The sequence below is a fragment of the Myxocyprinus asiaticus genome, chromosome 32, assembly GCF_019703515.2.
Source record: "Myxocyprinus asiaticus isolate MX2 ecotype Aquarium Trade chromosome 32, UBuf_Myxa_2, whole genome shotgun sequence".
In the NCBI taxonomy this organism is placed as follows: Eukaryota; Metazoa; Chordata; class Actinopteri; order Cypriniformes; family Catostomidae; genus Myxocyprinus; species Myxocyprinus asiaticus.
Genome location: NC_059375.1, coordinates 10,495,781 through 11,072,496, shown reverse-complemented (window position 1 = coordinate 11,072,496; position 576,716 = coordinate 10,495,781). Strand labels below are relative to the sequence as shown.

At 39.7% G+C, this 576,716-nt stretch overlaps 6 protein-coding genes and 1 pseudogene across 20 annotated transcripts in view; 5 read left to right on the top strand and 2 right to left on the bottom strand.

Moving 5' to 3' along the window:
* The window catches only part of LOC127422885 (phosphatidylcholine:ceramide cholinephosphotransferase 1-like), a 51,132-nt gene extending 11,780 nt beyond the window's left edge, over positions 1–39,352 (top strand). The window contains exons 1-8 of one of the 10 annotated variants that reach the window (XM_051666698.1): positions 14,194–14,227; positions 22,502–22,557; positions 22,886–23,050; positions 23,276–24,077; positions 25,560–25,677; positions 36,516–36,669; positions 36,863–37,029; positions 38,237–39,352. In XM_051666698.1, the coding sequence (XP_051522658.1) occupies positions 23,470–24,077; positions 25,560–25,677; positions 36,516–36,669; positions 36,863–37,029; positions 38,237–38,410 (1,221 nt within the window). In that variant the 5' untranslated portion in view covers positions 14,194–14,227; positions 22,502–22,557; positions 22,886–23,050; positions 23,276–23,469 and the 3' untranslated portion in view covers positions 38,411–39,352. Of the gene's footprint in view, positions 1–14,193; positions 14,228–18,386; positions 23,051–23,275; positions 24,078–25,559; positions 25,678–36,515; positions 36,670–36,862; positions 37,030–38,236 lie in introns of those variants that run through there. The other 9 variants (XM_051666701.1, XM_051666697.1, XM_051666704.1 and 6 more) reach the window with 9 other exon arrangements.
* Positions 39,353–40,822: 1,470 nt separating this feature from the next.
* On the top strand, positions 40,823–66,013 carry LOC127422881 (neutral ceramidase-like). The gene is made up of 21 exons (XM_051666685.1): positions 40,823–40,840; positions 41,350–41,488; positions 43,569–43,672; positions 43,933–44,076; positions 45,183–45,359; positions 45,454–45,581; positions 46,376–46,453; positions 46,812–46,932; positions 47,282–47,407; positions 49,401–49,487; positions 49,581–49,685; positions 50,468–50,549; positions 50,705–50,820; positions 52,482–52,576; positions 54,659–54,698; positions 56,367–56,465; positions 56,560–56,655; positions 56,778–56,930; positions 57,227–57,290; positions 57,378–57,462; positions 65,491–66,013. Exons 2-21 carry the CDS (start codon positions 41,359–41,361, stop codon positions 65,675–65,677), a joined length of 2,217 nt encoding a protein of 738 aa, XP_051522645.1. The 5' UTR covers positions 40,823–40,840; positions 41,350–41,358; the 3' UTR covers positions 65,678–66,013.
* A 6,422-nt stretch (positions 66,014–72,435) lies between these two features.
* On the bottom strand, positions 72,436–93,099 carry LOC127422884 (APOBEC1 complementation factor-like). Of its 4 annotated transcripts, none has more exons than XM_051666692.1 (12): positions 92,965–93,099; positions 88,265–88,408; positions 85,471–85,605; positions 85,220–85,350; positions 84,333–84,571; positions 83,180–83,344; positions 81,993–82,090; positions 81,620–81,899; positions 80,474–80,691; positions 80,203–80,339; positions 76,788–76,930; positions 72,436–73,770 (listed from the first exon to the last, which is right to left on the bottom strand). In XM_051666692.1, exons 2-12 carry the CDS (start codon positions 88,361–88,363, stop codon positions 73,619–73,621), a joined length of 1,797 nt encoding a protein of 598 aa, XP_051522652.1. In that variant the 5' UTR covers positions 88,364–88,408; positions 92,965–93,099; the 3' UTR covers positions 72,436–73,618. The 4 variants fall into 4 exon arrangements, with proteins under 4 accessions (XP_051522652.1, XP_051522651.1, XP_051522653.1 ...); XM_051666691.1 differs by lacking the exon at positions 92,965–93,099 and adding an exon at positions 92,777–92,870; XM_051666693.1 differs by lacking the exon at positions 92,965–93,099 and adding an exon at positions 92,777–92,869 and having other exon boundaries at positions 80,474–80,667.
* Positions 93,100–109,316: 16,217 nt separating this feature from the next.
* On the top strand, positions 109,317–490,617 carry LOC127422882 (cGMP-dependent protein kinase 1-like). 2 transcript variants are annotated; one of them, XM_051666688.1, is made up of 18 exons: positions 109,317–109,648; positions 152,292–152,458; positions 213,664–213,777; positions 344,021–344,126; positions 349,302–349,365; positions 386,109–386,186; positions 388,843–388,937; positions 434,636–434,701; positions 450,119–450,193; positions 475,578–475,674; positions 476,794–476,933; positions 477,040–477,129; positions 479,377–479,518; positions 479,639–479,802; positions 479,894–480,016; positions 486,490–486,552; positions 486,649–486,715; positions 488,886–490,617. In XM_051666688.1, exons 1-18 carry the CDS (start codon positions 109,389–109,391, stop codon positions 488,982–488,984), a joined length of 2,010 nt encoding a protein of 669 aa, XP_051522648.1. In that variant the 5' UTR covers positions 109,317–109,388; the 3' UTR covers positions 488,985–490,617. The 2 variants fall into 2 exon arrangements, with proteins under 2 accessions (XP_051522648.1, XP_051522646.1); XM_051666686.1 differs by lacking the exon at positions 109,317–109,648 and adding an exon at positions 127,663–128,339.
* Positions 490,618–494,402: 3,785 nt separating this feature from the next.
* Positions 494,403–496,004, top strand: LOC127422892 (dickkopf-related protein 1-like). Of its 2 annotated transcripts, none has more exons than XM_051666712.1 (4): positions 494,403–494,734; positions 494,823–494,964; positions 495,080–495,220; positions 495,404–496,004. In XM_051666712.1, the coding sequence occupies exons 1-4, from the start codon at positions 494,531–494,533 to the stop codon at positions 495,652–495,654; spliced, it is 738 nt and encodes a 245-aa protein (XP_051522672.1). In that variant the 5' UTR covers positions 494,403–494,530; the 3' UTR covers positions 495,655–496,004. The 2 variants fall into 2 exon arrangements, with proteins under 2 accessions (XP_051522672.1, XP_051522671.1); XM_051666711.1 differs by having other exon boundaries at positions 494,820–494,964.
* Positions 496,005–538,861: 42,857 nt separating this feature from the next.
* LOC127423344 (mitochondrial import receptor subunit TOM5 homolog) lies at positions 538,862–539,016 on the top strand (annotated as a pseudogene).
* A 31,610-nt stretch (positions 539,017–570,626) lies between these two features.
* Positions 570,627–576,716, bottom strand: part of LOC127422864 (protocadherin-15-like) — a 427,222-nt gene continuing 421,132 nt past the window's right edge. Inside the window, exon 38 of the mRNA XM_051666673.1 lies at positions 570,627–572,288. Coding sequence (XP_051522633.1) covers positions 571,716–572,288 — 573 coding nt within the window. The 3' untranslated portion in view covers positions 570,627–571,715. The remainder of the gene's footprint in view (positions 572,289–576,716) is intronic.

Sequence of the window (576,716 nt, the reverse complement as noted above, 5' to 3'; positions counted from 1 at the left end):
TAAAGTATTCAATTCACTGACTGGATTCAAAAATAGGTATTACACTGATACAGTTGAAATCAGAAGTTTAAATACACCCTAGCCAAATACATTTAAACTCCATTTTTCACAATTCCTGACATTTAACCGTAGAAAACTTTCCCTGTTTTAGGTCAGTTGGGATCACTACTTCAAGAATGTGAAATGTCAGAATAATAGTAGAGAGAATGATTTATTTCAGCTTTTATTTCTTTCATCACATTCCCAGTGGGTCAGAAGTTTACATACACTTTTTTTAGTATTTGGTAGCATTGCCTTTTAAATAGTTTAACTTGGGTAAAACAGTTTGGGCAGCCTTCCACAAGCTTATCACAATAAGTTGCTTGAATTTTGGCTCATTCCACCAGACAGAACTGGTGTAACTGAGTCCGGTTTGTATGCCTCCTTGCTCGCACACACTTCTTCAGTTCTGCCCAAAAAATTTTTCTATCGGATTGAGGCCTTGACTTTGTTGTCCTTAAGCCATTTTCTACCTCAACTTTGGAGGTATGCTTGGGGTCATTGTCCATTTGGAAGACCCATTTGCGACCGAGCTTTAACTTCCTGGCTGCTGTCTTGAGATGTTGCTTCAATATATCCAAATAATTTTCCTTCCTCATGATGCCATCTATTTTGTGAAATGCACCAGTCCCTCCTGCAGCAAAGCACCCTCATATATATATATATATATATATATATATATATATATATATATATATATATATATATATATATACATACACACAGAGTTGAAGACAGAAGTTTACATATACTTAGGTTGAAGTCATTAAAAATTAAAATACATATTTTTTTAACCACTCCACACAAACTATAGTTTTGGCAAGTCTTTTGGGACATCTACTTATCTACGAGTAATTTGTCCAACAATTGTTGACAGACAGATTGTGTATATATATCAGAATCAGAATGAGCTTTATTGCCAAGTATGCTTACACATACAAGGAATTTGTCTTTGTGCATTGGAAGATTCTGTCACCATCAATACAACAAAAATATATCATATAAAAAAAACAAAAATAGAATAAAAATAAAAAGTGAATTGAAAATATAAGTATATATAGAAATGCACAATAAGACAAATATGTGTGTGTGTGTGTGTGTGTGTGTGTGTGTGTGTGTGTATGTATGTATGTATATATATATATATATATATACAGTACAAATTCAAATCTGTTATATACAGATGTAAGGGAATGTATGGCAGAAGAGGTAGGGTATGTTGGATAGACATAAATAGACTAAGCTGTGTATTGCACATAATTATTGCACAATGGGGCAGTTTTAACTGTTCATGAGATGGATAGCCTGAGGGAAAAAACTGTTCCTGTGCCTGACGGTTCTGGTGGTCAGTGCTCTGTAGTGCCGTCCAGAAGGCAACTGTTCAAAAAGGTATTGGGCTCAGTGAGTGGGGTCCAGAGTGATTTTTCCAGCCTTTTTCCTCACTCTGGAAGTGTATAGTTTTGAAGGGAAGGCAAGGGCAACCAATAATCCTCTCAGCAGTTCAAACTGTCCTTTGTAGTTTTCTGATGTCTGATTTCGTAGCTGAACCAAACCAGACAGTTATTGAAGTGCAGAGGACAGACTCAATGACTGCTGAGTAGAACTGTATCAGCAGCGCCTGTGGCAGGTTGAACTTCCTCAACTGGTGAAGGAAGTACAACCTCTGCTGGGCCTTTTTCACAATGGAATCAATGTGGGTCTCCCACTTCAGGTCCTGTGAGATGGTAGTGCCCAGGAACCTGAATGACTCCACTGCTGCCACAGTGCTGTTTAGAATGGTGAGCGGGGTCAATGTTGGGGTGTTCCTCCTAAAGTCCACTATCATCTCCACTGTTTTGAGCATGTTCAGCTCAAGGTTGTTTTGACTGCACCAGTGAGCCAGCCGTTCAACCTCCCTTCTGTATACAGACTCATCGTCATCTTGGATAAGGCCGATGACAGTAGTGTCGCCTGCAAACTTCAGGAGCTTGACAGAGGGGACCTTGGAGGTGCAGTCACTGGTATACAGGGAGAAGAGTAGTGAGGAGAGCACACATCCCTGGGGGGCACCAGTGCTGACTGTACATGTGCTGGAAGTGAATATTTTATATATACTATATAATAAATGGGAAAATGCTGCCTTCTTGGGCTGAGGTAGGATGAAATAAGGTGCTTTTTAAACTGTTTAGAGACCAGTTTTCTTTAGAGTTCCATTCATCCAAAAACTGATTAGGCAGCTGCCTGTGTTTTCAAATGCAGCCAAAGCTCATGTAAAACAGCCCTAACAAAAGTTTAATTCTTATCCCGGAGTCCTCCTTCAGTGTTGTTGATTTCGTTGTTTTGGTTTATACTGAGTAGCGCATTCCAACCTTGTCAGAAAAAACATGGTAGATATTAGATTACGTCACTACGGTAGTAACTTTTGGCAGTGCAAATGCAACGGGGAAACAGTCTCCTTGGGTGTTCTGTTCCTCGTAAGAGATCTCCTCTAGAAAGTAACAAAAGGAAAAGTACAGGACTGAAGGTGGGAAAGGGCCTAATAAAGGATTGGACAATGGAAAATCCCTCTTGTGTACAATAAGATTAGAAAACGGAGTAATCGAACCAGATAGACATTGTAGGTTCCTTAGTAATTCTCAGTTTAATTGAATTTTTGTCTCGCTATAGCTGAGGGCAAGTAGAAGAACTAACACGGAGAAGAACCATAAACTTAAACACAAAATCCAAACATCCTTGAATTTGCTTTTGGAAGGACTCTGTTGATTTTATGAAAACTAACAGATTTCATTTTTTTTTTTTTTTTTTTTTAAATGAAGGTCACATTAAGACCGTATTGGAATATGTGACCTCCATGCGCTCCAAACTGATTTGTTGGTCTGTGTTATTAATGGGTCGTTCATGAACGATTAGTTCATTTTGAACGAATCTTTTATGTGACTCAAAAGAACGAGTAGTCTCCGAGAGTGATTTGTTCATTTTGTGTTGGCCGTGCATGTGCATTGAGCAACCTCCGTTCGTTTGTTAGGTGAAAACCGTATAGGCGCTGTACAGGAAGCAGAAATGATTAGTTCACCTCTCGAGTCTTTTGGTCTGAGTCATATGTTCTTTTGTCACGTGACAGCCATATATGCTATGCATTGCTTACACAGGAAACAGAAATGATTAGTTCACCTCTCGAGTCTTCTGGTCCGAGTCGTTTGTTCTTTTGTCACGTGACAGCCCTATATGCTATGCAGTGACACAAGAAGATTTCTGTTTCTCATAATTTGTCCTTGGCTGCATTATACATTTTTCCTTATTGGGACTATAATCAAAGTTTGGGGGGGATTTGGCTATTGAAAATTTAACATTTTAAATTAATTCTGCTAAAATGAACTAAATGACTTGAATAAAGATTCGTTCATTTTGCTGAACGAGACTCAAAGATTCAAGTCAGTAAAATGATCCTATCTTCCCATCACTAGTCTGTGTTTCATCTTCCTGTAAAGCCAATCATAGCTCGACTAAGGCATTTTTATTTTGCACTTGTGTTTATCAGTGGGAACTCGGGTCCTGTCGGTTATGCTAATTAAGTTGGAGCTTATTGAATGTGTGTGTTGAGGAGTTTGAGGAGGACAGAGAGTGATTCAGACACTCAATGGACCTATTGTGGCTTGTCTTTTACCCCATCAGCTGTGCTGTTGGCAGTCTTGTTCTGACCTGTAGCTTCTTAATAGAACATTTAACTTGACATTTCTCATCCCAGTGTTTGGTAAATTTTGAAATCCATGGGGTTAAGGGATTTAATCTACCAATGTGTCTTTCAAGCAAGTGACTCGAATTTTTTTGTTAATCATTACAGGATCTAGTGCACTGAAAAAAAGGGAAAGCAGCTCTACTGAAATCAACTTAATTCATTTATGTTTGAGATGACAACATAATTATATTGTGTAAAGTCCAAGTGACATTCAGCACAGTTGTCAATTTGATCACATTGCTATGAAATGTTAAATGGATTCAGAATTAATGGATGGTGTTTACTGAACGTGATTTTACCTCTTGCTTAGTTAACTTATTTAAAATGAGCTAATGCAACAGCATTTGGTCTAACTTAATTTCATTACTAATCTATGCTCACTTTTGTAGTTGTGTGTCAGAAATTAACAATATTTGCCCCTGAATTTGATTTACAGGGGCATATTTTATCTTGATTTTTTTTTCAGTCATTTAAAACAAACTGTCTCATCCTTTCATGTCAAATACATACATTTATTTAATTCAATATTGAGAATTTATTACCTCTTACCCTAAGAATTAAATCAACATCAACTCATATTTTATGCCATAATGTGTATAACTAGAATGTTAATATTATTAGAATATTAAGAACTATAGCAAATGATAAGAAGAAGAAAAAACAAAACAACAACAACAACAAATAATTCAATAAAAGGGCATTTTCTACCCCCACATTTAAAATTTTGGGGGCATTTTTAGTGGCATTATTGCCCTGAACCCCCATTTAATTTCTGACCCTGTGAGGTGCTCGCTTACACTGTAAAGTAAGTGATACTGGATAGGGCTGGGTATTGATACAGATTTCCCGATTCACAAGCTTTCGATTCCAATTTCAAATTCATTCAGATGGATACATTTCAGATACAATGTCCATTTTGCTTACATATGAAATAAACTATTTCCCAGCTAATGCTGTTAATTATACAGGGGATCTTCAAACTAGGTACATTACAAAAATATTAATTTTACAAATTATATTTTAGTAGTTTTTCATCATTTTGGTCACAGTTAAGCTTTTGAAAAAAAATAAAAAAATAATTACAAATCCATGTATTTTATAAATAAATATATTGCATACATTGTTTTATGTTTAATGCATAATTTATGCTTTTTACAAGTATTTACACTGATCTGAAGAACACATGCTAAAATTAGGTACTGTCTCTTTAAGAAAACTGGCAGTTCTGTAAAGAGCATCTGTAAATGAGCACATATTAACGAGAGGACTTGATTCGGCACTGCATCATACACTGGTTTTTCAGTCGGCTATGTAGAATAAGAAGTAGTGATGCCCGATTTACAAATAAATCATTCTATTGAGTCGATTCTTTTCAGCAAATTGGCCAAGTGGGTTAGCAAAAGATTTGAATAAGTTTGATATTAAGTCGGATTCAATCAGACTGCTATTTCACTGAATAATTTGCAACAGTATCTCACTCAGTAAAGCAGCATCAGGATATTTCAGAAAACGAAGAACAAACCAATCGTTGGATGAAGTGGATAGTTACCTAGTTACCTGGTCTCGACTCTGACCTGGCCCCCTCTGGTCTCAGTCTTGATTCGAACTCGACCTGTTCTGGTCTCGGACTGGATTTGGACTCGGATGAGCTGGTCTCGACTACAACACTGGTATAATCATTTTAAAACTTTAATGTGTGGATAAAACACTTAATCATATTTAAAGATATACAGAAAAGCGTTCATGATAAAGCAAGTAACAATGCACTTAAATGTATTAGATACCAATCGAATAAAAATTTTTTTGGTAGGGATGCTCTGATCAGGATTTTAACAGCCGATACCGATCACCGAACTTCTTGTCACCTGATCGACCGATCATTTCACATTTTATCAGGATCTCTTGTCATAACTGGCTACACTGTAAAGAAATGTCCGTGATTTTAACAGTAAAAGACTAAAAATACAACAGTAAAAAAAAATAATAATTGGTTAACGAGTAGTTACCGTAAAAATACATAAAATATTGTCATATATTTAAAAAGACAATACATAGTTTTATGGTAAAATGTTGTAAAAATTAAATTTTTTAGATGTAAATGTATGATTTTCCCATATAATTAATGGTTAAAATTTATATAATGTTTAACAAGAGAGAACATGTACTTTTTATGTTAAATTATTGTTAAAATTACGGTAAAAAAAAACAGTAATCAGGCGTTCCCACAATTCCCTGCGTGACCCATTACATTTCATTATATTTCATGGGAATAGTTATGTTTCTTCTTATTTTTAATATCAGTTACAATTGAAGTCAGAAGTTTACATACACTTAGGTTGAAGTCATTAAAACTCATTTTTTAACCACTCCACAGATTTAATATTAGCAAACTATTGTTTTGTCAAGTCATTTCAGGGATGTGCACAGACATTTTGGGGGGCAGGGGCTCAAGTGGAAAAAAAGGACACTTCTCATAATTATTTATTTAAATGTTTTTTTTTTTTTTTTTTTTAAACAAAACCTTAAATATATTAACACAACTCTGACTTCCTTACCAATAGTTTTTTTTTTGTTGTTTTTTTTTATTTTTTATTCCTTCACACTCATGCAGTTGTTTCATACTCAAAAGATTTCTACAAAATAATCAGTTCACACAGAGACCATGGTCTGATACATTAATGTATTGATCAAATACATTATTATTAAAAGTGCTATTATAATTACACTTACCACACACGCGCACGCACATGCACACACACACACACACACACACACACACACACACACACACACACACACACACACAATAACTGATGGTGACAAGGACTTAATTTCACATTTGAGGTATGGCTGTCTGTATCATGTAAAGATCTATCAGCACACAACAAACTAATAGAATGGATAGTTATTAGATGAGGAGCCTATAATCAAAATTATGAAGTTACTGTTTAAGGCAGGACACTTTTTTCATGTAGTGGTCAATTTTGAGATTTTGGTCTATTTTGCTTCCATGTCTTCTTTTACTCTAATGGAAAGGAAACTTCCAAAATACACATTTAGATGGTGTTTGTTTTAAGCCTAATACCCTCCGTCTGTTTGCATCTGTAGATTTCTTCTAAATTAACCAAAACAAGCTAATCTGCATATTTAAACATAACATTTCAGGGGAAAAGACTCTTGATGTAAGTCATTAACTGGGGAAGTTCTGTGGTGATATACTTTAGTTATTTTGTTTATCCTATTCACCTACAGTGCCTTGTCAAATGTATGCAAATTAGCACATTTTAATTAGTTAACGCCTAAGTTGCATATCAATGTGGCGATTGTGATGACGTTATTAGACACAAATTTTACTGTATTCACCTGTAGTGTCTCCATTAAGTACAGTACATTAGCCTGTATGGCCATGATATATTTCCTTAGCTAAACTTTAGCTAACTTATTACATTAGCTAGTAGCTCATGAGTCATGCATGTTAGCAAGACACAAGCTAACTATATTTGTCTTTTGGCTTTTGGCTAATTAGCTGTAAAGTCGAGGCACTGGTAGCTTAGTCTTTTGTTCATCACCACTCACCTACACACAAGCCAAGAAAAACACAACTGGGATAGGAGCTGGGAGGGGCTGCTGCCTACCTGTCTGTGTGTCTGATGTGCCTGATATGCTGATGCGTGCTGCACTGCTGCGCAGAGAGGGAGGGAGGGAGGGAGGGCGGGCATCGGAACTGGACAAAGTCTCATCTCCCGACCTGATATTTTGATTTTTTTATTCAATAAATATATTTGTTTGACAGGGAAGCTGTGCGCAAACAGGAATATATGTTAAAAAAAAAGCACCCCAGAAAAAAAGGGCACTTTCTCTCGAGGAAGAAAAAGGGCAGGAGCTCAAGCCCCCTTTGATGTCTATGTGTGCACGTGTCTGAGTCATTTAGTACATCTACTTTGTGCATGACACGAGTAATTTTTCCAACAATTGTTTACAGACAGATTGTTTCACTTTTAATTGACTATATCACAATTCCAGTGAGTCAGAAGTTTACATAAAATTAACTGTGCCTTTAAGCAAATTGGAAAATTACAGAAAATTATGTCAAGCCTTTAGACAATTAGCTTCTGATAGGAGGTGTACTGAATTAGAGGTGTACCTGTGGATGTATTTTAAGGCCTACATTCAAACTCTGTGCCTCTTTGCTTGACATCATAGGAAAATCAAAATAAATCAGCAAAGACCACAAAAAGTGCAAATCAATCCCAGAACAACAGCAAAAGACCTTGTGAAGATGCTGGAGGGAACAGGTAGACAAGTATCTATATCCACAGTAAAACGAGTACTATATCAGCATAACCTGAAAGGCTGCTCAGCAAGGAAGAAGCCACTTCTCCGAAGCCACCATAAAAAAGCCAGACTACAGTTTGCAAGTGCACATGGGGACAAAGATCTTACTGTCTGGAGAAATGTCCTCTGGTCTAATGAAACAAAGATTTAACTGTTTGGCCATAATGACCATTGTTATGTTTGGAGGAAAAAGGTTCAAAGAACACCATCCCAACCGTGAAGCATGGGGGTGGCAGCATCATGTTATGGGGGTGCTTTGCTGCAGGAGCGACTGGTGCACTTCACAAAATAGATGGCATCATGAGGAAGGAAAATTATGTGGATATATTGAAGCAACATCTCAAGAAATCATCCAGGAAGTTAAAGCTCGGTTGCAAATGGGTTTTCCAAATGGACAGTGACCCCAAGCATACCTCCAAAAGTTGTGGCAAAATGGCTTAAGGACAATAAAGTCAAGGTATTGGAGTGGCCATCACAAAGCCCTGACCTCAATCTGATAGACAATTTGTGGGCAGAACTGAGAAAGCATGTGCGAGCAAGGAGGCTTACAAACCTGACTCAGTTACACCAATTTTGTCTGGAGGAATGGGCCAAAATTCCAGCAACTTATTGTGAGAAGCTTGTGGAAGGCTACCCAAAACATTTGACCCAAGTCAAAAAAATGTAAAGGCAATGCTATCAAATGCTAACAAAGTGCATGTAAACTTCTGACCTACTGGGAATGTGATGAAAGAAATAAAAGCTGAAATAAATCATTATCTCTACTTTTATTCTGACATTTCACATTCTTAAAATAAAGTAGTGATCCCAACTGACCTAAGACGGGGAATGTTTTCTACGATTAAATGTTAGGAGTTGTGATAAACTGAGTTTAATTGTATTTGGCTAAGGTGTATGTAAACTTCTGACTTCAACTGTATGTAACTGTGTTATATTTAATGTAGTTTAGTTAATCTTTATTGCATAATAAATGTGTTACCCTGATGGTGTTTAGTGTTTGTGTGAGTGACACTGAGCACTGTCTCTGTGTTTATTGGGCATTGCTCCTGGAAGGGCCACTTTTGATGAACTTCGTGTCATCATGTGCCCTTCTGTAATTACTACGGTAATTAACAATACATTATAAAGTGAAAAGCAGATTTTTACAGTTTCAGAAGGTTAATATATTAAGTTTGTCATTTAATGTGACTCCAGTCAGGCTTCTTAAGCAACCAATTGGCCCAGTTGCTAGGGTGGGTAGAGTCACGTTGGGTTAACCTCCTCGTGGTTGCTATAATGTGGTTCTTGCTCTCGGTGGGGCGCATGGTGAGTTGTGCGTGGATGCCGCGGAGAATAGCGTGAGCCTCCACACGCGCTAGGTCTCCGCGGTAACGTGCTCAACAAGCCATGTAATAAGATGTGCAGATTGACTGTCTCAGATGCAGAGGCAACTGAGATTTGTCCTCCACCACCCGGATTGAGGCGAGTCACTACGCCACCACGAGGACCTAGAGCGCATTGGGAATTGGGCATGCCAATTGGGGAGAAAAGGGGAGAAAATCTAAAAAAAAATAAAATAAAAAAAAGTTTGTCATTTAATAATATAAACTATGGTACTGCACTGTAAAATATACCATAAAAACAACAGTTTTAAACTGTAAAATTTACAGGTTCTGTGAAGTTGATTTCAATTTTACTTTATTTTTTTACATAATTATTCTGGCAACCACATCTGCCAGTTTTTTTTTGTTTTTGTTTAAAACAACTGGATTTTTTTTACAGTGTATATGTGAGCTTTCTGCACTTATTAATTGAAATTTCCTTTTCCTAGTAATATCAGTTTGTCTAGTTTTAGCTGACCAAAACAGATAAAAAAAAACTGTTTTTGATTCACTTCAACAACATATCCTAACAAAAGCAGGGTTTTTTCCAACAGTCTCTCCATCTACCATTGGTTGGATAAACAGATTGTCCCACCCCAGACTCATGCCATTGGTTGAGCTATTTTTTTTTTTATAAAGAAAGAAAGCTATTGTTGCTATATTTTGGTCGCTCAAACAGACAGAAATGTTTTGATAGTACCACAGAACCAAAGTATTTAGACTTATAGGGGGAATCAGCTTATGAATGGCTGACAATGACCAGGTTTACATCCACTTAAGAAAATGGTTTATTCCAGTGTTTTTGCAGTAAGCGGCATTCTGAAGTGTCATGTAAACAAGAACGCCGATTTCCTTATACCATATAAGGGATTAAGAGAAAGCGGTTTAACAAACCCAGGTTTCTCCTGAAGAACGCTGCTTATCTGGCCATGTAAATGCATAAGCAGCGCTCTAACAGGTTTTTGAAGAGAGCACATGTGAGTGAACAAACCAGATAACAAACATTATGGGTCGGAGCCCAACAAAAAGTCAAAACAGCAGAAAGAATTCAACATTTCTGGGAGTACAGTGGGAAAAACACATACACTATAAACTATACCCATTTATACACACCAATATAAAATTTCGACGGTCCCTCACTTTCACGTATATGTGCTCATACATTGGGGGAATCCCAGAATTTTAAGTAAGAGGGAAACCCCACTATTGCAGTGCAGTTCCGCTGCAGGCTGCAATAGAAAGTTAAGGTTACAAACACAGCCACAACTCTGGAATACCTGGAAATAAAGTGAAGCATCGAGGAATACAATAGTGAAGTCTTCCTTGGATACCATGTTTGTTATTTACCCAAGTGTCAAGGGGAAAGCTGCTTACTGATATGGGAGCAAAGAGTACATCGCTTATACAGTGCATGTAAACTGGAACGCTACTTTCTTGCACTACCCCGCTTTATCGCAATAAGCCACTTTCCGATGTCCATGTAAACATAGTCTGTGTCTCTGCACATTAAGTTAGGATGGGAGAAAGACAATTACATCACTTTTAAAATCATCCTATGGGACAGAAATGTTCCCCTAATTGAAGAATATCCCATAAATTAAATCAGATGATCCTGAAAGCACAGTGCACACTTTTTAAAAATCCCTCTTGGCTAATTGTATGGAAATCTGATCCAAAGAACCATGTGGTGTTACTGCAATGTTTTCCCAGAGTTTATATCTGAACTGTATCTATTGGCATGGCAGCAGCTGTTGAAAGCCACCCTTGGCCCACTAAAGTAAATAATGGTAATATCATTGAAGGAACATGCTAAATATACATTGGTGACTCATTGAAATGTCAAAGCACAAAATGCTGGATGTAAATCGGTGGAAAATATGAAATTTAATGGATTGTTACATGTTTGTATGAGTACGCTGTTGTCATGCTCCTGAGGACAACTACAGTGGTTTGGCCTTTGGAACCTTCCAAGAATCAATTCAGTCTAATGGCTTGAAACATAAAAGCATTCTTGAAAATTAATGGACAGCCTCGTTAAAGTCTTTCAGTAGAACCCATTCGAACAATTTACAGGAATAGTTCACCTATAAATGAAAATTCTGCCATTATTTACTCACCCTAATGACATTTCAAATCTGTATCCTATTATTTGTATGCAAAAATACAGTTTTGAATAATCTTTTTGCAGCTTTTGCCATACAATGGCTGTGTATGTCTGTCAAGCTCCAAAAAAAGACAAAACGCACACTCCCAAAGCACCAGCAGTCCATGTGACTTGTGTACTTCATTCCAAGTTGTTCTACAGTATAGCTGGTCTATTCCTCACACAAACCTATAGTATGGCTTCAGAATACAATTATGATGACATTTGTGGTCACTTTGAAATAAATATTATATTTGCATAAATATTTGTGAAAATGTTCTGCTTTTTTGTTCCATAGACAAAAATAACAGCATACGGAATTAGAACGTCATAAGGGTGAATAATTGAGGACAGAATTGTAATTTTTGGATTAATTGTTTCTTTCAAAACCATAGCCGAAACATACTCTACACAAGTACGTGAACACAGATGCGAGCGCTTGGCCACAGCATTGCTGACGCGTGGTGCAGTTGAACATGTTTAATGTGTGTTACCGTGGCGGGAACAAACCTCAGACCTCAAGGAGGTGATAGAGTTGCCTTCAAACGTCTGTGCCATTAAACTGGATGTGGTGTTATTCAGGTAAGTTGTAGAAAATATATTGACTTAAAATTTCTTGCTCAGCAATATTCTCTCATACTGTTGCTCCGCCATGACAGTAGTTGAGTTCAAAGAGAAAACTCACCGTAAAAGTTGGCAGTTCACACTAATCTTGCTAAATCGCCTCTTGCAGCAAAGTTTAGAATGCAACGTGTAGTTGTGTTAAGTTATGAATTGCAGGCTGACACATTGCAGAATGCAATGATGCGTGAAATTGAGCTTGAGTTGCATAATGCGTCTCCACTTTCATACTTTTCGTAGAGTATGTTTTGACCCTTAATCCTTTAAATATCATAGACCGTTAAGTTTGGAATGGAGAACTGAAACTTGCTTGACTATTTAATGTTGAAAAACAGCATATCATTTTACATGTCATAATCTGCCATTTTTGTAGTAGCAATTGCAGTTATCATAACAATAAATCTCCTTTTTATCTTATTGACCTTGTGATCTAGAAAGGGCAAAACATTTCTGATCCAATATTCTTGTGTAAACTTAAAGCAGGTGAAATTGACACATACCGGTGGGAGAATGAGAGATGGCTGTTGTTCATTATAGCACCTTCTGTTTGTATTGCATAAGAGGCTGTTCAGTAAATTAAAACCACTTCTGTAAACAAAGGCTGTTAATTTGACTGATGGGTTAAATAATAATCTGACCTATATGTTTTTTGGTAGGTTCCTTTTTACAGCCAAAAAAAAAAAAAAAAAAAACAAATATATCACACTTTTTTTTTTTTTTTTTTTTTATGTTATCTGCTTAGAAAAGAAAAGAATGTACTCATAAGTACCAAGCGGGCTTACTAAGATAAAATTCAGCAGTAGTCATAGCAACTGCTTTGCAAACACGGTATGAGTAAGTCATATTTAAACACTTTACTTATTCATTCCTGCTGATTTTTTTTTTTTTTTTTAAATGTGTAACCAAGCAACTAGCTAACAGAGTCAAACAACTTCCCTAAACATATACTTACTAGTCAAAAATGTGGACGTACTTGACTGATTTTATGTTTCTCTTAAAAGCCTTTTGATCTTAAATGCTTGAATTAGGCTCAATTTATCTACAAAATGTGAATTTCTTTACTAAAATAACAGTTTAATGAATTTTTATTATTATTATTTGTGCATGAGTTGGAGCAGATATTGAAGGAAAAACAGCCAAAAGTGTCCAGCATACATGGGATCTCCTTCAACACTGATTAAAAAGCATCTCAGGATGAACCTCATAAAGTTGGTTGAGAGAATAGCAGAGTGTGCAGAGCTATAATCTAAACAAAGAGTAGTTTACTTTAAAGAAGCTAACATATAAGGTTGTTTTGATTTGTTTAAATTTTTTGTGGAAAATGTTCATTAAAAAATATGTTGATGTATCCTGCCTTTTGACTGCTAGTGTACATGTGGACACTGTTACAAAAAAAAAAAAAAAAAACAGAAATCAACCAAACAAAACGAACAAAAAACTATTTTTAAAATCGGCTGAAACAAAGCTGTTTTGTGCTAAAACAAAACAAAACCAAACTAAAATAAAAACCCTAACCCTAACATAAAACAAACAAAAAACAATTGTTAAAGTCAACGAAAAAAAAAAACGTTTTGTGCTTATATTTGAAATGTATTGTTAGATAATGTACATACTAAAGCTGAAGCTAAAATAAAAGGGAGTTAGTTTAGACTCAAAACCTTTATCAGTTACTACATTCCCACTCCCAAGACTTCCATTTGTGTTGTCATAGTTTTCTTTCTTTTATTATTATTCTAAAATATGAAGAATAGTAATCAAAAATAATGAGTTGGTGCGTCCAAACTTTTGACTGGTAGTTTAATAAACAATAAACACTGGGGCAATGGCAATCCATTGTTTGACGTGAGAGGAAATAGGTTTTTTTTTCTTTTTCTTTTTTTCTTTTATGTGACCACAGAGTGTGCGCTAGTGGGTAGGGAGGAGCTGGACTGAAAGTTTTTAGGTGTTGAAAAGAAGCAAACATTTAGTGTTTGGAGATACAGCAAGGTGACAGTGAATAGGACAAAGTTAAAGGTAAAAATGAAATGCAAATAATGACGACCTGTGGTTGTGTAGGTGAATGTATATATTTGTGATTCTCACAGTATTTGAATAATGACAGATAGATTATAAGGTCAACAGTCTTCTTTTTAATATGAATAGATTTTATTGGTTGAGATCATATATTGCTATGTACACAAATTGTGTGTTCATGTTAAAATTTTTTTTTTTTTTTTTTTGTAGTTTGGACACTGTGTATGATTACACAGATTATTGTTTGAGTTATTATAGTCACTGAACAGCTGAGCAGTTATCCTCTGGAAAATCTAATGCCTGAAGTCAATGTACAGTTGAAGTCAGAAGTTTATATACACTTAGGCTGAAGTCATTAAAACTCATTTTTTAACCACTCCACAGATTTAAAATTAGCAAACTACAGTTTTGGCAAGTCGTTTAGGACATCTACTTTGTGCATGACATGAGTATTTTTTCCAATAATTGTTTACAGACAGATTGTTTCACTTTTAATTGACTATCACAATTCCAGTGGGTCAGAAGTTTACATTCAAGTTAACTGTGCTTTTTATTCAGCTTGGAAAATTCCAGTAAATTATGTCAAGCCTTTAGACAATTAGCCAATTAGCTGTACCTGTGGATGTATTTTAAGGCCTACCTTCAAACTCAGTGCCTCTTTGCTTGCCACATGGGAAAATCAAAAGAAATCAGCCAAAAAAAAATTGTGGACCTCTACAAGTCTGGTTCATCCTTGGGAGAAATTTCCAAATGCCTAAAGTTACCACATTCATCTGTACAAACAATAGTGCGCAAGTATAAACACAATGGGACCACGCAGCCATCATACCGCTCAGGAAGGAAATGCATTCTGTCTCCTAGAGATAAACGTAGTTTGGTGCGAAAAGTGCAAATAAATCCTTGAACAACAGCAAAGGACATTGTGAAGATGCTGGAGGAAACAGGTAGACAAGTATCTATATCCACAGTAAAACAAGTCCTATATCGAAAAAGCCAGAGTACAGTTTGCAAATGCACATGGGGACAAAGATCTTACTTTCTGGAGAAATGTCCTCTGGTCTAATGAAACAAAAATTGAACTGTTTGGCCATAATGACCATTGTTATGTTTGGAGGAAAAAGGGTGAGGCTTGCAAGCCAAAGAATACCATCCCAACCATGAAGCATGGGGGTGGCAGCATCATGTTGTGGGGGTGCTTTGCTGCAGGAGGGACTGGTGCACTTCACAAAATAGATGGCATCATGAGGAATGAAAATTATGTGGAAATATTGAAGCAACATCTCAAGACATCAGCCATGAAGTTAAAGCTCAGTCACAAATGGGTCTTCCAAATGGACAATGACCCCAAGCATACCTCCAATGTTGTGGCAAAATGGCTTAAGGACAACAAAGTCAAGGTATTGGAGTGGCCATCACAAAGCCCTGACCTCAATCCGATAGAAAATTTGTGGACAGAACTGAAAAAGCATGTGCGAGCAAGGAGGCCTACAAACCTGACTCAGTTACACCACTTATGTCTGGAGGAAAATTCCAACAACTTATTGTGAGAAGCTTGTGGAAGGCTACCCAAAACATTTGACCCAAGTCAAAAAAATGTAAAGGCAATGCTATCAAATGCTAACAAAGTGCATGTAAACTTCTGACCTACTGGGAATGTGATGAAAGAAATAAAAGATGAAATAAACAATTCTCTCTATTTTAAGAATGTGAAATTTCAGAATAATAGTAAAATAGTGATCCTAACTAACCTAAGAGAGGAAATGTTCTCTATGATTAAATGTCAGGAATTGTGAAAAAGGTGTATGTAAACTTCTGACTTCAACTGTATAGCTTTACTCATATTAGTTAATGTTCCATAGTAGGACATGGGGTAGTATGACTGAGCAGGTGACCCGCTATAATGGGGATGAATGTTTTGGGAATTATATGTGATGAGATTTTCCATTCGTTAACAGAGTTTCACATTTGTATTTTGTTGCTGTAGGACGTTAGGTCAGTGTGATCACACGGGAAGCTAGAATGTTGATTCTGAATGTTCCATTACCCTGACATCAGCCCCATTATGTCAAGTTACTGACAAGTGCTATCTCTTTCTGCTCCTCCATTGGACCACATTTATAAAAAAAAAAAAAAAAAAAGTCTTCACAGGGTTTTGGCCTATTATATTGCAAGTGAATAGTGACTCTGGTCTGTCAAGCTAAAATAAAAACAACTTCAACATAAAGCCAGTAAAATGAATCGATACGACTCATACAATATTTTCCAAGTCTTCGGAATTAATACAATCACTTTGTGAGATGAACCGGACAAAATTGAAGTTATTCACTCTCAAATCAAACTGTATAAATAATAAAGCACGTAAATCTAATTTGGTGGCTATGACGATAAAATCAAACCTCATTGGTGCTCATCACGTCTCGGAACCAAACGTGTGACGTCATGACATTTTTTCACGAGACCTGTGCAGATACATCTCATGGTCAAGCATCCTAGCCTTTCAGCATATACTTATACTTATTTGACCTCAAGACCATACGGATGCATTTGACGCACTACGACTTCTTTGTGATGTGTACAGGTATACGCAAGGCTACAAAAATGGGGCTGCACCAAAAATATTGACAAAAGATTTACATTTATGCATTTGGCAGATGCTTATTCAAAGCAACATGCAGTGCATACCATTTTATCAGTATGTGTGTTCCCTAGGAATGGAACCCATGACTTTGGCATTGAACACGTTTACTGTTTATTCCAAGGTTTTTGCCGAAAGCAGCATTCTGAAACATCACGTAAACGAGAATTCCATTTAAGGGATTAAGAGAAAGCGGTTTAACACACCTGGGTTTCTCCTGGAGAACGCTGATTAAGTGGCCATATAAACGCGAATGTTCTGATGGGTGTTTGAAGAGTGAACGTGCGTGGTGGAACAGACGGGATTACTTGCGATATAGGATGAAGCCCTACATCATAACAAGTCAAGACAGCGGAAATAATTTACATTTCTGGGAAAAGCGCATACACCATACCTGTTTCTATACACCAATTTGAAATATTGACTACTGTCCCTCACATCAGCGTGAATGCGCTCAAGTACACTGGGGGAATCCCGGAATTCGATGTAAGAGGGAAACTTCACTATTGCAGTGCAATTCCGCTGCAGTTCGCGATGGAATGTTAAGGAAAACACGGCAACAACTCTGGAATATCTGGAAATAAAGCAAAGTAACGTAATAAAATAGCAAAGTCTTCCTTGTATGCCATGTTTTTTATTTACACAAGTGTCGCGGGGAAATCACGTTGCTTTGGAGAAAGCTGCTTTCCAACCGAGCGGCATGTATACAGGAGTAAAGAGAAGGCCAATATCAGCATTGTGTAACCACATACACCGATTTAGAGTCTTAAGCAGCTTTCTCACAATAAACTTTTATTTTAGTCTTATTTTAAGGGCAATAAGGAACTGAAATGCTCTCAACAGCTTGCATTCCAAAAAACTACTCGATCCAGTCTCAAACCATAAAAAAAACCATAAATTTCAACCCTAAAAATCTTTTTTGCTGTTCTTTTTTGCAACGATAACTGAAATTGCTATGGTTTGCTTCGTATTTTTAGATTATGATCATCCTTGGGTTTTGACCACATTGACCACATCTACTTTTTTATGCCTCTGTGTGGAGCAATGGCTTCTGTACACATGCCGTTCAAAACACCCTCTGAATACAAAGTGATGTGTTTTATTAGGGCTGTCGATCAATTAAATTACTTAATCACGATTAATCACATATTTTTTGTAGTAACACAAAAGTGAATGATGTTGTTTTGCTTGCGAAGTCACTTGCATTCCCATTCTGATTTCGATCAGATTTAGAAATCACACAAAACAAAACGAAACAGTTAAAATGTCAAATTGAATAATTTTTTTAATGCATTTAAAAAAAAAATAAATCAAAACATAAATCACATGCATTAATTATTTTACTTCAACCACTCTAGTCATTGATCTACTAGTAAATATACATCCGTTGAGTGTGTAAAAGAAGAATATGATTATGATTAGAATTATAAAGTGTGTACTGTGTTAGTCACACTAACCAACACATTGCACATTGTATTGTTCCTGTGTTCCTTTTGATATTTAAATGTTTTCAATGTTAAAATACTTTTCTCTATCCCAGGTTAATGTGGATAGACAATTATAAGTCAGTCATTTTTAGGTTGATTTCTCTTAAAAGTGTAAACACTGTGGTTCTGTTGCACTTTCAAAACATTGTTCTGTTCATTTGAGCATCCTGACCAGCCCAACATAACAACACTGGATTAACCAATGGCATGAGTTTGGGGCAGGACTATCTGTTTTGATGACCAATAGAAGACTGGAGTGTTTGGCAAACCTATTTGAAAACAAATATTATTTTTGCATTTCCAGTTGTTGCCACTAGTGGCACAGAAAATATACACTTCACCTTGGTCGTGTCTAGAAGGGATCCCTCTCTTGTCAGTCTCGTGAGATTCTTACATGGCATTAATTTGAAGTCGCACCGCAACGAGGAGCACTCGTAAAAGATTATTTTAAATTGTCTGTTGATGAGCAATTCAAGCTCTAAAATAAATATTTCACATAAAAAAATTGAAAACTTTAGCTCTATGTCTGCTACTTTCGGTCTTGAGATATTGTTGGTCACTGGAGAAGTACATCAGTCAGCTCAGATGTTGAGAGTCTGACTGGGTTGTCAAATAGTAACATATTTGCCCCTTGTATAAGAAGTCTTGGGTTCTAATCCACTCAGATGCAGCTTTATATTTTAATAAACAAAGATTGCATCCGCACTTCAGTGGACGTATATTTTGAGTGGGGTCACGTTTGTTTGCATTTTTCTTTGCGTTTGTCTTTAATTTCTTTGTTTCCACCAGACTATTTCATTGCAAGTAGCTGCATTATGTGGCAGGTATTTATACTTAATGCAAATAGTCACTCTATGATGATGATAATAATAATAATAAATAATAATAATAATGTTATATTATTGATATTATTGAAGTTTCTAATGCTTTCCACCATTAATACATAGAGATGCGAGCAAAAAAGCGCAGGCAAAAGCATCTTAACAGAATGCGCATGCGTGAGAAGTTGGTGAGAGAGGCATACCTTCAAGACACGACCCTTCACCTTGGATATGTAGGTTATCAGAGTCAACTGACTGGTTTAAAGAATCTCACCCATATTCCAGCCATCGGTTAGTGCTGATTTTGTATTGGTAGCTAAGCCTAGTGAAGTGAGCTCACATTTAAAGTTGCTCACTTGAGTGAGAAAACTGTAGGAAACCACAGTTAAACTCTCATTTAATTTCCGTGCATGCGTACTAGTTTGGTTTATTTTGGTTTGCTCTGCTTTGCATAAAAATGGTTTTATATATCTGGGAAAGTATTCAACTTTGCCTAATCCCTAAATTTCTCTTATATTTACTGTTAAAGCAAATTGAAGGAGCATTTCCCAAGGCTAAAATAACCTTTGTGCAGTGTAGCTTGCAGTCACTGAAGAAGTTGTGACAGGAAGGAAGGTTCTTGCAAATGTACACCATTGTAGCCCATGAAATAAGGCCCCCTCCCACTACTGCTTGTGCAGATATTTAAACAGATTTATGACACTCCTGGAAACATCTCCGAATTCTTCATGAAATGCGTGTGATTGTGGGAAGGAGGTTCAATCTCTAATGGGAGACAATTGTTTGATGTTTTGTGTGTGTGTGTGTGTGTGTGTGTGTGTGTGTGTGTCATTACTGCATAATATAGTGTTTATAACCTCTATTTCGGTTTCAAAGTCTGAATCTACTCATGTGGTTTGGTGTGCATTAATGTGCTGCGGTGCTCTCCCTTGGTCAGTGGCAGCTTTCTCTTGCTGTTGTGGGTGGAAAAAGACAACTTGAGGCTTCCAACAGCTACAAAACGATTGAAATCCATCTTCTAAGTAGTGCAATCAGCCAAAGACACTGATGTGCATAACATGCAACATGCACTGAATTTATATACATATTTTTGTATATAATGAATTTATACATAACACTCATATGAATTAGGTTTGTGCAAAACTACCAGTTTTCATTATCAAATTGTTGCTTGGTTGTTTTAACGAATAGTCGACTAGTCTGTGTTAAGGATAATGATGTACAGTAGACAGTATATAGGCTCCAATATGTTCACATGACTCCAATTAGAAGCCTTTTTAGAGGGATATACAAAGGTGCAGCACTTTAACATGTTGGCTAAAACATATTCAACAAATCAATAGGCTAAATAACTAATAGCATCTTTTTGCACAAAACTATCAAAGCAAAAAAATAAAATAAGAAAAGTTCCAATACAGAGCGGCACAAAACCGCTTCATCGTAACCAGAGCGCTTCAGGACGATCATCACTGCGCATTGAAAAGTGCACATCTAGTTCACGACATCAAGCAGTTTAAACCTTTTTTTACTGCAACTATAAGATATATCGGTCAACCATTAAATAAAAGGGACTTTATTCCATGACAAATGGATTGTGTGGATCTCATCTTTGGACACATTACACGGATTGTGTCTAATGAAACTTTTACTTTCATGCAGTGAAAGGATCTCGGTCCTGAAGTTCTTCACCACTATACTGCTCAATCACAAGTGTGTGAAATTTAAACATTTAGCAGCCAGTGGCTAATAACAGAAATTTGGTCGCTTATGCGAGTGATTTCCTTGCATTGTAGAGGGTTGCAAATGGAGTAAAAGATCGATCTCAGAGAAACAATATTGAGATCGTTTAAATCCAAGGTGCATCTCCACAGGGGGCTGCCAAAGCTTGTCAGGGGAAGCATGGAGAATGATGATAAATTCACCAAGTAAAATCAAAAGATACATAAATACAATAAAAATGTATTGTCAAGATAAATTAAAATGAATTTATAGCTTAATGGACCATAGTTCATCTTAATAGACCGTAGCTTTATGGCGTTATAATACTATTAAATGTCGTGAACGAATGCAAACCATGCGAGAGCGCATCCATGTACTGGTTGCGCGAGCGATAATTTCCTTCGTTCTCGCACAAAACTGAACGCACGCACTCAAATATATGCTGCTCTATGAAATCTCCCTGCTCTGGCTCATAGAGTGCGTGTGCACACTCAAATGTCCTGGGCACTCGCAAATCTATTATAAAGCCACATAGCCCTTTCACTGTTCATCCGTCACAACGTGTCCATTGTTACGAGTTCAACGTGATATCGGGTCGATGTGTCTTCATGTGTTTGTGACAAGGGCAGTTTCACATAGAAATGAACATTGGATCATGTGATGCGAGTTCATCACAAATATAGGCTAAAAAACAGTTAAGTAATTCTATTGTCATAAGGGCAAACATGTATTTTTAATAAAAGTAATGCAGAATACGGTTTCATATTATTGATAGAAATATTTATAGCCATTAATCACACACTAGTGTATGACGTATGATGAAGGCTTGAGTCATAAATACTACATAGATTAAAGTATATGTCTGGACACTCCAACCTACAAGGGCGCCAAGCAACACAAACATTTGAAAAAGATTGAAATAAGATTCAGATCCTAACCTTAAGTATTAAATTTTGGTATGCAACTCATCCCAAAATGTTGTGATTTATGATTTTGCCTAGCAGATGATAAAAAACTTGAAAATATTCTAAAGACTTGCATTGAAGGAGGGACTCGAGCTATATCTAGTTACCAGAATATTATAGTGATTTGGGTCAGTAAGAAACCTTACCAAGCCCTGGCAACATCGTGCAAGTTTTGGAATATTTAATCTAGAGAAATATATAATTTATTCAAAAATTGATCTTATAATTTTTCAAATTAGTTTTAGTGAAAATAGCTTTGATAAAGTTTTTCACGGGGTCAAGATGATCTTACTACAGGGCAACCAATAAGATCATGGCAGACATCTTCACTAATGCAAGCCAGATGTTGTCCATGATAGATAGTTCCCTTCCCCCTACTGCTGTAGAAATGTAAACAGTCCTGCCACACCCTTAGAAACACATTGGAGAGCTCATGGAATTCTTGCAGTTTGGCAACGCATGTGGTCCTGATCAGTGTTTCTCTGCTATAGCTCTCTAGCCTTTCAAAGAACTAAATGTGCATCTTTCTGTAAATAAAAAAGAATTAAATATAGCAGGCTGTCATAACAGTTCATGGTTGCTGTGTGGACTGTCTCACTCCGATCTCAAGCAGTTTGGATTTTTTTCCCCCTTAAAATCTTTTAAAGAGTTTCTGCTGAACTTATGCTGACATTATGCTGAACTCTGGAGCAAAGTGAAACACGTGAGTACAGTTACATGTGGTTTTAAAACGGCTGTCTTGTTTTTCTGTATGGCATAGCAAGTTTTTTTTTTTTTCTGGGTGTTGCATCTTTGTAAGAATTATCTTTGCACATTGAAATTTTTCACAAATTTGTTAACATTATTTAGATGTGTATGAAATCTATGTACACTACCATTTGACCGCAGTTATGTTTCTCATTATCTAACATTTTGATCTAAAGTTTTATGCTATTATGCTTGAAAGTAGTTTTATTGACAATTGTACAGTACATTTTACAATTAATCTCTTTCACAAAACTGCGTTTTTTTTTTTGTTTTTTTTTATCAAGTTGGATGGTGAAGGAAAAGTGGCCAACAAGTCTTCAGCATACTGTACATGGGAACTCCTTCAATACTGTTTAAAAAGCATCTCAGGTGGATTCCTTATGAAGTCGGTAAAGAAAATTACCAAATGTTCCACAGACAAAGATTGGCTACTTTGAACAACCCAAATTGTAAGATCTTCCATTTCATAGTTTTGATGACCTTACCATTATTACAGTATAAAATGTGAAAAATAGTAATAATAAAGTGTAGGTAATGTCCAAACTTGTTACTGTCAATACAAGTTGCAGCATACTTGAAAATGTGGCACCAAAAAACATGGGCCAAAGTCCAACAAGCCCAGAGCAGATTGCTCTTAAAGTAGGCTAATTCTGTTTTTGTCCTTTCTGTTACAGAACAGAAGTTTATGCGACTGATCATAGGCAAGATCATACGTCATATTTGGATTGCACATCTGGAACTTGTGAGCAAGCACTGGCCAGCTTTTTACATGTAATGAGCACCATGGTTGAAGAAGAACTTTGTGTTATATAGCAGCATATGCCTATGTCTGATTCTCCATTACGGTTCTACAATCACAACAGTTGACATGAATAAAGTAGTGTCGTGGTCGGGGGAGGAAGTTTCTCTTTGGCTTAAGGATCAGGGGTTGCAGGAGTACTCGGAACCTTTGCAGAACTGCGATGGACCGGCTTTGTTAAATCTTACTACTGATGATTTCAAGAGACCACCACTTTCCAGGGTCACATCGGATGGTGGGAGGCAGCTCCTGGACAAAGTTGAGACTCTTAAAATCGTGCATCACATTGACGTGCACAAGAACGGACATGCCAATGGGATCTTGAATCATGACGGGAATGCTGGGAGTGCTGGCAAGGCTCATCGGAATGGCATGGTGAATGGCTTCCATAAGGAACTGGTGCAGATTCCCATACCAGAACCAGCTTCTCCACAGTTCCCAACAGAATGGGGAAAGACTGCCATGGCCTTCGTTTATGCCTTATGCTGCTTCATCTTTACCACCATCATCATTTCTGTTGTCCATGAACGTGTGCCTCCTAAGGAGGCAACTCCACCACTCCCAGACAAGTTCTTTGACTTTTTTGACCGAGTGGAGTGGGCTTTCTCTATATGTGAGGTTAATGGAATGATTCTCATGGTCTTGTGGATTATACAGTGGAGTCTCTTAAAACATAAGTAAGTGGCTACTGAATATCATATACTGTACATAAGTGTATTACTGGATTTCAAAATACCTGTCAAAAAATATTTGGACATTTAAGCAACATTTAAAAATTTAAGAATGCCTTTCCACTAAGACACCTGTGTAAACTTCATACAGATTTCATACAGCCACTAAAAATCACTGAGATCAGTTGGTTAAAAGTAATTTTAAAATGGCTCAGAAAAGTGAAATTGGTTTCAAGACGAGGTCTAACATCACGTGTTGGGATTTAGCATAAAAGCATTTATATTTTATTATATGCAGAGACAACTATTGGTAAGAAATTTGTCGTTAATTTTCTCAAAAACTGTAAATGCTGTGTGTCTGTGGCCTTTACGGGTCGCCTCTTTTGGGCGACCCATTCAGCTGAGAAAGGTCTGTCTGCATCCTGCAAGACTACTAAAAGACACACCGACAACAACGCACTCCTTCTACAATTAAGTCCCCTTGCTAAAGAGTCCCACAGCAACCCTACACATACATCTACACCTATCCCTACCCCTAAACCTAACCCTAACCACAAACATTATGATATATGACATATAAAAGACATATCAATGTTATTCTTTGTCAAATGTACATAGTTAAGGCAACATGAATCATACAGCGATTACATAGGATTTTAAAAGTTATTTTAGTCAATAGAATTGGTTTCATGATCCAAGGAGGGCATAACTTGGAGTGGCCATGTCATGTAGTGGGTGTTCCTTGTCGTCTTGTGGGATGCAGACAGAAATGTGTTCAGCTCGACAAAACACCACTGATGTGAGTTGGGGACTTTTTCACTTTCTTCAGCCATCTGGGTTTTGGAATTATTTTTCCTATTCATTTTTTGCATAGGCTTTTCATAAAATCCTCCATAGTTGTAAACGATGAACCAAACCAAAACAACTCTGAGGTGAATATATTCTGATATGTACAAATATATAAGTAATTTAAGGATGAAGGGAGACCGAAGCCAATTACGTCATTGGAGTGGGCTCGTTTCGTGGGTTTTGTTGGCCATGGTTCTCTGATTGGTGAAGCTTTCTGTGCTGGACCACGGGTAATGTACTTGTTTAACAGGAATTCTGCTATCAAACATGACTTTTAAACAATGAAGTTGAAATGACGCAGTCTGATGGTTTCAGCTGAGGCATATACCATCGATTAACAACTTTGGAGCTCATGGTAGGTCTGTCTTTAATGGTTTGGAAGTTATCGTTGAAAATCAATTCGTCTATGGAAATCATTAGGATTTTCACTTCTGGAACCAGACTGTTGCGTTCAATTCCATTCGGCAGTGCAGAAATACACACTTAAAGCTTAAGTGTCAAAGTGTCCAAAAACTTTTTTTTGGCCATTGTATGTCATACAGCATATGTAAGATAGCTGGAGATTCTTTTGTGAATATTTCATTGTGTCAGGACTGTGGTTTGCGATTTACATTAAACCACAATATATTCCTTTCACAGATCTATTATTATTCGACGGTTCTTTTTCATAGTCGGGACACTCTACCTCTACAGATGCATCACAATGTACATCACTACTCTGCCAGTGCCTGGTATGCACTTCAAATGCTCTCCCAAGGTAAAAGACACAATCTAAACACTTAACACCTTTTTTTTTCGACTTACCACTCTTATTCTCATACCAATGACAAAGTATAGTCAGTTAATGTTGATTGCAGGCAGTTTTGTTGGCCAGAACTTATTAACAGTTCAGTCATAAGACATGCTGTTGCTGCACAATTAGACATAAACTCAAAAAAGAAACGTCCCTTTTTCAGGACACTGTATTTTAAAGATAATTTTGTAAAAATCCAAATAACTTTACAGATCTTTATTGTAAAGGGTTTAAACAATGTTTTCCATGCTTGTCCAATGAAACATAAACAATTAATGAACATGCATCTGTGGAACGGTCGTTAAGACACTAACAGCTTACAGACGGTAGGCAATTAAGGTCACAGTTATAAAAACTTAGGACACTAAAGAGACCTTTCTACTGACTCTGAAAAACACCAAAAGAAAGATGCCCAGGGTCCCTGCTCATCTGTGTGAACTTGCCTTAGGCATGAGGACTGCAGATGTGGCCAGGGCAATAAATTGCAATGTCTGTACAGTGAGACGCCTAAGACAGCGCTACAGGGAGACAGGAAGGACATCTGATCATATTCACAGTGGCAGACCACGTGTAACAACACCTGCACAGGATCGGTCCGAATATTACACCTGCGGGACAGGTACAGGATGGCAACAACAACTGCCCGAGTTACACCAGGAACGCACAATCCCTCCATCAGTGCTCAGACTGTCCACAATAGGCTGAGAGAGGCTGGACTGAGGGCTTGTAGGCCTGTTGTAAGGCAGGTCCTTACCAAACATCACCGGCAACAACGTCACCTATGGGCACAAACCCTCCTTCGCTGGACCAGACAGTACTGGCAAAAAGTGCTCTTCACTGATGAGTCGCGGTTTTGTCTCACCAGGGGCGACGGTCTGACTCGCGTTTATCGTTGAAGGAATGAGCGTTACACCGAGGCCTATACTCTGGAGCGGGATCGATTTGAAGGTGGAGGGTCCATCATGGTCTGGGGCGGTGTGTCACAGCATCACCGGACTGAGCTTGTTGTCATTGCAGGCAGTCTCAGCGCTGTGGAAGACATCCTCCTCCCTCATGTGGTACCCTTCCTGCAGGCTCATCCTGACATGATCCTCCAGCATGACAACGCCACCAGCCATACTGCTTGTTCTGTGCGTGATTTCCTTCAAGGAATGTCAGTGTGTCAGAATGCCATGGCCAGTGAAGAGCCCGGATCTCAATCCACTTGAGCACGTATGGGACCTGTTGGATCAGAGGGTGAGGGTTAGGGCCATTCCCCCCAGAAATGTCTGGGAACTTGCAAGTGCTTGGTGGAAGAGTGGGGTAACATCTCACAGCAAGAACTGGCAAATCTCGTGCAGTCCATGATGCAGCTGATGGCCACACCAGATACTGACTGTTACTTTTGATTTTGAACCCCCCCCCCCCCCCCACCCCTTGTTCAGGGCCACATTATTCCATTTCTGTTAGTCGCATGTCTGTGAAACCTGTTCAGTTTACTTCTTAGTTGTTGAATCTTTTTATGTTCATACAGATATTTACACATGTTAAGTTTGCTGAAAATAAAAGAAGTTGAAAGTGAGAGGACGTTTCTTTTTTTGCTGAGTTTACATAAGATGCCCTGAATCAGAAATAGACAAGTGCTGCTGAGGAGGCGGGTTTCATTGAGACCGGCTTACCCCCAAATTCTACACAAAGAAAGAATTGACACTATATATACACCGATCAGCCACAACATTATAACCACCTGTCTAATATTGTGTAGGCCCCCCCTCGTGCTGCCAAAACAGCGCCATCCCGCATCACAGAATAGTATTCTGGGATGCTATTGTTCTCACCACAATTGTACAGATTGGTTATCTGAGTTACCATAGACTTTCAGTTCAAACCAGTTGGCCATTCTCTCTTTCATCAACAAGGTGTTTCCTTCCACAAAACTGCCGCTCTCTGGATGTTTTTTGTTTTTGGCACCATTCTGAGTAAATTCTAGAGACTGCTGTGTGTGAAAATCCCAGGAGTTTAGCAGTTGCAGAACTACTCAAACCAGCCCATTTGGCACCAACTAATGGGGAGTTTGACTAATTGAAAGATCTAGTCCCCACATAGGTTCCATTTGCATCGTAATGGGCATTAAATCTCTTAAACCCTCCTCTGTGCTATCCGCTTTCATACATCATGAATCTTGAAGCTGGGTTCATGATTCGCATCAGGGCGCCAGCGTCGAGCATCACTTTGAAATCCACATGAAAAGCGCTTGCAGACAAATGTGTCTGTTTTGGTGATAGTTAAGTCATGACGTGCTTCTGTGATAATTAAAATGCTCCTTACATAGGCTGAAAAATACATCAAATAGCATTAAGAGGTCCTTTCTCCATTTTATCATTGACACAGAAGCGCTGTTGTGTTTGTGTGTTGTGATGTGCATCAATGTAATGACTCCGGGCAGACACATTACAGAGTTTCTGCCCTGTGTTTATGCTGTATTAACATAAATGCATTAATCACGATTAATAAAATGAACGCGTTAAACTTTTAAAGTAATCGCATGCATTGACACGTTAATTCTGACAGCTCTAATAACCAAAAGTCATGTGTTGTTCAGGTTCTGACAGAGTGAATGTCACAATGAAATGTCTGGGTCATATTCTACACCAAAATCAAGTGGAAAAGAAAGTAAGGCCTATTTTAAGGTTGTTAAGATTTGTTGCATTGTGACATAACTTTCATGACAGTTTACCAACTTTTCCCCAAAAATACTCATTAACGAAATGCGTAAAATTTACAAACATCCTGCCTGGACACATTTTAAAAATAAATAAAATCAGCATAAATGAAAAGAATCAAATACTGCCATGATATATATATATATAATTTTTTAATTTTTTTTTTTTTTTTACAATTTCAATAGTATATAATTATTTGTTCTCGCATTACATTAAGTAGAATGAGACTTAATTGCCATGAAAATCTCAATGCAAAAATTCTCTCTCTCTCTCTCTCTGTCTCTCTCTCTCTCTCTCTCTCTCTGTCTCTCTCTCTCTCTCTCTCTCTCTCTCTCTATATATATATATTTAAAAAAAATTATAACACAGAGTAGTTCTTTAAAGCCTTGTCCATTTAAATTATTTTACAGACAAGACATTGTCTTGTCATACCATGAATGACATTGTTAGAATTTCCATTTAAGTTTCTATGAACTTTCATCCCCAAACCTTTCCAGTTTGTGACAAGATATCTGAGGTGACCCATCCATGTTTTGAACAGTTAATGTAAAGTATTTGTGATTGACTATAAATGTTCTTGGATCAGAGTTCACAAAGAAACATTTCATATTGAATGGAAAGCCGTTCATGGAAAATATGAAGTGTGCTATTTTCATTTAGCTTTCCTTCAATATACAATTTATAGAAGGAAAAAAAACTATTTATATTGAGGAATATGGTGCTTAATTATAATTCTCAGAACTTTTTATGGCATTTTTCTTATTGTTCCTTGAATACATCCTGTGAATTTGTTGATAGCAGTTCCTTATGGATGCAGTCATTAACAAATCATATACTGGAGGTGTGGTTTAGCATGGGGGAAAAAAACTAATATCATACAAATGCCATAGTTACCTTTATCTAGGGGTAAAATAAAGATTAATATTAAGTAGATCTGCTATGTTTAGAAGAAAACACTACAAAATGGACGTGTTTTTGAAAAGCAAAAAAATCCAGATCAATTATTTATTTATTTATTTATTTAATTGTATTTATTTATTTATTTATTTTTCACTAAGACCAGCACATAAGCTTAGTCTGGTTTCAGATTTATTTATTTTTTTCTTGACAGGAACATGTCATTCCACATATTTTTGCTAAATTGCTTATTTGTTTGTTTGTTTTTTTAGCTTATTTTATTTAATTGGCTTTTTTTTTCATATCCACAGTTCCCTATCTGTCACTCACTCGACATTGTGTCGATGTAGTGACACTAGGGGTCACTCTTGGGAGCCAGAAACACCTCTGGTCTTTGATAAAAGGCCAATGAAAATTGGTGAGTCGTATTTGCATACCACTCCCCCAGACATACAGGTATAAAAGGAGCTGGTATGCAACCACTCATTCAGATTTTCTCTTCGGAGCCGAACGGTCGATGTTCATTGAGCTGACTGTTCATTCACTTCTGTTGGATCTGATGACGCATTTCAGCGGCTTCTCCCTCCTCTGCACCGGTGCACTGCAGAGAACGCCCCTGGGTGCTTCGGCAGAAATAAGAGTATATTTCTCTAAAAGAGCGGCACACACGGAACGTCTTTTTAAAGATGCCTTCCATTTGTGTGTTATTCCTGGTTGCGGTCATTATCTCTCAACTTCTGATGGTGGTCAGAAGTTCAGCTCCCCCGCCCTCACTACCCTCGATGGTGGGGCGGCCAGGGGCTATTCGGCGATTTCCCCGGTGGATAAGGCGCTCGCGGTGCACCTATGCCCGCAGAGCGCCGCCACCTGGCATAGGCACCCAAAGCTCCCGTCCAAGGCCTGTAGGTTTATGTCGTCCCTGACGGCCAAAGCCTACAGTGCCGCTGGACAAGCCGTCTCTGCTCTGCACGCCATGGCTCTCCTGCAAGTCAACCAAGCCAAGGCGCTAAAGGAACTGCACAAGGGTAGTTCTGGCCCGGAATTGATGCAGGAGCTGCGCGTCATGGTCACGGGCGGTCTCTCGGGCGGGCGATGTCCACCTTGGTGGTCCAGGAGCACCACCTTTGGCTCAACCTGGTCGAGATGGGAGAGGCCGACAAGGCATGGTTCCTTGGTACCCCCATTTCCCAGGTTGGCCTATTCGGCGATACCATCGAGGACTTTGCCCAGCAGTTCTCAGTGGTGAAGCAGCAGACGGAGGCTATCTGGCATATCCTGCCCGGGCGCGGCTCAAGATCCCGCACCCCGCCTGCTCGTTGCCAAGGGCGTCCCCCTGCGGTGACTGCACCGGCTCTGCCGCAGCCCGCCCCTGCAGCCCGGCCCTGGCGTGGAGCCCACCGCAGGAAGCAGACGCCACCCATCTCATGGCCAGCCGCCAAGAACCCGTGAAAGGCTTCGAAGCGCCCCGAGACGGGTGACCCAGGGACGACGAAACCCACTGCTTTGGCGCTGGTAAGCAGACCACTCCATCCCCCGGTGGAGGGCCGGGAGGAGAATCTTTTGTTGCCTTTTCATTTTGGCTGGTCTGGACCGTCCGACTCGGCTACGCGATTCAGTTCGCCAGGTGTCCGTCCAGGTTCAGCGGCATCCACTTCACCTCGGTGAAGGGTGAGAACACTGCTACCTTGCACGCGGAGATTGCTACCCTCCTTCGGAAGGATGCGATTGAGCCTGTCCTTCCGGCCGAGATGAAGAAGGGGTTTTACAGCCCCTACTTCATTGTACCGAAGAAAGCCGATGGGTTGCGGCCAATCTGACACAAAAACACATTCTAGCGAGCATCTGGCATCAAGATTGGTATGCGGTGGTAGACCTGAAGGACGCATACTTCCACGTCTCGATTCTACCTCGACACAGACCCTTCCTGCGGTTTGCATTCGAGGGTTGGGCGTATCAGTACAAGGTCCTCCCTTTCGGCCTGACCTTGTCCCCTCGCATCTTCATGAAGGTCGCAGAGGCAGCCCTTGCCTCGTTAAGGGAAGTGGGCATACGCATCCTCAACTATCTCGATGATTGTCTAATCCTAGCTCACTCTCGTGATGTGTTGTGTGCACACAGGGACCTGGTGCTCTCGCATCTCAGCCGACTAGGGCTTCGGGTCAACTGGGAAAAGAGCAAGCTCCTCCAGGTTCAGAGCATCTCTTTTCTCGGCTTGGAGTTGGACTCAGTCTCATTGACGTTGCACCTCACGAACGAGCGCGCACAGTCGGTGCTGACCTGTTTGAAGGCATTTAGACAGAAGACAGCGGTTCCACTGAAACTGTTTTAGAGGCTCCTGGGGCATAGGGCATCCTTAGCGGTGGCCACTCCGCTCTGGTTGATGCATATGAGACTGCTTCAGCACTGACTACAGAGTCGAGTCCCGAGATGGGCATGGCGCCAGGGGGCACATCACGTGGCCATCACGCCGATCTGTCACCATCTCTTCAGCCCTTGGACCGACCTCACGTTTCTACAGGTCTCCAGGCACGTTGTGGTTACGACAGACGCCTCCAAAATGGGCTGGGGCGCTGTATGCAATGGTCACGCAGCCGCTGGCTCATGGATGGGCCCGTGGCTACGTTGGCACATCAACTGCCTCGAGATGCTGGCAATTCTGCTCGCCCTGTGGAGGTTTCACTCACATCCCGGGCGACCTCAACACTGCAGTGGACGTGCTGTCACAGGGAAGCACGACCTGATCATCAGGTTTCTGAGAGGCGCCAGGAGGCTGAATCCCTTCAGACCGCACCTCGTTCCCTCATGGGACCTCTCTGTAGTTCTTCAGGGTCTACGAAGAGCCCCCTTTGAGCCCCTGCAGTCAGCTGAGCTTAAGGCACTCTCTTTGAAGACTGCCCTCCTGACTGCGCTCACTTCCATCAAGAGGGTAGGAGACCTGCAAGCGTTCTCTTGGACCGGGCTATGTGCCCAAGGTTCCCATGACCCGTTTTAGGAACCAGGTGGTGAACCTGCAAGTGCTGCCCCAGGAGAAGGCAGACCCAGCCCTGACGTTGCTGTGTCTGGTGCATGTTTTACGCATCTATTTGGATCACACACAGAGCTTTAGAGTCTCTGAGCAGCTCTTTGTCTGCTTTGGTGGACAGCGGAAAGGAAGTGCTGTCTCCAAGCAGAGGATCACCCACTGGCTCATTGACACCATAAAAATGGCATATAACGCCCAGGATGTGCTGCCCCCAGCAGGGCTACAAGCCCATTCAACCAGGGGTGTAGCGGCCTCCTGGGCCTTGACGAGTGCTGCCTCTCTAACAGACATTTGCAGAGCAGCGGGCTGGGCAACACCCAACACCTTTGTGAGGTTCTACAATTTCCAGGTGGAACCGGTTTCGTCCCGTATAGTGGCAGGCACAAGCAGGTAAGTCTGAGACAGCTGGCTGGGTGTATCGCTTGCGCATAGTGCCTTTCACCTCCCCTGAGCTGAAGACGTGTGCTGTTGACTCCCAGGAGTGTTCACAAACTGTGTTCCCTGGATGATTTCCTCCGAGCCCTGTGGCAGACGAGTTTGCGGAGAAACTCTCTGCCGGCTCAGTACATGTGCTAACTAAGCCCTGTACTGGGGTAGGTGCTCCGCATGTGGTGGTTCCCCATAGGTAACCCCATGTGACGTATATCTTCCGTTAATTCGTTTCCCTGTTGGTAAACTGCATCTTCCTTGGGCTTCCTTGCCCCAGTCACCATACTTGTAGAAACTACTCCCCCCGTAGGGTAGGACCTACCATGGGACTTCTCCACATAATATACTTCCGACAAAGCTCGGCAAGACCATGTGTGGTCTCCATGGTATCTTCCCCTCCTGCCACAATGCTGAACTACCCGCTGAAATGGCCGGGACCTTGTCTCGGCTTCTCAGCACAAATCCTGAATGAGTGGTTGCATACCAGCTCCTTTTATACCCGTATGTCCGGGGGAGTGGTATGCAAATACCACTCGCCAATTTTCATTGGCATTTTATCAAAGACCAGAGGTGTTTTTCGGGCTCCCAAGAGTGACCCCTAGTATCACTACATCGACACAACGTCTCGTTCCCTCCATCAAGGAACAGAGGTTACGCAAGTAACCAGGATGTTTTCCTGAACAACCACTGGCTAGCTCAACTTGTGCCTTTGTTGGCTGTCATAACTCAGAATAATTAATGATATCTACATAACTTATCTCTGACCATCTCTTCATGTCATACACACTCATGTGAGGCACTGTCTATAAAAAAAAAAGTCATCTCGTCTCTGTGTAGATCATCATGTTTTTTTGACACATTTTTACAAATATAATACCTTAAACATTACATTACCTGCTAAGAATATACGCCGATGCAAATGAAAACACAAAAGACCGGAAGTTGAAAACGGTCAAATCGTAGAACCCTTCGTGTTCAGGAAAAATGGTGGATAGAATGAATGGGTAACTATGGAAAGATTTATTTTGGGGCTTCCATGTTGACAGTATCTTTTGCTATGGCAAACACTGCACCCACCAGAAGAATGAGCAATTTTATTATGAAATCAAAGTATTGTTTATTGTGTCTGCTCTCTGTTGTCATGTTGCTAGAACACTAGTGGTCCTTTCAGTGTGTGACTCAAAGGGGCGGATGTGAGGCGATGAGTACACTCTAGCTACACAAGGCAGGAAATCCGCACATCAGGACCTGTGGGAAACATTTATTGTCAAGCCCAGCATATGTTTCGCTCTTGGCAGTACTGCTTTCCTGTTAAATGCAGTTGCTGACAGAAAGTGCAGACATAAACTGCGAGAACTTTATTTTCTAGGAGCCAGACAAAGTTTTTGTGATGTGCCTTAAATGGATTATTTGTTATTTTGTTCTCAGCCGCCACATGAAAGGGATTAAAGAGATCGTTCACCTAAAAATGAAAATTCTGTAATTATTTACTCACCATTTTGTTGTTCCAAACCTGTTTTTTTCTGTGGAACACACAGGATATATGTGTGTATATATATATATATATATATACAGGTGCTGGTCATATAATTAGAATATCATCAAAAAGTTGATTTATTTCACTAATTCCACTCAAAAAGTGAAACTTGTATATTATATTCATTCATTACACACAGACTGATATATTTCAAATGTTTATTTCTTTTAATTTTGATGATGATAACTGACAACTAAGGAAAATCCCAAATTCAGTATCTCAGAAAATTAGAATATTGTGAAAAGGTTCAATATTGAAGACACCTGGTGCCACACTCTAATCAGCTAATTCACTCAAAACACCTGCAAAGGCCTTTAAATGGTCTCTCAGTCTAGTTCTGTACGCTACACAATCATGGGGAAGACTGCTGACTTGACAGTTGTCCAAAAGACAACCATTGACACGTTGCACAAGGAGGGCAAGACACAAAAGGTCATTGCAAAAGAGGCTGGCTGTTCACAGAGCTCTGTGTCCAAGCACATTAATAGAGAGGCGAAGAGAAGGAAAAGTATACCAGCCGTATACCAGGAAGTTTTAGAGCACTTCATGCTTCCTGCTGCTGACCAACTTTATGGAGATGCAGATTTCATTTTCCAACAGGACTTGGCACCTGCAGACAGTGCCAAAGCAACCAGTATCTGGTTTAAGGACCATGGTATCCCTGTTCTTAATTGGCCAGCAAACTCGCCTGACCTTAACCCCATAGAAAATCTATGGGGTATTGTGAAGAGGAAGATGCGATATGCCAGACCCAACAATGCAGAAGAGCTGAAGGCCACTATCAGAGCAACCTGGGCTCTCATAACACCTGAGCACTGCCACAGACTGATCGACTCCATGCCACGCCGCATTGCTGCAGTAATTCAGGCAAAAGGAGCCCCAACTAAGTATTGAGTGCTGTACATGCTCATACTTTTCATGTTCATACTTTTCAGTTGGCCAAGATTTCTAAAAATCCTTTCTTTGTATTGGTCTTAAGTAATATTCTAATTTTCTGAGATACTGAATTTGGGATTTTCCTTAGTTGTCAGTTATAATCATCAAAATTAAAAGAAATAAACATTTGAAATATATCAGTCTGTGTGTAATGAATGAATATAATATACAAGTTTCACTTTTTGAATGGAATTAGTGAAATAAATCAACTTTTTGATGATATTCTAATTATATGACCAGCACCTGTATATATATATATATATATATATATATATATATATATATATATATATATATATATATATATATACGTGTGTACACTCTAACGGTCAAAAGTTTTGAAACCCTTACTCATTCTTTATTATATTATTTTTATTTTTTATTTTTTATTTTTTTCACATTTTAGAATAATAGTAAAGTCATCAAAACTATGGAATAACATAAATAGAACTATGGGAATTATGTTGTGACTAAACAAAATCCAAAATAAATCAAAACTGTTATATTTTAGCATCGTCAAGTTAGTCACCCTTTGCCTAGAATTTGCAGACATGTACTCTTGGCATTTTCTCAACCAACTTCTTGAGGTATCACCCTGGGATGCTTTTTAAACAGTATTGAAGGAGTTCCCATATATGTTGGGCACTTATTGTCTGCTTTTCTTTATTATTTGGTCCAAGACATCAATTTCAAAAACGTTTTTTTTTTTTTACATTAAATTTTTGTTTTATAATGAAATAAATTAATGTGGTGGTACAATTATATTTTTGTCTACACAACTAATTTCAAACATTTAAGCATACACCTTCAGATCAAAAGATTTTTAAGATCATGAGAAACATTTAAGTCAAGTGTTTCAAAACTTTTGACAGGTAGTGTATATCTATTAGCTATTTATTTTTTTGGAAAAATATTCACACAGCCCTTTCAACAGTTTATAGTGACCATATCTTTCAAGCTTTCAAAAGGACAAAAACACCATAAAGCCTAAAAAAAATAGTTATTAACAACTTAAATATTTTATCTTTTTCTTCACACATAAAGCTACCGAGCAGCTTTAGAATACTTGGAATAAAGCATGGACTGCTTTTGGGTGTTTTATGGAGCTTGAAATCTGTGGGCACTATGTAAACATTCTTCAAAATTGTATCCTTTTGTGTTCCATGATAAAAGTACTGTGAGAAAACAGTGACAAGTTTTTATTTTTGGGTGAACTGTTCCTTTAAGGATTCAAGGGAGAATGTCATGGCACTAATGCTTGCCTTGGTTGTCTTGGCAGCTGTATGGCGACTGGGAATCTCAGATGCGGCGGGTGATGAAAATGATCGCAGGAGGCGGTTTGACCATCACTGGCTCTCATAACATGTGCGGAGACTACCTATACAGTGGCCATACTGTCATGCTCACCATCATGTATCTCTTCACGAAAGAGTGTGAGTGAACTCTGCTGTGAGCAACACAGCCCCCTAGTGGACTGTAAAGGCACATGCTCTGATTATCCAGTCACCCTGAAAAGTATTCAAACACTTAAACCCCACTGAAAATGGTGAATGTCATTGAAATTAATAATATTATTATTAAAAAAATAATAATTGTTTTAAAGAAATAATTTTTTGTATCTTACAGATTCTCCTAGAAGGTTCTGGTGGTACCATTGGGGCTGCTGGGTTCTCTGTGCAATAGGAGTCTTTTGCATTCTACTTGCTCATGACCACTACACCATTGATGTTGTTGTGGCCTACTTCATTACCACACGCCTCTTTTGGTGGTATCACACTATGGCCAACCAACAAGTGCGTCTGTTTGTATGGCACACTACATTTTGTATCCATTTAGAGCCCTGTCAACAAATACTCAACAATGGATTCTTGCTGCTTGTTAAAAGGACACTACAGAGGATCTCATTTAATTTTTCATGCAAAATGGACATACCATTATTGAGCCAATAAATAAAAATCATAAAATCACTACAGGAAGCCTACAATAATGATTATACTCAGCAAGTAAAGACGCTGACTACCACACCTGGAGTCGCAAGTTCGAATCCAGGGTGTGATGAGTGACTCCAGTCAGGCTTCCTAAGCAACCAATTAGCCTAGTTGCTTGGGTGGGTAGAGTCACGTTGGGGTAACCTCCTCGTGGTCGCTATAATGTGGTTCGCTCTCGGTGGGGCTTGTGGCGAGTTGTACATGGATGCCGCGGAGAATAGCGTGAAGCCTCCACATGCGTTATGTCTCCGTGGTAACATGCTCAACAAGCCACGTGATAAGATGCATGGATTGACGTCTCAGACGCGGACGCAACTGAGATTCGTCCTAAACCACCCGGATTGAGGTGAGCCACTATGCCACCATGAGGACTTTTGAATGCATTGGGAATTGGGCATGCCAAATTGTGGAGAAAAGGGGAGAAAAATCCCCCCCAAAAAAGATACGTCTTTTAGCACTTACTATCATTGACTCTTGGTGTAGCTAGTCAGATCTCCTCTGAAATGGTGCAGGCAACCACGAGTGTACCTCAAACCATCAGATTCATCTGCGCGGAACTGACATAAAAGTTACTTGCGGGGGAACTTTTGTTTTGTTTTTTAAGTAACTGTTTTATATTTTAACCACAGAGGTCAATGGAGAGTCTAGAATTCTGTAGTGTACCTTTTAAATTGACTTTATTAATATGAGCTTGAAACACAATGCTCGAACATTTTGTCACAACTTAATTTGTAATAACGTTTAATTGATTTGGGAACAATCCCAAATTTCAGGTACACATAACTGAATTTGTTTGTACAGCAAGACCTTAACAAATCTGTTTAAACATATGTATGTATATGTGTGTGAGTGTGTGTGTGCTGTGTATATATAGTGTGTTAAAAAGGCTTTATTTAATTGCGTGGAAAAGTTTTCCTTGCATTAATAAAATTCATTTTTAAGTTCACTGAATGTTTCAATTTTAGTAAATATGTTCAGTGCATTTCTAACCCCCTTCATCTTCATTTTGTAGGCACTCAAAGTAACATCCCAGACCAATTATTTCACCCACGTGTGGTGGTACAGATTTTTCCAGTACCTGGAAAAGAATGTTCCTGCCTTCGTACCTCGTAGCTATCAGAAGCCCTTCTCATGGCGATTGCTGAAGTGGGGTCACGTGAAGTACACGCGGATAGACTCAGACTGACCAGGAACATGCAATCCCTCCAAGTCCATGTGGACGTTGGTCTCCAAAACGTGCGCCTGAAGTGCCAGAACACAAAAATCTGAAGTTGGCCTGAAATTGGAACTAAACCCTTTAACACTCTGCTATGAGTCTCCGTCTAACAGACTAGTCATCCAAAGCATCTCATTCCTCACTGGATTTATTTTTGGACCTTGGATGTAAAGCTTATCATATACAGTTTGTATAGGGCTAAGTTTAAAGGAATGGTTCTTACTAAACTAATATTGTTTTGCAGTTTACTCATATTGTTCCAGACCTGTATGAATTATTTTCAGTACATATGCATTGAGTGGGAACTGAAGCTTTCAAGTTTCAAAAAGGACACAAAGCACCATTAAAGTAGCCTATCTTTAGCTATAATATGTATTCAGAATACCTGGAATATAGCACAATTTTATAATATGATATTTTATGCTGCTTTTTTGCCATTCTGGAGCTTGATGGCTTAAGTCCTCATTCATTTTCATTATGTGAAAAAGAGCTGTCTGGATATTCTCTTAAAAATTCACCATTTGTGTTCCATGGAAAAAGTAACATGGTTTGAAACGACATGACGATGAGTAAATAATGACAGAATTTAAACTTTTGGGTGAACTATTCCATTTGCTTTAGGATAATGGTTTACATGAAACCAAGCCAAACACAGCTAGTGATGATAGGCAAGTTATGTTGTTCTCTCTGGTTGTGCAGTTGGGCTCACATTTGTCCAGATCATCATCCTGCATCGCACAACAGGCCCCAAAGAAGTGAATCGCACCAACAAATGCACATTCATATTCAAGACTGCAAGAGCCAGCTAGCTAAATGCCAAGTTATTGACTTGACTATGTGTAACCTAATTATGTTTGCCCCTGTTTACAGGCAGAAAGCCATCTTTTCAAAATGTTTTTTTTTTTTTTTTTTCACACATTTTGAAATGTCATTTTTCTTGTCATTTGGTCAGAGAATGTTTCTATGGATCTGATTTTTATTTTCCAAATTACTGCTTTATTTTTTTGTACTTAAAAAAAGCAACAGAAGGTGAATATATGTTCAGATAATCTAATGATCCTCAGTGCCTTAATTTTTCAGATTTAACAGTATTCTGGCAGTCATGTGTAACAATGTATTTGTTTGTTTAAAGACAATGTCAGTGTTTTGGACTTGGATCAGTTATATTCATGGTGGTCGTAACTACCATCTGCTGAACTGTAGTACTACATATGCTTGAAATAGAACCATCAAATTATCATTGTCACCCGAATGTAACAGTCCTGTTAGTGGCTTTCCATGACTGTGTCTTCAATGCTATTTCAGATGTCCTTAACCATTTTTCCATTATTGTAAATGTATTTATTTATGTTTTGCCATTGTATTTAGTACTTCACTCTGTTGAATATGGAATCATGTTTTGTCATGTTGTTTCAGTCAGACAGCTTTTTGGCTGTGCTGGATTTACTGTTTGCACAGAGATTCGTTCGGAGGGGCCTTATAACTGTATGTGTCTTGACTGAGAAGAACGATGTGACCAAACTCAAACTCTTCATGAGTCAGTGCAAATAATCTGTCGTATTGACCACCCAGTACAACAAGCTGCTAATTGTAATGTGATGGTGGGAGGTGTATGTCCATTAACAAACAAATAAATTACAAATAGTAGCACAAAACGGCTTTGTGTTAGTTGATTTTAACCATTTTTATTTGTTTTTTGTTTTTGTTTTCTGTTTCGTTTTTATTTTTGTTTTGTTTTTTGTTTCGTTTGGTTGTTTTTGTCGTTTTTTTTATTTGGTTTGGATTTTTTTGTTTTGTTTAGCGTTTTTTGTTTGCCTTTGTTTTGTTTCGTTTGGTTGTTCTCCACAAAAAAGTTAAACAAATCAAAACTATATGTTATCTTCTTTAAAGGAACCACTCTTTGAGTTTCCATGTATGCTGGACACTTGTTGGCTATGTTTCCTACACTGTACAATCCAATTCAGTTTATTTTCTTTGTTTTGTAAAGAAATTTAAATGAAGGCACAATTTATATTTGTCTATAAAGCTAACTTTAATCAGTGAAGAGCCTTAAGATTTTTAGATCACGAGAAACATAGATTTTAGAATTTATCTATATGTTTGGCTGGTATGTGTAATTGATTTTTAATAATGTTCTATACTAATTGAACAAATGTTTATTCTATTCTATTAACTGAATATTATCTCTATGGTCAAAATTAACATCTTGATAAGGTCTTTGGTATCTCAATAGTTATGCAACTAATCTAATCTGAGAGTTTGGTTAAACACCGTCAATATTCAATACAGGTTGTAAAACTGGGCATAGCATATTACCTTTGTCCTTGCACAGTATACTATAAGTGTGCACTCACTCCACACGTGTTGAAATTTACTCCAGGAGTTTGTTCCCAAAGACATGTAAGTACTTTACACAAATTAGGGCCGAAGAGACTCTGTATGTGTATATTGTGTTTGTACATTACATCTTTTTTTTAAATTTGTTGTATATTCTCTAGACCTGTTCAGTAGATCTGGATGCAAATTATTGCTAAAGTTTAACATTTGTAGAATAATGTGATGTTTTTTTTTTTTGTTTGTTTTGTTTTTTTGTTGTTTTTTTACATTTCAATATGATTTTAATTTAAGATAAAATCATATTATAGAGAACGTATTGGCCAGTACAATTTTACATGTAATGTTAAGCAGGTTTCATAAAGCAACAGTCTAATTTTGTGTTTCAATTGTTGCACTTTATTTATTTTTTTGGCCTTTGGTTATCTGGTAAGATGAAGTAGCAATGTTTTCACATATCTGGTTTCCAGGACAGGAAATGTCAGAAAACCTCAGCATGCTTGGTTTTATTGTTTTTAATTTTGTGTACTGCTTGGCAAGTTTGCTCACGGTGTCTGTACATGTGTGTCGCTCAGTGAAAGACGATGGCTCGTAAGACTGTGTGCTGTCGTCTCAGTGCTCTGGAGTTCTCGCTCATGGTTCTGTTTCTCTTGATGACAGCGGTGTCAGTGGGGCTGATAACTGTCTTAGCCCTCAAGGCAGATTCAGAAAAACGTAATTACAGGTTTTTTAGTGATTCTTTCAAAACATACAAGTGCACGTAATCATTTTCTATTCTTCCCAATATGCATTCTGAAAATCTACACTCTCAGAAAAAAGGTACCGTTTATGGTGCAAGGGCTGTCTTTGCATGGTACCCCCAAGGGGACTTTTTTTTTTTTTTTGTACCTTTAGTTAAAATCTAATATTGTTTTGGGTGCATAATTGTACTCTTAAGTATCTACTGTGTACTTTTAAAGGTACATTTATGTTTTGCTCCTCTGGGAAGAAAAACAAAACATACCTTTTTGTCTCCTGATTGGTACCACCTCAGTGATGGCCTTTTGCCTTAAATGATACCTTTTTTTCTGAGAGTGTAGAAAAAGTAGGCAATAAAATATACTATATGGGTATACAGTGGAATACAGAAATCTGAATCTTAATCTGGGATTAAACCTGGGAAGAAAAAAAAAATGTTCACGATAAAAGGAAAACATGAAATGCCTGTTAATTATTTAAATAAACTTTTCTCAAATTGTTATAACTGCTGATACCATCATTTGCAATAAAAAAATAAAATAAAAAAAACCCTTGTGCGACCTAAGGGACATTTTTGTCTTTTTCATTTTATTTATTTTTTTTTTTTTTCCGATCATTTTGGTTGTTCTGTTTGGCATACATTTTGCCAAAAGTGTGTATTTTGGGGGGAATTTTGATATTTCAATCTCAGTTCCCTATGTACACAAAATAGTTACACTCAGGACCTTAAGGACAAAAATGTCTTCACTGAAACCCATTAAAACAATAATATTTGATACCAGTGCCATAAAGCATTCTATGATATTATGCTTTCATTCCGGAGCCCTGGCTTCAAAAAATTTTCTATTTTCCACCAGATGGTGTCATTTTTCTCATGTTTAGCCTATGGAGCAAATACATGCTTTTTTACTATTTTCTGTTTGCTTTATTATAGAGCACTGCAGGCCAATTGAATAAATGACACAGCTAAAATTGTGTGGGTAGGTTGGTATGGATGTCAGAACGTGTTTTTTATGTGTATTGAGAAATGTGTGTGTGTGTGGGCAGGTTTCAGTGGTTTACGAGGAAATGTTTTTAGGTTACAAACCGGTAATTACAAGGGTATTATGCTATAAATGTGGTTTATGAGGACATTTCTAGTGTTCCCATAATTGAAATTGCTTAAAAAAACATACTAAATTATGTTTTTTGTTTTTTTTGGAAAATGTAAAAATGCAGAAAGTTTTTGTGAGGGTTAGGTTTAGGGGTAGGGTTAGGGTTAGGGCAAGGGGATAGAATCTATAGTTCGTACAGTATAAAAATCATTATGTCTATGGAGAGTCCTCGTAATGATAGCTGCACCAACGTGTGTGTGTGGGCAGGTTTAAGTGGTTTACGAGGACTTTTTTTTTAGGTTACCATCTGGTAATTACAAGGGTATTATGCTATAAATGTGGTTTATGAGGACATTTCTAGTGTCCCCATAACTCAAATCGCTTAAAAAACATACTGAACAATGTTTTATTGAAAATGTAAAAATGCAGAAGGTTTTTTGTGAGGGTTAGGTTTAGGGGTAGGGTTAGGGGACAGAATCTATAGTTCGTACAGTATAAAAATCATTATGTCTATGGAGAGTCCTCATAATGATAGCTGCACCATGTGTGTGTGTGTGTGTGTGTGTGTGTGTGTGTGTGTGTAAAAAACAACAGTGGCATTATGGAAACAAACTGGCATTTAAAAAATAATGCATCAAAATCAATGTTGATGATAATCATTGACATATCCCAGACTGTGATAACCCCCCCCCCCCCCCAATTGAAAGTGGAAAATAATATTAATATATAATATTATTATGGCAGTTTTTTTACATGGACATTTTTTCCTCTAAGGACCTCTGAGTAACTTTTTTTTTCTTGACGCACAAGGGTTAAATAAGAAAAGTACAGAAGCAAGCTCTAGTGGTCTTAGACTTTGGACCTGATTGCATGTTCTTAATTCATAAGTTTATTAAATAATCATATAGTTTGAACTGCTGTTCGTTTGAATTATACAGTATGTGCACAATTTTGCTATATAGAACCAGAGGAGCCGGCCCCGACCACAGTAAATCCTCCAGAGAACTCCTATGTGATTGGTGTAGGCCGAGCAGACTGCACCGGGCCTGTAGCTGACATACCTCTGGTCAGTTAATTTAATTTATCTGAATTCTCTCTGTTCAAGTGATTTCTTGCGTTATCTTTTAATTTTGCACTGTAGCAAAATTATTGCAAGTTGTTTGTTATATGAGGCCTTATAAAGTAGATGTTATCAATGAATTATTTGTTCCAGACTGATAATGTTTATTATGAGTATCATATGTGATGATAAAGGACAGATAAGGCAGGTGCATTTTATGTCAAAGGCCTTTTGCTGATTTATTCATTTTTATGTTTTTGGGAAAGATGGGCTACGCTAATACTGAGCAGACAGCGAGGGGGCTCCACACACGTCTGTTCAGTAGAGCCTTTATTGTGGATGACGGCAGTAAGAGAGTGGTGTTTGTGACTGCAGACATCGGCATGGTCTCTCAAAGACTGAGGCTAGAGGTAGTACACACTAACAGTGCCACGAACAGTGCTCACATCTAAAGCACTACCCTCATGTAAAATTTTATTTGATAATGCAAATGGGACAATGACATGGTGTTCATTTCTTTCTCTCTTTTTTTTCTGGACCTCTTAGGTTGTTCATAAATACACAAAAAATGCAATGCATACAGATAATGAGTTGAATACACCCCTTCTATAATGAGTAATGAACTAATGTTTTTAGTTTTAAAATGAATTAGTTCATTAATTAGTAAAATCTGTTAATTGATTCTGAGGCTTAAAAGTTAAAAATGTCTAGGTGTTGTAACTGTCAATAAGGTAACAACAGAGATATTTACTGGTTTAGCATAATATTTTTTATTTATTTTTTTATACCCCCCCCCCCCCCCCCCAAAAAAGAAAAACTTAAAGGGATAGTTCACCCAAAAATGAAAATTCTCTCATTGCAACCTCATGCCATCCCAGATTTGTGTGAAGATTTTTAGAAGAATATCTCAGCTCTGTTGGTCCTCACAATGCAAGTGAATGGTGACCAGAACTTTGAATCTCCAAAAATCACATAAAGGAAACATAAAAGTAATCCATATGACTCCAGTGGTTATATCAGTATCTTCAGAAGTGAAATGATAGGTGTGGGTGAGAAACAGATCAGTATTTAAGTCCTTCACTTTCACTTTCACAGTCTTTTGTTTTTTGGCAATTTGCCTTTATTGTGCAAATCGCCACCTAATGGTCAGGGCTGTTCAAAGGTGGAGATTTATAGAAAAATAGGACTTAAAAATGTATCTGCTTCTCACCCACGCATCATATCACTTCAGAACTATCTATTTAATGATATTCATGATTCAGAAATGAATAAATATTTAGGTTATACACTTTTAACCTTGAAAATATGTTTGAAAACTCAAAATAATGATTAAGACGTAAAAAGAAAAAAAAAATATTTATATACTATATATATATATATATAAATGTATAAAACCAACATAAATACAAAGATTGCATCTCTAAGAAATCGGCATATATTTTAAAGTAGATTTTTAGGATTTCTCAGTTTCATCATCTTAGGTATCCTTATTTGTCATTGACCCTAATCATTGCAGGTTTTGCAAGAGCTGAAAGGGAAATACGGAGACCTCTACAGACAAGACAATGTGATTATGAGTGGCACACACACACATTCAGGCATGGGTGGCTATTTTCAGTACACCCTCTTTATGATCACCAGTAGCGGCTACATTAAACCATCTATACAAGCCATTGTCAGTGGAATAGTGAAGGTATGTTGCTACAATGTTACTCTCACTTGAAATATGGTTCTTATATGGGAAAATGCTAGGTCATGTGTATTGTGTTTTCAATCTTCTTTATCAGAGCATTGATATTGCTCATAGGAATATGAGACCTGGCCGAATTTTCATAAATAAAGGACAACTAGCTGATAGCAACTTAAACAGAAGCCCTCACTCTTATATGAACAACCCAGAGGAGGAGAGAAAAAGGTTTGTTTGTTTATTGTTGTGGTTTGATATAATTCTAAGATGAAGGAACTAAATCAGTGTCCGAAATTTCCTTTTTTTAATTAATTTCCTTTATAAATTTATTATTTTTTATTAAGGTGCAATATTTGACCGCTGAAACTAATTTTGAAGGGCATTTTTACCTGTATGCCCTGATTTTTTTTTTTTTTTTTTTTTTTAGCTATATAAAAACACACAACTCTCACTCCATTTATGTCAAATACCTTAACTGAATTAATTAATTAAAAAATATGAATTTATTTTTTAATTGTAAAAATATATAATATACAGTATACAATATATATATATATATATATATATATATATATATATATATATATATATATATATATATATATATATATAATTTTTTTATTATAAAATATAATTAACAAATCAATCAATCAAATACATCACACATTAACACAATAAATACTACTATAATACATTTTAAATAATTGGTAGATTTAGTTTCAGTTATTGGAAGTGTTTTCACTTTCAGTGATTTCTTTATGTTCAGTTTATTTTTATTTATTTTTTATTTTATTTATTTATTTTTGTGAAAAAAACTTCAGTTCACCCTGTGTCTGTATACTAAACCCATGCTAAACTCATAACTAGAAAGGCCAAGAAGAGAATATATGAAATGTTGGATTACATAAAAAACTGAGTACTTCAGTATGGGCAGTTTTTGTCCCCACTATTTAAATATCTGTGTCATTTTTGTCACTTTCAATGGCATTTTTGGTTCATTTTCGGCCTTGTATCCCAACCAGGTATGAATTCAACACAGACAAGCAGATAGTCATCCTGAAATTCACAGATATGGATGGGGATGGCATGGGCATGCTCAGGTACCTACAGTAGTACATAACAGACAATTATTATATATTAATTTAAAGGAATATTTCACTAAAAATGACAGTATGCTGTTATTTTTTTCTGTGGAACACAAAAGGAGAATTTTGAAGAATCAAAAAGGTGCTTTATGGTACTTTTTTCCTTACATTTCTTGAGCTTGACAGACGTGGCCACTATGTACTGTCATAGTATGAAAATAAAGCTTCAGAATTCTCCTTTTATTTTCCACATTAAAAAAAATAATAATAATAATAAAAGTTCAAACAACGTAGAATAACTAAATGAATTTTTTTTAATAAATTAAATGCATTAATTAATTAGGTGATTTATTCGCTATACCTCTGCCCTCAGCTGGTTTGCTGTTCACCCCGTCAGTATGAATTACACCAATCGAATGGTGAGCTCAGACAACCTCGGCTATGCCTCCTACGCCTTTGAGCAGGATAAAAACCGAGGCTTTCTACCCGGTGAGGTAAAAGGTCAACTTTTTAATTAGATCTCCCTCTGAGCCTCAAGTAGATTAGTTCTAATCTACTTGAAGAATACACAAGGACATTTAGCCATTCAATTAAGTCAGTAGTTCCCTTGGTGCCTTGAGAATCCTCTGGAGGAAGTTTACTAAAGATCATTAATTAATGCTGTTATGCAAGATAATAAACATTTTGTTTGCCTTGGAAATGAAACAGATGTTAAAAATGTTCTTTATGTTGGCAGTATTCTTTTATAAAGCTATTTGACTTTGGGATTGTGTGTTTGTGAGTGAATATCCTATTTAATTTGAAAAGCGCTGTGTTAATGCCTCACGTTATGTTTCCCTCCAGGGTCCATTTGTAGCTGGCTTTTCTTCCAGTAACCTTGGAGATTCATCCCCCAACATTCGCGGCCCCGTCTGTGTGAACACAGGCGAGAAGTGTGACTACCTTAACAGCTCCTGCCCCATTGGTGGAGTGAGTTATTATTTTATATACAGTATATAACTGTAACAAAATTATAAGTACAATACCAGTCAAACGTTTAGACACACGAGGCAATTTATGATTTTCCTGATCTTAAAAACTTTTTGATTTAAAGGCTCATGTTTTGAAATTAGTTTTATAGACAAATATTTATTGTGCCTACATAGGAATTGGCAGAATCTGCAGATCTAGAAACATTCATTAACCCTTTAAGCTCTGAGGGTGTTTTTAAAGCTTTTCTGTTTCAGTGGCATGCCTAAAATTAAAGGCCTAAAAAAACAAAACAAAACAAAAAGCAAAGAGGGTCAAGTGTTTGGTATCATTTTAAAGAAAACTTTTCAAATTGTTTAATGATATAGATTGTTATTAATTATGAGACTCTCTGCCTAAGAAACGGCTGAAAAATCACACACACACACACACACACACACACACACACACACACACACACACACACACACACACACACACACACATATGTTGGTGCAGCTATCATTATGAGGACTCTCCATAGACATAATTAATTTTATACTTTACGAACTATAGATTCTATCCCCTAAACCTAACCCTCACAAAAAACGTTTTGCATTTTTGCATTTTCAATAAAACATCGTTTAGTATGTTTTTTTAAGCAATATGAATTATGGGGCCATTAGAAATGTCCTCATAAACCACATTTATAGCATAATACCCTTGTAATTACTAGTTTTTAACCTAAAAAAAAGTCCTCGTAAACCACTTAAACCTGCCCAAACACACACACACACACACACAAAAACATGAGCCAAAGGTTAACTTTCTTCTTATTTTTCTGATTTGACATTATATATCTCTGGGTAAAAATAAGATAGCTCTGAAAAACTGCTTATGTTTTCTTCCCAATCATGTCAACTGTAACTGAGTAAAATTTTATGTTGATACAACAATGCAATCAAAAGTTATAGCATTACAAAAATAATTTAGTCTCTGTCTCCAAGTGTCCAAAAGCCTCTCCAAACAAATAAAACACAATAATTCTCATAAGAACTAATTACATATGCAAATACAACAATTACTAAAGGTATGCTTTCTCTCCAAAGCATGCAGGCATGAGTAACAAAATCTCATTCAGTTCCATTCTATGTTATTTGAGCTATCATTGAGTCTGTGTCACATACTTGGCGCCATCTCCTGGTGTTCATATGTAATTAGAGTGAACAATCCTCTCTGCCCATATTTGGATGACTTCCACCTCTGCTTGCAGCGATCTGAATCCTAATACGTCTGGTTTAGCATTCCATGACCCTTGAAAATGTACTACATAATTTCTGATGAAGTCATCTGATCAGGAAAAGCTAACGTGTTTTTAGCCAGATAGCACATTATGTGCTCTGTGTACATTGTGCTTTGTGTGGATTATCTAATGATCTATGCATCCGATTATGTTGTGTGGGCTCGTTTTAATAGGAATCCCCACCTATAAGTAATGGTATGATATTTTATGTTCTGTTTATTTTTCGTTAAGTTATAAGGGAAAACGCGGCTTATAAGCAACACCTGTTTACATGTAACATGTAGACATATACTTAGCTATTACTCGCTATATTTTTGTCTGTAAGTAAAACAAATAGGCTAGTTGTACTTTACTCTTTGAGCGCTTTCCAATGACTTATGACACATGGCTATTTGATCGGTTTAATGTTTTTTTTTTTTTTTTACAGATTACAAAAATATGTACAGAATAAAATTATTAATAAATTATCAAAATAGAACACTTCTGATTTGTCAGAAAATGTCAAATGCACTTGTTCAGTTTTGGTCGAAATGCCTACATGCATTGTAAAGTACAGCTTCTAAGCTTTAAAACGATACCTATTTTGTGTTGGTCAAGACTGTAGTTATTAATATTTTGATCATTGTTTTTCACCGGTGGGCCCGCCAGGGGGCTAATCCGAATTTAAAGGATACCAGCCTCCAGTTCTAATTTGCATGTGCCCCTTAACAGAAAAAGGCATGCATTGCTTTTGGACCGGGCGAAGACATGTTTGAGAGCACCAGGATTGTAGGAGAGAATATGTTTAAAAAGGCAAAGGTATGTCTAATTTGTCACATTGTTTGATCTTGATTAAAACCTATGATTGTGGTACTGAGTGTGTTACTGTAACCTATTGGGTTTGTTGTGCAGGAGCTGTACAGCGGTGCAAAACAGGAGTTGCACGGTCCCATTCACGGCGCACATCAGTGGGTCAACATGACAGATGAAACAGTCCAGTTCAACTCCACTCATACAGTGAGTAGTTTAAAGTCCCTCTGAATTGGCTTGACGTGCGCAGCTTTCTTTCCTGTGTTGACGTATTTCCTATTGAAACAGGATGTTGTGGCAGGACATTTCAAAGGGCTTGTCTGTTTTTATCATTGCCAAATGGCATGAACATGATTTGATACTTGCAATAGCTTGTCAGAGGCAGGGGAAGGGACATTCTTATTCTAGAGAGCTTTTGATTGGACAAAACGAGTAAGTGTCATCAATAGTTTTGGTTTGTTTTCCCCGAAGAGAAAGACTGTAAAATATCATATAGATATATTTCTTATTATATTTATTATATAATATAATAAATTTTTATTTTGATTTCAATGAGACTTTGTGGGTTTTAAGGATGTTTGTCCAGTCAAACATGTGCAATTGTACAGCACAGCAATAAACATGAAAAATATACAGTTATCACACTGTTTAGGCATAACACTTAAAGGGGTCAAAAGGAAGATTTAGCCTACTGTACAGCCTAAATGACACACAATTTTTACTGAACAATGCCTGTAAGGGCTTTAACAAAGCAATGAGCTGCACATTTCTGCTTTTAGATCCTCTTGCCCCATGGAATTCCTTTGTAACACGTTTTCCATTGTTTTTTTGTTTTTTTGTTTTTTTATTAACCAAAGGAAAATGTCAAAATTATTTTCAATGGGTAACGATAGATTGTAAATGTAGTTTAACTTGTACCGAACATGGAATACTCCTTTAATTTGTTGTCTGCAGTGGTGCTGTAGCGCTGACACAGTTTCTCTTGCCAGGGACGGACATGTAAACCTGCTCTGGGTCACAGTTTTGCTGCTGGTACAACCGATGGAGGTGGAGAGTTCAACTTCGTACAAGGTAAGGTGACGAGTTTACAATTGAAATGAAGCTTCATCTTTGTTTTTGTTGCCAAGATTTTCTAGTCCACTTTATATTTGCCAGGTCATATACTTGGTTAGATCTTTGACTGGAGGATAATTACTGTATGGTTCTGTATTATCTATTGTAACCAGGGGATACAGATGGAGACCCCTTCTGGGATGGCATAAGAGATGAGCTTGTTGGACCTCCGTCCACTGAGACCCAGGATTGTCATCGGCCCAAACCCATCCTTTTTAGCACTGGAGAGGTACAAGGAAGAACAGAATTATACAGAAATCATAAGAAACTTAACAACAAAGTTTGATTTATATATATATATATATATAAACTCAACAAAAAAAGAAACGTCCTCTCACTTTCAACTGCTTTTATTTTCAGAAAACTTAACATGTGTAAATATTTGTATGAACATAAAAAGATTCAACAACTAAGACATAAACTGAACAGGTTTCACAGACATGTGACTAACAGAAATGGAATAATGTGTCCCTGAACAAAAGTGGGGTCAAAAGTAACAGTCAGTATCTGGTGTGGCCACCAGCTGCATTTAGTACTGCAGTGCATCTCCTTCTCATGTACTGCACCAGATTTGCCAGTTCTTGCTGTGAGATGTTACCCCACTCTTCCACCAAGGCACTTGCAAGTTCCCGGACATTTCTGGGGGGAATGGCCCTAGCCCTCACCCTCTGATCCAACAGGTCCCAGACATTCTCAATGGGATTGAGATCCGGGCTCTTCGCTGGCCATGGCAGAACACTGACATTCCTGCCTTGCAGGAAATCACGCACAGAACGAGCTGTATGGCTGGTGGCATTGTCATGCTGGAGGGTCATGTCAGGATGAGCCTGCAGGAAGGGTACCACATGAGGTAGGAGGATGTCTTCCCTGTAACGCACTGTCTTGAGATTGCCTGCAATGACAACAAGCTCAGTCCGGTGATGCTGTGACACAGCGCCCCAGACCATGACGGACCCTCCACTTCCAAATCAATCCCGCTCCAGAGAACAGGCCTTGGTGTAACGCTCATTCCTTCGACGATAAACGCGACTCCGACCATCACACCTGGTGAGACAAAACCGCGACTTGTCAGTGAAGAGCACTTTTTGCCAGTCCTGTCTGGTCACGCGGAGGTGGGTTTTTGCCCATAGGCGAAGTTGTTGCCGGTGATGTCTGGTAAGGACCTGCCTTACAACAGGCCTACAACCCCTCTGTCCATCCTCTCTCAGCCTATTGAGGACAGTCTGAGCACTGATGGAGGGATTGTACATTCCAGGTGTAACTCGAGCAGTTGTTGTTGCCATCCTGTACCTGTCCCGCAGGTGTAATATTCAGACCGATCCTGTGCAGGTGTTGTTACACGTGGTCTGCCACTGCGAGGATGATCAGCTGTCCTTCCTGTCTCCCTGTCGTGCTGTCTTAGGTGTCTCACAGTACAGACATTGCAATTTATTGCCCTGGCCACATCTGCAGTCCTCCATGCAGCATGCCTAAGGCACATTCACGCAGATGAGCAGGGACCCTGGGCATCTTTCTTTTGGTGTTTTTCAGAGTCAGTAGAAAGGTCTCTTTAGTGTCCTAAGTTTTTATAACTGTGACCTTAATTGCCTACCGTCTGTAAGCTGTTAGTGTCTTAACGACCGTTCCACAGGTGCATGTTCATCAATTGTTTATGGTTCATTGAACAAGCATGGAAAACATTGTTTAAACCATTTACAATAAAGATCTGTAAAGTTATTTGGATTTTTACAAAATTATCTTTAAAATGCAGTGTCCTGAAAAAGGGACATTTCTTTTTTTGCTGAGTTTATATATTGGCATAAGATAACAATGTGGCAAAAAGGAAAATGTTGGTCTTGTATTTTAGAGTACAGGAAAAGCAAAAACAACAGTAGTTATGTTTTTATGCAGATGTTTTCGCCCCTCCCATGGCATCCAGCCATTGTGGATGTTCAGATCATCACTATTGGCCCTTTAGCCATAGTTGCAGTCCCAGGTGAATTTACGTGAGTATACATAAAGCCACAGTACCAGTATCTTTCAATCTTACTCATTCAGCAAAGATGTATTGTGGTGGTACCAAGGTACAGTGATAGTACTAGATGGTAATACTTTGATATACACTCACCGGACACTTTATTAGGTACGCCTGTACATCTACTTATTCATGTGATTATCTAATCACACAATGTGGCAGCAGTGTAATGTATAAATTCATGCATATATGAGTCAGGAGCTTCAGTTAATGTTCACATCAACCATCAGAATGGGAAAAAATGTGATCTCAGTAATTTAGACAGTGGCATGATTGTTGGTGCCAGATGGGCTGGTTTGAGTATTTTTGTAACTGCTGATCTCCTGGGATTTTCACACACAACAGTCACTAGAGTGTAAACAGAATGGTGCCAAAAAAAACATCCAGCGACCAGAAGTTCTGTTGGCGAAAAAGGCAGTGTTCAGAGGAGAATGGCCAGACTTGTCCAAGCTGACAGGAAGGTGTCAGTAACCCAAATAAACACGCATTACAACAGTGCTATGCAGAAAAGCATTTCTGAACGTACAACACTCTCTACAGCAGAAGAGGACCCCTCCGGGAACCATTACTGTCAGCTTAGAACAGGAAACTGAGGCTGCACAGACTCACCAAAACTGGAGAGTAGACGATTGGAAAAACATCACCTGGTCTGACAAATCTGGATTTCTGCTGAGGTACACAAATGGTAGGCGCCCACTGTAGCCTCAGTTTTCTGTTCTTGCCCAACAGGAGTGGAACCCAGTGTGGTCTTCTGTTGTTGTAGCCCATCCGCCTCAAGGTTCAACATGTTGTGCATTCTGAGATGCTATTCTGCTCACTACAATTGTACAGAGTGGGTTATCTGAGTTAGCTCGAACCAGTCTGGCCATTCTCCGTTGACCTCTCTCATCAACAAGGCATTTTCGTCCACAGAACTGCTGCTCACTGGTTGTTTTTTTGTTTTATGCACCATTCTGAGTAAATTCTAGAGACTGTTGTGTGTGAAAATCCCAGGAGATCAGCAGTTACAAAAATACTCAAACCAGCCAGTCTTGCACCAACAATCATGTCACGGTCCAAATCACTGAGATCACATTTTTTCCCCATTCTGATGTTTGATTTGAATATTAAATTAAGCTCCTGACCCATATCTGCATGATTTTATATATTACACTGCTGCTACACAATTGTCTGATTAGAAAATCTCATGAATAAATAGATGTACAGGTGTACCTAATAAAGTGGCCGGTGAGTGTGTGTATATACTGTACAAAAACATTAGGTCATAGGTTCAGCTATATATATATATACACTACCGGTCAAAAGTTTTGAAAACCAAAATGTTTCCCATGATCTTTTGATTTGAAGGTGTATGCTTAAATGTTTGAAATTAGTTTTGTAGACAAAAATATAATTGTGCCACCATATTAATTTATTTCATTATAAATCTAAAATGTAATAAAAAAATAAATAAAAAAAAGTTTTTGAAATTGATGACTTGGACCAAATAATAAAGAAAAGCAGACAATAAGTGCCCAGCATAGATGGGAACTCCTTCAATACTGTTTAAAAAGCATCCCAGGGTGATACCTCAAGAAGTTGCTTGAGAAAATGCCAAGAGTACATTTCTGAAAATTCTAGGCAAATGGTGACTACTTTGACGCTAATATATAACACAGTTTTGATTTATTTTGGATTTTATTTAGTCACAACATAATTCCCATAGTTCCATTTATGTTATTCCATAGTTTTAATATTATTCTAAAATGTGATGTGAAAATAAATAAATAAATAAATAAATATAAATATTATAAAGAATGAGTGTTTCAAAACTTTTGACCGGTAGTGTGTGTGTGTATATATATATATATATATATATATATATATATATATATATAACAGCTGTGTTGAACCTATGACCGAATGTTTTTGTTCTAACTCAGAATTGTGTCACTTGACCTCTGTATGGATTGAATCAATTGTATTAGAACCAAAAATCATATAAGTAAGGTTCTATGGTAGGTATAGTAATATCAGTATGTGTTTGATACTGACATTACCTTCTATGTTCTAGTACCATGTCAGGGAGAAGAATGCGGGAGGCTGTCAAGCAGGTGAGAGCTGCTCATATTCAAAGTTCATCCACATGAATCTTTTCATGATTTTACAAACCTTCATGTTGTTTCAAAGCCATATGCTGGTATTTATTTTTGTAGAATCTTCAAGCAGTTAAAAAAAAAAAAAAAAAAAAAAACAGTTCATAGTGACTACATCTGTCAAGCTCCAAAAAGGAGGAAAAAACACCATAAAAGTATCAGAAAATTATTTTATGTAACTATATTCCAAGTCATTTGAAGTCATACAATCCTCCATACTTTATCAGGGTATGGTCTTAAATGGTTAAAGCATAAACCAATCAGCACACATATATTTTTGCCCAGTTCCCTGTTTTCACGTTGCATTTAAATACCTTTACCAGCATTCTTTCCGGCTTATCCAATGTGTGCTAGTGTTTAGCGTATAACTGTTTAAGTTTTGACATCAAAAGCAGAGAATAACCCAAGGATTTCAAATCACATGCAAATTAAGTTAAGTCATGACAGCCTTTAAAAAAAAAAAAAAATAGCATGTTAATGTGGGCATGACATATTGATTGGATTTTGGTCCTGCTGGACTAGATCTGCTGTGGTGCTACAAAGTAAGTACAAAGACTTGCTGTGCATAGCCATGCTGAGTTAAGCATGTGGACATGCTGCTGCACGACTAGACAAAATGCAAGGCATGCTGCATCGAGCATGTAGGACACACTTTTGCACAATTAGACATACATACAATACTCATGTAGCTGATCAGACATGGGGAGCTGGGGAGGAGAAGGGTTTCAGAGAAAAACTCTTGCAGCGCGCTGTAGTTAAACCAGCTTATCTGCAAAACTGAGCAATTTTAATGTTAGACAAAGAGAAAGACACAAGTTGATTGACTTGTGTCATGGTCAAAAGCAGACCTTACCATACAGGCTAATAGAAGAAAACCCCAGCAACCACCTGAGCAAATAAAATTTTCAGAGAAAATAAACTTTCGCAGCACTGCAGTGAAACCGGATTATCTGCAAAACGGAGCAATTTAAATGTTAGACAAACAGAGAGACAAAAGCTGAATGACTATCCAAATACACCTCAAAGGACCTATCAGCTTACACCATGCAAGCTGATTGACTTAACATATCACATGTGAGGGACCCAAATAAGTTCAAAGGACCAATCAGTTTACGCCATGTAGAGTTTCATGCCTGAACTTCAGTCATTTGTCTGGCATTGTGTGATTTTTACTTATTTTTTACGGGTTTTTTTTAATAAGTTGCTTTTTTTAAAAAGTTATCAACGAATAGATGTGCATGTAAACACGCTCATTGATGTCAAACCAGGTGCAATGAATTGATGCGCCATATTTAATCTCTACGTGAAGATTATTCTAAATGTATACTTTTGTGTTTCATGGAAGAAAGAAAGCTACAGAGGTTTGGAATGACATAAAGAGAGTAAAAAGAGAGAGTTTTTTTGGTGAACTGTCCCTTTAAAACCATTGCACAATCTGCAAATAATTGAGCAAATAAAATCTTTGCTACGTATTCAGTTAGATAATTAGAAACCAATATATTTTTTTGTTTTGTTTTTTGACACCTTGAATACTACATATGTGTTCTGGTATTTGTAGTGTACTATATTCTGTAGACATGCCATTGTGAACGAGCTTCACATCTATACACAAAATAATTTTCAAAGGAATTGGAGATGCATGGGGCTTTCACTAATGCAGAGGTGGTCGTCGCTGGTCTGTGCAACATCTACACCCATTACATTACTACATATGAAGAGTATCAGGTATATATGCCTCCATATTAGCTGACCCCTATTTGCTGTAAAAGTACTGTTTTATCTGCTATTTATGTCAAATGGTTTTCTTCTACCCTCATAGATCCAGCGTTATGAGGGTGCATCCACAATCTTTGGCCCTCACACTCTCTCTGCTTACATCCAGCGCTACAGAGGTCTGGCCAAAGCCATTGCTCAGGTGAATCCCCTATCATCTTTCAGACATTTTTTACTTTAAAAAAAAAAAAAAGAATATCTTTAAGCCTAACTGAAATCGACTGTCTTGGTGGCTAATCTCATAAGTAAAAAATTCTACCACAGGGATCCACTGGAGAGTTGCCCAAAGGTCCAGAACCTCCTTTCTTTCCTGAGGACAAACTCTTTAATCTAGTGAAGGACCCAGTAGATGATAAAGCTCCCATCAACACCACCTTTGGTGAAGTCTTAGAGCAGGTTGACCCTATCTATAAAGTGGTAGGTTAACCATAATGCTGGTTAGATATGAACAATGACTACTGAAATTATTGAACTACTAGTATTGTAATTGAGTTCATTCATTTAACAACAATGTAGATGCGCATTGTTAAAATACTTTCTTCTGTTGGATGATTTCCCCTAAAAGTATAAACACTGGCTCTGTGATGCTTTTTAAACATTGCCCAACCAGCTATCAATAGCATGAGTTTGGGGCGGAACTATCTGTTTGTTCAAGCAATGGAAGCTATGAAACAGTTATTGACTAGATTTATGTGTGTTTTTAATTTTTAAAGGGAGAAATCGCATCTGTCACATTTGTTTCTGGAAACCCGAGGCACTCAGGAGATATTGTGAGTAGTTCGTTCAGTTACAGGTATCACTTGTTTAACATGCTCTTTTATGAGTGAGATATAACTAAACTGTGTTGATTGTTATATCAGAGAGATAAGACGCTTGTCACGGTGGAGAGGTTTCATAACGACACTGGCACGTGGGAAGTAGTTCACTCAGATGCATCATGGGAAACGAGGTAATGTGTTTTCTGTATATACATGCTTTTTTTATGTTCTCCATAAAAATGTTTATGCCACATGCATTTGTGGAAAATACTTTTACTTTGTTTGATGAAGAGTTAATTAAGCTGTCTTTAGAGCTGGCAGTATCTCTCAAGGTCTGTTCCCTTGATAAAACAAACGCTGAGTCAAGTTCTTATCACTTGTTATTGTATAGCATATTAAATACTGAAGGCCGAAAACCATGAAAAGACATTTGCTAGATAAGATAGTCTATATACAGTTGCCCCAATAAGTATTTGTACAATTAAGACACACTTAAAAATGTATGCATTATTATTTGCATTAGAAAACAAAATATCAAACCAAGGCATCTGCAATAAAATGATGCTGGAACTAGACTTTTCTCAGCCATCCTTGCAATGACTTTAACTAGTCTCAATGTATACATTATAGTGGATGTATGTAGTCAGATCTCAAGTTCACATGGGTGTCCTAGCAGAGTAACCACAGGTGTAGTTCACCACATTAACTATGCACATGTTCCACTAACTTTTGACAACCTGAAAGTGTCCAAATACAGTACTCTTTTTCTTAATTTAACATTTAAAACCTAACAAACATTTTTTTTCTTTCCTTTTTTTGGCTTAAAAAGTGTGATTGTGTTATCTTTTAACATAAATGCCACTTGGTTGGTTTTTTTAGTTATCTTATGCAATGATATTGAATTTTAAAGTATGGCTCAATTGTTACGTTGGGCCCACTGTGTGTACTGTATATATTATATGTATTTTTATACCCCACTGTATATACAGTGGCAAGGATAGTATGTGAACCCTTTGGAATTAGCTGGTTTTCTGCATTAATTGGTTATAAAATGTGATCTCATCTTCATCAAAGTCACAAGGATAGACAAACACAATGTGCTTAAGCTAACAACACACAAACAATTATAATATTTAATGTCTTTATTGAACACATCCCATTAAACATTCACAGTGCTGTGGAAAAAGTAAGCGAACCCTTGGATTTAATAACTGGTCGATCCTCCTTTGGCACCAATAACCTCAACCAAGCATTTCCGGTAACTGCGGATTAGACCTGTACAATGTTCAGAAGGAATTTTGGACCATTCTTCCTTACAGAAATGTTTCAGCTCAGCCATATTCTTAGGATGTCTGGTGTGATCGGCTCTCTTGAGGTCAATTCACAGCATCTTTATTGGGTTATGGCATGGGCTCTGACTGGGCCACTCCAAAAGGTAGATTTTTTTTCTTTTTCAGCCATTTTGAAGTGGATTTACTTTGATGTTTCAGCTGGTGCACAGCCACCCTGACATTATCCTGTAGGATATCTTGATAAACTTGGGAATTCATTTTTTCATTCGAGGATGGCAAGCGGTCCAGGCCCCGAAGCAGCAAAACAGCCCCAAATCATGATGCTCCCTCCACGGTACTTCACCATTGGGATGATGTTTTCATCTTGGTATGCGTGTCCTTTTTATGCCATACGTAGTGCTGCATGTTCTTCTCAAACAGTTCCACCTTAGTTTCATCAGTCCACAAAAATAAATTCCCAGTAGCACTGTGGAGTGTCAAGGTGGTCTTTGGAAAAAAATCAGGAGTAAAGCAATGATTTGGAGGAAAGCAGCGACTTCCTTCATGGTGTCCTGTCATGGACACCATGCCTATTTAATGTTTTCCGTATAGTAGACTCGTGAACAGAGATGTTACCAAGCTCCAGTGATTCTTTCAAGTCTTTAGCTATCACTCTAGGGATTTTTTTATTTTTTACCTCATTGAGCATTCTGCAGTGTGTCCTTTGAGTCATCTTGGCTGGACGGCCACTTCCAGGGAGAGTAGACACAGTGATAAATTGTCTCCATTTTTAGACAATTTGTCTAACTGGACAGATGAATATCTAAGCTCTTCGAGATGACTTTGTAACCCTTTCCAGCTTTATGCAAAGCAACAATTCTTGATCAAAGGTCTTCTGAGATCTCTTTTTTGCAAGGCATGGTCCACATCAGCAGATGCTTCTTATTACCTTTTGTTGATATCATTAGCCTAGGGGTTCACATAATTTTTCCAACCTACACTGTGAATGTTTGAATGATGTATTCAGAATGTACAAGAACAATACAATAACTAGATAAAAAAGTTCGTCAAACAAACTTTGATTTTGGCTTGAGAAAGCTTAGCCTGAAAGTTTGAAGTAGTTGTAAAAGCTTGAAGTTTGAAGGTTTTAAGTTTGAAGTAGTAACAAGTTTAAGGAGTAGTTTTAAAAGTTCAAAGTTTAAAGATTATAAGACCATTCAGTCTATCAGATAGATCCTGAGTGAAATAAGTCAACCCGGAAGTCTCTACAATGTTCTGTGCAGAGATATGTGATTTGTTACTTGGTTGCTAGGGTAACCCCATCTGGTTGCTAGGCAGTTACCAGGGTGATACTTAACAAGGCTACTTGCCATCCTGTGTGAAATAAGTCAACCCGGATATCTCTATGATTTTCTGGTGCAGAGATATGTGATTTGTTACTTGGTTGCTATGGTAACCCCATCTGGTTGCTATGCAGTTACCAGGGTGATACTTAATAAGGCTCCTTGCTATCCTGAGTGAAATAAGTCATCCAGAAATGTCTCTATGATGTTCTGTTGCAGAGATATGTGATTTGTTACTTGGTTGCTAGGGTAACCCTATCTGGTTGCTAGGCAGTTACCGGGGTGATACTTAATGAGGCTATCCTGAGTGAAATAAGTCAACCCAGAAGTCTCTATGACATTCTGATCCTAAGATACCCATATTAGTGATTTTGAATGGAAGTCAGTGGTGTTTGGTTGCTAGGGTGCTCTAAATGGTTGCTAGGGTGTGGATAAGTAGTTACCATGATGATAGTTGTAGACTGATTGCTCACCCAATTAAAACAAGCCAACTGTCATGTCTCTAGGACATTCTGATCCGAAGGTATCACACTCTAAGTGAAAGCAATAGTGTTAGTTGCTAGGGTGCTCTAAATGGTTGCCAGGGCATGGCTAGCCAGTGAACAGAGAGATTCTTATTGGCTGCTTACTAACCTGACTCATAAGAGCCAATCCCTAAGTGTTTAAGACATTCTGTTCTGAAGATATCCTTCTGAGACATTTTGAATGGAAGTTAATGGGGGGTGGTTGCTAGGGTCCCATAAATGTTTTTTAGGGCATGGCTATGCCATTTCCAAGGTGATACTTAAAGAGTGATTGGTATCCCGATTGAAATGAGCCTGCCCCCATGTATCGATGTCATTCTGATTGGGAGATAAGATCTTGCATTTACTGTCATAGTAGGAAAACAAATATCTTCCCATAGTACCCTATGGGACTTTTTGGTACATTTTGTTGCCCCCCTTTTTACCCCGTGGGGTATATCTTACCACCAAACACAGGGTATGTTCGAACACGGCTTGCTAGCCCGAATCAAATGAGAGCACCCACATGTGTCTAGGACATTCTGATCAGAAGATATCACACTCAGCCATTTTGAATGGAAGTCAGTGGGGATGGTTGCTAGGGTGCTCTAAATGGTTGTTAGGGTGTGGCTAAGTAGTTTTTCAAGTGGATACATGAAGACTGATTGCTCACCCATATGAAAGTAGTATGTTCTGATCCAAAGATATCCCTCTCAGCCATTTTTAATGGAAGTCAATAGGGCCGGTTGCTAGGGTGCTCTAAATTGTTGCTAGGGTGTGGCTAGCCAGTGACCAGAGAGATTCTTATAATCGGACTGAAAAGAGCCAATCCCCAAGTGTCTACGACATTCTGTTCTGAAGATATCCTTCTGAGCCATTTTGAATGGAAGTCTATGGGGGCGGTTGCTAGGGTGCCGTAAATGGTTGCTAGGGCGTGGCTACACCTTTTCCAAGATGATCCTTAAAGACTGATTGGTAGCCCGATTGAAATGAGCTCGCCCCCATGTTTCTATGTCATTCTGATTGGGACATATGATTTGACAACTTTCTTGCATTGACTGCCATAGTAGGGAAAAAAAAAAATTTCATGGGTGAGATGAAATCTCCATAGTATGCCTATGGGACATTTTTGGGACGTTTTTTGCCCCCCAGGGGTGCACCGTACCCCCAATTCCTTAGAAAAGTCATAGCACAGGTGTCGTCAATAGGCCGGTCGATTTGACACCTAATTCATGGGTCTACTACAAACGGTGCGGGACAAGTTAGGTGCCGAAGCTTCGCAAGCACCACTAATAATAAGTATGTGAGATTACAATAGTGATGCTTTGCTTCACAAGCACCACTAATAATAAGTAGTGAGATTACAATAGTGATGCTTTGCTCCGCAAGCACAACTAATAATAATAATAATAATAATAATAATAATAAGCTTAAATAGTAGATCAGTATGTTGGCTTTGTCAAGCCAACATAATTAGTGTGTTATTAGTTAAAAAAGGATTGTGTTTTATGAAGATCAAATCAAGTTTAAACATAAAAGCAGTTAATTCCAAAGGATTCACATACTTTTTTTTGACACTGTATATATAGGCTCACATGATGTTTTGGAACATTCTGATATTACATGATTATAGATATTGTGAAATTCATGTAAAGGTTTCAATTCAGCTTTCACTCAAATTGTTATTATGCTCAAAAGATGCATTTTCAGTAGTGGTCTCAGACTTTTGGAGACCACACACACACACACACACACACACACACACACACACACTGTGTATATGTATATACAGTATACAGTATACATATTATACTGTGCAGTACTGTGCAAAAGTCTTGATGTTTCACAAAAACATTTGTCTTTAGATGGTTACTTCTGATTTAGTGTGTCAATAGGAAATATACATTTTAGATTTCCAAACATTTCTTTTTGCAAATAGAATAGAATAAATATAGAACAAGGAGTCCTGCAACAGAAGGTATAGCGGATCTCAACATCATTCAGTCAGTCTGGGATTACATGAAGAGACAGAAGCAATTGAGACAGCCCATAGATCTCCAATATGCTTGGAACAACCTTTGTGCCAAGAACCTTAAAAAAAAAAAAAAAAAAAGTGTACTAAGGAGTCTTTATGCTGTTTTATATACACCTATCAGCCACAACATTAAAACCACCTGCCTAATATTCTGTAGATATTAGGTATATTGTGTGGCCATTCTCTGTTGCAGTGGAAATTACTGAAAATCACACCGTCAGTAATGTGGGACTGAATGTAATTGTTAAATAGCCATTTGACAGGTGATATAACCATTTATCATAACTGCTTAGCTAAAAAATGGAAAATTCAACTGTTAAAGCATGTAATAAGGTACCACTTATCAGTTAATTTGAGTTTAATGTGGGTTTATTATCGGTAATAAAGTGTGAACACCACCAAACACACTCAAAGCAATATTTAACCCATTTTAAAGCACCAACAATATATGAAACCTTAGAAAATAATTACATTAAAATAACTGAATTAAATGTAAATCAATCAATCAAATTATCAGTTGGAATGTATATTTTGAAAACTCAAAGGAAAATACTTAATGCCAGTGCAGTGCATCAAATTTATGACTTTTTAATGCCAAAACCTTAATTTTTGCTAAATCAATGTAATGTCTTTTAAAACATTTTAATGGCCTGTTATAACAAACCAAACAAACCAAAAAACAAAATAATACACTGTAATATTGCCTAAACACTGGCCAGTAGCACTACTTGAATGTAGCGCAGCACAAGCACAAGTTGGCACTGTGTGGCAATATCCATCGTCTCATCTGCCTGGATTGAGAGAAAATCGCTGCTCTGTGCTTCTTTGATTATGTGTTCCATCACAACAGTCAACATACAGTCCAATAGCTCGTTCTGCACAGTTTTCGAAGTTCCCTTAAACACAGTGGCATTCTCAAGGTGCTCTTTCAACACTCCATCAAGGGAAGCAACAAAATCCACCAACCCAGGGCTTATCCGAGCTCTCACTCTCATCATGGCTACGCAAAGCCAGCTCAAAGGCGCCACACAGTCTATTATTCTAGACAAAATGTGTCGATTTTGTGTCACCTCTTCATTGTGCCTTCAAATGCTAATCCTGTAGCCTTCATCTAGCTGTTCAGCAATGCAAAGCTTCCCAAAAAATTGTAGCCTCAAAGCATTGTCTAGATGGCTGCAGCTGCTTTCATGCTGTTTGCATTTTTCAGAAAGATTTTTAAGTCTCGTACCCCCGTCGCTGTCCACAACACTTCAGTGCCAGGACTTTGAAATAGCAAACAGGGATAACAATAAAAGGCATTACTTACACCACATCCAGCTAGCCAACTCCGTTTGCCATAACAAGAGCTGGAGAAACCCCGGGTGTAAGCTCGTCCTTGATCACTTGACTGCTGCTGAATTTGTAAATCAGGTAAATCCTGTCCAAGCTCCTTTATCTTTTTTTTTTTCTTCAGGTGAACGCCTTGTGAAAGTGTTTTTTTTTTTTTTTTTTTTTTTTGTAAAGATAAAACAGAATTTTCTTTCATTTGGAAGAAATGCTGCGCCAACCTGAAACTTGGCGGTTCAACTTCAACGGGGTTAACAATCTCTTGCAGTACCTGTCAGTTAACGAGCTGCTGAGCGGGAGAGAGTGTCATTGAAAACGGTCAAGAATCGTCCAATCACATGTGGTCAAAAAAATAAAAACAATATTGATATGCTTCCAACAAAAGTGGGGGTGTCCGGGATGCAGAGAGCTGTGTCCTGTGGACAATCTGAAGCAACCAATTAGAGAGCAGCTTCAGGTCACCTGCTTGCCAAAAGTTTAAGGACCTACATACACACTCATTTGGCTGGCGCTCTGCACACAGGAAGTATAGCCTATGTATTCACACAGAAATTAACCAAATAAAAATTTTTATAACATTTTTTAATAAATGCTAACATGACTTCCAGGCGCATAGTACGACTAAATAATTTTATTTTATAATTATTTTTCAATATATAATTAACTTATGTTTAACATGTTTAAGTAGCCTTCGTCTCTGGATAACTTGAAGGGGGCGGTGCCCCAGCACCCCCTATTGACCAACTGCCATTGCTCTGTTGACCTCACTCATCAACAAGGCGTTTCCAATCACAGAACTCTGATGTTTTTTGTTTTTGTGGCACCATTCAGAGTAAATTCTAGAGACTGTTGTGTGTGAAAATCCCAGGAGATCAGCAGTTACATAAATACTCCCAGTTACAGCCTATCTGGCACCAACAATCATGCCATGGTCCAAATCACTGAGATCAAATTTTTCCCCATTCTGATGGTTGATGTGAACATTAACTGAAGCTCCTGACCCATATCTGAATTTTATGCACTGCACTGCTGCCACACGATTGGGTGATTATATAATCGCATGGATGATTGTTGGTGCCAGACAGGCTGGTTTGAGTATTTCTGTAACTGCTGATTTCCTGGGATTTTCACACACAACAGTCTCTAGTATTTACCCCAAATGGTGCCAAAAAAAAAAAAAACATCCAGTGTGCGGCAGTTCTGTGGACGGAAATGCCTTGTTGATGAGAGAGGTCAACAGAGAATGGCCAGACTGGTTCGAACTGACAGAAAGTCTACGGTAACTCAGATAACTGCTCTGTACAATTGTAGTGAGAGGAATAGCATCTCAGAATGCTGTTCTGAGATACGGGTCGGCGCTGTTTTGGCGACACGAGGGGGACCTATACAGTATTAGGCATGTGATTTTTATGTTGTGGCTGATCGGTATATGTGTATATATTCTTTAATGCAGAGTATTGATGATAAAACTAGATAAAACTTGTTATACTACTTATAAGTCATCTGTGAAAAACTTAATTAACTGTTAGTATAATTGTCTTTTAGTCATTATCATTTAGATGGTAATGATAGCTCCATGGTGCTGAGCTAGTAGCACAAAGATTGTAGGTTCAGAGCTAAGTAGCGAATTTAACAGCATGACATGAGGAAATTTGTGCTGGCTCATTAAGTCAGCTTCAAAAGACACAAGCAATAGAAGCAGAGATTTTGACTAATTTTGTGTGTATGTGTGTGTAACCAGATTTCACTGGATAAAAGGAACTCGTGGCCTGAGTAATGCTACAGTGGAGTGGCACATCCCTTCCTCAGCACAGACAGGAACATACCGCATTCGATACTTTGGACACTACAAACAATCAAATGTTGTCACAGCATATGTGGGCACTTCAGATGCCTTTAAAGTCACCAAAAGTTTTTACTACTTTTGATTAGTGTATCACTGAAGGAGAATGTTAGATGCTGATATAAGGTGCTGTTTAAAGTGAAAATTAACAGCACCAATCTGTATCTGTACCTTTCTGCATGTTTTTGTTTATATATATTTTATTTGTAAGGTTAATGATTGTTTGGTAAATTATAAAGTAGCCTATATTTATTAAATGGATAGTTCTGGTCATTGATGCTGATTGGTCAATACAGCGTTCAAGCTGTGCCAAAAAGCACTTTTGGCTGAACTATGCTCAGATTCAGAGAAAATGGATTGAGACTACTTGATAATCTACATATGGCTGGACAATCAAAACAAGAATGTGTTGGTGTAGATGTTGGTGTAGTTACTACATTTGGACATTGTGGGGCAGCATAGAGGCCAAACAATTAAATTAAGCATCAGTTATCATATCTGCTGTGGCATTTAATGAATTTGCTTAATAAAATAAAGTTTTAATGACAGTTTGTGTCCTTGATATGTAGTACCTGTTTTATAAGAGCAATGAGGCTCTCAAAGCCATGCTACATTGTGAATATAGTCACGGCAAAGGGGTTGCAGGCAATCCACTGTGTGTTGTGTATTACACAGCCTGATCTCATTACGTAACTATAGCAACATTTTTGCAAAACAATATTATGTGGTTCATTACACGTATTGCGGCAGTTCCAAGGTGAAATGTCTACCGAGTGGCGCTGAAAGCGCATTAAATGTCCTTCCATACAGATGATTAAACCAACAAAAGCTACCTCCCTAACCTGAACTTTGAAGCTAAACCTTACCAATAGTTTAATGAAAGCAAATATGAGATAAAAAACACAACTGCTGAAACAACAAAATCATTTTTTGATGCTTCAAGTTCTATGACACTTTTGGCTCACGTGTCAACTTGCGTGCTGTTCAGGACTTGTAGCATGGTACTTTGCATCCAAAGTGCAAAGCTCTATAAGCTGAGCTACGATCCAATTTGATTGTGTCAGAACAAGCTTGTAAATGCAGTTGGCTAAAACAAACGTTAAAAGTTATCGCCTTACAAGTCACGCACTACAGTAAAAGTGTTTAGATGTCATAAGATAGCACTGTGTGAGGAACAGAGTGAAAAAAAGTAAGGGTTTATAAACTGAAAATCTGCTGTTTACTAGTGATTTGGGAATAAAAGTGGGAATAGAAGTTTTTTTTTAATTGCTGTTTTAGTGCCTCTAGTGTTTATTTCACCAGGAAACTGCCATGATACGAACAATGAGCGACATAAAAATGATTTTGCAAAAATGTAGATAGCATAATAACGCTTTTTTGCCAATTATCACTTTATTCACAGTATTGCAAAGCCTCTTGTACCTTATTACACTGAAAAATCTAATTAGTTGACCTTAATTAGTTGAATTTGTAAGGCAATCAATTTGCATGCTTTTTTTTTAAGAAAACATACTTATTTGGTTTAACTAATGTTAACTAGATACATGTAAACTTAACTCATCTGTGATTAAAGTATCATTTTTTTATTTCATTATTTAAATTGAATTATAGCACTTCTTATTCACTTTATGCGCCAGCCATCTTGAAAATTTTGTCTTTGAACTTCCGGTCTAGCGTTTTCTATATAGATATCTATGGTTTTGATATCAAAATATAATTAGGTAGCGAAGCAGATTTACAGATTGTAGAGTTGTCAGAAGTTATTATGAGTATTTTAAAGTGTTCAAGGGATGTCATAGCAACTGGAAGCAGAGGGGGGAGATTTTAAAACAAGAGTACTTCATTCATAAAATACCCATCCTACATTCATGCTATGGGTGTACTGTTATGCCTCTGTGCTGATGAAATGTAAAGAGACAACACAAAGTCATTAAAATATATGAAACACCTGACCATCTTCTCATGTCATTTACCCATCTTTTATGTTTTATTTTATATTGTATTTTATATAATAAAATTTTAATCTAATTTAAGACTTTTAAAAATGTGGGGTGACAAATTAATTTTAAAACGTACAAATGTAATTAACTTTAATGTCATGAACTTGCATGTGATAAGGAGTTGTCACTGCTTGAAATTTCATGTCAACCACACATTTAAACACAAGATGAAACCTAAAAAATAAAGCAGAATTACACATATAACAATAATATGCTAGTAAAAATCCCATTCATATATCCCATAGACTAACTGATTTTCAACGATAACTTTTAAACCTTTAAATCAGAATCAGAATGAGCTTTATTGCCAAGTATGCTTACACACACAAGGAATTTGTCATTTAAAAATATATACATATAGTGACATAAAAAAATGAATAAATAAATAAACAAATACGATATAACAGATAAAAAAGAAAAATATACAATAGTGCAATAATGCTGTTAGAATATTTTATATACAGATATACAGTTATGTGCAGGTGATAACTGTATTGAAGAAGAGGTAGGATATGTTAAAGAATATAAATGAAATATGGATATAAGTAGGAATGGATGGATTGAATATTGCACATGGTTGTATTGACCAAAGGAAAGTATTTGTGGGCAGTTTTAACTGTTCATGAGGTGGATGGCCTGAGGGAAAAAACTGTTCCTGTGCCTGACTGTTCTGGTGCTCAGTGCTCTGTAGCTCCGGCCAGAGGGCAACAGTTCGAAGAGGAAGTGTGCTGGGTGAATGGAGTCAAAAGTGATTTTTCCAGCCCTTTTCGTCACTCTGGGTGTATACAGTTCTAGCAGGGTGGATAGGGGAGCGCCAATAATCCTCTCAGCAGTCTGAACTTTCCTTTGAAGTCTTCTGATGTCTGACTTGGTAGCTGAACCAAACCAGACAGTTATAGAAGTGCAGAGGACAGACTCAATGACTGCTGAGTAGAACTGTATCAGCAGCGCATGTGGCAGGTTGAACTTCCTCAACTGGCGAAAGAAGTACAACCTCTGCTGGGCCTTTTTCAAAATGGAGTCAGTGTGGGTCTCCCACTTCAGGTCCTGTGAGATGGTAGTGCCCAGGAACCTGAATGACTCCACTGCTGCCACAGTGCTGTTCAGAATGGTGAGCGGAGTTAATGTTGGGGTGTTCCACTTCCACTAAAGTCCACTTTCATCTCTACTCTTTTAACATGTTCAGCTCAAGGTTGTTTTGACTGCACCAGACGGCCAGCTGTTCAACCTCCCTTCTGTATGCAGACACATTGTCATCTTGGATGAGGCCGATGACTGTAGTGTTTTCTGTAAACTTCAGGAACTTAACATAGGGGTCCTTGGTAGTGCAGTCATTTGTGTAGAGTGAGAAGAGTAATGGGGAAAGCACACATCCCTGGGGAGCAGTGCTGATTGTGCATGTGCTAGAGGTGAATTTCTCCATTCTCACTAGCTGCTGCCTGTCTGTCAGAAAGCTGGTGATCCACTAACAGATAGAGCCGGGAACAGAGAGCTGGGTTAATTTAGTCCATAGGAGAGTGGGGTTGATGGTGTTAAAAGCCGAACTGAAGTCAACAAATAGTATCCTTGCATAAATCCCTGGTCTGTCTAGATGTTAAAGTATGTAATGCAGAAAGGGTTCATTGATGTCCTTCAGGTGGGCCAGCACCAGTCTCTCAAATGACTTCATGACCACAGACATCAGAGCGACGGGTCTGTAGTCAATAAGTCCTTTGATCTAGGGTTTCTTTGAGACAGGGATAATTGTGGAGCGTTTGAAGCAGCAGGGAACTTCACACTGCTCCAGTGATCTGTTGAAGATCTGTGTGAAGATGGGGGCCAGCTGGTCAGCACATGATTTTAGACAAGTGGGTGAAACACCATCTGGGCCCTGTGCTTTTCTTGTCTTCTGTTTCCGGAAGACCTGACACATCACCTTCACAGATCTTAAGTGCATGTTGAGTAGCAGGAGAGGGGAGGAGGGTGGATGCAGGGGCATGACCACAAACATGTCGACACTCAGGGAGATATACAAAGTAAGTGATAAACATTCACTTTATTAAGTAATATCGATAAATGAGTTCATTTCCACATTACATGATATTGAGGCTTGTTTAACAAATGCCTGCAGAAACAGGTGTATAAAACATTATAATCTCTTTTGATAATCGTACACCTGTAGCACAAATGCTAGTGCTACAGCATTGTTTATCAGTTGGGTTGCTAGGAGACATCTCTAATGAGAGTCAAACCCCTGCTAAGCTAACGGAGCGTTGCAGTTTTGTCATCTTCCGAATATCGGGGAATGGAATGAATTTATGGTCGGAGATATCAAGCAGGAATATCCCACATCCAACTTTAATGGAATGCAGCATAACCGTGTACCCTGACGAAACAAAATTTATTGCAAGCAACATTTAAATCGCAAATATTATTAGATTTTTCCATGTATTATATACCTCCTTGGTAGATTCATATGAAAAATTATGATTTTTGAATGTCTGTTCAGGAGACATTCATTTCACAAAACAGTCATGTAGTTAAAATTTGGCTTGCTTGAGCATTAAGTGTCGTTTCAAGTTCTGGCTTTCGTGCGTGGATGTGTATTAAAATGTCAATTGGTATTACTAGTTAGCTGCGACATAATGTATAATGCCCAAAGGCATAGGGTGTCTTATTCATTGTGAAACTGTGTTTTCTTTATGGTATGAATCACACTGAAGGCCTAGACTTTTAATGCATGGCCCGCCACTGGTTTAGAGAGTAATGGTAACTTAATTTACACTAGTAAGAATAGTAAAAGATTAAGCTTAACCCTCTGGGGTTGACGGACGCGCCGGCGCGTCCTGCTGGATTTTTTCCGCATAACAGCGGAAACAACTTAAAATACTCCGTCATTTTTGGGCATACAGATAAGTGTAAGACATTATTAGAAACCATAAAGGGTCTACTTTTATTTGTGTACACTCACAATAACAACAAAACCTTGTGCTTTTATAAAATAAAGAAAATAAACAGGGTGCGCTTTCAGCTGTCTCTGTCTCCGCGAGCATCTTTCTGAAACACGTCACGAAAATGAACTGAAACACCGCGAATATTTACAGTATCACATAAACATGAAACATATGTCTAAAGAAAGCTTAAAATGTCTACTTTTAAATAAAACAATTAAAATTTAAAACAAATATTCTCCTGCAATGTAATCTGTATGAAACAAAGCGATGTACAGTTTCTTCTGGCTCAGCTCATTATCTCTAATGAGATCACACCCACCAGCAGAGCGCGCTATTCATATGGTAATGTGCTGAGGTGATCAATGCAAATGGTAAACTCCCCCAACAATGCCTTAAAAAACATCAAGTTCATCATTAGATTAATTCACTTTCCTGCGTGTTTGGAAGATGGCACGCTACACAGGTGAGGAAGCTCTACAAATGGTCCTGGATAGTGATGAAGAGTTCACATTTTCCTCAGAAGAAGAGCAGGACTCTGACGATGAATGTTTACATTTTGAAGAGCGATTTGATCCAGCCGAGGATACAATTACAGATAAGTCATTATCTGAGTTGACATGCTATTTTATATAAACATGAACATATTTTACTAGTTGGACTATTTCCAGACTTGCCAGCCAGTATTCAAAGTATTGAAATTTGAAATATGTCCTAATAGGCAAGTTTTAGTTACATTTAAATGTTGTTTTCGGCTAAAACAGGTATTTAAATTGTATGCTGTATGATATAAATATGATATGTAATATGATATAAAAATAATATGAATGTTTAGATTATATTTTAACTAGTGTTTATGCTGCCTCATTATCATCAACGAAGCTTGTGCTTGCAAAAATCTGTTCGGATGTAAATGTGTAAAATGTGCTGTAAATATGCCCAAATTAGAAAATCAGCATATTAGAATGATTTCTGAAGGATCATGTGACACTGAAGACTGCAGTAATGATGCTGAAAATTCAGCTTTGATCACAGGAATAAATTGCATTTGACAATATATTCAAATAGAAAATTTATTGTAAATATATTTTTACAATATCACTGTTTTTGTTGTATTTTGGATCAAATAAATGCAGCCTTGGTGAGCAGAAGAGACTTCTTTTAAAAACATTAACAAATCTTACAGATCTATAAACTTTAAAATGGTAGTGTAGGTCTAAAGTTTTTAAGTAAAGTCTTTATGTAAAGAAAATGTATAGTCAGATTACTTCTTATAACTTAAACTTGATTTTGTGAATAAGCTACAAACAATACATTCAATCATTAAGTCTCCTCACATTCATTCTCTCTCAGGGGAGGGGTCTTTGTCTCCTCAGGTGTGAATCACATCAATATTCATGATCATCCACACCTCCTCGCATATGGCCTTTCTAACACTAAAAGTGTCTTACAAAAGTTAAATGACTATATTGTTTTGTATGAATGAGTGATCAGGATGGTTTTCACATCATTTTATAGCAAAAACTCTAGGCTACAAGATCCAGTTCTCAAAAGTCTTGTGAACAAATGTTTAGTATGTGTTATATGGCCTTATTTCAGTAACTTAAAATTCAAAAACCACGCATAAACGTTATTTTCTCAAAAATACAAACATGTACATACATGTTGCTCACATATTATTGTAGCCCAGTTTATGCTGAATACAGTGTTATCATACTTTAGCCATTAATATGTTTTTAAGCAACTGAAAAAAGCACAAATGTCAAGGCATGTCAAAACTTCTCCAGGGCCCAAAACACCCTCAGACCCCAGGTGTTTGAGTAAACATTTTTTTTTTTTTTTACTATATTTACAGTGTACTTAATGTATAATGTTGAGAAGTCTTGAAAATACGTCACAATTACAAATAAACATTTCTTCTGTAGTGAATTTGATTTATTGATGGTTAGTTAATACACTGGAATTATATTTTCATAACTCTCACACTCTGTAGCACTATAAAGCTCTCAGCTTATTTTTTGTCCTGACAATGTCTGTATACGATTGTCCCTCCAATTCTGATGCCAATCACTGAGACAAATAATTATTTCAAACAGTCAATGATCAAAAACAAACTTAATACAAACAGAATTGGAATGCAGGTATAAAAATAAGTTCTAAGTGCTACACAAACTATAATACTGTCACCATTTAGGCATCTTTATATTTAACAAAAATGTGTCTCTGTGTTAAAACAATGCTCTCATATTCACCATGCATGTGATAGGAACATATTATAGCAAGCCTGTGAATATCTTATAAAATATAGAAAAGGTTAGGACTTATAAACGAACCACCTACAAAGTGTCAACCATATCTATAAATGATCCTAAAACAGGTAAATGCATATATAAGCATAGTAATGCATTTCTTTTGTTAAAACACTCTACACTCGGGTGTTAATCTAAATACTGATAGAAAACCAACACAAAAACAAACCACTTTAAATACAACTTAATACCAAAGCTTTCTCAAACTAATGTCTGCATAAAAGGCTGTTTCATGTAGCACAATGGAATGTTACGTTGTGTTTGATAATTTGATTGTAAAGATTCAGTGTTCAATGTAAAGGCAATCAATGAATGAAGGTCCAGCCTAAATTCTGTAATTTAGACATTCTCATAGGTAGTAAAAATCAAAGTTAAAATCTAATGGGGAATCATACTGGATGACCAAAATTTATGACACAAGTAATGTTTCAATCATATTGAGTTTTTTTTCAACCTTGTACAATATTCAGTCTGATGTAGGTTTATGAAAACTAAGCAGATAAAAGTATAAAAAGTGACATCTAGAAATGTTTGGGATTGAGTTGTAGACAGCATTCAGGCTGTCCCCTTCCTGAGTAAAGTCAAAAGATGACTGATATTCTTCAGTATTGCAAAAATGCCAAAGAAACATCTGAGCTTATGGGAAGGAATAAGGAAGTTACAATTACTACTCTACCAAAACGACACAAAACCTATAAACATTACAGGATACATAGAACAGAAATGAACATTACAGAAATAATTGGTGAGTGACTTATTGCAGCAGGGTTTTTTTTTTTGTTTTTTTTTAAAACACTCCATATCCATCTCCATGTGTCGCAACAGCAAAGGCAGGGTAACCCTCATAGGTTGCATAGGCAGTCAGGTCTTGACCCAAAGAAACAGCCTGTTTCAGCTGGGATGCAGCCACAGTAGCAGTGGTGCTGGCGATTGTATAACCTGTGAAACCAAAGAAAAAATTTTGTGAGGCATAATGTGTTTTTGTTTATTTAATAAAAAAAAAACAGTGTTTGCAGTTGTATAAATATATACACTGGCAGCCAAAAGTTTGGAATAATGTACAGATTTTGCTCTTATGAAAAGAAATTGGTACTTTTATTCACCAAAGTGGCATTCAACTGATCACAATGTATAGTCAGGACATTAATGCCGTGAAAAATTACTATTACAATTTGAAAATTGTTTTCAGAACTTCTTAAACTACTTCAAAGTGTTCTCATCAAAAAATCCTCCACGTGCACCAATGGCAGCTTTGCAGATCCTTCGCATTCTAGCTGTCAGTTTGTCCAGATACTCAGGTGATTTTTCACCCAACGCTTCCTGTAGCACTTGCCATAGATGTGGCTGTCTTGTCGGGCACTGCTCACGCACCTTACAGTCTAGCTTATCCCACAAAAGCTCAATGGGGTTAAGATCCAGAACACTCTTTTCCAATTATCTGTTGTCCACTGTCTGTGTTTCTTTGCCCACTCTAACCTTTACTTTTTGTTTTTCTGTTTCAAAAGTGGCTTTTTCTTTGCAATTCTTCCCATAAGGCCTGCACCCCTGAGTCTTTTCTTTACTGTTGTACATTAAACTGGTGTTGAGCGGGTAGAATTCAATGAAGCTGTCAGCTGAGGACATGTGAGGCATCTATTTCTCAAACTAGAGACTCTGATGTACATATCCTCTTATTTATTTGTACATCTGGCCTTCCACATCTCTTTCTGTCCTTGTTAGAGCCAGTTGTCATTTGTCTTTGAAGAATGTAGTGTACACCTTTGTATGAAATCTTCAGTTTTTTGGCAATTCCAAGCATTGTATATTCATTCATTCCTCAAAACAATGATTGACTGACGAGTTTCTAGAGAAAGCAGTTTCTTTTTTGCCATTTTTGACCTATGTGGCAAGGAGGAGGGCAGGGCTGGGTCATGATGACGCACACCCAGCCCCTAATCAGGCTAATCAAGCCCGCGAGAGGGATAAAGGCGGCCGGAAGCAGCAGTTCGGCAGAGAGAGATCTACAGGCAGCTGCCCTGTATGTGTGTGTGTGTGTTATATGTCTTTTGCTTTAAGTTAATCATTAAATGATTATTTATAATGTCAAGCTGGTTCTCACCTCCTTCTTTCCCTTTTACCCCGTTACATTGGTGCCAAAACCTGGAAAGGAGGAGGGATGCACTGGAGTAGAGTCCTCTCCACTACCATCCACCCCAAAGGAGCAGCCACAGCCATCCGCCAGGGGACTGAGGAGACTGGCCGCCTGAAAGCGGAGGAACGACCGTGGACCGTGAAGGGAGGAGGGGCTCCCTACCGACCACCTGCAGGCGGCCTGCAGGCAGCCGGGCTCCTCAGTCCCCCGGCGGATGGCCACGGCTGCTCCTTTGGGGTGGATGGTAGTGGCGAGGACTCTACTACAGCACATCCCTCCTCCTTCCCGAGAACCGGCTTGACCATGTGATGACACCGTGATGATGCACGCCCGGCCCCTCCCTTCTCCTTGCCACAACCTAATATTGACCTTAAGACATGCCAGTCTATTGCATACTGTGGAAACTCGAAAACAAACACAAAGACAATGTTAAGCTTCATTTAACGAACCAAATGTGTTTGATATAATGGCAAGTGATTTTCTAGTACCAAATTAGCAATTTAGCATGATTACTCGAGGATAAGGTGTTGGAGTGATGAATGCTGGAAATGGGACCTGTCTAGATTTGATCAAAAATGACTTTTTTCAAATAGTGATGGTGCTGTTTTTTACATCAGTAATGTCCTGACCATACTTTGTGATCAGTTGAATGCCACTTTGGTGAATTAAAGTACCAATTTCCTTCCGAAACAGCAAAATCTGTAAATTATTCCAAATTTTTCCCCAGTGTGTGTGTGTGTGTGTGTGTATATATATATATATATATATATATATACTGATCAGCCATCATTAAAACCACCTGCCTAATATTGTGTAGGTCCCCCACATACCACCAAAACAGCGCCAACCCGCATTCTAAAATGATATTCTTCTTACCACAATTGTACATAGCGGTCATCTGAGTTACTGTAGACTTTGTCAGTTTGAACCAGTCTGGCCATTCTCTGGTGACCTCTAACATCAACAAGGCATTTCCGTCCACAGAACTGCCACTCACTGGATGTTTTTTTTTGTTTTTGGCACCATTCGGAATAAATTCTAGAGACTGTTGTGTGTGAAAATCCCAGGTGATCAGCAATTACAGAAATACTCAAACCAGCCCATCTGGCACCAACAATCATCCATGCGATTATCTCATCAGCCAATCATGTGGCAGCAGTGCAGTGCCTAAAATCACGCAGATACGGATCAGGAGCTTCAGTTAATGTTTACATCAACCATCAGAATGGGGAAAAAAATTTGATCTCAATGGAGATTTGGACCGTGGCATGATTGTTGGTGCCAGATGGGCTGGTTTGAGTATTTCTGTAACTGCTGATCTCCTGGGATTTTCACACACAACATCCAGTGAGCGGCAATTCTGTGGATGGGAACGCCTTGTTGATGAGAGAGGTCAACAGAGAATGGTCTGACAAACTGACAAAGTCTACAGTAACTCAGATGACCGCTATGTACAATTGTGGTAAGAAGAATAGCATCTCAGAATGGTGCTGTATATAATATTAATATATAGTTATTAATATTATATATATATATAATATTATAAAATAATATAATATGATAAAAAATATATAATATATTAGATATAAGATATGCATTAATAACAATTGTATTTTTTTTATTTTAAATGTGTAACAATAATAATAATAATAATAATAATAATAATAATAATAATAATAATAATAATTATATTCCCACAGTCATACATTATAGTGCATAAAATATAGTGTTAGTGTATTATGAGTTGATATACTCCACAGTATTAGAATTAGGATCACAGTAATGTTAAAAAGTTAAAAATATCAGTCTTACAGACCTCACTTACCTGGAAATGCAGCAGCGACAGTCGCAGCAGTGGATGCATCAGCGCCCTCTGTCTGTAGACCGAGGATCTGCAGCGTGTGTTCGGCCGCATGGAGCTTTGCCTCATCCATTGATGTACAGAGCTTGGCGGGGGTGAAGGGGTGTCTGATAGGACACACAGAGAGGAATGCTGGTAAAATAACTGTTCATACTGTGCATGCTAATATTCATAAAGCCTCACTGAGTTTATGCTTTATTGAGATGTGTGAGGTTTTGCATTTTTAAACGTGGTGCCTAACTAGAGAATGGGGATTCAGCTGTATCTCAAAACCTCGTGAGCTGCTTGCAATGTAATGGACCCTTTTCACACTCCCGTGTTCGCAAAGCGCAAGTCGTCATAGTTGAGTGAACTATGGCGGTGATCGGGAATAGCAGTAATAACCAGTTTCACTAATGTGTATTTCTATTTGCACAGATTCGTCCGGATGTGTCTTTCCGTGAATTTCCAAAAGATGTTGAACATTGTATAAGCTCGGTGGGTTCAGGCAATTAAATGCGAAGGCGATAACTTTGTTATTAAATGAGGAAGCACTTTTGTTTGTGGACAGTATTTTCAAGATGAGGGCTTACAACAGTCTCTCACATGTGGAATGGTGAAAATCTGAACTGTTTCAATGGAATGAATGATTACACATCACAACCAACACGAGAGTGTGTGTTTGACAAGGTTGGAGCAGGAAATGGGTCTCTCCACTCCTTTACATCCTGTTTCGCCCCATCAGGTATTAGTTTCACCAAGTATACAAGTATACAGATTTGGTAACTGTACCCTCTTTTTTTTTTTTTTTTTTTTTTTGTGTGGCAAATATGGCAACATATTTGTAAATCATTCCTTTAATAAATAAATCTGTGCCTTCTGATTTAATGCACAACCTCTCAACAGTTATTCATTAATATCAACTTACCTTTGTATTCGTGCAGATTACCCTGGAAAAACAACTTTGAGTTTTGATTTAACAGTTGATCAATTCATTTGGACAGTGCAGTCAGTGTCTCCAAATGTAAATGCTAGCAAAAACTTTTAAGGACTGTGAAAACACATACAAACTGGCATTGGCCATAGTTTCGTTTACCCAACTATGACAACCTCTGCTTCACAAACACTGAAGTGTGAAAAGGGTCCATGTACACACAGGTACCTGCTTACTCAGTCACCTTAAAGAAATCACCAGTGAACCTCACAAGGAAGAGATTTGAGAAGCTCTTAACCTCTTCGTACATATGATCAAACTGGTGTGATTACACTAGGCTGGGTTCAGACGCGTACGATCAAACTGGTGTTCGAATCTTAATTCGTGCTGCTGTTTACCAGCAAAAGAGGTATTGAAGCGGTTGTCATAATGAACCAGCTGCTCAAATAGCATTTTCAACTTTTTTTATAAAAATGTAGCGATTTATCAGTCAGCCGATATTACCGGCCGATATTAGCCTTTCACAGATATATCGTATCGTACAAATATTGTGTCTGTTGAGTGTTGATTTCATGCTACGTTGTTACCTAGTTGGTGAGACACAATGCTGGAAAATAAATAAAGTCCATCTTTTACTCTCCATGACAATGAGCTTATAGCTAACTAGCTAATCACGTAGCTACTTTCATTGCTTTTCAGCTGACTGTAAGCTAATGTGTAAACATGTATTCACCAAACTGTTTTGTTCAGGATTTGCAGTTTGGTACCCCCTTCAACTGAACAATTCTAGTTGTTGCATTTACAAAATGTAATATTTAAAAGTCTGGTTTTCCACCATTGAAAGTTTCCCCTGAACTTGTATAGCAGAATATGGTGTAACACTGCTGCCGCTGTTTATCTCTTGACTTGGCAGGTGTAAATGCTTCTTGTTTTACAACCTGCCCCTAATTGACTGGCAGTATTAAAATAGTCAGCATTTGACTGATAATAAACAGTACTGATGTTTATTTAGCTATTTATTTTATTTGTATTTATTCTTTATAATAGTCAGCAATTGACTGATACTAAACAGTACTTATGTTTATTTAGCTATTTATTTTAATAGAATTTATGTAATGTAGCAAACTTTTTTTATATTTCCAATTTTTAAAATATTTAGTGTACATTTATAACATTGTACTTTGTATTATATTACCCTGGAATAAGTAAAAAAAAAAAAAAAAAGCAGCTACCATACCTGCAATGAGGCTTCTAACACAGCTGCTGAGGGAGCGACAGAAAGTTTGGCCTGTTTCTCTCTTCTTACTGCTGTTATCCAGTGCTGTATATTTTTATCTTCTTTTGCAAAGCTGTGAAAGCGTAATTGTTCATTTTTTTTTTTTATTATTTTACTGTTGGAGCAAATGGGCCAGCAAAAATGTTATTTGCTGTGGTCTTACATTCACTGCCATTCAAGTTTACCCTGCTATGATGACTTCCACTTCACGAATGCGGACGTGTGAAAAAGGTCCATCCCGTCTGTCACTCATTCTAACCACTTTCAGAGCTGGGAAAGTGGAAGGGCTTGGTTTTTAGCACCTTCTATGCTTCTGTCTCGAACTCAGAGTCCCATGCTGCATTGCATGTAAATAATATGGTGGCGCGCATAGCCGGCAAGTGCAATTGCATCTTATCTATCATAATCAATCATTACATACATCTAAAAACCACATTATATGTTTGATAAAATAACCTGACCTTCAGTGCACCTGCTGTGATGTAATCTGTCCTCCAGTGCATCTGCTGTGAAGTGTAAGGTAAGATTTTTTTTAATTACAGCGTGCATTAAAGAACTCACGCTGGGGGTCCATCAGTACAGGAGAAACTCACGTGCAGAAAGGTTATTTATGCTAGTGTACTTCTAAAAGTTGACAAAATTCACTTTTAGCATGTATATGCATTTGAAGTTTACAGTCTTTTGCAAAAACGCACCAAAATATTGAAGATTAAAGGCAGAAACATACTTCACGCAAGTACGCAAACACAGACGCAAGTGCTTGGCCAACACATGGCCAACGCATGGTCTCGTTGTACATATATTACGTGCACTCTTGCATTGCTCTGGCCGTTACAAACCTCAGACCACAAGGGGGCAATAGATTTTTAGGCATGACCACGAAACCGGTGCTGCATCCAAAACCAGGAAAATGCTGCCTTTGGAGGCTCTATATGGCGGCAGGTTGAAATTAAGGTGCTTTTCAAACTGTTTGGATATCAGTTTCCATAAGATTTCCATTCATTCAAAACAGCTGTCAGGTTAGCCATTTACTGATTAGGCAGCAAGTCAGCTCCATGTCTTGAGCATGCCTATAATGCCCAAAAGAGCTAGTTTGGTAGCTCACGAGGTTTTGCTACATAGTCATAGCTAATGTGTGTAATAAGTGCTCTTGCTTTGTGAATATGGCTGGAATAGAGTCTGTGGCGTACATATTTGGATACTGTGTAGCCAGAGCAGGGATGGTGACTTTGTAAAGGAAAAGTTGCCTCTGATCTGGTCCAATAGCAGAGTGAAGCTGGTAAACAGGTTGCCCCCAGTTATTCTTTTGGCAAATGTCTTCCAGGATCTGAAATATACAAAAGGCATTCCTCTTTTTAACAAATGGGCCCCTAAAGTAAGTGCAATTATGGAGAAATGTCCCTCGAAAATTTTGTCCTTTAAAATCCATAAGTGGGCTCCTCAGAAAGTGTACGAGTGTACCTGTGGGGCGTGTTTGATGCCTTGGGGCTTGAGGGTGACAGGGTTCATGGGTGTTAGCTCCATGCCGGGAAGAAGGTCATAGAGTTTGTCGTCGGGGCGTTTGTCTGTCTTGAGTTGGTACGTGGCGCAGCCACGACCCACACCTGCATAGGCGAGGTATCCTCGCCCACCCAAACCACGTACGCCTGCTGCCCCTACAGGTACATTCATGTAAATTTCTAGGAATGCAAGAAGGCATTAAGGCGAATCAAATCACCAGAAATCACCCGGGTTTCAATCAAGACTCAGAAAGACTGATCATATAGACACATTCCAAGCCGGCACATTACAGAAGTTCTCAGTATCTCAGATTTTGTCATCATTACTTTTATAGATTTTATAGATTAGATTTTTTTTTCACCCCATCCATTGATAATATTATGAATATCACTGAACTGTAATATGCAGGCATAGACAACAAATTCAAATGATAGATAGTACAAGCAAACCATTAAGGATAATATAACAGAATGCATTTTGGTTTTGTCATGGCCACATGCAAATGTAGATGCAAATATCAAGTTGGCATTATGCAAATATCTTGCATTACCAAGTCATTTGCCATCTGTCTCTTTTAAAGGTGAGGTGTGTAATTTCTGCACCACATGTCACTGGTAAGACAAACAGATATTCCCACCCCGAACTCGCACCATTGGTGGAGCTAGTGTTGCTGTGTTGGGATGCAGAACCTACAAATGGCTTACTTTATAGTTGTCTGCATATTAAACTGGAATAAAAAACATAACTTAACTTTAAGAAGAAATACACACATCACCTTTAATAATTGTTGACTGGACTTGCCTGTATTCATTTTTGTTTTTGTTTGATGATCTGTTTAGACAAGTGAATCTTTTGGTTGTATGAAAGCAGATCAGAATTATTGGCCAGAGTGAATAATTTATTTTTTACTTTTTATTTTTTAAGTAATCTAATCCCTTGTTAATAGTTATAATCCATTGTTCACAAGATAATTTACAAGCATGATTTAAACAGTTTCAGATTAGAATTCCTTTGGAGATGATGTTTTGATTTTTACTACCACACCTTTGATCAGGTCAAGAGATTTGATCATCTGTATTGGAAGACAGGTTGATAAGAATTACCCACCTCTAACAGAGGGTGAGCACACCAGCCCCCTGGCACTTATGTGCCCTTTGGTAGTAGGGAAGCGGAATTGATTTGGGATAGTGGCATATGCATGGGGAGCGTAGAATATGGGTGCACCAAGGTATGCAGCTGAAGGGTCATACATCTGCCCCACTGTGTAAGCATAGTCTCCTTGGAGCAGAGTACCTCCGCGGCCCCCTGTGCCTCGGGTATACCGAACATAACTGTCCTTATCCACAGGTTTGGCTAGCGTGACCTCAATGGGAGAACCATCAATGACCTGGAGGGAAGTCAATGTTGTTAATTCAGTATTATTTCATAACATTTTTGGAATGGGTAAATTAACCTCAGATCAGGTAGTGTACTGCCTTACTTTTCCATTCAATATGTTCATGGCGTTGACGGCATCCTCTCTCAGAGAGAAATGAACAAAAGCGTAATCTCTGATCTTCTTAACCCTTTCAACAGAACCTGTGGATATGCATACATCTCTAAGTATTGAGATCAAATCCCACAAAATCCTAAATGGATTCATGCAGACTCAGAAATAGGACATTAGTCATGTTTGCTAAGGCAAGAATCACTTTTACTATTGTTCACACTTAGGGGTTTCAACAAACCTCTCCTTAACACTGTGAAAATTGGTGGGGATGGTGCATCACAAGGGTTTAGAGTAAAAACGGAAGGTTTTACCAAAGTGGCACTCCGTCATGCATCCAAAAGTTTAGAAAACATTTGCGGCTATTAAGGCATCCATTGACAAATTATGATTTCAGAGAGGTGGGTCCAGTTGTGCATACAGAAATCCAATTTGCAGTATTCTCGATTGATTTCAAACTGACCCGCTCTTTCCACATGTTTTTAATGCATATTACAGAAGACTATCCATCAAACGCTTCTTTAAAACTTGTCCTGCCCCATTTTTGCTATGGACATGAATTATGCCTCAAATCCTGTGGCTTGTTGAGGTATGGTGTTATTTTCCCAAGTGATTAGACTTAACATTTTTGCCTGGTAAATGATAAAACGGCTGAAGAAATAGTATAGAATTATACTGAAGGAAGAACCCAAGCAGTATCTAGGGATGAGAATATCATACACTCTCAGGAAAAATATCCTGATTAAGGTACAAGGCCGTCACTGGGGTGGTACCCTTGCTTTGGGTACATATTTGTACCCTTAAGGAGGGTACCCTTTTCCCAAAGGAACAAAACATATACATTTAACTTTCAAGGTATGCAGTTGGTTCTTAGGGTACAACTATTTGGCTAAAATGAGTTATACATTTTAACTAGAGGTAAAGAAAAGGTCACCTTGAGGGTACCACCTCTTTTTTTTTTTGAGAGTATAGAGACTTGGGTTTAGGCTCTTTTCAATTGTGACACCACCTAGCCACAATGCCCTGGCAACCATGTAGCTGGGTGCTAAAAACTCTCAGAGCATCTTAGCAACCACATAGCAACTACCAAAGACACCCTAGCATCGTGACAGTGAGTTTTGCATGAGCAAGCAGCACTCACATTTTCTTCTGAAAAATAAAGTCTATTTTTGCAAGCTCACCAGGTTTGATGCTGTTGAACTCTTTCTCAATGTTCTCCTCTGTGGTGGCCAACATCAGATTACGAACATAGAGAATTTTTACTGTGGCCATTGTGTCTTCATCTACCTCTACTTCAGGTTCAGCCCAGTCAACTGCAATAGCATGACCCCAGAGCTGAATTCTCCCTAAGAAAAGAAAAAGAGAAAGCAGTGTCAGTGAAAAGTCTTTAATCTTGGACCTTTGAACTCAAGTTCAGCCTGAGGGCAATCAATGAAACCTTTAGTTACTATATCATGTCTGATCTGGGAACTGATTATTATCTTGAAAAACCTGCTATATTGAGCAGAGGTGAGGATGGTATTTGAAAACGGTTTGAATCTGCTCCTGTGGACACATGGGAAATCGACATGTTGCTTCCGAAAGTTCATGTATCGTGATATCAACCCCATTCTGACAATTTTTTGACAAGTGCCATCCCCCATCAGACATTTTTGCATCAGTTAAAATTGCTTCAACCTGCTGATATCGTGTTGCACTAGCAATCTCCAAGAAACGGATTCTGGACCCGTGAGAACCAGGAAGTAACTGCATTCACATAAACAATGGTGAGTGCGATTCTGAGGTTGCAGTGTCTCTCTAAAATAAAGTTTTTACACAACTGACAATAAGGTTTAGGGCTGGGGTTTAGGTTAGAGTTCATAAAATATCCATTCCTGTTGGCTGTAATCATTCTTGGCACCACGCTGTGGACATTTCATCCAGAAACTGGAGCTCACATGTGCCCATATGTTTAACAACACCTCCAGCTTCGGCCACTGAGGGGAAAATATTCAAATTTCGGTAAGCAAAGACCGATTTCAGTAGCAAAACTTTCAACTTACTGTTGCCTAATTCACAGAAAACCTGCTGATAAAAGCTGTTTTGCTGGTCTTAGCTGGTTTAAGTTCTCCCAGCCTGACAAAGCTGGCATTATTCTGGTCTCCCAACCTTACCAGCTGATAAGGGCCCAAAACCCCTCTAAAACCATGAAAATAGACTATCCAGCTTGACCAGGCTAAAGACCAGCTAAACACCTGGTTTTGGCTGGTTTAAGCTGTTTTTTATTTATTTTTTTTGTGTTTTTTTTTTCAGCAGGGAACTTAACTCACGATTCTATTTTTTACTGGTTTTTACCTGGCAGTAGTTTCCTCCTGGCCATGGCAGCAGCTCGGTGGCTTTCATACTCCACGAATGCAAAGCCTCGGTTCTTGGTCTTATCAGCAGCACTTGGATAAACGATTACATCCACCACACCATCCGTCACCTTTTTCATCTCTGCCAGGATCTCTTCCCTCTTTTTGGTTTTAGGGATGCCACCAACAAACAGACGGCAGTTGTCAACACTTGCACACACACCCAGAAGTCTCCCATTCCTGTTGTGTGGAGTAAGAATTGTTGTAGAATCACTGGAGTAGCCAGGGGTGGGCCTGGGTGGGCAGGTTGTTGTCCCCAATCATTGTCTTATGCCCCTATTCTACCAACAGCCAAAAGCTTGCTGTCCTATAACTACGAACCGCTAATGTCAGAGGCTGTTGGGCTGGATAATGTCAGCATTAAAACTTTCAAAACAACAGCTCATAAAACAAAACTATATCACTTTCAATATAACAAAGCTTTTATAATATTTTTACATTTTCCAAAAATTTTAGGAATCCCTATATAATAATAAATACCTGTTCTTAGCCACAATGTTCCATATGTTATCCACTAACGTTCCATATGTTACGCATGTAAAATAATACAAAACAAATGTCTGAATGTACTCAAATACAAATATGGTTAGTTGATCTTTTAATATTCTTAAAGTAGACAACCATTAGTAGCTAAATGTTCTAAATACTCCCATGGAAATATTTAGCTAAACATTAAAAACATAAATAAAAAGTTTACAGATCTCATGCAATTGATAATTTATCTTGGCCCACCAACCCAAAAGTTTCTGGCTATGCTTCTGGTGAGAATTTTCAAATTATGCTTTGTTGTAAAACAATTTGTCCTCTAGAGGTCCAGTGTCCACTCACCTGATTTCATAGTTGTTGAGCTGTTTCATGGCATTCTTAGCCTCTTGTTTTGTGGTAAAGGTCACAAATGCGTAGCCTCGATTATTGCCATTAAAATCCATCATCATCCGTACCTCGTAAATTTTGCCAAACTACAAAACAGGTAGGCATTGCATTTTTAAAGCTACAGCTACACTAAAATAGCTTGATCATAACTATAATAAAGGAATATAATTCATTTATTTATTTTGTAGACCAGTTTATTCCCTTACTTTTTCACAGAGTGGCACCAGTTCATCCTCAAAGAGGTCTCGAGGAAGCTTTCCCACAAAAATCTCACTGCCTCTCTCTGGAGGAGGGCCTTCCCAGCCAGGAGGTGGTCCACCATATCTCCTCTGTCCATTTTCCTGTGGAGAAAACAACAACTGTATGAGGACAAATCAAAGTTCTCTAATACATTACATTATGTAATATAATGTACACTCACTGAGCACTTTATTAGGAACACTGTGGTCCTAATAAAGTGCCCGATGTGGTCTTCTGCTGTTGTAGACAATCCGCCTCAAGGTTCAACGTGTTGTGCATTCTAAGATGCTATTCTGCTTAATACAATTGTACAGAGTGGTTATCTGAGTTACCATAGCCTTTCTGTCAGTTCGAACCAGTCTGGCCTTTCTCCATTGACCTCTTTCATCAACAAGGCATTTCCATCTGCAGAGCTGCTGCTCACTGGATGTTTTTTTGTTTTGGGCACCAATCTGAGTAAACTCTAGAGACTGTTGTGTGTGAAAATTCCAGGAGATCAGCAGTTACAGAAATACTCAAACCAGCCCTTCTGGCACCAACAATCATGCCACACTCTAAATCACTGAGATCACATTTTTTCCCCACTATGATGATTAATGTAAAAATTAACTGAAGCTCATGGCCCATATCAGAATGATTTTATGTATTGCACTGCTGCCACACTATTGGCTGATTAGATAATTGCATAAATAAGTAGGTGTACAGGTGTTCCTAATAGCTCAGTGAGTGTATAACCATAAAGTGTACAGTATGATTAACCATTATGGACCTCAAGGATGTGAGGACAGATCATATCCTTCTTTTTATAGTTTTACAGGCAGAAAGTTTTGTTTTTCCATTTTCACCACAGGATGGTGCCACAATACTACACACTAAAAGCTGCTGCAAACAAACAACCAAATATAGAAGATCCCCAGTAGTGAAAACATTGAAGAAATCAATTTTACGGACCAATGACACAGAGTTCCAGTCTCAGATTCCTCAAGTCCAAGTCAAATTAAAGAAACAGTTCATACATTTTTTAAAATTCTTCTGTATACTCAAACCTGGTGTGTGAAGACAAGTCAAGGAAAGTTTAAAAATAATGACACGAAACAGCGTTGTTTCTCACATATCACGGGACAGATCGCATCACGTCAAGTTTGATTATAAAGAAGTTTGAATGAGATTTGAGAGCTGTAAATAACATTATAAATTTCAGTCCTCACACATCTCCAAAGCTCCCCAAAGTTCCCCAAAGCTATTGATGTCTTCAGAAAACTTGGAATATAGCGCACAAGTCGTATAGACACATTTTATTTTGTTTTTTTAGCTTGACAGCCCCAGTCCCTTTCCACTTTCATTGTATGGAAAAAAGTAACTTGAACATTTTGCTAAACATGTCCTTTTGTGTCCCACACAAGAAGTAAGTCATACAAGTTTGGAGTAGGGATGTAAATGGTTAACTGGTTAACTGATTGACCGGCATAAACAATTTGTTCGACTAATACTATCGGTTAAAAATTAATTTAACTAATTAATTAATTAATTAATTAAAGAAACAACAGAGTGATAATTTGATGGGATTATCATGTTGGGCATGTTCTGTACACATGAGGGTGCTATTAACACGTAAACCACTGTCTTCCTCTCAGTCTGAAAGACAAGGAATCATGAAGCGTGCCTGTGGAACCATTTCGTCCGTGAAGACGACATGTTCTAATGCAACTAGAACAATGCGGTACTATATAAAAAACAAACATCTGCAAGCCTCGACATCTAAGAGCATACGTCTACAGTCCCACTTGCTCGGGAGGCGGAAGAAGCAATATGTGGCAGGAGCAAGTTTAAGTCGCTGGGCTTGCCGTCATCCGGCTGCTTACCATACTGACTTCTGCTCATGTAGATATGTTGCTTTTTCTAAACAAAAACAATTAGGATTGACCAGCAACATAATTTGTGGGTAGGCTAAGACTGTTTTTATTCTTCCTTTGTTGAACTGTTAAAGGTATCGCCATGTAGGTTCATTTGGCGTGCAAGCGATCCATTCAAAATGATTTACAAAATATACGATGGAAATATACGGTTGTTCATTCAAATATTTATGTGATAGTCAGCTATTTCTAAATATGCACATCTGTCAACTGATCTGGTTTTGTTTCAGCCAGGATAGACCTTTGTCATGCATGGTCACTTGTTTGATTCATGGCTTATCTGATAACCGGTTAATATTGACGGTTAGTCGGTTAAAATAATTTGTGAAAATTTGCATCCCTAGTTTGGAGTGTCATAAAAGGTGAGTAAATGATGACAGAATTTTAATTTTTTAATGAACTATTCCTTTGCCACCAGTAAAATGCTGAAATAAAAAGTAATTTAGGTTATTGATCTTAAATTGTTCCTAACCCTACAGTAGCACCTCTCCATGAGGCTGTGCTGTTGTGCAAAGGCAAAACACAGTAACTACACATTTTGTCAAAATGTATTAATGAAATTGTGCCTCTGAGACTGTAATCTGTTCTGTGATAGATGGGCTTGGCTCAGCTATGCTCAGATTCAAAGAAAATGAGTGTGAAATTTCAGTAACTACAAAATCCACACCAAAACCACAGTTCCACAGTTCTTTCAGATGTTTGAGGTAATACTCACATTTTAGTACTTAATGCACTAATCTGTTAGTGCACAAAACACAATTGGCTGGACAATCAAAAGACTTCAAAGCAAGTTTCAGTATAGTTACTGTTTTTTTTTTGTTTTTTTTTTCAGTATGGCAACTCGTACCTGGTGTATGTGATATCCTGTGCGTTGGATCAGAGCACGCAGCGCAGTCTCTTTCTGCGTGCCAGCCAGTCCATCCCCGCATTTTTGATTGGTTTCCATTGTGAGTGATTATCAGCAATAAATCAGCAAAATTAGGGGTGCTCACTGAAATTAAATCAAAGTTCAAACACGCATCAATGACAGGGTAAGGTAGCATACTCTTGCTTTAACACACGATAAGAGGCTGTAAAATGTATATGCACGAACTTGGACGGGTTCAAAGGTCCATAAGTCCTCACCATGCCCTTTTGAGAACAACACAGATTCAAGAATTTTTTTTTTCTGAATTCAGAGCACCAGTTCACCTGGCAGTGACTCTCTGTCACAAAGTACACAAACCTTCATGAACATTACACAACATTAATGCTATAGTGCACATTGCAAAAAATCCTATCTTTGTCTCTTTTTTTTTTCCCAATAAAAATATCTAAACATTCTTTAAACACGATATATTTATCTGAGAGGTAACATTGCATAAGAATTTAAGACTTAATATAATGTGAATACAAGTGTAATTGTTTTTTTTTTTTGTTGTTTTTTTTTTTTTTTGTTCCATTGGTCGATTTGTGTCACTTGTTTTAACCCTTCTGTTTTTCAGAAAATTTTAAATGACCATTTTGTTCTTGTCAAAAAAGACCCAGAAGAGAAAAAATCCAGTAGACTTCCATTGAAAAGATCCCCACACATACTAAGGATCAGGGTGTCATAGAGACTTGGGTATGGTCTCTTTGATTTGAGCCAGTAGGGAACCATCCTGCAACCTTTTAGTGATGCCCTAGCAACCACCTAGCAACACCCTACTAATGCTCTAGGAATCACCCAAATCACCCTTACATTGCATAAACATAAACAAGTATAATACAAATGTGATATAAGTTTTGTACATAACCATATATTCATTGTTGTGGAGAATCATGTGGTATTTTGATTAAATACAAGATTAAAATTATTATTTTTTTTTTTTTTTTTTACTGTTTTTAAAGGTGCACTCAGTAAGTTTTTGTTCACATTGTCTTGGACTTACACTGACACCTAGGGGTGTGGATGCAGCATCATTCAAACTCAGTAGTTTACAGTTACAGATGCCATTGTAGAAATTCACTATACACAGCCAGCCAGGATTAATTAAATTTTTGAGTGAAAGTGTCCAATAACAGGGTGGTTACTTATATTAAGCGAGTATTACTTGGCTGGCCATGTGATCCTAACATGGCAGCCCCCATGTGCGGACCCTCTCCATGTTGAATAAAACAGCTTTTATAAGGTTACTGATATGACTGAAGTCTTAATCTCATGTGAGTGCTCATGATTTTAGACATATGTTTCAAAATTACTATTCATTTCTTTAGAAGTAAAACTTTTTAAATGAGGCCAAAATTACTGAGTGCACCTTTAACTCTAAAAAGGGAACAAAATGAACCGAACATAATAGAAGGGTGAAACTTAAGCTCACTACATTCAGACAAATCTGCCAATGAAACAGGACAAAATGCACTTACATTCAACATACATTTTTTTGACATTTTAATATCTTTAATGTCTTGAATTTAAAATGTTGTTTTAATGATGTTTAGGTATTTTTACTGGAAAACAATACAAAGACACTGATAAGAAAGAAATATTTCTGTAGTACATGGTAAATTGTTTGTTATTTGGAAATATAGGGATGTAAAATCTTAATTTAATCACTGTTTCTGATCAAAGTCTGTTTGAAATTCATGTAGAAATCTTGACATATTTGCTTTTTTATCTGGTGAACAGGGTTGGCAAGAAAAGTGGAGAAAGAAACATTTTCCTCACCTCCAGGTCAAGGACCGTGGTGTAATTATTAACTAAACTGAGCGAATCTGAACAACAGACAATCATTAAGTTACATATGTTTCAGTAGGTTTCCCCTCTCCATTTCACACCTTGTTTCCGCTACAGGAAGAAAGAAATCAGAACTAAAAAAAAAAAAAATGACCCACAGAAAAGCACAGTCTGCAAGCGTAATTCTACTGTCACACCAGATGATGAGTGTTGTTTAATAAGTGTGATTGAATCACAGAGCCACAGGTCTTTAAAATCATCAGCGGAGTGTCTTAGACTAATTCAGCTTCACTTGATCAAAGGGAGATGCTGAAGACAACAAAGGAGCGCTACTGCAGAATAGGGGACAAAGGTGACAAGACTGCCAGACAATTTCAAAAGCTCTTAAGCATCTGCATGTCCTGCAATCATGACATAAGTGATGATACTGTGATCATTGTCTCTCTCTGTAAGCGTGACCTAATATGGTCAGAGCATTTGTATATACAGTATATATAAAATGGTAGTCTTTCTTCTCTCAGCTAAAGCAAGACAAAGGCAAACTAGCTTAATCAGTATCTTGGTTTTGTTTTCAAGTTAAAATATCTAATTGTCCTATAGATACATTTATCTGAAAAGCAAAATTGCAGAAGATTTTACAGACCCCATAAAAACAAAATTTTAGTTTTATGGTCTTTGAGTCCTTATCTATTATCTTTGAAGCTACATACATGCATGTGCCTGTGTATTCTTAAAAGTACAAAATACATTTTAGTAGATATTTACATATACATTTTACAGTCTTTTTTTCTGGTTAAATGGACCAAAAATATTGATGACTTATATTCTACTACAGAAATCTTTGTCCAATTAAATGCTCTCTAGAATGAGAATAACCCTCCCCAAATTCCACTTGTAACCGACTAGCAATCACAAGTAGCAAATCATGGGTCATGGCTGTGAACACCTATTGGCTATTAAAATAAAGGGACACGCCCTCCTATATGTCCCACCCAAACTTCCTGTTTCAATAGGAAATGCATCGATACAGGAAAGAAAACTGTGCTCGTCATGCCATTACAAATGTTTTTTTTTAAATCAAATGTAGTTTTCTTGCCCCATTGGCAATTTATTTTCTAGTTTAAAGCATAAATCTTGCAAAATGTAATTAGGTTTATGCTTCAAACAAGAAAAAGAAATTGCCAGTGGGGTAAAACAAACAAATAAAAAAAAAACTCTTTTTTTTTCTGCACAATTTTGCAAGTACATTTACATTGATTTAAGGATGTTTATATTTTGTTTTACTGTAGAACAAACTGTGTATTGATTAAGAAATTATTTTTTCCAGTGATCTTGTTGAATCCTCTACAGTACCTTAAACTCCCTCTTGCCGCCTAATGCTAGGCTAATACCATAAGAAATAAAGACCAGAAAGCTGACTTTTCTTTGGGTCTAACAAGGTCTGTGTACGCTTATTAAACTACGTATTTTACTTTATTCTCCCCATTAATTTAAGAATGCATTGCATCCCTTAAGCAATAACTCTGTTAATGCATTTGCACATTCAATAGCTTGCAGAAAGCACCAATTAATCCAGACTTGAAAAGACTCATCACAGATGACTCTGGGTGAGAAACTATAAGCGCACACTCTCGCAATTGGCAAATGTGGCCTTTTATTCAATGCATACAGTACAGAAGAAGGCTCAAATGTTGGCAAACATCTGATATAAAGGCAAGATACCCTTTTGTTATGGCTGAGCATTAGGAAACCATTAAAGAGAGCATTTTAAGACAGTTCGGCAAAGGCTCCATTAATCTGCTGTCTGTCCACCAAGCTCTTGTGAGCAGCCTGGTTACCGTTTGCATAAACAAGATAACTAGACGTGCGCTTATCATGCTTGGATCTGTGTCTGCTTTTTTAGCCTATGTTGACTGAAGCTAAATACACACACCTCTGAAGGCCATTGAACTGGCCTGGGTAGAAACCGCAACACTGGTGCTGAGAATAGTAATATTTGTTATAGTATATATTGTTCCAAAGCATCTTTACGAAATGCCTTACAAGTCCCACAGTGAGCAAGCTGAATGCAGAGTGTCATGGAAAAACTCCACAAGAAGTACATAAAGAAGAAACCTAGACTCAGCTGGGAAAGCCCTCTTCCTCAAAATGGCACACATTTAAACAAATTAATACAAATTTATAATAAATGATAATATGTGCCATACAACCCCCATCCCAGCCACACGCAGACACACCGTACACAGTTACTACTGTTAAAAACCACAGTGCAGTTGCATTTAGTTGGTATGGCTGTGTTTAGTAAATACCATATGTTGCAGTAGTACCATATGTGGATTGCAGTAACAGAAGTTATTAGCTCTGGGTTTACATCATGCCAAAGCTGACCTCTTTATAATTATACTAAAAATCTCATGTGCACTAATATGTATATACATGTATACATTTAAATCTCACATCAATGTGAAAGTGAATACATGTGATGAACCGCAGTTTCTATATTATGAACACTGATGAAGCAAATTCACAATAGAGTTTGCACAGTAGAATCTTAGAATTGTACAATATTTCTTAGAAATTCCTGGAAAAAAAATATAGTATTTACATATTTAGTCTAATTCATTTGTATATTTTATTGATGATCCCCTTTGTCTTTGATCTTACCTTGAACGTGTCCACAGAATCATATTACATAGTTAACTTACAAATGTCCACAAATGATCAATTAATAGCATTAAATAGAGGTGACAGAGCCATGCAACTAAGCAGCGTTTGAACAGATGCCAGCCCTTACTACCTTGTAAGTTTCCTTATGTATTATCACACAAAATGGTGTTAAAGAAGCAACTTACCTGAGCAATTTCAGAGATCACCTCCCAGAAGACTCAGACCCTCATTATGCTGTATTTGGCAACGTGTCACTGGGGTGATTCTGTAATCACATCATATCAGACTCCAAAGGTTCGCTGTTCTGGGGCTGCTTTACAAGCCAGCATGGTTAAACGTTAACCAGCGCTATCTCTGCCTCTTGCTGTAGGCCAGCCCTTTGACCAGGAACAGTGCTATCATAGTTTGCCTCCAGCAGGCAGACTCCTAGCAGAGATCAATCAGAAATTCTGGAAAATACCCTTATTGCTTTTTATTTTTTTAACCCAAGTATTAATAGCTCATGATACATGCTACTCAGCAACATCAAACTTGGGTGGGGGTTGGGGATCTTTTGCTCATTTTTGACCTGTTACACATAGAATAATAGGTGCTTTTCTATATACTAAACAATTAGACAATATTCCAAGGCCGCCGCTTGAATTCACAAGGTCTGGGACAAATTTATAAAGGTGGGCCCCAGCCACCATAAACTCAGCAGTGTAAAGATATTTGTTTGGCTATCACAGGGCCATACGTTCCTGGTTTTACCCCTCTAATGATGGCACTATTCTATTTTTAAGAATGCATTTAAAGATTATATACAGTATAAACCATGGCTTGCGATCACCTCTTTATCAGAGACACATATTTATCACACTCTGGGTTCCATAAAAAAAAAAAAAAATGGGTCCCGTCCCTCACACAAGAATTGTTGCATCTCTGCTGTCTCAAAACTTTGACCAAATATCACGTATTTATGTTTTAGCTAAGGCTGCCAATTTAAAATGTTAATTTAGTGTTATTAAACTAGTGTTAACCAAAATTAACACAATTAATCATGACCCATGACCATATGAATATTCCGTTATAAGGCATTTTCCTATCAACTGAACAATTCAAGCTTGAAGTACCGCCTCCATGTTTTTGACAGTCCCAGTCAGCAGGGGGTAGTCAGGGCAACTCCAGCTGTATAGGCAAGAAAAAAACGCACTGTCTCTACTGAGAGCAAGAGCACAAAATGAGCCTCAGTACAGCAGAACACTCTCTTACGTTTAGACAAGGTGCGTTTTTTCAGTTTCAAACTACTTCCGAAAATGCAGCATTTATGGCACAAGATGCAAAAAATCTATAAAACGCGATGCAACTACATTGATATGGTCCAAACATGTCCATCTGATGCATGTGTACATGGGGGTAAGCAAAAACATGTCCTTTGAGAACAACCCTTAAGTCTACCTCGGACAGATTGACTCAACTGGAAAATGTATTCCTGTGAACTGTTTGCCAGTGATAGGCTTATGGACAATGATATGGAAATAAAACAAACAATATTTGACTTCAAAAGCCACTTTTTGTATTGTCTAATCAATGCTGTACTCGTCTGCCAAAATTATATTATGTATTTGAATTATCTGAATTTATTTAATATATAATTGTGTGTATATATATATGTATATATATATATATGTATATATATATATATATATATATATATATATATATATATATATATATATATATATATATAAAATGGTTTCTCATCAAATATTAATCTATGCAATTAATTGTGATTCATTCGATTAGTTGATCTGAACATCATGTAATTAATTTGATGAATTTTTTTTTATAATTTGAAAACTCAAGTTTTATGTTTTTAGTTATTCCCCTCTTTCCACTTAAAACCAGGTATTAACAAAGTAAACATGCTTCTGCGGATGTCTTGTTGTTGCAGCCCAGTGTTTGCTGTCTCCTGGCTTGTTTGAGTTTGATACGGACAAGTGTTCCTCTGTCCCATGGTCCTCTGCTCTGAACATGTTCCAAACATTTTGACAACCAAAAAGTGACCATTTTGAATGTCTTTCAAAAGTGTGACATAAGTGTCTAAATACTTCTTGGGGCCACTGTATAATGAATAAAATTATCTATTTTTTTTTAAACTTGTGTCAGCGTTGTCCTTTTTTAGTAATATCATATCAGTGAGTTACTGTTATACAGTTTTTCTCAATCGATTTGGAACATTTACTGAAACAAATGTACAATTGTCAAAACTCTTAAGTACAATCCTCACATCACGTGCTACATTCAGAACACCACTCTATGTGACCTGCAAAAGGTGATTACTCAATCAAAAGAATTAACTCATGTTTCAAATGTAAATAAATCCATCAATGAATAAATCATTGTCATCAAAACAAAAGGTTCCTTTATCATTGCTTAGACCAAGACAGTCAAAATGCAAAGACATCTTGTCAAATGTCAGTGTACTCTGAAAGTGTGATAGTTGCCCACTGTGTAATATTGTCCAATTGCTAACATTGTATATGTAGGCAGCTGAATAGTATTGATGTCAAAAAGTCATGGCACACGCTATACCTTCAACAAAACATTTATTCAAATATTTCTCATCATTGTATGTACACACTTTACAGCCAACCGAAAATACATAAAGAAAGCTTGTACAGAAAAAAATTATACAACAGCAAAATTCAGGAACTACAATATGTGCAAGAAAAAAGAAAATATGCTGCAAGTTCATCAACCTCATGGGTCTTCCAATCTCTCCTCTCTGTCTGGCCACAACATTTCATCTACATCACACCTGATATCCTCCCTTGCAATGCAACGAGGGAAAAATCTTTTGTCATGACGCAGCCACCCCCTACAACAATCTGCTGTTGATATCCTCACAACCAGCTTCTATTGCACCCAGTAAGGACAACTGGTCATGAGGACGGTGATCATATACCTTCCATCTCCATGCAGAAAAGAACTCCTCAATTGGATTTAGGAATGGGGAGTATGGTGGGAGAAACTCCATCAAAAAACATGGGTGGGCAACAAACCATTCCCTGACTGTATTTGAACGATGGAAACTTACGTTGTCCCTAACTATAACATACGTTGGCAAGTCATTTCTTACCAACCCCCTCTCATTCTCAGGAATGAGATCCTTGTAAAGAGTTTCCGGGACATTGAGGAGACGTTGTATGTTATAGGGACCAATGATGGGAATGTGGCTGAGTACACCATTCCCACATATGGCAGCACACATTGTAATGTTCCCTCCACGCTGGACTGGCACAACAACAGTGGCTCGGTGACCAATAATATTATGGCCACGTCTCCTGACTTTGGTCAAGTTGAATCCTGCCTCATCAACATACACAAAAATGTGTGGGGATTCAACAGCCTCCAGCTCCATCACTCTCTATAAAAGATAGTAAAGCAATTTAGCAATTTAGGAAATAATTTACTGTAGATATTGTAAATCATACAGTTACACATATCTCACATTGTGTAACATATTCTGCATATGCAGGTTGTACTTGTCAATTCTGAAAGACAAGGAGATTACAGCACTGTGTAGTGTTCAATAATGTATTCTTACCTGTACATACATTCCTCTAAATTGTGAGGAAATTGAATTGTTCCCCATCTAGACTATCCATCTGACAACTATTACAACAATACCACATAACTATTATGTATCTAATATATGTGTGACAGGTTATTGTGATTGTTGGTTGTTCTATTTAGCATGTAGGGATTTACACAATGAACATGTGTATAATTGTAGTAGTAATATAATTCAATAGCAAATGAATGCAAACTATTTTGATCTGCAAGGCTTACTCAATGCATTTTGTGCCAAAGCAATTATAAATTACTATAGTCATGTGAACAAATGACCTAATGTTCATATAGTTAGTCATATAGTTTGACGAATTTAATAGTTATTCAACGATTGTGCCAAAGCGATTGAGAAAACTGTAATGAATGCAGATTCTGGGCAAAATGGCGCCCTCGTGTGAAGAAAAGCACACACTGTCAGAAGAAACTGGTGTGAATGAACATTTTTGATTATATCAGAGCCAGTCAATCAGCAAGATGATTGGTGATTCATTTAGTGATTCACACAGCTCTTTGCCTTTTCAAATGCAAATATTGCTATGAATAGACAGCATGAGAATCTCAACAACCTAATGACGCATTGACAACAATTCCACAGATAGTAACAAAGAGCATATATGCCGCACTAAGATAAAGTATGTGAGATATTGAGTCTTAAGAATGTTCTTTTAGATATGTGATATTGATTTCAATTTGGTCCATGTGCAAATTGAGCTTGCTTTTTTTTTACTCAAGCTTTATCAGCAATCATACGCATGCATGCACGCACGCACACACACACACACGCACACACACACACACACATTCTCACATTCTCACACTCTCTCTCGATAACAGATAGACTTTATAGACATATATTTCCTCCAGACATATAGAAATATATTGCTCTCCTGTTAGTAACTGAGCTAATTCCAAATCATCTCATCCTCCCAGACCTGTCTGCTGCCTTTGATACAGTGAACCACAAGATTCTCATGTTTGCCATGTCAGACCTGGGCATCACAGGAAATGTGCTTGGCTGGTTCGAGTCGTACCTTAGAGGCAGATCCTTCAAGGTCTCCTGGAGAGGAGAAGTGTCCAAGTCGCACCAGCTAACCATTGGTGTTCCTCAGGGATCAGTGCTTGGACCCCTCCTCTTCTTGATCTACATAACATCACTTGGACTGTTCATAGACCCCATTTCCACCTGATATTACGATGCGTCTCTGGTGATCCGATCACATGTGGTCAGGTGAGACACATCGCTGTTTACACCTGGTCGTCTAAATGCGTCTCCTGTAACCACTTGTGATCGGATTTGGAGGGGAGGGTCTCTGTTTCATGACGACATACATCAATTACTATGTCAGCGCATTACTGCATGACAATAAAGTGCAAAAAAGTCAGAAAAGACAAAGAAAACGTGCAAAAAACGGCACGCTGTTTCTCTCAGATGCGGTTGAAATGTAATCTTTGCACAAATGCAAAAGTCAAGCAGAATTATCCATTATTTTAGTGGATTACCTGTATTAAAGCTATCATGATTGTGTATGTGTCCGCTTTTTTATTTTCCAATCAGACAGTTATTTCCTTAAGCAACTCATAACCGGCAAACTTTAAACTCTTATTTTAGCGCAGTGGTTGATTGACAGGTAAGGGGTGGCGCTTCGCTGCTGCTAGGACACATACAGGATGGATTAGCGTTTACACCTCAAATGCGATCTGGCCACATATGTTTTTGACCACATTTGTATGTGATTTTTGCGATACTATCACAAAACATTTTAGACCCCGTTTAGACCTGTATTTAAGGCTGACCACATGTGATCTCCTATCACTGCTATGAAGATGATACGCAGCTCAACCTGTTGTTCCAGTTCGATGACCCCACCGTCTCAACTCTTATCTCATCCTGCCTTTCAGTTATCTCGGCCTGGATGAAGGAAGACCTTCTTCAGCTTAACCTTGCCAAGACAGAACTTCTGGTAATCCCTGCCAACCAATCTGTTGACCAAAATCTTACAATTCATCTTGGTTCAACAATACTAACACCAACCAGGAAAGCCAGGAACCTGGAAATAGTGTTTGAAGACCAGCTAAACTTCACTGGCCACATCTCCTCAATAACCCAGTCTTGCAGGTATGCAGTTTACAGTTTACAACAACAGGAAAATGTCCAAGCTCTTGTAATATCAAGATTTGACTACTGCAATGCTCTGTTGTCCAGCCTCCACACTAGCACAGTTAAGCCACTGCAGTTGGTCTAAAATGCTGCAGGACATCTGGTATTCAACCAACCAAAGAAGGCTCAAGTCAACCTCCTTTTGATCTCACACCACTGGCAACCTACAGCTGTCTGTATCAAATTCAAGGCTTTGACTTTGGCCTTCAGGACAGCCGATGGAACAGCACCCTTTTACTTAAACTATGTCCACCCTCGCTCCCTGCGATCAAAGAATGAGATACACCTGGTGGTTCGATTGCAGCAAGGCACAAAGTTGCTCTCCAGATCATTTACGTTCTCTGTACTTTAGTGGTGGAATGCGCTTCCAACCCCCACCCAATCTGTTGAGACCTTCTAAACATTCACAAAACAGCTGAACAATCACATCTCTTCCATGAGCACTGAATCAGTCCACAAACATAAGCATTTGCTTTCTCTTTGCCTCTGTTTCTTTCTTCTGTGTCCAACTTCTGCACTAATTTCTGTACAGAGCGATACTGCTTTTGCATGACAAAGTGCTTATGTTCCTCATTTAGTAAATCACTTTGGATAAAAGAAGTTTATTATTCTCTGCATTGTGTCATATAAATCTTTTTTTTAATTAATCAGGCAGCTCTCATGAATTTCAGTGTATCTGGCTGAGAGTGTTCAATGTTTCTTGCAATATTAGTAGCCAGTGCTCTCTTTCTCTCTGGCATATATTCCTTTGGATGACCTCCTCTGACACTATACTGTTGGAAGGAGAAAATTAATTAGTCCAGAATGCATATATTCCTTATCAACAAAAGCATTCAATGCATATCTAAATGTTTTGATATGAACTACAAGAAATGTGAATGTTTATTACTCTTGTTTGCCTAAAGTTCATTGGGACATGTCATCCCTTGCTCTAAGCCCCTCCATTATTAACATAACACCAAATTGGACTATATGAACCAGTGAACTTATTGTATGCATGCATTATATGCATTTGCGACTTAAGGGGTTATTAACAGCTGTCATAGAGCATTGCCCTAAAAGAGTGAGATTGGAACAGAGAACAGAGAATCTGCTCTTTAAACATTTTTTCGATAGTTTTCTTGTACAATCTACATTTAAAACTTTATAGACTGATTTCTGTTTAGAACTCTATTTGGATCACCCACACAATAGATTCTGGGATTTTGTTAATTTCACATCTGATGTCATAGCTCATAGATCACTATCATCACAATCATAGCAAACTATCAGATCCAAGACACAACCACATGTCCGGCTCATAAGAGTCATTCGTTCATAAAAGTCACCCATTAACAAATCGGACTACACTGATCGTGCTATGTGTTTCATGCAGTAAATTCTAAATCTGTGAGACAGTAAGAGTATTTTACACTGACGGAAGAATGCACGTCCGAGATGGAATCTATCGTGTGGTTGATCTAAATAGAATGCATTTTTTTCCTGTCACGTGTATTTTGTTAATTCATGTTTTTCATGTCTTTTATTTTGAAAAGTTTATTTCTAGTTCCTGTTTCATGTCATGTGGTTCCCTTGTCATGTGATTTCATGTTTTCCCTCCATGCTCACGTGTCTGGTTTTCATTGGTTTATTGTCTCGTTATCTTGTTTAGAGTTCTCAGTGTTTATTGGTTTTCTTTGTCATGTGTTCTCCCATGTTCATGTATTTAAGCCTCATGTTTTCCTTTGTCCATTGTCAGGTATTGTTGAATGTAACTTTGGTTGAGTTTGGTAACGAGTCATGCCAAGTCAAGTCCATGTTTATGTTTGTTTTGTTTATGTTTGGATTTACATTTTTGGGATTTCAGTTTGTAATAAATTGCACTTGGGTTCTTCAATTCATTGTCATCGTCTTCGTCATTGCCAGCGCCAGCCATGCATTACAGAAATACCTGACCAAACAACGAACCCAGCAATTCAACTCATCCGCCTACATCAGGGGAATCGTCCCCTGGAGTATTATGTAGAGGACTTCTGCGATCTGGCCTGCCAGGTGGACTTTAATGAGGTCGCCCTCAAAGACATTTTCCGTTTTGGATTGAGTGAGAAAATCTCCACTTCGATGCCTGGCAGTCGCAGTTCCCTCAGCCTCGCTCAGTATATCGACATTGCCCTGCAGATCACTGGTTCTGCGTTCACTGTGGGGGAGGCGGATGCCGAGCCGGAGTCCCACATCATGGACGACGAGCCAGCGTCCCACGTCGTGATCGATGAGCCAGCGTCCCACTTCGTGGTTGACGAGCCAGCGTCCCACGACATGCTAAAATTCCAGCAATTTATTGTGAGAAGCTTGTGGAAGTCTACCAAAAACGTTTGACCCAAGTTAAACAATTTAAAGGCAAAGCTACAAAGTACTAACAAAGTGTATGTACATTTCTGACCCACTGGGAATGTGATGAAAGAAATATAAGCTGAAATAAATCATTCTCTCTATTATTCTGACACATTCACATTCTTAAAATAGTGTTCCTAACTGACCTAAGACAGGGGATGTTTTCTACGATTAAATGTCAGGAATTGTGAAAAACTGAGTTTAAATGTATTTGGCTAAGGTGTATGTAAACTTCTGATTTCAATTGTATATCAGCATTATGTTGTAATATACTGACAGTATTTTGCAGTTTGTGCTATAAAAACTAAGCACTCTTTTAGTTGTTTAAAGGGTGGTGTCCTTAAATGTACACTCATTGATTTTTCAGTCATTAAGAAAGAAAAAGTTTTACACAAAAATGTAAAAATGTTTTTTGACATTTCAAAAATATGTTTAAAGTCATGTACACTCAATTTGATAAAGACTCTGAAGACCTATTAAGATCACATGAACATTCAAATGCTGCTCACTTTATCTCTGTAACTCCCCGTTATTGAAACTTTTGTTTGCTGAATAAACAAATCATGGCTGACTGTGAATAGCATGGTGCTATTTTTGAGTGATGCTGCATTCACGCCAGTAGGTGTTAATGTAAGCCCAAGACAAATGCCACATCCCTGCATCTGAAATTGCGTACTGTCAGAGTATGTACTGTGTTTGATGAAGGACGTACTTCTTGGCCAGTAAAACATTATACTCTTTAGGTATGCATGCGAGAAGTATGAATAGATTATAGACATTCGGGATGTTGGTATTGACCCGTGACCCGAATAAATTATGTAGTAACAACAACCGTGAAAATAATCAATCGGTTTTGTTAAACAAGCACCATTTAAGCACAAGGAACAACGTTCTTGGTGTATATACAGTATTGCTTACAGTTGAAAAGAGCCGTCCGACTCGCCATTCACCACCGTTCTTGTAAATCCAGCATTTTGAACATGACGTCTCCTTGGCTTCCAAAGGATTATGGGATTGTAAAGTGTCCAGTTATCCGCACTTCAGAATCTTGCAAGAAATAGTAGGTCATCCGGGTATTTCTCACTTAACTGTTTTATGAATACTGAGGATTTGGACATATTACTCCACTGGCATACTGTTTTTGGCATACAATATAGTACAGAAGTATGGATATTTGGGCGCAGCCCATGTCTCTGCGGAACAAAAATTGATTTCTTATCTTGTCTAGTGGACAAAATTAGTAGGATATCTTTTGTATGTCAATAACAGTTCAATTAACTTGCTGATCATTTTAATTTGCTGTCAACGGAAATTGATGAATTTTGGCACAAGTCCTAAGAGTGTCCTGTTATCCATGTATACCAAGATTTGTGAAATTTGGACATTGCATTCACAAGATACAGTCCAATTAGTCACTATTGACCACAATTAATTTTTTGATAACTTTTTGTTATGAGTGTCTGTGGATGATCAGATAAACAGATTTGATTCGCTGCTGGCAGCCATTTGGTTAATTTGTCTAATCAATATTTTAATAAGCCTAATATGTTAGCACTTGACCCAAAGAAGATGCATGCCAAATTCCAACTTCCTCGATCAACCTGTTGCGAGCTATAACTGTTTTTTAATTGTAATGCCCCCCCTATGGGCAGAATTGGATGACATTTGGCATACATCCTCAAAATGTATTCATTTCGAAGTTTCCCAAGTTTTATAAAGTTCAGACTTTGCGTTCAGAAGATATAGGGTTGATTTCAGTGAATTTTGGCCATGGTCAAATTTTTTGCATTTTTTAAATTGAAAAAGTTGCATTTTTATTAGAGGATTGTGTCTGATTAAGACGTAATGAAATAAACAGACAATCATTTACATTTGGGTAGTTGATGTAAAATATTTTTGGGAAGTTCAAATGTCCTGCAGTGTGACATTCTATACTTCATCAAAACCTATTATATATAGCATAACATAGCTGTCGCACCTCAATAACTTTTTATATGAACTAGTGAATGCAAAAAGTTGATTAAAACTTGTTCTAAAGTGATTTTGATAGGACGTGACAAAGAACATCACCCCAGGCCCCTGATTGTTCATATCTGTAATAATATTCACTTTGTCATGACCTGTCATCCAAAATTGTTCCAGCTCTGATTCGTTTATTATTAATTTTATTATTATTATTATTATTATTTATCCCCTTTTCTCCCAATTTGGAATGCCCAATTCCCACTACTTTAGTAGGTCCTCGGTCACTCACATCAATCCGGGTGGAGGAGGACAAGTCTCAGTTGCCTCCGCTTCTGAGATCGTTAATCTGCACATCTTATCATGTGGCTCGTTGTGCATGACACCGTGGAGACTCCGCATGTGGAGGCTCATGCTACCCTCTGTGATCCACGCACAACTTTCCACATGCCCCATTGAGAGTGAGAACCAATAATCGCGACCACGAGGATGTTACCCCATGTGACTCAACCCTCCCTAGCAACCGGGCCAATTTGGTTGCTTAGGAGACCTGGCTGGAGTCACTCAGCACACCCTAGATTCGAACTCACGACTCCAGGGGTGGTAGTCAGCATCAATACTCGCTGAGATACCCAGGCCCCTCCAGCTCTGATTCATGATATTTCATTAGGTAAGAAATGTGTGCTTAAAAATGTGCACCCCATTTCTCCAGTGGAATACACTGGAGCTCATCTCTCCTGACAGTTTTTATTGCTTTGTCGAAACTAGTATAATACAAGCACCCTGTGTTGAATCTGAATAGCTAGAAAACTCTACAGCTTGAGGCCTTTTTAACAGTATGATATTGCAAGTACACATATACTCGATTAGGGTTAGACTGACCATATGGCATGCAACCATTTGTTGTTTCACAGCTCTATTTGGCGAAACAATTCAGTTTCAGTTTCTAAGTAGTTTATTGGCATGGTTGCTTTGCATACAATATTGCAAAGCTTCAATACACACACAGATTCGTATTTCTATTATTGTGATGCATTTCCATTGACTTCTGTTGTTTTTATACTGAGCTAATGATATTTTCTATCCCCTCAACCTACCCCTTACACATTTTAACATTTTTATAAAGACAATTTTGAAGTAGATGCCCACCCACCCAGCCACACATAACAGTGTCGGAAAAGGAAAAGGAGGTTGCCAGTAATAAAATAAAATAATAAAATAAAATATCAACAGAACAGTATTTGCAGCTTTAAGACAGAAAGTGGCATCATCGTCTGCATGTTCAGTGTCAGCTGGGTCCAGTCTCCGGGAATTTGTATAAGGGCACTTGAGAATCACATCCTGGCAGGAGTGAGAGCTGAACACTGCACTGCTTCAGCACATGGGAGTGTTGTTGAAAAGAGGAATTTCAAGCTCTGGAAATTATACCAGCCACGGAAGTAAATTTTCCACTACAGGAGATCGGAGTGAGTGTGTTCACCTAATAATAAATCACACCCTGTCACCCAAAACCCATTGACAAGCTCCAAAATAACAAACAATGCTGACATCATTATGATTTCCAGCAGTATCTCCTCCTTTAACTCTCACTCTTACTGTATGTCTTTCTCACTGGGGCACACATCTCTTCAGACTCTCACTCTATTCTAAGACTAATAGTTAAAAGTTAACCCCAAAATAAAAATGTTGTCCCAAATCTGTACGACTTTCTGTCTGCTGTGCAACACAAAAAATAGATTTTTATGAAGAATATTCTGGCTGTTCTTTTCTATATAATGAAAGTGAATGGTGACTGGGGCCGTCATGTTATACAAAATGACAAAAAGCATGGTAAAAGTGTCATAAAACATTGTATAGAGTTGCATGGACCACTTTTATGATACTTTTTGTAGCTTGACAGCCCCAGTCCCCATTCACTTTCATTATATGGAAAAGAGCGACCAGGATATTCTTCAAAAGTTCACCTTTTTTTTTTTTTTTTTTGTTCCACAGAAGAGAGAAAGTCATATCGATTTGAAATAATATAAGGAACTAAAAGAGTAAATAATGACTAAATTTTCATTTTGAACAAAGTAATCCTTTTAAGTGCGCCTCTTCATTCATGCTATGAACAAACAGCACCTAATCTGTACTTAAGACTCCCAGCCCCCTACTTTCCCTGCACAGTCTCTCAGCAACATCAGCTCTGTGCCTCCTCCTCCCTGTCCATTTAGATGAATCCTGCTGTGGAGGCACATGGCATAAACATGATTGATTTTGCAACATCCTGTCTTCACTTAGGGATGCTCTACAGTTTCGATGAGAGAATCTGTATGCATTACAGGAAGACCATTGACTGTCAGACCATCGAATGTCTGTCCGAAAACTGATACTCCCCCCCCCCCCCCCGGAGAGGTGTGGATAGCATTGTCTCATTGGGATGAAATAACCAACCATGCTCAAATTTTGTGAATCACAGCAGGTTTTCCCTTTTGTGACATAAGCAAAGCAGAGAGAACAGGAGTCAAGGTGACCTGATCAGTCAGACAGAAGAAAAATAACTAAACAAACAAACAGGGCTACTGTATATTATCTTTGCAATAATGTGAAAATGAACTGATAAAAAAAAAAAAAAAAAAGTAAATGACAACAGAATTTTCAGTTTTTGAGTTAACTACCCCTTCAGCTTTCACTATTCTTGGAATACTTTCCACTATGTTGGAACATGGCTGCTGAGATTTGCACCCATTCAGACACAAGACCATCAGGCCAGTCAAGTTCTTTCACACCAGACTCAGTAAATCATTTCTTTATGAACCTCGCTTTGTGCAGTGGGCCATTGTCATGTTGAAACAGAGAGTGTTGCTACAAAGTTGGAAATTAACACACAATTCTCTAGATTCTCATTGTATGCTGTAGCATTAAGACTTATCTTCACTGGAATTAAGGGACATGGTCAGACCCGTTAGAAGTGGGTGCCCACGCACTATTGGCCATGAAGTCTAATTGCTGTGGGTGATTTCATTAAAGCCATAGTATTTATTTTCAATAGAGACAAAGGGTTAAATCTTTTTCCATATTCCAGACCAGTGGGTTTGTAAATATTAACTTTAGCCTTTCATGGTTGACCTCTGAGTACTGAGCCAAGACCACAATATCAATAATATGATATTTGAAATGTTTCAGAAGCTGAAAATAACATATTTTATTCAATGACAAAAAATAGAATGTTTTATAGGCCACCGGATAAAGTAAAATAAGAACAGGACATAAATCAGAGCAGCATTTTCCTGTTCTTTACCAAGAGTATCAGGAATTCAGTGTTAGTGGTCACTGTAAACCCTAAAGGGAAAAATTAAACATTACAAAATAGTTCAAAGAAATGAATCTTTATGAGTTTTTAGAACTTTCTCTTTCTTTTGAGTTCATGAAACTGAAACCATTTAAGTAACCTGTAATTAAGTAATTGTTTTATTGTTTTGAGTTTAATTAACTTGTCACTAAATTTACAGGAAGTAAAATTTTTACTGAAAATGGGCATGGGATTTCCCAGCATGCTTTGCATGGCACTTGACAGGCAGAAAAAATATTAATAATAAAACTTTACTTGTTACACAATTGTTAAATTAATCAAAGCATAGTGTTTCCAATTAGCATGCATTCAGCATGCTAGCATTCACTGTACTAGCAAGTTCTAGCTAGGTAGGTTTCCTCTACTATAAGTATTTAAGTTGAGCTTACATGGTAATTTTAAGTTCAGCCAAAAAGTTATATTTAAGATTAAGTGCCATCAAAATGTATGAATTAGCTCACTGAGTATTTCAAGTTAAGAGCAATTAACATGCATGTGTAGCACAAAATCAAAATCTGAAAGTTCTATTAACTTAATTTTGTGAGTTTATTAACTTAAAAAAACGGATGTAACTGATTGCCTCAATTTTTGAGTTCTGCTAACTTAGGGTTTACATTTGGGGATACAAAACTATTTGGGTAGACCTGAAGATGCCAGAACTAATACACAAATAACTCTATGGCAAGCCAAATTTACTTTTAATCATGTGCAGGAAATGAATGTTATGTATCACTACCGCCATTCTGTATACACATTTTACGCAGTCTGCGTAGGATAACAACACCCTATGGGGGCACCAGAAACTCCACCGGCTGCCCTTACTCGCATGTTATACGTTATTCAAGGACCCGATAGCAGTCGCGGAACACAAACGTTTGTCTCACGCCTGCAATTTTGCACCACGTAACCCTCCCATCCCATCCCACCTCCCATTCCGACGATCACAGAGCTCTGCGTAGGGCATCAATTTGGCCAGTGGCAGCCCTGATAGGTATCAACGATTCAATTTTCACTAGTTAAAATGCTACTTCTTGATTATAGGAATGGAATTACTAGTGAATGTGCTCATTTTTTTATTTCAGTAATTAGGTTTGCAATTAACGCTTTTACTAGTGAAAATCTAATTACTGATATCAAAAACTCAAACATTCAAAAATGGTTGATATTTATAATTCATATCCTGCACATGATTAAACGCTGAAGCAGCTTGCTATAGTATGACAGATCATTGTGAAATTCTACTAGAGAAAATGCAATTATAGATATAAATTGCTTTTTTTTTTTTTTTTTTTTTTACTTATGTTGAAATTCCTATTTTGATATCATTAATGTGTATTTCTGTGAGTAATGATGTCATTTTTTAATTAGAGAATTAAAGTTAATTTACTAGTGAAAATGAAATTATTGATATAAAAATGAGCACCTTCATTAGTAGTAACTACATTCCTGATATTAAGAATGAACATTTTAACTAGTGACATTTTATTGTTGATATCTATAATTCATATCCTGCATGATTAAAAAGTTAATTTGGCTTGCCATAATTGCAGTAACTGAAGTCAGAATGTGATCCTCAAAACTAAATAACTAATTAATTAACTAACTAACTAACTAACTAACTAACTAACTAACTAACATAATTAATCAACCAACTAACTAAATAACAAACTAGACAGACAGACAGACAGTCAGACAGACATACTGATAGATAGATAGATAGATAGATAGATAGATAGATAGATAGATAGATAGAAACAGACAGGCAGACAGCCAGACAGACAGATAGATAGATAGATAGATAAAAACAGACAGACAGACAGACAGACAGACAGATAGATAGATAGATAGATAGATAGATAGATAGATAGATAGATAGATAGATAGATAGATAGATAAAAACAGACAGGCAGACAGCCAGACAGACAGATAGATAGATAGATAAAAACAGACAGACAGACAGACAGACAGACAGATAGATAGATAGATAGATAGATAGATAGATAGATAGATAGATAGATAGATAGATAGATAGATAAAAGCAGACAGACAGACAGACAGACAGACATATAGATAGACAGACAGACAGACAGACAGATAGAAAAAACAGACAGACAGGCAGACAGACAGACAGATAGACAGATAGATAGATAGATAGATAGATAGACAGACAGACAGACAGACAGATAGATAAAAACAGACAGACAGACAGATAGATAGATAGATAGATAGATAGATAGATAGATAGATAGATAGATAGATAGATAGATAGATAGATAGACAGACAGACAGATAGATAAAAACAGACAGACGGGCAGGCAGACAGACAGACAGACAGGCAGACAGACAGACAGACAGACAGACAGACAGATAGATAGATAGATAGATAGATAGATAGATAGATAGATAGATAGATAAAAACAGACAGGCAGACAGCCAGACAGACAGATAGATAGATAGATAAAAACAGACAGACAGACAGACAGACAGATAGATAGATAGATAGATAGATAGATAGATAGACAGACAGACAGACAGACAGACAGACAGACAGACAGACAGACAGACAGATAGATAGATAGATAGATAGATAGATAGATAGATAGATAGATAGATAGACAGACAGACAGACAGACAGATAGATCGATCGATCTAAACCAATGAATAAATTAAAGTGCATTCATTGACTATAGATACTTGTTATTTAAAACTTAATCATTCAGATCCAAAATGCAGATATTCAAGTGTTCATTTTCCACAGGGCGACATGAAGAACCTGTCTTTCAAAGATCGGACGTTCGTTGGTTATTCCGAAATCTTCCGAAATGTTCGATTCTACATTTATACGTTATTGTGTTTGAGTGCTGTGTATACATAATGCTAAACACTTCACCAATCGTATCATATGATAATTGATGCTATTTGAGGCTCTGTGTTGAGAAAGCACTGGAGCAGAGTGGCCTGTTCTCTCTGGGGAAGAAGTGAGAGAATGACATAAACCTCTTAGTGTACAGAAGGGAGAGCGCGGAGCGTTGGTCTTCCTTCGTTTAGTAGGCTAAAGTCAATTTTTACTTTTAAAGTTGGACAGGAATCAGAGGGAAAGGAGCAATCCGTTCACCGCGAGTTGCGCGGTGTTAGGTGCGTTCGGTGCTTCTGTTCACGCGCAAAGTTCCAACATGAGTAATTTAGACGAAGATCTAGCCAAGATGTTGCTCATAAAAGAGGAGAGGATAAAGGAAATGGAGAGACTGCTTTCCGCGAAGGAACGGGAGGTAAATGAACTGAAAAGGAAGCTGCACAAATGTCAGTCAGTGCTGCCGAGCGCTATTGGACCCCGAACGCGACGGGCGCAGGGCATCTCAGCGGAACCGCAGACCACCAGGTCTTTCCAGGACTTGAAGAGCGAAACTCTGCGCAAACACCCCAAGTCTGACAGGTACGAGCGTATGATTTCCATCTATACATTTGCATTCTTTGCAGCGGAGTCTCACCAAGCTGCGGATGCTATTCGTCCGAGATAAGCATATTATTCTCTGTTGTATGACTGTAGCTATACTATTATAACCCACTGTGCTAGACTATACAGCATTCTTTTGTTAAGTGAATGTATTACTAATCTATACGAGTCTAATCTATACTTTATCACGCTGCGTGTCTATACTGCAAGTATAGTAATTTTATGTGACTATACGGTACTATACTAAAATATAGTATTATCTACTATACTGTACTGTAAGCTACTATGCTACACTATTGTATACAACAATTTATCACGTTGAGTCACTATAGGCCTATTGTGCTATACTGTAAAGCAGTTGTATACACAACATTATCACATTATGTGACTATACTAAAACACTATACAATATTTTACACATTTTCAATATAGCATAGTATATACTACACAATACTATAGGCTGGTTTACTGCACTTTTTTATACAGAACTTTATAACGTTGTGTGACTATACAGTATACAGTACAAGTATAGCAACTGGATACATGCCATTATCACATTATGTGACTATACGTTTATACTATACAATATTTTATACTACATTATAGACTAATATACTACACTATAGTATACAAGACTATCACATTGCATGAGCACACTATACTATACTAAACTAAACTATACAAGTATAGGAACAGTATACCAGCAATTATCACATTATGTGATTATACTATTTTACTATTCAATATTTTATACTGTACTACACTATAGGCTACTATACTTAACTATAGTATGCAAGACATTAACATAGTATGAGCACAATACACTAAAATAAACTATACTATAAAAGTAGAGTAACAGTATACAAGACATTTTCACATTATGTGACTATACTTTACTACACTATATGCTACTATACTACTGTATAGTATTCAAGACTTTATCACGCTGCATGACAATATTATACCATATAAGTATAGTAATTGTATACACGCCATCACAATACAATATTTTATGCTATACTGCACTATAGGCTACTATACTATACTATACTATAGTTTACAAGACTATCACATTGCATGAGCACACTATACTATACAAAACTAAACTATACTATACAAATATAGTAACAGTATACCAGACAGTATCACATGTTGTGACTATACTATACTATACTATACTATGGGCTACTATTGTACACTATAGTATTCAAGACTTTATCATGCTGCATATCTATACTAAAACTACACTATACTATTCTGTATAAGTATAATAATTGTTTACATGCAATTTTTACATTATGTAACTATACTTATATACTATACAATATTTTTACTGTACTACAATATAGGCTACTATACTAAACTATAGCATACACGACTATCACATTGCATGATCATACTATACTATACTAAACTAAACTATACTATACAAATATAGTAACAGTATACCAGACATTATCACATTATGTGACTATACTATACTATAGGCTACTATTCTACACTATAGTATTCAAGACTTTATCATGCTGCATAACTATACTAAAACTACACTATACTATTCTGTATAAGTAGAGTAATTGTTTACATGCAATTTTTACATTATGTAACTATACTTCTATACTATACAATATTTTTACTGTACTACAATATAGGCTGCTATACTAAACTATAGCATACAAGACTATCACATTGCATTATCATACTATACTATACTAAACTAAACTATACAAGTATAGTAACAGTATACCAGACATTATCCCATTATGTCAACATACTAATCTAATATATGATATTTTATACCATACTATACTATAGGCTACACTATTTATACAAGACTATCACATTGCATGAGAACACTATACTAAACTAAACTATACTATACGAGTATAGTAACAGTAAACCAGACATTATCACATTATGTGACAATACTATTTTACTATACAATATTTTATACTAGACTACACTATAGGCTACTATACTGCACTATAGTATTCAGGATTGTATCACACTGCATGATATTGACTTGCTTTATGACTTTGTATTTACTATATTTTGTAAATTGTATTTTCTGACAAGTTTCTACAGTTCTAAAGAAGTTGTAGTTAATTCCGTTTACAGCACCTTTCTTTTCTTTTGTCTGGGAATTACTCACGGGTCATTAAGTAATATAAATGTGTAGCTCATAGTTTCTTAAATATATTTTATTGTTCCTTAGAACATGGTTGATTAAATCATTTATGCAAGTGCTTTAAAAGGTTTCTATTTTTATGTATTGAATAGAATGGGATACAGGCTATCACCAATCACAAACACATTAAGAAAGGCTTTTCACTCTTGGTTTTACTGAAGTGTCTATATAGTCATGCATCATGCTATATACATGCATCATATGTGACTGAGACCATCACTATATGTTGGTCTATAATGGCAATTATAATGCCTTGACATTTAAACTGATCAGCCACAACATTAAAACCACCTGCCTAATAATGTGTAGGTCCCCCTCGTGCGCCAAAACAGCGCCAACCAGCATCTCAGAATAGCATTCTGAGATTATGTTCTTCTCACCACAGTTGTACAGAGCGGTTATCTGAGTTACCATAGACTCTGACAGTTCGAACCAGTCTGGCCTTTCTCTGTTGACCTTTCTCATCAACAAGGCATTTCTGTCCACAGAACTGCCGCTCACTGGATGTTTTTTGTTTTTGGCACCATTCAGAGTAAATTCTAGAGACTGTTGTGTGTGAAAATCCCAGGAGATCAGCAGTTACAGAAATACTCAAACCAGCCCGTCTGGCACCAACGATCATGCCACGCTCCAAATCACTGAGATCTCATTTTTTCCCCATTCTGATGGTTGGTGTGAACATTAACATGATTTTATGCACTGCACTGCTGCCACATGATTGGCTGATTAGATAATCGCATGGATGATTGTTGGTGCCAGATGGGCTGGTTTGAGTATTTCTGTCACTGCTGATCTAATGGGATTTTCACACACAACAGTCTCTAGAATTTACTCAGAATGGTGCCAAAAAAAAGAAAAGAAAAAAAAAAAACATCCAGTGAGGGGCAGTTCTGTGGATGGAAATGCCTTGTTGATGAGAGAGGTCAACAGAGAATGGCCAGACTGGTTCGAACTGACAAAGTCTACGGTAACTCAGATAACCACTTTGTACAATTGTAGTGAGAAGAATAGTATCTCTGAATGCTATTCTGAGATGCGGGTTGGCGCTGTTTTGGTGGCACGAGGGGGACCTACACAATATTAAGTTGGTGGTTTTAATGTTGTGGCTGATTGGTGTATATACACACACTATGATCTCAGACATAAAAGCTTACTTTCACACTCTTGTTCAATGTCCAGTAGCCGTTTCTCGACAACTCTAACCTTGTTGAATATTTAATGCAGGTTGTTAAATCTTTAATGTCATAGGTATTCATGGCTATATTTAGGAGCAAGTGGAATTTCCAACTTTTAGAGGGAATAAGTAAACCAAATTTCTGTAAATGAATGGCTTTATTAACTTCTGCAAGGGCCACTTTCTATCCATGGAGCTATAATTCACAGAATATGATCGTGATCTATAATATGTGTTCATGTTGGTTTTGAAAGTAGTGATAAGAGGCTAAGTTTACTTTTGGACTGTAATAAGTGTTGACAGTTGTGTCCAACTATATCTTTCAAAGTAGCTCAGAAGGAAAATAAGCTGTCAGTAGCCACTAGATGTCAGTAAAATATCATCACCCCATGAAAGTTAGTATGACACAGTAAGGGATCTGTAACAGCCACTTAAAGGAATAGTTCACCCAAAAATAAAAACAGTTCTGTCTTTTTATTTACCCAGCTTCATTTTGTTCCAAACCCATACAACTTTTTCCTATGCAGAAAACAAAACAAACATTTTTAATGAATGTCCCTGTCTTTCTATTCACTACAATGGCAGCTGATAGTGACTCATTTCAAAGCTTAAAAAAACACCCAAAAGTATCATAGAGAAAAGAGAAAAGCATAGAAATAAAAGCATAAAGAGCTAAGAGAGAAGAGTGGCTTGCATGTTCACGTGAGAACTTGTGTTGTTTTTAGGTGGACTCAGTGCTGCTGTGTCTGGCTGGTTGGGATTTTTAAAAAACAGAGCAATGTTTGAAAATGCCTCAGAGCCACTGTGTTTAGACAAATCGTAGTTACAGTAAAATAATTATTGTGGCTCTCATGGGCATGAGCTCTCATGAAAAAAAGAGAAAGCTTTGCTTTTCAAATCTTAAAGCGTTAGTTCAACCCAAAATTAAGAGATTGCTAGGGAATGACAGCCTCAGTCCTTATTTACTTTCATTGTATGAGAAAAAAAAAAAAACCTGCAATGAAAATGAATGGTGGCTGAACCTGTCAGTCCCTATAATTCAGCCTACAGTCTCAATTTGTGTTTCACGCAAGAGGAAAAAATTCACAGATTTTCAAAAACAAGAGGTGGGACGACAGAATTGTTATTTTTGGGCAAACTATCTAGTTAATGAAAATTTTTGAGGGCATGTGTTGAATTTTTTCTCAAAGGCATAGTTCACCCATAAATGAAAATTATCTCATCATTTACTCACCCTCATGCCATCCCAGATGTATATGACTTTCTTTCTTCTGCAGAGCACAAACAAAGATTTTTAGAAGAATATTTCAGCTCTGTAGGTCCATACAATTCAAGTGAATGGTGACCAGACCTTTCAAGTTCCATAAATCATATAAAGGCAGCATAAAAGTATTCCATATGACTCCAGTGGTTAAATCCATATCTTCAGAAGCGATATGATAGGTGTGGGTAAGAATCTGATCAATTATTTTGGGTGAGAATCAGATAAATATTTCAATCCCTTTTTACTATAAATCTCCACTTTCACATTCTTGAAGTGAAAGTGAATATGGAGATTTATAGTAAAAAAGGATTGAAATATTTATCTGATTCTCACCCAAAATTATTGCATCACTTCAGAAGACATATTAACCAGAAAGGTCTGGTTAACATTCACTTGCATTGTATGGACCTAAAGAGCTGAGATATTCTAATAAAATCTTTGTTTGTGTTCAGCAGAAAAAAGAAAGTCATTCACATTTGGCATGGCATGAAAGTAAGTATATAATGAGAAAATTTTCAGTTATGGGTGAACTACACCTTTAACAGTTATAGTGACAGTACATTGTAATTTAAATGCAGGTCTTTATTTGTCCTCATCTTTGTATATTAGCATCATGTTCACTGTAAATTCAGTAGTCAGGTTCTTGCTACCCTCAAAAACGATCTCTTTGACAAATAGTGCCCACCCTCTTCTCTGATCCTGTGTGTTCTAATGTAGAACTCTTTATATAATCAACAAGCTCCTTGAAAAGCACTTGAAAATGGAAAGTATGTTATCTTTCCTGAGCTGATAAAGTGCTCCAAGGCTAATGGTTGCCTGCTCTCGCACCGCAAATACGGGCTCAGGCCTTCCACATTAGCATCACATCTCTCACGTCCACGTTGGCACAGACACTTTGATGTGTGCCTGTTTTACAGTTCTTGTAAATGATTTGCGTTAACGATAGATCCTTATCAATTGTCCTTAATTGGTCTTTTTTCCTATGCATTCACATTCATTTTGGGGAGTACTCATGGAAATCAGTTAAAATAAAGGCATGGACTAGATATTGGATAAAGTGTCCTAGTACGGGTTGTCCCTAATATGGGATGTGTGCTGCATATTGATTAGCAAGTTTCAAGATTTTGGGGTATTTATGTACCACAAGTGTGTTAGAACCCTTATTTATTTTACATTTTCATTTACAAGGAGATAGAACATGAAACAAAGAAATATTGACAAAGCAGGTGTGTATGGCACATAAGAGATATGATATGGCCAGATTGGTTTTCTCCCCTTTTCTCTCCAATTTGGCATGCCCAATTCCCAATGCACTCTAAGTCCTCGTGGTGGCGTAGTAACTCACCTCTATCCGGATCACGCATCTTATCACGTGGCTTGTTGAGCACGTTACCGCGGAGACCTAGTGCGTGTGGAGGCTTCACGCTATTCTCCACGGCATCCACGCACAACTCACCACGCGCCCCACCGAGAGCGAGAACCACATTATAGAGACCATGAGGAGGTTAACCCAATGTGACTCTACCCACCCCAGCAACCGGGCCAATTTGTTGCTTAGGAAGCCTGACTGGATTCACTCAGCACGCCCTGGATTCGAACTTGCGACTCCAGGTGTGGTAGTCAGCGTCTTTACTTGCCATTTTTGCTTTTTAAAGAAAAGGAGGGGCCCTTTAAGCTCGGATGGGCCCACTGGCCCATGAGAAAAAAATATAATTGTCAAAATATTTATAGCTACAGTCTTGACCAACACAAAATAGGTAGCATTTGAAAGCTTAGAAGCTCTACTTTCCAGTGCATGCAGGCATTATTACCAAAACTAAACAAGTGCTTTGAAATTTGCAGACAAATCAGAAGTGTTCCGTTTTGATAATCTATATAAAAAAAATACACAATTGAACTGTACATATTACTGTAATCAGTAAAAACGTCAAACTCATCAAATAGCCATGTATCATATGTTTTTAGAAAGCTCTCAAAGAGTAAAATACATCCTATTTTTTTTACTCACAGACAAAAATATAGCAAGTAATAGCTAAGTATGCTAATAGCTTTGATAATTATGTTGGTGTTGCTTTTATGCTGCGTTTTCACTTATAACTTCACGAAAAATAAACAGAACATAAAATATCACATACCATTACTTAGAGGAGACAATTATCTTTCAAACAAGCCCACAGATAGATATATGGATGCATAGATAATCCACACAAAGCACAATGTTACATACGACCACCAGGAGATAACACCATGTAAATGAAACAGACTCAATGATGCAGACTCATTGAGTCAAAATATATTCATTCTGTGAAATATCATTACTAAAATATTGTCTGCATGCTATGCAAACCTTTAGTCATTGTTGTGTTTGTATGCATTATTAGTTCTTATGTACAATTATTATGTTTTATTTGTTTGGAGAGGCTTTTGGACACATGGAGTCATGTTTATACACTATGATACATTATTTTTGAATTGCTATAACTTTTGACTGCTTTGTTGTATCAGCACAACATTTTTTCAGATACAGTTGACATTATTGGAGTTTTTCGGAGCCACCTTATTTACACCCAGAGATATATAATGTCAAATAAGAAAAAATGAGAAAAAAGTTATTTTTTCAGCAGTTTCTTAGGCTGAGAGTCTCATGTATCATAACCTTTCTCATTAAAAAATTGAAAAGTTTTCTTTACAATGATACCAAACACTTGACCCTACTTGTTTTTTTGTTTTTTGTTTTTGTCAAGTTATAAGCCTTTAATTTTGGGTATGCCACACTGAAACAAGAAATCTTTAAAAATGCCTTCAGAGCTTAAAGGGTTAAAATAAACTTTAGTGGTAACACTGTTTAACACATTTTTTTTATTTATTTATTTTTTGGTTCCTGGGTAGTAAGTGTTATTTCCTAATTGCTTATGCCTCAAAAGTATAGAAAATGGCTATTATTCCCCACAAACTTTGTTTCTGTGACCATGACAGTGGTATTTTGAAATTGACCTATTTCCAATGAGAAAACTTGCGAATTTGTGTCTTCGTTCACATAAAGTCAGAAAAAAAAAAACCCATATGAATCCAAATTAACATGTATTTATACTAAAGTAATACAAAAATGACTACAAAAGATTTTGAAGTGAGTAGTCTTTCAAGATTTATGATTATACTGTAAATCACTTTCACAAATCAGCCCCCAAATGTAGTCTCCCATCATGCTCGCCTTGCTCCTCCGAGTACGCTCCCATGTTCTCCTTGAATTTATCAAGATGTACTCGGAGGAGCAAGGCGTAAATCTTAATCTTAAATCTTAAGTTAATTTGGATTCATATGTTGTTTTTTTCTGACTTTATGTGAACGAAAAGACACAAATATCGGCTGTTTTCTCATTGGAAATTTCAAAATATCACTGTCCTTTTTACAAAAGCAAAGTTTGTGGCGAATAATAGCCATTTTCTATACTTTTGAGGAATAAGCAATTAGGAAATAACACTTACTACCCAGGAACAAAAATTGTGTTACATAGTGTAATCAATATTATGCCACAAATGGCTATAACAATAGTTAAAAACAGTGGAAAAAACAGGCCTGCAACCCTACGCATACTAGCAACAATGCCTTCTTCAGGGTGCAGCCTACAACACACAAAAGTGACTTAAGAAAAGACTCTCACTTCATTATTGCTAAATTGGGCACACCTGCTCAGAAAAAATCACTAACACACATAATTTAGTGTCAGAAATCCAGTAGGTGGAGTATATCTAGGTACTTATAGTAAATTATGTCACAATAAAGAGAGAGAGAGAGAGAAACAAAACGTACATACGCTACATACTGTGTGTTGCAGTTAATGAGGGACTTAACCTCATAGGCTTTTTTAGTCTTAAAGACATTGTATTGTTTACCCTCCTTTATATTACAGCAATGATTACAAGAGCCACATTTATATAAGCCCTTTAAGGACTGATGAAGCCAAGTAGTTTTCTTTTTGCTAGAAAAGTGACTTTTTACTAATTTGTCTTTTAGGGACGGTGCTCTTCTGAAACTGATTTTGGGAGGGACAGGAAAACCTTCCTGGGATCATTCTGGATCAAATTCAAATTGGACATGACAACTTGTTTTATATGATTGGACAAATGAACATATTCGGTAACAAAACAGACTTGATTGTCTGTTCTTTTTTCTTTTCTCTGTGCAGTTTTAAAAAAGTCTGTTCTAGAGGTTAGAAGGGCTCTATCACGTGCACTGTGGACCACCTTTTTTCCGATATGCACTACATGTAATGCGCTCTACTAATGAATTTGCCTGTGTTTGAAACTCATTATCCATGTCACAAATACGTCTAAGACATTGAAATTGTCCAAAAGGTCAGTCATCTCGGATGGAAACTGTCAGCTCTTAATAAAGAGTTTCTAACTGTTGGCTTCCTATATACCGTAGTATGCAGACAGTTTCCTATCCCCTCTATATCTTGCAGCTTGTTTCAAGCTAGCATCAAACACATTAGCAAGCAATATTAAATGAATATAGTTTTTTATACTGTATAACAAGTATGGCATTGCTGATAGTTTACAGACTATCCTGTCAGTTGTTAAACTGATGATACCTCACTATTAGCTTCACGAGGAAAGCAATACACACTGTTTTACAGTAGTAATGTATCCAACATTGACCTAACCATTAGCTCCACTCTTTCCCACAATGATAACTTCCAAAAAAAAAATGCAATGACAGAAACTCCTCTAAATCCCAACATAACAGAATACTAAACACAACAAGTCTCCTACTTGTTTCATTTTGCATAGAAATTCATTAAAATAACACTTAATTTTAGAATTTGCTCTCCTAATCCAGTCCCATGCAAAGCATGCTGGGAACTGGAAATTCCCTGACCAGTTTCAGAAGCACAACGATGCAACAAATATTATTTACATAGACACAACTGGATGAAGTGAACATAGATTGATTGTACACAATGGAATTAAGTTGAGAACAAATGCTTAAGAATTGTGTTGCAGTAGCTCGTTTTAAATAAGTTAATTGAGCAAGCAGTAAAAATCACATTTAGTGAACACCATCTGATAGAAGTCTGAATCCATTCGAACATTTCATAGTAATGTGATCATATCACTTTTTGATGACTGTATTGAATATCACTTGGAATTTACTCAATATAATTATGTTCTCATCTCAAACATAAATGTATTAAAGGTGCACTCAGTAACTTTTGTCTTTGTGTCATCTTGGATTTACACTGACACCTAGCGGCTTGGATGTAGCATAATTTAAAATCAATAGTTTTCAGTTTTAGATGACATTGTAGAAATGTAGTATTCACAGTCAGCCATGATTACTTTAATGAATGAGTGATTCTAACATGGCAGCCCCATGTGTGGACCCTCTCCATGTGGAATAAAACAGCTTTATAAGGTTACTAATATGTCTGGAGTCTTCATTTTAATGTGAGTGGTCATGATTTCCTACATATATTGCAAAATTACAATTCATGTCTTTAGGAGTGCACCTTTAAGTTGATTTTAAGTGTACTGGTTTAGTATTTTCAATAGAGCTGCTGTCCCTTTTTTCAGTTAATCTTGATGGAAATATCTTGTAATACTTAGTTGAAATAACATGTCCATGATAGGCTAAAATTTTACTTAAATAGGCCTATAGGGTAAAAAAGGGAAATTGGGACACTTAATGCAATTTTTTAGGCTATTCAATAAAAAGTGTCCCACTTTGCCTGTATTCACCCTATTAGGGAAAGTAAATATTTAATGTGCTGTAACTGGTCACCATCTCTGTTAAGCTTTTCACTATTTTCAATCACCTTGTACCTTTACTAATTTATTTTAAATGGTCGTGTGGTGTGGCAAATACACATTTAGTAGTGAACATTTTCTGTGTAGTCTCTCAATTAATGTAATGTCATAAAATTAGTAAATATAATAATTCTAAAAGAAAAGGAAACATTTAGTTTTATATGAGAATAGCGTGTCACATGCTTGAAAATTAATGTAAGCTACCCTAATATTGCTTTACAGTGATTGATTTAAAGGGCGCTCTCATGTATGTAAGAACAGACATACAGTATGTTTGGAAGGTCTCTGTTTTGGAAGGATGTTACAGGTCTTCTCCACTAGAGGACGCCTTTGATCCTCCTTCACAGTTTCTGTGCTCATACCATTGTCTCCTACATAGCAACTTTTGACATGGCTCTGTTTATAACAAGAAAGACTTACATTTTGGTGTGGTGATCTCCTTCTATAGCTAAATTAAACGATTTAGTCCTTTTGAGGCTATAATGATCTTTGCTTATAGGATTGCATGAATTTTTACATCTGACATGCCTTTTGATGTTGTAGAATAATGCATAATGCAGTCATTGTACAGACAGTGCGGAGATTTCATTATCAGAGTGGCATTTTTAGCTTTTTCCACCAGACGTGATGAGGTGAAATGGAACACCAGCTGGTCTGTTGTTAATGGGAAAGACCCAGATGATGTTAGAGGCTGTATGGAAGAAACACTTGCAGTAGAACTCCTAGAGACAGTCAAACCCCTTAAGTTAAGAAACTCCTTACTTATAACACTCTTACATTTATTAATAAGAGTTATCTTAACTTAACCTCTTAACATCTGGCCTCTTTTTGTGCATGAGCATGAAAATGACATATCCAAAGTAAAACTCTTCCAGTTCTTGAACCGTTTGGTCTACAAACACAATCTTGGGCTTGTTTGCAAGTAGACACTTAGACATTTGTTATTCAAGAGTAAAAATGTATCATTGTAGTATTAAAAAAATTAGTTAGAGCTATTCAAATATTTTGAATAGTGACTGCAAATATTATTGTAACGTTCTGTAACATCTGTAACGTAGGCTGGCGCTGGCAATGACAAAGACGATGACCATGAAGTAAAGAACCCAAGTGAAAATTTATTCCAACAGTGTAATCCATAAACCCTAAATACAAACGTAAATAAAACATAAACATGAACTTGGCTTGACATAAACTTGACATAAACTTGAACAAACAACCAAAGTTACAACAACAATACCTGACAATGGACAATGGAAAACATGAGAGTTAAATACATGAACATGGGAGAACACATGACAAGGACAACCAATAAACACAAAGAACTCTAAACAAGATAACAAACAATCAACCAATGAGAACAAGACACATGAACATGGAGGGAAACATGAAATCACAGGACCAGGGGACCACAAGACATGAAAAACATGAACAAACAGAATAAACATGACATATCCCCCCACTAGGGGCAGCTCCCAATGCCCCAACACATGAAAAAACACATTAAACATGGCATAATCCCAAAGTTCTCTAGGGAGCTAGGGGGAGTCTTGAGGCGTGGAGGATGGGGTCAGGGCAACGTCTGTGGAAGGTGGACTCAAGAGAGACTCGAGGGGCGGAGCCTTGAGAGACTTGAGGGGCGGAGCCATGGAAGGTGGGGCAGTGAGAGACTTGAAGGGCGACACCAGGGAACTTGGTACCCAGAGAGTAGCTGAAGACTCGAAGGGCCAGGGTGGAGCCAGAAGCAGGGAGGACCAAGGCGGCGCTGGAGGCTCAGAGGCTCAGAGGAGCTAGGCGGAGCTGGGGGATTAGAAGACTGAGGCGGAGCTGGTGGGGCTGAGGACCAAGGCGGAGCCGTAGGGATGGAGGTCCCTGGTGGAGCTGAAGGATCGGAGAGACGAGGCATAGCCAGGGGATCGGAGAGCCAAGGCGGAGCCAGGTGACTGACAGACCAAGGAGGAGCTAGAGGGATGAGGGACCCCGGTAAAGCCGACAGGCTGAAGGACCACAGTGGAGCTTAGGGAACGTAGAGCTGAGGTGATATAGAGGGATCGACAGGCCAAGGCAGAGTCTAGGGCTTGGAGAGTCTAGGCGGGGTCGGAGGGATGAAAGTTCCCCTTGCCTGCTCAGGAGAACTAAGGGTGGGCACAAGGGCAGGAACCAATTCCAGCTCAAATAGCCCAGTGAAAGATGGCTCTGGAACGAATGAGGCCTACAATGCTGGTTTGTTGACCAGAGATGAGCCTGAGACCTTGCATGGATCAGACTGAATCTTGGCTGTGACGTGGCATGGAGCACACTGAGGGGTGGCTGTGACGTGGCATGGAGCAGTCTCAGGCATGGCTTTGATGTGGCATGGAGTAGGCTCAGGCGTGGCTGTGACATGGCATGGAGCAGACTTAGGCATGGCTGTGACATGGCATGGAGCAGGCTCAGGCGTGGCTGTGACATGGCATGGAGCAGGCTCAGGTGTGGCTGTGACATGGCATGGAGCAGGCTCAGGCGTTGCTGTGACATGGCATGGAGCAGGCTGAGGCGTTGCTGTGACAGGGCATGGAGCAAGCTGAGGTGTTGCTGTGACATCGAATGTGGCAGACTCAGGATCCGGGGCAAAAGATGGTGCTAGCTCAGCGACCATGATGAGGAACTCTGGCTCGGCGGCCATGACGTGGAACTCTGGCTCGGCATCCGCCTCCCCCACAGTGAACGTAGAACCAATAATCTGTACGGCAAGGTCGATATACTGAGCAAGGCTGTTGGCACACCGACCAAAAGGCATCAGATAGGAAATCGGCTCATTCAGCCCAAAATGGAAACAGTCTTTGAGGGCCACCTCATTAAAATCCACCCTGCAGGCCAGAGTGCAGAATTCCTCCACATAATCCTCCAGGGAACGACTCCCCTGGCGTAGACGGAGGAGTTGGATTGCTGGGTTCATATTTGTCGGTTAGGTATTCTGTAACGTTCTGTAATGTCTGTAATGTAGGCTGGCGCTGGCGATGACAAAGATGATGACCATGAAGTAAAGAACCCAAGTGAAAATTTATTTCAACAGTGTAATCCATTAACCCTAACTACAAACGTAAATAAAACATAAACATGAACTTGGCTTGACATAAACTTGACTTGACATAAACTTGAACTAACAACCAAAGTTACAACAACAATACCTGACAATGAACAATGGAAAACATGAGGGTTCAATACATGAAAATGGGAGAACACATGACAAGGATTGCCAATAAACACAAAGAACTCTAAACAATATAACAAGACAATCAACCAATGAAAACAAGACACATGAACATGGAGGGAAACATGAAATCACATGACCAGGGACCACATGAAACGGAACTAGATTTTCAAAATAAAAGACATGAAAAACATGAACCAACAGAATAAACATGACAATTATTGATAAAATACTTTTTTTTTTAAAAAACTTTTATGCAAGACTATGCGCAGTGCCCCAAAAACACATCTGATACAAAGCCACATGTTTAATGAAGGTTTGACACAATTTTGAAGTGGATATGACCAAAAATCTTTGTTCCATAAAGACTTATTTAAGTGTACTTCCAAAAAAAGGTCACTTGGAGGCGCCAATAGAGCACTTGTAGTAACTCCGTAAACCAATGATCAGAGTGGTTCAAAACACACAATTTGTTTATATTTCAATGTAAAAAATACCACACAAACCAAAATATACATGAAGATATAATTTTTTTATTATTATTTGAGAATATATTATTATGCATTCCATATATATTTATGCATTTTATAAACAATGTGAAAAGAACATTACAATTTGAAATGTTGCAATGGAAATAAACTTTTACTTACAATAAGATGCTTCTGTTAATTTTTTCCCCAAACAAATGTAAATTTTTCAGAGGTTTTGCTGTGCCGTTCACCCAGGGTCTTTAGCCACTGCCTCAAGCTGGCGAGCCTCGCTCTCCCCAGCTTCGATCACCGTCAGTGAAGCCTGGAGCACACCTGCTCCCAATGTACACTGAATGAAAAGCAGTGGAAGAAAATGACTAAGTCAATGCATTGGAAGCGCGTGTGCTTCGGAGTCTAACTCAAGGTGAGCGAAGCCGGGGAGGGTGGCTCATCTCGGCTTGAATGACATGTCCGAGCCCCCTGGATGTGCAGTTGAATAGGGGGTTTGAGTGAAAATGCAGTCGGGAGGAGCAGTTCTTCCAGGCCCTCGTGATGGTGACCGAAGCCGAGGAGGGTGGCTCATCTTGGCTTGAATGACATGTCCGAGCCCCCTGGAAGTGCAGTTGAACAGGGAGTTTGAGTGAAAATGCAGTCGGGAGGAGCGGTTCCTCCAGGCCCTCGGTGATGGTGACTGAAGCCGAGGAGGGTGGCGCCTCTCGGCTTGAGGCAGATGCTAAAGGCCCTGGGTGAACGGCAAAGAAAAGCAGTGAAAATGGGTGGCTCATCTTGGCTTGAATGACATCTCCGAGGCCCCTGGATGTGCAGTCGAACAAGGGGTTTGAGTGAAAATGCAGTCGGGTGCATGTGTTCTCCATACCCTCAGTGATGGTGACTAAAGCCGAGGAGAGTGGATCAGATCGCAGGTCCAAAAGTTCTTTGTCGACAGTACGGCAGTAACACGCTATAACTGCACACCGTGCCTAAAAGCACAAACACAAACAAACACAGTCCACAGTTTTCCACTCTGAACCTTCACAAATCTGCATCAGGGATATATACAACCCTAATATCATTGTTTTCATCTTTTCATTAGCTACACGACCCATCAGTCAAAAATGATCTAGCTTTTCATTGGCCGGCTTTATCCAGAGACAAACATGGATGACACAAATCTTTACATCACTCGTGTCGACTGTCCTGTTTGGCTATTTTGAATGACGACCCAATCACAACTGCACAGAAAAGTTTGAGGGAGGGCTAATTTTTTTCATAAGACCCTCCCAAATATCATGTTTGCAAGATTTCACAGAGAATGGACATGTATGATAACTTGTGTTAAACCTGAACAAAGACAGATTGATCAATATTTCTTCATATTTGTACATTTTTGGACTAAAATCTCTAATGGATTTTATTTATTGGACTCTTGCAATGAAAAGCATACTGAAGTTTGGAGGATTGTGCTCATCTATGTTTGGCTGGAAGACAATAAATGTCAGAACTTCTGGTTATATATTCTGTGTTTTGATTTTCACTCTTGACACGTTTAATAAAATCTTATTTTTGTAACTTTGTGATCGTCTATACAATCTTGAGACCCAGATCTTTCAAATGATATATTGGATGTTAATATTAGTTTACAATTTCACAGTTTAAACATGCATTAAACATAAATTAAATGTAAATAAATATGCAAGCATTTTTGACATACCCATCGTTTAGAGGTTAAAGGGTTTGTTGCAACTGGACACAGAGCATGATATGGACATGCAGTGACCCAGGGACTCATATGGTTCTCCTTAGAGTTGTTTTTTTAAAGGAATAGTTCACACAAAAAAATAAATAAAAACATTCATAATTTACTCACCCTCATGTTGTTCCAAACCCATCCGACTTTGTATCTTCCATTAAACACAAAATAATAATTTAGATAAAATGTTAACCTCCGTTTTCATTCACTTTCATTGCATATTCATAATATGAAAGTGAGTGGTGGCTGAGAATGTGCAACTCCTATAACATCTCCTTTTGTGTTCCATGGAAGAAAGTCATACAGGTTTAGAACAAAATGAGGGTAAGTAAATGACAACAGAAACTTCATTTTTTGGGTCAACTGTCCCTTTAAGTGTCATTGTACTATTAGGGATGCAGGAAAAGGACATCATTGAGATGTTGCAGATATGATGTTATAAAAAGCAAAGTGTTAAAAAGTGTTAAGGCCTCTTTTTCAACTCATGGCGAGTGTCAAAATGTAAAAGATCCAATTCAGATTTAGGCAGAATAATTGCAACATTGATGAAAGAGGATAAATTTCTCTCTGTCTGGAGATAAGTGATGTTTGAAGAAAGCTATTTGAAATCGCCAAAGCAAAGTATGACCAGAATGTAAAATACACCAAAGTTAACCTAGATTTTATTTTGAACAAACATGGCTTCAGTTTATTTATTCACTATATGGTTTACTGACATAGAAAAGTTAATGTAACACTTTACATTTTTGTCCATGTGTAAATATAATAAATTAGTAGTAATAATAATACTAACAAAATGTATGTGCAAGTGGCTCCACAAATAATTAGATTAAACATGGTGTTTTTGTGTTGCTCTATAATTACCAATGTAATTACACAGTAACATGAACACTGTCGTAAAATATGTTCAAGTAAGCTTTTATAAAAAAAAGCCAAAAAATAAATAAATAAAATAAAATAAAAATAGAAAATACATGAACTGAGAGTGTACTTTTAATGTAGGTATACCGTACATCTGTCCACATTATTGCATTTTTCTCATGAGCATTAGAACATCTTTATAAGAAAGAATTGAATACGTGTAATAGGCTTAAAAGTTTATTTTTGAAGGATTTAAAGGGATAGTTCACCCGTAAATGAAAATTCTCTCATTTACTCACTCTCATGCCATCCCATATGTGTATGACTTTCTTTCTTCTGCAGAACACAAACAAAGATTTTTAGAAGAATATTTCAGCTCTGTAGGTCCTCACAATGCAAGTGAATGGTGACCAGCACTTTAAAGCTCCATAAACACACAAAGGCAGCATAAAAGTAATCCATATGACTCCAGTGGTTTAAAATATGTCTTCTGAAGTGATGTAGTCACTTTGGGTGCGAAACAGATTAATATTTCAATCCTTTTTTACTATAAATATCCACTTTCACTTTCAGGTGTGAAAGTGAAAGTGGAGATTTTCTCACCCACACCCATCATATCACTTCTAAAGACATGGATTTAACCACTGGAGTCATATGGATTACTTTTATGCTGCCTTTATGTGATTTATGGAGCTTCAAAGTGCTGGTCACCATTCACTTGCATTGTATGGACCTACAGAGCTGAATAATTCTTCTAAACATCTTTGTTTGTGTTCTGCAGAAGAAAGAAAGTCATACACATCTGGGATGGCCTGAGGGTGAGTAAATGATGAAAGAATTTTCCTTTTTGGGTGAACTTTCCCCTTAACAATATTGATGATGTAATTTTCAAGAAACATCCAACATTTCATTATAATTTTATATCACTTTTGCCAGTTAGGCTACATTAAAATTGTTTAGCATTTTTCAAAGATAATTTTATGAAAGTAACATATGCCAATATGCAATATGCCAAGTTATAAGAGACCCTTTATTTTAGATTTAACATATGAAATTGCAAGTAATTGTCTTTTTAGTTTTAAATTTTTTTTTATTTATTTATTTTATTTTTTATTTTTTTAACTGGATTTCCTTGTCACAAAAAAGATCACTTGTTTTTATGTAGCCCACATTTGATAGAAGTTTCACTTTGATTAAAGGAAAGGAAACTGTTATCCAACTGTAGTGCCTCCCTTTAAAGCTTCTCATGCGCTCTTGTAAGGTAGGGCACTTAAACGCTCTTGACGGCTGGTACAGGTGCGCGCTTCAGTCTTTCCTCATTGGCTCTTCAGGGAAGCCGCTCTTACAGCGTGTACACTGCGCGCTCGTGGCGTTCTTCTAGCGCTCGACGCGCTCCACAGCTGCGACTGACGCATTTGGACAAGAAATGAATGCCGTGTGAAACTTCGTCTCCCGAATGCGTTGTATGCAGGCGCCGTGGGTGTTTCTCCGCTCATTCCTCTGATATAAGTGATCCGAAAGCTCATCGGTGGATCGCTGAGGTGTATTTGGCGACATTATCACGGGAATTCGGTCAATAGCAGATTGTTTTTTATTTCATGACCGAAAACGGATTATTCGCTAAGTTGGTGACGGCTGTGGCTCATTAACTCTGGAGAGACATGGGCACTTTACGCGATCTCCAGTACGCGTTACAGGAGAAGATTGAGGAATTGAGACAGAGAGACGCGCTTATTGATGAACTCGAGTTAGAGCTGGACCAGAAAGATGAACTGATTCAAAAGCTCCAAAATGAGTTAGACAAATACCGATCCGTTATCAGACCGGCCACTCAAGTCCACAAGCAGAGCGTCCTTCAAGAACAGCAGAGGACCAAGAGACAAGCGATCTCAGCCGAACCAACAGCCTTTGATATTCAGGATCTCAATCATGTCACCCTTCCTTTCTACCCAAAGAGCCCACAGTAGGTGTCACTTAATTATAATGAATGTTGATGCAGTTGTTTTGATTAAAGTGACCATTCATTTAAACTATTAAGAATTTGCATAAATGAGGTCATTATGCATGCAATATTTTTGATAGAGTGACATGAATTTCTTTCCAATGTGCTGCACATAATTAAAAACTTATGCAAGTGCTTTTGGTGGTACACCAACCCATCTCCGTTCTTCCCTTCATTACTTCACTGATATGATGTATAATGAATATAGGCAGGCATTAATACATAACAGCCAGCATGTCTGCTGTACCCACCTGTTGATTCTGTTCATCAACTTTGAAACAGAATCAAAATGCATATTCGAATGCAGACAACAATTAATTTACAGTTCATACATACTGTTGTTTAGAACACAACAAATGCAATGAAAACTGTATTTTATTATGCATCGTAAATATTTTATTAGCTTAGATTCAACTTTATTGTCATTGCACAGAGTACAAGTGAATGTCAATGAATGTCAATTTCAGCCAGTGAAATACAGTTAGCATCCAACCAGAAGTGCAAATAGTAATATAGCATATACTGTACTGTGCACACTGGCAAATAAGGCATGGATGGCTTTATATTGCCAGTGATCATAAGACATTGTATATACAGAATGTGGTTGAGAAGAGAAAAATGTTTTCTAAATGTAATTTGTTTTAGGAAAAGTATATATTTTCAGGATAACAATATGAGCAAAGAGCTGAATAGAATGTTCAAAGATCATCTTGTGTTCTTCAACTGACCTTTTGAACACAGGAGTTAACATGACCAATGTCACAATTTGCTTATTTGATTAGTGAGTCAAAAAGTAGTGTCACTATGAATTCATATGTGCATACTGTATGCATAACTGCTTGCATTGACAGCTGAAGGGTGTGCGACAATGAACAAGGAGCAAACGAGTAATTATTTTGATTTCGTTGAGCAGAAAAACAACTTTTTTTATGTGAAAAGTGTTTTAGAAAGTAACTTAAATGTAAAATAATTAGTAATGTGATTACTTTTTGATGAAGTATTCAGTAAAGTAATCTGACCACAATTTTAGAGAAGTAAGTAGTAATTTGTTGTGGATTACTTTCCCAACATTGAGTACAAATAAATAATATATAAATATACACAGTATACAGCAATTCTTATTAAAGGGATATTTCACCCCAAAATAAAAAATCTCCTATCATTTATTCACCCTCATGCCATCCCAGATGTGTATGAATTTTTCTGCTGAACACCAATGAAGATTTTTAGAAGAATATCTCAGCTCTGTAGGTCCTCACATTACTAGTGAATTGGCTCCAAAACTTTGAAGCTCAAAAAAGCATATACATTTAGCATAAAAATAAACCATACGACTCCAGTGGTTTAATATATGTCTTCTTAAGCGAAGCAAACACTTTGTGTGAGAATCAGATCAATATTTCAATACTTTTTTTACTTAAAATCTCCACTTTCACTTTCAGACTGTGAAATTGAAAGTGGAAATTTATAGTAAAAAAGGACTTAAATATGAATCTGTTTCTCACCCAAACCTATTATATCGCTTCTAAAGACATGGATTAAACCACTGAAGTAGTATGGATTACATTTATGCTGCCTTTATGCAATTTTTGGAGCTTGAAAGTTCTGGTCACCATTCACTTGCAATGTATGGACCTACAGAACAGAAAAAAATTCTAATAAAAATTGTTGTTTGTTTTCAGCAGAAGAAATAAAGTCATACACATCTGGGATGAGGGTGAGTAATGATGAGAGAATTTTCATTTTTGGGTGAACTATCCCTTGAACAGATATTGGACTAAAAGCGCCCTTTCAAGATAGGTTTGGGATCATTATTTGGTCCTTAGATACCAATAGTAAAACTGTAATATTGTAAATATTGTAAGTCTGTAAAGCAGCTTTTAAGCCTTTAAAACTATATATAATTCATAGCCAGTTAGACGATGCTCAGACAACTGTAATGAAATGCACACAACTGGAAAGCAGAGTCGATTTTCTGCACTGTTGAGAATCTTTTTATCTTCTCCTCTGCTGGATCTCTAGAGCAGAATTATCTGAAGCCTCCCTTATCCACTGGCAATGCCATCATTTTCCTCTACTCTTCATCTCCTCCCACTCTCTCAGTCTGTTTTTCACAGTTTGTGAGCATTTCAATACTCCTTGTGTATGTCTGGTGGATACTTACTTTTGTTGCTGAGTGGATTTTGGTCATAAACCAGAAGCCTACCGTCTATGTGAACACATCACATTCTTTTGTGCTGGAATTCATGAATACTGACAGTTCATGCAATAGTGGAATAGTCTCACTAAAACAATGACAATTGATTATTTATGCTCACGTCATACACAAAAATATTTTTTTATTAACATTCATTACTTTATTAATGGAAGGCTGGACATACAGAGGGGTATCAAACAATGTAGATTAAGTTGATTCCCAGCTTTCATTTGTGCAGGACACCAGTTTTTAATCAAAATTGAATGGCTTTTTGTGGCATTTAGTTAATGCCTGTTAGCTTTGAAGCCATCTACATGTTAGTCTGTCCTGCAAAGGCAAAATGCAGTAACTACATAATTTGTCAAAATTATTGTTAGAGTTAATGACCGAAATCAGGTCTCTTGGACTACGATCTGTCCTGTGACAAAAATTTTGAGGCCATTTTTCTCAGTTTCACTTTTGGTGTAGTTACAGTGTTTTGCTTTTGTAAGCAGTAGTGTGCTCCTTAAAGTTGACAAAAACGAACTTTTAGTTGTTTAAGTCATGCACTTAAATAAGGAGGCCCTTAGAGGACAGGAGGATTTTCTTTTTTTTTTCTATAATAGTTTTGAGTTCTCTTGCAATACGTTTTGAATTTTCTTGCAATAGCTTTATCCATCCCTTATGGAAATTAACCATGGTTTTACTACAGTAAATATAGTTGAACTATGGTATTCTTTCTGTAGTAAAACCATAGTAACCAAAACATTTACCATGTTTTTACTACAGTAATTATAGTTCAACTTGTAATAGTTGCGTTAGCCTACATGTACCATGGTTTTTAAAACCATGATTCTTATCACAAAAATGATTACTACAATCATCGTCAGAATGATTATGATTTTTATTACCATTGTTTTTCCTGTATTATTACTATGGGTTTACTATGAATATCATGGTTAAAATAAGGTTATTTTAGTAAAAACCAAGGTTAATTTTCATAAGAGATGTATAAAGCTATTGTGCGGGAACGCAACATTTTGTTAGAGGGAACACAAACTATTGCGAGGGAAAGAAAAACCTTTTGTAATAGAACACAAAACTATTTCAAAAAATAAATTCCATCCCTGTCCTCTAAGGGGCTCTCATTGTAAAAAATGATTTTGCCTTAAAAGAGTTAGAGTTAGAATAACTGGCCTGGATCCACATGTCAGAAGTTTACACACACTTAGGTTGAAGTCATTAAAAGTAATTTTTTTAACCACTCCACAGATTTCATATTTGCAAACTATAGTTTTGGCAAGTTGTTTAGGACATCTACTTTGTGCATGACATGAGTACTTTTTCCAACAATTGTTTACAGACAGATTGTTTCACTTTTAATTGACTGTATCACAATTCCAGTGGGTCAGAAGTTTACATACACTAAGTTAACTGTGCCTTTAAGTAGCTTGGAAAATTCCCAAAAAATGATGTCAAACCTTTAGGCAATTAGCTTCTGATAGGCTAATTGGCTAACTGGAGTCAATTGGAGGTGTACCTGTGGATGTATTTTAAGACCTACTTTCAAACTCAGTTCCTGTTTGCTTGACATCATGGGAAAATCAAAAGAAATCAGCCAAGACCTCAGAAAAAAAAATTGTGTACCTCCACAAGTCTAGTTCATCTTTTGAGTCTGGCAGTTTCCAAATACCTGAAGGTACCACGTTCATCTGTACAAACAATAGCACGCAAGTATAAACACCATGGGACCATGCAGCCTTCATACCTCTCAGGAAGGAGACGCATTCTGTCTCCCAGAGATTAACGTAGTTTGGTGTGAAAAGTGTGAATCAATCCCTGAACAACAGCAAAGGACCTTCTGATGATGCTGGAGGAAACAGGTAGACAAGTATCTATATCCACAGTTAAAGGATTCCTATATCGACATAACCTGAAAGGCTGCTCAGCAAGGAAGAAGCCACTGCTCCAAAACTGCCATGAAAAAGCCAGACTACAGTTTGCAAGTGCACATGGAGACAAAGATCTTACTTTTTGGAGAAATGTCCTATGCTCTGATGAAACAAAAATGGAGCTGTTTGGCCAAAATGCCCATTGTTATGTTTGGAGGAAAAAGGGTGAGGCTTGCAAGCTGAAGAACACCATCCCAACTGTGAAGCATGGGGGTGGCAGCATCATGTTGTGGGGTGCTTCGCTGCAGGAGGGACAGGTGCACTTCACAAAATAGATGGCATCATGAGGAAGGAAAATGATGTGGACATATTGAAGCAACATCTCAAGACATCAGCCAGGAAGTTAAAGCTCAGTCGCAAATGAGTCTTCCAAATGGACAATGACCCCAATCATACCTCCAAGGTTTTGGCAAAATGGCTTAAAGACAACAAAGTCAAGGTATTGGAGTGGCCATCACAAAGCCCTGACCTCAATCCGATAGAAAATTTGTGGGCAGAATTGAAAAAGCGTGTGCGAGCAAGGAGGCCTACAAACCTGACTAAGTTACACCAGTTCTGTCTGGAGGAATGGGACAAAATTCCAGCAACTTAATGTGAGAAGCTTGTGGAAGGCTACCCAAAAAGTTTGACCCAAGTTAAACAATTTAAAGGTAATGCTACCAAGTACTAACAAAGTGTATGTAAACTTCTGACCCACTGGAAATGTGATGAATGAAATAAAAGCTGAAATAAATCATTCTCTCTACTATTATTCCGACACTTCACATTCTTAAAATAAGTAGAGATCCTAACTGACTTAAGAAGGTTTCCTACAATTAAATGTCAGGAACTGTGAAAAACTATATATATATATTTGGCTAAGTTGTATGAAAACTTCTGAATTCAACTGTAACTCAATTATCCAAGTTTTTTTTTTTTTTTTTTTTTTTTTGGCAAAAAACAAAAAAACAAATTCAGCTGAAATAAAATATATATATATATATATATATATAAGTCAAGAGATTACTACACACATCATGCTCACATATTTAGATTCCCAGTATGCACCTCGGAATGAATCAATTATGCAAATTGAGGTGTTACTGCCTTTTAAATTTTGTACTGTTTGCTGCTTTTATTTATGCTGTTGGTTGTTGTGTTTGTCACGTTCAGTTATTTGTCATGTAGCAATAATTCAAAGCTCATCTTTTTACTCACTGATGTGCTTGATGATTGTCACCATTATTGTGATTTGTGTGTAAAGTGTTGAGGGCCATGCATTTCACAGTGATAATATTAAATATGAATATTATAGAGGCACTGGTCACTGATCTTCAACTGACCATTAACCATTAAATGGTTCAATGGGATAGCCTTAACTACTTCAATGGTCATCAATAATATTAAATGATAATATAAGTAATTGTATTTCATATCTAATTTGAATTGAATTAGAATAAAGTTGATCAAGCCAAGAAAGTAAAGAAAGATAATAAGCTAATTTAACAAGTTAAAAATGCATTTCTTGGAAGTCAAATTTATGTTGTTTAAACAAGTTGACAGTGACACAACTTAAAATTTTAACCCTCCAATGGTATTCAAAAATGGCACTTTCCTTTGGTACTTGCAGTCATTTTTGACCGGAAGGTTTAGATGTGTAATCCTTTTTTTATTTTTATTTTTTTATGAAAATGATACCATTTTTTATTCCCTGAAGTAAGAATAATAAAATTATGCATTCCTTTTGAGATTTTATTCTATTTTGATCTTATTTTCATGTTAATTTCTAGATTTGACCATAAATATGCATTTACAAATAAGCACATAAAAAAATAAATAAATAAATAAATAAATCAGAAGCAACAGTTCTGTAAGTTGAAACATGAAGAAAATATGAGAATGTGACATGAATTGGAGGCAGATTGCTGCCATCAGGTGAACAAAATAAAAATAACATTAATTGAAAAACATGTCATGCCAGTAACAGCCGAGTAGATGGCTGTAGCCACCTACTGTGTAGTCTGATGGCTTGTTGTAACCTAATTTTATATTTTATCACAAGATATTCATTTGTATATATATATATATATGAGAGAGATAGAGAGAGAGAGAGAGAGAGAGAGAGAGAGACATCATCAAACTATTATTTGTCAAAGTTAAGCATTTTAACATTTATTTTAAGTGTCAGTTTTTGCAGTTTATGTCATTATGCTTGCAATCAAACCTGACCATGGTGTAACAAAGAGAGGAGACAGAATAAGCATTTTCTGCCTATAAATTATTTCAAACATAAAAATGTAAATGCATAATAATGTCAAGAAAATGAACATCAAGAAACAGCAAAATTCTGAAAATTCAATTAGAGTATAAAACAGAGTATCAAAGTAAACATTTTGCAATTTTAAACTTTCTGTAGAAAACATTTATTTTGCAAAAGTGTGTGTGTGTGTGTGAGTGTGTCAGATTGCTGTCATCAGCTGGAAAACAACAGATGACTTGTAGCACCAACCATGACCAAAAGATGCCCTGGTTCTCTCTGTGTGTGCTCTGCATTGTGAGTGTGTTATCGTCTCATCCCTTCATTTCTGAGTGTGTATGTTTAGCATTGTGGATGATTTATTTGACAAATGTAAAAAAAAAAAAAAGGTTCTGTGTTATTGTCTCACCAGTTCATGTTTGTGTGTGTGTGTGTGTGTGTAGGTATGTATGTTCTGCACTGAGAATGTTTTAGAGTCTTACCCTGTAATTTCTATCTGGTTTTTTATGCATTGTGGCTGATTTATTGATTGTATTTGACAGATAAAAAATCTGTTTTTTCCCATTCATTTTTAACTGTTGGTCAATTTTGACCACGAATACCAAAGGTGTAGCTTATTTTTTACGACCACTTAGAATCCGAATCAAGCCCAATTTTTTTTTATGTTCAGATGGCAAATGGAGGAAAAGTCACCAAGTCTTGTACTGCTCAGATAATGGAAACAATTTTTATTACATTTTTCAAATGTATTTTGGTCAGAAAAGACTGAATACCATAGGAGGGTTAAGGAAGCATGAACATTTAATTTTAACCCTAACCCTAAGTTGAAATAATAATAATAATAATAATATTAATTTTATATATATATATATATCTTATTTGTTTTACTTAAAAGCTCCAAATCAGCCAACAAATCAGGGCTAATGGCTGTGACATACACTTAAGACTGTTGACTATAAAAAAATTAATAAAAAAAAAATAAAAATAAAACTTTGAGATGTCCTGCCCAAACCTCCTGTTTTCATAAATATGCCATTAAGAAAACTGTGTTTTTCAAGCCATTTCATGTCTGCTTTAAATGTGATTAGAAACACCATGCATAGACTGAGTTACATCATTTTTTATTAAAATAATTTATTTTTTAATCTCTGTGTGTGAAACTGGAGAGGTGGTTGCAATTTATTTTAATTCATTGTTTGGCTGTTGTCGCAAGTTATAATGGTGTTAGCAATCATACATCTATTGCATCAGTAATTGTATTGCAGCCACAGACTTAATGCTCCCCACTGAATATTTTCAAGCACAAATATTTTAGAAAGGCTACAGTTATATGTCTTTTGTCCTTTAATGGGCTAGTGCATAACACTGACCTTTAAAAACAAATGCTACAACACCTGACATTTCTTTTAACATGCATGTTACAGACATAGGGAAAACAACCATCAGCCCTGTCTTCACATTGTTCTCCCTACTCTGAGGCCCCTGTGAAGTTTTGCGGAATGTATCCGTCTTGCTTCCCACCAAAAGAGCATATTTTCTCCTTTTAAGGCAAACGCTTAGTGTTGTACTCCATGTCTGGGCAAACATAAATCTTTGTTAAACAAAAGAGCAGAGAGTGGGTTAAGAAGAACTGTAAAAAGTGTGCTGGGAGAGAAGGACTGTTAGGTAGATGGCAACACATACCGCAAGTGTGCCAACCTGCACTATCTGCCAGCCCCTCAGAAGTTATTCAGCGTGGCTCAACAAAGCCATGCTCCATCTGGCTCAAAATCATGTCTGAATTTCACAGAGTGGCCTGCCAGGACACCATAATGATGCCTCAAATATCAAAGACTCTGATTAAATTGAGGATCCTGATGCGAGGTGGCATTTTCTGCCCCTTCAGAGCGTTGCTGTTGCTGGCCTCTGAAGACTTTGAAATCTGTCCACCACCTGCGGCCATGTACTCAAAAAGAAAGTTTGGCACTAGGCTGTGATGGCCTCTTAGATGAATGATCTTTTAATGAATGAGAGGAAACAGGGTTTGACAATGATCATGGGCTAATGATCTACGAGTGTGCCATCTAAGTGTGAAGGTAGCTTTGAGAGGAGCTTGTTTTTAGCATTTTACGATAGTTGCTTGTCAGATTGTACAATATGACCCTGGTGAGATCTTGCATAAAAGCGATGGCAGACTGTGTGACATCTTTTTTGTCAGACTGTACAATATACATCTTTGGACTTTGATCACGCTTGTCATTGTTGACTGGGCAATCAATCGTGTATCATTCTGACATTCTCATTGACACACAAAATTGAAATGGTATCAAAACAAAAATAGAAGTCAGAGTTCTGAAGTCACAGTTGAGCTAAATTGGGAATTTGTGAACTGCTGTTTTTTCCACCATAAACATATATAAAATAAAGTGCTGTACTCTTTTTGGTTCTTTATTGGATGGCCGTCATAATAGCAGTCATACCCAAAATTTGTGGACAATGTCCGAACATTGTCGGAGGCTAAAGGCCTATTTAAACCAAATCCAAAACGAATTTGCAAGACGAATTGCCGAAAGGTGTATTCACACCAAGAGCCTGAATTACAAAAGGTTTGCATGTATAAAAACATATGCAAACTTGATAGGATGAGCAAAAAAGGTCAGAGCTGATCTTTGCAATTTTAACGTATGTTTCCCTAAATGAATATGCAATTTAGAGGAGTGCCTCCAACTTACGCAAAATAAAAGAGCGCCGTTGATGCAAATGGATTGAATTGTACCCGCAAAGTGATTTATCAATGTGTTGAATTCCTCCATTCCGTAATCGTTCTGAAACATTCAAGAGAAGAGTGTCATACACAGGGTGTCTCATCAACCGCTCTTAAAACGTATTACTCAATAACAGGGATTATAGTATATGATGATTTCATATAATTGTATAAATAAATATAAACCTAGTATAAAAATGTGTAATGAATTCCCTATCCTACAATATATCAAGTAACACAAATAAAATGGTATTAAGTAAGACATGTAAGAGAGCGTGGGTACATTTGGTACCATTACCCCTCTCAAAATCCTCCTTTTGGAGATTATGTAAAAATATTTGCACGTGTAGTTATTTGCATGAGCAAATAGTACCCATTATTTTGGATCTAAGTAAATCAAGGCCTAACAACGAGATGATTTTTTCTCGTTCTGTATGAAAGGCAAATTCCCTCCCAAACAATAGGTGACACTTGACGAAAGCTATTTTATTCCAGTATGCTTTATGAATCTCATAAGTTTCTCCATTTTAACTCCACGTGTCACGTCCTCCACTGCACAACACACAAATCAGTGTACTAAAATGGTCGCAAATGCGACTAAAAATAATTAATTGTGACAGTGATTAAAAGTCTAGTCGCCATTGTCGAGAGTCGGGAACACTTGTGTGCATTCATATAAAAGTCCCTGTTCATATGTGGTTTTGTCAGATATCATCTTGTGAGTTACTGAAACAGACCGGGGTGTGGTCTGCCCACTCATTTGTTTAAAGTTAGAGCCCTGGCAGACATTCTCAATCTCTTGTGAAGTGTTGATCCATTATGTCCTCAAGCCAGTTAACAGAGCATCACCAGACAAAACATTCCTTTCTATTTAATCTGCTAACGACAGCAGCATTTTTTTTTAATTGTTCCACTTCTACTGACATATTCACTTGTTGTAGTCAGAATGTAAGCATTTGAACTCAAATCTCACGCAACTCGTCTGCAGTCATACCAGAGTAATCCATCTGAAAAGATTCGTCAAGTACCTCCCTCTGTCTTATAATTGAAGTCTTCCATTATTATGAAAAAATCTTTTTGAGGAAATCGGTCTTCGAAAAGACATAATTCGTCAAATAGGTGTCATTTAGAAATTCAGCCTATTATTATGAAAAACAACTTTGGGGGAAAAGTATTTTTTTTTTATTTTATTTCTTTTAATGAAAAAAACAAAAACAAAAGGTTTAGGGCACTTTCAGACCTGTAGACCACTTACTTTGTTCCGAAAAGGAGACTAAATTGTTGCATTTTCTTCTTGGTTCGGTTCGTGTCAATAAAAATCACTTGTGAGCAAGCTGTCCCCTTATTGGTCCCCATGTTTGTTTGCTGTTCCAGGATTAAGCTCATCCATTGATATACCGGTTAAAATTATATGACTGTAAAAAATGTCAACCATTACAAATTTGAGAGAATTTTCAAGCGTCGCCAGTTGGAGGTTGTGCTCCAAATACAAATGATCAGTCACTGGATGGATCACAGATGGATATGAGTTGTAAAGTTTCCGTCATGGTTATTTTTATCTGTCATTAGTTGCTTTTGCATTATTTCTCCATTAAAACGTGCCTGTCCTCACAGATCTCTCTCTCTCCCTCTCTCACACGTACACGCACACACACAAACAGCAGAGTAAAGCTGCGTAAAAATGATTTTCATTTGTCAAAAAGTTGCTAACGCCATCCTACCTGTGTTCTGCCGCTATCCAAAGGAGAGAAACGATCATAATAAAATTACCTTAGGACTTATAAAACAGCTCCTATTTTAAACTTGCAATTATACACCGTTCAGCCACAACATTAAAACCACCTGCCTAATATTGTGTAGGTCCCCATCGTGTACATCAACAACAGTGTTCTCGCCTAGGGTGCCAAAATGGTCAGAAACGGCGCTGTTGTTACACTTACTGTGTTACGGCGCAAGACCCATACTACCTCATGTGCTGGATCCCCTGCACTACCCCTGCCGTTTAATCTAGCGATGTTACGACTCGATTCCTCTGCCATGCATTCTGTCTGAAGTGTACAGTATATGTTATAGTGGTCTTGTAGCCTCTGTGTATGGGCCGTCCCATCACAGTAAGGAAAGTCTAAGAACATTTTTAACACTTTATACATATAGATTTTTTAATATGTCAGATTAATCGTTTATCAGTTTTATTTCTTTTTTATTTCTAAATGTTTCATTTCAGGAGCCAATGGCACCGTAGTCATTTTTTTAAGCTGGAGCCCTGCAAATGTGAATGAAACATTAATAAAAATGTTAGTTTTTGTGGAATTTACCAAATAATTCCTTGTGATCAGATAACCAAGGCAAGAGCAGCTCAACATCCATCTTCGTTGGCAGTTTCTAGTTGTTCTTCTTTAGGGGTTTAATGTTAGTTTGCTAACTAACTGTTAGTTTGCTAACTAACATGTGGGATTTTGTGGCTGCAGTTGCTCAGGACTTTGGATTGACAAAGGACCATTTGTCGGACCTAGTGTGAAAATTAACTTTCACTGTTGTCAATTTTACTCAATCCTCCCATGTTTATATATATATATATATATATATATATATATATATATATATATATATATATATATATATATATAAAAAACATATAACCAAGGGACCTTAAATTAACGAGTTTATTCAACTAAAATCCAACCATGTGTGTTGGGACAACATATATATATATATATATATATATATAATTATTAATTTTTTTTTGGTTAACTGTAACTGGGCAGAGGATTTCTAGTTCCCCGTACACTTTGCTGAATATTTTGAGTATTCAACATATTGCTTTATCGATTGAGCAATTGCTGTGCCTACCATAGCATAGTGACCAAGTTGCACTTAGTAATGCTTCCCACCAACATGTGTTTAGCATGCTAACATTTCCTGTCACTAGCTAGCAAATCACTAAATAATTTTCATTTAAGTTATTTTGACATGTTAAATTTTGTTGGGTCTACTTTATTACTTAAAGCTCCCTCTACTTGAAGTATTTTATGTTGCATGGTCATTTTAATTTAAGAAAATTAATTTTAAACAAGTATAACCACTGTCCATGACTGAATCAAGTTCTGCCAAAGAGTTATTTTTTTAATATGAATCCACTGTTCCTATTCAAATGCTTGTTCGTAATGAACATTTACACAGAAAATTCAGGTTTTCTGTGGAAAAATATGCAATATTTGGCCTTAAAATATGCTAAGGCAATTAATCAGTCGTCTGTGTCACACTAAGAGATCAAAGACTGCTTTTTCCTATGATAACAAAACATCTTTTACAAATCCTGAAATTAAATTAAAAATTGTAGTACCATGCTTGTTGAGCTACAGGAACACAAAAGCATTATTTGGATTTAGTTACATTTATTTGGTAATATCTTGCTGTAAATCAAATTTTGTCTGAAACAGTATGTTGGCTTTAGGCCACATGGACCATTTCTGGTAAATTAGCCTTTGGGAACAGAGGAGCTAAATTTAGGCATACAAGTTGCAATCTTGCATGAGAACATAGTCACCCTAAAAGTTACCCACAGTCTTTATTCATGTTAGTCTGATTGTGAATGTGGGCCTGGGCTCTGATTGTGATCTGCTACGTGGGCTGCGTGTAAATGATTTACGGATTAGCGATTTGCCATTCAAATATGTCATGATACGAATCATCTGACATAGTACTGTGTGGGACATGGAGAACAGGGTATGATAGAGTGAAACATACTTTTAAGTCAGCATTTAATCAAAATTGACCCCATTTACCTTCTTAATACACATTCCCGGTTTTGTTGTAAACAGTTCATTGGGAGACATTATTTCAATGTTAACTTTAAAAGTAGAATAGAGTAGGTAATTTAAGGCACAGTTATGCTACTTTAGCAATCGTATTGTAATTGAATACCAAAATAATATCTCTGTGTCTCAGTAAACATAAGGACTGTAAGCTTATGATACAGCGAGATGCTGAATTCATACCCCCGTCCTCTGTCTTTTTTCTACTGCTCATTATTGTTGGTCAGTGGCTGACCGTGTGTGCTTAGAAATAATAGATTGTGTGTATGCAATCTCTTCATCAAGTGTGACAAGTGGAATTATTTGTCTTTAATCCCCCATTCAGCGTCAGTCAGAAGGAACAACTGAGGCCATATTTCTCTAGGCAATTGTACGATCAGGGTGTTAGAAAACACTACATGAAATTAGTTTATAATCCTATAAATGTTCTATTAGTCTCAATCTCTTGTTCCCATTGGAATTAATATGCATGCAAATGATTGCTTTGACGACATCGGCTGCTGCAGTTATGAGCATGAATTGAACGGTTATCAGTAGTGACCACTCAAGAATCTTATCAGCCATTTGAAATGATGAACAGTCACAGGGTTGGGAGGGTGACTTTTAAAATGTATTCAACTACAGATTACAGAATACATGCTGTAAAATGTAATTTGTAACATAATCCGTTAGATTACTCGAGGTCAGTAATGTAATCGAAATACTTTTGAATACTTCTTTAGCACTGTTAGATTTTTTTACTTGTTTTGACTATAAAAACTCTGTCAGTACAGTAAGACAAAATATACATGTTAAAATACATTCTCTGAAAAAAGCCTAAATATTTTATTAATTATGGCTTCTAAAACAATGTAAAAAAAAAATTATATCAATTAAAACAATTGATCTTGTTTTATGGATTTTTAGATATTTTTTCAGGAAAAATACAATAAAAAAACAAATACTCATAAAAATGTTTAAAATTATATATATGTTCACATCAACCATCAGAATGGGGGAAAACATTTTATCTCAGTGGTTTAGACCGTGGCATGATTGTTGGTGCCAGACAGGCTGGTTTGAGTATTTCTGTAACTGCTGTTCTTCTGGGATTTTCATGCACAACAGTCTCTGTGTAAAGAGAATGCTGTGAAAAACAAAAAACATCCAGCAACCGACAGTTCTGTGGGCGAAAACAGCTTGATAATGACAGAGGTCAGAGGAGAATGGCCAAACTGGTCCAAGCTGACAGGATGGTGACAGTAACCCAAATAAACACGCGTTACAACAGTACTATGCAGAAAAGCATTTCTGAACGTACAACACGTCGAACATTAAGGCAGATGAGCTACAGCTGCAGAAGACCCCTCCAGGTACCACTACTGTCAGCATAGATTAGATTGCACTGCTGCCACACGATTGGCTGATTAGATAATCGCATGGATGATTGTTGGTGCCAGATGGGCTGGTTTGAGTATTTCTGTAATTGTAACTGTAACTCACACACAACAGTCTCTAGGATTTACTCAGAATGGTGCCAAAAACAAAACAAAAAAACATCCTGTGAGGGGCAGTTCTGCGGATGGAAAAGCCTTGTTGATGAGAGAGGTCAACGGAGAATGGCCAGACTGGTTTGAGCTGACAGAAAGGCTACAGTAACTCAGATAACCCCTTTATACAATTGTAGTGAGCAGAATAGCATCTCAGAATGCACAACATGTCAAAACTTGAGGCGAATGGGCTACAACAGTAGAAGACCATGTCGGGTACAATTTGATTTTATTGTAGATAAAGTTGTCTCAAGATTCAGTGTGTTACATTTACTGGAAAGTCCGATTTATGTACAAAAAACTGCCATTGATTATCGCTCTGGTGCCCACATGAATGATGAATCAGAAGACACTGTGGTGATTGTTAATGTCATCAGTCCAGGCAGATCCACAGATCTTGAGGTCTTATCACTGGCCCATGGGATATTAGTACCCAGCAGGAGTGCGTGAGTGCTAGTAACGCAGTGTTGGAACCCAACGTGGTCTTCTGCTTTTGTAGCCCATCCGCCTCAAGTTTCGAACACGTTGTGCATTCTGAGATGCTATTCTGCTCACTACAATTGTACAGAGGGGTTGTCTGAGTTACCGTAGCCTTTCTGCTAGCTCGAACCAGTCTGGTCATTCTCTGTTGACCTCTCTCATCAACAAGGCATTTTCGTCCACAGAACGTCCGCTCACTGGTTGAATTTTGTTTTTCGCACCATTCTCTATACACTCTAGAGACTGTTGTGCAGAGATCAGCAGTTACAGAAATCCTCAAACCAGCCCGTCTGGCACCAACAATCATACCATGGTCGAAATCACTGATATCACATTTTTCCCCATTCTGATGGTTGATGTGAACATTAACTGAAGCTCTTGACCCGTATCTGCATGATTTTATATACTGCACTGCTGCCACATGATTGGCTGATTAGATAATCGCATGGATGATTGTTGGTGCCAGATGGGCTGGTTTGAGTATTTCTGTAACTGCTACTCTCCTGGGATTTTCACACACAACAGTCTCTAGAATTTACTCAGAATGATGCCAAAAACAAAAACAAAGTTCTGCGGATGGAAACGCCTTGTTGATGAGAGAGGTCAATGGAAAATAGCCAGACTGGTTCGAACTGACAAAGTCTATGGTAACTCAGATAACCATTCTGTACAATTGTGGTGAGAAGAATAGCATCTCAGAATGCGGGTTGGCGCTGTTTTGCCGGCACAAGGGGGATCTATACAATATTAGGCAGGTGGTTTTATTGTTGTGGCTGATCGGTGTATATATACAAATATACACTCACCGACCACTTTATTAGGTACACCTACATATTCATGCGATTATCTAATCAGCCAATCATGTGGCAGCAGTGCAATCCATAAAATCATGCAGATAAGGCTCAGGACCTTTAGTTAATGTTCACATCAACCGTAAGAATGGGGAAAAAATTGTATCTCAGTGATTTCGACTGCGGCATGATTTTTGGCGCCAGACAGGCTGGTTTGAGTATTTCTGTAACTGCTGATCTCCTGGGATTTTCATGCACAATAGTCTCTAGAGTTTACTCAGAATGGTGCAAAAAACATACAGTTAGTGGCAGTTCTGCAGATGGAAAAGCCTTGTTGATGAGAGAGGTCAACGGAGAATGGCCAGACTGGTTCGAGCTGACAGAAAGGCTACAGTAACTCAGATAACCCCATTATACAATTGTAGTGAGCAGAATAGCATCTCAGGATTCACAACATGTCAAACCTTGAGGCAAATGGGCTACAACAGTAGAAGACCACGTTGGGTACAATTTGTTTTATTGTAGATAAAGCTGTCTCAAGATTCAATGTGTTACATTTATTGGGAGGTCAAATTTATGTACAAAAAACTGCCATTGTTTATCGCTCTGGTGCCCACATGAATGATGAATCAGAAGAAACTGTAGTGATTGTTAATGTCATCAGTCCAGGCAGATCCTCAGATCTTGAGGTCTTATCAGTGGCCCATGGGATATTAGTACCCAGCAGGAGTGTGTGAGTGCTAGTAACGCAGTGTATCTGAGCAGTCATCTACCACTCCATGTCTCCTTGGGGCTCCAGTACTCGCGAGCACAGATGGTCCATTTGTAGCCATCATATCTGCCATGCTGCCATTTCTAATTGAAGGAGAAAAGTGGTCCAATTTTCCCTAAGCAGACCCTTTGAGCCATCGGTGCCATAAAAATTAATGAAACATTATACAACAGTTAGTTACGGTCCTTTAATCTGATTGGCCATGTGAATGATATTTAGTATAACAGCACTGGAGCATTTCACTGTTTGTATCACTCAGCTTGTCTGTGTGTTTTTTATTTTTTATTTTTTATTTTTTTATTTTAGATGCAATATTGCCATCCCCACAGCAGGCTTCTCACATTGCTAACTGATTAGCCTCCTAGCATATTATATTCTACACCAGTGGTTCCCAACCCTGTTCCTGGAGGCCCCCCAACATTGTGCATTTTGTATATCTTTCTTTTCTGACACACCGAATCCAGGTCTTGGAGTCTCTACTAACGAGCTGATGAGTTGAATCAGGTGTGTTTGATTAGGGAGATATCCAAAATGTGTAGTGTTGGGGGGCCTCCAGAAACAGGGTTGGGAAACACTGTTCTAAACAATCTGTTACGTTTAAATAACAGCAAACCTTTCTAGAAGGTTTTTTGATCATGGTTAACGGCTACCCCTTGGGGTGCAAGGGGGTAGATTTGACATAAGTTTGACAATGCTGTATAATTAAATTTAACAGTTGCATTAAAAAAAAAAAAAAAAGATTTCTGAAAGGGAACTTGTAATGCAGTAGCAATAGCAAGGCCATCTGAAATGCATTGTCAAATGGATTGTGGCATTTTCAATGAATGTGAGTCATCATGTAGAGCTACAGTCCACTCCATTAGAAGGTGGTCATCCATTGACAGAGATATTGATTGCATTCAGAAAAACCAAGGTATGGGGGATTCTCTCAGATTATAAAAAATGCTTATTTCTAAGATTTACACTTTTCTGTGAGTAATCTCACATGCTGTGGTGTTGAATGGAGGTGTCTGGAATCTAGAGAAAAAAAACCAAAAAACAAATATTTATGACTCAAGTCACTAGCACCATTTTGGCAGTTCTGTGAAATTGAAGTTCCAGATCTGTCAGAGGAACCCCACAGTTCATTCTCAATCTCATGTTCCCCTTGAAATAATAAAGTGTGCATGCAAATGATTACTTGGACGACAAGCATATCCATTGCTGACAGTTATGAGTAACAATTAAACAGCAGTGTTGGGCGATAGAGCCAAAAATATTATCACGATATTTAATTTAATATCGTTCGATATTGATATTTATCACAATATACATTTCATACTATTAATGGGGAAGGAAATGCCTACCACATGTTTGTTAGACCTCAAGAATAAATGTAAGCATACGGATGCTTGACTCCAATGAAAGACTTTCTTCTGATGCTCCACACTCCAGCTCAGTGGGTGGCGGTAATGCACCATAAGCTGGATTGCCAACCGCCAATAAACGTCACAAGAAGAAATACTTTCTTGCCTGTGTCAAAACATTTGTGGAAGTGATGGATCATTAAAAAAAAATAAAAAAATAATAATAATTTTTTTAACTAAATACAACCCCAATTCTGACAGTATGAAAAATGCTAATAAAAACAAAAAGGAGTGATTTGTAAATTATATTCACCCTTTGTTTATTGGAGAAAAATAACCTTTGGAGTTGGGAGTACCCTTCTGGCTAAACAACATGAATATATTGCCAATATTAGTTATTTATGTGCAGTGCAAGTCATGGTTTTAAATTTGTAAATTAAGTAAGTGTTAGGGGCCAATGTTTAAACAAAAATATTTTGTATTAACTGTAAGATTAATGACTAATGTCTTTGAAGTTCATCCTGGATTAACTGCAGAAGTTCATATAGAAGCATTGTCATTTCGGTGAGGTTTGGTGGGGTCCATCCTAAGTCCAAGGTTCAGGCAGCGGCATATGAAGTATCCCATGTCTTACAGTTGGAGTTGGCATCAGTTCATCCTCTGAAGTCAAAAAAAAATTAAGTGACGTCTGGCTGGCACCGGTTGTAATTTGTCATCATCTTTCAGCGACACGTAGCAGTGGAGTCCGACACCAAGCAGGAACGGAGCTGGATCTGGTTGGCTCTGGTAACCTCGGGATACGAATCCCAAGGTTGAGACATGGAAACAAAAACAAAAAATAATAATAATATTAGCGTAGATGCCATTCAATTTTATGCAGAGTTATAGATCATGATGGATTTTTCTGGTTCCGGCAGACCTAACTAAAGCAGCCTAATAGTTGAAGGATAAATTAGGTGTATGCCTGGCTAAATAGATGAGTCTTTAGTCTAAACTTAAACTGAGTGTGTCTGTATCCCAAACAGTGTTAGGGAGACTATTCCATAGTGTAGGAGCCAAATATGAAAAGGATCTTCCTCCTCTTGTGGAATTTGATATTCTTGGAATTATTAACAAGCCAGAATTTTGTGATCGTAATGAACCTGACGGAATATAGCATGTCAGAAGGTCACTTAAGTACTGTGGAGCTAGACCATTCAAAGCTTTGTATGTAGTTAACAGAATTTTAAAATTAATACGAAATTTAACAGGTAGCCAATGTAATGACGATAGAATGGGGCTAATATGATCATATTTCTTGGTTGTAGTCAGCACTCTGGCAGCTGCATTTTGAACCAATTGAGGTTTATTTATTTAACTTGCTGGACATCCTCCCAGTAATGCATTACAGTAATCTAGTCTTGAGGTCATGAACGCATGAATTCATCGGCATCGGCAACAGAGAGCACGTGCCGTAATTTAGCAATATTTCTCAGGTGGAAGAATGCTGTTCTACAAACACTGGAAATTTGATTTTCAAAGGACAGATTGGTATAAAATATAACACCTAAGTTCTTTGCTGTAGAAGATGACGTAACAGTACATTCATTGAGAGTCAAATTATATTTTAGCTGCTTATTTTTAGAGGTTTTTGGTCCAATCATTAGTACCTCTATTTTTTCAGAATTCAGTAGAAGGACATTTCTGGCCATCCAATCTTTGATTTCATTGATACACTCTGCTAATTTGGAGAATTGTGAATTTTCGTTGGGTTTAGAAGAAATATAAAGTTGGGTATCATCGGCATAACAGTAGAAACTTATTCCATGATTCCTGATAATATCTCCTATTATTATATCCCTGTGGCACTCCATACTTAACTTTTGTTTGAATTGACAATTCCTTGTTTACACATACAAAGTGGCAGTGGTCTGATAAATAGGACCTAAACCATGCTAAATGCAAGTCCACTAATGCCAACATAATTCTCCAGCCTATTCAAGAGAATGTTGTGTTCCGTCGTGTCGAAGGCAATTTAAGACTAATAGCAATTTGACGAGTTGAAATAACAAGGCAATGTGAAACAGGAGGTGTTAAACAGGTGAGGCAATCGTGTCATAGCATATAGGGAGTCTCCAAAAACAGCCTAGTCCTTCAAGAGCAAGGATCATTCGAGACTTGTCAATTTGCCAACAGATGCTTCAGCAAATAATCCAGCATTTTGAGAACAATGTTCCCCAAAGACAAATTGGAAGGATTTTGGGCATTTCACCCTCTACAGTGAACAATATAGTTAAAAGATTCAAGGAATCTGGTCAAATCTCAGTGCATAAAGGGCAAGACGAAAACCATTTCTGAATGTGCGTGATCTCTGATCCCTCAGATGTCACTGTCTTAAAAAACGGCATTCATCTGTAATGGATATCATAAACATGGGCTTGGGATAACATTAGTAAACCTTTGTTAGTCAACACCATTCGCCGCTGCATCCACAGATGCAAGTTAAGACTTTACTATGCAAAGCAGAAGCCATACATCAACACTGTCCAGAAGCGCTGCCGACTTCTCTGGGCTTGGTCTCATCTTAGATGGAAAGTAGAACAGTGGAACTGTGTTTTTTGGTCTGAATAGTCCACATTTCAAAAAGTTTTTGAAAAACAAAGATGTCGTGTTATCCGGGCCAAAGAGGAAAAGGGCCATCCAAGCTGTTATTAGCTTCAGGTCCAAAATCCAGTGTCTGTATGAGCCAGGGGTGTCAGTGCCCATGTCATAGGTAACTCGCACATCTGTGAGAACACCATGAATGCAGACAGATATGTAAAAATTTTGGAGCAACATATACTGCCATTCAACGCTGTCTTTTCCGGGGATGTCCCTGCATTTTCCAGCAGGACAACTTCAAACCACATATTGCCCAGATTTCAAGTACATGGCTGTGTAAGCAGAGAGTGCAGGTGACAGATTGGCCTGCCTGCAGTCCTGACGTGCCTCCAATTGAGAATGTGTGGTGCATTATGAAGCACACCTTACGGCAACAAAGACCCTGTACAATTGTGCAGCTAAAAACCTACATAATGGATGACTGGGGAAAAATTCCACTTTCTAAACTTAACAAACTTTTGTCTTCAGTGCCCATATGCTTAATAAGTGTTATTAGAAGAAATGGTGATGTTTCACAGTGGTAAACACTCGACTGTCCCAGCTTTTTTGGAGCGTGTTGCATCATCTGATTTGAAATTACTGTAAATTTAAAAACAAACAAACAATGAAATTCACAAGGAAAAACATCATATAATGTGTAGTTGTAGTGCTTTCAATATAGCAAAGGGTGAATATAATTTACAGATCACTCCTTTTTGTTTTTATTAGCATTTTTCATACTGTCCCAACTTTGGGGTTGGGGTTGTAGTACATATGGTGTTGATGTCGGAGTTGCTGTTGTTTTCAGTTGATTGCATTGTCAGTGCTGTCTTGTTCGGTACACAATGGCTAAGTTCAAAATGGCATACTGCACATACTACTCTTACTACTTCTGCCATGTCTGTCTATGGCAGAAATACTAAAAATAGTATGGTAGTATGCCATTCCAAACTCGGACAACAATATCATATTAGCCAGATAGCTAAGTGCTGGCTACCTTGCCTCATTACTGGTTTATATGACAACAGTGTTAGTAGCCGCTTGCCATCTAATACTTCTTAACTTGCTGATTTGATGACTGCTTTCAGTTTGTTTCAGTTAGTTGTGTGTATAACTTTGCCGGATGTTTTATGCGATGCACACCTGATCCGATCGTCTATGTCAGGGTATTCATTTAAAGTTCCAAGAGGTCCAGTCTCTAGATTTCCTTCCCAGCAAAGGTCCAGACAATAACTTACATGGTGTTAGTTGTCAGTATAGCTATGAAATGACATAAGGAATGCTCATTTTTTGAAATAGTAAATCTATTTTTTGTAAATTTCCAAGTTGGCAGTAATAGTACTTTGTAATGGGCAAGAATTAGGACATTGGGGCTTCAGAGACAAAGCCAAGTAGTTGGGTTTGGGGGATCTTGTACCAAAAAGATTTTTAAGCTGAATGACAACAGTCCAGTATTTGTGTTTTAATATTTTTAGATACTCAAGGGGCATAGGAGGCCTTGTGACTATTAAGGAAATATATTGTTTGGGGGTTCCGGGGTATTTCCTGAGCGATAATTTTGAAAATGTAAAAGTCTGAAAGGACCTTTTTTATATGTTCCTTAAACGAAAATCTACCAACAACAAACAATGTACAGCACAATAGTGACGCTTAAAAATACTGTTAGCTAAAGTTATGTAGGCATATAAATGGTCAGACTATCAAATAATGAGAACGTTCTCATGAGAACTCCACTATGCTACTATTTCTTTTTTCTCCCAATTTGGAATGCCCAATTCCCACTACTTAGAAGGTCCTCGTGGTGGCTCGGTTACTCACCTCAATCTGGGTGGCGGAGGACAAGACTCAGTTGCCTCCACTTCTGAGACCGTCAATCCGTGCATCTTATAACGTGGCTCGTTGTGCATGACACCGCGGAGACTCACAGCACGTGGAGGCTCATGCTAATCTCCGCAATCCACACACAACTCACCACGCGCCCCATTGAGAGCGAGAACCCCTAATCGTGACCACGAGAAGGTTACCCCATGTGACTCTACCCTCCCTAGCAACCCGGTCAATTTGGTTGCTTAGGAGACCTGGCTGGAGTCACACAGCATGCCCTGGATTCGAACTTGCAACTTGGGAAGGTTGTTTTTCCTTTCCATTTATGCGAGAGATGATCTTTGATTAATTTTCACAAAAATAATCTGTTTGTGAAAGGCTCAAAACATGCTGATTAATAAAGCTAATTTTAGACAGAAAAACACTTTATAGTTTAAAGGCGCCCTGGAAGCACATTGTTCTGTCACAAACCTGGTTTAGCTGAATGGTTGGATTCATTTCAGACACACTAAGTTGAATTCACTTCGCATCATTCTCGTTTTCTACAGTGTGTTTTACGAAAGACGCAAGTATCCATCTATATTGCTGCTCACTGTATTTCTCTGTTAAGGTCTACTGTCGTTAAAATAACTGCGTCTGCAACTCTGCACGTAGTGTGCAATAGGGAATAAATAAAGTGTGTTCTGTAAAAGAGAAAAGTATTCGAGGATACAGCGCTAAAAGGTCAGTACTATCGGCGCCTGAGCACTTGCGCTGTTTTGTTGCGCTGCAACGTTCTTTTGTCGCGCTGATCACTTGAAGTATAGAAACGGTGAGATGGGGCAGCAAATGTCAAGATGTCTCGTGGTCCGGATGGAACCAAGCCGAGGTCCGGACCTGGACCACGGTCCGCTATTTGGTGATCGCTGGCCTATTTAGAATATAAACTAGTTTTGAAAATGACTTTGGAATTTTTTCTCTCAATAAATATTGATTTTGTTTTATCGCTCAGCCCTATTTAACAGTTACCAGTAGTGATCTCTCAAGAATCCTATCAGCAATTTGAATAATCACACACACCATAAGGTGTATAGGTGTATATGTCAGATATTTTTAGATCAGTAGGTCACCCATCTTTGTAATTAGATCACACCCAACACTAGATATTTATGGTTATAAATACTGACAAATCAAGTCAAAAATGATGAATGAATGAATGAATTGAATATAGAATGTTTTAAATTGATTTTCAGCTCCATCTATTGAAGACATTATGATAAGAATAGCTTTCTTTTGTGTTAACAAAATGTTTTGTATATCCAAAATGTACTGTTTTAAATTCAGTAGCCATTTGTTTCTAGCTACTAATACCTACTTAAAACAAGGGAAATTAATGAAAAATAAATTTCTATCAAATTATCTGTAAGTAAATTCACATGCTGTTTTGTGGAATGGAGGTGTCTGGAGATCAAGAACAAGAGTGATTTGTAACTTGGGTGACTCAGTTCTGTGAAATTTAAGTTTTATCAGAGGAACCCCATAGTTCAATTAGTTTGATAAAGCATTCTCAGAAAAGGACTTCACTATCTCTTTTTGATTTTATCAAGGAATAATATCAGCAGTTCTTTAATTTAGTACATGTCATTCGCAGGTCTAAAGAACTCATCAAGGAGGCCATTCTTGACAATGACTTCATGAAGAACCTTGAGCTGTCTCAGATTCAGGAGATTGTAGACTGCATGTACCCTGTGGAGTATGATAAAGAAAGCTGCATAATCAAAGAAGGTGATGTGGGCTCTCTGGTCTATGTCATGGAAGGTATGTCATGTCTTTGTGTTTGGTGTTTTTGAAAAGAGGATGATTAGTTGAATTTTGTTTAATAGTCACACACTGTTACAAAGTAACCTTGCCATGTGCTTTACTTTACTACATTTTAATACCAGTTGATTTACAGGCAGTGTCCAACGTTTTGAAGCATCTGCCAATAATGGGTTAATTTAGAAAATTTACTGGCCCTAGATATTTCTTACCAGTCATGAAACTAGTTGCATTATAATATACTCTCTCTCACTCTCTCTCTCTCTCTCATATATATATAAAATGAACTGTTTTTTCCATGTTGCAATACTGTCTCTTCTCCCAGCCTAACATGCGACAACCATATGTAAGCCATTCGTAGATTGATTTAGTAAAAAATTGTAAATACTTTGGCTCTGATTGTAACTAATGGCGTAATTTTGGGTGAGACTATCACCAAATAGTTTACCCAAATATGAAGACTCTGTCATAATTTACGTATGACTTTCTTATGTATGTTGGGCCTCATGTATTCAGACAGAAGACAAAGGCAGGCCTAACACAGTCGTAAAAACATAACTCAAGCCCTCACCTTCTAAGTCGTAAATTTTACTGATAAAAATCGTGCCAAAATCAAACAAAGGGAGTCCAAAACAAACTACAAATCCATGAAGCCTTGCTCACTAAAGGATCGAACTCTCAACTCCTATTGGATGAGGCACACAACAGAATGTCCCTCAAACATGACATCATCAGGAGTTGAAATAATTCTGAAATGCTTCCAGAATTCACTTCCAGCGACTTTGTTCACCGAATATAAACGTAGCTTTTTTTGCTGCTCTCCGGTGCAACCTCGTGGCACAAGGAAGTAATGTCCGACTTGAAACTGTAGCCATACAATCTCCATCTCACTGGACGAGTTGAGATTACTCTGTGTTCAACCAAACACTCTAATGGATCCGAAGAAGACCGCCGAGCAATTCGCATCTTCATCCGTTTGCCTTCAGAAGTGAAGAGATTAAAGATTTCTCTTCCATCTTCAATCAAGTTGACATTTTTGAGTTCTCCGCCAGCCCGCCGAGAATCAACAGCCGTACTGCCCGCTGACAGAGCAAGGAAACGGCCTCCCGTCATCACCCGAGCCTCAAGGAACCGGGTCAAAGTTAAAGGATGGATGAAAACACATTCTACCTGTGTCCTCATGCGATACAAGTAAGAGGTTTACGTCTGGGCAGAGACAGAATATTATAGTGTGTTATTCTTGTGTTTCAAGGTTTTTGCTTGTACAGTTTAGGGACCGCCATGTCCGCTCATTATTAATACTCAGGGTATTAATTATCACAAATTTGTTTTGCTGTATTGTGGTCCAACCAAATTGGACTGTTGTGCAATTTCGCCATCGCGGGTGAGACAGCAACTGAGTTCATCCCTTAAAGAGTCAAATAACGCGGGACTGTTTACGAGCCGTCCACCGCGTCTCTGAGTGATAAACTGACAGCTGTTTTCTCTCCCACGATCGCGAAATCGGCTTTAGGGCTGTCACTTAATCATCTCTCTCTCTCTCTCTCTCTCTCTCTCTCTCTTACTAATCACACACACACACACACACACTGTCACACACACACACTTTATGTGTTATAGGATTATTTTGATTTCCATATCTAATCATATCGCTGTTTAGTTTGTAGTTGTAAGTCAGAAGTTTATTGACTGCATTGTATTAATTATTAATTGATATTACTGCATAAATAAACTTTGTTTATATTACAAATAGAAGTGTTTTGGTTTGTTTTGCATACGCCTGTGTCATGCTGACGGGATGTCAGTGCTCAGATTCAAACCTTCATTCATTGTTTTTTTTTTCCCGAAAATCGATATTCTTCGGATGTTGATTTTCCTAAGAAAACAATCTAATATTGAGACTGTTTTACTATTCGGTTATTAGTCCCTGATTTCAGGGTGGTGTCTCGTCAATGTTAATACTTATTAATATTCTATTGATTTTTGATAATTGATAATTATCTTTGATGATTGAATTTGAATGATCATTAAGCTTTATTAATTTTAATTAATGTTTCATCGATGTTAACAATTACGATTATCTTTGATAACTGTTGATTTAAAGGATTTAAAAAGCTAACATTGATTCTCATCAAAGTTCTATTGATTTTAATAATTAATAACTATCTTTGATAATTATTAATTATTGCTAATAACCAAACTTGCTCCTAAACGTAGCGCAATACATTTACTGGAGCCCCATATGAGGTTTTAATGAGTTAGATCCAATTAATTGATTTAAATGTTGATTAATAACTACAGAAATAATTATTAATTATTTCTGATAGTAACACTGATCTAAACAACCAGTAAAGCTCTACATGTAAAGCACAAAAACAGATGTTTTAATGAATATTCTGGTCTGTCGACTAAATACAGTGGCAGTTGATAGCGGCTCACTTTAAGGCTTAAAAAAGGACCCAAAAGTATCATAAAAGTGGTCCATGTGACTCCTGCGTCACATTCCAAGTCTTCATAAGGCATATGATTTTAGATTTTGGTGAGAAAACCCGAAATGTAAGTCATTTCTCAATGAAAATCTTTACATCAGGTTACAGGTTTTCATGGAAATTTTATTATATTATTTTTCTCACCAAAGCCATAAATCATATGTAGTGGTTGACTGATATTCAAGACACCATCCCCCAACTCTGAAGGGATTCAGCAACTGGCTGATGATTTGAATGTGTTTTACTGTAGATTTGAAAAGCCTAGTCCCACACCCACTCTGATCTTCACTTCACACAAATATCAACACCTCCTGCAACCACCCTCCTCCCCCCTCCTGCTACTCAACCTGCACTTAGGATCTGTGAAGAGAATGTGTGCTGGTCTTCCAGAAACAGGAGACAAGGAAAGCATATGGCCCAGACAGTGTTTCACCCACTTGTCTAAAATCATGTGCTGACCAGCTGGCTCCCATCTTCACACAGATCTTCAACAGATCACTGGAGCAGTGTGAAGTTCCCTGCTGCTTCAAATGCTCCAATATCATCCCTGTCCCAAAGAAGCCCAAGATCAAAAGACTTAATGACTACAGACCCATCGCTCTGGCATCTGTGGTCATTAAGTCATTTGAGAGACTGGTGTTGGCCCACCTGAAGGACATCACTGGACCCTTTCTGGATCCCCTTCAAGTTGCTTATAGAGCAAACAGGTCTGTGGATGATGCAGTCAACATGGGATTGCATCATATCCTGCAACGTGTGGACAGACCAGGGACATATGCAAGGATCCTTTTTGTGGACTTCAGTTCAGCTTTCAACACCATCATCCCAGCTGTCCTATGGAATAAATGAACCCAGCTCTCTGTTCCCATGTCTATCTGCCAGTGGATCACCAGCTTTCTGATGGACAGGCAGCAGCTAGTGAGACTGGGGAAATTCACTTCCAGCGCATGTACGATCAGCACTGGTGCCCCCCAGGGATGTGTACTCTCCCCACTTTTCTTCTCCCTGTATACCAACGACTGCACCGCCAAGGACAGTCGTTGGTATTCAGACGACACTACTGTCATCGGCCTCATCCAAGATGACGATGAGTCTGCATTCAGAATGGAGGTTGAACGGCTGGATCACTGGTGCAGTTATAACAACCTGGAGCTCAACACGCTCAAAACAGTGGAGATGATTGTTGACTTTAGGAGGAACACCCCAACATTGACCCCGTTCACCATTCTAAACAGCACTGTGGCAGCAGTGGAGTCATTGGGAGACCCACATTGACTCCACTGTGAAAAAGGCCAAGCAAAGGTTGTACTTCCTTCGCCAGTTGAGGAAGTTCAACCTGCCACAGGTGCTGCTAATCCAGTTCTTCTCAGCAGTCATTGAGTCTGTCCTCTGCACTTCAATAACTGTCTGGTTTGGTTCAGCTACGAAATAGGACATCAGAAGACTACAAAGGACAGTTCGGACTGCTGATTACTGGTTGCCCCCTGCACTCCCTTCAAGAACTGTACACTTCCAGAGTGAGGAAAAGGGCTGGAAAAAAAATCACTCTGGATGCCACTCACCCTGCCCACTACCTTTTTGCACTGTTGCCTTCTGGCCGGCGTACAGAGCACTGAGCACCAGAACCATCAGGCACAAGAACAGTTTTTCTTGTGGAAAACACAAGAAAAAGGCTATCCAGGCTATCCATCTCATGAACAGTTAAAACTGCCCCATTGAGCAATAATTACGTTCAATACACAGCTTAGTCAATTATGTTTTTTTAACATATCCTATCTCTTCTACGTTACATTCCCTTGCACTATCTGTATATAACAGATTTGTATTTGTACATGCGTATATATATTTTTCTGTCTTACTGTGTATTTCTATATATACTTTCTATATATTTCTATATATAATTTTCTATTAGCTTTTTATAGCTTTTTATTTTTATTCTATTTATTATTATTATTAACAGATAAAGGTTGGGCAAGGAGGAAACGGCTGAACAGTCAACATAAACTTTAATGATATAAATGATCTTAAAACAAACATAAACAAACAAACACAGACACACATGCAACGCAGCCGCGTGCGTCTCCCTCGAACCGGCATCTCCGGCTGCCCCTTATCTAGCTCTCCCACTGATCAGCTGATTCAGTGCCGGCTGTGCTCCATCACAGCCCAGCCATGCCCTCCTCCTCGTCACACTGTTGTTGTTGTATTGTTTGTGGAAGCTTCTGTCACCAAGAAAAATTGCTTGTATGTGTAAGCATATTTGGCAATAAAGCTCATTCTGATTCTGTTTCATTCTCCCTCTCTCTCCTCAACAGTTCCCTGTAACTTTTAACTGTCTTGTCTAATGATAAAAAGGCAAATATCAATAAAACTAATATCATATACCATCTGCATTTATGTGCATATGTTGTTTAAACAGATGTAATTAACCAACCTCACACAACTTCAGCAGATCCAGCATCCCGTGGAGTGCTCATTTATTTACCTCTAGATCACATATTCTAACAGTCTCTCCTCAACAGTTCCCTGTAACTTTTCTAATGATAAAAGGCAAATATCAATAAAACTTGTATTATATACAGTCAGCAAATATGCAGATATCTCATTTAAAAAGATGTAATTCACAAACCTCATGAAAATCCAGCGTTTTCTTCCCATCGAGCGCTCATCTAATATCTTCCTCTGAAGCGCGTATTCTATCAGCCAGAATCAAAAACTTTAGGATCAGGATAACAAGTTCCTCTCATTTACAAATCATGATGGTCACTCCAGGCTGTTTAAAATGTCAGGAGATTGAGGCTCAACTTCAGCTTCAAGGCTGCATCCGAAACCAGGAAAATGCTGCCTCCGGAGGCTGTATACAGAGGTACGATGAAAATAAGGTGCTTTTCAAACTGTTCAGAGACCAGTTTCCTTAAGAGTTCCATTCATTCAAAACAGCTATCAGTTCAGCCATTAACTGATTAAGCAGCAAGGTAGCAAGTCAGCTGCCTGCATTTTCTTATGCAGTCCAGGGTAAAAGCGCTTCACGTGTGCTATAAGTAAATGTCTTATTCACTATGCACTGTGTGTTCAATAGGTTTGATTAGGTATTTTTTGAGAAAATGCGATTGCTAACGTGGACATGCCATCCATTGTTGCTGGACTACTGTGTGTACTGTTATGTCCTTCTTTCTAATAAGTTAACAATTTTTTCATGTGCAAATAAATGACTAAAATTTGATAACTAAACAGAAATCTGAAGAAAGTGCTATCGACCATTTAAAATACAATATTATTTTTTAGTTTTGTTTGAAATTGAGTAAATATAGTGCTAAATAAGAGTTTATTTATGTATTTATTTTTAGCAATTTTATGTTTGTTATTTACTATATTAAATTGTGATATATCGGCAATGTATCGGCCTATTGGCCACCCTGCTCTCTAGATATCAGCATCAGCCATTAAAAACCCCATATCAATCGACCACTAATTGTATGCCTTCAGATGACTTGGAATATGATGCACAAGCTGCATGGACTATTTTTATGATGCTTTAGGGAACTTTTTTAGCTATTGTAGTAAAAAAAAAAAAAAAAAAAAGACAGACTAAAATATTAATTACAATTTGTTATTTTGTGTTTCATGTCAGAAAGTAATGGGTTGGAATGACATGAGGGGGAGTAAACTATGACAGAATCATTTTAATTTTTATGTAAACTATTCCTTTAAGGGGTATCATAGATTATTGTCATTCTGTATCACAGCATACTTTTGATAATGTTTAGACTCAACTGAACCTGGAGAGTAATAAACCAGTAGAAATAATAATATCCCGATTTAATGCACAACAATTGAGCTTTTCAGCTCTAGGCAGCTGGATTGAATGGCAGAGTTTGATGGTGACCTTGGATCGTTTCACAGAGATTACTTACATTTATGTTCTCCTTTATTACACTATATATGGTTTGTAGCAAGTTCTGCTATAGTGCTGTACTGTGTAATGTTGTCTATGTTAATTTCTAAAGCCTTTTTTGACCATGATGCCTTCAAAACTACTTATAAAATGCTTCTGTTTTGCTGACCATGAACAAAAGTGTCTTTAGATGGATTTAAGCCATCAGCAGTCCAAATAGGTGGTTTTGGGCACCACAGGGTTCGTCTTAATGCAAGGCCCCCTTCTGTGCTGCTGCACACTCTGGAAGCTTTTAAAAATTTACTTATGGCCAGTCTGACGTATAGTCTGATGTTGATTGTGAAGTGCACCAAGACATTTTTGGTATTGCTCACTGAATTGGTCTGTCTCCAGGTGCACTGTGAAAATGTAAACTCTTATTGAGAGCTTTAAAGAAGACACTTGAGTTGATTTTAGAGTGTCTGTTTGGATATTAGCAACAGACATGTGCTTTGCAAATGATTGCATATAATAAGAAAAAATATACTCATTTTGGGAAATGGTGCCAACTAGGTAGGAACAAGGAGTTTGCTTTAATATTTTCAAGGTTAATTGGACATGTACTGTAACTAAAGAAAGATTGCTTATAAATGCAGTGTTCCAATTGCATTTCAAATTCACCATTAAAGGAATTGTTCACCCCAAAATGTCATCATTTACTCACCCTTATCATAGTTCCAAACCTGTACAATTTTCTTTATTCAGTGAAACACAAAAGGAGATCTTAGGCTGTATGTTTGCCATACAAGGAGAGTGGATATTGATTTATACTATCAAGCTCCAAAAATAAAATAAAAAAGCACCATAAAATTATAGTCCAACTTGTGCACTATTTTTTTTATTCTTTTGAAGCTTTATGATAGATTTGTATGTTTCACACAAGAATGAAAATAGTATGGTGTTGGAATGACATGAAGATGATTAAATGATGACAAAATTTCCATTTTTGGGTGAACTATGTCTTTAACCCTTTAATGCATACCTCGGGTCTTTAGCAACCCGGAACCTCATTCCACCCCCTGTACCTCATCCATGTTTTGGCGTTATGTCCACACCTCTTTAGTATTCCTCCACCTTTCTCTCCTGAAAATTGTAAGAAGGCAAAAATGTTACAAATATATATATATATATATATATATATATATATATATATATATATATATATTTGACAACTTTTTAATTACCAAAAGTGCATAGGGTCATTAAAGCCCCTACATATGTAATTGTGTCTGTTTTTTTGTTTTGTTTTGTTTTTGTTTTTTTTTAGCGATTCAATAAATCATAGTTTTATGATTATTGCATATCTATATAAGTTTACTATCACTGGATATATATTCCTTTTTTTAATTACAAGACAAATTAGTACTATATTCATACAAATTACTACTATATCACATTGATTTTCTGTGTGACAGTGGTGAATTATCAGTATCCCATATGTGTGTACACATACATACTGTATTATACATGCTATTTTTTACTCAAGGTGGCACTGGTGCATCAATAACTGACTTTATTTACATTTGACATTGTTATTTGACAAAGAAGCAACATGAAAGTTATCTATAGCAAGTGGAACACATGAACAGTTTGATTTGGTTCTTGTCATTTGGGTGTACGACTGAAATTATTTAAGCTGTGCATCTATTTAGACTCAAAATTGCCTGAGATAACACATATGTGTAGCTTATTGCTTAGCTTATGTGTAGTTTATTTGTTATGTGTAGCTCAATATGTGTTTGACAGACAGTTGCGTCTCATGAAATTTCAGTGTGGAAGTAATGAATCCTGTTCTATATTTGTTGCATCATCTCTTTGAAATATGAAAAATGAAACATCAAAGCATATCTGAATATATCCTATTGTATTATTTTCAAATTTTCTTGATTATTATTATTTTTTATTTTTATTATTATTATTATTATTAATGCACTATCTGGGCATTTTGTAGATTAATTTGTGATAGATATGCGTGCCAGGTCTCAAAAGACACGAAACATCCATGCATTTAAGGGTAAATGTGCCATAGGGTTTTGGTATATACAGTAACAGCAGTGCTGGAGACCCAAATGAGATACACCATAAACAGTTTTAAACAGGTATGCAAGTGGGACAGAATTGCTGTTCTGCTATGTAAGCTGATTGCTTTGGTGTTTTTCTTAGCTCTATGCCATGAACTGCCATGCTTGCCTTTCTAAAGTAACCCCTGCCAGTCACCACAGCAGGCATGCTATTTATCTCCAAACCTTTCATTCTGCTCTTAGTAAAGTGCACTCGACAGGTCGCTTTTTTCCTCTTGGTATATTGTCCCCATAGAATATGTCTCAGTAGTCTCCACTAGCGCCAGAAATGCTAATTTCATCTAATTTATTGACTTACCCTTGTGTCCGCCCTCTCATTTATTGCACACCCCCATAAGACTGGCTGTGGCCCACCTAACAAACGTATTTACTAAGCGTTTTTACCATTAAAGTACTGGTGAAGTGAATAGACTGCTGCCCTGCTGTTTGTCCTATTGCTGAGCGTTGGCTTTGCCACAGACAAGCTGAAAGGTGCCTGCTGTTAAAGCAATAGTTCACCCAATAATGAAAATACTGTCATTGTTTACTTACCCTGAGGTAGTTACCCAAACCTGTATGTCTTTCTTTCTTTCGAGGAACACAAAAGGATACATTTTTACTAATGTACTGGTCACTCTTTTCCACGCAATTACAATAAACATGGACTGAAGCTTTAAAATAAGGATGCAAAAGCACCATTAAATTATCATAAAAGTCCATGCCACCTGTGCACACTTTTCCAAGACTTCTAAAGCCATATGATAGTTTGCATGAGAAAATGACTGAAATTTAAGTCATTGTCTGATAATTCTCCCCTCCAGTGAGCTTTCTACTTAAGAATTGCTGTGACCGGATCATCGAGTTATATGGACTGCTTTTATGATTCTTTTGTGGTGCTTTTGGGTAATTTTTTAAGATGGAAAGCTTGAGTCCCAATTAATTGTAATTGCATTGAAAAGAGCAACCATTGAAGAAAATGACAAATGACATGAGAGTAAATTATGAAAACATTTTAATTTATGGGTGAACTCATCCTTTAACTGGCCAATAAGCTTCAACAGGTCAACAAAACTACAAATGGATTTCAATTTGCTGAAATAACTTGGCTCAAACAGATGCCTTCGCTGTCTGGAATTTGAAGCAATTAACTGCTCAAAGCAATGGGTCACCAGACTTTCTGGGAGGCAAGTAAAGGAATTAACGGTTAGGAACATTTTAATCTGACAGCTGTTAATGAAAAATGCTAATAGATTTCTTGTGCTCAGCTTTATACATAATAGTATTTCTGTCCCCTACAATGATTTTAAAGAGCCATTTTTTTTAACAGATTATAATAGCTTTAAACGGCTTAAGCCCTAGGTATACATCCATTTTGACGTGAATGCTCAGCATCTGCGTACACTCGAGCGCGAGCCTGTTAAAGTATACTTCATATCACTGTGCGCATATTCACAGGTGGTTGGCGCATGTGCGCTGCGACTGTTATGAAACACTGGATTTTCTCTTCAGGAGTTTAGACCTATAAAGATTTCTTTATATTCCTTCAGATTCAAGTTTGAAAATGCAGGTATCTCCAGACCTCCTCACACACGCGCTCTTGACCTGCACGTCCGCTGTTGTTGTTTTTACCTTCATCTCCTGATGTTTACCTGCAATTACATCTTCTTCTAGCGCTTCTTCGTGACAGCAACGGCTCAAAATGGAAGTGTTACCACCTTGTGGACCCACTATTTATTTATTTATTTATTTGTGATTATTATTTATTTTTTTATTTATTTTTTTCAAAAAAAGTTTCTATTTGGTTCTGATGAAAAAGAGAAGTAACATCTGTGAAAGACATCTGAGATTAATTTAGAGATTTTTACAGCATGATCTGAGAGCAGGTTTAGGAGTCATTACAGGTCAGTATTTGAGAAATGTAATTCAGATATAATCAATTCATGTTCAACTTTTCCTACAAAAATTTTAAAATGTCATAATCTTCACACGTCATTACCATCACATGCATAATCAAATATCCACACCATCACACATTACAGTATACTGTATAAACATCCACTTAAAGGTTGATCAAGGCCATGATCAGATCTTTTATCCAGGGCATAAATCTGAATATGAATATTCATATATCATATGAATATGATCTGAAACATAGTTTGAAGAAGTTTCAGTTTCATTTTCTTTAAGGCTTCAAGTAGTCAAAAGTGCCCCCAAATGAAGAATCACCCATATACACGTACCATGGTAGTCTACATTTGAGAATAGTAACATAGTTTTAAATGCTTATCCTTTTAGAAGATACTTTTTGACTTGCAGTACACCATTTGGAAATGGAGGAATCTATCAAGCAGATTGCTGGGGTTAAGTGCATTGTGCAAGGGCCATAAGGTTATGATCTCAGTAAATCTCCAGGTCACCTCAATGGGGTTGTAACCTTTGTGCATGCATTCAGTTTTAATCAGTGTCTTCTGAAGCGATCCAGTTGATTTTGGGTGAGAACAGATCAAAATGTAACTCCTTTTACTGTACATCTTGACAACAGTCTCCTTGGCGATCATAATTTCAAGCTCGATTAAGCTTCCTATAGCACTATCTATGGCTCTGCACATGCATCAAGCTCTAGGAAGTGTAATCAAGCTTGAAATCATGATCGTACCTAAACATTGCAATGACAAGATGTGCAGTGAAAAAGGAGATACATTTTGGTCTGTTCTCACCTAAAACCAACTGGATCACTTCAGAAGACATTGATTAAACCACTGGAGTCTTATGGTTTATCTTTATGCTGACTTCTGCTTAATTTTTGGGTGAACTATCCCTTTAACTAAATTTTTCAGTAGTGTGATGTAGTTATTATGTAGCTATTTTTAAAATATTGTAGCTTTTCCAGTAACAAGCTACATTTTCCAACGAGCAGTGCTGTAGCATCACAAAATGCTACATTTGTCACATTTTATTGTGATTGCAGCAATGGAGCCGAGGAAGTAATCAAACTTGCTCACCTAAACCACCCTCTCTTTCTTATGTAGCGCTGGGAAAACTAAATCATTTAAGTAAATTGGTTCGTTCGGACAGCTCTTGTAAATGAACCAGTTAAAATAAATGATTCCCTTCTATTTAGCATTTGGAACTTTGATTTATTTCAGTTCTTTTGGATGCTTCACATAAATGATTCACAGTCCCTGCACAGTCTTAGGCTACGTCCACATTAATTTTCATTTTTGAAACTTTCTCCATCCACATTGTTCCTTAGTTCCTCGTCCACGCTGAAATGTAAAAGTCTCTTAAATCCCCTTTCTCCACATGCGAAAAATCATCCTTTTTTCCATGTTCCTTTGTTGGACAGCAATTCCAAGTTAACTTCCCGTCGCCTTTGCAGGAATGCCATGTGAAGGTTGTACAAAGTAACATTTACAGTATCTTTAATAATGCTATCAAAGTGAATAGCAGGCACAACAACGCCTCTAAATCATGGGCCACCATCTTGATTATTTTGGGTTGAATGGATCACATGACAACAAATGTTTTCCCTGTCCACACTACAACACAAAGACGGCATTTTCAAATGTATCCACTTGGAAGCACATTTTCGAAAATCATTTTCGCTGTCAAAAATGCACGCTCGGTGTGGACGGAAAGCCAAAACGTAGAGAAAAAGAAGCATTTTCAAATGTAAACGTATTAGTTTGGACAAGGGCATAGCAGTAAAAGTGGGAGGACACAGCTGTCAGTAGGTGGCTCACTCAGACCCAACACTTACAGTGCAGTATTAATATATTACAGTATATATTAATATACAAGTATGACGCTGACTACCACCCCTGGAGTCGCGAGTTTGAATCCAGGGCGTGCTGAGTGACTTCAGCCAGGTCTCCTAAGCAACCAAATTGGCCCGGTTGCTAGGGAGGGTAGAGTCACATGGGGTAAGCTCCTCGTGGTCGCTATAATGTGGTTCTCACTCTCTGTGGGGCACGTGGTGAGTTGTGCATGGATGCCACGGAGAATAGCGTGAAGCCTCCACACGTGCTATGTCTCTGCGGTAATGAGCTCAACAAGTCACATGATAAGATGCGCGGATTGACAGTCTCAGATGCGGAGGCAACTGAGATTCGTCCTCCGCCACCCGGATTGAGGCGAGTCACTATGCCACCATGAGGACTTAGAGCACATTGGGAATTGGGCATTCCAAATATATCTATAAATATATATATATATATATATATATAGTATGATATAAGTATTATATTAATATATACATATTATATACTTTTAATATTTGTTGTATTTTAAAGATTCAAGTATTGCAAATTAATTGCAACATTTTGCAAAATTAGATGCAAAAATAAAGGACATCTTGTGGAAATGTAAGTGCAGCGTAGTTCTAGCGGGAAGACTCACAGCTGTACATTATCGTACCATTAGCTAGGTTACTGCTAGCCAATCATGCATCAGCCATCGCTTTATAAGCCTGCTCACAATCTATCACATTGCTGTTTCAGTGTGCTAACACGGCAACTTCCACCACGCCACCGCCACCAGTTGACCGTCCTAAACGGGGGAAGGCTCCTCGCCCCCTGCTTCCTATCTCTGGCAGGATATAATGGTTCCGAGTACAACTTCTTCGGACCGCCAGATGGGGCTTACACCGAAATTCTGTTTATTATATTCATCAAATAAATGTCATTTAAATTTTACTCAAGTCTGCGAGTCTTCCTGATAGAACACTTGCTTCTGTTTCAAACATGACAATAAAAGACTGAGCACAAGCTGGTCCTGAATAAATTATTTAATCAATTACAATAATGACAATTGTGCATGTGCACTGAATCAATGATCAAAAATAAATTTTAATCCTTTACAATTTGTATGTCTACAGATCTACAAAGAGAACTTAGCAGAGGTTTTATGCATTGTAAGAACAAAGGAAATCTATCATTTTCCAACAGTTTGTGAGCTGCTGAGCATGACTTTTATCAAAAGACAACAGTAATAGCCTTATAATAATTATGAGTTTCAATAATGTCTGTACATTTTCATGTATAAAAAAGCATGTCTACTTATTAATTCACTTCAATAAAATGCATGTGTTCTAAGAACACAACAGATCTATCTTTTTTCCTACAATTTGTCGACTGCACACCAACATAGAGGTAAAAAAACAGGTGCTGATTTAAAAATAGCTTTACATATTTAACACAGATCTAGTAATTTGCTTAAATTGGCAAAAACAACCAATCAAACTATTACCTCGCAAACAATGTAAAAAGCTTAACTTAATGAAGACTCAGGCGCTGATATAAACTCCACTTACTATGTGTGCTTAAAAGAAGGATTGTCTTGTTTTTTGTTTTTCTGCAGTGCATTTCACGCAATGCTGCCAATCAAGAACAATATGCTGATAAATAACTCTCATTTGTGTGTTCCTCATCTGTAGATTATTTATTTAGATCAACATCAGTGCCAAATTATCTTTTTAAAGAGTACGGGGAATGTGTCCCCCACGTCCCCCGCGTCTGCTACGCCCTTGAGTTTGGACATTGCTTTAAAGGAACTTTGCCTTCTTTTTTTAAGCTAAATATTTAGTGTATTGCTGTGGTTTATCAATATATTTTGATGCAGTTGTATAAAATAGGGTATTCTGTAGTTTATTAGTGTATATGTATAGATGTATGTTCAATTTAATGTTCTCATCCTATTTTTTTAACCCTTACAACAAATTTACCATGGGTTTACTAATAGTAATATTGTAGTAACCATGACTTTATTAACAATGGTTAATTTTGTGGTTTGTATGGTTTTACTAGAAAAGCCATGGTTAAACTATGGTTACTGTAGTAAAACCATGGATAATTTGTTGTAAAGGAATGTCAGCCTAATTAAATATCAGGTGATATAATTCATTTCTGATTGCAGAATTAAATAATATCATGCAAAGTTTATATATCTAAAAATATGTTCTCCTTTAAAATGCTGTAATGTAGTTAGCAACTTTTTGTTAGCTTGAGAAGCTACAGTTTCAAAGTAACTTCCCCAACACTCTGCAACACATCCAGTAAATTGAATATTCCTTGCATCAAGTTACCAAATCGAATATATTCAGAATAAAGTCATGTTGTGTCTTTTTGATGTTTTTGTGAGCAGTGCAGTTTCACAGAGTGACGAAGTTTAGAACGTCTCACATACTGTATGATGCTGCGAGTGACATAATAATCTGTGCTGTTTGTCACAAATATGCAAAGATAAAATAATCTCACAAAACAAAAAAATTGATTATAAAAATACAGTTTCTTGACCAATAACAATTTAAGGCGGGTCACTCACCAGGCAGAAGTGTCAATACATTATTTTTGGACTCATGTTACAGTGCACAATGAATGAAAAGCTTTTCATCTATGGTTAAAGCAACCAATTTGCAGCTGAGCATGCACTGTTTGTAGAATGCCAAACAGCAGATCCAGGAGTATCTAATTTTTTTTTTTATTAGAACCATTTTTTTCCTCGAAACTAAAGTATTAATAGAATACAGGTCGAGCCAATGCTGAGTAATGCTGACGTGTAAAACAGGAGGTTTTGTAATGACTATTGGTGACGTAATGGATTGACAACATTTTCGTAAAACGTCCATGGCAAGAAACAAACTACATTTTCAACACGCAAGTGAGTGCAATCCAAACAGGAAAAGCAAACCACCCCCCCCCCAATGCCCTCGCAAGATGCCAGATGAGATGATGATACAGCGCTATTCTTATCCATGTCAGATTTGTACACTGAGAGCAAGAGTTGTCACATTTACTATAGTTAAGACGCAGATGCGGCGGATCTCTGCTCTAGAAAGCAGCAAGTAACAGTTTTCAACAGTCATCCACCAAACTGACACAAACTGACCCCGCATGCCGATGGTTGCATAGCAACCCCATGAATGCTCATTCTGGGTGGTTTATTTACATCTGCATTAATATACAGTGCTCCACAAACACAGCATGGTGTACTGCGTAAGATTTTGTAAAGATTAAATTATGTAGAGCACAATACTGTATGTGTGAACTAGCGTGAGAAAACAGTTTAGTTGTCACTTGATTTCACTGTTTAAATGACGGTTACATAGTGTTTGCAGGTAATGAGTTTTGACTGTGAAAACACACAAAGGGCGTCATTCATGAAATGAGCAGAATGAATTGCGTAAGCATGCTTTTACAAATGATTAACACAGAAAGTGTGTTTCTGCTCGAGTTTCATGAATAAGGCCCAACAATTGAAAATGTATTTGTTTAGTTGAGAGAATTCTAGGGTAAAGGCTTTCACGTAATTATAGATGTGGTCTGATACAGATTTTAAAGTGTTTCTCTTTTCATGCTATCTTTAAAAGTGAATTATGTAATTACTGCTCTACTAACGTCACCATAGAGGGCAACAGTAGATTTCGGGAAGTAAAAATCCCATTTATTTTCTCCATATAGAAATTAATATCTACTGATACTGAAGAAACCTTTGACAGCTGTACTGTGAGCTCTGAGGTTGTTAATTCATGGCATATGCTTCTGTAGAAGCTATCAGTCAGCAATATTTCAACTTCAGTTTTAAGTGTAGTCGAAATTCCTGGCGAAGAACTACACTACTACACTAATCCTTAAGAGAGCTCCACCAATCAGAGAATCTTGACAAACACATCCTGCCAAAAGAGCTCAGCGGTGACTGGCGTCTTCCACAAAGCATTGTGAATTATGTAATAGACTTGGTGTCCCTAAACTCTCAAACTTCTTATATATTTGTTTACAGTGTATATGGATATTTTGCAATGAAGTGAAAATATATTGTTGTTATAAGTATAAGAGAAAATGAATGGGAAGATACTTACGTAACCAAGGGCGTAAACATTTGGCAGTCCCTGTTCTGCTATTTTGCAAAAATAATCTCTATTTTCAAACAGGTTTCCTTAAAACTATTGCAGTTTTCCATTAGTTGGAAAACAGATTGACCCACCCCAAACTTACGGCATTGGTTGAGCCAGTGTTGCTGTGTCAGGCTGGGAGGCGTTTCCCAAAATCATCGTTAGACAACTATGGTCGCAAGTTCCATCGTTACTAACATAATTCAACAATTTGGTGTTTCCTGAAACCGTAGTTCCAATGAACATTCGCAAACAGCATCGCAAAGTTGTGTGGTATCAACTACAGCTCTTTACCTGTTGTTAGAAGAAAAATTCCTTGTTAGTTTGCTGTGTGGACACTTACATTTACATTTATTCATTTAGCAGATGCTTTTATCCAAAGCGACTTACAAAAGAGGAATACATTATAAGCGAATCATCTTAAGGAGACAGTGGTACGAAAAGTGCCGTATTACAAAGTTATCAGAATAGTAGTATTCAAGACAGATTAAAGTGCAACAAGATTTTTTTTTTTTAGTTACTGGTTAAGTGCTCATAGACATCATTTGACATCGCTGAGGCTTTTATATCTTTCATTCCATATATATCTTTCATTCTGTTAAGACTTTGACCACGTTTACATGCATTTAAGAAAACGATTTAGGGTGTGTTCACACTTGTAGTTCGGTTTTCTTGGTCCTCTTGGTCCAGACCAAAAAAGAAAATTATACATTTAGTCCTGGTTCATTTAGCATTCACACTGGCATTTTTAACACCGAACCTAACGACACAAAACCAAAGGCATCAGGAAAAAGTCACAACCTGATTGGACAGCTTTTATGATGTATATTTTTAGACGGAACTTGCCGAACATCCAAAACAATGCTGGCTGCTGGGCGAAATGCGCTTGTTATATTTATATGTATATACAGTATGGTGGTATTTTTACCAGCTGAGAACAAATGAAGAGCTAATAAAATGTGTAGAGGAGTCAAAACAGCACCAGGAATTCCTCCGTTGCACACACAAATGAAGATATGCTGCGAGGACAGCTTACGGCGGTTCCGACACCTGTTCTGAACTGTAATGGGCAACATAGCTCCTATGATGAGAAGAACCAGGTATACTTGAGGTAAGTATTAGGCAAATTACTTCCTGTTTTTGGTCCGTTTAGACGTCTTTGGTCCATGTTGTGTACATATATCAATCGAACTGCACCAGAGCTCGTTTGGAAGCGGACCAAGACCCACTATTCAGGTGGTCTCGGTCCACTTGTTTGGTGCGCACCAAGGTTCGTGTGACAGCATTCACACTTGTTCAAATGAACCGCACTAACAGAGCAATCGCACCAGAGTTCGTTTTAATCTAACCAAACCTGCCAAGTGTGAACACACCCTTATTCTGGGATTTTGCAGAAAGCGGCGTTCTAAGGGATTAAAGCCTGTTAAGAGAAAGCGCTTTATCACACATGGCTTTTATTTGTTTATGTTAAAGCATAAGTGCCGTTAATATGTTTATGAAGAGTGTGCGTGTGTGTATGCTCAAGTGCAGCGTGGAACAACAAAGTCTAATATACTGTAGAGGGAAACCCATCTATTGCAACGCAAATCTGTCACATTACAAAGCACATGCCGCTTTTGTGTCTTCAGCAACTTTCTCGCATTAAACGACTTTTTGGTGTACATTTAAATGAGCTTTTTTAATTTAATATTTGCGTAAGTTAATACTTCACCCCCTGAGTAATGTCATTAACGACACCTCAACTAACGTGGTTCGAACGATGGGTGTGTGACATAGTTACTATGGTTTCGGGAAACAGTCGTGACTAGCTAGATAATTTCTACAATGATGCATCGCACTATGCTGGAGTTACGTCGTTGTAGGTGAAACGCTCCCCTGTTTGGGACGCTCACGCAAAAAGCCATGTTTTGAAAGTGCTACAGAGCCACACTGTATACAGTTTTCAGGGGAATCAATCTGCAAATGGCTTACTTGTGCAATAGTTGTCTCTGCATACCAATCTGGGGTAGGAGAACGTATTTTAACATCGAAAACATTACACACTTCACCTTTAAATCGTGTAATACAATTTTTTTATATTTCAAACTGCAGTGGGTGGTGTTCGGCATTTGGTGTGAGTTGTGTGTGGGAGTTGGAGATTGCAAACTGGATTTCAGATTGCGGTACTGGATTAGGCCGCTGCATTTCATGCCCCTGTTCACTCTTTAATTGTTCAGGTATAATGTGTGAGATCTTCCACTAGATCAATTAAATAGACTTTGTCAACAGCAGGTACCACTAATGCGATGGTTAAATCCAAAGGCATGAACGTTTGGTGGAATCCAATAAAGAGTGAATCTAGCCTTAAGCTCTGCTATGGCTCATATGCTCGAGGGGTCAGTAAGGCCGCACAGACTAAACCGAAGGAATATTGCTTGTTTTAGTGTTTACAAAGATCTTTCCCTTTTCTTGTGGATTATGTTCATTGTGCATGGAGAACGAGATCATGCCAGTTTATTTCAGCTGTGAAAATGGTTTCTTTGAAACCCTGAAATCACATTGGTACCCTGCTGAAAAGACCAGCATTGCTGGTTACCAGCTTATGTTGTGTTTTGGGTGCTGGTTCCCCACCAGGCTTTATAACTAGCTTAACCAGTTTCATCAGAAAGACTGTGCTGGTCAACAAGCTTCACCAGCAAGGTTTAGCTGATGAAAAGCATGGCTATGCTGGTCCACCAGCTAGACCAGCACCAAACCAGCACTAACCACCATAAACCAGCCTAGACCAGCATGGGAATTGCATGCTGGTTAAGCTGGTCTTTTCAGCAGGGTAGGCTATTGTTGAACTCTACTTCTGGGCAGTTATGAACTTTAAAATATGTGTCACAAACCATTATACAAGCTTTTATTCAGATAATGTCCAACCTTTTCCAACTATGAGACTGAATGAGACCATGAGACTGAATTGTTAAAGCAAAAGTGAAGTGTTTTATAAAAGAAGCAATTTTTTAACTAAAGGGAGGCATTTTACTGCCACATTTTTATTGACCTTTTAAATGCAACTATTTATAGTTTTCAACTTATTGTATAGCTTTTAATACAATTTAGTAGGGCTGTTATGCATAATCTAAATGATAAAGATAGATAAATGGATGACCAAATTATGTTATAGTATTGTTTTGTTTTTTTAATTACTACCAAATTTTTTATATTGTCATAATTTACTCACCCTCATGTTGTTCCAAACCTGTATGACTTTAAGTGCATCTAAAAATGTGATTATTAAATTGAACACAAGCGCAAATGAGATATCAGAGCTGTGGCATATAGCTTACATTTTTGTGTGTTCCTCACACAAAGTTAATGTATGGCTTTAGAAGACTTGGAATATACTGCACGAGATGTATAACTCTTTTTATTATACGTTTATGGTGCTTCTTTATCCTTTTTCAAGCTTGGCAGTATAAATCATCACCATTCACTTTTGTTGTACGGAAAAGAACAACTCGGACATTTTCCTTTTATGTTTTACGGAAGAAAGAAAATGTGGGTTTGGAATGAAATGAGGGTGAGTAAATTGTGATTTTTAAAAATGTTTTGGATGAAGTGTCCCTTTAAAAAGTATATCTAGAAAAACAATGGATGAAATGCTTTGCTGAAGGGCAGGAAGCAAGGGTTTAGAACAAGGGCATTAACAATAATTCTTGGCTGCCCAGATCAGGAGGCACGTCAGCAACCAGGTTATTTTTCCTGATAAGATAGGGCCAAAGAACAAATATTCATTATTAAATCATTGATTTGGATCTCAATATCCTGAACGTTTGTCTTTGCATGCATATTACTTTTAAACCTATAACATTGGCCTGTGTGTGTTTTGCATGTTCAGGGAATATACTCTTAAATGAGGGAAGACTGTAATTTGCTTTAAATACTTAAGTAGCTGTAATCATAATAATTGACTTTATTTGTAAAATTGGATTCCATAACATGTCATTCACTGCTTTCTGTAATCTTAGTGTTGCTGAGGCAACAACCTGTAATCTTACTGCAAATGCAGGGCTTTAGGCTGCTCTTTTTTGTGCTTTAAATAGGGCTGTCAGTTGATTAAAAATGTAAATGTAATTAATTACATGATATGCTGATTGGACGTCTGAATTAATAGTATTATATATTGCTATTATTAGCAATTTATTGCATATATAATATCAATATTTGCTGAGAAAAGCCCCCAAATGACAATTGTTGTGTTTTTAAGATGCTGCTTTAACTTAGAAAAATGTGTCTCGAGACTTTTGCGTTCTGTTCCAATATGTATTCCATTCTATAGTTTGCATACTGGTCAGGGGGCATGATTAATTGCATTTTTTTTTTAAGCATTTTTTTTTAATTAATTTTTTTATAATTAATCACACTAAGTTAACCTGCCAGATTGACAGCTCTACTTTTAGTAGTTACAATGAATTGATTATATGAATGTATAACACTGTAGACACCACTAACTTTTGAACTGCATTTAAAGGCAGAAATGTGCTTAGTGGATTTATTAATGTTAAGCACGTTCACACATCAACCCAGAGAAAGGACATATATGAAATCGAGAATGTTTGACACTTAAACATCTGGGTAATAAATAAGTTGCTTCCTGTGAAATGTCATGCTATAACAAGGGTAGACTGCTGTATTGTTTCCAGACGTTTTGTTTACTTGTTAATGACAAGCATCAGTGAGCCAGTGTCGACTCCCCTCTCTTCGTGAATCAGATAATGTGCAAATGGACCTGTCGGAATTTGCATTACTGGCTTTACTTCAGCTCCCACTGTTAAGGAGGAAGTGAAGTCAACTTTCTGGAATTTAAAGTACAGGACATAATCAGTTATGTAACATTAAAGGAGTAAAACAAAATTGTGAGCAGTTCGGAAAAAAAAAAAACTGTGCATGTTTTGGCACATCTTATTACAGTGCTTGCAAAACAGCACTGTACTTATATTCTGTATGCATCTGGTTAGGGTTTAAAGCTAAAGTCAGGGCTGTATTAACTATATGGACAGTTGGACACTTGCCATGTCCAGGGGGCCACCAAACGATGACATTTTAAAAATGGTCTTAGGTCATTTTTATTTCAATGGTTAAAGTTTTTTATTATCATTAATCAGATGTAAATTATTGTTCAGACTGCTACCAAAGCAGCGTGTAGACGCCACTGTCACGTGGCACCTATTACTTTTCTCAGCGCTGGCAAGGATGGGCCAGTCACAGTCGTTTATTATTACTGGAATGATTTTGAAAAAGCTTTTATAGACACTGCTGAGGCGGATGTCCATTCACAGTTACACAGTCAGTTTTATAAAAAATACTATCCAGTGTAAAAATGTCTCTGAGATATAAAACGTTCTGAGAATTATGAATCAATGTGCATAAATAATTTGCATATTCGACTAAAAATGTGATTTGGAACTGGCTGGTAATATTCAGATTTCACTAATCGGTGTTTGAGAAGTGTAGTGACGAAGAACTTTAGCACTGAGATCTATTTGCTGCATGCTGGGCAGTAAAAGTTTGGTTTAACTCATTCTGTGTGTCCAAAGACGAGATCCACGCAATTAATTTGTCATTGAATAATGTCTCTTCTAATACGCTTTGTTTTTTACAGTCAGTTATTGATCAAAAACAAAATAAATATTTCATTCTACTCACACATAGCATGGATACAGCAAAGAAGCCATTCGACAAAAAACACTTCTGTCAAAGTCCCTGTCTTAAGGAGACAGTACCTTTTTAGCACTTGTTCTACATATCAGTGTAAATACTTGTACATAGTACAAATTAAGTATGTAAACAACAAACATGTAACAATATACAAGCATGACAATATACATGTAATGAACTCAGGCTTGGTGGTGGGTTTGAATTAATTTGCAGAAGTTTAATTTCAATCAACAAGCAAAGGGATGGTCAAAAAATACAGGCAAAAGTCGAAGATCAAAAATACACAGTCCAAATGGGCAATCAAGACAAAAACAACAATCCAATAAACGTGAAGTCCAGTAAACAGGCAAAAGGTCATAACATGAAGCAATCACAATGGCAATGGAGAAAACGATCAGTAAGGCAGGTAAGACTGGCAATACTTTGCAGAGTAACAATGGACAGGCATGGCTATTTATACATAGCAAACAGGAAATAAATGTAGAAGAAAATGGAGTGTGATCAGTATTCGGGTGAGGACTCCCTCTGGTGGTTGGAGGAAGCAGATGTTACATCCCCCTCCCCCCCCTACGAACACCTCTCTGTGTTCTTTGACTGGGGCGTCCCCTTGGTCTGGGTGCTGGGCGGTCAGGGTGTGTTCGGTGGAAATCGTGGGTAATGGAAGGATCCAGAATGTCCCTGGCAGTTACCCAGGATCTCTCCTCTGGTCCATAACCCTCCCCGTCCACCAAATATTGCATCTGGCCCCCTCTTCTTCTTGAATCCATGATTTCATTTATCAAATATGCTGGGGCTCCATCAATCTCCAAGGGTGGTGGAGGTTCAGGTTCCGTGGTTTCGGGGCCAGATGCAGGGTGGACCGGTTTCAGCAATGATACATCCAGTAATTAGCAGGAAGCTCAAGTCTATAGGTCACAGGATTTATTTGTCTGATGATACGAAATGGACCTATATACCTGGGACTGAGCTTCCTGCTGGGTAGTCATAGATGCAGGTCTCTTGTGGAAAGCAAGATTCTCTGGCCTGTCTGGTAGTTGGGGTGGGGATGCCTCCAGCAGGCCGCCTGGATCCTTTGAGCACAAATGGCACATTGGAGCCTCACATGAGCACTGTCCCACACCCGTTCACTCCTCCTAATCCAGTCATCCACTGCCGGTATCGCAGATGATTCACCAGACCAAGGGAACATGGGAGGTTGATAGCCCAGCACACATTGAAAGGGGGTAAGTCCTGTGTATGAATGAGTTAACGAATTTTGGGCATGTTCTGCCCATGGAAGGAATTCACTCCACCTCTGTTGTTCATGACTACAGTATGACCTGAGGTAACGTCCGATCTCCTGGTTCAATCTCTCCACTTGCCCATTTGCCTGTGGGTGGTAGCCTGAGGTTAAACTGACAGTAATGTCCAACCATTTACAAAATGCCTGCCATACCCTTGACGTGAACTGAGGGCCCCGGTCCATGACAATGTCCTCTGGTAATCCATACACCCGGAACACATGATGGAACAGTGCAGTGGCTGTTTCCATGGCTGTGGGAAGACCTTTCAGTGGAACAAGACGACAAGCCTTAGAGAAACGGTCAATGATTACAAGAATTGAGGTGAAATTGTTGGAGTTGGGTAGCAAAGTAACAAAGTCTACTGATAGATGGGACCAGGGTCTCTGAGGAATGGGTAGGGGTTCCAGGAGTTTGGTCAGTAGTTCTCTGGGTGTTTTCGACTGAGCGCATACTGGACAAGAGTTGACATATGAGGTAACATCTTTAATTATGTCTGACCACCAGAATGAGTTGCGTATTAAGACCTGAAGGATGCGTACTTCCACGTCTCGATTCTACCTCGACACAGACCCTTTTGCGGTTTGCATTCGAGGGTCGGGCGTATCAGTACAAGGTCCTCCCTTTCGGCCTGTTCTTGTCCCCTCACGTCTTCACGAAGGTCGCAGAGGCAGCCCTTGCCCCGTTAAGGGAAGTGGGCATTCACATCCTCAACTATCTTGACGATTGGCTAATCCTAGCTCACGCTCTGGATGTGTTGTGTGCACACAGGGACCTGGTGCTCTCGCACCACAGCCGACTAAGGTTTCGGGTCAACTGGGGAAAGAGCAAGCTCCTCCCGGTTCAGAGCATCTCTTTTCTCGGCTTGGAGTTGGACTCAGTCTCATTGACGGTGCGCCTCACGAATGAGTGTGCACAGTCAGTGCTGACCTGTTTGAAGGCGTTCAAACAGAAGACAGTGGTTCCACTGAAACTGTTTCAGAGGCTCCTGGGGCATATGGCATCCTCAGCGGTGGCCACTCCGCTCGGGTTGATGCATATGAGACCGCTTCAGCACTGGCTCCAGACAGGCGTTCTCCTAGAGCAGGTCTCCAGGTGCGTCGTGGTTACGACAGATGCCTCCAAAATGGGCTAGGGTGTTGTATGCAACGGGTACGCAGCCGCCGGCTCCTGGACAGGCCTGTGGCTACATTGGCACATCAACTGCCTCGAGTTGCTGGCAGTTCTGCTCACCCTGCGGAGGTTTCGGCCATTGATCCAGGGCAAGCATGTGTTAGCACGCACGGCAACGGTAGCATATTTCAACCGTCAAGGCGGTCTACACTCCCGTTGTATGTGCCTCTGGAGTCAGCAGCACCTCAAGTCGCTGCGAGCCACTCACATCCTGGGCAACCTCAACATTGGAGCGGACGTGCTGTCACAGCAGGTTACCCTCAGATGAGAGTGGAGACTCCACCCTCAGGTGGTCCAGCTGATTTGGAGTCAATTTGGGCAGGCACAGGTAGACATGTTCGCTTCCCAAGAATCCTCCCACTGCCCGCTCTGGTAAGCCCTGACCGAGGCACCTCTCAGTATAGACATGCTGGCACACAGCTGGTCCCCTTGACTTCGCAAATATGCATTTCCCCCAGTGAGCCTACTTGCACAGACCCTGTGCAAGGTCAGGGAGGATGAGGAGCAAGTCGTCCTGGTAGTACCCTACTGGCTCACCCAGACATGGTTCTCGGACCTCACACTCCTCACAACAGCCCCCCCACCCGACGAATTCCCCTGAGGAAGGACCTTCTTTCTCAGGGATGGGGCACCATCTGGCACCTGCAACCAGACCTCTGGAATCTCCATGTCTGGCCCCTGGACGGGATGTGGAAGACTTAAGTGGCCTACCACCTGCGGTGGTAGACATGATCACTCAGGCTAGGGCCCCCTCTACGAGGTGCCTGTATGCCTTAAAGTGGCGTCTGTTCGCCAAGTGGTGTTCTTCCCGACGTGAAGACCCCCAGAGATGCGCAGTTGGATCGGTGCTTTCCTTCCTGCAGGAGAGGTTGGAAAGGCGGCGGTCCCCCTCCACCTTGAAGGTGTATGTAGCCGCTATAGCGGCACACCACGACACAGTGGACGGTAAGTCCTTAGGGAAGCATGACCTGATCATCAGGTTCCCGAGAGGCGCCAGGAGGTTGAATCCCTTCAGACCGTGCCTCATTCCCTCATGGAACCTCTCTGTAGTTCTTCAGGGTCTACAGAGAGCCCCTTTTGAGCCCCTGCAGTCAGCTGAGCTTAAGGCACTCTCTTTGAAGTCTGCCCTCCTGACTGCGCTCACTTTCTTCAAGAGGGTAGGAGACCTGCAAGCGTTCTCTGCCAGTGAAACGTGCCTGGAGTTCGGTCCAGGCTACTCTCATGTGATCCTGAGACCCTGACCGGGCTATGTGCCCAAGGATCCCACGACCCCTTTTAGGGATCAGGTGGTTAACCTGCAAGCGCTGCCCCAGGAGGAGGCAGACCCAGCCCTGACGTTGCTGTGTCCAGTGCGCGCTTTACGCATCTATTTGGATCGCACGCAGAGCTTTAGAGTCTCTGAGCAGCTCTTTGTCTGCTTTGGTGGACAGCGGAAAGGAAGCGCTGTCTCCAAGCAGAGGATCGCCCACTGGCTCATTGACACCATAACAATGGCATACCATGCCCAGGACGTGCCACCCCCGGCAGGGCTATGAGCCCATTCTACCAGGAGTTTGGTGGCCTCCTGGGCCTTGACCAGTGGTGCCTCTCTAACAGACATTTGCAGAGCAGCGGGCTGGGCAACACCCAACACCTTTGCGAGGTTCTACAATCTCTGGGTGGAACCGGTTTCGTCCCATGTAGTGGCAGGCACAAGCAGGTAAGTCCAGAACAGCTGGCTGGGTGTATCGCTTGCGCATAGCGCCTTACACCTTCCCTGAGCTGAAGATGTCTGCTGTTGACCTCCAGTAGTGTTCACAAACTGTGTTCCCTGGATGATTTCCTCTGAGCCCTGTGGCAGACGAGTTCGCGGAGAAACTCGCTGCCGGCTCAGTACATGTGCTAACTAAGCCCTGTACTGGGGTAGGTGCTCCGCATGTGTTGGTTCCCCATAGGTAACCCCATAACAGTGTTGGGGGAGGTTATGTGTCAGCCTGGTGCGCTGCCTACGAGGCACACAGTGGTCTGCCCGTCACACACCTCCAGTTCACGTAACAATTCAGCCAGTTGTGGCGTTTCGTATAGGGACCCCTAGTGTCACTACACTGACACAACGTCGAGTGAGTGACAGATAGGGAACGTCTCCATTCCCCATCTCCATTCCCTGATGGAGGGAACGAGACATTGTGTCCCTCCTGCCACAATGCTGGACTACCCACTGAAATGGCTGGGACCTTGTCTCGGCTCCTCAGCACAAAACCTGAATGAGTGGTTGCATACCAGCTCCTTTTATACTTGTATGTTCGGGGGAGTGGTATGCAAATACCAATCGCCAATTTTCATTGGCCTTTTATCAAAGACCAGAGGTGTTTCGGGCTCCCAAGTGTGACCCCTTGTGTCACTACATCGACACAACATCTTGTTCCCTCCATCAGGACGTTTTGGATACATGGATACATTCGGCCTGGCGTACCATGTCTTTGAGAGAGAACAGCCCCAATTCCGGAGTCGGAAGCATCTACTTCAATTATGAAAGGTATGCTTGGGTCCGGATGCTTAAGGATGGGTGCAGTAGTGAAGCTGGTTTTAAGGCTGTTTAAGGCAATGTTAGCTGATTCGTTCCATTGAAGTTTCTTGGGTTTGTCCTTGAGTAGTGATGTTAGTGGAGCTGTAATGATGCTGTAATTCCTGATAAATCTTCGGTAGAAGTTTGCGAAACCAAGAAATATTTGAAGTTCTTTGATGGTGGTAGGCTGTGGCCATTCGGTGACTGCTTTGACTTTGGATAGGTCCATCTCCACACCTTGATGTCTGATGATATATCCTAAGAACGTGGTACTGGTCATATGGAACATTTTTCAGCTTTAATGTAGAGTTGGTTCTGTTGGAGCCGGGTAAGGACTGTTTTGACATGTTGGATGTGCTCTTGTTTTATTTGGGAATAGATTAAGATATCATCAGTGTATGCAATGATGAACTGGTTCAAGAGGTCTCTGAAGATTTCATTCATGAACGACTGGAAGACAGAAGGCGCATTAGCAAGGCCTTATGGCGTGACCTGATACTCATAGTGCCCCCTAGTGGTGAGGAAGGCAGTCTTCCATTCATCCCCTTCTCTGATTCAAATGAGGTTATAAGCACTTCAGAGATCTAGTTTGGTGAAGATACGTGCCTCACTGAGTTGTTCTAGTGCTGAAGGGACGAGAGGAAGTGGATATCTTTTCTTTATTGTGATTGTATTAAGACCTCTGTAATCAATGCATGGTCTTAGTCTACCATCTTTTTTCTCCACAAAGAAAAACCCTGCCGCTGCTGGAGATGTAGAGGGATGGATAAAGCCTGAGGCTAGGTCTTCTTCAATGTAGCATGGGTTCTGTGGGCTGAGGCATAGAGAAATCAGCATCTTGTGTGGAAAACGGAAGCCATTTTGGGTTGTTTGGAGAGGGGGTTATTACGAATTAGGTTATCCAATTTAATAGCCATGGTGATAAACTGTGATAAGTTCGTGGTCTCATTCTTGCATGCTAACTCTGCCTGTAGTTCATGGTTAAGTCCCTCTCGAAACACTGTTTTTAGTGCCACATCATTCCACCCACTCTGAGCTGCTAGCGTTCTGAATTGGATTGCATACTCTGCTGCTGATCGATTGCCTTGGCGTATGTGCAACAGCTGTACTGAAATATCCTGCCCTCTCGCAGGATACTGAAAGACATCTTGAATTTGCTGAGCAAAATAGTCAAAAGAGGTTTATGTCTGATTATCATTGTCCCACACAGCCAATGCCCAATCCAGCGCTTTATCAGTGAGCAGAGTCATCATAAATGAAAATTTAGTAGTGTCTTGATGAAACGCTTCTGGTTGATTAGAAAATTTAATTATATATTGACGTAGAAAGCCTCTGCATTTATCAGCAGTACCATCAAATTTATCGGGTAGCGCAAATCTTACCGACTCAGCTCTGGTTGACGGGAGTGACTGAATGTACTGGGTTAGATGTTCATTGGCTGCTCGTAGGTTGGCGAGTTGGCCTTGAAACCCTTGTAGCATCTCACTCTAGTATGCGTAGGCCGCCTGGAGCTGTGATACTTCTGCTGGATTCATTTCAGGCAAAGTATTCTGTAATGAACTCGGGCTTGGTGGTGGGTTTGAATCCATTTGCAGAAGTTTAATATCCGAATCAACAAGCAAAGGGATGGTCAAAAAATACAGGCAAAAGTCGAAGATCAAAAATAGAAAGCCCAAATGGTTAATCAAGACAAAAACAACAATCCAATAAACGTGAAGTCCAGTAAACAAGCAAAAGGTCATGACATGAAGCAATCACAATGGCAATGGAGAAAACACTCAGTAAGACTGGCAATACTTCACAAAGTAACAATGGATAGGCATGGCTATTTATACATAGCAAACAGGAAATGACTGTAGAAGAAAATGGAGTGTGATCAGTATTCGGGTGAGGGCACCCTCTGGTGGTTGGAGGAAGAAGATTTTACAATACAATATATATATATATATATATCATGCAAAGATCGCCAGCAGCCTTGCAATTGGTAGTTTTCATTTAATGCATGTTATTGCCATTAATTTCTTGTTTAATTTTGACATCCTATATTTCATTAGAAAGGTGCACTACAGCTTTGATATTTCGCCACATTTTTATGTAAATGTTATGGTTACAGGGACTTCTGCATACCATGCCATATTATCCTTGTAACTTCCACTTAAAAGCATAAAAATATTGCATTGACTGATGGAAAATGTGGGAAATAAATAACTGATTATGGCTAGAAATGGTTTGTCTAAATTTTTTAAGCAGTCTCTTGTATAATTGTATGTTTATGATAGAGAAAAGACAAAGATGTCACTGCAGCTGTCATTTGGTCAATGCTGCATAAAAAGAAAATGCTTTCTGCCTCGTTCTATGAATAGAATCTACATGAGATGAGTAAAATTAACTTTTGTAACCACTTGATGATGACTGAAAGTTTATATACTGTATGCAGTAGATTATGTGTAATTTGTAATGTTTTCTTTCTGCATCAATGGCAGAGATTCATGGCGCCAATGCTTATGAGTCATTGACAAATAATGTTGTCTAAGGTGTTAAAAATCAGAAATCTTTTAATAATCTAGTTTAAAACACTTGTGTTAAGTTCTTAGAAATGTAATATTTGTATCCAATTTGGCTGTGTTATTATTATAAATTAGGGTTTTTGTCAACGTAAACAACAGGATGGTTACCTACATACTGGTTACACCACATGATTTTGGTCGACAAAAGTGTTTTTTAAATATTAATCATATTTTGAAACACAATTATTTCACTGCTTATTTTTTATTTTTATTGTTTTTTTTTTAAGAAATAATAATAAAAGCTTATTCTGCACTACTCATGCCAACATTTACTTTTAATGAGACTGCCTTTTTTTTTTACTGTCTCTGGATGGTTACACCTCATGACATTTTTCAGAAAAAAATATAAGTATGACTCAGAAATTGAAAATATGCCCATGAAGAGGTGTATTCAAGTAATTGTTTTGTGTGATTTGCATTTTTTTTAAATGTATTTTTGAATAATTTAACAGATGATCATCACATCATTGAACCTTACATGTAGCCATAATATGCACCTGCTACCTCTGAATCCACGTTACGATCATAAAATAGGGTTTCTCTCTGAAACACACACTGTCATGCACACGCATGTTTCTCCTCCACTACGAACTATTAATGGAAGTTTGGGTTAAGGATACTTAAACAGTGGTGTAAGAAAGTTGTTCTACATACAAAAGTGTTTTATGGGGGCCTGGGTAGCTCAGCAAGTACTGATGATGACTACCACCCCTGGAGTCGAGAGTTCGAATCCAGGGTGTGCTGAGTGACTCCAGCCAGGTCTCCTAAGCAACCAGATTGGCCCAGTTGCTAGGGAGGGTAGAGTCACATGGGGTAACCTCCTCGTGTTGATGATTAGAGGTTCTCGCTCTCAATGGGGCGCATGGTAAGTTGTGCATGGTTTGCGGAGAGTTGCATGAGCCTCCACATGCGGAGTCTCTGCGGTGTCATGCACAACGAGCCACATGATAAGATGCACGGATTGGCTGTCTCAGAAGCGGAGGCAACTGAGACTTGTCCTCCGCCACCCAGATTGAGGTGAGTAACCACGCCACCACGAGGACCTAATAAGTAGTGGGAACTGGGCATTCCAAATTGAGAGAAAAGGGAATAAAAAAAAATATATTATTTTTTTTATAATATTATAGCATTTTATGGGTGAAACCCTGAAAATTGTTTTAGTTAAAAACATGTACATGTTGTAACTGTGCACAAGTCATCTTACCTTCTGTTCTCTTCTTTTTAAAGAAAATCAAAAGATTTTCTTGAATTTTTCTCTTTCACGAAACTGTTGAACACTTGCATTACCTTCAGTTGCACAAGTTTTGTGTGAACACTGGGAAGGACACATCAACCCATCGCTAAACATTTTCACTGAGGAGAGAGAGATCACACGCTCAATGTTGCCAGATTGCGCAACTAAAGCGTAACACTGGCAAAATATTTCCAAACTGTGCAAGTGTGAAGATCTGATTGAGGGATTTCATCTCTTGATATCTGGCAACCCCAAATATGTCGAACTCTAATTCTGATCGGCTAATCTACATTATTTAAAGTCTCTTATTTATCAAATGAATTTAAATATTTTACTTACATGATTAGTTCTAAGTAAAACATGACACAATTGATCTAAAGGGGATGGTGCCAGATGGGCTGGTTTGAGTATTTCTGTAACTGCTGATCTCCTGGGATTTTCACGCACAACAGTCTCTACAGTTTTTTTGGTGCCAAAAATAAATAAATAAATAAATCCAGTGAGCGACAGTTCTGCAAACGGAAAGGCCTTGTTAATGAAAGAGGTCAACAGAGAATGGCCAGAGTGGTTTGAGCTGACAGAAAGGCTTACAGATAACCTCTCTGTAAAATTGTTGGCAAAGGCTCACCAAAACTGGACAATTAAGACTGGAAAAATATAGCCTGGTCTGATGAATCTCGATTTATTTTGAGGTACTCAGATGGTTGGCCCACTGCAGCCTCAGCTTTCTCATCTTGGCTGACAGAAGTGGACCCAGATGTGGTCACTTCTGCTAGTTGAACGCTACACATCTGCACTGGCAGTCCACATGATGTTAAAGAAAATGGCATTCATCAGACCTGGCGACCTTCTGCTCACTACTCCAAGTGTACAGAGTGGTTCCAATGCTGACGTGTCCATTGTAGGCACTCTCTGATCAGCTGGACAGGTCAGTCGTGGCCATTCTCCGTTGACCTGTTCTGCAGCTAACCAGGCCTTTCCGTCTGCAGAACTGCTGCTCACTGGATGTTATTTTTTATTTTTTTGGCACCATTCTAAGTAAACTCTAGAGACTGTTGTGCTTGAAAATACAAGGAGAGCAGTTACAAGTGAGCAGTTACAGGAATACTCAAACCAGCCCGTCTGGCACCACAAATCATGCCACGCTTGAAATCAAATTTTTTCCCCCATTCTATTGGTTGATGTGAACATTAACTGAAGCTCCTGACCCGAATATGCATGATTTTATGCTGCCACATGATTGGCTGATTAGATAATCACATGAATAATAATACTGTGTATACCAAAAATGGTACAATATCATTTTGTTGTTAATTTCGGTACCATATTAAAGTATGCTGTCATTAGCAAAATGTAATGTGATGTGAGTGTTTTGAGATTAAATCAAAGACTATTTGAAAATAATAATAAAAAAGCCTCTATATGGCCAAGTGTGATCATTAAACAGCAGAAGGATTCCATTTAATGAACTAATATACAGTCAAACGCGCTACCCGCCACAGTATGAATAAGAGGCGCCTCTCTGCCCTGTCATCTCCTTCACACACACACACAGGCATGCACACAAACACACACACAGGCACACATACGAACACACACACAAATGCAACACACACTACTAATGCATGATTTTCATGCAGTGTGTCCAATAGCATCCATCTGCAGAGCCACAGATCAGTGTGTTGAGTGTATAAATGGCTGTGAACTCTCAAATGAACTCTTTCTCCATTGCAGTTCTGAGATTTCAGCTCAGCAGGGAAGCTTGATACATTGAACCCTTCACAAACAGGAAGAACTTCAGAGATCTTTCAAAAGTCCCGCTGAAATGAGAGCTCTATTCAACTAACTGCGTGAAATTGAAGATACACTTTATAAAAGTGTAATATTCAAAGCAATCACAATAATATTCATAGTAACAATAATATAATATCAAATAGTTATATTATTAGTATTATAATATGTAAGCAATATCACATAAGCAAGTTTACTGAATATCAGCATGTTGTGATTCAGCAATGGCAGCCTTTTGCCTCAGGTAATCAGATTGTTTTCATTTAATGTTTTCATTAATACTGTAAAGCTCTGTTGTGCATCTTTTATCTTATATATATATATATATATATATATATATATATATATATATATATATATACATATATATATATTGTTGAAAAGTATTATATTTTCATTATGATTAAAGATGTACAGTATGTATTTAATTAAACACAATTTGATCATAACATTTAATTAAAACATTTAACATGGAATCCAGAAAAATTTAAACAGAAAAGGCATAATTTGTATCTATAAGACTTTATGCAGTTCTTTTAGACAAGTAATTTTCTGTGTAATTTCATCAAAAATCTGAGTTTTTTTTATTTGTTCCCTAAGGATCGAGTTAGTATCGATACCGAGGTACCAGGGCTGTTATCATACCGCAGTAAAAATGTTGGTATTGAGCAACCCTATTAGGTGCACAGGTGTACCTAATAAAGTGGTTGGTGAGTGTATATACACTACCGGTCAAACGTTTTGAAACACTAGACTGAAATGTTTCTCATGATCTTAAAAATCTTTTGATCTGAAGGTGTATGCTTAAATGTTTGAAATTAGTTTTGTAGACACAAATATAATTGTGCCACCATATTAATTTATTTCATTATAAACCTAAAATTTAATTTAAAAAAATTTGATTTTTAGTCACAACATAATTCCCATAGTTCCATTTATGTTATTCCATTGTTTTGATAACTTTACTATTATTCTAAATGTGAAAAAAAAAAATAAAATAAAAAATAAAATAATATATATATATATATATATATATATGTATATAAAAAATAAAGAATGAGTAAGTGTTTCAAAACTTTTGACCGGTAGTGTGTGTAATATAATATAATAGAAATAATTGACAACGGACCATTAAATTAACCACATTAACACCTTGGGGTGTGCATTATTTTAAAAAAATTCAACGGGCTGAAGTCAGTTATTTTGCTTATACCACGGTTACCACACTTGAAGATATTTTCTTGTTTTTGTCCCTAAAGCACTCTTGTGAGTGGAACTACTTTCTTATGCCATGGATTCATTGTCTTGCTTTGGTACAGCCCAAGCCTCTGTGGCTAGATTGAAAACGTCACTTTAGAACTAGCAACGGAGGCTTACTCTGCTTTTAAGTACTTATTGGAGTAACAAGGTAGTGTGTCTGTGTGTGTGTGTGTGTGTGTGTGTGTGTGTGTGTGTAAGCGAGAATGAGAGAGAGAAACTGAGAGAGATTGAGTGTGAGGGATTACCTGTGTTTGCTGCGGCTCTCATTGCTTCAAATTGCCAAGATTTAAGTTTAAGTAGACTTCTCAGCAGCAGCGAGTGCCGCCATTCTTGAATAAAGCTTCTCCATTGCTAAACAACTGTTTACAACCCCACTGAGTTGCAGGGGTTACTGGCATGAAGGCTCTGTTTGTTGCTCACGTGTGTAAGAGAGCGAAAGAGAGGGGGAGCGCAAGTGTGCTTTCCACTATGGGAGGCCGATTAGGGAGAAATACATTGAAACACTTGAACATATTAAAAGTTATTTTGGATAATATAGAAACTGTTGTATTGATCAAGTCGCAGGGGTGTATTTACATCAAGGCTCTGATTGTCTCGATGTGTGTGTGTGTGTGTGTGTGTGTGTGTGTGTGTGTGTGTGCATATGCATGTGTGTCAGTGTAATGTGGGTGAGAGTGAAAGACAGAGAGAGAGCAAGTGCTCTTTTTTTTCCTACAGAAATGTAAATAAATGTAGGAAATTATAGACATTGTTTGTCATTCTTATCCAATGTACTTCCCGAACACACCCCTCATCTACCTTTGGTTGCACAAACTGATAGCCCCGCCCTAAACTCACAACATTGGTTGCGTCAGTGTTGCTGTATCGAGATGCTCAAACAAACAGAGCAATATTTTGATAGTGTCACAGTGTTACACTTTTTGGGGTAATCAACCTATAAATGGCTTACTCATAGTGTACTGTTTTTTGTATATTAAGCTGGAACAGGAGAAAGTATGTTAACACTGAAAAATCACATTTACATTTTTTGCAATTAAATCAGCCCTACCCGCTTAATTTACACACAAAATTTAAGATTAAAGTTGGAAATTTGCGTTGACTTTCAAAATCTAACTGACAAGGATAATGTCACTGATACATTTGCATACCGAAAGGCGATTAGTTTTTATTTGTACATATATTTGCTTACTGAATTTTAATTAGTCTTTTCTTTCTTACATGTACATAACAATTTATAGCTGCATTTACTCACTGCAAAGAGTGCCGTATTATGTGTTGATTATGTGCAGGTCTAATGCAGAACTAAGGCCTATTCACACCAAGACAACATTTTTGGTGTGACTGTTCGTTCCAAACGAGCTTTTGAGTAGGAACAATGGATTCTCATTGGGTCTGACAAATTGTGCCCTGACAATCTGAAGATTTTTTTTTTACGGAGAGCAGTCCTACTTTGTTTTTCTTCTGACTGCAATGAAAAATTACTAACCAATGAGATAAGCTTTTTGTCATTTTTCCAGAGTCACTGCTGCTGCACAATCCAGTGTGTTGGTGGCATTAATCTGGCAAACACAGGTGCTGTGCTATTTTACTCGTCTCATGCACAAAAGCTCTGAATTCAATGCAAATATGCAGTAAATAATTAATCTAGAAGCTGTAAACACATTAATTCTTTTTAAGAATTTTTATGTAATGTGCTGATACCTCATATTATACAATATACCATTTCTTTTCTTTCCTTTTTTTTTTTTTTTTGTTTTTTTTTTTTTTTGTCTTTATGTACATTATTTTAGCCTGAGCCTGTTCTATTATTCAGACAATTTGAGGTTTGGCAATTTGTTTGTCTACACTCAGTTTGGACTAAGCTCATAGTAAAATATTGCATAAAAGGACTCTTTACATTCAATACTTGTGTAGTATTGCATGAGTGTAGACAAACGAATTGCCGAACCTCACTGCTATTTTTATTGCAAGGATAAATTAACACAAAATATTCCTGTAATGGTGCTTTTTCTCACCATGCAAAAGAAACCCTGAATTCAATACAAATATGCAATAATTAAATAAAGAAAATACTTTTATATTATTTTACATGTTATGGATAATATTTATGCTTTACCTGATTTACTCAATGTACATAATTTCACATGAATTTATATTACTATACCTTGTGCTATATTATCCATGCATTAAAAAAGAAAAGTTGGGTTTGGGAGTTCGTTTGGAATATACTCTTTGCCAAATACATGCATAAATATAAAGAGACAAGACATGGGATGCATGCAGCAGTGCTCTTTACTTATCTCACTCACACAAATAAATTCTATATTCCTCTAAATGCATCAAAAACGTGAAAAAACTATGAAAAATGTATGCCAAATTAGGTAAATACCTGCCTTAACTGCGTTAAACATATTAATCTCATGCATTGACAGCTGAATTCTTAAAGATCCATGCACCAGAATAAATGTTTGTAGAACAGCACTGCCTACTGTACGGGGTGGAATTGTTTGAAATTTTATTTGTTTCGGTTTTGGTGTGAATAGATCTATCGTCGGCAGTTCGTCTTGTAAATTCATCATGAATTTGGTGTGACTAGGCCTTTAAATTTACACAGAACTAAAGACTCAATCCTGAAAATTCAACACTACTTTTTGTTGCCTTGCAAACACTGTTTTTGCTTGTTCCTGGCTGCGAATTTTAATGTAATGTTGCTAAATATTTTAGTTATGTTTTAAACAGGAATGTTTAGCCATAAGAAAGCAAATTGCATAGCAACATTCTGTATGCAGAGATAATTTTTGTGTAATGACGAATTATGGGCAAATTATAGATACACTTATAAGCTAACATGGAATACTCTTTTCTTTAAAGTAATTGCCATCATATTTTTTTATATTACGCTGACAGGGAACAGTAAAAACTTTAAAGTTGGTTTATTTGCAATTGTGTGTACTGTGTGTGTTAATTGAGTTTGTGTTTCACGTTAGGCTGTACTGAGCTTAGAGAAGGGAAACCTGGTATGATTTGGATGTGTAAGTGCAATTTTCTGCATTGGCATTGTAAGTCATGGCAGTGAGCACAGGAGTCATGCATTGTGATAAAGAGAGAGACAACCTAAATGCAAAAGCAAAAGTGAAAAAGGTCCAAATTCTTGTTGCATTCACTGTCCCTTACCTTGAATGTGGATTCTGATCTCTTTTTGGTCCACATTAGTTTGGTCCACTTTTATTTCACACTGTTCTTTTATTGAAAACCAGTCCTTTTATTGTTTTATTTGATCATAATTTTGAATTATCGTCACTGGTGGGCTGGACACCTGTCCATGGTGTTTCCCTGCTTTTGGCCTGAGACAGCAGGGATAGGCTCCAGCACTACCTGCAACCCTGCATAGGACAAGCGGCTATAAAAGATGGATGGGTGGATGGATGTATCATTTTTATAATGCAATAGTTATAAAAGGTGAATTAAGGTAAATAGGGCCACTTTTTGATATTGAGATTGTCCCAGTATAAACCAGTCTGGACCAGCATGGAAATGTATTCAGCAGGGTCCTTTCTGCTTTGCTTGGTTCAGTGGTTTTGAATGCATTACTTGTTAATTTCATCCCTGTGTCTTTCACCAAATAGCTCAAAAATAACAAATGCAGTCTTAGAAAGGACTGTCACTCTATTACCAGCGTAAAGCCTTTGTTTTATGAAAATGTAATGCTGTTTTTAATGAAAAACTTGTTTAATCTGAACAGTGATGGGCAGTAGCTTTGCTACAAAAAGCAAGGTGGTAGCTTTGCTAATTTTTAAATTAAGTAACTTTTCAGAAGTGAAACTATTCAAAGTCCCTTTCAAGGCAAGTCAGGCCACTCTGTGGCAATCTTGGGAGTGCACATAAGCAGCTATTTTATATGGATACAAGCGGCATAAAAGCACAGCCCCTATCTACCTAAATGGGGAAAGACCGAAATCTCCGAAAGGATGGGTAAAGTTTACAATCAAAGAACTTATTTCAAATCAGCAGTAAAATCTGACAACAATGGTCTCTAAATTGTGCTTCTTTAGCTCAGATCATGCTAAAAACACTCCTTTTCAGATCTGTCCAGCTATTGCACATGCACATTTTAGAGTTGACTGACAGGCGATCTCTGTATCTAAAAGGTGTTTGGCTCTTTTACCTGGGACTTCCATTTCTACACCCGCCATATTTGGTGTTCCAATATCTCCCATTTATTTTAATACAAGCACTGTCTTGGGCTAAACGGTCTCTGAGCTAATTTTATTGATTAGTTAGCGGCATAGCGTTCCCAAGGTTATATTAGTTTTGAATTTTGAATGTAGTTTTTATTTCTATTTCATTTCAAATTTTTCACTTTTAGTTTTGTTTGTTAGTTCTTTGTTAGTTTAAGTTTAGTTTCAGTTTTTCAGTACATTTAGTTTTTATTTTAGTTTTAGTATTTATATTAAGGGATAATTGGAGAAAGGGGAAACCAGGCATTTGTGTAATGTGGGTCGTATAGCTGTTTTATTCCCCAATTTCCAATTTGTAAACAATATTATTGAGAGGGGCCTCCAAGTAGGATTTCGCTTAAGGCTCCCATATGCTTAGAAACGGCCCTGCCAATCAACTTGCTTGCTCTCTCTTTGCCTAACATTTAAATTTGCTCAGTGTGCAAGAAGCTGGTTTGCGAGTGTTTTTCCCTAAAACCCACCACCTCCCCATCTTCACATGTCTAGATCAGCAACATGAATTATATTTCTGTCTAATTATGCAGCAGCATGTCCAAATACTAACACAGTATGTCTGTGTATGTTCTAGCAGTAGCAAGTCTCCGTACTTGCTCTGCAGCAACAGCATTGCAGATCTAGTCCACCAAGACCAGTACCCTATCAATATGTCTTCAAGTGTTTTCACAATAGTCAGGGAGGGCATGGGTAGGATTGTGGAATTGCGCACACAGACCTGAAACTAGACACTAGCCAGGTGGCTATAATTACACTGAATATGAATAGGACTCACTCAGCATTTGACCACTAGATTTACAAAAATAATTTCACTTTTAATGAGACACAGGGCAAAAACATTACAGTGCAATGTTAACTCTTCCTTCCAAAACGTAATTTCACATTCACTGTAAATTATTCCACATTAAATCTCAAGAAGCTTTTGGAGGTGTGCTTGTATAATTTATATATTTTTTTATTTTAATTTTACATTGCATATCTAACCAACTCATGATGAACACACTGTAATTATTATTTTAATGATCACTCTGTGTGTCATATAACTATTTGTGCTTATGTCTTTGAAAGGGTTTTGTCAATCAAACCCATCAAAATGCACAAAAACACATAGTTCATAGTTCAGCCGAACCGATTGCATTAGTGTGGTGAAGTTGGTTTAAGTTTCATAAATGTATTTTGCACTCTGCTTCAAAAATGTAAATGTATGCACTTTTGCTTTTGTCATAACTTTTAAGACTTGTGAGTTTTTTTGTGACGTACAAATATAACTAGTCTGATGATCTGTTAGCATGCATAGATGTTATTTGTAATGCCGAAATTGCCAGAGTAAGACCACATTTGTTAAACACACCCTGGGTTACCTGCATAGAATTGTTATATACAGGGGTGTTCAAAGGAAATGATCTGCAAAGAGGTATAGGTTTGTAGAGGTAGTAATATAAATATGAAAAATAAAATGTAAAAATAGTGATTTTGCATATTGAACACATTGGTTTGTTTAACATGTATACATAGCAGGTAAATATTACATGATTTGTTTTACATGCACATTCATTTTATATTGCACCATACTGGATAACTGTATACTGTATGGTATTGCACTACACATACTATACTGTACCATGGCTTTGATAAACATCTTGTGAATAAGTCTTTATGTGTTCTGTGCATATGGTTAAAAAAAATATGAAGTAGCTTAAATGTAGTGCAACTTGCTACGTTCTCTAAAGTAGAGCTTTACTAATTTTTCAGTAGTAGGTACCTTAGCTAGTTACATTTTTTGAGTGGCTTGCCCAACACTGACTCTGAAATACCATATTTCAAACCCAACATAATTGGAGAGCCATGAGCTAACCGTGAGCAGCATGACAGTATGTCAGCTTCTTTCCAGAGACTGAGTGGGTTTAATTCACTGCTATGTGTGGCAGTCGGCAGATGACACATGTGATTTAGGGCTGCTGTCTGTTTGAAGGTCTGGGATCAGCTGTAGAGCAGCCAGGAGGAGCGCAAACCCTGTCGATGGATGTCAGCTCTACACCTGGCTTCACCCACAGCTACAGGTCACTGCTGGACCGGAACCAAGCCAGTCCAGCTGGTGCTGCTACTGACAAGCACATTTGTGTGTTCCCCGCTGGAAATAATTAGCCAATACAGTGGGTAGATCTACAGGTCATAGCCATTAACTTGGCAGGGGGTTGTTAGCAAGATATAGCAGATTGTTAGCAAGGTTGTTAGCTTCTAAAGGAAAAAAATCTCTCATCATTTACTCACCCTCATTTCATTCCAAACATCTGGTGAATTTTTTTTTAAAGAATATTCTGTCTGCTCTAAGTGAGTTTGTAGGTGAGTGGGGCTGTCAAGCTCCATTTCTGTTCCACAGATAAAAGAAAGTCATACAGTTTGTGATAACATGAGGGTGAGTAAATTGCACCCCAATAGTCTAGCGGAAACAGAGAAATTTATGAGAAATTGTACTGTGAGTGTTGTTTCAGTGGTGTGGGCATAACACCGGTGAGACCTATTCAACCCGGGTTCGATTCTGCGCTTGTCGCACTCTTTTTCTCACTCTGTTAACATCCTGTCTCCTCTCTTAATATTTTCTTTAATACTATTTGTAATAATACATAAAAAATAATATAAAGATAGTTTTAATATAGTTATTTTGTGTGGAAACCATAGATTGGATGCAATTGACAATGGTGCTACAGTAATATGGTGTTTATAAAGAAACCGTGTTTAATTTACTAGTTACTATGATTTTACTACAAATTACCATGGTGATACTATGGATACTGTTGTAAAACCATGGTTATGTTTTGTAAAGGAAGGTAAGGGTTAGGTTCAGGGGTAAGGGTTCATGTAATGCATCTGTGGGACTCTAAATAAACACAATAAACATTCTGCAGTGATGCCCCTATACTGTTAGTATTTAAACAGGGGTGCAAATAATATCTGCCATTATTTGCACTGGGGTGTAAATAGCTTCTACCTTTATTGGCACCAGGGTGCAAATATAATCTGCCTTATTTCTTTAATACAATTTTTTGACCTTTGCTTTTTCCCAAATTTGCATCACTTTACATGATGGGAACAAATTAACTGTATTCAACAGGTCTTTAATGGAAAAGGTAACTGTTGTCTTTTCCAGACAACATTTTCTTCCAGAAGAGACAGTTTCTGCAGTGTAGTAATTGAAGGTCAGTTGGTCATCCTAGGATTTTTATGCATTGGGAATTGATGCTCGTGTGACATTCAACCAAGGTGGAGAAAGACTGTGAAAGGCAGGTCTTGGTCAGGAAGAAGAGGAACTCAGTCTTGCATAAATTGACCTCGAGTTCACATCCACATTCAGTTAAATTAATCTAATCTAATTTACAGGCTGAGATCGAGAGCAGGATATGGGATGTGGAGTTGGGCATAACAGCGGTAGGAAAGGCATGTTGTAATGAAGGGATCAAGCAGATGTTGTCTAGTAGAAAGAAAAAAACAATTTGCTAAGTACAGAGCCGTGGGGGACTCCTGTTATGATATACATTTAGTATTCAAACAAGGAACACACAGATTAAGAGAGGACAGTGTGTAGGTCAGCAACAGATCGTAACAATAAATAACAATTATAATAGTTTAATTGAGGGGATGTCTGATAGAAATCACGCAGTTTATTAACCCTTAAATGCATGGGTTTTTCACCAAATACATGGCACATACTATATGACCTGCTCCATCATTTTGAGTTGCATTAACCCAGTCACATTCTGAGATTTACAGTATAAAGAAAGATCTTGTTAGCTTACTAATGATATAATTTGTATGTTTCTATCACAAATCATAGGTATAATAATTTAATCTAAAGAATGGCTGTCAACTTAAAATCATAATTGTGCCTAGAGACTGCTGATGACAAGATGTGCAGTGAAAAAGGAGTTACATCATGGTCGTTTCTCACCTAAACACAATTGGATACCTTCAGAAGACATAGATGAAACCACTGGAGTCTTATGGATTACTTTTATGCTGCATATATGTGCTTTTCAGAGCTTCCAAGTTTTGGTCACTATTCACTTGCATAAATGTATTTATTTATTTTATTTTATTTTTAGAAATTTTCCTCTAAAGATTCAAAACAATTCTCAGACATTATTTGACATTATTTGAAGAGAGGCGCTATATTCGGAGCTCCTGTTTAAATTGACAGCAGGTGAAGTGATTTGACACACTGCATTTAAGTTGAGTTAAGTTCAGTTTAAATCTGAGACTTTGTTTCATCAAAACCAAAAGAAAACCCAAAACAGTCTAAAATGTAGTTTTCGACCAAATTTCACACTTTTCCAAAAAAGGCCCATTGCGACATACACTTTGAAGCACGTCATATGTCTATCACAAACAGACCTATTTTCTTAGACAATTAGAAAATAATATAATATATATTCTGTTATATTTTTATGCCTTATTTTTCATTTATCAAAGAGATGATGCATCAAATGATAGAATGGGATTCATTCATTTTTACATTGACATTTTATGAGACACAACTGTTGGTCAAACACATTTTGAGCTATGCATGACACATTAGGCTCGTTTGAGATGAGCAAAATCTGCGCAGCACCAATCATCGTTGATCACCGTGAGGTGCATGCTGGTTAGAAATGTGTCTGAGCAGTAGCGGTTCTAGCTTGTATGGCGCCCTGGGCGAAGCCCTCTTCAAGACTCCCCCAAAGTCGTTGATCGTGGGTGTGGTTGCACGCCACTGTGTCTGAGTGTGGTCCGACTTGATCTAATGTCATGCTGATTAGGCATGTAACGATGCACAAATGTCACAATACAGGACGATACGATGCATAGCCTCACGATACAAGGCAAAATGATACCAGCACCCACAAATGTTTCACTCAAACTTATTCAAGGATTCGACATAAATGTCTTTTAAATCATAAATGCCACAAAAGCATCTGACATTGGCAACAAAAATCAGAGCTCTAAGTAACTTAAACAACAGCACTGCATTCATTTTGTTTGATTGTTGAGAAAAACTAATATGAACTCAAAATGTTCATGTTTTTCTTGAGAAAATAAGTTTGTCTACACTCTAGTCATTTATATTTGTATAGCAGTTTTCACAATACACATGTATTATAGCACCAGCACATGACACTGTTGTTTGGCAAATTCGACAAGCTGTACCGCTACAGTACAATCTACTTGCCATTTGCCATCGATCTTCCTGCCTATATACTGCAAGTGTATTGCTCTGTTTTCCTGTAAGCATTCAGCACCGCCTCTCCGGGAAGGAAACTGATCCGTGGCTCTCAATATTACACTCCAGGAACAGGGTTGAGAACCACTAGCTTAAACAACCGTGATGTTTCATTCTCTTTTAAAACGTTTGATTTTTTATCTCCAATATCATGTTTTTATGTGTACAAATTATGTGTGAATATTCCCAACACTCTGACAGTGCGATATCTGTATGAAAGTTGTGTTATCATATTTCTGAAATATCTAAAATATATGTCTTTATTCAACACAAAACTGATGGAGACACGTCTTATGGGGGAAATTAAATAACATGTACATTGAGTGTCTTTTTCATCATATTTATTTTCATTTTAAAGAAACAGAATTTAAATGGCATCCACTTTATCAGCAACAGCCGGTGGTGGTATTGCATTGTTAAGTTGCTATCCGCCAATAAAACAGAAGAAGAAGCAACAGCGCATGAACGTGAATTCTGCGATATCTGCCTTTGATCTCGAAGGTGTCTTATCCACAACGAGAAGTGAGAACTGTCCGACTTGACAGCTCTTATTTCACTCCTCCCCAGACTGCATCCACCTACTCTCATCTTCTTTCAAGGGGAGGCGTTTAGCATCTCAAACAAGCCTATTGGCTGCACGTAAGCTACACATATGTACTTTCTCTGGCATTTATTGAGTCTAAATAGATGTACAGTAGTTCACCCAAATGACAATAGCCATATCATGCTGTTCATGTGTTGCACTTGCTATAGTTTAGTTCCACGTTGCTTCTTTGTCAAATAGTAATGTCAAATGTAAATCAAGTCAATCACTAAAGCAACCGTGCCACCCTGAGTAAAAAATAGCATGTGTGCTCTGTGCGTGCATATGGAGTACTGATAATTCACAACATGATATACTTAGTTGTCATTTGTATAAATATAGTACTATTAGTACTCTGTCTTTCAATTAACAAAAACATAGATATCCAGCAATAGTAAGCTTATAAAAGTTTGGAAAAATGTACAGAAATGTGTACTTTTATTCACCAAAGTGGCATTCAACTGTTTACAATGTACAGTCAGAACATTAATAATGTGAAAAATTACTATTACAATTTAAATTGTAAAACAATTAATAAAAATACTTCAAAGACTTATAAAAAATAAATAAAAAAAATAAAAAATAAAAATCCTCCACGTGCAGCAATTGCAGAGCTATTGTATGTCTTCAAAATAATATAGCACACAAGTCATATGGACTAATTTTTGGGTGTTTTTTGTCCTTTTTGGACCTAGACATACACTGTCACTATGAACTTGATTGTAGAACAAATGAAGAGTGACATTGTAAAGCATATTTATCTGACTTTTTCTTTGTAAAAGAAATTGTTAAGTTACAAAATAATTTGATTAAAAACTGTGGAGACTTTGAACTGATCAGAACTGAGGCAAACGATTATCACAGTCACTTGAAAAGAGAAAAGTGTCATTTGATGGCGATTACACACCTGATAATATTAGTGTAAGTGAAAAGAACTGCTCATAACTTCTGAAAACACATTCACTGTGATGCTGTGAACTCTTTATTTACTATCACCTTTATTGAGACCTGAATCAATACATAAATGAATTAATGTTAAGTTATTAGCTTTTGTTACAATGAGGGAGGTCACAAGAACAGGATCTAGATGCAGCTTAGTATAATAATAATAAAACAAAATACAAAGCAGGATAACGCTGAAATAAGGCAAGACAGGAAACCAGGAAGTGAAACAAAAGGTAAACAAACAGGACTAGAACTGGAGCATGAACTGGATAGAAACATTAACAACTGACAAAGGGGAACAGACAACAGGGCAATATATACACAAGGGATAATAGGTAAATGAAACACAGGTGAAAACAATAGGGCACAGCTGGCAGCGATCAGGGCAGGGAATCATGGGAAGTGTAGTCCAGGGGGAAACAGATAACAGAGGCAAAACACAGGGCAAACAACAGAGAATCGTAACAGCTTTAATTTACCTTGGAGTAAATGTTGGTGATGTTATAGATTTTCATTTAGGAATGAGGGCTGACACAGTTTAATTCATAGCGTGCTTTTCTCGAGATTTTTGAAAAAAGAAAGAAAACTGTGTGTATCCTCTCTAGGTTACTCATGTCACTATCAAAATGGGCCAGCAACAACTTTTTATTTTATTTTTTTTATAATTTCTATAAAATTCCACTTAAAACTGCTCAAACGCACATTACTTCCATAGAGGCTCGTTGGAAAAAAGCACACACGTCAGAAAAAATGGTCCACGGCAACAGTTGCTAAGAAAGAATTGGTCAGAAATGCTTTTAGGGAGGGGCTACACTGTGCAGCTTCAGCTTCATTTGTCCTTCATCCCTAAATGTTTCTTCTTTGTTAGTTTTTAAGAAGTTCAAGAAGTGAAATTTTGCACAAGAAAGACTTCCTTTTCTCTTGTGTCCTTTAACAATTTTAATATAGAAAATACAGCAGGGGTCTTAAATCAAACATGAGCAGAGCATTCAGTGTCCTCCTTTGAACTGCGCCACTTAAAACTAGACATCCTTTAAAGTTGGTCAGAACAAAGCATATAATAACATTTTTGGCCACATTAAAAAGGTCCATGTATTTTTGTCAGAGTAGAGGGTTTTTTGAATAGGAGGATTACTCCAGCTGAGCCACATCTTTTTTGTAGTTAATTCCCTCTATCATGCCGAAAAGACCCGTGTCCTGCCCTAGATGCAAAGGCTTTTTTTTTTTCAACATGGCTTTTGATTACTCACCTCTTCCACAAGTTCATGCCTCCTCTGTTGCTCTGTAAGCTTTGTTTGCTAAACCCCAGTGCCAAAAGCATTGTGAGGATGTGTGTGTTTGTCAGATGGGGTCTACATATGGTGTAGGCCTACATTTACCAGTGAAATAGTGAATACTGGGGGAATACTGAACGTTTGAGTACACACTGAAAGTATGAGTGGCTTTGGCATCGATCAACACTGCTGATCCTCTACTTCTTCCAACACAGAGGCACTTTATTAAAGTAAGAGGTTCTGCAATGGGACTCCTACACAAACCATCATTGGTGCACTCAACAGCAAATCCTGCATCTTATTTAAGAACTACCCTAAATCCAGTTTAACCCGGTGCTAAATGTGCTGAAATAGCACTGGGTGTATTTAAATTAAGTCGTTGTCGTTCTTTTCGGCACCAACATGCCTCCTTTCTTTGTAAATTAGGCACTGCACAATTTGCCTGCTGCATTTAGCATGGGAAAAAGCAGCTTTTGATTAAAATTCTTTAGTGTACATTGTTGTGCGCTATGTTCAGGAGCGGGTTTGGTTATTAGCAATAATTAATAATTATCAAAGATCATTATCAATGATTAAAATCAATAGAACTTTGATTAGAATCAATGTTAGCTTTTTAATCCTTTAAATCAACAATCATCAAAGATAACAATCAATTATCAAATTCAATAGAATATTAATAAGGATTAATATCACCGGGGCACCACCCTGGAATCAGGGACTAATAACCAGACAGTATAACAGTCTCAATATTAGATTGTTCTCTTAGGAAAATCGACGTCTGGAGAACATCTACATTCAGAAGGAAACAATGAAGGCTTGAATCCGAGCACTGACATCCCCTGCCAGACCTTGACACAGGTGTATGCAAAACAAACCAAAACACTTCTTTTTGAAATATAACAAAGTTTATTGATGCAGTAATATCAATTAATAATCAATACAATTCAGTCAATAAACTTCTGACTTACAGCTACAAACTAAACAGTGACGTGATTAGATATGGTAGCCAAAATAAGCCTATAACACGTGAGAGGAAGGTATGTGTGTGTGTGTGTGTGTGTGTGTGTGTGAGGAGTGACACTCACAAAACGGCGGATGTGACTCTCGTGGAGAGTACGTCACGTGAGATTTCCGGCTAGAGAATATGTTTTACACTAAACAATTCTTTTGGAGTGAACTGTATGTGTGGAGTTTGCTATGATAAAATTGCTGTTTTATAAGGGAAGTAACTGACAATTTTGCGACAGCTTGGTGTCAGTTTATCTGCAAATGGTGATTTACTGTCGTAACACGCTAGTTGACCATTACACACTCTCCTATGGTAAAAGCACAGAGGTTGTTAACCTACTGCAACTTAACCCAGCAAAGACTGAACTCCTTATCTTTCCAGCCAACCCTGCTGTTGACACAACATAACCATTCAGCTGGGTTCAACTACAATAACGCGTTCCAAAACAGTCAGAAATCTAGGGGTAACCATAGATAACCAACTAAATTTCAGAGACCACATCTCAAAGACAGCACGATCATATAGATTTACACTCTACAATATCAGAAAAATAAGACCCTTCCTCTCTGAACATGCCACACAACTTCTTGTTTAGTAACTTGTCATAACTAGACTGGACTACTGTAACGCTCTAATTGCAGGCCTCCCTGCATGCACAATTTGTCCCCTGCAAATGATCCAGAATGCAGCAGCACATCTGGTCTTCAACGAACCAAAGTGAGCGCATGTTACACCACTCCTTGTCTCTCTTCACTGGCTGCCAGTTGATGCACATATCAGATTCAAAGCTCTGATGCTGGCATACAGAACAGTCACTGGGACTGCTCCAGCGTACCTAAAATAATTTCTGCAGAGCTACGTTCCCACGAGAAGGCTGCGGTCAGCTAATGAGCAGTGCCTTGTGGTACCAACAAAAAGAGGCACCAAATCACTTTCCCGGACTTTTGGTTTCACTGAACCTCGTTGGTGGAATGCCCTTCCCAACTCCATCCATGAAGCAGACTCACTCTCTGTCTTAAAAAATGACTAAAGACATATCTTTTCAATGAGCACTAAACCACACACTCATAAAAAAAAAAAAAAAAAAAAAAATATATATATTTTTTTTATATTCTTGTTGCACTCTAATCTGTCTAGGATACTACTATTCTGATGCTAGTGAAACTTTGTAATGCAGCACTTTTTGTACTGCTGTCTCCTTAAGATGAATTGCTTATAATGTATTATTCCTCTTTTGTAAGTCACTTTGGATAAAAGTGTCTTCCAAATGAATAAATGTAAATGTAAATGTTACAGAAGAGAACAGAGACAACAAGAACTTAAAACTGTATTTCAAAATAGAAGTTCAACATGATCGGTGAACCCTACTGGCCACTAAGGAAGTCCCATATACTGTATGTGACAGAAACTTATGGGAATCTGGGTGCACATATTTTTGTTAGTTGGCTGGAAAAGAAAATTGTGTTTAAATATAACCGGGTTGATATTATGAGTGCCAGTGAGAAAGAACTAATCACACTAATCATGTGGATTTAAAACTTGGAAAGACATGAGAGTTTTGTTTGAGGCACTTAGTAAGAAGCAAACTAGATATTCACAAGCAGAACTGTATATTTTATTTTGTCTTTTTGAGTTATGTCTGTGGAATAATCAGTAGTTATTACTTTTAGACCAGCATGATCACACAGGAACTACCAAATGTTCCGGTAACTTGACCCCAATTCAAACGTGTTTACATTTTTCTGTGGCACTACTGTTAGTGTGTTGTGTGAGAAGCCTCAGAGATGCATGTTGTGGTCCAATGAAAACTAGGAAGTAATCGCTTTCACATAATTAATGATGAAGTGATATATAGTTTGCATTTTTCCCTCTTTAAATTTGTACCCCTCTGACGGTTAGTTTTGGGGTTGGAATTTGGGTTAGGGCGTATGGTTAATAATCATGTATTCCTGTTGATTGTATTATATAATTTGCTACTAAAAACTTTACACATCACTTTACAAATTGCTTTTGGCGCCACTCTGTGGACATTTCATCCTGAAAATGTCAAGCTTTGACCACTGGGGGAGACCTAAGCTCAGACCAATTTCAGGTGAAGAACTTTCAACCTATTGTTGAATTCCCAGTGAGATCAGTCTGTTTAGACGGACAGTAATTCCGATCACAAAATCTACACACATTTCTGCTCATTTAGCCTGTGTTTTCTGTACATTTTCAATGTCCCCCTGCCTTTGTCCTTGAATAAAAGATGTAAAGGTAGGAGACTGATAGTGTCAGTCATGCTGATCGAGGGAGTGAGTGAGAGTAATTGGCCTCCAACCAGTATATTCATTAACACACAGATTTGAATTCCACTGACTCATTTAAGGGAGGAGAAATGCGCTACATTCTGTGAAATTAACTCTGAGAGTGCTGCCCCTTCTTATGAGAATTACATTGAAAGGTCACAGCCATATGATATAGACTCCCAGATGGAAACCTGAAGATGCTTATCTTTAAAAGAGCTATATCCCGCTCTGTAGTGAATAATGTTACCTTTCAGGGCTCAACACTAAGGATTTTTTGTACTGGCCCGGTGGAGCTAGTGCTTCAGGTTTTTCTTGCCTTGCCAAAATTTTCACTGGCCCCAACACAAACATTTAAAATAGCTGTTTTTACCATCATGGCTTTAAAAATAATTGTCTGAAGTTATCTATTTTTAATATATATTACGTCTTTAAGACAATTTGGTTTTTTGGTCACCTGTTTAGTCATGCTGTCAACTTTTGGGCCTTGTGTAGTGTCTTCACAATCAATCAAAGATTTTGGCCTAGTCATTGAGTTAAAGATTTGATTATTGGCTAAATGTAATAAACATATGAATCCCTGAGAGAGGGCTGTGACGTGTTAAATACAGTAGGTAGACATTAGGCCTGATCTGTGAATTAAGAATGTGGATATGAACATAAAAATAGACAACCCAAACAAGACCAAAACTCACTGTGATACACAAATCACAAAAATGAGAAATGTAACAGGTGTGTTATGAGAATGATATGAAGTAGACATATTTAAATGTCATCTTCAAGCTGAACAACTTTTCTAATAATAATAGCCAAAGAGATTTGGCTTCTTTTCATAACAAACACCATTATCATGTTGAATGAATGTTTACGCTTTGAAATATTACCTAATTAAATGTATACTTACAAAGGTAGGAGACTGAGCAGCTCATGATTTCCAGCCACGTGGGTAACCGGTGTTTAATAGTTTATTACGTTTCATTCAGCGCTTCATCTCTAAAAGCGAATTAATGAGAAAAAATGCGCTTTTGTTTACTGTGGGAACAAAACTAGTGCTCTGTCCCTTTACAGAGAGAGAGATGATGAGAGAGATGCATGGAGATAGATGGACTCTCAGTCCAACAGAAAGAAACCGTTGTTTTCTTGTGTTCCAACGTGTGGATTGCAAATTTTCTAAGTGAATTTCGGAGCAGGAGTGCACATTTTACACAACATTTTAAGTATTCCCGCACATTCCTTGTTCTCAGTGTGCAAAATTCCCTCAGTAGCAGGGTTTTTCCTGCTATTATCTACACACTGGTAATTGATACTGCTAAGACACAGTTCTAGGAGAGCGCGCTTGGTGTCTGCATGCCCTTGTGCGCTCACACGACCATGCCTCGCCACATCGAGTATATTATGCACTCACACGTCTTTGCGAGCTGAATTTAATTGCGCTCGCTCGTCTCTGAGTGCTCATTTAGAAGACTTTGTTCGCTCAGTGTAATTTTTGCGCTTTCTCACTTGTTGTCTGTTTGCTCTAATATTTTAAATGCTGCACTGGCCCAATCGGGCAAGTGACAGTTTTAGCAACTGGCCCGAATCTCTTTCACACTGGCCCCGGGCCATCAGGCAGTCCTTATTGTCGAGCCCTGCCTTTAATAAACGCACCCTTTTTTTAAACATATAGATGTCTAGGCATATGTTAGACCAGGTGTTATTCTCAATAAGCTGAGCTCATCTTAAACGGTCTTTTCTTCAAAACCACTTCTCCTCAGCTTTCTTTAAAGATGATTGTGGCATGGGGGCATGGGCATGGTCATGTGTCGTCTGCGGGAGAGGGAGAGCGGTAAGGCTCGTCACAATGATGACTCACATTATTTACAGGGGATTGCATGTCTAGTTACTAGAGCCAGCAGTGTGATGGTAGAAATGAGTGAACTGGTAGAGATTTTGCTGTATCGTTCATACCATAGTAGATATAATCAGCACGGTTATCGGTTGGCAGAACTAATTTACATGTGAGAGTGACAAAGAATCATACAGTAATTTGAAAATACAGAATGGGATATGTCCCTCCAAAAAAAGAGGAATATGTTATTAAGGTGTGTACTCATTCAGCACCAGCTATTAAAAACACAACTCAAATATCTCGTATATACTGTACATATATGCAGTGTCTGATGCTGAGAACTTCAGGGAAAACACTTTGTTACTTTCACACAAAGTAACATGGATTGAACTTTATTTGATAATATTAGGCTTTAAATGATTTAATTTAAATGAATATAAAAGATTACATTTGTTTTTATAAATATATAGATTTTTATGCTTTTAAAATTAAACATATTGTGAACCTATATAAATTCAATTACACATTATAGCAGCAGCGGTGTTTCTTCTTGCTCTGAAATCTTTAAATTATTCATACTTTCATTATGATCTTTTAATCTCAACGGAGACATAAATCATGTTGAATTTCTCGGAGAAGTAAATCCAGCTGACCATGTTTCATGCATTGGCTGTTTGTGGCAAACGTCACTCATTCATGAGCATGCACTTCAGGTTTAAGCATGAACTCAGGATCAAACTCTAAACTCTATTTTTAGCGATCATCTTGAGATTGCTGAACCCATTCTAAACCAGTTTGGCTCTATCTGGATTTGTCAACCTTAAACTTACCCTGAAACTCTAAGTTTGTTCAGCTAGCTTCGTGCAACATGTCTCTGATTTGAAAGGGCAAAAAAAAAAAAAAAAAAAACAAAAAAAAAATAAAAAAACAAGACAACAACAGATTAATGCAGTTAAATTGGTCAATCCCATAAAATAGACAAATTATTTTATAAACCATGTCTCAGGACAATTAATATAATAATAAAGCTGTCGATTGAACGTGTTAGTTCAGTGTAATTAATTATATATAAAAAAATAACTCATAAATAAATAAATAAATAAATAATAATAATAATAAAATGAATAGGATACATAAAAAAATAATCAGAATAATAATAATTATTAATTCGCCGGACCGTATGCAAATTCTGTAATAAAGAATTTTCCTACCAACGTAACAATTCAGGCTTAAAGTACCACCTTTGTGGGGGGGGGGGGCCTGGGTAGCTCAGTGGCAAAGATTCTGGCTACCACCCCTGGGATTCACTAGCTCAAATCCCAGGGCATGCTGAGTGACTCCAGCCAAGTCTCCTAAGCAACCAAATTGGCCCAGTTGCTAGGGAGTGTAGAGCTTTACTGGTTGTTTAGATCAGTGTTACTATCAGAAATAATTAATAATTATTATTATATAATTAATAATTATTTCTGTAGTTATTAATCAACATTTAAATCAATTAATTGGATCTAACTCATTAAAACCTCATATGGGGCTCCAGTAAATGTAGTGTGCTACGTTTAGGAGCGAGTTTGGTTATTAGCAATAATTAATAATTATCAAAGATAATTACTAATTATTAAAATCAATAGAACATTGATGAGAATCAATGTTAATCTTTTTTTTTTGATCCTTTAAATCAACAATTATCAAAGATAGTCGTTAATTGTTAACATTGATGAAACATTAATTAAAATTAACACTAGCTTATTGATCATTCAAATTCAATCAAAGATAATTATCAATTATCAAAAATCAATAGAATATTAATAAGGATTAACACTGATGGGGCACCACCCTTAAATCAGGGACTAATAACTGAATATTAAAACAGTCTCAATATTAGATTGTTTTCTTAGGAAAATCAGCATCCGAAGAATATCGATTTTCGGAAAAAAACAAAACAATGAATGAAGGTTTGAATCCGAGCACTGACATCCCGTCAGCATGACACAGACGTATGCAAAACAAACCAAAACACTTCTCTTTGTAATATAAACAAAGTTTATTTATGCAGTAATATCAATTAATAATTAATACAATGCAGTCAATAAACTTCCGACTTACAACTACAAACTAAACAGTGATATGATTAGATATGGAAATAAAATAATCCTATAACACAGAAGGTGTGTGTGACAGTGTGTGTGTGTGTGTGTCAGTATGGTTAGTGAGAGAGAGAGAGAGAGAGAGAGAGAGAGAGAGAGATTATTAAGTGACAGCCCAAAAGCTGATTTCGCGATAGCTAGAGATAAAGCAGCTGTGTTCATCACTCAGAGACGCGGTTTTACGAGCGGGGCTCGTAAAAGTCCTGCGCTATTTGACTCTAATGGATGAACTCAGTTGCTGTCTCACCCGCGATGGCGAAAATGCACAACAATCCAATTTGGTTGGACCACAAATACAGCAAAACAAATTTGTGATAATTAATACCCTGAGTATTAATAATGAGCGGACATGGCAGTCCGTAAACTGTACAAGCAAAAACCTTGAAACACAAGAATAACACACTATAATATTCTATCTCTGCCCAGACGTAAACCTCTTACTTGAATCGCATGAGGACACAGGTAGAATGTGTTTTCCTCCGTCCTTTAACACTGACCCGGTTCCTTGAGGCTCGGGTGATGACGGGAGGCCATTTCCTCGCGCTGTCGGCGGGCGGTACGGCTGTTGATTCTCGGCGGGCTGGCGGAGAACTCAGAAATGTCGACTTGATTGAAGATGGAAGAGAAATCTTTAATCTCTTCACTTCTGTAGGCCAACGGATGAAGATGCGACTTGCCCGGCGGTCGGTCTCCTTCGGATCCGTTAGAGTGTTCGGTTGAACCCAGAGTAATCTCAACTCGTCCAGTGAGATGGAGATTGTATGGCTACAGTTTCAAGTCGGACATTACTTCCTTAAGCCACGAGGTTGCACCCGAGAGCAGCAAAAAGCTACGTCCGTACTAAGTCACTGGAAGCCACTCTGGAAGCATTTCAGAATTATTTGAACTCCTGATGATGTCATGTTTGAGGGACGTTCTGTTGTGTGCCTCATCCAATAGGAACTGAGAGCTCGATCCTTTAGTGAGCAAGGCTTCCTGGATTTGTAGTCTGTTTTGGACTCCCTTTGTTTGATTTTGGCGCGATTTTTATCAGTAAAATTTACGACTTAGAAGGTGGGGGCTTGAGGAATGTTTTTATGACTGTTAGGCCTGCCTTTGTCTTCTATCTGAATACATGAGGCCCAACAGGAGGGTAGAGTCACATGGGGTAACCTCCTCGTGATCGCTATAATGTGGTTCATTCTCGGTGGGGCACGTGGTGAGTTGAGCATAGTTGCTGCGGTGGGTGGCGTGAAGCCTCCACATGCGCTATGTCTTTATGGCAACGCGCTCAACAAGCCATGTGATAAGATTCGTGGGTTGACGATCTCAGACACGGAGGCAACTGGGATTCATCCTCTGCCACCCGGACTGAGGTGAATCACTACACCACCACGAGGACTTAAAAGCACATTGGGAATTGGGCATTCCAAATTGGGAGAAAAAGGGGAAAAATCCCCCCAAAAAAGTACCACCTTTATGTTTTTGCTAGTCGCACCAGTGGTATAGGTAATATACAGTATTTTTATGTAAATATATTTATTTAGGGGCCTATTTCAGCAATTATTGATGCATGTGATTAATTGCAATTCATTTGCTTAATTAATCGGCATATGATGTAATTTATTCGATTAAAACTTTTAATTGATTGACAACCCTAATGTTCATAAATGTATTCTTTTTAGGAATTTCCTGGTCAAACTTACCTCAATGACAGTATACTATCCAGCTATAAATAAATTAAAATATTATTTTTAACTTTTTTAATTGTAGATACGTATGTCAAATTTACTGGGAGCTTTTGACAGAAAAAAAAAAACTAATCTTGGTTGCCATAGTTATCCATTCATTTACAATGGGAAACATGAAGGGAAATTTTAGATTTAAATAAAATAGAGGATGCATGCTTGGTGTGTGCTGTATTTGTCTGGTCGTTATTGTATGTAAACCAGTAGACAAACCTTGAAGGACTCTGACACAAAATTTCTGCCACTGTCCAAACTGTCCAAATCTAAGATTCACTGCAAGGATTTATCGGCCATTGTGGAACGTGTCGCTCTAAGCGATTAAAGACTTTCCATTTTGCCCTATGATAAAATAAATATTTTATAGTTCACATCATTTGCCCCTGACAGCAAGATTGTGGTGAACATTTTACTGTGTGCACCCACTTTAAAGACCCCTGTAACAATTAAGGAACAGAGGAAGCTGGGGCCGGCTTGACAAAACACGCAGACATTTATTGTTGCACTTTTCAGCCACACACAATAAGACACCGCTTTTCAGCAGTACACAAAAGGTTTGCTTTTCAGCATACACCCCACTGACACGCAGACACACACACACAGACAGCTTCGTGTGTCTCTCTCTCTCACGTCTGCCGCTGTCTCCTCTCCTTAAATACTCCCGCTGCCCCTCACTGGAACGCGAGACCTTGCTCTGCCCAGACGCCGCTTGGCCCTGCCCTGCTCGCCACAACCCCATTTAAACAAAATTAGAGTTTTGCTTTTAGTCCATATTTAATAGCTTTCAAGTCATCTATATGCTAGTGTATGTCTAAACGTTGATGAAATTTGTTTTCAGAAGATATAAACATTTAAAATCTGCAGTCTCTCTCTTCTGGCTAAAAAGACTCAGGAACATTCATAATGTCACATAGAGGTTGAGAAACCTTGTTCAATCAAATGCTTTCTAGAACGAGAATGCACCCTCCCTCTACAACTGTTCAGCGCATCTGGCTGTGTTCTAACTGGCACTGATCATGCCTTTGCTGGGTACTTAGAAGGGAGCACAGTCCATGCTGTAGGGTCGTTCCAAACAAATTTTCCAATAAGAATTGCTTAAAAAGTACGTTCTAACTGACTGTTATCACCTTTCAGCCATCTGAAGCTCTCACAGTGGAGGGTAATTGTCTTTGAAGGGAATAGGGGATAGGGATGATCACTTCTGAATGGGACACAACAACGTGGGAGTGAGATGCGAGGAAAGTTGCTGGAGAGTATTTATATTTTTTGTGCAGCTGGAGGTTTCTTGGGGTGGGCAGCTTGAATAAGTTTTATTTATTCTTTATTGTGATTCAAAACATGATTATATTATCTTTTACTCGCTTGTTTCTCATTCATCTGCATTGGACTAGCACAACGGCTCCAGCCTTGTCGTTAGCAAAGACCACGATGTGCTGTTTTTGTTTGTGGGTTGGTTATGGACTAATGTTGTCAGTTAGATCACCGTTCGGTTCTCAAGTCTTTAGAAAAGTTGGCCGGTATTTAGATCGCTTCTCAAGTTTTCCCAGTAAGTGGCTCTGACATGAGGAGCATGGTGGAAAGGGGTATTTGTGTGTGACTGTAAACTAAAGCCTATTGGCTATTTTAAAAAATGGGAGGAGTCATTTGATATATAAATTTCTGTTTCAGTAGGAATTATGTCAAAATACTAAATCGAACTGCGCTCATCAAGGCAATTCACAAGGATTTTAAGTCAAGTCACAAGTAACTTTTTTTTGCATCTTGAATCTCTTACTTTCCCTGATTTTCTCTGAATATTTCTCTGAAACAGAAATAATTCTCTATATATTTACAACTATGCTCTGAACTTGTCTTGACACAACCCTTGTAATTTGATACTTGAAGACTGGGACTATAGAATTGACTCTGTAAAACAATGACAATGAACCCATCACTTCCAACTGTTTGGTTTGTAAATTAAAACAGAATGTTGCATTTTATCTACATGTTTTGAGTGAGTGGACTGAGTTCATGATGGGCTTAAAGTGGATGTGTTTCTTTTCATGCTGTTAGAGCTTGTGATGGCCAGTGGTGCTTCATCAGACAGGCCCCATGTGGCAGGAGAACAGAGCCACAGCTAACTGATTCTGGGTCAGTTGATTTGGAGCCTGTTTGGATTAGCCTTGCTGATAGCATCGCAGCTGCACACTAGCGTACCAAGAAGTATGAAGAAGACAATGTGCTTTTATCCTGTGGAGAGGACCCTCACTGTTAGTTTTCAGCTGTATAACATCTGAGAGTTCTGCCTCATATCTACGTGAGTCATAGTTTAACTCCACAGCCTAGATTGTAGAATTTCCCATGAGCTAACGCACAGTCTCTGCTGAAAAGACCAGCATAGTTGGTCACCAGCATATGTGTTTATCTTGAGGGTCTTTAGCATCGGATGGTGGTTTTCTGGTGTCCCAATAAAGCTTCTTGACTAGCCTAGCCTGTCCATAAGACTTCTTTTGTCAACTAGCATCACCATGCTTCTTTACCAGTTAACCAGCTTCACCAGTTGAGTTTTGCTGGTGAAAAGCATGGAAATTCAAGCTGGTGTGCATTTCCTGTACAATTATGTAACTCACTGCTTAACTACCATAATACGATGGATCATTGGAGAATTTAACTAGCTAGTCACGACTTGCAGTGCGCGATGCATGATGCGAGCGTGGGGGTTGCTGTGATGCGAGCGCGAAGCAATTGTCTGTGTTTCGCGACTGCTTTCGGGTCCTTCAATAGCATATAACGTGCGAGTAAGGGCAGCCGGTGAAGTTTCTGGTGCCCACCTAGGGTAAGATGGTGCCCCCCTAGGGAGTTGGTGCCCTACTCAGACTGCGTAGTATGCGTGTAGGGAGCGGAGGTACTGCATTCACGTCTATGTGAAGTTGCGAATGTTTGTTGGAACTACAGTTTCAGGAACTGTAGTTCCAACACTAATAATACTAAAACACTCAGTATTAGTTTTGGTTAGCAGTTGAGGTGCTACAGACTCAACTACGTTTTACAGTAGCGCAACATTAGTTCAGTTTTTTTTTCCCAAATAATGTATCTTTTCCAGCAACAAGCTACTCTTTTCAAAAAGTAGCGGTGTCAGAGTTGAACGAACCGAGGCAGTTATCAAATGCGCTCACCTAAATGGTTCTCTCGGTCCACGGCCCACTCTGTGGACATTTCACCTGGACACTGGAGTTCACACATGCCCATACGTTTAACAATACTTTCAGCTTTGACCACTGGGGGCAGAGACAGAGTGGCACCAAAAGCGAGTTGTATTTTTAGTTGTAAATGATGTACACCGATCAGCCACAACATTAAAACCACCTGCCTAATATTGTGTAGGTCCCCCTCGTACCGCCAAAACAGCGCCAACCCGCATCTCAGAATAGCATTCTGAGATGCTATTCTTCTCACCACAATTGTACAGAGCAGTTATCTGAGTTACCATAGACTCTGTCAGTTCGAACCAGTCTGGCCATTCTCTGTTGACCTCTCTTTTATCAACAAGGCATTTCCTTCCACAGAACTGCCACTCACTGGATGTTTTTTGTTTATATTAGGCAGGTGGTTTTAATGTTGTGGCTGATCGTTGTAATCGTTAACAAATGCATATTTTCAGGGTTGGGGAGTAGCAGAATACATGAAATGGGATTACGTATTTAAAATTCAAAATATAAGTAACTGTATTCCACTACAGTTACAATTCAAAAAGTATTTTGATTACCGAAGAGATTACTTTCCATTTTATTGTCATTTGTTTCATTTAATATTTAATCCTTTCAGATGGAAAACATTTATACATATAAATGATGCAATCCAAAGTGCATTTGAATAGCAGTGAAACACTTTCTTATGATGTGTTACATTCATACGAGCAGACAGAGAAGTAAGTTTGAAGTAAGTTTGGAGCAGAAGAAATAGAAATAAACCTTGTGTAAATTGTCAGCTTTACACTAAGCTAAAATGCTATTTCTAGCCATTTTACATGCATGTTACCAGGCACGATCATATTTTTTATCAAGAAAATTCACATTGGATCATAATTTCTTATGTAATTTCTATGTCTTAATTGTATTGTTTTCCAGTAAAAATATAAAAAAATCCTTAAAACAAGATCAATTTGATTTATCTTGTTTTAGAAACAGCACTGCATAAGATATTTAGGTTTTTCAGAGAATGTATTTTTAACATGTGTATTTTGTCTCACTGTACTGGCAGTTTTTATAGTCAAAACAAGTGAAAAAAATCTACCAGTGCTGAAGTAATCCGAAGTATTTAGAATACGTTACTGACCTTGAGTAATCTAACGGAATACATTACAAATTACATTTTACAGCATGTATTCTGTAATTTTTAGTGGAATACATTTCAAAAGTAACCCTCCCAACCGTGCATATTTTATTAACCCTACCTCTAGCTTATTTTTGTTTGCAGCTTATAGTGTAGCTAACTACATTTTCAACAAGAAATCTTGACTGTAGCTTAACTACTTTAAATTATGAGTAGCTTTTACAGAGATCAACAGTCAACATGATCACATGGGAAATCGACATGTTGCTTCCGAATGTTCACGTACCCTGAAATCGACCCCATGCAGCCGAATTACTGACAAACGGCATCCCCCATTGAACATTTTTGCATCAGTTCGCACTTGATGACCTTTCCCTCTAGTGCTACTGGTTGCGCGTTATGTGAGCAATCTCCGATTCTGGATTCTGGTCTCATGGAAACCAGGAAGTAATTGTGTTCACGTAATGGTGAGGGTTAGGGTGGGATTTGAGTATGGGGGGTAGGGTTAATACAATATGCATTTTTTGGCAGTATTACATCATTTTCAACTAAAAATACAACTCCCTTTTGCACCACTCTGTGGACCTTTCACCTGGAAACTGGAGCTCACGTGTGCCTATACATTCAATAACACATCCAGCATCGGCCACTGGGGGCAGTGATTTTAATTTCAGTAAGCACAGACTGATTAGGCCAGCAATTCAGATATTTACTTGCCCTGCTATTAGTTTTACTCGGCACACCTAACAAATTAATTAAATTGTAATTGTTAGTTATCTATTTTTATATAAGTTTTCTTTACAAAAAACTTTTTTTATATAAATAAATATAATGTATTTATTTATTATTTATTTACTGCAATAATAGCTGGAAATGATATAATGTACTTGACAGCTATATTCATAAACACACTTTTGTGAAAAAGCAATGCTATACGATGCAAAACATTACTGATAGGTTTGTAATTTTCAACCTATTTTTTTCTGATGGAATTTTAACAAAACCACATCGATGTTAGCCTGCTAGATATACTGTACATTAGTGACAATTTTAATTTGATTTTTAATCAGTAAAATTTGCAACAACAATGTTCAATACATCAAAAGCATAAAAACACATGCACAAGATCAACGAATGTAAACATAAACAATGTAAACAAACTTAGCACTGGTCTGATAGGGCAAATGACAATTTAGTCAGCTGGCCAAAAACTCTCTCACACTGGCCCGTTCCTAGTCTGCCTTTTTTGTTGAGCCCTGTTGTAACTTGGCAAGCTTCAGCTTCAGAGTTGTTTCCCAACATCGCTAACACTAAGGAAGTTATGTGTGTTTTGCGCATTAAGCCTGAAATAACAGTTCAATACCCTCTCAGTGTGGTTTCAGTATATCTCATCTAATAGTTTAGGCATAATACTTTACTAATCCTCCCATTCCTCTTCTGTTTTTTCTCTTTTCACAGGCTTATATCTCTCTGAGACCATTGCATTAGAGAGCTCCTACCTTTCCCAGTGATTTTACCTCCCCTACTCCTATCTAAAGCTTATACTCATGTCTGCTGGCCTAATGAAATGAGACTTTTATTTGAATGTATTAGGCCAGGCTCGGTCCAATCCAGGCAGCCGGCACAGATGAATTTCCAGGCTGTCATACTTACTTTCATGAACAGAGCATCATGAATGGACTCAAGGTTTTCCCATCTGATTGCTTTCAGATGGCAAGGTGGAGGTGACCAAGGAGGGCATGAAGCTCTGCACAATGGGACCAGGGAAGGTGTTTGGAGAACTTGCCATCCTCTACAACTGCACCAGGACTGCAACGGTTCAGAGTGAGTGTGGAAAACAATGCATGTGTAGTATGGATATGCAATATACACTCAATCTGTTGTTCAAACATGTTGATTAATTGTTAGTATGAACATTTGATATTTCATACACAAATATGCACATGCATGAAAACCCCTTCCTCTGCATAACTGCACAAAGACAGACCAGAGTCAAGAGTGAGTAACCATGGAAACACATACACTGTCTTGTCATCCTTAGCAAGAACAACTACTCTCAGGAGGGAGTAACCATGGAAACCACATGCACAAACACACACACACACACACACACACACACATACACACACACACAACTCTGGTAGATATACCTGTATATCTATAAAAACATACATAATCAGGTACTGAGGTGGCCCAGATTCCTTTGTATACAGTTTTTTTCTGCATCCCTGAAACAATTTTAAATGATATTTCAAAGCTGAATCCTAAAGGATGTTTACCAGCAAAACTGCAATAAAAAGTCTCAGGATTTTATGTTTTGTCTGACTCCGCGGCATAAATAATTCAAATACTTTCCCTTGATTGCATCAAAACCTGTGTTTGACAAGGTTCATGTGTCTTGTATTCCTAAAGGCTAATTTGTATGCATGTCAGCCTAGCAAAATAATTTTCTAGCCTCACTTAAATCAGTTATCAAAACTCACAATGCATAATGTCTCCACTTCTCCCCTGCGTTAAATCAGATACACACAGTACTGTGTTTGTATTATTCTTATTCTTCTTATTATTATTATCATTATTAAGATTACAGTTAGATATTATGCCTCATGCTATGTAATATCACTTATATCCTTTATGTATCCACTAATCTTGGATGTACACTCTATGCATCATCATTATTGACACTGGTAAGATTTATATGAAACAATAAAATAATAACAGCATATACCAGCTACAGAGAGAGGTGAGTCAGTATCTGTGTCTCATCTGTATCTCTTAAGTGTGACAAAAAGCCAGGCCCTCATATTTGAAGAGAGCTACCAAGAACAACCACAAAGCCATTATTTTGTCATGATGAAGTACAATCTTTAGCATCTATTTTGTTGAGGATGGGCCACAGTCAAATACTCCATTCTCTCTCTCTCTCTCTCTCACTCTCTCTCTCTCTCTCTCTCTCTCTCTCTCTCTCTCTCTCGCTTTCTGCATAGCAGCTGTTGCTTTATAAAATCTGATCTAACTATTTTGGCTGCCGGTCCTCTTTCAATTGTTTTAAAATTTTAAACTGATTGCACGGCTGAGATTTTTTTACTTTCTTTTGAACTTTTGCACATATGCAATGCAAGATACATGATGAGAAATTATGGGATCAAAATCCCGTCAAAAGTATTGCGGTCCTGGATCCAAAAATAATAAGCGTGAATCAAAATAATAAGCGTGAATCAAAAAATAATAAGCACAGATAAAAAATAAAAATAAGCGGAAAAATAAATAAAAAGCGCAGATCAAAATAATAAGCGCAGATCAAAAAATAACAAGCATGAATCAAAAATTTATAAACACATTTAAAATATGCTGCAAAAAAACAATAGAAAAATTAAAGCAAAATCATCAGAATTGCAAACAAAATCATGTTTTCCTTGGTTATATTACTTTTTTGCTCTGACAATTTTGCTCATATTAAAAAAAAAAAAAAAACAAATGGTATGCTTACGCTGTATTTTTCTATGCTTTTGTTTCCAAGTTCTGCACTTGGTTTTCCAAAACATGTGAGTAGAGTTTCATGTAAATCAGGGGTTGTTTCGCATCCCCATTGATCCACTAGTTCTTGATCAACAGCTCCTCCTCTAGCCAATCATTCGAAGAGGGGAGGTGACGTCACACCAATGCAACTCTGACTGCTGCTGCTCAATATTATATTATTCGTGGTTGATAGATATGCTGCTTGTGTCTGTTTTGAGTATTTTCTGCCAGCTCTAGGAAACAATGTGTTGTCCGAGTAGGCCATTATCATAGTCCGTTAACACATGTATCGAGTCAGCTGAATTTAGTTAGCAGAGACTTTAGTTTAGGCATTATTTAAGACTTCCTTGTTTGTAGGTTATTGGCTGCATATCTTAAAAAAAAAAAAAACAATGCTGTTGGTGTGGATGTTTGATGCATATTTTTACTAGCTGTACCAATGTAGTCGCGAGTTCAGAACCCAGCTTGATCCAGAACAAGTGGACCAATGGGAACGCAAAATGCCCCCTGATTTACATGAAACTCTACTCACAATTTTTGGAAAGCCAAGCGCAGAACTTGGAAACAAAAGCAAAGAAAAATACAGTGTAAGCGTACCAAAAAATGAAAATATGAACAAAGTTGTCAGAGAGCACAAAAAACAGTAATATAACCAAGGAAAACATGATTTTGTTTGCAATTCTGATGACTTTGCTTTAATTTGTTGCAGCATATTTTAAATGTGTTTATATATTTTTGATTCATGCTTATTGTTTTATCTGCGCTAATTATTTTGATCTGCGCTTTTTATTTATTTTTGCGCTTATTATTTTTTTTATCTGCACTTATTATTTTTGTATTCACGCTTATTATTTTGATTCACACTTATTATTTTTGGATCCGTGACCGCAACACATTTGACGGGATTTTGATTCCATAAGAAATGGCAACCAGCGGATCCTAAATACAAATATAGCAGAGGAGTTTTCTCTGAGGCAAAATATAATGAAATATGAGATGAAACAGTATGTAAACACTCAACATGTCACACTGTCAAACAGCGACATCAACAGATAACATCTCAGAGGGAGGCAGTGTCACTTTTGCCTCATTAAAAAATATAGTTCATCATAATATACTCACCCTGATGTCATTTTTAGCAATGCAAACAATGCAGTTTCTCATGTGTACATGCAAGCTACTGTGAAAGCTTCTTTAAGCACTCATGAACAGTATTGAGTAAGTTACTGAAAAAGTAATCCACTACAAATGGCTAATTTTGTCTCTTAAATTATAATCAGATTACTTTACTAATTACATTACTTCCAAGTAACAGTGAATAACTTTCTGTGTTTTTGGCTCAACAAATTACAAATTACATCTATATTTCCTCCATGTTCATTGTCGCACACAAGTAGTACACTCAGCACCACACGTTTCTCCCTTACAGTTACATGTTAGGGAGCTCACGTTGTCATAGAAATGCCAATATATTCATGTTTGAAATGCATTCTACATAAGTATGTAACCCATGTAATTAACTTAATTGAAAGTCAGTAACTGTAACCTGATTACAAGCATTTTAATTACACTACGCAAACAACAGTTAGTAGTAACAACAACAAAAAAAGATACATGAAATATGCATGTTACCATATGCATTGCTAGACCCAATTTAAGGGTGCTTCAGCTTGTGATTAATTGAAAATTGTGATTAACTCCGCAATCAGCACGTAAATCTCAGCATCGACAGTGAAGCAGAAGACAAGGTATGTAAATGTACTGATAGATTGTCATGCCATCTGTTTACTTAATTATTACAGGGTTTTTACTACATAAAAAAAATGGCAGCCACTGAAGCAAATGTAATCATATTCATCTCGCGTTCATCTGTTTAGTGTTGAAGCACTAAATATGATTCTCATCTGAAACGTGCATCTGTATGGCGCAATTGCAACCTGTTCATGTAAGTGTCGCGCGAGCCACAGCAGAACCACCACTCGCACAAGTTATCATCCCTTGCACTGCCCTATTTCTGGAGCACATTGGTGCGCAGGCATCAACCAGGCTTTACCCGTTAAGCCTGTTACAGACATAAGAGAATGTATTGCTCAAGCCAATTGGGCTTCCCTCGATATTGCAATGCAGACCACAAAACTTATGCTACCTTTTTGAATTCTACTGAGAACTCTCTACTTTTAAACACTATGAAGAGAGTAAAACATCTCAAATGTCTAGTCTCCAAAATAAATTACAATGTTTTACTGTCATCATTTTATAACTAGTCATATAGAAATAATTAATATAGTTTTGTTTGAGTTCCCACAGCACCTTAAAGTGAAAAATTCTGCGTTGAATTTAAAAGGTCCCAGATGATTAGATGAATGAATGGAATGCACATAAGTAAAAGTAACTGTTTCCCACCAATATATTTAGATTTAATTATGTATATAAATGTTACATTTATTGTAGAGAAGGGTTTTGTGTTGTTTGATATAACTTTAAACTATAAAAGTTTATTAATTCATGTTTTATTTATTTTTTTAAATAAATGGGAAACAAAAAAGTAATGATTAGGAGAGATGAAACATTTTGCCAATAAAGACAATTACACTTATACTTTATATGGTTTGTTTATATTCCTCAAGCAGTTTTGTTTATTCTTAACGTAATGGTGTTTCGTACAGAAGGTAACAATACTCTGAATGAATATTACAGTATCTGGCTAGCTTGAATGATTTAAGCACAGTTTTAAAAACAACACACTGTCTTTGCAATATGTGGAATACATTATGTAAAAGCACACATCTTAGAATGTCATTGGGGCTGAGCCCCCCTAAAATTGAAATACTAGAATGGCCCTTGCTTGTTACTGAATAATTGTGGTTCCCTATCTGTCACTCACTCGACATTGTATCGATGAAGTGACACTAGGGGGTCACTCTTGGGAGCCCCAAACACCTCTGATCTTTGAGAAAATGTCAATGGGAATTGGAGAGTGAAATTTGCATGCCACCCCCCTGGACATACGGGTATAAAAGGAGCTGGCTCGTGGCCACTCATTCAGATTTTCTCTTCGGAGCCGAGCGGTTGTGTTTCAGCAAGCTGAATTCCTCCGCCGATCCATTCACCTCTACAAAGCTGTTGGATTTACGGCGCATTACAGCGGCTTCTCCCCCTCTTGCACCTGTGGAGTGCAGAGAATGCCCCTGGGCGCTTCAGCAGACTAAAAGAGTATATTCTTCCTCGAAAGAGTATGTTTTCCTTCTAAAAGAGTGGCACTCATGGAAAGCGTCTTTTTAAAGATGCCTTTCCATTTGTGTATAATTCCTGGTTGCGGTCGTTACCTCTCTGCTTCCTACGACCATGATCGCTGTCTTACGTGCTTGGGCGCTGCCAGAACATGACCATGGCAACTTTGTGGTTGCGGCTTTCTTTCATCAGAGGGAAAGCCACCCCAGCAGCTCCCCGCATCTGTCCTTCTACCTACGAGTATGAGGCCCTGTCGGTTAGCACTAGGGGCAATTTGGGGACCCCAATGGGAGCTGCTCCACTGGGTAACCCCCCACGGACCTCCCATTCCCCAGCACGCTCGTTTGCCCCGGTCGAGTTCAGGGATGAGACCGCCGGCTCGTCTCAGGGTGAGTTCCCGGTCTCATTCGGGGCTCGCGAAGAGGATGAGGTTTCGATCACAGCATCGGAGAGCGGGCTCGTCCAGTCTGATGCTGAGGACTCGGCTGGGCTCCCAACTTCCTGGGCCCAGAGTGCTACTCACGGCTGTGCCCCGCCCCAGTTCCTTTCTTCCCAGAGGTGCATGAGGAGCTTACGAGTTCACCCAGACCCGGTCACTCAGGTCCTCTGCTCTCACTACCCTCGATGGTGGGGCTGCCAGGGGGTACTCTGCGATTTCCCAGGTGGATAAGGCAGTTGCGGTGCACCTGTGCCCACAGAATGCCGCCACCTGGTGGAACCGCCCGAGACTCCCATCCAGGGCCTGTAGGTTTACGTTGTCTCTGGCAGCTAAGGCCTACGGTGCCGCTGGACAGGCAGCCTCCGCCCTGCACACCATGGCTCTCCTGCAAGTGCACCAAGCCAAGGTGCTAAAAGAACTGCACAAGGGTAGTTCTGACCGGGACTGATGTAGGAGCAGTGTTCGGTGACCAATCTCGCTCTCCGGGCGACGAAGGTCACGGTGCGGACTCTCGGGCAGGCAGTGTCCACCCTCGTGGTTCCTGGACCACCCTCGTGGCCCAGGAACACCACCTTTGGCTCAACCAGATGAGGGAGGCTGACAAGGCACGGTTCCTTGATGCCCCCATCTCCCAGGTTGGCCTATTCGGTGATACCGTCGAGGACTTTGCCCAGCAGTTCTCGGCGGTTAAGATCCTGCACCCCGTCTGCTCATCACCAAGGGCATCCCCCTGCAGCAACAACACAGCCACCCGCAGGAGGCAGACGCCCCCGTCTCACGGCCGCTGCCAAGAACCCAAGGAAGGCTTTGAAGTGCCCCTGAGACAGGCGACCCAGGGACATGGAGACCCGCTGCATTGGAGGTGGTAAACAGACCACTCCATCCCCCGGTGGAGGGCCGGGAGAAGAATCTTTTGTTTCCTTTTCTGTTGATTTTGCCGCATGCCCAGAGGGCTGCGGTACCCACATTGTCAAGAAAAGAGCGGTTTCCTCATTCCCTGGGTCACACACCCGGTGTTCACGGCCGTCGTTATCACGACCGCTGGACACCGCACTTTTACGGCAGGCATGGCGCCCCGCAGGCAGGCCCCCCGCCCTGGCATGCCCAGCAATGGAACAAACACACCCACACCAGGGTGGTTTTGACAGACTGCAGGGACGATTTCCCTCCTCCCCCCTCCCTGACCGGTCCTATGGTGGGTATCCGGAGCCAGGTAAGTGCTTCGACGTCCCCAGACTCAGCACGGCCATGAGTTCGGGGCTCGAGCCCCCTCAAAATTGCGCCTCAGGCTCCGCCCCGCCGCGAGGCCCCATCCGCCGGTACGTCTGACACGATTGTCCCCTTGGTCCCCCCTGCCCGGAGTTTGGAGGTGTGGTGTACTCTCTCCAACCCGTCGCGACAGCTGACGGGGACCGTATGACTCAGCTATCCGATTCAGTTCACCAGGCATCCGCCCAGGTTCAGCTGTGTCCGTTTCAACTCAGTGAAGGGTGAGAACACCACTGCCCTGCGTGTGGAGATCGCAACCCTTCTGCGGAAGGACGCGATAGAGCCTGTCCCTCCAGCCGAGATGAAGAAGGGATTCTACAGCCCCTACTTCATCATACCGAAGGAAGGAAGTGGGTTGCGGCCAACCTTGGACCTGCGAGTACTGAACCGGGCCTTGCACAGACTCCCGTTCATGATGCTGATGCAGAAATGCATTTTAGCAAGCGTTCGGCATCAAGATCGGTTCGTGGCATTAGACCTGAAGGACGCGTACTTCCACGTCTTGGTTTTACCTCAACACAGGCCCTTCCTGCGGTTTGCTTTCAAGGGCCAGGCATACCAGTACAAGTTCCTCCCCTTCGGTCTGTCCCTGTCACCTCGAATCTTCACAAAGTTGCAGAAGCAGCCCTTGCCCCGCAAAGGGAAGTGGGCATCCGCATCCTCAACTATCATGATGACTGGCTAATCCTAGCTAACTCTTGGGATTTGTTGTGTGCGCACAAGGACCTGGTGCTCAGGCACCTCAGCCGGCTGGGGCTTCGGGTCAACTGGGAAAAGAACAAGCTCTCCCCGGTTCAGAGCAGCTCTTTTTCCGGGTTGGAGATAGACTCGATGATGGTGCGCCTCACGAGCGAGCGCACGCAGTCGGTGCTGAACTGCCTGAAATCGTTCAGGTGGAGAACGACGGTCCCACTGAAGCAATTTCAGAGGCTCCTGGCACATATGGCATCCTTGGCGTCGGTCACGCCACTCGGGCTGATGCATATGAGACCTGGCTTCAGACTCGAGATGGACATGGCGCCACGGGGCACATCACGAGGGCATCATGCTGATCTGTTGCCGCTTGTTCAGCCCTTGGACAGACCTGGCATTTCTACGGGCAGGGGTTCCCCTAGAGCAGGTCTCCAGTCGAGTCGTCGTCACGACAGATGCCTCCAAGTCAGGCTGGGGCGCCGTGTGCAACGGGCACGCAGCTGCCGGATCCTGGATGGGGCCACGACTGCGTTGGCACATCAATTGCCTCGAGTTGCTGACAGCGTTGCTCACCCTGCGGAGGCTTCGGCCATTGATCCAGGGCAAGCACGTGCTGGTCCGGATGGACAGCATGGCAATGGTAGCATACATCAACCGCCAAGGTAGCTTGCACTCCTGTCGCATGTCGCAACTCACCCGCCATCTCCTCCTCTGGAGTCAGCAGCAACTCAAGTCGTTTCAGGCCACTCACACCCCGGAGGCTACACAAATATGCATTCCCCACAGTGAGCCTACTTGCACAGACCCTGTGCAAGGTCAGGGAGGACGAGGAGCAGGTCATCCTAGTAGCACCCTACTGGCCCACCCAGACTTGGTCCTCGAACCTCACACTCCTTGTGACAGCCCCCTCCGGAAAATTCCCCTGAGGAAGGACCTTCTTTCTCAGGGATGGGGCACTATCTGGCTCCCACGACCAGACCTCTGGAATCTCCAAGTCTGGCCCTTGGATGGGATGCGGAAGACTTAAGTGGCCTTCCGTCCGCGGTGGTAGACATGATCACTCAGGCTAGGGCTCGACGAGGCACCTGTATGTGGCGTCTGTTTGCTAAGTGGTGTTCTTCCTGACGTGAAGACCCCCAGAGATGCTCAGTCGGGTCGGTGCTTTCCTTCCTGCAGGAGAGGCTGGACTCTCACGTTGTCCTGAGACCCTGACCAGGCTATATGCCCAAGGTTCCCACGACCCAGTTTCAGGATCAGGTGGTGAATCTACAAGTGCTGCCCCAGGAGGAGGCAGACCCAGCCTTATCATTGCTGTGTCTAGTGCACGCTTTGCACATCTATTTGGACTGCACACAGAGCTTTAGACGCTCTGAGCAGCTCTTTGTCTGCTTTGGAGAACAGCGGAAAGGGAGCGCTGTCTCCAAACAGAGGATCGCCCACTGGGTCATTGATGTCATCGCCTTGGCATATCACACCCAGGATGTGCCGCCCCCTTGGAGCTACGAGCACACTCTGCCAGGAGTGTTGCGGCCTCCTGGGCCCTGACCAATGGCACCTGTTTAGCAGAGATCTGCAGAGCAGCGGCCTGGGCAACTCCCAATACCTTCGCGAGGTTCTACAATCTCCGGGTTGAGCTGGTTTTGTCCTGTGTATTGTCGATTATGAACAGGTAAGTGTATGGGACAACTGGCCGGGTGTACCGCTTGCGCATAGTGCCTTCCCCCTCCTGGAGGGGGAGACATGCACTTTTACCCCCCAGCCGTGTTCACGAAGTCGTGGACCCTGGATGTTCTTCCTCCTTAACCCTGTGGCAGGCGAGTTGGCAGAGAAATTTGATGCTGGCCCAGCACATGTGCTAATAGGCCCTGTGCTGGGGTAGGTGCTCCACATGCGCCGGTTGCCTGTATGTAACCTCGTGTGATGTTTCCCCGTTGGTAAATCCACGTCTTCCTTGGGCAGAGTTCCCTCAGCCACCGGTCCCCGTGTTGTTGAGGTCCTCCCCTCTGGGTAGGACCTACCACGGGGACTTCTCCACGTGCGACACTGCCGACAAGCTCGGTAAGACCATGTGACATATTTCCACACAGTTACCTCCCCTTCGGGTAGGGTGTGGTCTCTGCGGTGTCGTCCCCTTGGGAAGGGACACCTCCCTGATGCGGACACTTAATGGCCCCCAGCTGAACAAGATTTCCATTCTTTTTTTGGGAGAAAGAAAAAGAGAAGAGGCCATACAACGCTAGTAGGAGCATTGGGGGAGGTTACGTGATGGCCAGGTGCGTTGGCTATGAGGCACGCAATGGCCTGCCCATCTCGCACCGGCAGTCAACGTAACACAGTTCAGCTAGTTGTGGCATTTCGTATAGGGACCCCTAGTGTCGAGTGAGTGACAGATAGGGAACATCTTGGTTACTTTCGTAACTCTGTTCCCTGATGGAGGGAACAAGACATTGTGTCCCTCCTGCCACAACACTGAACTACCCGCTGAAATGGCCGGGACCTTGTCTTGGCTCCTCAGCACAAAACCTGAATGAATTGTTGCGAGCCAGCTCCTTTTATACCCATATGTCCGGGGGAGTGGCATGCAAATTCCACTTGCCAATTCCCATTGGTCTTTTCTCAAATATCAGAGGTGTTTTGGGCTCCCAAGAGTGACCCCCTAATGTCACTACATGGGCACAACATCTCGTTTCCTCCATCAGGGAACAGAGGTTACGAAAGTAACCAAGATGATAGTTCAAGCAATATAAAAAAAAAAAAAAAAAAAAACATTTTTAACTTGATGAGACTCTAATCTGACTTGGTTTAAAAAAAAAAAAAAAGTGTGTTAATAGAAATTATAATATAAATATTATAGTATTTATTGCTTGTTGATTGTCTCAAGTGTAACATCATGTCCTAACCAGATGTGGCACAACACTGAAAGGTATCTTTTCCACAGTAATCAGAGTTTTTGTCCTAACCAACCACAACAGTGACAAGAGAGGAGCGAGAAGACATCCTGTCAATTGCTTTGTTTCTATTTCGGCAGCGTCGTGCCAGGTAACACTGTTGTGAACTGTCATAGGTCCAAAATACTAATCATAACTGTACATTAAAGCCGGTGTCTCACTACTTGGATCAAAACAATTTGATTTTGGCAGTGGGTGACACACCTTCCAACAGTTTTGCTGAGATTTTGCTGTCTTCAACCAGAGTCCTGTCACACACACCCACTGAGAATGGAGGAGAGGTGATAGACTTACTGGCTCCCTCCGACTTTCTCTCTGATTCCCTGTCACATGGAGATCGGGGAAATAACAACAGGAGTACTGCGTGAACTTAAACAATTGTAATGGACTGAACTAGGATACGATTCATATATTAACTTTGCCCTATAAATGTGTGTGCGTGTTATGTTCAATAAACAGACTGTTCCATCTGACTGTTCAGATTTTATTAGTCATTAAGTGTAGGCGATTCCCAGTCGAGGCACTTTCAGTGTGGACAAATTGCTTGTCCCTGGAATCTTTTTGTGTTGCATCTGATTAGGACTCGATGCAAGGTAAAATGGTGTTTCAAAAGCCTTTAACCCAGAAACTGTAAATATAAATATCAAATACATCTGGAACATGAATATCCTTTCAAAAGACAATGACATGCTACTGAAATACAGATACACACAAAAAAAATGCAACACGGAAGCCAAGAGAAAGAGTTTTAGAGAGACAGAGAGAGAGATTAAAAAAATAATGATTCATAAAAACATCAAGGTGAGACATCAGAAATTATTTTAATGATGTTATGCATAATTTTTAGTGGTGGAACATTCCCTGGTGATTTCTGGACTTTGTGATCCCAGTAGTCACAAACTACAAGAAATTAGCTTTGCAGAGAAGTGTGCTGTGAGTCACTGCTGCATGTGCCAGGAATGCAGAGAATGACAGAGGCTCAGGACCCAAGCGCAGAGATTCAAAAAATAAGGAATTTATTTAAATACAAAAATTTATCAAAAACAAACCAAAACACCCACAAGGGGGAAACAAACATAAACAACCCTGTAGGGGAAAATGAATAATCCAGGGCTGGGGCAGAGGGTAATGGGGAATCAGGACCGAACAGGGCTGATAAACAGGACTGACATGAAGGAGACCAACAAACAAGACCGACTGGAACACTCAAGACTGGCACTGGACAACACACACGAGGAGACTAAAATAGGGAGAGAAATCAGACAGGTTAACAGGGAACAGGTGAGGTAAATGAACTAATAATAAGCAAACAAGGAGGTGGGGTATGATGTAAGACAGAGAGACACACGGCGATACAGAAACAAAACAAAGCCACATTCTCTCACAAGAGAACAAAACTCCTGAATGGCATAAGCGCTCATCGCCAAGGCAATAAGGCAATATACGCCCATGCCAACCGACAAACAAGATGAGAGAATGTGTAGCAACACCACACAAAGTGATGCCTTCTCACACTAAATGAAACCTGAGCGTACATCGTGAGGCAAACGTCACATGATACACGCAACAGGCGACAAAAACAAGACAGGACACCTGTGCGAGAGTTCGGCCACATGCACCCGACACCTTAGACCAAAGTGACTGAACCTCAGCACAACTCAAAGACAGCTCATGACCCGAGCGTGCAACATGAGCACAACATGAGTGCATGCCGCCAAGATGACATAAGCATGATGCAACCATGCCAATAACAGACAGACATAGAGCACGAGTGTCTGGATCCTGACACAGACCGAAAATGAACCAGACAGGAAGTCAGGATCCAGACAATGTGCTCCCGACATGAAACAAGACAGACCAAAGAGCACACAGCTGGGAATACAATTGAAACTGTGCACTCACACAAAGACAGGCAACGAAACACAAGACAGACATGGGATGATGATGTCATGGTCCTGTCAGACAAAAACCCAGACTGACAGAGTGACAGGACCGTGACAGCATGAGAAGCACCCTTATCATACGAGAGGTGGAGTTAAACACTGTGTAAGTGGCTCCGATGGAGACTAAACTATATGCCACTGATGATAACATTACCATTATAACAACGTTGTATCATGAAGACATCATTGGGTGTGAGTCATGAAAGTATTGTGAAAGCCATTTTTTTTTCATTCTTTATTTTCAGTAAACACAGCACAAATATAATGGGGGGAAATAAGCCTGTCTGACTTAAAATATAATTGTAACAACACCTCATCACAATCTATGCTGAGATGTGGATATGCATGCAGTTTGTTTTCAGAGAAAGCTTAGCTTTGCACTGTATAGTTTGTGCTATAGATTCAGAAGAACTGACTCATAAGAGTCATTCTTTCGAGGATCAGGCTACGCTAGTCAAGCTATGTGTTTCACACTATAGATTCAAAAGAACCGTCGCATAACAGTCATTCATTTGGGAATTGGGCTACTGTAACAAGTGGCTGCTGGCACTGGCAATGACAAAGACGATGATGTAGGAACCCAAGTGCAGTTTATTTCCAAACATGATAACCAGTAACCCTAACTATAAATTTGAACAAAACAAAACATGAACGACTTAATTAAACTTAACTTGACATGACATGACTTGACTATAGATTTGACATAAACATAACATGACTTGACATGGCATGGCATGAACTATCCAACAATGTTACAATAACAATACCTGACAAGGGACAATGGAAAACATGAGGGCTTAAATACTAGACATGGGAGAACATAACCAATGAACAAACAGAACTCTAAACAAGATAATCAAACAATGAACCAATGAAAACAAGACACATGAACACAGAGGGAAAACAGGACATCACATGACTTGGGACACATGACATGAAAACAGGAACTAAACTTTTCAAAATAAAAGACATGAAAAACATGAACACACACATTAAACATTACAGCTACACTGGTCACTGTATATTTTGCACTGTAAATTGAAAAGAACTGACTTATACTGTAATAGTAATTTGTTCGGAAATTGGACATTACTGGTTGCACTGTATGTTTTGCGCTGTAGATAAAAAATAAATGTAAAAAAAGTAAAAAAAACACTGGCTCATAGGAGTCATTCATTCTGGAATTGAACTACACCAGTCACTCTATATGTTTTGCACTGTAGGTTCAAAAGAACCGGCTCATAATAGTCATTCGTTTGGAAATCAGGCTACACTGGTCACACTGTATATTATGCGTTGTAGATTCATAACTCATTCAGAGACTCATAAGTGTCATTTGTTCAGAAATTGGACTTTACTGGTTGCACTGTATGTTTTGTGCTGTAGATTCAAAAGAACTGGCTTATAAGAGTCATTCATTGGGGAATTGAACTACACCGGTCACGCTATATGTTTTGCACTGAATATTCAAAAGAACTGGCTCATAAGAGTCATTTGTTCAGAAATCGGGCTACACTGGTCATGTTGTTTATTTTGCACTGCAGATTCAAAACAACTGACTCATAAGAGTAATTTGTTCAGGAATTGGTCTTTACTGGTTGCCCTGTATGTTTCGCACTGAAGATTTAAAAGAACCAGCTCATTATAGTCATTCGTTCAAAAATCGGGCTACACTGGTCACGCTGGTCACGCTGGTCACGCTGTGTACTTTGCACTGTAGATTCAAAAGAACTGACTCATAAGAATCATTCATTCAGGAATTGGACTCCACCAGACACACTATATGTTTTGAGCTGTAGATGCAAAAGAACCGGCTCATAAGTGTCATTAGTTTGGGAATTGGACTACACTGGTCATGCTGTAAGTTTCACGCTGCTGATTCAATAGCGGAGTTACAGTGCCGCTGAATAGTAGCACAGGAAACACTGTCAGAGTATTTTAGTACTGTTTTCTGTACGTAAAAAAAAAAAAAAAATTAACCGGTTCTGATGCTAAAGCTTTCGTTGTATGGAAAATAGCAGCGTGAACATTTCTCATTTTGTGTTCCTCAAAAAAGTTTATTCTTAAAGGTTTGAAATGACATGAGAGTAATTAAATGATTAGATAATTTACTTTTGAGTGAACTATTCCTTTAGTTATGGCAAAAGATGTCATATCCGCAATGACAGTTAAAACTTGTTAGCTCGTTAGCATATGCAGGAAGATCTTGGTTTTGTTCAAGGATGGACGCCAGTCATTCTCTCCTCTCATTAGATGCAAAAACTGGATGTCATCCATTTGCACAGCATCAGTGCAGTGTGGTTTGATAGGTGTAAAAATGCATGTGGTTCAGGTGACTAATAGCTTGGCAAAGGAGTTGTTCAACATCTACCTGCTCTTGAGTTAAGGGAGAGAGAAACAGATAGGCAGAGAGAGTAGACCACTTTGTTACAGACCGCCCATTTTACACCTCATTAGCTCTGTATGTATGGTGAGACCCATTCAGAGACAACAAACACAAAGCCACAGTTCTCCTTTGATTTCTGCATCCACTCATTAAGGGCATTAGCAGCTAAAATTTAGAGAGAAGCTGTCATTCCAGTTCATTGTTGCATTAAGTGTCGTGAGTTGCTTGTTGCCATAGAAACCCCTCCGCATTGAATATTAGTGGTGTGGTGAAATCCCCAGGAGAGATTGTTTCACCCCCTTAGTTTTTGGCAGTGTCCCTTTGCTCACAGTATGTGTGGTGGGAAATATGGCTTTATACCAGTTTTTCTGATGGAAATAAGTGTTCAAAGTTTAAGTCTGTTTAAGTGAGATAAAGGTAGGACTTCTATCAGATGTAAAGCAGTTTGGCTGAATTGCAAATGTATCTTAAATCGAAAAGTGCTTTCTTATTCAGCTTTTTGAATATCACTGTATCCCATTCCCAAGAGTGATTTTGGGCTGTTTTTTGGCTTGTGCCATTTTTTTCAGGCTTAAGTAAAATGGATATTTATAGCTCCTAGAAGCAATCATGATTGCTGGTATATCCATAAATGTTTTGTAATGATTTAATTCATTGTTACAAAGTCAAATACTTTTTTTTTTTTTTTTTAAACCTGATAGTTTAGGACTGCCTCTGGCTTATAATGATTTTAAGCATGTTCAGAAAATAGTAGGCCTACTGGTCAGTGGGGGGTTGGGATTGTCTGAATGTCTGGCTATGATTGAATGTCACAGTGAAAATATCAACCTGCTCTCTCCCAGTCGCTAATTAACCAAAACAAGTACTGTGATGTGTTTAACATTTTGAAGGTTGAACTAATGGTCATCACCATTATCAAGTTATAATATGCTAGTTTTAGCTAAAATGTTTCTCACACTTCAAAAGGCAGAGCCAGTCTTTTTTTTCTGTTGCTTCTCTAATTTATCATTGCTTTCCACTGCACCACTGTGAGGGAGCCAGGGTGCAAAAAAGCTTTTTGCCACACATTCCAATGCCGGGTTTATCGAGAAAATTCCCTAGCCATGAAACTGTATTTTGCTATTTTTTAACAGTGCAGTACAGATCATTTTATTACAACATATACAGTATACAAGATGAGGCAGTCTCTGTCCCTAGGTGAAACTGCAAAAAATATTGCACAGATCAATATTGAAGTCCTTTTTTACTATAAAGGAGATTTATGGCAAAAAAGGATTGAAATATTGATCTGTTTCTCATCCAAAGTGATTGCATTGCTTTAGAAGACATATATTAAACCACTGAATTATTTTTGTGCTGCCTTCATGTGATTTTTGAAGCTTGATAGGTCTGGCCACCATTCACTTGCACTGAAAACACCTACAGAGCTGAGATATTCTTCTAAAAATCATTGTTTGTATTCAGCAGAATAAATAAAGTCATACACATCTGGGAAATCTGGAATTTTCATTTTAGGGTGAATTATCCCTTTAATGTTTGCTCATGCACTTGTGCAGTGTCTTTGATTGTAGTTCTAGCTTCTGCCACTTGGGGTGATTCAGTATTCCGGAAGCACAGTCTATTTTAGCAGACCAAAAAAAGAAACATTTTCAGCATGGACATCATGTAGATGCTTTAGGTCTAGGATTGGCTCTGGACACCCAAGTCTAATTACATTCTGGAAGAGGATTTGGATCATTAGTCTGATTTGCAGCATACTGATCCAAACAAAAGATCCAAACAATGATCACAGCGCTGCAAGGCAATTTTTTTCACTGGCATGTCTCTGTATATTCTATTGTAAATATCTGAATAAATTAATCACTTTTTGTGTCAAATTGTTCATGTCCTAACTATGCTGTCTGGAATAATTATACTACAAACAAATTACAGTACCATCAAGCGCAAGTCTGCTCTCCTCGCAGTGATAATGTGATACACAGTTACACCAAATTATTTGAGAAATTAAGTCACACTTAAAATGTATGAATGTCATTAGATAGCAAAATAGTAAACTAAGTGCCATTTATTTTAATGAAATATAGCACAAGCACAATTCTCAAGAAAAAACAATTCATAAAAATAAGTTTATTTGGTTTAAAATGATACATCAGTAGATATAATGTGAAGATAAAAAGTATTTGGACACTCTCTGGTTGTAAAACATTAAAGGAACTTGTCCTTAGTTAAAGCGATGAACTTCACCAGTGGTTACTCCAACTTTAGGGTAAAAGTTGGTTTAGGATTTATGTCAGATTTGAAATTTTGACAAGTGCAAAACTGGCTGAGAAAATGGCCAGCCTCCTTTAACGCTTGTACCACTTTTGGTCGTTTCTCCGCTTCAGTAAGGAACATGTTCCTTTCTGCCATACCGTAAATGATGCGCAATTTATTTCACAGTACTGGCAGCTATTCCTACTTCCGCGAAAGTATCGATGGACGGTCAGATGGCGAAACTATCATGAAGACCCTAATAACTAATTGTAGCCTAATTTTAACCTAGCAAACGTGATTTTTGTGTTGGATTTACCTTCAAATACGTCTTTAAATTATATGTTGTGTCCTTGGAAAATGACAGCATCTTCAAAGCTGGAAGGGATAAATTTCACTGAACTGAAGTTGTTTCCCTTTTTTTTTTTTTTTTTACAATACTGTTGAAATATCCATGAAAATAAAAATATTTTCTTCACTAGCCATCTCGATAAAAAAGGTCTTTTAATGTTTTGACTTCGTTTGCCTTGAGAGCATAGTTACACAGTTTTTGTATCCTGATTACGTAACACTGTTACAAGTATTCCATTTCTATTAGAAAAGACTCAGGATTATTGGGATTAATAAGAACGTAGAAATACTTATGTCATTTGGCGTAAACCCTGTCCTATGGTTCAGCGTTCTGATCTTGAACCGTCGGATCCTGCTGGAAGCAATGCCCAGGACATGACCTAAACTTATGGTGATGGGGTAGAGGGGGTGAAAACAACGGAAGTAAGCCAACAATGAGAAACATCTGAGCGACAATATTAAGCGAAGGCTGTGTTGTGATTGGATGAGATGCCTGGTAGAATGAATCCCGAGATCTTCCTGCTAGAACTACGCTTACGCTTACATTTCTATCAGAAAATACTCAGGATTATTGGGATTAATAAGAACATAGAAATACTTATGTCATTTGGCATAAACCCTGTCCTATGGTTCAGCGTTCTGATACTTGCTTGAACCATCGAATCCTGCCAGAAGAAACGATGGCAGGGGAGCGGAGCTTAGCCCAAAAGGAAAATAACCTAATTTAAAACCTATGCCACCCCCCAAAAGAAAATACAAAACCAATAAATTAGATTTAACAACCAGGTCTTCCAAAGTTGAGGGACAAATCTAAAAGAAGAAGAAATATAAATGAGTGATGCAAACATAAGGCTGTATATGACTGTACAAATATACTACTATTGTGCCATACCCCGCAGAAGGGTAGGCTAGCTTATGATAATTTTTATAGCCCCTGCTAAATGGGTGAGTCTTGCTTGTGCAATATCTTCACAGAAGGGTAAACAATGCTTGTGATTGAGCACTTGCTTTGTGATTGAGCCCTTGTGAAAAGGCCAGGCATAGTTTGTGCAATACCCCTGCAAAAGTACAAACAATTTTGCATTGAGCCCTACGATAACGACGATGTCATTTGTGAATACCCCTGCAGAAGGCAAACAACGTTTTCATTTGAGCCCTACAATAAGGGCAATGTTGCCTGTGCAAAACTTGCAAAAGGACAAACAACATTGCGTTTGAGGCCAAAGATAAGGGCGACGTTGTTTGTGCAATACCCTTGCAAGGATAACAGCATTTTGCATTTAAGCCATAAGATAAGGGTGAAAATTGTGATAAGGGCAAGCATTGTTTGTGCAATACCCCTTTAAAGATAAACAATGCTTTGTCATGTGAAGAGAGAATAAATGCTTTATCTATCAACCGCATTTGTGATGTCATGGGGCGCTTGGAAACACGACCCAAGAGAAATGCCGCAGTTGTGGCACACAGATGATGTACTGAGCCGATTGTAGAAAACAGACAATAGTTACAGCACCTGGACAGCACCTTTGTGCTGATTAGTAGATGAATTGAACCGATAGAAAAACATGACACAGTAGCGGCACCTGGACAGCACATTTGTGCTGCTTAGGAGATGGACTGAACCAACAGCAGGAGCACCTCAGTTGCGGTGAAGCACAGAAAAAAGGCTTCATGTTTGCGTTGCATATGGCCCTTACAAAAAGTGTGAGCATGGATGCTCTTGCCAGAAAAACAACAGGAAAATGTCAAGAGAACTGTAATATAGAGTGCTGTTCCAGAAGAAGGGGAAAATAAATAAATGATTAAATTCAAGGCAATTTCTACAATATATTATGAAAAGTAAACAATAGGCCAAATCATATCAATAATTAATTAAGTTGGGGCCTGGGTAACTCAACGAGTACTGATGCTGACTACCACCCCTGGAGTCATGAGTTCAAATCCAGGGTGTGCTGAGTGACTACAGCCAGGTCTCCTAAGCAACCAAATCGGCCCTGTTGCTAGGGAGGGTGGAGTCACATGGGGTAACCTCCTCGTGGTTGTGATTAGTGGTTCTCACTCTCAATGGGGCTCGTGTTAAGTTGTGCGTGGATCGCGGAGTGTAGCATGAGCCTCCACATGCGGAGTTTCCGCGGTGTCATGCACAACTAGCCACGTGGTAAGATGCGCAGATTGGCGGTCTCAGAAGCGGAGGCAACTAAGACTTGTCCTCCGCCACCCGGATTGAGGTGAGTAGCCGCGCCACCACGAGGACCTACTAAGTAGTGGGAATTGGGCATTCCAAACTGGGAGAAAAGGGAATTAAAAAAAAGAGTGACTCCAAAACTAACTGAAGCATGACTGCTGTGTTCAATCCACATAAAAAACAATATATTAGAATATTATTATGACATTGACCCTTTAAAAATGTATCGCCTAATTCACAATTGAATTGATGTATTTTAATAATATGGTATTATACTAATATAAATATTATAATGTTGACATTGACCTTTAAAAAAGGTATCGCCTGAATCGCGAGGGTGTTTTTATTATTGTAAACAAAGTTAGAGATGCAGTTAACTCTCCCAAAAACTGAAACAACCCAATTACACCGGAGATAAAGGTTTTGATAACTCTGCACTCCCTGGCCACAGGCAAAATGAAAATGTGTAGCACGGATTAATTGGGAATTTCTGTCATCTGTCAGCAGAATCATCTATGAATTGTAGGGCTTTACTGGTTGTTTAGATCAGTGTTACTATCAGAAATAATTAATAATTATTTCTGTAGTTATTAATCAATATTTAAATTAATTAATTGGATCTAACTCATTAAAACCTCATATAGGACTCCAGTAAATGTAGTGTGCTACGTTTAGGAGCAAGTTTGGTTATTAGCAATAATTAATAATTATCAAAGATAATTATTAATTATTAAAATCAATAGAACATTGATGAGAATCAATGTTAGCTTTTTTTTTAATCCTTTAAAATCAACACTTATCAATTGTTAACATCGATGAAACATTAAAATTAACACTAGCTTATTGATCATTCTAATTCAATCAAAGATAATTATCAATTATCAAAAATCAATAGAATATTAATAAGGATTAACATTGACGGGGCACCACCCTGAAATCAGGGACTAATAACCGAATATTAAAACAGTCTCAATATTAGATTGTTTTCTTAGGAAAATCGACATCCGAAGAATATCGATTTTCGAATAAAAAAACAATGAATGAAGGTTTGAATCCGAGCACTGACATCCCGTCAGCACGACACAGGCGTATGCAAAACAAACCAAAACACTTCTCTTTGTAATATAAACAAAGTTTATTTATGCAGTAATAATTAATAATTAATACAATGCAGTCAATAAACTTCCGACTTACAACTACAAACTAAACAGTGATATGATTAGATATGGAAATAAAAAAAAATCCTATAACACAAGGTGTGTGTGCGACAGTGTGTGTGTGTGTGTCAGTGTGGTTAGTGAGAGAGAGAGAGAGAGAGATGATTAAGTGACAGCCCGAAAGCTGATTTCGCGATAGCTGGAGATGAAGCAGCCGTGTTCATCACTCAGAGACGCGGTTTTACGAGCGGGGCTCGTAAAAGTCCCTTGTTATTTGACTCTTTAATGGATGAACTCAGTTGCTGTCTCACCCGCGATGGCGAAAATGCACAACAGTCCAATTTGGTTGGACTACAATACAGCAAAACAAATTCGTGATAATTAATACCCTGAGTATTAATAATTAGCGGACATGGCGGTCCGTAAACTGTACAAGCAAAAACCTTGAAACACAAGAATAACACGCTATAATATTCTATCTCTGCCCAGACGTAAACCTCTTACTTGAATCGCATGAGGACACAGGTAGAATGTGTTTTCCTCCGTCCTTTAACTTTGACCCGGTTTCTTGAGGCTCGTGTGATGACTAGAGCCGTTTCCTCGCGCTGTCGGCGGCCGGTACGGCTGTTGATTCTCAGAGGGCGGTACGGCTGTTGATTCTCGGCGGGCTGGCGGAGAACTCAGAAATGTCGACTTGATTGAAGATGGAAGAGAAATCTTTAATCTCTTCACTTCTGTAGGCCAACGGATGAAGATGCGAATTGCTCGGCGGTCTCCTTCGGATCCGTTAGAGTGTTTGGTTGAACACAGAGTAATCTCAACTCGTCCAGCGAGATGGAGATTGTATGGCTACAGTTTCAAGTCGGACATTACTTCCTTATGCCACGAGGTTACACCGGAGAGCAGCAAAAAGCTACGTCCGTATTCGGTGAACGAAGTAGCCGGAAGCAACTTTGGAAGCATTTTCAGAATTATTTGAAGTCCGGATGATGTCATGTTTGAGGGACGTTCTGTTGTGTGCCTCATCCAATAGGAGTTGAGTGCTCGATCCTTTAGTGGGCAAGGCTTCATGGATCTGTAGTCTGTTTAGGACTCCCTTTGTTTGATTTTGGCGCGATTTTATCAGTAAGATTTATGACTTAGAAGGAGGGGGCTTGAGGAATGTTTTTTATGACTGTTAGGCCTGCCTTTGTCTTCTATCTGAATACATGAGGCCCAACAGAATCTATATGCCCTCTCCAGACCGCACAGCGTCCGACAGTTCATAGCGTATTTTTTCCTGTGGATGCGCGCTTGCTGCAGAGAAAAAAAGGGAGCATTCAAGGGGAATTACAGAAATTGCGTGGGGCTGTTGACGGGATGCAAGATCATTTCATTACATCAACACAAGATGAAGAAATGTTCATCAACCATCCATCCATCCAATCTAATGTATGTATGTACTGTATATAGTTGTCTGTCTTAGCTGACAAATAGTGGTTCCATGTCTGCCAATCACTGAGGGCGATTTAAAAGAGCATGCCAATAAAACCATAATGACCATCCACAGCAACGAGGTCAACTCCACCTTACTGTTATCTTAAGATTTCCTTAGTAAAACTTGTTCTTAGCAGTTTTGTGAATAGGTTTTTAGCAAAAACTCCTAGCTAGGAACTCTTTGGAGAACTCCTAGTGGTAAGATAAAAATCTTTTTGAATACGGCCCCTGATTCCCCAATGGAGAATGCCCAGGGCTCGGTTACCTGCGTGCCCTGCCGCTACGCTGGCGGAACACATGATCACCTAACATGATTGGTTGATAACCGAGTACTGTAGTAAAAAGAAATATTGCCACTTGAAAAGCGATATTGATGCAGTATAAGGGAAATAATTGAGAACATATAATATATATATAATTATAACACATATAATTGAGAACATCGATAGCACAAAGCCTAGAACCCCATAGACCACCAGCTATTTGCATTGATGATTGTTCCCCTAAAGAAGAATAGATGGAGAACTCAACATCATTCCTGATGGAGACCAGCTGCACTGAAGAGCTTGAACGTCACAGTGAGTAGACCACTGACATAAAGCGACTTTTGCTTGGTCAAGCGAGGCATAGTGTGTGATGTGAAAACAACGGAAGTAATCCAACAATGAGAAACACCTGAGCAGCCTTATAAAGCAGAGGCTGTGTTGTGATTGGATGAGATGCCTGATAGAATGAATCCTGAAATATTCCTGCTAGAACTACGCTTACGCTTATATTACTCCCCAAGCCCGGTGGTCACAATCTGGACTGCCTGCTTCACAGGGTGAAAATGACATGAAGATGTTGAACTAGACATCCTCATATCCTGCTCTCTTCCTGTCTCTCAACACTTTGTGAGATGGTAGTGGAGAGGGATATATTGAGTCTGATTAGGCTTATGTGCTCTGATCATAACCCTCTGCTCAACATGATCTGCCCGATCATGAAGAATTGAAAAAGTGTTCTTTGAGAAGGAAATAAGTCTTATTCAAAGTGATTGTAAAATCTCTTTGCTTTGCTCTTTCAGTAAGAAAAGAATGTGCCATGTCACCTCACGCCTCTTAGCTTTACTATATTGCTAAGCACAGCTGGGCTGTACTACACTGTTATGATAACATCACTCAACATCATTAGATGTAATTTTGGTTCCAACATCAAATTACATTATCCAAGCTGACTTTCAAGGGGTTAAGTGCTCGTCATGGCTTCAGCTCTTCATTGTGTTTGTAGGGCTTTACTGGTTGTTTAGGTCAGTGTTACTATCAGAAATAATTAATAATTATATTAATTAATTAATATTTAAATTAATTAATTGAATCTAACTCATTAAAACCTCATATGGGGCTCCAGTCAGTGTAGTGTGCTACGTTTAGGAGCAGGTTTGGTTATTAGCAATAATTAATAATTATCAAAGACAATTATTAATTATTAAAATCAATAGAACATTGATGAGAATCAGTGTTAGCTTTTTTTAATCCTTTAAATCAACAATTATCAAAAATAATCGTTAATTGTTAACATCGACGAAACATTAATTAAAATTAACACTAGCTTATTGATCATTCAAATTCAACAATCATCAAAGATAATTATCAATTATCAAAAATCAATAGAATATTAATAAGGATTAATATTGACGGGGCACCACCCTGGAATCAGGGACTAATAACCAGATAGTATAACAGTCTTAATATTAGATTGTTTTCTTAGGAATCCGAAGAATATCGATTTTCGGAAAAAAAAAACAGTGAATGAAGGCTTGAATCCGAGCACTGACATCCCGTCAGCATGTAACACAGGTGTATGCAAAACAAACCAAAACACTTCTCTTTGAAATATAACAAAGTTTATTTATGCAGTAATATCAATTAATAATTAATACAATGCAGTCAATAAACTTCCGACTTACAACTACAAACTAAACAGTGATATGATTAGATATGGAAACCAAAGTAATCCTATAACACATGAGGGTGTGTGTGTGTGTGTGTGTGTGAGAGAGAGAGAGAGAGTGTGTGCATGTGTGTGTGTGTAAGGAGGGATGCGCACAAAATGGTGGATGTGACTCTCGTGGAGAGTATGTTACGCGAGACTTCTGGCCAGAGAATATGGGCAGAGAGAAACCAGTCAATGGCGTTTACCCGCTTGTACGATAGCTTAGGGACAAAGCTGAGCTTTATCACGAAGCTATCTACAAGCCAAAAATGTGTGCGAGAATGTTTGTGAGGGGTCGCGCATGTGTGTGTGTGTGGTTAGTACGAGAGAGAGAGAGAGAATAAAGTGACGGCCCCAAAGCCGGTTTCGCGATCACAGGAGAGAAAGCAGCTGTTAGTTTATCACTCAGAGGTGTGGTGGACGGCTCGTAAACCGTCCTGCGGTCTTTGATTCTTTAATGGAAAAACTCAGTGTGCTGGTCTCACCCACGATGGCGGAAATGTACAACAGTCCAATGTGGTTGGGCTACAACACAGCAAATCTCATTCATGATAATTAATACCTTGAGTATTAATCGCAATGAGCGGACACGGCAGTCCGTAATCTGTACAAGCAATAACGTTGATACACAAGAATAACACACTATAATATTCTATCTCTGCCCAGACGTAAACCTCTTACTTGAATCACATGAGGACACAGGTAGAATGTGTGTTCATCCGTCCTTTAACTCCAACTCGGTTCCTCAAGGCTCGGGTGATGATGGGAGGCCGTTTCCTCACTCTGTCGGCGGGCAGTACAGCTGCTGATTCTTGGCGGGCTGGCGGAGAAATCAGCGACGTCGACTTGATTGAAGATGGAAGAGAAATCTTTAATCTCTTCACTTCTGCAGGCAAACGGATGAAGATGCGGATTGCTCGGCGGTCTCCTTCAGATCCGTTAGAGTGTTCGGTGGAACACAGAGTAATCTCAACTCATCCAGCGAGATGAAGATTGTATGGCCACAGTTTCAAATCGGACGTTACTTCCTTGTGCCACGAGGCTACACCTGAGAGCAGCGATGAGCTGCGTCTATGCACGGCGAACAAAGTTGCTGGAAGCAAATCCCGGAAGCATTTCAGAGGTATTTCTACTCCTGATGATGTCATGGTTGAGGTGCGTTCTGTCGTGTGCCTCACCCAATAGGAGTTGAGAGTTCGATCCTTTAGTGAGCAAGGCTTCATGGGATTTGTAGTCTGTTTTGGACTCCCTTTGTTTGATTTTGGCGCGGTTTTAATCAGTAAGATTTATGACTTGGTATGTGGACCTGAGTTAGGTTTTACGACTGTGTTAGGCCTGCCTTTGTCTTCTATCTGAATACATGAGGCCCAACATGTTAATAGTACAATCTATAAGACAAGCAGTGTTGGGGAAAATATTTTAATCCATTTTAACCCACAACTAAATTGGTAAAGTCTACCATGCTTTTTTATATATATATATTTTTTTTTATCTGTGATTATGTTTTAGAAACAATTGGTTTATAAATGGACAAATTAAGGAAGAGTTTCAACATAGTCTCATGACAATCCATAATAATTTGTAGGAGATGGCAAAATGGTAAGATATCGTACAACTTGGCCTACGCAGTGCTGGTCCTCCTTATACTCAAACTATACAAGTTGCTTATGGCCCCTGATCCGCCAGGGGGCCCCCATGCTGTCAAAGACAGTATAAGTAGCCTGATATTTATTTTCATGCAAACATAACTACGGTAAAAATGGTTATATAACATGCAAATATAAATGTAATGTCAACTGTAGAGGAGTCATAGACACTACTGATTATAATTATTATAATTATTTTTTTCATTTCCGTTTCGGACATGTGCCAGGTAACGTAACATAGTAGTTAGACATGGCTATGGCTTTGAAGCTATCTGTCAGGAGCAACAACAAAAAAAAGTGCCAAGAATGTGAAACGAGAGAAGATATGTAATTTTATCATATTTAAAATGTTTATTTAATATTTACATCATCATTAAAGAGCTCTTACTCCAGGTCTCCAGCTTCGATATAGATAGTATTATGATGACATCATGACAAGCGCCGTCCCCATCTTGTCTGGAAACACAGGTCAAAAACATTTGTCTGCCGGTGCAGTGGAAGAAATAGTATTACTAAGACCCTGTTTCCACCTGGTATTAAGATGCATTTTGATTGATGATCCAATCACATGTGTTCAGCCCAAAATACAGGTCTAAACGGGAACCGTTTTGTGATCGGATCACAAAAAACACACATATGAATGTGGTCAAAAATGCATGTGACCAGACCGCATTTGAGGTGTAAACGCTAATCCATCATGTACGCATCCCTGCGGCAGTGAATTGCCACCCCTCATCTGTCAGTCAACCGCTGTGCTTAAACAAGAGTTTAATGTTTGCCGGTTACGAATGGTTTTAAAGGGAAATAACCGTCCGATCTGAACATTTTAAAAAGCGGATACATATCTGTCTGATATCAACACAGATGAGAAGCACGAACACCTGAAGCTCCTTTAATACAGGTAAAACACAAAAATAATGGATAATTTTGCTTGACATGTTGCGTTTGTGCTTAGATCAAATTTCAACCACACCTGGGAGAAACAGCGCGCCATTTTTTTTGCGCTTTCTTTGTCATTTCTGACTTCGTTGCACTTTAATACCACACAGTAACACACCGGCATAGTGATTGACTTGTTGTCATGAATCAGAAGTCCTCCCATCCAAATCTGAACACAAGTGGTCACAGGAGATGCCTTTTTTCACAGTGTTTCAAATTTCTTTCTTTATCTCGTTGGTACTGGAGAAACACAGTGCTTTGTTAACCGGTGTCTCCACCCCTCATGGCGGTGGGGGCGTGTTTGATGTCATAATCGAATACTATCTATAAGAATGTTTTATGACAGAAATGCCACATACATTTTTTTTTTCTCACATCAAAGCATGCAGTCAAAGTGTGACAGATGTTTTTAGAATGTAACAAAGAAGCACATACCTGTTTAATCATACAAGCTCTGCTGAATGCCATGGCAATGCTTCAAAAAAGAATATCTATTAGACATTTTAGTCTAAAGTTTGCACCTTTAGAGAAATACTGATGAATTCTCGTAAGTTTAATTTAGATTTCTTGAGAAAACAAAAACATCTTCCATGTTTTCCAGTAAATTATGCAGCCGGAAAAAGTCACTCATGTGTGTTATAATTTTTCAGAAAGCTAGATGGTGATTTCATGTCTTTCAGTCTGCATTCATTTGTTTTATGTTTTAATTCTTATAGTTTACAATGTTGATATTTTATATACTGTATATAGTTCATGTTTCAACTTTTAACTTTGACAGAACTTTTGTTTATTTTTAACGTGCTATATAAATACTTGACTTATAGGTGCACTCAGCGATTCCTGAGAAACACTGTTGATATTCAAACTCAACTGCCTAAACCCCTCCCTTCAGTGCTCCTTTGGAAGTCCGCCCCCCAAATTCATGCATGCAGATTCATTCCTTTTACCTCTCAGAGGTCTCTCAACCGCTGAAAAGCCTCGCCAATGTTGACATGGGTCCTAGCCCTCGATTTATCATAATCCTTCTTTTTTAGTTTATATTCATCTGACCTTTTACTCTTGGTCTGTTTCTCAGCCATTTGTCCTCCTTGGAGTTTAGAAAGTTCGCATCAGCCAAATTTGCCGTCACTCCTCTAATGAATTTCCCTCTCGCTCTGCCCCCACCCCCCATCCTGTGCACATGCAAGAACCACCCCCTGTTGCTGATTGGCTAGTGTAGTGTTGTGTGGATCGGTCTGATCCACTTTGTTTTTGTCCCATTTACAGAGCCAGGGCTGTGTACAAATACTAGATTTTTTTTCAGCCCACCCACAGAAAGGACAGCTAGCAGACTGAGAGGAGATATTTGCAGAATTTGACAAAAAGTGTATTGGATTAGAATTACTGAGTGCACTTTTAAAGCTACACTATGTAACTTTTGGCCCTGTAGCGGTTGAAGCATAAAACTGCAGGTTACTTGCGGAGGAACATTGTTTTGGAAATTACGTGAGATGGGCTTCATCTCTGCTATTCTATTGGTTTGAGGAGTACCGGTGTAACCATGGTTACAGGTGATCATCTTATTAGAGCGAATGTCACTAACGACAACAAAACTCTCCCCCTCCCCTCGACAAATAAATAAATAAATAATGAAAGGAAGAAAAAGACGGATATCTGAAAATATGTCTTATTAGCATGTAAGTGGCATATTTTCCACTGTTGACTTATTAAAAACAGTTGTTTTAAAATAAATAGCATGACATTAGTTAGGCAATGATGACCTAAGTCATAACGATTACTAGTCATATCAGGTAAATGGTGGAAACTATTATAACATAGCAAGCAGGGAAATAGACCAAGGTAGTAACTGGTTTAGAGATTTACATTGTTACCAGAATAAAAGTTACTTTTTTTTCCTCGAAAAAAACCTCGAAAATGAAATTGAAAAAACTGCAGTATCACAATCCCTAATAAAATGCCCTATTAGAGTAGTGAACACTACCTAATGAACTATCACGCTAAGAGAGCTACCTGGTTCACTATCGGTCCAATCAAATATCTTACTTTTCCAGCAAGAAAAAACTCCATCTCTGGGTCTGTTTTAAATCCTTTAAGATCTCAGAGTTGTCTGAAAAGCCAATTCGATGTTTTGTGTTTTATTGCGGGCTCTGTCGCTTTTCCTTTTTGCCTGCAGACTTTTCTCAGTTCGAGGGTTCTTTATTTTGACATGTGATTCCCCAGAGGGGTTTCCTTTTTGATTTATCCATGGTCAGTGTTGCTCATTTGTTGTGGCTACTAGCTTTCAGCTTCAATCTTCTACCACACCTATCAGCACACAAACACACGCTGTAGTAGCTGGATCTTATTTGTTTTAATTATTTACAGACATGACATAAACACGCATGGACGAATGATGGAAGTATGCAATTTTCCGCCAAATCGATAGCTCTAATATATAAATAATTATTATAGGCTTACCATAGTGAATAGAGGTAAGGCAAAAAACATGGTTTGGAAGATGAATTGTTGGTGAACTTGCTCATTAATGAAATTTTGTTAATTTCTAATAAAAAGATCTTACCTTAGAGTGTAGCTTTAGTTAAAAAGTCAAATTAAAATGCAAATGCCCCCAAAATACTAGGACAGAGCCATTCTAAAATGGAGCCTACAAGGTAAGCATCAAAACGCATAATGCAGCGGTACACTGGTGAGGAGACAAGAGGACGTTTTTTTGAATGGATGTCTATGGAGGAGATGCTTCAGCGTGCTGAATAAACTGCTTTTGTGAGGAAACAGCTCAACACTTATTGAATTGACTGCCTGTCCACTAATCTTCAACATGTTTTACACTAAACAATTCTTATGAGATGAACTTTGTGTGGAGTTTACTACGATAAAATTGCTGTTTTATAAGAGATGTCGGAGTAAAGAATGAAGCGACAGGTAGGACTCATTTACGGCATTAACACCAGCCTACAGGGATTCTTTTATTTACTGGGTCTCCAGCTCACAAAAATTGCATCGATGAATTAAGATAAGTGTTTAGTATTAAAATGTGATACATTTTGTACAATATGGTATATTATCTAAAAAACAAAAATAAATTGATATATGACTGTTTTTTTTTCCTTTGGATTTAAGGATTCAACAGACAATTAGACTTAAATAAATTTTAATTATTAATATATGTAATTATATTATTGTAATGACTATTGACTGCTGTGTGTGCCCAAAGATGCTGATATAAAATAATCTATTTATTTTTAAATAGATTAAGACTCTTATGGCAAAATCTGCAGCAGCAAAAGCGTGCTCTTTCTCCCGCTCACTGAAATGTATTCCACAAACATTACATTCCAAAAATATGTTATCTAACATAGATCCTGTATCTCAAAATCTACCACAAGAAAAAGTGCAACGAAAAACTCTTGCACTCAGCGCCTTTCCCCTACCTGAGGGGATAACGTGCACTTTTCGTCCATGTGAGTTCCCGGGACTGAACGCTGTCCATTGATGTCAGCCATTATATGATTGGCCAGAGAAGACTCACGTGATCCAAGTTGACCGTTACGCTCTCTACAATGGTAAAAGCACAGAGGTTGATGTCTCAGTATAGAATTTCTCTGACTAGGACTGGTGCTGCCTCTGCAAAAAGGAATTACTTTTATTCCCATTGAAACCAACCAATCAACAAACAGAATTTCAAATAAATACAATAGAAGCATAACATTTTAGCTCGCCTCCTAACACTTTATTTTAAGAAAGGAATGTCTGTTAACAAATTTGGTTTCTCATTCCATACTTATGTATGCAATACAAATGACTAATGTATGTCGATAACCTGTAATATACTTCCCCCCTCTTGGTCAAAACCCCAAAGTTTTCTTCTGAGGTACACAAAAGTAATTTTTCTATAAAAATCATGGTTAGGTTTAGGGTTTGGGTAAAGGGGTGAGATTTTATTGTTAGGTTTAGGTTTGGGTTAGGGGTTAAACTTTGGAAAAATCATTAGAACACTCATTCATAGCCCTGATGTTTCTCTTTCTTCTGTGGTACACAACAGTGATTTTCCTATTACAGTCATGGTAAGGTTTAGGGTTAGATTAAGGGTTTAGACTTTGTGGATATGTTTAGGTTTAGGACAGTGGTTAAACTTGGGAAAATCTTAATAATGTTGTTCATTGGTTCATTTATTTTTCTCTATGGGTGTAAAAGTTGCATGTTTTTGTGTGAGCCAACTTGAACAATTTCTTACAGTTTCACCATCTCTCACAAATTATTACGACTTGTCATGAAACCGGGTTGGTTTTGGCAACTTTCTCAATAATATGTCATGTAGAGGTGTTTAATTCATGCTGACATTTCTGTGTGTTTACTCAGAAATGCACCAGCCAACATTTGTGTTTTTTTATGTGTTTGCATGTGTTTATATGAGAGTTTCTATACAAAGATATGTACACACTGGTCACTAAATGTGCTGTATATTATTTTAAATAATATTTTTGTGATAAAATACACTTAAAACTTACAAAGGAACTGCACAGTAGGCACAGTATGTCCAAATTATTTTATGTAAGACATATCTGGGAAAATATTGGGTATTAATGGCTTAAAACTGTAGCTCATCAAGCTAAAAGCTATTCATAATTTAAAGTACACAACACTACAAGCCTACTAAACAAAAGTTAGTAGGGGGCTATATCTTTATATAAGTAAATATTACCATCACACTACTTAAAAATGTAGTTAAGTTAGTAATGTCACTACTTTTAATTATTCACCAACACTGGAGAAAATTTAGCTAAACTATTCTGGTACAAAATTAACACTAGATGCAACTGTCAGTTCCCATAGGTTTGTCGGCCCATAAATCTCCTCCAAATCAAGGCATATTGCCCTTACAGAAAATTATCATGGTAACTAATGTCCCCGGTTACACATGTAACCTCGATTCCCTGAGATGAAGGGAATGAGACATTGCTGTAAGCAGTATGGGGAAATACTTTCCTCGACGACCTAGTTGAATCCCTTGTACAATAACGGCAATCTTCTGACTGGCAATGGTGATTTGAGCTCTGTCCATTTAGGCACGCAGTCGGCTTATATAAGTAAGCACTCAATCACCATTACTTCAGATTTTTCTGACTGAGGGACAGAGTGCATTACTCTTTCCTCAGTTCTGACATAGTAGTGTTGCTAGCTTTCACAATGTCTCGTTCCCTTCATCTCAGGGATCGAGGTTACATGTGTAACTGGAGACGTTCCCTTTCAATTCAGTTCAATTGACATTGCTTTAAGCAGTATGGGGAACAGGATCCAATCCCGCTGCACTATGTGACATCCCACCCCCAAAGGAAAACACTTAATAAGGATATGTATAGTGAGTCGCAGGCCTATAGGCAGATGACATGTAAAACGTCTTGGTTACTGTTGTAACCTCCATTCCCTGATGGAGGGAACAAGATGTTGTGTCGATGTAGTGACACTAGGGGTCGGACTGGGGAGCTCCAATCGCCTCTGATATTTGAGAAAAGGGCAATGAGAATTGGCGAGTGGAATTTGCATGCCACTCCCCCAGACATACGGGTATAAAAGGAGACGAATTGCATCCACTCATTCAGGTTTGTGCTGAGGAGCCGAGACAGAGTTCCGGCCATTTCAGCAAGTAGTTCAGTGTTGTGGCAAGTGGGACACAATGTCTCATTCCCTCCATCAGGGAAGGGAGGTTACAACAGTAATCAAGACGTTCCCTATCTGTCACTCATTCTACATTGTGTTGATGTAGTGACACAAGGGGTCCCTATACAAAATGGCACAACCAGCTGAACTGTGTCATGTGGTTCGGCGGTGCAGATGCAGGCAGTCTACCGCGTGCCTAGTAATAAGTGCACACAGCCCCACGTAACCTTCCCAATGCCCCACATAAGTCGCTTAGTCCCTCGGACACTGGAGATCTACAAGCACAGCGACTGGTGGCAGAGCAGAGCTCTGCCCAGGGGAAAACATGGGTTTGCCGTCAGGGAAACCGTACCATAGAAAATACCTCATATGGGATTACCGACAGGGAACCACCACATATGGAGCACCTATCTCAAGTACAGGGGCTGACCTGACAGGGCATACTTCACGAGTACCGGGCCTGGCATCGAATTCCTCTGCCGAATTCGCCTGCAGCAGGGTGCTGGGGGAGGAAAGACATCCAGGGTTTGCCGGTCCCGGGAACTCACATGGACGAAAAGTGCGCGTTATCCCCTCAGGTAGGGGAAAGGCGCTGAGTGCAAGCAGTATACCCAGCCAGCTGCCCTCATATATACCTGTTCATACCCGCTAACACATGGGACAAAACTGGCTCAACCCAGAGATTTTAAAATCTGGCAAAGGTATTGGGTGTCACCCAGCCTGCTGCTCTACAGATATCTGTTAGAGAGGCGCCATTTTCCAGGGCCCAGGAGGTTGCTACACTCCTAGTGGAATGTGCTTGTACTCTCAGGGGGCATAGTGCGCCCTGGGCCTGGTATGCCAAAGTGATGGCATCCACAATCCGGTGGGCAATCCTGTTTGGAGACAGCCTTCCCCTTCTGCTGTCCCCCAAAACAGACAAAGAGCTGCTCAGAGCATCTAAAGCTCTCTGCGCGGTCCAAGTAAACACGCAGGGTGTGTACCGGACACAGCAATGACAAGGCTGGGTCTGCCTCCTCCCAGGGCAGGCTTGCAGGTTCACCACTTGATTCCCAAAAAGGGTAGTGGGAACCTTGGGCACATAGCATGGCCGGGGTCTCAGGATTACATGAGAGTATGCCAGACTGAACTCTAGGCACATATCACCAACAGAGAACGCCTGCAGGTCTCCAACCCTCTTGATAGAAGTGAGCACAGTCAGGAGGGCCATCTTCAATGAGAGGGTTTTTAGCTCGACTGACTCCAGGGGCTCAAACGGGGCTCTCTGTAGGCCCAGCAAGACTACAGAGAGGTCCCACGAGGGAATGAGGTGCGCCTAGGAGGATTCAACCATCTGGCGCCTCTAAGGAACCTGATGATCAGGTCATGCTTCCCCAAGGACTTACCGTCCACCGCATCATGGTGTGCCGCTATGGCGGCCACATACACTTTTAAGGTGGAGGGGGACAGCCACCCCTCCATCCTCTCCTGCAGGAATGAAAGAACTGACCTGTCTGCGCATCTCTGTGGGTCTTCACCTCGAGAAGAACACCAATTCGCAAACAGACGCCACTTCAAGTCATACAGCTGCCTCACAGAGGGAGCTCTGGCCTGAGCACTGCCAGTGGTAGCCCACTTAGGGGCCAGATATGGAGGTTCCAGAGGTCTGGGCGTGGTGCCAAATCATGACCCGTCCCTGAGAAAGGATGTCCTTCCTCAGGGGAATTTGCCAGGGAGGGGCTGTCGTGAGGAGTGTGAGCTCCGAGAACCAAGTCTGGATGGGCCAGTATGGTGCCACCAACACGACTTGTTCTTCGTCCTCCCTGACTTTGCACAGAGTATGTGCAAGCAGGCTCACTGGGGGAAACACATATTTGCGCAGGCCCCGGGGCCAGCTGTGTGCCAACACGTCCATGCCAAGGAGGCCTCAGTCAGGGAGTACCATAGCGGGCAGTGGGAGTATTCCTGGGAAGCAAACAGGTCTACCTGCGCTTCGCCGAATCGACTCCCAATCAGCTGGACCACCTGGGGGTGGAGTCTCCACTCTCCTCTGAGCGTCACCTGTCACAACACGCGTCCACTGCACGATTGAGTTTGCCTGGGATGTGAGTGGCCTACAACGACTTCAGTCGCTGCTGACTCCAAAGGAGGAGATGGCGGGCGAGTTGCGATATGCGATGTGAGCGTTAACCGCCTTGGCCAACCGCCTCCATCCAGACTAACACTTGCTTGCCCTGGATCAATGGACAAAACCTACGCAGAGCCAGCAATACCGCCAGCAACTTGAGGAAGTTGATATGCCAATGCAGTCGAGGTCCTGTCCAGGAGCCCGAGGCTGCATGCCCATTGCAAACAGCACACCAGCCTGACTTGGACACATCTGTTGTGACAACAACACGCCTGGACACTTGTTCTAGGGGAACCCCTGTCCGTAAAAATGCAAGGTCCGACCAAGAGCTGAACGTGCGGTGACAGATCGGCGTGATAGCCACGCGATGCATACTGTGGTGCCATGCCCATCTCGGGACTCGAGTCTGCAGCCAGTGCTGAAGCGGTCTCATATGCATCAACCAAAGCGGCGTAACTGCCGCTGAAGATGCCGTATGCCCCAGGAGCCTTTGAAATTGTTTCAGTGGGACTGCTGTTTTTCCCCTGAATGACTTCAGGAAATTCACCACTGAATGAGCATGCTCGCTCGTGAGGCGCACTAACATAGTGACTAAGTCCAACTCCATCCCGAGAAAAGAGATGCTCTGCACCGGGGAGAGCTTACTCTTTTCCCAGTTGACCTGAAGCCCCAATCGGCTGAGGTGTCTGAGCACCAGTTCCCTGTGCACACACAATAAATCTCGAGAGTGAGCTAGACGTCAGCCAGTCGTCGAGATAATTGAGGATGCGGATGCCCACTTCCCTTAGCGGGGCAAGGGCTGCCTCTGCAACCTTCGTAAAGACATGAGGTGACAGGGACAGACCGAAGGGGAGGACCTTGTACAGGTATGCCCGACTCTCAAAGGTAAACCGAAGAAATGGTCTGTGTCGAGGCAAAATCGAGACATGAAATTACATGTCCTTCAGGTCTACTGCCGCGAACTAATCTTGATGCAGGACGCATGACAGAATGCGTTTCTGCGTTAGGATTTTGAATGGGAGCAAAGCTCGTAGATCTAAGATTGGCCGCAACCCACTGCCTTTTTTCGGTACAATGAAGTAGAAAGGACTGCGATTTACGCATGCAGAACAGTGGCATCCTTGCCTGCTACCGAGGTAAAACAGACACCATTTAACCTGGGCAGGTGCCTGGCGAACTGAATCGCATAGCCTAGTCGGATCATCCTGACGAGCCAGCACGACAGGTTGGGGAACACTAACCATGCCTCCAGACTCCGTGCAAGGGGCACCAAGGGGACAATCGTCTTTGACATATCTGCGGATGGGGCCACGCGGTAGTGCGGAGCATGAGCTGCCACGTCGAGAGGCCTTGTGTCGCGAACCCGTGGCTGTGCTGAGAGAGATGTTAGAGCACTTATCTCGCTCCGTGTACTCACTATAGGATCGGTCTGTGACAGGAGAGGAGGCTGGGCGTCCTCGTGGTGTGTCGCATACGCCTGATTGTGGATATGTGAGTGTCGCAGCTGGGTGTGCGAATGCAGAGGACTCGCGTTGGCAGCGCCCCTGCTGCGAGTGTTCAATGTACGGCTGTCGTGACAAAGATGGACGTAGACACTGAGTGTGTGACCCAGAGAATGAGGAAACTGCTCTTTTTTTGAAAATGAAAGTGCCGGTGCCCCTTGGGCATGCGGCAAAATCAAAGATTTGATGGGGATGGAGTGGTCTGTGTAGCACCTCCTGGTTTACAGTGGGTCTTCTCACCCCTGGGACGCCTGTCTCATGGACGCTTCGAAGCCCTCCTGTGGTTCTTGGTGCCAGGCCAAGAGATGGGGCATCATCTTCCTGCGGGAGGCTCTACGCTGGGGCCGAGACATCGCCTCAGGCTGTGGCAGAACCGGTGTTGCTGCCGTAGTTGGACGCCCTCGGCAACAAGCAGATGGGGTGCGGGATCCCGGCGGCCTGTAGGTGGAATCACGCTAAGGCAGGATGTGCTGGATAGCCTCCATCTGCCGAGAACTGTTGGGACTACCGAGAACTGCTGGACAAAGTCCTCGACAGTGTCGCCAAACAGGCCACTTTGAGAGATGGGGGTGTCAAGAAAGCGAACCTTGTCGGCGTCCCTCATCTCTGCAAGGTTGAGCCACAAGTGGCACTCCTGGACCACCATAGTGGACGTCGCCTGCCCGAGAGCCTGCACCGTGACCTTCATCGCCCGCAGGGCGAGGTCGGTCACTGAGCGCAGCTCCTGCATAAATCCCGGGTCAGGACTACCCTCGTGCAGCTCTTTCAATGCCTTGGCCTGGTGGACCTGCAGGAGGGCCATGGCATGCAGGGCGGAGGCGGCCTGTCCAGTGGTACTGTAAGCCTTGGCTGTCAAGGACGGGAGACTAGGATGATTCCACCAGGTGGCCGCGTTTTGCGGGCACAGGTGCACCGCAATCACCTGAGGAACCTCCGTGTACCCCTTGGTCGCCCCGCCATTGAGGGTAGAGAGTGGAGGAATGCACGAAATGGGACCGGGCAGTAAAAGGTGCCCGCCACAATTTTGTGAGCTCCTCATGCACCTCCGGGAAGAAAGGAACTGGGAACTCACTCAGAGCCCAGGAACCAATCATCCAGCCGCGAACGGTCAAGGCAGGGTGGAGGGTTAAACTCCAGCCCGATGCTCGTGGCAGCCTGGGCAAACATGGCCATCAGCTCCGCGTCGGCCTCTGACTGGCCAATCGCAACAGACAGTGGGAGCCCGGCAGAGTCCTCTGCGTCAGACTGTAAAAGTCCGCTCTCCGATGCTGTGATCGATACCTCATCCTCTTCTCGAGCCCCGAATGAGACATTAAGCTCGCCCTGGGATGAGCCGCCTGACCCATCCATGAACTCGTTCGTGGACTCAATTCAGTTAAAATATCCTTTATTTACTGTGCATTATCACATTGAGAATGAATGGATGCATCCAAAAACTGGAAAATGCTGCTTTCAGAGGCTTTATATGGAGTTAGGATGAAAATAAGGTGCATTTTAAACTGTTCTGAGACCAGTGCTGACACACAGCACACCGAAGGTTAAGTCATTACCTAAATAGGGAGCAAGGGGGCATGCTATAGCTTTCTATGCAGCTAAGTGCATTCACTCCTACAATCTGACCAAAAGTTCAGTTTCAGGCTGCAGATGATGTTTGGACCACTCAACATCTTTGGAAGACATGGGATAATCATAATCAGTACATAGATTCAGAATTTATAATGTATAATTGTATTTTAACATGGTTGGCAATGATTGGATGATGCTGGCCATTACTTTGAATAAGAAATATTTATGCTAATTTGTTTTACATTCATTTAATGTAATGTCTGTAACGTTTCAAAAACATGAATAAACAACACTCCTGGAAACATAATTAACAATTTGATTAAAAAAATCTGACATTCTGTTTGGTACTATTTAAATTTCACAACTAGTCCCACTGTTCACATATGTGGGTATACATTTTTAGGAAAACTATTAGGTCTAAAAAAATAATGTTTCTTTGTTGTTGTTGTTGTTATTATTATTTTTTTTTTTTTTTGGCATGTTTTTTAGGAGCTACTAGTTACAAATCAAAAAGGGGAATGGAAAATGCACACAGCAGTCATGCAGTGGTCTCAGGAGGTTAAAGCTAAATTTGATAAAGCTGAATTTACACAAGGTTTATTTCTATTTCTGCTGCTCCAAACTTACTTCAGAAGTACTCCTCTGTCTGCTCGGATGAATGTAACACATCTTAAGAAAGTGTTTCGCCACTCTTTAAAAGCTCCTCGGATCGCATCTCTATAGTAATCAAAATACTTTTTGAATGTAACTGTATTTTGATTACCAACTATTTAAATTGTAACTGTAGTGGAATACAGTTAATAATATTTTGTATTTTAAATACATAATCCCGTTACATGTATTCCGTTACTCCACAACCCTGTATGTATATATATATATATATATATATATATATATATATATATATATATATATATATATATATATATATATACATACACCTGGCCTTTTCTAGGTTTAAGTATGGCTTTTGAAAGCCCTGGTCCGAAATTCAAGCATGAGCTGTCAGTTGACAGTGCCTGTATGTCACTCACTCGTTTTTTAATGAAAGCACACACAACTTAATAGATTCTAATGGCTCAAATGGGGCCCCTTTAAGTGCTTTCAGCACTAGATTTAAGTCCCAAGTCAGTGCCATAGCAGGGCGAGGGGGGTTCAGATGTGTTGGGCCTCATGTATTCAGATAGAAGTCAAAGGCAGGCCTAACACAGTCATAAAACCTAACTCAGCCCCCCACATACCAAGTCGTAAATCTTACTGACAAACACCACGCCAAAATCAAACAAAGGGAGTCCAAAACAGACTACAAATCCCATGAAGCCTTGCTCACTAAAGGATCGAACTCTCAACTCCTATTGGATGAGGCACACAACAGAATGCACCTCAACCATGACATCATCAGGAGTAGAAATACCTCTGAAATGCTTCCGGGATTTGCTTCCAGCAACTTTGCTCGCCGTGGGTAGACACAACTCATCGCTGCTCTCAGGTGCAGTCTCGTGGCACAAGGAAGTAACGTCCAACTTGAAACTGTGGCCATACAATCTCCATCTCGCTGGACGAGTTGAGATTACTCTGTGTTCAACCGAATACTCTAACGGATCCGAAGGAGACCGCCGAGCAATCCGCATCTTCATCCGAGTGAGGAAACGGCCTCCTGTCATCACCCAAGCCTTGAGGAACCGAGTCTGAGTTAAAGGACGGATGAACACACATTCCACCTGCATCCTCATGCGATTCAAGTAAGAGGCTTACGTCTGGGCAGAGATAGAATATTATAGTGTGTTATTCTTGTGTTTCAAGGTTTTTGCTTGTACAGTTTACGGACTGCCATGTCCACTCATTATTAATACTCAGGGTATTAATTATCACGAATTTGATTTGCTGTATTGTGGTCCAACCACAGTGGGCTGTTGTGCATTTCTGCCATCGCGGGTGAGACCGGCAAACTGAGTTTATCCATTAAAGATTCAAAGAATGTGGGACTGTTTATGAGCCGTCCACCGCTTCTCTGAGTGATTAACTAACAGCTGCTTTCTTTCCCACGATCGCGAAATCGGCTTTGGGGCCGTCACTTAATTTTCTCTCTCTCTCTCTCTCGTACTAACCACACACACACACACACACACACACACACACACACACACATGACCCCTCACAAATATTCTGGCACACATTTTTGGCTAGTAGATAGCTTCGTGATGAAGTTCAGCTTTGTCCCTAAGCTACCATTGACTGGTTTCTCTCCGCCCACATTCGCGGTCATATTCCCTGGCCGGAAGTCTCACGTGACATACTCTCCATGAGAGTCACTTCCGCCATTTTGTGCGCGTCCCTCCTTACACACACACACACACACACACACACACACACTCTCACACACACATCCTCATGTGTTATAGGATTATTTTGATTTCCATATCTAATCATATCACTGTTTAGTTTGTAGTTGTAAGTCAGAAGTTTATTGACTGCATTGTATTAATTATTAATTGATATTACTGCATAAATAAACATTGTTATATTACAAAGAGAAGTGTTTTGGTTTGTTTTGCATACACCTGTGTCATGTCAGTGCTCGGATTCAAGCTTTCATTCATTGTTTTTTTTTCCCAAAAATCGATATTCTTTGGATGTCGATTTTCCTAAGAAAACAATCTAATATTGAGACTGTTATACTATCTGGTTATTAGTCCCTGATTCCAGGGTGCCCTGTCAATGTTAATTCTTATTAATATTCTATTGATTTTTGATAATTGATAATTATCTTTGATGATTGTTGAATTTGAATGATCAATAAGCTAGAGTTAATTTTAATTAACGTTTCATTGATGTTAATGATTAGTGATTATCTTTGATAATTGTTGATTTAAAGGATTAAAAAAAGCTAGCATTGATTCTCATCAATGTTCTATTGATTTCAATAATTAATAATTATCTTTGATAATTATTAATTATTGCTAATAACCAAACCCGCTCCTAAACGTAGCGCACTACGTTTACTGGAGCCCCATATGAGGTTTTAATGAGTTAGATTCAATTAATTAATTTAAATATTAATAACTAAATAAATAATTACCAATTATTTCTGATAGTAAGACTGATCTAAACAACCAGTAAAGCCCTACAGATGCCTCACTCCTCTAAGGAATTTTATGATCAGATCGTGTCTGCCTATAGCAGAACCTGCCTCTGGAGCATGGAACGCTGCATAAACTTTACGTGTAGATGGGGTAAGACCAGTGTCTAATCCCTCTTGAGGGAATGTAAGGATCTCAGCTATGGAGCAATTTACTGGGTCTTTGTCATGTGAAGAGCACCAGTTTGCAAAGACTTGCCATTTTAGTGCATAGAGGCATCTCATGGACGACGCTCTAGCCTGTAAAATGGTGTTCATCACCGACTGAGCCAGTTCTGGCTGTTTCGATCTGCTCCGTTCAAGGGCCACACATGTAGGTTCCACAGCTTTGGCTGGGGATGCCAAATCTTGCCCTGTGCTTGAGAGAGGAGGTCCCTCCTCAGTGGTATTTCCCACGGAGGGCCGTCCAATACCTCTATCATCTCCATAAACCAAGACTGATTGGGCCATTTTGGCACCATCAACAGAACCGTTTCCTTGTCCTCTCGGACTTTGCTGATGACAGAATGGTGGTGGCATACTGGGGGAAACACGCTTCGCAGGCCATTTGCAGGCCAATGCGTCCTCGCCCAGTGGGGCTTGGGGCATGGAGTACCCAGGAGACAGTGGGCATTTCCCACGGAGGTGACATTAGTTGACTTCCGCTTTGCTGAATACTTCCCAAATCCTCAGAACTGTCTGAGTGTAAAGTCTCTACTCCCCCGGTAGCGCTCCCTGGCATGACAACAGATCTGCCCCATAATTCAGGTGGCCCGGAACGTGTATCACATGTAGGGAGAGGAGATGAGGCCTGCTCCATTGGAGGAGGCATTGTGTCATGCTTTTTTGTGTCATGCGATTTTATGTACGCCACTACTGTTGTGTTGTCCTAATGAATCAGAACGTGGTGATTCACAATGTCAGAATGAAATTCCCTCAAGGCAAGAAAGACAACTAGTACTTCTAGGTGGTTGATGTGCCACGCTCGCTTCACACCTGTCCAGGTGCCAAAAGCCGGGTGTTCATCGCACACCACGCCCCAACCTGTCTGTGGTCACCACTTTTCATCTGAATACTTGACCCAGAATAACACCTTGCTGATAGAAGTCTGGAGCTGTCCAAGGTGCTAAAGCAGCCAGAAAGTAGCAAGTTACCTCAATGCGCATGCATTGTGGTACATGTCATTTTAGCCGATACTGGAGAGGTCTCATACATATCTTCTAAAAAGACTTCAGTTGACATGCTTTCCCCAGTTTGAACTGGGATAGACACTGAAGAATGCCCTGAATGCACTCGCTCGTGAGGTGCGCACTCATGCTCACAGAGTTGAGCCGAACCCCTAAAACGAAGATTTGTTGGCTGGGGGAAAGCATTGCTTTTTGCCGGTTGACATTCAGACCCAGGTTTTTCATATATCAAAGCAATAAGTCTTTGTGCTCAATCAGCATGGCTTCTGATTGTGCTAAAACAGCCAATTGTTTAGGTAATTCAACACACGCACACCGTTCATTTCCAATGGGGCGAGTGCTGCATCAATATATTTCGCGAACGTACAGGGAGCCAAACCAGAGACAGACCAAAAGAAAGGACAGATACGCAGTTCCCTTGAACGCAAATTTCAAAAATCCGCCTTTAACGCAGCAAAATTGGTACATGAAAGTACGTGTCCTTCAGGTCTACTGACGCAAATGAGTCCCGTGGATGGATGTGCGATAGGATTTGTTTTCTGGGTTAACATTTTGAATGGGCACTGCGTGAACGCACGCTTCAAGCATCTCAGATCGAAAATGGGCCGAAACCTGCCGCCTTTCTTTGGAGTAAGCCTCGCTGTGGGCGTCGCAGTCTGGGACAGTCTCCATTGCTTTTCTTGCAGGAGATTGTGAATTTCTTAGACTATACTGGCACATCCTATGGTGGGACTACAGATGACAGAACCGTTGAAGCGGGGTGGCCGGCTTATGAACTGAATCATATAGCCGTGTTCCATTGTTCACAACACCCAATTTAACATGCTGTGAAAGCTTGCCACACGTCTGTGCAGCAGGACAGAGGGCTTATTGATTCACTCACTGTAAGGGACAGAGCGCTACTTACCAAAGGGAAGCGGTTGATCATAGCGTGTGGGGTGTGATAGACTGACACACCCATGAGGGCTCGCCACGCATCTTTTTACAGGAGTTAAATGTTTATGTGAACACCATACACAGAAACACATTTGTGTGCTATCCCGGTGACCTACAGCAGGGAATGAGCAGCGCGTAAATATGTGCGTCTCGAACAGGCAGTGAGAATATCTCTGACACAATCACACCAAAACAACATATGCGAGATCTCTCGGCAAACACCAGCGGGGAGGAGAGTGAACAGTGAACTTTTCTGCCCATGTGAGAATATAGTTTATGTGGACACAAGCACACAGAAACCACATATGCATAATCTCCCGGCGAACTCAAGCAGGGAGAGTAAATGAACGGCGCAAAAATGTGTGTGCGTCTCCAGCAAGTGCAGCGAGAGCGGACGCAACAAGCACTTTCTCTATTGAATAATAACATTGTATATGTGAACACAACACACCAAATAACTCAATTGTCTATCATCCCGGTGTACTCAGCGGTGATGAGCAGTGTGAGATGTGCATCTCAAGCAGCGAGTGCATTTCTGTTTCTTGTGAGAACATTTTATAATCGAACATAACACAGAAACCGTTCGGGCCACGTTTCTTTGCGTGGCTTCACCGATGGCTCGGCTGTGTTTGGCGGTGCCGGAGCAGCGGGTGCGGGGTTCCCCGTGCTGACCCAAAGTAGAGCGGTGAGTCATAGACTGAGTCACCGGTGACTTTGTTGTGATCCCGCAGCGCCCTCCTGAGACAACCACGAAATTTCATGTCACATCCATGACTCTGTCATGGCACATGTCAGTTTGAGTCGACAGCTGGTTTTTAACTGACTCTTAGGCCAACACTTTATGGGGCGAGTTAACGCAGGTCATCATTTGACAGCAGCTGGAATGTTGTGAGGATGTGAATCAGCTCTTTATCAGTGGCTTGTGCACGCACCTCACCCTCACTGGGGGGAGGGGCGGCAGCACCCTCCATGGACCATTCGCTGTATTCTGAGGCTGCGTGAGACATGGTGTCATCCCCATCATCAGAACCGCCGAATGTGATGAGGTCATGTGTTCCCACAGAGGGCCGGAGCTCATCACGTGCAAATCGTACCGGAGAGGATGCTGAATCTCAGGATTGAAGGGTTCGCAGGGTTTGTTCCCGTGCGTGATCCACCTCAAATCCATCCAGCTCAACCTCGCTGCCCCGCCGTGCCCACTCATGTGGTCCCTCGGGATCTAACTCAGAGGAGGTGGGTGGGAGGGTGCAAGAGACAGAATTTACAGGCTTTATCAGAACAAGGGCGAATCTTGAGCGAAGCCTCTTGAGTCTCATGTTCTGATGGTGGGATGTGCCGCTCACTTTCGGAACACTTGCAGAATTACATTTTTAAAAAGACGCGTTGCTCACACGGGGCTCTTTTTGTGAAAAAGCCTGTAAATAAAATACAATACACTGAATATATATATATATATATATATATATATATATATATATATATATATATATATATAAATTAAATGCTACAGTAAAAGCTTGTGTTCCGTGTGAAAAACAAGCCTATGTGAATGTTCATGATGGAAGCTTTTAGAATCTTTCTGTCATTATAATTTGTTGACAATGACAATGGTGGCTAATGCCAAGTTACCACAGTTTTATTGTATTAACAATGGTTACCATGTTACATTTATGTTAGGGTGTATAGTAGTGTCATATTTTCTTTCACAAAGCAATGAGTTTTCAGAGAAACAGCCACAGTAGCTGTTTAATGATGCTTCTGTATGACATTAAATTAATGCGTTAATTAAAGCACAGCACATTCACATACAGCTAATCAAGTCAGCTCCCTTTTATCAGGAAGCTAGCTGGTGTCCATGGTACACTTTCTCTCCCTGCTTTCTGTGAAGAACACCTCCAACATCCTGCCAACCACTTAACTAATCGCAGAGCTTGTAGCTCATGTTGTGAGGCCTGTGTTATATCAGTTCTTTCCTTGTAAAACTGAGGGAGGCAGGGAGAGTATGTCCCCCTGCTAGGCTGCGCTAAGTAAACATGCCAGAAGCCACGCTGAGAGAAATGGAATCTCAAGCTCTGTGTTGAGAGATTGTTTCAGTGTAGTCTCACCCTTAGACAGCACACCCACAGACTGCCCACAGTCTGTTTGCTGACCACTTGATGCATATTTCACACAAAAATGGCAAGAGCTGCCTTTAATCACCAGTTCCAATCTTACTAGCTGGTGCTACACAGCTTCAGGGAGTCTGGGTGTCCAAAGTCTGCCTGGAAACCAAGTCATGATTACAATGTGCTGGGTTGACACAATGAGGCCTTTGAGGAAGAACAAATCTCTGAATTTACCAAAGTTCTGTCATGGCAACTCTGTAAATCTATACATTTAAGTTGTTATAATGGATTTGACAAGTTAGGTAGGTTTGGTCTTGGCAGACTAGATTTGCTTATGCTGCTGCAGCTGTACAATTAGACACACATACAATCACCTTAAAGCAAAACAAAACAAGTGGTGCTGGGGATGAGGAGGGTTTCAGAGCGAAAACTCTCGTAATGCGCTGTAGTGAAACTAGATTCAACATGCAAGCTGATGGGCTTAATGGAATAGTTCACCCAAAAATGAAAATGTTCTCATCATTTACTCACACTCATGTCATCCCAGATGTGTATGACTTTCTTTCTTTCTTTCTACAAATTGATATTTTTAGAAGAGCACACTCCAAAAAGCACATAAAGGCAGCACACAAGGAATCCAGAAGACTTCAGTGGTTAAATCCATATCTTTAGAAGTGACATGATAGGTGTGGGTGAGAAACAGATCAATATTTAAGTCCATTTTTGCAAGAAATTCTTCTCTAATCTAATTCTAATCGGAGTAACTATTTGCACTATGTGTAAATAGCATCTGCCACACAGTGCAGCTATTTGCACTCCAGTAGTCTAGTAGAAACACACAAACTGAAGACAAACCTCTTGAGTACCCCTGATGTAGGGTGTCTGTGAGACTCTAAATAAACACAATAAACACGTTGCAGTAATTCATCTCACGTTTGGCGGTTAATAAGCGCTTTATATGCTTCTCATCTGACACGTGCATCTGTGTTTCATGTGCGTGTTGTGCGTGCTATCTCTGGAGCACATAAGTGTGAGCAAGTCCAGCAGGCTTCAGCGCAGAGCGAGATCGCTTGAGCTACTCAATCATTTTTGACTTGGGAAAAACCCTGAAAAACACAGAATGGGACAGCTCCCAAACAAGCAGTGTTGTGCAAGCTACTCAAAATGTAGCAAGCTAAGCTACCAACTACTCAACATAACAATTAGTTAAGCTAAGCTAAAAGCTATACTTCAGAGAACGTAGCAAGTTACACTACAAGCTACACACCAAAAGTAGCTTGCAACATTTAAGCTGCCTCATATTTTTTTCTTCAACCAGATGCACAGAGCATACTGTCATTGACAAAAAAAAATTATTCCCAATGTTTATCAAACCATGGTCCATTATAGTACAGTATAGTGCAATACAGTATACAAGTACACAGTATGATATAATATGTATGGGCATGTAAAAACAAACAAACAAAAAAAAAACATTTATACAATACCCGTGTTCAATATGAAAAATAAATTTTTCGTCATATTTATACTACTGCCTCTACAAACCCATACCCATTTGAATAATTTCCTTTGCACATTCCTGTATAAAATATGTACATATACTATTCATCTTTTCTTGTAATTATGTGTCTAGCTATTGTATTTCTGAATGTACGGGAAGCTTCTGATCAGAATTTTACATCCCTCGGTAGTCTTTGGGAGCTATGGAACCTAAACAAACTAGAGCAATGTTAACCAAAAAAAAAAAAAAAAGAAAAGAAAAACACTCTTAGCAAATTACCTCAAACATACCACTAAAGGCTTGAATCAACAAATAAACAGATTTTTACTTGAGGCTATGGACATATTTACAATAAAAACAGTTCAAACCAAGAAAGGGGAAAAGAGAACAAGAGAGTTGCCAAATCAAAGAACCAAAGAAAAACTTAAGCAGATTAACTCAAGAAAGAGGCACGTATCTAATAAAACGAAAATACATCAAAATAAATCTGCTTAATCTGGCTAAAACAAAACATACAAATTGAGGCAAACCCTCATTACCTATTGCATCTAAATATTCTTAGTATGTACATGTTGCAAAAATGTGCAGGGCTCCTGACTTGTTCACAAATTCAGAAAGAAAGCATCAAAATGGTCAGGTAGAAAACATAGTTGTACAACAAACGCATGCAACAGGCATGCAGGTGTGAGTCTGTTCAGGTTAGCCAGCTTGTGTGTTTTTATATAGGCTCCCATTCCTCAGGTTCCCACAGCTGATTGGCTGGATAGCAGATGGCTTGGCAGTGATTGGTTGAAGAAACTGCACTTGATTTAACCAAAGGAATGAAGAGATCTGGAGAGCAAAACACATACTCACGCAGAGAAAAGAAAAACATAGAAACATATGCCTAGGGGGGCGTAACAAGAGGCCAAATTTCTTGTGTGTGTGAGCACATCTGAGCAGGGTTAGGGTTAGGTAACAATGTGATATCTGATGGTATCAGATGGTAATACCATGGTACTTTGAGATACAATTACCATATTTATGTACTATTCTGTATTTACATGGTGCTTCCAAGTACTTCAAAGAATACTATGGCACTACCATGGTAATTTTATATATAATGACCACATTCATATACAACTGAATGTACATGGTGCTTCAAGGTAATACAAAGAATACCATGGAACTACTATGGTACTTCACTATATAACTAACTTATTCGTATACCACTGTATTAACATGGTGCTCCCAGGTAATGGTACATGTCCAAAAACATGGTAATGCCATGGTATTTTTTTATGTGTTTTCATGTAGGCTACTAAGTCTTTTGATACTTTTTGGTGGTAAAATATTTACCTGCAGTGCCATTCAAGCTGTACACATGTTAATAAAGACCTTCTTCATCACTGGCAAACAATAGGACACATTTGCAGGTTTGGTTTCTATTGATTGCAGATCCACTGCATCCAGCGTTATCTTTATTTTCCATGTTGTAAAATATTCCGTGAGCGTGGCAAGTGAGAGCGTGCACCAAATGATTCAGCAGCATGTGCGTGAACTTTCTGAGTCATTCAGGTTGAATCACGAACCGATTCAGACCACTTTGCTATAACGTGTGACCAGTTAATTGTAAAGAATTGACTCAGATGAGTGATTCATTTGTGAGTCGGACATCTTTAGTTCTGATTCAAAACTGGCGATAGTAAACACCGTAGTGATTTATGATGTAGCAGTGTAGCTTTTGTCAAAAAATTTGCTAGCGCATATTTGTGTTCGCTGTGTATTTTTAATAGTGCTGTAAGTCGATTAAAATGTTTAATCACAATTAATTTTCATAGTTAATCGCGATTAATCACAGATTTTGAAAATGCTGAAATTTGACTAAATATACTTATTTTCCTGTCAAAATGCATTTCATTCTTTATTAGGAAAGAAAAAGTAAAATGTAACAATAATGCTTTATTAACATTTGTATTAATGGTTTTTATGTATTTCTCATACTAAATTGTTTACAAAATTCAAACAAAATCTAACATAAAACAAAGGCAATCTGAGTAAACACAAAATATAGTTTTTAAATGATAATATTATTGAAGCAAAAAAGTTATCCAATATCAATTGGGCATGTGTGAACATTTAGTTACTAAATGCCCAAATCTATGAAACTGCATTTATAATGGGGTTCAGCTGGACTAGACACACCCAGGCCTGATTTCTGACAACCCTGTTCAATCAAATCAACTAAATATAACTTTTTCAGCAGCATGAAGTTGGCTAAAAGGACTTACTCAGTAGCACACTATGCCGTGGTCAAAATAAATTCCAGAAATGATGAGGAAAAAGGTGATTGACATACATCAGTCTGGGAAGGGTTACAAAGCTATTTGCTCTGTGACTCCAAAGAACCACAGTGTGAGCCATTATCTGCAAATGGAGAAAACTTGGCACAGTAGTGAACCTTCCCAGAAGTGGCCGACCTTCCAAAATTCTCCCAAGAGCACAGTGATGACTCATCTAGGAAGTCACAAAAAGCCAAGGACAACATCCAAGGAACTGCAGGCCTCTCCCACATCAATAAAGGTCACTGTTCATGACTCCACTATCAGAAAGCACTGGCCAAAAATGGTATCCATGGAAGAGTGGCGAGACGAAAACCATTGCTAACCCAGAAGAACATTAAGGCTTGTCTGAATTTTGCCAAAACACACCTTGATGATTCTCAAACCTTTTGGGAGAGTGTTCTGTGGACTGATGAGTCGAAAGTGGAACTGTTTGGAAGACAGGGGTCCCGTTACATCTGGCGTAAATCAAACATAGAATTCCACAAAAATTAAACATCATACCAACGGTCAAGCATGTTGGTGGTAGTGTGATGGTGTGGAGATGCTTTGCTGCTTCAACCCGATTGAGATGCTGTGGCAGGAGCTTAAACAGGCAGTTCATGCTCGAAAACCCTCCAATGTGGCTGAACTAAAGCAGTTCTGCAAAGAAGAGTGGGCCAAAATTCCACCACAGCATTGTGAATGACTGATCTCCAATTATCAGAAGCATTTGGTTGCAGTTTTTTTCTGCTAAAGGTGGCACAACCAGCTATTAAGTTTAAGGGGGCAGTTCGTTTTTCACGTGGGTGATATAGGTGTTGGATAACTTTTTTTCTGCAATAAAAAACATATATTTGAAAACTGTAAGGTTTCCTTTGTTTTATGTTATATCTCGTTTGAAGATCTAAAACAATTTAGAATGAAAAAATACACAAAAATAGAACAAATCAGGAAGGGGGAAAATCACAGCATGGTATATATGACATATACCGGTTGCACCACTCTAAGGACGGCCCTTCGAAGCAAATACTGACAATATGCCGGCAGTATCTAAGGTGCCAAATATTAATAAATAAAAGGAAAAGGAACATAGGGCCAGTCTGCAGGGTCAGTTGGCAGGGCCCTTGCTGGCTATACATTTCTGGAGTCTGTGCTGGTGCTGCTGGTCTTACTGGTGAACTTGAGAGTTGTCCCTGAGGGCAAAAAAACAAAAAAACAAAACAACAAGAATAAAAAAATGTAATCTGCATTAAAATGGCCTAACATAGTGCTAAGTAATGCTAGTTTACATTTATGACAAAGTTTTTGCATTTTATTTAGACTTATTATAAACTATAAACATTAAGACCTAAAACATAAAACAGATCAAACATAATAAAACAATGAACATAAGTAAATGAATACAGGCTAAACACAGATAGAAACATTTAAATGGCAGTAAGACAAATTAACAATGAAAAAAATAAAATACAATTTTGATTGGCAGCTAAATACTACTAGGTTCTAGCACCACATAGCTTTCTGAAAAATTCGAACACGCATATGAGTTTCACAGCTAAATGCTATTTTGATGGTAGAACTTACCAAGAAAATATAAAGGAAACATTAGAGAACCCATCATTATTTCTCTAAATGTGCAAACTTCGGACTAAAAGTTCTAATATACAGTTGTGCTCAAAAGTTTGCATACCCTTGGAGAATTGGTGATATATGTAACATTTTTAAAGAAAACATGAGTGAGCAGGCAAAACACATTTCTTTTATTTCTTATGGGATTCATATTCAACTGTAGGTTATAACAGAATGGCACAATAATGAAACAAAACATGGCAACAATGAAAAAAATGAAATGACCCATTCAAAAGTCTGCATACCCTTAGTTCTTAATACTGTGTATTGCCCCCTTTAGCATCAATGACAGCATGCAGTCTTTAGTAATAGTTGTCTATGAGGCTCCAAATTCTTGCAGGTGGTATAGCTGCCCACGTCTTGGCAAAATGCCTCCAGGTCATGCAAAGTCTTTGGTTGTCTTGCATGAACCGCACATTTGAGATCTCCCCAGAGTGGCTCGATGATATTAAGGTCAGGAGACTGTGATGGGCACTCCAGAACCTTCACCTTTTTCTGCTGTAACCACTGGAGGGTCAACTTGGCCTTGTGCTTAGGGTCATTTGTCCTGCTGGAAAGTCCAAGAGCGTCCCATGCACAGCTTTCATGCAGAAGAATGCAAACTGTCTGCCAGTATTTTCTGATAACATGCTGCATTCATCTTGCCATCAATTTTCACAAGATTCCCCGTGCCTTTAGAGCTCACCCCCCCCCCCACCCCACCCCAAAAAAAAAACATCAGTGAGCCACCACCATGCTTCACAGTGGGGATGGTATTCTTTTCACTATAGGCCTTGTTGACCCCTCTCCAAACAAAGCTCTATTTTGGTCTCGTCACTCCAAATTACAGTGTGCCAGAAGCTGTGAGGCGTGTCAAGGTGTTGTCGGGCATATTGTAACTGGACTTTTTTGTGGCATTGGTGCAGTAAAGGCTTCTTTCTGGCAACTCTACCATGCAGCTCATTTTTGTTCAAGTATCGTCGTATTGTGCTCCTTGAAACAACCACACCATCTTTTTCTAGAGCAGCCTGTATTTATCCTGAGGATACCTGTGGGTTTTTCTTTGTATCCCAAACAATCCTTCTGGCAGTTGTGGCTGAAATCTTTCTTGGTCTACCTGACCTTGGCTTGGTATCAAGAGATCCCTGGATTTTCCACTTCATAATAAGTGATTGAACAGTACTGACTTGCATTTTCAAGGCTTTGGATATCTTTTTATATCCTTTTCCATCTTTATAAAGTTCCGTTACCTTGTTACACAGGTCTTTTGACAGTTCTTTTCTGCTCCCCATGGCTCAGTATCTAGCCTGCTCAGTGAATCCACGTGAGAGCTAACAAACTCATTGACTATTTATACACAGACACTAATTGCAATTTAAAAAGCCACAGGTGTGGGAAATTAACCTTTAATTGCCATTTAAACCTGTGTGTGTCACCTTGTGTGTCTGTAACAAGGCCAAACATTCAAGGGTATGTCAACTTTTGATCAGGGCCATTTGGGTGATTTCTGTTATCATTATGATTTAAAAAGGAGCCAAACAACTATGTGATAATAAATGGCTTGATATGATCACTATCCTTAAATAAAAGACAAAAATGTGTAATCAGTCATATTTTCAAAATCAATGCCAATATTTCACAATTTCTGCCAGGGTATGCAAACTTTTGAGCACAACTGTATATCGTTTATTGAAGCATTGTCATGACATTCAGCAGAGCTTGCATGACCTAACAGGTATGTTCTTCTTTATTACATTCTAAAACACATTGCATTTTGATTTTGCATGCTTTGATGTGTACTCCAGATACAAATTAAGAAATTACTTTCAATGTGGCATTGCAATATTGAAGCTGGACAACTGGAGTTTAAGCTTTGCAATGATAATGTAAAGATTAAAAAATACATTTAATATGATAAATAGTAAAGACATATTTATTTGTATAGCGTTTTTCCACAATACACATTGTTTCAAAGCAGCTTTACAGCAAATTATACTATAATGTCTGTAATGTCATCATTGAGCAGTTTTATTGAAAAATTGTCACTGAAAATCATGCCTTAATATATTATTGAAATTTCCTTAAAAATAGTGTACCTTCATGCCCTCTCGTTTCACATTCTTTTTCACCTTTTTCTGCTCCTGATGGATGGGTAGTTTTGCTTCCAAAGCCATGTCTACTGTACTTCTACATTATGTATCATTACCTGGACTACTTTAAACATCCCTTGGTGGATTTGGGGCCCTACACAGCTGGTGTAGTTTGCACATAGGGAGGACCGGCAATGCACTCACACTTATACACACACACACACACACACACACACACACACACACACAGATCAGTGAAAAAAAAAAAAAAAGTCTAAGTCTGACCCCAATATACATTATATACTTAGGTGTGGGAGCTGCACCTTCCAGACAAAACACTTCATATTTCTGTTATGGAAACAAAGAAACTTAAGTAAACTAATTGTCTTTATTGAGTTATTCAATTTTGATATTTAAAATAAATTGTTGGTAACAAAATACTCATTCTATGTCTTCTCTTCCTAACACCCTGGTCAGGTTTAAGTGTAAGCATAATGTGACATTATTGCAAAAACTGACATTTCAAAATGATTTAAAAACTGCTAAACTTTGACAAATATTAGTTTGATTATGTCAAAATATATATCTAAATGCTAGAAGTGTAGAAGTGTAGGCTTTCACTGCAGTGAAGTTAACATACAGTATATTTACTTATATACATATGGAAATGAACGGTGTAATTGAGAATTTTGCAGGTAAATAAGACACAAATATAATTAAATCACAAAAGAAGTGCATAATTTTATTGTAATTATTTCAGGGAATAATAAGTGTAATCATTTTCATAAAAAAAAAAAAAAAAATTACAACTGTACTGTTTCTGGTCAAAAATGACCTTTATTAAACAGTCCAGTAGAGTTATAAAGTAGCTGCCTATGTAAGCTGTGTAGACAGTAAGTTCTTGGAAATGAGGTCTACACACATCTACACACGTTTCTTCTATTTTCTGTACAGCCGGTAAAATTGTTAAAATTATTATTTTTTTAAGTCGGTCTATTTTTGTGGTAACTATTTCAGATAAATCTGCCCTTAAAGGCCACATAAAACCAAAATATAATGTGATTGGTCGCTTTTCATGTCGGTCAGTCACTTCCTGTGTAAGTGGGTGGTTCTTGGCCAGAAAAAGTGGAAACTGGACCAGACTTTATGCCGATAATCAAAAGACTTGCTTCGTGACCAACCTGCACACTTTAGAGTTCACTCGAGTGTGTACTCATGGTATTTCTTTGTGAAGCATAACTTTGTTTCAGTTTTAAACTCCACTTCAATAAGTGATCTTGCGTAGTAATCTGTGTGGGATTATTCATGCTTGAGTGTGTGTGTGTGGTGGTGTATGTATCTCCATAAAAGCATTTTGAGCATGTATGTGTGCCTGTGTTATCTTCATAAACTCTCAGGATCTCTGGTTGTAAGAGTTCAAAAACCACTTCATTCCACAGACTCTACATACTTCGGTAGGTAAATTGCTTGGACTACTAATTTTCATGATGTTTGGGATGATGTCTTTAGTTGCCATGAACAACACAACTACAACCCATCAAAGTAAACTGAGCTTCAATCATCAAACTTTAACTTGATTGCTTTGCTAAAGCTGTGGTTACAAAATGTGTGTGCGATGTAAGTGTATAAAGTTGACCGTGGCTCATTATAAAAGGGAAAGCATCCATACAATTTTATTTTGTGTGTATCAGCACATTCAATTGTAATAAACTCATTAGGGTGTTCCACACTGTGATATCACCTGCATTGGCTCTTGTAACCATGAGGTACACACTGAAATGGAGAAAGCAATCTGTCCTGCTTTGCTTACCTTTCCTAAAGGGTGGTCCAGTCTACTTATTGGAATATTGTTTCAAGATGATAAACACATTGTTGAAGCAAATTATGTTTCCATTAATTGATGTGACCCAGACGCATTGAATGTTTTGGTTTTTTTTAGTCATCTTTGTGTCAAATTGGTAGATGGATTGGACACTTGGTTAAAACAACTTTGTTTATCATTGCTGTGCATCATAAAATGTTTAATTCAATGGGAAACTTGTCTGGAAGATATCGGGGGGGGGGGGGGGGTTGTTTAATAGAAGCTGTATCTGAAGGGCAATGGACCCTTTTCACATTTGCATTAGGAACTCAGAAGTAAACTATGGTGAAGCACATTTCTATAGCAGTGAATTGGAGACTACAGCAAATATTATTTTTGTGTTCCCATTTGATCCAAGAGTAAAATAAAAATTCTACTGTCAACTAAACAACAAAATGAAGTCACTGTGACGTCTTTAATTTCTTTGATTTTGGTTTCTAGCAGGTGAGGAGACTTTTTTCCTAGCAGTGGTGGGAGGGGGACGAGGAGAGAGAAGTTTAGCACAGGGAGCTGCACGGAGAAAATTACCCCAGTGAAATCAGCTTGCGTAAATGAGTGATTCTTTTGTTACTCTCTGCTGTTTTCCCATGACAGACAAAGCATGAACATGCAGCCATGTCAATTTAAAATGCTTGTCAAATGCAGGATAAAAGGTGTTCTCTCAAAAGGTGTAAATCCGTCGGGATGCGAGACACAGCTTCTAAAATCGGGACTGTCCTTGTTTAATCGGGACATCTGGTCACCCTAACTCCACCTATGATATCCGATAAGGACATTCAACATCCCCTAAAGAACTGAAAGATTATTATCCCAAACAATTGTCTGTCTTAACATCCGTGATGAGCTCCTGACTCTAAGCCATTACATTTTTGTAAATTAGTGTAACAAGGCTTTGCAGGCCCATTTCTCATAGTGGCTGCACTGGTTCCCTTTATGAAGTCTCAGTAGAGTTCTGCTCTCATGCAGCTTAGGCAGGAAGTTCAAGTTGCTGTCAACTCAATACTTTGTAATATAAATGTTAATCTCCATGAGACCAGACAAATTTGAAACATTGCCTGGGAAATCATACAAATAGGAAGCAAGGGAAAAGTATCTGTCCTTTCTTAGAGAGTGAGAGAACTCAAAAAAAAGTAAAGAGTAACAGATATTTCCACTGTTCTGCAAAGACAACATTAGTCATGACCGACAAATGATTTCAGAGCTGAATGTGCAATGTGCAATGAATATTATGTGTAGATCAATGGTTCTTAACTGAAGGGTCATGACTCAGATATGTTCTGACAGGGTCATGGACGACAGAGATAAAAAAATAATAATGCTAAACACAAATAATAAAATATATCTTACTATATCTAGATAATTGTGCATTGTTAGATTTAAAAAAGAGTAGAAAACGCTTCCCATGTCTTTTGTTTTTGACATCATAGCTCAAGCATCCAGTCAAACTATACAGTATTTTGGCACAAATTCATGTCACTTGGAAGGAGCTAGCCAAATTATGCAGATGCCAACATGGACAGGTTGCGTGAAATGCCGTAATTTCAAAAACCATGAACAAAAAAGTACAATACTCTCATAAGTTCATTCCTGAAGCAAAACCAGTAAAGAAACACTGTTATAAAGTTTTAGTCTGAGAATGTTATAATACTTATTACATGTCTATAATAATTAAGAAAAAAAAAACAACAAAAAAAACAATTCAAGCTCAGAATAGTTGCAAGCAGCAATGAGCAGAATGCAGCAGGCTTAGGAAGCTAGTGTAGAGTAGTCGAAATGGATTTCATAATTGTTACTGTAATAATAAAAAAATATCCAAAGGTCCAGGTTTTGCCGTTTTTTTTTCTTTTCACACTATAAAACAATTTATCTGTAGATTCTTTTTATACCTGATAGGGTTGAGCCAGATAAAAATGCATATACAATACAGTATGTGTAGAAAGTTTGAATGGTAAAGCATAACCCACTGCTGTTACAAATACAAATATCTTTATTGCATCCATGGTTAAAAAAATACAAACATAAAAAACTGTATTTACAATAAAATACTAGAAGCTGTTGTTGCCTGAAATTTACTGTAAAAATAAGTCGACCATGTTTCAGGCTTTAGAATATGTAATTTTGAAGTCTGCATATTTTACAGTGCACTACCGTTTATACAGTGTTGGGGAGTAACAGAATACATGTAACGGGATTACGTATTTAAAATACAAAACAAAAGTAACTGTATTCCACTACAGTTACCATTTAAATAATTGGTAATTAGAATATAGTTACATTCAAAAAGTATTTTGATCACTGAAGAGATTACTTTGCATTTTATTGTCATTTGTTTCATTTAATATTTAGTCCTTTCGGATGGAAAACATTTATACATATAAATGATGCGATCCAAAGTACATTTGAACAGCAGTGAAACACTTTCTTATGATGTGTTACATTCATACAAGCAGACAGAGATGTAAGTTTGAAATAATGGAGCAGAACAAATAGAAATAAATCTTGTGTAAATTGTCAGCTTTACGCTAAGCTAAAATGCTATTTCTAGCCATTTTACATGCACACGTTACCAAGCATGATCATATTTTTTTATCAAGAAAATTCACGTTAGATCATAATTTCTTTTTTTCTAGTAAGCCCTTTGATATTAGGGCAAAAATCGTATTCTTGATAATATTTTTTTTTTATTGTTTTCCTGTAAAAATATCTAAAAATCCATAAAACAAGATCAGTTTGATTGATCTTGTTTTAGAAACAACACTGCATAAGATATTTAGGTTTTTCAGAGAATGTATTTTTAACGTGTATTTTTTGTCTTACTGTACTGGCAGTGTTTTTATAGTCAAAACAAGTGAAAAAAATCTTCCAGTGCTGAAGAAGTAATCGTCATGGTTACTTTTGTAACCTCCGTTCCCTGATGGAGGGAACAAGACGTTGTGTCGATGTAGTGACACTAGGGGTCACTCTTGGGAGCCCGAAACACCTCTGATCTTTTGAAAAAAGGCCAATGAGAATTGGTGAGTGGAATTTGCATGCCACTCCCCCGGACATACGGGTATAAAAGGAGCTGGTATGCAACCACTCATTCAGGTTTTGTGCTGAGGAGCTGAGACAAGGTCCCGGCCATTTTAGTGGGTAGTTCAGCATTGTGGCAAGAGGGACACAACGTCTCGTTCCCTCCATCAGGGAATGGAGGTTATGAAAGTAACCATGACATTCCCTATCTGTCACTCACTCGACGTTGTGTCGATGTAGAGGTCTCATATGCATTAACCCAAGCGGTGTGGCCATTGCTGAGGATGCCATATGCCCCAGGAGCTTCTGAAAAGGTTTCAGTGGAACCGCTGTCCTCCGTCTGAACACCTTCAGACAGTTCAGCACCGACTGAGCGCATACGTTCGTGAGACGCGCTGTCATCGAGACTGAGTCCAACTCCAGACCGAGAAAAGAGATGCTCTGAACCGGGGAGAGCTTGCTCTTTTCCCAGTTGACCCAAAGCCCCAGTCGGCTGAGTTGTCGAAGCACAAGGTCCCTGTATGCGCATAGCAACTCTCGAGAGTGAGCTAAGTTCAGCCAGTCATCGAGATAGTTGAGAATGCGGATGCCCACTTCCCTTAGCAGGGCAAGGGCTGCCTCCTTGACCTTCGTGAAGATGCGAGGGGACAAGGACAGGCCAAAGGGGAGGACCTTGTACTGGTACGCCTGGCCTTCGAAGGCAAACCGTAGGAAGGGTCTGTGTCGAGGTAGAACCGAGACGTGGAAGTATGCGTCATTCAGGTCTACCGCCGCGAACCAATCTAGATGTCGGACGCCTGCTAGAATGCGTTTTTGCGTCAGTATCTTGAACGGGAGTCTGTGCAAGGCCCAGTTCAGTACTCGCAGGTCCAAGATTGGTCACAACCCTCTGCCTTTCTTTGGTATGATGAAGCAAGGGCTGTAGAACCCTTTCCTCATCTCAGCTGGAGGGACAGGCTCTATCGCACCCTTGCTCAGGAGGGTCGCGATCTCCGCACGCAAGGTAGCGGCGTTCTCGCCCTTCACCGCGGTGAAGCGGACGCCGCTGAACCTGGGTGGGTGCCTGGCGAACTGAATCGCATAGCCGAGTCTGACGGTCTGGGTCAGCCATCGCGACGGGTTGGAAAGCGCAAGCCACGTGTCCAAACTCCGGGCGAGGGGGACCAAGGGGATAATTGTGTCGGACGTACCGGTGGGTGGGGCCTCGCAGTGGGGCAGAGCTCGAGGTGCCACGTCAAGGGGACTCGAGCCTCATCAAGGGACATCGAAGCATTTACCTGGCTCCTACCACCCACCATGAGATTGGCCGAGGAGGGGGGAGGAGGAATCTCATCCCCAAGGTCCATCAGCACTAATCCCATGTGGGGGTATTCATGCCACAGCTGGGTGCCCAGGGGCGGGGGGTCTGCCACTGGAGCGCCAACCCTGCCAAAAAGGAACGGTGGACGGCGGCCGTGTCGACGGCCGTGCACACTGGACATGTGACCCAGGAAACAAGGATACTGCTCTTTTGCTGAACCTTTGGGTACCGCAGCCTCTGGGGCATGCGGCGAAAAAAGAAAAAAGATTCTCCTCTCGGCCCTCCACTGGGGGATGGAGTGGTCTGTGCACCAGCTCCAGAGAGATGGGTCTCCTTGCCCCTGGTTTGCCTGTCTCAGGGGCGCTTTGAAGCCTTCCTCGGGTTCTTGGCAGCCAGCCATGAGACGGGGCATCTGCTTCCTGCGATGGGCTGCACGCTGGGGCCGGGCCACGGGGTGGGCTGCGGTGGAGCCGGAGATGTTGCTGCAGGGAGACACCCTTGGTGATGAGCAGACGGGGTGTGGGATCTTGAGCTGCACCGGGGCAGGATGTGCTTTATAGCCTCCGTCTACTTCTTCACCATCGAGAACTGCTGGGCAAAGTCCTCGATGGTGTCACCAAACAGGCCAACCTGGGAGATGAGGGCATCAAGGAACCGTGCCTTGTCGGCCTCTCGCATCTCTACCAAGTTGAGCCAGAGGTGGCGCTCCTGGACCACGAAAGTGGACATCGCCTGCCTGAGAGACCGCGCTGTGACCTTCGTCTCCCGGAGAGCATGGATGGTCACTGAGCGCAGTTCCTGCATCAATCCCGGGTCAGAACTACCCTCGTGCATTTCTTTTAACACCTTGGCTTGGTGTACTTGCAGGAGAGCCATGGTGTGCAGGGCGGAGGTGGTTTGTCCAGCGGCACCGTAGGCCCTAGCTGTCAGAGACAACATAAACCTACAGGCCTTGGACGGGAGCTTCGGGCGCCCATGCCAGGTGGTGGCACTCTGCAGACACAAGTGCACCATGAGTGCCTTTTCCACCTGGGGGATTACTGATTACCCCCTGGCCACTCCACCATCGAGGGTAGCGAGAGCAGGGGAGCTGAAAGATCGGGACCATGCAGTAAAAGGTGCCTCCCACGACCTTGTCAGCTCCTCATGCACTTCCAGGAAGAAAGGAACAGGGCAGGGCGTGGCTGTGAGCGGCACCCTGAGCCCAGGAACCAATTGTCAAGCCACGAGGGTTCAAGGGAGAGCGGAGGGTTCCACTCTAGCCCAACGCTCGCGGCCGCCTGGGAAAGCATGTCCGTCATTTCCGTGTCGGCCTGAGACTGTGCAACCGTTCCCGAAGGAGGAAGCCCAGCCAAAGCCTCAGTGTCAGACCGGATGAGCCCGCTCTCCGATGCCGCGCTCGATAACTCATCATCTTCCGGGAAGCGGAGAGATAGCGACCGCAACCAGGAATAACACAAACGGAAAGGCATCTTTAAAAAGACGTTCCGTGTGTGCCGCTATTTTATGAATAGAAAATATACTCTTTTCAGAATATACACTTTTTTTGCTCTGCCGAAGTGCCCAGGGGCTTTCTCTGCACTGCACAGGCACAGAGGGGGAATAGCCGCTGAAATGTACCGTCAAATCCGGCAGTCTTTAGCGAGGTGAGTGTTTTTTTTTTTTTTTTGGAGGAATTGTATTCAGTGCACTGAATGCAACTGCTCGGCTCCGAAGACAAAATCTGAATGAGTGGTTGCATACCAGCTCCTTTTATACCCGTATGTCCAGGGGAGTGGCATGCAAATTCCACTCGCCAGTTCTCATCCTTCCAAACCTGCATTTATATCATTAAATGATATAACATGATATTCACCTTATGCACTAGACAAACTAGTGTGCAGCTGTCCGAATGTGATCTGCCAGGTTTAATTTACCTCCGTGGTTCTCAAAAAAAAAAAAAAAAAAACATTTACAGTGAAAGCGAAACACCTCACTAGCATTTTCATGTAGTAAAGGGGTGGTGTAGACCCACACCATCAACTCTTGATGAAAAATACTTTCTGTGCTCCCACACATAATCCATTTTGATTGACTCTTCCTTAGTAGCTTCAATGCAAACTGGAGGTTAAGAGACAAAACATGGAAGCGTGAAGCGCTAAAAAGAGGCGAGGCTAAATAAGGTCAATATTAACCTTCTGGAACTTTAGTTCTTTAGTTAGAAAAGTCTGCTTTTCACTTTGAAAATGTAATGTTAATAACCGTTGTAACTACAAAAGACCATATGGTGACTTATAGTTCATCAAGAGTGGCCCTTTCCAAGAGCAATAATTAATACACATGTAAGGACAGTGCACAGTGTTACTTACACAAACACAAAACACCATCAGGGTAACACATGTTAAACTAATATAATGCAACAAGCATTAACTAAACTACATAAAATATAGTCAAGTCAAGTCAAAGCATTTATTGTCATATGTATAACAAGAACAATGAAATTGTTACTTGGCTGCTTCTCATAGAGCAACAACATACATTGTGCAATATCAACAACAGACAATGAGTGAACATACACAGACAACAAACTTAGACTTACACAATAAAATGCAATAATAAACATATGCATAAATTGTATATAGAGCTGTATATACAGTACATGTATGCATGACTTCACATATTTAAATAGCAGAAATACGTTTTAATGTAGCAGCAATATGATAAGAGGTAAATTATAAAACAGGATGATAGTGCAAAAAGTGTAGATGGTAAATGTATGAAAGGGCTGCGGTACCCAAAACTTCAACAAAAGAGTGGTTTCCTTGTTCTCTGGGTCACATGTCAGGTGCGCACGGCCGTCATCACAACCACCGTCCCATTTTGGCAGGTTTGGTGCTCCAGCGGCGGACCCCCCGCCCCTGCGCACCCAGCTGTGGCACAAACATGCCCACATCAGGTTGGTTCCAATGGACTGCGGTGACGATGTTCCTCCTCCCGTCCTCAACCAATTTTATGGTGGGCGTCAGGAGCCAGGTAAGTGCTTTGATGTCTCTGGACTCAGCACGGCCATGGGGTTTGAGCCCCCTCGACGTGGCGCCTCAGTCTCCACCCCACCGCGAGGCCCCACCCGCCGATACGTCCGACGTAATTATCCCCTTGGTCCCCCTTGCCTGGAGTTTGGACGCGTGGCTCGCGCTTTCCAACCCGTCGCAATGGCTGACCCGGACCGTCAGACTCGGAAATGCGAATCAGTTCGCCAGGCGCCCGCCCAGGTTCAGCAACATCCACTTCACCTCGGTGAAGGGCGAGAATGCCGCTGCCTTGCCTGCGAAGATCGCTACCCTTCTACGGAAGGATGCGATAGAGCCTGTCCCTCCAGCCGAGATGAAGAAGGGGTTTTACAGCCCCTACTTCATCATACCAAAGAAAGGTGGTGGGTTGCGGCTTGCCCGCCGTCTCCTCCTCTGGAGTCAGCAGTGCCTCAAGTCGCTACGAGCCACTCACATCCCGGGCAACCTCAACACCACAGCAGACGTGCTGTCACGACAGGTTACGCTCAGTGGAGAGTGGAGAGTGGAGTCTCCACCCCCAGGTGGTCCAGCTGATTTGGAGTCGATTCGGTCGAGCACAGGCAGACCTGTTTGCTTCCCGGGAATCCTCCCGCTGCCTGCTTTGGTATGCCCTGATCGAGGCACCCCTCGGTATAGACGCGCTACACACAGCTGGCCCCCTGGACTATGCAAATACACATTTACCCCAGTGAGCCTACTTGCATAGACCCTGTGCAAGGTCAGGGAGGACGAGGAGCAAATCATCCTAGTAGCACCCTACTGGCCCACCCAGACGTGGTTCTCGGATCTCACGCTCCTCACAACAGCCCCCCTCTGGCAAATCCCCCTGAGGAAGGACCTTCTTTCTCAGGGATGGGGCACCATCTGGCACCCGCGACCAGACCTTTGGAATCTCCACGTCTGGCCCTTGAATGGGACATGGAAGACCTAAGTGGCCTACCACCCGCGGTGGCAGACATGATCACTCAGACTAGGGCTCCCTCTAGGAGGCGTCTGTATACCTTGAAGTGCCGTCTGTTCGCTAAGTGGTGTTCTTCCCGACGCGAAGACCCCCAGAGATGCACAGTCGGATCAGTGCTTTCCTTCCTGCAGGAGAGGCTGGAGGGGCAGCTGTCCCTCTCCACCTTGAAGGTGTATGTAGCCACCATTTCGGCACATCACAAGGCAGTGGATGGTAAGTATTTGGGGAAGCACGACTTGATCATCAGGTTCCTGAGAGGTGCTAGGAGATTGAATCCCTCCAGACCGCACCTCATGCCCTCGTGGGACCTCTCTGTAGTCCTTTGGGGTCTACGGGGTGCTCCCTTTGAGCCTCTGGATTCAGTTGAGCTAAAGGCACTCTCTTTGAAAACTGCCCTCCTGACTGCGCTCACTTCCATCAATAGGATAGGGGACCTGCAGGCGTTCTCTGTCAGCAAATTGTGCCTGGAGTTTGGTCCTGGTTACTCTCACGTGATCCTGAGACCCCGACCGGGCTATGTGCCCAAGGTTCCCACGACCCCATTTAGGGATCAGGTGGTGAACCTGCAAGCACTGCTCCAGGAGGAGGCAGACCCAACCTTGGCGTTGCTGTGTCCGGTGCATGCTGTATGCATCTATTTGGATCGCACACAGAGCTTTAGAAGCTCCAAGCAGCTCTTTTTCTGCTTTGGTGGACAGCGGAAATGAAACGCCATCGTGATGGCATATCACACCCAGGATGTGCCGCCCCCCATGAGGCAACGAGCCCACTCTACTAGGAGTGTAGCGGCCTCCTGGGCCCTGACCAGTGGCACCTCTTTGGCCGACATCTGCAGAGCAGCAGGCTGGGCAACACCCAACACCTTTGCGAGGTTCTATAAACTCCGGGTTGAGCCGGTTTCGTCCTGTGTGTTGTCAGGTCTGAACAGGTAAGTTCCGGGACAGCTGGCCGGGTGTACCACTTGCGCATAGTGCCTTTCCCCTCCCATGTGCTTTTGACTCCCAGTCGTGTTCACAAGTTGTGATCCCTGGATGACTTTCCTCCTTAGCCTTGTGGCAGACGAGTTTGTGGAGAGACTCGTTGCTGGCCCATTACGTGTGCTAATTAGGCCCTGTATTGAGGTAGGTGCTCCACATGTGGTGGTTCCCCGTAGGTGACCCCATGTGATATCTTCCACTAAATAATTTCCCTGTCGGTAAACTGCATCCTCCTTGGGCAGAGGCCCCTGGTCACCATGTTTGTAGAAACTCCTCCCCCCTCGGGTAGGACCTAGCATGGGACTTCTCCACATGACATACTTCCGACAAGACTCAGTAAGACCATGTGACGTATTTCCACTCAAAATACCCCCCCCCCCTTTTTTCTCTGGGGGGGCTGTGTTCTCCGTGGTGTCTTCCCCTTGGCACTGACACCCCCCCGATATAGACATTTACGGTCCCAGTCGGTTAACAAAATTCCACTCTTTTTGGGGAGAAAAAAAGAGGAAAAGAGGCCATGGCTGAGCTAGCCTGTCCCTATTTGTTGGGCAGTTGACTTGTTCCCGAAGGACCGTTCGACGCTCATACGAGTGTTGGGGGAGGTTATGTGATGGCCTGGTGCGCTGGCTACGAGGCACATAGCGATCTGCCCGTCTCGCACCGCTAGTCCACATAACACAGTTCAGCTAGTTGTGGCGTTTTGTATAGGGACCTCTAGTGTCACTACATTGACACAGCGTCGAATGAGTGACAGATAGGGAACGTCCTGGTTACTTTCGTAACCTCCGTTCCTTGATGGAGGGAACGAGACGTTGTTCCCTCTTGCCACAACACTGAACTACCCGCTGAAATGGCCGGGACCTTGTCTCAGCTCCTCAGCACAAAACCTGAATGAGTGGTTGCATACCAGCTCCATTTATACCCGTATGTCCAGGGGAGTGGCATGCAAATTCCACTCGCCAATTCCCACTGGCCTTTTTTTCAAAAAGCAGAGGTGTTTGGGGCTCCCAAGAGTGACCCCTAGTGTCACTACATCAACACAACATCTTGTTCCCTCCATCAGGGTTTCGAAAGTACCCAGGACATTTTCAACCCTCTGCAGAGCCTTCTTATCATGTACTGAGTAGCTGCCATACCAGGATGTAATGCATTTTAACCATTAATTATATGGTAAAATCATATTTTACATATAAAAAACAAACCATATATTTTACCATATATTTTAAGTAGACTCGGGATCGATGCCTTTTTCATGCATCGATAATCAGAAGATTTTCCAGATGATTACTGATATATATCTGGATTTTTTTTATTTATTTTTTTAGATATAAATAGGGCTGCTCATTGGACAATAGTGTTTGTCTTTTCAAACATATTTCTCATCACAGCTGTGGTAAAGTGTGAGCGGCAGGGTAAATTAAAGGGGGTCATGCACCGGACACATCTGGCAGATGAAATGGCTTGTTCTAAAATTCATAACAATTATTTTCTTTAAAAGGTACGCACACACTGCCAATGCTCAGTGTCAAAATTCTGCAGTGCCACGGACCGCAGCTTACATAGTTTTCTATTAAATCAACCCAAATCATTATCAAAGGACAACAATGATTATTTACTCTAGCCATCACTGGATGATATATTGTTTATATGTATCTTTCATAGAGCCTACACAATGTATTTCAGTTAGAAGTATGTCGTTTTGTGGTTTGACAGCTTGAATAAAAGATCTATTCAAGGCTACATACAGAGAAATTACATAATAAAAGTCGCCATTTCTAATCGTTCAGTTATACCAGTTTTGCACACTAACCTACACTCATCAATGTCACTTCCTCTGGAACATGCTTTTCCTACCTGTGACCTGGCTTCAGTAACTATTATATCACCCTCTTGTGGTCTCCCTACGCTATTACGCACACTATTAAAAAGATGGCCAAATGAGAGAATTGGAAAGCATGCTAATTAAGCTTCTAATTTAAATGTCGGCTAATTGTAATATATATCAATACCTCAAAAATATATCGAATAAATTAACATGCCGATCAATTATTGGTATAATCGATATTTTATGACATGTTTAATTTTAAGGTAACTAACTACCTGTTAACCATTTAACTTTTTTTTTTTTACTGTAACATTTTTACATTATTTTACCGTTAAAATTATTATTATTATTATTATTTTCAGTGTACCTTATTAAACGTTATTTAGTATTATTTTAAATTGTAGAAAAGAACTTATCACAAGCTAAGTTTGTTTTTTGTTTTTTTTTTTCATAAAGGAACATCTGTTTTTAAAAAGGATGTCTGACATTTAACATTAGAGTGTTTGGGGTTGCATTGAAAGTCTTACATTTGAATCCACAAAAACTCAACAAATGTTTTTACTTTTTGTAAACTTGGTGTGTAAAGAAAATTCTGTAAAGTAAATCATAGATCCACTAGACAAGCAGTTCATGAGAAGTTTTCTCTCTCTTTTATTTTTAAGGATGAACCTAAAATGTAAAATACAGAAAAAAAAAAAAAAAGAAAAAAAGAAATCCTGCCAAAACTAATGGGTCCTTGTGACAGATATGATCCCCTGGAGGAGAGGGGCTCTAGCTCAAACGAGTGTAACGGGGCTCATGTTTTGAACATTGCGTATTTAACATCTAGTTGCTTGGCAACCATGCATCCCATCCTTCTCAAAAATACACAAAAGTGCAATAAGCCTCAGACCCTTCATGCATGCAAAGTTTTGCAAGTTTTCACCAGAGGGAAATTTTTTTTTAGCTGTTCAAAATGAAGAAGAATTATAACAATAGGCCAGAAGAGAAGCAAGAGGAATCAGGAGTTTGCTTGAGATAACTCAAGTGCAGAGAAACAAGGGAAGGGTCTCTGGCTTTGTGACTACATCACTTAACACTTGACACTTCGGTCATATGCGTCTAGTTTAGTGATCATTTTAGTGCTGTATTTAGTGCTGTTAAATCGGACGGATCAATTGAGACGGATTTTAAGTTTTTAAATGGGTTCTGTTTGTTATGTACCCCTCAGGGCTTGTAACAACATGAGGTAAATTAATAACTGAAAAGCCACAGATAGATAAACATGTCTGCAGTTTGATCTTCTCAACAGATATTGATTATGTCTCTCTGGAGCAAGATTATAGAGGAACTGTTAATCAGATATGTCAGAGAGGCAGTCTAGCTCAATATAGGTACAAAGATAGAAGGAGAGGTCTCTCCAGTTCATGGGTCACAAATGCCGGTCATCAAACCTGCAACTTTTGCAAGCCGAAAAATTATGGCCCAAAGTTATTTAACATTAATGAAGCATTTCCGTTATTTTCATATTTGGTTGATTTTTTAAAAGACTTGATGCATTTTAAAATAATTTATTTTCATCCAAATCTCAATCAATTCACTATGTGAAATGATATTTGACTCTTAAATTTAACCAGTGTTGTTTAATATTTGCAAATCCTTAACACTCACAATTAACTTTTATTTCATTTCACAATGTTCTGACAAAAGCATTAAATCTGCATTAATATAATGTGCATAGTGGAATAAGCCAGGGATGCATTTTGGAGAGGATGATCAGGAACGTTTATGATCCTTTTCATCATGGTCTCAGGTGAGTCCAGGGTTCAGACTGGCAGCAGTAACATCTTGATCGGTTTATTCAGGCATTCATGTTAAAAGTCCTGAATCTCCAGCTCTAGTCTTTTTTGTGCAGTGCAACTATGTTTTGTGTTTGTTGATAGATTCCAAGTAAATGTTCAAAAAGTGTCCATCAGGATTCAAAAAAAAAAAAAAGTATTAAAAAGGCTTAAATTCATTTTTCAAAATATAAGCATGTAAAAAAAATTACAATATTTAACATAAAAACAAGTTTTAAATGTCTTTTGCAGAAGTCTTAAATTTGTTTACGGAAAGACAAGAGAACAGCACAGCAGCTTTGGTTCACTCAGATGGTTCATATAAATGAACATTTTCCAAAAATATTCATTGAAAATTGTTGATTATTCATATGAATATGTATTGGTATATTGTTACATTTACTGTAAATCAATGTGATAAAAAAAAATATTCTTCCATGAGCTCATTTAATGAAAACTGTAAGTGGGCCTGTTTTTACAAAAATTCATTTACATTACATTTACAATTTTTAATTTAGCTGAAACTTTGATCCAAATCAACTTATACATGAATAATACAACAAAAGTGATTAATCTTAGGAAGACATCATTGCAAGTGCTACAAAACAAAGTTACAGAATTGCTAAAAAAAGTACAAAAGTAAATTACAAGCTGGTACAGAGATGTAGGTAAGACATTAGCTGGGTTTCCATCTAGTATTTTATGCACATTTTGGGATATTGCATAAAAACTGCTGGATGGAAACACAAAGATGCGAATAAAATCTCCAAAATGCGCATCAAAAACGTATACGCTCGCATGAGGTGGATACATTTTTTATTCGATAAGAAGAAATGCGCGTAAAATGTGATGAAAACACATTTACCAAATAAACTCCTATTGAATTTATTAGGAATACAAGATGCGCATCATTCTGAAATACTGGTGTCCTATTATTCCAAAGCCTGTACAGAGTTTGCACAGAAAAATAAGTCGAATACAAACTTGAACTGTGCCGCAGAGCAGGTTTATTGACACTTTGAAAAAAGAAAAAAATCAAATAGATCCGCAAGGTAAAGACATAAGGACAAAGACACGCACACACATTGCGCTCCCAAAACTGTGATGCGCTAGTGCTTCCAGACATGAGACAAAGTTCTTTACAGTGTTTTGTCTGCGTGCCATAAAACCAGAGTATTTTATAAAAATACAAAAATAGTACAATTTCCCCGGATGTTACAGTTTTGTTCTTTTGCACACATGGGATGGAAACGCGGCTTTATTCGCAGTTTGTTCTTGCCATATTCTGATTTTTTGCATATATTCAATTTCCAACTTGTATTGAAACATAGCTTTTGTCTTGAGACAACAAAAAGAGAATATAAGTGGATTGACAAATGTAAGCCAAGTGTTTGTGGAAGAGTTGTGTCTTGTGTTCTGATGGGGTTGGGAAGAACATACACTGGTTAAGGTACACTGAATTTGAAGGTTCATGAAAGTGATTTTGTACCTCTGAACTTGATGGGGGCAGTAGTTGCTCATTGAAGACCAAACTGGATCATTTACGTAGGTTTGATTGTGCATGCAGGAAGACTAGCAAAAAGGGCATTGCAGTAATCCAGTCTAGAGATGAGAAGGTCCTTGTGCAGCATGCTCATAAGGGTCTGATCTTTCTGATGTTGTAGAGTGCAAATCTGCATGAATGGGCAGTCTTTCCAGTGTGGTCTGTGAAGTTCAGCTTGTTGTCAAACGCTACTTCCAGGTTCTTGGGTGAGCTGGATCATGTTATTGTTGACGACCCTAGCTGAATGTTGATATTGTGATGAATCGCTTGCAGGCTGGGAAGACGAGGAGTTCTGTCTAGGCTTGGCTGTCTTTAAAATTCACAATTAAAGATACAAATTAACAACAGAGTTTTGTTGTAATTAATGCTATTAAAAAAAAAAAAAAAAAAAATCATTTACATTTAGTCATTTAGCAGACGCTTTTATCCAAAGCAACTTACAAATGAGACATATAGCACGCAATTTGTCATACAAAGTTTAACAACATCTGCAGTATAGGACTGCCAAGTTCTCACAGTGTCTAGAGTAGTAAAGATGCTAGCATAGAAGAGACAGACAAGGATTTTTTTTTTTTTTTTTTTTTTTTACATTAAGTGCATGTTGAGTGCAGTGGTAAGTACAATTAGTGTGGGTTGGCTAAGTGCTCGCGGAACAGATGTGTTTCCATCTAGTTCTTGAATGCTGAGATGGTAACAGCAGATCGTGTGGAGGTTGGAAGTTTATTCCACCACAGAGTAGCAGAGAAAGTGAACGATCATTAAATAGACTTTGAGCCTCTTTGTGATGGGACTACCAGGCATCGCTCGTTCATAGACCGCAGAGAGCGAGTTGGAGCATAGACCTGAGGAAGTGAATTGAAGAAAGAGTGTGCGGTTCCATTGGCTGTCCTGAAAGCCAGAGTCAAAGCCTTGAATTTGATGCAGGCAGCTACAGGTAGCCAGTGAAGTGAAATCAAGAGTGGGGTGACATGAGCCCTTTTTGGCTGATTGAAGACCAGATGTGCTGCTGCATTCTAGAACATCTGCAGCATAAATATATGATGTATTGTAAATAGTATTGGTTATTATTTTGAAAGTTGTTAGGCCTAGCTGTGGGTGGGGTTGTTGATGCCTCACAGAAAAACAGAATATTGTAGGAAACTATGTCATGTCTATTGTCATGTTATCAATATACCCCTCAATAGAGGAACTGTCATAGAAATTCTGGTAGTATAATGAGCTGGTTTTATACAGGAAGTCTGACATGAATGGGATGAAGAAAAATGGAGCTCAAATTGCCCCAGTTACTCCCTACTCTCTCCATTACGATCCTTTAACCTCACAAAGAGCTGCCTGCTGGGGAGATATTCCATGATCCAGGACACTGCTGGGGCATGTTCTTGCATCTCCCTGAGTTTTCCCCCAGGTGGAAGTGAGTTCTGTTGAGTGTATAAATCAGAATGTTGTCCACCCCTATGTTTTTCTTCAGGCAACAAGGAAGAGGTCAAACTAAAGGTCAGAGGCTAGATACTGGAAGGACGTTAGCTTGTTTTACATATCTCAACTCCTCAGGATAAAGTGAACCACACGTTACACCCACCCACCTGGTATCTGTTCACTTGTGTGTAAATTTGTATTAGTCATGCTCATGGAAGGAGTTAAAATTTATACCTTTACTGACAGAAAAATTTCTACCTGGCAGCATCTAAATCTCAGAGTGTTTCATCCATTTTCAGCAGCACCTGCTCCTCCAGGTTTGTGCACTCACAAAGGTTGCAGTATCACATTGAAGGTTCTAGCAGACTGTTAATGTATTGAATTAAAACACCTTATAATACTGATTCTCCACAGTTTTTCCTGCTGAAAAATCCTGCTTAACCTGGTAGCTGTGTTTTGGAAAATGGTAGCTGGTTTTGAACTGTTCCCAGCTGGTCATGAGATGGGATAAGCTGGTCATTAGCTGGTTGACCACCATGTTCCAAAAACCACCTGGACCACCTGGAGTTGGTTAGACCAGCTGGTAGCCAAATAAGAACCATTTTGGACCAACTAATGACCAGCTTGAACCAGGTAATGACACTAGAGCATGGATCAGCTAATGACCCTTTTGGACCAGCTAATGACCAGCTAATCATCAACTTCGACCATTTAATGACCAGCTTGGACCAGCTAATGACCAGCTTGGACCAGGTAATTACCAGCTAATTATCAGCTTGGACCAGCTAATGACCAGAGGCCTGTACCATGAAGCCGGTTTCGGTTGCTAGCCTGGTAAGTTTTAGTTTAGTTTGCCTCAACCCCAGGGTTTAGATACCATGAAGGTTGGTTGGCTTTTACTGGTGTTCACCGCCATAGCAACTTACACTACACGGCTAACCTGCTCTGTAGCAGGTTTTGTTCTGGATTACAGATCGCTAACAGATGCTGAACCAATCAGCTGTGAGTAAAATGACATCTGACACAATCAAGTCACTCTCCCGTGTCTCTTAAAGCACACTTTAAAAATGAAATCTTAGAAATCCACAAAATCGACTCTTCATGATAAACTATTTATTTGAGAATCTAAATGTAGATATTCAGCAGATAGAGTGTTGTATTTTATTAAAAAAAATAATTGCTTTTAATTTACCTTCTTTAGCCATAGCAAAAAATATATTTGAAAATATAAACATAATATATTAAGCTATCTATAAAACAGCTAGTAAGATGGATTACTATGATACCAGCAAAAAATAATCATTTTAAAAAATATTAAAAGCTCAAGATTGCTGTGGAAAGGGGTGAATGCCATCCAAACCCCTTCTTTCTTTCATGGACTCATGATGAACATACAGTAGTTTACTTGAAGTTATAATAATATAAGCAATATAAGCAGTACACAAAACACCTCTTTTATAAAAAAGAACAAATACGTCTTATTATTGCATACCATTTTTTCTTTTTTTTCTTTTTTTTTTTTTTTTTGTATACAGTATTCCAAGTGCTGACTTTTTAATTAATCAATAGTAGCTTTTTTGGGCTTTTTATTTTTGCATTTTTTAAAGACAATGTACAAATTGTACATCAAAACGTTATTTTGAATAACCATATCAAATAACCATTCACAACATATTCTATAAATAATGTGTAATTCATTAATTTACATGTTATATTAATATTGCAAATAAAGTGGAAAGAAAGTGAAGGCATCACCTCCTTTTTTAAATATCAAATGAGATAGGACATCATACCCTGTATTTGAACTTATTTTGTTCAAAAATCAAGAATCTGAAGGAAACAATTTATCTAAATTAGTTTATAATATTTTTAGATAGATTAGATAATACATTTAAATTTTGGGCAGATAGAGGTCTGAAAAGATATCACCAACTGTTCACTGATAAAGGAATGGATACCTTTTCAAACGTAGCAAAAAAATATGAGCTTCCAAATTCACAATTTTTTTTAATTCACAGGTAAGAAGATATTTATTAACAGAAGTTAAAGTAAAAAAAAAAATAAATAAATAAAAAATGAAATGCATCCATTATTAAATGATATAATTGATTCATACAATACAACTAATCCAATAAAAATATTAGGAATTTAAAGAGTGCACTTGAAAGAGATATACAGCACACTCTGAATAAAATTATATGTAGGTGGGAGGATGAATTAAAAATAAAAATTAGTCAGCAAGACTGGGAAGAAATATAGTATAATATATGCCATACTACTCAATTCAGTGTTTGGATGGAATATGCTTGGAAGATACAAATGAGATTTTGTATAACACCTGTTATTCAAAGTAAATACAATAGCATAGTAAAAGGGGATTGTTGGAGAAATTGTGCAGAAAAAAAGGCTCATTACATTCAAATTCTATGCGAGTGCTTCAAATTGACAACTTATTGGAATGAAGTGATTAGACAGGTTAATTTAATATTTAACAGCACAATAGAAATGCATTCAGAAAAACTTATTTTGGGTAAAATGCCATTGTCCTTAAGAAATAAAACTAAGCAAAGTATATTTAGGGTGATCAGAATAGCAGCTATAAAACTTAAAGCAGAACCCCCACAGTTTCAAACATGGAGAGAAACGATTTAGAAAATATACCAAATGGAGAAAGTAACATTTAAAATTAATAATAAAAGTCTGGAATGTGAACAAATGGGATTTGCTAAATTAATTTAGATAGATTGTTTACTTCAAATTCTTGATTTTTGAAAAAAAATAGTTAAAATACAGGTTATGATGTCCTATCTCATTTAATATAAAAAAGAGGTGATGCCTTCACTTTCTTTCCACTTTATTTGAAATAAAATATAGCATGTAAATTAATTAATTGCACATGTTATTTATATAATATGTTGTGAATGGTTATTTGAAATGGTTATTCAAAATAGCATCGCTTTTTTTTTAAATTATTTCTCTTTCTTGATGTTCAGTATGTACATTGTCTTTAGTACAAATATAAAATAAAATAAAATAAAAAAATAATTAAAAAAGGCTACTATTGATTCATTAAAAAGTGAGCACTTGGAATACTGTATACAAATAAATGGTATGCAATAATGAGACGTATTTGTTCTTTTTATAAAAGACATATTTTGTGTACTGCTTATATTGCTTATATTATTATTATAACTTCAAGTAAAATACTGTATGTTCATCTTGAGTCCATGAAAGAAAGAAGGGGTTTGTGTGGCATTCACCCCTTTCCATAGCAATCTTGAACTTTTAATATTTAAAGACTAATTTTTGCAGGTATCATATTAATCCATCTTATTGGCTGTTTTATAAATAGCTTAATATATTATGCTTATAATTTCAAAGATTTTTTTTTTTTTTTTGCTATGGCTAAACAGGGTAAATGAAAAGCAATTACATTTTTTTTTATAAAATACAAGACTCTATCTGCTGAATATCTACATTTAGATTCTCAAATAAATAATTTATCACGAAGTGATGAATTTTGTGGATTTCTAAGATTTTATTTGTAAAGTGTGCTTTAAGAGACATGGGGGGGGTGACTTGATTGTGTCAGATGTCATTTTACACACATCTGATTGGTTCAGCATCTGTTAGCGATCTGTAATCCAGAACGAAACCTGCTACGGAGCAGGTTAGCCGTGTAACGTAAATTGCTATGGCGATGAACACCGCTAAAAGCCGACCAACTTTCATGGTACCTAAAACCTGGGGTTGAGGCAAACTAAACTAAAACTTACCTGGCTAGCCATCGAAACCGGCTTTGTGGTACAGGCCTCAGATCTGTACTATAGCCTGCTGAAGCTAAAAGTTTTATTTTTTATTTTTATTTTTTAGAAAAAAAAAAATATGCTATTCTGTCCATTCTTTTATGTCAAATACTTTAATCAATTTATTATTAAATTATCAACCTTAATTAGATCTAAATAGTCCCCATTAATTCCTGACACTGATAGACAGTATCTCTGGTTGTCCATCTATCTTAGAAGACAAAGATCTATGAAGAAAGTGAGAGCATGATTGTTTCTTAATGTGGATGGAGTCTCTTTTCAAAGGTACTTGGCAAACAGGAGAAGCTATCACTTTAGAGCTGGAATGCTGGAATCTTAATGTAAGGAAGCTATTTCTTAAGGGAGGAAGGCTGAGGGCTTCTTCTCTGTGACCAGCATGAGTATTAAACCTGAGCTCTCTAGAGAAAAGCCCTGCCAGTCATGTCTTGGTGGCTATAGTTTTTGTGGTGGATTGTGGAAAGCAGGCTTTTCCTTTAGAAGCGGCTCACTGATGCATCTCAGACCCTAGGCAGCTCCTGGTTGTCATATCCACCAGCCTTTTAGCGAGGTTACCTGGTAACCAAACAATCCAGTCCATGCAATGCACAGCCATGAAAGTAAATTAGTGTCATGCTCTTTTTACGCAAGTGGTCTAGTCTTAATCCTCACACTGGAGCAGTGAGCCTGCTTTAGTTTTAATGCATTCTTTCTATTTTATTCTTAATTATGCAGAATTATTTTTAAAATCGGAAAAGGTCTGAACCAATCTCTCATTATTTAAACAAATTTGTATTGACACAAGTGTGGTAAATAGGGATGTTTTCATAGTCAGAAGCTTAAATCAGTATTCCAAGTTCAATACATGTTATGCTCTTTCAACAAATACATCTGTGGCAGGCTGTCAGTTACCACAGAATATGATTTAGACTCGAACCCTAGTTTCTAAAAACAAACGCTCCCATGGTAAGTGCCTGAAAAATTTGTGAAGAACTGAGTTACATAGCTGCCTCTCTGCACAGATAGGAGAGATCTTTGAGTGTCAGGAGTAATAATTAGACTCAGGCTGTTTGTCAAAATCAGTGATAATTCCCTCATTCTCACCGTGGTAGAACTGATCTTGTTCTTAACTGACAGTTCTTTTAGTTTATTTATAGAGTTGCACAGAGTACATGTATTGCATTTTCCGCTGTTGTTCACCACAGGGTGTCCCATCTTAGAGGGGCTAAGACACGACAAGTTGAATGACAATGAATCTGAACATAATCTCAACTGGGGCAGAGGTGATACTGAAATACAATTCAATTTAGCATTAACGAAATGATGGAATGCTTGTAATCTGCTGAAAATTTCCATAAATGAAAGTAGATTAAGGAAAAGGGAGTGTTTACCAAAAGTTTTGGAGACAGGCGGAAATAGAGAGAACATACACTCACTGGCCACTTTATTTGGTACACCTGTACATCTACTTACAGACTGCTTTGAGCTGACAGAAAGGCTACGGTAACTCATTTAACCACTCTGTACAATTGTAGTGAGCAGAATAGCATCTTAGAATGCTAAACACGTCTAACCATGAGGCAGATGGGCACAACAACAGAAGACCACATTAGGCACTTTATTAGAACCATGGTGTTCCGTAATAAAGTGCTCAGTGAATATACTACAATAAATTAATAAACTATACTATACTTACTATACTTCACTGAAAACTTTAAATTAGTTGCCTCATAGTAGATTAGCTACTATGTAGATTATTGTTACATTAGATCTAATGGAACAATAAAACAATAAAATAAATGGAGTGACTATATGCACTAGGTGTAAAAAGCACCTGCCACACAGAGAGGCTATTTGCACTCCAATAGAGAAATAGAGAAATTTACAACAAACTGCACCCCCAGTGTCACAGCAGTGGTGCATGTGGGGTGTAACAACGGTATGGATGAGCTTCTCGTGTTGACAACCTAGGTTCGATTCTGCCTTTTGTCCCACTTTTTCCCATCCTAATTCCTGTCTCCACTATTAATATTTCCTTTAACACTACAATAATAAATAAAAATGAATATAAAGATTGATTGCCTTGCAGTGAGTTGTCCAAGGTGAAAGTCAGGGATTTTTACACACAACAGTCTCTAGAATTTACTCTGAATAGTGCGTAAAACAAAAAAAACAAAACAACCAGTGAGCGGCAGTTCTGTGGATGAAAATGCTTTCTTGATGAGAGAGGTCAGTGGAGAATGGCCAGACTGGTTCGAGCTGACAAAAAGGCTATGGTAACTCAACCACTCTGTACAATTGTAGTGAGCAGAATAGCATCTCAGAATGCACAACACATCGAACCTTGAGGCGGATGGGCTACAAAAGCAGAAGACCACATTGGGTTCCACTTCTGTCAGCCAAGAACAGAAAATGGAGGCTACAGTGGGCCTACCATTTGTGTACCTCAGCAGAAATCCAGATTTGTTAGACCAGGCGATGTTTTTCCAATCATCTACTGTCCAGTTTTGGTGAGTCTGTGCCCAATGCAGCCTCAGTTTCCTGTACTTAGCTGACAGAAGTGGTACCCGGAGGGGTCTTCTACTGCTTGAAGCCCATCCGCCTCAATGTTTGACGTGTTGTATGTTCAGAAATGCTTTTCTGCATAGCACTGTTGTAACACATGTTTATTTGGGTTACTGACAACTTCCTATCAGCTTGGACCAGTCTGGCAATTCTCCTCTGACCTTTGTCATTAACAAGCCATTTTCGCCCACAGAACTGCCGCTCGCTGGATGTTTTTTGTTTTTCACATCATTCTCTTTACACTCTAGAGCCTGTTGAGTGTGAAAATCCCAGAGGGGTATTCCAGAAAGCAAGGTTAACTTACTGTGACATAAACCCTGAACTCTCGGTTGATTAACCCAAAACTTGCTTACTCACGGTATGTGGGTTCCCAAACACCTGCGTGGGGTTAGTTCACTCAACCGTGAGTTTGAAACTCAGAGTTTGTGTGCATTCACGGTGAACTCAGAAAGGCATTCTCAGCAGATTGCCGAATTCTCGAGTCACTGTGGAAACAGACGCTAAGAAGAAAGATGCACTGTATTTCAGTGACGCAGAACATGAAGTTTTAATGACTGCAAACGAGCATTACTTCATATTCACTCGTAATAGCAATAGAAGTTGCATCAGTTTAGGACTGAGAGTTTGCTTGACAGTAAGTATACTGAATCATTGTGTGAATTTTTCAATGAATAAAACTATAAAGTTATACCGTACATGTAAAAGCTTAATTCAACACTAATAGTAGATCACTCTCGCCTACATTAATGTATAATAGGTCGACCATTATGTTATTTGTTTGCACTGAACTTCATTATAAGTATTAACATTCATATTCTATTAATATTATAATAGGCTATAGGTTAACTATATATTTTATTTTAAGATTAATTTTACTGGTATTGACCATGTTCTGTGCATGCTAATTTTATTTTACTGTTTGTCATGTGAATTTAATGTATTTCCTTTATTTTTAATACCATTTGATGTACCCAGTTTAACATTGGGGTTTCTAAAAACTTAGAATCATATCACCTTTAATTTCCCACAGTTGCTGATGGTGTCACTGTATTAATAGACCCTTTTTCAATTGTAGGATCTCTCACAGTTGTCATCACTTTTCATTGAATGTAATGTTTATCAGTAGGCCACACATGATTATTCATAAGATGAAAATCTGCTGTAACAGAGATGGAGAATGATGGGAGGCCCACAGAGTTATGTAACCATGTCCTTTTCTTATTTGGTGTGGCAATAAAACTTGTTTGTTGTCTTGTCCCCTAAAAGGCAATGGCTGTGCAGTCTCATGTAGAGCGTCCATCTACCTCCAACAGCTTGGTACTGAATGAAATGATGTTGTTTTAACTGAAGATCATGTGTTAGATTATACATTACAGATGTTCATGATCTCAATATTAGAGAAAAGTAACTTATCTCTTATTAGTTGTAAAGGAAACTGTAATAGGTCCATATTGAAAGGCAGATTAAACATGTAATTTAGAGAAGGACCATAGCTTCTAATGCAGTAGAGGAGGCTGAGCATCAGAAAGACATCTTTTCATTGAATCACTTGACCACCGGCTAAAGGAGGGCACTGTAGGTTATTCTAAATGACAGTACGTCTCATTTATATTTTCAGATAATTAAGAGAGTACAATGAACAAGTCTGGAAATGTGTGCATTTATATGTATGGTACATGAACTAAAGTGATAAGGAATCAAATCTCTAACCTCTATGCTATATCTGTGGTCTGTGAAATGATCACATATTATCTAGTTAGTGAAGAATGAGTGATTAATTGCTTAAGCTTTGAATTGGCAGACATTACCTGCATATTGATACAATGGAATGTAATATTATAAATAACATGAATATTCATTGACTGAAGGAACTGTTAAAAGAATGTGGGTGCTATAATAATTTATTCTTTGATATTTGTAGAAATGTTCATTAAATTAATATCATGAAATAAAAATATTTATTAGAAAAGCTAAATATAAATACATAAAGCCCTTTCTTTACAGTGAAGAGTGTGGAGGCCTTTCCAATGTGTTCTACATTAAAAATATTACCATATTAAATTTCTCATTAAAAGAAAAAGCACAATGTACACAATTTGTTCACTTTTGAATGCAAATTTGCAGTGTGTGAGACTGACTGGAAATGCTGGGGAGAAGAAGATTTGTGAGGTAAAGATTGCATTTTACCATAGTAATGCTTTAAAAGTATTATCATGTGCGTAATCTGAGTTTCCATGCCCACTGTGTCACTATTAAAAGGGCACGCATGCGCTGACAACCTCTGAAACTTACTGACATCTACCTGAAATAAACTAACTCTGGAACATAACCTACTCCGGAGCAGGTTATGTTCAGAGAGTAAGTTGCTATGGTTACTAACATACCCTGAAAGTTATCACAGAATTTGGAACTGAAAGTTGGGGTTATCCACTTACTCAGAGTAAATTTACTTGGGTAAGTCGCTTAACCTGCTTTCTAGAATATCCCACAGGAGATCAGCAATTACAGAAATACTCAAACCTGCCCATCTGTCACCAACAATAATGCCACGGTCTAAATCACTGAGATACAATTTTTTCCCCATTCTGATGTGAATATTAAAACTCCTGACCCATGTCTGTGTGATTCTATATATTACACTGCTGCCACACGATTGGCTGATTAGATAATTGCATGAATAAGTAGATGTACAGGTGTACATAATAAAGTGGCCGGTGAGTGTATATATGTACAAGAATATAGGGAAGACAATGCTTTAAAACACTGATCAATATGCAAGACATATTATGATGTTAGTAAGCCATATAAGATATATTGTCTTTCTGCCTTGACACAATATCTTAAATATATTTCTTTTGCAATAGAACAGTATGCAAATTTGATTTCCTTCCAAAAAGGAAGGCTTTTTATTTTTTGGTCAAAGAAGAAATTAAATTAAAAAAAGTAAATATAGTGGTTGTGCATGCATGCAGGATAATTTTAATAGTTTTTTGAGCCAAGGCAACAGATTGAATATTGCTGCCAAATGATTTGCCTGAACTGTTTGTCTGAGCATGAAATGTCTTTTCATGGGTTTGTTAGAAAAATAAATGTGTTGTATTTGTTGGGCATTTAACTTTGCTTTTAGCAATAATAACAAAAACAGAGAGACATCAACAACACAAAATAAACCACAGCAATGCTAAACTGTTTGTTTTGCATTTGTGAAAAGCAATTCTGATTTTTAGATGGTTTCTGTCCATCTTTGAAGCGTTTTCATGGCTTGCTGTGATGTCCCTTCTTTTTCCTCATAGTGAACTTCCTCTTAGCCATTTAGAATAACATTAACATTTTGGCTCACCGACCACTGTGGCTAGTGGTATTCCAAAGTCACTAGCCGCTCATCATTTTCACTAGCTAAAATCCCGCACCCCACAAAAAGTGATATAAGTAACTAGAGACTGTAACTGTATATATTTGTTTGGACATTTTATTTGGACAAGTACACGGGCCTAATGATTTAAGTCATCTCTTAGAATATCCGAAGGCAAACATGACCAGTTAGAACAGGAGTAGGATAGGAGGAAAACTGTCAATAATTTGTCAATTTGTCCATGGAAGTCCAGATTACAACCCCTTTTAACCATTCTAAATTGTACTTGCCTTCAAAAGAGTTTACCATTGTTCTTACATTGTTTAACAGTGGCATTTGTAATAATCAGGACATACTGGTCAGACCACAGATGGCTCCACATTACTGTAGTTATGCTAATGTAGACTTTCTAAAAAATAAACAGTATGTTATGAAAAACTAATAGCCTAAACATGTTTAGAAACCTTGAACTACAACTTTTACAGTTAATAATTCCATGGAGTACAAAAGGAGATGTTAGGTAGATACAGCTCAGTCACCATTCACATTCATTGCACCTTTTTCCATTCATGGAATAAAGTCCTACAGGTTTGGATGAAGTGAATATTGACAGAATAATTATCAGTAAAAAATAAGCCTTATAGATTCGCCCTAGTCGATTTAATATACATCTATACCAGTTACTAGTGTTACTGCAGTAAAACATTTTAGTTTGGATGAGTCCGAGAAAGAAGGTCCTTCCTCAGGAGAATTCACCAGGGGGGAGCTGTCGCGAGGAGCGTGAGGTCTGAGCACCATGTCTGGGTGGGCCAGTAGGGTGCTACCAGGACGACCTGCTCCTCATGCTCCCTGACCTTGCACAGGGTCTGTGCAAGCAGGCTCACTGGGGGAAACGCATATTTGCGCATGCAAGGGGGCCAGCTGTGTGCCAGCGCGTCTATGCCGAGGGGGGTCTCAGTCAGGGCGTACCAGAGCGGGCAGTGGGGAGGATTCTTGGGAGACGAAGAGGTGCACCTGTGCCTGTCGAATCGACTCCAAATCAGCTGGACCACCTGAGGGTGGAGTCTCCACTCTCCCCTGAGGGTAACCGGTCATGACAGTGCATCCGCTGTAGTGTTGAGGTTGCCCGGGATGTGAGTGGCTTGCAGCGACTTGAAGTGCTGCTGACTCCAGAGGAGGAGACGGCGGGCGAGTTGTGACATACAATGAGAGCGCAGACCACCTTGGCGGTTGACATATGCTACCGTCATCGTGTTGTCTGTCTGAACTAACACGTGCTTGCCCTGGATCAACGGCCGAAACCTCAGCAGGGCGAGCAGAATTGCCAACAACTCAAGGCAGTTGATGTGCCAATGCAGTCGTGGACCCGTCCGGAGGCCAGCGGCTGCGTGCCCGTTGCAAACAGCGCCCCAGTCCGTTTCGGAGGCATCTGTCGTGACCACGACGCGCCTGGAGACCAGTTCTAAAGGAACACCTGCTCGTAGAAACGAGATGTCGGTCCAAGGGCTGAAAAGACAGTGACAGACCGGTGTGATGGCCAGGATGGAGCTAGGATTAGCCAGTTGTCGAGATAGTTGAGAATGCGAATGCCCACCTCCCTTAACGGGGCAAGGGCAGCCTCTGTGATCTTCGTAAAGACGCGAGGAGACAGGGACAGGCCGAAAGGGAGGACTTTGTACTGATATGCCTGACCCTCGAACGCGAACCGCAGGAAGGGTCTGTGTCGAGGAAGGATCGAGATGTGAAAGTACATATCCTTCAGGTCTACCTCCGCGAACCAATCTTGATGCTGGATGCTCGCCAGAATGCGTTTTTACGTCAGCATCTTGAGCGGGAGTCTGTGTAAAACCTAGTTCACTACTCACAAAAGATTGGCCGCAACCCACCACCTTTTTTTCGGTACGATGAGGTAGGGGCTGAAAAACCCCTTCATCTCGGCTGGAGGGACAGGTTCTATCACGCCCTTCTGTAGGAGGGTAGCGATCTTCGCGCAAGGTAGCAGCGTTTTCGTCCTTCACCAAGGTGAAGTGGACACCGCTGAACCTGGGCGGACGCCTGGCGAAGTGAATCGCGTAGCCGAGTCGGACGGTCCGGACCAGCCCTCGCGATGGATTGGAAAGTGCAAGCCATGTGTCCAAGTCCAAGGGGGACCAAAGGGACAACGTCATTGGACATACCGGCAGGTGGGGCCTCGTGGCGGGGTGGAGCTCAAGGTGCCACACCACATCGTGGCCATGCTGAGTCTAAGGACATCAAAACACTTACCTGGCTCCTTGTGACCACCCCCGGAACAGCCTGGGATGGGGGAGGAAGAGGCCTGTCCTTGTGACCCGTGGAGACTGTCACATCGGGGGCGGATTTGTGCCACAGCTGGGCGCTCAGGGGCGGGAGACCGTCTCAAGGGCGCTTTGAAGCCTTTCACGGGTTCTGGGTGGCTTTGAGACGGGTGGCGTCTGCTTCCTGCAGTGGGCTCCACTCCGGGGCCGGGCCGAAGGGGTGGGCTGTGGTGGAGCCGGTGCAGTCACCGCAGGGGGACGCCCTTGGCGATGAGTAGATGGGGTGCGGGATCTTGAGCCGTGCCGGGGCAGGATATTTTGTAGGCCTCCGTCTGCTTCTTCACCGCCGAGAACTGCTGGGCAAAGTCCTCGACGGTGTCACCAAACAGGCCAACCTGGGAAACGGGGGTGTCAAGGAACCGTGCCTTGTCCGCCTATCCCATCTCGACCAAGTTGAGCCAAAGGTGGCGCTCCTGGACCACCAGGGTGGACATCACCTGCCTGAGAGACCGCGCCGTGACCTCCGTCGCTCGGAGAGCAAGGTCGGTCGCCGAGCGCAGTTCCTGCATCAATCCCGGGGCGGAACTACCCTCGTGCAGTTCCTTTAGCGTCTTGGCGGACTTGTAGGAGAGCCATGGCGTGCAGGGCGGAGGCAGCTTGTCCAGCGGCACCGTAGGCCTTGGCCGTCAGAGACGACGTAAACCTACAGGCCTTGGACGGAGGCTTTGGGCACCCACGCCAGGTGGCGGCGCTCTGCAGGCATAGGTGCACCGCGAGCGCCTTTATCCACTGGGGGATTGCCGAATAGCCCTTGGCTGCCCCACCATCGAGGGTAGTGAGGGCGGGGAAGCTGAAAAGATCGGGACCGGGCAGTAAAAAGTGCCTCCCGCGACCTTGTTAGCTATTCATGCACTTCCGGGAAGAAAGGAATGGGGGCGGGGTGTGGCTTTGAGCGGTGCCGCGAGCCCAGGAACCAATCACCGAGCCGCGAGGGTTCAGGGAAGAGCAGAGGGTTCCACTCTAGCCGATGCTCGCGGCTGCCCGGGAAAGCATGTCGTCATCTCCGCATCAGCTTGTGACTGGGCAATTGTTCCCGAAGGGAGGAGCCCAGCTGAGGCTTCTGACTGGACGAGCCCGCTCCCCGATGCTGCGCTCGAGAGCTCATCACTTTTGTGGGCTCTGAATAAGAGGTCTAACTCGCCGTGAGACTCATCCAGAAGCCCGATCGGGGCAGACGAGCGTGCTGGGGAATGGGAGGTCCGCGGGGGGATACCTTGCGGAGGCGGTCCCTTTGGGGTCCCCAAATCTCCCCCTGTGCTAGCCGCGCTGGCCTCATACCCGTGGGTAAAAGGACCGAGGCGGGGAGCCTCTGGGGTGGCTTGCTTTCTTACAAAGGCGAGCCGCGACCGCAACGTTGCCATGGACATATCCTCGCAATGAGAACATGACCATCCACGAATGCGGTCTCCGCGTGAGCAGTGCCCAGACACGAAAGACAGTGATTGTGACCGTCAGAAGGCGAGAGATAATGAGCGCAACCAGGAATAACACACAATCGGAAAAGCATCTTTAGAAAGACGCGTCTTTAAAAAGACGTTCCGTGTGTGCCGCTCTTTTAGAGAAATATACTCTTTTAGAGAAATATACTCTTTTATTTCTGCCGAAGCGCCCAGGGGCATTCTCTGCAGTGCACCAGTACAGAGGGGGGAGAAGCCGCTGAAATGCGCCGTCAGATCCAGCAGAGGTGAATGAACAGTAGTATTCAGCTCAGTGAGCATGACCGTTCGGCTCCGAAGATAAAATCTGAATGAGTGGTTGCATACCAGTTCCTTTTATACCTGTATGTCCGGGGGAGTGGCATGCAAATACCACTCGCCAATTTTCATTGGCCTTTTATCAAAGACCAGAGGTGTCTCGGGCTCCCAGGAGTGACCCCTAGTGTCACTACATTGACACAACGTCGAGTGAGTGACAGATAGGGAATTCTGAGATAATTTTGATACCTGAGTTTTTTAGGAGGAGTCCAAAACTTTCAACATGGCAGAGGAGAGTACAGTTCCTGTAGTGATTGACAGGTTTTGTTAATTTTTCTAAATACAGTTAATTGTTAGCACTTGCTGTTTTGGTCGTATTCATTTAAGGATATCAGCAAACATTCTATGCATGTTGTAGATTTTTACACTGTGAAAATAACTTGAATTTGACCAAAATTCCATTATCCTCAGCAAGCTAACTGAGTAATATGTATTATGGTGTCAAAATGAAAGTTCCTAAAGACATATGTATGAATGAACCTGGCGTCGTCCATGTTTACTCTTCTTTCCAACAACAAAGCAATTGGACATGACAAACTCTTAATTACCACTTCAGAAGTGGGAAGTAGGATCATTCCGATAGCACATGAAGGCATCATTAATGTCAAGCCCTGTATTGTGTGGCTAACTTTTTTCAGTCAAAGGGTGAGTAGTTCAGTACAGTATTTTATGTTGAGTCATAAAAGCTTTTATTGTAAAAGACTGTTGATAAATTAGTGGATGGTCTTTGGAGGGTATAGAGCATAGGGATGAGCATATCTGAATGGAAAGCACCCTTTGTTGTTGTTGGCATTGAATCGCACGTACAAACAACGTCAAAAGAAAAATGGTCGTCGCTAGATGACATCACTACCGGAGTTCCTTTTGTGTGTGCGAATGCAAGATGAAAAAGTCTTCAAGGGTGTGCTGTTCCTCTCTCAAGAGTTCTCATCTAGAACATTCCTAAGGGGAAAGTACCAGGACTGTATGTGGGAAAGGGGTGAATGACCCCGTTTACATGCACTTAAGAAACATTTTATTCCTGGGTTTTTGCAAAAAGCGGCATTCTTGTAAATGCATACACATTGTTCTTCTAGGGTTTTGAAGAGTGTGCATGTGTGTTGAACAGACCAGATAACTAATGCCATAGGATGTAGCCCTAAATCAAACAAGTCACCACAGCGGAAATAATTCAACATTTCTGGAAGTACAGTGGGAAAAGGGAAAATACACTCCAATATCTGATGGATTCAGATGGTAATATCATGGTACTTTGATATTCAATTACCATAGTCATGTACCATTGTATTTGCACAGTGCTTCCCATGGTGCTTTGATATATGATTACCAGTCACATACCATTGTATTTACATGGTGCTTCAAAGTAATTTAAAGAATACCATGGTACTTTTTTATTTTATTCACGTAGGCTGCATTTTGTTTTGATACTTTTTTCATATCAGCATTATATATTAACCCTCCTGTGAAATATATATTTAAATGTATTAAAAATGGTTTCCTTTATCTGAGCAGTAAAAGACTTTGTGACTTTTCCTCCATTTGCCATTTGAACATCCAAAAAAAAAAAAAAAAAAGGCCTCGATTCGATAAGTCTAAGTGGTCGTAAAAAATAAAGCGACACCTTTGGTATTTGCGGTCAAAATTAACTGATCATTGAAAATTAATGGTAAAGACCAAAAAAACAAACAAACAAAAAAAAACAGCAATTTTATTTCCCTATCTGTCACTCACTCGACGTTGTGTCGATGTACTTTGGATATATGGGTATAAAAGGAGCTGGTATGCAACCACTCATTCAGATTTTCTCTTCGGAGCTGAGCGGTTGTATTCAGTGCACTGAATTCAATTCCCTCCAAAGACGCATCTCAAAACTGCTGGATTTACGGCAAATTTCAGCGGTTTCTCCCCCTCTGCAACCGTGGAGTGCAGAGAACGCCCCTGGGTGCTTCGGCAGAATGAAAATAAGAGAGTATATTCTAAAAGAGTATATTTTCATTCACAAAAGTAGCGGCACACACGGAACATCTTTTTAAAGATGACTTTCCGTTTGTGTGTTATTCCTGGTTGCGGTCGTTATATCTCTGCTTCTGACGGCCACGATCGCTGTCTTATGTGTTTGGGCACTGCCCACGCTGAGACATCGTTCGTGGATGAGTCATGTCCTTATTGCGAGAACATGACCATGGCAACATTGCGGTCGCGGCTTGCTTTTGTAAGAAAGCAAGCCACCCCAGCGACTCCCCGCACCGCCCCTTCTACCTATGGGTTTGAGGACATGTCGGTTAGCACTGGGGGCGATTTGGGGACATAAATGGGACCACCTCCGCCAGGTATCCCCCCACGGACCTCCCATTCCCCAGCACGTTCGCTTGCCCTGGTCGGACTCTCAGACGAGACCGCTGGCTCATCTCAGAGCGAGTTTGACTTCTCGTTCGGAACTTGGGAAGACGATGTGTTATCGAGCGCAGCATCGGAGAGCGAGCTTGTCCAGTCTGACGCAGAGGCTTCAGCTGGGCTTCCTCCTTTGGGGATGGTCACCCAGTCTCAGGCCGATGCGGAAATGATGGACATGCTTTCCTGGGCGGCCGCGAGCATTGGGCTAGAGTGGAACCCTCCACTCTCCCCTGAACCCTTGCGGCTCGACGATTGGTTCCTAGGCTCATGGCGCCGCCCACGCCACGCCCGGTCCCTTTCTTTCACGGAAGTGCATGAGGAGCTGACAAGATCGTGGGAGGCACCTTTTACTGCCCGGTCCCGGTCTTTCAGCTCCCCCACTCTCACTACCCTCGATGGTGGAGCGGCTAGGGGGTATTCAGTGATCCCACAGGTGGATAAGGTGCCCGAAGCTCCCGTCCAGGGCCTGTTGGTTTACGTCATCCCTGACGACTGTGGCCTGCGGTGCCGCTGGACAAGACACCTCCGCCCTGCACGCCATGGCTCTCCTGCAAGTACATCAAGCCAAGGCGCTAAAAGAACCGCACGAGGGTAGTTCTGACCCAGGATTGATGCAGGAACTGCACTCGGTGACCGACCTCACTCTCCGGGCAACGAAGGTCACGGCGCGGTCTCTCGGGCAGGTGATGTCCACCCTGGTGGTCCAGGAGCGCCACCTTTGGCTCAACTTGGTCGAGATGGGAGAGGCGGACAAGGCACGGTTCCTTGACACCCCCGTTTCCCAGGTTGGCCTGTTTGGTGACACCGTCGAGGACTTTGCCCAGCAGTTCTCGGCGGTGAAGTAGCAAACGGAGGCCTACAAAATATCCTGCCCCGGCACGGCTTAAGACCCAGCACCCTGTCTGCTCGTCGCCAAGGGCGTCCTCCTGTGGCAACAACACTGGCTCTGCCGCAGCCCGCCCCTGTAGCCCAGCTCCAGCATGGAGCCCTCTGCAGGAAGCAGACACCACCCGTCTCGCGGCCGGCCACTAAGAACCCGAGGAAGGCATTGAAGCGCCCCCGAGACGGGCGACCCAGGGGCGAGGAAACCCGCTTCTCTGGAGCTGGTCGACAGACCACTCCATCCCCCAGTGGAGGGCCGGGAGGAGAATCTTTTGTCGCCGCATACCCAGGAAGCTGCGGCACCCAAAAGCCTGACAAAAGAATGGTTTCCTCGTCTTCTGGGTCACATGTCCGGTGCGCACGGCCATCGTCACAACCACCGTCCACTGTCCCATTTTTGCAGGACCCCTCGCCCCTGTGCACCCAGCTGTGGCACAAACACGCCCACACGGGATTGGTTCCGGTGGACTACGGGAACGAGATTCCTCCTCCCCCCTCCTCGGCCAATCTTATGGAGGGCGGCAGGAGCTGGGTAAGTGCTTTGATGTCCCTGGACTCAGCATGGTCACGGGGCTCAAGTTCCCTTGATGTGGCACCTTGAGCTCCGCCCCGCCGAGAGGCCCCACCCACCGGTACGTCCGAGGTGATCATTCCCTTGGTCCCCCTCGCCCGGAGTTTGGGCGTGTGGCTCGTGCTTTCCAACCCGTCACGATGGCTGCCACAATGGCAACCCGTTCAACTCGGCTATGCGATTCAGTTCACCAGGTGCCCGCCAAGGTTCAGAGGCGTCTGCTTCACCTTGGTGAAGGGCGAGAACGCTGCTACCTTGCGTGCGGAGATCGCTACCCTTCTGCACAAGGGCGCGATAGAGCCTGTCCCTCCAGCCGGGATGAAGAAAGGGTTCTACAGCCCTTACTTCATCGTACCGAAAAAAGCGGTGGGTTGCGATCAATCCTGTACCTACAAGTACTGAACCGGGCTTTGCACAGACTCCCGTCCAAGGCGCTGACGCAAAAACACATTCTAGCGAGCATCTGGCATCAAGATTGGTTCATGGCGGTAGACCTGAAGGACGTGTACTTCCACATCTCGGTCTTACCTCAACACAGACCCTTCCTGCAGTTTGCCTTTGAAGGCCAGGCGTACCAGTGCAAGGTCCTCCCTTTCGGCCTGTCCTTGTCCTCTCGCGTCTTCGCAAAGGTCGCAGAGGCAGCCCTTGCCCCGCTAAGGGAAGTGGGCATCTGCATCCTCAACTATCTCAACAAGTGGCTAATCCTAGCTCACTCTCGAGAGTTGCTGTGCGCACACAGGGACCTCGTGCTCTGGTCAACTGAGAAAAGAGCAAGCTCTCCCTGGTTCAGAGCATCTCTTTTCTCGGTTTGGAGTTGGACTCAGTCTCGATGACAGCGCACCTCACGAACGAGTGTGCACAGTCGGTGCTGAACTGTCTGAAGGCATTCAGACGGAGGACAGTGGTTCCACTGAAAATGTTTCAGAGGCTCCTGGGGCATATGGCATCCTCTGTGGTGGCCACACCTCTCGGGTTGATGCATATGAGACCGCTTCAGCACTGGCTTCAGACTTGAGTCCCAAGATGGGCATGGCACCACAGGACACATTGGGTGGCCATTACGCTGATCTGTCGCCGTCTCTTCAGTCCTTGGACTGACCTTGTATTTCTACGGGCAAGGGTTCCCCTAGAGCAGGTCTCCAGGCATGTCGTGGTTACAAAAGATGCCTCCAAGACGGGTTGGGCCCCGTATGTAATGGGCACACAGCCGCCGGCTCCTGGACTGGCCCACGGCTTCCTTGGCACATCAACTGCCTAGAGTTGTTGGCAGTTCTCCTCGCCCTGTGGAGGTTCCAGCCATTGATCCAGGGCAAGCACGTGTTGGTCCGGACAGATAACACAGCGATGGTAGCGTACATCAACCATCAAGGTGATCTATGCTCCCGTTGCATGTCACAACTCACCCGCTGTCTCCTCCTCTGGAGTCAGCAGCGCCTCAAGTTGCTACGAGCCACTCACATCCCGGGCGACCTCAACACTGCAGCGGACGCGTTGTCACGTCAGGTTACCCGCAAGGGAGAGTGGAGACTCCACCCTTAGGTGGTCCAGCTGATTTGGAGTCGATTCGGTCGAGCGCAGGTAGACCTGTTTGCTTCCCAGGAATCCTCCCACTGCCCACTTTGGTACGCCCTGACTGAGGCACCCCTCGGTATAGATGCGCTGGCACACAGCTGGCCCCCTGGACTACGCAAATACGTGTTTCCCCCAGTAAGCCTACTTGCACAGACCCTGTGCAAGGTCAGGGAAGACGAGGAGCAGATCATCCAAGTAGCACCCTACTGGCCCACCAAGACATGATTCTCGGATCTCACGCTCCTCGAGACAGCCCCAACCCCCCATTCCCCCCCACCCCCGGCAAATTCCCCTGAGGAAGGACCTTCTTTCTCAGGGACGGGGCACCATCTGGCACCTGCGACCAGACCTCTGGAATCTCCAAGTCTGGCCCTTGGATGGGACGCGGAAGACCTAAGTGGCCTACTACCCGTGGTGGTAGACACGATCACTCAGGCAAGGGCCCCCTCTACGAGGCGCCTGTATGCCTTGAAGTGCCGTCTGTTCGCTAAGTGGTGTTCTTTCCGACACGAAGACCCCCAGAGATGCGCAGTCGGATCGGTGCTTTCCTTCCTGCAGGAGAGGCTGGAGGGGCGGCTGTCCCTCTCCACCTTGAAGGTGTATGTAGCTGCTATTTCAGCTCATCACGATGCAGTAGATGGTAAGTACTCGGGGAAGCACGACTTGATCATCAGGTTCCTGAGAGGCGCTAGGGGGTTGAATCCCTCCAGACCGCGCCTCGGCCCCTCGTGGGACCTCTCTGTAGTCCTTCGGGGTCTACAGGGAGCTCCCTTTGAGCCCTTGGACTCAGCTGAGCTTAAGGCACTCTCTTTGAAGACTGCCCTCCTGACTGCACTCACTTCTATCAAAAGGGTAGGGGACCTGCAGGCGTTCTCTGTCAGCGAATCATGCCTGGAGTTCGGTCCGGGTTACTTTCACGTGATCTTGTGCCCCCGACCGGGCTATGTGCCCAGGGTTCCCATGACCCCTTTTAAGGATCAGGTGGTGAACCTGCAAGCGCTGCCCCAGGAGGAGGCAGACCCAGCCTTGGCGTTGCTGTGTCCGGTGCGATCTTTACACATCTATTTTGATCGCACGCAGAGCTTTAGAAGCTCCGAGCAGCTCTTTGTCTCCTTTGGTGGACAGCGGAAAGGAAGTGCTGTCTCCAAACAGAGAATCGCCCACTGGATCATCAACACCATCGCAATGGCATATCAGGCTCAGGACGTGCCACCCCCTGTAATAAACGCATGCGCGGTTTATTGATGTTCATTTTCTTTACATTATTATGCATTTACTTTGAGTTATTATATTTTTATGTTTGAAATAAATTAGTAGTAGAAAAATGCTAATTCTGTCTCTTCTCTTTGTAACATCATGGTCAGGTTTGATGACAAGCATAATGACATAAACTGCAAAAACTGACACTTCAAATAAATTTTAAAATGGTAAATGTTGACAAATAATAGTATGATAATGTCTAAATATATATCCAAATGAATATCTTGTGATAATACACTACCGGTCAAAAGTTTTGAAACACTTGACTGAAATGTTTCTCATGATCTTAAAAATCTTTTGATCTGAAAGCATATGCTTAAATGTTTGAAAATAGTTTTGTAGACATAAATATAATTGTGCCACCACATTAATTTATTTAATTATAAAACTAAAATGTAATAATTAAAGAAAAAAAAAGTTTTTGAAATTGATGACTTGGACCAAATAATAAAGAAAAGCAGCCAATAAGTGCCCAACATAAATGGGAACTCCTTCAATACTGTTTAAAAAGCATCCCAGGGTGATACCTCAAGAAGTTAATGGAGAAAATGTCAAATACATGTCTGCAAATTCTAGGCAAAGGGTGACTACTTTGAAGATGCTAAAATATAACACAGTTTTGATTTATTTTGGATTTTGTTTAGTCACAACATAATTCCCATAGTTCCATTTATGTTATTCCATAGTTTTGATGACTTTACTATTATTCTAAAATGTGAAAAAAAAAAAAAAATATATATATATATATATATATATATATATATATATATATATATATATATATATAATAAAGAATGAGTAAGTGTTTCAAAACTTTTGACCAGTAGTGTATATTAAATTTATTAGGTTACAACAAGCCATCAGACTACACAGTAGGTGGCTACAGCCATCTACTGGCTGTTACTGGCATGACATGTTTTTCAAGTCATTGTTATTTATATTTTGTTCACCAGATGGCAGCAGTCTGCCTCCAATTTATCTCACATTCTCATATTTTTTGCATGTTTTAATTTATAGAAGTGTAGGTTCTGAATATTTTTGCATTTTTTTTTTTTTTTTTTTCAAAAATTTGCTTATTTGTGTATGGAAAGTATACAAATACCAAAGGAAAGTGCCATTTTTTTAATACCATAGGAGGGTTAATGTATTACTGAAATTTAATTAATAGTCCGAAAGTATTTGTCACTGAAGACACAGGGAGAAAGATTATGTTTTGTTTCAACGACAAAAATAATTTCAAATCACAACAATTAAAGCATAAAATTGTATCTAGCCTCCTTTCCAACACTTTATATTAAGAAAGGAAACATCTGTGAACAAATTAAGTTACTCATTCCAAACAGTATCTATTATGCAATAAAAATGACTGATGCATTTTAATAACCTGTTACATGCTTCTCTTGTCTTGTTCCAAGCACTGATGTTTTCTTTCTTCTGGAACACAAAAGTTATGCTCCTATTAAAATCATTAGGTTGAAGTTTGGGTTAGGAGTTAAACTTAGGAAGAGGCGAATTAACACCATTTTTGGGTTCCTTTGTTTTTTGGTTTTTTTTTATGGTAGTAAAAATGATATGCTTTTGTATTAGCTAATTTGCACAATTTCACAATCTTGTACTATTATTATGTTTTTTCATGAGACCGGGTTGGAATATACAACTCAGAATTTAGAAGTCTCAGAGTTAGAACTGCCCTGTGTTTATGTGCACTGCACAACTGTAAATAAACTCCAAAGTAAATTGTAACTATACTATTTTTCCCATCCTCTTACCCTTAATACAGGGTAATCTGCACTGCCCCTAACAAAAGAGTTATTAATTTACTAGTATTTAACTGTCTTACTGATTCTTAAGAGGTTTTGGCTTAGAAGCTAATCATTATTGTGCCATTTCATACCCTATCACAACAAAGGCCCTTATTGTTTAGTATAATCTATATTATGCATCATAAAGTAACAGTAGATTATCCTAGTATTTAAATATGGTTTCAAGGTAAAGTAACATATTTTGCATAAGTGAACTTTAAATCAAAATATTGCTCAGCTTGCCAAATAAAATGGAGTCTTTCTGCTCTCAAGGGATAGTTTTAATCTGGTATAAGCATGCATGCCTCGTATTCACTGTTTTAATTGAAAAATGTTATTAATCTGCTGGAGTGGCTGAAATAGCACAGATAGACGTTCACTGAAATTGGCCAAATAATTAGTTTGGAGTTCGTTCCAGATTCTATAGTTTGACTAGATTTCCTTCCCTCAGTCTGATAACAGGTCTCTGCCTGCTGTATACAGTACAATGCATAGTGCAGTGTATGGGCCTTACATTGCCGTGAAATCCTTTCACAGGCCCATTAAAGGCTCCTCAGCTTCTTTTGTGAGCGTTCACCTATTTATTTATCAGTCACTTATGCCATTTGAAGCATGAGCTATATTTATATCTGTGCAATGGGCCCCCTTCATGTAATAACATAATAAATTGGACAAATAATCTTATTTCCACATTGGTGATTGCATCAGACGTGGTTGATATGGTGGACAAAGCCTTTGCAGGCTCACTCTGTCAGTTCCATTGAATACGGAGGACTTAAATGAATCCTCATGTTCGTTTTCAACATGTATTCTGGGCATATTTAATGTTGACATCTGCTGACAGGTGTCAATGAGTAATTTAACCCATTTTTACCTGGAGCAAAAGCTTTTATTGATCATTTGAATGGTTCCTGCCTCTGTACCGATTATTATAGATCCATCCAAAGTAATATCTCATGTATGAATGATGTCTTTTAACTATAAAGCAGCACTGCAGCTGCCCTATCTTGCATTTCAATTTATCACATTCATTTATATACTGTAATAGTGGTCAATCTCTTTCTCTTATAATGTTTCTGGCTTCAATTATAAGATGCATTTTGAACACAAAGCTCTCCGCTTCATTTTCACATTTGAGTAATTCCAAATATTTTTGCAGCTATAGGATACTATTAAGGTATTACAAAACTAGGATTTTGTGGACAGAATCATTCACATTAATCCGGATAAATTTGAAAACTCTTCGTCCACACTGCTATTTTCAAACGGTTTCCAAAAGTTGCTCGTCCACACTGAAATGTCTGCAAATGCCTACATCGCCTTACTGCCCTTGCAAACAAAAACATAAAAGCATGATCATTTCCATGTATGGTATAAAAAGCAAATGTCCTCATGTTTCGCCGCTGAACAGCAATTCAGAGTAAACTTTCTGTTACCTTCACAAGGAATGCATTGTGAAAGTTGTACAATTTTTTTTTTTTTTATCTTTAACAAAGCTATCAAAATAGATAGCAGGTACAACAACGGCACTACAACATGGGCCACCATCTTAATTGTTTTGGGTTGAATGGATCACATGACTGCATCACATGACAAAAAAATATGTCATCGTTTTCAAATATCGCCGTTTTCCCTGTCCACACTACAATGTGAAGACTGCGTTTTCAAATCTATCTACTTGGGAGAGCGTTTTAGATCCATTTTCACTGGACAAAAACACCATCTCGGTGGAGGGAAGGCCAAAACTTTTCAAAACTAAAACGCATTAGTGTGGACATGGCCAGAGTTGACAATTTTTTACTAGATTTAGAATGAGGAACATTTTAAAAATCACACACAGAGTCTCAAAGGCCTTTTGGCTCTTACCCTAAAGTGGACTATTGAAAGAGGCCTTTGTTCTTTTAGCATTAATATCCAAGCAGAAGCAATATTTGATCAACCAGTTGTGTGAGTTTGGGGTGGGACCATCTGTTTGTACAACCAAAGACAGGGGAGTTTTCTGTAATCTTTTTAAAAACAGTGATTTTGATGTTCTGTTTGGTGTGCTTGTGTCGCCAAAATTACACACTTCAGCTAAACTGACCAAATTGGGATTGACGAAATTGTACAGCCCTAGTAAAACACAACACACAAAGGCTCAAAATCCCATCTCAGCATCTACAGCAGAAACATTTGAGAGCATGACACTCGAAAAACAGATGTAACTAAGTGGCAACATTTTCCCGCTTTAATTGATGTCTAGTTTAATCAGAGTGACAGAAAGGCAATCTGAGTGCGGAAGAGTGCCTTAATGATTTGCTGTACTTTGCCATGAATAACATTAAGACAACTAATAAATAAGACTATTAGACTTGATTTAAGTTGACCGATCAGCCTCTCTGCTCTGTGCCAATGTCACTTTCTGTCTGTTTTCTGTTTTGATTTTCTTCCCCAGTGTCTCCCAACATATTAAATGGGTTTGATTGAAGTAAGGTGGGCTGTCCCTGCTCACAGGGAAATGGTAAAAGATTACAGCTTGATGGCATATTAAAGATTGCATCTGCTCTTATGATACTGAAGAGTCATTATCTTGCATCAGAATAATAGCAGACAACATCTGCTCGTCTCTGGCTCTGTGCCAGCTGCATTATTGTCTTAACAATCATGTTTATCATTCAGGAGACTGTCATTATGTTATTGGGGAGTTTGTTGTAATTGCCGTCAAACTGAACCCTGCCAAGTCACAGGAAGGTCTCAGCACTGTGCTGTATCAAGCAAGCATGATCAGAGGTGAACTGTTGCCTTTTTCCGTGGCGGAAGTTTGGGGTGGGACTATCTGTTTGGCTGACGGGGAAGATTGGGGAGTATTTGAGAAACCGGTTTGAATACAGTCATTATTTCTGCAATTCGGTTTGGTGATGTTGGTGTCCCAGGAATCACACACACTTCAGTTTAAACTCTTTAACTAAAAAGAAACAGCTTAATGGTGATTTCAAAACAGCTATTATCATCACAGGGATATCATACGATGGATATCTCATGTTATCAACTTTAATAACTTTGACTGTAATTTATTTGACTTTAAAAACCATACTATTTTAAATGTGTATGAGCCTGACATAGTGAAACGGTGATAAAACTCAGTTTACGAATGCAATACTTAAATCTGAAACCATAATCCAGCCAGCTATTCAAAGGCTAAACGGACTCAAAATTGCTGTCATTTAGGAGACCAGTGCAGCTTACTAAAGGTACCTTCCCCACAGAGCAACCTGCAGTTAAGCATTTTGCTCAAGAGCACAATGGTGATTGTTGAATTTAACAGTTTTCTGGTTTGTGAGTCACTCTTTCCAGGGATTCTAAATTAAAAGAAAATAATAAATGAAAAGAAAAGTAATAAATGAAATCTTTAAAAATATGATTCGTTTCTCCTAGACAACAATGAGATTGAATGGAGACCAAATAGATATCTTTGACCCTGTGAAGTCTCCTGTTTCTCAGATTTATTATTTTTTTTCCTCCTAGGAAAAGACAATCTCATATGTCTTCTTCAGAGTTTCAAAGGAGACCTCAACACTGTCTCAAACTGTACTCAAACTTGCCAAGATATCAAAATCTGCAGAGATTTCAGTATGAACCAGGTTCCAAAATGAAGGGGCGTTTAGGGCATAAATGCCCCCAAAATTCAAAATTGTGGGTAAAAAAATATTCCTTTCTTTGTAACATCTGATATAGTTCTATTCTAGTCTAATGATGCTTCCCAAACTGCACACTTCTGCACTATTTTATGCCATTTTGTATTGTAAGTAGTTTGTAGTATCTATGTTTAGACTGAAAATGCAACAAAAAGAAGTGTGCGATGAGTACCGGGATTATGCACTTCTTCAACTGTCAAAACGAGGTGTCGAATTTTGAACAGTTCATGCACTCTGTGCCGTATGTAGCGGAATTGGCATGGTTACCTGGCTGTGTTGTTGGTCTGACAAAACAATTGTAAATAATGGATAATGTGGCAACTACCAAAACTTCACTGAAGACAGCACCTTACAAATGTGAGATGAATGTTTTACCATCACCCACACTGTGTGAATAGGTTCATTATTTTAGATATAAAAGTGTTAAACTGAGTGGCAACACATCACGTGCGTTTAAAAATGTCACTTCCATCAGCTGTTAAACGACAAATGCTTCTGTATAGTAAAAACAACATTAACTGTTCTTTTTGGGACAATACTACACTTTAAAAAATGTATACACTACATGGCTGAGTAAATAGTGTATTCTGTAAGTACATGGTGTGCAGTGCATCATTTTGGACACAGTTGATGTTGATTTAAGGGTGGGAGGATTGAGAATTTGTATTAAGGAATTTATTAAATTCAAGTATTTGACAGAAATGGATGAGCTTGGCCTGGGTAGCTCAGCGAGTAAAGACACTGACTACCACCCCTGGAGTTGGGAGTTCGAATCCAGGGCATGCTGAGTGACTCCAGCCAGGTCTCCTAAGAAACCAAATTGGCCTGTTTGCTAAGGAGGGTAGAGTCACATGGGGTAACCTCCTCATGGTCACTATAATGTGGTTCGTTCTCGGTGGGGCGCGTGGTGAGTTGTGCATGGATGCCGTGGAGAATAGTGTGAAGCCTCCACATGCGCTATGTCTCCGCGGTAACACGCTCAACAAGCCACGTGATAAGATGCGCAGATTGATGGTCTCAGACGTGGAGGCAACTGAGATTCATCCTCCGCCACCCAGATTGAGGCGAGGACTTAGAGCACATTAGGCATTCCAAATTGGGGAGAAAATTATAATAAAAAAAAAAATAAAATAAAAAAATGCCCATGAAAATCAAATCCAGAGGGAAAATATTGAATTTATTTTAAAAGTTAATTTCTGACACTGGTATTAACTCAAGCGCTTCATCAAATTCACCCAAGACCAAATTAGAGGAGCTATATTTTCCTCATTAATTGTATAACTTTATTCTCTTACTGTGTGTCAATAATTGTTTCTGCTGCTAGTTCTCATAAGGAATTTTAGGAGAAACATCTTTAGTTGATACCAAAATTAACTGACATGAGACTTCTCAAAAAATAGACATGGGATTATGGTCTCATTCCACAAGAAGTACCGTGTCAATAGGTTTCATATACTGTATCACCTAGCAAAAGTGATGCTTATCAGAGAAAATCATGGGCATGGCATGAGCTCTTGTGCCTGCTGCATACTACAGGGAATTTTAATTGCAACAGAGTCGGGTGCTTTCATCTCTAATATGATTTGCAATATTAATCTCCATTTCTTGGTCAGACTCATTTTGGTCTTTGCAGACAGTACTGAGAACTGAAAATAGTCAAGGGAATATAGTCTACTCTACAGGCTTAGCCAAAAATGAGTCTGACCAGATTAATTTGTCTGCTGATATAGAAAAGCCAGTCTGAAGCACTTGACACATGCTGGTGAAGCCAAGGCTTCTGGGAATTATAAATCTTGCATAATCTCAGCACTTTGAATTGCATCCGTGTTAAATTTACACACGTATTTTATGGGTAACATCCATTTTAAATTCATACTGACAGTGATGAACAAATTGGCTGTAATTAATGTTTGCTGAGTCTGTGGAGCTCGAATGATTCTGAAAGAGTTCACAAGAGTTCTTGTCATGCCATTTTTATTTGGTCTGGCCAGAAAACATCAGTATGCCAAAGAAACATTATATTTCAAAGTTAGTATCCATTGCCACTAGGGCTGTAAAATCAATCAAAAATGTAAATCAAACTAACTGCATGATATGCCAATTAATCAAATTAATCACAATTAATCGTATATCAATATTTACTGAGAAAAATAAGAATACAATATATAAGAATTTAGGAGATAATGAAAATAATTATATTTAAATAATATATAATAAATATTATAATTCAGTTTATTCAAATGCATTTAATTATATATAGCCATTGTAGCAGCAAACAAATCAAGCATTTAAGCCGGGGGTGGTCGATCGCGATCGATTGGTCACTTTTTATGTCCTCATTTCTGCTCCCACGCGGGTGAATTTCCAAAACTTAGGTTGGCAGGAGAAGACTCATTAATATTTTTGACGAAAGCTCTACCTGATTGGTTATGGTTACGACTAGGGGTAGGGCTATAGTTTATCCAACCAATCAGGTAGCGCTTTCCTGATAAATAATACTGAATTGTCCAATCAGGTATCGCTATCCTCGTGAATGTAAATGATCTTCCCCTACATTCCTACGTTTCAAAAACTCGCACAGCTTCTTTTTGTGTGTTGTGAGAGCTCTCACGTAATGCGGACACGTGCCCGTGTGATGGGCAAATATATTTCCAAAAGCCTGTCTTAGCAAGGTATTGATAGAAACACAGTCAGTTATATCTGAAGCAAACGAGAACACCGGGACAAAAAAAAATAAAAAGGATTTTTATAAAAATAACGGATCGGTGCATAAAGGCATGCAGTGTAAATGCAGCATGATAGACCTGCCATTGTCTATGTCATTAATATTAACAACAACAACAACAACATGAAAACAAGAAAACCATTCATTGCTCTTGACTGGAAACTTTAGTAGCTTTAAAACAAAATATTAATGAATTATAATCATACAGTGAGGACCTGTAATCCACGAGTATGTAAGAATGTTTACTTTAATACTTGATGCTGCTGTTGGAAATTAAGCACTGTTTTCTTAATTTGTTTCTTTGTTCTTATTTTATAACTGACTGGTTCCTTGTCTTGAATAATTACATGAACTTGAAACAATGTTTACCCAATTAACAAATTAGTCATTATTATTATTTGCAAAAAAAAAAAAATAATAATAAAAAAAAAAAATAAAAAAAATAATCAAATTTCACTGGTATTGGTTCCGACTACTGACATGTTGGTATCGTGACAATACTGCCTACAATGTATATTAAAATTGTGCATGGTAGATCTTACTGTAATAGCATTATGAAAAATTAGATCTCATGCCATGAAAGTGTGAGTATCCCTGATTTAGACAGACATTAGACATAAAAAAAAATAAATAAAAAAAATTGGCTTTAAAAGTCAACATATTGTTTGTTTCCATATCATTGAACATAACTCTATTATGAGCCTACTTCTGTTTGTGCTCATTTTAATTGTTAGTATGTACTTATGCAACTTGTACATCAGGATCAGGATTACGCTTTGAGCGTCTCACTTTAGTTGCATCGCACCTCCACTAGTTTTTAGCATCTATAGTCATAAGCAGTGTTGGGTAAGTTACTCTAAAAAAGTAATTAATTACTAACTACTAATTAAATCTACAGTGTAATTAGATTACTGTACTAATTACTCTGTCTGAAAAGTAATTGCATTACTTATTACTTTCTAAAACCCTTATCAACCTCAACCAGATGAAAAATACAAGGATAGACATGAAATTGTTCTTTTAATTCTTTCAAATAAATCATATTATATCAAACAAATTATTTATGAACTGGCCAAATAAGTTAAGGGGGCTGCATCATATTAAAAAACATACATTTTAACATTAGACATTAAATATCAATTTTAAATTTACTATTGTTTTATGTAGAATTGTTCTATTGTCTATACAGTATAACACAATTACATCAGAAGTAACTAATTAAATGACTGAAAAATGAAGAGTAATCCCTCACTTTACTTTTTCCAGTGAAAAAGTAATTTGATTACAGTAATTAATTACTTAGTAATGCATTACACTCAACACTGGTCATAAGCACGGTTTTAGGTCGCTTGTGTCAAGTTAAACATAGTTTTGAAACATTGAAAGATGTGTTTCGAGATCTTGCTATCGAGTGTGTCTTCTGTGGAAGGCTGTGCTGCCTGCCAGGTTTATAATAGTTTTGAAAATTATACTAGTTTTTATTTGGCTTTGCGTTTTGGTTTTCAGTTTGAGGTTAGTTTTATAGTTTTAATGATGCATAAGTATATATTTTTTCCTTTTTTTTTTCTGTTTGTATATTTTGAAAATAGTCATTTTTAGTTTTTAATTAGTTTTAGTTTTCAACCGTTATAACACCACAAAATCTGTTTTTTGCTCTTTGTTTTTTAATGGAGTGACGTTATTTAGACTTAAAAGTCAAAATAAATGTTTGTGGTAGTCAACATTATGCCACAAATGCTGTCGATTGCGCTTAAAGGTGCTGCAAGCAATTTTTTCATGGAAAGGTACGCAAACCTTTTTCCTACTCCCTGAGAGATATTACTGAAAAAAGTGTTGTAAGATATCTCACCGGTCTCTGTGACAACTCTGTAAACAGCAAACAAAAATGTGTCCGTGAACCGCGGACAATGACACTTTCGTGCAAAATGATTGACAGGTCGTTCTCATAGTGTTGTAGTTGCAGCTAATTATTGAGATTTACTGCCATTTTTAAGCCATGTTGTTCATAACAGTTGTTAGTTGAGGGTGCCATTTTGTTGCTGTTGTTTAGACAACCATTTCTGCAAGATGTCGGTCTCAATAAAGCTAATTTGTTATCTTTGTAGTGCAGGGTTTTGGAAACAGGGGGCGTGGGTAATCCAGCGGCTCAGTCTCGTGGACATAGAATGGCTAACGTCGCTTACAGTACTTTTAACTTGGATTGAACGGAATATTCCTTTAACTAAAATCAATACAATAGACAAACACCGTCTGCTTTAAAAAAAAAATAACGGACAAGCCTTGATGCATTTGAATGTTTTTATTGAACACATTCTTTGCTGGGAATCTAAATCTTGCTTACAAAGTTGCTACGATTTGTGAGCTCACAACTGGGAGTGCAGACATTTCAAAATAAGGGTCCCATTTGTATCTCGGGCTTCTTTATAATTAAAACTCCCATATTGCGTACCACTTTTTTTTTTCTTTCTTTCTTCTGGTAATTATTATTGATTGGGATTGGAGTAGCACAATAAACTATGTCTGGGATTTCATTCAATTTGCACTATTGTGGCATCCTGTAACAGTAAAGAAAGACTAAGGCAATATTTAAAACAATTTTAAGTATATATAAATATACATATCTCACACTTTTGACGCTTAGGACAATATACCTTTTTCACAGACCGTGATGACTCGTTTCAGCCTTATTTAACAGTGTAAATCTAGCAACTTTTTATATGATAATTTTAAATATTGAGTGTAGGTTTATACCATTATGCTTTGTGTTTTATATTACCCTGGAATTAGTTTTAAAAATGAATTACCACAGCTGTGAGGGGGTTTCTATTACAGTTGCTGAGAGTGTGACAGTAAATTTGGCATCTTCTCCCATCTGACTGTCTTAATCCACAGCCCTCTAATCATTCAGATGTAATAGTGGATTTTTTTATTTTGCTCTTGGAGCAAATGGGCAAGTGAAAGTAAGATTTGCTGTGGTCTCCCATTAACCGCTGTCAAAGTTTACACTGCAATCGTTTACTTCCGCATTCCAAAACCCGGAGTGTGAAAAAGGTCTATTGAGGGACTTGTACGCAACTATTACACAAGGTACAAACATTCATTGATGCTCAAGAAGACAACACACTACTATATGCATACTATACTTTATTTAAATATCTGTAATGCAGATTCTGAAGAGCAGTACTAAATAAAAAAAATGTGTATCTCTTATATTTATATAAATTATGAAAGGGGTGTGAACATTTATGAGACAAAAAAGAATGTAAACTTATCTTCAACTAATATACTGTATATACATGGTTATTAAACCTCAGCTGTCTTTTCTTCGGCTTTCTATCTAAATCGGGCAATTCTGTGATTTGGCGACTAAAAACAGCCATTTGTCTCCTTAATGTTTCAGTTTAGGAGCCAATGGCTCCGAAGTTATTATTTTTTTTTTAGTCTGGAGCCCTGCACTTAATAGAAATTGAAATAATTTATATCAAATAGGTAAATCAAGATGATTTGTAGTCCAAGAGCACATAACAAGACAAATGTAGAGAAAACGAAATCAAAGCTGCCATACATGAGGAGGAGCTGTGGATGGAGGAGGGTATTAAGTTGAGCTTATATGTCATATCAAGTCCATTGGTATGAACGCTGACTGCTGGAATGTCGAGAGATCAAAGTAATGCAATTCTGAATTTATAATTACAAATACTGAAAATAATGACCTAATGGGGAAAGCAAGCAGAGCTTAAACAATCTTAAAAGCAACAAGCATGTCACCAAAAACCAACAGCATAGGAGCTTATGGCAACAAGCATGTCGCCAAAACCTGGCCGGATAGGAACTTACAGCAACAAGCAAACAGATGTTGCCTTCTTAGCAATATGAAACTGTTATTCAAAATTTTTGTACATTATACACAAAATGAAGTGGCGGACATGATAATATTTTAATAATATTTTTACCCCTACTTAATAATCACTGAGCATATGATAAACAGAATCAGAGAAGAAACTAAGGGAGTAATACGTTTTCATTTTTAATTCTTAAAGGGCAGAGAGAGAGAGAGAGAGAGACTGGAAAAAATTGAATTTAGCCAAGAACAAAACCTTGAATATTACAGGACCTACTAGTAACACTTGAGTAAATTGAGACCTAATTGGGAAGGCATACAACCTGAGTAGTAACAAGTTATGGCAGAAACAAGCAGGTTGCTAAAGAGCACTGATGTAATCAGGGAAGCATACACCCTTGCAGCAAGGAACCAATCAGTTAAAACTTGAGTTTGAAAATAAAATATGGCATACAATAGAGCATAGCTATCCAATCTGCTCCTGGAGGGTCACCACCCAGAGTTTCTTAGAGTCCAAATGTTTTAAGTCCAGAGTTCAGCCCATTTGCAGTAATCCAGAAGAACTTGGTTATCTTATTCAAGTGTTGATTACAGACAAGTCAGTGTTTAAAAACAGAGCCATCAAACAAAGTATATCCTAAAGGAGAATAGCCAAGCCTCAGCCAGATCCCATTGCTTGAGTGACTACATGACCTTAATTCCGTGATGAACATAACATTTTTATTATACATCAGAAGACTATCGGCCAAGAGCTTGAAGGCGTTGTAACATAAGTTGCTGTTGTGACAGAGTGAGAAGTATGCTACACAGCACAAGTGAGAGGCTGGAAAACTGGCAAACCAAGAAAAGCAGCAAACCAGGACCTGGACCTCTGGCTTTGTCTCCTCAGTGATGAATATCATCAGGCATGCATGCAGTCATAAACTGAGATATCAGGACATCTGGCAAACAGTGGAGAAGAGCAGCAAACCAGGTTCTAAACCTCTGGCTTCTCTCCTCTGTGATGAGTATCATCAGGGCATGCATATGTTTGAAAACTCATATCAGGATATGTAACCAAAAACAAAAATCAGTGTTGGTAAAAACACAAACGTTTAGTCTACCACAGACAGTTAGATGTCTGAGATGCTGCAGATGGATGATCCAAGCATATAAAATAACTTAATGCCTAAACCTGACTTTAAATGGAGAATGTATTATATGAGTGACAATGCAAAAATAATATGCATATAGGTCCTACTATAAAAAATAACAGCAAATACAATTTGCTAATATAGAGCAAAAGAAGTGGAGCAAAGCAATGTTTTACACTTTTAATGGAGATTTAGCTATGGTTTCTGCAATGGACCATTTTCACATATCTGGTTTTGGAATGTGGAAGTAAAAAGAGAGCAGGGTAAACTGTATAGCGCTGAATGGGACACCATAGCATATTCATTTTTTACTTACCCGTTGCTCCAACAGCAAAAGAAAAGAAAAAAATCCACTATTACACTTTCACAGCTATCCAAAAAAAAAAAAAAAAGAAGAAAAATAGACAGCAGTGGATTACAGCATTCAGAAGAGGGAAAGAGGACGAATTTTCTGTCACTCCATCACCAACTGTATTAGAAACCTCATCGCAGCTCTTTTAACATTTTTTTAAAACTTATTCCAGGGAAATATCATACAAAGTATAATGTTATAAATGTACACGTTACAGTTTAAGGACGGGCAAGGAAGAGGCAGGAACCAGCTGAACAGTCAATGTAAAGATTAATGGCCACGCCCTCCTCCTCGTCACACTCCTCCCCCACCTGATTCAGGCCAGAGCGCAACCGGTCTGACCAACATCCCCCCCCCCACCCCCCCCCCATCTCTGGAGGGGAGATTCTGCTCCGGTGCTCAACCACTCCTCAGCCCTCTGCGGACGGCAGCGAGTTCTCTGGCCCCTGGCGGACGGAACCACTCTTCCTCTTCTTCGGCAGCCGGCAGCGACCCCTCCGTCCCCACTGTAACAGTTCAAGGACAGGCAAGGATGCGGGAACCGGCTGAACAGTCAATGTAAAGTTTAATGGTATAAATAAACTTAAAACAACATAGAACATAAAACATGAGATGAACACACATGCAACGCAGCCACGTGCATGTCTCTCGAACTGGCGCCACCGGCTCCCCTTTACAGGTGCATCTCAATAAATTAGAATGTCATGGAAAAGTTCATTTATTTCAGTAATTCAACTCATATTGTGAAACTCGTGTATTAAATAAATTCAATGCACACAGACTGAAGTAGTTTAAGTCTTTGGTTCTTTTAATTGTGATGATTTTGGTTCACATTTAACAAAAACCCACCAATTCACTATCTCAAAAAATTAGAATACATCATAAAAAAAACATTTTTAGTGAATTGTTGGCCTTCTGGAAAGTATGTTCATTTACTGTATATGTACTCAATACTTGGTAGGGGCTCCTTTTGCTTTAATTACTGCCTCAATTCGGCGTGGCATGGAGGTGATCAGTTTGTGGCACTGCTGAGGTGGTATGGAAGCCCAGGGTTCTTTGACAGTGGCCTTCAGCTCATCTGCATTTTTTGGTCTCTTGTTTCTCATTTTCCTCTTGACAATACCCCATAGATTCTCTATGGGGTTCAGGTCTGGTGAGTTTGCTGGCCTGTCAAGCACACCAACACCATGGTCATTTAACCAACTTTTGGTGCTTTTGGCAGTGTGGGCAGGTGCCAAATCCTGCTGGAAAATGAAATCAGCATCTTTAAAAAGCTGGTCAGCAGAAGGAAGCATGAAGTGCTCCAAAATTTCTTGGTAAAGGGGTGCAGTGACTTTGGTTTTCAAAAAACACAATGGACCAACACCAGCAGATGACATTGCACCTCAAATCATCACAGACTGTGGAAACTTAACACTGGACTTCAAACAACTTGAGCTATGAGCTTCTCCACCCTTCCTCCAGACTCTAGGACCTTGGTTTCCAAATGAAATACAAAACTTGCTCTCATCTGAAAAGAGGACTTTGGAACACTGGGCAACAGTCCAGTTCTTCTTCTCCTTAGCCCAGGTAAGACGCCTCTGACGTTGTCTGTGGTTCAGGAGTGGCTTAACAAGAGGAATACGACAACTTTAGCCAAATTCCTTGACATGTCTGTGTGTGGTGGCTCTTGATGTCTTGACCCCAGCCTCAGTCCATTCCTTGTGAAGTTCACCCAAATTCTTGAATCGATTTTGCTTGACAATCATAAGGCTGCGGTTCTCGGTTGGTTGTGCATCTTTTTCTTCCACACTTTTTCCTTCCACTCAATTTTCCATTAACATGCTTGGATACAGCACTCTGTGAACAGCCAGCTTCTTTGGCAATGAATGTTTGTGGCTTACCCTCCTTGTGAAGGGTGTCAATGATTGTCTTCTGGACAACTGTCAGATCAGCAGTCTTCCCCATGATTGTGTAGCCTAGTGAACCAAACTGAGAGACCATTCTGAAGGCTCAGGAAACCTTTGCAGGTGTTTTGAGTTGATTAGCTGATTGGCATGTCACAATATTCTAATTTTTTGAGATAGTGAATTGGTGGGTTTTTGTTAAATGTGAGCCAAAATCATCACAATTAAAAGAACCAAAGACTTAAACTACTTCAGTCTGTGTACACTGAATTTATTTAATACACGAGTTTCGCAATTTGTGTTGAATTACTGAAATAAATTAACTTTTCCACAACATTCTAATTTATTGAGATGCACCTGTATATTGCACTCCCACTGATAAGCTGATTCAGTGCCAGCCGTGCATCGTCACGGCCTGGCCATGCCCTCCTCCTCGTCACAACACTGTAACAATTATGGAAAGGAGGAAGCTGGGGCCGGCTTGACAAACACATAGACATTTAATGAAACTTTTCTGTGTACAAAGAAACAAAAACACGCACTGCTTTTCAGCCATCTGCGTCAAATCATAAAAACACTCAGACACGCGGACAAGCTTCATATATCTCTCCCCCGTCTGCCACGGTCTCTTCTCCTTAAATACTCCCACCTCCCCTCGCTGGAATGCGAGGCCGGTGTGGCACACAGGTGGAAGTCATTTGCCACTTATCCTCCCAGTCTCGCTCTGCCCAGATGCCGCTCGGCTCTGCCCTGCACACCACAAACACTTAATATTTAAAATTTGTATATATAAAAAAGGGGTCCATTTAATTGAGACAGTAATGCATGAATTCATGATACATCACGCCATCTATTAGTGAAGAGAAGAGTGCATTATAATATGAACAGCGCTTCTTTATTATAGTATATTAAATGTTGCTGGAGTCTTGATTACAAATATGCAGGCTACTAGAGTGATTCTACATTATTCTAGCAGAGCTGTCTGTATAAAATTAGAAGGAAGTTATTGGCCAAACAGTAGTGAATTATTGATCACTAAATATACAGTATATAGGAAGCAGCTTCGGTAATGACAAATTAAGTGCAAAAAGACTCGACTTGATCATTATAAAAGGAAATGTTTTGTTATCCAAGCATGGATGAAAGGCAAACACAGTTTGGATATGCAGGTTTAATTTAAATTAGATTCAAAATATGTGGCTATTTAAAATAAGCCAGATCCACATTAAAACATCAAAAGTCCAGTTAATTGTGGGGGCCTGGGTAAAATGGTAAGTGGTAAAATATGCTGACTACCACCCCTGGAGTTTGCTAGTTCGCTAGTTCAAATCCCAGGGTGTGCTGAGTGACTCCAGCCAGGTCTCCTAAGCAACCAAATTGGCCCGGTTGCTAGGGAGGGTAGAGTCACATGGGGTAACCTCCTCATGGTCACTATAATGTGGTTCGTTCTCGGTGAGGAACATGGTGAGTTGAGGCGTGAAGCCTCCACACGTGCTATGTCTCCGTGGCAACACGCTCAACAAGCCACGTGATAAGATGTGCGGGTTGATTATCTCAGATGCAGAGGCAACTGGGATTCATCCTCCACCACCCGGATTGAGGCGAATCACTATGCGACCAAATTGGCATTCCAAATTGGGTGAAAAAAAATAAAATAAATCCAGTTAATTATACCCTATAAGATGGGCATCTCTCTTATCTGCAATAACTTCCCTGTCGCCATGCGCTTTATCTGTCAGCTGGAGGCCTGAGAAAATGGGCTTATAGAGGGGGAGTATGTGAAAAAAAAAGAATTGCACAAAGAACAGCACAAGTTTTGTCACCGGAACTCATGCTGCTTTGTCGGAAAGACCTAGTATATTCATAAAATCATACTGTCATAGGTTATGTTTAACATGAAGCCTATAATATCAATATGTATAATATCCCCATACACACCACAGCAAATAAGCCATATATCACAGCAGAATTTTATAACCAAAACTGATAATACCTGTGAGGATCAAACTGGGGAAAATGGCAGCTGAGAGCATTTTTTCATGCCAGTCAGAGGTGCTGCTTTGAGGCCCACAGAAACGGAGGCCATGGGAGGAGCGTGGGTCTTGGAGAGGTGAGGCTCGGGAACATTAGTAGTTCTCTCTGTGATTTATCTTCTGATATGGTGCAGTGGTTGGACTGCAATTGTCTCCGATAGTTGTGGCCTTTTAAATCCGGATGGTGGGGGAGTCAATGTAATCGAGTGAAGTTTGGGATGCTAGCCAAACAAGTTATTAATTCCAAAGTTGCAAAGTTGAATTTTGAGGCTGAAAAAGCAAGACTTCTCTGCTGGCCAGTCAATACACAAAGGTGTTGTTGTCTAGATGCAAACTTCTCCAGACACTGTGTCACAGAATGAGTCAGGAATGAGGACCCAAATGCAGGAATGAGTGAAAATAATTGTATTAAAACTAAAAACAGAACAGGTAACACTCTCACAGGGTAGAGAAAACAAAAAACATAAACTAGAAAAAGTATAATAACTAAGACCGGCCGGGAACAGGAACAAGACAGGGACAGACTGACTAGCAGAGCATGTGAGCGAAGTGGAGCGGTGTAACACTCCGCTCAATAAACCGCTCCATGCGTGTGCACTCCGCTCAGGCGCTCACGGCCCAAGCGGACGCTCCGCACAAGTACTGCTCACCGGTAAAATAGCGTTCCCTCAAATCCCGCTCAGACATTAAATTTCTCTGTAGTATACTTGGTTCCAAACATGTACACAGGGGGTAGAAACAGTGGCCCAAGCAACTGCCCCTTTGATCAAATGACTAGTAATGTACACATCTGAAATTATGTGATTGTATTGTTGTGTTTTTGTATATAAAATCTTGCTGTTTATTTTGTACTGGTTTACAACTGCTGTTAGATAATCAGGTCTGCCAGACCTTCTTTATCATTTGTAATCAGTCAAATATTTCTCTGTTAGCACGTCACTGAACATCTTTAAATAATGCTTAAAAAAAAATTCAGTTCTAAATTACCTTTATTTACTTTAAACAAGTCATCAAACATGCCTCTAGAAGTGATAAAACATATGTGCTTTGGCACGGAAACTTGCATACGCGCAAATTTGCGCTTTTCTGTTTAAACTGGACCCGAGTGATACAACCGACCCAGAAAACCACAATCTTTTCCACTTTAAAGTTGGTTCGAGTTGTTTATGGCAGTAATGAAAACATGGACTGGTACCAGGAAAAATATTGCAGGAAAACGTGAAATTCATAATTGTTTTTCAGTTACGTTGTCTCCAAGGATTGATTGTAGATTTGATACATTAATAGGTTTCTGATTTAATGCTATTAAATGAGCAATTTCTCATCCTAATTTTGTGTTCAGTTTTAAAGGGTTCATTAAGCTATCCAGAAAAGCTATCCACTGAATGTTTTTCTCTTTTTCAGTGTTGTTGCTTTATTAATATTCCCTACAATTTTATATGTATGAATCATATGCAATCTAAAGGACTGTGGTTACTTATATAATAGAGCGGAAATCTTTACCAATCAATCTTTACCAATCAAATGCTCAATTGTACAATGGAGACATGAAAGCAGAATGCTCCGCCTGCAAATTAGGACACACTGATCTGCAAGATCATACATGTTTATTGTTTTTGATGCAGGGATTTGTGTGTGTGTTCACCCCGGCGACTCAAGGAAAAATGCTTTGCCAATATACAGTATTATTAAGCTTACATATTCAGCTGAGGGTGCTCTAACATTCGCAACCCTGCAGAACCAGGCTTGCATCTAGCTGGCAGCTGCTCTGACATGATGGCAAAACAACAAGATATATTACTTATCTATTCATTTATTGTCGAATAGTAGTGTAGCCTACTAGCTCACCTTTTGCTGCACTACCATCACATAGCACATTGCTCTCTGGCAATGAGACACATACGATTCCAAAAGGAATATTTGCTAATTCTCATGGTTTCTCCACAGTCCACACTCCCTTTCGATTTCCTCATTCTTAGCTTTGATTTATACTTTGCATTTATTTCGGTTATAAGGTTTGCAACTTCACTAAAACAATATTACAGCTCCATAACCTCAGACCTATTGCTTATTTCACAGATTCCCAAACCAGCATATCACGAAGCGCATTCTGGGTTCAGCGAGCGGCCTGAGCTCCGCTCCGCTCACATGCTCTACTGACTAGTAACAAAACTAAGAAAACAATCTAACGAATACAAGAGGGAAGAGGGCACAATATATAGGCAAGGCACATGAGGAATAGGTGAAGGCAATTAACATAACAAGGACTAAACGAGGGAGAGTGACAAGGGTGACGAGGAGGCGGGGACTGGGAACACAGACACAGCCAATTACACATACACATGACAAACACACACAAACAGAAAACAGACAGTGACCGGAGGGCAGACAGAACAGGATCATGACACACAGCTGTTGGATCAGAACATTGGCATCACCCAGGGAGAGGTGTACTTCATTTGAGACCAGCGTTATTAACATAAGCATGGTGTTATAAGCAGCTTGCCATATGGAAATAAGTTGACAGCCTAAGTGCAGCTTGCAACCATGCAATGGAATGGCAGCTAAGGCAATTAATAAATTGAAGACTTAAATAGAACCACTCTGATAAGCATCTGAACAGTATTGGTAGACGTCATAATCAGCTGAGCATCAGCTGATTGCAAGCTTGGCTAACGTGATCCGTCTGAACTAAAGCTACACTTGATGTACCAAAGTTAATGGAATAAATTGTTCGAAATATATCAAGACAAAGAAATGTAACTGCTTATTTAGCTTGAGTTATGTGTATTAAAATAATCTGTATTTATCACTTTTGGACAAACAGAAATTCTGATTAAAATGTCTATATACATTTGAAAATGGACACTTATTTGCAATTATTTGAATTGAGTTTATTTACACCATTTTATTACTGTGGTGGTTTCATATCTACCCGCTGTAAAAACAATGAACTGTGGATGGTCGCATTATTATTTCTTCCTGTAAGAGTGGGTGGTTCTTGGCCTGAATAAGTAGCAAGCTAGATCAGACCTTTTGCCGAAAGTCAAAGGTCATCCATTCCTGTAGTAAATTAAGATTGAGCTGGTTATTATGTATCGCTGCTGCTGACATAATTGATGAATAGGGATGCTGATAAAAAAAAGCCCCACAACAGAATCAATACATGCTGTTAGGGTGGTGGCATCCCTATCGATAAGTCTTTCTGGGTACCTGCAGTGCTAAATTGCTCGGCTCTTAGTTGAGATGCTGATGGTCTAAGGTAGTAATTGACCACAAATATGTCCTGCATTTCATTGTGAAATACACAGTAAGAAACAAGCTACCATGTGCAGATGAACTCTTGATCATATCTGTAAGACGCTACACTAGGTCTGCCGCATTATACTGTGTTAAACCAGGTGCAATGCGATAAGTAAGCATTCTATCTGTGTGAATTTTGTTACCTGCTAAACTTTTACCCCATGGTTGTGACATGGTGTTACAGTGGTGCAATATCTTATTATGAATCTTATTGATGTCCTATTGAATTCTGATGCCTTGTCCTGGCACTGAAGATCTCTGTACTTCAGGTTGAGCATCACATTTACATTGCATTGTAGGTTAAATATGAATAGTTAGACAAGGCTTCATGTACTGCTAATGATAAATTTATATAGAGTAATTGCACACCTGTGTAAAATGACACTGGCAGGGCAAAACCGCTCATGAAAGAGCATCAAAGAGCATTTGATCAGTACTCTTCATTCTTACCAGGGATAGAGGTAGATTTATGACTGCATAATCAACATGCCTGTTAATCAATGTCATGATAAGAGATCAAAAGAAGGTTATAATCATTCAGAGTGTAAAGGCTCCACTAAAATAGATTACTGCTCATCAATTCTTTTGCCGGATACAAATAACACAGTAGAACCAACAGCATCATTCATTATCAGGACACTCAGAGAGTGAGAGAGAGAGAGAACCACAAAGAATACATTTTCTTGAAGCAAGTGGAAGCATTCAGCCAGTGTTTAACAAGGTGTTTCCTCTAACTGAGAGACGTGGTTTTGATTTGGATTCATGGATAATTGGAAGCCTTAAGCTTTGTGGCACACTGAGATTAAACAAAACGTCCCAATCCAAGAGCAGCCAAGCAAAACTATTCTGTTAAAATGAGCCAAACGAGCCTGTCTAGAATTGTTCAGTGGAGTATTTTCTATTCTACAGTAATCCTGATTCTTTCATTGGCTTCATCTGGGTTTTGCTTTCATTTCCATTCAGATTTTTGCCCTAAAAGCAGCCTCTTAATTGGGATAAGCCACTTGTCACAAGTGTGGTTGCAAATTATATTAGGTAGCACTTCTGACATAGTTGTAGCCTTAGATATAGCAGCTCTTATTTATTTGGATAGCAATATAGATACAAATGTTCAAAATTTCACATCAAAAGGTGGTTACAGAAATTAGGGAGATATATACTGTATATCTTGATATTTCTCACCATTCTAAATGTATATATTGACCCTAAAATTGCTTAAAAGTTTTTTGTTTTTTTTTCATTCAGAGTTTAGAGTTTAGCCAAGTAAACTAGAGTAAAATAATCTAGTTGAAGACAAAAATAAGTTAGATTATAAATGAAAATGCTGTAATTATTATGCACCTCCATGTTGTTCTAAACTCATATGAATTTCATTCTTCTAGGGAACACATAGGATTTAAGTTAGACCGAATGTTAGTCTCAGTCACCATTCACTTTCATTGTAGAGGAAATACAGGTTATCTGAAGAACAATACAGAAGATAATAACTGTCATTGCTACCTTGCATATGACATCACCAGAGAGTGTGTATTTTGTTTTGTGTGCAATTTTGTTTCTCGTAAAAGCATCATTTGAGCTTGCCATGAGCATTGAGAATGCAAATGATCTTTCACAAATCATTCTGTTTAAATTAGGGTTCATTATGTGAGAAACACTTGTGATACTTTTATATGTGATTGGATGGGTTGAAATCCAACATTCCAGCATTGGTTACTATGCAAAGCTTTATCTTGTATATTGTTCTTCAGATAACCTGCAGGTCATTACAATGTTCATCACTACAATTTTAGTCATCTTGGCAATGCCCTGGGCAGCTATTTTGTAGTCATTCCAGTTTAGCTCCTATCTACTTTATTGGCGATAGATTGAATCTCTACAACTGTTGGCCAAGACTACTTTTCAAAAACAAATAACCAATAAAATTTGGCATAAAATAAAATTTGAACATATCATAGAATTAGCCTATTTAGCAAAATTCAGTCAAACACACATTCTAGTGATTTACAACTGATAACATTAGTGTAAATGAACTGTTACTAACATTTCTACAATGTATATACTATCCACCTTATTCCTACGCCCTGTGATGCTTTGCACGAAATGTGGGATGTACTTTCACTAAGAAGTAAACACAGTTGTAGTTGCATCGTACGTTCATTTATTTTTTCATTGAGGTGTTGGTCATCCATTCATAATTCTAGACAAGGGCTTAGATTTGGCTTGAACATTGGGGGGTTGCAGAATGAAGAATTTACTTGTTTCCATTAATCATGGTATAAATACTGGAGGGTTGTACTTACTTGTTTTGATTACTGGGGGGTTTACCTCCCCCTCATCCCCATGGAATGTACGCCCCTGCTTCTAGATGTGCGAGCACAGCCTGGTGGAGCTTAATAAGGACAATATATGGATAGCCGTTCCATCTTTAATAGAGGTTTGGGAGGACGCTTTAAAGAAGTGGCCTCAGGATGTATGTAGAGCTATGAACCGCACATGATCCCTGAGCTCTGTAAGGACATCGTAACGTGTTCTAGCCAAAACAACTTGAGCAAAACATAAAACAATACTCACTAAGACCTTGTTTATAGCTGGAATTTGTTTTGTTCAATGATTCAAAATAAAATGACTCACTTTTTGATTCACATCTCAACATGTTTCTGTTTATTGACTGATCGCACATTACATGTTGGTCTTGTACGTCTGTTTCTCAAACCATTTTCTTTTTTTTTTTTTATTGTATCCCCTTTTCTCCCAGTTTGTAATGCCCAATTCCCACTACTTAGTAGGTCCTCGTGGTGGCGCGGTTACTCACCTCAATCTGAGTGGTGGAGGACAAGTCTCAGTTGCCTCTGCTTCTGAGACAGTCAATCCGCACATCTTATCACATGGCTCGCTGTGCATGACACCGCGGAGACTCACAGCATGTGGAGGCTCATGCTGCTCTCCGCGATCCATGCATAACTTACCACGCGTCCCATTGAGAGCGAGAACCCCTTTTCGTGACCACGAGGATGTTACCCCATGTGACCTTCCCTAGCAACCAGGCCAATTTGGTTGCTTAGGAGACCTGGCTGGAGTCACTCAGCATACCCTGAAATCGAACTTGCTACTCCAGGGGTGGTAGTCAGCATCAATGCTCGCTGAGCTACCCAGGCCCCCTTCTCAAACCATTTGTAACATTTGCTGTAACACAGTGCCATCTTTTGGATTCTTGAAGAACAATAGGTATTGGTAATTAATGCATATAATCACAGTATTAAGATGTATCTCGGGTGATCCGATCACATGTGGTCAGGCGAGACACATCGCTTTTGGTCAGACAAATGCATCTCCGGTTTTCGAGGGGATGGTTTCATGATGACATATATCATCACAACATCATAAATTAATAAACCGGAAAAATGTCACAAAAGACAAAGAGCATGGAAAAATGGTGCACCAGGTACAGCTGAAATTTCATCTACTGTAAGTGCACACGAAGGCATAGTGAAGAAGATCCGTAAAGATCTCGTACATGTACAGTGGCAGCCAAAAGTTTGGAATAATGTACAGATTTTACTGTTTCAGAAGGAAATTGTTACTTTAGTTCACCAAAGTGGCATTCAATTGATCACAAAGTATAGTCAGGGCATTACTGATGTAAAAAAAAGCACCATCACTATTTGAAAAAAGTCATTTTGATCAAATCTAGACAGGCCCCATTTCTAGCAGCCATCACTCCAACACCTTATCCTTGAGTAATCATGCTAAATTGCTAATTTGGTACTAGAAAATCACTTATCATTATATCAAACACAGTTGAAAGATATTTGGTTTGTAAAATGAAGCTTAACATTGTCTTTGTGTTTGTTTTTGAGTTGCCACAGTATGCAATAGACTGGTATGTCAAAATTAGGTCAAAAATGGCAAAAAGAAACAGATTTCTCTAGAAACTTGTCAGTCTATCATTGTTTTGAGGAATGAAGGCTATACAATGCTTGAAATTGCCAAAAAACTGAAGATTTCATACAAAGGTGTACACGACAGTCTTCAAAGACAAAGGACAACTGACTCTAACAAGGACAGAAAGAGATGTGGAAGGCCAGATATACAACTAAACATTAGTCGACAACAAAAAAATTCTACAAAAATGTTCGTTGTCGAATAGTCGTTTGATGTCATTTAACGTAACATGAGATTGCATTAAACTCTAATGATGACTCGCGAGAGCAGCACCGCAGCTCGCACCTGACTGAGGAGAGGAAGAAAACAAAGCTCACAGTCCAGATGCACTCTAAACCTTCACAGCTTCAGGTGATGTGGATCGCAAAGTATGAGGGAATTATACAAAAATACCAAATAAGTAAATACAGAAGCACTGTCGTTGTGGAATAAGCGGAGCCGGAGCTGCTGCTCCACAGAAGCAAAATGTCCTGGTTACTTACGTAACCTCCATTTCCTGATGGAGGGAACGAGACATTGTGTCGATGTAGTGACACTAGGGGTCACTCTTGGGAGCCCGAAACATCTCTGGTCTTTGATAAAAGGCCAATGAAAATAGGCGAGTGGTATTTGCATGCCACTCCCCCGGACATACGGGTATAAAAGGAGCTGGTATGCAACCACTCATTCAGGTTTTATGCTGAGGAGCCGAGACAAGGTCCGGCCATTTCAGCGGGTAGTTCAGCATTGTGGCAGGAGGGACACAACATCTCTTCCATCCATCAGGGAACAGAGGTTACGCAAGTAACCAGGACGTTCCCTATCTGTCGCCACGAACCAATCTTAATTCTGGACACTCGCCAGAATGCGTTTTTGCGTCAGCATCTTGAACGGGAGTCTGTGTAAAGCCCGGTTTAGTACTCGCAGGTCCAAGGTTGGCCGCAACCCACCGCCTTTTTTCGGTACGATGAAGTAGGGGCTGTAAAACCCCTTCTTCATCTCAGCCGGAGAGACAGGTTCTATCGCACCCTTACGTAGGAGGGTAGTGATCTCCGCACGCAAGGTAGCAGCGTTTTCGTCCTTCACCAAGGTGAAGTGGATACTGCTGAACCTGGGTGGACACCTGGCGAACTGAATCACGTAGCTGAGTTGGACGGTCCGGACCAGCCATCGCGACGGATTGGAAAGCACAAGCCACGCATCCAAGTTCCGCGCAAGGGGGACCAAAAGGACAACGTCGTCGGACGTAACAGCAGATGGGGCCTCGCGGCGGGGCGGAGCTCGAGGTGCCACACCATGTCATGGCCGTGCTGAGTCTAGGGACATCAAAGCACTTACCTGGCTCCTTGTGACCACCCCCAGAACAGCCTGGGATGGGGGAGGAAGAGGCCTGTCCTTGCAACCCGTGGAGACTGTCACACCGGGGCGGATGTGTGCCACAGCTGGGCGCACAGGGGCGGGGAGACCACCGCTGGAGCGCCAATCCTGCAAGGAAAAACCCATGGACGGTGGTCGTGATGACAACTGTGCACACTGGGTATGTGACCCAGGGAAGGAGGAAACCGCTCTTTTGCTGAACTGTTGGGTACCGCAGACACTTGCGCATGTGGTGAAATCAAATAAAAAGGCAACAAAATATTCTCCACCCGGCCCTCCACCGGGGGATGGAGTGGTCTTACTGCCAGCTCCAGTGCAGTGGGTTTCATCGACCCTGGGTCGCCCCTCTCAGGGGCGCTTTGACGACCTTTGTGGGTTCTTAATGGCCGACCGTGAGATGGGTGGCGTCTGCTTCCTGCGGTGGGCTCCATGCTGGGGCCGGGCCAAAGGGGCGGGCTGCGGCGGAGCCGGTGCAGTCACCACAGGGGGATGCCCTTGGTGATGAGCAGACGGGGTGCGGGATCTTGAGCCGCGCCTGGGCAGGATATGCCGGATAGCCTCCGTCTGCTGCTTCACCGTCAAGAACTTCTGGGCAAAGTTCTCAACGATGTCGCCGAATAGGCTAGCCTGGGAGATTGGGGCAGCAAGGAACCGTGTCTTGTCGGCCTCACCAGTCTCGACCAGGTTGAGCCAAAGATGGCGCTCCTGGACCACTAATGTGGACATCGTCTACCCGAGAGACCGCGCCATTACCTTTGTTGCTCGGAGAGCGAGGTCAGTTGCCGAGTGCAGTTCCTGCATCTGATCTGGGGTGGAACTACCCTCGTGCAGTTCTTTTAGTGCCTTGGCTTGGTGGACCTGCAGGAGAGCCATGGCGTGCAGGGCAGAGGCGGCTTGTTCAGCAGCGCTGTAGGCTTTGGCCGTCAGGGACGACGTGAACCTACAGGGCTTGTATGGGAGTTTTGGGCGTCCGCACCAGGTGGCGGCGCTCTGCGGGCAAAGGTGCACCGCAAGCACCTTATCCACTGGGGGAATTGCCATATAGCCCCTGGCCGCCCCGCCATCGAGGGTAGTGAGGGCGGGGGAACTGAGGAATCGGGACCGGGTAGTAAAAGGTGCCTCCCACGATTTCGTCAGCTCCTCGTGCACTTCTGTGAAGAAAGGCACTGGAGCGGGGCGAGGCTGCTTTGAGCGGCGCCGTGAGCCCAGGAACCAATCATCGAGCCGCGGGGGTTCAGGGGAGAGCGGAGGGTTCCACTCTAGCCCGACGCTCGCAGCTGCCCGGGAAAGCATGTCCATCATCTCTGCGTCAGCCTGTGACTGGGCAATCGACCCTGAAGGGGGGAGCCCAGCTGAGGCTTCTGCGTCCGACTGGACAAGCCCGCTCTCCGATGCTGCGCTCGAGAGCTCATCAGCTTCGCGGGCTCTGAACAAGAGGTCAAACTCGCCGTGAGACGAGCCGACGGACTCATCCGGAAGCCCGATCGGGGCAGACGAGCGTGCTGGGGAATGGGAGGTCCCATTGGAGTCCCCAAATCACCCCCAGTGCTAGCCGCGCTGGCCTCCTTATGAAAGCAAGCCGCGACCGCAACGTTGCCATGGTCATGTTCTCGCAGTGAGAACATGAACCATCCATGAACGCTGCCTCTGTGTGGGTCGCGCCCAGACACGAAAGACAGCGATCATGACCGTCTGAAGTTGAGAGGTAACAAACGCAACCAGGAATAACACACAATCAGAAAGGCATCTTTAAAAAGACGCATCTTTAAAAAGATGTTCCGTGTGTGCCGCTCTTTTAGAGAAATATACTCTTTCAGAAAATATACTCTCTTTTTTCTGCCGAAGCGCCCAGGGGCGTTCTCTGCAGTGCAACAGTGCAGAGGAGGGAGAAGCCACTGAAATGCGCCGTCAGATCCAGCAGAGGTGAATGAACAGTCGTGAGAATTCAGCTCAATGAGCATGACCGTTCGGCTCCAAAGAGAAAATCTGAATGACTGGTTGCATACCAGCTCTTTTTATAACCGTATGTCCTGGGGAGTGGCATGAAAATACCACTTGCCCATTTTCATTGGCCTTTTATCAAAGACCAGAGGGGTTTCGGGCTCCCAAGAGTGACCCCTAGTGTCACTACATCGACACAATGTCGAGTGAGTGACAGATAGGGAACTTGCGTGTCGAGCGTCTTTAAAGGAAACACCCCGGTGTTACATCTTTAATGCAGTTATATTTAATGCGTTATAGCTTTATTGAAGTTCAAATAACAGGAAGCAGGTCATGTAAATAGCTACAAATTCCGAAACTGGCATTTTTCTGTGCGGTCAGCGCCTCTTCTATGAGTTGCGCGAAGTGTCCCAATCTAAGGGGGAGAGACTGAAACTACATCCGGCTGAGGCACACTCTGGCGCGTGGACGCTCATCTCTCGAGCGCACGCACTTAATGCAGCTAGATTATAACGTGATGGCTTGTGACTTATTGTAGGGGTGTAAATCGCAAGTTTCATCACGATGCAATCTTACATTTACAGATACTTACATTTAGATATTTACATTTATTATCTCACAAATGCAACAAAAATATAATTTGAATATTTTACTGAGCTCTCTGAAAAGTGCAAATCCAGTATCTACATTGGGACAGCCACAACAAAATAAGGTACTTAAAATAATACAGAAAAATTAAACAATATAAAAATAAAGTTACATACATGTGATCATCAATCGTTTGATGACAGCACATTGCCTAGTGGAATGAGGTAAACACTACAGTGACAATTTGTCATCTCCACAGCAGTCAATCAAGTCTTTCAATCCAAAATACTAAACATACCCACAACTTGTTTCTGACAGGAGAATATGTATTATCCGTGTTTTTTATTGGCTACAACTTCCACAGTTGTATTGGAAAATTCTGTTATACTTTACTGTGATAAATGTTAGTAAGTGTGTTGATGTGTAGATGTGAATAGTCTTGTAATTGATGCTGCTGCAGTGCAGGTATTTTCTCTTTCCCTCATCAGTTCTGTGCAGAATGTCGGGACTCATTTAGAATTCTCATGTTGAACTCAAATGTGTTGAATGCACACTTGTGAGTAGCTGTGCGCTATCCTATCAACGGAGGACACGTTTTGAGGGAAACCCGGTTAATAGATAGAGCAGTGCGCAACTTCAGGCTTCAGTCACCCCCGTGCACATCCGTGTCCCACATGAGAAGCATATTAAGCACTTATAAAGCAAGATGAATATCATAAGGATGCTGCATTGCCTGACAGAAATACGTACGGATGTGGCTTGCATGACAGTATGAAAATAAAGGTGCATCTTAAAAAATATATACATCAATGTGTACGCATTGACATCGCATCGTTGGTTATTTGATCAAATGCATTGATCCAGACTGAGGGAGTCTTACACCCCTAATGTGTGTGTATATATATATATATATACACTATATTGCCAAAAGTATTCGCTCACCCATCCAAATAATTGAATTCAGGTGTTCCAATCACTTCCATGGCCACAGGTGAATAAAATGAAGCACCTAGGCACGCAGACTGCTTCTACAAACATTTGTGAAAGAATGGGCCACTCTCAGGAGCTCAGTGAATTCCAGCGTGGTACTGTGATAGGAAGCCACCTGTGCAACAAGTCCAGTCGTGAAATTTCCTCGCTACTAAATATTCCACAGTCAACTGTCAGTGGTATTATAACAGAGTGGAAGCGATTGGGAATGACAGCAACTCAGCCACAAAGTGGTAGGCCACGTAAAATGACAGAGCGGTGTCAGCGGATGCTGAGGCGCATAGTGCGCAGAGGTCGCCAACTTTCTGCAGAGTCAATCGCTACAGACCTCCAAAGTTCATGTGGCCTTCCGATTAGCTCAAGAACAGTGCGTAGAGAGCTTCATGGAATGGGTTTCCATGGCCGAGCAGCTGCATCCAAGCCATACATCACCAAGTGCAATGCAAAGCGTCGGATGCAGTGGTGTAAAGCACGCCACCACTGGACTCTAGAGCAGTGGAGACGCGTTCTCTGGAGTGACGAATCACGCTTCTCCATCTGGCAATCTGATGGACGAGTCTGGGTTTGGCGGTTGCCAGGAGAACGGTACTTGTCTGACTGCATTGTGCCAACTGTGAAGTTTGGTGGAGGGGGGATTATGGTGTGGGGTTGTTTTTCAGGAGCTGGGCTTGGCCCCTTAGTTCCAGTGAAAGGAACTCTGAATGCTTCAGCATACCAAGAGATTTTGGACAATTCCATGCTCCCAACTTTGTGGGAACAGTTTGGGGATGGCCCCTTCCTGTTCCAACATGACTGCGCACCAGTGCACAAAGCAAGGTCCATAAAGACATGGATGAGCGAGTTTGGTGTGGAAGAACTTGACTGGCCTGCACAGAGTCCTGACCTCAACCCAATAGAGCACCTTTGGGATGAATTAAAGCGAAGAGTGCGAGCCAGGCCTTCTCGTCCAACATCAGTGTCTGACCTCACAAATGCGCTTCTGGAAGAATGGTCAAAAATTCCCATAAACACACTCCTAAACCTTGTGGAAAGCCTTCCCAGAAGAGTTGAAGCTGTTATAGCTGCAAATGTCACTTAAGTTCAAATGCGTCTAAAGGCAGATGAGCGAATACTTTTGGCAATATAGTGTATATACATAGAAAGCTATTGGATGCCCCCTTGCTCACTTTTTAGTGAATGACTTAACCTCCAGTGTGCTATCTGTCTGCACTGGTCTCAGAACAGTTAAAAATGCACCTTATTTTCATCGTAACCTAAAGCAGCTGGCAGAAACCTAAAGCAAAATTTTCCAGCTTTTAGATGAACCCATTTATTCTCAATGTGAAAATGCACAGTAAATATATAGGAATGCATTTACTAATGTTAATAAATAGAATCATATTGCACAGAGATAACAATTTGAAACATAACAAAATGTATATTAAAATGAAGCTAAATGACCCACAGATGTGTTAATGTTGAAAGTTATTCAAAATAACGAACATGTTTTTTTCTACTTTTGAGGAAATGCGGTGCCATTGTCCACATATGTAGACATCATGTTTATCAGCGTGCTGACCCGCGAAAAATGAACAGATTTTTTAAAGCGGCATATCAAACGAAACTATAGACACTGCTCTTTTCAACCAAATAGGTTTCAATGAAAAAACGTAAAGTTATTTCTTAGCAGAGGCACTTTTGTTGGCGCTGCGTTCATAGGAGCGCTTCAAGGAAATCAACGGCATGTTGTTGTCATATTACTCGGTCCAGCAGAAGTTAACCCTTTAAATGACAGTCTAGATTCTTTTGAACAGTATTCAGTCTTCAGTTTTTATTCAAATTACGCATTGCATATAGCGAAGCCAAAATACAACGTCCACAACGTGGATTCAGGGTCGCACAAGGATATATATATATATATATATATATATTCTATCTATTTAGGCTGTCTCAATTGCTTCTGTCTCTTTATGTAATCTCAGACTGACATGATGTTCAGTGGGGGGCTCTGTGGGGGCCATGACATCTGTTGCAGGGCTCCCTGTTCTTCTATTCTAATCATTTCTATTTGCAAAAGTAATGTTTGGGAGTCTAACATTTATAATTCCTATTGACACACTAAAGCTGAAGATATAAATAACCATCTTAAGACAAATGCTTTTTGTGAAACATCTTATGTGCCTAAGACTTTTACACAGTACTGAATATACAAACATTTATATAAATATATGTTTAGCATATGTAGACATCCATGTTCTTACTATTAAATGAGCTTGCATTAAACATAGATATTAAATAATTACAGTGCAGTATACATAATTTACATTAGGTAAGCCAGTCTTTTTTATTTCTGATAAGTACAATCATAGATATGAAAAAGCATCCAGAGCAGGGGTCTTTAACCATTTTCAGGCTAACCCCTTGGTGGGTAGAGGGATGGAGCAGGTACTCCCTTTACATTGTTGTGTTTTATGCCAATCATCAGGGCCGGCTCGTCCTACTGGCGAAACAGGTGGCCACCTAGGGCCCTGACGTGCCTGGGGGGCCCCGCGAAGGCGCGAACTAGGACTAAGGAACATTGATGACTTTTATTTTGGAATTCTACGTAATCCAATGGTTTCTACTGTACACACACATAGGAGAGCGTGCAACGTGCGAGGACCTGATCATTTAACATTCAAATCACAAAAACGGTGAAAACTAAAAACAACATAGTACGTAAAAAATGAGCTCTGAATAATCACGAAAAGACAAATAACTGAAAGTTGCAACAAATAAAATAACAGCAGTATATCTAAAATTGGCAAGAAGTAAAGCTAATCAGTACACATTAATCTGCGTAATGTATCCTCTTAGACAAAAGAGGTTATTTTCCTTGTTAATCACTGTGCCATACCCCCTCCAAAAAGATAGATAGACCCTCTCCATGCAGAATGACTTCATTGCATATGAGTTACTTATGTAAGTAATCATGATTTTATACATATGTTTCAAAATTACTTTTACTTTTAATTTCTTTAGGAGTAAAAATACTAAGTGCACATTTAATTAGGTGATTTGAAAGTCTTGTGTGCATGGAGCGTTAAGGACAGCCTGTGCCAACTTGATAATCTCAGTGGCAAATATTTATTTACACCAGTTAGGCTATTGTTCTGAAATCAAATAGCAACTAATAATAAAATAAACTGTTGGCTGTCATCCACTCAACTGCTCAGTGCAACCATCGTAAAGCATCCGTGTTTATTTGTGCAAACTTCTACTGCAGTGTTGCTGAACCTTATCTGCACTGCGCTATGTGTGGCTCGTGATTACTTGCCCATTCCCAGGTGATGGCGTGTGTCCGCTTACAAGTTGTTATATGACACAGTTAACATGAACACTCTACAATTATTGCAAGAGGAAGATCTGGTTTGCAGGTGTGAGGGACTTCAACATGTTGATGTACTTTTAACTAAACAAAATACATACTTCTGTCTCTCGCTATCGCTCGTGTTTGAGTGAGCAATCATGACGAGTGCCAATGGTGGACCAAACCGCAGACCCTCTGTTGACCCTTGTTCCAGAGTTTCAAGGTAATGCTGAAAATTAATCCTACTTAAAATTTCCATGACTTATAAAACAGCAATTTTTGTAGCAAATCAATTTGTAGTACAAATAAATACATCACTGTAAACATATTAAAGATGAGCATCCAGTCAACTTATCTTTCCACACTAAATCAGTGTATGCAGTGCCCTAAGGTATCTCTTCTATTGACTAAAGCCTGAAGTATACTTCAGTCAAACGCAAAATCTGAGCATCCGCGTACAGAACGTGTGACACAGATATCATCATAAGCAGCGTGCTTGAGCACTGAACATGTGCATACAGATTTTTCTAACCATGCATACCCTGAACACACAGTAAGTGCATGCATCTGGAATTATTTGCACTAATTAGTAGGTTCACAAGGTGGCAACACTAACAGCTCAGCCATTGCTGTCCCGAGGAAGCGCTAGAGGATTAGTGATGGGAAGTTCGATCCTTTTCGGTTCTTTCAGACGGTTCGTTTCAATTAACTGGTTCAAAAAAAACGATTCACCAGTTCATTTACGTCATCACGTAATGATGTCACTATATATAATGCTAATACACCGGCATCGTAGAATACATGCACATTCAGTAAAGTCATATGTAAGGGCATATTGCTGATTATAACATTTTATTTAATTAAGTTATAATAATAAGGGTGTTTATTGTCTTCAGTGTTTCATTCAGTGATCCTACAATACATCCAACATTAAAGTTTTGCACACAAAGCACCCAATACTGACACTGATATACAAACATGTTCACTGTTAATAAGTGATTAAACTAGTCTTAATCAACTCACCCTTTTTTTACAGAAACCATGATCCAGCTCATCACAACTTCAGATATAATCTGCATGCACAATACTCAATGTAAAATCTCTTGACTGAAACGTTTCGCCCCCTCATTCAAGTCCTCTTTTCACGCATGCTCATCAGCTGCTTACTGATCAGCAGTCCTCAGTATTATGTCCGAAAGATGCAATTCTCAGTTCAGTGTACTGGTGACTCACAAACTGCTGTGATCGACTCAATGTACTGCTGACGTGAGAGCTGCTGTCCTCGGATCAGTGTACTGTTGACTTGAGAACTTTACGAGCAACTCATTGTACTCTTGACTCGAGAGCTGTTACGAGCGACTCATTGTACTGTTGACTCGAGAACTGCTGTCCTTGGATCAGTGTACTGTTGACTCGAGAACTGCTGTCCTCGGATCAGTGTACTGTTGACTTGAGAACTGCTGTCCTCGGATCAGCGTACTGTTGACTCGAGAACTGCTGTGATTGACTCAATGTACCGTTGACTCGAGAACTGCTGTGATCGACTCAATGTACTGTTGACTTGAGAACTGCTGTCCTCGGATCAGTGTACTGTTGTCTCGAGAACTGCTGTGATCGACTCAATGGATTGTTGAATCAAGAGCTGCTGTCCTCGGGTTAGTGTACTATTGACTCGAGAACTGCTGCGAATGACTCAATGTACTGTTGACTCAAGAGCTGTAGACTGGATCCTCTTCATACGTTGATAAAACGTAATAAAATCAAGTCATAAACATATTTCTAGTATGTTTTATTTGTTACACTCTCTGTTGTTCAGAGAAATACACCTGAAACATACATTTCGCCCCTTAATCACACACATGCTCAGTGTCAGCAGCTCATCGGTTCTCAGTATGTCGGACACCTCCGAAAGAGGCAATTCTCAGTTCAGTGTATTGTTGACTCGAGAACTGTTACGAGCGACTCATACTGTTGACTCGAGAACTGTTAAGACCTGAGCGTTCAGTCCGATTTGTGAGCTAGTTGGAGCGGTTAATTGCAAAGAAGAGTTGGCAAAAGCAGATATCACCAGTTCTAGGATCATATTAATCCCAGTTATTGGCTCATTGTCTCAGGCACATCCCAGAGACAGGCTAAGATAGAGTAACTTGTGGATCAGTGTTGACTCGAGACGTGAACTGTTTCAAATGATTCAGTACGATTTGGTGAACTAGTTCAACTCATTCACTAAAAATAACTGGTTCAAAAGAATGATTAATTCATGAACTGGACATCACTATAGAGGATGTATTCACCAGAAAACATCAACAGTGGATGCTCTTATAAAAAAAATCTAGAGTTCTGACAAACCTGCCGCAAACTTGCTGCAAATTTCCCACTCATTATTTTCACATGCAGATGAGCTTGGGATTCGCCTCAGATGTTTGCCAGACATTTGCAGCTCTTTACTGGTAGTTTTAAACCTGCAGCAAACCTTTGGCAGCAATGAAGAGTTTCCCTGAACTTGCCGCAACTATGCCAGAACTCTTGATTTTTTTAAGGGTGTGCATGTCAAGAATGCCAATATGATGAGGAGATCAGGAGATACCTGTATTAGTATAACTGGAGTATAAAGAAACCTTAATGGGTCTAAACTCTTGAAGATAAATAGCCCAGTATCTCATAGCAATCATAGCGTGCATGAGCCAACCACCAGTTTATGCACACACAGTCAAATAAAAAATACTTTGAAAGGCTGCGCGTTCAACTGTACACTTAAGCTAAGCATTCGCATCAAATTGAAGTGTACATTGGACTTTACATTACAACAGGTCTCCTTGTTGACTGTTTCAAGATAACTGCATGATTGACGTATCCAGGACAGCCGAATTATGTATTATAAATCTACATATTGATATCAATGAATTTATCACTCATAAATATACACACTACAGACTGGAGAGAAAGTTTGGATTATAAATAGTGGCCCCATGAGTGAGCTGTAAATAAAGTAGCTTTTTGAAGAAAGTTCATGCAAATTTCCAGCAAAGAGCTGTCACGTTTTGAGAGTCCAATGAGAACTGAACCAACTTTCATCTAAAAATACTTTAGGTATTGCCCTCCTCCAGAAAACACATCTTAAGGGAAAGTAATATTTTGGTAATGTTGTGGAGTGACAGCCATTTATGCTTCTGTCACGACAGACAAAATGCCTTATACCTTTCCAGCTCTGACTGCATTCCCAGGCAGCAAAATCAATTAAGGTGAGACTAAAGTCAATGACAATGTCTCCAAAACACAATACAGGTTTTGGCTTTTGTTTAAGTAGGCACTATGGGGAAAGTGAATGGACAGTTTCTATAAATCACTCTGAGGAAATGACTGAGGTTTCTTGTGTCTTCAGACTGGTGTGAACTGTCTTCTAATTGTTCACCGACTCTCAATTTGTTTTCTTCACCCAACTTCTGTGAGTAATTGGAAAAATACCAGACTTAGTGTATAGTCTGATTTAAAAATATGATTTTTAACAAATCAGTAAGCCACGAGAGAGATGATACAAACCAAAAACACTTTACCATCAGAAAATCCATGTAACGCACATACTTAATAAACAGTCAAATGTATTATAAATAGTTATCCGAATGAACAATTCTTCTGCCATGTAACTACAGTTAGCAAGCCTAACTGTGGGTTGTTTATGGTTGCCACATAGCAACGTGGCACATTAATATGAAATGTGTGATAAAAGGTGTGCGTTTATACAATAGTTATTTTACAACATATTCGAATGGAGCTCGTAAAATCACTACTTAGTGTCAGAAATATCCAGTTTATAATAATTATTTTAAAAGTACTTTGTGTGTGTATTTTCTCAAAAAGTACATTGATTGTGGCTCTGTGGAGCTACCAAAATATTGGTCTTTTTTTGAAAATCCTGACCAGCCCGACACAGCAATTGGCATGGGTTTGGGTGGGACTATCTGTTTATTTGGCCAATGGCAGACCTTGTCATTGATAACTAAATGTTGATGAGGCTGGGTCATCCTAATCTAAACCCTTAGATCACCCCATCCAGTGCTTCGGTGTTGAGCAATAGTAACGCTATGAAAAGCTACACATAAACACACACAAATATACATGTATCATGCTTTATGTCTTGGTTGGGACCTCACATCAACTTCTATTGTCCTCAAATTAAGTTCAGTCATGACAACTCTCTGAATGTTATTGTGGGTATGACATATTGATAGGATCTGGTCTTGTCAAACTAGATCTGCTAATGAGCAGTGCCTGGTTTCTCCAGACATGACGCTTGGAATTGAGGCCAAACATTTCTAGCTTTGTTTCATCAGACCAGAGAATCTTGTTTCTCACAGTCTGAGAGTCCTTTAGCTGCTTTTTTTGCTTTCAGCCTGGCCTCTCTTCCATAAAGCCCAGATCGGTGGAGTGTTGCAGTGTAGCAGTGATGGTTGTTCTTCTGCAAGTTTCTCCCATTTCCACACATGATCTCAGGAGCTCAACCAGAGTGATTATTGGGTTCTTGGTCAGCTCTCTTACAAAGGCCCTTCTCCCCCGATTGCTCAGTTTGGCCAGGTAGCCAGTTCTAGGAAGAGCTCTGGTCACCATTCCCTTACATTTTATGGACCTAAAGAGCTGAGATATTCTTCAAAATAATATCAAAATAATTGTGTTCTGTAGAAGTAAGAAAGTCATACACTTCTGGCATGGCATGAGGGTAAGCAAATGATGAGAGAACTTTCATTTTTGGGTGAACTATCCCTTCTGGAAAATGTCCACATTGCTAAAGCTACCTGATTTTCACTGATGTTTTAACTTCTATTCACTTTTGCACATATTCTAATAACTTTTTATTTTCATTGATTTTGTTGCACCAAATAAACATTTACACATAGCTATGTGGCTAGTTGACATGAAATGTTAAGCATTGTTGGCAGTGTCCTGCGGTGTGACTGTACTTTCTTCATCTAAAATTATTTTAAACAGTATTTTCTTATTTTGTATACTGTAATTATTATACTTGCAGTTTACATGAATTTTGACACTCACTAAGTTAATGGAAACTTTATTTTCCATCTTCCGAGCTGTAGAGTGCTTATTTTTGGTGCTTTCTCTTAAAAAAAAAAAAAAAAAAAATATCAACTCATACACTATGTGGCCAAACATATGTGGACACCCAAACACTACATCCATATGTACTTGTTGAGAAATTAATTCCTAAATTGTTGAAAACTGACTAGAGAGTTGGTACTTGTTTAGCTGCTATAACAACTTCCACTCTTCTGGTTCAACTTTCTACTAGATGTTGGAACATGTCTGTGGGTCTTTGCTCCCATTCAGACTCAAGAGCATCAGTAAGGTCAGGCATGGATGTTGGGTGATGGGGCCTGGTTTGTTGTCGGTGTTCTAATTCATCCCAAATATGTTTCAGGAGTTCAGGTCTGGGCTGTGTGCAGGACAGTCTAATTACACTCCAGACACATTAAACCATTTCTTTATGGACCCTGCTCTGTGCACATGAGCATTGCCATGCTGGAACAGAAAATGGCTCTCCCTAAAGGAGTTTGTTTGTCTAAGGAGATTGCATGGCTTTATGCTTGATTTTGTGCACTTGTTAGCAATGGAGGGGATATTCTGACACTGTTAATAATAATTTATATTAATTAATACTTTTATTTATATAGCACCTTTATATAGCACCACAAAGTGCTTCACAAAACATAAAATCAAAAACACACAGTAAAACCCAACATATTCACATAATAATAAAAGCAACACGCAGTAAAACACAATACATTCACACAGTAATAAAAGCAAGTCTATACAAATGAGTTTTTAAATGAGACTTAAAAACAGTCACAGATTCAGCAGATCTAATATCCCATGGCATGCTGTTCCATAAGCCTTCACTACAAACTCTCTATCACCTTTTCTTTTGCATCTGGATCTTGGAACAGCCAACAGTTCACGACAAGAAGATCTAAGAGGTCTAACTGTTTCACAAGATCTTAAAAGTTCTGCTAAATATTCAGGCGCCAACCCATGTAATGCCTTATATGTAATTAATACAATCTTAAAATCAACCCTAAAATGAATTGGTAACCAATGCAAAGAAGCACAAACTGAAGTAATATGATTAAAAGACCTTGTTCGTGTCAAAAGTCTAGCTGCAGCATTTTGCACTGATTGTAGCCACGCTAAAGTGCATTGATTTTAGGCAAGATGAAATAAAAGCATGTATGAGCATCTTTGTGTCCTTGAAACTCAAGACATGTCTCACCTTGGAAATGTTCCTTAACTAACAAAAACAGGATTTTACTAATTTCTGACAGTGGTATTCAAAATTTAAATTAGTATCAAAATAGACTCCCAAATTTCTCACCACCTGCTGAATATTTGGGACCATCTGAGTAAGTGCGGACTCAATCTGACTTTTTTTTTTTTTAATCATGGCCGATTATAACAACCTCGCTTTTATTAGTATTTAACTGAAGGAAATGACATGCTATCCAATTTTATTTGATTTACTATACACGCTTGAAAAACATTTAAATTAGTCAGATCATTAAGATTCATCGACAAATACAATTGCAGTTCATCTGCATAGCAATGAAAACTAATGTTGTATTAATGGCCACTGCCATAAAGCCCAGATCGGTGGAGTGTTGCAGTGAAGGTTGTCTTTCTGCAAGTTTTGGCTTTTGGCATTTAAATCAAGTTAAATCAAGCATTCTCCAGCATCCTCCGCCATCAATAAATCATTGGTCATCCGTGTGTGTGTGTGTGGGGGGGGGGGGGTTATAGGCCTAATTCTTTTCTCATTTATTTTGTTCCTCAGCCCTCACAAATGTGAAATTATGGGCCATCGACCGCCAGTGTTTCCAAACCATCATGATGAGAACTGGACTCATCAAGCATGCTGAGTACATGGAGTTCCTGAAGAGGTGGGCTACTTCTCCTTTACTTTGTATTTATTCTTTCTTTTACCCTGATGGAAAAGTTCTCTGAATGAATAACACAGAAGTGAATGGTTATGCAATCACAGATAATGTCTTGATTAGGTATGTAACCCTGATTCCCCGAGTAGGAAATGAGATGCTGCGTCAGTAGCTGATGCAATGGGAACACTCCCCCAGTGGTCGTGATTTGGAGACCTATAGAATCATGCCAGATTATTGGCTGATGGTGACTAAGCAACGCCGAATAAGGAGCTACGTAATTGGCTCCAGATAAGCATTCACTTGGTGCCATCTCCTCAGAGGCACAAACCTGTGTAGCAACCAAGGAGTTTGTTTCCTACTCAGGGAACCAGGGTTACATACGCAACCGAGACGGTCCCTTTCGTATTTATTTTTTTATGCTGCACCATTGCTTATGCAATAGGAACAGTATACCATAAAGCCATACTACCAGTATCTGCCAACTGTACCAGCCCTTTTGGCAAGCATATAGCAGCTCACAAGCAGACTATATGCACATAATTATAAGTTCAACCCTATTCCAGCAGACAGAACATGGGAAGCAGGAGTTAAATCCTCATCTAGATTATAAAATCCAACAAAAGTATATGGAGAGGCCCAACCTGCTGCCATACAAATGTCCTCTGGGGATGCATCTCTAGCCAAAGCCCACGAGGATGCCCCATTCTTCGTAGAATAGGACCAAATAATCCTGGGGAAAGGTAAATTGTGCACCTCAAAATCGCTCAAAATTGCATCCACAAGCCAATGAAAGATTGTATTTATCGGAAAACCTCTGTTGCAGCCACAAAACAAACAAACAGATGCTCTGACTTACGCCACTGGCAAGTGTGGTCATCTCATTCTCATCTGACTCAAATGGGGGAGGAGAGGAGGGCTCAAAAGTAATAGCCTGTGAGCCACATGGGGTAGAAATGACCTTGGGTAAATAACCCAATTGAGGTCTCAATACCAACTTCGACAAACCCGGCGCAAAATCCAAACAAGATGGATTGACCAACAGGGCATGCAAATCACCAACCCTCATAAAAGGCGCCAATGCCAAAAGCAGGGCAATCTTAAGAGTCAGAAACTAATCTAACTCACTCCTCCCTGATGATTGATGTAAGACACCACTGTTCTGTTGCCTGTCCGGATGAGGACATGACTGCCTTGAATCTCCGGAAGGAAATATCTCAATGCCAACAGCACCGGCAACATTCCCAGACAGTTTATGTGCAATGTCAGCCACTGGCCTGCCCAGACTCTGTAGGCTGGGTGACCTTCATACTCAGCACCCCAACCCACAGAAGAGGCATCTGTGACTATGTGATGACAAACCCGTCCCAATGGAACACCTGACTCCAGAAAGCAAATTTGTTTCCTTGGCAATAGGGCTCGACAGCATCCCATTTCATTCAACACTGAAAGGCCTCATGAGTAGGTCCAGGGGAATGGTAGACTGTTTAGAGCCCCAACAGCTTGAGAAACTTTCTTGCAGGGAGAACACACCCCTCTTTGAACAGCGCTAGGCACTGGCGCAATGACTGAAAATGCCTTGGTAACAGAACACTCTTGTGTAGTTTGACTCTCAGCCCTTAATTGTCCAAATGACTAAGAATGACATCTGGACATTGGGCAGCAAGACTCTCTGAGTGGGCTCACCAACCAATCATTGAGATAAAAATTAAAAATGTGGATGCCATGGAGCCTCAGAGGGTCCATAGCTGCATCCATGCATTTCGTGAATGCACGGTGCAAGAGAAAAACAGAAAGGAAGGACATACAGAGTGCTGCAATGCTGTGGGCACTGCAGCGGGCTTCCTAGTCTGCCTGGGAAGTATCTACTGGAAACCGGCTGTTTGTTGCTTTGCAGCATGGAACTCCTCAACCACCGACTGCACGGTGTCACAAGAGTCCTGCCTGTGAAACAGAGGCATTCAACAAAAAGGATCCAAAGGCCTGGCCAAGTAGTTATCCCAGGACCTCGAAATCTTCCGATGAAAGTCCGGAGAAAAGGGAAGCGGCCTATGTGGCACCGCAGGGCATTGACCCACCAAAAAAAATGCTCTTCCAACTGAGTCTCATCCAGCCAGTCTAGATGTAGTTTCTCCACTGCATATGTGACAGTCTCAATTAGCTATTTGTAAGACACAGTGGGCTTGAAAACCTGTCCGCTTTGGGGCAAGGCCTCGGCATGAACACCGGTGAACTCCTCAGAGCCTAAAGCTGCAGTAGATAAGGTATCCTTATCCACCAGCCCGAAGGAGATTATGGTGCAAGCCTCTGGGCTGGGACATAAACTCCCGCATACAAATTCGACGAGTGAACATTGCACTGTGTCAGAAGAGAGCAAGAGGGAGAACCTAAGTTCTGCCTGCTGCTCACTGTCCATCTCCTCGAACTCTGCGCCAACTCCCCACGGATCCAGCTGGCATGCCGCACTGGCAGACACACGGCCAGAAAACCAGGGAACGCACAGCCTACTTAAATCTGTCATGAAGGAGGCTTCAAACCATCGTGACCATCTGGGGGTGCTGCCATTGCATCGGCTACAGACAGCGTATAAGTGAACAGTGAAAGGGAACTCTTTACACTCTTTACACTCAATGTCCTTCACTGTGTATCCCTTAACTCCAAGGTGGTGGGTTTTAATTGTAACATTTTGGGATGTAAAGGGGCATTTTACTCCAATCAATTGTCTATTTATTTCTGTAGTTTTTCCAACATGTTCCTTGTTGAGGAAAATGTATAATGGTTAAACACTGGTATAAAATGGTCAGGTAGACAATAATTGGAATGCTGTCAGTTTTTGGAGATTCACTCTTCTTGGTTGAGTCTAATTCATCCCCTTCCACTCACTAAGTCAGAAAAAATATTGATTTTTCAGCCTCGAGTTATTTATGAATATCTTTGTTTTATTTGAACAGCCTTATAATTATTATTTAATACTGATTGCTTTCCCGTCTGCGATAAAATGCATTCACACTTGTGTTGTCTTCCAATAAAATCCACTGCACTGGACTCAAATTTGACAGATCTCCTCAATATGTCACATAATTTGAGAATCATTCATGTCCGTAGCACAAATAGTGTGGGACGAGTTACGTTCTAAAGTTTAAATCTTAACTTCTTCAGGAACCCTAAATATAAGCAATAGTAATAGAGGTGCTTGCCTTACCAGCAAACACCAATAATACTATATGACCATAAAATGGAATCAAAGCTAAATTTCCTGTGGAATGATCAGATTCTTGAACATTAAACAGGCACAAAAGTGTTGGCCATGAAACAGGTTTATTTCATTTTTCAAAACATTCCATTAATTCATACACTCCACTGGTGACATAAAACAATGATTCAATGAGAAAATTAAGTTTTCCCAGAGGTCCCAAACCTTATAGCTAATAATGTGAGATCATGGAAAGTAAATGGGCTTTTAGTGGAACCTTAAGATGCCTTTGTGTGCTGGGTGGGCTTCAGAGGCCCGCCTGAGGTGAAATGCTGTCTGTATAATCAATATGTTGACACCACCTCGTATAGAATGTGACTGCAGAAATTGATCTTAATTGTGTTGGAGGCTCCATCTATATTCTCTGAGGTACTTCAGATGTAAAGTAAAGATGATAGAGTCTTTATACACTCAACAATAAATAACAAAACTCTGAAGTAAATTGTTATGCACTGTAACTATTTATTTTTAATCTGATCTTTAGGACTGACAGGCCACACCTGGCATGTGATTAAATCTGATCCATTTGTTCAGACAAATAGACATTATCTACTATATCTGCATTGGTTTCCATAGTAATGATGTAGGCACAGTGTTGGGGAGTAACTAAGTAGCGACTCTGCTTACTAAACTCAATTTCTAGTTTTTTTTTTTTCCAGTGTATTTATATTTTAATTTTTTTCAGCTATTTTCACAGAAGTGTAGCTTGTCCAGTAACAAGCTACTTTTTCCAATAAGTAGTGGTGTCACAAAACACTACACTGTCATGAGTCAGCCGAGGATGTCATCAAACATGCTTATCTAAACCGTCCTCTCTCATAGCATTGGGAGGTCCAAAGCACTTAAGGGAATCAATACGTTCAGACAGTTTATGAAAATAAAATGGTTACAGTTTTAAAGTTACTTCCCTAACATTGTGTAGGTGTCAGAAAGATGCCAAGAAACCTTATTTTATAACAACTAAGAGTTGCTGTCTATCATGACATTGTTGCGCAATGCTGAACTCACAAGGCGCATGAGACAGCATCTGTGGCATTACTTTATTTTACATATTCATGCATATGCTGTGTTTGAAATCTGTCACTTATTCACATATCCAATATTCAGTACATAGCAAATTCCTTATAGTTCACTATATGGGGAGAAAGTGAGCAAACATTTTTTTATTTTTTTTTATTTGGACACAGCTGTATATATTAATGCATATTGTGTGTGATACTTACAGTATATGATAGTGTGTCCCACATGACAAAAAAGAAAACTACTTGAAATTTGATTTGACAGTTCAGACTGACACATTTAAAAAAAATAAATAAATAAAAATCTGATTTTTCTCACTATATGGTTTGTAACATTGGATTTCAGGTGCTTTTTGTGTGCAATAAAAAAAAAAAAAAAAAATAATAAAAAAAAAAAAACTATTTTTGCTACCTGTCTGAACAAATCCTGAAATTTCAAACAAGCTATATTCTCAGTAAATTCAGGAACACAGAAATAATATTTACCCATGAATATGTTCTAAAGTTCAAATCATCATGAATTCCCCCTAGCTGATATAAATGTGGGAAAATGTCTATTTAATTAGGATCATTTTTGATAAGGTATGTGGGGTCATATTGCTACAGAGAGCATGCAAATTGAGAAGCTCATCCAGTGAATGTCTTTCTGGTTGACTGGTATTTAAAATGATTGGCAGCTTTATTTTCAAATGAAATGTCATGAGAAGTCCACCCACACCTCAACCTGAGGCATTATTTCTGAGATTTCAGAAGTATACTTGCCTACTTATTTCACATTTTCCACATTCAAACTCAGAACATTTACGCTGTTTTTCTGTTGGCCAGGCATGATACTGTGTAACCTGACAGACATTGCTTGTTTTGTTGACTCACTAACCTCAAATGTTCTCTTTTTCATCTTCTCCACAGTGTTCCAACGTTCCAAGGCCTTTCAGAAGAAATACTCAGCAAGCTAGCTGACGTGCTGGAAGAGGTAAGTTCAACTGTCAGTTAACTGTGTAAGGAATAATTGACGATGGACCGTTGAATTGCTGAAAAATGTATGCACACCCGAGGTGGTAATGCGGTCACGATGCACAGCAGAGTGACCGTTGCACCTCGGGTGTGCATTATTTTTCAACAATTCAACGGGCCGGAGTCAATTATTACGATTATACCACAGTTACCACACCTTAAGACGTCGTTCAGGGTTTTATCTCAAGACATTTTCTGGTTTTCGTCCTTAAAACGCTCTTGTGAGTGGAACTACTTTCTTTCACAACCGATTCAGCATCTTACTTTAATACAGCTCAAGCCTTCGTTGCTAATTCGAAAATGTCACGTTAGAACTAGCAAGGGAGGCTTGTGCTGCTTTACTGGAGCACTTACTGGAGTAATAAGGTAGTGCGTTTGTACATGTATGTGTGTGTTTGTATTTGAGGGATCGAAAGAGAGAAATTTTTTGTTTCTGCTCTCGTCATAAGTAACATCGCTTAAAAATCGCTGAGATATGTTGCCATATTCCCGTTATAAGCCTTAACAACTTTTTTTCATCCCCACTGAGATGCAGGAGTGCGCTGACATGACGACTCAGTTTTCCCTCATGAGTATGTTTGGGCCTTAAGTGTGTGCGTTGTGTGTATAATGTGTGTCCACAAGTGTGGGAGTGGGAGTGTGTGTGTGAGAGGGGGAGCACAAGGTTTTTTTTCCCCACAGATATTTCAGATAATAGAGAAACTGTTATATTGATCAAGTGAATCTAGCTTTGATACAGCTCAAGCCTTCATTGCTATTTCGAAAACTTAATTTTAGAACTAGCAACGAAGCATGCGCTGCTTTTCCCTGTGTGTGTGTGTGTGTGTGTGTGTGTGTGTGTGTGAAAGGGGGGGTTGGGGGGGGGCGTAGCGCGGTGCTTTCCAGCTATGTGAGGTTGATTAGGGCAAAATACATGAAACATTAAATGTTATTTCGGATAATAGACATTGTTGTATTGATCAAGTCGCGGGGGTGCGGCTCTATTTGTTGGTCGGGGCTCGAGTCTCAGTGTGTGTGTGCTTGTGTGTGTGAGCGTGTGTAAGTGCGAGGGAGACGAGGGAGCACGAGGGCTCTTTTTAACTGAAATTGAAATAAATGTAGGATATTTAGACATTGTTTGACGTTCTTAACCGATTTACTTTAACTAATATCTTTGTTTTAACTGGTTATTTTGTTGTGGTAGCCTGTGAGGCTCTTTGAAATGACTGAAATAATTTGGCCAAGTGATATGGAACCGTTATGCGGTCAAGACCTGGAATTACATTATAGCCGAGCGTTTACTTGAAAAAAAATTGCACACCTTAGAACATCCATGAACCAATCAGAATCAAGCATTCAACAGACCCGTGGTATAAGTGTTGTATAATACACTGTACTTGTTCTCAAAAGAGCCAGATGAAATAAATGGACAAAATGACATTGTGATATACTTGTTCACAACAACAAATGCTTATATCTTAGGTCTTGCATGACTACTCATTTTTACTATTTGACTAGTCACCCAGCAAATAATTCTAATTGGCCAGGGTTTTTACTTTATGTAAATGACTCAACATACGGCATGCAGATTCAGCTGTCTTTGCTTTATGGCAAGTCTGACGCTGTGTTGACAGAGAGGAGAAAATGCCGGATAAGAAAGCATGCGTATCTCCATTGCCAGATTCATGCTGCTTGCCTTGCATCATAAACAGTTGCAAAAATAGTCATGTCCCACTCGGTTATAGTCTCCGTCAGCCAGTAGTTCATATTGGTAAACGCACCGACAATATATTCACTTTTCCCACCAGATATATAGCTGTTTATTTTTATGTGTTTTAGATAGAAATATATTTTATATATACATTGTAAAAAGTGGTTACATGCAGTTACCTTAAGGTTCTATTTCTACTTGATATAACCCTTACAAATACCTTTTCTTGGTGTAACCTAATGTATTCAGGTTGATTTAGTCATATTAAATAATATTTTTGACTTAAATGAAACCAGTTAATTTAGATGTTACCACATGCATTTTTATTTAAGTTACCTGACCATTTATTTATTTATTATTTATTTTTATTTTTTTACATATATTGGTAACACTTTACAATAAGTACAACATTAGTAAATGTATTAGGTACCATGAACTAACAATGAACAATATGATTTTTTACAGCATTTGTTAAACTTGGTTAATGTTAATAAATAAACTTGCAATTTTATATTGGTTGTTCATGTTAATTCATAATGCAATAACTAATGTTAACAACTTTTAATTAATTTTTTTTTTTTTTAAATGTATTAGTGTTGAAGCTACGATTAATCAAGATTAAAAAGTGTTTAAAAAGTATTGTTTATTGTTAATTCACTTTTTGTAAAGTGTTACCCATATAATATGTAAGTATATTTTTGAATTTTGTTAAATAAATGTTACATTTTCTTTAAAAAATGGTTACAACAAATAATTTATTAGTTTTTACACTATTTGCACTAATAGCTGGAAATTATGAAGCTGTAATTTAACACCACGACAGCTATAAATTCAGAAACTTATGCTACATAAACACTGTAACGTGTAATGTAACGTGTTATATATATATATATATATATATATATATATATATACACACACATACACACACATAATTTCCAAACCATTCTCTCAATTTCAACACAACCTCAATATATGTTAGCCTGCCCAATGATGGGTTCTTTTCTGAAAGTGTGCAAAGTGCAACGCTACAAGCTACGTCTTATCCAATTTTCGTGAGAGTGCTAATTCTAAGTGCAATTTTAGTGACAGTGGAAAGTGCAAGTGGATGTGGGTGGGAGCGGTTGCATTATCTGTGGGTGTATGTGTGCAAACTGTGGGTGTATTGTATGTTAATGAAGTGGCAAAATAAAAGCAATTTGCTATTTTCCTGAGAAATAGGTCATTGGTCTAAGATGTTTCAATGCCATTGAATGTCTGTTTTCAGCGCAAAGTCCAAATTCACTTCCTGCATTTGCAGTTTGGAGATTCCACCAGCAGGTTGTAATAAAGTTCATGTCCAAACTCTGATTATCAAATTATGTCCCTGACAGTAGTCTTTATATGAAACAAAAATTTATGAGATCAGTGTTAATCTATCTATAGCTCATGGTTTATTTTTCATTTATTATTATTATTATTATTATGTTTATATTCACAACTGTATTTATGATCTAATTTGTATAGGTATTTTTTCACCTGTTGTCTTAGAGTGATTTTTAAAGAGATCATGGCATACTCATTTTTTATCATTTTATTATCTTCCACTTAAAATGTTAGTAACATCCTGGTTACTTTTGTAACCTCCGTACCCTGATGGAGGGAAAGAGACATTGTGTCGATGTAGTGACACTAGGGGTCACTCTTGGGAGCCCCAAACACCTCTGCTTTTTGAAAAAAGGCCAATGGGAATTGGTGAGTGGAATTTGCATGCCACTCCCCGGACATACCGGTATAGAAGGAGCTGGTATGCAACCACTCATTCAGGTTTTGTGCTGAGGAGCCAAGACAAGGTCCCGGCCATTTCAGCGGGTAGTTCAGTGTTGTGGCAAGAGGGACACAACGTCTCGTTCCCTCCACCAGGGAACGGAGGTTACGAAAGTAACCAGGACTATTCCCTATCTGTCACTCACTCGATGTTGTGTCGATGTAGTGACACTAGGGGTCCCTATACAAAATGCCACAACTATCTGAACTCTGTTACATGGACTGGCAGTGCGAGACAGGCAGACCGCTGTGTGCCTCGTAGCCAGTGCACCAGGCCGTCACGTAACCTCCCCCAATGCTCTTGTGAGCGTCGAACGGTCCTTCGGGAACAAGTCGACTGCCCAACAAATAGAGACAGGCTAGCACAGCCGTGGCCTCTTTTCCTCTCTTTTCTCCCCAAAAAGAGTGAAATTTGTTAACCGACTGGGGGCCATAAATGTCTACGTCGGGGGGTGTCACTCCCAAGGGGAAGACACCACGGAGACCACACCCCTCCCAGAGAAAGGGGGGGGGGGTATTTTGAGTGGAAATACGTCACATGGTCTTACTGAGTCTTGTCGGTAGTATGTCATGTGGAGAAGTCCCATGGTAGGTCCTACCCGAGGTGGGAGGAGTTTCTACAAACATGGTGACCGGGGACAGAGGGGCCTCTGCCCAAGGAAGACGCAGTTTACCGATAGGGAAATGATTTAGCAGAAGATATCACATGGGGTCACCTACGGGGAACCACCACATGCAGAGCACTTACCACAGTACAGGGCCTAATTTGCACACGTACTGGGCCGGCAGTGAGTTTCTCTGTAAACTTGTCTGCCACAGGGCTAAGGAGGAAAGCCATCCAGGGATCACAACTTGTGAACATGACTGGGAGTCAAAAGCACACGTCTTCACCTCATAGGAGGGGAAAGGCACTATGCGCAAGCGGTACACCTGGCCATCTGTCCCTGAACTTAACTGTTTGGACCTGACACCACACAGGATGAAACCGGCTCAACCCGGAGATCATAGAACCTCACAAAGGTGTTGGGTGTTGCCTAGCCCGCTGCTCTGCAGATGTCTGGCAAAGAGGCACCACTGGTCAGGGCCCAGGAGGCCGCTACACTCCTAGTATAGTGGGCTCATAACCCCAGGGGGGGGCGGCACATCCTGGGCGTGATATGCCATCACGATGGCGTCAATGACCCAGTGGGCGATCCTCTGTTTGGAGACAGTGCTTCCTTTCCGCTGTCCACCAAAGCAGACAAAGAGCTGCCCAGAGCTTCTAAAGCACTGCGTGCAATCCAAATAGATGCGTAAAGCACGCACCGGACACAGCAACGCCAAAGCTAGGTCTGCCTCCTCCTGGGGCAGCGCTTGCATGTTCACCACCTGATCCCTAAATGGGGTCGTGGGAACCTTGGGCACATAGCTCACGTGAGAGTAACCCGGACCGAACTCCAAGCACGATTCACTGACAGAGAACACGTGCAGGTCCCCTACCCTCTTGATGGAAGTGAGTGCAGTCAGGAGGGCAGTCTTCAAAGATCTTGGGACTCGAGTCTGAAGCCAGTGCTGAAGTGGTCTCATATGCATCAACCCGAGCGGTGTGGCAACCGCTGAGGATGCCATATGCCCCAGGAGCCTCTGAAAAAGTTTCAGTGGAACCACTGTCTTCTGTCTGACACCTTGAGACATGTCAGTACCGACTGTGCGTGCTCGTTCGTGAGGCACGCTGTCATCCAGACTGAGTCCAACTCCAAGCCGAGAAACGAGATGCTCTGAACCGGGGAGAGCTTGCTTTTTTCCCAGTTGACCCAAAGCCCCAGTCGGCTGAGGTGCGTGAGCACCAGGTCCCTGTGCGCACACAACACATCCCGAGAGTGAGCTAGGATTAGCCAGTCATCGAGATAATTGAGGATGCGGATGCCCACTTCCCTTAGCGGGGCAAGGGCTGCCTCTGCTACCTTTGTGAAGATGTGAGGGGACAAGGACAGGCCGAAGGGGAGGACCTTGTACTGGTACGCCCGGCCCTCGAAAGAAAACCGCAGGAAGGATCTGTGTTCAGGTAAGACTGAGACGTGGAAGTACGCGTGCTTCAGGTCTACCGCCGCGAACCAATCTTGATGCCGGACACTCACTAAAATGCGTTTTTGCATCAGCATCTTGAACGGGAGTCTGTGCAAGGTCCTGTTGTGTACTCGCAGGTCCAAGATTGGCCGCAACCCACCACCTTTCTTCGGTACAATGAAGTATGGGCTGTAAAACCCCTTCTTCATCTCGGCCAGAGGGACAGGCTCTATCGCACCCTTCCGTAGAAGGATAGCGATCTCCGCACGCAAGGTAGCGGCGTTCTCGCCCTTCACCGAGGTGAAGCGGACGCCGCTGAACCTGGGCGGGTGCCTGGCGAACTGAATCGCATAGCCAAGTCGGACGGTCTGGGTCAGCCATCGCGATGGGTTGGAAGGCGCGAGCCACGCGTCCAAACTCCGGGTGAGGGGGACCAAGGGGATGGGGGGGCATCGAAGCACTTACCTGGCTCCTGACGGCCACCATAAGATTGGTCGAGGAGGGGGGAGGAGGAACATCGTCCCAGAAGTCCGTCAGAGCCAACCCGGTGTGGGCAAGTTTGTGCCACAGCTGGGAGTGCAGGGGGGGGTTCTGCCGTTGGAGCGCCAAACCTGCCAAAATGGGATGGTGGACGGTGGTCATGACGACAGCCGTGCGCACCTGACATGTGACCCAGAGAACAAGGAAACCACTCTTCTTTTGAAGTTTTGGGTACTGCAGCCTCTTGGGCATGCGGTGAAAAATGAAACAAAAGATTCTCCTCCCGGCGCTCCACCAGGGGATGGAGTGGTAAGTCCACCAGCTCCATAGAAATGGGTCTCCTCGTGCCTGGGCGCCCATCTCAGGGGCGCTTCGAAGCCTTCCTTGGGTTCTTGGCGGCCGGCCATGAGATAGGTGGCGTCTGCTTCCTGCGGTGTGCTCCACGCCGGGGCCAGGCTGTGGGGGCAGGCTGCAGCAGAGCCGGTGCTGTTGCTGCAGGAGGACGCCCTTGGCGATGAGCAGACAGGGTGCGGGGTCTTGAGCCGTGCCGGGGAAGGATGTGCTGTATAGCCTCCGTCTGCTTCTTCACCGCCGAGAACTGCTGGGTCGAAGTCCTCGACGGTGTCGCCGAACAGGCTGACCTGGGAAATGGGGGCGTCAAGGAACCGTGCCTTGTCAGCCTCTCTCATCTCGACCAGGTTGAGCCATAGGTGGCACTCCTGGACCACCAGGGTGGACATCGCCTGCCTGAGAGACCGCGCCGTGACCTTCGTTGCCCAGAGAGTGAGGTCAGTTGCCGAGCACAGCTCCTGCATCAATCCCGGGTCAGAACTACCCTTGTGCAGTTCTCTTAGCGCCTTGGCTTGGTGCACTTGCAGGAGAGCCATGGCATGCAGGGCGGAGGCAGAGGCACCCTACAGGCGCTGGATGGGGATCTGAGGCGGCCCCACCAGATGGTGGCGTTTTGCGGGCACAGGTGCACCGCAACCGCCTTATCCACCTGAGGAATCGCCGAGTACCCCCTGGCATCGAGGGTAGTGAGAGCGGAGGAGCTCAGAGACCGGGACCAGGCAGTGAAAGGTGCCCGTTGTGACCTCGTGAGCTCCTCATGCACCTCCGGGAAGAAAGGGACTGGGGCTCCCAAGAGTGACCCCTAGTGTCACTACATCGACACAACATCGAGTGAGTGACAGATAGGGAAATTTTTGCACCAAAACATAAATTAGTCATATATAATCATTTTCCACCCTGTCTGAAATGCTTGGTTTTAAGCTGTCTGGCCTTTTAAGACTTCACTGTAAACGCCCACTATTGTGATTGGCTAACATTGTGCAGCCCCTCAAAATCAGCCATTTTTGAAACTCAATCCGAAGAAAATGAACAAACTCCGCAAAATATTATAAAACCACATTTCAGTGTTAAAAAAATGTACACCCAACATATTTCATCTGAATGTATCAACCTGTTCACTCAAGCACAGCATAAACTTTCAAACAGTCATGACATTAAAAACATTTTTGAATGGAATTTGTTACTTATGGTGTTTTCCTCCAATAAATGCACCATCTTTCAATATCAGTTCCTTTGCAAAGCTTGAATCATATTGTGACTGGTTCACAAGCAATACAAGCTGATATGAGCTGAAAACACACACACAGTCCATGCTGAAATGTTCTGAATAAGCAAGCATAATACAATCCACTGTGATTTTGGGTGCTTCAACAGGCCAAAGCAGAGACTCTGTTCTTCACCAGAATGACAGCTCACAATTTTTTTATTACACACAGGACTACATGCATTTCTCCCAGACAGTGGCAGCAGCAAAATGAGACGAAAAGTTGCGCTTGTACAGCTCTTAAAACACAGCACATATCACCGGTGTTGTGCGGAAATGCCTCAATATGATCAAAGATGTCGATCTAGTCCATGTTTACAAATGGCCAACAATTAAAAATATTAAAGATTGGTGCAAAAATGTTCCAGGGCGCCTTCAAAACAGCACAACAGCAAGACAGCAAGTTGAAAAAGAATGGGTTATCCTTTGTAGAGTTATTAACTTGATGTTGCATCTTTTAAAGGAGGCACAATGCATGATAACTGTCAAAGCCTTGCATGTTTATGTAGAAAAACATTTAAATCCAGATAGGCATATGAAGGTGTCCTGTGTAAGTCCACTTTGGATGAATCTCCCATGACAGGCCCATCTCTCTCCTGTTCACCTGTGTGACTGGCTGAGCACCAGTGTGCGCGGGCAAGGGTGCAATGATGAAAAATAGGCGTTGATGTCTCACTGAATAGGCAGTCATATGCAAATGTATTTGGTCCTTGTGACATCACAAGTTCCACAAATTCCAAACGAGCCATTTCTGCATTTTGATTTAAATAAATGTTATTTTTCTGTTAAGGAGGATATATATTTTCTATTTTTTCTGAAACTTACAGTATGTTTTTATAGTACAATGACCTCTTATTTGTCAAAAGATCAAGGAAAATTTGATTCTTCATGTCATGACCGCTTGAAGTCACTGCAAAAGGGGCTGGTGGAAGAAGATAGAGAGGGTTAAATGTTTAGATTTGGTATGATTTTTTTACCACTTTGTTATTTTGATTATATTTTTGTTTCCTTTGAAGTGTAATTTGAATTTAGGAACATTTTGGTTAAATTTGTGTTTCAATAAATTAATTTTTCAAAATCAAAAATGACCAGTAGAAGTAGAGTGCTTTACAATACAATCACTGTTAAAACTAGACATTATTTGTGTGTCAGCAGATGAAAATTATTAATTATACTTACATTCTCTATAATTTAATGGAGCCTGCATCCATTTCCTGAACCACATTTTCCATGCGCATAAAAGGAGCATGTCCCATTTAACAAGGACACAGTTAATGCAAAAAATCGTGTAAGTGCGTATTTCTAATTCATTGTATACAGTTTATTGTCCCTACCAACTTCTTTTGAATGTGCTGACATTGTTTATATCAGTGGTTCTTGAAGGAAGGGTCTATAGAATAGGATGCAGATGCTGCAATAACCGGAGAAGAATCTCAGATTATTAAATTGCACTCTACCCGATTACCGCCTTGCACGCATAATTATACCAAATTGGCTTGCGCCAAGACTTACCGCATGCTTGCACGAATAATCATGGCCATGCCCACTGACTTTGCGCTTTTGACTTTAGCACTTATAGCACTGCGCTTAGCACTAGAGCTCTTAAAAACGGACCCGATGTCAACTTGGTGACATTTATTTGTTGTCAGCATAATTCAAACAACAATGTTCAGTACAGTCACATAAAACCAAATGTTTGTGGTGACACTAGGGATGTAACGGTTTCAAGGTTTCACAATATGCCTAGGTTTTAAAACGGATGCTTATCATACCGTTGAAGTCTTCTCATTGACGGTATTGCATAAATATAAAGACCGATTTTTTTCAGAACTTTTCTAAAATCCAAATCAGTTTAAGAGACATTTACACAGTATCATATAAACTTGGTGAGATAAAATAAATCTTTAAATTGCACCTTCCTCATTTTACATTTGACTGTCACTCAGTTTTAAAGGTGACATGCAGGTGTCACGAGCGCATCACGAGCACATCAGAAGTGCAGCACGAGCAGAGCGCAGCATGAGTGCAGCACAAGTGCATCGTACAGACATGTCCGAGCCTGAACCTTTATTTCCGCCAACAAAGCGGTTGAAGTCCACTGTCTGGGATTACTTTGGTATGTTATAGGAATAGTTCACCCAAAAATTAAAATTGGCTGATAATTACTCACCCTCAGGCCATCCAAGATGTATCTGAGTTTCTTTCTTCATCAAAACAGAATTTAAGATTTTAGGATTTCATTTCAGGCCTTCTCCTTTAAACAATGCAAGTGAATGTACTCCATTTTTTGATGGTCCAGAATGCATATTTAGGGTGCATCAAAATAATCCACACGACTCCAGTCGACAAATAAAGTTCTTCTGAACCCAAACGATTGATTATTTTTAGAAACAAAACAATACTTATATACTTTTTAATGACAAATGTTTGCTTCCGTACATCTCTGTGGAGGAGGAGGCAGGAAGCGCGTCATTGTTTACAAGAGGAGCAGTGCAGTACAAAAGATTAATTGTCTTTGCTGTAGATTTGTATTGTTCAAAATGGTTGTTTGGTGTGTGTATCCTGGATGCTTCAGCCTTTAGAAACCCCAAAGAAAATGCATACTGAGAAAAATATTAACTTTTCATCGATTTCTTATACATGATCATGAGCGAGTGAAGCTCTGGCTTATCGTGCTGAACCTGGATATCAGTACACCCCTACATTCTCTCAAATATTGGAGGGTGTGCAGTGAACATTTTACCCCTGAGGATTTCAGACCATCGAAAGAAACAAAGGGTTGATATCTGAATTCATTGGCTGTGCCCGTGCTGTTTTTCCCAACGAACTCAGGTATGTGTGAAAACTTTGTCATTGTCACGCCTCCCTCGGGCTCTGCACCTCCCTCAGCACTCCGCTCCTCATCACCCAATTTCTAATTCACTGCACCTGCACTCAATTCACTCGCTCATCACTGCCTGCATAAATAAGTTTGTGAAGCTTCTCTTCTGTGTGATATCACCTGTACCATTGATCACACAGTGTAAACCCTGTAAATCCTATGAATCTCAGTAAATGCTCTCGCACTTGGTTTCACTAAATACAACTTGTGTGGCTTGAACTCCTGACAGTCATATAGCTTATATATTTCTGCTAAAGAAGAAGCACAAGTAGATAATGAAATAAAGGATGGTTATTTACTGCAATAATGTTTATTATTATTATTATTATTATTTGGAAAGGATTTTAAAAAAAATATTTTTTATATTGTTTTGAAATTGTTTTGGACTGTTTTGGGTTGTGAACGGCGCTTGGTCTGTGGTCTGTGCAAGTTTCTCTTGTAAACAATGACGCGCTTCCTGCCTCCTCCTCCACGTGACACGTGACCTTACCAACGAGCTTACGTCATTCCTCTCATGAGCGTGCGTCACAGAGGTGTACGGAAGCAAACATTTGTAGTTAAAAAGTATATAAGTATTGTTTTGTTTCTAAAAATAATCAATCGTTTGGGTTCAGAAGAACTTTGAGTTGTGTGGATTATTTTGATACACCCTAAATATAAAATATTTTGGACCATCAAAAAATTTAGTACATTCACGACATATCATGAAAATGTCATACCGTTACACCCCTAGGTGACACAGCAAAAAAAACACATGTACATGACAAAAAAATTTAGGGCAATTGACAGTTCCTTCAACTGGCCCAAAACCCTCTCACACTGGCCCTGTTCCATAAGGGCAACTTCTTTTTGATCTCGGTGTAGTCATAATGGTTCAACTCATGAAATGTAACCTCTTGAAAGTTGTTGTTGTGGAATAAGACTAGATTTGCTTAGAGATATTCCCTTCGCCTTTTATAAAATTTACCCAGATGGGCTCGATTTGTCATGTTGAAGAACCCACACATCATTCTTACCGAGTCAGGGGGCGTTGGGACAGATAAGAGACATTTACTCAAAGGAAAGCATTCCCACACTGCATGACATTTATTTTGTTAAACAAATGAAAAACACCCAGTTGCTTCTGACAGGCTGTTGCCAGGGGGGAGTAGATGTAAGTTACACACTCTGAACCACAGAGAATCCAAAGCGTTTCAAAGGATAGCTTTGACTTTTTTTGACTTCTCTTCTGAAACATTTGCTAATTACCTAAACCCCTCATTTGCATGTTGCTGTTTCCACAACATAAGTAAAGATGCCCTGCTAATCCACTAGAGAGGAACAACTTGGTTAATAATGCAAATCCATGTGTTAGGGTGTCTGAAACTCCACATGCCAGGGTACAACTGACCCCACCAAGTCCATTTAATCAGCAGAATATTGTGTTTACTGATTACTTTTAGGAACAGAAGTGGTAGCTATTCATGTAGAAACCAAACAAAGAAAATGAACCTCTTTTATTTATTTTTTCATAATGTAGCAAAATTAATGAAATTTACAGGATAGCCTTGGGACTTCTTTGCTAATTAAGATTGTAATAGTGAATGCAAAATTGCCCTGTTTTTAAACATTGCATAAAAGTCATTCATAACTTTATGCATGCTGTTTACAATGCAACTGTTGCCATCCTGAAATAATACACATTATTTCATGGTAATAATGAAATGTCCGATTAGGGAGACATACAAAATGTGCAGAGCTGTGGGTCCCCAGGAACAGGACTGAAATCCCCTAAACTATAAACACAGTCATGACATATGAAATATGCATGAATGAAACTGTTTACTCATGGTTTTTGTGATCGCGTCCAAGTGTTTTTAACTGCCCCATCCTTCAATAACAGTTCCTATTTCAGTTCGTATTATGACTGGTATGTTATGAGCCGAACATACAGTCCACTCTAAAATACGCGGAAGACATATCCACATCCAGTTTCCAGTATCATTCCTTCATGTATTCATACACCAATAACTAAAAATTGCGCAGATGGGCGAAAAAACACAAGACAGCAGTTAAATGACAGAGAGCTTCTCCTCTTCAGAGTTGTTACTTGACACCACATCTTTTAAAGCGTCCCAAGATTTGTAACAAGCGGTCAAAGACTTCTGTCTGTGCATGTTAATGTAGAAAAATATTTAAATCCAGACAGGCACACGAAGGTGTCCTGTGTAAGTCCACTTAGGATGAATCTCCCATGACAGGCCCCATCTCTCTCCACTTCAACTGTGTGACTGACTGAGCATCAGTGGGCGGGGCCAAGGGTGCAATGATGGAAAAATAGGCATTGCATATTCAGATGTATTTGGTCCTTGTGCCGTCACAAATTCCAAACGAGCCATTTTTGCAGCTTGGTTTAAATAAATGCTCTTTCCCTGTCTATCACTCACTCGACTTTGTGTCGATGTAGTGACACTAGGGGTTCACTCTTGAGAGCCCCAATCACCTTTGCTTTATTCAGAAAAGGCCAATGAAAACTGATGAGTGGAATTTGCATGCCACTCTCCGCCCCGGACATATGGTATAAAAGGAGATGGTGTGCACCACTCATTCAGACTTGTTCTTCGGACCCGAGCGCATGTGTGTGTGTGTTCGTCCTGTCACCCTATCTTCCCGTACCCTGTCTGCCTCTCGCCAGGGCCGTCCTCCTGCGGTGCCGGCTCCCCCACCATCAGTGCCCATATGCCGGTCTTTGAGAAGATCCTCCCACAGGAAGGCGGCACCGGACAGGCTTCAAGGCGGTCCTGAGATGAGCGGCCCAGGGATGAGGCAGCTCTCATTGACGACTCTGACCCAGGTGTGCGCACAGGCCCCACTCCTGCCCCTGGGTCAGCACGAGGTGGGTATTCTAACATCGCCGGATGCCTTCTGGGCTCCGGCACCCAAATTGTCAATAAAAGAGCAGTTTCCTCATTCCCTGGGTCATTCTCAAATGCTCAGCCCCTCCGGCCATCGCACCCGCGACGGCCAAGCGCTGAAAGTCTTTCCGGTCAGCGAACAGGACGCGAATATCTCGTGTTCCCTTGTTTTCTGTCGAAAGAAAGCAAGCAAACAGGTAAGTATGGTGGTTCTTGGGGCCGCTCACCCACCCCAGCCACCGGTCACTGTTGCGGGCTCACGGAGCAGCACACCTCCCCTGGACGATCCTCCCCGTGTTGCGTCTGCTCTGCCTTACCGCGAACCACCCAGCCCGGGCGTGATAAATCCAATTGTCACCCTGGTGCTGTTAGCGCAAAGGCTGGAAGCCTGGTTAGCGCTTTCCAGCCCATCACGATGGCTCATCAGGATGATCCGGCTCGGCTACGCGATCCAGTTCGCCAGACGGCCAACCAGGTTCAGTGGCATCCTCTCCACCGCAGTGCGAGGCGAGGGTGCCTCGGTCCTTCGGGCAGAGGTCGCCACCCTTCTGGCGAAGGGAGCAATAGGTCTCGTCCCCTTAGCCGAGTCACACAAGGGCTTTTACAGCCCTTATTTTATTGTGCCCAGGGGGTTGTGCCCAATCCTGGATCTGTGTGCCTTGAACAGAGCCTTACACAGGCTTCTGTTCAAGATGTTGACACAGAAGCGCATCCTGACGTCTGTACGACATCATGATTGGTTTACGGCCATCAACCTGAAGAACGCGTATTTCATGTATCGATCCTTCCTCGACACAGACCCTTTCTTCGGTTTGCCTTCGAGGGACGAGCATACCAGTACAAGGTCCTCCCTTTCGGTCTGTCCCTGTCTCCTCGCGTCTTTACCAAAGTCGCAGAGGCTGCCCTGGCCCCGCTGAGGAAGACCCGTCCTTGTCGTTGCTGTGTCCAGTTCATGCCCTGTGCATCTATATGGACTGCAAGCAGAGCTTCAGACGCTCGGAGCAGCTCTTTGTCTGCTTTGGAGGGCAGCAGAAGGGGAAAGCTGTCTCCAAACAGAGGTTGTCCCATTGGATTGTGGATGCCATTTCTCTGGCTTACCAATCACAAGAACTGCCGTGCTCTTTGGGAGTCTGGGTGCACTCCACCAGAGGTGCTGCGTCCTCCTGGGCACTGGCGAGGGGCGCCTCTCTCTAGCAGAAATATGCTGAGCAGTGGGTTGGGCTACACCCAATGCCTTTGCGAGGTTCTACAACCTGCGCATAGAACCGGTTTCGACCCGAGTGTTATAGGGTAACAACAGGTAGGCCTGGCGGCCGGTCAGGTGTATCGCTTGCATTGTGCCTTCCCCTTTTGAGGTGATAATGTGTGCTATCTTGTCCATAACAGTTCCCCATAACTGGTGAACACTGGATGGTTCTTTAATTTCTTAAGCGCTATGCGGTGGCAAACTCGGCAGAGGAGTAATGCCGCCATGCCCAGTACTCGCGGTATATCCCTTTTCAGGTGAGCCCATGTACTGGGCTCAGTGCTTCATAGGTGGTGATTCCCCCCTCGGTAATCCCGTATGATGCGTTTCCACTGTTCGGTTTCCCCTCAGATGAACCCCGTGTTTCCCCTCATCAGAGCTCTGCTCTGCCTTGGCCACTGTTGCTGTGTACCCTCTCCATAGATAGGGTCTTCCCCAGTGGTATCATTACATATGTGAACTTCCCTGTCAGTAAGTCCATGTGAGGTATTCTACACATGTTAACCTCCCTCCAGTAGGATATGGTCTCAATAGTGCTCTCCCTCCTGGAGAGGGAAGAGTACTTCCCCAGCGCTATTCTAGCAGGAGCTCAGTGGGAAATTGCTTATTACAAAAATCAGGAAAGGCCACCGCCTGTAGCTTCCTTGGGTAAGTCCTCCTCCCACCCTTTTTGGGACCCAGGAGACGCCTTACCTAACTCACTGGAAGGTCACGACGTGGTTGAGCGCACGACGCGAGGCACGCAGCAGCCTGCCCGTGTCTGCTCCCCCATACCTCGCGACACAACGTCGAGTGAGTGACAGACAGGGAACGTCTTGGTTACTAATGTAACCTCTGTTCCCTGGTGGAGGGAACGAGATGTTGTGTTCCTCCTGCCGTGGTGCTGAACTGACAGCTGACATGGCCGGGACTCTCTCTCGGCTCCTCAGGACAACTCTGAATGAGTGGTACACACCATCTCCTTTTATACCTGTATGTCCGGGGTGGAGAGTGGCATGCAAATTCCACTCTCCAATTTTCATTGGCCTTTTCTGAATAAAGAAAAGGTGATCGGGGCTCTCAAGAGCGAACCCCTAGTGTCACTACATTGACACAGAGTCTCTTTCCCTCCATCAGGGAACAGAGGTTACATCAGTAACCAAGACGTTTTCTATTAAGGAGGAAGTTTTCAGTTCTGGAACTTACACTATGTTTTTATAATACAATGACATGGAGTTTCATTTAACAAGGTTCAGGAGGAGCAAGTCATTTAATCCAACCTATCACACTGCCAGAGTAGGAGTATATAAACAGCTGCTTACCTCTATGTGGCATCGAGTCTTCTGGCATTACACCCCAGCCATACCTGAAGATGTCTTGAACTTGAACTGTTTTCTTCCAACAAAGAATTTTCAATCACTCTGGACTCCCCACAACAGCTCATCGAATCCAGGATCATCTCTGTTTCTCCCAAGGCTGTTCCTTAACTTCCAGCAGCGAATTGAGGCCGCCAAGCTTCACGCTCCGATACCTCTTCTCCTAGGCGCCGCCGCTGGATTACATCTCCCCTTCCCTCAACAGCTTCGCATACCTCTACATCTAATGCCACTTCCACGTCCAATCGCCATTCCATCACCAGTATAGCCAAACAGACCATCAATGGATTAAGACACGCTCTTGCAGTCACAGATATCATGTACCCTCGCCATGCAAACAAAGCTCAGCTCTATGATTTGCACATCGCCTCTAAACGCAGTGATTCACCCGCTCCTCCAACTTCATCTCCAAATGCTAAACACTCTAAATCGGTAGCCCTCAACCAGAAATCTGCAGGAATCCCTGGAATTCTCTCTCAGCCATCCAGCTCCAGTGGTAATATTTACCCTGAGGTAAACACAGAAGTTTGGCGCCTGCACAGAACTTCCAGTCGCGGAGTACATGTCACCATCCCCTCCCCCGCTAAACTCCCTCCGCCCCCTTCTCTCTCTCTTTCCAAGCTACCACAGCAAATATCCAGTCAATAACAGATTTCTGAACAATCCCATCTCCCTACATGCAGCAAGCCCACTCTCCATCCTCTGAATATTCCACCATTCACACGGGCCATTTCCCCTCATTCTCCAATGACAACCATTCGAAACGCCTCTTTTTCCACACAACCTCCCACATAGAAATTTTTGTCCGGCCCAGCTCCGGTCCACAATCTGTTTTCCCTCGGCCCATATACAGCAATTAATTACTGCCCTCCAGATCCAGATTTTCAGACAAGGGCCACGCATGGGCCATATCTGGCCCAAATCTCAGCCGATCAGTAGCCCATAACCGGCCCTGCACTGGGCCAGAACATGTATAATATCAGTACCGAATATCAGCCTAATGAATACCATTTCAACACCAGCCTTTAACCAGAAACCCCATAACTGTTCCACACCCAAGCCTCATCTAACCCAATTTCTGCACAGAATCTCTTCTCAGCCATATTATCCCCAAATCATACATGTAGAATAAACCACAAAACAACTATTGAATGTTTTGTTATTTTTTGTATATAAAAAAAGTAATCAGGTCCTTTAGACAAATTAAAATTGTTAATTTGGTGTTTTTTGTTCAGTGCACATACACAAAACATTTACAATGATCTAAACTGAAAGTAAAATAAACCAACTAAATTGAAATAAATCAACACAAGCAACAGGTAAAATGCAATTAATTCAATGTTTTCCAATTATCAAAGTTATGCATTTTTCAGAGGGGACAAAAGGAAAGCTTTGCATTAATGCAATATACATGCACATTCTTAACCAATTAAAGGGATCAAATAACGGATAAAAAAAACATTTGTATGATCACAGTAGTTATTTTATTGCCCACCCTAATAGCTGCATTTGTTTATGTGTGTGTGTGTGAGAGAGAGAGAGAGAGAGAGAGAGTCTAGTCAGAATTGAAGTGAGTTAAGTGTCTTGCCCTTCGTTTCTCCTTAACCGCTCAATCTCTTTCAGGGGCAAATTGAAACCATCTAACTTCAATCTCCTGGTAGGTAGTGTTGCATTTCAGGCCATTTATTTTTTTACTCACTGCAGCCAAGGACACAAAATAAATAAAAATCATTAAAACACAGGCATTGCTAGATACTATTTAGGGGTGCTTCAGCAGGGTCGAGTGCAGGACGAGAAAAGATCAGGATCTGCTGACTGACTGAACGAGAGGAGACAGCTTGTCATTCTTTTAGTTCAGCAATCTTGTTTAACAAGAGAAAGGGGCTGGATAAATTCAGTAAAAGTAACTTATGACATTAGTGACATCAGGATGTAATTGAACTTCGAATCATTTTGCGCCATATTGTTCAAAAAGAATGAGATATGCCTTGTTTTGATTTGTGGGAAAAACGCTAATGCTTAAACACTGCTAAATTCCCTTGGTAGATTTGTAGACAAATATTAAAAGTATAATTACACTTGTTTCAGTCATGAACAACTCAGTACGTTGTCAAAGTCTTATTGATAGTTGGTTAGAAAAATGAAAAGTCTCATCATTTACTTACCCTCATGCCATCCCAGATGTGTATGACTTTCTTCTGCGGAAGACAAATGAAGGTTTTTGGAAGAATATTTAATATCTGTAGGTCCATACAATGCAAGTGAATGGTGACCAGAACTCAGTTCCAAAAAGGACATTAAGGCAGCATAAAATGTAATACGTATGACTCCAGTGGTTAAATCCATGTCTTCAGAAGCAATATGATAGGTGTGGGTGAAAGAGATCAACATTTAATCTTTTTTTTTACAATAAATCTCCATTGACCAGCCCTGACCTGTATGTGGCTGAATGTGTGGAAGTCGCTTCCAAACCAGAAGGTGTAGATTTACAGTAAAAATGGACTTAAATATTGATCTGTTTCTCACCCACACATATCACTCCTGAAGACATGGATTTAACCACTGGAGTCATATGGATTACTTTTATGCTGCCTCTATGTCCTTTTAGGACCTTTAAGTTTCTCATCACCATTCACTTGCATTGTATGGACCTACATAAAGATGTGTATACGTAAAGACCTACATGAAGATGTGTATACATCCTGGGATGGCATGAGCGTTGAGTAAATGAATTTTCAATTTTGGATGAACTATCCCTTTAAAGACTCTTTTACAAAAACAGTCACTTAACGAATCAGTGAATCAATCTTTTTGGTGAACAAATCAAAAGAATACAGTTGCGAGTTAATGACAGACAAATCGACATTCTGAAGTTAATTCACTCTAATAAATAAATGTGACTGGAGTGGTTTGCAGAAGACAGAACAAAGGATATCAGAACATTTTATTGGTTGAATAAGTAATTAAATCTCAAATTAACAAATTCTTACATTTTTCTTGGTCTTGCCAAGACATTCTTCTCAGTGGTGACAGCCCCTTGAGTTAGGAAGAGTGAAAATCTGCTGTCCACTAGGCAGTTCTTCTGGTCTGAAATCTAAGAAAATCAAATTGACAGTTTATAAACTTATAGAAAATACAAACTTGTAGCAACTGAAACTTACACTTTCCTTGGCTTTGGTTTCTTAGCAAAGAAATCACCTTGGAAGTCAGGAACCAATGTAAGATCTTCGGTGCACTAGACAATTTTCTGGTCTGTACAGAAAGAGAGTGAGAGGCAAATATAATAGAATTTCCATAAATTGCTTATAGAAAAAAAAAAAAAAAAAATAAAAATAAAAATAAAAATAGTATCAATGTTTTTATATTGTTTACAGAAAATGTAACCCAGAAAAGCTACAGAAACCTACTGTAATGAGTCAATGGAGCTGAGATCCATGTGCAGCTTATAAACGTAGTAATACAGACAGGCAGAGGTAAATCACCAGCAGCAGTAATATCAAAAGGCAGTCCAGAGGGATATTCAATAACCAGGCAAGAGGTCAGGGCAGGCAGCAGACAATCACAGGTTAAATCCAGATAAACAAGGCAGTAACAGTAGGCAGGCAGCAACGGATCAAAAACAGGGTAAACAGTCCAAGATAATACACAGGAAGTGCAACAAACTCAGAAAATGCTCCTAAATGTCAGCCTGGACAAAACAAGACTTCACAATGACAGAGTGAGTGAGTGAGAGTGTGTGAGAGTGTGTGAGAGTGTGAGTGAGTGTAGTGTGTGTGTGTGTGTGTGTGTGTGTGTGTGTGTGTGTGTGTGTGTGTGTGTGTGTGTGTGTGTGTGTGTGTGTGTGTGTGTGTGTGTGTGTGTGTGTGTGTGTGTGTGTGTGTGTGTGTGTGTGTGTGTGTGTGTGTGTGTGTGTGTGTGTGTGTGTGTGTGTGTGTGTGTGTGTGTGTGTGTGTGTGTGTGTGTGTGTGTGTGTGTGTGTGTGTGTGTGTGTGTGTGTGTGTGTGTGTGTGTGTGTGTGTGAGAGAGAGAGAGAGAGACTTAAATAGCTGAATAGATTGGAAACAGGTGAACAGGTAATCATTGCCATGTACAGGGATTATGGGAAATGGAGTCCAGATAGTTAAAGTCAATCCCCAGTTGATGGAGCCCTCTGGTGGTGAGTTGGAGGAACAACAAAGGCAGGATTCATGACGCCTACATTTTACTTTGATTAGCTTTTGAGAAGTAATTTTTGACTTCATCTTCCCCAGGAAAAAGGATGTTCTTCGGTCTAATGAAGCACCTTATTAAATTTTGGTTGGATATCATACATTTTCTCACACAGAAATAATAAAGATAACTTGCATTCTTCTATGTTTGACTTCTATTGGAGAATCCTCTGTCCCAGGGTCTGTGTTCAACATTTTCTGATAGCTTTAACCTTGCTTCATTGTAATTATCTACAAGAAAGGACTGTCCCCATACAGTCCATTGTTTTGCACAGGCAACATTTCAGATTAATCAACTTGAGGGAACTCTGACATAACATGTGAAGTTATACAGTATGGATTTATGATATGTCAAGGTAAGATATTATTCTACATGTGTGGGACATGACATGTTTACTAATGAATACACAGATATATCGCTTGATTCACCAACATAAAAAGAATCTACAAGATTGCACTCACCCGACGTGAATATTCTAGCATGGTGTGGGGTCCATCCTTCTCCAGGTTCTTCCTGAATTTGTATTGCCTTGACAAAATCTATTTTGTTTGGTGGACACATACATTACATTCATTTGTACATTACATTAAACTTTGTTTAATGCTTGTCATCTCATGTTGCTCCTGTCATTAGAAGTCTCAATTACTCACCATACCTAAGTCAGTTTGTCTCAATTCCAATTTTCAATGACCCCAAAAACAGCCCCTGCAGGGAAGGACAATGAAAGATATACATTAAAAATCACTAAGCTGTTTTGTTTGAAGACACTAATCATTATGAATCACCATTATAATCACAATAATGTCTGGTGTACTACATAGATGCTTACTAAAACATATATACATTTCTGCAATTGTTATTTTTAAATCATGCTGCATTATCAGAACCTGCTAAAAATAAGATAAGCAACTGAACAATAAAGCACTGTAAATTATAACAGATTATATCACTGGAGATGTGAGATAAAGTTACTTATGGTCAGTGTTGGGTGCAACAGACTACATCTGAATAATACAATCGATTACTGTTTCATTATGATTACACATTGATTACATTACATATCAGGCACCGCAATAAATTAGTAGCTAATTAATTTGTTTGGTAGGCCTTGTGTGGTAGCGTTAAAACACTGAAAGTGGTCTCGTTCCTCATGTACTTAGACTATAGATATAGCAGCTTACAAGAAGACACAAGGATAATATCACAGTGCAATGCAGCAGTATCATAGAAACATCGCTTACCTTGCAGAACTCATGTAAGAAAAAAAAAGGCACACAGACACACATGCCTGTGTGATTTTGATTCATATTCGGCGGGAATACACAGCGCAACAGCAGTTTAAATTTTAACACCCAACGGCCAACGGTCTGGATGTAGAAAAGAAAATCCTGCCTTAAATGTAAAAGATCCAATCACATTTTAGTTTCCGACATCGCCTATTAGTCAACTTGTGTATGCGCACGCACTTTAGCTGAACCAGTAAGATTTTTTTTTTTTTTTATGTTATCTGTGCTAAAGAAGCACAATTTATGATAACTAATTTGTCAGATATTACTGCTGAATTTAAATTTGTTCTTTGAACGTAATCTTGACCAACCTTGACCTATTTTTAATAAATATCAAACATTTTCAATATTTAACAAATGTGATGGAAAAAATAAATATATACAAATGGGTCATGCACGTGGCTTATGAAAGACTGATTTTTTGATTATCAATTATTCTAACATTTATTAAAATTATTATTTCTATGAAGAAGAATAAAATTTAGGGATCCATTTATATATATATATATATATATATATATATATATATATATATATATATATAAAATCAATGTAACTATTCAAATGTGGCCCATGATTCACAAGCCTGATCTGGGCCAAACACCTCCAACCAACAATCGGCCCTCATGTTGTTTGCCGTCACGTATGCAGTGCCGCCATTGCCAGACATGGCCCATCTTTGGCTGACAGGACGCATGCCGTTGCCGAAATGAGGCCATCAGTGCCAGCTTGAGGCCATATTCGGGCCAAGTTTGTCTGCTATATGGGCTATTGCTCCTGCTAACATCCTTCTCTCTACTTCTTCCTATCCATGGGCCACTGGAGTGGATTCCCACGTGAGGCTGCCTCCACTAGGAAACCCCGTCCCAGACCCATTCCCCTCTTCACTTTATCCCCCTCCTATCTATCATTCTAATCTCCCCTACTCAGGAACCATTCGTTGCGCAAGGCTGCCTCAGCAGACGAATCCGGTCCCAAATCCTTACCCAGCTAACCCCGATTTCTCAGCTCGCCATCCCACATTTACACTTCAAAAAGCCATACCTCTCACTATTCCCACAAATGCTGCTGTTACAGAACCCCCACCAGTCTCCAATCACCTACACTCTCAAATTTTATCAGGTGCGGACATAGACCTCTCTTCTTTACTTTCAACAATCCCTCACGACAATACGGTCAGAACCATAGACTGCGGCGAGTTCTCAGTTAACCTAAAAAATTCCTCCCACAGCGTTTCCCGCACACTCACCTTCGCCGATATTTGCATCGCCTTCAGCCATTATGCTGAAGTTATATGCTCCATGTTCCCAGACAGGTGGCGTGAGCTTAACGATTATCTATCCATCATTGCTGAACTATCCTATGGTGGCAGTCACTGCTTCATGTACCACAAACATTTTTCAGCTTAATCTGCTGCTAGAGTATCGCAGTGCAACCAATGTCAGTACTGGGGAGCGCTAGATTTAGATCTACATAACAGAGTGTTCCTGGGATTCAGGAGCATTTCATGCGCCGTCTGCAGGTCAACCAAACACCAAACCACATCTTGCCCTTCAATCACACCCCCTCAACCTGCCTCCACTGCAAACAAACCCATTAACTACGTTCCTCAACCCAGCTGCTACCCAACAAATTATTCTATCAAAGACTACCAAGGCAGATCAGTGAGCTATTCAGCAGGCAAACAAATATGCAATCATTTCAACGATTTCGGATGCCACAAATCTCTATGCTGCTTTCTGCACATCTGCAACTTCTGTGGAGGAGCTCACGCTTGCTCCATTTGCCCTGTCAAATCATCAGAACATCAATAAATAAAAAATGCAGAAAATACCTCAGTACTCCTGTCATCATTCCCACATTAGCCAAAGAATTTGATAATTATCCAGACAAGTCTTTCACTCAATTTCTATTGTCTGGTTTACAGCACAGTTTCAACCCCAAGCTAGAGAGTTTGTCAACCTCAAACCATATCTGCCACAGTTTGCAATGAGCCCTTGCTGAACACCAAGTAATCGACATCTTCCTCAGTAAATTAGATAAATCAGGTTTCATGATCATGAACTTCGTAAATCCCCCCTTGAAGAATTTTCATATCAATACTATCGGAGTAGCCACTAGAACATTTTTGGGGAAAACACGTCTCATAATAGACCCCCCCCCACCCACCCATCTCCATTGACGAATACTCTCTCCACTATCACAATGTCGATCAAGCAATTCGAATGATTAAAAAAGTAGGCAGGGAGGCATGGCATGCTAAAGTCGACATAACTTCGGCATTCAAAATCATGCCACTGCACCCTGATTTCTGGTACCTCTTCGGTGTCCGCTGGAATGAAACATTTTACTTCTCCGTCCCGCTCACTTTCAGCTGCAAAAGCAGCCCTAATATATTCTATATACTATCCGAAATGATCTGCTGGATTTTGTCTAACAACTACTCTGTGCCTTACCTAACTCATCTGCTTGACAATTTACTCACCGTCTCGCCTCACAACTCCCCTCAAGCTTTCCATCTCACCATAGTTACAAAGGTGCTCTCTGACTTGGGAATTCCCATAGCACAAGAAAAAAACGCCGGTCCATCCACTTCCATCGAATTTCTAGGCATCCAACTCAATACAGCCAAATTTCTCGCTTCTTTTCCCAAAGAGAAGATTGATAGGATTATTTAAATCATTTCAAACATCCTATCAAACCCAAGTTGCTCAAAGTGTGATCTCCTCTCCCTCCTCTGCCATCTAAATTTCACCATTATTCCCCAAGGCCACCCATTCATCTCACACCTCTCTCTAGCCTCTTTAGTTCTCTCTTTAAATTACATTGTGGTCCTGGAATAAGAATGCCAGGCAGACTTACAACTACGGTTAACTTTTCTCAGTCACTGGAATGGCATTTCCTTCTTCTATGACGATTTCATTACCTCCTGCGATGATATCCAATTGTACACCGACACAGCTCCATCCATCGGATTTGGAGGCTACTACCAGGGCCGATGGTTTGCATCCACCTGGCCCCCCAATATGACCAAAAACCCCCCTCACACAGCATCTTCCACCTTGTTTGAACTATATCCCATCTTGATAGCAGCCTCCCTCTGGGGGTCGGAATGGACATCTAAAAGCATCTGAGTTCACTGTGACAACCAAGCCACCATCCAATGCATTAGCAAAGGCTTATCCCATTCACCAGAGTTGTCATCTTTTCTATAACCAATTTATTATTAAAGCAGAGCACATTCCAGGCTAAAAAAAAAAAAAAAACAGATTGCTGACTCCCTTGCTCATTTTCTCTTTCAGAAATTCAGAGCCTTGGCCCCAGAAGCAAACCCTTAGGGCAACTTTGATTTGGCCTGCCTTGAAGTATATGACAAGAGTGAAAAAAAAAAATGCTATTGATGCAGATTTTAATTGCATTAATATAGCAGATTGCAGAGTAAATGGGAAACTTTAATGTTTTAATGTAAAACAGTTTGTCAGGCTCCTCCAGCGCAATCCATCAGTGGCTTTCCCGTTCAAACCACAGCGAGGGTTCTCCCATCCGAATGCAGAGTGAGCTATTCACATTTATTTGTATATTGGGCTCTCCCATTCGAAGCTCTGGAGGACTCTCCAGGATGAATTTAGCGAGGGCCCCCATCCGATCGCAGGTTGGGCTCACCTGCTTGAGTGGACACTGTGTCCCTTCCCTTGGGGTTCGCCCGTTCGCTGCACAGGCCCATCCTTCGAACCCACCAAACCTGGAGGGAGACTTAAGGTCAGTCCGGGCGGCTAGGATTCACACCTCTATCCAGGGGCAGCCCCTGCACCATCCCTCCAAGCCTTTCAGCTCTCGCAAAGCTCATTTCCATGCGGCCGCAACCACCACTGTCTCTTCAGTGTTTCAGCCTATTTTTATTCTCCATTTCTACCTATTCTACACCTCCCAGTTTCCTATCCCCTGAGCGGACCCTAGTGCGAGGCTGCCTCCACTGTCTCATATTTTGGCACCTCTGCCCACCTCACACATGGCTCAGTGAGAATCCCCCCCCCCCCCAAAACCCTCAAATTAAATTAATAATTTCACGCTCCTTTTTTGGGGGGTATAAGAAGCATCGTAAAATACTTTGTCTCATCTCAAATACAAAGGCTCTATAGACAACAGCTCGCTGTCCCGTTTTCTGGCACCTTTTGGGGGGTATTCGAGCTCGGGTCGAGTCTCAAGCCTCGAGCCCCTTTCACCCAGGACAGCAAGCCACACATGTTTACACTATCCTCAATGCAGGATTACATTTGCTTGCGAACTGCTGAAGTGGACTTTCATTTAAGGTTCGGGAGGAGAAAGTAATTTCATCCGACCAATCATACTGCCAGAGTAAGAGTGTTTAAACAGTTGTTTACCTCTAAACAGTTGTTCACTTATCTTTTGGGCTGGGCGATATGTAAAAAATATTTTAACGACAATGGCCTTAAAAAATATTGAGATATCCGATTATATTGTCAACAATAATAACCATAATAAATAAGCCTCATAAATTCCCATATGTTCCCAAAAACAATGCTGCCAAATGTGTGTTCTTATCGAATGTGTTTGTATTGCACTTTGGTAATACAGTTTATGCTGCCAAAAGAAAAGAAAATAGAACTAAATTTTAGGTTCAAGGTGTCTTGTATTATTTTATGATTTAATCCCTTAAGTCTTTGTTTAATACAAATATATATATATACAGTATAGCTTGCGAACTGTATTGAGCCTCGTCGCATTTGGAGGGTGGCGGGTGCTATTTCACACCCTGGGCGCACATAAAATATAATGAACGTATGTAAAATCGCTTGTAGAAAATGCTCTTAACCGCTTAGATCAATAGTTATTGGGAAACGAGGCCCAGAACTCTATGCATGTGTGTATCTTGGAGAAGCGCTTTCATTGCACTCGTGAACAGCAGATCTCATTGTACACACATATCAAATCAGACGCGCATCGGTGGCTTTTCTTTCGTCAGTTCTTCAAAAATATAATCACACATGTTTCGTCAAACAAGCATCTTGTTGTCTAATTTCTTGTCATATATCACTCCGAGAAGTCTTACAGGTCACCCTCCACAGTGGCAGGTACATCAGCAAAATACTCCGCATGAAAAATCCACATTTGGCGGGTGTTAATTTCAAACCTTGTTCACCAGGAGCAGGCTGTACGTCAAATTCGGGAGAATGGAAATCAAAACAGTGTCATTGACTTGAAGCTTTGCAATCGCACCCACACTTTCTGCAGGAAAATTATCTCTAGAAAGTTTTAAACGATCAAGTGTTGGTGAACGGTGAGACAGCCGGTGAGCCACTTAATTTTTAACAATGAGCCACTTGAGGCTCACAAGCCATAGGTTCCTGACCCCTGGCCTAAACCTAACCAATAGTGTCCTTAAAGATAAATGAGAGGTAAACAAAACCTAAGCGACATAAAAAGTAAATTTTCTAAAGTAACCACATCATTTCGTGTCGCTTCTATGACACTTTCATTTCACGTGTCAGCTTTTGTCCATAACTGGGCTTGAACCTCAGTCATCCTGGTCCAAAGTACAACACTCTATCAGGAGGGCTACCACAGAAGTTAATCTCCCTTGAATAAGTGTGTAAATGTAGGTGTGTCTGTCACAGAAGTGTTAAAATGCATGGTTTTTTAAATGATGCATTAGAGTAAAAGTGTTTCGATTTCATAATATAGCAGTGTATGAGAAACGTGTTTATAAAGTCATAATCAGCCGTTGTACTCGTGATTTGTGTGAAAGTTAATAAAACGCACAGTTGTTGTAGCGCCTCTAGTGTTAATTTCACCAGGAAGCTGTGTTGAAACATAGAATGTGGCACGTAAAACGTTACTTTATAGTCATGTTTATTATATTAGACTAAATTGGTCATTCCTGTTTGGCAGTACCATTTGATCTTTGTAAAAAAAAAAAAACATGCTGTTTATGCAATTTCAGGAAGTATTTCTTTAAATTGGTATACCAGGCTTTCAGAAATATGATCTGGTCAAGCTCAGGCACTTAAACTTTATTAATTATAATTTGATTATTAACACTAAAGTTAGTCATTATTTAGTAAGGGATTGGCAGTGAGCTTACATGAGTTGTCAACCAAAAGTTAGTTTTGATATTTATTTAACCATCTTTAGAATTTTTTAAAATATTGTTCCAAATGCTGTATTTTTATCTAAAAGGATAGAAAAGTATAACTTGAGAAAAAGTACTAACGCAAAAACATCACAGATTTTATGAAAATGCATTGCTTATTCTTGCTCATGTTTGTGCTGTTGTTTTCTCACCAAAAGTTATGTCCCTTCCTGGAAGATGATGTCAATAAGAATCTGACTTTTGTCAGTGAAAGGGATATTACAAAAGACAAACAGGATGTAAAGCAATATTGTGGATATAGGGGAAAAAAAACTATAAAATGATTACCAATTAAAACAATATTCCCAAGAAAACATGTTTTGTTCTAAAAATTTTGATTAGAGAAAGAAAAATGGATGTTAGATGTTAATGCATCGCACCAGGGGACATGGCAAAAATGACAACAGCTCAAACAAAACTAGTGAAATTATTAGAAATTCCCCCTTATGTTTACTTAATTGTGATATTGTGATAAAAGATCTAAAAATATGAGTTTCTTCTGTACAAATTGAGTTTAATATGTTATCTAGTACATGAACACATGATGGGGACAACATTTTGTTTTACTGCATAACAGGAATGACCTATATGCAAGAGGCTCCTGGACGTAACATGTTTTTGAACAGCTGGTTCTGCTCACTGAGCACACTTGATGATGTAACATGATTAATTACATCCTCAGATAATTTTAGCAGTAAATGTAACCACTCATATCTTTTTGCCATGTCTGTTTTTGGATACATGAATATGAATACTATTACAGTATTCAAACAATACTGTATACAGTATTTTTAAAAATATATAAAACATAATTAGTAGGGGTGGTGTGGTGTATTGGTTTAAGGTGAAACATGCAATGTCTGTGCCTCTAGCATCATCAAAAGGAATAGCAAAAATTAGTCTTCCATTGCTTGAACAGACAGTCCCAACCCAAACGCATGCCACTGGTTAAGCCAACTTTGCTGTGTTGGCCTGGTTGACATGCACAAACAAACAGTCACAGTCACAATTCTTACACTTTTTGTGGAAATCATCCTACAAAAAGTGTACCTTATAGTTCACCGTATCAGACATAAGATGTTGAAAGCTGCAAAACTTATTTCTTTAAGAAGCACAATCAAAAAGAGAAAAGACAGGCCACGAGTAACAACTACGCTTTCAAAAATATCTATGTTTAGACTCGGATGTCTGACATTACTTTTGCAGCTGTCAGTCCTTCAAACTGCATCTTTCTCCTTTTTTGAGAGTATGCAGACAGTTGCCCTTTTTGAATGTTTAAAGTTTTATATCCCTTTGCAGTGAAGTGTGCAGCTGATATAGCTTATACAGCGCACAGTATTAGCTAGACTTTCTACACATTAAGAACTTCTGTTCCAAGAGAGCAGATGCGAAATATATGAGAAATGCATTACTGCCAGGTTTCATACATGATTACCAACACACACTTAAGCCATACTGAAAAATATATTAATGTCATTGCTTTAGATAACAAATATCAAACCTTATTTTATTTGATCTTGAAAAAAAAAAAACCTCTGGCATCATTTCTTTGCAGATGCCACTTGGTTTGATATATTGTTATCTAATACAATGACATTCAGACATTTTTAAGTGTAGCATAGTGTCCAAATACTTTTTGGGGCCACATATATTACATTGAATTGGATGTTTCTTTTATAATGATTGCTATTTGAATCACAATCAAATGAATGGTTTACTGTATCATATATTTCCTGCAAAATTTGGAGATGGTCATCGCAGAGAACCTCTCAGCTTGATATATCAGTTTCAAGATCTAATTGATGACTCACCCCGAAACCCATTTGGAGAGGGAAATGACAGCAAACAGCTTTTTGTTTTTTAAAAATGAAACCAAATGGATGCTTGATGATAATGTCCTCCAGGGGATCACAAGGACAAAGATGCTGCAGTGACTTTTCAGAGTCCACATTTTTGTTTTTTCAAGATGGGTATTGACTATTTGTTGAAAAATTCTCTCTGTCCACTGCATAATAATTTAGAGATTATCATGGCCCTACTATATTAAAAGATTGTTTTGAAAATTGCAGATATTTCAGATAATACAAAATATATATTTTCAAAGAAACTCTATCTTTCAGAAAATCTGCCTCACCTTGAACACCTTCATAGATGCAGTGTATTCTAACTCAGGAAAGTTTGCACAGACTTTAATGTGACCTTTAGTAAAATGCTTAGTACAATTAGTACTAAGCAGCATCTTTCCTGTCTTTATCTTTAGTGCCTTAAAAATACCACAACACATCTAAAAAAAAAAAAAAAAAAAAAAATGACCACTGAAGCGAAACAAGACAGAGACATTCATAGACCCAATTAATTAATATATATATATATATATATATATATATATATATATATATATATATATATATATATATATATATAAGTAGTTTTTAAAAATATTCACCTGCTGCACAAGCTGTTAAGCTCTATAATTTGAGACTGTTAGAGAATTTTAATAGAGCGCACCAGTACCGGAAGTAAAAAACCTTTTATGAAATTAAATCTGTTTGTTTTCTACATAGAGAGATTGATTTCTAGCAATAACGTTTAAATGCCTTTTTGCACCAAACGCTAATCTATAATTTGGAAAAGAAACTGCAAATCTAACATTTGTAACATTTGTTTTCTACATAGCAAAACTGATTTCTAGCAATTACGTTTAAAGGCATTTTCATACCAAAAGCCAGTTTTGAATAGAAAATGAGAATCAAAAATTTTGAATAGAAACAGTGGATTCCTAACGAGCCATTCACACCTGGAGCGAACATTCATGCACCAACAAAGTGAAGCTTTTTTTACGGTGAGTGTGTCGATTTATTTTTTCTTTGCCTGCCGATGAAATGCCCAAACAAATACAATTTGAGCTGTGTATCACGTGCCAGAAGCTGCTGCAGTGACCAAAACCAGTTGGTGCTAAAGCACAGAAAACGTTTAACCACCAACATTAAACGCAGTAGAAGAAAATAACATACATAAAACAAAAGAGTTACGTACTTAAAATAACTTAAAAATAATTTTGCTGAGTGGCTAATGTCACCTCAATTGTGTGTGATGTCATTTTGTAACATAAATCTTCAATTAAATGTCACAGTATCATGACACAGTAACAGGGTGGACAATAAATCAAGGGACACACAAAATATAAATATAAATACCACAAGTTGCACTGAGCACTTAAATGTCAAAGTATTGTAGGTATGACCCACATACAAGCCTATAAAAGATGTAAACAAACTCAATGTAAACACACGGCTAAATGCTGTTCAGGGTCGATGGGTTTGCAGTAGTTTCTTCAAGAACGGATCTAAACAGGGTGCAACCAGCTGAAGCAAAGTCTCGAATTTATCAACAGACATTCTGAAGTATTGATGAAAATGATCATGATAAAATTTCAGCTCCTGTATCAGTCTGTGGAACTTCCCGTGTTCCTCTCTTCTCTCAAGAAGGGGTAAACCCAGTATTGATAGGGGTGGCTCATTGGGTAGCACTGTCACCTCACAGCAAGAAGGTCCTGGGTTCAAGTCCAGGCTAAACTGGGCCTTTCTGTGTGGAGTTTGCATGTTCTCCCCATGTTTGTGTGGGTTTCCCCCACAGTCCAAAAAGACATTCAGGTTAAGTTAATTGGAGACCCTAAATTGACCATAGGTGAGAATGTGTATGTCTGTGTGTGTTGCTGTGTGTTGGACTGGTCATCTGTCCTGGGTGTTTCCCTGCCTTTGGCCTAAGACAGCTGGGATACAACACTACCTGCAACCCTGCATAGGACAAGTGGCAATAGATGGGTGGATCTATGCTGCTTGCTAGACTCTAGAACTGTGATTCCATGGTTATTTTTAAGTTGTTCTTCCTCTCCTCCGTCATGGGTAATGCTTTCAAAAGTACTTTGAGCCACCTACAGTACAGGGGTAAAACTGCTTGTTGATTAGTGCCACAATCATGATTTGTGCCTGTAGCCGAATCACAGCAGTGCTGATGTAGGGCCATATAGCACTCTTGTTTGTGTGATATTGCTTAATTATCAGTGCTATATAATATGCATTTTATGTGTATTATAGTTATATTTTTAATAGTTTTATAAATAGTATCATAATTTCTGGTTTGATTATATATTTCGCAATGCAGTAAAGTAACCACAGCTCTACAACCCTAAACTGCCACATTATTACTTCCTCTAGGTGAGTTCAGTGAAAGCCCAATGATCTGCACAGTGCTGCATGAGCAGAATTCAGACTGTGTCCATAAACTGAGAAACTGAGCCCTCTTATTCAGTTAGTATCAAATTGGAGCTTTGAGGGTTTCAGGGCTTAGAGATTTAGGCTTGATCTCTGAAGTTATGACAAATGTGTTGGGTCTTGATGTCCAGGGCATTGGGCTCTGGATGATTAGCCCTGCTGAATCACCCTCCAAGAGAATTCAGTCTGGCCTTAACCAACAATAAAGGACAAATAGCCCAGCTGGAAAACAACTTAAAGTAGTCTTTTCCAGGAATAGCAGGCTCACTTAGAAAACTGATATTTCATGGCAGTCTCATTTTATCACCACAAGTCTACTGTCCTCTATTGCAAAGTAGCTCTAATTAGTCTGTAAACTATAGTTTCAGAGCTGTGCTTCAAAGGGGTATGTGTTTTTAGTTATGCTAGTTTAGTTTAGTAAAGACAATACTAGGGATTCCCAGGGGTGTAAAGTAACGAATTACAAATACTCACGTTACTGTAATTAAGTAGTTTTTCCCAGGAATTGTACTTTTTTTTAAGTAGTTTAAAATTTGTATACTTTTACTTGAGTACATTTTAAGTGCTGTAACTGTAGATTTTACTGTGCTATTTTCTCACCATCTGTGTTCGCTACTTCCCTGTCCTGATTTTATTTTTATCTATCAACATGATTGGATAGGGAGAGTCTTGTGACTCCCATCCAATCAAGTCACACGTAAAAAACTTGAATGGCAGCTGTAGATCTGGCACCAGCTGTTATGGATGTGGAGGATGCCTCAAGCACAGTTCAACACCTGAACATCACAGCCTTTTTCACAGTGAAAAAGGCCTATTGCTTGACTGTGTCATGTGAGTTTAACATGCTCAAGCTAGAAAATCAGCATTAATCCAGCCTCTAATTTGAAGAAACATATCGAGGTAAATTTCATATTTCTGCGTACTAAATTCTGTGTCTATAACGTAGCCTGTAATTTAACTATCTATTACTGAGATTATAGGGTTGCTGTGAGAGATTAATGCAATGTTATCAATAGGGTTGGGCAATAAAATGATCTTGATGTTTATCGGAAAAAAAAGAGATGACCTCGATACTGATGATAAATAATAATTTTCTATACTTAGCCTATGTTCTACAAGATAGCAAGACAACCACTGGTTGGTTGATCTAGATAAAATATAAAAGATTGACTTTTTATTTCCTGGCATCTGTTGCTGAGTGGATATTGTTTGTGCGCTTTACATGTGCGTGTGCTCCGAAAGCTCTAACCCGGGTTTTATGGTTCAACTGGTTTTCATATTAACTGGTGACCTTTTTTTGTTTTACACCAGATGTGAACGACCCGTGTAATGGTTCAACTGGTTTTCATGTTAACTGGTGACCTTCTTCCGTTTTACACCAGAGGTAAATGACCAGCCGAAAGTCATGATTAGTTGATTCCGAAAGTCATGCTTCTGACTCAGTATTTTGCTCTCTATTAAATGTAATCTTCTACATGATGCTGGCATCATTGTACAGATTAAAATAAGTGGTCTTATTAGATCAAATGGCAGAAGTATGCAAGATTAAAAAATAAAGAAATAAAGAAATAACCGAGGTAGGAGACTCAAACTCGGCCATCAATAATATGATCAGCACAACACCAATTACTGATTGAAAGTACTTTTCTCAGTTGTTTCCAAGTCTTCAATGAATTATTGTTAGATATGATGCATTAATATAGATTTGATGCTGCTGGGTTTTGACTCAAACTCAGATCTTTAATTAACATTTTACTTAACTGTTAATGAACTGTATGCTTATTACAATTTCTATTGTGATAAATCGCTTTTTAAGCAAGTGGCTTATTTTAAGCTTGTTTTTCCAGACCAGATTGCTTGCTTCTCTTGTAAGATTTGGCAATGCTGCAATTGATATTTCACCCACCCTTTAGTGCAGAGTACTGTCATTTTATAAAGAATGGTATAAACCGTTCTTTTATTTTGTTCTAACCGGTGACCATTTGGAAATGAATGAAAAAAAATACAGTTTTTGCTCAGAAAGAACTGAAATGAATAACATTTCATTTTTAGCCCCTAGGGAACAGACATAGTCTCTATATGATGTGTAAGTGGTACAGTCTCTCTGTGTTGTGGTTCATGTGACGTGTCTGACGTCTCAAGGCTGTTAGCAGACGGATGGTTAAGCTAGTCTGTCTACTTCCTGATGTGGGCCCCACTTAGTGAAATACTATCACTAATAGGACTATGAGCCAAATTACTAGAGAGGAGGGTGGCACTTTCCCTGGAGGAATGGAGTCTGTCTCTCTTTAGCAGGTCAAGTCTAATCCAAAAACTTGATTAATACTATGCTATTCTCCGGATACTACTTAAACATTCAGCCATTCAGTAACACTGATCCACTATAAATCATGTCACCGCAACGAGCAGGGAGGGGGCCAGTGCATATTACAGTGTCTGACATAATTTTTGCCTCTTTAGTGATTTCCGTCGGATGATGCCGGACATCGTTAGTGCTGATGTGAATAATAATCTTAGAAAATGTACGTTTAGCCAGCACTTGTAAATTTGAACTGATGTCAGGCACTCTGTCTCCCCGCAAACAATTAAGAGTGGTGGCTGGAGTCTCTATTTTCACATTCCTTACAATGGAACCGCCTTTAACCAAGGCGCTTTCAACAGTATTCTCAGTGGGTGCGTCACTGAGTGGGGAGAACCTGTTGGAAATCCTAACAGGAATGGGAGAGTGGTGTCACTTTACTGTTCGTGTATGCAACCGAAACATTACCCAATCACTCTGCTGCATGGGCTCTACTGCCGGAACCGAAATGTGTATGTTGCTCGCTTTAATACCCGCATCCGAAACAGTCTCTAATGGCTTCTCTTTGTCACTGACCTTCACTAGTGTTGGATGCGTGTCTCTAACTCATTAATCTTCTCCGTCAGACTAACTTATTCACTGCATTTATCATATGTAAATCCCCCACTGTTGACTTATGAAGCTTTTGTAAACATGTGGCATGCAGTGCAAGTAATGATAACGTGTGCTAATGCCATGACATACCCGACTTTCAAGTGGTTTTAGTGCATTACTATGCAGTTGCTAGGGTGCTCCGGGTAGGTTTACAGCATAAGGTAACATAAGATAGCTTCAACAAACTATGCTTTTCTTTTGGGGAAAAAAATTAAATGAAAAATATGCAATAATAAAAAATACAAAAAAGATTTAAAAGTAAAAAACATTTGCACTCACCTGGAGCTTAGCAACATAGAAACCAATGGTGACAGAATTAGGGTAATGCACATACTGTATAAATGGAGTGTACATAAAGGCCATCAAAAAAAACAATTATTTCACATGTTATTATTCAGAAAAAACAAGTTGTGAAAGTTGGTGTTGGTGTTTTGGGTGGTTTTAGTGCATTGCTATGTAGTTGTTAGGGTGTTTGGCTGGTTTAAGTGCATTGCTATGCAGCTGCTAAGTTATTCAGGGTGATGTTAGTGCATTGCTCTGTAGTTGCTATGGTTTTTTATGTGGTTTCAGCAAATTGCTATGCAGTTGCTAGAGTGTTCAGGGTGTTTTTTGTACATTACTATGCAGATGTTTAGGTGTTCTGGCTGGTTTTAGTGCATTGCTGTGCAGTTGCTTTGGTGCTCTTGGTGGTTACTGGACCAAGTAAAAAGTGCTCCTCCCTCCTTTAAGTCTCTATAATATTCTGGTCCCTAAAAATGGCTAGGGTCTGTCATAGTAGATTTCTTCAAAACAGCAATCGAAGTGCAGTCGAGTCAAAGATTTCTGGAGATGCAAAGTTCTGATTCCAAAAGCTTTTATTTGTACCACCCGGCCGGGGGAGAAGCTCCTGTGGCTTCTGCCCTCCTTAATTTATGGCTTATATAGGATGTACTTATGTATAGTTCCTTTGTTTGTTACATGTGATTTTCTCCTCAGCAGATTTCCATGTGATATCAGCAAAATATCTTTTAGGATGCATTTGTATACATTCTATGTTACTTCAAGTTTGTCATATGACCCTTAGCAGTATGAACAAGAAAATATTGTCTTCTGCCTGAAAACCAGACTGGTCATCAATTTTAACTCATAAGCACAACACAGGGCTGCTCCAACACTGCATTTTCTAGCTTAAAGTATTTTATACATAAATAATAATGTTCTAATATACCTAAATATTATATTTTCTTTCACACTAGCAAAAGCATATCTATTTCAATTTATATGCTTATAATATAAAACTATAATCACTTCATATAGTTACATACTAAATGATTAAATAAAAATATACCATAGGTCCCTTTTTCAGTGCAAGTTTATGGGATCGTTTTGCCTGTTTTATTATCCACCAGGCAAAAAAGGTGTTTGATAGTTTAGAAAAGTAATGGCATACCTCTCTCCTCAAAAAGCTGCACAATTTGAGATATTATTCATGTCCATAGCACAAACTGTAAGTTTGTCATTTTCTCAGAGTTCTGTAGGTTTAGGTTTACATTTGCATTGGGGAGACATAGACTATTGTGGTTCGCCGGTAGCATGGATTACTGCTAAGAGGACTTTTGTTGACTTTTTCAGGGGTGTCCATCAGAGCAGTCGGAGGGCTGCAGATGGCCTGTGGGCTGGACTTTGGACACCACTGCCTAAATCGAACAATTGCATGATTGAAACACTGCATTCTTCATGCTTGGGGATGGTTATGATTGAGCAACACCATGAAAATGTGACCAGAAGAAAAAGCAACATTTTCTGTAATTGTTTCCCACTTTATCTCTTTTCACAGACACACTACAGTGATGGAGAGTACATTATCAGACAAGGTGCCAGAGGGGACACATTCTTCATCATTAGCAAAGGAAAGGTAAGATAATTTCAGCTACTGTTAAGATAATATCACAGAGGTTTTAGCACTCATGAATGCCTGCCCCCCACACAATTCTTAAAATAAATGCATCTAAGGAAGAGTTAGGTGATATAGTGAATATTCACAATATATGCAATGAGTTTGCTGTTGAAAGACCAGGGGTTCTCTAAGCAATAGTTTACCCAAAAATGAAAATTATCTCATCATTTACTTACCCTCATGCACACAAACACATAAAGGCGTCAAGTTCTAGGAAGTGTAATTGAGCTTGAAATTATGATCATGCATATTGACTGCAATGACATGTTTTTTTTTTTTTTTTTTTTTTTTTTTTTTGTAAGATGTCCTGTTTAATAAGGCATTAAGAACTTTAATAAGAACTTTGGTAAGAACTTTAAATTTAATATGAATTTTAACTTAAAAAAAGAACAATGTACTGTTAACCCTCATGCACTGTTCGGTAATTTTTGACCGAAATCAATTTGTTTCTTCAATAAAACTGGCTTCCTTTATCCTATATCTGATGGGTACAAGACTTGGTGACTTTTCATCCATTTGATATCTGAACACACACAAAGAAATTGGAGTTGATTCAGTCAGTCTAAGTGGTAGAAAAAAAAAAGTTACACTTGTACTGTTCCTGATCAAAAGTGACCACCATAGGAAATGAATGAGAAACACTAAAAATCACATTAGCCACAATGCAGAACACACACACACACCAAAATAAATTGGTGAGACTATAACAAATCTACAATGCTGAACACACACACACACACACACACACACACACACACACACACACACACACACATTAATCTTGTTTTATTTTTTTTTATTTCAAGGTTATTACTTATACTACTCATTTCAGGTATACAAAAACTGACAAAAATAACCTCAAACAAATTAAACAAAATGCTAAACTTTGACAAAAGTAGTCTTTGATAATATTTAAATATATATCTAAATGCAGAACTTGTGACAAAATCAAGAAATCATCTTCTCTTCAACCAGGGATGAATAAGTAGCTCTCTGAAGCCATGTAGCGTTTTTACTTGTAATTTCATCTGGTTTTTATTTTTTTTTTATTTTTAAATGAACAGCACAATTTGATTCTTGAGACTTTAAGCTTTCAAACAGTATATAATTTATAAGGATTGGTTCAGTATTTGAGAAAATATTCACAAGAAAATAAAAAATAAAAAGTCAATTTTCATGTTCAAGTTCATATAGGTAAATAAATGAGTAAATACAATAAAAAAGCCTTTTCATAACAATTAAAATAATTACACATTGATTTTTTCTGGTCACTTTTGACCGGAAACAACTGGAACGTGATTTAATGATGAAAAGTGCATAAGGGTTAGAAAAAGAACAATGAATCAATAAAGGCAAATAATTTTTTATTATTGATTTTGTATATGCTGAATTATATGCATATAGGAACAAATGCTGTCAAATGTGGCCAATCAGTATAAAGAATGAGCTTGCATTGTTCTGCAAAGCAGCTCAATCTGTGGTTAAATATTGGTCAGGGACAGTCTGAGATAGTCTTCAACTTGATTGTGGTATTTATTCTTCTGTGCCATAAACTTTGAAAACCTTGCTCTGCACAAATATGTGGAAGGCTAGAGGCAAAAGGCAGAAGCAATTTTTTTAGCTGCATATACATATATACAAACTTGTGCAGATGTGTTGTAAATCCAAATAAAAGGTAACTCATTATATTAAAGGTAATATTTTTGAAGTATTCTTTTTTCTTTTTATTTAAAGATGTAGATGGTCTTTCACTACCAACACTACTCTTTTTACAAGTGAAAAATGCATCTATGTTGTAGATAGACAGACTGCTATCACTGGTGCCTGTGGAGGAAAACTGCTGCTCGAGATTAAATAGCCAGCTGACGGAATCCATGGCAACCAAACAAAAAACATGTGTTATTTTATTTTTCAAATTACAGCAATCACGGACATCTGGATCTTCATGATAATTTTGTTAATATTAATTAATTATTCCAAAATAAATTTAATGATATGTTGCCTTAGTATTTATTGTCATAAAAAGATTCCATTCACGCATCCACCTCCAGACGTCGTGCATCCACCAGCACTGAAGTGGGTAAATTCTCTGAAATGAGTCCGCATCTGTTGTCACGTAGCTCTGACAGTGACGGTATTTAACTTTTTTGCAATTTGCTCTTCTCTACAGTTCACTTTAATCAAGCTAACAAACTATGGATAACTTTCCTGAGGTAAAGGTATAGAGTTAAGTGAAGGTTATTGATGTCATTTTGATGGAGCGCATCACATTTGTGTGTTCATGCACCCCTTTCAGGCCCACTGATATAGACAATTCCTTCCTAAAGAACATTCATTAGATTAGTTTCACGACCATGATATATACTGAATGTTGTCATAAGTATGAAAAATCAAGATTTACTACATTAGCTATATCGGCCAGCCCTAATCTCAAGGTACCTTTTTTCCAAATGCACACTTTGCTTCTATTAACAACGACAATTGTCGTTAGAGTATCATTAATGTGATAACTGCCGAACTATTGCAAATGTGGACACTAAATAATTGTCATTGCTAATGTAGGATTAGGTCAAAAGGTATTTAGCATTTAATGATAAATAATCTGTAATTGCAGGTGAACGTTACTCGGGAGGATCCACCCAATGGGACCCTGGTCTATCTGCGAGCGTTGGGTAAAGGAGATTGGTTTGGAGAAAAAGCCCTTCAAGGGTAAGAAAGACAACTCCCTTGCACACTTCTTACACAGAGCAACCACAGCTAGCCCCTGTCTGTCTTTCTGAAGTGACTGTTGACATCAATTATATGTTCGATGGATTGTCTGCTGCAGGGACATGTCTAATGGGTTGTTAATTGGGAAAAATTAAATGCGCCTCCTAGCAAAGCATCTGTTTTGAAATGTGTTCAACTTGAAGCAGGACTGCTTTCTCTGAATGGAAGGAGAAAGCATTTAAAGTCAACGTTCAAAATTGTCCATATTTCAAAATCCCAAATGGATCCTGTTTACTCTCTTACGCATTCTTGGTCTCATTGTGCACAATTCATCAGTACACATTATTTAAAAGAAAAGCTTTTTTTCTTTGTAATCTTTCATTAAAATCTAATATCTTCACCTCTGAAACAAATTTCCTTTTCGGCTGATGTCACCAAGGTGTCTAATTTTTAAGCACTTCCTCTCCAACCATCTGGCTCCTTTATGGTATGTATTATTTATGGATAAAATCACGTCCCACCCATTTTTTATTGTTTAATATCCTGTTTCACTCTACCCCCTTTCACACATGCAGCCTTTTCTGGAAAATGTACTGCAATTTTCAGGTTAGAGGTCAAGTGTGAACACAACCCTTTTGAAAATACTGGTAAATCTGGCAATTTCCCTACATGAGAAGTTGTATCATTACCTATAAATTTCCATTTTGATGGTATATGTGAACAGAGCCATAAGATTACCGGTTTCAGTTCGACAAGGTCAGGATGCGCTGATGTAAGAAAGTTCTGACAAAGATGACGTAAGTACTCCGTGCTGTTAAACCGGTGAATTGGAAATATGGAAATATGTCAACAAATAGGTCATCCGAGGGGATGAAGAAATTTGCAGACAGCTTAAAGGAACAGTAAGCAATTCTGTTACATGCAGACCTCTTTGTAGCGATATACTGTACGTGCACAACTGTGCATTTCAGCAGCAGATAGCATCTTCGCCTACTGATGTTAGTGACAGAATTTTGCGATTAATTAATAGAATTTATCACAATAAATAACTGATCAATATTTGCTGAGAAACCCTCCAAATACATCTATGATATATATATTATCAGCACTGGCTTCAGACTTGAGTCCTGAGATGGGCATGGCGCCGTGGGACACATCGCGCGACCATCACGCCGATCTGTCGCCGCCTCTTCAGTCCTTGGATCGACCTTGCATTTCTATGGGCAGGGGATCCCCTAGAGCAGGTCTCCAGGTGCGTCATGGTTATAACAGACTCCTCCAAGACGGGCTGGGGCGCCGTATGCAACGGGCACACAGCCGCCGGCTCCATCAACTGCCTAGAGTTGTTGGCAGTACTGCTCGCCCTGCGGAGGTTCCAACCATTGATCCAGGGCAAGCACGTGTTGGTCCGGACAGACAACAAAGTGATGGAAGCATACATGAACCGTCAAGGCGGTCTACGCTCCCGTTGCATGTCACAACTCGCCCGCCTTCTCCTCCTCTGGAGTCAGCAGTGCCTCAAGTCGCTACGAGCCACTCACATCCTGGGCAACCACAACACCGCAGCAGATGCACTGTCATGTCAGGTTACCCTCAGGGGAGAGTGGAGACTCCACCCTCAGGTGGTCCTGCTGATTTAGAGTTGATTCGGTCGAGCACAGGTAGACCTGTTTGCTTCCCGGGAATCCTCCCACTGCCCACTTTGGTACGCCTTGACCGAGGCACCCCTCGGTATAGATGCGCTGGCAAACAGCTGGCCCCCTGGACTATGCAAATATGCGTTTCCCCCAGTGAGCCAACTTGCACGGACACTGTGCAAGTTCAGGGAGGATGAGGAGCAGATCGTCCTAGTAACACCCTACTGGCCCACCCAGACATGGTTCTTGGATCTCACGCTCCTTGTGACAGCCCCCCCTGGCGAATTCCACCATCTGGCACCCATGATCAGACCTCTGGAATCTCCACATCTGGCCCTTGGACGGGATGCGGAAGATCTAAGTCACCTACCACCCACGGTGGTAGACACGATCACTCAGGCTAGGGCTCCCTCAACGAGGTGCCTGTATACCTTGAAGTGGCATCTGTTCGCTAAGTGGTGTTCTTCTCAACGCGAAGACCCCCAGAGATGCGCAGTCGGATTGGTGCTTTCCTTCCTGCAGGAGAGGCTGGAGGGGTGGCTGTCCCCCTCCACCTTGAAGGTGTATGTAGCCACTATTTCTGTTCATCACAATGCAGTAAATGGTAAGTACTTGGGGAAGCACAACTTGATAATCAGGTTCCTGAGAGGTGCTAGGAGGTTGAATCCCTCATCCCCTCGTGGGACCTCTCTGTAGTCCTTCGGGGTCAACGGGGAGCTCCCTTTGAGCCCTTGGAGTCAGCTGAGCTAAAGGCACTCTCTTTGATGACTGACCTCCTGACTGCGCTCACCTCCATCAAGAGGGTAGGGGACCTGCAGGCGTTCTCTGTCAGCGAATCGTGCCTGGAGTTCGGTCCGGGTTACTCTCACGTGATCCTGAGACCCTGACCGGGCTATGTGCCCAAGGTTCCCACGACCCCTTTTAGGGATCAGGTGGTGAACCTGCAAGCACTGCCCCAGGAGGAAGCAGACCTAGCCTTGGCATTGCTGTGTCCGGTGCACACTTAACACATCTATTTGGATCGCATGCAGAGCTTTAGAAGCTCCGAGCAGCTCTTTGTCTGCTTTGGTGGTCAGCAGAACAGAGGATCGCCCACTGGGTCATTGATGCCATCGCCATGGCATATCAGGCTCAGGACAAACCACCCCCTGCGGGGTTACGAGCCCACTCTACCAGGAGTGTGGCGGCCTCCTGGGCCCTGGCCAGTGGCGCCTCTTTGCCAGACATCTGCAGAGCAGTGGGCTGGGCAGCACCCAACACCTTTGCGAGGTTCTACAATCTCCGGGTTGAGTCGGTCTTGTCCCGTGTATTGGCAGGCAGAGCAGGTAATTCCGGACAGCTGGCCGGGTGTACCGCTTGCACATAGTGCCTTCCCCCTCCCTTGAGGTGAAGACATGCGCTCTTGACTCCCAGTCATGTTCACAGACTGTGATCCCTGGATGACTTTCTTCCTTAGCCCTCTGTCAGTTGAGTTTGTGGAGAAACTCGCTGCCGGCCCAGTACATGTGCTAATGAGATCCTGTACTGAGGTAAGTGCTCCACATGTGCTGGGTCCCCAAAGGTGACCCCATGTGATATCTTCAGAAAAATCTTTCCCTGTCAGTAAAGTGCGTCTTCCTTGGGCAGAGGTCCCTCTGCCCCCAGTCGCCATGCTTTTTAGAAACTCCTCTCCCTTCGGCTAGGACCTACCATGGGACCTCTCCATATGACATACTTCCGACAAGACTCGGTAAGGCCATGTGACGTATTCCACTCAACCCCCCCCCTTTTTTGTGCAGGGTGTGGTCTCCGCGGTGTCTTCCCCTTGGGAGTGACACCCCCGATGTAGACACTTATGGCTCCCAGTTGGTTAACAAATTCCACTCTTTTTGGGGAGAAAAGAGAGGAAAACAGACCTCGGCTGGGCTAGCCTGTCCCTATTGTTGAGCAGTCGACTTGTTCCTGAAGGACCGTTCAACGCTTATAAGAGCATTGGGGGAGGTTACGTGATGGCCTGGTGCGCTGGCTACGAGGCACACAGCGGTCTTCCCGTCTCATACTGCCAGTTCATGTAACACAGTTCAGCTAGTTGTGGCATTTTGTATAGGGACCCCTAGTGTCACTACATCGACACAACGTCGAGTGAGTGACAGATAGGGAACGTCATGGTTACTTTCGTAACCTCCGTTCCCGGATGGAGGGAACCAGATGTTGTGTCCCTCTTGCCACAACGTTGAACTACCCGCTGAAATGGCCGGGACCTTGTCTCGGCTCCTCAGCACAAAACCTGAATGAGTGGTTGCATACCAGCTTCTTTTATACCCGTATGTCCGGGGGAGTGGCATGCAAATTCCACTCACCAATTCCCATTGGCCTTTTTTCAAAAAAGCAGAGGTGTTTGGGGCTCCCAAGAGTGATCCCTAGTGTCACTACATTGAAGCAACATCTCGTTCCCTCCATCAGGGAACGGAGGTTACGAAAGTAATGATGACATTTTCTTGTAGTTAATTGTGATTAATTGCAGTATCTCATGAGTTGACAAAATATGCTTCATTCAGGTGTATTTATTGTTTTTCAGTCATTTTCACACAACCTACCCTACATATATATATATATATATATATATATATATATATATATATATATAGAGAGAGAGAGAGAGAGAGAGAGAGAGAGAGAGAGAGAGAGAGAGAGAGATAAACACTGGTGGCCAAAATTTGGAATAATATGCAGATTTAGCTTTTTTGTAAGGAAATTGGTATTTTAATTCACCAGAGTGGCATTCAGCAGCCATCACTCCAACACCTTATCCTTGAGTAATCATGCTGAATTGCTAATTTGGTACTAGAAAATCACTTGCCATTATATCAAACACAGTTGAAAGCTATTTGGTTAATTAAATGAAGCTTAACATTGTGTTTGTTTTTGAGTTGCCACTGTATGCAATAGACTGACATGTCTTAAGGTTAATATTAGGTAAAAAATGGCAAAAACGAAACAGCTTTCTCTAGAAACTCATCAGTCAATCATTGTTTTGAGGAATGAAGGCTATACAATACTTGAAATTGCAAAAAAAAAAAAAAAAATATTTCATATAAATGTGTACACTACAGTCTTCAAAGACAAAGGACAACTAGCTCTAACAAGGACAGAAAGAGATGTGGAAGGCCAGATGTACAACTAAACAAGTACATCAGAGTCTCTAGTTTGAGAAATAGATGCCACAGACAGCCACATATATGGCAAGTGCTACAGGAAGCGTGGGGTGAAATGTCACCTGAGTATCTGGACAAACTGACAGCTAGAATACCAAGGATCTACAAAGCTGTCATTGCTGCACGTTTTGATGAGAACTCTTTGAAGTAGTTTAAGAAAATCAAATTGTAATAGTAATTTTTCATGTTATTATTGTCCTGACTATACATTGTGATCAGTTGAATGACACTTTGGTGAATAAAAGTACCAATTTCTTTCCATAAGAGCTAAATATGTACATTATTCAAAATAACTCTTTGGCCGCCAGTATATACGTCTGCACTGTCATTTACAATTGACAACTCTGTGTAAAATACATCAACAACTCCTTTTATACACCTTTCACCCCGTTCAGTGGGATTAAATGTGCTAATGACTTACCTGCAGGGTTCCAGCATCTTCTGCTGTTCTGCAGTGGCTAGTGCACTATCAAACGCACTATTATGCAGAGACAATGTGACAGAACCTTGGAGGGTTTCCGTTAGCTAAAAATGTCCGACAAATTCAAAAAAAATGTCGCTGCACTGCCATGGAGGACTTTCCCGACAGTTTGCGAATTTCAAAAGCAGCCTGCATTATTCCCATCTTGCATGCCAGTTTAAAACTCTTCCTTTGGAGCATCGGTTGATTAACAGGTGAGTAGATCCCGAAATTCATGCACAAACTCAACTGGAGAGTTAAATCATGATAACATGTATACAAACAACATAGAAGAATGGCTCACAGCTGTTTGGGGTGATTCGATCAGAAGTGGACAAGTGAGACACATCACACATCGTATTTTTTTGACCACTTGTGTTTGGATTTCACGGGAGAGACTCTGGTATAATGACACATTAATCATAAGGCCTATGTCAGCGTATTATTGCATGATATAGCACAAAAAGTAAAAAAGAAAAAGAAAGTGCTTAAAACGCGCACTGTTTCTCTTAATTATACTTGCATTTAATCCAAGCACAAACATGATATTATGAGCAGAATTCGAAGTAATTTAGTGTAATAGCTGAATTAACAGAGCTTTAAATGTGCATGCTTAGAGATGAGATGAGCGAATTTTTTCCAATTTATCCAGCAAACTTTATCATTCATGGACACGTTGGCCAGCACTAAAACTCTGGTGCGCAGTGTATGGCAGGTGTTCAAATATCCACTGCAGAGCATTATCTAACTATGTTTTTTTGTATGCTTACTTCATTCTAAATATTCCCCTGCTACATTAATAAAATGCTTGGCAAAGGTCTCAGCATAAAGTCTCCCACCATCTGCTTTCACAATGGTCAATGCATGGTTTATTAAAAGGGTTATATGGAAGTGCGTTAACGGCGTTAAAAAAATAGTGGCTATTAAAGGAATATTGCGTTAAGTATGATGTTAGTTAGTTAGTTATTAATGCATTAACTTCGACAGCTCTAATATGTGTATATATATATATATATATATATAGAGAGAGAGAAGAGAGAGAGAGAGAGAGAGAGAGAGAGAGAGAGAGAGAGAGAGTCAGCGCATGTCTGTCAGCAAGATGTTTCTTTGAAGTCATTTTCATTGTTTCTCACTCCATGATCACTCGGATTACTGCTACAACATTAGAGCTGGGAAATACAGTTAAACCAAAAGTGTCAGCATTAAGGCTTATCACAGCTGAGAGACACAACAGATGGAAAAATCTAAAATATACTCAAGGTGCTTAAGTAATACTGGAGTTGCCGCGTTGTGAGATCTAATCAACATGGCGTATGAGAGAACAGTTTCTGTAATGAATGCGCACAAGCTACCGTGAAATACTCAAGGAGGACCCCCAACTCAGAGGTCTATTTTACACAGATAAAATAGGATGTATTTGACAATTTTTTTGTGTTATGAGCAAATTGAGTTGACGTGCAATGAGTCAGCGCTGACAGTCAGGATCAGAGAGTGGTTTCTTTGAAGTCATCGGCATTGTCTCTCACTCCATAATCGCTCAGATTACTATTACACTACAGCTTCAGCATTAAAACTCATCACAGCTGAGAGACACGAGACTGAGAAATCACACAAAATCAAGGTGCTTACCTTTTACCGGAGTTTCTACATTGGAGAAGATGTAAACATTGAACATGGTGGCGGAGAGAACAATTTCTATAGTGAATGAATCTTGCGCACCAGCTTCTGCGATATAGGGAGGAGTACTGCCGCTCAGATGGCTATTTTTCCCCAGAGAAAATATTATGTATTTAACCAAAATTACATTATCTTCAGCAAGCTGACTAACACACTACAGCATTTCTACCTGAGAGTCGTGACAGATGCAGGTAATTGCAAATGCTCAATCTCTCTCTCTCTCTCTCTCTCTCTCTCTCTAACACATATATACACACACACACACAAACACACACACTCTTGTTTCTCCATTAACTTGTTAGAAACAGCCCAAGCTGCCATTACTAGTTATTAAGTGACATTTTCAAATTAGTAACGGAGACTTGTGCATAATACAGTTTAGATGGCAATGCATTAGTTAAAATTTATATTTATTCATTTGGCAGACGCTTTTATACAAAATGACTTACAAAAGAGGAAAACATAAGCGAATCATCTTAAGGAGACAGTGGTACGAAAAGTGCCATATTACAAAGTTTCACTAGCATCAGAATAGTAGTATTCAAAACAGATTAAAGACTTTTTTTTTTTTTTTTAGTGACTGATTAAGTGCTCATTGAAAAGATGTGTTTTTAGCAGTTTTTGAAGACAGAAAGTGAATCAGCTTCACAGATGGAGTTGGGAATGTCATTCCACCAACGTGGTACAATGAAGCCAAAAGTCCGGGAAAGTTTTTTGGTGCCTCTTTGTGTTGGTACAACAAGGCGACGTTCCTTTGCTGACCGCGGGCTTCTAGTGGGCGCGTAGCTCTGCAGAAATGATTTTAGGTATGCTGGAGCAGACCCAGTGACTGTTCTGTATGCCAGCATCAGAGCCTTGAATTTGATAGGTGCATCAACTGGCAGTCAGTGAAGAGAGACAAGGAGTGGTGTAACATGTGCTCTCTTTGGTTCATTAAAGACCAGACGAGCTGTTGCATTCTGGATCATTTGCAGGGTCTAATTGCACATGCAGGGAGGCCTGCAATGAGAGCATTACAGTAGTCCAGTCTAGTTATGACAAGTGACTGAACAAGAAGTCGTGTGGCATGTTCAGAGAGGAGGGGTCTTATCTCCCTGATATTGTAGAGTGTAAATCTACATGATCTTGCAGTCTTCGAGATGTGGTCTGTGAAATTTAGTTTGTTATTGATGGTTACCCCTAGATTTCTGACCGTTTTGGACGGCGTTACTGTAGTTGAACCCAGCTGCACGGTTATGTTGTGTTCAACAGCAGGGTTGGCTGGAAAGACAAGGAGTTTGGTCTTGGCTGGGTTAAGTTGCAGGTGGTGTTCCTTCATCCAGGCTGAGTTGTCTGCCAAACAGGCAGAGATTCAAGCAGTCACTGTGGTGTCATTGGGCTGGAAAGACAAGTAGAGCTGTGTGTCATCGGCGTAACAGTGGTAAGAGAAACCATGTGCCTGAATGATGGGTCCCAGTGATGTTGTGTATATAGAGAAGAGAAGTGGCCCAAGCACTGAACCCTGAGGTACCCTGGTAAGTAGCTGATGTAGCTTGGACACCTCACCTCTCCAGGCTACCTTGAAGGACCTACCTGAGAGATAGGAATTAAACCAGTCAAGCACAGTTCCTGTGATGCCCAGCGAAGAGAGAGTGGAGAGTAAGATCTGATGGTTGACTGTATCAAAGGCTGCAGAAAGGTCCAGCAGTATCAGGATGGATTATCTGGATTCAGCTTTCACCTGTCTCAGCAACTCAGTGACAAATAGCAGGGCAGTCTCAGTGGAGTGTCCACTTTTGAAGCCTAACTGATTATCATCCAGCAGCTTGTTCTGTGAGAGATAGGCAGAGATTTGATTGAAAACTGCCCTTTCAAGTGTTTTTGCAATGAATGGGATGAGAGAGACTGGTCTGTAGTGTTCTACTTGTGTGGGGTTAAGTGAAGGTTTTTTCAGCAGCGGGGTTACTCGAGCCTGCTTAAAAGTAGTGGGAAAAGTGCCTGTAAGTAGAGATGTGTTAATTATGTGTGTGAGTGCAGGTAGGATGGACAGAGAGGTGGCCTGGAGGAAGTGAGAAGGAATGGGGTCAAGGGGACAGGTGGTGGGGTGGTTGGAGAGGAGGAGTTTAGAGATCTCATTGTCAGTCAGAGGAGAGGAAGAGTTGCATACAGGAGACGGATGTTTGAGAATGTATTGCTGATGGTTGTAACCTTATTAGTAAAAAAATATGCCGAAGACATCTGCTGTCAGTGATGTGGAGGGGGAGGACAGAGAAGTGTGTTGAATGTTCTAAACAAGCTGCGAGTGTCTGTGGTGCTGTTGATCTTGTTCTGGTAATAGGAAGTTTTTGCAGATTTAACGTTATCTGAAAAAGTTGCAAGCAGAGACTGATACTTACCCAGATCTGCTGGATCTTTAGATTTCCGCCATCTCCTCTCAGCTGCCCTGAGGTCAGTCCAATATTCACAAAGGATGTCAGAGAGCCAGGTGCTGGGTGGTGTAATATGTGCTGGCCTAGAGGAGAGAGGACATATGCTGTCTAGACAGGTTGTTAAAGTAGAGCTTAGTGTGTCTGTGGCAGTGTTTACATCCAGGGTGGAAAATAAATTTTGTGTGGGAAGATAGGTAGAGACCGCAATGGAAAAGTGTGAGGGTGAAAGAGAACGGAGGTTACGGCGAAAGGAAACCAAAGGTGGGGTCTGTTTTAATGTGGATGGGAGAGTCAAAATGATGAAATGATTATAAAATATTTAAAAATATTATATATGATATATAAAAATATTTAATAGGAGAGAGAGAGAGAGAGAGAGATGTATTAATCACCTTTAGATTTTCTTTCCACATGTGAACAGATTATATCGTGTTTTCTGTAAACATGCCTTATAAGATTCCACAACAAACCTTTGGTCGTGGCAGTCACATCACTCGCTAGCGATGTGCCTGAAGGCGAAAACCTTTTTTCAGAAAGGCACGAATAATGACTTCAAAATGAATAAGGGATTCATCCGAATAATATTAAAAATATTTTTATGACTGATTATCCAAAAAGCACAAAGATAAAGTGACATTATAAATAAACATATCCAAAATTACAACAAATTTATGAATCTGTGCAGCCAGTATTTCTAAAGTGTAAACCTTATGAATGCATGTTGTGATTTCAGAACAGATGGGCACGGTCTCGACTCCATTTGTGGTCTCTGTTAATTGTGTGCATCTGGAATTTGTCAAGTGTAACATTAACTAAGATACGACATCATGTACACTTTACACTTCTTGAAATGTCTGTGTTAATGTATCACATGATTCACAGGTGATTCTCAAACCTGAGCACGATGTTAAATTCCTAACCTGAAGTGATTTAATGTCAGAGCTCATCATACTGTTTCTTAAAGTTGAACACTTTTATATCCACATCATTGGTCCACATCATTTTATTAACTGGTTAAGACTTTATTCTGAAAAAAAGATAAAATGCTCCATAAAGATTTAAATGCTCCACAGAGTATTAATCTATAGGAATATTCCTCCTTATGTAAAACAAAGAAACTGAAACAAGCTCTGTCTTTTTTTTTTCTTCTTCTTTAAACTGTGCTAAATATGAAAGTGTTCATGAACTCTGGTAAGGTGCTATATAAATGTAACATTATTATTATTATTTATTTATTTATTTAACTAAATAATAGTGTCCTATCGTAAAAATTCCTGATAGATTTATGGGACTTTCACCTGTTTGTAGGCTATTTTGATTTTATTTTCATTTCTTTTAATGTTTGAATTTGTATTTATTATTCACTGCAAAATGTGTGCTTGACATTTCACATTTTGCTTGACACCTCTTGCCTCTTGAATAATGTTATACATGCACAGACACACGAAAATTCTGTTTCATGCAGATATTAATAACTGAAATAACATATTCCACAGTTAATGTAGCCTACAAATTCATCATCTTCTGGTAAGGAAAAATAATATATATTTTTAAATAGTAACTGTATAATAATAATAATAATAATAATAATAATAATAATAACAACAACAACAATAATAAAATGTGTTATTATTATTATTATTATTATTATTATTATTATTATTATTATTATTAGGCTATAATTATGAAAAGACATATACAAGGCATATTTTATTAATAGAAACTATAAATTTAAGAGTAACACTTAAACATGGTTTTGTTTAGCTTTGACTTACTTCTGGTTTAAGCCCCACCCACACACAGTTCTATCTGAATACAGAGATAGATACAGATAATTTTGTCATATGAACAAATACAGATACAAATACAGATAATGGCTTCACTGCACACTCCATCACTTGCATTCTCCTTTGCCATCATTCATTTTCAATAGACATTTGTATTTTTTTATCACATTCTTTCTGATTGTTATGATCTGCCCCAGTCTAGGTTGGAACTAAAAGAGAAGGGTTCCTTAAAAAATAAAAGAACCCTGGAGTCCCGTCTCCTGGGGCAGATCATAACAATTGGTGCATTGTTCGGGATTCTTTTGTTTCCATGCCGTAAAGTCAGAGTTGAGATGACTGGGATCAAGGCAGTAAAAGCAAACACGCTTATTTTCAGAGCACTGAGGCTCATCCTTGCGTTGCAGAATTGTATGATGCTTACTTTTAGGGGAACGATTAAACGCAAAACTGTGTTCTCTTCTGCTGTGCATCAAAGTCAAAGTCACACATAGATGTTCTGCTGTGAGCTGAGAAACCTCTTGTGTTTAATTGTTCTCCTAAAAGTGAGTGTTGTCCAATTCTGCAACGCAAGGATGAAATGTTTTAAGAATGAGCATGTTTGTTTTTACTGCCTTGACCACAATCATTTCATCTCTGCCTATAAGGTGTGGAAGCAAAAGAATCCCGGACGAACCCCTACTTGTTATGATCTGCCCCAGGAGACGGGAATCCAGGGTTCTTTTATTTTATTAAGGAACCCTTATCTTTTGGTTACAGTTCCCTATCTGTCACTCACTCGACGTTGTGTCGATGTAGTGACACTAGGGGTCACTCTTGGGAGCCCGAGACACCTCTGGTCTTTGATAAAAGGCCAATGAAATTTGGCGAGTGGTATTTGCATGCCACTCCCCCGGACATACGGGTATAAAAGGAGCTGGTATGCAACCACTCATTCAGATTTTCTCTTCGGAGCCTAACGGTCATGCTTACTGAGCTGAATTCCCATGACTGTTCATTCACCTCTGCTGGATCTGATGGCGCATTTCAGCGGCTTCTCCCCCCTTTGCACTGGTACAATGCCCTGGGCGCTTCGGCAGAAATAAAAGAGTATATTTCTCTAAAAGAGCGGCACACACGGAATGTCTTTTTAAAGATGCTTTTCCGATTGTGTGTTATTCCTGGTTGCGCTCGTTATTTCTCGCCTTCTGACGGTCACGATCACTGTCTTTCGTGTCTGGGCACTGCTCACGTGGAGACAGCGTTCGTGGATGGTCATGTTCTTGTTGCGAGGACATGTCCATGGCAACGATGTGGTCGTGGCTCGCCTTCCTAAGAAAGCAAGTCACCCCAGAGGCTCCCCGCCTCGGTCCTTTTACCCACGGGTATAAGGCCAGCGTGGCTAGCACTGGGGGTGATTTGGGGACCCCAATGGGACCGCCTCCGCTGGGTATCCCCCCGTGGACCTCCCATTCCCCAGCACGCTTTTCTGCCCCTATTGGGCTTCCGGATGTTCGTTTCACGGCGAGCTCGACCTCTTATTCAGAGCCCACGAAAGTGATGAGCTCTCAAGCGCAGCATCGGAGAGCGGGCTCGTCCAGTCAGACGCGGAAGCCTCAGCTGGGCTCTTCCCTTCAGGGATGATTGCCCAGTCACAGGCTGATGCGGAGATGATGACATGCTTTCCCGGGCAGCCATGAGCGTCGGCTAGAGTGGAACCCTCTGCTCTTCCCTGAACCCTCTCGACTCGATGATTGGTTCCTGGGCTCGCGCCGCCGCTCAAAGCCACACCCCACCCCCGTTCCTTTCTTCCCGGAAGTGCATGAAGAGCTGACAAGGTCATGGGAGGCACTTTTTACTGCCCGGTCCCGATCTTTTCAGCTTCCCCACCCTCACTACCCTCGATGGTTGGGCGGCCAATGGCTATTCGCCCGGTGGATAAAGGCACTCACGGTGCACCTATACCCGCAGAGCGCCGCCACCTGGCGCGGGTGCCCAAAGCCCCCGTCCAAGGCCTGTAGGTTTACGTCATCTCTGACGGCCAAGGCCTATGGTGCCGCTGGACAAGCCGCCTCCGCCCTGCATGCCATGACTCTCCTGCAAGTCCACCAAGGCGCTAAAGGAACTACACAAGGGTAGTTCCGCCCCGGCATTGATGCAGAAACTGCACTCTTTGACCAACCTCGCTCTCCGAGCAACGGAGGTCACGGCGTGGTCTCACGGCCCCCCTTTGAGCCTTTGCAGTCAGCCAAGCTTAAGGCACTCTCCTTGAAGACTGCCCTCCTGACTGCACTCACATCCATCAAGAGGGTAGGAGACCTGCAAGCGTTCTCTGTCAGCGAAACGTGCCTGGAGTTCGGTCCGGGCTACTCTCACGTGATCCTGAGACCCCGTCCGGGCTATGTGCCCAAGGTTCCCACGTCCCCTTTTAGGGACCAGGTGGTGAACCTGCAAGCACTGCCCCAGGAGGAGGCAGACCCAGCCCTGTCGTTGCTGTGTCCGGTGCGCTCTTTACGCATCTATTGGGATCGCATGCAGAGCTTTAGGATCTCTGAGCAGCTCTTTGTCTGCTTTGGTGCACAGCGGAAAGGAAGCGCTGTCTCCAAGCAGAGGATCGCCCACTGGCTCATTGATGCCATAACTATGGCATTTCATGCCCAGGACGTGCCGCCCCTGGTAGGGCTATGAGCCCATTCTACCAGGGGTGTAGCGGCCTCCTGGGTCTGTTGGAGTCTCTCCAACAGACATTTGCAGAGCAGCAGGCTGGGCAACACCCAACACCTTTGCAAGGTTCTACAACCTCTGGGTGGAACCGGTTTCGTCCCAGGTAGTGGCACGCAATACAAGCGGATAAGCCCGGGATAGCCGGCTGGGTGTATCACTTGCACATAGCGTCTTCCACCTCCTTTTGAGCTGAAGACGTGCGCCATTAATTCCCAGTAGTGTTCACAAACTTTGTTCCCTGGTTGACTTCCTCCGAGCCCTGTGGCAGTTGAGTTTTCGGAGAGACTCGCTGCCGGCCCAGTACACGTGCTAACTAAGAGCCCTGTTCTGGGATAGGTGCTCCGCATGTGGCGGTTCCCTGTAAGGCTAACCCCATGCGATATATATCTTCCGCTAGTTAATTTCCCTGTTGGCAAACTGTGTCTTCCTTGGGCAGAGCCCCTCTGCTCCAGTCTCCATGTTTGTAGTAACTCCTCCTCCGTTGGGTAGGATCTACCATGAAGACCCTCCACATGGTCGGAAAGGCCATGTGACGTATTTTTCCACTTAAATATCCCCCCCTCTCTTTGGGTGAGGTGTGGTCTCCGTGGTGTCTTCCCCTTGGGAGGGACACCCCCCGACTAGACCTGGTGGCCCAGTCGGATAATCCCCCTTCTTTTTTAGGGAGTGGAAAAAAAGAAGGGAAAAGAGGCCACGACTGGGTTAGCCTGTCTCTATCTTTTGGGTAGTCGACTTGTACCCAAAGGGCCGTTTGACACTCATAACTAGGTTGGGGGAGGTTACGTGTCGACCTGGTGTGCTGGCTATGAGGCACACAGTACTCTGCCCACCACACACCGCCAGTTCATGTAACACAGTTCAGCCAATTGTGGCGTTTCATATAGGGACCCCTAGTGTCACTACATCGACACAACATCAAGTGAGTGACAGATAGGGAACGTCATGGTTACTTGTGTAACCTCCGTTCCCTGATAGAGGGAACGAAACCTTGTGTCCCTCCTACCACAACGCTGAACTCCCCGCTGAAATGGCCGGACCTTATATCAGCTCCTCAGCATAAAACCTGAATGAGTGGTTGCATACCAGCTCCTTTTATACCCGTATGTCCGGGGGAGTGGCATGCAAATACCACTCACCAATTTTCATTGGCCTTTTGCCAAAGACCAGAGGTGTCTCGGGCTCCCAAGAGTGACCCCTAGTGTCACTACATCGACACCAACGTCTCGTTCCCTCCATCAGGGAACAGAGGTTACACAAGTAACCATGATGTTTTCCCAAACCTATACTGGGGCATATCATAACAATTGAAGTGAATTCTTGCCGCATTATGGTCCGTTAACAGGTGTTTAGCTTGTGATGGAGCATTAGTGGAAAATCATGCTGCTTCGCTCCACTCACATACTCTGTTGTTATTGTGATATAAACTTTCTCATATTGTGATATAAGATCAGCGTTTCACACCATAAACGCTGCATTTTTTTAAAACGTTGTGACAAGTTAAACATAGACAAACTTTTTTTTTTCTCCCAATTTGGAATGCCCAATTCCCAATATGCTTTTAAGTCCTTGTGGTCATGTAGTGATTCACCTCAGTCCGGGTGGTGGAGGATGAATCCCAGTTGTCCGTCAACCTGCGCATCTTATCACGTGGTTTATTGAGCGCGTTGCCACGGAGACATAGCGCGTGTGGAGGCTTCATGCCATCCACCACGGCAACCACGCTCAACTCACCACGCGCCCCACTGAGAACTAGCCACATTATAGCGATCACGAGGAGGTTACCTCATGTGACTCTACCCTCCCTAGCAACCGTGCCAATTTGGTTGCTTAGGAGACCTGGCTGGAGTCACTCAGCACACCCTGGGATTTGAACTAGCGAACTAGCGAACTCCAGGGATGGTAGCCACTGTCTTTACCTTTACCCCAGGCCCCCTAGGCTGAAACTTTGATAAACACGTCTCGATCTATCCAGCTGGTCAGTCAAGCTTTTTTTTTTCTTGAATGCTGTACTGAGGCTCATTTTGTGCTCCTCTTCTCTGTAAGTGTAATTTGTTGCCTGTACAGCAGGAGTTGCACTTACTGCCCCATGCTGACTGTGATTCGGAAACACATGAATGTGGTACTGTAAGCTTGAATTGCTCTGTAGGTAGGAACTTTCCTTTATATGGAATTTATGTACGGTCAGGGGCATGATTATTTGCCTAATTTGATTTGTGCATTATTTTTTATAGATTATTATAAGCAAAAATCTGAATAAACAATTCTTACACAAAGTAGCTCATTATCCTAAAGGCTTATTTATGCTTTTGAGTCGAACCTACATCGTAGGATCCGCATAGTGGCCAACACGTTGGTTTGCATTTATAGTCCTACGTTGGTGTCTGCATCATTCTGTGATTACACAGCCAAAATGCTAATTATACATTCATAAATAAACAAAATCAATGCAATTCATGGATTCAAAAGTATTTATCAAATTATTTTAGCATTAAAGTATGTGAACATGTTGAAATTTAGGTATATATTATTTATTATGCATGTTGCCTATATTGTAAGGAGCAAATATTTGAGAAAATTACTGTATGCTTGCTCTTGAGTCGCTTAAATAATAATGAATAAATATTATGGCATGCTTTTGACATTCCTTGTTGAAAAATAAATAATTAAATTAATTAATAACTAGGCTACACGCTTGGCGAACACTAAATCTGTGCATTAAAAACAATGCATATAGGCAATATAACCCTAACTCTTACCAGGTGTTTTTTAATTTGCTGACAAATTAGAAGTGTTCTATTTCCATAACTTATGAAATATGATTATTTACCATACACAATACTGTCAAACATACAGTCAAATCATTGTGCAGATTGGAAAGTTCATGAGTAGAATACAACACATATTATTTCCCTCACATATCAAATTAATATCCAGTTAAAGCCCTGAGTAAAAAAAAAAAAAAAAAAAAAAAAAAAACATTTTCAAGTTTATACAATGTAAACAGAGATCTTTTATCTTTAGCCAATAAGAATTTACAATCAGAACTATTTGTTTTAGAATATATTGTGATTGCAGTTTCATGTTGACTTTGCCCTGATAATATTTGATGCTTTATTTGCAAGGCTACAATTTAATGGAATGGGAGACAGAGGAGCCATGGCACTTGGTGAGTAGGGTTTATTTGAAGAGAACATGAGACCATCTGTGTCAGAACAGTCAGCCACTCATCCAGTCCTCCCCATGCCTATTTCTCACAGGGCCGATGAACGTCATCCCCGCTCTATTTTCATATTCCTGTTCTATTCCCAATGCTGCTAATTCAGTACAGGCCAACTGCAGGCAACCTCACTCACTCAAGTACTTTCATTACATATATTGAGTAGTATTAAAGAGTTGTGTTAAAGTTAAAGTAATTCCTGTTAAATGGATAGTCCACACAAAAATGGAAAATCTGTCATCATTTACTCACTCTCATGTTGTTTCAAACCCATATGACTTTCTTTCTTTCATAGAACACACTGGGTGTTGTTGTTGTTGTTTTTAAATAATATACATATAGCCAGTGTTTTCCATATAATAAAAGTGAATGGGGACTGGGTGTCAGGGTATGTGAAGGGAAGAGGCAGGAGAGTGAGGATCCAAAGGCAGAACTTTAGTTGTAAACAAAGGAAGAGGATACAACGATGAAGGTAACATTAGAAAAAGAAGGTAATACAAACTCTGCAGCAATATGCTGGCCTACAGTGCACTACATACAAACAAAAACCAACCAAGGAACAAAGAACAAGAGGGTATATATTAGAGCTGGTCGATTAATCAAATTTTATTTTAAATTACGATTTTGCCTTCCAACAATTATGAAAACAAGATAATCAAGATAAAACAAATATTGTGCCACATTCCGTTTCGCAATGAAACACCCTGGTGTTATATCTTTAAAACATCCTTTATTAAAGTTAAAATAATAAGGAAGTGGCATAGTCTAGGCATAGGCATTTCTCTGTGCAGTCAGCGGCGCATCTATGAGTTGCGTGAAGTGACCGGGGAAGAGATTGAATCTTCTCCCAGCTGATGCACACTGGTGCGGGGACACTCGTCACTCACATGCGTTTGCTGCAGCTAGATTATAATGTGATGGCTCGTGACATAGTGAATCGTAATATATGTGTCACATTTACGGTGTATCTTATCATGAAGAAAATCGGCAATATGTAGCTCTATTAAGAAGAGAAAGGTTTTTTTTTGTGAGTTAAAGATGGATCGAAGTGAACATAAAGGTGAGAGAGTATAGTCTTAGCCCATTATACACTGGAACAAAATTAGTTTTTGTTGAGTCTTTTTTTGGCTAGTTTTCCTAAATAATATCTAAAACTCCCTTAAATATATACTGCAGAAGAAAAAAATTGTTATCGGGGAATGTTGAATACAATATTTAATCAGGGCTCGACATTAACGCTTGTCAGGGACAACTGGATTTTTGAAGGGGCAAGTGAAACAGAATTTTACTTGTCCGACTGGACAAGCAGACTGATTAAAATGTCAATAACGAAAAATAACTAGCTATATTTGAGATAGCTTAGGCCTGTGTCACTTATTAGAAAGTTCATATTCTTATTCTGCTGTTGAAAGTAATCCAAAGCACGTAATTTCATAATTTGTGTGTGTACTGAAGATGCGCGTGTTCCGAAAATGCTCACGCTAATGCGCACCTGAACGATCAAATACATAAATTCTGCCAAATGCCTGTCTTGATGAGGTATTCATGTAAACACAGAGAATGAGGTCTAAAGTGAACGTAAACAGTGGAGAAAAAAGCGGATTTGTATTAAAATGTCGGACTTGTAAGTGTAAATGTAAACTAATAGCCCTGCTACTGTCTAGAGTAGTGTGTCATCAAACAACCTTAACAAGAAAGCAAGACAACACCTGCTGCTCTTGACTGGGTAACTTTAGTAGCTTTAAAAAGTATTAATGTATTATAATAATACAGTGAAGACCAGTAGTAGTTTTATGTTGCATTTCATTCTGAATGTTAACTTGAATTGATAACCTATTGCTGTTAAAAAAAACTTTTAAAGCTGTTTAAAAAAAGCAGTGAATTTTCTTAATTTGTAATTTTTTTGTTCTATTATTTTTAATCTATTTCTATTCAGTGCTGTTTTTATTGTTATTTTATTTACTGGCTGTTCACTAGTCTTGAATAATTACTTAACTATTACTTAATTATTAATTACTTAATAATTGGTATTGTGATAATGTATAGCCTTTATTGTACATGGTAGATCTTGCTGCAATAACATGATGAAAAAGTATATCTCATTCCATAGAAGTGTGAGCACCCCTGCTGTAAATGATAGCATTGGATCTTTTCTTTATTTGACTACCATACATAACATAAAATAATTATCATATGACAATAGCCTCCTCCCCTACCCAGTGCAGTTTAAATTTTAAGTTAAAGGAAATCCACTGTTAAAAATGCATTAAAAAAAAAAAAATGCATGATGTTTCCAAAGTCAATGAGTAATCGTGTTAAATAATTGTGATCTCAGTATTGACCAAAATAATTGTGATTATGATTCTTGGCATAATCGAGCAGCCCTAGTATATGTACACATGGGCTAACAAGAAGACGAGGAACACCTGGGATACAATCAGAATTGGAACCAGGACTACAGACATGATAATGATTATAAAGCACTTTCAAAATAAGAGTCCTTGGGGGAAAACAAAAGAATGATGTGACATAACACACCACCCCCACCACTGCAGGAGGCAAGGGCTCAGGGGTCAGAGCCACTGGAGGCGGAGGCTCAAGAGGTTGAGCCGCAGGAAGTTCAGGGGGCGGTGCCACAGGAGGCTCAATTGGCAGAGCAGCAGGAAGTTCAGGGAGCAGTGCTGCAGGAGGCTCAAGAGACACAAGTTTGTAGTCTGTAATAGGCATAACTGAAGAGGATGGGACGACCAGGACCACAGAGGCTGGGACCATCGTGATTAGGACCACCAAGGAAGGGACCACTTGAGTAGAGAGCAGAAGGTCAGCCCTTATGATGTTATTGATAAAATCCTTAAGAGGCAGATGATCACAGTCTAAAGGGACCAGTTCCCTTACAGGGTCATTAAGTCCAATCCAGAACATGTTCCTGAGGGATCTCTCATGCCAGTTCAATTGAGCAGCCCATTTCCAAAAAAATCAAGCAGTACTCTGCCACAGGAGTGGACCCTTGGAAAAGTTGCTCGATCTGTTCTGTTGGATCCATAATGCAAGGTCGGTTCTTCTATCAGGGTATGTGAAGGGAATAGGCGGGAGAGTAAGGATCCAAATGCAGAACTTTAACTGTAAAAAACAGAAGATGATACAATGATGAAGGTAATACAAACTCTACAGTAGTATGCTGGCTAACAATGCACTACATAAAAACAAGAACTGACTAAGGAACAAAGAATAAGAGGGTATATGAACACATGGGCTAACAAGAAGTCGAGGAACACCTGGGATACAATTAGGAGGGAAACCAGGAAAACAGACATGACAATGATTATAAAACACTTTCAAAATAAGAGTCATTGGGGAAAAATATAAGAATGGCGTGACACTGGGTCTGTCAAGTTTCAAACTGACAAAAAAAGTACTGTAAAAGTATAATAGAAAAATGGTCCAAATGACTTGTGTGGTTAACTCCATATCTTCGGAAGCCATATGATACTGTTTAAATAGAAACAGAAATTTTAATAGTTTTCATTGATAATCTTCACCTAGTGGGATGATAACTGTTGCGACTTGATAATTGAATCAGTGAGCTTGTTTACTTGTTCAGTTTTGTGCACTTGATCAACTGATTCATTGAAAGAACTGACTTAAAAAATAATTACACGTTCATTATAGGGCTGGGCGATATGACGATATATATCGTGGCGATGATGTAAAGTGTCAACAAAGATTTTGCTATATCGTGTATATTGCAATATGTAAATATCCATGTGCGCAGCTTGGGCTGATCTATCAGTGGGCAGGGCTTCATGTGAGACTGGGAGAACTGAAGAAACATGGACAGAGTTTTTCTGCATCCGCCTGAGCAAATTTAATGACCGGCATTGTGTTTAGCGAAAAAAAAAAAAAAAAGTCCTCTCCTCTTCAGGAGTTTCTTATTAAAACAGGTACGACATCAGTGGTTTGCACAAATATAATCACTTGTAATGCATGCAATCTGTTTTACCACCTCAAAATGAAGCATGCAAAAGAATATTATGAAAACCAAAAGATGAACTCCAAATTAATTCTGTCATTTATTTATTTATTTTGAAGTGATATTTATTTGATAATTATTTTCTTTAAGAAGTGTTTATTTTTGTTGGATATTTTTTTTTTTTTTACTTATATTTTATTTTCTTTGACACATTGCTTTGAGAAGATCTTAAATCTTTTTGAGCAAAGTTTATTATAATAGGCTAATAATAATACTTATCAACAACATAGTAAACTGAAATGTTGCATACTGTTATATTTAGCATTTTGGTAAGGTTGATTTTTATTTATTTATTTATTTACTTAGATATTTTCGTCTTGTTCCAAATAAAGAGGAAGTAGTTTTAATTAATAAATTATTTCATTCACTGACTGGAGTTCCAAAAATAACGTAGGCATTACAAAATGGTTATTTAATATATAAACCAATTTTTATTGATTTCCCAGATATATTTTACTATATTGTGATATATTGTTATCGTGATAAAAAATTATTCATATTGTGATATAAGATTTTGGTCATATCGCCCACCCCTAGTTCATTAGTTGGTATGAACCGCTACTTGTCTCACAAACTCTTGTGAACACGCCAAGGATAGGGGATTTTCATTGAATAACGACTAAAATTTTGGTCTGTTCCCCACACAAAGCTAACATATGGCTTCAGAAGACTTGGAACAGTGTATGCCTCTTTTGGGTCACTTTGATGTCACATTCTTTGATGTAATTTTTTAGCTTAACTGCCCCAGTTTACATTCATATGGAAAAGAGTGGCCAGGATGTTCTTCAAAAATAAATTTTTTTGTGATAGACAGAAGAAATTCATAGGCTACAAATTTGGAATAACTTGAGAGTGAGTAAATAATGACAACTGTCATTTTGGGGTGAACTATTCCTTTAGGCAACAAGATCAGCTGTTTTTAAGAGATGGAAACAGAACATATGTAGTGGGGACACCTAGTGGAGATTAGAGGAAGCATGCAATAGTGGTAGTGGTGACGAATAATTATCCATATTATTTTTATTGTTGGGCAATTACCCTAATGGATTGGACTAGTGGTAAACAGAGTAAATAGTTTTTAATATATATATATATATTTTTTTTTTTTTTTTTTTTTTTTTTTGCATTTTAACTTCCCTGAACATGCAACAGTGCACTTGGCTGGTGATGTGCAGCTGTGTTGCGATATTGAGCATGTCATTGACCATGAATAATGACCTACCTACTAATAGACCAGTATAAAGGGCCCTCCGATTGCCCTCAAAATATAACGTTCATGCAATTAATATTTGTTAGGATTAGTTGTTTTATGATATATTGGGAGGGTATGCTGAGGCCACAGGACATGTGGGCATAGAGGAAAGCTTATGATGAAAGTTGTGATCCAAGAGGACATAGTCTGAACCATTTTCAACTTCAAGATTCAATTAGTCTTGATTAAACTTTGTAGATTTGCTTTAAAACAGTTTTCCTGATCAATATAAGTAACAGACGAAATAAAAAGATAAACAAAATAAGCATATTGAATCTTAGAAGTTAACCTGAGTTATAATTCTTACACATACGTTGTAATAACTTTTTCTGCGTTAAAATACTTTTTCCTATCCCAGCTTAATATGCAGAGACAACTGTTAGTAAGCCACTCACAGGTTAATATAAAAATGTAAAAATAAAATAAAAACTGTAAACACTGTGTTTCTATTGTGCTATAAAAATGTTTATGTTTGTTTTGAGTGACCCTCAATTAATGGCATGAGTTGGGGGGTGGGACTCTTTGTTTGACCAGCGGCAGATGTGGGGGGTATCCAGAAAGCTGTTCTGAAAACAATGTTTATTTTTGCAATCTGTTTGGTGGCGCTAGTGGCACACAAATTACATACAGTACTTCAGCTTTATACTAAAACTGATCGTCAGGTAGATTTTTGCCCATTAACCTGATTTTGCATTGCATGCTGATAACTTTACCGTTCTTATCGTCTTATTCAATGTGTGCAAGTGTTGTGCTCATTTCTGTTTACATTTTGATGTCAAAAGCAGAGAATAATACGATGATTTCAAATCTAATTTAAATACGGGTTTCTTGCATTGTAGGTTTTTTTAATAACCAGATTTTGTCACTGATAGCCAATGTACTGTAATATGATTGCTTTTTTAGTTAAAAAAAAGTAGTGATACATTACATTTTAAATTATTGTAATCAGATTACAGTAACTGACTTTCAAGGTAATTACTTTTGTGTATATAAAATAATACATTTAAATACATAATATGTTCATTTGTACGTCTGTTTGCGTTTCTGTGACAGGTGTGTGACAATGAGCAAGGAGGAAATATAGACATTATTTTGAATATTTGAGCAGAAAAAAACTAAAAACATTTGTTATGTATAGTGTAGTAATGTGTAGTAATGTGATTACTTTTCAATGAAGTAATCATAATAGTAATCTGATTACATTTTTTAAGAAAAGTAATTTGAAAAAGTAAACATGAACTAACATTGAACAATACTTTATATACTACAGCATTTATTAATCTTGGTCAATTTCTACATATGCAAATGTATTTTACATTAAAAGTTGAATATGTTAACATTAGTTAATGCAACATTAACTAACATGAACAAACAATGAACAACAGAGAAATTTATACAGTAAATTAACATTATCCAGTGTTAATAAATGCTGTAAAAAAATGGGTAATGTATTGTCACAAATGATCACAACTTCATTGTGTCTCCTCGGGGTTTCCTCGGGGCCAACTGCCAATGGCAATTGGCCTGCCGCTTACCCTTGGGCCAAAGAAGGCCAACTGGGGATTGAGACGGGGTCAATGTAAAAGGCGGAGTTTCGAGTCAGGTCAGAGGATCAACACCAAAATGCTAATTTACCAATTTTCATACCTAGCTACCAGCTTACCTCAACAGATCTACTGAGAATGGAGAATGGTCAGTACTGGTCAGTAGACAAAATCAGGGCTTCTCTGAATATTTGGGCTGATGAAAATGTTCAATGCCAGATCCAAGGTGACGAAAACGTGATTAAGTATATTGTCACCAAACTTGCCAAGTTGTGTATCCAGAGCACAATGGTATATGTTCAGGTAAAATTTAAATGAAATTGCGGGCACAGATAAATCCAAGTTAATTTCGAGGGCTAGCTAGTCTCCAGAGTCTGATGCCTCAGCTTGAGTTTCCCTCTTGTTTGTGAAATGGGCGGGGTGTGTGATGTTGGCACCAGGGTGGCGTATTAAGGCCGTTTTTTAGGGCAACGCTGTGGGGCTGTTGGCCCAATGGTGGGAATATGGTGGGAATACAGATCGATTCTGTATTCCGAGGCTATTACCCTGGCTGAGAAATTGATAACCCTGGCTCGTACTGGCTAGATAGTGGAAAACGGCTATTGTGTGATCTATTGATCTGTTTTTGCTTTGATCTTTGCCCAGGGATGACCAAACTGATGATAAGTTGTAATATTATGTGTAGTGTATTAGTTTTCCCTTGAAGAGGTGTTACTCCTGCGAAGTGTGTTCCTGATATTCATATCTTTGATCTCACCTCTCACTCTTAGCATTAATTAGTGCACAATCTTATGGTGTTTTTTTTTTTTTTTTTTCTATTAAAGATTAAGTCAGTATTTTATCTTAAATAATATTTCTAGGCCCTTCTGAGTTGCATTTGTGTAGTATGGGGGCTGTCTGGGATGTGACTATGTAACAGGCATAACAAAAGCCATGGTCTTGTGGATTAAAGGCTGTCCAATGCTTTGATGTGCAACAGCTTGTATGCTAAGTAAACTTTCATGTCCCTCTTTAGCAAAACACCTTGTTCATCCAAAACGATTTGATTGCTGCCATTTAAGGAGATGTTGATCAGAACTCAGGATAATTGTCTTCCTCTGAAGTTAAGCACCGGAAGGATATAGTATACAAACACACTCAAATTATGGAGCAATGTATGAGTGGATCTCACGAAAACATGTTTAGGTCATATTCCAAAATCCAAATATATAAAAGTAGGAAATTATATTTTGCATAAAAAAAATGAAGCCTATTTTAGGACCATTAAGATTTTTTGCATTCTGACATTCTTATCATAATTAGCACAATTCCCACTGTGTTTTACTTTTTCACTGTTATTCTGTATTTTTTTTTTTTTTTTTTTTAATGAAAGTGAGAAAATTACTGTTATAAAATTATTTTAAGATTTTTTTAGTCTGCATAAATGAAAGGCAATACAACAGATACTAGCATAATGAATAAACAATTTACTATTCAAATAATATATACATTATATATATATCACATCACAGTAATGTGAATGAGATTGTTTTGTTTGCATTATACTAATAAGAAATGGGGGGAAATGTGCTTAATTGTCATGAAAATAAGGTTTGGTGCGAAATCATCTGCAAAGTACATATGAATATATATAAAAAAGAATCTTTACTATCTGTAATACTTAATTGTCAGCTAAACTTAAAGGGAAAGCTGAAGCCAACTTTTACAACATATTACTATTGGCAATTTTCTAAACACGTCAGCAAAAACTTAGTAACTTTATTTTATTTTAAGTGGTTTTTTTTTGTTTTTTTTCACCGTCTTTCTTATGAGGATACCTTTTGGCCTGTCCACAGCCCTGTGTTTCCAACTTTACCTTGGGTAAAAAAAAAGCATGGAAATAAAAGCTAGTATTTAGTATGTATTATCTATGTATTTTTGTGTTAGTGGACATAGTATATTTTTTTAAAGACTTAAAGTTGTGTCCCCAAGTTATGTGTAAACCTTGTTACCATCATAATTCCCCCTTATTAAAGTAATGTACAATTTCATGTAAACTCTACAAATGCAAGTAAATGTCTCCTTTTTATCACTTTATCTTAAGTGTTTTCAGTAGGGGACAATCTTAAAATTGTCATTCCTGCTATCATAATTTGTACAGAAAACAACTGATAATTAAAAAGTGGACATTTGATTTGTAGAAATATCAGCATTAAATGTGCACTCAGTAATTTTTTCCTCATTAAAAAAGTTGAACTTCTAAAGACATGAATTGCAATATTTAGAATTTATGTAGGAGATCATGACCAGTCACATTAAAATGAAGACTCCAGACATATCATAACCTTATAAATGCTGTTTAATTCTACATGGAGAGGGTCCGCACATGGGGGCTGCCATGTTAGAATCACATGACCAGCCGAATACTACTCGCTTAATCTCTGTAACCGTCCTGTTATTTGAATTTTTACTCACTGATCAATGGCTGACTGTAAATACAAATGGCATCTGAAACTGAAAACTATTGATTTTAAATTATGCTGCAACCAAGCCGCTAGGTGTCAGTGTAAATCCAAGATGCCACAGAGACAAAAGTTACCGAGTGCACCTTTAAATTCTCTTTTTTTAAAAACACCTTGTAGTGTCATAACCTTGAGCATAAATCTAGTGATGGCCAAATTAACTGTGAAACTGTCAACCCTGTTACTGTTATAAAGGCATGGCTATATCTCAACATATATTATTTTAATTTTTTTTAATTAGCTTAAGATGTCACAGTGCAATTTACTAACACTTAATGACATTCTTTTTCTGGTAGAATGTTTAAAACCTTACTAAATGAAAAAAGAACTGATTTAGCGTAATGACCCATAATGGATGGACAGAATTGCTGATTATGACGTTTCGAAACAAATACAAAACCGGGCCATATGAGCCATGAAAGTTGTAATTAGAACAGACTAAATTAGTTTCCTAAATAATATAAAAATAATCAGTCCAGTACAAGGACAAAAATCTGCAGACTCTCACATTTGTCCTTTATCCCTGTAGAATGCGGGAAGAGTCTGGCGTTTCAACCATTTATTACCACTTGCAAGATATTTATCAAGTGATCTCACTCTATTGCAGCAGTTGCCATTAACTGGTAAGGAAAGTACTTTAGGCACATGCAAGGAATCTGATAAAGTATCAATGAATTATCAGAGGTATTGTGTTGAATACGCTAAATAAGCATGCTTATACTTTTTATGTTACTTCAAATAATTATTGTGAAGAGTATACTATATATCAAAATTAACCAGTTAACGATTAAGATAATGTTTAACGGCATTAGTTTTGCAAGAGAAAGATGAGGTCCATGTTATTTGTTTGTAAATAAAATCCATATGGGCATTTAACAAAAATAACATCTTGGTTACTGTTGTAACCTCCATTCCCTGATGGAGGGAACAAGATGTTGTGTTGATGTAGTGACACTAGGGCTCAAACTTGGGAGCCCCAAACACCTCTGATATTTGAGAAAAGGCCAATGAGAATTGGCAAGTGGAATTTGCATGTCACTCCCCCGGACATACAGGTATAAACGGAGATGGCTTGCAACCACTCATTCAGGTTTGTGCTGAGGAGCCAAGACAGAGTCCCGGCCATTTCAGCGGGTAGTTCAGTGTTGTGGCAGGAGGGACACAACGTCTTGTTCCCTCCATCAGAGAATGGAGGTTACAACAGTAATCAAGACATTCCCTATCTGTCACTCACTCGATGTTGTGTTGATGTAGTGACACTAGGGGTCCCTATACAAAACGCCACAACCAGCTGAACTGTGTTACGTGAATCGGCGGTGCAGGTGAAAGCAGGCTGCCGCGTGTCTAGTAACAAGTGCACATAGCCCCATCGTAACCTTCCCGACGCCCCACATAAGTCGCATAGTCCCTCATACCCGGGGGGGGGTGGACAAGATGTACTTATAATAGGAATAGGCCATACCAGCTTTTTGACCTTTTCTCTTTAAAAAAAAAAAAAAACAAAATGAAAAATTCACTTAGCCGGGACCAAGATACATTCACGCCGGGGAAGGTGTTCTTTTTTCCCCATGAAGAAAAGACACTGCGGAGACCACATCCCGCCCGATGGGGAGGTTGACATGTGGAGAATACATCACGGTAGGTCCTACCTGGAAGGGAGGAGCTCTACAAATGCAGCGACTGGTGGCAGAGCAGAACTCTGGCCAAGGGAAGACAAGGGTTTACCGTCAGGGAAACTGTACCGTGGAAAATGCCTCATATGGGGTTACCGACAGGGAATCACCACATATGGAGCACCTATCCCAAGTACAAGGGCTGACCTGACAGGGCATACTTCACGAGTACTGGGCCTGGCATCGAATTTCTCCACCGAATTTGCCTGCCGCAGGGTGCTGGGGGAAGGAAGACATCCAGGGTTCGCCGGTCCCGGGAACTAACGTGGACAAAAAAGTGCACGTTATCCCCTCAGGGAGGGGAAAGGTACTGTGTGCAAGCGGTACACTTGGCCAGCTGTCTGCATACTTACCTGTTCGTACCTGGTAACACACGGGATGAAACTGGCTCAACCCGAAAATTGTAAAATCCCGCAAAGGTATTGGGTGTCGCCCAGCCCGCTGCTCAACAGATGTCTGCTAGAGAGGTGCCATTTGCCAGAGCCCAGAAGGATGCCACACTCCCAGTTGAGTGTGCTCGTACTCCCAGGGGGTACGGCACGCCCTGGCCTGGTATGCCAAAGCAATGGCATCCACAACCCAGAGGCAATCCTCTGTTTAGAGACAGCCTTCCCCTTCCGCTGTCCCCCAAAACAGACAAAGAGCTGCTCAGAGCATCTAAAGCTCTCTGTGTGGTCAAGTAAATATGCAAGGCACGTACTGGACACAGCAAGGACAAGGCTGGGTCTGCCTCTTCCCAGGGCAGTGCTTGCAAGTTCACCACTTGATCATTAAAAGGGGTAGTGGGAACTTTGGGCACATAGCCCGGCCGGGGTCTCAGGATCATGTGAGAGTATGCCGGACTAAACTCTAGGCATGTATCACTGACAGAGAATGCCTGCATGTCCCCAACCCTCTTGATGGAAGTGAATGCAGTCAGGAGGCCAACTTCAATGAGAGGGCTTCTAGTTCGACTGACTCCAGGGGCTCAAACGGGGCTCTCTGTAGGCCCAGCAAGACTACAGAGAGGTCCCATGAGGGAATGAGACGTGGCCTAGGAGGATTCAACCTCCTGGCACCTTTAAGGAACCTGATGACCACATCGTGCTTTCCCAAGGACTTACCATCTACATACCTGTTCGTACCCACTCTCAAAGTGGAGGGGGACAGCTGCCCCTCCAACCTCTCCTGCAGGAAGGAAAGCACCGACCTGACTGCACACCTATGTGGGTCTTCACCTCGGAGGGAATACCAATTCGCAAACAGACGCTACTTCAAAGCATACAGCTGCCTCGTAGAGGAAGCTCTGGCCTGAGTGATAGTGTCTACCACCGCTTGTTCTTCATCCTCCCTGACTTTGCACAGAATCTGTGCAAGCAGGCTTACTGGGGGAAACGCATGGCCAGCTGTGTGCCAACACGTCCATGCCGAGCAGAGTCTCAGCCAGGGAGTACCATAGCAGGCAGTGGAATGATTCCTGGGAAGCAAACAGGTCTACCAGTGCTTCATAAATCGACTCCAAATCAGCTGAACCACCTGGGGGTGGAGTCTCCACTCTCCTCTGAGTGATAGCGCATCCACCGTGCAATTGGGTTCACCTGGGATATGAGTGGCCCACAATGACTTCAGTCACTGCTGACTCCAAAGGAGGAGATTGCAGGCGAGTTGCGACAAGCATAAACCACCTTGCCGATTTATATATGCTACTGTTGCCGCGTTGTCCATCCGGATTAACATGCTTGCCCTGGATCAACAGTCAAGACCGCCGCAGAGCCAACAATACTGCCAGCAACTCAAGGCAGTTGATATTCCAATGCAGTCGAGGTCCTGTCCCGGAGCTCGAGGCTGCATGCCAATTGCAAGCGGTGCCCCAGCCTGACCTGGACGCATCTGTTGTGACAATGACACGCCTGGACGCTTGTTCTAGGGGAACCCCTGCCCGTAGAAGTGCAAGGACAGTCCAAGGGCTGAACGTGTGGCAACAGATCGGCGTGATAGCCACGCGATGCGTACCGCTGCGCCATGCCCATCTCGGGACTTGATTCTGAAGCCAGTGATGAAGCAGTCTCATATGCATCAACCTGAGTGGCGTAACCACCGCTGAGGATGCCATATGCCCCAGGATCCTCTGAAATTGTTTCAGTGGGACCGCTGTTCTTCCCCTGAATGAATTCAGGCAATTCAGCACCGACTGATCACACTCGCTCGTGAGGCGCGCTGTCATAGTGACTGAGTCCAACTCCATCCTGGGAAAAGAGATGCTCTGCACCGGGGTGAGCTTGCTCTTTTCCCAGTTGACCCGAAGCCCCAAACGGCTGAGGTGTCTGAGCACCAGGTCCCTATGCACACACCATAAATCTTGAGAGTGAGCTAGAATCAGCCAGTCATCAAGATAATTGAGGATGCGGACACCCACTTCCCTTAGCGGGGCAAGGGCTGTCTCTGCAACTTTCGAAAAGACGCGAGGTGACAGGGACAGACCGAAGGGGAGGACCTTGTACTGGTATGCCTGACTCCCAAGGCAGAATCGAGACATAAAAGTATGTGTCCTTCAGGTCTACTGCCGCGAACCGATATTGACGCCGAACGAATAACAGAATGCACTTCTGCATCAGCATTTAGAACGGGAGCTTGTGCAGTTCCCGATTCAAAGCTTGCAGGTCTAAGATTGGCCGCAACCCACCGCCTTTCTTCGGTACGATGGAGTAGGGGCTGTAGAACCCCTGTAGAATCTCGGCTGGAGGGACAGGCTCTATCGCATCCTTCTCTAGAAGGACTGCGATTTCCGCATGCAGAACAGTGACATCCTTGCCTACTAGTGAGCATAGCTGAGTCGGATCGTCCTGAGCCAGCACGACGGGTTGGAGAGGGCTAGCCACGCCTCCAGATTCCGTGCAAGGGAACCAAGTGGACAATCACCTTTGACATAACTGCGGATGGGGCCTCACGGCAGGGTGAAGCAGGAGCTGCCACGTCGAGAGGCCTCATGTCCCAAACTGGTGGCTGTGCTGAGAGAAATGTTAGAGCACTTACCTCGCTCTGTGTACACACCATAGGACCGGACTGTGATGGGAGACGAGGCTGGGTGTCCTTGTGGTGCATCACATACACGTGGTCTTGGGTATTTGTGTGTGTCGCAGCTGGGTGCGCGAATGTGGGGGACTCACGTCCGCAGCGCCCCTGCTTTGAATGTTCGTTGTATGGCTGTCATGTGACCTAGAGTTTGAGGAAACCTCTCTTTTTCTGAAAATTAAAGTGCCGGTGCCCCTTGGGCATGCGGCAACCAAAGATTCTCCTCCCAGTCCTCCACCGGGGGACAGAGTGGTCCATGTACCACCTCCTGGCTGACAGCGGGTCTCCTCACTTCTCGCCCATCTCAGGGACACTTTGAAGCCCTCCTGGGGTTCTTGGCGCTAGACCGAGGGACAGGGGGTGTCAACTTCCTGTGGGAGGCTCTAGGATGAGGCCGAGCCATTGGCTCGGGCTGTGGCAGAGCCGGTGTTGCAGCTGCAGGTGGATGCCCTCGGCGACGAGCAGACAGGGTACTGGATCTCGGCTGCTTGTAGGTGGCGGAGGAATCACGCCGGGGCAGGATGCTGGATTGCCTCCGTCTGCTTCTTGACTGCCGAGAACTGTTGGGCAAAGTCCTCGGCAGTGTCACTGAACAGGCCATCTTGAGAGATGGGGGCCTTGTCGGCGTCGCTCATCTCTGCAAGGTTGAGCCACCAGTGGTGCTCCTGGACCACCATAGCGCCTGCCCGAGAGCCCTTTCGTCACCCACAGGGCGAAGTCGGTCGCCGAGCACAGCTCCTGCATCAATCCCGGGTCAGACCTACCCTCGTGCAGCTCTTTCAGAGCCTTGGCCTGGTGGGCCTACAGGATGGCCATGGCATGCAAGGCAGAGGCGGTGTGTCCAGCAGCACTGTACACCCTGGCCGTCAAGGGTGAAGTGAACTTACAGGCCCTGGATGGGAGCCTAGGACGATACCACCAGGTGGCGGTGTTTTGCGGGCACAGGTGCACCGCAGTCACCTGCTCCACCTGAGGAACCTCCATGTCCTCCCTGGCCACCCCACCATCAAGGGTAATGAGAGTGGAAGAACCCAAGAAATGAGACTGGGCAGTAAAAGGTATCCGCCACAACTTTATGAGGTCCTCATGCACCTCCGGGAAGAAAGGAACTGGGGCAGAGTGACGTTCTGAGCCCAGGAACCAATCGTCCAGCCGTGAATGCTCAGGGTGGGGTGGAGGGTTCCACTCAACCGGTGGAAACGAGCATGCTGGGGAATGGGAGGTCCGTGGGGATTCACCCGGTGGAAATGCTCCCATTAATGCCCCCAAATCACCCCCAGCGATAACCGCCATGGCCTTGTGCATGTAAGCAGAAGGACCAGGACGGGGAGCGACTGGAGTGGCTTTCTCTCTATGTCAGAAAGAATGCAGCAATCGCAACATTGCCATGGTCACGTTCTCGCTGTCTCAGCATGTCTATGGCCGATACACATGAGACAGCGATCATGGCCATCAGAGGATGAAAGACACCGGCCGCAACCAGGAACTGCACGTAGACGGAAAGGCATCTTTAAAAAGACACTCTCCATCAGTGCTTACTCTTTTAGAGAAAATATACTCTTTTATTTGTGTTGCTGCTAAAGCACCCAGGGGCGTTCTCTGCACTTATCTGTGCGAGAAAGGGAGAACCCGCTGTAATGTGCCGTATATCCAACAGCCGTTTTTACACTTTCGCTTTCAGAGGTGAATGGAAAGCTAGCGGATACACACTTCACTGCTCGGCTCCGAAGAACAAATCTGAATGAGTGGTTGCAAGCCGTCTCCATTTATACCCGTATGTCCGGGGGAGAGGCATGCAAATTCCACTCCCCAATTCTCATTGGCCTTTTCTCAAATATCAGAGGTGTTTGGGGCTCCCAAGTTCGACCCCTAGTGTCACTACATCGACAAAACCTGACAGATAGGGAAAGACATTTTATATGGTCTTTGCAGTCTTTACATGGTGGAATTTAATTATAATTGAAGGTCAAGATGTATGAAATATTACACATGTATGAAACACACATCATTTGTTAAAAAAAAATGAACAGCATTGTTACAATAGCAAATATAACTTTTGTTAGTGTAATGTGAGATTGATTGCAAAATCATTAGATTAGTCATGATTAATTATTTTGATTTATTGGCATTCTCTATTATTTTTATTTTAAGTCATTTATTTTGTTTTATATGTTCAACATAGCTCTGGGGAACACATACCCCTCGTTGGGAATCACTGCTGTAAAGCAGTACATTAGCTTTGTGTTAGGCCCAAACAGGCCCAAATTTAAGTAATGTTTTAGTGATAAGTTTACCCTCTGCTGCAGTTTTAATATCTTATTCACATATATTTAAATAATGCGCATCAAGATGAGTCACATCAGGTTTGAGGTCCATGGTAGCAGCATTAGTTCTTGTGGGTTTGGGTGGTTTACGAGGACATTTTTTATTTTATTTTGGTTACAAACTGGTAATTACAAGGGTATTATGCTGTAAATGTGGTTTATGAGGATATTTCTAGTGTCCCCATAATTCAAATTGCTTAAAAAACATACTAAACTTTTTTTTTTTTTGAAAATGTAAAAATGCTTTGAAAAAAACTTTGAAAAAAAAAAACTTTGGAAAGTCCTCATAAGGATAGCCACACCAACATGTGTGTGTGTGTGTGTGTGTGCGTGTGGAATGTGTGCACTAAACACAGTTTTGGCAGCACACTGTTGAGCCAAAACATTATGACAACCTGCCTAATATAATGTTGGTCCTCCACGTGCCACCAAAACAGTGCCGACCACCAAGGCATGGACTCTACAAGACCCATGAAGGTGTCCTATGTGGCACCAAGACATTAGCAGCAGATCCTCCAAGTCCTGTCAGTTACGAGGTGGAGCCGATGTGGAGCACATCCCACAGATGCTCAATCGGATTGAGATGAACTTGACTAGACTTAAAACTTGACTTGACATAAACATGGCTTGGCTTGGCTTGGCTTGGCTTGAAAGAAACACATCCACATACATTCAAAACTTGACAACAGACAATGGAAAACATGAGGGCTTAAATACAAGACATGGGTGAACACATGACAATGAAAACCAATGAACAGACAGAACTGTAACAAGATAATTAAACAATAAACCAATGAAAACATGACACATGAACATGGAGGGAAAACATGAAATCACATGACAAGGGAACAGGAACTAAACTTTTCAAAATAAAAGACATGAATCAACAAAATACACATGACAGTATCACTTTTTTTAATAAATAACTTTGGGGATCTTAAGTGTTTTTCTAAGCCAGATATTAATAATATTAATACTATTGCACTCTGTGTGCCTTTGAATACCACAAAACAATACTGTTATTACTGTGCTATTTTTAATGAAAGTATCTAATAATGGGTCAGACTGAAGATGGGTTTTGTTGGGTGAGACTGCCAGCTTGCTCACTGGGGGTCTAAAAACAAATATTACTTTTTTTTTTCCTAAGGCACAATTTAAAATAATGTTTTTTTTTATTATTATCAAACTGCACAATTATGACTCTCTTTGCTGATTTGCTTTGAAATGATGTGTGTTGTGAAAAGCACTATAAAAATAAAAATGACTTGACGTATTGCTTGCACTCTTGAGCGTTTACATTTCATCACGTTTAATTAGTAACATGCAGGGTTTTGAGCAAATATAACACAGGTAGATGTACATGTACGATTACGGTGATGGAAACAAAATTCTCTGAGTTGTTTATAAGAGTGACAGAAGTTGAAAAACGAATCGATTATCTTGAGTCATCGGAAAGGGAATTATCCCCTAATCTGCCTGCGTCCAAAACAGATTTGGAATTAATTTAGGAAAAACTGGAATATTTTGAAAATATGAGCCAAAGGAATAACATACGAATTGTTGGAATTCCTGAGCATGAAGAGGGCAGAGATATGGTGGAATTCCTGGACGAGCGCTTCCCTAGTCTGCTCGACAAAAAAGGTTACAAGCTGGAAATTAAGCGAGCTCACACAGTCCCTGCTTGGAGATCTGCTGAGGGAGACAGGCCCCGATCGATTTTGGCCAAATTCCTGAGATCATCCGATAAAGATCTCGTGTTGCACCAGGCGAGGAACAAAGGGAAGCTTTCTTGGAAGAACCATAATATTTTCTTGTTCCTTGACTTTGTGAATTTGACAAGAGGAAACGCGATCGGTTCAAGGAATGTAAGAAACTCTTACATCAGAAAAAGATCTCGTTTGCTCTGATGTTTCTGGCCAAATTGAAAATAGAAACAAAGAATGGTCGCAAAGTATTTACATGTCCAAAACAGGTACTCTCCTTCATAAATACATTGGAGTAAGCCATTTGATGTTTCTTATTTTAGTGGACTGACTCGTGGTTCAGTGACTCTATTATCTGAGGAAGCTGGGTGCCATTTTTGTTTCTTTTTGAGCTGGCTCCGCCTAGTGTCTGGAGTTTGTTTTGTGGCATGACTCCAAGAAACTTTTGCATTGACGGAAGATTTTTTTTTACACTGAAGTTTCTGGCCAGATCGAGAATGGACACTTTGGATGACCGCAAAATATCTACATTCTTACATAAAGGACGTCTTTTATAAAGTTGACGGGCTGAGTAAGTTATGGTGTATTTTTCGTTTCTTTTTTTTTTTTTTGGCCTCAGAGTTAGTTTGGCTCTTGATCATCCGAGGAACCAGAATGCCGGTTTTGTTTTTCATGCTGGCTCCACCTAGCGGCTGGAGCTTGTTCTGTTGAATACCACTCCTTTGGAACAGCTGTGGATAAATCTGTTTGTTCTTTGTGCTTATTCCTCTTGCTGAATGGAGTCTGTTTTGTTGAGTATTTTTACGGGACATTGGAATGATTATGTCATCCGCTGAACTCATAACAGCTGGCTCACTGAACGATTGCTTGTCTGTCCAAGGAAACTGAACGGCTTTATATCAGCTGGAGTTTATTTTGTGGAGGAACACACCTTCGAGATGGTTCTGTGAATGAGTCTACATGTTTTTTTCTGTTATTCTGCCTGTTGGCTGGGGTCTGTTTTACAAAGTATTTTCCGTTATGTAATTTTGCCTTACAAAATTTGTATAGAAGCGCCGGACTTGAGCAATCCGATGGCAAAGTTGTCGCAGGGGCTCTCGTAGGTGTACATGGACTCTTTGAGTTTTAAGGGATTGACGCCGGTTGGCGCTGTCATACGTGGGGTTAATGCGCACGTTTTTCTTTTTTCTGTTTGTTTTGTTTGGGGGGAAGTTCAGGGTTTGATTGTTGCATTAACGGGGAATGTGGTCTGTATAATCTTGTTTTTGACACACAATTTATTTATTTTTATAATATCAATGTGTCAAATGTTAATATGAATAAGTTGTCTTTTATGGGCACCCCATAAAAAGAAGGAAGGTTATTTCTTTTCTTAAGCGTAAGAAATATGATATAGTGTTTCTTCAAGAAACACATCTTTCCCCGCAGGAAGCTGAAAAATCTGGGAAGATATGGGGTGGACATGTTTTCTTTAGTGTTGCTCATGTAAGAGCAGGGGAGTCATTATATTGATTAATAAACATCTACAATTCAAATTTCTCAAACAGATTAAAGATAAATTAGGAAGAGTCATTATTGTTTTAGCTGAAATTCAGGGGCAAAGGTTGATTTTGGCTAATATTTACGCACCTAACGCTGATGATCAGGGCTTTTTTATAGATCTCGAAGGGATGTTGCAAGCCGCTGGCACCCCTCATGATATAATATTGGGAGGAGACTTTAATATTTTGATGGACTCAGTCCTTGATCACAGTGAAGCAAAAGTGTGTAAGCCCCCTAGAGCAACACTGACGCTTCACAGGATGTGTAAAAATCTTGGTCTTGCAGATATTTGGCGACATTTGAACCCATCTGGTAGGGACTATACATTTTTTTCATCAGTCCATAAGATTTATTCTAGAATAGATTTATTTTTTATATTTAAGTCCCTCATTTCATCTGTTGCAGATTGCTCAGTTGGAAACATTTTAGGATCACGCCCTGGTGAGTTTGGAGATGTTGCCACATACGGAGAAAAATAAATCATATAGTTGGCGCTTTAATGTATCCCTTTTGCAAAATCCTGATTTCCAACAAATGTTAAAGACCGAAATCAATGTTTATATGGAGACCAACTGGTCCTCAGTATCCTCTGTGGGCGTGGCTTGGGAGGCACTTAAGGCAGTTCTTAGGGGTCGGATCATACAGTATGCCTCATTCACCAAAAAATCCAAAGCACGAGAACTTGTGGAGTTGGAAGAGAATATTAAAAGTGCAGAAGCAGAGCTGAAGCGCAGAATGTCATCTGATGGCCTCAGAGAATTGACTAGATTGAAATACAGATATAATGCTATTTTGTCACGGAAAGTAGAGTTTTGGTTATTCAGGGCAAGACAGTCATACTTTGAGTCAGGGGACAAAGCAGGGAAGCTTTTGGCTAGATATATAAAGCAGAGAGAGTCTTTCTCTACTATTCCCTCAGTGAAATCTGCTGGTGGTGAAATATTTACCTTGGCCACTGATATTAATAATGTTTTTAAAGAATTCTATATTGATCTTTATAGTTCTACGTCTTCGTTTACTGATGAAGATATTAGAAACTTTGTGGAACCATAAAAATTTCCTAAACTGACGACTGAGCAAAGAAATTGTCTTGATTCTGAGATAACCTTGGAGGAACTTGACGAGGTAATTAAGGCCTTACCTACAGTCAAAGCTCCGGGGCCAGATGGTTTTGCTGCTGAATTTTTTAGATCTTATGCTACAGAACTGGCTCCACTTTTGTTAGAAGTTTATACAGAATCATTAAAGAACGGAAAGCTTCCTCCAACCATGACACAAGCCCGGATCAGTCTGATTCTTAAAAAGGACAAAGATCCGTGTGTGTGTAAAAGTTACCGACCAATTTCCCTGATCCAGCTAAATGTAAAAATTTTGTCCAAAATTTTGGCTAATCGTTTAAGTAAGGTTATGACATCTCTTATACATATAGATCAGGTGGGGTTTATTCGGGGTGGGGTTGCTTCTGATAACATCAGGAGTTTCATTAATATCATGTTGTCAGTAGTGAATGATCAGTCTCCGGTCGCTGCCATTTCACTTGACGCCGAAAAGGCATTTGATATGGTAGAATGGGATTATCTTTTTAAGATTTTAGAAATGTATGGGTTCGGGATTACATTCATTGGTTGGATTAAGTTACTTTATAGACACCCTCTTGCAGCGGTACAAACAAATGGACTACTTTCAGATTATTTTACTCTGGATAGGGGCACTCGGCAGGGTTGCCCTCTTTCCCCATTATTGTTCTGTCTTGCCCTGGAACAATTAGCAGCTGCGATAAGAAAGGAGGATGATTTTCCAGGGGTGGAGGCGGGAGGTATGGCGCATAAGCTTCTGCTTTACGCAGATGATATTTTATTATTCGTCTCTGACCCCACTAGATCTATGCCTGTCCTCCACAGAATTACTAATTCCTTTTCCAAGTTCTCAGGATACAAAGTCAATTGGTCTAAACCCGAAGCTTTGGCTCTGACAGCATACTGCCCAGTAACGGCTTTCCAACTGGGCACCTTTCAGTAGCCCAAACAGGGCATTAAGTATTTGGGTATTTTATTCCCAGCAAATTTGTCTGATTTAGTTAGAGTTAATTTTGACCCTTTAATAAAAAAGGTTTTCGAGCGATGTGGACAGATGGGCTTCATTACATTTATCGATGATTGGGAAGATTAATGTTGTTAAACTGACTTGTATTCCAAAATTCAACTACTTGCTACAGTCTCTCCCTGTAGATGTCCCCCTCTCTTATTTTAAGCAATTTGATAGCATAGTGAAGTCCTTCATTTGGAATGGTAAATGTCCCAGACTACATTCCAACAAATTACATAGGCCGATTGACAAAGGTGGGTTAGGCTTACCCAAGATTTTGTTTTATTATTACGCGTTCGGTCTCAGGCATTTGGCTCATTGGTCGCTTCCACTTGAAAGAGCCCCTCCCTGGTTTTCTATTGAACAGGAAGTCCTTGCCCCTATTTCACCATTGCAAAGTCTTTCTATTAAATTAACTGGAGAAGTTAAGTCACACCCCGTTATTTCACATTTGCACATGATTTGGACAAGAATGGCCAGAGTATTTAATTCGAACGTTTATTTAAATGTTGCCTCAAGCATATGGCTGAACCCAAAATGATGTATCAATAAGTCCCCTTTCTGTTGGTCAGAGTGGATTTTGAGAGGGGTTGTTACACTCGGCGACCTGTATGAGAGTGGAGTGTTGAGATCTTTTGAGAATCTGGGTCATCATTTTGGGATTCCCAGATCTCAGTTTTATAGGTATTTACAGCTGCACCACATGCTTTGTACTATTTTTGGGAGTAGCACACCCCCACCTAAAGTGGCAGATGCTTTGGGAGAGGTGATTACTGCTTTTGGAAAAGATCATGAGGCCTCAGTGTATTACTCCCTGCTGGTTCGGGGTCTGGGGGATGGAGCTTTAGCTTCTATCAAGAGATTATGGGAAAAAGATTTGAATTTGGTATTGGAGGAAGAAGTGTGGACTAGGATTCTAAAAAATGTCAAGTCTGCATCTAGAGATGCAAGGGTTCACCTTATGCAGTTTAAGATTCTACATAGATTTTACTGGACCCCCTCTAGATTACATAGGCTTGGTCTTAAAGACACACCCAACTGCTGGCGTTGTCAATCAGAAGTTGGAGACACAACTCATGCCTTTTGGGGGTGTGTTAAGATTCAAGATTTTTGGATGAAGGTGCAGAGCTATTTGTTTGACGTTTTGGGCACTCAAGTTTTGCTTTGCCCCAGACTTTGTATTTTGGGTGACAGAGCTGTCATAAATTTGGGGGACAAATGTATAAAAAATTGGGTTTTAACAAGTGTTATGTTTGGCAGACAAGTCATTTTAAGGGGTTGGAAGTCCGACGGAGCGCCATCATTTCTAGAGTGGTGTACAGAGATGGGGAGGGTGGCAGCGTTTGAAGAAGGGATATCTAGAGGATTGGGTAATTTGGACTTGTTTATGGGAAAATGGGGCAAATATTTGGCATTTTTGGAGGGCTCTCGGGGAGGGACAGTGGAGAGAGAGATGTAGAGGTTACGTGTGTGAATAATTATATTTTATTCATTATTTTATTTTTTTGTGTGTCTATAATTATGTGGGACCACTGGGATGTTGTTTTGGGTAGGACGGGGGGGGGGGGGGGGGGTGTAGTAATAGAAGGGGTTAAGTATTGATTCTGTTTGTGTATGTTCTTGCTTGTATGTGATAATATAGAAATCAATAAAAAATGTTAATAGAAAAAAAAAATATATATTGTTCCAAATGATAACATGTTTTAACCTTTAAACCATTTTTTTTTACACTCGATTCTTTCTAATCACCCCTCAGACTGTGTCTACATGAAAAAACTGTCAGTCAGCTTGTCCAGCCGGTGAACTGAAAAAGTTTGTGAAGTGCTTAGAAAGTTTTCTTCCTAATTGAGCAAATCAACAACACACTCATCATCGCTTCTTCAGCTGGTAGAAAGATGCTTTTTATTTTTTCGATCTGCTCGCTTGAGAATCGTTTGCTTTTCTTTCTTGTTTGTTTTGTAAACTTGTCAAGTGGTTAGTTCTTCTTCTCACACGGTGATGGGTGGAGGGCGATCCACCTTAAAGGTGTGTTGAGCCACAATTGCTTGTTGGAAAATTGCTTGTCTTCTACATTCGGATCGCGCCCAGCCAATCGCGTTGCCTTTCAAAGTATACTTCTCTGATCGCAAACGCATGTGCACAAATGAGGAGCGCGTCCATGGGTCGAGAAAATTGATCAGCAGCCATAGTATACTGTGTCACTAAGTATGAGCAATAGTAAGTGATGCCTGCCCTTATATCTAATGCTAGGAAGTTTCTAATAATACAAATTATTCATTAATGGACTGTTCTTTTAATGAGGTACATTATTGTTTACTTTGTATCAAACAACAATTTAGTAACCACTTGAGTTTGTCCATATAATAATTAAAAAAATGCAATACTACATCACAAGTCTTAGAGGAATGTCTCTTATTTCATTATCGGTTTAATGTATATGCATGGCACACGTTTTAAAATTAGGTAATTATTTAAAGATTCAGTATGTTCTTCTGTCTTGCATTACTCTTAAAGAGAATGAAATCATGAAAAATATCTCGAGAGACTCGAATGGCTTTATCTCATCTGTGCTATGCCTAATTAGAATGAAATGTTTGCCTTTTTTGTTTTTCATCAACAACTGACTGTTCAGAACAGAAAGGGTATTAAAAGAGACATTACTCACCTGGAGTCACAAGTTCGAATCCAGGGCGTGCTGAGTGACTCCAGTCAGGCTTCCTAAGCAACCAATTGGCCCGGTTACTAGGGTGGGTAGAGTCAAGTTGGGTTAACCTCATCGTGGTCACTATAATATGGTTCTCGCTCTCGGTGGGGCACGTGGTGAGTTGTGCATGGATGCCACGGAGAATAGCATGAGCCTCCACACATGCTACATCTCCGCAGTAACACACTCAACAAGCCACATGATAAGATGGCGGAGGAAACTGAGATTCGTTCTCCGCCACTCAGATTGAGGCGAGTCACTATGCCACCACGAGGACCTAGAGAGCATTTGGAATTGGGCATACCAAATTGGGAGATAAGGGGAGAAAATCCCCCCCCCCCCCAAAAAAAAAAGAGACATTACTCAATGACAAATTGGGGTTGCATATAGAATAAAAGATCGACCTTGGGAGTTAATAATCGATGTCGAGATTGTTCAAATGAAGATTGCAATGCATCGGGAAATCGATATTTGTACCCACCCCATTCCTCGATTTACTTCAATGTTTTGGGTTATTGTCCTGCTGCATCACCCAACTTCTACTGAGCTTCAGCTGGTATGCAGCCACCTTGAAATTTTCCTGTAGTGTATCTTGATAAACTTCGATGATGGCAAGCAGTCCAGGCCCCAAAGCAGCAAAGCAGCCCCAAATCATGATGCTACCTCCACCGTACTTCACCGTTAGGATGATGTTTTCAGGTTGGTATGTGGTGCCCTTTTTACACTATACATAGTGCTGCCTGTTCTTCCTAAACAATTCAACCTTCATTTCATCAGTCCACAAACATTTTCCCAGTAGTGTTGTGAAGTGTCATGGTGGTCTTTGGCAAACTTCAGACGCACAGCAATGTTTTTGTTGGAGAACTGCGGCTACGTTCATGGTGTCCTGCCATGGACACCATGCCTGTTTAATGTTTTCTGTATAGCAGACTCATGAACCGAGATGTCAACCAGTTCCAACGATTCCTTCAAGTCTTTAGCTGTCAATCTAGGGTTCTTTTTGACCTCATTGAGAATTATGCGGTGTGCCCTGTGAGTCATCTTGGCTGGATGGCCACTTATAGGAAGAGTAGCCACAGTATTAAATTGTCTCCATTTATAGACAATTTGTCTAACTGTGGACAGATGAATATCTATGCTCTTCGAGATAACTCTTTAGCCCTTTCCAGCTTTATGCAAAGCAACAATTCTTGATTGTAGGTCTTCTAAGATCTCTTTTTTTGCCAGTCATGGTCCACATGAACTTCATTTGAATAGCAAATTCAAACTGTTTGAGTTCTTTTTATGAGTCAAAGTAGATCTAACACACACCTCCAATCTCTTTTCATTAATTGGATGCCAGGTTTTCCAACTCCTGACTCTAATTAGCTTTTGTTGATGTTATTAGCTTAGGGGTTAACATGCTTTTTAAACCGACACTGTGAATGTTTAAATGATATTTTCAATATGTACAAGAACAATAAAATAATGTGTGTGTTGTTTGTTAAAAAAGATTGTGTTTGTTCATTATTGTAACTTATATGAAGATCAAACCAGATTTTAAGACAAATTTATACATAAATGCTGGTATACTATATGGCCAAAAGTTTGTGGACACCATATGTGCTTGATGAACATTTGTTTTCAAAACCTTAGGCATCAATTTCCCCCTTTGCTGTTATAACAGCTTCCACTCTTTTGGGAAGGCTTTCCACTATACTGTATGTAGTAACATGGCTGCAGGGATTTGCTCTCATTCAGACACAAGGCTATCAGTGAGGTCAGGAACTGATGTTGGTCGATGGGGCCTGACTTACAGTTGCTGTTCCAGTTCACCCCAAACGTGATCAGTGGGGTTCAGGTCTGAGCTTTGTGCAGGCCAGTCAATTTCTCCCATGCCAGACACAGTAAACCATTTCTTTATGGACCTCACTTTGTTCACAGGAGCATTGTCATGCTGGAACAGAAAAGGGCTATCCCCAAACAGTTGCCACAAATTTGGAAGCACACAAAGCCCAAGGCATTACATAAAGAAACATTAAGCTTTTCTTTACTGGATTTAATGGAGTAACCAAATTCGTTAATTAGAAGGGGGTGTCCACAAACTTTTGGCCATATAGTGTATTTCCAAAGGATTCACATACTTTTTCTTGCCACTGTATGAATAATGAAAAATTTGAAATTAGATCAAAGGAAAGTTTTTCTCAGACTTGTACCACGGTTTGATAAAGAGATTGTATTTATGAGGATTTTATCAAGTCTGATTCCAATTCTAATTAACGTTTTTGGTTCCTTAGCAATTCCATGAACAATTAAGTGTTTTTCAGGAAGCAGCTCAACAAAGGAATAAAGTGTGCTTTTGTTTAATTGTGTGTACACATAATGCTGTGCAGTGATTAATGCTTTGTAATGCTGTGCCATGGGGTGAAAAATATTGTGTAATAATAATGGGTGATGATTAACATAAAGCATTTATTTCATTTATTTGAAATGATGAAGAATCAGTCTTCCATGGGTGCTGTGCTAATTTTTCTGGAACAGTCAAGTGTCTGTCGATTTGCTGTTAGCCTTTTATTGATTAAATTATTTACAGTTCCCTGTAGTGATATGTCATGTTATAAGTAACTTTATATCATGGTAACATTACATCACCATACTGATATTTTTGCTAGTAATGCCTATTTTTGATTATTTTCTCTTTTTATTTGGAACTTGATGGAGACAAACTACATACTGAATTAATAAGGCAAGTTGTGACTTTGCTTGGTAAACATAAACTACTAAACTCTGTGTCATGTCACACCCCTCAATACCAAGCTGTTCCTTATGTTGACTTGCTTGGGAAACATCCTGCTTTATATTGTCACATTAGTCCATCTTTCTTCGCCACTCTCACATGTAAATAATGTAAAGCATTCCTGCCCAGTGTTGGATAATGTTACTTTTAAAAGTAACTCATTAGAATATTGTGTTACTCCTTAATTAATTAAAAAGTTACTTTTTTATAATAAGGACTCAATAACTGGAATATGCATGATTTGTTTTTCCATCGACATGGCAGCCAACATGAAGAATGAAGAATAACCACTGTATTACCAAATGCAACAAAGTTCCACATCTGAACCTGCATCATATGTCATCATATGCGGTGCCCATCGACAATGCCAGAGTCAACTTGAGATGTTTTTCAGAAGTCAGGATAAAATTCAGTGGGGAATGCCAACCTAACATGTTCAAAGAATAAGTCTGATAAATAAATTAATATTCTTCACTTAAGTCATCTCAGTGCATGCTTGTTTTGAGTTGATCCACGGTGCGTACTGCGGACAGCCTAATGCAAACGCGCATGTTGATACAACTTGAATGGTATCGTTTTTTAATACTACCAGAATGTCATAAAAGCGGTATGTTTCACAAATCACATTACTTGTTTATTATAAAACAAAAATTTCAAATATTTTAAGAAATGAAGACATTTTATATGAGTACACAAACCATGTAGTACGTTGCTTGTAGCCGCTGATTACATTTCTTAAAGAAGACTTGTTTGTGCTCTGCCCATCACTGATAATCATGGCTCTTACTCTCTAGAACTACAATACCCATCATGCACACACATACTACAACTTCATTGAGCATCTCTAGTAATCAAGCCTCCCACTTTCTAAAACTACAATGCCCATCATGCACTACATCTCCTCCCCGAATTTTGTGAACTTTTACTCCTGATTTATCACAATACGGGGAAAGGAAAGGTGTACAAAAGCAACACATCACTTATTTAAAAACTCAGATATTATGGTCTAAAATAAAAATATATATATTGTGTAACTTTACTCGTTACTTTAAAAAGTAATCTGATTATGTAACGTGCGTTACTTATTACGTGTTACTCCCAACACTGGTCCTGCCACCCACTAATAGCCATGAAAATATATCTTCTGTGTTATACAGTAATATAATCTCTACTGGATGATACAGTATATTTGTACCATCAAACAGTATACAAATTCACCCGGCCCTGGTTTTCTGTTTTATTAAATCTGCTTTTAGTTTAGTTTAGAGCATTTTTAATAATTATATTTGCCTACAAACATGTACACTTTATGAGACACAATGTTCCCTGGCCTGATTATGTTTTATTTAAATAATATCTACTAGGTGCGGTCAAAATATTGTCAAAAGATTGTGCCTGTGTGTGACTGACATGTAGTCTTTGTGTTTCCACAGAGAAGACATCAGGACGGCTAATGTCATCGCCGCTGAGGCTGTCACCTGCCTCGTCATCGACAGAGAGTGAGTTTTCTTTGTGTGTGTGATGCTGTGTAATTTGATTAGTCTTTCATCTTTTTCACAGTGTGCACACCAAATTAGTGCAGCTAGTTTCTATTGACCTCTCATGACTTTCACTGCAGCAAGTTCATACTAGTGTATGCCAGTTGAAGACCCCATGAAATCAAATTAGCAGTTTTGTGGCTTTTGGTCCATGTCTGTGTAGGCCATCTGTAAGCTAGTTTACTCATAAAAGTTGACAGTTAACTCAGATATAAACATTTAAAATTTACAGCCTTTCTCTTCCAGGAAAATGGACCAAAAATATTAATGATATCATCTTGCACTCACTTTTTTTTATTTATTTATTTTTTTTATTAAATGCTCTTTAGAATGAGAATGTCCCTCCCCCTAATACCCCCTGTCTCTTAATAGCAATAGCAAGTTGCAAATCATGGCTCATTGCTGTGATGTAAGCTAAAGCATATTAGCTAATTAAAAGAAGGGACAAGCCCTTCAAAATATTCCACCTGAACTTCAATAGGAAATTTGTCTGCACAGGAAAGAAAACTGCACTTGGGGTCTTTAACTCAGGGAGCAAAGCTTTTTTGCAATTCTTAGACTGCAAACTGCCAGAAAATAAACTATGTCTTTATTTTGAGTTGCATTGCATCTGACAGAGCAGTGGGGGTACAATGCCTTGCACAGCAGGGCTCACAGATCTCTCATCCCTGTTGACACCAGATACTCCAGAGACTTTGATTCTGCCTCGATCTAAAAAAAGCCCTAAAATAAGAAACCCCTTTTGCAGACTGACTTTCCATTTTACTGGAATAAATCACTAATTAGTAGCCTCTCAGTGAGAGATATGTCTATGGGAATGCTCATTAAAAGATGTGCTAGCTGACCTGTGAACAGTGGGAGATTGTAACCACCTATTCCTGTGTCTACAGTTTTAGCAGCCATGATTCTGAAAGTGTTTTTCCATTCATTTTCTTCAGAGATTTAAAAAAGTTATTCAGTAAGAGTTCCAACCCTTGAATCAAACTAACCAGCACTGAGATGAATCACAACATTACAAACACAATTTGAAACAAAGTCATATTTAAATCAGAAAAGTTTCAAGATTTTCTCTTTTCTTTTCTGAGTAAATGTACTACTCTTTCCATGAAGCAAATGACACAATCAAATCATAAATGATGGTACAATATAAAACTATTGTCTTACAGTCATCGATTATAAGAATAAAAAATAATAAAAAAAGATATTTCAAACATGAAGTGTGTAATTTCTTCATTAATACTGACATAATGGATTTGTAAAAATAATGACTGTTTTCAAATATGTTTCCCAAACCCCCTTTTTCTCTGCATATTAAGCTGGAATAGTAGAAATTATTTTAACATCCACAACATTGTACACTTTAAAAGTTTATTGCAAAATATTCAAATACATTCAAATATATAAAGTAAGTAGTTTGAGAGTATAGGGAGGCATTCGCAATGCTTCATCAGAGTGGGCAGTTGATGCTGAACTTATTTACCCGGATTTTAGTTCCCATGGTGACAGCAACTTCTCTGATTGGTGGATCCCTCTTCAGGATTATGGGTACTGTAGTTTTTTACAGGGAATTCAGCAATTCAACATTAGGGCTTTTGCGGTGGCAATTTTTTACCACCATGTTTAAGGGCCAACCACCACCGGAGAACAGTTTTCTACGATGGTAGGGGGTGGGGTAGGGGTGTGTGCATATTGCATGTTTATTGTGGATCAAAATTTATTAAGTGTGTCATTTAATATGGAATAGAACTTAAATCCTTTGTAAAAATCCAATCGATACAAAATACAAAATACCTAAAATACCATAATAGAATAGTTCACACTGGTTTTAAAATGTCTGTCTGTTATTGCACCAATAGCCTACAATATACTTCAGTGACAAACGTCAACGGCTGAAAATATTCTAGAATTTCAAAATCTGTTAATATAGCCAAACTTGAATATTCAACAGAATTGAATATTAGTAAAAAGCTGGACAATAATTAAATGGTTAAGTCATACCTTGGCTGAATGACTGAAAATATTTGTCAGATGTTTTAATTTTTTTTTTCGAAAGATAAAAAAAAGAAACAATGTCCGGTTTTGAGAGGAACTCAGTGTGGTTGTGATGTTTCCAGCTGAAATGAATACACGTTCAAAAGCAGTGTTCATCTCGTCAACAAAATTACTGACAACAATGGATGGTGTTTGTGGTAGTGGGGGCGTGGTTGAGCACTGATTTGTGAATCAAGAGTAAGATGGGGAGATGGGAATGCTAAAAATCATTACCTGTCATTGATTATCTCTAACAGCTGTTTGTCATTGCAATGAGAGTTGGAGACGGATTTAAGAGTGAGAAAGAGAGCAGTGAGGCAGAGAGAGAGAGAGCTACCACACATATTGAGACTGTGTTAAGCTGAGTGCGCTGAAAAGCGTGATTATTGAGTGAAGTGCTGAAAAGCCAATTTTGTGTTATAAAATAAATACCATTTGAGTTGGATTCACCATCTCCTGCTGCCTCCTTACAACCCCATCATGACGTTTGTTACAGTGTTTTTTTTTTTATTCAAAGATGAAATGGAACAATATGCTTTATTAGGATAATTCAACAATTTAAAGCTACGCTATGTAACTTTTTTTGTTAAAAAAATAACAAAATGTTATTAATGAGAGAGTGCAACAAAAATCCATCTTCCAAACCATGTATTTACCCAAATATACTTTGATAAACCTATAATAATGATATTATATTATAAATATTTTAGAATTGTCGGGACGGATTTCATGGGAAATTGCATACATACATCATTTGCCCATGCTTGTTGATGTCTTATCCATACACAGAGAAAATAAGATCTGGCTACTGTAGTGCGCATGTGGGAGTAGCTAAAGCTGAAAGTTTGTTGTCACAACGAATGATCAAAATTGACCATGGATCATTCAAAACAGCAAACCTCCAGGGAATCACTGGTTGTAAAAACAAAGAAACCCCGAACAGAGCAGAGTCTATAGGCAAAAAGGGAGAGCAACAGAGTTCGTAATAAAACCTGAATCAACATCGGCTTGGCTTTTCAGAGGTGGCGACAACTCTGAGATCTGAAAGGATTTAAAAGCGACCCAGAGACGGCTTTTTTAATTACTCAACAGTTAAGATATTTTATTGATATGGTTTATGTATAATTGTGTAACGTCTGTGTGTGTGTAGTGTAATACAATAATTATACTGTAATCGGTGCAGAACTTTTCACTTGCTAGCACAGGTATTTATTTTTCTTTATAACTAAAGAAGTTATATTTTTCTATACAAATAAATCCTTTAGTCCTAGGCTTGCCAAGGACATGCGAGTCTTGAAATTATGTTGACCACTGGTTGGTAACAATGACAATCTATAAATTAGTTACTACCGTGGTCTATTTGGCCAGAATATCCTGCAGTTATAAAAAACTTTACAACGTTTGACCTTATCAGACTAGCAATCATTCTGTCTAATGTTAACAAACATTGCCTAACTTTTGTAATGTCATTTATTTCAAAACATCAGTGTTTCCAATAAGTTAAAAAACGCATAAGATATGGCACTTATCTGCTCAGATGATGTTTTCAGATATCCGTCTTTTCTTTCATTATTTATTTGTCCATTCGCTCTGATAAGATGTCCTGTATTCATGTGTACACTGGTGCCTCGAACCACATTCATCCGCACAGAGGAGCAGAGCCGAACCACAACCAAAACAATGTCCTTCCGCAAGATGCATGCAGTTTTATTTTTTAACCACTAGAGTGCAAAAAGTTACATAGTGTAGCTTTAAACACTGCTGAAGAAAATATGACATGAAGTAAACAACACTGCAATATATTACCAATGTAATAACAATGTTTTAGAAGAAGAAAAACCTTGTTAAATAAAACCTTGTCAAATGATCCTGTCATAGTTTTTTGAGGATTGCACTGTCTGAGCTGTAAGTGCTGAACACAGATAAACTGAAGCGCTTAGTGGGTTAATCAACTTTTGTCAAATGGATCATATATGACATAATCAGCTATATCAACAATATAAATATAATATTACCACTTAAATCTGCACAGACAATGAAGCGAATGCACAACTGAGCATGTACTAAATTGTGCATATCACACAGACTATGCAGCGAATGCGCAGCTGAACTTAAACAAGTTGCGTGCTAGATGAGCAACTCGCGTTGTGAGAAGGCCGTTGCCGTAATAATGCACTATGTAGCGCAAAATCCTAAAGTCTCTTAAAACTAAAAATGAATATGTCTGTATCATGAAGAATCGACAACACAGTTACTAAGTATTTAATGCTTCACTATGCTCATTATATGCTATTATTTCATGATTTTTGTAATTTAACTTGTGCATCTAAAAGGCATTAAATTACATCACCGGCAGTGGTCGTTCACCACTGTGGTGCCACTTCAGTCCCATGGTAGGGCGGTTGTCACGGTGATCCTAGCAGCCCAATTCAAAATTCCTGTCTGCTCGACAACGGTTTCTTTCATACGCTCCATCAGGCATCATTTTTATTCTTTAAACTGACTGCCAAATTTCACGCACAAGATTATATAATACACCTATACTGCATTCAGAAACCTCTAAGATTTCTGTGACAGGATGTTACATGTACATTGGATTTGTACAGTCTGAGAAGGATCTTTTTCAGGTTTCGGACAGAGTCATTATTTGTACAACTCTGGTAAAACAGGTAACCTCAAACCATGAAATCCATCAGGCAGAAGAGCACTGTCGAAACACAACTCACATAAAATGTCCCCAGAGAGAGAGAGAGCCCAAAGCTCTGTAGTGCAGCTTTAAAGTTATTAACATTTTTATTGTCCATAAAATCTTCATTATGGCTTGGATTACTAGTGTCCTGTGTGACCTTAGCTGCTCAGACTCAACAGATCTTCTAAATCGTAGTATCATCAAAGACAAATTATGTCATTATGATTCAAAGCCTGTAATTAATCATAATTATCCACCTTTAACCATAAATTATTTCCCCTGTTAATTTTCATTGTTTAATTAGAGTTAAAATAAAAATATGAAATAATCTGGAAATTAACAGGTGGATGAGTCAGATCCTGAAGGCCAGCAGCTGTAGTAATAATGCTACTACTGGCTGCCACACATGTCTGAATATGTCTCTTATCCTGTGGCAACATGGGCAGTAATAAAGTTCTATGCTTTAATAAGGGGCTAGGGATAATATTAAATACACTTGCTATATATTGCACTAAAAGGTAACAAAGGTTTAACCACTGTCAAGCTGTTACATAGATGAGTTAAGCGTAAGGTCTCCTTGCCTCATGGCACAAACTTCATGTCCGTTTAATTGGTTTTGGGTGGTTCTACAGGCTTTTTATATATGGGCACTTTTATGTCCCAGGGGTAAATGTTTTTCAGACTAACAGATTTCAACATTTTTGTATGAAGGTCATATTTAAACTGTCTTGGAAATGACTTTATTATTTATTTCTGCTATTTTCAAGTATCTTTTAAATATAGATTATACTGTTTTATCCACCGGTGGGTCCAGTGATGGGGCCAGAAGTGTGTAATAAGTTTACACTTTGAATGTCAGGAATGTGACTATGAAATTTATTTTATTACCATAACACCACAGTCGTCCTGGTTACTTTCGTAACCTCCATTCCCTGATGGAGGGAACGAGATGTTGTGTCGAGGTAGTGACACTAGGGGTCACTCTTGGGAGCCCCAAACACCTCTGATCTTTGAAAAAAGGCCAATGGGAATTGGCGAGTGGAATTTGCATGCCACTCCCCTGGACATACATAAAAGGAGCTGGTATGCAACCACTCATTCAGGTTTTGTGCTGAGGAGCCAAGATCAGGTCCCGGCCTTTTCAGCAGGTAGTTCAGTGTTGTGGCAAGAGGGACGCAATGTCTCGTTCCCTCCATCAAGGGACGGAGGTTACAAAAGTAACCAGGACCATGTAGTGACACTAGGGGTCCCTATACAAAACGCCACAACTAGCTGAACTGTGTTACGTGGACTGGCGGTGCGAGATGGGCAGATCGCGATGTGCCCTGTTGCCAGCGCACCAGGCCTTCACGTAACCTCCCCCAACGCTCTTATGGGCGTCGAACGGTCCTTCGGGAACAAGTCGACTGCCCAAAAAATAGGGACAGGCTAGCCCAGCCATGGCCTCTTTTCCTCGCTTTTCTCCCCAAAAAGAGTGGTATTTGTTAACTGACTGGGGGCCCATAAATATCTACGTGGGGGGGTGTCACTCCCAAGGAGAAGACACCGTGGAGACCACATCCTGCCCAGAGAAGGGGGGGGGATTTTGAGTGGAATTACGTCACATGGTCTTACCGAGTCTTGTCGGAAGTATGTCATGTGGAGAAGTCCCATGGTAGGTCCTACCCGAGAGGGGAGGAACTCTACAAACACGGTGACCGGGGTCAGAGGAACCTCTGCCTAAGGAAGACACAGTTTACCAACAAGGAAACGATTTAGCGGCAAATATACATCACATTAGGTCACCTATGGGGAACCAGCATATGTGGAGCACCTACCCCAGTGCAGGGCTTAGTTAGCACATGTACTGGGCCGGCAGCAAGTTTCTCCGCAAACTTGTCTGTCACAGGGCTAAGCAGGGAAGTCATCCAGGGATCACCACTTTGTGAACACTACTGGGAGTCAACAGCGCACGTCTTCACCTCAGGGGAGGAAAAGGCGCTATGCGCAAGCAGTGCACCCGGCTAGCTGTCCCGGAACTTACCTGTTCGTATCTGACAAAACATGGGACAAAACCGGCTCAACCCGGAGATTGTAGAACCTCGCAAAGGTGTTGAGAGTTGCCCAGCCTGCTGCTCTGCAGATGTCTGCTAGAGAGGCGCCATTGGTAAGGGCCAAGGAGGCCGCCACACCCCTGGTAGAATGGGCTCATAGCCCCGTGGGGGACAGTACGTGTTGAGCATGATATGCCATCACGATGGCATCAATGACCCAATGGGTGATCCTCTGTTTGGAGACAGTGCTTCCTTTCCGCTGTCCGCCAAAGCAGACAAAGAGCTGCTCGGAGTTTCTAAATCTATGCGTGCAATCCAAATAGATGCGTAAAGCGCGCACCGGACACAGCAACGCCAAGGCTGGGTCTGCCTCCTCCTGGGGCAGTGCTTGCAGGTTCACCACCTGATCCCTAAATGGGGTCATCTGAACCTTGGACACATTGCCTGGTCGGGGTCACAGGATCACGTGAGAGTAGCCCAGGCCAAACTCCAGGCACGTTTTGCCGACAGAGAGCGCCTGCAGGTCCCCTACCCTCCTGATGGAAGTGAGAGCAGTCAGGAGGGCAGTCTTCAGAGAGAGTGCCTTTAGCTCAGCTGACTCTAGCGGCTCGAAGGGAGCTCCCGTAGTCCCCGAAGGACTACAGAGAGATCCCATGAGGGAATGAGGCATGTTCTGAGGGGGTTCAACCTCCTAGCGCCTCTCAGGAACCCGATGATCAAGTTGTGCTTCCCCAAATACTTACCATCCACTGCATCGTGATGTGCCGAAATGGCAGCTACATACACCTTCAAGGTGGAGGAGGACAGCCGCCCCTCCAACCTTTCCTGCAGGAAGTAAAGTACCGATCTGACTGCGCATCTCTGGAGGTCTTCGCGTCGGGAAGAACACCACTTAGCGAACAGATGCCACTTCAAGGCATACAGGCGCCTCAAAGAGGGAACCCTAGCCTGAGTGATCGTGTCTACCACCGCAGGTGGTAGGGTATTTAGGTATTCCGTGTCCCGTCCAGGGGCCAGACATGGAGATTCCAGAAGTTTGTTCGTGGGTGCCAGATGGTGCCCCGTCCCTGAGAAAGAAGGTCCTTCCTCAGGGGAATTCACCGGGGGGGGGGGGGGCTGTCGCGAGGAGCATGAGGTATGAGAACCACGTCTGGGTGGGCCAGTAGGGTGCTACCAGGACGACCTGCTCCTCATCCTCCCTGACCTTGCACAGGGTCTGTGCAAGTAGGCTTACTGGGGGAAATGCATATTTGAGTAGTCCCGGGGGCCTCGGTCAGGGTGTACCAAAACGGGCAGTGGGAGGACTCCCGGGAAGCAAAGAGGTCTACCTGTGCTCGACCGAATCGACTCCAGATCAGCTGGACCACCTAGGGGTGGAGTCTCCACTCTCCCCTGAACGTAACCTGTCGTGACAGTGCATCCGCTGCGGTGTTGAAGTCCCCAGGATGTGAGTGGTTCGCAGCGACTTGAGGTGCTGCTGACTCCAGAAGAGGAGATGGCGGGCGAGCTGTGACATGCAACGGGAGCGTAGGCCGCCTTGGCGGTTGATGTATGCCACCGTTGCTGTGTTGTCTGACTGAACCAACACATGCTTGCCCTGGATCAACGGCCAAAGCCTCCGCAGGGGGAGCAGTGCTGCCATCAACTCGAGGCCAGGGCGTACCAAATGGAGTCCAGTCCAGGAGCCAGTGGTTACATGCCCGTTGCATATGGCACCCCAGCCCATCTTGGAGGTGTCCGTAGTAACCACGACACACCTGGAGACCTGCTCTAGAGGAACCCCTGCGCATAGAAATGTCAGGTCGGTCCAAGGGCTGAAGAGGCGGTGACAGATCGGCGTGACGACCACATGATGTGTCCCACGGTGTCATGCCCATCTTGGGACTCAAGTCTGAAGCCAGTGCTGAAGCGGTCTCATATGCATCAACCCAAGCGGTGTGGCCACTGCAGAGGATGCCTTATGCCCCAGGAGCCTCTGAAAGAGTTTCAGTGGGACCGCTGTCTTCTGTCTGAATGCCTTCAGACAGTACAGCACCGACTGTGCGCGCTTGTTCGTGAGTCCAACTCCAAGCCGAGAAAAGAGATGCTCTGAACCGGGGAGAGCTTGCTCTTTTCCCAGTTGACCCAAAGCCCCAGCCGGCTGAGATGTGTGAGAACCAGGTTCCTGTGCACACACAACACATCCCGAGAGTGAGCTAGGATTAGCCAGTCATCGAGATAGTTGAGGATGTAAATGCCCACTTCCCTTAGCGGGGCAAGGTCTACCTCTGTGACCTTCATGAAGATGCGAGGGGACAAGGAACCAATCATCAAGCCATGAGGGTTCAGGGGAGAGTGGAGGGTTCCAGCTCCGCGTCGGCCTGCAACTGGGCGACTGTACCCGAGGGAGGAAGCCCAGCCGAAGCCTCCGCGTCGGACAGAATGAGACCGCTTTCCGATGCTGCGCTTGAGAGCTCATCGTCTTCCCGGGCTCCAAATAAGAGGTCGAACTCGCCCTGAGACGAGCCGGCGGTCTCATCTGAGAGCCCATCCAGGGCAAGCGAGCATGCTGAGGAATGAGAGGTCTGGGGGGGATACCCGGCGGAGGTGCTCCCATTGAGGTCCCCAAATCGCCTCCAGTGCTAACTGCCGTGGCCTCATACCCGTAGGTAGAAGGACCGAGGTGGGGAGCCTCTGGGGTGGCTTGCTTTCTCACGAAGGCAAGCCGTGACCGCAACGTTGCCATGGTCATGTTCTCGCAGTGAGGACAAGACCCATCCACGAACGATGTCTCCGCGTGGGTAGCGCCCTGACATGTAAGACAGCGATCGTGGCCGTCAGATGCCGAGAGGTAACGACCGCAACCAGGAATAACACACAAACGGAAAGTCATCTTTAAAAAGACGTTCCATGTGTGCCGCTCTTTTAGAAGAATTTATACTCTTTTAGAATATACTCTTTTTGTTTTAGTTATTTCTGCCGAAGCGCCCAGGGGCGTTCTCTGCACTGCACCGGTGCAGAGGGGGAGAAGCCGCTGAAATGCACCGTAGAATCCAGCAGAGGAGTTGAATGAGAATCGCGGAGAATCCAGCTCAATGAATAGAACCGCTCGGCTCCGAAGAGAAAATCTGAATGAGTGGTTGCATACCAGCTCCTTTTATACCCGTATGTCCGGGGGAGTGGCATGCAAATTCCACTCGCCAATTCCCATTGGCCTTTTTTCAAAAATTTGGGGCTCCCAAGAGTGACCCCTAGTGTCACTACATCGATACAACATCGAGTGAGTGACAGATAGGGAACTAATTATTATTTAAAAAAATCACAAAATTAAAAATTATCTCTGTATGACAACAAAGACAGATGTTTTTTGTCTGCTCTAACCACTGCTTTTGTAAGCCCCAAATAGCCACAAACTCTACATCAGCTCTTACCTGAGAGAGTAAAATGTATTTTTCCTAGTAGGGCACAACGTGGCTAAATGCTCGACGGGGTAAAAGGCTACTCTAATTTTATTTTCTCCCTAAACACTTAATAGCTACAAAAAATACCACAGCACTTTCCTAAACACCTGTTTGTCACTATGCACTGCAAAATTTTCCTGATCCATGAGATCTTTTTGTGTGGTGTTTAAAGGTTGATTTTGAGGCAATTTGATATCATTTTTAGTATTTTTTAATGCTGCTAATTTATGTTGCTAATGAAAATCCCTGAAATTATCATATTCATTTTGGGACAAAATACTTATTTATCATTTTCAGTTTTGTTCAAGGTGATTAAATCAAAATATTTTTTTCAGTAACTGTCCAATAAGTGAAAAGATAGTATTTGGTGTAAAAAGCCCCCCTGTTGCAGGTGCTAAAGGCCCCTATAAAACACATATTTTTATTTATTTAATTTTTAAGTGGGCAAATATTTTTTTGTAAAAATATTCAAAATGGGCTCAAATTGACTTATCCAGTTCCAGTGGAAATTAATTTGTTAATAGAATACATGAGATGTTATAAAATTCCAAATGTGACTGAAATTAACAGGAAATTATACAGTAGTTATTTTGAAAAAGAATAAGTTATTTTTGAATTATCTTAATTTGTCACTCAAAAAAGCATCTTGATGTCTCAAAATTATTTGCAATAGTTGACAAAGTTTGCCCTATAACTATTGCCCATATAGAGTATCTACACAATATCAATATAACCCAACTGGGGTTAGGGTTAGCTTTAGTATGAGGTAAAAGGCTCCTTGACCACCTTTTTAAAAAAAACATAATTTTAATCAAAACAACCTTCCGTTAATATTTCTTTTCAGACAAATTATGTTGCTCCATCAAAATCAATAAAACTAAACTCAGCAAACAAAGAAACTTTACAGATCTTTATTGTAAAGGGTTTAAACAATGTTTTCCATGCTTGTTCAATGAACCATAAACAATTAATGAACATGCACCTGTGGAACGGTCATTAAGACACTAAAAGCTTACAGATGGTAGGCAATTAAGGTCACAGTTATAAAAACTTATGACACTAAATAGACGTTTCTACTGACTCTGAAAAACACCAAAAGAAAGATGCCCAGGGTCCCTGCTCATCTGCCTGAACGTGCCTTAGGCATGCTGCATGGAGGCATGAGGACTGCAGATGTGGCCAGGGCAATAAATTGCAATGTCTGTACTGTGAGACGCCTTAGACAGCGCTACATGGAGACAGGAAGGACAGCTGATCGTCCTCGCAGTGGCAGACCACGTATAATAACACCTGCACAGGATCGGTACATCCGAATATCACACCTGTGGGACAGATACAGGATGGCAACAACAACTGCCTGAGTTACACCAGGAACGCACAATCCCTCCATCAGTGCTCAGACTGTCCATAACAGGCTGAGAGAGGCTGGACTGGGGGCTTGTAGGCCTGTTGTAAGGCAGGTCCTTACCAGACATCACCGGCAACAACGTCGCCTATGGGCACAAACCCACCTTTGCTGGACCAGACAGGACTGGCAAAAAGTGTTCTTCACTGATGAGTCACGGATTTGTCTCACCAGGGGTGATGGTCGGACTTGCGTTTATCGTCGAAGGAATGAGCATTACACCGAGGCCTGTACTCTGGAGTGGGATCGATTTGGAGGTGGAGGGTCTATCATGGTCTGGGGCAGTGCGTCACAGCATCATCGGACTGAGCTTGTCATTGCAGGCAAGCTCAACTGACTCCAGGGGCTCGAAGGGAGCTCCCCATAGACCCTGAAGGACTACAGAGAGGTAACACGAGGGGATGAGATGCGGTCTGGAGGGATTAAACCTCCTAGCGCCTCTTAGGAACCTGATGATCAAGTCATGCTTTCCCAAGTACTTACCATCTGCTGCATCGTGATGAGCTGAAATAGCGGATACATACACCTTCAAGGTGGAGGGGGACAGCCGCCCCTCCAGCCTCTCCTGCAGGAAGGAAAGCACCAATCCGACTGCGCATCTCTGGGGGTCTTCACGTCGGGAAGAACACCATTTAGTGAACAGAAGCCACTTCAAGGCATACAGGCGCCTCGTAGAGGGAGCCCTAGCCTGAGTGATCATGTCTACCACTGCGGGTGGTAGGCCACTTAGGTCTTCCACGTCCCATCCAAGGGCCAGACGTGGAGATTCCAGAGGTCTTGTCGTGGGTGCCAGATGGTGCCCCGTCCCTGAGAAAGAAGGTCCTTCCTCAGGGGAATTCACCAGGGGGGGCTGTCACGAGAAGAGTGAGGTCCAAGAACCACGTCTGTGTGGGCCAGTAGGGTGCTACTAGGATGACTTGCTCCTTGTCCTCCCTGACCTTGCACAGGGTCTGTGTAAGTAGGATCACTGGGGTAAACGAATATTTGCGTAGTCCCGGGGGCCAGCTGTGTGCCAGCGCATCTATACCGAGGGGTGCCTCATTCGGGGCATACCAAAGCAGGCAGTGGGAGGATTCCCGGGAAGCAAACAGGTCTACCTGTGCTCGACCGAATAGACTCCAAATCAGATGGACCACCTGAGGGTGGAGTCTCCACTCTCCCCTGAGCGTAACCTGTCATGACAGCGCGTCCGCTGTGGTGTTGAGGTCACCCGGGATGTGAGTGGTTCGCCGCGACTTGAGGCGCTGCTGACTCCAGGGGAGGAGACGGCGGGCAAGTTGTGACATGCAACGGGAGCGTAGGCTGCCTTGGTGGTTGATGTTCGCTACCGTCGCTGTGTTTTCTGTCCGGACCAACACATGCTTGCCCTGGATCAACAGCCGGTGCCTCCGCAGGGCGAGCAGTACTGCCAAAAACTCGAGGCAGTTGATGTGCCAACGCAGCCGTGGGCCAGTCCAAGAGCCGGTGACTGTGTGCCCGTTGCATACGGCGCCCCAGCCCGTCTTGGTGGTGTCCGTCGTAACCACGACGTGCCTGGAGACCTGCTTTAGGGGTACCCCTGCCCGTAGAAATGCTAGGTCAGTCCAAGGGCTGAAGAGGCGGCGACAGATCAGCGTGACGACCACGCAATGTGTCCCGCAGTGCCATGCCCATCTCTTGAGTCTGAAACCAGTGCTGAAGCATTCTCATATGCATCAACCTGAGCGGTGTGGCCACCACTGAGGATGCCTTATGCCCCAGGAAACAAAGTTTCAGTAGAACCACTGTCCTCTGTCTGAATGCCTTCAGACATTTCAGCACCAACTGTGCGCGTTCGTTCGTGAGGCGCGCCGTCATCGAGACTGAGTCCAACTCCAAGCCGAGAAAAGAGATGCTCTGAACCGGGGAGAGATTGCTCTTTTCCCAGTTGACCCAAAGCCCCAGCCGGCTGAGGTGTGTGAGCACCAGGTCTCTGTGTGCACACAACACATCCCAAGAGTGAGCTAGGATTAGCCTGTTGTCGAGATAGTTGAGGATGCGGATGCCCACTTCCCTTAGCGGGGCAAGGGCTGCCTCTGAGACCTTCGTGAAGACGAGAGGGGACAAGGACAGGCTGAAGGGGAGGACCTTGTACTGGTACACCCGGCACTCGAAAGCAAACCGCAGGAAGGGTCTGTGTCGAGGTAAAACCGAGACGTGGAAGTTCGCGTCCTTCAGGTCTACCACCGCGAATCAATCTTGATGCCGGACACTTGCTAGAATATGTTTTTGAGTCACCATCTTGAACGGGAGTCTGTGCAAAGCCCTGTTCGGTACTCGCAGGTCCAAGATTGGCCACAACCTTCTTCTTCTGTAAAACCCCTTCTTCATCTCTGCCAGAGGGACTGGCTCTATCGCACCATTCCGTAGAAAGGTAGCGATCTCCACACGCAAGGTAGCGGCATTCTCGCCCTTCACCGAAGTGAAGCGGACGCCGCTGAAATTGGGTGGGCACCTGGCGAACTGAATCGCATAGCCGAGTCGGACGGTCTGGGTCAGCCATCGTGACGGGTTGGAGATCGCAAGCCAAACCTAGGAGGACTAAGGAGACAATCACATCAGACGTACCGGCAGGTGGGGCCTCGCGGCGGGGCGGATCCTGAGGCACCATGTTGAGGGGGCTCAAACCCCATGGCCGTGCTGAGTGCAGGGACATCGAAGCACTTACCTGGCTCCTGATACCCACCATAAGATTGGCCGGGGAGGGGGGAGGAGGAATACCGTCCCCGCAGTCCGTCGGAACCAATGTGTTCGTGCCACAGCTGGGTGTGCAGGGGAGGGGGGCACGCCGCTGAAGTGCCAATCCTGCTGAAATGGGACGGTGGATGGCGGTCGTGACGACAGCCATGCGCACCGCATATGTGACCCAGGGAACAAGAAAACCACTCTTTTGTTGAACTTTTGGGTACCGCAGCCTCTTGGGCATGCGGCGAAATAAAATGAAACAAAAGATTCTCCTCCTGGCCCTCCACCGGGGGATGAGGACATGACCCATCCATGAATGATGTCTCCGCGTGGGCAGCGCCCAGACACGTAAGACAGCGATCGTGGCCATCAGATGCGGAGAGATAACGACTGCAACCAGGTATAATACACAAACGGAAGGGCATCTTTAAAAAGACATTCTGTGAGTGCCACTCTTTTAGTTATACTCTTTTAGAATATACTCTTTTTGTTCTGCCGAAGCGCGCAGGGGCGTTCTCTGCACTCCACGGGTGCAGAGGGGGAGAAGCCGCTGAAATGCACTGTAGATCCAGTGGTTTGAGGTGAATAGTAGGGAGATTGAATTCAGTGCACTGAACGCAACCACTCGGCTCCGAAGAGAAAATCTGAATGAGTGGTTGCGAGCCAGCTCCTTTTATACCCGTATGTCCGGGGAAGTGGCATGCAAATTCCACTCTCCAATTCCCATTGGCCTTTTTTCAAAATCAGAGGTGTTTGGGGCTCCCAAGAGTGACCCCTAGTGCCACTACATCGACACAACGTCGAGTGAGTGACAGATATGGAACTAAACCTCCATAAATTCTAATAATTACAAAGTGTCAATTCACAACCTGCTGTAGGGAAAGTGTTCATTTCACCAGTCATTTTGCAAAAATTTAACTATAGGAACATGATTCTATTAGACCAGGTAGGATTCTACATTGTCATTCAATTACTCTTCAATAGAGAGAAAGAGAAAAAAATCTAAAGGACGAAATCTGAGCAGTTCTGAAAATGAAAATGGATGAAAGTAATGGCTTTTTCTTATGATATTTACAGGTCCTTCAAGCACTTGATTGGAGGTCTGGACAATGTCTCAAACAAAGGCTATGATGATGCTGGCACCAAAGCAAAGTAAGTTCACTTATTACAATATTATCAAACAAGCTAGAGTTCTGTGCATTAAGATTCAATATGATTCAATCAAGCACTGCTTTTGAAAGGTGGAATGTCATTTACACTTGTAAATACCACACATACACACAAATACAATGCACAATTCTCCATATTAATAACACCAATTGTCTCTGTGATATGGATTAATCTGCTCTGTAATGACTTTGGCCATGTGGTCTATGTTGAAGTCCAGACAAGTCAGAAATTAATTGGTCTGTGTCTTCTATTTGATTTGCATGTCTGGCTGTGGCTCTGACCTCCTTGTGGCTATAATTATCTCAGTTGAACGGCTTTTCAGGAATGAGTAGCCTAACACATCCAATTAGTTTTCCAAAGTTTGTTTCAAATCACCAATTCTGGACTGATTTAGATAAATCCAGTATTAAGCTGGAGGTGCATTTACAATTCATATTTCATTTAGCCAGCACTGCTCTTTAATCAGTGTTTTAACAGCTGTTCAGTGACACTGTTGTAAATGAGGACGTTATTAGCTGTTTTTCTTGAAGTCACAGCAGCATGGGATGCTGGCCAGTTCTGATTGCCCATCAATTCTCAAAAGACTAATAGCTGATAGCAGGGGCGATTCTAGGACTTTAATCTTGGGGGGCTTAGCCCCTGTATTACCCTATGTTGCATAGATAGTTTTTTTTATTTTATTATTATTATTTTTTTTTTTAACTGCATTCAAGATAGCAAGCTAATAGTGGGGCCTGGGTAGCTCAGTAAGTATTGACACTGACTACCACCTCTGGAGTCGCGAGTTCAAATCCAGGGTGTGCTGAGTGACTCCAACCAGGCCTCGTAAGCAACCAAATTTGCCCAGTTGCTAGGGAGGGTAGAGTCACCTCCTCATGGTCGCAATGAGTGGTTCCCGCTCTCAATGGGGCATGTGGTAAGTTGTGTGTGGATCATAGAGAATAGCATGAGCCTCCAGTGCTGTGAGTCTCCGCGGTGTCATGCACAACGAGCCACATGATAAGATGCGCGGATTGACTGTCTCAGAAGCGGAGGCAACTGAGACTTGTCCTCCGGCACCCGAATTGAGGTGAATAACCGTGCTGCCACGAGGACCTACTAAGGAGTGGGAATTGGGCATTCCAAATTAGGAGAAAATATAGCAAGCTAATATTCTTTCAGAATTATTAACAAAAATTGTTGAACTAAAAAAAGTCTGGTCTAGCAATGCTTATGGGTGAAAGGAAGGCATCCTGTTATAATGGAATGATCATCTATCTCTTTATATAGATAGATGCCATATATCTATGCCATAACTACAATTCAGAACACTTTAGTAACTGCATAGCAACACCCTAGTAACTGCCTAGCAACCCCTCAGAACACCTTAGCAATGCCCTAAAAACCACCCAGAAATCCTTAGCAAACCCTTAGGCCAAATATTGTAAATGTTAAATGCTTTATAAGCCTCAAACTTTTTAACATTTTCAGACAAGGCTTTGTCAAGCCAAAATTCAAAGTTTGTCTGAACAATCATTCTATTTCTAGTTTGAGATTTATTGTCTTCAGCAAAGATGTCCAAGGAGCAGCTGTAGCTCTCTGCTCATGTAGAGCAACAAGAGATTTTTCAATTTCCTCAGAATGCACATCATTATGTCCACCTTTTTGTATCTAGTGTATGTGATCTAAACCAGATTTGATGCAGCACTATTCACTGAAACCAGAATAGCAAACTTAACTGTATGAATGTAGTGTAAACAAGAGATGTTATTATTATAGTGATACAATCAGGCTCAAAATGTGTGGGAAATCCTACACAAGCATTGAGTGATCCAACAGCGCCCTCTTGTTGCCATAGCCAAATATACCATGTCTGTTAAAATCCTGTAGGACATGTATTGTAGGTCATTTGATTTAAACTTTTTAAAGTTACTCTTACATTATATTTGGACTATAACCAATGTATGATGCACACGTGGTGTTATTCCTCCTGATTATACTTTATTAGGACCAGAGGGATCAATAGAGTTCATTTTGAAAAACACTATATGCTGTAGGCTACCGCACAATATAATAATATGCAGGAGACCAGTGTAAATTATGCATAAAATTACATAGCTGTATACAGTATTGTTGATGAGCTCTAGCTGTAAATAGAGGCTATAATAGATGCATACTTAATGAAGAGTGTGCCTTTTAAAAGCCCAGAGATGAGAACGAGTTTTGAGAACGAGAATGAAGTGCTGCATTATCAGACCAAAATGTAGCCAATCCAATTTTTAGTGTTTTCAATTAGTTTAAATCAAAGCAAAGGTTTATGCAAAAAGCTAATGCTCATGTAATTCTAAAACTGTATGACTTTCTTTATTCAGTGCAATGCAAAAGTTGAAATTTTGAAGAATATCCCGGCCACTCTTTAGAGAAAAAAATCCTTAAACAACATGCGAGTAGCGCCAAAGGGAAAGGTGATTACAACTGAAATGATGCAAAAATCCCTGATTTTCAGATTTCCTGTGTGATCATTTTGGCCGTTTTATACTTCTAATGGTTATAATTATGGCAGAATATAAATTCAACTCATATCTCAGTTTCTAAACAAAGTTTTTATTTATTTTATTTAATTTCTATTTGTATTTTTACAGTAATGCACAATGGACATCTATTAGGTATTACGCTGGAATAAACATTAAAATACACATTGTTTCAAAATATAGCCATTAGACTTATATGTGTCACGGAAAACATTTATAAAACAATTATAAAAATAATTACAATTTCTAATCATGTCCTAATGTCATTATAGTGTCATTAGTCACTTTCACTCTTAATTCATTCAGCCCCTTTCTTTTCTTGTTAAATAAGATTAACAAACAAAACAAATTATCATGCTCCTCTCCTTCAGTCGGTCAACAGATGCTAATCCTCGCTTGTTCACGAATCGAATGGGGGAATGGGGCATATTCGTTCAGTGGTTCAAACCAATAATATGCTTCTTCATAGCCTGCACTCCAATGCTATTGGCTCATGGTATAGTCAGTCTTTACAAGTGGATAAAGCCACCAAAGACTAAAACTAATGCAGTACTATTGCTGTTTTAAAGACTTGCTTGCTGCTTGCAAGTCACAGATTTTTAGTGGGGGCTGAGATTAATTTTAGAGGGGGGGAGGGGGGACATTGCCCAGCGCTAATGCCTGCCTAAATATGGTCTAGCAATGCTTATGGGTGATAGGAAGGCATCCTGTTATAATGGAATGACCATCTATCTATTTATATAGCTATGCCCTAACAACCATTCAGAACACATTACTAACTGCATAGCAACACCCTATTAACTGCCTAGCAACCCCTCAGCACTTCAGTCTCATTATAAATATTGTAAAAATATAAATTCCAGGTCTGGAAAAGTCTAAAATAATCTTTCCATGTCAATGGAAATTTATATAATGAATATATTTTTTTTTAATATTATATATAATATAAAATGTGTTTTCTCTTTGTGAATGCAATCTCCTTAAAATGCTTTTTTAGAAATGATTATCCAGTAATCACAAACAACTGGATAAGTCATTGAAATTCATTGGTCTAAGGGAAACCCTGGATTTCACGTGATAAAACCAGTTACTAACATTTTATGTGCATGCAAAGTTAATATTAAAGTAAATTAAAGTATTAAAGTAAATATTAATTTATGATATTAATAGTAATACTAAAGCTTATTTGCACAGATTATATAAATGTCTTTATATAAAAGCCTTGGCCTATAGACTTTCATTGTAAGTGCATCACTCTAAATGCAGTTCTTGTTAAGTTTATTTACTCAACTAAGTTTCACCTTTACTTCTTACAAATGTCAATCAATAACGCAATAACGCAAATTATCACAAAAATTTCACAAGTGTGGACATAATAGTTTTCCGTTTAACTCTAGCGCGAAAACTCTGTGTCGATACTTCAAATGTCGCGAAAAACTGGTTTGGAAACACTTTTTTTCAAGAAAATTGGCATTAACGCAAAAAGATAGTGTCACATGACATAATTTACCCCAATCGTTAGCCTGTGTTAATCATGATGACAAGGTATACATCCTTGAAAGACAATTTATTGTACGTGATTATGGATTGATCTTAACAGCATATAGATCTGATGCTGCAAACATGACACTTCCAGGAGTGCCAACACAAATATCTCGTATCATGCACATGGACAAGTGCATGGAGAACAAATAAATGGCAACTGTTTGTGATTAATTTAATCATGGTAGCCATCTGTTTATTTATTAATGTTGCTTTTCCACTCCATTCAAAATAATAGACGGCAGTCATGGAATTAGCCCATAATACACAAAAAACATATCATTTCTGTGCACAAAGATGTTTTAAATAAAAAATAAATACACAATACTAGGAGAAAAGCATCAGTGTGCTTTTTTGGAACACTAACATACAGCCCAATTCTATAAAATGATTGTTTAGATTACTTTTGAAAAAATACCAGCAAAATTCCCTGTATTAAATTAAATAAATTAGCCTACCAAAAGAATAAAGCATTAAATAAAATAATTAATTACCAAACAAACAAACAAAAAAAAAAAAAAAAAAGAGATATTTTTAGACCTATATATGCCTTTTCTTTACACAAATTTAAATTAGCCTTACCCTCTTCTGTAGATGAAAAAAGTCAGCTGAATGACATTTTCAGAATGTTCTACACTTTTTTCAAGACTATAAACTATCAGAACTATTTGTCCAATGCTGAGTTCACTTTCAGAAAATGAGCTTTTGAACATTTTAAATCTTTTAAATATTTTAAATCTAAACCTCTTTACCTCGGATCGCATTTGCTGAGCTTCTTCAGAAAATGTAAATAGCATTATGACCCTAAAATCATAATGGCCAAATTCAGTTGGACGTTAAAAGTGTCTGGACAAATATGCGGGACATAATGCAGTTGTGATGGCGATGCTTTAGATTAGATGATTGTTTAAAATAGCCTATTGAATATCAGGAATGTATCATATGTAAAATCTGATATTACACCGCATCAATTTTTCTTTAATAGCTGTGCACACAGCATATACACATCGATGGATGGTACTCATACCAAGACTGAAAGTTTCCCCTACTACTTGGTGCAGGTTGCCAGCTTGAACAGGGCCATGACGATTTGCTTTCGGGTCGTAACCGGTGGCAACCTGCGATATGGCGCAACATCAGGCCTTCCTATCAGAAGGGCAACTGTTCCCTTTTGATTGTAATTCCTCCTCTTCTGATTGCATTTATTTGTGAAATTAAAATGACAGTAAGCTGGCTCATTTTAATGAATTATCTCAATACTCTCCCTATTTTACCAAAACTTCGGAGGAAAAAAAAATAGAGACATCTGGGAGGCGAAAGGTACACAATTAGCGATAAACACACATTTCTGTATGGAAACAGTTTAAGGGCAGATTTATTTTGCAATAAACCAAAACTTATATGACAAAGTGTTTTTTTAGGCATGATGTCATCACGCACACCATTTTTATCAATAAAAGTCCATTTGAATGGAAACAGGCAGAAGACGGCAAATTTCCCCCAAAATGTTTTACGCATTTTAACTTTGTCAGTAACAAAATAGCACGAAAAGTGGATGGAAACTAGGCTATTGTTATTCATTATTATTTAACTATCCTAATGTAATTTCAATAATCTGGAAGCATAGCCTTTGTTTTTCTCTGAACGCATCAGCTGATCCATGTTTACGCCGCTTATGGCGTTCTTGTTGCTATGGTGTCAAGTTTGTGTGTGTATCTTGTAGGGCTTTACTGGTTGTTTAGATCAGTGTAACTATCAGAAATAATTAATAATTATTTATTTAATTATTAATTAATATTTAAATTAATTAATTGAATCTAACTCATTAAAACCTCATATGGGGCTCCAGTAAATGTAGTGTGCTACGTTTAGGAGCAAGTTTGGTTATTAGCAATATTAATAATTATCAAAGATAATTATTAATTATTAAAATCAATAGAACATTGATGAGAATCAATCAATTATCAAAGATAATCGTTAATTGTTAACATCGATGAAACATTAATTAAAATTAACACTAGCTTATTGATCATTCAAATTCAACAATCATCAAAGATAATTATCAATTATCAAAAATCAATAGAATATTAATAAGGATTAACATTGACGGGGCACCACCCTGGAATCAGGGACTAATAACCGAATATTAAAACATATTAGATTGTTTTCTTAGGAAAATCGACATCCGAAGAATATCGATTTTCGGGAAAAAAACAATGAATGAAGGTTTGAATCCGAGCACTGACATCCCATCAGCATGACACAGGCGTATGCAAAACAAACCAAAACACTTCTCTTTGTAATATAAACAAAGTTTATTTATGCAGTAATATCAATTAATAATTAATACAATACAGTCAATAAACTTCCGACATACAACTACAAACTAAACAGTGATATGATTAGATATGGAAATAAAAATAATCCTAAAACACATAAGGTGTGTGTGTGTGACAGTGTGTGTGTGTGTGTGTAAGGAGGGATGCGCACAAAATGGCAGACGTGACTCTCGTGGAGAGTATGTCACGCGAGACTTCCGGCCAGGGAATATGACCGCGAATATGGCCAGAGAGAAACCAGTCAATGGCGTCTACCAGTTACCGCGTGTATCCGCTTGTACCATAGCTTAGGGACAAAGATGGGCTTTAGCATTAAGCTATCTAGGAGCCAAAAATGTGTGCCAGAATGTTTGTGAGGGGTCGTGTGTGTGTGTGTGTGTGTGTGTGTGTGTGTGTGTGTGGTTAGTACGAGAGAGAGAGAGAATCGTGGGAGAGAAAGCAGCTGTTAGTTCATCGCTCAGAGACGCGGTGGACGGCTCGTAAACAGTCCCGTGTACTTTGACTCTTTAATGGATGAACTCAGTTTACCTGACTCACCCGCGATGGTGAAATTGCACAACAGTCCAGTTTGGTTGGACCACAATACAGCAAAACAAATTTGTGATAATTAATACCCTGAGTATTAATAATGAGTGGGCATGGCGGTCCGTAAACTGTACAAGCAAAAACCTTGAAACACAAGAATAACACACTATAATATTCTATCTCTGCCCAGACGTAAACCTCTTACTTGAATCGCATGAGGACACAGGTAGAATGTGTTTTCCTCCGTCCTTTAACTCTGACCAGGTTCCTTGAGGCTCGGGTGATGACGGGAGGCCATTTCCTCGCTCTGTCGGCGGGCGGTACAGCTGTTGATTCTCGGCGGGCTGGCGGAGAACTCAGAAATGTCAACTTGATTGAAGATGGAAGAGAAATCTTTAATCTCTTCACTTCTGCAGGCAAACGGATGAAGACGTGGTTTGCTCGGCGGTCTCCTTTGGATCTGTTAGAGTGTTCGGTTGAACACAGAGTAATCTCAACTCGTCCAGCAAGATGGAGATTGTATGGCCACAGTTTCAAGTCGGACGTTACTTCCTTGTGCCACTAGGTTGCACATGAGAGCAGCGATAAGCTGCGTCCACACACTGCAAGCAAAGTTGCTGGAAGCAAATCCAGGAAGCATTTCAGAGGTATTTCTACTCCTGATGATGTCATGGTTTGAGGTGCGTTCTGTTGTGTGCCTCATCCAATAGGAGTTGAGAGTTCGATCCTATGGTGAGCAAGGCTTCATGGGATTTGTAGTCTGTTTTGGACTCCCTTTGTTTGATTTTGGCGCGATTTTTATCAGTAAGATTTATGACTTGGTGTGTGGGGGCTGAGTTAGGTTTTACGACTGTGTAAGGCCTGCCTTTGTCTTCTATCTGAATACATGGGCCCAACAATATTCAGCACTTCTATTCTCATTAGCGCATCAGGCGTGTGGAGGGGGCTTGAGTGATGAACACATGAAACTGTTCTAATGAAATGCACTGTTCTCATAATAGCAAGTGTCTAAACATCCTCCATCACCCAAGAGCCTTACATTACATTCATTAGTTACTAGGATACCAGTCATTGGCTTAATGTGTGAAAGTGTGTTTTAAATGCATGCATATTTTTTCCCTCAGTCATCAGTAGTCCCCTCAATGATAGTTTGGAGATGTTGCTCATGATCTAAAATACCTTTTAATGTAAAGGTTTAAAGGTTGTAGAATTTTGTAAACATTGTATTTGAATATAAATTGTGCCTACACCTGAATTTCTTCACAAAACTACAAACTACAGGAAAAGTAGCCAACAAATGTGTCCTGCATAAACAGAAACTCCTTCAACACTGTTTAAAAATCATCTCAGGATGCACCTTATGAAGTTGGATGAGAGAATGAACAGAGTGTGCAGAAATGGAATCGAGACAATGAGTGGTTACTTTTGATGAAGCCATTTGATAGTTTTGAATTGTTTAATTTTATTATCACTACATAATTTCCATACTTCCAGTTGTGTTACTTAGTAGTTTTGATGACTTATGAAATATTGAAAATAGTAATAATAAAGTATGAGTGGGTGTGTCCAGACTTTTGACTAGTACTGTCTGCATTTTGCACCCAAGAGTTTGACAATCTGATCTGCAGTAACCCCAAATTGTTCCACATTGGATTGGCAGCCTTGGCCAGGCACACCATGCTGAGCACACAGATAAGGCAGATGTAATATCACACTATGCTATAGCACAAAAATGGGGACACAATGTCCTGTGCTCCGCAAACAGTGAGGACACACATTGGCAGTCAAAAAGTTCTGAGGGATTTCCTTAAATGGATGATTAAATGGAATGGCTCACCCCAAAATGAAAATTATCTCATCATTTACTCACCCTCATGCCATCCCAGATGTGTATGACTTTCTTTTTTTCTGCCAAACACAAACAAACATTTTTAGAAGAATATCTGAGCTCTGTAGGTCCACACAGTGCAAGTGAATGGTGTCCAGAAATTTAAAGGTCCAAAAAGCATAAAAAGGCAGCATGAAATTAATCCATATGACTCCAGCAGATACATCCATATCTTCAGAATCGATATGTTAGGTGTGGGTGAGAAATAGATCAATATTTAAATCCTTTTTTACTATAAATTCTCCTCCCTGCCCAGTAGGTGGCAAAATGCTCAAAGAATGTGATTCGCCAAAAACAAAAGAAGAAAAATGTGAAAGTGAAAGTGGGGATTTATGCTGCCTTCACGTGCTATAGGAATTATCGTAAATACGAGTTTCCCACTCGGAAGTTGCGATTGAACGACCCCTCAAGACATGATTATGATTGGGAAGGTCAGAGATAATTTTGATTTTCCAGTTTCCAAGATGGGAGGATTCCTAAACTTTCAACATGGCGGAGGAGAGTACGGTTTCTGTAGTGAATGAAATGTTTTATTAATTTTTCTAATTGTTAGCTGTTACCGTTGTGGTCATATTGATTTATGTACATCAGCAACCATTTGATGCATGTTGTACATTTTTACACCGTAAAAATAGCTTGTATTTGAACAAAATTCCATTATCGTCGAGTAATATTTTTCATGGTGTCAAAATAAAAGTTCCTCAAGAAATATACAGGTGTATCTCAAAAAATTTGAATATCGTGGAAAAGTTCCCTTTTTTTCCATAATTTAATTCAAAAAGTGGAACTTTCATATATTCTAGATTCATTACACATAAAGTGAAATATTTCAAGCTTTTTTTTTTTTTTAATCTTGATGATTACAGTTTACAGCTTATGGAAATCAAAAATCCAGAATCTCAAAATATTAGAATAAAGAATTTATAATACAGAAATGTCGACATTCTAAAAAGTATGTTAATTTATGCACTCAATACTTGGTCGGGGCTCCTTTTGCACGAATTACTGCAAATAATTATTGCTTAGTGGTCCAAAGTCCTCTTTTCAGATGAAAGTAAATTTTGCATTTCATTTGGAAATCAAGGTCCCAGAGTCTGGAGGTAGAGTGGAGAGGCACAGAATCCAAGTTGCTTGAAGTCCAGTGTGAAGTTTCCACAGTCAGTGATGATTTGGGGTGCCATGTCATCTGCTGGTGTTGGTCTACTGTGTTTTCTCAAGTCGAGAGTCGATGCAGCCATACCAGGAGATTTTAGAGCACTTCATGCTTCCATCTGCTGACAAGCTTTATGGAGATGCTGATTTCCTTTTCCAGCAGGACTTGGCACCTTTCCACAGTGCCAAAACTACTAGTAACTGGTTTGCTGACCATGATATTACTGTGCTTGATTGGCCAGCCAACTCGCCTGACCTGAACCCCATAGAGAATCTATGGGGTATTGTCAAGAGGAAAATGAGAGACACCAGACCCAACAATACAGATGAGCTGAAGGCCGCTATCAAAGCAACCTGGGCTTCCATAACACCTCAGCAGTGCCACAGGCTGATTGACTCCATGCCATGCTGCATTGATGCAGTAATTCATGCAAAAGGAGCCCCGACCAAGTATTGAGTGCATAAATTAACGTACTTTTCAGAATGTCGACATTTCTGTATTATAAATTCCTTATTCTAATATTTTGAAATATTGGATTTTTGATTTCCATGAGCTGTAAGCCATAATCATCAAGATTACAAAAAAATAAAAATAAAGGCTTGAAATGTTTCACTTTATGTGTAATGAATACAGAATATATGAAAGTTCCACTTTTTGAATAAAATGACGGAAAAAAATTAACTTTTCCGCCGATATTAAAATTTTTTGAGATGCACCTGTATATGAATGACGTACTCATAATTACCACTTCAGAAGTGGGAAGTAGGATAATTCTGATAGCACGTGAAGGCAGCATTATAGTAGAATTAAATATTGATCTGTTTCTCACTCAAACCTATCATATCGCTTCTGAAGATATGGATTTAACCACTGGAGTCATATGGATTACTTTATGCCTTTATGTGCTTTTTGGACCTTCAAAGTTCTGGCAACCATTCACTTGCATTGTATGGACCTACAGAGATGAGATTTTATTCTAAAAATATTAGTTTTCATTCATCAGAAGAAAGAAAGTCATACACATCTGGGATGGCATGAGGCTGAGTAAATGATGAAACAATTAAAATTTTGGGTAAACTATTCCTTTAATTTCAGTGTCTTCACTACTTCATAAGTAGTGTTGACTGTGTTTGTAAGCTGAAGAGGGCTGTGCATGTAGTGGGCAGCTGTTTGCTGTCCCTCTTGCTAGTCTGTTGTTTTTCTTGGGAATCGCCTGGCATAAACAGCTTCTATATGTAGCAGCAGAGGAGACCCTGCAAAGTGCTTCACATAGCTGATTATGTGAGAGATTATGTGACAGTTCTGAATGGTGATTGCCTGGCCACCAGCCTGGTCCTCAAGGACACATTTAATGACTTGCAAAGAGTGGTTGTATCAACATATTATCAATATATATATATATATATATATATATATATATATATATATATATATATATATATATATATATATATACTGATCAGCCACAACATTAAAACCTCTGACAGGTGAAGTAAATAACATGTATTATGGCACCTGTCAAGGGGTGGGATATATTAGGCAGCAAGTGAACAATCAGTCCTTGAATTTCATGTGTTGGAAGCAGGAAAAATGGGCAAGCGTAAGGATCTGGGCGACTTTGACAAGGGCCAAATTGTGATGGCTAGACGACTGGGTCAGAGCATCTCCAAAATGGCAGGTCTTGTGGGGTCTTCCCAGTATGCAGTGGTTAGTACCTACCAAAAGTGGTCCAAGGAAGGACAACCGGTGAACCGGCGACAGGGTCATGGGCACCCAAGGCTCATTGATCCACGTGGGGAGTGAAGGCTAGCCCATTTGGTCCAATTCCACAGAAGAGCTACTGTAGCACAAAATGCTGGCCATGATAGAAAGGTGTCAGAACTTGCTGCGTTGCCGCAGACCGGTCAGAGTGCCTGTGCTGACCCCTGTCCACCGCCAAAAGTGCCTACAGTGGGCACGTCAGAACTGGACCATGGAGCAATGGAAGAAGGTGGCCTGGTCTGATGAATCACGTTTTCTTTTAGATCATGTGGATGGTCGGGTGTGTGTGCATCATTTACCTGGGGAAGAGATGGCAGCAGGATGCACTATGGGAAGAAGGCAGGCCGGCGGAGGCAGTGTGATGCTCTGGGCAATGTTCTGCTGGGAAACCTTGGGTCCTGGCATTCATGTGGATGTTACTTTGACACATACCACCTACCTAAAATTTTTGCCCCTGTCCAACGTCGAAAGCGCCTACAATGGGCACACAAGCGTCAGAACTGGAGCAGTGGAAGAAAGTCGCTCTTTTGGGCGCTGTTTTGGCGGCATGGTCATAAGGTTTTGGCTCATCTGTGTATATTTACTTTATATTTTGTCTTGAAGAACTGGGAACAAATTGGTTAGTCATTAGATATTGTAATTATTTAAATATATTATTTTTATTTTATTTTTTTGCAGATAGAGTTAATAAAACATATTTTTACAGGTATAAATCTTTGATATAAGTATATTTATACATGCTATAAAATCAGTGGACATGCTGTAATTAAAAGTTGGGCAAAATCTTCTGATGTTTTCCAATGGACTTTTATTAATAATAGGATCAAATGGTCAGATTCAATTCATATCAAGCTTTTTTGGCAAGATAAACTTAAGTGTTTATTGCCAATGCATTATTAGACACTATAAATACAGATACAAAACAAACTTAATGCTGAAGTTTAAAATCTAAAAACTATTATTTTCTCTTGCTGCCGTTCAGTCTTTAATGCACACATGCAGGGTTTCACTTTTCACACTGGTTCAGTGAATGAGCATTTTCGGGTGATGAAAAGAGATATGGCAGCTTACCCTTATCTCTCCCACACCTGGCTCGCAACTTGCGGTTGAAGTCTCCATTCTCTGTACAGTAAATCTGCTCCCTTGTTTATTACGCCCTAGACATACATCACACGTAATGATCACACGTAATGAATAAGTGTGCACTGCTCAACACAATCAGTTTCTCTGCCAGGATGTGCGGTTGAGTTGAGCGTGTACCTCCTGGAAATGTATAAATGCGAATTTTAGCCATAGGAAGTGGGAAAAACATAAGTGAAGTTTCAGGAAGTGAAGTAAAACGTTAAACAGTCAACTAATAATCGCAGAAATTAACATGTTAAATTTCCCAGCTCTAGTAATGTGTAATGAAAAGAGCTATATTAGAAAAATGTAAAACAGAAGCATTGTCACAAGTGGATGTTTGAACCTCACTGTATAAAAATGTCACCTTTTTACCATTGATTGCATCATCTACTAGGAGCTCTCCAGACACACATAGCGGCATCTATTCACTTGAGAAACACAATCTTGACAGACGCTTATGTAAGGTGTTTATTTTTGCATCTGGCCTTTCACAGTTAAGTAAAACCCTCTTGACAGCTCAGATCTGTACATCCTCCAGAAGTTCACTTGTATTCTGTGTCATTGACGATGAGCTCAATATTTCACACATGACATCTGTCAGTTTATCACTGCATGTGTTATCAAATTTTTGTGTCTTTTTAAGATTTTCTCTAATGGTACAACATCACATATTAACTGACGTGAGGTTCGAAAACTCACAATTGTGGAGATTGCCAACAATTCCATAGTTTTCACAGTATTCCATTCCTCTGTCATTCCTGTCCTGCTTTTGTTTGGAGAAAGGCCACCCATAGATTATAATGACAGTTGTTATCTATGGCATCAGAAGAGGGTGTTGAAGGAACAAAGCGTAGATTGGTTCAGTAATGCTGTTTGGCTTCATGTGACTGCGACCTCGCACAGAGATCTAAAAACAGATGAGGAAACAAACACCATGTAAGGCCATAATACGACTCAGACTTAATGCAACCAGAAAAAGTTGTTGCGTTAAGAGTTAAAAATGTATAAGCTTGGTATTTCTTTTGTTTAGTGTGTTATTAGATTGTTACAATTTCCTATTTTATTTGATACTGTCAAATAAATACATTTATTTTGGAAGCTGATTTTTGATTAATCCAGGGTTCCCATGGTCATGGAAAACCTGGAAATATTAGGGAATTTTTTAGATTGGGATTTCTAGGCCTGGACAAGTCAAGATTTGTTTGAAGAAAACTGGCTAGATACCATGTGACCCACTTTTGGTCAAATGTAGTCATTTTGGATGGAGCTACATTGAGAGACCCATATCTCCTGGGATTTAACCATATAGGGCCTTAAAATGAAGATACAAAAAAGAAAGTTAGTTCTGAACCAGAATCCAAAAAGATATTTGGATATCTTCAATACTTTTGGAGTTATAGGCACAAAAAAGTGTTTGTTTGTTTGTTTGTTTTTTTTGTTTTTTTGTTTTGTCTCACTCTATTTGCATATAATGCAACAAGTGGTGCTGAAGTCAACTGATTTTAGTAATACCCCTACCTATCCCTGTGAAAAAATAAAATAGTGATGCTGCCACCTTTCTAAGTTTTTTTTTTTTTTTTTGTAGTTTTGCTCCAAAATAGGAGAAAATTCACATTTTGTCCCAACTTTACAAAATAATTTGTAAATTTACTCAGTAAATATTGACCCATAATTTTGCACAGTACTGTGTGTGTGTGTATATATATATATATATATATATATTTGTTGTTATTTTTTTTTTTTTTTCTTATCCCGTAAACCTGACTGACTAATAAAGGCTTGGAAATTCATCAGTCCAGTGGTTTGGGATCCCTTTTAATCAGGTTTTACAGCATGTCATATTTCACATCCATATAGCTAGAATGTTTAGTACGTGTAGCTATGCATTGGACTTGAGATGCTTCTTTCACACCAATAGACTACCAACGTGGAGCATCCATTGAAGTTAGTACTATGGAGATCTGTGATTGTTATTTAACATTTTCTGATTACATGATCTGTGGGGTTGATGAATGATATGCACATTACTCAACATCACAGTGTGGTGAAATAGGCCATGTAAGACACATGCAAACTTAAATGAGTAAAATATAATATGACAAGAACTAAGTCAACACGAGCTGACCTAGGCTTAAAAAGGTCTTCTCAGGTCAAGGGGACATAATGCAGTCAAACGCTGTTTTGTGGAGAGCACCTGGGCAGGCTGACTATAGCACACTGTTTTCTGTCATTTCATCCATCTTTTCTTTGTTGGGCATAAGGTCAAACCCAAGCACCCAACCGCTCTTAGCTAACCACTGACCATGAGCAAACTGCCCACGTTTGCACTAGAGTTGGGACTTAGGGCTTATTTTCACAGCTGCAGCAGCAGAAGTGGATGTTTCTGAATGGAGGAATGTGACTGACCATTGTGTCATGGCATGACTCTTCAGCATCTGACCTTCAGGGTTGGAGGCCAGTCAAGGTCTACAACATTCCTTATGAAAATTCTGTTTTTATGTTGACAATGTGAGCAGGTACATTCAGGGTTAAGAATTCACTTTTCACCATACCTGCCAATGGCAGATGAATATGTACAGAAATTCTTAGTGGACATTAAACTCTATTTTGCATTATTTTTTTTAATTATAATATTTACAAAATTGTATCTTTAAAAATGTGATTGTTTTTCCTGATTTTTCTTTGCATATTTTTGACAAACAGTGCAGGTCAATGTGTCACTAGCCATATCATACATGAGGTGAGGCAGTGTCTGTCTCTCTAAAACTGCACCTGTGACAAAAATATGCAGTACGTAACCACATGGATTTCTGTGAAAAAAAAAAAAAAAAAAAAAAACCTTAGCATTCTTGATAAACTTATGATCATAACTCTTCCACTGAGGTAAACGTTGTGTGAGTCACAACAGACTGTTTGTATGTCTTTAATTTAAATACATTGTGTCATGTAATTTTGCATTAGCAAAGGTCAAATACATTTTTACTGATATTTGATATAATTTAATATTTGGGCTGCATATCATTTAAAAAATGTTATCATATTAATTACATGTTGTGCCGATTAATTAATTAAATTAATTGCAACTAATTGCATATAAATATTTACTGAGAAAGGCCCCCAAATAAAGATAATTCAGCAGATAATAGTTATAATACAAATTTATTTTAAAAATAATTATAAATATAATATATAATAAGTATGCAGATAATTCAAATTCATTACATAATACACATATATTTTGGCAGCAGACAACTAAAACATTTAGACAGTGCAAAAAGTAGCTTTAGAATCTAAATATTGTTGGTTTTGTTTCCATATTATTATTATTATTATTATTTGGAATGCTCAATTCCCACTACTTAGTAGGTCCTCGGAGTGGTGCGGTTACTCACCTCAATCCGGGTGGCCGAGGACAATTCTCAGTTGCCTCCGCTTCTAAGTCTGTCAATCTGTGCATCTTATCACGTGGCTCGCTGTGCTTGACACCGTGGAGACTCCGCATGTGGAGGCTCATGCTATTCTCCCATTGAGAGCGAGAACCACTAATCGCGACCATGAGGAGGTTACCCCATGTGACTCTACCCTCCCTAGCAACCGGACCAATTTGGTTGCTTAGGAGACCTGGCTGGATTCACTCAGCACACTCTGGAATCGAACTCACGACTCCAGGGGTGGTAGTCAGCGTCAATACTCGCTGAGCTACCCAGGCCCCGTTGTTTCCATATTATTAATATTACACATATTACAAAACCCTATTATTGGCCTAATTTCATCGGCGCTATTTTAAATTTTTGGTCTTTGTACTCATGCGTCAGACAGATGCTTATGAAGTGTCTCACTTTGGTTGCATCGCGTCTCACTAGTTTACAGCATCTCTAGCCATAAACACTGTGTTTTTAGGATACTGTGCCATGGAATCGTAACTCTATTTTCCCATTTAAACACTTCAGGTTTTGGAACACAAGAACTGTAAACTGGCTCTGAATATTTCAGTTTGTCTTATCTAAGTGCCCTTGGACTTATTTACTGTCTCATGAGAGGGTTACAAGGGTATATGGGTTTTCATAACACACTGTAACCCATGCTCTCAGCTAGGTGAGTGGAAAATCACTCTAGATGACAGCGTGATGTTAGTAATCAGTAACTCTTCCCGGAGCTCACACCTAACATATCATCTGTCACCAGCTTATGTGAGATCGACCTCCCCTATTCACCTCCCCTATTCGTCCTTCGGATGAGACATTAAACCCAGGTCCTGACTCCCTGTGGTCATTAAAAATCCCAGGACATTTTTTCCTAAAGAGTTACGATGTAACCCAACTGTCCTGTCCAAATTCCCCCACTGGACTTTATCAATCATGGCCTCCTTATAATCGCCATCCATGAATTGGCTCAATCACTCTACTCTCCCCTCTCCACCAATAGCTGGTGTGTTGTGAGCCTACTGTCGCACTATGACTGCCGTTGCTGGTGGTGATTGAGGAGAGTCCCCTGTTCCCTATGTAAAGCAGTTTAAGTGTAGTGTCAGAAAAGCACTATATAAGTGGAAAATTGATTCAAATTCATTAATTCTCACTTATGGAACTCAAACACTTGACGATTCACGCTCGTAACCAAGGCAATGGAAAACAACTTTGAGTTGGAGACACCTGTGCAAAAGTGTTTGTTTCGAAGAATAAAAGGAGATACTGTATATAAAATGTAAATGACAATTCATAATTTGTATAAATTGTTAAGTGGCTAAAATGTTGGCTGATTATCCTGGCCATTTATTTGAAAGTAATCATTAGTTGCCTAATGAATGTGTGGGCCAGTTTTCCAGTGTCTCACATACACATGCATTTTTTTTTTTTTTTTCTGGTTTTTTGCTTGGTGAGCAAGAATTGTATCAGTTAACTGATGCACCAGTAACATGTTACCTAAATGAGTTCAATCAAAGTAGAACGCTTTATTACAGACTTGAATTGTATTTTAAACAAGGTATTTCTGAATATGAAGCATTGAAGAATCTATTGGACAAGCAAATAGCACTGAATTTTGTGAATATGGTGCATGTAATAAAAAGTGTGTTTAGCTAAATGTAATGACAATGACTTAAAGCTGATATGTGTTATTTATTCAATGTAAAAATACTTTCTCCTATCCCAGCTTAAACTGCTGTGTGCATTTTCCATTTCCCTTTTTGATTTGAAACTAGTAGCACCTAAAAAATAAAATAAAAAATAAAATAAAATAAAAATTTCTAGAATAAATCGTTTTCCTAAAAAATTGATGTCCACTTATGTGGATAGTGGGACTAAGTTGTGAAATTTTAAATAATACCAAGCTATAGAAAGACTCTTTTTTTTTTTTTTTTTTTTTTTATCAAATTGTTTATGTTTCCAGGAGTGTTGGTTATTCATGTTTTTGAGACGTTACAGACATTACATAAGAAATTAGCATAAATAAGTATTATAATATTCAAAGTGTTGGCCAGCATCATCCAATCACTGTCAACATGTTAAAATTATACATTATAAATTCAGAATCTTTGTACTGATTACCATTTTCCTATGTCTGCCAAATATGTTGAGTGGTCCAAACATCATCTGCAGCTTGAAGCTGAACTTTAAATAGGCAGTTGGCACTGAATGCACTTAGCTGAATAGAGAGCTATTGGATGCTCCCTTGCTCCATATTTAGTGAATGACTTTACCTCCAGTGTGCTGTCTGTCTGCAATGGTCTCAACAGTTTGAAATGCACCTTATTTTCATCCTAACTCCATATACAGCCTCTGAAAGCAACATTTCCAGCTTTTGGATGCATCCATTGATCCTCAATGTAATAAAGCACAGTAAATATAGGATAGTTTTAATTAAACTAAGCATACAGTCCACGTACATGGTCATTGTGTTTAACAGTGTGCCGTTTCGCGATAAATCGCTCGCATGTTAAAAATGGGATATCGGATGAAACTAGAGACTCTAATTTTTTCACTCAAACAGGTTTCAATGTAAAACTTAAATTAGGTTTCTTACCAGATGTAGTTTTGTTGGTATTTCAACCAAACACAAACTCTGCTTTCACTGATGCCATGCTATTTGGTCACATGACTCAGTGCGTCAAACGTTTAACCCTTTTCTGATAGCATAAAGTCTCCTGAACTGAGATCAGTCGGTTTAAATGAAATGAAATTATGCGTTACTTATAGCGAAGCCAAAATACAATGTCCATGCATGTGGACGTGGGGTCACACGAGGTTAATATGCAGAGACAAATATAAGGAAGCCATTTGTTGGCTGATTTCACCTAAAGTTGTAACACTATGGCTCAGTGTCAGTATTATAAAGCATTGCTCTGTTTGGTCGGCCCATCCAGGGGTGCGTTTCCCAAAAGCATTGTTTCCCAAAGATGGTCGCATCATTACTAAGATAGTTCAACGATTTGATGTTTCCCAAAACCATAGTTCCATTGAACATTTGCAAACAGCATCACAAAGTAGTGTGGTTGGAATTACAGCTCTCCACAGACATGAGGGATTGACTGTGGAGCAGAGCAAAGGGTGAGAGGATCAAAAAGTTAAGAAATGTTCTACTTTATACGATTGAGAGGCAAAAAAAATAAAAAAATAAAAATAACTCCAGGTGGCAGCTGAAGGATCAAAGCAGTAGTTACATCTGCCATAATCATTTTATAATCTGCTAATGGAGCTGGAGTTTTTGGTGGATTCAATGCTTACGTCACATCTTGTTTGGAGTGGTATGGACACGTATCGTTAAGATCTTGAAAAAACTGAGAGGTTTTTACATGTGTTGATTGCAGCCTGATCTCATGAAAATTACAGTGGTGTGAAAAAGTGTTTGCCCCCTTCCTGATTTCTTATTTTTTTGCATGTTTGTCACACTTAAATGTTTCAGATCATCAAACAAGTTTAAATATTAGTCAAAGATAACACAAGTAAACACAAAATGTAGTTTTTAAATGAAGGTTGTTATTATTAAGGGAAAACAAAATCCAAACCTACATGGCCCTGTGTGAAAAAGTGATTGCCCCCTAAACCTAATAACTGGTTGGGCCACCCTTAGCAGCAACAACTGCAATCAAGCGTTTGCGATAACTTGCAATGAGTTTTTTACAGCGCTGTGGAGGAATTTTGGCTCACTCATCTTTGCAGAATTGTTGTAATTCAGCCACATTGGAGGGTTTTCGAGCATGAACTGCCTTTTTAAGGTCATGCCACAGCATCTCAATAGGATTCAGGTCAGGACTTTGACTAGGCCACTCCAAAGTCTTCATTTTGTTTTTCTTCAGCCATTCAGAGGTGGACTTGCTGGTGTGTTTTGGATCATTGTCCTGCTGCAGAACCCAAGTTCGCTTCAGCTTGAGGTCACGAACAGATGGCCGGACATTCTCCTTCAGGATTTTTTGGTAGACAGCAGAATTCATGGTTCCATTTATCACAGCAAGTCTTCCAGGTCCTGAAGCAGCAAAACAGCCCAGACCATCACACTACCACCACCATATTTTACTGTTGGTATGATGTTCTTTTTCTGAAATGCGGTGTTACTTTTATGCCAGATGTAATGGGACACACACCTTCCAAAAAGTTCAACTTTTGTCTCGTCAGTCCACAGAGTATTTTCCCAAAAGTCTTGGGGATCGTCAAGATGTTTTCTGGCAAAAATGAGACGAGCCTTAATGTTCTTTTTGCTCAGCAGTGGTTTTCGTCTTGGAACTCTGCCATGCAGGCCATTTTTGCCCAGTCTCTTTCTTATGGTGGAGTCATGAACACTGACCTTAACTGAGGCAAGTGAGGCCTGCAGTTCTTTGGATGTTGTTGTGGGGTCTTTTGTGACCTCTTGGATGAGTCGTCGCTGCGCTCTTGGGGTAATTTTGGTCGGCCGGCCACTCCTGGGAAGGTTCACCACTGTTCCATGTTTTCACCATTTGTGGATAATGGCTCTCACTGTGGTTCTCTGGAGTCCCAAAGCTTTAGAAATGGCTTTATAACCTTTTCCAGACTGATAGATCTCAGTTACTTTCTTTCTTATTTGTTCTTGAATTTCTTTGGATCTCGGCATGATGTCTAGATTTTGAAGATCTTTGGGTCTACTTCACTTTGTCAGGCAGGTCCTATTTAAGTGATTTCTTGATTGAGAACAGGTGTGGCAGTAATCAGGCCTGGATGTGGCTAGAGAAATTGAACTCAGGTGTGATAAACCACAGTTAAGTTATGTTTTAACAGGTGGGGCAAACACTTTTTCACACAGGGCCATGTAGGTTTGGATTTTGTTTTCCCTTAATAATAACAACCTTCATTTAAAAACTGCATTTTGTGTTTACTTGTGTTATCTTTGACTAATATTTAAACTTGTTTGATGATCTGAAACATTTAAGTGTGACAAACATGCAAAAAAATAAGAAATCAGGAAGGGGGCAAACACTTTTTCACACCACTGTATGTTACCATGACAACATTTTAGCAAAACAAAATCACATGCTTCATTGCTCATTTTGCTGCAGTTTCCCATTGAAATGTCCAGTGAGAGGTGCCAAAAGCGAGTAAAATGGTGTTATAATCAGACGAGGCTTTTAATGTGAATGTTAGATGGAGGTTTTATTGAGTAAAGCGTACCTCCCTAACCTAAAACTTTAACCCTTTTGCATTTTAGTTTTTTTTTTTTTTCCAGTACTGACAGTTCCCCCAGCATGAGTTCTTTAATACATGTGTAATAAACAAATTAAAAAAAATCACCTTACACTTCACAGCAGATGCAATGGAGGACAGATTATATATTATCCAACATATTATGGGATTTTTAGATGTTTATAATGATTGATTATGAATACGATAGATAAGATGCGATCACAAATGCGATTGCCGCTATGGGCACCGCTATATTGTTTATATTGCAATGCAGCATGGGATTCTGAGTTCATCAAGCACTGAAGGTTCTAAAAACCCAGAAGTGGTGAGAATGAGTGAAGGATGGAACAGGAGAAGGTTCACATGGACTAACTAGTTTATACATTCTTTGTTTGACATCAGAAAACATGGCCGCATCGCCGCAAAACAGTCAGATCCAATGGTAACAGCTTTAGACTTTTATTTAGTGATTATTTGAATGTTTGTAACATAACAAATAAATATATTGTTCTGTCGAAAACACTATTTGAACAGCTGTTTCATTATGACAACCCCTTCAGTCCCTCTTTGCTGTTAAACAGCACCAATGCAGATCGCACTGATTTTATCATGTGTGAAAGCGTCTAAACCTAACCAATAGTGTTCTAAAATCAAATTAGAGGAAAACAAAATGGAAATAGTTACCCATACCCAAAACCTAAACCTAGGTTTAGCCATTGTACTCATGATTTGTGTGAAAGTGTATAAAATTCACAGTTGCTATAGCGCCTCTACTGTTGATTCCACCAAGAAACTGCAGCGGAATCTAGAACGTGGCACATAAAACACAGTTTGCAAAAGTTTAGTTATAGTAACGTTCATGCTTAAGGTATCTTAAGTTTTTAATTTCAAGATTCTTAAGTCAATAGTAGGAATCCAACAGCTATGACACACAGAGAGAATTAACTTTGGCAGAAACAGCCATGTCATTATGTGGCATGATCTGCAGTGACCTGCAGAGTTCTCTGTTGGACAGGTTGGAGAGGGCAGCTCTCCCTTGGCCATGAAGCCTTGTTTAAATGAATGTGGAAACTTAACTGCAGATACTGTGTCCATGCCATGTCAGATAGCAGAAGTGGTCTTCCAGGGTGCTTTCCAGCTTCTAAAGTGACATGAGGGATTCTGTGCTCATACTAAGTCTTTAGACTTTTAACATTTTACTACCCAGACTTGGAAAAGTGCTTCCGCTGGGAAGTGGAAATTACATTGAAAGAGTAGAAAGTGTCAAAATCTTATTCAGTCTTATTTTAAAGTCAAAAAGTTTAGACAAAAACACATTTGAGTGAAAGAAAAATAAATAAATACATTTTATTTTAATTTTACACATTTGATTGTATTTTCTGGTATTACAAATAATAATAAAACAATTTTTTTTAGAAGTAAAACATTTCCTTAGCTTTTTCTTTATAAATATATAAACTGATAGAGACTGAAGAGATTCTCATGTTATTTAAAATAAATAAATAAATAAATAAATAAAATTGTGCTGTTTATGTAAGGCTCTAGGTCACACCATATAGACTGAATCCAATATGATGAAACATGTTACCCGAAACTGCTAAATTCATTAGCATCTAATTTTATAATTGTTTGACATTCTGGTACAGTTATTTTTACTGATCAGTGACCATATTCACATTCAAGTCCAACTTCAGGTGTGGTTATTATTGAGAAACTGTTGCGGTGACTGATGGTGACCATGATTACATTGGCTTGTTATATATAAAAAGTTTATTATTGTGTCCCTGGTAGTGTAATATCAGAAATGTTTTGGGTTCAGTGACAGCATTTAACTGTAAAAGGCCTTTTTTTGCTTTTATATATATATATATATATATATATATATATATATATATATATATATATATATATATATATAGCAAAAATAGTCACTTTACAGTTAAGGCCCAGATATACTTCATTGTTCTGTGTTGCCTTTCAAAGTATATTCTTTTGACCACAAGCTAATATGAACGCGTTCGACCCATGCATAGTATGACTTCTTTGTGATAGTCTTTTAGTACAGTCAACGGCAGTCGCATGCGCCAACGATGCACACAGATGAGGACTGTCCGTGTGTCGAGAAAATCTGGGCCGCACTCAGACAGTCCACGCAGACTGTGCTGATGACAAAATATGTATCAACGTAACAGTGCAAAGAGCGATCAACAACGTGGACAACCGAAGTATACTTTGGCCTTGACAGTGATGCATTTACAATGGAAGTGTATGGGGCCAACATCCTGGATAACTAAAAGCAAAATTGTGAAGCTTGGGTTTTTTGTTAAAGCACTTTAATTCTGCAGTAGAAACCTGTTTATGTGGTTTATTTAGGTGGATGAACTTCTGATGAAGCATGACTGAATTAGGCTAGTTCATTCATTCATGGCTTGGTTATAATGTTATATAAATTTAGATAGAACTTTACAAAGACAGTTAGTAAGTGATTATATCACACGTGTCAGATAGTCTTATTAACTGGTATAAATTATTTTTTGCTATACATTTTAGAAACAGTGTGTATTTGAAACTTTATTGCATATCCTCAAGTACTTCCACTGTATGTTTTTTTTCTGTGCTTTACCGTAGCCAAGATTTTTGCCTGTTTAAAAAAAAAACTTTGAGGCAACAAGTCAGAATTATTTACTGTGGTAATCGACTTTATGCCGCAAATGAAGAGCTTATATTGAACCCTGAACAATTATGTAAAATTACATTATTCAGTATCATAAGAGCAGTAAAGTACAACTTCCCTAAAACAATACTAAATATAGTAATGAAGTACAATTACTAAAGTGCTTTACACCTCTTTACAAGTACTCTTCAGCCTTGGATGTGTAGCTATAAATAAAGATTCCCCAGTTTTGCTTGCCATCTCATAATTACAATTGTTCAGATATTTCCATACCAGTCAGCATCAACATATCAGTCTTTCTTTCCATCTACCTAAAGTTGTGCCTCCATGTTTCCAGTCAGGTGACCAAACTATCACAATGATTTTCATGATGTGCCAATGTATGTTCATTGAATTCTCTTAAGGCATTATTATGTCCTGCCAGTTTTTGTCTCATGTTGCCTATGAACTTTAGGGTTAGATGTTGGCGTGGCGAAGTGGAGAAACATTTTCTGACTAGGAGAACCTTACATTCACATGCTAAAAATAAAGCTGGACCAGGCAAGGCAGTGTTAGTGGAGACTGGCGCTCACAGAGGGAACACAGTCAGTTTTACTGTCTCTACTGTCCATCAGAGAATCTCTGGCTTTGTGGGAGGTTTTGCTCTTAATTCATCACGGAAAAGCTTTACTAACATATTTTGGACTCTACTTTTACTTAATAGTGTCTCTGCTAATGAAAGTATCAACTGTCGGTGTTTATACATCAAAACTTTTTCTCCAGAAGAGTTTTCAAAGACTGAGCTTGATGCAGAGAGACTCCACCAATCTGGATCATTCTGCTCTTGTCCATGACTGGTCTGCGTTGCATCCCAAATCTCAAAATGTAACCTGGAAATGGCACCTTAACTCCATTTTTGAGCAAGGACTGTTGTTATCGCTCTGCCATACGTGCTCGTGAGGCAAGGAATAAGCTGCGTATCGCAAGCCAGATATTGCAAGATCCTCTTCACAATATTGCTGGCCGTTTTAAGAATTGTGCATTTAACTGTTTTGCAGTATTTGATTTGGTCAAGCGAGTAAGAGGGCAGAATGCGTGAGCTGCTTCCTGTCACGTTAAAAAATAGTAAAGAGAGGGAGCATATAAACAGTCTTCCTGCTCCCATACCTGCTCCAACATTCCCTGTTTCATACTCTATCCACACCTCTAAGAAGTTTCCCTTTTTCCACTTCAAAAAATGCAGATACGAGGCAGAGAATGCATTCTTCTCCAACTTGAAGCTGGTGGACTTCAACATCATCGACACCTTGGGGGTTGGAGGATTCGGGCGAGTTGAGCTGGTAGGATGGCCGAGAATTGGCCCACCTTCTTTATGCTGGCACTTCATGTTTTTTCAACCAATACCCAACTTATCAACAACTTCTAGTATAAAACACCACAAGTCCCAAAAGAACAAGTCAGTGCAAATGGTGTAGCTTGTATACAGTATTCTGTTTTGTAACTGTGCTGTAAACAAAGTTTTGTTTTGCATAGTCTATTTTCTTCAATTGGGTGTTAACCAATAGTATGAATACATACATAAGAGTAAATGACATATTTATAGTATGCAGAGCAGGATATATGAGCAGCTATCATGCATGCTGATGTTAAAGGACAGATCAGGACTGGGAATGTTGTGGCTCTATTCTGGGTAACTTTCCACAACAGAAGAGCTAATAGAGCAGACATGTGACTTGCCGCTACACAAGGTTCAAGAACATTGGTTTGATCTAAGATACAGTATACATCTATATCTATGTCTCTATATCTCTAGATCAGGTTTTTTTTATCTTTAAAGACCCAAAACCCTGACCTAGAATCTGATCCTTATTTTGGCAAAAATTGCAGCTTGATTGGACATGAAAAAGATTTTTTCAAAGAAAGTGCTATGCCATCTTCCCCACGAACCCTCTGCAGGTTAAAAACCCTGAATCTTATACAGACAGACAGACAGACAGAAGTTTTCCACAGGACTATTTAGGTAGGGGGAAAATGGACAGAAACTTTGACGTAGAGAGTGGGAAGAGACTGGTGCACTGCGGATCAGATTCTGTTGAAAAGGAAAGCCCTGTGGTCTGGTCTAAAGAGGATTCCCCTTTCCATCAGCCTATTTCTGGCACTGCGGCAACATAGTAAAAACAAGTGGCCTTTTGCCGGGGGCGAGATATATGCTGGTAGTGCCGTCCGTTTGCTAGATAGCTACCGGATCAAATGAACATGCAAGTGCTTCCACAGATACGCAATGTGAAAAATTTCTTCCCTCTCTCAAACAATTTTGAGGACCCTCAACACATTAATAGGCCTTAATTCATGTGCTTTAATAAGTGGCACTGGCACTTGTTTTAACAGGCAGTTTCTACAAGAAATTTGCCTGTTGGCACTTTCTCAAAGCTCACTTTTCATGGCTTTTGTTTTCACAGGTGCAGCTCAAGAGTGAAGAGACCAAAACGTTTGCAATGAAGATCCTGAAGAAGCGCCACATTGTTGACACGAGGCAACAGGAGCATATCCGCTCTGAAAAACAGATCATGCAGGAGGCCCATTCAGACTTTATTGTAAGGTGTGTGCTACAATCATTAAAGGTCTTTTAAAGGCATTATTAAAGGTCATATCCTAAAAATATCAAAACAATAATTGGACACAATTGTGTGGGTATGTTCCCTCAGATTGTACAGGACATTCAAAGACAGCAAGTATCTGTACATGTTGATGGAGGCTTGTTTAGGAGGAGAACTTTGGACCATTCTTCGGGACAGGTAGTAAATCAGCTAAATTGCTCTTGTAAAGATGGCAAGTGCTAATAACTTTGCTGGTCATTATCACACAATAAATCCAAACACAGTAATCAGGACCCCAGCACAAAGCTGAGAGGTTATTTTTTTATAATCACCATCTAACTGTACATTTCCCTGCTTATCACACTGCTACTTGCTTAATAAATAAATACATGGACATAGAGGGCCCTATTTTATATTTTTATTTATTTATTTATTTTATTTTTTTCTCCCCAATTTGGAATGCCCAATTCCCAATGCGCTCTAAGTCCTCGTGGTGGTGTAGTGACTCAATCTGGGTGGCAGAGGACGAATCTCAGTTGCCTCCGCGTCTGAGACCGTCAATCCACGCATCTTATCATGTGGCTTGTTGAGCGCATTATCGTGGAGACATAGCGTGTGTGGAGGCTTCATGCTATTCTCCGCGGCATCCATGGCGAGAACCACATAATAGTGACCATGAGGAGGTTACCCCATATGAGTCTAGCCTCCCTAGCAACCAGGCCAATTAGGTTGCTTAGGAGACCTGGCTGGAGTCACTCAGCATGCCCTGGATTCGAACTCGCGACTCCAGGTGTGGTAGTCAGCATCTTTACACGCTGAGCTACCCAGGCCCTCCGGAGTGCCCTATTTTAAGAGCACTAAGCGCAGCGCTATGCCATAAGTCATAAGCGCAAAGTCAGTGGGCATTGCTGTTAAGTCTTGGTATTTTTGTGCAAGCATGCGCTAAGTTTAGGCAAAAATGGGTTTGGTGAAATTGCACATGCAAGGTGCTAATGGACTGGGTCAAGTGCAATTAAATTCTGAGGTTATTCTCTGGTTATTGCACCATCTGTGTCCTATTATATAGTCCATTCCCTGACAAGCACCAGCGGTATAAACAAAGACAGCACATTCATAAGAAGTTGGTACTGTAAATGGACTTTATGAAATGAATTAATAGAATAGAAATATGGACTTACGGAACATTTATTTTGTGCATTAACTGCATCCTTGTTGAATGTGACATGCTCCTTTTATATGCATGGAAAATGTCATTCAGGATATGGATGTAGGCTCCGTTAAATAGAGAATGTAAGTGTTATTAATCATTTTCATCTACTGACACACAAATCATGGCTAGTATTAACAGTGATTGTATCATTACTCACTTCACTTCTATTGGCCGAAGTTCATTTACTGAAACATGAAAAAATTAAACCAGAAATATTTCTAAATTAAAATTACACTTCGGATGAAGCAAAAATATAATCAAAATAACAAAGTGGTCAAAAAAATCAAACCAGATCTAAACATTTTACCTTCTCCAACTTCTTCCACTGGCCCCTTTTGCACTGACTTAAAAATCTCTCTACGTCAACAGGTGGAAAATACCAATACAAATGAAATCATAAATACAATTGTAAATATTAACCTAATAATAATATTGTTACCTGAAAAATAAACCATGATCCATAGATAGTTTAACACTAATCTCATAAATGTTTGTTTCATAAAACAGCTAAAATATTGATTGTCAGGGACATAGTTTGATGTTCCACTATATTTTCAGAGTTTGGACATTAACTTTATTACCACATGCTGGTGAAATCTCCAAACTGCAAATGCAGAAACTGAATGTAGACTTTGTGCTTGAAACAGTAGTGGTAATGAAACGTATTAGCGCAATGATCTATTTCTCAGAAAAATAGCAAATTGCGCTTAGCGCCACTTCATTAACATACAATTCACCCACAGTTTGCGTGCAAACACTCCCACTTACAGCTTACTTGGCATGAAAATTGCGCTTAGAATTAGCGCTCTCATAAAAATTGGATAAGATGTAGCGCACGGTCGTAGCGCATAGCGTTTGTTTCTCCTAGCAGTTCCTTATTCTTCTGAGCAATGGTTTAATTTAAAACTCACCATATATATTAACATTAATCAACTGAAGTCCTCCACGGCCATTTTTACTACTGTTGGTAGGAAGCCAACGCAAGATCAACTTGTGTCGATATGAAAAGATAGAGACTGTGAAGTGATACTAGATACATTAAAATAGCACATGTATGTAGGAAACAGGTTGCCTGGGACAACAATTAAATATGGAGATTAGCACACATTTTACAATAATATTTAACGGATCAATGCCAATCGCAGAATCGAGTATTCCAGAGTTATGTAATAACTTGAAATAAAAAATGCAAACCCAGTACAACACATGATTATGTTTCTTTTCTTTAATCTTAGAGGATCATTTGAAGACTCCACTACACGGTTTTACACAGCCTGTGTGGTTGAAGCATTCGCTTACCTGCATTCCAAAGGAATCATCTACCGTGATTTAAAACCAGAAAATCTTATTCTGGATCACAGAGGATATGCCAAGCTTGTGAGTAAACATAGTAAGCACTTACTGATATAAGCTGACAGATTCTGAGGCTGCTGAATTTTAAGGAGCTTGTAGGAAGGGGTTGTATAGTGGGGTCTCAACTTGGTCTCATGGATGCAGGTGGACTTTGGCTTTGCTAAAAAGATTGGATTTGGGAAGAAAACATGGACATTCTGTGGAACACCAGAGTACGTAGCCCCAGAGATCATACTTAATAAAGGTCATGACATTTCAGCTGACTACTGGTCATTGGGAATCCTGATGTATGAACTCTTAACTGGAAGGTAAATCATGCCATGAAAGCTTGTTTGACTTCAAGACTTGTTTTTCTACACCTTCTAGTTTTATAAAATCTAATGTACGTTTCTTGTTTAGCCCACCATTCTCAGGACCAGATCCAATGAAGACATATAATATAATTTTAAGAGGAATCGACATGATCGAATTTCCAAAGAAGATCACCAAAAATGCAGGCAATCTAATTAAAAAACTATGCAGGTGAGTACATTTAACAACATCATTAAACAAACCCTTAGGTGCAATTTATGTTGATTAATTGATAATAGGGTTGTTGATTTAACACATTAAGTGCGATTAATTATATGAGAAATAACTTGTTAAAAATTAACGCAATTCCCCCAACCTGTGCGTAAATTCCGTTAAAAGGAACGTCCCTACCATCGGAGCAAATCAAGCTTGATGTACCACCTTGATGTTTTTTGTGAATCTGTGGCAGTAGGGGGCAGTCAGCACAACTCCAGCTGTACAAACAATGCACCTTGTTAAACCAATGAGAGCAGGAGGCACAGTCTTCCACAAATTATGGGCTCTTGTACTCAAAGACAGCTGGACTGAGCAAAACAGAATGCAGGGATTTAAAAAAAAAAAAAGATTTTCAATGTTTCATTTTACATTTAACTTGTTACAGCACAATAATGTGAGTGACGCAACCAAAGTGAGACACTCCCGAAGTGTCTATCTGATGCATGATCACATAGACCAATAATTAATAGTGCAGACGGAATTAGACCAATAATGTTCAATGATATGGAAATAAAACGTCATGGTTACTTTCATAACCTCCGTTCCCTGATGGAGGAAATGAGACGTTGTGTCGATATAGTGACACTAGGGGTCACTTTTGGGAGCCCCAAACACCTCTGATCTTTTTTTAAAAGGCCAATGAGAATTGGCTAGTGGAATTTGCATGCCTCATTCAGGTTTTGTACTGAGGAGCTGAGATAAGGTCCCGGCCATTTCAGCAGGTAGTTCAGCGTTGTGGCAAGAGGGACACAATGTCTCGTTCCCTCCATCAGGGAATGGAGGTTACGAAAGTAACCATGACGTTCCCTATCTGTCACTCACTCGACGTTGTGTCGATGTAGTGACACTAGGGGTCCCTATACAAAACACCACAACTAACTGAATGGTGTTACATGAAGTGGCGGTGCGTGATGAGCAGACTGCTGTGTGCCTCGTAGCCAGCGCACCAGGCCATCACGTAACCTCCCCCACGCTTTTTATGAGCGTCGAACAGTCCTTCAGGAACAAGTCTATTGCCCAACGAATAGGTGGACAGGCTAGCCCAGCCAAGGCCTCTTTTCCTTATCTTTTCTCCCCAAAAAGAGTAGAATTTGTTATCTGACTGGGAGCCCTAAGTGTCTACGTCGGGGGGGTGTCACTCCCAAGGGGAAGACACCGTGGAGACCACACCCCACCCAAAAAAAGGGGGGGGGGGGAGTTGAGTGGAAATATATCACATGGTCTTTACCAAGCCTTGTCGGAAGTATGTCATGTGGAGAGGTCCCATGGTAGGTCCTACCCAAAGGGGGAGGAGTTTCTACAAAGCATGGCGACCGGAGGCAGAGGGGCCCTTGCCCAAGGAAGACACAGTTTACTGACAGGGAAACGATTTTGCGGAAAATATCACATGGGGTTGCCTTCGGGGAACCATCGTATGCAGAGCATCTACCTCAGTACAGGGCCTCATTAGCGCACTTACTGAGCCGGCAGCGAGTTTCTCCACAAACTTGACTGCCACAGGGCTAAGGAGGAAAGTCATCCAGGGATCACAGTCTGTGAACACTACTGGGTGGCGGCACTCTGCGGACATAAGTGCACTGCGAGCACCTTATCCACCTGGGGGATCACCAAATACCCCCTGGCCACTCTGCCATCAAGGGTAGTGAGAGCGGGGGAGCTGAAAGATCGGGACCACGATCTTGTCTGCTCCTCATGCACTTCTGGGAAGAAAGGAACGGGGGCGGGGCATGGCCGTGGGCGGTGCCCTGAGCCCAGGAACCAAGTGTTGAGCCGCGAGGGTTCAGGGGGTTCCCGAGGTCGAACTCGCCCTGAGACGAGCTGGCGATCTTGTCCGAGCACGCGATCGGGGCAAGCGAGCGTGCTGAGGAATGGGAGGTCCGTGGGGGGATACCTGGCGGAGGTGGTCCCATTGAGGTCCCCAAATCGCCCCCAGTGCTAACCGACACGGTCACAAACCCGTAGGTGGAAGGACCGGCGTGGGGAGCGCTGGGGTGGCTTGCTTTCTTGCGAATGCAAGCCGCGACCGCAACATTGCCATGGTCATGTTCTCGCAATGAGGACATGATCCATCCATGAATGATGTCTCCACGTGGGCAGCGCCCAGACATGTAAGTCAGCAATCGTGGCCGTCGGAAGCGGAGAGATAACGACCGCAACCAGGAATAACACACCAACGGAAAGGCATCTTTAAAAAGATGCGTCTTTAAAAAGACGCGTCTTTGAAAAGACGTTCCATGTGTGCCACTCTTTTAGATAGAAAATATACTCTATTAGAATATACTCTTTTAATATGTTCTGCCGAAGTGCCCAGGGGCGTTCGCTGCAAACCACAGATGCAGAGGGGGAGAAGCCGTTGAAATGCGCCAGAGAGAAGTGAATGAACTCGGCAGATGAATTCAGCTCAATGTATAGAACCGCTCGGCTCCGAAGAGAATATCTGATTGAGTGGTTGCATACCAGCTCCTTTTATACCCATATGTCCGGGGGAGTGGCATGCAAATTCCATTTGCCAATTCTCATTGGCCTTTTAAAAAAAGATCAGAGGTGTTTGGGGCTTCCAAGAGTGACCCCCAGTGTCACTACATCGACACAGCGTCGAGTGAGTGACAGATAGGGAACAAACAATATTTTGACTTTCAAGCCACTTTTTGTATTGTCTAAATTCTTTACTTGTCTGCTACCCCATTATATGTACAGTATATGAAAATGTATGAAAATGCCTATATCCTAATATATAAAATCGCAACATCATGTAATTAATTTGATAAAACATGTTTATTGATTGGCAGCCCTAATTGACAGTTGACTGTCGCAGACACTCTCATCAAAAGGATGAGTTCATATTATTTCATGAAATTATTGTTTTAAATGGTTTCACTCCCACCTAAAACGTTTCACCATTTCCAAGGTGTTAACATTTAACATATTAATCAAATATAGACCTTAAATCTAATAAATTAAGAGTATAATTTTTGCATGACTAATTGTTTAAACAGACTGACTAGGCTTGTTATAACAAGAATGACCATGTTCACATGCACTTAAGAAAGTGGTTTATTCCAGGGTTTTTGCAGAAAACGTTGTTCTGAAACGTCATATAAATGAGAATGACGATTTCCTTACGCCGTTTAAGGGATTAAGAGAAAGTGGTTTAACACACTTAGGTTTCTCCCGGAGAAAGCTGCTTATGTGGCTTTGTAAACACATAAACGGCATTCTAACAGGTTTTTGAGGAGTGCACATGTGTGTGGAAAAGACCAAATAACAAACGTCATAGGATGGAGCCCAACAGCAAGTCAACAAAACATACATACACTATAAACTATAGGCCTACCCATTTATAAACACCACTGTAAAATATCAACGTTCCCTCACGTTTGCGTAGATGCGCTGATACATCGAGGGAATCCCGGAGTTTTACATAAAGGGAAACCCCACTATTGCAGTGCAATTCTGCTGCAGGTCGCAATAGGGAGTTAAGGAAACAAACAAATCAACAACTCTGGAATATCTGGAAATAAAGCTAAGCAACAGAGAATAAAATGGTGAAGTCTTCCTCGGATACCATGTTTATCATTTACACGAGCGTTACGGGGAAATTACGTTGCTGCTGAGAAAGCTGCTTACTGATCGAGTATGAAGGTACAATAAATATTTGTACTTGTAAGTTGAAATTTATACTCACAGCAACGATGTGAAAACCTGTAAAATAAAAATCTGAAGTTGAATGCTGCAATCTGCTTGCACAGACAATAATCCAAAACCTGTGTTTTGAATTCAAAGTTGCAGACAAATAGTCACAAATGTGTAAAATGACATTCATATAAATACAATGACAGACATAATCTTGTATTACTTATTTATTTTTGTACTTTAATTCACTTTCGCAGTACAACCACAAATCGGCAGTTACAACCTTTCAAATCTGCCACTGCAACTTCAAATCTTCCCACCTTTACTTTTGCAACAACCTTTGCGAAAAACCTGTAGCAAAACTCACTTGTGCACTTGTAAATCAAGATGTGAGAGAGCAGACTACCGGTGCTGGGCGGGGGAGGGGCCAATAAAGTCGTGACCAATCACAATAGATGGAACGGCTGATGCCGGACGAACCAAAATGGACCATCTTAGAACGAGATGACGTCACGCAACAGCGCCAGTGCCATTTTTGGAAGCAAAACAAGTCCAGCGGTGATAATGGCTGGCTGAATAAGTGCAGTGGCAGGATAAGTTAAATAACTTAACAATTAAATGATTAAGAGTGAATTTATCATGTAAAAAATCAAATGAGACGATTTAATCACGTTGATCAACACAAAAGTTGGCGCCGACAGACCGCACATGTAACGTCTAAGGATGGCAATGAGAAATTCTCTGAAGAAATGTTTCTGCAGGATATTTGCTTTCAGTAAAACTACATGGGGTGCAACAATCCAGCCAGCTCTCAAATGCCACAAGTTCCATATTTCCATGAAAACATGAACTAGAGGTTTGGTATCAATAGATACAGTAAAAGAGTGAAGTAAGAAAATCTCAATTATCACCAGAGAACTGTTCCAACAGATAAAATATGATGAACTAGAGACATGATAGCTGGCAAATCCTTAAATTGACAGAGTCCAGCGTTACGTTATATTTCAGTAATTTTATGACATTTATTTATCTTCTGTATTATTTAAATGTTTTATTAAAATGTTTAAACTAAAAGTCTGGTGTCATGGTTTTGCTTAAGTGCTTTTTTTTAATGTGTAAAACACACATCAAGAGTGTTATTCTTTCCCAAAAATTCTCCACATTTTCACGTGAATGGGTAATTACAGTATATTAAATTCATGCTTGTTGGCTATCTATAGAAGATTAAAAATCATGCATTTAATATTTCATTATTATTATTTCAGTTAGTCGTTTCCCTTATATTTCTACTTCGATGTTGCAACTGATATTTCACTGTTGCATATTAGCAAGCAAATGTTAAATCTAAAGAAGTCATACAGTTCTTGCTTAGATGAATTGCAGTGCCACTGTTATTACTGTAAGAAACCCACTTGTGAAATAAAGATAGTATTGTCCACAGTGTGCATTCTTGTTTGAAATGAGACTCTGTTCGTATATTTATCCATTCAGAATAGAACTCAGGTCATTTTAAATGTCTTTTACCTGACAGTAATTCATTTCTTAGTTCTAGTTACAGGTCTGTTTAAACTGTTTTATCAACCTGTCCATGCTGATCAATCCTTAAAATCAAGCACTAAGAAAGTACACCTTGATGCCTTAGGAAGAAGATATATAATCTAGAATTTATTAAGATTACTGAGGGTATTTTGGTATTGAGGATATTATTGAAAATCGCCTTACCGTGATGACTTTCTTTAATCATGATTATTTTAGATTACCATGGTCATGTGCACTTTAATTTGAATCACATTTTGACATCTAAATAAGGGAATTGAGGGAATACTAAAAATGTACATTTCTATATCTCTATTTTAGGTGCAGCGGGAAAATAGATTAATTATAACTTACACAGAATTATATATAAAGTAGATAGCCATCAAGTGCTATGATCCGTTTTGATTAATCCGGCATCAGTTGTTCCAGCTCCTGTGATTGGTCACGGCTTCATTGGCCCCGCCCAGCACCAGTAGTCTGCTCTCTCACATCTTGATTTACAAGCGCACAAGTGAGTTTTGCTACAGGCTTTTCGCAAAAGTTGTTGCAAAAGTCAAGGCGGAAGATTTGAAGTTGCAGTGGCAGATTTGAGAGGTTGTAACTGCTGATTTGTTGTTGTACTGAAAGTGAATTAAAGTAAAAAAGTAAATATGTAATACAAGTTTGTGTCTGTCGTTGTACTTGTGTCTGTATGAAAATCATTTTACACATTTGTGACTATTTGTCTGCAACTTTGAATTCAAAACACAGGTTTTGGATTTTTGTCTGTGCGTGCAGATTGAGCATTCAAATTCAGATTTTTATTTGACAAGTTTTCACATCAGGCTGTGAGTGTAAATTTCATTTTACAAGTACAAATATTTATTGTACAAGTTCTCAAATTCAAATCTACAAGCTCTTGAATTTTGCAACAGATTTACCTTCATAACCGAGCCGCATGTATATGGGAGTAAACAGTACATGTAAATCGGAACACTGCTTTCTCGCAATAACCCACTTTCTGGTGTCCATGTAAATGTAGTCATTGGCTCAACTAATGGCATGAGTTTAGGGCAGGGCTACCTATTTGCCAAAACTTGTTTGAATGCAGATTACTATTCTGTTTGGTGTCAAAGTAAACAGTAAAGTTTAATTTTTCCCTAGTTGGAAATGTAGTGAGTCTGGTTTTGAAAATGGCAAAACAACTAAAGTCAAAGTCAAGAAGACAAAATGATGATCCCATACATTAAATCTGTTTCTGCAATCTATTGTTTCCCTAGGGACAGTCCATCGGAGAGACTAGGAAACTTGAAAAATGGAGTCAAAGATATCCAAAAGCACAAGTGAGTATTGTTAAGGAGGAAAGCTTTCTATGATAAAGACCTTAACTGACTATCATCTCAGACGATTCAATGAAAACTGTTCTGTCTCCATCACAGATGGTTTGAAGGCTTTAACTGGGAGGGACTGCGCAAAGGAACTCTTGTCCCTCCAATTATTCCTGATGTAAGTCCTCCACATCGACACCTCCACATGGTCCTGTTTATACCTGGTTTTCATCTCCATTTCGGGCGATCTGATCACAATTGAACAGCGCTAAATTCAGGTGAATGTGTTCTAAATCGTTTTGTGGTCCGATCACTCAATGGGTGATTCTCATGAAGCTAAGGCTGGGAATTGATTCCAAAAAGAATTAAGGCGTTGGGAATCGAGAATCGATTTGAAACGTTGGAATCGACTCCAAAGCTGGAGTCGATTCCTTTCGGGGAAACCGGATGATATTTTCGGACTGTGTTTATTTCTGCATCTTGAGTCTTTTTTGTAGTCCGTCAGCATCTGTAAATCCGGTCCGTTTGTTCATCTGTATGAAGCAGTCACACAAGCCCTTCAACACATCTGTTTTCCAGTATAGTCTGCAACTCTGCTGGTATTTTACTTTGGATGAAACATATGAACAATTAACATGCCAAATTTGTGACAGTAAATTGGCATACAATAATAACTTCCCTGATGTTACAACACAAGTCTACAACAAGGAGATATATTAACTAGCCTACATTTTACACCATTGTACATTAAAATGATTTCATGCAATCAAATTCAAATACAATTTTAAATACACCTTATAACATATATATTTTTTATATTGTATAAAATAAACCAGCAACAACCTGGATTGTTAAATAAAACTGAAGTGTATTGTTTGGACATTTTATTCAGTGTACAAACGGTAGTGGACAATTACTGTACATTCTAATTTAAACCTCTTTCTAAACAAGAACTCAGACAATTTCAATGTAGGTAAAATGGTGCTTTTAAGATTATTTGCAGTAGTTCTTTGAAATTTTATTGCCAAGTATGCTTACATGCTTACAGATAATTAAAAAAAAAAAAAAATAGAATAAAAATAAAAGTTAATAGAAAATAAAGTATATATGGAAATACACAATAGGACAAATATGTATATATACACACACACACGTATGTACAATATACAAATACAAATCTGTTATATACAGAAGCAAGGAAATGTAATGGCAGAAGAGGTGTGGTATGATGGATAAATATAAATAGACTAAGCTGTGTATTGCACATTAATTATTGCTCAGTGGGGCAACATAATTAATTAAACCCCTAATGGGATTGAAGCATCATATGGTATGTGTATATAGTCCCTGATTTAATTTTAGAATTGACCTATTAATAATAAATGTTGTTCATGCTGTTATAAATAGTGCAAAGAACACTTTGTAGTGAGCTGTTTATTATGAGATTTAACTTTACCTCCCGTGTTTATTTATTTATTTATTTTTTTCGGAATCGAAACATTTGTCTGGAATTGACTCTTGGAATTGATGGAAAACCAGGAATCAGAATAGCAGTCGATTCCCAAATTTCTGGAATCAAACAGCCCTACACGAAACCGGTCAACGAATTGTCCTGGACAAATTTAACCCCAAATCAAAAAATAAATAAATAAGTAAATAAATTAAATATTTTGCACAAAATGAAGCCCACATTTAGGGCCATTGAAATGTTTTACTTAATCACATTTTACCCCCAATTTTCTTTACCGTCACATTTTAAATTGTAAAGTAAAATATATTTACAGGCGTAATGTCACAATATAAAAAAATCATAATGCTCCTAAAAATAGGCTTCATTTTGTATTTACAAAATATAATTTGTTTCTTTCTTTTGGAGTAAAATAGGACCAAAAGAATGTTAAGTTTCATGAGAATCAGCTCAATTCACATTCGGTTAAAGTAGAAAATGCACATTACATTTGTAGTGTAAACATCTTAATGTGTCCCAGACAACATAAAAGGGCCGCCTACTCGTCTGTCAATCAGCCATTCAGATGAAACATGGGTTTAAAACTTTCTGAAAAATGTGTTCCATACATATACAGACTTCACAGAACATATTTAGTGTAATGTATGCAGTGACAGATAATTCATTGGTTAAAAATGTCTGCTAAATGAATAAATGTGAAGCATGCACATCTGAAGGTCTGTTTCAACTTGCATATTGCAGTGATTGTATTTAATAGGTGTAACAGGACCTATGGAACACATTAGTATGATTTAGCATATTTACAGCACATTGGTGTCTATTACCTTCTGATTATTGGTCAGTGTAAAGATGGTCCGTATTTATATCCCATTTCTTCTAGGTGGCCTCCCCCACTGACACCAGTAACTTTGATAGCTTTCCTGAAGACAATGAAGACCCTCCCCCAGATGACAACTCTGGCTGGGACACTGATTTCTAAAACTGAACCTTATTACTTGCCCTGCCCTGGAGTGTCTCGTGCCGTACATCAGCCTGAGGCTGTGCTTAAGGAGCCCAAAAGTGAAAAGAAGATGTTTAGTCCAGCTGTGTGACACCGAGATGCCTTCACCCATCCTTCTCCTGTCCTGCGGTGCCACTGGGGGCATCGCCGCTCCCAGCAGCACCCCATGACTCCCGTAACTGTCCGAATCATAATGATTGGAGTCCATATTCCAAACACTGCATCGGAAATGGACTTGCACTGATGTTTCATAAATTAGCCCTTCATATTTTTTTTCTGTGCCATTTCAGTGATTGCACAAACTCCATTTTCAAATACATTAGCATTGATGATGAACGGTTTTTAAATTGCGATTGCCTTTATTTTGATAGTATGACATAGTTGTGTATATATGGATTTGGAACAGAAACACACTTATGTCAAATACAAAAAAGATACTCTAGTTGATATAGATGGAATTTATTATAGTTATGATGAAAATGTTAATTTCCACTTTGTCATTTATTTTAAATACATACTCCAAATGTTTGTTCAGATTCTTCTCCTGAAGGCTTGTGGAAGCTTGAGGTTCTTATGAATGTAATTTTTTTTTCCTCCTTCTTTTTTTTTTTTTTTTTTTTTAAGAATATTCCAGGTTTAATACAAGTTGGAATAATTTAGATTACCATAAGAAAATATTTTTGACTCATCCCTCCTATTCTTTAAAAATAAAGCAAAAATCGAGGTTACAGTGAGGTATTTACAATGGAAGTGAATGGGGCCAATTTTTGGAGGGTTAAAAGGCAGAAATGTGAAGCTTATAATTTTATAAAAGCACTTTCATTAATTCTTCTGTTAAATCGTGTGTATTATTTGAGTTGTAAAGTTGTATAAATCATCATTTTTACAGTCATTTTAAAGTTTAGGGTTTATGGCGTTATGCGTCATGGCAACAAAGTTGTAAAATTGGATGCAACTTTACACAGAAAAGGTTAGTAAATGATTTTATCACTCTAAAATCACGTCAACGCAAATTGTCTTGTGGCTATACTTTTTAAATAGTATTTTAACATTTATGGATTGGCCCCATTCACTAAAGAAAACAAGGGACAAGCTGAAATTATTTTTTGTGGTAATCAACTTTATGCCACATGTATTGAACCCCGAAAATTCCTTAAAGAAAAAGGTAATCTATTTTAACTTTACAATAAATCAGCCCATACGCAACACAGTTTGTGCACCACTAGAGGGCAGGCTTTTTACTAAAATGTGACCCATTATACTTCCCTAGTGGAATAGTAGCATACAACTCCCCAGATAAAATGTGGGTAAGCTCAGAATGATGTCTATGGAGTTACATAATCAGCTCTATTATTCATAGCAGACATACTTTATGTTCTTCTTCCGTCATTTTCACTGAACATCCATGACTCTACCCTACTTACTGAAACAATGACAAGATGGCCTGTGGTCTTTAGTAGCTTGAACACAAAGTGCTGTGCTGGAAAAACAATTATGTAAACTTATTTATTGTAGGACCAGGGGTAAATATTTATGTATATATGCAGTGGTAATATTTTTGTGATATCTGTAGAGATTTCCTGTCAGAGTAATAAAACAGTCCTATTGCTTAGGGTTTTTTCTTTCTTTCTTTCTTTCTTTCTTGTTTGGAATACATTTTAACTGTAAGTTATATTAGTAAGAAATTTTACCATACAATCTTTTGGCATTATTGAAAGTGCCTTAACACAATGGCGTCCAGAATTTACCCCGCATCTGTTTTAATGCTGCACAACTAGGTCAGACACCTCAAATTGTTCTTGTTGATCAGTTGTGGCTTTTTTAAGCTTTAGAGATTTATATGCCTTTTTTTCATACAATAAAAGCATCTTTCAAATTACAATTTTGCTGATTTTATTAATTCTAAAATGATCACATTGCCGTTTTCATGGTTTTATTTTGTGTAGTCTCCATTCTAAACTGTGTAGTGTAGAATGTCCTACAAACAAGATTTAGCTTGAGGTGTTAGTACTGTGAAGGGTCTGACTCATATCAGCTGGTGATAATGCTCTGTAAACAGCTGCCCTCCCCTCTTCCTAACAGATAACACATGAGCTTATGGTAACACATGGTAGCTTTTTTCATAGCCAAGCACTGTGGCCCTTAGACATCAAAAGATGTAAACCCAGGGGGTAAAGAAGACATCTTTGACCTCTAGTTCACAGCTAAAGCCATCATTCAATGGCATATCTACTAATAGCCCATTTTTAACCAATACATAAAGTGTTTGTTTAGTTTTGACATATTTATGCCCAGCAGAAAAGACACTAAAAGTGAAAGTTCAAAACATCAAGTTAATATTAGACATGAGTAATCTTGTAAAATTCTTGAAAACATAAATAGGTTTTGTATTGGATAATTATGGCCTTTTATAAATACAATTCCCGTCAAAAGTTTGGGCACACTTGACTTTGTGTGAACAAATGGTTCCAAAGATCAAAGGCTTATCCTTAAATGTTTGAAGTATAAATTGTGCTAGTGTATAAATTTATTTAAGAAACTATAGCCTATTTATTTTATTTTCAATTGAGGAGTTGGACCAGATAGTGATGGAATAGTAGCCAGCAAGTTCCCAGTATAAGCTCCCAGTATATATATATATATATATATATATATATATATATATATATATATATATATATATATATATATATATTCTTTTTTGTTTATCATTTTTGGTCACTAGATAATTCCCATATTTTCATTATAGCATATTATACTGTATAAAAAATAAAATAAATAAATAAATAAAAAGTAGGTGTGTCCAAACTTTTGTTTGGTAGTGTAAATGTCACTGGACACCCCAAGAATAACTAGTAAAATAAAATTGTAATATATATATATATATATTTTTTTTTTTTTTTTTTTTTTAATAATTATTAATCTTCTCCTCTAAACTTGTTTATACACGTTTTGGGCCAGTTACAGCTACAAACTCTCCATGCGGCTTCAAACAGGACGTCCAACAAAGTATCAACAACGAAACAAGTTTGTTTTGGAGAGTCATCAGAGGAGATGCATCTCCCCCACTTAGATACTGTCTCACCAAAGGCGGCCAGCAACCTGCAAAAGCAAACGACGAAACTTTGCATTCAATGTGCAGAATGTATCAACACTACCACAAGAGGAAGGGTGTCAATCCATCAAGAAATGATACATCGATTTAATTGCTATTTTCAGTTGCCATGGCATTATACAATACGACTCTAAATTCTGCTCGGATGAGCCGCGTTCGAGGTCGTTGTAAAATGCCAGTAAACGCACCTGTTGTTGCAAAACAATTTGCAGCAAGTCGCAACGTTGCTTGGCAACCTTAAAAAGTGACAAGTTAATTAAAGGCTAATGAGGTATAGAGTATTACTTGGTGTAAGAACAGTTTCTTTTAAACAATATTAACAATTAATCTAACGTTTTATAGACTTTTGCTGTCTTTTATCATGTTGGACCGCCGTTTTAAAGGCCTAAATGTATGTTTTTTTTTTGTTTTTTTGTTTTTTTTAAAGGAATATTTTAGGTTCAATACGAGTTAAGCTTGATCGACAGCATTTGTGGCATACTGTTTATTAACAAAAAAGTTTTCGACTAGTTCGTCCTTTTCTTAAAAAAAAAAAAAAAAAAAAAAGCAAAAATCAAGGTTACAGCGAGGCACTTGCAATGGAAGTGAATGGAGCCAATTTGTGGAGGGTTTAAAAGGCAGAAATGTGAAGCTTCTAATTTTAGAAAAGCACTTGATCAGTAAAGTTGTTCAAACTGTAATATTTACAGTCATTTTAGGCTTTTGGGTTTGTTGACATTAAATCGTCATTGCAACGAAGTTGTTAAATTGTCTATAACTTTACACAGGAAGAAAAGGTTAGTGAGTGATTTTAGCACACTAAAATCATGTTAACACACATATTGTTTACATCTTGTGGCTAAAATGTTGAAAAAAAGTGAGTATTTTAACTTTTACGGATTGGCCCCATTCACTCCCATTGTAAGTGCCTCGCTAAAACCCAGATTTGAGCTTTTTTTTTTTTTTTCAAGAAAAAGAGTAACGAGTCAAAATGTATTTTTGTGGTAATCAACATTACGCCTCAGATGCTGCCGATTGAGCTTAACTTCTATTGAACACGGAATATTCCTTTAAGGGCCACTCATGAGCTCTGGCCCCAGGAATTTTAAAACGGGATTACCTGGCATCCCACTTAATGAATTTGCTGAGCACAATGTCTACAAAAAGCCTAAAAGCCGAGCAAATGGACTGTTTACGAAGATGCCATCGCTGTTGAAGTCTGATTAAGACACGGGGTTCCAGTTCTGTTTGATCTGAGCTCATCAAAGGGGCCTTTACACAAGCTTCATTTTACACCACTGTAGGCTTTGGATGTACAATTAAAACAAAGCCAATAGACAAAGGAACGGGGATGAACGCTGCCAATTCACGTTTAGTGAAGTGTATTGAGCGTTTGTCCTGTGGTCGTCTATTAGAACTGACCCCTGTCAGCAACATCAAAGAGATTGATTTGAGAGTTATCCCGGAGTATTTGGCAGACAGACACGTTGAAACTGTTAAATGGAGTGCCCACCAGAATGCCGATGATACAGAATATGTTCCTAGTTTTGCTGGAATAATATTGTACATTCATTTCAAAAATGTAGAGCTCAGATCATTATAATCATATAGGCTAGATAGATCAATAAAGGTAAGAACGTCACATTCTAATCTCAGATTGCTAATCACGCACTGTGTGTTTAAAAGCGGAGACTAAATGGTAATTAATTAAATTGTTCATTTCTTATTTGCATATTTACTTTGATCTTTTCCACTTGTTTAATCAAACGCATTTCAAAGAATACCCATCACATATGTCTTCATTTGTGGTAAATCTATATATTTATTGCACGTAAATCTGCATGTGAATAATTCTGCATGTGTCTGTATGATTCCATTTCTAAGGTGCAATATACAAATTCACGGATTGAAAACGTCAACGTATAAACAAAATATACTTGCAACATAGTTTAGGACTATAGCTATATAATAAACATCATATACGATTTCAGATTAGACACTTTATCTCTCTCTCTCTCTCTCTCTCTCTCTCTCTCTCTCTCTCTCTCTCTCTCTCTCTCTCTCTCTCTCTCTCTCTAATATTCCTCCCATGCATGAATCAAGTCACTTTTCAATAAACTTTGCATTGCATCAGTTAAGGCTGATCTTCCCATCAAATAACCAATATTACTTTGGTGGCTGTTTGATGCCACCTCATGTAGACGCGCTGCATGCAAACACATAGAGTGCCGACAGACAGACAGCTTATGACAACGCTTTGAAATTTCATCCAGCCCTTTGTTACTCACAGCGAGGGGCGGGAGCGCAAACAACCGCGGGCGCGTATAAATGAAGCGTCTTGCGCTCGTGAGGAACCACAGACGAACTCGACTGTTCTCGGGAATACATCCTCTCTCAGTGGAGCAGCCAAAGAATACCGCAAGACCTGATAATGCTGCACGCTGCCATGATCTCAGCCGCATTGCTCATTCTTTCGAGCTGCGTTAGAGCGGCATCCGCCGGATCCGTGGTGCTGAACTCGAATGCAATTAAGGTCGGTCCAGGTGTGGCGAGTTCAAGCCACCCGGTGAGCCCGAGCCCGGATGAGATACCTGCGGACCCCGGCAGTCAGAACTTCGGTATTGATGCACCACAGGTAAGCACAACAATGAGCATATTTCATTTCCGACGGTTGTTTTGTGGTTAGACGTGGTCTAATAGCGTATTGCGTTTCTTTTCAGCAGCCCTTAATCTGCGAAAGTGATGAGGAATGTGGCGATGAAGAGTTCTGCTTTCTGTCCCGGGGCGTCTGTCTCCAGTGCAAGAAGCGCAGGAAGCGCTGCATCCGGGATGAGATGTGCTGCCCTGGCAACCACTGCAGCAACGGTAAAACAGATTGAGTAAACTAATAACATATGTGTTATCTAGACATTTGCAGCATTGTATGAAAGTATAAAGGAATGCTGATTACTAATAGACCTGAAATGTGTCTTCTTATTAGGAGTTTGCCTTCCAAATGATCCTGACATGATCCAGCAGATTGGAATGGAAGAGTTTGTGTCCATCACCCATGAGAACTCCACTGTCATGGAGCAGCCAAAAGTTACAACTCAAGGCTTACCACAAAACCAAATCCTAAAAGGTAAGCGATGATGAAATCAATCTATATACCTACTTTGTTAACAGCAACACACATCTAAATGAAGTGGAAATTTTTCATTTTATAAATAGGTAGAAATGGATCCTTAAGGTAACAACTGCACATTTTAAAGTGTGATTTGTCAGTTATGTATGATATTTATTGTTATTTTTTGTTGATTTAAAGGTCTGGAGGGAGAAAACTGTCTGAGATCATCAGATTGTGCGGAGGGACTTTGTTGCGCCCGTCATTTTTGGTCCAAAATCTGCAAGCCCGTCCTGAAAGAAGGCCAGGTCTGCACCAAGCACAAGCGGAAAGGCACCCATGGCTTGGAGATATTCCAGCGTTGTGATTGTGGGGAAGGCTTGTCCTGCAGAACGCAACGAGGAGACGGCGTCAAGTCCTCACGGAGTCTGCACACTTGCCAGAGACACTAAATGAACATTGAGGATTTTTTTTGTTTTTTTTTTGATTTTTTTTTCTTCCCAGAAACTCGACTGAGGGAAGCTGGATTTGGGATACTCTGTTTTTCAACTGGTTTCTTCCATTTTCTTGTGTCAACATTGCAGAGTAGATATAATTTGTTTCTCAACGGAACTTAAATATTGCAGTAAATTACTGTATTATACTGTAAATAACATAAGGCAGTTGGCACTTAATTCAGATATTTTGGTTAACCCTGTTTTGAAAGAAGGTGCCTCGGTCTTTTGCTAGTCTATCTTAAATGTGTATACATCTGGTTTTTACAGTCATATAGAGCTGATTTAAATGTCTATTTTTATTCTAAATAAAGAGTGTAAAGATATTATACGGTATACAATGTCTTAAGTCATGTCTGCGCAAGCAAAATAGCAGATTTGCAAGAGAATGCGTATACTTAAGCGTGGCGGTACTTCTGCTGCATGTTAAGGATACACCGTATGTACGTTTAGTTAGGTGTGGTCAGAGCTGAGGGCTGGTTTTTCTTTTTTCCTCCAGAGGTACAATTAAGGTATATTTAATAAGCCAGAAGAGGCTATTCCACCACTGAAATTGAAAAATCATAGGCCATTGGGAGATCACTGGGTATCTCGGTAATTGCATCTGAGAGGTTATTTTTACATTTAGGTACTTTGAAGTATTCTTTTTTTTTTTTTTTTTCTTGATATAACTAATAGAACATGAAGTTTTACAACAAAATGACCAGCAAATTACCTATTTGACCTAAATGAAGCATACTCAATGGCAAAATACTGCTAATGCAGAGTTAATGCAAATTATTCCATCTTGAATCTAAGATTACAAAGCTACCCATGTCTGATTGATCCAATGCTTTCAAAAGCATTTATATAGACAGGTCACACTTTACAAACAAGCATCTGTTTGAGGTCTGCTTGTGAATTCTGTCTGTCTCTCTCTCTTTGAAGGTGAGAGGCTTTCATATGGTCTAGCACATGGAGACTGACACCATCTCTTTAGAGTTCAAGGATGCAATCACTAGTGGCAGTGTTTAATAATACTGTCTACTCAGAGCAAGAGCAAATTTATATATATATATATATCTATCTATCTATCTATCTATCTATATATATATATATATATATATATATATATATATATATATATATATATATAATATAAATTCTAACTTTCCAGTAAATTATTATGACATCAGATTTTAAAAGGGATTTATTGGTTTTGACTTTCATTTGTAGTAAAGTTTACTTTAAAAAAAGAAAAAAGGATGCAATTAGTTTTTAAAGTTTGATGCCATTTTACTTGTTAAAGGAATATTTTTTGTTAAATAGAAGTGAAGCTCAGTTAACAGGATTAGTGGCATAATGTTGATTAGCACAAAAAATGATTTCGGTTCGCACCTCATTTATTAAAAAAATTGGTTCCAGTGAGGCACTTACAATGAAAGTGAATGGGGTCAGTCCAAAAATGCTAAAATACACATTGTTTTTAAATTATAGCCACAAGACGTAAACATTAAACATTATAACATGATTTTAGTGTGATAAAGCGTTTGAAAACCTTATCTGTAAAGTTATATCTAATAGCAGGATTTCAGGGTTTTGTTGCCATGAAGATACATTTTTAATATTAAATATAACTTTACACTGATATGGCTAGTATGCAATTTTATTACACTAAAATCATACTAGCGCATATAATGTTTACATCTTGTTACTATACTTTTAAAGTGTGTATTTTAACTGTTATATACTGGCCCCATTCACTTCCACTGTAAATGTCTTATTGTAATAGCATTGTTTGCTATATATATATATATATATATATATATATATATATATACGAGGAAGGAGTCAAAATTATTTGACTTGTACTGAACCTGGAATATCCCTTTAAAGTTCTACAAAGAACTTATTTTTCCCTAGTTGTTTAGAAAACCATATATGTAGTGCTGCTTTGAAGAAACTAGAAACCAACAGAACCAACTTTTTTGACCCCAAAGAACAAAATAGCAAGTTTGAGAACCCTACACTTCAGAAAAATGGTTCTTGATACGAAGAAGGTTCCTATATAGCACCTTTAAAGCATCACATATCTAATTAACATCAGCTAAGCATCTTAAAAAGATCAGATTTACAAACATTCTAAATCATAAACATCTCAGAAACATCTGCTGATTGTCTTATTGACATCTAAGACATACTTATTGACATACGTCATATAGATGTTTTGCAGATGAGCAAACAACATTTAAAATACATCCTCCAGATGTAAACACACACATCAAATAGATGTCTGGGTGATGTTTGTGCACTATCAGGGTTATTTGCTAAACTTAAGGTGCTGCAAAGAACCATTGAAGAACCTTTATTTTAAAGAGTGTTGGTTTTACTACTAGGCCTAGTTAAAATGTAATGGTTACCTTCTTTCAAGTTTTAATACTGGTTATTTAACAGAACGGTGTTCAAACAGAACAAATGCTGAAAAATAGCAAATATCATTCCACTGAAAACACACCCTTGTTCAGAAAATTCTTCTTGCGAATATCGCATCCCTTTGCATTTCACCCAGCTTGGGAGTAATTGGAAACTTTAAGTCTTTTACCTGGAGCTGTCAAGAGAGACAAAGCAGTGGGGTAAGCATTTCAAAGCACAGGATATACAGTTTGCAATTGTCCCCTTTCCCCTTTCCATGTGCTTTGGCTAGCATTGGGGAGGCTTTCTCCCAGCTTTTTTCAATACCATCAACAGTTTGAAGACCAAAAACATCTGTGGATGGAATCCCAAGCTGCACAATGGTGTAAGAGATACCCAAACCCCCATAGTATCCATACAGTAAAGCAGCCAGGTAGGGTATCTTTAGGATTCTGCATTTGGTCATGGCTATTTACTTTACAAAAAGAATCAAGAGTCCATTAAAGGATGTTTCTGGTGTTCATTCATAAATAATGTGCAAACATGAGTGTGAAAGGGTGGATTTCAGGCTTTGTTAAAACTAGGTACAATAAAGTAGCAATTCTGGGTCTTCTGAGCACAGCAGTGTGAATGTTTGCAAACTGCCCCTAAAGCCTAGTTCACTTTGAAGTTGAGATCGGTCAACACTTTGCACCAATACTATTTTTTGACAAATAGTTAAGTAACTGGGGCTCACACACAGAGTTACTTAAAAAGAACCCAAACACATTAATGCGAAATGAGCATTTACCCTCGAAAGTATCTGCCATAAGGTACAATCTGTGTGTTTCCAGGACATATGGTGAGCTAAATGGCACACCTGACTGAAATGTGTTATAATATATAATTTAATTAAAATTTTGGTAATGTTTGATTGGTTCATCAGAATATACCCTGATATTTAGGTTTAGGCTTTATTTAAATAATAAAATAAAATAAAATTAATATTTTCCCCTAATATTTAAGTTTAGGATTTATTTGAATTATTTGAAAATAAAATAAAATAAATTGAAGTATGGGAATCATTTAGTGACCAAAAATGTAAAAAAATAAAATAAAAAAATAAAAATTGATCTGTATATATAAAGATAATAAAACTTACAACAAACCAGGTGTAGAAGTCGGCAACTCAAGATTGTCAAGATTTCATTTATGCTCCAATTAAGTGGGTTAAAGCTCAGAAAGTGCAGTCAATAATCTCTTAATATTAATTAACCTTGAAGGGGTCAAGACATGAGGAATAACATTTTCCTTGAACTTTTGACATACTGTATAAGATGTCATTGTACTATAAAAACATACTGTAAGTTTCAGAACTGAGTTCTACTCCTTAGTAGCAAAAGAGAATTTATTTAAACCAAGCTACAAAAACGGCTCGTTTGGAATTTGTGGAACTTGTGACATCATAAGGACCAAATACACCTGCATATGACTGCCTCTTCAGCAAGACATCGTTGCCTATTTTTCCGTCATTGCACCCTTGGCCCCGCCCACTGGTGCTCAGTCAGTCACACAGGTGAAGTGGAGAGAGATGGGCCTGTCATGGGAGATTCATCCAAAGTGGACTTACACAGGACACCTTCATGTGGCTATCTGGATTTAAATGTTTTTCTACATAAACATGCACAAGACAAATGGCTTTGACCATTACACTATGTAACACAATTTTTGTTTCTGGGTAGTAAGTGTTATTTCCTAATTGCATATGCCTCAAAAGTATAGAAAATGGCTATTATTCCCCACAAACTTTGCTTTTGTGACCAGGACAGTGATATTTTGAAATGTACCTATTTCCAATGAGAAAATGGCAAAGTCTTTTCGTTCACATAAAGTCAGAAAAAACAACAACATATGAATCAAAATTAACATGTATTTATAAAGTAATACAAAAATGACTACAAAAGATTTAGGAGTAGTTTTTCGAGAATTACGATTATACTGTAAATCACTTTCACCAATCAGCCCCCAAATGTACTCATCATACTTCAAGGCATCCAGCAAGGTCTTGATGCTGTTGTAATCTTCTTTGAGGTGCACCAAGTGAGCCAGGGGAAGAGACAGGCACTTGTTACCATTATGGAGCAGAACGACTTTGAGGCTCCTGGATGAGCTGTCAATGAAGAGGCGCCACTCATTCTGGTTACAGGCAATTCCAATTGCCTCGAACAGACTGGTCACATTGTGGCAGAAGCAGAGCCCATCTTGACGGGTGAAGAAGCTGGAAAAAGGTTGGTGACGCTTCCTCTGATCTGCGACTTGCACACTTTCATCCAACAAGTTCCACTGCTTCAGCCTAGATGTCAAAAGTTCAGCATTGGACTTGGTGAGACCAAGATCTCTAGTCAAGTCATTGAGGTCTTTTTGGTTGGGGTAGTATGGGTTTCTCTCTTCAGCTCCACCTCTGAAATTGTCATCTGGATCTACAACGTCTTCCTCGCTCTCTGACTTGCTGCTCTCTTCTAAAGACGGCTGCTCTCTCTCCGGAGGAGTGGGTACGGGGAGCTCATGGCAGTGTGGCGATGGATTAGGAAGGTCCGGATACGTGATAGCAGGTGCATTCTTGCCAGTCTGATGTTTGGAAGGGTCCACCATGCAGAAGTAGCAATTGCTTGAGTGGTAAGTGGGTTCCCGCAAAATTCTTGGGATAGCGAACTTCATGGCTCTCTTTTCTCCTCTGTACCATCCTACAAAAATACATTTATTTCACCCATGACTAATGTGTAAGAGATTCTCGCAACATTTTTCATATATGATGTATTTTTTCAATAAAATTGAAAATTGTAAAACATTTTAAAATTAAAAACTTTTACAGTTTTAAAATTTAACACATTTTATAACATAAAATTCCGAGCAACAGTTGTCCATCTTACCTTCCAGAGTTTTTTTTTTGCAGTGCTCGCAGGTGAAATGATGTGCCCAGGGTTTGTCTTGATCCCCAACAGGCATGCCGAAATATGCCTTGTAGGCCTCATAAATCTTAGCAGATGCTTCCACGGAGTACTTTTTCACTCTTATCTTGATAAATTGGCCGCAGACATAGCAAAATGAGTCTGCTGGATGCTTGCAGCCTCTTGATACCATCTCATAAAAATGCAGATATGTATCCACTTAGGCAGCTGGAACTAAATTGAACTGGTGGGCTTAAGGCCCCTGTATTTATACTACTATTTATATTACTGGAAAGTTCTAGAAAGTTCTAGAAGTTACTCCAAGTTTACTCAGCACTGAATCTATCTGGAATGTTCTGGAAAATAGGTACATTTCAAAATATCACTGTCCTGGTCACAAAATCAAAGTTTGTGGGGAATAATAGCCATTTTCTATACTTTTGAGGCATAAGCAATTAGGAAATAACACTTACTACCCAGGAACCAAAAAAATAAATAAATTGGTGTTATCTTACATCTCGTGGTGCTTTTAAAAGACGCAATGTCAAGTTATAACTCTAAAAACAATCCCCCATTGTGTTTCATTCAGCTGTGCTATTGTGGTAATCATGGACAACTATGATTATTTTGATGCATTTCCGGCTATGTGCACCGCGTTTTAAGAGTGGTACAAGCACAGCTTTTAAAAACACGTCTCATTCTGCTGCTCCCACTGACTGGGAGAAACACATGCAGTCCTGTGTGTAAACAAACATGGGAGATTTTGAAAAATTTACTCAAGTACTGTAATTAGAGTATTTGTAATTCGTTACTTTCTACCTCTGAAGCTAGACAGAGAGGATTCAAATAGGAAACACTTTTTGAACTCATTGAGTTAAAGGATGCTTTCACAGCTCTGTATTATAATGGATATGCTGCATAAATGAGGACATTTAAGTGGATGTCTTTAATTTAATGGTTGGATGTAATTGCAAGCAGCTATGTTCTTACCTACCACAAGAGTCACTGTTAGATGTTTGCATCAAAAGGGTAAAAATACTGATGAGGTGATTAAAATAGAAGATCGTGAAGTATTATCAAACTAATGAAGCAACATTACCGCTTTCTTCAGAAAACAGTCATTTATTGAAGGAAGATGTTAGACACAAAGTAGATTAAGGTAGTTGACATGAAATACTTTTGAGAAGTTGAAATGTCCTGCTGTGTGGCATGCTAAACTTCATCTTAAACATTTTAAAAAGCATTTTGCAAATTAATTAATAATTTTGCTGAATTTATAACAGTGATACTGTTATTCTTTTACATAGAATATTATCAAAATACTTGATAAGTACTTATAAAAAAAATATTTGTCACATTATGGGGCCATTGATATGAACACACAAAAGGGGGATTAAAAATACTGGACAATTTTTAAGACCTAAACTGGTACCTAAAATATACACCTTCCCATACACATTTATAGATTCATAATTTAATCTAAAATATTTGTTAGAAAAAAGTTAATAATAAACGAAGGTTCCAGGTTCAATACAAGTATACACTCAATTGTGGCATAATGTTGATTTCCACAAAACATATTTTTTCTCATCTCTTTTATTTAAAAATCAGCAAGGCAATTACAATAGAAGTGAATGGGGCCAGTCAATAAACATTAAAATACTCACTGTTTCAAAAGAATAGTCATGAGATGTACACAGTATAAATGTAAACTTTACACAGACAGGGTTAGTAAGTGATTTTATCACACTAAAATCATGTAAACACAAATAATGTTTATGACTCAGCTATACTTTTGAAATGATGTGTATTTGAACATTTATGGACTGACCCCATTCACTTCTATTGTAAGTGCCTTGCTGAATACTTTTACAGTATATATATATATATATATATATATATATATATATATATATATATATATATATATATATATATATATATGTGTGTGTGTGTGTGTGTGTGTGTGTGTGTGTGTGTGTGAGGGGTGAATCTAAATTATTTTTATGGTAATTAACATTATAACACAAATCATGCTACCTGAGCTTCACTTATGGACTGTCCCCTTCACTTTCATTAATTTTCATTTTTTATTTATTTTTTTAAACAAACTAGGGACGAGTCTAAATTATTTTTGTAGAAATCAACATTATACCACAAAGGCTGTTGATTGAGTTTAAACTGTATTGAACTCAGAACGATAATTGTTATTTTTACAGTAATGTAATAAATTCATTTAATTCGTACAGTTATTATTTGTGGAATTACCTACACAAATCTCAGCAAGAGTGGAGTTTTGTGGGTCAGTGTTGGCTGTAGAATGGCTTGGAATGAACCTGTGCTGTTTTACTAGCTGACTGACTGCCATGCCTGCAAATTACAGACAGTAAGATCCGACTGTAATGATGGCAGGCGTCACAAATATGAGCTTTTGAAGATGCATGGTTTTCAGCAGCAGAAAGCAGCCTGTGAGAGTCCAATGCACAGTTAGAAGGCAGAATAACACCAAGGCTCTGTTTCCTAAAGTCTTAAAGTAAAAATAAATAAATAAATAAAATAAAAATAAACCAAACTCAAAACTAGCTTAATATGATATGTTGGACTTAGCTTTTTAAGATGTTTGGACTAAATACACAGCCTGGCTAACCTGTTGTTCATTTGGTTTAGCTGGGTAGCAAGCTGGTCTCCCAGTTTGATCACATAAAAAGTGATATAATAGATGTGGCTGAGAAACAGATCAGTATTTAAGTCCTTTTTTTTTTTTTTTTTTTACCATAAATCTCAACTTTCACATTCTTCTTTTTTGTTTTTAGCGATTCACATTCTTTGTGCACTTCACCACCTACTGGGCTGGGAGGAGAATATAGGGCAAAAAGAACTTAAATATTGATCTGTTTCTGAGCCACACCTATCATATCGCTAAAGAAGTTATAAAAGTGATTGAAAGTGATTCAAGGAATGTTTCGTTCATCAACTTTGTCTCGAATGCTCTTAAAAAAAATATTTAGAGGAAAAATGAAATAGACACAAATAAAACGATTGCTGACATTCAGCAGGAGAGTATAGAGCTTTTAAATGATTGTGGATAGCATAGCTCAGATAAGTGCTTTGGAAAAATTGGATGAGAAATGTTCATATTAAAATCTCTGACTTTTGATTGTGAGAATAAAAGAAAAATCTAAATATGCTCTTGTGTAATCTCTTTGCTGTCTATAAGAAACAATTTAAACATTAAAGATATAAAAGAGTTTCCTCTTTCCTACAGGAAATGACCAATCCTGCTATTTTAAGTGAAATCAGCAGAAAACCAAATTAAACTTCTCTTGGACAGGGCCATGCTTATTACATCAGTTTTATGTCCAATAAGACATAATTACTTTTAATAGTAATCTTCATTTCTTTATTTATCATGTCACAACAAAATAAACATCAAGTTTGCATTCTTGGTTTGGACATCCTGTAATGTAAATATTAAAGCCATTTTACACAAGTGTACTCTGATTGAGATTCACTTAGGAAATGATATGATTATAGACAGCTCTTAAGAGAAAAAATGAACGAACATTTTGAATAAAATGGGCATGTTAAGACATATTGTCCAGTATAATGTTTTTATAATATTACAAAAGAGGAGAGAAAGAGACAACACTATAACATAAATTTGTACAGCAATTTGAGACATAATGAACTGTTGTAACTAAACCACAGCCACATATGCAAAAGTGATGCTTGGGTTTGGACAGCTGGCGTGAAATGAATGCAATGTTTGATTTTGTTTAATGGTGCGCACTGTGTTGATTTTCTAAGACATAATCTTGACACATTATCTTAGTGTTTATATCATCATTAAACTAAAGGTGTGTTATGTCATGGAACATCTTAGTGCGGTCTGAATGTGCTTTCTTATTCCGCTTAGATTTACAATGTGATTTATGGACATCTTGTTACTAAGGCTTGTCGGCATAATTGCCAAAATTGCATGACAATATTTGCCATGTTTTGATGCCTTGTGGTGAAGTGATTTTCATTTGTGCTGACAAATCATTTGCTTTGCTGAAACTACAGTACATTATGCTTTCAAACACTGGTGGATTATATTATGTGTTTGTTTCACTGAGGAAAAGGACTAATATCCTCTCAATCTTCACTACTACAGAGCAGAGGGTTTGAAACATGGTGATTTGATCTCGCCATGGTGGGGAAAAAGAAGTAATTCTGACTTCACACTAACTGAGCAGGTTATTAGGAAAACCTGTACAGCTACAGTACTTATTCATGTGATTATCTAATCAGCCAATCACGTGGCAGCAGTGCAATACTTAAAATCATCAGATATGGGTCAGCAGCTTCAGTTAATGTTCACATCAACCATCAGAATGGGGGAAAAAATGTGATCTCAGTGATTTCGACCATAGCATGATTGTTGGTGCCAGATGGGCTCGTTTGTGTATTTCTGTAACTGCTGATCTCCTGGGATTTTCATGCACAACAGTCTCTACAATTTACTCGAATGGTGCAAAAAAACAAAAACAAAAAAAACACCCAGTAAGCGGTAGTTCTGTGGTCGGAAATGCCTCGTTGATGAGAGAGTCAACAGAGAATGGCCAGACTGGTTCGAGCTGACAGAAAGGCTACGATAACTCATATAACTACATTGGACAATTGTAGTGAGTAGAATAGCATCACAACACGTAGAACCTTGAGGCGGATGGGCTACAACAGCCGAAGACCACATCGGGCACTTTATTAGGGCCATGGCATTCCTAATAAAGTGCTCAGTGAGTGTATACCCCACAATTTCAACTTTAAATCTCACAACTTTGATTTTACTGTATTTCATCCTAACTTTCCAAACTTTTGGCCGCCAGTGCATATCTTGCAATTACAACTGTATTTCTTGTAATTGCAACTTTATATCTTAGAATTACAGATTTATAACTCACAATTTCAAGTTTACATCTCAAAATTTAGACTTTATTTCTCACAATTGCGAGATAGGTTATATATTGCAATTACATCTGTATTTCTTGTAATTAGAGCTTTATATCTCACAATTTTGACTTTACGTCTCACAGTTGCAACTTTTATTTCTCGCAATTTCAATTTTAAATCTCGCAACTTTGATTTTACTGTATTTCTCACAATTGCGAGATAGGTTAATAGTTATATTATGACTGTATTTCTTGTAATTACAACTTTATATCTTGCAATTACAGATTTATAACTCACAATTTCGACTTTACATCTCACAAATGCAACTTTATTTCTCACAATTGCGAGATAGTTTGGAATAATATACATATTTTGTTGTTTCAGAAGGAAATTGGTACTTTTATTCACTAAAGTGGCGTTCAACTGATCACAAAGTATAGTCAGGACATTACTGATGTAAAAAACAGCACCATCACTATTTGAAAAATGTCATTTTTGATCAAATCTATACAGGCCCCATTTCCAGCAGCCATCACTCCAACACCTTATCCTTGAATAATCATGCTAAATTGCTAATTTGGTACTAGAAAATCACTTGCCATTATATCAGACACAGTTGAAAGATATTTGGTTCATTAAATGAAGCTTAACATTGTCATTGTGTTTGTTTTTGAGTTGCCACAGTATGCAATAGACTGGCGTCTTAGGTCAATATTAGTTCAACAATGGCAAAAAAAGAAACAGCTTTCTCTAGAAACTCATCAGTCAATCATTGTTTTGAGGAATGAAGGCTATACAATGCTTGAAATGGCCAAAAAACTGAAGATTTCATACAAAGGTGTACACTACAGTCATCAAAGACAAAGGACAACTGGCTCTAACAAGGACAGAAAGAGATGTGGAAGGCCAGATTTACAACTAAACAAGAGGATAAGTACATCAGAGACTCTAGTTTGAGAAATAGATGCCTCACATGTCCTCAGCTGACAGCTTCATTGAATTCTACCCGCTGAACACCAGTTTCATGTACAACAGTAAAGAGAAGACTCAGGGGTGCAGGCCTTATGGGAAGAATTGCAAAGAAAAAGCCACTTTTGAAACAGAAAGACAAAAAGAAAAGGTTAGAGTGGGCAAAGAAACACAGACATTGGACAACAGATAATTGGAAAAGAGTGTTCTGGATCTTAACCCCATTGAGCTTTTGTGGGAACAGCTAGAGTGTAAGGTGCGTGAGAAGTGCCCAACAAGACAGCCACATCTATGGCAAGTGCTACAGGAAGTGTGGGGTGAAATATTACCTGACTATCTGGACAAACTGACAGCTAGAATGCCAAGGATCTGCAAAGCTGTTATTGCTGCATGTAGAGGATTTTTTGATGAGATCTCTGAAGTAGTTTAAGTATTTCTGAACATTTTTTTTTTTTTTTTTTTTCAAATTGTAATAGCAATTTTTCATGTTATTAATGTCCTGACTATACATTGTGATCAGTTGAATGCCACTTTGGTGAATAAAAGTACCAATTCTTTCCATAAGAGCAAATTTGTATATTATTCCAAACTTTTGGCCGCCAGTATATATCTTACAATTACGACTATATTTCTTGTAATTGCAACTTTATATCTTGCAATTACAGCTTTATAACTCCCAATTTCGACTACGTCTCACAGTTGGGACTTTCTATCTCACAATTTCGACTTTATGTTTCACAATTGCGACTTTCTATTTCGCAATTTTGACTTTATTTCTCACAGTTGCAAGATAGGTTATATCTTGCAATTACGTCTTTATTTCTTGCACTTACAGCTTCATATCTGACAATATTCACTTTACGTCTCACAATTATGACTTTAAATCTTGCAGTTTTGACTTTATTTTTCACAATTGCGAGATAGGTTATATCTTGCAACTAGGACTGTATTTCTTGTAATTATAGCTTTATATCTCGCAATTTCGACTTCACGTCTCACATTTGCGGAATATGGTATATCTTTCAATTATGTCTGTATTGCTTGTAATTACAGCTTTATATCTCACAGTATTAACTTTACATCTCACAATTGCGACTTTAAATCTCTCAACCTCGACTTTGTTTCTCACAATTGCGAGATAAGTTATAGCTTGCAATTACAACTGTATTTCTTGTAATTGCAACTTTATATTTCGCAATTACATCTTTATGTCAATCTCGCAAATTCGACTCTATTTCTCGCAACTGTAGTTTTATATCTCGCAATTTCTACTTTATTTCTTGCAATTGAGAGATGTGAAGTTGCAATTGTGAGATTTAAAGTCTCAATTGCAAGAAATAAAGTGTGAGATATAAAATCTGAATTACCTATTTTATTTTTAGGCACATTTCTGCAGAGAGGCAAATTTCATTGCTCAAAAGGTTGCTATATTTTTTCTCCTTAAGTGAAATAAAAATAGAATCAAATTAAACAACTGACATACAGAAGGAGAAGCCAATAGGGTTACAAAAAGAATGTGAATAGCATTGCTCAGATAATTTGCTAATATTCAATGACAATGTCAAATTGAGTTTTAATTAAAATCACTTGATTGCAGACTTTGGTATCTTGGCAAAGGCAAATCTGAGGACAGTTTGGGACATTGTTAAGATTGTTATTTTTGTCACTGGATAATTTTTATACTTCCATTTGTGTTCTTTAGTTTTGCCAAGTTTCCTATTATTCTAAAATGTGGAAAATAAAGAAAAAGTAAGTAGTGTATGTGTACTGTAATGTACGCTACTTGGTCTCCTTCAACAGCACTGATCTGATGACCTGGATGGTATTGAGCGTATGTTTGTGTCATGTGGAGGACAGCTTCAGCTTCTTTGCTATCACCATGGTGCTGGGTTTTCTCATCATTGGAGTGTCTGATTAGCCCCAAAACTTCCACACCCACTCATAAAAAGTCTCTATTGAGTATCAATGCATTAGCAGGGGAAAGGGAAAATGATGGACCCCTTTGTCTATTTAAAGGAATAAAAAATGATGTCATTATTTCTTCACACTCATGCCGTTCCATACCTGTATGCTGTTTGAGAATTTGTGAAGAATCTGCATACAGCTCTTTTTCATACTACATAGACTATTAATTTCCTGAAAAGAACAAAAATATCATAAAAGCATAAAAGTAGTCCATATACAACTGATACGCTGAGGAACAGACTGACATTTGAGCGTTATTCACTGATAATCTACCCCTCCACCTAAATCCTATTGGTGTTTGCGTTCAGATTCGAAAAATGGTGTGTAGACGCCTTGCGCCAACTTTGTTATCAATAACACCAAATAAAACCTGCATTGGTTTTCGCATGTTTCCAAGACACCATTTTGAATATGTAGAATGGAGAATGAGATTTGAGAGTGGAGGGGAAGATTTTATGTGAATAATGATATACATTTTGGTCTGTTCTTCATAGAAAGCTATCGTATGGCTCCAGAAGACAGTGATTATAGCAAAGACGGTATACGGTATTTTATGGTATACTTTTTTATCAGTGCTCGAATTGGGAAAAATGAAGCTGACTAAATGATGATCACCTATTTTTGGGTGACAAAACTAAGAACTCAGACCAAATAAAATATTCATCTAAACATCTCAAGGTGCCTGGTATGTGATGTCATTCCTCAAAAGGCTGGATTGAAGATTCCCCGAAGTGAAAACGCTGGAGGCATCTTTCTCTTTGAGGTTTGTAGGTCGCCAAGAGTTGAAGTCAGATAACAGTGCAAACCTCAAAAGAGATTTACACAATCACTTTGGAAAAGAAAGCGCTATCTCCTGTCTTCCATGTCATTCCACAGGATCACTCAGACTGCAGATCTTCATCATTAAAGACCATTATGTCACATTCACTTCTCCTCTGCATGCTCTGAAGGGAAGTAGCCAAAGCCAATTTAATGTTCCTCAATTGTCTCCTTTGTACTGTGTACAGTTTACTGGGCTTAATAGGGCAAGCTGCTTCCCTTTGATATTACCTCTTCCTCCGCCAAACCCATAATGCCTCCATTTGTTCTACACAAATGCCCAACTTAAACAACACAAAGAGGTGGTTACATCAAATCTCATTTGCCTAAGTGATTGCATCCACAAAAAAGGCCTGAATCTTTGATCTCAGTGAGGTGCAAATGTGTTGGCTTTACTCTGTCCGCAGGCCCTTGTGTGACCGTGTGAGGTGATGACCCAAACAATAGCCGCTCTAATTCGAGCTATTACCCGCACATTACTATCAGTGCGTTTGCTCATTTGCGCAAGGGTTTAACAGCACAGAATATGTGCCAATGGGTGGAATTACAACAGACACACCAAAGCCCATCAAGTTTATCTGTGTCATTCGAGAGAAACAGCGGGCAGCCTTAATGTGGAGGGGCGACTTCAAAAAGAGCGGCTTTGGCCACGATGGAAAGGCAAACAACATTTAGCACCTCAGCGCCTAGTGCTAATGACAAACAAGCTGCTTAGATAGACATGAAAGAAGGGCATCCTTGGGGCTCAATCAATGACCTTTTCAAATACACTTCCTCTGCACACAAAAGAGCACACCATCCATCTCCTCTGAGAAGCAACCTGTGCTCCAACCCCAACCCATTCACTCCCTGAGCCCTCACTCTAAATATGAATGCAATGATGGGGGAAAAGTTTTTCTTCTCAACTACACTTGAAACAAATACCGTAAATAAGTCAAAGAGAAGGAGGGAGGGGTAGGTGTACATTACATGACTTCAAAGGGCCCCTCTCTTCCCCCATAGAGCCCAGGCAGTGTGCTTATGTTCAAGGTGCTTATTCATGTGTGGAGACTTGGGGCTACATCACTCACCGTTACCCGAGGGACACTTAACTGTTTCCTCCAAAACAAGAAAGGGAGGGGTCCCAAACAGACCCCAGAGAACTTGAAACTGACAGAGAGGATATTTCTGAGATGACAACGGTGACCTCGCATCACCCCCGCTGGCTATATCAATTAACCTCCCATTTTACAGTTGGCAGCATCGTGAGAAAATACACACTGGCACAAAGGCTAAGTATCATCAATTATATCATAAAAACAACACTGCGACCTTAAATCAAAGGAAGCAGAGCTGCTCAATATTACTTTATTTTACTTGAATGATCTTGTAAAGAGTTTTGATCTCACATCCTTGATAACCATCAAGATGACAGACGGTGACATCTTTGTCATGAGTCACACATCATCGCCTCAAGAGGATGAGTAATTCACGGCAGTAACACAATCTGGTTGTCATTGACATCACTATATCTTATTGGCTGTATTGTAAAACAGCATATTCCACTGCCGATTGAGGTTGATCCAATTGTTATGTCCCAGTTGTTGATTTCAATCTATAATCATTTTTAATTATTAGATTTTTATTTACTTTTTGCATTAAAGCAGACAGATTATTATTATTTTTTTTACATTTAACCATGCCTTTATAATTTAATTTTGCTACTTTTCAAACATTGTTTATGTATAGATTTTATTGTTTAAGACTTGTCAGACAAGGTCTTTAAATCTTAAATACGATATCCCTAATTTCACTAAAAGTGAAATAACAATAAACAATTTCAATATTTATTGTGTGAAGATGACATATTATTATTATTATTATTATTATTATTATTATTATTATTATTTTACAAATTATAACTGTTCCTGGGTCATTTCCACCATGACCAACAACTGACAATAAAAATGTTTTATCAAAAGGTAGTGTACTTGGTTACAATAAAGAGCATGCTTGATATAACTTGTGAACAGAATATTTTTATTGTGTGTCACTTCCAATAAAACTATGCAAGAGTAAAAATGTTAGTATGAAAATATTATTTAATTGTGCATATATTTGGGGAACATAAAATACGTGCTATGAAATTAGCCTAATCAAGACAAATGAATTGGCTTTTTTATTCCAAAATATTTTAAATTTAATATCCATCACCATCATTTCCACCACAGAATGTTACAATATATATATATATATATATATATATATATATATATATATATATATATATATATATATATATATATATATGTGTGTGTGTGTGTGTGTGTGTGTGTGTGTGTGTGTGTGTGTGGGTTATTTTGATGTCGTGGACATAACATATGTTCATGAAGTTTCAGAAAAAAAGATGACAAAAAGATTATACAGTGTTGCATGTAAATCCACTGTTGTAAATTGTAAGTAGACAAATAGCAAATTAATAAACTAGTGAAAGTGTAATTATTATTATTTTATTTTATTCTATTTTTTTCATGTTTAGAAGTAAACAAGGCTAAATGTTCTCATAATTCAAAAGAAACAAATTTCATGTTAGTATGAGAGTTTCCCTTAAATTTGAACTTACAGTTCTTGTCTTAAATGTCTGGTAAATATCTGCACCAGCCACACAGTTTTTAACAGAAGACATCAAAGGTTACATTTACTGACTGCATTAATGTAACGTTTTACCATTCAATTAAGCACTGCTTCTCCTGTTATTATCTTAATCTATGTTGTATAATTGTCTAAGACCCTGTATTGATTATGGCATCTAAAGGACTGCTTCTGTTTTCAAAGGATGGGGCTTTTTCTTGTCCCAAATACAAGGATGTTGAAATAACCTCTGTTTATATGTTTAGACCCGTAAACCAAGTATATAAAAAAGAACATTTTAATTCAAGTACATCTGAAGCAATGCAAACCTGTAAAATGGCAGTTGATATGTCAAGCAGTCAATTGTCATTTGACAGGCTTATACTACTGTACGACTAAAACAATTAAGCATGCAGGTGAGAGACTACATGGCATATTTGTACTTAAAAAGTAATTTATCACACTGCGGGACAATTTAATTAACTGCAAAAAGTTGATGAAAAATTGTGTAAATCTTAAAAGTAATAATGACCAGTAGCAACATCTAAATACATACACATTTCCTAAGGCCTATACATTCATATAGTATAATTTACTATAATTTAGTTAGTATAATATATTGTATAATTCATATACAAACCTTATGTACGAAAATAAAAAAAATAATGTACATATTATTTGCTGACTATCCAAATAAAGATCAGATCCACAGTAGTCAGGTGAGTTATTCAGAGATACACAATATAGTGAATATTCCTGCATGTTGTGATTAGTTTCTTTCATGGATTAAAAGCTAGGTGAAGAAATTTGATATATTAAAGCTTTGAGATGTTCTGTATACAATGGCCCCGAAAAGTATTTGGACACTTCAGTCACACTTAAACATTTATGAATGTCAAAATCAAATCAAATCAAATCAAATCACTTTTATTGTCACACAACCATATACACAAGTGCAAAAGTGTGTGAAATTCTTGTCATGACAGTGATGAGACATATACCAATTTACAATAAACTTCAGATTTACACAACACAATTTAAAATCTAATATACACATAATTACACACAACACAATACATAAATAATAACATACAATGTACAGTATACAATACACGCAATATAGAATACACATTATACAATAAAAAAATAGTATATATATAGTATATATAAAATGTACAGTAGGTTGTATTGTACTGTTTGATAGTAGTTGCCAGTGTGTTGTTAAGAGAGAATATCATTTATGACAGTCCAGTGTGAGATAATAAGATTAATAAAGTGCAGTGCTGATGTATATTGATCGTGAGAGATCAAGAGTTCAAAAGTCTGATTGCTTAGGGGAAGAAGCTGTCATGAAGTCGGCTGGTGCGGGTCCTGATGCTGCGATACCACCTGCCTGATGGTAGCAGTGAGAGCAGCCCATGGTTCGGGTGGCTGGAGTCTCTGATGATCCTCCGAGCTTTTTTCACACACCGCCTGGTATATATGTCCTGGAGGGAGGGAAGCTCACCTCCGATGATGTGCTGGCAGTTCGCACCACCCTTTGCAGGGCTTTGCGGTTGTGGGCGGTGCTATTGCCGTACCAGGTGGAGATGCAGCCAGTCAGGATGCTCTCTACAGTGCTGGTGTAGAACCGTGTGAGGATGTGGCGGTTCATTCCAAACTTCCTCAGCCGGCTCAGGAAGAAGAGGCGCTGATGAGCCTTCTTCACAACGGCCTCAGTGTGGACAGACCATGTGAGTTCCTCAGTGATGTGGACACCCAGGAACTTGAAGCTGCTGACTCTCTCCACTGGTGCTCCATTAACGATGATGGGGCTGTGTTCTCTTTCTCTTCTGCTGAAGTCCACCACAAGCTTCTTTGTCTTACTGATGTTGAGGGAGAGGTTGTGCTCCTGACACCAGCGTATCAGAGTGTGCACCTCCTCTCTGTAGGCTGTTTCATCATTGTTAGTGATCAGACCTACCACCATCATATCATCAGCAAACTTAATGATGGCACTGGAGTTATGTGTTGCCACACAGTCATGTGTGTACAGAGAATACAGGAGTGGGCTGAGAACACAGCCCTGTGGGGCTCCAGTGTTGAGGGTCAGTGATGAGGAGATGTTACTGCCCATTCTAACCACCTGGCATCTGCTTGACAGGAAGTCCAGGATCCAGCTGCACAGAGAGCTGTTTAAGCCCAGAGCCCAGAGTTTCACATCAAGCTTGGAGGGCACTATGGTGTTGAATGCTGAGCTGTAGTCTACAAACAGCATTCTCACATAAGTGTTCCTTTTTCCAGGTGGGAGAGAGCAGTGTGTAGTGTAGATGCAATGGCATCATCAGTGGAGCGGTTGTTGCGGTAAGCAAACTGCAATGGGTCCAGTGAGGGAGGCAGCACAGAGCAGATGTAATCTCTGATTAGTCTCTCAAAGCATTTACTGATGATGGGGGTCAGAGCAACAGGACACCAGTCATTTAAGCAAGTGATTTTAGATTGCTTTGGTACAGGCACAATAGTTGATGTTTTGAAGCATGTGGGGACCACAGACAAGGAGAGGGAAAGGTTGAAAATGTCCATAAAAATACCAGCCAGTTGGTTCGCGCACGCTCTGATGACGTGGCCCGGAATGCCGTCTGGACCTGCGGCTTTACGGATATTCACCCGTTGGAAGGATCGGGTTACATCCGCTACAGAGACGGAGAGTGAACTAACCTCTGTAGCTTTGGCCATGAGTGCTCTCTCCGCGAGGGCGGTGTAATTTCCCTCGAAATGAGCATTAAAATTATTTAGCTCATCCAGGAGAGAGGCAGCGGTGTTCATGGCGGAGTTTTTATTCCCTTTAAAGTCTGTGATGATATTAATTCCCTGCTACATGCTTCTAGAGTTGGTGGTGTTAAACTGTCCTTCAATCTTGTTCCTGTACTGCCGTTTTGCTGCTCTGATAGTTTTGTGGAGTGCATAACTGGCTTGTTTATGCTCCTCCGCGTTCCTGGAACTAAAAGCGGAGGTCCGCGCATCAAGTGCCGCGCGAACATCGCTATTAAATTAAAGGTTTCTGGTTGGGGTAGATCCGTATTGTTTTGGTTGGAACAACATCCTCTACGCACTTTCTGATGAAACATGTTACGTTATCAGCGTAAAGCTCGATATCATCATCAGAGGCGGACCGGAACATCTCCCAGTCCGCGTGATAAAAACAGTCTTGTAGTGTATTGTCTGATTGGTCCGACCAGCACTGGATCGTTCTGAGGGTGGGTGCTTCCTGTTTCAGTTTCTGCCTGTGAGATTTGCCAAATGGTGGGAGGGGGAGGGATTTGTAGCCATCCTGTAAGGGAGAGTAGCAATGGTCCAAAACCCGTTCCCCTCGTGTGTTGAAACTGATGTGTTGGTAGTATTTCGGTGCTATTGACTTGAAGTTGGCTTTGTTAAAGTCCCCGGTCACAATGAATGCAGCCTCAGGGTGGTTTCCTGCTTGCTTATACTCCCATACAGTTCCTTGAGTGCCCGGTCTGTGTCGGCTTGTGGCGGGATGTACACAGCTGTGATAATGATACACAGCTGTGATAATGCATTATGTCATTGCATTATGTAATAATATATCAAACCAAGTGCCATTTGTTTAAAAGAAAGAAGCACACATTTCAAGTAAAACATTTGACAAAAAGAAGTTTGTTTGGTTTTAAAGTCGGCATGAAATGAAACTTCACCAATCTATTTTCTAAATGCATGTTATTGATTTTATTGTGACCGATTCATCCATGCATGTTTTATTTTTTTTGAATTTTTGTATTTTACCTCGTAATCTTTAATCAAAATGCAATAACTCGATCTTCCGGTGAAATGACAGACTTCTCCCTGGTGACGTATGCAAGACTTCTCCAATCATTTAGTCCGCTTAAACCCTGCCCCTTTCTTATAAATACCACAACCTTGCGTAGAGTTGAACGAAGCATCAATCGCGTTTTGGTGAAGATGGCAAGGTGTATTTTCGTCTGTTTTCCTTCAAAACTGCTGTTCCCTAACCCAAACTTCCTTGGTTACAGGTCAGCTGGCTTGAATTTACATTTACAATAATGGCGAATTCGCGGTTGTGTTTGAGACATTTCAAGCCTGAATTGCTGAGGTGATCGCTAACGAATACAATGCTTCGGAAGCCTCTGGAGTTTATTTATATTTTTGAATGCAGTTATCTTGGGATGTACAGCACGCGTAAGTGTTTTTTCCCCTTTATATTTAGTGTATTATGATTCAAAACGTTAAAATATGGTTATCTTTTACTCACTAGTTTTTCAACGGCTACAGCCTCTTCGTAGGCAAAGATCGTGATGTGCTCGTTAGTTTATGTTGTCAGTTTGATAATAAATGTGTTGAGATCGCTGCTCAATTTCATGATAACCGGCTCTGACTCGAGCACCACGGTGGTAGGTGTGTGTGTGTCCACTGCAAACTCACATTCAGATCTGCCTCCGTTCTGCTATGCAACGCCCATATTTTCACAATCCAATCAACAACCAATGGATAAACTCAATTCCCGCCCTTAATTTTTTTCTTGTTCTATAAGCTGTTTCACTTGGAAATACGTCATAATACGGAAGTCGGTCGCAACTTCCATTTCATGCCGACTTTAAACTTTAACAGTAGATAACTGCTCAAAATGAAGACAAAAGATAAAAAATAAAAAGGAATCTTTCTGGTTGTCAGACGTTAGTGGACCATGTCCATAGCTAATGTGATGAGCTTCACCTGTGCTTACTTTGCTTGGACACCTGTGTGAACTTGAGAGGAACTGATTTCATACATGCACTAAAATTTATCTTAAAGGGATAGTTCACCCAAAAAATGAAAATTCTTTCATCATTTACTGACTTCTGAAATATTCTTCTAAAAATCTTCATCTGTGTTCTGCAGAAGAAAGAAAGTCATTCACATCTGGGATGGCATGAGGATGAGTAAATAATGAGAGCATTTTCATTTTGGGGTGAACTATCCCTTAAAGACTAGTTGTTAAAAAGTAGTTTTAAAAATGAAAGAAAAGTTAAAGTGAGTAAATAGTGAATTTCTTATTTTTTGGTGACCTATTGCTTTAAGCTCAGCATTAACACATTGTCATTGATTAAGTCATTGTGCCAATGAGTAAAGTCTTTGTGATATAATTGTAGGGCTTTATTGGTTGTTTAGATCAGTGTTACTGTCAGAAATAATTAATTATTTATTTAGTTATTAATTAATATTTAAATTAATTAATTGAATCTAACTCATTAAAACCTCATATGGGGCTCCAGTAAATGTAGTGCGCTACGTTTAGGAGCGGGTTTGGTTATTAGCAATAATTAATAATTATCAAAGATAATCGTTAATTGTTAACATCGATGAAACATTAATTAAAATTAACACTAGCTTATTGATCATTCAAATTCAACAATCATCAAAGATAATTATCAATTATCAAAAATCAATAGAATATTAATAAGGATTAACATTGACGGGGCACCACCCTGGAATCAAGGTTTGAATCCGAGCACTGACATCCCATCAGCATGACACAGGTGTATGCAAAACAAACCAAAACACTTCTCTTTGTAATATAAACAAAGTTAATTTATGCAGTAATATCAATTAATAATTAATACAATGCAGTCAATAAACTTCCGACTTACAACTACAAACTAAACAGTGATATGATTAGATATGGAAATAAAAATAATCCTATAACACTTAAGGTGTGTGTGTGACAGTGTGTGTGTGTGTGTGTAAGGAGGGACGTGCACAAAATGGCGGACGTGACTCTCGTGGAGAGTATGTCATGCGAGACTTCCGGCCAGGGAATATGACCACGAATGGGGGCGGAGAGAAACAGTCAATGGCGTCTACCAGTTACCGCGTGTATCCACTTGTACGATAGCTTAGGGACAAAGCTGGGCTTTAGCATTAAGCTATCTACGAGCCAAAAATGTGTGCCAGAATGTTTGTGAGGGGTCACGTGTGTGTGTGTGTGTGTGTGTGTGTGTGTGTGTGGTTAGTACGAGAGAGAGAGAAGTGACGGCCCTAAAGCCGATTTCGCGGTCATGGGAGAGAAAGCAGCTGTTAGTTCATCGCTCAGAGACGCAGTGGACGGCTCGTAAACAGTCCCGCGTTATTTGACTCTTTAATGGATGAACTCAGTTTACCTGTCTCACCCGCGATGGCAAAATTGCACAACAGTCCAATTTGGTTGGACCACAATACAGAAAAACAAATTTGTGATAATTAATACCCTGAGTATTAATAATGAGCGGACATGGCGGTCCGTAAACTGTACAAGCAAAAACCTTGAAACACAAGAATAACACACTATAATATTCTATCTCTGCCCAGACGTAACCTCTTACTTGAATCGCATGAGGACAGAATGTGTGTTCATCCGTCCTTTAATTCCGACCCGGGTCCTTGAGGCTTGTGTGATGATGGGAGGCCGTTTCCTCGCTCTGTTGGTGGGCACGGCTGTTGATTCTCGGCGGGCTGGCGGAGAACTCAGAAATGTCGACTTGATTGAAGATGGAAGAGAAATCTTTCATCTCTTCACTTCTGCAGGCAAACGGATGAAGACGCGGTTTGCTCGGCGGTCTCCTTCGGATCCGTTAGAGTGTTCAGTTGAACACAGAGTAATCTCAACTCGTCCAGCGAGATGGAGATTGTATGGCCAAGTCGGATGTTACTTCCTTGAGCCACGAAGTTGCACCTGAGAGCAGCGATGAGCTGTGTTTATACTCAGTGAACAAAGTTGCTGGAAGCAAATCCCGGAAGCATTTCAGAGGTATTTCAACTCCTGATGATGTCATGTTTGAGGGACATTCTGTTGTGTGCCTCATCCAATAGGAGTTGAGAGTTCGATCCTTTAGTGAGCAAGGCTTCATGGGATTTGTAGTCTGTTTTGGACTCCCTTTGTTTGATTTTGGCGCGATTTTTATCAGTATAATTTACGACTTGGAATGTGGGGGCTTGAGTTAGATTTTTATGACTGTGTTAGGCCTGCCTTTGTCTTCTATCTGAATACATGAGGCCCAACATAATTAGTTTGAGAGATGTCCTTAATCTTATTCTCCAAGAACAGGTGTTTACCATCCAAACAAATGTGTTTACAGTAAATGAAAAAAAACAAAAAAACAACAACAACAGCTGACTTAAAACTGAATCCAAGTACTGTATATTCCAAACATAATCCATGATGCTAAAAATAGCTTAGCAAATATTTAGCGAACTTGACAAGCTAATGTTAAACTATACATCTTTCTAAAAGATGCTAGTAACTGCACTGGATAGCTATACCACACTCACATTTAACAAGTTCCAATAAACTGAGATATTGTAGCCAAATTTGCTTAACCAAGCTCATATGTTTGCTAAGGCAAGCATCACTCTTACTGTTGCTCCTATTTAGGATTAGCCATTTAAACAAACCCCTAACCCTAAGTCTAAACTTCGGCACATTGAAGGGTTTGTGCTACTGACATGAATGATGCCTCAATTAGTGTGGCTTGTTGAGGAGAGGTGTACTATTACTTTTGTAAGCAATCTGATTTTAGACTTTTGCTTGTCAAACAATAAAGCAGATATCCCATATATTTACACTGAATGAGGGACATGAGTCATATCTAGGCAATTTGTCTGTGGTATTTTCTTACTTTGGCCAAGAAGCAACCACCTAGCAACCACATAGAAAACCTTATCAACCATCTAGCGATGTCCTGGTAAATAAGCTACAGCGGCGGGCCATGCATTTAAAGTCTAGGCCTTCAGTGTGATTCATGCCATTAAGAAAACACAGTTTCACAATGAATAAGACACCCTGTGCCTTTGGGCATCATACATTATGTCGCAGCTAACTAGTAATACCAACTGACAATTTAAAAACACGTCCACGCACGAAAGACAGAACTTGAAACTACACTTAATGCTCAAGCAAGCCTAATTTTAACTGAGGTATTACTGTTTCCCGAATAGACATTCAAAAATCATAATTTTTCATATGAATCTACCAAGGAGGTCTATAATACCTGGAAAAATCTATCTAATAATATTTGTGATTTAAATGTTGCTTGCAATAAATTTCGTTTCATCAGGGTACACGGTTATGCTGCATTCCATTCAAGTTGGATGTGGGATATTCCTACTTGATATCTCCGACCATAAATGCATTCCATTCTCTGATATTCGGAACTGCAATGCTCCCGTTAGCTTAGCAGAGGTTAGACTCTCATTAGAGATGTCTCCTAGCAACCCAGCAGATCAAAAATACTGCAGCACTAGCATTTGTGCTACAGGTGTACGATTATCAAAAGAGATTATAATGTTTTATACACCTGTTTCTGCTGGCATTTGTTAAACAAGCTTTAAAATCATGTAATGTGGAAACTAACTAATTATTATTATTATATTAATATTAATATTATATTAATAATTATTATATTATTTAATAAAGTGAATGTTTATCACTTACTTTGTATATCTCCCTGAGTGTTGACATGTTTGTATGACATCATGCCCCTGCATCTTGGCGAAATCGGTGTTGAGAATTTTTGCACGAGCCTACAAGTTGTAATTCTGACTTCAAGATGCATTCCATTGCACTTTTCTTAGTAGGAAGTTGTAAAATCCAACTTTCCGAATTGAATCGAATGCAGCACTACTTTTCAAAACTTGATCCGACACTAAATGCTCAAGCAGCCTAATTTACACTTAGAAAACTCCTGATATTGTTATAACAATGCGAACAGCACTTACCAATTTACTTGAAGTGAAAATCAGTCCTCATTTCCTGTTTAATAAATTAAACAATCACACGGTCATGCAGAACATCTGTGTTTTTAAATCCATAAGGATCTCTTTCTCAATGGCGATAGCAGCAATGACGATCTCGCGCTCTTTGCTTTCAAATTATGTACATCACTTAAAGCCTGATTGCATCACTCAAGGCCAGCTAGAAGGCCTCGACCGGGACATATCCTAAAGATCACACCCATCAAGAACAAATAAATCAATCTGATTGGCTGATGAATCTGACAATCTGACTTTAGTTGCCCATTCATTTGCACTGTTGAGGGATTCTGTGGAAATTCTGAAAGCCTGAGGGGGTGGAGCTCAGACTCACACGCTGCTTCGGGCATGTGATTTGTGAAACAGTTGTCACACTTTGCTTGTAAGCATCAAGGAATAAATTCTGATTGGATAAACCTTTTGTTTTTCTCTATTTGTTTGTAGATTATTTAAGAGTGGAAAGTGATCAAAAATACATTGGCAAAAAGGTGATTGAGAATGAAAGGATGAAAAATATTTATTTATTTGGTATGTTAGGCCAGCAGAGAAGGCTTTGCTGGCACTGATAATTCGCCACTGATAAGCTACAACACCCTAGCATCCTTGTGGCAAGTTTTGTACAGGTAACCATCACTGACAGTGATAATTACTTAAAATAAAATGCAAAAATCCAGTTAAAATAGTGTTTTTGTGTTACTTCTAAGTGTCATAAAAAATGTCTCTATTTTGTGTAAAATATTGTTAGCCAGTTTATATGTGCCAGACTACAGTACATTGAACTAGTCTTTATTTAAAATGACTCTTTGGTCTCTTCTAATCATTTTCTGAACGTTATCCTATAATTTGCTTAAACCCCTTTTAAACCCCACTCATTTGTCACCACAGTGACTGTAGACCAAGCAGGTGAGACTAACCCATGGTTAAAGTTGCATTCAGACAGACTTTTCCATATTTCTGCGAGACAGACTACTTGTTAGCATCGTAGACTCCGAATGTGGCACTGTAAAGTCACTCAAGAGCATGTCTTTAACAGCTCGCTCCCCACAGAGTTATAATGGGTCATTATGATTTTGATTTATAATGCGGTTTAGCTACTTAAAGTTTCCATCATCAGCTGATCACACATTTCACATTTTCCAGTCGCAACCACAACCATGCCGCCTCATAGGGACCTCATTGGCTGTCAAATAGACAGGCCACTAGACTAGAATGACATGCTACTTAAGGGCCAATTAGAGAGTAATCAGGATGTTTGAGCATTTTGAGAGGGTGGCAAGGGATAATTGCCAAGACCACAGTGCAGCGACCGTCAACACGCCACAGAGCTGCTGCAATCCCGCAGTAGTGAAATCAAGACCTGTCTCCAGTTCAATGTGGTCAAAGGCATGTGTGTGGGCAAAAATTCGTTAACTTTTTTGAAGCTTTTTAATGCTGTTTAATAAGTGTGTTAAACAACATTAAACAGCATTCCAGCATTTACACAAGTAAATTTACAGTGAATACAACAACGACAAATAGAAAACACCATAAATTCTATGAAACAATCATAAACTGAATCATTTAAATAAATATTTAGCTACAAAAAGATGTTCCTTGAGTGAAGCTCAGGGCTTGAGCACTGAGAACCATTGCTTGAGCGAGGGAAATGACTGCTTCTATATCTTTGGGATATGATTGGTAGCCTAGATGAACAAACCCCTCCAGAATTTCCATTTGAACATTTAATTCAAGATGGAAGTACTTCACATTCTTTCTTATAAAGCCAGTTTAATTTAGTTTACTTCCAAATGTTAATTAATGCATTAACTATCAAACATGTTCTTACTAATGTAGTTAAGTTCCATCGAAGTTTAAGTTGAAGTATTTAATTTTTGCACCACCGAACAGAATTGCAAAAATAAACATTGTCTTCAAAACAGCTTACTTACTTACATGGCCCCCTTCTGCCGTCGTTTGAACAAACAGATAGTCCCGCCCCCAACTCACGGCATCAGTCGAGTCTATGTTCTTAGGCCCTTTCCCACCTACAGTCAAAGTACCTTTCCCTTAGTAACTTTCTAGATGAGAACTCTTCTGAGGAACGGCACACCCGTGGAGACTTTTCCTCCTTTTCATTCGCACTCACAGAAGTAAACCTCTAGTGACGTCATCTAGTATTACAGCAACAACAACAACAAAATCAACCATACCAATGTATGACGCCAGGATCAGAGCTACACTTTTGTTAGGGCTGTTTTATATGAACTTTGTCTGCATCCGAATACATAGGTGGTTGCCTAATCAGATAATGGTTTAAACGACAGCATTTTAACAGTTTAAAAAGCATCTTATTTCATACCTCTTTCTACAGCCTCCAAAGGCAGCATTTTTCAGTTTTCGGATGCCGCCTGTGTCTTCAGGTTATGGTTTACACTGGGCCTGTGCGGTTTCTGTTAAGGGAATTGTAAAATTAGCGCAATCCTCTGAGTAGCAGGCTACTAGCTAGTTTGTTTACCAATGGCTGCTGTGGAGCTCCTCTCCTTTCTCAGTGCTTTGTGCATCATAGGTTTTTGACCAATCACAGGCTGCAGCACCTCACACAGTCCCTATACGCCCCAAAAGTACCTACCCCGGAGTATGAGTTAAAAATGTCCCCTAAATCGGTTTTGAGGAACTATATTTCCTCAGGTGCGAAAACGTCGAAAAGTACTAGTCCTGGGGAAAAGTGCCTAAAACAGGCTTAAGTACTTGCAGTGGGAAAGGGCCTATTATCTCTCTTGAGATGGGTCACTCAAAACAAACTTTTCATAGCGCTTTACAGTATTTACAGTTTTATTTTTAAATTAACCTATGAATGGCTTACTTATGGCTGTCTCTGCATATGAAGCTGGGATGGGAAAAAGTATTTTAACACTGAAAAAGTTACATCAGTCTTAAAGTTAGCTCTTCATTAGTTCTTGATTAGTCCATTCCTTAACTCATAATTCATTCATGCTGAAGTAAGTATCAATTCAGGTATTATTCATGATTATTCATGTACCCTTATAAAGTGTTAAGCCCTAGGTATACTTCCATTCTGACATGAACGCTCAGCGTCTGCGTACAGTCGAACACGAGCCTGTCAAAGTATACTCCATAGAACTGTGTGCGCATACACAGGTGGTTGGCGCATGCGCACTACGACTGATATGAGACACCGGACTTTCTCTTCAGGGGTTTAGACCCATAAAGATGTCTCTATATTCCCTCAGGCTCGAGTTATACAAATGCAGGTATCTCCAGACCTCACACAAGCGCTCTTGACTTGCACAACAACACTTGTTGTTTTTACCTTCATCTCCTCATGTTTAGCGGAAATTACATCTTCTTCTAGGGCATCTTTGTGACAGTAATGGCTCAAAATGTAAGTGTTGCCACCTTGTGGACCCACTAATTAGTGCAAATAACTCCAGGCGCACATTCTGCTCGTTCAAAGATGTGCGGTTTTAAAAAATCGGGCAGTGCGCGTTCAGTGCTCACGCTCTCTGCTAATGACAAGTTTTGCGTCACGCATCCACATTTGACTGAAGTATACTTTTGGCTTTACAAAGTAAAGACATGAAAGTAATTTGATCATTATCACTGTTAATCCTCTGCACAATCTTTACTCATAATGTCAGTTTTTGTGACATATACTCCTTTGTTCTCCTGTTTCTTGCAGGCCTGGTCATTAGTTAGTTAATCAATTCAATAAGGCCCAGGTATACTTCGTTTTTCCATGTTCAGGATCAGATTGCACCAGGCTGACCATGTTGCCTTACAAAGTATACTTTTCTGACTGTGAGTGAATACGAATGTGTTAGATGCACTACTATGGTTTGTGATATTAGGCTTGTTCAAAATGCCAAACGCCTCGCCTTGAAAGTAGACGAGAGTAGGCGGATGCAGTCAGGGGAGGAGTGAAATAGTCAGACATCTCTCATTTCTCACAGTGGATAATACACCTTCGAGATCAAGGCTGGTATCGCAGGATTCACGTTCATACGCTGTTGCTTCTATGATGAGACAGGAGAGGAATGAGGATCTAAATGCAGCCTTTTTAATAAAATAAAGGTAAACCAGGTACCTCAGAACATAATGAAACAAAACACAGGGAACAAAGCACAGCATAATACAGATGAAGGCTGACAAAGAAACCAGGGGAAAACAAGGGCTTAAATACACAAGGGAAAACAAGGGAATGAGGAACACCTGGGGAAACAACCAGGGGAAAACCAATCATGAAAAGAAACCACAAAAGGACTACAAACTAACAGGAAACATAAACATTGGAACTAAACCAGAATTTCAAAATAAAAGTCAATACAAAAAACAGGGAATATGTGACAGAGTCCCCCTTTTAAGGAGCGGATTCCAGACGCTCCAAAAAAAAAAAAAAAAAAAAAAAAAAATTGTCCATGGGGTGTGGGGGAAAACAGGTAGTTCAAGGGGGCACAAGGGGAGCAGAGGAACAAGGCAAAGTCAGGGAAGCTTGAAACCAAGGTGGATCCGGAGGGATGGAGAGCCAGGGTGATGCTGCAGGCTCGGAGGACTAAGTAGACCAGAGCAGATCAGGCGGATGGCCAGGAGAACAGGGAGACCAGAGCAGATCAGGCGGATGGCCAGGAGACCAAGGAGACCAGAGCATATCTGGTGGACAGCCAGGAGACCAGGGAGACCAGAGCAGATCAGGCAGATGGCCAGGAGACCAGAGCAGATCCTGCAGATGGCCAGGAGACCAGGGAGACCAGAGCAGATCAGGCGGATAGCCAGGAGACCAGAGCAGATCAGGCGGATGGCCAGGAGACCAGGAAGACCAGAGCAGATCAGGCGGATGGCCAGGAGACAAAAGAGACAAGAGCAGATCAGGCGGACGGCCAGGAGACCAGGAGGACCAGAGCAGATCAGGCGGATGGCCAGGAGACAAAGGAGACAAGAGCAGATCAGGCGGATGGCCAGGAGACCAGGGAGACCAGAGCACATCAGGCGGATGGCCAGGAGACCAGAGCAGATCCTGCGGATGGCCAGGGGACCAGGGAGACCAGAGCAGATCAGGCGGATGGCCAGGAGACCAGAGCAGATCCTGCGGATGGCCAGGGGACCAGGGAGACCAGAGCAGATCAGGCAGATGGCCAGGAGAACAAGGAGACCAGAGCAGATCAGGCGGACGACCAGGAGACCAGGGAGACCAGAGCACATCAGGCGGATGGCCAGGAGACCAGAGCAGATCCTGCGGATGGCCAGGGGACCAGGGAGACCAGAGCAGATCAGGCGGATGGCCAGGAGACCAGAGCAGATCAGGCGGATGGCCAGGAGACCAGAGCAGATCCTGCGGATGGCCAGGGGACCAGGGAGACCAGAGCAGATCAGGCGGATGGCCAGGAGACCAGAGCAGATCAGGCGGACGGCCAGGAGACCAGGAAGACCAGAGCAGATCAGGTGGATGGCCAGGAGGCCAGAGCAGATCAGGCAGATGGCCAGGAGACCAAGGAGACCAGAGCAGATCAGGCAGATGACCAGGAGACCAGGCAGACCAGAGCACATCAGGCGGATGGCCAGGAGACCAGAGCAGATCCTGCGGATGGCCAGGGGACCAGGGAGACCAGAGCAGATCAGGCAGATAGCCAGGAGACCAGATCAGATCAGGCGGATGGCCAGGAGACAAAGGAGACAAGAGCAGATCAGGCGGACGACCAGGAGACCAGGAAGACCAGAGCAGATCAGGCGGATGGCCAGGAGGCCAGAGCAGATCAGGCAGATGGCCAGGAGTCCAAGGAGACCAGAGCAGATCAGGCAGATGACCAGGAGACCAGGGAGACCAGAGCACATCAGGCGGATGGCCAGGAGACCAGAGCAGATCCTGCGGATGGCCAGGGGACCAGGGAGACCAGAGCAGATCAGGCGGATAGCCAGGAGACCAGAGCAGATCAGGCGGACGGCCAGGAGACCAGGAAGACCAGAGCAGATCAGGCGGATGGCCAGGAGACAAAGGAGACAAGAGCAGATCAGGCGGATGGCCAGGAGGCCAAAGCAGATCAGGCAGATGGCCAGGAGACCAAGGAGACCAGAGCAGATCAGGCGGACGACCAGGAGACCAGGGAGACCAGAGCACATCAGGCGGATGGCCAGGAGACCAGAGCAGATCCTGCGGATGGCCAGGGGACCAGGGAGACCAGAGCAGATCAGTCAGATGGCCAGGAGACCAGAGCAGATCAGGCAGATGGCCAGGAGACCAGAGCAGATCAGGCGGACGGCCAGGAGACCAGGAAGACCAGAGCAGATCAGGCGGATGGCCAGGAGGCCAGAGCAGATCAGGCAGATGGCCAGGAGACCAGAGCAGATCAGGCGGACGGCCAGGAGACCAGGAAGACCAGAGCAGATCAGGCGGATGGCCAGGAGGCCAGAGCAGATCAGGCAGATGGCCAGGAGACCAAGGAGACCAGAGCAGATCAGGCGGATGACCAGGAGACCAGGGAGACCAGAGCACATCAGGCGGATGGCCATGAGACCAAGGAGATGACCAGAAGGTGGGGACTGGGTCAGGAGTCCTGGGAGGCGGCAGCAGGGCCAAGACAGAGTCAGGAATCCTGGGAGGCGGCTGCAGGGCCGAGACAGGGTCAGGAGGCCTGGTAGGTGGCCGCAGGGCCGAGACAGGGTCAGAAGGCCTGGGAGGCTGCCACAGGACAGAGACAGGGTCAGGCAGCGGAGCCGCAGGAAGAATAGTATCTGGGGGAGCGGGCTGAGCTGCAGAAGGAATAGTCTCTGGGGGAGCAGGCGGAGCCTCAGGAGGAATAGTCTCTGGGGAATGGGCGGAGCCGCAGGAGGAATAGTCTCTGGGGGAGGGGGCAGAGCCGATGGAGGAATAGTCTCTGGAGAAGTGGGCGGAGCCACTGCAGGAATAGTCTCTGGAGAAGCAGGCGGAGTTGCAGGAGGAATAGTCTCTGGGGCGGAGCCGCTGGGGAAATAGTCTCTGGGGGCAGAGCCACTGGGGAAATAGTCTCTGGAGGAGCAGGCGGAGCTGCAGGAGGAATAGTTTCTGGGGCAGAGCTGCTGGGGAAATAGTCTCTGGGGGCGGGGCTGCTGGGGAAATAGTCTCTGGGGGTGGAGCCGCAGGGGAAATAGTCTCTGGGGGTGGAGCCGCTGGGGAAATAGTCTCTGGGGTGGAGTCATTGAAGACTCTGGGGGTGAAGCCGTGGAAGATAGAGCCGTGGGACGCTCGAGGGGCCAAGCCATGGAAGGCGTAGCCATGGGAGGCTCAAGACAAAGAGTCCTGGATGAATGGGAAATGACCTCCATGGTCGCGAACATGGGAAGAGACTCGGGAACGACCTCTGTGGTCGTGGGCATGGGAAGAGACTTGGAAATGACCTCTGTGGTCGTGTACATGGGAAGAGACTTGGAAACGACCTCTGTGGTCGTGAACAAGGGCAGAGACTCAGAAATGACCTCCGTAGTCGTGGGAAAGGGCAGAGACTCGGAAACAACCTTCGTGGTTGTGAACATGGGATGAGACTCGTGAATGACCTCTGTGAACATGGGCATGGGCAGAGACTCAGAAACGACCTCCGTGGTCATGAATATGGGATGAGACTTGGGAACGACCTCCATGGTCGTGGGCAGAGACTCGGAAATGACCTTCGTGGTTGTGAACATGGGAAGAGACTCGGAAACGACCTCCGTGGTCGTGGGCATGGGATGAGACTCGGGAACGACCTCTGTGGTCGTGTACATGGGATGAAACTCGGGAACGACCTCTGTGGTCGCGTGCATGGGAAGAGACTCGGGAATGACTTCCGTGGTCGTGGGCATGGGCAGAGACTCAGAAATGACCTCTGTGGTCGTGAACATGGGATGAGACTCAGGAACAACCTCCGTGGTTGTATACATGGGAAGAGACTCGGGAACGACCTCTGTGGTTGTGGGCATGGGCAGAGACTTGGAAACGACCTCCGTGGTCTTGCACATGGGATGAGACTCGGGAATGACCTCCGTGGTCATGTACATGGTAAGAGACTCGGGAATGACCTCCGTGGTCGTGGGCATGGGAGGAGACTTGGAAATGACCTCCGTGGTCATGTACATGGGATGAGACTTGGGAAATGACCTCTGTGGTCGTGGGCATAGGAGGAGACTCAGAAACGACCTCCGTGGTCGTGTACATGGGAAGAGACTTGGGAACGGAAACTTTTCTTCTCTTCCTCCTCCTCTGGATGGCCGAAGTTGGCTCTGGGACGGGTGAGGCTGGCAATGCTGGCTCTTGGATGGATGAGGCTGGCAACTCATTGGCCGAGGCAGGTGTGGGCTTTGGCTCGTTGACCATGGCAGGCGTGGGCACTGGCACGTTGAATGTGGCAGGCGTGGGTGCAGACAATTTTTGAGGTAGGGTCTTCATGGACCTACGCACCGACATCAGTAGCAGATCATACAACTTGGAGACAGGGGCCGTGGTAAGGCTTAGCAACAAGGGCTGTGGAAGGCTTCGAGACAGGGGCCATGGAAGGCTTCGAGACAGGGGCTGTGGACACAGGTTTTGGTCCAGGGTTCCCGCCATAATCCACTGTATAAGGGGAACCGCTAAGTTCCAGAGGCTTCTACACATAATCGCCGAGCGTCCAGTGAGGATCAGCCGGAGAAATGTATTTTAGATATTTCATCAGTATGATAACAATCACATATCCCATACAAATATCACACTGTCAGAGTGTTGGGAATATTCACATATAATTTATACACATAAAACATGATATTAGAGATAGAAAAATTAACATTTTAGAACAGAACATAAACATCACGGTTGTTTAAGACAATGAGTATTAAGCTGTGACGTCAGCAAGTCTTTTCCCATCATGCCTTTAGTCAGCGCAGTTGGGGGAGAGCAACTGTGCTGCCTGGTACGGTCATCTCGCTATAACAAGAGTTTTTTTGCATACGTCAGTAAGACATCAGAGCAAGTCGGACCACACTCGGACACTTTCTAACCGGCATGTACTGGTGATCGGTGCTGTGCAGATTTTGCTCATCTCGAACGACCCTACTCTTTTAGTACGGTTAATGGTCTGCACATATGCCAGTGATGGGCACAGTAAAGGACCTGGATCAGGAATGCAGACAACTGAAGTATACTTTGGCCTTTAGTAAATAAGAGAGAAAATGAATCAAAAAAATGTTTCTCCCCTTTTCTCCCCAATTTGGAATGCCCAATTCCCAATGCAGTCTAAGTCCTCCTGGAGGCATAGTGACTCGCCTCAATCTGGGTGGCGGAGGACGAATCTCAGTCACCTCCGCATTTGAGACCGTCAATCTGTGCATCTTATCACGTGGCTTGTTGAGTATGTTACCGCAGAGAAATAGCGCGTGTGGAGGCTTCACATTATTCTCCGCGGCATCTACGCACAACTCACCACACACCCCACTGAGAGTGAGAACTACATTATAGTGACCACGAGGAGGTTACCCCATGTGACTCTACCCTCCCTAGCAACCGGGCCAGTTTGGTTGCTTAGGAGATCTGGCTGGAGTCACTCAGCACACCCTGGATTCGAACTCGCGACTCCAGGGGTGGTAGTCAGCGTCTTTACTCACTAATCTACCAAGGCTCCAAACTGAATCCAATTTAAACGTGGTGTGTAATTTATGTGCCACTATATCATCACCAAATGGAATTCAAAAAATAATCTTTTCCACTTATTAAGCAGGGATACAAGAAAATATTTACTAAATTACACTTCACTTTTAAAATTATTAATTTTACTCTGTCATGAAATACTCATGTTTTCAATATTTTGTGTTTACTGGTGGTGTTGTCTGGGCATATTATGCAAGCTGTATTTCTTTTTCCTTCCCATATGGCCATAGTAGGACACTAAAACACCACAGACTTTAATGGGGCTCTCAGGGCCAAAATAACATTGTAGCATAAATAAAGAACCTGTGGTCTTGACCTGTTACATACACTCCTCCGTGGAGATATTTCTGACCTACAAATGGTTGGGCTTACCGCTTAAAGCAGTTTGTAACTGTGCTGTTTAGATGAAGACATGAAGCCTAATCTTCTAAATTAGAGATCTTTGCTGCAATATAAATACAATCATCTGTAATAAAAGAGGACACAAGAGCCATCATAAACCATAACCATGTCATCTCACACCAGTTAAACGTTTAGAAAAACATAAACATGGCTGTGTTTCTATTTTTTGTTCTTCTGAATCTTTTTATTGAAATTTTAACCTAACAATTCCTTTGATCAAGTCGGCACGTGCCACGCTAGGCCCTTGATGTCAATCACATTCCAGGCTGAAATTTCTTCAAATTATCTTAATTATTCACTGTTACGAGGGCTGAGTCACGTTATTGCGTGCTGGGTATATCATGAGCCTCATATGTTTTTCTAAATTATTTGCGGTAAGACCATTAATATGGTGAAAGCTTGAAAGACATAAGTAGTTTTCCTTTCAAGCTTTGCTGACTAAGAAGTACTGCCATTTACAACAAAGTGTCAAATCCCCAACTTCACATTTAATACTTTGCATTGGCAGGCACTCTGCTGATTTTCATGACCTTGTTATTTAATTCAACAGCAAAGAGATGTAGTCAAACACACTAGGGAAAGCCACAGAGAATTTTGAGGAGGACAATTATTTTAGAACTTCTCTTTAATCATGCCATATTACTGTCTGTTGCTTGTCGGCTAAAAGCTACGTGCATAAAACTCTTAATGATTGTTAAATAAAATAAACATATGAGAAGAAATGATAGCCTTAAAAATAAAGAAAACAAGGAGACCTACAAGTCAAAAGTTTGGACACACCTTTATTCTTAACATTGTGCACTTTTCAGGATAAAAGTGATCCACACTATGAAATAACACAAATTGAAGCATGTGAGTTACTCAGTGTCCAAAATAAATAAATAATTACATGTTAAAATTTTATTTAAGTGTTTTCAAAGTCAACTTTTGCCTATAGATTACAGCTCTGCACTTTTGGCATTCTCTCAACAAATCAAGAGGTGCATGGGATGGTTTTAAAAGTGTCAAAATATGAGCTTTATCACTTTAATCACAATTGGCTTTTGTGCAATTCCTTTCTGAAAAATTTAATCCACCAACAGCAGCAGTTGGGTGTTATTACAGCATAGGCGATAACAATGAGCTTGACCCATGAAATATCATGATTTATGTAAAAAAGTGTGTCCTGATTCACCGATCCTGTTTGAAATCCAAATGAAGCTCAAATCTCAACAGTTTTTTTGGAAACAGTTCCAAAAACAGCCTTGTTGGGGCATTTTTAGCTCAATTTGAATGAAGCTCCCATCCAAAGCAGTTCTTTTTTGGAGTGCCAAAAGAACCCGGAAGTGCTGCCCACCAAGCATTTGTTTGTAAACAGTAATTTCATCTATACCACCAGCATCCGAACAGCAAGTAGCAAATCATGCTTCATGGCCAGTGCCGGTCCTAGCCTTTTGAGGGCCCTAAGCAAAAATTTGTGTGGGGGGCCCCATCAGTATGTTCATAACACTACTTATAATGTCTTTGACAGTGTGGGGGGGCCGCTGGTACATCGGAGGTCCTAAGTAGCTTGCTTAGTTTGCATATAGGGAGGACCGTCACTGTTCATGGCTGTGGCATAACTAATGCCTATTGGCTATTTTTTGTTTGATTTTTAAAAAAGGACAAGCCCTTTAATATGTCTCATCCAAACTTCCTGTTTCAATAGGAAATATGTCAACACAGGAAAGAAAACTATTCATCAAGCATTTTAATCTTTAATCATCTTTTAACAGAATTGATGGAGTTCCTATGTAGAATAGAATAGAATAGAATAGAATAGAATAGAATATCTTTATTGTCATTGTATAAGTGCAATTATTATTGCACCGGTACAACGAAATTTGGTTTGCGACTCTCCTTACGATACTTTAGAACAATAAAACAATAAATAAGATCAAATAAACCAAGTAAATAAAATAAAAATACCAAAAATGATAAGGAAAGTACAGTAAATGTAAATAGTGCAATAGCTCAGGTATGTAGTGCAGCAACGGAATCAGTAGTGTGGAAGGGTATGAAATGTCAAACAGTAACACACAGTATACACAGTATGCACAATATGTACCATATAAATTATATATAACAATGTAAACAGTGACCAAACAGATCTATGGACGACTCAAGTTGTCAGGGGGTACTCAGTGGATTGATTCATAACAGGTATTGCTCTGGAGAAAAAACTGTTACTCAGTCTGTAGGTGCATGCATAAAGGGCCCTATAGCAACTTACAGAAGGAAGAAGTTCAGATAGATGGTGGCATGGGTGTGTGTGGTCCTTGCAGATGTTGATGGCTTTCCTGAGGCAGTGTGATCTGTAGATGTCCTCTAGCTCTGACAACTGAATCCCAATAATCCTCTGTGCGCTGTGGATGACTCGCTGGAGGGCTTTCCTATCAGCTGCAGTGCAGCTGACATACCACACAGAGACACAGAAAGTATGTTAAGATGCTCTCTGTGGTGCAGCGGTAGAAAGTCACCAGCATCTGTTGAGGCAGTCCAGCTTTCTTCAGCATCCTCAGGAAAAGCTGTCGTTGCTGTGCTTTCTTGATCAAAGAAACCATGTTTGTGGACCATGTGAGATCATCTGAGATGTGTGTACCCAGAAACTTGAAACTGGGCACTTGCTCCACTCTGTCTCCATTAATGAAGATTGGCACATATCCAACATACTGTGACCTTCTAAAGTCAATGATTAGCTCCTTGGTCTTTGCTGTATTGAGGGATATATAGTTCTCTGAGCACCAGCTCTCCAAATTCTGCACCTCCGCTCTATAGGCTGATTCATCATTGTTAGAGGTAAGTCCAATCACCGTTGTATCATCTGCAAACTTAATAATGGTGTTAGTAGGGAATGCAGGAACACAGTCATGTGTGAACAGGGAAAAAAGGATGGGACTCAATACACATCCTTGTGGTGTGCCAGTACTCAGAGTTATAGTTGAGAATAGGTGGGGGCCCAGTCTCACCGCCTGAGGACGCTCTGACAGAAAGTTGAGGATCCAGTTGCATAGTGATGAGCTAAGGCCTAGCTGATAAAGTTTTGAGGTTAGCTTATTAAGGCTAACAGTATTAAAGGCAGAGCTGTAGTCAACAAATAACATCCACACGTATGTACCCTGTCTCTCCAAGTGAGACAGGACAGTGTGAAGAGCCAGAGAGATGGCATTCTCTGTTGATCTGTTGGCTCTGTAAGCAAACTGGTATGAGTCCAGAGTGGCAGGGATGATAGCTTTGATGTGGGAGAGGACCATCCTTTCAAAGCACTTCATTATTATCAGTGTGAGAGCAACTGGACGATAGTCGTTCAGATTGCTGATGTTTGTTTTTTTCAGCACTGGCAATATAGTGGCTGACTTCAGGCACTTGGGGACCCTTGCCTGTGATAAAGACAGATTGAAGATGCTTGTGAATACCTCAGCTAGCTGTTTGGCACAGTCTTTAAGTACTCGTCCAGGCACTCCGTCCTCCGTGCAGCTTTGCAAGGATTGATCCTCCGCAGTGTACGCTGTACATCATGTGTGCTCAGTGTGAGAGCCTGTTCATCCCTTGTAACTGGGGTTAGTGCACTCATCACATTGTTGCTGGTTTCAAATTGAGCAAAGAAGATGTTAAGCTTGTTAGACAGTGCAGCATCACTGTGGGGACAGACAAAGTTACTCTTATGTATGCTGAGCACTTGTTGGTTGCTTTTCCTTCTGGTCAAACTCCAAAACCAATTTAAAGCATTTAAAGGTGCACTCAGTGATTTTTTTCATCATTAAAAATGTTTTCCTCCTCAAAGAATTAATAGTAATTTTAAAACATACAGTATGTATAAAATCATGAGCACTCACATGAGATGAGGACTCTAGTCATATCAGTAACCTTATAAAAGTTGTTTTATTCTACATGGAGAGGGTCCCCTCATGGGGGCAGCCATTTTAGAATCACATGATCGGCCGAATACTACTTGCTTAATCTCAGTAACTGCCCTGTTATTGGACACTTTAAATCATGGATTAAATTAACTTTGTAAAGTCTGACATATGAAAGAATTGTCAGAAAATTCTAATTTTTTGACATTAACTGTTTTTAGTATTATTAGACAAACTATAAGAAATCGTAAAAAAAATTAAAAAAAAATTAAAAATGCACTTTTTTTTAATGTATCATATTTAATACATTAGTTTTTAAAGGTCATAATCCTACTGAGGCTCAGCAATTCATTTTTGTGTAGGACATTTGTTATTTAAGTTCCCCTTCTGTCACTCACTTGAAGTTGTGTCGATGTAGTGACACTAGGGGTCGCTCTTGGGAGCCCCAAACACCTCTATTCTTTGAGAAAAGGCCAATGAGAATTGGCGAGTGGAATTTGCATGCTACTCCCCCAGATATATGGGTATAAAAGGAGCTGGCTCACAACCACTCATTCAGATTTTTTCTTCGGAGCCGAGCGGTCGTGTGTCTGCGAGCTGAATTCCACTGCCGGTCCATTCACCTCAGAAAGAAGCATATGCTGTTGGATATATGCCGCATTTCAGCGGCTTTCTCTCCTTCTGCATGCTTAGTGCAGACTACGCCCCTGGGCGCTTCGACAGCGCTACTGACAGAGTATATATTTCTTCAAAGAGTATATTTTCCTCTATCAGAGCAACACATTGACGTGAATGTCTTTTTAAAGACGTGTCTTTTTAAAGCTGCCTTTCCGTCTTTGTGTGATTCCTGGACGCAGTTGTTATCTCTCCACCTCCAACGGCCACGGGTACTGCCTCACGTGTCTGGGCCGCACTCACACTGAGGCAGCATTCATGGATGGTTCGTATTCTCATTGCGAGAACATGACCATGGCAACATTGCGGTTGCGGCTTTCCTTCCTCCGTGGGAAAGCCACTCCAGCCGCCCCCTGCGCTGCACCTTCTACCTACGGGTACGAGGCTGACCTGGCTGGTGCTGGAGGCGATTTGGGGATTTCAGTGGGCGCGGTCTCGCCGGGTAATTCCCCGCAGACCTCCCATCCCCAGCATGCTCATCTGCCCCCATCGAGTTCCGAGATGAGACCGGCTTGCCTCACGGCCAGCTTAACATCTATTTCGGGGCTCGTGAGCAGGATGAGTCCTTGATCACTGCGTTGGAGAGCGCACTGGCGATGTTGGATGCCGAGGACTCGACTGGGCTGCCACCTTCGGGTCTGCCTGCCCAGTCTGAGGCCGACGCAGAGCTGACCGCCATGCTTGCACGGGCTGCCGTGAGTTTCGGGTTGGACTGGAACCTTCCACCCTCCTCTGAGCCCTCGTGGCTAGATGACTGGTTCCTGGGCGCGCCACCCCCTCCCGATCCCCTGACTTCCCAACTCGTCCGCTCTCACTACCTTCGACGGCGGGGCAGCCCATGGGTATGCAGAGATCTCTCAGGTGGATAAGGTGGTTGCGGTGCATCTCTGCCCGCAAAACGCCACCACCAAGCGGGATCGTCCGCCGCTCCCCTCCAGGGCCTGTAGGATTACGTCGTCTCTGGCGACCAAAGCCTACAGTGCCGCTGGACAGGCCGCCTCTGCCCTGCATGCCATGACCCTCCTGCAAGTACACCAGGCCAAGGCAACTGAAAGAGCTGCATGTGGGTAGTCCTGATCCTGATGTGATGCAGTAGCTGCGCTTGGCGACCGACCTTGCCCTCCGGGTGACGAAGATCATGGCATGAGCACTCGGGCATGTGATGTTCACCTTGGTGTGCTGTATCGCCTCAGTCTGCTTCTTCACCGCCGAGAACAGCTGGGCAAAGTCCAGGCGGCTCCACCACAGCCCGAGCCCAGTTCTCGGCCCCAATGTAGAGCCCCTGCAGGAAGCTGATGCCCCCCGCCTCATGACCGGGCGCAAGGACCCGGAAGACCACTCTGTCCCCCGGTGGAGGGCCAGGAGGTAAATCTTATGTTCCCTTTTGTTTTGTGTTCGCTGCACCCCAAACGGGCTGCGGTACCCATATTTTCAAAAAAAGAGCGGTTTCCTCAATCCTTGGGTCACACAGTCGGTGTTTACGACCGCCATTTTCACGGTGACCGGACACTGAGCACCTGCGACTTGGACATCGCGAACTTGGGCCCCCCGCCTTCATGCACCCGACCGCACCACACTCACGGCCAGGTGGTTTTGTCAAGCTACGAGTACAGTCAAAAAGTCCCTCCTGATCACGACCTGATCATCAGGTTCCTGAGAGGCACCCAGAGGCTGAATCCTCCTACGCCACACCTCTTTCCCTCATGGTATCTCTCCGTGGTCATCCTGGGCTTTCGGAGAGCCCCATTTGAGCTGCTAGAATCAGTCGAGCTGAAAGCCCTCTCTTTGAAGACGGCCCTCCTGATTGTGCTCACCTACATCAAGAGGATTGGGGACCTGCAGGCGTTCTCTGTCAGCGATACCTACCTGGAGTTTGGTCCGGTAGACTCTCACGTGGTCCTGAAACCCCGGCCGGGCTATGGGATCAGGTGGTGAGCCTGCAAGCACTGCCCCGGGAGGAAGCAGACCCAGCCCTGTCATTGCTGTGTCCGGTGCATTCTTTGCGCATCTACTTGGATCGCACGCAGAGCTTTATACGCTCTGAGCAGCTCTTTGTCTGCTTCGGTGGACAGAGGAAAGGGAACGCTGTCTCCAAATAGAGGCTTGCCCACTGGATCATGGATGCCATCACTCTGGCATACCAGGCCCAGGCCGTGCCTGCCCCTTTGGGAATACGAGCACACCCAACAAGGAATCTCCTCGTGGGCACTGGCCAATGGCACCTCTTGCAGACATCTGCAGAGCAGCGGGCTGGGCAACACCCAATACCTTTGCGAGATTTTACAATCTCCGGGTTGAGCCGATTTCATCCCGTGTTTTGTCAGGTACGAACAGGTAAGACCCACATCTCCCTTGGGCAGAGCCCTCTCTGTCCCCGGATGCTGTGTTTGTAGAACTCCTTCCCTTCAAGGCAGGACCTACCACCGTGCCTCTTCCATGTGCGGCTGGTGAGCCCACGTGACGTATTTCCACATGTTACCTCCCCTTCAGGCAGGATGTGGTCTCCGCGAGGTCTTTTCCCTCTGAAAGAATAGGAAAGGAAAAGAACACCTTTACTGGCGTGTGTATTAGCATTAGATGGCCCCAGCGAATCTAATTCTCTGTGGAGAGAAAACATAGAGAGAAAAGGCCGCGGCTGACGCGGCCTGATCCCATGCTAGTTACGTTGCTTCCCCCCCTGGGATGTGGGGAACTACATGACGTCTTGTGGGGCGTTGGGGGAGGTTACGTGCGGACTGATGCACCTGCTATTACGCACGCAGCAGCTTGGTTGCACCTGCATCGGCAGTTCATGTAACACAGTCCAGCTGTTGTGGTGTTTTTCTATAGGGACCCCTAGTGTCACTACATCAACACAACGTCAAGTGAGTGACAGAAGGGGAACGTCTCGGTTACTGTTATAACCTCTGTTCCCTTATGGAGGGAACGAGACGATGTGTCCCTCTTGCCACAATGCTGTACTATCTGCTGAAATGGCCAGGACCTTGTCTCGGCTCCTCAGCACAAAACCTGAATGAGTGGTTGCGAGCCAGCTCCTTTTATACCTGTATGTCCGGGGGAGTGGCATACAAATTCCTCTCGCCAATTCTCATTGGCCTTTTCTCAAAGATTAGAGGTGTTCCCTTTTCATGTGCCTGTGGGTTAAATGTGTCTTGGAGGGATCATTCGAGTCACCTTTAATCTTTGATTCGAGCTGTAAGATGTTTAAAATCGAAGGACTCAGACCGAAAATGGACAGGACGAGATGAAGAAGAAAATGCGAGAGGACGTCGTTACGTCTGTTTGCAACTTTTTGATTTACATTGCGCTTCTCCGAGTCACACCTTATGTTTAGAAAAAGCTGGATAGCATATGAAACTTTACCATGGACAGACACATCCCCTGTACAGATGAGCATGCAGTGCCTGGATGATGATGCTGCACAGAGCCACTTACCACGCCAGTGAATGAAGAGGTGGTGTTACATTGTGTCAGCCTGTATTTATTTAAAAAAAAATTTACTGGATGCTTCTGAATGTACTTTTTTCCCCAGCCATTCTCCATTTAAATCAAGAGTTGTCAACTAGAATGTAATGTTCATGATGGTCTAAGCAATAAATCTTTAAAAAAAAAAAAAGATTAGAGGTTTGGGGCTCCCAAGAGCGACCCCTAGTATCACTACATCGACACAACGTCTTGTTCCCTCCATCAGGGAACGGCGGTTACAACAGTAACTGAGACGTTTTTCTTAGCTCATACATGCTGCAATTGTAAATCTTGGGGTATTTTCAGAGGACTCCCTGGGCTTTTCAGAGATACCAGATGTTTGAGAGTTTGGCCATGACAACTTCATCACCTTGGTCTATAAATATGGATTAAAATGTATCACAGTTCAATTCAGAACATCAAATACAATATGAATAAAATATGCTTTTTTCAATTAGCAATTTTTATCATATATTTTATACCCCAAACACTATATTGATATTTAAAAAAGGGAAATTGTTCAACTTTTTTCACTGGGTCTCAGGAACTTATGGTAAGATGACATCATAATACCATGTATTGTAAAATAATGAGATCTTTATCATGATAGAGCAGGCTTCATATATGAAAATACATAGAAATATCAGTTCACACTTTAAATATATATTATAAAATGTCAAAATTTTCAAAGCTCTGTGATGTTTTTTGTGGTAGGCATGAATAGAATGTAATGGTGATTGAGAGATATACCTCAAAAGCCTGTTGTATCATATTTGATACATGGATTTCAAAGGGGGAGTTTCAATAAAATAATATGCAAAATTTTAATCAAGCATAAGTTGCTTATATTCAGCAAATACTAATTTTAAAATATCAGTAACAATATAATCATTACTGTCACATTTACTTTATTACAACAAGCTGTCATTTATCCCAACATAAGAGTCACTTCTCATGCAAGTCTGCCACAATTATTTTATATAAACATTGAAACCACTTTTTTTCACAAATAACCACTAGATGGTATCATAAACATGTGAAACTTACATACCATAGGTTGTTTGGCTCGTCAGCTTGAACAGAGATTGAAACAGGAGCCGTCAAATGTTATGTAACATATTTGATACACATGGCATTACAGGGTTAATCGTGATTAATAGTGAATTTCTACAATAGCTTCTGTAACTTAAAACTATTGTGTTTTAATTATGCTGCATCCAGGCTCCTAGGTTCAGTGTAAGTCCAATACATACATACATACATACATATATATATATATATATATATATATATATATATATAAATACTGAGTTTACCTTTTAGTTAGTACAAGCTTTTACATAACAAATAATTTATATCAAGATCATGAAAATCATGAATTCAGTCAAGTGTGTCAAAACGTTGGACTAGTAGTGCAGTTTGAAAGGAGGCGACATATCATTAGCTAAATATAGCATAAACTGACACAAGTTGATGGAAATATCAAATAAGCACCAGTCTTTTAACCTTTGAACTGGCCAGGGAATTATTTGATGCTTTGGAATGTCTGGCGTTCTTCCTGGATTCTGCTTGCAAAAGACAACTGGATCCACTAATTATATATATAAAAAAAGTGTTCTTCCTTTGAAAGATAACAAAGAGAAAATGCCTGATAGCCCTGACAATCTGCCATATTTAAAAGACACTGCAGCAGGATGATAATGATAATCTGCAGTGAAGTTCCCGTCACACAGACCACAATGCTACTGATAATTGATGTCACATGTTCTCCAAGGTATTCCAGAGATAGAAACTTAAATAGGAAAGCTAGATATTTGTGTCCTGTCCTCAAGTCTCCCACTTTCCTTCTACCTTGGTGCCTTTATCTAATTTGTAGGTATCTAGTGCTTGAATCTTGAAAGCATTGTGATAAATGGGGGATTGTGGTGTACGGACTGGGCATTAATGAAATGTTATGAGGATTAGTGGTGACATACACTTCACTCGTAGAGGGACTTGTGGAGCCCGGACCTCCTTAGAGGAGCCCATCGAGAGGTCAAGGTAGGGTAAGTGAATGATCTGGAGAAATGGAAGGTGTGGTCCTCCTTTAATCATCTGAATGGCTCATGGCTGGCTCCGGTCCACACCCTCATATGATTACTAATTGGCCTGACTCACCGCTGGAGCACTTCAACAAAATAAAACTGATTCTGTGTTTGGAATGGAACACTTGCTGACTACTTGCTGAATACTGCACAGCATACACTGTAGACTTCTTAATATTTTTGTACAGTATTCATACTGAAAAAATAGTAAGTAAATTACTAGTATGCTGTTCTGAACATATAGTCAGAGTGTCTGTAATGTAGTAATAACAGTATTTGTCAGCTCTTATTATCAAGTCAAAAGGTGCCTGCTGATGTTTGAGAGGAGGCTTGAGGACAGTACATGTGGAAATGAGCTTCCGGAAGAGAGTTCTTTAACATCATATGGGTGGCAGTGCACTTAGATGCCCTCTGCTGAGTCATTTGTTGATCTATATCTCACTCTGAACTTGCTCAGTGGGATTCAAGGCAGCATGGAGTCAGAGAGACATTATAAAGTGTTGAAGGAGACAAGATTGAGATTCATGGATAAATAATGACATAGTCCAGGTCAAAAGCGAGGAGGGAAAAAAACACATTTTTGAAAGTATTTAAAGTAAAAAAGAAAAAGTAAATTAAATATCAAAAGGTTAATTTTATCAAATATATTAATATAAAAACAATACAATTAATATAATAATATCAAGATTAATTTTATTAGTAGTAGTAGTCATTAAAATATTAAGAGAATACACATTTCCAATTGTATGTATTAAATTGTATTGTATTACAAATAATAGTTTAATAAAATATTTAAATTATAGTAATATCAAATATATTCTTATATTCTAATAAAAAATAATAATATTAATTTCTAGTAACAGTAAAAAATAGTTTAATAAAACATCAAAATTATAATAATATAAAATACATTCATATATAATACAATACAAATTCATATTAATGTCTAGTAATAATAAAATAAAACAACAAAAAAACTAATAATTGTTTAAATACCAATTAATAAAATATAAACATTATAAAAGTATACAGTACAATTCAATAGAATACTGTTTTTAATAACACATTGTTATAATATAAAACAACAATAAATTTGCCCTTAAACATTCATAGTATTTTTGTATCCAACACGGAATTGTCATTTGATAAACTTGTTTTTTTTTTTTTTTTTCACAAGTGACTGCATGCAAACATACCACCCTCTCCAATACTAACAATAATTAATTGAAAGACCTTTTCTTACACTGCAGGAAGTGTGATTCATATTGATCAGTGTAAATGGTCTACACTCATGTTACCCAGGCCAGACTCTTTCAAACAGGGCTGAAACATGATCCGGAGCCAGTGTGCACTCGGTGGCAGACCTCCTGGCACCAAAGCAGAGAGGGCCCAAGTGCTCAGTGCTGCAGGGAAGGCCTGTCATTACATAAGCTGACTCCAGATCAGTGCTGTGATTAATTATCCAGCTCACGAGACACACCTTCAGTCGAGTGCCTGTCGGGGTCGGCCGTACTCCCTGGTCCTCATTACATCGGCGTTTGGCTTGTAATTTACTGTTTTCTCCGTAAAATGCCATCAATCTGTGTGTGTCAGAGAACCTCCAGACAAACCTGTAGGTGTCCCTGCCACGTATGGAATTCTGCTAGAATATTTGGGATACTTTTGTAGGACGCTGGTGGGAATTTGTGTTCTGCTGTGTTTTTTTGAAAAACCGACATCATGAGAGGTTAAGAAAATATGACCTGACAGAGAAGGCAAACAAAATCTTATATCACAGAATGAGTTATTTTAAATCCAGACTGATATCACTGTGAGTACAATGACAGTAGGCTGAAAGTACTGCCCCCAGTGACTGAAGCTGGAAGTGTTGTTGAGTTCCTGTTTCTGGGTAAAATGTCCACAAAGTGGTGCCAAAAGCGAGTTGTATTGTTAGTTTTAAATGATGTAATCCAGTCAATACTAATGAATATTTTATTAACTCTACTCCCCAATCCAAACCCCAACCCTAAACCCAACCGCCAGTGGAGTAAACATTTAATTTTAGAATAAAAATGCAACCTCCAAATCAAGCTCACCATTATTATTATTATTAATTTTTTTTGTGATTTTTTTGTGATTTTCTCCCCTTTTCTCCCCAATTTGGCATGCCCACTGCTTACTAGGTCCTCGTGGTGGTGTGGTTACTCACCTCAATCCGGGTGGCAGAGGACAAGTCTCAGTTGCCTCCGCTTCTGAGATAGTCAGCCCGCACATCTTGTCACTTGGCTCGCATGACACCGCGGAGACTCATAGCATGTGGAGGCTCATGCTATTCTCTGCGATCCACGCACAACTTACCACGCACCCCATTAAGAGCAAGAACCACTAATCGCACCACGAGGAGGTTACCCCATGTGACTCTACCCTCCCTAGCAACTGGGCCAATTTGGTTGCTTAGGAGACCTGGCTGGAGTCACTCAGCACACCTTGGATCCGAACTCGAAGTCAGCGTCAATACTTGCTAAGCTATCCAGGCCCCACAAAGCTTACCATTATTAATGTGAATGCAGTTACTTCCTGGTTCCCAAGGGAACAGAACCCATGCCTCGGAGGTTGCTCACATGACGCACTCTCAATAGTGCCACAGAAAAAGGTAAACAAACACATTTGAATTGATGCAAAAATGTCTGATGGGGGATGGCGCTTGTCAGTAATTCTGCAGTATGGGGTTGATTACAGGGTACTTGGACTTTCAGAAGCAACATGTTGATTTCCAGTGTGTTCATGTTGATTGAAACACAACATTCTTGTACAGATATTACAGATGGATGACAACAGCTCCGTTGAACTCATGCACACAGGAAACATGCAAACCAAAAACAATTGCGCAACAGTTTTGAGTGACAGCGTGGAGTCAGAGTTCTTTCCAGCAAGGTGGGTGACTTCACCGGGTTGGCAGCAGGCCTCTGCTGGTGTGAATGCATGTGTTTGTGTCAGAGGGGCGTAATGATATGGTTCCTCGTGGCAGATGTACAGGCCGTGCTGAGGAGTGACAGCGGGAGTGTCTTGTCAGTGGCGTCGCTCCTCTGTGGACCATCCATGCAATTGCTCTTATTACAAGGCTAGGCAGGGCACAACAACCACAAAAAATAAGCAATTACATTTAATTAGACAACAACAACCAAAAGACGGTCTCGGACACAGAGCTAGAAAATAAAAGGAAACGTGAGGCAACCGAAAAGAGAATAATGAATGATACATCAAAGTCCACAGCTAAATGACTGTTTCATTAGTGGAGTCACAAAATTGCATGATTTCTTCAAAGAGAGAGAGAGAGAGAGCAGAGACGAGATGAGTAAGATAAAGGGGAGTGGAGAGAGAGACAGAAAGAGAAAGAGAGAGAGAGACAGACAGGACAGAAAACTGAGCGAGTGAATGAGCCCGGAGGAGCATTTTATTGCTCTGTGGTTGCTCTTTCATAGCACAGGAGGCATAATGGACCTGTCAGTTATGTTTTGTTTAGGACTCAAATGTTTCTTCTAAAATGCCTTAAGGGGGAAAAAATAGATACAAGTGATCCTATCTAGGTGCAATGTGACAAGTTTTCACTGACAAACTGAGCGTGAAATTGCTGCATGACCCAACACCAATCAGAAGATTTGATGTTTGATATACAGTGATTATGTTGAGCTGGATTTTGGACCAAATGTGATTTAACAGTGATTGGGGAAAACCAACAAATGACAAAATGTCCTATCGCTCAGCACAGCTGGTATGGTTAAAACTCAAATTTACATGTAAGAGAGAGCCTTTATTTTTTGTTGCTTTATCGCATGGCACTTGGTCCAGACTGGTCTCACTGTGAATTCGTCAAACAGTTGGTTGAAATTTCTTCAGCTGAAATCCATCTGTGCTAACTGAAATTCGATTCACTGCCCCCAGTGGCCGAAGTTGGAAGTGTTGTTGAACATATGGGCACGTGTGTGCTGCAGGTACCGAGTGAAATGTACACAGAGGGGCGACAAAAGCAAGTTAAAAAGCAAGTTGTTTTTAGTTGTAAATTATGTAATACAGTCAACAGGAATGCATATTTTATTAACTATTACCTGCGATTACTACCTGGTTTCCATGGGACCAGAACCCATGTCTTTGAATCATAAACCTCATTCACACTGTGCTCTGATCCCGGAATATCAGCGGGATCAATGCTGGGCCTTCTGTGTGAACGCAAGCTGGTGCCGGAATGCCCGAAAATTTGATCCCGGGATGAGACCCTAGTAACATTGCCAGGGTCAATCCAACACACTCTCACGGTGAAATCATCAGGATTTGTACGATTTTTCTAAATTTGGCTAATTCGTATGATATCGTGAGACTGCACTCGTTTGAATTCGTACGACTTTCACTACATCCAATGACGTCGCTGGACATCGTTTCCATCTAATACGCGACAATTACTTGCTTCTGTCACACACAACAGCTTCCTATCATGTTTACACACTCTACTTATTGGTTAAGTTTAGATAATGTCCTTAATGCCTCGTGCGCGGAACTCATGCTTACTTCCGCATTAGACATCCAGGAATTTGCATGTGATGAAGTCGTACGAGTTTATGCGATCAACATCGTGCGAGACCATACGACATAGCCAGTTCGTAATTTTCATGAGATTGGGTTGGTTTATCATGCTAAGGAGAAGTGCAGAATAGAGATTCAACAGTTTCACAGTGTACCACGGTTTAAAAAACATAGCTACGGCTGTCATAAACCGTTGCCTTTTTTTTTTTTTTCATTCACGGCCATGTGTGAGCCAGGATTAAAAATGTAAAAAAAAAAATTTAAATATACAAGTAAAGAAATTAACATTTCCATTGTAAATATCAGTTAAATTAAGAAACATTAATCTACATTTACAGCTTCACCAACCTGACTTGATAAAAGAAATAAATTTTTAATTCAGAGTGAAGCACAATGAATGTCGGAGCTTGAACTTTATTTCCCCCTCATATATGGTGTGTTTGAAGACTGCGATGTACAGTGGGAATACTTTGGGTATTTAAAAAATGTTAAAAATACATTTTGGATATTTAACCAAATGATGGTGACCCAGTTTGGAAATTGTGACGAAAAAAAGTGCAGTCTCATACAGGGAACATACCAAACCTGAAGTAAAATCTCAGTGAACAACATTCCACAGAATTTGGGAAGATGAATGTAAGTGAAATTACGATAGGTAAAGGCTAATTAATTATAGACCTGCTTACATAAGAAACACAACCAAATAGAGTACACTTTTACCAGTTTTGTAATGACTCAATATAGCTTTTAAGTGACTAACTCACTGCTTGCAACTTTACAACAGGCCAACTGTTTGTTCACAAATTTATTTTCTTAACCCTAAAACGGCAAAAACATAACGATATTGAAAATACATTTATTGCTATTTTACAAAACATTAGGTTCCAAATAATACATTTAGGTTTTTCTCCCAAATATAGCTTTTTTTTTATTTTAAAGATTGTAGAAATCATGATCGAAAAGATTACATTTGCCTCGATGCTTCTCAATGCTTAAGTTATATTTGTAAATTAAAAAGTTCTTAAGGCATACAGAAAAAATGGCAGTGCTAGTGCAAAAAAAGAAAAAAAAAAAAAGAAAAGAAATACACCAACAAATAAATGGCAAATGAATAGCCTATCATTTTTTATTGTAATAAATGCTAATGTCTGAAGAAAAAAAAAAAAAAAAACATAGTTTTACCTTGTAAGCTATTTTTAGGAAGGTACAGGTAGGCCCGTTTAGAATCAAACTAAATTACAAATGGGATTACTGAATTGAATGAACAACTTAACTGTTGCTGGGCAACACTGAAAATTATTCATTTGTTTAATGTTATTTTTCTATTATTTAATATTAATAATATTGCATTTTTTTGTTTTTAATTATTTATTTTTTACTGTTACTTTCACTTTAAATCTTTATTGTTCTTGGGAGGCATTGCAGTTGGTAGACAGCAGCTGTAACAAAGCTCAACAGGCAATGACAGGCAGACGAAGACGATGAAGTGAGAAACCCAAGTGCAGTTTATTTCCAATCGTGATAACCAGAAACCCTAATTTTAAACATAAACAAAACATGAACGACTTGACTTGACTTGACTTGACTTGACTTGACTTGACTTGACTTGACTTGACTTGGTAAAAAACATTACATTAACAATACCTGACAATGGACAATGGCAAACATGAGGGTTAAATACCTGAACATGGGAGAACACATGACAAAGATAACCAATGAACACAAAGCACTCTAAACAAGATAACAATTAAATCAACCAATGAAAACAAGACACATGAACATGGAGGGAAACATGAAATCACATGACATGACACCACATGACTTGATCAGGAACTAGATTTTCAAAATAAAAGACATGAAAAACATGAACCAACAAAATACATGACAACAGTCAATATCATAAAAACAATTAACATCGAACAAAACAAAAATGTTCTTATGAGCTATTTATAAAAGTAGGCCTAACTGTTGGAATAAAATCAATAAAACTGACTATCACACAAATCTCATATACAGAGACCAGGGAGCTTATCGCCATCCGCACAGACAGTGAAACTGACCGTCAGTTTAGTTGTACCGTACACAATTTATTTGTTTACAAAAGAATAAATGAGCGGGCTTCTTGAGAGAAAAGATGCAGTTATCAGTAAACTTAAGACACTGTACATTAGACGTCACACCGTGATGTCACTTTTGTCTTTATGGGATTGTCCCGGGATGTGTGAAAATGCGAGCACAGATTACGGGAAAGCTCTTGCAATGTGAATGAACAAATTTTGCAGTCTCAGAACAGTTGCCAGAATGACTTCTCCTGGGATTAATCCCAGGATCTGTGAGTGAAAGGGGCTATTGTGCCACAGGAAAAGGTAAACATTTGAACTGATGCAAAAATGTCTGATGGGAGATGCCGCTTGTCAGTAACTCGGCAGAATGGGGTCAAAGTCAGGGTAACGGAACATTCGGTAGCAATATGTTGTGTTCCTGCGTCATCATGTTGCCTGGTTAGGAGTATCGAGCTATAAAATTAATGTGGATAGCATAACTCAGATATTTGGGTTGTGGAGACCTGCAGACTTTGGTATCCTGTCAAATCTGAGCACAGTTTGAGACTCAAAACGACAAAAAACAAAACAAAAAAATCTCTGTTTTTTCTCCATTTAATATCACTAATGTCTAGGAGAAACAACTAAGATGTAACAGAGATGTCCTTTGTCATTTTTCTTTCCTATGGGAGCATAGCTAAATGAGATACTGTGACTAATTTAATTTGTAAAGATCAACTTTATCCCAAACAAAGACACTGTTCTACACTAGCTGGCACAGTTATAAACCACACACTCCTCTCGTTCTGTTGTTGTTGTTATTGCTGCTAACTCTATGCATGCTGTCTCTGCCACTCGGCATAATGCATTTGCCTGGCTTGCTCCTAATTTCCCAAGCTTCTCATCACTGTCAGGGAGTTCCTGTTTGATCTAGGAGACACCCTCCCTATGTCTCTCTCTCTCTCTCTATCTCTCTCTCAGCTATCTGCAGCCTGGGAAAAGCCACAGCGACATGGCAAACTATCACTGGCTGACTGGGGGTGTGTGTGTGTGTGGGGGGGGGGGGGGTTGAGAGGGCACAGTGGCGTGTGCTCTGAGAACATGAAAGGCAAACAGCCGCGGTCTGCCGCTGCACCGCTGTCGCCAGGCCTACCCGCCTGTCTGTGGGGATGGGTGTATTGGAGCTGGTGCAACTGGTGGGGGGATTACTGCAAGGCATGGTGGAGCTACAGCGGGAAGCCAGTTTCTGGGTGTTCTGAGCGGTGCTGTTTGGTTTAGCCTAAAGAGTTGGTCTGGGAACAGTCTAGACTGTAGCTTTCACTGGTAACTGGTGTAAAGTAGAGGTTCTTTACTGGTTTTGCTTCAGGAACCAGATTTTACATTGGATATCAAGTTAATATTACCAAGAACTGCATAAGTCCAACAAAATGCACAATTATTAACATGAAATATGCTCGATAGGAAAATTCAGCATTTTGGTTGGTCTCAAAGTTCAGTGGTTTCATGCTTTCGGAGACCAATAATTACTGTTATTTTTGTGTCTGCAATGTTGCTCTAAAAGCTGCTCAAACTACTTCTCAATAATTGAATTTCTGATCTAAAATAATTAACAAACCTCAATGCTGTTTTGGCAACAATTAAAAACAGACATAGGCAGAACAGACGATTATTGAAAGCTGAAATAAATGTTTTATGTCAGATTGCAAATAACTGCAAGTGTATCGCCGAGCCGCCGAACATCCTGCATTTGACAGCCTGAATATTTCTCATTTTGCATGCTGTCAGTCACGTACATTACCTTTTCAATTATTGGCAGTTTGATGCCAAGTCCCACCCATTTGAAAGTTCGACCAATCTTCATATAGAGAAGCCGGTCTCCCAGGCAGGACAAAAATACATTAGTGAAAGCTTGATGTCCAATAGGCAATCAGATGCAGATCCAATGCAACTAGCGCTTATGAAGCTGCAGCAGACTCCCAGAGAAGCATGGTTTCCAGGTAGGACCCAAAATTACATGATTAGAGCCTCTTGTCCAATAAACATCAATCATTACTCTCCTGAAATCTAATGGTACAGGTATTTGTCATAGATTCTCATTGAAGCACAACTTCTATATGGCTCCATAGGCCGTGCGTCCACTAAATTATTTTGACATATTCATGAAGAGAAACAAAACAAAACGGATTGCGTTACTTGAACAAACTGCGCAACTGTATATTGTTATACTTTACACTTTTATTTGCTTCAATACTGAAATGCATCAAGAGTAATATGTAATTTATAAAGATTATTTGTCAATTTCTCATGACATTTTTGGGGAAACCATGCTTCCTGTATAGTCTTAAAGCAATTGCCAATGGTCTACTTTGTCTAGCTTCTACCAAGTGACACATTTGCACCAAAATACAATAGTGTTTGATTGGACACAGGGGCTTTGATGACAACAACAAAATACTGTACATAGGAAATGTTTTCTCATCGCTTTAAGAAATTTATAAACCTATTTATTTTTATATCCTAACCATAATTATATGGTTAGCTGCATTTTATTTGCATTTGTTTTTCCTCACTGTCCGCTCTCCAGTGTGACCTCACGTAATTCACCAGAACAGACAATTTTTGGGTCACGACCCACCATTTGAGAACAACTGAAATAATCAAGGATCCATGATTTCTACCTGAGACAACATAAAACACTGTAAAAGTGGGTACAAAAACTCTAAAAAATACCCCATCACATTTGCATCAAACCCAACCCAGTCAGTTCCTGAACATCTCAGTAACAATAGTGATCTGTACCAGCCTGACTGTGATGAGAACCAGAGAGGGGCAGGAAAGTCTTTGCTCCTTGACAGGACTTCAGTAGCTTGTATATCACACTTTGACAGTAAGAGGTAAGCCTTCATCCTTCTTTCTTACTGCTCCTTACCCCTAGACAGCCCATCACAGAGACCTATTCACTGGACAAAAATAATAACTGTTAAACTCTTGCATAAGAAAGGAACTCCAGCATACTTGAAAAGAAGGACTATGTAATTTTAAACTTGGATGCTGCAAGTCAACAAACTTCCGAAATGCAAAAAAACAAAAAACAAATATATGCTTTTATCTGTTAAAAGCTTTTGATAGGTTACATATTTACAAATGGCATGGAGTGATCTTGGGTTTGATTCCCATGGAATGCATGAACGGTACACCTTGAATGCAGTTTTACTCACTTTGGATAAAAGCATCTGCCAAATGCATAAATGTGCATGACATACAGTGAGGTCCAATCGAATGAGACCACATTCTGGATGTGAATCTGGGATTTTTTAAAAACACTGATATAAACAGAATGTTTATGGAATTTAGGGTTTTGAAAACCAAAACAGAAATTGTATAATGTAAAAAAAAAAAAAAGATTCTGCTCTATTTCTAGGTCACTAATCAAATGTAAACAATTTTATGACTTTGACCATGTTAAAGAGATAGTTCACTCAAAAATGAAAATTCTCTGATCAGTTTCTCACCCTCATGCCATCCCAGAGGTGTATGACTTTCTTTCTTCTGCAAAACACAAATTAAGATTTTTAGAAGAATATCTCAGCTCTGTAAGTCCATACAATGCAAGTGAATAGTGACCAGAAATTTGAAGGTCCAAACAGCATATAAAGTCAAAATAAAAGTAATCCATATGATTCCAGTGGTTAAATCTATTTCTTCAGAAGAGATATGATAGGTGAGGAACAAATCGATATTTAAGTCATTTTCTATCTCCACTTTCACTTTCACATTCTTCTTCTTTAGTTTTTGGCGATTTGCATTCTTTGTGAATATTGCCATCTACTGGGCAGAGAGGAGAATTTATAGTAAAAAAAGACTTAATAAATGTATCTGTTTCCAATCCCATCATATTGCTTCTGAAGATATGGATTTTAGTGTGGATTACTTTTATGCTGCCTTTATGTGCTTTTTGGACCTTCAAAATTCTGGTCACCATTCACTTGCATTGTGAGGACCTGCAGAGCTGAGATATTTTTCTAAAAATATTCATTTGTGTTCTGCTGAAGAAAGAAAGTCATACACATATGGGATGACATGATAATTTTCATTTTGGGGTGAACAAACCATTTAACTCCTTTGTACATCTATTTCCTTCCATTAAGGCACACAAGATGCTCTCTGGAATACTGTCAAATCTTGCAGCATAACATAGATCATGAGGTTTTGTAAAACTTGTGGAGTCCATCCCAGCTCGAGTGTATACTAAAAGGGACATATACAAATATAATTTGTAATGAAAATGTGTAAAAAAATAAATTTAAAAAAAGCAAAAGATACGCATTCTCACTAGTGGTCTTACACTTTTGGACTATTGGAGAGAGACACGATCATACAAAACAAGCCATATCTTGCGTTTTCATGTCTAAAAGAGAAAAAAAATAGGGGCACTTAGTAATGGGGTAAACTTCAGTTTACACATTTCTGTTGTCTCAAACCACAAGCACAACTGCATGCTCCCAAAACTATGTTTAAAATGTCTGGCATTCACTCAAGCTTTCAAGACCCATAAAATATTTATCTAAATAAATGATGACGTTTCAAGCACAGGCATCATTTCAGTGGTTTACACAAACCGTTGTTATCTTTCCATAGTCAAGTCATGTCTCCCAGTAGTGCCGCCTGCATGTTTTGCAAGAGCGAGCAGGCGTCAGCGTAAGTGACAGGACCAGCATACCAAACACAGCTGTGCTTATGCAGGAGGAAATGCCACAAACATCCTATTGCTGCAGTCTCCATCCACACACACTGTCTGACGGAAACATCTCTGATTCTTTAAACAAGAACTGTTTACTAAGGAGTGAGATGACAATATCATGATTGTGTCATTGAAGCAGGCTTTATAAAAGTTGACAAAACAACAGACAAAACATATAATTAGACAAGCCATTCATTAGAGACTTTTAAAGCCACAGGTCACTTCAAACTCAAAGGAAGGTGTAAAGAGGAGAAAAGAACATGTTTATGCTACTTTGACAATTTTTGGGTTATGTTTAAAAGTTTAGGAAGTAAATCACTGCTATGCCAGCCTTGTTTTGATATTTGGATTATTTTTTTGCATTTGCCATTGAAAGAAAAAAAAATGCATGAAATTATTTCAAGGAACAAACATTTGAATACACCTATGCAAATTTTTGTAAACACCTTTTGATTATGTCATTAGGTAGTATTTAACTTAAAAATAATAATAATAATAATAATTCTACTCTAAATCACAGAACGTAGATATATGAGTTTTCCGTATGTGCAGAGGAAATTTAAGAGGTTACTTAATGGAGTTCTCAGTTTTTATTTACATATCACATTTGTCTAAGGTTTTCTCCAAAAATTGCTGAGGGAAATAAAAATAGACACAGATGTGGCAATTGCTGACGTACAGTTAGAGTATAGAACTATGAAATTAACGCAAATTGCATAGCTCAAATAGATTAGTCTTCTAAGAATGGGTTGAAACATTTTCATATTTAGATATCTGATTTTTGATTGCACTCTTTGGTGTCTTGGCAAATCTGTGCACAGTTTTTAAACATTGCTGAGATCTTTTTTGAAACTATGGAGAAGACACATATGAGATTACTAGGGGCTATTTTTCGGGAGAATAGTGTCCATTTGCTCTCCATTTAAAGGGATAGTTCACCAAACATTTACATTCTCTCATCATGAACTCACCCTCATGCCATCCCAGATGTGTGTGTGACTTTCTTTCTCCTGCTGAATAATATTTCAGCTCTCCTGGTCCATTCAATGCAAGTGAATGGGTACCAAAACATTTTAAGCTCCAAAAAGCACATAAAGGCAGCATAAAAGTAATCCATAAGACTCCAGTGGTTTAATACATGTCTTCTGAAGCCATATGATAAGTGTGGGTGAGAAACAGATAAATATTTAAGTCCTTTTTACTATGAATCTCCACTTTCACTTTCACATTCTTCTTTTGTTATTGGTGAGTCACATTCTTTATGCACATCACCACCTACTGGGCAGGGAGGAGAATTTATAGTACAAAAAGACTTAAAAAATCTTACATCTTGGATGGGTGAGTAAATGATGAGAGAATTTTCAGTTATGCATGAACTATCTCTTTAACATGGTCAAAGTCAGAAACTTGCTTACATTTGATTAGTGGCCTAGAAATAGTACAGAATCTTATTTTTTAATGATGAGAGAATTTTAATTTTTGGGTGAACTATCTCTGTATTCTCAGTGCTGTCTTGGAGAAGCAACTGAAATATAAAAGAGATGTCATTTGTTATTTGTCATTCCTATTAACATTGAAATAATAATGAATTACCACTTCAGCCATTATGTGATTTGATACAGCTTTAGATTGTTTTCTATTTAAATGATTTGAAATGATTTTTTTCAAACATTTTTTATCATTTAAATGGTTTATCCATTTTTGCTGTGCATTATCTTTGTTCAGAAGTTCCTGATATTTTTTTTTTTTTTTTTTTTTGTAGCTACGCAAATAAGTCAAGTCACTTTAAGCCGACACTCTTCCACAGGTTGCTCGATCCACAAGATGAAAGCATTGAGTTAGTTAACCTGCCACAAATGAAGATTGACCACCAGAAGGTAAAAGTAAGCAGAAAATTGCAAGGTAATGACCATTACACACCCATTCCTGAAGAAAGAGCATCCTTTAGCATTAGAAATGCATTAGAGAACTATGTACTGCAGAGTGATATCATGTAATTCAATAAAACATATGATGGAATATTCAGGCTATTAATAGTACTAAGTAGAGACCACAGAGATATAGCTCTAATGTAAACATGTAAGACTGAGACGAAAACCAGCACCCTTAGCTATAATAGGCTCCTTCTTTATAATTAACCTGGGAAAGGTCACAAATCAAAGAGTCTCATACACCACTGGCGCCACAAACTCTTCTCTTTGACCACTAATGACTCCAGAGAGAGAGAGAGACAATATGTGTCAACAATGTTTAGCTTCTATTTAATCATTTATAATTACAAATGGTATAATGATCCTGAGATTAATAGTAAATCAGCATCATTTAGGTGTCTATATTTTTGACTGTAATTGATCGGAATTGCTTGTACAGTGGCCCCAAAAAGTTTTTGTTAAGCTAAACTTTAAAATGTATAAATGTTATTGCATTAGCTAAAAATATATAAAACCATTTGCAACAAATGATGCAAGAGCTTTTCTCAGAACTTCACTTTTCTGAGCCATTTTGCAATTAACCAAAGTGCTTTTTAGTGGATGAATGAAGTCAGCTCTCCTCAAGTTCATACAGGTATCCTAGCAGAGTAACTGCATGTGAAAATCATCAAATTAATGTTCCACTAACACTTGACAACCAGAAAATGCCCAAATACTTGAGACAGGAATAATGTTCTTGCTGGTTTAATATGTATTGAGGAGAATTGGTTTGTCTGGACTGACTGATAGCCTCATTAGCATTACAGAGAGTTCAAAACAGAGCCAATGACAGACAGCACAACCCACTATTGTTTCCCCATCACTGAACTGATGGATGGGAGTGGTGCTGCCTGAGGATCTGAACCAATTTCTACTGATTGTAGGTCAGCAGAGTGTTAGGTAGTTGTTGTATATCAAAAGCAGACAGCCTTCTCGTTGCAAGGCCAATGACTGTAGTGCAAACAATTTATATAAAGTGGCCTCAAAAATGTATAAATGTCATTGCATTAGATATGTAAAATATCAAACCAAGTGGCATCAAATGAAGCTCAGATGATCTCTCAGAACTAATTATTATTATTTATTTTTTTTTTGCAAAAACTTTCAACCAACTAGTCTCAAATGTGCTATGGCACTTGGCTTGATATTTTGTTATCCAATGCAATGAAATTCATACATTTTTAAGTGTGGCTTAAGTATCCAAATACTTTTGGGAGCCACTTTAAGCATCAGATATTTAAACACAACCCACTGCTTCTGTTAAGCCTAACACTTCCAACAAAAAGCACCCATAACAAGCACAAAGCTTTCCAAACATCCTTATAAATAGTGAGGATTACACATAATAGGACAGAGCAGTTGGACATGTGATGTTTCTCATGAGTAAGAAATCTCTATACAAATCTCTGTGCTTTGATCATACGTTAGAGACACAAACAAACCAGCCCGCCCAAAACTAGAGTTCAAACATCAGAAGAAAGGGGATGTTAACGTCATTTAACCAATGTCGTTTTAAAAGGCGGCAGCGGCGCCAGGCTCCGCAATGTCATGATAAATGGAGAATAAAGCTTAGAGTTGCAGCGGGACACATGCTCAAGAATCCTGCCTCAGTCGACCACAGCCCTGAGCACTCAGTGTTTAACTGGTGTTGCATAGTTCTGGATCACCACACTGAGCTGGCAAGCAATGTCCTTCAGCATAACCCCACCATGAGGCCACGCAATGTCCAAAGACCATGTTTTCCAGCTGCATCACACAGAATGACTCCATAAAACCACAAACTCAAAATCTAGTGACTGACTTTAGTTCAGCTACAACCAGTACAACTTTACTGTTGTGCAGGGGTTTTAGGGAGGCAAGAAGCAGCAGAGGTTGACAGAGTTTGTCTGCATCTTGCAGAAGGCGTTTTATGATTCACAGATCATCATATACTGCATAATCTAGAAATTGTGAAGTTTTTGTGGTAAGAAAGGTAAAAACAACTAAAATGACATACAGCTGTAGAGTTCCTGTAGCTGTAGAGAGTGACTTACTGTATAGTGTTCCTGTAGCAGAGAGTGACCTAGAGTTCCTGTAGTTTTGCAAAGTAACTTATTGAGTTTATGTAGCTGTAGAGAGTGACATGTAGAGTTCTTGTTAGGGATGCACGATATGGAGGAAAAAATGCGATATGCAATAAATTGTTGGAAAATACTAAATGAGATGCAATAATCCTATAAAGACGTCTTCGGAGTGTGTGGAACTTCGGAACCCCCACTGACCACTGAAGTTTACGTATTGGAATAAAAAAGTAAAATCTTTTCCAGATATCACAAACATAGTTGTATTTTTTCCAAATTGCATATAGACTGTGCATAATATGTACAATTTTACCACTAGCTATGTAGCAGATATTACAATTAATATGCAATTATTTGTATTTTTTGGTAAAAAAAAAAAAAAAAAAAAAAAATGCATACGAATATAAAGTTAATTTCACCTTACTGTGGGATATCCTAAAATAATCTGTTTTAAAATATTTTATTTTATTTTTACACAGTAATTCATGTTTGTATTAATTTCAAAATTAGTTCACTCAATGTGGGACTTTTATTTTGAAAAATGATGTCCAGAAGCGCTTGCCATTTCTTCTCATTATCCACACACACACACACACACGTTTTTATATCATTGTGGGGACTCTCCATAGACTTCCATGCATTTTATGGTTTTTATACAGATCTAACGATAATTTCTATTCCCCTAACCCTCACACAGTTGCAGTTGTAGTTTGTATGGCGCCCTGGACAAAACCCACTTCAACACGCCCCCAAAGTTGTTGGGGGGGTGTCTGTGTGGGTGCCTCGTGCCGCCCCCACCCCCCCGCAAGATGCCGCCCTGGGCAACTGGTTGTCATTACAACTCAAAGTAGTTAATGATATCAAAGTAACTAACCTCAGACCATCGCTTCATGACATCAACACACTCAGGTGAGGCACTATCATTAAAAAATGGTCATCTGGACTCTGTAACAGTGGCGGATTTAGGCATGAGCGACATGGGCAGCTGCCCAGGGCGGCATTTTGCCAGTGGCGGCACGAGGCACTCACACAGACAAGTGTGCACCCTGAACTCCACCCAGTCTCATTTACTAAATCTGAGGATGTGGCAGCTATAATTGTAATCTTGAACATTTATTCAATTAATTGTGCAGCCCTAGAGGGTATGTTAATAGACACAGTACAACTTACTGTAATGTGTCTTCTCTTATGTTATCATCCAGTCTTTTAATATTGAAATAACAATGGAGAGAATGAATGGGGAATATCTCGAACCCCGGAGCAGCACTCAAGGGATCAGCGCCTATGTAAACTGAAACACACACACACATCAAGTGACAATTGTGCACCCACTCTATTCTCTGCTATCTGCATTAGACCGAACATTACTGTATTAAAATAATTCTGTTATCGCGAGCCCTTGTGGCATGCATATCGCGATATGTACATTTGCGATATTCCGATAAGTTCGATGTACACACAGTAAAACAGTAACGGGATGCTTTAGAAGACAGAGAACAAAAACAACACTAAATAAAGTGGATATTTATTTACAATTTATTGAAACAAAACCTGCAACTGCATTCAGTCGTTTCCCAGTGATGAAAAAGGTCATGTGTGTGTGCAGCCTTTGAGCGACTGTCTACTGCAAGTAAAGACATTTTCTAAATAAAAGTGTATCAAAATATTAACATAGCATGAAAGCATTTAAATTACCAAAAATTACCAAGCCAATGCCATGTTTATTGGACATGTTCCTTGGAGTAGCCTATAATATAAATACCATGATATACATGTATTATAAAAATACCAAGGTTTTACCATATTGTACCATTACTGTACCATGATACTGCTCCTGCAGGCTTCTGAGAAAGGTAACTTATCTTGTGGTTTGTCATTTGAAAAGTTGTCAGTATGTTTTTAGTCCATAGTTTCATTAATGCTACACAATATATGTAGGCTACAAAAGAAAATGTTCAAATGATGCTCCAAAAATCACCAGAAATGAATACTTTGGTGCTGTTTTTGCAAATAAAAAAAATAAAAAAATAAAAATCTGTGCAGTAGAGGTCCCGGGCCCAATGGGACCCAAAAAACTGCCAAGTTTCGGGTCAGTTTTTCAAGTCTGACTTTTGGTTTGGATTTGTAATTAATGGAAAAATAAACAGGCCTACCTTACTTGTTACATGCAAGCGCTCTCACTCACAGACACGTGCGAGTTAGGGGCTGTTCACACGGAACGTGTCTGCTCTGTTTTCCCATTGTTTTTCTATGTAAACATGTGCTGGACGGACGTCTTTGACTGTTTCCCCACTTCCTGCTGTTTCTTCAGCGTCTCATGCTGGACCACTGCATTTTTAGACACTGTGTTAAGTTAAAAAGAACTTCAAGACACCTGCGTTCTGTTTCATTCTTAGCACAGGTGTCACAAATATTTGACATTCTACAGTTATGTCTGCAAAGAGGACATCATGTGACTGTTACATTGTTACACATGATTCCAGATTGTGCTTGATAAGTAAGTAAATGCTTTTTTCTTCATTCTGGTTGGGTAGGGCCTGGTCACACTTGGCCTTCCTGTAGCCCAACTGGTAGAGCATGGCACTAGCAACACCAAGGTTGTGGATTTGATTCCCAGTTTGTACTTTCTTGTTTTGATTATTGGGGGGTTATGTCACCACCATCCCCCCCAGGGGTCTACACCCCTGCATACAAGGCTTTGCTTGTAAAATTCACACTTCAGCGTTTGTTTGAAGAAGACTCCACTGAGCATAGATTTAAACCACAAGAATTATACTAAACTTGCAGGGAATGTATATTTAATGCATATTTGTTTAATTTACACTCAGAATATTGGGGTGGCAGTGGTAAAGGACATACGGGGTAACTACTTGGTATCATACAACTAAATTCTGTTCTGGTAAGCAAAAAATAAATAAAAATACAGAAAGGCAAATCAACACCCACAGAGGCTTGGCGAACACACAGGACTTCTGTTTGGTCTCAGTGAGCAAGCAGTGAAAGAGACGCCGCGGTTTCTTTCTCGCGCTCGGCCCTCACTGAGGCTTTTATGAGAGCAGATAGTCAAATTCTCATTTAAAAATCTGTGTTTAACCTCAGTCCAGCAGGCGCTTGTACCGCAGAGCTCCTAACTCCTCTCATCTCATTTCTCTTTAACTAGATGCCACAGCGCACATTAATACTCACAGGCTGCTGGCCAAGCACTGCTGTGTCAAGCTCCATGGCTGATTCATTGCAGAGAACACCCAGTAGCTGAAGCACATTTAAAGCACAGGAGGGAGGAGCCTTCACACCAGGAATTAGATTTGCAGCTTTTGTACTATGACAAAACCATAAATAACAGAAAACAGGCATAAACAAAAACTGAAATCTGTTGACAAAACTGTATTCAGCCAGAATAATTAGTTATGAAACAGGAATAGGCTGCATGATGAATTGGTGCATTTACAGAGCATCTACAAAATGTTATGTACTGTGCAATAGGCATGTTTAATGTGTGAGTCCCTGGTTTTATTTAAGAGAGGCAAATGCTTTTTTTTTTTTTTATATCAAAAATATATTTTTATATTTGTCAAAAATACTTAACCCTCTATAGCATATCCACATTTATCTGGACACATTTGAAAACTGTGGCCACACTGCCATTTTAAAACGTTTTCCAAAAGTTGCTCATCCACTGAAATATATAAAAACTGCCATCTAAAAATCCCATTAATGTGTCATTGCCATGTACGGTCTGAAATGCAATTCTCCTCATGTTCTGCCATCGGACAGCAATTCCGAGTAAACTTCCCGTCGTCTTTGAAGGAATGCAATGTGAAGGTTGTACAAAGTAAAATTTTTCTCTAACACTATCAAAGTGGATAGCAGGCAAAACAACGCTGCTACAAATTGGGCCGCCATGTTGATTGATGGATCACATGACTGCGTCATATGACAACAAATCATTTTCATCATTTTCGAATATCTCAATTTTTCCTGTCCACACTACAATGTGAATATGGCATTTTCAAATTTATCCACTTGGGAAAGTGTTTTCGAAAAGCTCAATTTTTGCGGGACAAAAATGCCCTCTCAGTGTGGACGGAAGGCCAAAACTAAATGAATGCTTTTTCAAATGAAAATGTATTAGTGTGGATGTGACCTTAAAGGTCCCAAAAAATGAAAATGCTCTCATCATTTACTCACACTCATGTGTATGACTTTCTTTCTTTTGCAGAACACAAAGATTTTTAGAAGAATACCTAAGCTCTGTAGGTCCATACAATGCAAGTGAATGGTGACCAGAACTCCAAAAGTTGACTCTAGTGGACCAAAATGTAACTCCTTTTTCTCTTTACATCTTGTCATTGCAGACTCTAGGAACGATCATGATTTCAAGCTCGATTACTTTTCCTAGTGCTTGTTGCATGCCCAGAGCGCTAGATGGTGCTATAGGACGTGTAAACGAACTTGAAATCATGATCGCCAAGGAGACTGCTGACAAGCTGTACAGTGAAAAATGAGCTAAGTTTTGGTCTGTGCTCACCCAAAACCATCTGGATCACTTCAGTAGCCATTGATGAAACCACTGGAGTCATATGGATTACTTTTATGCTGATTTTATCTCCTTTTTGCGCTTTTGGAGTTCTGGTCAGTATTCACTTGCACTGAATGGACCTACAGAGCTGAGAGCTTCTTAAAATCTTAATTTGTTTTCTGCAGAAGAAAAAAAAAAATCACACACATCTGGGATGGCATGAGGGTGAGTAAATGATTAGTGAATTTTCATTTTTGGTGAACTAACCCTTTAAGCAGTGGACAGCAACCATTGAATTATTTACAACATGTCAACTCCACTCAACAAATGCATCACCAGCGGGGGCTCTTACAAGCGTATAGGTACATACGGCATGCATCACAGCAAATGAGGGAGCATTCAACTCTTTTCTGTATTCCTGTGAAATGCTATATTACTGGTTATGGTGGCATGATGCCCAAGACATATCTTCAAATGTCTGCCCTGGAGCCGTGCCTGATGAACCCCTTCATTATGAGAGCCAGACTGCCAAACTTATATTTTTCTATATGCCCTGCCTTTCAGAAATAATAAAATCCTTGGGTGGGATACCATCAAATTTTTTCTCTATGAGTGCATGCGGCATGTTCGTAAGTGTAGCAGCGTGTGTGATTGTTTTTTTTTGTTTTTTTGTCGTCCCCCCCTCTGCCAGGACGATCACAATCATGTTTCAAATACTAACTTTCTCTGTATGGTTATAAATTACACAGGAAGAGGGACACTCAGCATATAGTTTAGGAAACCAAAAACTAGCCAAAACATGGCTCCAAATATACTAAGTTCACAAAAATAGTCGCTGCGTCTGGTTTCACATTGCAAGTCTTAAGGCCAGTAGGTAGTCCTAAATATGTGTATAAAAACAAAAGTACCATCTTTAAAACATCAATGACATAAACTCATGAATACTGCAATCAAAACTGTCTTCAACTTGCCAATGAGTGTTGCAAGTATTGGCATGTTCCTCTTAAAATATTCTTAGTTCAGTGTATTTTAGTACATTTAGGCTATGTTTAGTACGATTTAGTGAATAGTGTATGCTATAGTAAGCTATTTCTCAATCTGTGTTCTTTTGTGTACTTATGTTCTCGTTGGCTCTCGATCCATGTTATCATCCACGGCCAAGTTCAATTTCAATACTCAAGAACGCAAGTACCAAGAATGCAAACAATTACCCAGGTGTGTTCTCGATCAGGCTGAATAACGAGGATGCATCGGATTGTGACTTGTGGGGAAGAACTCAGTTCTATGGTAGCAGACGAAGGACATTTATCATTGTGTTTTCCCTCAAGAGTGTCCCGCTGTAAGCTCGCAAAAGTCTGATGGCTTGTTAGAGTCGTTATACTCCGTCAACATTTGTTGTTTTGTCTGGCATCATTTTAATGAAGTAATAAACACGTGGAGGAAACTAGTGTTAACAGACTTTATTCTTTTAATATGTCACTAGTCCTGCAAAACCTCACTGTTGTGTGGTAGTGCCAGTAATTCTCTCACTGGCTTCAAATGTGTGATGGTTAATTGTGCAACAGAAAGATCGCAGCACATCTCAAAGCTCGCAATACATGTGTTATACATGCTCCTGTCCTTCCGAGTTCCTTCTTCCAAGGTAGCTTGGCAAGACTGGTCTTCATAAGAACGCAAGTCTGTCCTGCAATCTTAACATTGAGAAACAGCCATAATGTTAATTTATAGGCTGTGTCCGAAACCAGGAAAATGGTGCCTCCAGAGGCTGCATATGGAGGTAGGAAGCGATCAAGGCACGTCTGAATCCAATGTTTGTGTCACATCATGTTTACTGAGATACCTTCATCTGATCGATATTTGAAGGCAGCATAGATGTATCCTTCGCTTCCTATGAAATCCCACAATCCTGTGTGTGCAGATCCACAGCGGTTGAGCTGAAGAAAAAACAACTGCGGCCGAAGAGGCAGTTGGCTAGAAATTTAAGTTTTAATTCATTTTTTCCAACTTTTGATTCCATTTCTAGCGAGAAATAAATATTATAGTTATTAAATATACACTATACAAAACTCTCTTGATTTTGTTTCAAATGTTCTTTGACCATTGTGGTTCAAATGAAGCAGACATGTTACCTTTAGTGGACACCAGATGGCTGGTGTGATATTAGAATAGCAATGATGTGATATTATGCTGTCTCAGTAGCCTGTCCAAAACCAGTTTCTGGAGGTACCTTCGTATGCAAACACTGTCTGCTGAATCATTGACTGATAGGGCAGTGAGGCAACAAGACAGATACCTTTGGTTTCGGACGCAACCATAAAGAAACGCTTCAGCACTGATTGTGGTTCTTCTATGATGCGGACAAGACGTGACATGCAGCGCGCAAGCACCTTCTAGCGGCGAATGACTGTGTAGACAGCCGAATAAACGCCTACTGGCATAATTACTGAACACTTTTGTCCTGAAATTAATTAATAGATTATCAATAAACTTAATCGATCAAATTATTAATGACAATCGATTAATCATTATCCCTGATGGGATAGTTCACCCAAAAATTACAATTAACTTTTCTTTTTCTTTTTTTTTTTTTTTTTTTTTTTGCATTTCATTGTAAATTGTGTATTTATTGTAAAGTGTGCCTTGTCAGAAGAGGATGGGCTCCTCCCAAGGTTTTTTCCCTCCACTATCTAAACATTTTATGGAGTTTTTTTTAATTTGCCGCACTAGCCTTTGGCTTGCTCACTGGGGGCATTAAAGCATGGTTTTCTGTAAAGCTGCTTTGAAACAATATGTATTTTAAAAGGCTCTAGAGAAATAAACTTGACTTGAAACCTTTAACCACTGAGGCCAAACTGGCTGCTCCGGAGCTCTTGGATGGGAGCCAGCAGTGTAAAGGTAAAAAAAAAAAAAAAAGAAAAAAAAAAAAGAGTGTGTTTATGTATTTGGTCCTTTTAAAGACATGTTCACACACCCTGGCACTTTACATTGGCTCCAGGATGTGCAGTTTGATACTTTGAAATACTCTGTCTGCCTCTCATCTGATGGTTAATTATAGAATTTTAAATATCCATGACGCGTAGGTAGGTACCCTTAATAACATATACGCGCAAGCTTGTAATTATTGACTTTATTTACTTTTCGGATGTTTGTTTGAAATAATGCAGCGCTGGTATCATGATCTGAGGATCAAAGAGCTAAAACGTTATTAACGTGCACTCATCAGGCAAGGACAATCTTTTAAAGTGTAATTACTTTGCCAAGCCCAGGATAAGCTTGTTTTTTTGTTTTGGTTTTTTGGTTTTTGCCATTTTTAATAGCATGATTCAGACATTAGCGTGTTCCCTAAGGGCTTGTTTAATGCAAGAGATAGATCTTTCAACGAGGTCAGTATCTCTATTCATGAGTGTTTGCGCATTTAAGAGTTTTCAGGCGTACCATCTTATGTAAGCGTGTTAGCTGAAGTGAGTTTACTCACAGGTATGGACATGCTTCTGAAAACAGTCTCTTTGATACTTCTTGAGTCAAAGAGAACTATTTAAACCTGCCAATAATTACAGTTTAGCTAGCTTACTAAGAAATGCTGAAGTATTATGTTAATGTCAACGGTTATTGTAGTACAAATATATAAGTCTTGTGCCATCTAGTGGCAAAGCCTTTGCCTTACACAGGGATCATACATCATACACAAATGGACACTTCTGCCACATAGTGGCAAACAATGAGAACAACAAGTGCCCTGAAATATGAGGGAGCAATTTTCAGTTACAACCCCAATTCCTAAAAAGTTGGGACAGTGTGAAAAATGCAAATAAAAACAAAAAGGAGTGATTTGTAAATTATATTCACCCTTTGCTATATTGAAAGCACTACAACTAAACATTATATGATGTTTTACCTTGTGAATTTCATTGTTTTTTTTTTTTTTTTTTTTTTTTTCAAATGCACAGTAATTTCAGATCAGATGATTGCAACACGCTACCAAAAAGTTGAAGCAGGGGCAATTTAAGACTAATAGCAATTTGACGAGTTAAAATAACAATGTGAAACAGGAGGTGTTAAACAGGTGAGGCAATCGTGTTATAGTATATAAGGAGCCTCCAAAAACAACCTAGTCCTTCAAGAGCAAGGATCATTCGAGACTTGTAAATTTTCCAAGAGATGCCTCAGCAAATAATCCAGCACTTTGAGAACAATGTTCCCTGAAGACAAATTGGAAGGATTTTGGGCATTTCACTCTCTACAGTGAACAATATAGTTAAAAAAATTCAAGGAATCTGGTCAAATCTCGGTGAGTAAAGGGCTAGACGAAAACAACTTCTGAATGTGCGATTTCTGATCCCTCAGACATCACTGTCTTAAAAAATCCTCAGTCATCTGTAAAGGATATCATGAACATGGGCTTGGGATTGCTTTAGTAAACCTTTGTTAGTCAACACCACTTGCCGCTGCATCCACAGATGCAAGTTAAGACTTTACTATGCAAAGCAGAAGCCATACATCAACACTGTCCAGAAGCGCTGCTGACTTCTCTGGGCTCGGTCTCATCTTAGATGGAAAGTAGAACAGTGGAACTGTGTTTTTTGGTATGAAGAGTTTCAAAAAGCTTTTGAAAAACACAGCCGTCATGTTATCCAGGCCAAAGAGGAAAAGGACCATCCAAACTGTTATCAGCATCAGGTCCAAAAGCCATGTCTGTATGGGCCAGGGGTGTGTCAGTGCCCATGGCATGGGTAACTCACACATCTGTGAGAACACAATGAATGCAGACAGATATGTAAAAATTTCAGAGCAACATATACTGCCATCTAGCACCGTCTTTTCCAGGGACGTCCCTGCATTTTCCAGCAGGACAACTTCAAACCACATACTGCCCGGATTACAAGTGCATGTCTCCAGTTGAGAATGTGAGGTGCATTATGAAGCACACCATACGGCAACGAAGACCCTGTACAATTGTGCAGCTAAAAATCTACATAATGGATGATTGGGGGGAAGTTCCACTTTCTAAACTTAACAAACTTGTGTCTTCAGTGCCTAAATGCTTAAAAAGTGTTATTAGAAGAAATGGTGATGTTTCACAGTAGTAAACGCTCGACTGTCCCAACCTTTTTGGAGCATGTTGCAATCATCTGATTTGAGACTATCTGTACATTTAAAAAAAAGGTAAAACATCATATAATGTTTAATTGTAGTGCTTTCAATATAGCAAAGGGTGAATATAATTTACAAATCACTCCTTTTTGTTTTTATTAGCATTTTTCATACTGTCCCAACTTTTTTGGAATTGGGGTTGTAATATCAGTTTACATTTTGTGTCTGTTCCTCACTAAGAGCTATCATATGGCTCCAGAAGACTTGGATAATTGCTCACAAGTTTGGAAAGTTTGGAATCACATGAAGGCAAGCAAATTTTCATTTCAATTTTCATTTTCATTTTTGAGTGAACTATTCCTGTTATACAATCACCTTTGAGATCACATACAAATGATTGGTTGGATTTTCAAAGGAACTTTCAGATCTTTTATCAAGAGAAAAAAAAAATTTTTTCAACAAATACTCCAATAGCTGCTATTTTTTATGAAGACTAAACATTCAGTCACCTCGTTTTACCTTTCTTCTGATGATGTATTCTGATAGCAGAGAGTCTGATTGTGTTTATAGGCATCTGATGAAACTAATTTGAGTAATTAAATAGAGAATATTGCCATTTAAGGTGACAAGAGCTGGCAGAGGCAATTTCAGAGATGGGCTTCAAGAGTGAAAATTCATAGGGAAATGGTCTTTGTCTCCCTCTCTAGTGACCTTTCAGCATTCCAGCTTTAGGCCTTAAAGTGATAGTTCACCCACAAATGAAAATTCTCTCATCATTTACTCACCCCCTCATGCCATCCCAGATGTGAATGACTTTCTTTCTTCTGCAGAACTCAAACAAAGATTTTTAGAACAATATCTCAGCTCTGCAGGTCCATACAATGCAAGTGAATGGTGACCAGACCTTTGAAGTTCCAAAAATCAAATAAATACCACATAAAAGTAATCCATAATACTCCAGTGGTCAAATCCATATCTTCTGAAGCGATATGATAAGTTTGGGGGAGAAACAGAAAATTATTTTAGTCTTTGTTTTGTTTTTTGTTTTGTTTTTTCACAATAAATCTCCACTTTCACATTCTTTCAAATTTGTTCAGCTTAAAAGGTCTGGTCACCATTCACTTGCATTGTAAGGACCAACAGAGCTGAGATATTCTTCTGAAAATCTTATTGTTCTGCAGAAGAAAGTCATACACATCTGGGATGGCATGAGGGTGAGTAAATGAGAGAATTTACATTTTTGGGTGAACTATCCCTTTAAAGGTGAAGGGTGTAATTTATTCGCCACTAGAGGCACCAAATGAAATTGCAATCTGTTTGAGTATGTTGCAAATGCCCGATAAATATATTATTACACACAGTAATACCTCACATAAGGACTATAATGGCTGTCCAAATTTGCAAGCATGTAAACTCAATTTTTTTTAGGAGTTGTAGTTTTTATTAACAATTTGAACTTAATTCACCTCAGGAGTGGTTACAATGCTGCATATAAAGTGCACAAGTTATGTCCCAGATAGCAATATGTTGTAAAAGCTGTTTGTTTCAAGGTTGTAAAAAGGCTCTGATAATGTTTTTATCCTAGGTACTTAAAACGGTAACTGTTTTTGTAACATAATAAATACATATTTTGCTGAAACTTTATGACATTGTTAGCATGATCCCTTGCAACGTTTTAAAAACCTCATTATTACATCCAACCTCATACTATGTAAGGCGTCACCAAAATGCCTTCCACCACATCTTAAATAAAACATTTTTAACTGGTTTGAAAACAGTTCTTATTTGCAATTCTGTATGGTGCCACCAGTGGTGCAGAAATAACACACTTGAGCTAAGAAAGCATTGCATTAACTTATACTGTATGATCCTGCAGTCAGACCAGTGAAGAAATGGACCTTATTCACAGTAGCACCATCTTGAAGTTTTGAGAGGCATGACAACGAGGCTTTGAGGAATAGACTTTCAGTCTCTTCAATGGGTTGTACTGTTTTTCTTTTTTATTATTATTATAAGTCTTTTGGATCGCTCCGCTGACTAAACATTGAAAAAAACCCATATCTTTCCAAAATTTTCAGAAGACAAAAAATTCAGAAAACATGAATTTTAGGATAGGAGCTTGATACAGCTTTATACTGTGCATGTCACTGAAGAGACTGTAAATCTCTGCTTCATAGCTTCGTTTTCATTCTTGTCAAAAATCAAATATGGCGCTAATATGGTCTATGACAACTTCTCTTGCTGGTGAAAAATATAGCCTAAAGCCCGGTTCACACTGTATGATCTTCACAACTATTCTGCCATCTGAGACAAATTTTGAGAACTCTAAGGTATTTCTGTCGTCGTAGAGTAAAATCGGCAGTCTTACATCATTTAGTTCGACATGCTCACTGACTGCTGATTAATTGCCCTTGCGATGATCTTTAGCCACTGACAAAGTTCTGACACAATCAGAAATTTTGGGTTGAAGTCCTGCAGTGACTACTCTTACGATGCCTGACTAATAAAGAACCAGAAGAAACACAGAATCTGATGATGCAATCAATGCGTCACCTACATTTAACAACAATGAAAGGGAAGGAGCACTACTTGGTGTGTGTGTATGTGTGTGTGTGAGAGAGAGCGAGAGAGAGAGAGAGAGAGATGTTCAACTAAAAGGGTTGATACTAGCTTGTCTATGTGACATGCCAACACAAATATGGTGTTGGCTAGCGTTATCTTCACATTATGATCATACTATGAAAATTTCCTCGAATTTGCGTTGTATAATGGACATTCCATGGTGTCCTCTTTTACCCTGCCATGACTTACACCAGACACTTCTTCTCTTTCTTGTTTTGTTTTGTTTTCCAGGCAAAATATTGCAAAATTAGTGCTATAGTTTGTTTTTGCTTGCACAACATCATTTTAATTTTGCACGTCTATGCGGATAAGACAGCATGGCGTGGACTGCTGACTATTGCCCAGTCAGCGCTGTTAATCATGAGTAAAGTCTGTCCCAACAGATGTATGTCGTACAATCTGATATAGAAGACAGTTGATGTCGCACGGTCTGTCTTGGGATCTTTACTGGGGTCATATCCTAAAGTATGACATGCAGCAATCGTGAAAGACAGAAAAAATAGTACAGCGTAAACCAGGCTTTAGTCTTACTTTGAATCAAGATTAGAGGTGAAGAAGCATCTTCTGTTGCTCTTACTAAAACGTATTCACAGAAATAACCTTACCACGGTAAAGTTTTCACTTTCATCTGAGTGATTTGTATATTTTGTCTACTTCCAATCACCCCCTCAACCACCCATGATGAAAAGACTACATCAAATACTCTCCTATGACAGTAAATGAGAGTTAATGACAGTAAATGAGAGTCTCCTATGAGAGTTAAATTTAATGTATTATCATACACATATTTTAAAAAGTAAACATACTGTATAATGTGCCTTCCTCTCTACTCATTGTACTGGTGACAATAAGAAAGAAATTGAATGGCTGGCCATGTGTGTGATATATATATATATATATATATATATATATATATATATATATATATATATATATCACACACACACACTCACTGACCACTACATTAGGTACACCGTACATATACTTATTAATGTGACTATCTAATCAGCCAATCATGCGACAGCAGTGCAATGTATAAAATCAAGCAGATACTGGTCAGGAGCTTCAGTTAATGTTCACATAAACCATCAGAATGGGGAAAAAAATTTGATCTCAGTGATTTCAACCATGGCATGATTGTCAACCGAGAATGGCCAGACTGGTTTGAGCTGACAGAAAGGCTATGGTAACTCAGATAACCCTACTATACAAATGTATAGTATACCGAATAGCATTTTAGAATGCACAACATGTCAAACCTTGAGGCGAATGGGCTACAACAGCAGAAGACCATGTTGGGTTCCACTTTTGTCAGCCAAGAACAGAAAGCTGAGGCTGCAGTGGGCACAGGCTCACCAAAACTGGACAGGAGACGATTGGAAAAACATCGCCTGGTCTGACAAATCTGGATTTCTGCTGAGGTACACAAATGGTAGGCCCACTGCAGATGTGGTCTTCTGCTGTTCTAGCTCATTCACCTCAAGGTTTGTCATGTTGTGCATTCTAAAACGCTATTCAGCTCACTACAATTGTAGTGCATTCTAAGATGCTATTCTGCTCACTACAGTTGTACAGATGGGTTATTATAGCCTTCCCATCAGCTCAAACCAGTCTGGCTATTCTCCTTTGACTGCTCTCATCAACAAGGCATTTCCGTCCGTAGAACTGCCACTCACTGGATGTCCCCATTCTGATTGTTGATGTGAACATTAACTGAAGCTCCTGACCTGTATCTGCATGATTTTATGCATTGCACTGCTGCCACACGATTGGCTGATTAGATAATCGCATGAATATGTAGGTGTACAGGTGTACCTAATAACGTGGTTGGTGAGTGTATATACAGTGTGTATATATACAAATATTTCTTATTCTGCCAATAATAATAATAATAATAACCATAAAAAACAACAACAAAAACAAAAGTTATCTTCAGTTTGGCACATGTCTTTAACAGATAATATTCATAATGTTTTTATATAACTTGGTATAAAAAGCACAAAAATATAGCACTCTCATTTCCGGTGCAAGTCCATCCAAATGACTGTGGCATTAAAGAGCACCTATTATGGTTTTTAAATGTGCCTAATTTTGTTTTAAAGATCTCATACAATAGATTTACATGCATCCAAGGTCAAAAAACACTTTATTTTGCTCATAATTTAAATTGCAGCATTACATTTTTTTCCCATTGTCAAAAACGACTCGTTCAATGATCCGTTCTAAAGGATTCATTCTAAACTCCTCCTTTCAGAGAGCCTACACTGCTCTGATTGGTCAGATGTCCCAGTCTGTTGTGATAGGTCTACCGCTTAGTGTAGTGTTTGAGGGCGGGTCAAAGCTGTTCGTGAGCAGCCAATGAAGACCAGATTCAGGTTTTTTGTTACCAAATTATGTAGGTTAGTACAGGAAGTCTGGAATTACTAACGACTTGTTTCAGGTGTTCAGAATCGGTTCTTTCTTTTGGAAGCCAATAACACACTTTGATTTTTTAAACTTTGCAGACTTTTTTACATTCACAAACAGCTATATAACACACTACATGTAAGGTAATATTTGAAAAACCATAATAGGTGCTCTTTAAGCAAATGTACAGTGCACCTTAGTGAAATCACAATTATTTTCATTGATGATTATTCACTTAAAATACACTTCAGCAAACATTTATTTTTGAAAAGCTATGAAATAAAAAGACAAAATAAATATTTATGAGTGCATACAATAGGCAATTAATTATTTATTTATTTATTTTTTTTTTTAAGGTACTTGAATGCAACAATCAATGAGAAAGCTCATTTCTCAGGGCCACGAAAAGCAAATATGTAACTGAATGAATGTGCAATTTCATCATTTTATGCTGCAAATTCTGTGTTTCTCCATAAAGACTGTGTGTGCGACAGAAGTTACAGTTTAGTCATTGGTATGTGCAGGTTATTCCAAGGCCCCATCCAGAGCTCCTCCTCATCTGACTGGGTGCGATCACTGTGCGACCCTAAAGGGTCCCTAACCTCCTGATTGTCCACTGTAGATTCCTGTTCATCCACATTCTGAATTCTTTCACCCCCTGTGTTCACAATGTTTAATTTGGAAGCTATGCTCTCTGGGCCTGTGGTGCTGGAGGCCAGGGACCCGCTGGAGGGCCTGGTCATGAGGTTCCGTTCATCCACAGAGGTGCCTGTGACTACGGGGGTGTTTAAAGGAAGTCGCTCTTCGTGCGTAACAGCAAGTTTGTCCAGTTTTTTAAAGTGCTTCCCCAGCCGTATTGGAGAGTTCAGTTTGATGTTGTTAGTGTGTGAGACTCGTCGTGTCCGGATGATTGAGCCATTCTGGGACAAGTAGATGCTGCCGTTGATGTTGCTGTGGCTGTTTACATTTGACAGCCAGTTTCTGTGCAATTCAGGGGCACTTTCTTCTCCAGTTGAACTGGTCTCGTATTCACGGTCTGCTATAAGCTTGATCCTCTTTTTTCTACCATACTGAAAAAGGAACAAATAGAAATGTAAGACAATGACAGAATAACAGTGTGCTTCTATTTGTACATGGCACACGTCATCAGAGAGCAAAACAACCAAACACACCATTGATGTCCTTTCATTAAATGTAATGTTCATTGACCAAATATCAAAGGATTACAGGCTGGGCTATTTTTTTTATTTTACCGATTAATTCGAATTTATGTTTTCACATGATTTTATATCTTTTTAAAATTGAGGTATTATGGTTTCACATAAAAGTAATAGCAAACACTATAGTTAGACATGCTGTCAACCCACCAATGGCATAATAAGGGAGACATGTTTTTTTTAACCAAAAGTCACACAAAGTGCAAATAGCCCATCAAATTTAAACTAACTCCACCCACCATTGCTGAGACCAAGCTCAAGACACCACAACAAATTTCTTAGGGGTCAATTGCTGGTCAAATGAAGGTGGGCATTTTCGAATTTTTCGCGATGAGGCAGAGACGTTGAACAGGTTAACGGGTTAGGCGTTTAGTGGGTTAAAAGAACGGAGAATGGAGTGACTATTTGCACTCCAATAGTCTGGTGGAAACACACTAGTTTATGACAGATTGCACCCTCATGTGTCACTGTAGTAGCTCAGAGTGTTAGGACGGCATGAGGATGCATTGTCATGCATTGTCATGCTGGCGATCTGGGTTCGAATCCCACCTTTTGTCATTTTCCCATGTCTCCACTCTTAATATTACCTATAATACTACTTATGATAACAAATAAAATTGTTGGCTCTTCATTTCAGAATGACCTTGTGTCAAAGAAAGGCACTGGACAAATATAATGGGCAATAGGTTTTCTTTTCGTCTGCCTGGGAAGGTCCCCCTTGGTCGTTTTGCCATCCAACTGGGGGAGCACAAGGAATGCCCAGCTATGATGAGCAAATGGTCTACCTTCTATTAAGTACTCACAAAAATGTGTTACTGACGTGACAGTTATGGGCGCTTCATATAAGATCGTTTGGATTTCATGGGAGATCACAAACCTCCACCGCTCTTTCTTATGGCATGATGATTCAGACAGACCTCTAATTATTGCTTTGATCTGTGACTATGTTTCAAGCTTAATGCATCTATAGTCAACAACTGGGAAGTGATCATTTTGACAAACTTTGCGATTTTAACTGTAATATGATAAACATGATATTATTATAGTACTGCACTGCTCAGAATGTGCAGAACTGTCTGACACCTAGAGGGCGCCACTGATTCACTCTGACTGAAGTGATTAATGTAGACTTTTGTGGTTTAGTACTCGCGCAAGACCATACTGCATTTTCAATCTTAATTCAATTATTTAGCAGCCATAATCAGCCAGTAGCCAATGTTTTTTTTTTATTTTTTTTATGTCTATTTTGTCACGTCCGTAACACAAGTTAATTTCCCGATCTAAAGAGAAAAAAAATAAAAATAAGTAATAAAATAAATAAATAAATCTGGACTCTGTCTGCAGGTGTTTATGATTATACATATAAATGGTTTGATATACTGGTAACTAGTACTCTCTAGATAGCTTACTTGCTTAGACAGCTACCTGTGCACATGACACATTCTAGATTTCTAGATAACCTTCTGGATAGAGTTAAATCTTTAAAAATTAGTATTTTGCAACTCTTATTTGAGTTAAGATCCCCCCCCCCCCCGCCTTATTTTTATTTTACAGATTGTAGAAATCATGAAAATAACATGGAAAAGATAAGAACATTTGCATCAAGGTCAACTGCCTTTAAAAAAATAAATGCTGCCATGTTGCTTTTAGATAAAGATTGTGAGTTGATGCCAGACTTTATATACAAAGTCACACGCTCTCAATATTTGCAGGGGACCCTTTTTTAATATTCTCCTCTCTCCTAAACTCCTCTCTCCAGCCTCTTGAATGTTTGTATGCCCCAAGATACAAAAAACAAGTTTGCAGTATAATGTAAGTACTGTAAATGTCTTTATAAATCATGCACCTTTTTCACAAATATATTAAACAAGTATAATTATTTATATTTATAATATATTATGTTGACAACTTTATGTGGTGCACTTTATTGAAAATTTGATTTGAATCATGCTGTAGTTACTTTTTTAGTTGACTAAAATTAAAAGTTGAAAAATCGACAAGAGTTGTGAATCGTCCTTAAGTTTGAAAAAAATTAAAATTATCGCCCAGCCCTAATAACAGTTTTTTTTTTTTTTTTTTTTGACATTACAACAAAAAGCTAATCTAATTTTGATCTGAGCACTCATTGCTGGTCTTAACTTTTGAAGGGTGGACTGTAATTGTAACTACAGAGGATAAAGCATGCACAGTATTTAGCAAAGGTTAAGGAGAAATTCCAGAAGTTCCCAGTAAAAGGAAGACAGGAAGAGGAACCCCAGTCAGATGAAGGCAATCAAAAGCCCAATAAAAAGTTAAACACAAGAAATGAAGGCAATGCCAAATCTTACTGAACATTTGAGAATATAATTCAGGAAGCATCGACAGCCTCAGCAGCATCTGAATTGGATTCCTCAATCTCTTCATCTAATTTCAAGTTTCTTCTTCCATCTACGGAGCCTGAACCATCACCCGGGCTATCACTGCTCTCTGGTGTCGTTTCCCCTTCTTCATTTTCAGCTATAGGAGAGAGTTTGTCAATCTCTAAAGTTCTTGATGCACTAATGCTGGCCATGGAGAGGCTGCTCAAGCTGTGGAAGCTAGAATCTTGTCTTCTTTCTGAGGAATGACTAAGGGATTTTGGAACCTGAGAGTCACCTTCTTCCAATTGCACTTTGTCTTCTCTATTGTCCTCATCATTCTCTTTTAGGTTGGTCTCTTCTGATGCTCTGGATCTGTGGATGGATGTAGATGAAGGCTCTGGCAATGACCTGTTACTGATTCTCCTGTAGACTGATGTTGTTGCTATCTTTGTATCACTGCTGGAAGAAGCAGTTGTAGACTTGAATTTTTCATAGGTTGTGCTGCTGTGTTTGGACTGAGGAGATCTGACAGCCGACACTGTTTCACTGTTCTCGGATTTGACACTCGCCTTTCTGCTACTACTTCCCTCACTTTCTGAACTTGACTCCTTTGCAGCCCCAGTCTCCTGCTCTGATTCAGAGCCAGCCTCTGTCTCTGACTCGTTTTCGGTTACTGACACTCTCTCTGTGTCTGACTCTTGTTCTATCTCTGTTTCACTGTCTTGGTCTGTCTCTGATTCCGTCTTTGACTCTATCTCTGTGTCATCTAGCTCAATTTTTGTTTGGCTCTCTCGATCTGAGTTAACAGGACTCTGGTCTTGCTCATCATCTGAGTCTAAACTACTCATATGTGCTCCTCCTTGAAGTCTGTATGAATGGTAAGGTGTGAATGACATGGCACTTCCAGTGTAAGACTGTTGAATGACATCTTCTGCGACTCCACCTCTCTCTCTGTCACTTCCCTCACTATCACTTGGAATACTCTGTGATTCCCTCTCGGAGTCGCTTACCACCCAAGAGATTGAGGTGATTCTATTACTCCCATGGTCTCCAGTCCCATTATTGCTGCTTAGAGAGTTCTTATGAGTCTGCAATGCTTTTAAGATGTTCAACTGGCTCAAAACTTTGCCAAGTCTTGTCTTGGCAGAAGGCATTGCCTCTTTAGTCTGGAAATAGCTGCCGTCAATGACAATGCTACTGTCCACACTGTTTGAACGTTGTATCAGGGCTGGTTTGGGGTCATCGGTACTTCCTGCTTTCTCCTCAGGAAATATTCTGTTGTTCTTCCACAGTAAGTGGAATTTAGCTGGAGGGCCAGACATTCTGTCGAACATTTGGCCAAGTTTTATGGGTGCTTTCAGTTTAGTTTCAGCCTTTGAGTGATGAGGGTGTGTGCTGCCCTCTGCTGGCTCAGGCAGTTGTTGTTTAAGCCTTGGAAGGTGGTCTCCAAAAGCTAGTCTAGGGGGCCTATGTGGTGGAACGCCACCTGTAGGTGGAGCCAGACTTCTTTGTCGCCTGGCAACCTGTTATATTGATTTAAGTCCAGGCTATTTATCATTCAAATACTGAGATCAACAATTCATTTCACATTATCTATTTCACTTTGGTACATAATACATTCTCTAAGGGACCTTTCACATGACTTGCATCAACATTCCCCAATACACTGAACGCTGTGGAGGGAGATGCCAAGCTATGACATTACTCCTGGTGCTATGTTGTGCACAGGTCAATCATTGTAACAAGACACTAAATTGAACAAAATTTTATATTTGACCCCGTTTGCTGTTGACCTTTTAAAGCACAGCCAATGATTACCAGATAATTTGTATGACGTGCAATAACATTGGCAATGCAAGAAAGGAAATCAAAACAAGATAGAAGTGAGACCAATCTTGGTGTGGCGAGATGCGAACCCTTGTTCTGCAAAACTCCATCGTGA

Excerpts from the sequence above, each read along its gene's own strand:
- LOC127422881 (XM_051666685.1), top strand. The coding sequence starts at position 41,359 with ATGGCTCGTAAGACTGTGTGCTGTCGTCTCAGTGCTCTGGAGTTCTCG. Across the intron at positions 46,454-46,811 it reads GATGGCATGGGCATGCTCAG|CTGGTTTGCTGTTCACCCCG; the intron begins GTACCTACAGTA and ends CTCTGCCCTCAG. Across the intron at positions 56,466-56,559 it reads CTACATATGAAGAGTATCAG|ATCCAGCGTTATGAGGGTGC; the intron begins GTATATATGCCT and ends CTACCCTCATAG.
- LOC127422884 (XM_051666692.1), bottom strand. The coding sequence starts at position 88,363 with ATGGAAACCAATCAAAAATGCGGGGATGGACTGGCTGGCACGCAGAAA. Across the intron at positions 82,091-83,179 it reads GTTCAACAGCATCAAACCTG|GTTCTGTTGAAAGGGTTAAG; the intron begins GTGAGCTTGCAA and ends GCATATCCACAG. Across the intron at positions 76,931-80,202 it reads GCTACACAGTATCCAAATAT|ACACCCCTTCACCCCCGCCA; the intron begins GTACGCCACAGA and ends GTGTCCTATCAG.
- LOC127422882 (XM_051666686.1), top strand. The coding sequence starts at position 128,038 with ATGGGCACTTTACGCGATCTCCAGTACGCGTTACAGGAGAAGATTGAG. Across the intron at positions 152,459-213,663 it reads TCTGGTCTATGTCATGGAAG|ATGGCAAGGTGGAGGTGACC; the intron begins GTATGTCATGTC and ends GATTGCTTTCAG. Across the intron at positions 386,187-388,842 it reads TCATCATTAGCAAAGGAAAG|GTGAACGTTACTCGGGAGGA; the intron begins GTAAGATAATTT and ends CTGTAATTGCAG.
- LOC127422892 (XM_051666711.1), top strand. The coding sequence starts at position 494,531 with ATGCTGCACGCTGCCATGATCTCAGCCGCATTGCTCATTCTTTCGAGC. Across the intron at positions 494,735-494,819 it reads TCGGTATTGATGCACCACAG|CAGCCCTTAATCTGCGAAAG; the intron begins GTAAGCACAACA and ends GTTTCTTTTCAG. Across the intron at positions 495,221-495,403 it reads ACAAAACCAAATCCTAAAAG|GTCTGGAGGGAGAAAACTGT; the intron begins GTAAGCGATGAT and ends GTTGATTTAAAG.